The sequence below is a fragment of the Calonectris borealis genome, chromosome Z (assembly GCF_964195595.1).
Source record: "Calonectris borealis chromosome Z, bCalBor7.hap1.2, whole genome shotgun sequence".
Classification (NCBI taxonomy): domain Eukaryota; kingdom Metazoa; phylum Chordata; class Aves; order Procellariiformes; family Procellariidae; genus Calonectris; species Calonectris borealis.
The window spans coordinates 3,152,456-3,729,171 of NC_134352.1; the positions used below are offsets into that span (position 1 = coordinate 3,152,456).

General features: G+C 39.8%; 6 protein-coding genes and 1 long non-coding RNA gene across 16 annotated transcripts; 4 read left to right on the top strand and 3 right to left on the bottom strand.

Moving 5' to 3' along the window:
• Nucleotides 1-45,128: 45,128 nt before the first annotated feature.
• Nucleotides 45,129-59,530, top strand: ARRDC3 (arrestin domain containing 3). The gene is made up of 8 exons (XM_075137627.1): nucleotides 45,129-45,652; nucleotides 48,948-49,029; nucleotides 51,554-51,701; nucleotides 52,957-53,059; nucleotides 53,458-53,714; nucleotides 54,144-54,306; nucleotides 55,122-55,276; nucleotides 56,739-59,530. The coding sequence occupies exons 1-8, from the start codon at nucleotides 45,373-45,375 to the stop codon at nucleotides 56,793-56,795; spliced, it is 1,245 nt and encodes a 414-aa protein (XP_074993728.1). The 5' UTR covers nucleotides 45,129-45,372; the 3' UTR covers nucleotides 56,796-59,530.
• A 67,069-nt stretch (nucleotides 59,531-126,599) lies between these two features.
• Nucleotides 126,600-417,181, bottom strand: ADGRV1 (adhesion G protein-coupled receptor V1). Its single transcript, XM_075138497.1, has 91 exons — nucleotides 417,061-417,181; nucleotides 405,218-405,402; nucleotides 403,280-403,429; nucleotides 402,085-402,180; nucleotides 400,887-400,991; nucleotides 399,449-399,562; nucleotides 395,682-396,247; nucleotides 394,169-394,439; nucleotides 393,024-393,353; nucleotides 389,560-389,736; nucleotides 388,275-388,498; nucleotides 381,173-381,205; nucleotides 379,354-379,480; nucleotides 379,080-379,265; nucleotides 377,964-378,144; nucleotides 377,207-377,370; nucleotides 376,432-376,555; nucleotides 375,797-376,063; nucleotides 373,203-373,329; nucleotides 370,955-371,172; nucleotides 369,067-369,810; nucleotides 366,610-366,983; nucleotides 364,653-364,829; nucleotides 362,753-362,933; nucleotides 361,928-362,130; nucleotides 361,155-361,284; nucleotides 359,577-359,657; nucleotides 358,117-358,256; nucleotides 357,077-357,686; nucleotides 355,910-356,125; nucleotides 354,478-354,693; nucleotides 353,061-353,305; nucleotides 352,685-352,866; nucleotides 351,122-351,930; nucleotides 349,558-349,767; nucleotides 345,461-345,591; nucleotides 345,101-345,200; nucleotides 343,857-344,036; nucleotides 342,157-342,320; nucleotides 341,500-341,593; nucleotides 338,716-338,794; nucleotides 337,931-338,069; nucleotides 337,273-337,414; nucleotides 336,580-336,842; nucleotides 334,803-334,978; nucleotides 333,975-334,099; nucleotides 332,654-332,820; nucleotides 332,428-332,571; nucleotides 331,850-331,957; nucleotides 331,111-331,363; nucleotides 330,479-330,601; nucleotides 330,051-330,273; nucleotides 329,384-329,588; nucleotides 328,230-328,376; nucleotides 322,475-322,730; nucleotides 320,541-320,749; nucleotides 319,637-319,810; nucleotides 319,053-319,235; nucleotides 318,144-318,323; nucleotides 317,345-317,509; nucleotides 315,868-315,985; nucleotides 315,177-315,300; nucleotides 313,909-314,047; nucleotides 313,585-313,770; nucleotides 313,019-313,251; nucleotides 312,440-312,588; nucleotides 312,152-312,353; nucleotides 311,443-311,662; nucleotides 310,048-310,287; nucleotides 308,367-308,516; nucleotides 307,091-307,564; nucleotides 306,184-306,327; nucleotides 304,800-304,971; nucleotides 304,269-304,404; nucleotides 301,747-302,594; nucleotides 299,647-299,764; nucleotides 298,596-298,767; nucleotides 295,746-295,988; nucleotides 293,321-293,728; nucleotides 292,131-292,315; nucleotides 290,697-290,946; nucleotides 290,379-290,518; nucleotides 288,594-288,754; nucleotides 285,967-286,067; nucleotides 216,267-216,383; nucleotides 208,848-209,026; nucleotides 182,967-183,124; nucleotides 167,814-167,935; nucleotides 137,555-137,746; nucleotides 135,682-135,859; nucleotides 126,600-127,239 (listed from the first exon to the last, which is right to left on the bottom strand). The coding sequence occupies exons 1-91, from the start codon at nucleotides 417,080-417,082 to the stop codon at nucleotides 127,121-127,123; spliced, it is 18,693 nt and encodes a 6,230-aa protein (XP_074994598.1). The 5' UTR covers nucleotides 417,083-417,181; the 3' UTR covers nucleotides 126,600-127,120.
• A 2,269-nt stretch (nucleotides 417,182-419,450) lies between these two features.
• Nucleotides 419,451-431,318, bottom strand: LOC142075287 (uncharacterized). 4 transcript variants are annotated; one of them, XR_012670834.1, is made up of 3 exons: nucleotides 430,968-431,318; nucleotides 422,670-426,998; nucleotides 419,451-422,002 (listed from the first exon to the last, which is right to left on the bottom strand). It is a non-coding gene; the product is annotated as an uncharacterized LOC142075287 (long non-coding RNA). The 4 variants fall into 4 exon arrangements; XR_012670832.1 differs by lacking the exon at nucleotides 419,451-422,002 and having other exon boundaries at nucleotides 422,288-424,835; nucleotides 426,533-426,998; XR_012670835.1 differs by lacking the exon at nucleotides 419,451-422,002 and having other exon boundaries at nucleotides 422,288-422,988; nucleotides 423,096-426,998.
• A 45-nt stretch (nucleotides 431,319-431,363) lies between these two features.
• On the top strand, nucleotides 431,364-435,927 carry LYSMD3 (LysM domain containing 3). Its single transcript, XM_075136445.1, has 3 exons — nucleotides 431,364-431,448; nucleotides 431,588-431,872; nucleotides 434,033-435,927. Exons 2-3 carry the CDS (start codon nucleotides 431,603-431,605, stop codon nucleotides 434,639-434,641), a joined length of 879 nt encoding a protein of 292 aa, XP_074992546.1. The 5' UTR covers nucleotides 431,364-431,448; nucleotides 431,588-431,602; the 3' UTR covers nucleotides 434,642-435,927.
• A 3,081-nt stretch (nucleotides 435,928-439,008) lies between these two features.
• POLR3G (RNA polymerase III subunit G) lies at nucleotides 439,009-455,729 on the bottom strand. 4 transcript variants are annotated; one of them, XM_075136453.1, is made up of 10 exons: nucleotides 452,811-452,935; nucleotides 450,676-450,771; nucleotides 449,082-449,265; nucleotides 448,606-448,717; nucleotides 446,512-446,574; nucleotides 445,701-445,751; nucleotides 445,089-445,190; nucleotides 442,190-442,260; nucleotides 441,216-441,344; nucleotides 439,009-440,742 (listed from the first exon to the last, which is right to left on the bottom strand). In XM_075136453.1, exons 4-10 carry the CDS (start codon nucleotides 448,676-448,678, stop codon nucleotides 440,656-440,658), a joined length of 576 nt encoding a protein of 191 aa, XP_074992554.1. In that variant the 5' UTR covers nucleotides 448,679-448,717; nucleotides 449,082-449,265; nucleotides 450,676-450,771; nucleotides 452,811-452,935; the 3' UTR covers nucleotides 439,009-440,655. The 4 variants fall into 4 exon arrangements, with proteins under 4 accessions (XP_074992554.1, XP_074992551.1, XP_074992555.1 ...); XM_075136450.1 differs by lacking the exons at nucleotides 448,606-448,717; nucleotides 449,082-449,265 and adding an exon at nucleotides 455,637-455,729 and having other exon boundaries at nucleotides 450,676-450,805; nucleotides 452,811-455,159; XM_075136454.1 differs by lacking the exon at nucleotides 450,676-450,771 and having other exon boundaries at nucleotides 452,811-452,879.
• A 36-nt stretch (nucleotides 455,730-455,765) lies between these two features.
• On the top strand, nucleotides 455,766-463,035 carry MBLAC2 (metallo-beta-lactamase domain containing 2). 4 transcript variants are annotated; one of them, XM_075136447.1, is made up of 3 exons: nucleotides 455,766-456,210; nucleotides 459,407-459,630; nucleotides 461,494-463,035. In XM_075136447.1, exons 1-3 carry the CDS (start codon nucleotides 455,766-455,768, stop codon nucleotides 461,548-461,550), a joined length of 726 nt encoding a protein of 241 aa, XP_074992548.1. In that variant the 3' UTR covers nucleotides 461,551-463,035. The 4 variants fall into 4 exon arrangements, with proteins under 4 accessions (XP_074992548.1, XP_074992550.1, XP_074992549.1 ...); XM_075136449.1 differs by lacking the exon at nucleotides 461,494-463,035 and adding an exon at nucleotides 460,016-461,174; XM_075136448.1 differs by lacking the exon at nucleotides 461,494-463,035 and adding an exon at nucleotides 460,079-461,174.
• Nucleotides 463,036-471,123: 8,088 nt separating this feature from the next.
• On the top strand, nucleotides 471,124-485,816 carry CETN3 (centrin 3). Its single transcript, XM_075136455.1, has 5 exons — nucleotides 471,124-471,272; nucleotides 474,047-474,182; nucleotides 475,891-476,005; nucleotides 480,755-480,946; nucleotides 485,364-485,816. The coding sequence occupies exons 1-5, from the start codon at nucleotides 471,256-471,258 to the stop codon at nucleotides 485,405-485,407; spliced, it is 504 nt and encodes a 167-aa protein (XP_074992556.1). The 5' UTR covers nucleotides 471,124-471,255; the 3' UTR covers nucleotides 485,408-485,816.
• The last annotated feature ends 90,900 nt before the right edge of the window (nucleotides 485,817-576,716 follow it).

Below are 576,716 nucleotides of genomic sequence, written 5' to 3' on the forward strand. Positions count from 1 at the left end.
ATGGAGAGAAGTATGGGAGGAAAAGCAAGCCTCTTTAAAGGAGAGAGCACCAGAATACCTAGATTGGTACTTTTGTGAGGCTGGAAAGCACCCCATTTTTAGAGCACTGTATAATGCAATATTGGGGCTAGTTGAAGGTCATTTAATGGTCCAGTGATAGAAAAAGAAAAAAAAGAAAACAGAATCCCTTACTCTAAACCCATTGCTCCAGCTGTCGTACAACATCTGCAGATCAGGTGATTGATAGGTAGCTTCAAGATTAACCTGGAAAATTTAGATGAGTATGCAACACTAATTTATTCAATAACATTGTATAGGGCAGATCAGTCACTGAATGTCTATGGCTCAGCAATTCTGCAAGTCAAAATTACCACTAACAGAAAACAATTCTCCATGCAAAGCACTTCAGCTCACACAAATCAAATGACACAAAGAGGGTTTCATCTACTTAGCCAAGATCAGGTTGATAACCATGACAGGTTGATATTGGTTTTCAATGCATCCTTCCCTGATAAAATTGGACTGCTGGAAACTATAGAAAAGAGTTTGCCTTATAGTGGATTACAGACATCCAGGCTAGTAGCTAAGGTCATATTTCTTTCCACCAGATTCCTTTGCAGCCACCAGAAAGTCACCTTTTATGCACAAATAAGGTTTAATCTCTTTCTTCCCTTCCAGAGACAGGGTTTCAGGCCTGAATGCAAAGAGCGAGTTTGGTTCTGTGCCATCATACTTGGCTTGACAGCTATAACTATACCTAGACTACAGAAAAAAAAAATCAGTGTCTCAATCAGTACCTGGCCAGAGTCCTCTGGACATTAATGTACAGGAATCGCATCTCCCACGCACACATCACTCTGCTTCTTCAGTGCAGGTCTGGGACTCGTTTGCAATGAAAGTTAAAGCAACAGCCAAAATATTTTAATTAGATTATTCTAATTCAGAAGTAGTTTGAATGGGCTGAATTTTGTTAGAAATAAAAATATCCCTTTTCTTACCCATGAAAAGCATAGAAGGTCATCCTGTTTGTTCCCTGCATCTTAGAAGAATAATCTTTCAGAAAAAAGACCAAAGAACTGAAATTTATAGCTCAGCTTCGAAGCATACATAATATGCAAGTTCATGACCTGTATCCCAACACATGCAACTCTCATTTCTTTAGGCAACATAATGATAATATTTCTTCAAAAGTACACAGGCTAGAAGACATTTCCAAAAAGGGGATAAGGCCACAGCCTCACATGCCACATGACTTGGCCATCTGTGTCTGTAAAAAGACACGGATCCCACTGAATTAAATAATAAATAATCTTATCAGCGCAGAAACAAAACATCCTCATATGCCTTTCATTATTAAAAAAGTGAAAATAAATTCTGAATTGACAGCTAATAAAGCATAACATAAACTCTGCAAATATCTAAAATAATAGACAAGTTAGATTATGCAATTACACAGAAGGCTGGTAGATATAGTGCAGGCAGCTGTAGTTGTCCCTCAGGCTGCCTTTCTGTAAATACAATAGAGTATCTTACAATATCTTACACTTAAAATATCTCATATTTCCTCCGCTTACATTGAACAAAATGAAATAGTGGACAATGACTGCTTGGTACATACACCACAGCACTGCTTCCATAATATGACATCCAGCAGGCACTTCCAAGTATACTCCCTTCAGTAAATTAGGTTTTTTATTGAATTATGCTGCAGCTGCTCTTCTGCCTGTGTTCAGCGCAAAACAGTGCAGAAGCGTAAAAGAAACACTGAACTTGCTAACAGACACCGCTCCAGCAGAAAGCACCTTCTTAAGTATAAAATCGAGCTATCACTAACTTATTATTACTTGAATGAGGTTTTTTTTCTTGCATTTGTAATTCATTCAGAATTTTTTTTACAGAGAAGTGGCAAGGTAGATACAGTGTACAAGTATGCAAAACAAAAGCCTATATGAACTATTATATTTCCTTGCTACGAACCACTGCAGAAAAGCGCTGGTCTCGCATACAGAAGTAAATGCACAGCATTATGAAAAGCCTAAAAAACAGTCTGGCCACCTAATAGGTAGAAATTTGGTTTCAGTTTTATTTGGGTTACAGTAGAGCGTGGGGAGGAAAAAGAAAGGCTTGGGCTTGTTCTGGTGCACGCTGTGTATACACTGAATTAATTTGCTCTACATATGCTCTACATAGACACTGAAAAGCTGAGACAGCCTCCTGTAAATTTTACCCTGTAAATAATGGAACTAGGTCCTTGTTAAAAAAGCCTCCAATGTCAGCAATGTTTCAGAGAAGTACATCCGCATTGTCCATTAAAATTTTGCCTGTGATTACATCAAACCAGTCTGACATACTTGCTCAAATTTGTTAAAAACGGGTATGGAAATGTTCATTGCAAGTGATAAAGAATTAATGCTGGTACAAGCCATTAGAGGTAGCTGACATTCAGCTTTAGTATGGTTTTCTTCTTCTGATGGTAAGTTGTGACATTCAAGCAGGAATTGTGAATTCAAGTATTTTTACTCTACTTATGAATGCAACATACTCAAAATGTATTACCTCCTCTAAGCTATTCACGTTTGGCAGGAGGCATCCCACACAGAAAAATGAGAAGTTATGAGTTTTAAGTATTGGACTTTATCTGAAACAAAGTCATAAGTACTTTAATTAGGTGACCATAAAGTCACATTAATTTCAACATTACATAATGGACAATGCATATGTTTAGAGTCAGATGCATCCTGCACTAGGGCATTCTGATCAGAGACTGAGAAACCTGGTGGAAAAATACGGATTTAACGAAAGTGACTTCAACCTATACACCGACACCACTCTAATACTTCTTCACATTTGAAACCAGTAAAAGCAATAAATTCTTTAGCCTAACACTTATTCTATGTTTTAAGAGTTTAAGGAAATTACCATATTCCCTCGATTCTTCTTAAAACAGTATGAAGCTGCTGCTACAGGAGTCAGCTCCGCTACTGACATCTCTTTTTCCTTGACCATCCCTGCCTTTCCCAGCTGTGCTATGCAAATGATGAGTCCTGTATCTCCAGCAACACACCCAGATCACAGCACCAAAGGTGATACACATATTGGATCCAGGGCAATCCGTGGGTCCTACAAGAACTCAGTACAGATCCCAGAGTTTTCCATTGTGCTGGAGCAATACGGAAAAAAAATCAAGTTTAAAAAGAATTTTTTTTTTTAAACTTACTTCTTGTCACAACATTTAGGTCCCATTCATTTCAGTTATTTTGGAGGACTGGGAAAAGCATGTTTCTGTTAAAAATATGTTTAAATCTTTCCTCGAAAACAATGCCTCTGTATTTTCCGTATCACCTGAGTTTCTGACAAAGTTGAAAGGTGCAGCCTACCTGTTGCCACACACGGTGGTCCCTGTCTCCTTGCCAAATGAGCTGGTGGTGCACCACTTGATAGAAATACACCATCAAAGAGTGCATTTGAGGATTGTTTCTGAACTGTTGGCACATGCTAGCTATAAGAAACAATTTTATTGCTTTTCCAGCAATGTGCATGGAACATCTTGTCATAAACATCTTTGATAAAACCTTACCACTGACAAACTAATGAAAAGCGACAAAGAAAATATCCAAAGTAATTCCCCATATTCCTCAGGCTAACTTTTTGTGTAAAAGATCTATTGTTTAATATAAAAATTGTGGTTTTTTTAATAAAAAAGTGTTCACTTCGACTATGAAAACTGAAAAAGTAGCAACATAAAAACAGAAAATAGTGTAAGCTTGTATGCTGCAAGCTTCCAGGCTGAGACATCTGTAATGCTGTCAGCTGGGATTGATGGTGGACTGATGCCCACTGATGGGCAAAATCAGTGCCAGAACACCCAAAATGGTAATGGCGAATTCCAGTGGCAATTTTCAGCACTGTTCGTTGCAGACCAGACTCAGCTCCCTCTGAAGTCCATGGAAGTTTTACTAAAGATATTAGTAAAAGGGTATTTGGACAATTATTGAATACTTTGGAAAACGCTGACCAAAAATGACACCATGTTGGGAAGGTCAGCAGTATTGGGAATATAACCTGGAAAAGCTGAAGGTCCTGTAACAAAAACAGAAGTGTGCCAAAGGATTGTGCTAATCACATACATTACAATCTTGACCTTATAATAATTAAAAATTGATGTTTAGAGCATAATACAGCTGTGCAACCATATTTAAACCTACTGATTTCATAGAAAGAAGAAAGTTGTATCAAAAGGTCAGAGTCTAATTTCATGACCGTATATTTACTCTTTATTCCCACAGTGAAAATGTCTAATTTTCAAAAGAGCAAACCAATAATTACTTATTATGAAAGTATTTCAGTCAATACCTAATTTCTTAGTATTGATTACTATTTAGACATTTAAAATGTACCCTACAGCACCAACAATATGTTTATCATACTATTCTTCTTACTCGTGCTTGTAAGTATTAAAGATATTGATTAAAAACACTGGGCTAAAATGCCAAACATTGCATTCATTATAATACAAATAAATTTTATTTAGCCATCTCAAAAATAGAATTCAATTAGCAAATAACTGAAACACTCCACAGTTAAAGATATGTTGGTGAAACAATGCAGATTTCTGTTACAAAATGCATTTAGTCCTTGACTGGATTAGACATTACGAATTCTGATTTCTGTTTCAGGGGTCCATTACCTGCGGGGGAAAGGTCAGGGGTTTTGGGGGGTTTGTTTTTTTTTAACTTGGGTGGCAAGGCATTTGGTTTCTTAATGCCAAACCTTAAAAAAATTATGAAGGGACATTTAATTAAGAGGTTCCTTGAGTATCTCACTTTAAATTACTGGCATCTTGCTATATACAACTCACCTGTAATTCATTGTGTTGTGTGGTAGGTATTCAGAAATCTAAGATCACAAACTTAGCTCAGTGAACAAAGCTGAAAATGAATGGATGGTTCAAGCAAGTAAGAAACCTTTAGGTTGAATTTTTCTCTGAATTTGTGTCTCTCATGTAAATACTGGGCTGGAAACTCTGCATGAACACTTGGCAAACCAATCTGATGAACAAATTCAGATAGATATGAGAATTGCTTTGTAATTACTACTTCTGCATATTGACCTCAAAGAGTGGACAGATACACTATAAAAATAAAAAAAATAAAAAGAGGTAGATCTTTTTTTAAAAATGTTAGAGAGCAAAGTGAATTAGTTTGAATATTAAGAGTTCTCACAAAAGCATTATCAGCCTATTTTCTCAGTAAAACCATGGCATTATCCTTTGAACTACGCAGATCGCCTAGCCTTTTCTGGATGCTTTTTGAGGCTTGAATCTACTTCTTACTATTTCAATAGATAAAGCCCAGAAAGCCTATTGCTCATTTTTTCTGTCTCAGTTGGAAGAGTGCAGAAAGCATTTGGCTTATACGCGGGTATGCATCTCAGCGACTAGTTAAGTCTGTCTCCTGAATTTTATCTTCCTTGATTCCCTTGCTGATACTATCTGAAGCTATGAAAAGAATGTCCTCAGAGGAGGTTCCTCAGATGAGAAATTTCCAGAGCAAGTATGCATGCTCCTTCTCTATGGAATAGTGCCAAAAGTTTATACTAGGAATACGAAAGGGAATAAATGTTCAGAAATGTATGAAGAATGTATGAAGACATACAAATACTAAAATTGTTTGAAGTTCTTACCAGCTTCAATTAAAATGCAAAAATGTTCTGCTGTTTTAAAATATCTTTTGGTCATTATGAACAATTATTGAACTTTATTCCGCTGCTGAATACTTGCAAACCAGGTACTACAGATATAATTAACAGCATTAGTCAGTAATTCTGTTTTGTACACTCTGTGTAAATATGAGTTCTACCCCAAAGGAAAATTAATAAGATGTACTTTTTAGCAGGAGATATGTAAAAATATCAGTCTCCATTTCCCAAGAACTGAGTAGAAAAAGCACAGACTGCACATTAAAAGTCTATCTCTAATAGAAAATGATGTATATCTTACTCAGTTTTATGTTCTTGTTCTGAGATTCTTCTAGAAATGCATGGTACACAGATTTAAAAAAAAATCTTTATATTAAAAATAAAGCTAAGTGTAAATTCCTAAGTTTTGAAAGATGCCATAAATTTAAAAGCTCTATGTGCTTATGGGTATGCTGTCTTTACATGAGGTTAGCAGGAGACAGGTGTTACATCAACTTTTCCAAAGCCAATTTCTAAGCTATAAACAAACACTTCTTTCTATAAATACATGTATACAGAAACCCAAACATGACTTATGATCGCAGGTGATGCTTTACAACATTTTGCGTTGAAGTAGAATATAAAGTGAGTTCTACCTTTTCCCTTATTTTAGTGATATTTGTGCTTTATGAAACATGCCAGCTTGACTGCATATCTTTATCCAGAGAAAAGGTACGAAGATGGTACACAGACAAGTCAAAGCAGAGGCTATGAACATAGGGGAACAAATGTAGCTACCCAAGATTCATTTCAGGCTAAATTAGAACCCCTTCTGCAGTTAAATCAATAGCTTTGAAGAGACCCCAACGAAGCCTGCCAACTGTGCTGGTGATATACTTTTACCTTTTAACACTGATATACAAACAGGAACCTAAATCAATAAGCAATTCATAAAGCCACTAAAAAGTAACGAACTATGGACACTACTAACTAGGTCTTGAAATAGTATCTTGAAATACACACTATCAGGCTAGAAGCCTACAGAGTCATCAAGTATCTGTCCTTTTTTTTTTTTTTTAACTATTCAGCCTATTTTAATTATTGAAGTTAGGTTCTACATATAGCCAGAAAAAATACTTTTTTTTTTTTTTTTTTTTTTTTAAAATAGGAACCTCTGGTCCTATTAATTTACAAACTCACAAATAAACCCAAAGACAAGGTCTGGGGAGAATGTGCCATGCATAGGGGAAGGAAGAGAGAAGGGAGCGGTTAATTTCAAAGCTGAAGGCAGTCTTTCCATTTACGTTGGGTCAGGTCTTTTAAATGCTAGCTTTTCTAATTCTTCCTGAACTAGCACTCTACGAATGTGCCTTTTGTGACTGGAACAGCCTTCAGCAGACAGAGCGACAGACCAGAATATGGGGAAAACAGCTTTTACATGAGGAATGGGTCAGATAGTTAAACAAAAGTAGCAGAAAGCAACTCCAGTCCATCGCAGACTGTATTATTTATGCAAAAATTGGGGTCTGCTTGTCTACTGCTGGACCCTGCAGGTCAGCTGCCTTATTCATCATTTTTCACACAGTCTCTTTAGCAAAGGAAATCAAGAATTTTCACTAGGTACCAGGGGGAGTTGAAGAATGTAATAAAAACATTGACGTTAACTGCAAAGGTTAATTAAACATTTCTGTAATAGTAACAAGAGTTCAAACAAAGTGCTTCTCTAGTTTTCACCAGCTATACACAAATATATTTCATGCTATAAAATGCTCCACACAATCACAGTCACTCAGGGAAAATTCCACGTTAGTGTAGCAGGTATTTTTATTACAGGTGAATGAGCATGACTATTGAGTTTTGTGAGACGCCCAAAACTTACTGTGTGTTCATAAAAGGACTCCAAGTTCACAAAGAGAACTGGTCAAGTTATTATTACAAGGAAACAGTAAGTCTCTCTGATTGCAAAGCCAACCATTCTTGACTGTATATATAATATCATATATATTATAGACAGTTGGACTAGATGATCGTTATAGGTCCCTTCCAGCTGAATTATTCTATTCTATTCTATTCTATTCTATTCTATTCTATTCTATTCTATTCTATTCCATTCTATTCCATTCTATTCCACCCTATTCTATTCTATTCTATTCTATTCTATTCTATTCTATCATTAATTAGTAATGAGTGTATAAACACACACATATAGGACCTTGCCAAACATAATTTAAGTTCTTTTTCTCTTGGTTGTTTCCGATGTTAATCTGGCCAGCTAATTTAAACCAGGTGATGCTTCTATCTGGTGTACAGAAATCAAAGGAAAGGAAAAAAAAAAGTTTGTGAATAAAAAGATGATGAATAAACCCCACATATTACAGGTGAATAGCCTAGTTCAGCTATAAACACTGTCATGTTTATGAATGCCAAGAATTGACCAAAGCCAATGGAAAACAGGAGAACTGTGTGAAATAAAAGTAATGGGAAAGATTCAGACACAGCTGAAAAGGACAGTCATCCCCTAACACAAGAAAATGTTGGCACATCTACCTCACTCTGTCTGCATAGCTTTCTTCTACAGTAGTATATCAATTTCTTTTCTCGCTGTTTATATAATAAAATCTGGCTGAAAAAGGAAAAGTTACCTCTTGTGTAAGGAATAGGAAAGCAACCCTCCTCCTCCCCACCATCCTCCTAGATATGAGTCTCACTCAATGAATTATAGGACAGAACAATTGGCAGAACAATTCATATTTCAGCAAACCTATGCAAACCAAACTCTTCTGAGACTTTAAGTGTTTCTGCCTATTCATCTCCTGAAGAACAAGATTTTAGCAGGACTTTTATACAGATGATGCTGAAGTGAAACATTTGTTTAAGAAGCACAAACAAGGGTCTCTGAGCAGCTCTTCCAAGCAAAGGCTCCCCTGGAAGCAGGGAACTTGGAGCAAGTCCCAGCAACTTGCTCCCTTGCTGAAAAAATCAAGCAGAAATACTGACAAAAATGGGTTTGTGGTGGATTTGAGTCTTGAGACTGGGTTTGCCTGAAGTCTAGTAAGTTTATCTAGCAGTGGAGGGTCAATGACACCCCTTCCCCTCTTCACAGCTGCCTACTGAATCTGTAGAGACTGAACGACCTCTCTTTCTGGTTTCTCTGAGGATGGACAAGGTATTCAAACATCATTATGGAAGGAAAAAAAAATGGGAGAAACTGACACATGAAATGCTACTGTATAAGCTTTGCTCCTTAAAGAACAGTATTAGAGAGTATCCTGTTTCTCACCTGTTTTCATTGATTTATTTTATAAACATTTCAACATGATAACCAACTCCTCGTAGGCTTGCATTCTAGATTTCGTGAAAGGATCTCAATATCAGTTGTAATCTGTTAAGAAAGTAGATATAATACAGTCACTATAGGATTTTTTATTTAATATGTATAATTTAATTACATGAGCCTAAATATGGTGAGGAAATAGAGCCAATCCCCTACATTTGGGGATTCAGACGTATAAAATTAGAGAAACGAAAGAAAAATATTTAAGTATGTGAGAAAGCTAGTGAACAAATCTTACCTGACAGTGTCTTATCTCAGAAGGAAGAATTAATAGCAGTGGTTGGGGCCTTTGAAACATCAAGGGCAAAAAACTGAGGAGTCTTCTCAAACACAGCGGGCAGCCTGAATGTGGGAAAGCAGCTAAACTCCACCCAGAACAACCAGAGACCCAAAACTAAATTTTACTTGTGGAGATTTGACAATGAAATATTATTTACTATCATGATTTTAACACGAGTTTCATTAAATCCAGTTATCTGATGCTTTGGGTCAGAGTTATTACAGCTCCAAAGGTGCAACATACATGAACCAGCAGCGTGCCCTGGCTGCAGAGCAGGCTGATGGCATCCTGGGCTGCAGTAGTCAAAGTCGAGGGAGGGGATCCTTCCCCTTTACTCAGCACTGGTGAGACACATCTGGAGTGTGGTGTTCCGTTCTGGGCTCCCCAGCACACAAGAGACATGGACATACTGGAGTGAGTTCACTGAAGGGCCGCCAAGATGAGTAAGGGATGGAGCATCTCTCCCATGAGGAAAAGCTGAGAGAGCTGGGACTGTTCAGCCTGGAGAAGAGAAAGCTCAGGGGGATCTTATCCACGTATATAAACACTCAAAGGGAAGGGGCACAGAGGACGGAGCCGGGTGGTGGTTTCAGTGGTGCCCAGTGACAGGACAAGAGGCACTGGGCACAAACTGAAACACGGGAGGCTCCATCTGAACATCTGGAAACACTTTTTCTCTGGGAGGGTGACCAAGCACTGGCACAGGTTGTCCAGAGAGGTCATGGAGTATCCATCCTTGGGGACATACAAAAGCCATCTGGACATGGTCCTGGGCAACTGGCTTTAGGTGTCCCTGCTTGAGCAGGGGGGGTGGGGAGGATGACCTCCAGCGGTCCCTTCCAACCTCAACCATCCTGTGATTTTGTGATTCTGTGAAAGGTGGTCAACCTCAGTTTTAATGCTTATTTGTAATCATCCAACAAAACATACCTTGGAGGGAATTCAATTGATTCTTGCTCTACAGGAGCAGGTGGAAAAGGAAGGAACTTGCAGCAAAATCCTAAATTTGTTTTAATTGCTGATGGCAACTTAAACGTCTCTTCCACTTAATGATCCATCAAGCAATGTGTCAAAGCATAATCTCATCCAAAAAGATAAGACAGTAAATTACAATAAATTCTTCTGCTCTTCTTTCGGCAAGCCAAATGCCTGTCCATAGGGTACAAGAAAGTCATGTAAGTACTGAGTCTCCAAAGGCCATAGTCATAAAAAAAGCATTTTTTTGTGAGAAACATATCTTTAAAAATAAACTTGATGCAAAATATATGCATCTTCTGAGAAGAAATTTACTGCACTGACAACAAACCTGAGCTTTACCAGATACCTTATAATAATAGATTCAATCATTCTAAATGTTTCTTGCTACTTATCAACAAACCAGAAAGTCATATTACCAGACTCACTCTAATTATCTAAGCATATCTTTATATTTTGATATGCTACCTCATTCTCTCCCTCAGATATTTATTATACATCAGTCAGTTTGATTGTGTTGTACGCAGAACACAAGGAAAGATTCACAAATATTCAAAGAGTTGTTTCATATAAAGTACACTGCACATTGGGAGAGGCATTTGTATTATTTTCTCAGAATGCCATGGTTCTTTCAGTTATAGCTCTTATGAATTGATGTGTCTCATTATAAAGTCATTCTGATGGAGTTTGGGGATTAAGAACTGTAGTCATTAGCTGTTTCTTCAGAGGAGAACAACTGTGACCTGAAAAAGGCAAGTTGTAAATAATAATTTCATTTTTAATATATATTCAATGTTTTATTTACAAGCAATGCTCCTACTTATCTATTAACCAGTCTCCTTGAATTTGACCATTTTCAAAAGGTTGACCTAATCCTGGTTGTCTAAGTTTGAATAAATCATGACATGATCCTGGGAACTTGGCAAGTACATCAATGATTTTACATCTGGCATCACACACCAGCTACATGTTGAGGGAATGAAAAAATTTTCGATTTCTTTACCTTGCCTCATTAGTCATCATGTGGTGATGCATGCATTACCAAGTGCATGCAGTCTGCAGCTCCCATGACAGTTAGAAATCCAGCAATCTCATAAAATTCATGAATTACTTGCTGCAGTGCTGATTATCTTGTGCAAAAGCTAATAAGATTATTAGCTCTGCTGAAAAGTGTATTTATAAATCAATATATGCACTGTCAGTGAGAATATTAACTTACTGTATGTTAGAGGAGCTTGTTGAAGAAACAATTAATGTAGGGGTAACCTTCAAGTGTTACAAGTACTCTGTCAACCCTAAAATCATTGCACAGAAGGCAGCAATAGTTTTTTTGCCAAGTCTGTGTCCACAGATGTTTTTCAATTAGCTGTCAGAAAACGTTATATGCTCAAAAGTCATCTGATAAATTGAGTTAGATGGATTTGACAAAGTCTTCTTTAAACTCATAGAACATTTTTATTTTAATTAGTGACCTAGGGTCTTGAGTTACTGAAAAGTTAGAGGTTACATTTCAAGCTGCAAGTCAAAAGGGTTATTATTTGCAAACTGCCTAGTCAACTGAGAAATTTCCAACCTGTAGAGTTAATTTTTACATCTACTGTGTAACTCAGAGGATTAGTAAGCACAAGTGAGTGTCGTCGTCTTCTGCTACTGAGGCCTGAATGCTGTTTTGCAACATCAGTCCTCTTGTTTTATTTGAAAACTGACTGCATAAAATAGATCATTCCTGTCCTTGTGTTAGTAAGACTAATATTTATAAAACAGTAGTGGTTTTCCACATACTTCAACATTTTCATTTTTCATTGCATTTCATCCAACAAGTCATCTTGTCTCTTGAAAACTGTTTATAGACAAAACCCGGTGCTGACTGAAATCAATCAGTATCTCTGCATGCCTTTCCACAAGATGTATCTTTTAAGGACATTGCATCAGTTCCAGTGAGAAGTACATTCTACCAATTATTGTAAAAATTAGAGGAAAGAATGTAATCAATTCATATAACTCTTCATAATAAAAAAAAATGGTTGCAGGTTCAACAAAATGTCTTCAGCTATGCTCATTATTCATATTTACTCTTTTTAATTACTTCTTCTGTGAATTTATCACATATTAATATTGATCAAGCTTCGCTGTTGAGCTCCAACTGGTAATGGAGTAGCTTCTGCTTTTCACTGCATAAGCAAGCACTTTCCAGATGAGTACGTGCAAGGGTGAGCTCAAGATGTAGCTCCCATAACTATTCATGTATGTGACTGATACTTGCTTTTCTCAGTCTCTTGTCAGCAGCTCTCACAGCATCTACTGAAAGGAAATATAAAAGAGGAGCAGAATGTGTTTTAACATGCACATAAATATTTGTGTGGGATTCGGGAGGGTGGGTTTTTGTGGGGGCGTTGTTTTATTTGGGGGTTTGTTTGTGGGTTTTTTTGAATTATTCACTAAAGTCTAGCTACAAAGCAAGCAAGCAGACAAAAGGCCAGATCCTAAGAATGAACCTCCATGACACTCGGCTAATTTGCATCTGCTAAAGAGTTGCAGCCCAATATATTTCAGCTCATAATTCATGAACAAGAGGTATGAAAGCGCTGTCGAGCGGCGAGGGGATGATGGGAGGGGGTGTTTTCCTGGGCTCTTGGGAGTGTCGTGCTGAAATTCTGCAATAACAAAGTTTGAGACTATTTCCTTTCTCTCTTGTTGTTTAGCCCCTCCGGTTTCTGCTAATTCACCTCTACCAGAGATTGTTTATCACTCCAGCTAACAAAATACTCCAGAATTCTCATATTTTAAGCTGCAGTAAAATAAACTACAATGAACAGACTGTCAAATATTTCCTTCTTTTGCTCCTTTCCTGTCTCTCCTTTCTGGGATGAACAACCAAACAATCCCCAAAATATTCTAGCTGCAGTCACCACTTAAAAGTAAACATGTCAAACACTGCACTAGGTGTTTACATATAGTCGCTTTAGGATTCAGGTTCAAAATTTGTATTTTTCTTATTAATGTAATTAGCATGCCTTAGCTCAGCCAATTGAAAATTTAAAATCAAAACTTTTTTTCAAAAAAAGAACATATTAATATCACAACAATATCGTGGAGTTGCTGCTTTTTTCCCTTAAAATGAAATATGTGCATATAAACGTACATATAATCTATTTTCAAGTACACTTAACATTTTTACCAGTAACACTTATTTCCTTCCTAACTGACACTAAAAAAAAACCACAAAAAATAAACTTTCTTTATAATGTCCATGACAAGTTACAAAAGTGTTTTCTCCATCAATTTTGAGAGGGGGATTTTATTCCAAAATTAAGGAACAGGTTATTTAATTCCTTTGTTCTTCCATCTAAAAGGAGTTGTACAGATTGTTACAAGGCTTTTCATAATATAGATGCTCTTTATTAACATAATGCCAGATCTAAATCTATCTGTGTGTTCAGTGGCAATTTCAGGTTAAAGAAAGAAATACTCAGTATAAGTGGCAATAACCACTATCAGTAAAAAGGGAAAAGAGTGATTTATAAACCCTACTTTTAATATTCTTGTGGCACTTAATTCAGCCATCAGTATTCAAATCCAGCTGACATCTGAGGGAGCTCAGAGTGCTCAGCAACTTGCATAAGTACTCAATAAATTGCTAGATTGAGCACTAATCCTGCAGTCAACGTTATGGGTAAGGGAAAACCTAATTACAGTGAGATTTTTTTTTTTAAGGTTTATTTACGGCAAGAGTTCAAAGAAAGATCACATCATTGATCTCAAACTATAATACAATCAAATTCAAAAAGGAACTAAAAGCTTCCTTGTAGGTCTGATCTGAAAGCCTTTTATGAATTATGAGTCAAGAAGAGATAATGAACATTTATAGGTCTCTAAGGGATTTAAAAAAAAAAAAAAGGTGATATTATTGCAAAATAAACCTGCATAATTCTGATCAGCGAGCTCAGTGTCGCACCTCTCTCAACCACTAGTTGAATGCGGGAATAGAGTTCTCTGCCGGCAGCTGAACTTGCACGATGCACAGGACTTGCACGGTTATACCCTATGTCACGCAGATTCAAGCCAGGGTCTTTGTGGTGCTTGAGCAGCAAGTTTTCCATGTGGTCTCACACGCAGGCTGCCACTAGACTGAGTCAGGAGTTGTGCAAAGCTTGTCTCAGCTGGGAGTCGTTTTTTGTGACAGTAAAAATAAGATCCACTTTATCGTTGGATAAAACAGACGTGTAATCATGCTCCCAGTTGCGTTTGTCAAAATGAAGCCTGTTCTTCAGGCTTTTAGCCAGTTCAGTGAAAGGAAGCTTCGGTGGAATAAGAGGCAACTTGTCATGGTGCAGCCTGAGATTCAAAGAACATGAACATCATGTCTGAGCTAATGGAAGCTCACATTTACTTTAGTAAATAAAGCAGACATCGACATACGGGTTAAAGCACTATTTTCCATAGAAGTAGCAGAAGTTACATATAAAATATTTTTGGTTGATTTGGAAACATTAAGAAATAAACTGGGGGCCTGATTCAGATACATTCCTAACCATATGAATAGGCCCACTGGAATCAAAACTGGAAAAAAACATAGAGACAAGTATAAAGATAGTAGTTTTTCTTTGTACTTACTCACCTACTTAGCAGCAGCGCAAAATTCTCTTACTGAAACTACTATCAATGGCTTCTTTTCAAAACTTGAAAGAATAACGCCCTTTGTGGGGAAAGCAGTCCAAATGGATAATAGATTTTAAAAACAGATTTTATCTTTTATGTTATGGCTACCCAATCCATCTCTTTACATGAGGTTGACAGTTATTGAGGTTTTTTAATTTTCTCCACACAGCTACCCGTTTATTCTTCTATACTGTTCCCAATTTCAAGGCCATAAATCAAAGTTAAAGTAGTTACCTAAGAGTAAAAATCTCCTTAAAATATAAAATACCTTTCCTTTTCAGTCCTTGAAGAATTAAGATGAATGAGAACACAAATTTAGATATCTAAAAAACTGGATGTAAACTTGAGAAATAAAATGTAAAAAAAACACAAAATAACCAGCCAAATTCTACCACTATTTAGTATCAACTCAGAGAAGAAAATCTTCCCTCATAGGTCACAGTATGGAAAACATGACGTCTCTTCTAAATACGTACTAAAGGATTTAGTAAATTAATCTAGCTGTTGGTTTTTAGGTTTCTCATTTTCTCTGGAAACAGACACATGCACTATAGATATGCTGCCCGGGCTACAGCACGTTGCACAGTGATATCTGGAATTAACATCTTAAAGGCAAGGTCAAGGCATCAATGTCCACTCCTGTCCACAACCTACCCACATGGGGCTGTGAAAAAGCACCTGAAAAACATGAAAACCCAAGATATTCCCAGGACGCTGGAGGCAGCTCACAATTTTTGTAAACGTGTTTTGTCTACAGCATTAGCGAGGGTTTCAGGAATCAAAATATGAATTAAATATGAAAATATGTATTCCGAGCCAGCAGGGATGGCCCCCATCTTTACCACCAGACATTTTGCAACCCGCTTCTCAACCCATTCTGTTGCTTCTAAAGAGCATGAGAGCTATTGCAATGAAACAGGCAGCCACGTTTCAAAACAAATCCCTTTACAGACTTTAATCTGAGGAAAAGAGATTCGAGGTCTGTCGCCAGTGGTAGGAGATAATCTTGTAGGGTAGCAAGAAGAAAGCGCCTGAGCTGTAGATAAAAGACGAACTCCTGCCGCGGAACATTATACAAACGCCGAAGATGCTGGAAAGACGCCAGAGCTCCCTGGTGATGCAGGCTGGAGACACGAGGTACGCAGCCACCGTCCCGCCGAGCGGCAAAGGAAAACAGTCGCAGAATTCGATCAAGCACAGCTACAGTAAGTGCCGGTGGGGACCTTTCATCTTCAGAGCTGTCAGAAAGCACGGCCGTTCGCAGAGAGCCTTCGCCGTGGTGAACCATCCTTTGTTTACCAAGAGCGATCACGAGTTAGACGAAATACGGGGAAGAGAAATAACGGGACAATGACTTCTTTTTTAAAAATCATCCACTTTAATAGTGACACTTAGCCCATGCAAAATAATCCCGCAGCCAAAGCTGACACATTGTGTCACAATTAACTTTGCTAAGAGCCATTTACCACAATTTATAGAAAAACAAAGAGGTGCAAAACGTAACACAGTTAGAGAGCTATGCTGAATGAAGGAGCCGTTTATCATTGTCCAATGCAGGTAAAAGGAAACAAAAATAGAGTACGAAAAAGAAGTTTGCAGATAAGCGAATTCATAGCTAGTATAAATTGCTCAGAAAATGGAAGCAAGTGACAAAGGAATTGTACTCTAACTGTTTGCTAGCTGTTTAGAAGATGTTCTGCACACATAACCTTGTGATAGGCAACGTCCCAGAAAAACAAAAAGCATGTAAGAAGTAACACCCTCTGGAAATCTCGGCAGACTGAGAGTATTCAGACTTTGTGTTCCAAATTAATCTGAAAGAACAGTGATTTTACACAAAAAAGTACTGTCGAGATAAGGCTCAGGTTTGGGGATGGGGTGGGGCTGGCACTAGACAGGTATGCTGGTGGATATGGGGAGATGCTCCTCACATTTATCTTCCCAGAAAACAACTGTGTGTTGATACCTGTTTCATAGCTGGATGAAACAAACTCTTAAAAAAAAAAAAAACAAAAAACAAACCAACACACAAAAAAGAAATTACAATTCCTGCCAACACATGCTCTCATTTACCATCACAGTGTTTATGAAGGCCATGCACTAAAATCAGGAACTGTATGTATCTTCATTACTCCATTTTTTTATTACTATGCCCGTAGTAATCAACAGCACCTACGGCTCCAGCAAGTGCTTCAGCTCTGTCAGAAATAGCATACTGAAGCAAAAGATGCAATACTAAAATATGCATGAAATATGCACGGACATGATATGGGAAAGTTTTTATATGAATTTTAAAATCACATTCATGTACAATACTGTAAAATCCATTTAGACTCAAACACCTCATTGTTTCAGGCCATTGTGGGGTTGCTGTTGAAACCTATTAACTCCACTTGAGCACAAACAGCCGTTCTCTGGGCAGTTCATTAAAATCCACCCTTTCTTAAGCTCGAAGGGGCTTCTGACTGTTTAGTTCCCATGGGAAATATTAAAAGAAAAAAATTGCAGAGAAAAATCATAGCATGTCACAACACTTAATAATAGCTACAAATGGAGTAATTTTAAATAGTTTGCATTAACTTGATGGGATAAATATTCTGAGGTACTCAAGACCCTTAGGGAGAAGTGTCACAGGGATAAGCCATAGTGTGAAATTGCTATTTGAGTGCTGAATACCAATTATTTGTGATTTACTGTAATTTACTTTTAAACCCAGGAGCTTACCCAAAAGCAGTTGGTGTATGTTTTAAATGATGCATCAAGCACTTGATATGTGAAATATCCAGGAACAGCAACAGAAAGAGAAAAGCCCTCAGACAATGTTCTAGTTACTTCCAACTACTGTATGAAAAAAAATTGTAAAGAAAATGTAAGGAGTGAGGCACTGAGAGTGACATGTACGTAGACTATTCGGCATCTGGGAAGCTGCGGTACTGCAAACTAATACAACTTCACAACCTATTTTTGAGCAAGTTTACTCTTGCAAAGAGCTGAAAACCAGGTGGAGCCCACCCAGTCACACTTACTACATGGTTGTTACATGCGGGCAAGGAGCTGAATTTTGTCCTTTTTAATGAGCTGCTGGTCAGAAAACAGAGTTTCTGCTCTGGGGAACATGCTTCTGCTTGGATCTCTTGAGGTCATTGCATCTTGGCCTTTTAACACCTTTCTCATGCCGGGAACCAAGCTTTCCTCCTCCTCTGACCAACTTCTTGACCAAGGAACTTCAGCCTAGATGTTTTGCCCAGTCTTTCAGAGCGCAGACGTTAGCTCAGAGTGGGACTCAGTGCACTCAGCTTCAGTCACCCGAACATTAATTACGCAACCCAAGTTAGCTGTCATAGGCACCCAAAACCATCGGTGCTGAGAGGCAGGTATCAGCAGGAAGTGATGCACTGCAGCTCCTGATCTTAAGATCGCATGAAAATATGTCTTTCTCCATCAATTACAAAGGCGAGTCAAATAGCTTGGCTGTTAATAACCTGATCTGCAGTTGGTTAACTGATTTGAAGTTAGGTGAGATGAATCCGAAGCACAATCACGTGCTTCCACGGTGGAGGCGAGACAGTCCAGCTTTCAGAAAGCAGGATATTATTTATTTAGAATAAACATACCCATTATAGAACAGCCTACATTTGCCAAATTTCTGCATGAAGATGCTAGTAGTTTAAGGCTAAATCCACACCATATTCCAAGTGGAAACTTCTACCTACGACAAGTCCAAATCTGTTCTGTCCCCATGTTGCAAGAAGCCCTTGATCAGGCACAGGATTGAAGAGTATTGTGGAAATAACTAGTGAGAAATTTTCAGAGCTCTGCTGCCCAAAGCCCTCTAAAGGAACTCAATTTCGACAGCTGCCACCCACCACCTATCCTTTCAGCAATACCATTGAATCTTCAAGCAGCATCTGGATGATGCTCTTAGTCATATGGTTTAGTTTTAGGTAGTCCTGCGAGGAGCAGGGAGTTGGGCTCGATGATCCTTATGGGTCCCTTCCAACTTGAGATATTCCATGATTCTGGGATTCTGTGAATCTTACACTGGGTCATTTGCAGGATGGACCAGGTAATGTCCTTTGCAGGTACAGGTCAAAGGCTATAATGCTATTAATTCCCATCTTACAAGCTCTCCTGCTTGTGGCCTGAAATCCTTTCTTAAGTCTAGTAAGAGTTACCTCTTGCACAGCTCTGTACACTTTTATTGTCTTTGTAACCAGTGAACTAATTAGTATTTTCTCAGATGCTGTTTGTCCATATGGAAAAAGTAGATACTTGCAGAAGTTACCTCACACAGACTTTATGTTATGAAAGAAGCATCTTTTACCTGATCCATATTGTCAGAAGTACAAACCACTAGCAAAGCTATCTATAACACATGCAATATTCATACAGAAGACCCTGAGTGTCTCACAAAACCGTGCTTCTATACCTCATCACTATGTGTCTGAGTCTTCTTTGATTTTACAACATCACTTTTATGACAAGTCATGTAAAAATAAATGTCCTGTGAACTGATTTTAAATAGCCAATGCTGGAAACTATAGTGATTTTGATTGAAGAACTTCACTTTAACAAGGTCAAAGAGCTTCATTCTACATTTTTAAAGCAATGTAAAATTTGAACTGCTAGACGTGAAGCAAAGTGATTCGAAAAGAACCTGAGAACCGGGTAAACAAGCTGAAGCAATCCATCAATCTGCTGTTGTGGCAAACGAGACCACGTGCTGAGCTGTATTACCAAGGTGGAGGGATGGGTTGATCAGGCTGCATCTGAAATGTTGCATCATCTTTTGCACCTCCAAGTGCAAGAGAGAGACCCACATGTTAGAGAAAGTCTGGAGGAGGAAGGGCCACTAAGATAGGGGCTGGAGCACAGTGACTGTGAGTAAAGTCTAAAGGAATTGGGATTGTTCAGCCTGGAGAAGAGAAGCCTTGAGGGGCACCTAACTGCAGTCTTCCACAAGGAAAAATGGAGTTACAGAGAAGATGGATCCTTCTCAGAAGTGCACAGAAAAAGGACAAGAGCCAACAGCCACAAGTTGCAGCCGAAGGAATTCAAGTTGTACATAAGAGAAAAAAAAAACCTCTTCCCCTTGTGAGTGGTTAAGCACTGCAACAGGTTGTCCAGGGTGGCTGCAGCGTCCTCATCCCCAGACATATTCAAAACTGGACAAAGCCCTGGGCAACCTGATCTACTGTTGAAGTAGAAAAGGGGGTTCAACTCAACAGCTGCCAGTGGTCCCTTCCAAGCTGAATCTTTTTTATTATTATTTACTTCTGTTGTCTTTATTTCATGAAGTTAGCACTTTGTCATACCTCCAGTCAGTTCTATTTCATATATTTTTCCATGGCTAAGTAGTTTTGTCTAAAATGCAAGATGCTTTCCTGTGTTCCACAAACTTTACTTCCCATCTGGTTTCAACAGACCCTATCATTAGTACTTCCTCACATTTTGGAATGAGGGACACAAAATCCAGGTTGTGAGAGGAAAAATCTCCTTCCTTAACACCCTATCCTGCCAATAACAGAGGAGTCTCCACCCTCTCAACTCACCAGAAGCCTCGTCTGGAGGAGCAGACAGTAGTCCTTCAGTTTCACAACTGCCCGTGACAAAATACTCTTCTCAATGTTATTCCCAGGCTATGTAACATTGAATAACATCCCAGCCAGGATTTTAGAATCATTTTTGTGTAATTTTGAGTAATTTTAATAGAAGAAGTAGAGGAGGAGAGATTTGATAGAGCATTTCTAACTTTCACTGCAACAGCATATGAGCTGAGAAGTTAATCCTCTTCCCCACCAGATTAATTATGAAATGTTAAAAATACGTTTTAAAGTTTCATAAATTTCCCTAAGTCTTTTTGCCTCTTAAGCTGGAAGCTTCAGCAGATTTTTAATCTAACTCTTTTGATTCAACCAGTGGGCCAGAATTTCTCCCATTCCACAATTTTCTTTAAAATTTTCTATCCTAGATATTAGCAAATACATTTTTCCCTATAAAAATGGCAACTGATAAACACATATACATATCCATAAGAAATAAACTGGTCTTCAATATGTAAAAAACTCAATTATCTCTGCAAAAAAATCCTAAAGCATTTTTAAAAATATATTTTTTCACAATTTCAACAATTTTTCTGAAATTTTTTCCCTTCATTTAAACAGCATTTTCATTTAAAAGAATGAAATTCAGCTGTGACACATTTCTTTCATCGAAATAAAAGCTATTCTTGGTATTGCATTTGATTCCAATTCTCTCTCGTATTCACAATACAGTTTTTCTGCTACGGATTTGTACAAAAATGTATGCACATAAAATCACTCCACATTCAATTGCTGAAATAGCGTTGTGTCTTCAATGTCCCTCTGAAATATTGAACTCATTTTTTAAAAAAATCACAAATGAAAACAAACTTTACTGCTGCTTTTGACTACAAAAACCATGACCACAAAGCACCCAGTTTCATGGACCTCAACTTCTTCCTCGTTTGTTTCCAATCCCGTTGGACCTGTTCTATCTAATGGGAACAGTATGATACTGTTATATGTATATATAAACCTCTGAGTAGTGCTGAATTATCATCCCTTTCATTCGTTCTTGCTGCTATTGGCTCCTATCACAGGGAAAAGATTTCTTATCTCTCTGTCCTGTAACTTGCATTTTTTTTCCAAATCTTGAAAACAGTCTCAACACCTTTTTTTCTTGTTGATTATTCATAATTTTTTTTCAGCAATTTTTACTTTTACATGGCAAATGATTTTGTAATACTTCCTCTGAAAAAGATTGTCTGCATAGTTTATACATTTTTTCAGATTTTTTTCCGCCGTTTCCTTTTTCCCCTAAGACTGCTGTCACATCGTATAGCTCTAAAGAAAGGCATCATCTGGGCCTGCTTATGGCTTCATCCATAGGTAGGCTGTACCAATGGATAAAGTAGGTAGGTGCCTATCTTCCAGTGAATTCGTATTCTTTAACTCTCTTGTCTGTGATGACAACAACTGCTGATAGTTGACAGTTATTTCAAATTCCAAACTGGAGTTTATAAAAAGAAAGAAAGAAAGAAAAAAAAAGATGTCCTTATTAAAAAGAAAAATTTATTTACCAAGGATGCGAGGACAGAGGAAGCGAAAGGCATCTGTAGATTTACCAGTCAGGCCTCAAATACCAATTCAAATAACTATTGCTAGGAGAAAGAATGTGCCCAAGAAAGTCACATTTAAGCAAAATCCTCCTAAAGAATAGGTCATCCTTCCTCAGAGGAAAAGAAATATAAGGTATGAATATTTCAGGAACTCTCATGAAGCCTTTGGAGCTTGTCTCCTTTGTCTTGTAGGACAGAGTTGGTTTTTTTTTTTAGGATTTGTCCCTACTCCACGTTAGTACTTATAATGAATGCTGTATCAATTCATGACTCTTCCTTGACTGGTTGTACCTCAAGAACTCAACAGGTCCAGTATCCAACTCTTTTCTCTCTTTTTTTGTAGAAGAAGCTGTAAATATCAGCTACTTCACTTACAGGTCATTTTTTGTTTTACCATCCCTTTTGAGGAAGAAGCAGCAACCTTATGAGACACCCTAACTTTTTTCTCCTCCTTTGTATGCTCTTCTACAATTCACAGTTGCAAATGCTCTAGCTCTTGCTGCGAGAACAAGAGCCTTAATTTTTTAATGCCAAAATATGCTAAAATACTCATATTTTTAAAAATTGGTCAAGCAGTTACATTCAAAGCTTTTCACCTACCCAAAATAGAGTAGATGAAGGTCCTTTTACATGGTGCTACCCCAATATTCATTAAGATGAAACACAAATCTGGCTATGTCGGAACTTTGCAAGTAGCTGTATCACCATTTTCCACAGCACAATTAGGCAGTGAACTGCCTACTGAACTCTAAGTAACATGAAATAAATACCTTCTTACAAAATACTTAAAATCACAATAAACCAAAAGCTGTAGCTTATTATCTGTTAATACTGTAGGTGGTATGCAAAACTAGCTAATACCAGTTCGATACTTATGAAAACATCTTTAACACCTTAATTCTCTAATGATGTATTTTTTAATTTCATTAATTATATTCCAGAACCAACATTCAATGATCCTATCATATATAAAGCTACAAGAATTTCAGGTTTAGCGTTAAAATATCTACATACCTTGCATATAAATCAAGCACTAGTCATTGCTTTACCTTTTCTTTGCAATCAAGAAAATAAAATAAAGACTCTTGGTAATATTAAAATAGGTTTCTCTTCCTGCTGCAAAATTAGCTTTCCCTTTCCCATGCCTACACTTTCTTTCTCTCTGAGATATAGCCAGCTTCCCAAATTCTGCGGTAAGAGTTACTGACTCCCAGGAAAATCTGGTGTCCAGCTTCCCTGTATTCAAGCACTCTGTTTCATGAAACAGTACAAAATTGTCTTTTCAAGACTTGTAAAATTTTTATATACAGTTTTGATGCATTTATGGTATAAACAATTTTCCCATTGTGTGATCTTAGCTTCATTTATTTGCATTCAACATGTCTTTTCTTTAACAACCTCTTATTGAATCTTCAGTTACGAAATTAAGTTCTACATCAATGCCCAGCCTATAAGTAATAAGGGTGGTATTCACGTTCAACTTAACAATCCTAGCTGATCTTTGGACAACTCCCACAAAGAATGTTCCTTCATCTCTATTGTAGTTACTGTCTTTTTCACTGGATATGTATTTCTTCAGGTATCGGTAGTTTCTTTTTAGGTAAAATACCTGTCCACACGCTTTGCAAAATGCTCCTGTTTTCTCCTGTGGCTCTCGCGGCTCTGCACGAACACACGGTTCTTTGCTCTGGGTACAGTTCTTCACGCTGCTTCTTGAAAACACATTTCATCTACATTCTCCAGACTCCTCTGAAGTCTCAGCTTTTGCTTTGTCTAGCGTATTCCTATGGGTTTGACATTTGCAGTCCAGCATGGCACTGTCTTATTTTCTTTCCAAATCTAGTCTATTTTTATTCTTATGAATATTTTATCCTGATGAAAGTCTAGCAATTTGTTCACACTTTCCTCTAGCCTTTCCCCTCCTCCCACAAATTTTAGTTAGGAACTTTTAGTATGCTTTTTCTTTCTTAATATTCTTTCTTTTTTTTTTCTTGGATTTGCGATCATAATTACAACCTTGTTTAAAAAAGGATCCACGAGCCTTACAAATTGGCTTAGCAGCTTTACATACGCTATAAATGCCTTAAAAGTCTTTCCCTCTTGAGTAAGATCAATACCAGAAATCAAAAGAACTGTGTTGAGGGCAGTTCTACCATTTCAAAATTGCTCTGGCGTCTTAAGCTACGTCTATTGACTGGCCTACTTTCCCTCAGTTAAATGTATACTGCCAAGAAAACACAGATAGTCTACCTAGGACTTTTCAAAAAATGAAGTATCTTTTGCTCCCAATCATCTTCTTCATTAACACCACTTGGTTTCACAAAGAAACAATTTTCTTATTCAGAGTTAATTAAATGATCTGCAACATACTTACAGAATTTGGGCTTCTCTGGAGTTTTTACGTTCTCTGCAATTTTTAGCTACCATCTTCTGGTTCTACTTTCATTTCTAGTATCATATACTATTAGTTAATGAGGCTACTATTGAAATATCATTTCATGAGGACCACGAGGACCGTTAGACTCTAATGCTAATGTTAGAGGAAAAAGTTGATGAGAGCGGAGATTTAAGTTTCTCTGCAAGGCTAACTGACTAATTGAAAAATGATAATTAAAGGTGGCTGATCTAGACTCTCCAGGCGATACCACATCGCAACTCAAGCCACTTTGAGGGGATGATTAATCTTATATATATACTACCTTACCCTTAGAAATTTTGGTCATGGAATAATATTGCCTTGAAAGTATATTTTGTAATATACTAAGTGTATTTTCAATTCCTGTCAAAGAGGCTGCATTTTAACCTACAATGTGAAGAAAAAACCCTGCACACTCTGACACTTCAAAGAGTTAGCAGTAGAAGTTGGAAAATCAGCAACTGTTTTGTTTTCAAACTCCAACTAGAGACACAGCAGTGTAACTCTGCCATCAACAGACAGGGAATTGCTCATTTTAAAATCACAAATATTTCAAAATCATTTCTAGCACAGTGCTATTGAAAACATTTTTAATGAGAATAATTCTTAGGAGGATATACTGCTATACTGAAATTCTGCTTACACCATACCCAAGTCTTTAAATGCCACACATCTAAAATGTTACTTTCAACTCATAAAAACAAATAGACTGATGATACACTTTGTCACAACAAGTACCAAATTTTTATAAAGTTTAATAGAAATTAACCGCCTTGTAGCAGACGTCCTCAAGAGCGACTGCGTTGGCATGTTTGTCATCCCTGACCTTCAGCATAAGGGATGGGAGTTTGCTTTGAGGGTTTGAACAGAACCTATCTTGGAGACATAGGAGGCATGACTGTCACACAGTTGGCTAGTGCATTCCTACATCCCCTCAAATCTTTAAGGAGAGAATAAAGAATTGCTGATTTTGTAAATAATTTAAATCTTTGGCTCTTTGTCTGGTCCTGCGGGGAACAGTACGTGTGTGTGTCTGCTATCAATATGACCTACCCCGTTCTACATAAAAGAAACCAAGACTCCAACTCGTAGTAATTTGGGTGCCCTCTGCTGAACCTTCGCTGGTGGCACAGATGGTTCCTGAATACCAATGCCCATCGCACACTTTATTGTTGGTGAAGAATGACATACCTGACTCTGTAATCAAATGGATGAAGGGACTGCGAACAGCTGACTGCGGTTGTTTCTTGCCGAGAAAAAAGCAGGGGGGAAAAAAAACCAGAGCGCTTTTATGCAAGCTCAATGAATCATGTTTGGATCCAGATTTCAGTGCAGGAGTGACTCTATAAGTATCAGAGCCTGTGCACAAGCACAAGTGTAAATTGAGGATTATATTTTGAAACTCCTGTTATTCTGACACAAGGGGTGGTGGCTGAGGGAAGGGAAAAAGTCATGTATGTAAATGCAGCATGCTACACACTCTCTCCCGCCTGCTCATGTCAGAAACCATTCTCCTTCCCAATCTAAACCAATGATCATTTTATCCGTATACTACCTCAGCAGTTCCTGGAGCGGGAATCAGACCTGCTTCCTTACATTATTGGTTTGTACTAACTCCTCTGGCCCAACGAATCTCGAAAAAAGGAGCGAAAAGCACCCCATCTCATAGTAACTGATAAATGGAGCCTCATTCCTGCCAAGGGGAGAGTTGCAAGTTTTAGCACCTCAGGATGAGGAGGGCACTGCCAAGCCAAGTGGCATGTGCTGTAAAAAGGTCGTGATATAGGTGGAAAAACTACTCATGCTGAGTAACAGCAAAGACCAAGCTCTGCTGTGCTTCTGAAACACACCTTTTAGTACGTATGCTGTGTCTGAAATCCTACCCCTTCCTATGTCCATCCTTCTGTACTGACTTGCTGCAGGCAGCTCAAAATTGTAGAGGTTCTGGGTCCTTCCCGGGAAGTTGACCTACTCTCCTGGGCTTAACCAGGGTCCGTCTGGTTGTCCTGAGGCAGGCAGGCAGAAGTTAAGAGTTGCAGGTCTCGCTGCTGGGGCACCACAGTAACTTTTTTTGGGTTTAGTCCAGAAACAACCTATGGGAAGATGAAGAGTGGCAGCAGATGTATAACGGGCAGAGAGACAGACTATGGTGTTGAGACAGGAGGAAAGGGAAAAGATGAAGACAAAAAGTAAAGGTAAATAAAATACAGAAATACAGCGATGGCACAGGAGAGAAGCCACACAGGAGATCCCACCTCAGGAATAAACAGTGGAGAAAACTGAATGGGAAAAGCAGAAAACAACACTGTAGGGGGAAAGGTACAGAGAGACAGAAAAGTGTCCCAGGGGACAATCTAGACAGGAAGCACTAGACCCAAAAGAATGAAAACAGGGAAGAAAAATCACGTCAGCGTGAATTGAAGGGAAAATCAGGCTGACAGGTGAATGAATTATTGAACTTTGTTAGCTGTAAAATAAAAATAACACGCACACCAAGACACGTATCCTTCTTCCATTCCCACATCTAGACTGAGACTCGCAGTCCTAAGCCATATACGTACAAGATGAATCACAGTCTCTTCCCCTCATGAGCTTTTGGTCTAATTAGCATGAAAGAAGCATAACTTGAAAAAAAGAGAGCTGTGGTTAGCAATAAAACGGGATCTGTTTCCCTGCCTTCTGTAGCATACACACACACACTTCCATCACCGCCGATCTGCGTATTTAATGCTGCTGCTACAGACTGCGCTGAAGCTTCAGCCCCTGCGCGAGGCATTTCTTGCACCTTTCCTCCCTGCCCTCCGAGCACATGCAAACTCAGCAGCCAGCTGCAGTTCTTGTGCAAAGACCTGCTCAGCAAGGTCGTGCTGCTGGAGAAGAACGTCTTAGTTCTTTCCACCTGAAAACGACCCCACCACATTTCCAGTTCATGCATTTCAATAATTCAAAGGCAACATTTTTAAATTTTCTGAGATGCAAAAATGTCCTGCCTATGCAGGTGACATCCAAAACCTTAATGAGGCCAAGCAGCAACCTGATGCTGTAATTCCTCTTATGCGTCCTCTTCTACGACAGTGTCTAACGTAGCACTATCTCTGTGGTACCTCTTATCTGCCTTTTAAAAGCTTGTTTTGTTGGGTTTTCCATGCAAAATAAAAAGCAGGAATATTCCTATCATAAAGGATATCAGTTAAAACCCTAACCAAGGACCTTCTTGAAATACACTCCTTATCTTTATCTTTCATCTGGCTCACAGATGGCAACTTCTGTTATAAACATTGTATTTTACTGAACCTAAATAGTGATAAAAAATTGTCTGTACTCAATATATCTTGGTATTTAAGTCAATATCTAGTTAATAAATTATGGAGAGATTCCAGTACAAGTACTTGAACTTCAAAAGAACAGTTATCTTTGCAACACAAGTGTGCCATAAACAGTTGTAGCATATCAAAATTGACAGGGAAACTTGTTCAGAAAGAGTTTGCTTGGAAAAGCAATCATCAACCTGCTCCTCTACCTTGCAGGAGTCGGGCTTCAGGGATTGCCTTCAGCTTAGGCTCAATAACAGCACAGCTTGAAAGCATATGTAAACCAAAGTAACTACAGTAGGCATGGTGTCTGGAACCACCAAGGCACAGAAATCACAAACAGGAAAGGTAACCAAGTACACAATAATGCCTGTAACATACCAGAAGCAGCTAATGAAACAAATGAGAACAGCTTGTGTAGGAAGGAATATGAAATATTTGAGCACTAACTACATGATTCACGCTCCGAGCTGACCATTGCTGGTACGTAAATAGCAGCACTATTAACACACATCGTCCCTGGGCCACAGTTTCAGAAGGATTCACATACACCTTTGTGGTACTGGGCATCCGATTGCTGCTGACTCTAAATGCAAAATATAGGGATGTGAAGGCTTTGCATACATTAAACATACATGCCTATAAAGGTGGGTATCTAAACGCATTTGGTATGTATTCAGTATGTAAACACCTTGCTGTTTCCTTCTCACTAGTACAAGCACAAGTTAAGCTGCCACTGAGGCATTAGCTTTTTGGGGCAAAGCATTTAAAAATCAGCAACCTATACCATCTATTTCAGAGCAGGCTGATACTAGCTTTAAATAAACACAGTACCTACTTCCTTAATTGTAGTAAAAATACAGATGCAATTTTTAGTAAAGACCTACTCCAATACATAAAGCCGTCAAAAATGAAAAATTATTTGAGTCCATTTACATTACACCATCAAAAATCATCCTTATAATGAAGTGAGGGACAACCTTGACTGAGCAAGGCAGGATCTTGTTTGCTTTCGTATGGCATTTTTACTGTTGTGACATTTTAAGTCCATTTCAGGAAAACTGGACAATTATCCCAAACCATCACAGCAGGAACAAGTACACAATCAAAAGGATGCAAGCAATGTACATTGAAATATTTGGCTGAAGGTTCAGCAGGAGGAAAGAGAACTGGCCAGACAAGTCGATAAGGAATGGCCAGGGAGATGCCGTTTGCACAGCAGGAGAGAAATCAGTTCCTGAAATGGTTGCAGAAAACTAAGTCCCTAGAGAGGACAAAAAATATTTTGGGGCTTTTGTTGTTACTGATTCTTAACGGTACAGTGTACAGGCACAAACTGTTTAGACAGAACCCTGCCAGCATCCAGCTAAAAGGGCAACTAAAAGTTGTTGCCTGTTTCGGATTTTGATGCAATCTATAACTGTTTGCTCAAAAAACAGGTGTTTGCCTTTATATTGTGACTTCCACTCAAATGACACAATGTGGTTTACAAACACATTTCATGTGAACTATAGGTCCCACCACAAGTATTTGCTTTTGCATTTCTATTGTGTCTTCCACGCAAGGGACACGGTGTGCTTTACAAACACGTTTCATTACGGCCATAGGTCCCACCACTGACAGTCAGCATTTAGAGTTCATAAAAGAAAAGGTCCAAGAAGCACCAGAAAGAAAGCTTGGCATTTTACCCAAGGCTTTTGCTGTTCCTACCACAACAAGGGTCTTGTTGACCAGCAGTGTGATGACCTGGAGAAATCTGCCAAGTTTCGTGTTGAGCTAATTTCACATATCCAGAAGGCTAGAAAAACTGATACAAATTTGTTTTTTAATAGTATACATTGTAGGCTCCTATTTTATATTCATGTATTTTTCACTACAGTGTCTTACTGAGAAACCTACCTTTGGTGCTTTGAGGTGTCCTCACAGGCAACCACCTATTTGTATTAACAACAGAATTAAGAAGTTTAATTTCATTCTCTAAATCCTATCTATATCAAATGCCTCTAGAGAACTAAGTAAATATCAATGTGACAATACTGGAGCATCTAATGTAACAAGCAGAATAAATCCAAGCAGCAGAGGAAGGACCAGACTGCCTTTTGGCCAGTATGTATTTCTGCAAGCAAACTGGACAAAATGTGCTTTGGGAGAAAAGTAGGCGGGGAGGGGTATTTTGTGGAATATGATGACTGCAGAGAAATTTACTTCTGCTTAGTTTATGAGATCATTAGGAGAAGACCTGCAATTAAGTTTCTATTTCATCTTTCTTGGTAAATCAGAACATTTCCATTACACCACAGCATACAGGATATTTGGCTATTTTGGAAAGCCAAGCACTAGAAGCTTCTCTGTTCTTGGTATAATTACAGTCTATAAGTATTTTAATGATTTCTTAAGGACAGAACTCAGTTGTTATTAATTAAATTATTATATAAGCCATTTTAATCCTGCTATGATCTCTTTACTGATAACCTGCAGTAGATAGTTTTGTCACCTACAGCAAAAACAGTTTCTGAATAAAACTGTTCCTTGAACAGAAGTGGCACTGGAAAGGTCTTTCATAGCACCTCCTGTTATCCAAGGAATTTTTTTCCTTCAATCTTAGGCTTTAAGTACCATAAATTAAGTGTTTTACATAAACTAATACTCAAACTCCCCCTTCCCGCCTAGCTTCAGGCTACCACCCATTCCTGCAAGGACAGCAATGTTTCCTCAGGCAGACGGTTTTAATGCAATTTCTGTTTGAGTTTTCGGTCCACACCCATGTTTTCTAATCCCCAAATGAATGATGGAATCAGGAAGTTTCTTCTGGTCGTCAGGGTTAAGCAGGGCCACTGGATCTCACCACGCTGCTGTTTTGCAACCTCTAAAATTCAAAGCTTCTGCCGTCCTTGCTTAGGTAACACTCCCATAGTCACGGGGAATATAAACAGACACAGAACAATATGAGCAAATCAACATATTTCTTCCCCCAACTGAAGCTTATAAGAAGCTAGCTTACAAATGGCAAGCCAGGTCTTACATATTTTGTACAAAGTGTGTCTGCTGGCAGTAACGCTCCAACAAATGCTCTACCAGCTGGCTGGCGGTGGCTGAGCCAGTTCCTCTTCTGAGCAGCAGCATGGCCTCTAGCTATCAAAGATTACAGCAGCATGGAATTCTCACTCTCCAGCCCGACGCTAAGCAGGATGAAAAAGGGTCCTGTTTTAGCCCCTGAAGTGCTGGAAAAAGGCACTACCATAGACCTACAATATCAAGCCGTGAGGTAGACATCTACCCTCTTATTAAGGACCAACACGTAAATTAACACATTAACGCTTTATGCATTACATATACTGCAATACCCAGTGATGGACTAATTTTCTTTAACCTAATGTGTCATTTCAGGCATCAGCTCCAAGATGTATATAATGTGTTATATAAAGTTTACTTTGTCCTACCTACTCTGACAATCTTTTGTCTCATACTACTCCCTTTTATGCCCTCCCCTAATGACTCATTACAATTACTTGCTCCTCCCTTGGGGCAGGATCTGGAAACAGAAATGTTGAGCCTAACTCTCCAATCTGGCACAGCAGGTACTTAGTACTGCTCCTGGTTTTGGCCAGGACACTTTCCAGGTAAGAGCTGAAGTGCAAGGGCATTTGCACATTTCTGTATTTTCAGTAGAAAAAGGGACCGTCGTCAATATAAAAGTGAAAGGACCATAACCACCAGCAGCCCCGCAGCCTTCTCCAAAAGTAAAAATAATAGGAGTGTTCCATCAGGCAATGTAAGGAGGTTTTTCCATAAGGGTGAACAAGGTCCACAGCGCCCTGTGCAGATAAGTCCCGAGGTGCAAATCAACCTCACCAGCTGCCACGGCGAGGAAGGCAGAGCCGCATGAAATCAGCCCGGCAGAGGCAATCCTGGCAATGGTCCCACGTCTAACTGCCACCAGTTTCACCTGCTCGGCTGAGCCGGCTGCCTTGAAGACGTTGCTCTTTGAAGATACGAGATACTGACCTTTCTGTAAAACGTCCAGGGGCGAAAGGCTAGGCTTTAAAACAGTGATGCTCACAACACTCAGAGAAACGCAGAAGCTCTTTGACACCTGCTTTACGACTAGAATGAGACGGCATAGTAGGAAATTCATGGCAGAGAAGGGGAGAGCGCATTTTCTGGTAGTGCTGTGTGATAGGAAGGAATACGGTTTTAAAAAAAATTAGCAGGAAGAGGCCTGTTTCAAAATGTTTCATTGTTCTGGCAATGAATGATTAGAGAATACCAAGATACGTATTTTTAAAGGATTTGATTTAATAACCATGGCAGAAGTAGTGGATTTTTTTTCCGGAATAGATTGAAGAAACATGGATGACAGACTAGAGGACAAAAAAAGACTGTAGCAGATGAGGCTTAAAGTACCAAACAGTGCGGACAGCAGCAGAAATAAAGGCGAGAGTCTGCGTGAAGGAAAACCTGGCAGACAATAACCTCAGTGTCAGCAATGGGAGAGAACAGCCCAACAAAAATAGTATCACAAGCCAAAGCGAGGGCACAGCGAGGACGGTGGACGTGACCTCAGCAAGATAAACGAAAAGGAAAGGATTCTTGGGGGTAGCCAGGGCTTTCTTCAGTTGCTTTGATTCATTTCAGGTAGCACATCCCCGCCTCCCGCATCCGAGATGCACCGCCGGTGGCACCTCCAGTGCTGTGTCTTCTGGCCAAAGCCTCTCACGCTGCGGTGCTTTACTGCAGCGGCTACCAGCTGATGCAAGGGAAAGCCTCTGTGTTCGCCAGCTCTAAACACCAGACAAGCTTTATGTTGAAGTCTCTATTTAGTTCATACAGTCCAAACACAGGCACATGTCACGGGGCAGGCATAGGGAACTAAAAACCATGCAAATTATACTTTAAACCTACATTTAGATTTGTCACCTTCAAAAGGATCTTCCCCCTTATTTATCTTCCTACGCCAGGATGGTTACCCTGTTGTTAGATTTGGGACCGTGTTAAATCTCCATCCAAAAGTTTGTGTCCATAGAAATGGACACAACTTTTTTCTGGGTTTGCATCGAAATGGACATCTTTTCCTCTCCCTGTCTAAAATATACTTACACAAAACCCAGACAGGATGCTGATCTAAACACTTTCCTGAAGAATTTTCTCTTACCAACACATGGAGTGCATAGGGTGGACTACAGAGAAGCTGTTAATGACTGCTTTTAACAAGCCATTAAAAAAAAAAAAAAATCACAGAGTGGCACTTATTTCTGCCTATGCAGAATGAAACTGAAATCTCAAGGTGAGACCTTTATTTACACTGAAACTTACATTTCTGTTAAAAGTACAACCATGTATGAAACTAAATGGCAAAGTAACACACACAGATATGTCAATGAGATTAACAAACGGCATCTATTATTAGCACTTGAGTGTAGCAGAGAGGATAGCAACCGAAGACGCTGAAGTAGAAATACAAGCTGGGTTTGAGGAATACTGTACCATATATATCCTCATAGAAAAAAGAACTAATTCACAGAGCACCTTGGGGTCTCAAGTATCTTCTTTCATTTTGTGACAGCTGACATTTTCTTTTGGCCTTTATGTTATGATTCTAGAGAATTCCAAATACCCGATGCTGCACGGCACACTGTATTTTTATTGCCACTGAAGTCAACAGGACTTTTAGGCTGTATTTGGTCACATGTATCCTTATCTCATCGTATTTACATCCTATGTATTACTATAAAGTATCATATAGATTATTATATATAATATCAGAGCATTTCCTGAATACACCCAACATTGTTTGCACAGCTGCTGATTTCCTGCTTTCTTTTTGAAATTATATGAACACCAGCACACAAAACGTGAACAATTCACAATGGCTCTTTCTGAAATATACAGAAGCAGCCACGAGATGGCAATAAAACCCAGATAATGAGCAAAGTTCTGGCTGCACGCCTTGTTCAAAATCACTTTTAATTGTTGCCTTCCTTTCTTACGGCTAGTGGACATGCAGAAAAAAATCCACTCCTGTAATTCAAGTGCTATTCACAATTCATAAACACCTGAAATGAAAAGTGGTGGTAGTTACATATTACACCAATATGAGTGAGTTCAATGAATGGCAGTGTAATTGCCCACCATAGATGAATATGGCCCAGAAATACTAAGTGTTCAGCACAGCTCCCTTGAATTGCCATAAAAAATTTTCACAATATTGCCAGTTTCCACCATATCCTCATTCTTTTTCTTCTTCTTTATTTATCCTCTTACTATTTGCTCAAATTTAAACTAATAATACTAATCACCGTGACTGAGATCACTACCACTTTACATCCTTCTTTTTCCACTATTTTGTAATTTTAGATGCTTTCAGTCCAAGTGCTAACATTGGGATCTACAATACACACTAATCACCTGTTTTAGCTGCTCTCCTTTATTAACAAGAACTTCACTATTTTAATATGTATTGTCAGATGACATATGAGCATTTTTTTTTTCTCCTTAAAGACAATTGCTTTTTTTCCCCATTACTTGCGATACCATTAAACATATCTCATTTTGGTCATTTAGTGGTTTTACTCAGGTACATATGCAAGAACCTATTGTTGGAGAGTATATTGTCATGTACATAAGAAATTTACTTCAGATTAAAAAGAAAAAAAAATCCATCTACATAAAAATCCTACACTGGTAGACAAGAAAAACTCCAGAACTCTCTCGGACTCACTGAATTAAGCAAAAATTGCTAGCTAGGCTTTATTTTCATACAGAACTGCACACAGTCATGCATAAAAACAAAACAGTTGTGGCGAATGTCAATGAATAGCTCTGCAACTGATAGATGACATATATGAATTTTGCCAGTGTATACCAGCCAAAGAGCTTGCACTGGGACTCCTTGTTCTTCGGCAACTTTTCCAAAGCATATTTCTTAAGCACTTTATCACTCAGGGTTAGTTTCATAACAATTACATCGTCTGCTGGGAAGGGCATTATGCTAAACTACCAAACTGCATATTACATTAATCAAGCTTGTTCACTTCTCTAATGCTTCATTAATTTGGGCCACTTGGAGCTTCCGCTCACTCAATTCTTCATCTCCTCATCTAACAGCACAATCCTGAGGGGGGTTTGCTCCTTATCCAACTGAAAAAAAAAAAAGGTAAAAAGAAGAAAAAGGTGGAAAATCGGCTAAGGTATCTTGACATCTCTAACAGTAGGAGAAGTGAAACTGTTGGGTGATTTGGGATTCTCTGCGTTCCTCTGTTTCCCCAGCAGGAAAATGGGACTTTCCCCCTTTGCAACCCTTCCTGAGAACCACTGCTGAGGTTGCTGCAACAATTAATTTGTTCAATCACTTTACTGAAGCCACACGGGACTCACTGACAAACCCTGGAGGGGACCTTGGGCTTGAAGGTCTGAGAGTTGTTTGGCCCTAATGAATGAAAATATGTGACACAACATTCGTCACGTTTTCTGTAATTTAGCTGCTCAACATTATCCTTCCCTGCACTGCAGCACTTAATAAGGTCCTTAACGTCCCCTTAATCAGCACCTACTTAATGTTACTGCTCTGCTGCCTCCTTTGTGTGACTCTTTTCCCAAAAGATATTAATAGCAGTTTCAAAGATAAAAACTACTGACAACTCCATATGTTATACAGTAGCAAGCTCCTTCCTTGACTGATTTATTTAAGTAGAGAAGTTGCAAAAATTTCTAAGCTGTTGTTGAAGGATAAATCAACACCTCTATCAGTGAAGCATTACATCTTTTGGGACTCCTTCTGTGCACCCGTCACAATCAATCCAAGAAATATGTCTGCGTGTCCCTTCGCCAGAGCGCAGAGAAATTTTCTTGGTCAAGTTTTCAGCAAGGACCATTAAAACTTAACATCTATTTTCCCTGTTCAGTGGCTATTTTTAACATTTACCCATGTTGGGTGAAAGGCAGTAGGTAGCAGACCTGTAATTCAGATTTAGCCACACAGGTGTCACAAATTTAGCGTAACACTATGCTACACATGATGGTCCTCTTAAGGAATTTCAAATGGGAGGTATGTTAGTTTCCATCTTCAGTGTGAAGGTGATTTTAAGCATCCCCAGCAGGCCAACAAAATAACAATTAACAGTCTCAGCAGAGCACTGTCTTCAAACCTGCTCAACTACATTTTTTTTCTCATCACAATTTTGCCATTCTGCTGAAAAGGACTCTTCTTTCGCAGTCTTCACAGGGTGCAAGATTAACTGGGGGAAGACACTTAAACCTCGTCAAATGAGGTTACCCATTTTTACAGAAACTTCAGGGAAAAAAACAGTCTTAAGCTGCATCATTTACATTGATCTGAAATACGAATGCCGTTACAAGTTTTGTCACCTAATATTTCACTTCTTTGTAATTTCCATGTTCTGTATTCTACTGTGTTGGTGATTTCAGTGAAACGTACGCGACTACACTGGCAGGAAAGGTTTAATCTCTCGAAGTAAGGGCAAAGCCTCTTACTGAAGGAAGTGTTTCTTTCATTACTTAGTAACGATGTCATCATCGCAGACGAAAATGGGAATGAAGGAGAAAACAGTAATGCTACTAGCTTCAGAGCATGAGTTCACCTAGATCAGCGTTGCTCAGATCATCTTGTGTTTTCATAAAAATGCTGTTCATTTAATGAAGGCATTCTTCAGGTTAAAAAAAAACCTACCCAAATTATCACTCACTTTCATACTTCACCCAGCATGGAAGTGAAAAAGTATGAGTCACTACAAGTGAGCAAGAAACTCACAGTCCAGTAAAATGAGGAATGTCATTGCCAAAGCTGGTGGTTCCTGAAAAAACAGAGAGAAACTCTAACTACACGTTTCATATAAATGCCTAGCTCCAGAATTGAATCCAGGCACTTCTGCTAGGTCCGAACACAGTATGTATGGAGAATTAAACATCTGAGAATGAGACTCATAAGCAATGTTACGCTGAATCCACAGCTTTCTGTAGTAGCCCACAAATACGTCCTGAGGACACAGACCACTCCTATCTCGCTGCTGCCTAGCTGTTGAGTTGGGGTGGCGGGGAAACAAATCTGCTTGCTTGGGGTCCACAGCCTGGAGCGAGGAAAACTTCAGATGGGTTAAAAAAAAAAAGGGTGCATTTTCTGGCATCTCAGGTAGCATGAAAAGATGAGTTGCACACAGACTGTCCCACACAAATGGAAGAGTACAGATTTCCCTGCACAAATTACATTTGGTACAATTTTACTTATCTGCCTAGACCACCTCCTGCTTTTACATGGCCTTTATACGAAAAAAAACCCACCCCAAAAAACCAAACAAAAAAAGAACTAGAAAAAACCCAAAGGAACTATAAAAGCCAGTCCCCTGTTTTTTAAAAGCAGAGTGCCTGAGAGGAACTCAGAAGTAACACTGTCAACTGCAACAGCCTGCAGACGTACAAACTTTCAGATACGGTATGCAAGAGCCGCTTTTGGGGACTCTACTGCGCATCACTCCGCGGTGACGCCTGAACCCCACGAGCACACGGCGCAGCGCGGGGGGTTGCCTCCCACGGGAAAACGCAGCATGATGAAGCGCTGCCAGATGGCTGCTATGGGCGGAGTAGACAAGAGGGGTGGCCTTGCCTTTTTGCAAATAAATTTGACACGCATGTGCCCACGGGCATACCTGTCATACAACCCGAATGCCATCATGGCATAATGATGATATGTTTTCAGGTTGTGCCCCTTAGGGGTGGTAGCCAACAAATGCCCAGTTTCTGGATCCTGATCAGCAGGAATAAGAGGAAGACCAAGCTGCTCAACTCTGGCAAAAATGAACCATGCAAAACTTCCTAATATACCTTTGAGGTGCCTCTGAAACAGAGCATCTCAAAGGACAGGCAGGAATCAGGCAGGGATTTTCCCAAGATCACAGATCTGCCTAAGCTCCACTTTGAATGCCTAAATCCTTTCTTTCATTCAAACTTGGCCCACCCTGTGTAACAGAAGATGCACCAAGGAGCTGATTCATGCTTCATGCTCATCTGTGAAGCACTTCACACACACTGTGAAGCCAATAGCTCCCTCTCCCATAATTTCCTCTGTACTCTTCCCCAGCTCACAAGCACTTTGGTGTGGCCACTTTACCCACTAACACCAAAAGTCACCAAAAATCCTTGAAAAGCCCATGCTTACTAGGCCATCCTGCATCGCTACGCTCTTGCACTGTCGTCTTCTCTCTGCGCATCGTCACACCCTGAGGTTCCAGCACAAAGCCCAGTACTGCTGCCATACCCACAGCCATCACCCCCCTGCCGTTTCGGTTTCGGTGTGGGTGTGAAGGCTGACTCGCAGTGCCGAACACCCTGTGTATTTCCACACGCCTCGGAAACCCTCCCCGCAGAGCTGCTGAGACGACGAGGGCTGCACCGAGTCCGTGTCTTCACTTTTTAACAGCACTCGCCAGCAAAACGGAAAGAGGCGTCGCTTCCACATCGCTTAAGGGGAGAGAAATAGAGTAGCGTGGCTTCCCCAACAGTGATAACCATCGCTCCTGTCACTGAAATGCTTATCTCGCTAATAAAAGCAGGTTGGATGTGCTTATTCGTTTAGCTCAGTAAGCTGAAGTAAAATAGATGGTCTAAAACAGAACTCAGCTCGCCCCAGGGTCGCTTTCTTTCTAAAAATACTACCTTACTAAAGGTCTGAAACTAAGCTAAGGAAGAGCTGGTGTGCTGAAAGCTGGTCTGTTCTTTCTCCACACTATAAATTAGTCGAATAAAAGTTATTACCTCTCCTACAATCCTTGGTTACCAAAAAGCTTAACAGCTTATTTCTGGAGATAAAATCACAGTACATAACTTTCCATTTTGAAACACAAAGCTGACGGGTGTCCTTTGATGAACCAAAAGAAAGGGGAATAAAAAAATTCTTAGCTTTCTTACAAAGCTCCAGTCCAAATATTTTCAAAATCTTTCTTCTGCTTCTGCTGGATGTTGGGAAAGATGCTGTGACAAAACCACAAAAAAACCTAGGGACTTTGTATAGCCACATCTATTATAAGATTTCTCTGCAAACTGCTAGCAAGAAGAGATAAACATGGAAAGAGAGGATGCAAAAGGCGTTTAATGAGAGAACGGTGGAGCCCGCTCCTTAGTACCACCACAACCACTGCATGAAGCCAAGTCCTGCTTTCCCTGGCAGCGTTCGGGCAAACCTTATCAGGACAGCTGCGTAACATATTTTGCCTCCTGGGCTCCTAGTATGGTTTGTGGCCTTCTTTATTTTGTAGCTTAATCACTCCTAGGTCATTTGGATTTCATAATCTTGCCTTTTCTCATATCCTTGCCAAAGAAATTCTAGGAAGTTTTTGTTACAAAAAAACACTGAGGAAAGGCAGCTATCCCACATTTTTCAAGGAGTACATCTTTGTATGTTTTTTATACATAACCATGAGCCTGAGCCTGGGATGGAGGCTCTGCAGCTATGGGACAGACCCCAAAGAGATGTTTTCCCTAACATAACAGGGAGCCCATGTAAGGATAAAATAGGGGTGAGGCGAAGCCTAGAGTCCGAGCTCTGCTCAGGTGTCTTTGCTTTCGGAAGAGGGAGCGCCCTGCTGAAATACTGAATGGCTCTGAACAGACCCAGATTGGCTCAGACACGCTCCCCAGCTCAGTCACAGTGCCAGCCCTTTTGGCAGGAGATGGAGGAGCTGGCAGGAGCCTACGGATGAAGTGGCTGCAAGGCAAGAAGGGGGAAACGCCTTAGAGGGAGCAGGGAGCAACAACAGGGACCACCAAAGCCACTGCAGAACATGGCCACGTCTCTTCTAAACTATACTTAGTATTCTAGCTCTGGCCCGTTTGGCCGTCGTTGTCTCTGAGGTAGGTATTTCAAGCACACGCTTATATATTACTGACTGCAACTGTAAGCTTGTCCTTTGGTCGTGTTTTCCAGAAGATACTAGTTTAAGTGTGTTAACTGTTAACTGTCTATTTTCTCAATTTAACAGCACTAGCAATTATTTTCTCAAACCAAAATTTGCAAACATTCAGTTTAACATAATTAATACATAACTCAAGTTCTGTTTTTAATAGTAAATACACCTCAGAACTCAAAATCATTACTTAGCAAATCTTTAGAAGTAAAAAAAAAAAACAAAAAATTGCAAACAAAAAGTTTCAGTTTGAATACTTTCCTTCCTTACTTCTAATATGTACCTTCTGAAAATAGCATGATCAGAAATAGAGCTCTCTGTTGTGCACATTCTTTCTCAGTAATAAATACTATTCTGCAAGGATACCAGATATGAACCATGGGAAGCTGCTCCTACCTCCGGATTCCTTCAAATTCAGGAACCAGTTTCACAAACTCCAAGTCTCTTTACATCATTGAGGATAGCATTTTCCATTATAAAACCAAACCCAAAATAAGCTTATTTAGTAAAATCTTCTCTTCTCTCTACCACAGCACTGACAGCTGAACAGCCATTTCAGCACAGACTGTACCAAAAGGAAGGTCTGTAGATACCCCTCTGCATCCAGGAGTTTTGGAAGCAGCTCCTCGGGGCTGCAGAGCATGTTTTCGTAACATGACAGTGTATGTTGCTATTCCGCAACGTAATGTGACAATATTTCAAAAATGCAGCCTCATAACAGGTATGAGGAGCGAAAACTTTATTCCTCTTGTTTTTATGGATGGATTGAGGATCAGATACAACAAAGGATCACCAGAAATGAGTCAGTTAAGAGAACTTTCTATGTACATTTCACATTTTCCATTCATTCACCGCATGAAATACAGAAACCATCCTGGAGCATTTTTCTTCTTTCCAGGATTTGATATGAACACCAGACAACACGTAATATCTGCTTTGACACTCTCTAGACCATTCTCTACTGCACAGTGAAACAGCTTCAAAAGGAGGGGCAAACACTGTCTCCACCCCACACCAGGTAATATATCAGGATGGTCTCTAAGGAGATGGAAGAAGAATTTGAATCTTCCCTTTAAGGCTAGTTAATTGATTAATGAGTCAGGAGAGTAATGCAAGATTTTCTGGCTTTGCTTTTAGAAAAAGTAATGACTGTTCTTAAGATCATTGTGCATCACACCATCCTTGCAGATTTATCAAGTGCACGGTGAGAAGTCAGATTAGATAAAAACACTAAAGGGACCAAAGCAGAATAATTCCTAACCTCTAGATTTTGAGTGGTCTTCAGCATGTTCTTCAGCATGTCTTCTCACTGTTCGGTCACATCGAGGCTGGGACAGCTCTGGGCACGTACAAAAGTGTAAATCTAGGCACCCAACAAACTTCAAAATAAATAACAAAAAAAACCTCCAAGGCTGGGTGAAAGCCTATCAAGAATTTTTAGAATATTGATTTTGGGCTTGGTGATCTAAATTCTGCCCATTTCTACATCCACATCCTTCTACTGGACCTCAACCTGCACAGCAGTCTGTGACATAAAGGATTATCTCTAGGTTGCCTAACCCCTCCAGCTGAGATCTGAACCCTGCGGACCTCTCAGAAGCAGAGCAGAGCACACCGACACCATGCAGTCATCGATACTGGAACAGTTAAGTTCAGATGAATCAGTACTAATTTTCAACAGCTTCCAGGGAAGATTCTCAGGCAGTGCGATCTGTATTGTTTCTTTCCATAATTTTCCATAATTTTCTAACAAATTTTTCTCTCCTCTTTCCTCTCCACCAAAAAAAAAAAAAAAAAAAGACATGACATTCAAGGGAAGGCTTGCCAGTTTCAGGAAATGGTTCGTTAAGTGAGGTCTAATTTTAATCTTTTTATAGAGGCTGGAATATTGCCATCTTCCTTGGAGCTCCTGACTCCAATATTAGACAGAGCATCACCTTCATGGTTTTCGTCAGCCAGAAAAAAAAAAAAGCTTTGGACTTAATTTTTTTAAACTTTATGCGGACTTCTCTGCAGAGCAGTATCATGTACAAGGCCTGAGAAAGGCTATTTGAGGCTCCCGACAAATAATAACCACTCTAAGTGTGTACAAACTTAAGTCTTCACTGCCCATTGTTTACCTAAGATGATAAGACTTGATCATCTTTGTATTCAATTTTTAAAATCCTGTTTCAGGATCTATAAAACTTTTAATTTTTAATAAAACTTGATATAAAACTTTTAATATTTAAGTAAATTACAGTTCATTTGAAAAAAAAAAAAACTTAGCTCCTGAAAATTAACTAATATTTACAGTTAACTAAACATCTGAAAATAACTGCTAAATACCTCTTTTAGTTACACTTCATAGCATGTTCCCCACTTAAATAAAAGCAGGATTGAATTTTTAAACAAAATATATGATTTTGACACACAGGCTTCACCGACGAACGTCAGGTTTGCAGGAATGCACAGGCAAAAGACTGGCACAAGGCAGCGCAGGCAGTTCACCCCGTTTGCCACAAGATGGCACGAAACATATAAATTGCGAGGACGAAAATAAAATGAATCGCAAACTATGAGAAGTATTAAAAAGAAAAGCTGCAGAGACTGAATGCATGTGTGACTTTTGGCAGGATGTGGGAAATGCATCAATACAGGTGAATACAACACCATTCGGCAGAACGGGCGATGTAAAGTTTATTATTCATAACACACGCTTAACCAAATCGTGTCAGCCTGTCTAGCGCTCCAGATTTAAATTACATCTAACCATATATGATGGTGCGATGATCCAGGTGGCTGGAAACAAGCCGGCGTGGGACCAGAAAGAAGAGCGAAGAGAGGGTGGGTGGCACTTCTGGTGGGAAACGGGCGCAGAAGAGTCAGGACAAGCCGGACAGGAGGAGGCGGGCGGCCGGCGGGGAGAAGGGCTGAGCAGCGGGCACCCACCCGGGCTGAATCGCTCCCCGTTAGAGACGGGCAGGGGAAGGAGAGGAGCGAGCGGGTGAGAGACGGGCAGGAGAGCAAGCGCAAGTGGGCAAAAGGCAGATTGAAAGGGAGGTTTGTGTATAAATATATATATATTGCACAAGGGACCAATATACGGATTCGTGTGCCGATTTCTGAGCTGTTCTGGTGGCCTCAAAGCTCTTTTCTGAACTCATCAGGTCTACTAGAGATGAGCTTCTTACCTCGCCTGAATCTGAGACTTCAAGTTAACTTACCAAATACTGCCAGATTCATAATAAAACCTTCTGATTTGGGAATTTATAGCTGTGTCCACAACAACCAACAGGATGCAACACAGGAAATGCTGTTCCCAATCCATCCTCCTTACCCAAAGGACACGGAGGTGCAGGGCTGCAGGAAGGAGACTCATGTTTGAGGGAAGAGATAATAGTGATGAATTAAAAAAAAACACAGGAAGGTGTCCTGGTTGCAGCACTAGCAGAAGAAGGGTCATTATTTCAAACGGGAGCAGATCTCAGCTCAGATGCTTTGGGTGCATATGCAGTACATAGCGTAGGGTTAATATTAAATTGATTTGTAATTTTATTTTCACCAAGCTTTAACTGGAATTTAGAATTAGTCTTGAAAACTGGTTCAACTTTCATGTAAATCAGCACATCTGATCACTCAGGATATTTTTTAATTAACTCACACCACCACCATAGCAATATATGGAAATTAGAGAGCTTCAAAGATTGTGAGATTTTGCATTGCATGGGTATCCAAATGTCCCACTAATCTCAGTGGACTCAGTTTTATGTGTTTGGAAAAACATCCAAAAAGGCTCGACCGTGCCTGCAGCCCTCAAAAGTTGCTCCAAATTGCAGCTCTCTCACTGTTGCAATAAAAACTAGATTTATCAGTGGTGTTCTCAATGTGTCCAGCACGCCTTAAGAAGCAGGGCTACCATCCACTGCATTTTCCCCCAGACAGCAATCCAGAAGCAGGAAAAAGCCGTCTGCCGCCCCGTATGATGCACGGTCAGGACTCATAACTATCTGCAAATTGGCAAAACCTAACGTCCTAGAAGATGACCCACAAGCTCACAAACGGTGCAATCTTCCTAACAGCCTCCTCACACGAAGTGCTGGCGCACATCCCGCATCCCCGCAGCAGCTGTGGTGCTCTCAACCTGTGTATCCAGAAATGGATCGGCAACAGACAGGAATCCCAGCGAGAGGGGAGGCAAGTTAGGGCCACGAGGTCTGCAGGTGACATACAGGGAGGTTTTACAGCAACTCAGCAAAGTATTTTATCCTTCTCCGACAAGTCTGGAATGGGCAAATGCAATCAGTATACAAAACACATCACACCTATCACAAAATAAATGAGCACGCACCGCACCCCGATTATGTAGGAATTATCTATACAGATACAAAAAAAATCCATATGGATACCCACTGGGCTAGCAAGATTTGGGCCTTCAACTTCCCAGAAAAGGCAACTGCTGTGCTCTTTATCATCGCTGCAGACTTGCCCTGAGAGAGGTGGATGGTGACAATGAACCCAGAGCGGGAAGGGCAGGAGCTGCAGCCTGGGCGCCGTGGATGGAAGCTGCATCCCGCACGGCTGCCGGCTTTCACACCTCCTACAGCAACTGCAGACCACGGAGTTGTGGTTTCTATGACTCGTGGAGGACACGGTTATTTTCTAAATTGCAGAAAAGAGGAAAAACGTGCAAATAAACATCAGACCATCTGCAGACATGAGAGCAACAAGACAAGCATTGGCGGGGGGGGAATAAAACACCTCCGCTTCTCTAGCAAGTTATCTTTTTATAGTTGGACTCGATCTTAAAGGTCTTTTCCGACCTCAATGATTCTAGGGTTCCATGATCTAGGGAAGTATGAAGGCTTACCACAAGATGGTGCAAAAACATAAAAAGTCCTAACAGGGCCGCAGGACATCTTCGGTTATAAAAAACCATGAGAATCTCCACCAGGTGTCGGGTCAAGGGAAATATGAATGACTTTTTTTACTTGAGAAAACCAGTAAATACACTCTTTGGAAACGTAAAGTCTGAAGGACGAGCGGCGCGCCTCAGTGCAAACTCCCACCGCCATCACACATCTCACTGAAAACCTTCCCTCGCTGGGAAAGACAGAATAATTAGCAATATTGCGTTAAATAACCGAACCGAGAGCGTTTACCCGAGAAACGACACCGCGGCGGTGGGTTTAAAAAAAAAAAAAAAAAAAAAAAAAAAAAAGCCCCCGGGGAGGAACCGGTGTTTGGCAGCGCGGAGGCTCATCCCGGCAGGGATTTGTTTCCCTCAAAGGCGTCTCCCCCCCTCCCCGCTCCCGCCTCTCCCCGCCGCTCTCTCCGGGAGCCCTGCCGGGCTCCCGGAGAGAGCGGCGGGGAGAGGCGGGGCGGTGGCGGGAAAGGCGGGACGGCGGCGGAGCGGCGCATGCGCGGTGGGGCTTGTTTGTCACAGGGCTTATAAGGCCGGGACGGCAGCGGCGGCGGCAGCGCCTTTGTGGGGAGAGCGAAGCGCCGGCAGCAGCGGCCACCCCCGCGCCGCCCGGGCTGGGGCCGGGGCTCCCCGCCGTCCCCATGAGCCGGTTGTAGGGTACGATCGCCCTTTACCTGAGGGGGTTTTTTGGGGTTTTTTTTTTTTGTTTGTTGTTTTTTTTTTTTTTTTTACAGTATATTTTTCTACACTTTGCTATAAAAAACCATGGTGCTGGGGAAGGTGAAGAGTTTGACAATAAGCTTTGACTGTCTGAATGACAGCAATGTTCCCGTCTACTCCAGCGGGGACACAGTCTCAGGAAGGGTCAATTTAGAAGTAACGGGGGAAATTAGAGTGAAATCCCTTAAAATTCACGCGCGGGGACACGCGAAAGTGCGTTGGACTGAATCGAGGAACGCGGGATCCAACACTGCCTACACGCAGAACTACACTGAAGAAGTGGAGTATTTCAACCATAAGGACATCCTGATCGGCCACGAGAGAGGTAAGGGTTTCCCTTCACAATGCGGTTTGGTTGTTGGTTGGTTGGGTTTTTTTTTTTTTTTCCGGGGAAAAAGGACGCATTTTTGCGTCGCCTGGTGTTTTTTTAACCGGGAGGGCAGGCGGTGCCGAGGGTCTGGCAGCGGGGTGAGGAGCCTTGATGCCCGGGCTGCAGGAGGTGGGTCTGCAGGGAGCGGGGCTGCCTCCAACTACCTGCCCTTCAGCACAGACGCTTATTAATACCTTATTTAAAAAAAAAAAAAAAAAAAAAGAAGCGTTGTTTTTTTTCCTAGTAATACTAGCAGGATTTGCCCCTCCGTGGGGAAAAATAGCTGTAAAATCAAAGCCAGGCAGGCAGTAAAGGACTTCACAGGAGCACCCTATCAAATCGTGGAATACAATGAAAGCGTAAAACCAGACTTTTTGACACATCGGGGTTCTGCTCTTCGGGCTGATAATGTGATGATTTTTTTTTTTTTAAGGATGGCTCGTTATTGCCGTATAAAAAGATTCCCCGTGGCTTATTTTGACATCTGCTATCCCCACCCCACGTGTAACCTTTTTTTATTTTTTATTTTTTTAACCCCCTTCCGGTAAATCGCTTTAATTCCCGACACACCCCGATGTAAAGATGTGCCCAAAAAACCCTGATGGGGAGCGGGGGGGTTGTATGTGTCTGTGTGAGTTGCATAATGGCAGCATCCCTCCCAAAACTGGGGAGCACCTCCGGCTCCCCCCCACCCACCCTCCGTGGAGGGGGGGGGTCCCCACGGCGCGGGGTGTACCCCCCCCGCTGGCAGACCCCCCCCGGGCGGCAGGGTGGGAGCGGCGGGGCCGGGGGGGTGTTTTTTTTCCGAAGTTTGCAGCCTTTGTTCGAAGCGGTTCAATCCTGTTTGGGACCGGTCCGGGGGGGGGAGGGGGGGTGCGCCGCCTGCTCCGCGCAGATTGGCCGCACGCGTCAGGTGGTGGCGATGACTTAATTCCCTAGCACGAGAAAATAATGTTAAAAACCGGTTATGTAATTTTGGTGCTGCTTGGCCTTTTTTTTTTTAAACATGCAGCATATTTACTGCAGGGATGGGATATTTCCCTTTCCTTTGGAAAAAAAAAAAACGTAATTTTTGAAGAACGAGGCCATTACCCAGCGTTTCTGAAATTAAGGCTGTAGCAGAGCTGGGGGCTTCTGTCTTTTTTTTTTAATTAATACCTCGTGCACAGCTGGCTAACGAGGTGACTCGCTGCTCAAAACCCTCCTCACAAATCACTCGCCCGAGCGAAAACTTCACGCACCTCCGGGTCGCGGGTGACAGACGCGTGCGGACACGGACGAGCCTCCCGTGGCGGGGTGGGAGTCTGCGGGGGTTGGGGTGGGGGAGCCGGGCGCTCCCCGCTGCCCGCCGAGCCGCTGCCGGCGCCCGCGGCCGAGTTTCAATGACCGCCCCGGGCGCTTCTCCCCCGAACTGGCGGCCCAGGCCGCGCCCCCCGCCCGCCCCCTGATTGGCCAGCTGGGGTTTGTTGGCCTGTTGCTAAGGCGATGCCAGCCGCTGATTGGAGGGGCGCTGGCCGCGGGGGTGAGGGAGCAGGTTCCCCTGCCCGCAGCCGGCGGGCGCCGGCAGCCCCCGGGGGCGAGGGGCCGCTCCCCTGAGGAGCTGGCACGGCGGACAGCCGCCTTCTGAGGGCGGGCGGGCGGCGGGACGCCCTGCGGCCAGTCACGTCCCCACCGCCCCCCTGCCCGCACACACCGGTAACGTCCCCTGAGGGGGTCTCGGCGGGGCGCGGAGGGCGGAAGGCGAAGGGCGGGCGGCGCCCCGCCTTCCCTCCCTCCCCTCGGCCGGCGGGGAGCGGAGCTGCTGAGCGAATGCGGCGGGTGTAACGTATACCGTATGTATATGAGCGGCTGGCTGGGGATCCGCTCGCGCCGGTTTAGGCCGGTCGGCTCCTGCTCCAGCCTGGCCCCTGATTGACAGCTCAGCACTTGTTTACCACAGCTCCGCCGCGGCCGCCCGGCTCGGCGGGACTGCTGAGCTGGCAGAAAGGGGGGGGAGGCAGGACGGGAACTTGTCTGTGAGGAGGAGATCGCCGTGCTGGGAAATAGAGCCGCAAGCGAAAGCAACGCTCCCCCTGCCTCAAAATAAAAAATCACAAAAAAAAAAAAAAAATTTTTTTTTTTTAAAAATCATCTTCACGCTGTCTGGTCCTTTCGGCGCTTTGTCCTGACATTTATTTCGTGACACTGCGTGCTGGAGGCGCGATGTGTCGATGGCTTGCTGCTGGGGGCTTTTTTTTGTTCTTTTTTTTTTTTTAAAAGGTTTTCGGCGTTTGCCGTGCACTGCAGGAAGGGGAGCATCGGCGTTTCTGTAGGACAATGGGAACTTAAAATCCTCTGCCTGTGTGCCTCCATTAATGCTTCAGACCATTAAATATAAGCGGTTGCCTTCCGCATTGTCTCACGATATCCCCTTTTATTATTGCAGCCCTTTTTATGTGCGAGCTGCTCAGTTATTTTTCTCTTAACTTTCTATTTTGATGAAGTCAGCGTTTTTCTGGTTTTATGGTAATTACGTCAGAATAAACCGCAAATTTGTTGTAGTATTTAAAGGCGTGCAAGAAATCATAACCATGAACGAAGGTCAGCTTTCTCGGTGGAACCAGCAAATATCTGGTCTTGCTGTCCAAGCAAGATCAAGTTAACCTATTGAAAAATAAAAAGTTTAGCTCTAGACAGTGTTAATCGGGCAGCTTGCCATTTTCTGCGCCCCTGAATTTGTCTGGTACTTTCCAGGTGGTGCTTGCACACCTTTTTTTTTTCCTCACACTTCTTTTTTTGGTGATTAATTTCTGGACGCTGTTGCCAGGCAGGAGATAAAAGAAAGCTGAATTACTAAATTTAATCTTACACAGCAGACTTCATGCAGATTGCTTAATGCTGTTAAAGAGCCATCTCTATTTCATTTTAACTAGGAATCACAGTGGAAAGCGCGATTTCCATTACAGATCTTGCAGGCAGGCCTTGAAATGGCAGCAGTTGCAACTATGTCAGTGTTCAGGGGCGGGATTATGAATTAAAGCAAATTAACCTCTCCTTCTCTGTGAGGTGAATCTTACCTACCCTTCTGTAGGTAAGATTTGGCCCAGCATCCAGCAGTTAATATGAACGGGCCAGAGACCCTTGTTTCTGGCACACCATGTTCTTAAGTGCTGTAACGAGTGTGTAAATGCCTTTTATTCTGGAAGAGAAGCCCCTGTAATGTATAAAATGTGTGCAGGTGAAATAGCATTTTTTTTTTTCCCCCTCCTAGATGATGACAATTCAGAAGAAGGCCTTCACACCATCCATTCGGGAAGGCACGAATATGCATTCAGCTTCGAGCTTCCACAGACGTAAGTGCCCGCACGCAGTCCTGGGGCCCTGCTGCCCACCCGCCTGAGCAAAACTCCTGCTGTGGGTGGAGGGGAAACCTTTTCAATGGTAGTAGGAATTGTGCTCCGACATGCAGCGGAGGACATAATCTCATTAAACTGAAGAGGTTGCTTTTAAACTGATAGACGCTTTTTTTTAATTTCCACAAAACAGGAGCTCATTGCTGCCCAGTTGCTCACTTTCATTTGACCAAGTCCAGCTGACTTATTAGGTCTTCCAATATCTTACCCTTTCCCAAGAGGAGGGAGAGGAATTTGAACTGTCACTGGAGTACTGCAGAGTGGCTGAAATACCTTCTAACCCAACCAACACTTTGCTGGAGCCATGCAGACCAGCAGAACTAGAGATAAGATCACAGCTGAATTGTTTGGGCTCAGTCTGGAACAGATGTGGCAAGTTTAACTACAAAAGAGGAGGTTGTTCTGCTTTAAACAGGATGTATGTACCCAGGCTGGCCTATGTGCAGAAAGCCTGGATGGAAATAAGCAGAAGGATGGGTGGATGAAGCAAGAAAAATTCCTCTACCTAATCCCATTTGTCTCAGAAAGCAGAGGTGAAGAGCAGAAGTGTAAAGATAAGGATTATTCCCCCATGCCCCTAGTCTGAAATGTGAAATGTAGACATCGTAATGGAAGATATATACGTAGAGGAGTTACCAATATGGAAATTGGCTAAAAATACAAGTTGCAATAAAACTAAACACACAGGAACAGAGGGAGTCTCAACATGGATGGAAAAAGGAGCCTTTTACTGTAAAAGGCAAGCAGTGAAGTCATTAAGGTTGAAAAAATTTGGCAGTGTGTTATGTGAAATAGCTCAGTACCTAATATTAAAGCTAGTAAACCATCTGTTTATTGGAGGTGCTGGTTTTAGCAGAACCTGCAGATGATAAACACTTCTACGGGTCAGTTTCAAAGTGAACAGCACAGGACTTTACAGTAGATTTTACTGGAACAGTGGAGAAGACCTGTATACATGGAGATTTTTAAAGACAATTTAACATTCTGAAAAATCTGAACTACAAAAAGAAAGAAGGCTAATACTGATCTTCCCTTGAGTTGGAAGGGGCGTTTAAATGTGGAAAAAACCCAAAACATTATACATGAACATGAAATGCTTAGTTTGAAGTGAAGCAGATAACCAGCAAGATATCGTAAGCATTGGTCAAAACATGGGTTCTTTTTAAGTGACCTGAAGGAATAACTGTGTAACCAGCTATTGATAATACTGAAAAAAACAAAGGCTGGTATTAAAAACCTGAAGTTTGGACACTGCCTACTTACTTGTTATTTTTTGTCTGTAGAATACTTCCAAAATATACTTAAACTACAGAGCAGCAGTGGAAGGAAAGAAGACGCACGCTGGCCTTACTGATTCTTTTTGCCCTAAAGAATATGGGGCAGGATGAAACATTGAAGACAGATTAGAAAATCCTTTCATTTGGATTATTAGGGGAAAAAAAGGAAACATTTCACATGTGCAAATAGAGAAGTCAAACCTGTAACTGAAAGAATCCTTCTAGTAAAGTGCTAGCATGGCTGGTATTATTCCCTATGGAAGATATGGAAGCTGTGCAAATAACTTACTTTTACTTTATATATTACAATGTATTCAAAACATAGTATAATAGAAAAAAATCTACTTGCATAAAAATAGGAAAAATTAAGTTATGGAAAACTACTGTTAATTGGAGGTAATTGAAATGTAAAGATCTTTTGTCTTTCATTTTATGATGTTACAGGGAAAAAAGGTGATGCTGAAAGGTTTGGAGATCCTTTCCACATCATTTTTTCTCCAGCTCCCAAAAAGGACTTCTTTCATCTGTCAAAATTCAGAGCAGAATAGACTTGATGATTTTATGTATATATATGCTTATATGTGTACATCCATATACAATATAAATGTTTTAAGCTGGTCTCATCAGGTGGAGGAAAATTAGAAGGTACTCAAAACAGCCTCTCTTCAGAACTCTAAATTGAAATATTTACTGTGCTTAAGGCAAAACAAACTACAAAAGTGCTGAGTTACAGCTAAAATTAACCTGACACTGAGATACCAGCCAAGTAACCAATAGACAATGATTTACAAAATATGATACCCAAAACAATAATTGGTTGATACTAATGCTAATTTTAAGTTGGTAGTCTTAATTTGGCCTTAAAAGGGCATGCTTTACTCTAGTTGTGAAAGTGGCCTCTTAAGTTTAAAGGAAATGTGTGCTCTCCTGGCATTTTCTAGTACAATTCTGTAACTGATTCTTAAAATCTATGAAAAATTATAGTAGGATGAATTGGAGATGATTTTTTCTCCCATCTTTAATCTTGAATTTTTCTGAGATATGGAAACTTTGCAAATAAGTTATGCTGCATTAAATACTACGATGCATTAAAAATGCAATTCTACATACTAATCCCTGATCTGATCAATTGTATCATTATTAGACAGAAAGACTTTACTCAATTTTGACCTTTGTGTCCTGCACAGACCACTTGCTACCTCATTCGAAGGCAGACATGGCAGTGTGCGCTATTGGGTGAAAGCCGAATTGCATAGGCCTTGGTTTCTACCAGTAAAATTAAAGAAGGAATTTACAGTCTTTGAACATATAGATATCAACACTCCTTCATTACTGGTAAGAATTGACAGAATTACTCATTCTTTATTTCTGGCATAAAAATAATGAAGTATAATAAGTGAAACAATATCCACATCTAATTTTATCTAATACTTATTCGCTAGTTTAATTACAGCTGATCTTCTGAGTTTTACATCATTTCAGCAACTCTTTAACTATTGGTATTTTGAAAGCTATGTTTTCCTGTGCTTGGAGTTGCTTCACATTTACGATATGTAAAATGGCTTTGTCAATTTAAATTGATAACACTAAATTGTAAAATGTCACTAAAAAGGAAAATTTTGCGAACTGTTCCTCTTTGATTTTGAATAAAAGATAATCTGTGGAAGGAACAGTGAAACTTAAAAGAATATTATAGTGAGAGACTGCTAACTTAAAAATGCAAAGTAAAAAATGTACTGGCGTGCATAATTGATAATTTCCATATGGATAGTTTTCTACCAATGGGGAGAAATTATCATAATTCTGTATAGTCTTTTTCTGAAAAGTCATTTCACTAAAATAATTTCAGTATCACAACTGCTTTCAATGAGGATTTGATTTCAATCTGGCCTAAAATACCTTTCTTCTTTTTTTCCTCCTCTTCAAATTCTAATCTACAGAGGGGGGGAAAAAAAACCTCAAAGTCCATTGAAATAGGTTTCTTGTGTGTATGGGTGAAAAATAAGACTTGCAAAGGGACGTTGACATTGCACAAATTCCATTAAAATCAAAGGACTCCCATTTGGCTTTAATGGGTTTTGGATCAAGTCCTAAATCCTGATACCACGTAAAATAACAAAGTCTGTTTAATACAGATGAAACAGGATCGTTCCAAAACAGAGGAAATAGCAGGAGTCAAGGTTACAGTATTTTAGCTTAGTTATTGTTTCTGAAATACAGTGTACTGGAAAGATGTTCTGGTTTACTGATAAATGAAAAGCTCTGCCAACAATGTGTTGGGATATGTAGGCTATAAGCCTTTCCTTAAGTTATACAGCATTTACGTATAAAAACTGTTTTACGTGCGACTGTAGTATGAAGTGTAGCAGAAAAAGCAGTGTTAATGAGTAATGGATTTAGAATAAACGTCGTATCTGCATAGTGCCTTTTAAATTGCTTGAGTTTTTCTTCCTATAAATAAAACTAGCTATGTTTATTAAAATACGTAACAATAAGTACATTATGAAAATCATTTTTTGTGTTGATGACAACAGATGAAGAGATTCATGGAACTCTTAATTAAATGGGCAATGTTGTTCTTTTCTTGCAGTCACCCCAAGCAGGCACAAAAGAAAAGACTCTCTGTTGTTGGTTTTGTACCTCAGGCCCAATATCCTTAAGTGCCAAAATTGAAAGGAAGGGCTACACCCCAGGTACGTAACAGAAGTAATTATAGGAAATGTTTTTCCTTCCCTTTTAAAATGAGAGTTTGTACTTACTGCTTTTATATAAACGAAATATTTAAACCATTCTTAACCGCCTCAGTCTGCATCGAGCAATCTTCTCGGTATTTTCTTAACTACAACTAAATTTGTTAACTAATGCTACCTGTGTCTCCAGATTGTCGAAGGACATCTGCTTCTGTTAGACCTGTGCATTTCTCTTTTAGATTAGCTAATGGTGATCCTATTCCTGTTAGCATCAGTGGATGTTTTTCAAGGTAGAGCATTGCTAGCAGCGTCCGGTGCACTATAACAATACACAGAATGTGTCAATTTGCTTAAGCTGCTTTGTAAATACAAAGAGAATGCAAACTTCTGTTTTGTTTCAGGTGAATCAATTCAGATCTTTGCTGAGATTGAGAACTGCTCTTCCCGTGTGGTGGTGCCAAAGGCAGCCATTTACCAAACGCAGGCATTTTATGCCAAAGGGAAAATGAAGGAAGTCAAACAGCTTGTTGCCAACCTGCGTGGGGAATCTTTGTCATCTGGCAAAACAGAAACCTGGAATGGCAAACAGTTGAAAATTCCACCTGTGTCCCCTTCGATCCTCGACTGTAGTATAATCCGTGTGGAGTATTCACTGATGGTACGTTGGATGGTCTGTTTCACTTCAGCATGAGTAGTTTCCATCATTCCTTGCAAATTGCTAAGCAGCTACCTCTGCTAACTAGGTACAAAAGAAATACATATCCTAGTATTACTGTCCTGACAGGAGTTCTGTAGATCAGTTTAAATCATGCATGCACGTTCTTAAAACAGTTTTGGTGTGCCAGCTAAGCACATGTGTTATGAGTGGGCGACATTTCCATGTGAGGGCTACTGTGAAGAATCCTGGGCTGCTTTTGACTTGAGGAGCTTCTTGTCTCCTTAGGAGCGTTTAGGGCCAACAGACAATAGGAAACTTAAGTTTCTTGTGGAAAATTCCATGGACAGAGAACTTGGTATACTAATTAGGAAGTGCTCATACAAACGTACATTCTAACCTTACACCTCTCCTGTTGTTGTTGTTCTTTAGGTATATGTTGATATTCCAGGCGCCATGGATTTATTCCTTAACCTACCACTGGTCATTGGTACCATTCCTCTACACCCATTTGGTAGCAGAACATCAAGTGTGAGCAGCCAGTGTAGCATGAACATGAATTGGCTTGGTCTGACACTGCCCGAAAGACCGGAAGGTAACTTGACAATACAAATCCCAATCAATTTGCTAGTCTGTTTTGATTTTTGTCTGCTTTATTCATCGCTGTCGTGCAAACAGACCCAAATTACATCCTTCATAATAAAGCCCACAGGAAACCCCTTGTGGATGTTTCCTTGCCACCTGCTTGTCCTCTGTAGAACAGAGTTCCCTCCCTGCCTTCCTCTCAAGGACAAGCAGTGAAATCCAGCTGCTTGGAAGCTGGCACAAGTGAAAAGCGCAGGATGCCATTGTGCTTGTGCAGAATTAATTCTGCCTCCAGTATCCCGATTGCATCCTTGGTTATAAGGCATTGTAACCCATCGTAATAGCAGTTTATGGTGTCCTTTAACAGCCTTAGTAGCCAAGCCTTTGTGAAAAGGTAACGTCATTCATTTTCATGGGAAATCTCTCTCATCAAAGGAGAAATTCTGCATCTTCTTCCCTGTGTTTTCACATGTCTGGTAAACTTCCTTTCTTTATATACAAATCCCAGAGTTGGATTTGCGGAATCCAGAGGAATGCAATGTTCTGTCATTCCTACTGGTACAGAGATTCAGTATTCTGAGTATGCTTTAAATTTAAAGGGGATAATGAAGCCACAGTAAGTGGTCAGTCAGCTCTTGGATTTGAGCATATCTTAAAACAAAACAAAACAGCCTACCCTCCCTTTCATGTTCAACAACTGTTAAAAAGTCATTTACCTACCTGTTGGTGCATTTTACAATGATAAAAGTTTAATATTTACCATGTTATATATTTTGACATGCATAAGAACTTGTTGTTCGAACTGCGTGTGCCTTTTCCCTGCAGCACCTCCTAGCTATGCAGAAGTGGTCACGGAGGAACAAAGACAGTCCAGCCTTGCACCCATGGGTGCTTGTGATGACTTTGAGAGAGCGCTTCCAGGACCATTGTTTGCATACATCCAGGAGTTCCGTTTTCTGCCTCCACCCCTCTATTCAGAAGTAGGTACCTCATACAGACTTACGATGATTAATTCACTGTTTTTCTGAATTCGGTCTTGTGGAATAAATGTAGGAAGTCGTTTGTCCTTCCTAAAATCAGGAGAAATCATTAAAATGGTGAAGAGGGGATAAGGTGACTTTGTTGTAGCGACGTGCAGGTGAATTGCATCAAGAGTTTTCGGGTTTCTTCATAATTCTAATGCTTTGTAGAAATTCACAAATTGTTGTGTACCCTATTGGCAACTTCATTAAAACCTTGCATTATGTAGATAATACATGGGTTAACACCAACATTTTGAGCCTATAGATGCACAACATGCTAATGTCTTTCACCTCTACTTCTTTCTAAAACTCTCTGCGGTTTTGGTTCTGTGCATGTAGTGCTTTCAGAAGTTCCATGTAGAGGAGTTACAAAGGTCGTCTTTCTGACTTCACGTTCTGTAAATAACACAGTTCTCCAACATTTCTGGCTGCAGTTTTACTTCTGTGAAAATCACTCAATCATGACATAACTTGAAAAGCTTTCCATGTTCATATTTTTCAAGAGAAGGCAGTGGTATAGGGCTGTATAACAAAAAGTTATACGGTGTAAACAAAAGTACAACAGTGTCCTTCGGCTAATTCTTGCTTGAATTCACTGTTGATAGTTTTTTTTTTTCCTTCTCTTCTTGAAACACTAATCTGCCGTTGAGTGGGCAGAGGGGCATGGTTTTTGCGTGCTGGAGACTTCTCTTCTATAGCTTAACCCTAGAATACAACTCTTAATTCCTTTCATTTTAGGTACTTAAAGATTTAGAAAGAAGCTTATTTTGTCCTAAAAAAATGCTTGTATAAAATCAACTGATAAGAATGTTGTCCAGCTACATACTGTGCACTTAAACTATTCTTACTATCTGGTTTTGGAGATCTAAGTTAGTATGTTGTCCCCCTTCTTCCTTTTCTAGAAAGGAAGAGGAGGTAAGGTGTGGAACACATCAACTTATAAGACATTTTAATTTTGAGGATTAATTACTTGTAAATTAAAAGTAGAATGACCTTTTACTAATAACTTTGGCTTTTGAAGCAAAATGTCTTCGGAAATCAATTAAAAAATTTATAAGCTACACTTTTAGCGATGAGTCAAATGGTCTTTTTAGTGTACAGTAAATAATTCAAAAGATTTCTGTGCTACTAAAGCAGATTTTTTCAAGTTTTTCATTAGTTCTTAGTGCTTATCCTTAAATTACGTCAGCCTGTAGTTCAAAGTTTTCCACCATACTTAGTTACTAATTTTTCATTCAATGTTTTGGCTAATTGACTAGAGGTTTTTCAGTTACTTGAATAATGTTTGGTTTGGGAATGCCGCTTATCACTGTGATTGTCTTAAACTTGTGAATTTTGTTGGGTTTTTGTTTGGATTGGTTTATTTCTAGCAGTTGACTCTAAAAATGCCTTGGGTTTTTTTTTCCCCTCTTTCGGTTAGATTGATCCAAACCCAGATCAGCCCACAGATGACAGACCATCTTGCCCCTCTCGTTGAAGGAATCCAGAAAAAGCTGACTTGTCTTGGGTTTTGAATCATACCTGCCGTGTTGAAGGTCAAGGCGTCATAGTGGAGACACACTTTCAAAGGAGGTGGTTTTGCTCTTGCCTGTATGGTGAATAAATGAAAACAACCTGTGATCATGCTTTGAAGCCTACAGTAACGTTGTAGGACTGCTCCACATGCTTGAAGACCTGATCTTTTGGTTTTTTCCCCCCTCCCCTTAAATACTGGCACATACTAGGAGCAGCCTTACTAACCTACAGTCATGTGTGTCAAAACACTCAAACCACATTGTAAGAGAGGGATGGCTTCCTCTTATGATTTGGAAATTTGCACATGCTCATTGCTTACGTTGTGCGGTTCAGTGTCACTACAGCTTTTTCTCATTTATGCCAGACTGTTGTTACTCCCCTCTTATTTGTTTGTGGTCCGCACAATAAGGAGCAAAAGAAAGCTTTGACAAAAAACAACAGCAACGGACTTTGACAAATGCACTGACTTTTCTTTTTTTTTAATTTAATGTAGCCTGGACTTTACCTGCATATGCACATGCTCAGAATTGTCCTAGTAGGCTGATCATGTATCACCTCTTCAGCTTGGATCCTGTTGTGGATTTATTTACAAACATCAAATGCCTTCAAGCCAATCCTTCTTGCTGTACGTTTTGCAGCCTACTGTAGTAGATAAGCAACAGATGTGGGGCTGGGGTGGGGGGTGGAGAGTTAATAGAAAGAAACTAATAGACTTCATCAAGATTGTATACCTTCTTGATTTCTTTTAAGAATTTGTTGCCTTTCTACTATTATTGCAAAGCAGCATTTTGTTACAGACTGCCTAAAAATCACTTAATCTCAGGTGAACTCATCACTTGCCAAACTGTTGGAATGCTATTTGTTTTGTTACGTTGCACTGTTGAGTTACTTCCTTTTTGTTTTGTGTTTGTGTTTCGTTTTTGTTCTTTATTCGAGAGCGGGATCAGGAATAGGGACATACACAAAAGTTACAAAACCCACCCTCATTCCCATTTCTCTTTCTGCATTATTAAAAAAGATGTTCAAGTTGTGAAGCTTTAAAAAAATTTTAAAAAGGCACAAACGAAAGCAGCACCAGCAGACACCAGCTCAGCCTCAAAAGAATTTTAAAAGGAAATAGTCATACACTGTCTAGGATTCATAGACAGATCGATATCTCAAGTAGTAGGGATGGGAAGGGAAAGTAAATTTATTTTTATATATAGTTACCTAATCACCAAAAATTCTATATATAATGAGTCTCTAGTAGAAAGTATATTTCAAACTGCAGGAAAAGCTTGGACTATGCTAAGAGCTCAGTTTGTGCACTTTGTATTATCTTCAGGGTTTATGATACTGTAAAAATAGTAAGTAAGACTAGAAGTATAATTAAACTGGGCAAGATCAGTGTTACCAGCCATACGCAGATACTGGTTAGCTAGAGTTGCTTCGATGATTGCATCTTCTGTGGTACTCTCAAGAGCTTTAAAACAAAACAGAACAGCGACTTTTACCATATATTCATTCAGAATGCAAGAAATGATACGGAAAGAGCACTCGCCCTTGAGTGTGCCCCAAGGAAGAAAAGAGTGCAATGGAGCCATTAGATGTGCTAACACCAATACCAGCGCTGACATGCTAGAGATTTACAATAAAAGTCAACTTTCCTTTTCAGAAACCGTGTAACACGGACCATTGACAAAGGGACATGCTTCTGGTGTTGACAACTTAAACAAATCAAGATGTAATCCATCAAGTACCTATCTCCTTGTGCAATAAGACAGCTCAGAAGGGAGCGGGAGAGGGAGGCTGGTGTTTCTGCCTGGTGCTCGTTCTTCAAAACCTCTGCCTTGGTTTTAAGGCTTCATAAATGCGACAAAATAGGCTTTTCCATAAGTGGCCTTTTATGAGAACATGAACGATAATTCATGTTTCAAAAATGACAACAGGGTGATAAAACATAAATGAGTCGCGTTTTAAGTGATTCAGTTAAAAGGCTTGGGCTTTGAGCAAGAATATTGGACGAGAAGGAAATTGGGTGACGTCTTAGATTATTAGGCCAATTTTGTGAATGTCCCTTCCCTCTACCCTCTCCAACCAGACAATTTTAAAAGCTGATGGGATCGTTGGCATAAAAGGGCATTTGGTGGTTTTTACTTTTTTTTCCTTTTTTGTTACTTTAACAGACTAGGGAACAATTGCTGATATACATAGCATTAAAGTACTTATCACAATATAATGGAAAATTGCATATGAAGCAGGATTGACCAATATCGTAGTAATTGGCATGGCATCACAGCCTTTGTGATTAGAGTGAAAAAGGCTATAACCTTATCAAATAAAGACTTTCAGTTAAATTATTGTTAGTTGTTCAGAGGCATTACTCTTCCACAAGTATTGGTCAATTCTCAGCGTTATAAAACATGAGGTTCACAGTTGTAGCCCAGTATTTGATATAGAATTCTGATCTGAATTAGGAAAAAGTAAGTAAAATCCAAACATTAGAGAAACAAAGTGCAATATTAAATGTTTGCTTTATAGGTTATATTCTATGGCTGTTTGTACTTTTCTTTTTTTGTTTTTAGTTTTGGTGCTGAATATGTCCTTGTAGACTCTGTTTCAAGAAAACAATATGTGGAAAACAATTTAATTTTTCCTATTGCTCTTCCTTGTGGAAAATAAACTTTTGTAAAAAAAAAAAAAAAAAAAAGGCTCTCAGATGTTTTCCGTGTAAGTCATAATTGTTTATACATGACCTAAATATTTTTTTTCAAAACATGTCTATCTATAAAATAATTACTGTGAGGATCGCATGATACAGGAACTTACTATAGGAACACACATACAACCCCTCTCAGACTAGATAGGGAAAAACTGTTTCTAGAACTGTATTTCTGAGTACCACCAGGGTCCAGTTTCGGCACCCTCGCCCCCTTTTATTCACAGCAGTGACCTCTCGGGGCCGGGTCCCAGACGGGAGACTGCAGGTTCCTCCGTCGGAAGGCGCCGGGATAGCATGCTTTCCAGGACACCCTGTTTCTGTGTCACTGCGACCCGTGACCCTCGTTCCAGGCGTCTGGTCCTTCCCGCGACGTACGGCTGGGGGACGGGGAGGGGACCCGCATTTTGGTGCGGCTGGGAGGAAATTGGGGAATGATTTCAAAGGTCTGCTTCGCAGCTGGGACTGGGAAGTGCGGTTTGGCGGCAGGGGGTGGAGAAGGTGCCCTTTGCCGTTCCCTTGGGAGGTCCGGCGTGACCGGCTGTTGAAGGTGTCCACCAGCCGTCTGAGCCCGGCGAGGTGTTCGCAGAGCTCGCCGGCAGCGAGGCACTGCCGCGGCGTCTGCCTTCCGCATACCACGCCGCAGCTGAACCTCTGACGAAAGGGATGGTCGTCATCCTTCGGCATCGGCGTGTCGGGTTGACCTGGAGGAGGTTCAGCAGGCGAGCGGCCAGGCGCTGGGCAGCCGGCGTGCCCTCCCCCTCCGCTGGCGTTCGGGGTCCTGCGCGTTCCCGTCGCGCTGCGCCCTCGGTTTAGTGGTGCAGCTGCTAACGTGGACAACCCGAACGTTCGACCTAGCTCCCTGATAGGAACAGTAGGACCTCCTGCTGTGAAACGGCGTGTTTCAGCTCAGTTTCGAGTTCAACGATGGAGAATCCAGGCAGACCTTCTAGGGTTTTTTCCCGCTATTAGTAACAATCATTTTTGCCTGAGTTCTGGTTCAAACCAACAAGAAACGTAAAAAAAGGTCTCTCGTTTTGCTCATCTACTTGGAGCTCCCTCATAGCTGAGTGACAATGAGAATTTTTTTTTCTAATACCAGCAGAAGCCGCCTTAATAACCAAATTTCTAATGCTATGTGGCAGTGTTAGAATTTAAATTAGCATCAGCATCATTTAACAGACACACACTTCTAGCAGTTCTGTGCAACATTTTCTTGAAATCTCACATTTTTGGACCAGCACCTCTACTTAACAATTAATTTAAGCTTAGCTTGTCAGCAAGATTATAAAGTTGGCAGTTACCAAAGGTTTATTATTTGAGATCTGATTTTCTTTTTTTTAATGCAAATGTTCCTTGTTTCTGAATATTAAAATACCTGTGCGCCCGTACAAATCTGTGCTACACCAGGGTGTCAACCTAACGGCTCTCCCCCATCAGCGGTCCATAAAAATGTACAGAAGGGCAGCAAGTTACAATGCTTGAGCACTTGAGAGACACAAGGCAACGTTGCAAAACTGATCAACACCTTTTCTGGCAATTATCTAGCTAAAATACGTGTCTAGCACTTTTTAATCCCTTTCTAGATTTAAGACCTTTTTGTGTTTTACAGAAACGAACCGCTAACTCACCATAAACTCCAGCCACCTTTGCTTTCCACAGCGCGGCCGCAAGCACGAAGCCCAGCTGCAGGACTGAAGAAAGGTCTCCAGAAGCAGCGCATGAAGCCGGGCGTCCACCCAACAACGGCTTTCCATGGGAAAACATCTTTGCCCGGATCGGAACCAACTCCTGCGACTTGAGGTAGACGGCTACGGGCAGCCCTACAGAGGGTCAGATGCCCAATGTAGATTTTCCATAAGCTGGTGTTGCAGGAGGACGATGCCTCCGGGGATGTAGAGTCCAGACTTCCCTCGTGTCGTGGATTTTGACCTCTTCAGAGGTCCACAGAGACTTGAGGAGGTACCAGGAGTTCCATTGCATGACCGTTTCTGTGGATTTCAGCTCCTAGATTTTGGTTTTTTAGTAAAAGCCACTTGCACGGGCACATTGTCAGGCACGTTCCACCTGCCCTCCAGACCGTATCCTGGAAATAGGAGAAAAGTAACCTACTTCTTCTCCCAGCAATCACCCACTCCTGAACTCCCCCACCCAGCTACAGCACGCTATTTTTAGAGCTGGATCTCCCTATCTCCTGAGCTAGCGGACATTAGGACAGAGCGGTGGCTTCTGACTCGAAGCCAGGTGCTGCCACGAAATCCGAGTTGATCAGTGTACTTTTCATCTAATCCAGCTCCTGCCGGGGAGGATGCAGAGTTCAGAAGGACGCTGCGTTTTGAGTTTGCTTCAGGCACCGTGCTGTGATAAATGTTTGTCATATTCGCATGAAAAACATCCTAGAACAGAGAAGGTGAGAGCTTTAAATACAACATAAAAATTGAGTCGTTGAGGAGATGTATTTTTAGGGAGGCAGGAATATACAATTAAAAAAAACCCAAAACCCACAGCCGAAAACTAACATCAAAGGGCAAAGCCTGGCACTATGCGTTAATTCTCTGCCGCTCCAGCAGTAGAATCTGATGTCTTACACAAGATAAAACCGAAATCTCCCTGAGGTGGTGCCTTCCATCTACCGCGAGCAGCTCCCCGCAGGGCTTCCAGCTGGAGGGGGGACCACTGAGCGCACAGTGGTCCCCATCGCTCCCGTGCATCCCTGCCGAGGGACTCTCGCCTTCCAGCTCGAGCCTTCGCCCAGCTACAGCCTTCGGCTCCCAGCTCTCCACCAAACGCTTGGGGATGGGGTGGCCCGTTAGCTGTTTATCGGTTTAATACACGCGGTTTCTCAAATGAACTGATGAGTGGGATGCCCTTCAGTCTTTCTCGAAGGAGATACGATGCTTTTGTTTTCAGCTGAGTACATGGAGGGAATGTAGGAGGAGGGGAAAAATTATTGCAAAACCTAATACTATTTATTTTTGTCTGAAAATTAATGCAATTGCCCAGATCCAAGCAAGGCCCTGCTGTCATTGGACTGCCTAGAATCAAGATGAAACTTCCCACTAGAGACGGTCATAGCAACATTCAAGGCAAATCTGTCATGGTTGCCCATCAGCTAAGAAACAGAATTTAATAAATCCCTCTGTGGTTCGGTAGCTCTGTAAAAGGTGTGGAGTATTCACCGGGTAACGACTTCTGATTAACAGATGATTTTTTTATTATTTACACCCTTGTTTGGGGGCCTACCCTAAGTCAGTTGAAGTCTGTCAACACCGGTCCATTTCTTCTGCAAGCAGCCCATTTTTCCTCGTTAGGATTGCTAAGAGAATAGATCACCATAGCATCTTCAGCTCCGATTTCAAAAATCATTTCAGTACTAAATATGTAGTATAAATAAAGAGAAACGTGTGTCAGTGTTTTACAGCTATTTAATTACCTCCCATAAATTAAACTAAACGGTCCTCTTACCTATCTTTTAACAGGCTAAGACAGGAAAGACAGTTTTACTGCCGCCCATTTTTTTTTTAGTGCATCAAACGCCATTTGTTGTGACTGAGTTGCACACCTCTAAAGCAATAAAGCAATTCATCAGTTGCACCACATAAAGCTATCCTCCCAAACAAAACAAATGAAGAAAACAATACCTGGCCTGTGCAGAAGTAGAACAATGTCGTTTAAATTGACTTTCTGTGCTTACTTTCCTTTCCGATTTCCCCCTCTTTTTCCCTTATAAATCAAAGTAATTCAAAGGAGGTAACAATCTTCTCTTGATCCTGTCTTCCTTAATTCTCTGTCTTCCCTTTCCTGTATTTTATTCAAGCTTTTTAACGCTTCAAAACATCCCACTTCTGTTTGTGCTTGTATTTGCTCTTATATCCTATGCCACCAGTAAAGCCTCATGTAAAGCTGGATTTCCTCAAAGAAAATCCCTTCCACTACTTTTTTGACCTGAAATTCCCAGAATGCACTTGAAAAGCCACTATACGTTTTCTCCCCCAAACCATCTTTGTATTGAAAAAACGCCAGGAGTAGTGATTAGATAGAAGACTTGTGAATTCCTAGTATAAAACTTACTTTTCATTCATGCTACGACCTAGTGAATAGGCAGTTGCAATATGGGAACTATTTTAAGGTATTTCGGCACCGTTACCCTATCCCGCAGCGAACACAAATTGACTTACCTTGAAGGTATCGCAGATTAAAAGCATACACAGGAACGACTGATGTCGGAGTGCACCCCAGTGAACTCATACCTTTTTTACCTGTGAGATAACACATCCTACCACTGTCTCACAATCACCCTTCCACCCAAAAAAAAACCCAAATTAAGCTTTAAATTGCTTGTAAACATCATTTTCATGTAGCTACCATATGGAAACCCTGTTCTAATGAAGGCTATATTACCCTACGCTCGTGCTGATCCTTTTTGCTTACCATATGCAACTAGAAAGTAATTTTAAAATACATTCATTTCTTTGGCATCAATTTGGTACTCTTCCATGATTTTGCATGCCCTAATACTAACTAGGCTTCTGGCACTACCAGAAGAAACAAGAAGAAATACACTTGGGAGCGTGCTTAGGGTTGACAAAGGCTACAGGCAGCGTGTTGCCTCCATTTATTTGCTGCTGCAAAAGGCAAGCTCTGCTGTGCTAAACCTTACCCTCTTGGCAGCTAGCTGATAAATACAAAATACTCCAACAAGTCATTTCTTTCTCCTTGGCTCACTGTGAGCAGATCTGAAGGGGAAGAAGAAAAGTTGCTATTGTTACAAGTAAAGAGCAGCGCAGGGAGAAGGAAGGAACCCAAATTTTGCAGTGGCGACTGGCCCCTCCACCCAGAGCATCCGAGCAGCCACGGAGAGAGAAGCCAGACATCTCACCCCTGACGAACACATGGATATCTTTAGCTCAGCAGTGCAATCTGCAGTTTATAAGTGTGTTGCAGCAGGAAAGTCCCTTGCTGAACGCAGTGGGAGCCCTCCAGGAGCCTCTGATGGAGCGAATTCCCCGTCAGCCTGCATCACCTCCATCGCCTGCGTGACCCCGCGGGGATAACGCGTGCGCGCACCCCAAACACAGGCAGACACGGACCGAGCAGGCTGCGGATGAGCAACAGCTTTGATTTATGCGATCCAGAAGTCTGTTGACTGGTTACACAAAACAGAGATTTTGCGAGTTCAGACAAGGACATTTTGGACTTGGACACGCTGTTGTATTTTCCAACCTTATAAGAAGATGTTCTGTTTCTGCAGCCCATAGATCTTTCTAAATATGGTGACAGTTTTAACAAGGGGTTTCAAAACGCTGTTACAGGATTATTCTAGGGTGCTCTGAATCGTACCCAGGAACCGAACCAATCCCTTTTCTCCAGCCCTCGTGCAAGGCAAGTTGTTGACAGGAGGAGCAAGCGCTCTGGTGACCTTTAAGAAGTTTCTCATTCCTAAATTTTAACCCAGGCCCCCAAGAATCCTTCGGGCTAGCGTTGTTACAAAAAGAAGAAGAGTGAAAAAAACCTAAGAGGAATGTAGCTTGTGGAAAAATAAAAATCACCGGGATTCGTCGGTTGCAGCAGCATGTGCCACGGACGTAGCCGGTGCGGCAAAGCAAGGAACCTCGTCACAGTCCCGTCTACTTAATTTGCTCCGAGGCGATGGGTGCCATCTATTCGCTTTCAGTTCAGTCCCACGTCGCTCGGCAATGTCGAACGCAACGCGGTGCAGCAAGCGAGGTACGGTGCAGGCTTTGCAATCGGGGCCGCTGCGGGGCCGATGCTAACGGCAGCGCGCAAGTCGTGGGCTGGCACAGAACACCCTGCACCGAGCACCGTCAGCACGGGCACCCGCGTGAATGGGAGTGCTGGGGGAACGCCCTGTCTCGTCAGCAGGCTCCGGGCACCGTCCCCTCGAAGCGGGGATAGCGAAAGTGCACCCTCATCGCCGGCAAGCGCTGGCTGACTCTCGGGAGCAGCTGCGGGGAAAATCCGTCCCTTGGCTCCCCGAATAACTTCTGTAAAAGGTGACGCCCGCCTGCTCGCCCCGTCTAGGGCAGGGGAAAGGGACCGTGTCACCGCGTTCCCCGGGAGGGTCAGATCTGTCCGCGCTTGCATGGGCTTTATATTCTTGGCTTCTCCTCCAGAATTCACAGCTGACACTAGTTATTTCTAGGAGTTCTTTCTCTCCAAAAGGAAAAAGCAAGGGTGGGGGGAGAAGATGGTTGCAATTATTTAAATAAATAGCATGTAAGCAACTGGTCTTATTAAAGAAGCAGAAATAATAGGCTCAGCCTTTCTTCTGTGCTTATATGGGTTCAGCACAATTACTTTTGTAAGTGCCCCTTTTGCTTCTACGTGATGTTAAAAAGGTGCATATAGCTAGCTGCTTCCTTATTCTTTTTTGGTCTTCATGTTCCCTTAACACAGTACATGGAAGAGGCAATAATGATCATCAAAAATAGGATCTGTGGCTCACTGATTTTGTTTACTGCGTTAAAAAGCTAAAATTTCTTCCATTCTGTTGATTTTCTTGTAGTTCACTGACTTGATTTACTTTTGGCTCTTTAACTCAGTTTCTTAGCTCTGATTCATACCTACTGTATTACTAAACCTGCAGAAAAAGAAATTTTCAGCTTCCCCGATCATCTTCATTTCCGTGGAAGAAAACTGGTAGAGGAGTGCTTCACTCAAGCCACACAGCATCAACACAAACCAAGACAACCAGACAAAAGCAGTTCTGGGGCAATGACTGGACACTGATCTATGAAGAACATCGTGTGTTCCCCTGCACCAACATCTAAACAGTCACTGGCCATACGCCTAGATATTTTGGATGTTGCATGTCTGTCAAATAAATCAAAGATCCAGGTGTAGAATCTGGCAATGATGACATTCTGCTGGTGACTTTCAGCCCCTAAGCTAGTGAGTAGGACACAGAGAAGCATAAATATCATGTTTTTTAATCAGATATGTTATTCCAGGCAGCTGTTTTATTTATAGGAAAATTGACATTTATTTCTTTCAGTTCATCAAACCGGTATTTCAAAAACTTCTTTTTTTTTCAAAGCAAAGGTTCTAAGAGGAGACTTCTCTCTCAAATCACAGAGAACAGTCATGAAAAATGTGGGATCAGCCTTCAAAACACCACCTCCGTCGAATGACAAGGAGGAAATTGTTTGAAGAGGTGTATGAATGAAGGTAATGAAATTTAAACTATTACTTCTGAACTGAAAGGAATGCAGCATCCTACAGGGTAGGCACACTGTAAAATTAAGAGAGACAGTCCACCTCATGCAACTTACTAAAGGCAGATTGGCTGGATGCACTCTTGTGTTTCACCTCATGATTTCTTCGGCCCAAACCTGAGAATTCTGCAACTAAAACTGCAGAATGCTCCATCGGACTTGCCAGCTTCGCGGATCCCGCACGGTGCGCCCACAACTGCTCTGCACTTACCACGGCACGTCTAGTATCTCCCAGGCTGACGGCACACCGGTTTTGTCATTGGGCACGTGGGTTCATTCTGCACACGCTCTGCCAGGGTCAGAGGAACGTCTGTAATTCATCAGTGACCTATTAGGTAACATTAAAAGGGCTTGGTTTTTTATAGCAAAACGAACTAAACCGTTACTGAAAAACATACTATATTGCAGATTTTTGCTTTAAGTCACTGCGTGTTTCAGAAAGCTGGAAGTCTTGCCAGCCAGCCTGCGCTGAGCTTTCTGATACCCACATCGTCTCCTAATTGACACTGCTCTAATTTCCATCGCTCTCTAAAGCAACCGGTGCTCTCACCGACGAGTTATTTATCCTGTCACTCTGGAAGGATAGCAGTGCTGTCCACCGCTCCCGGCGGAGCACTTGGGTAAAGAAAAGTATATTGTTTAATGCAGCTAAGCCATAGGCAGCATGAAGGATCACCGCTTTGAAGACCCCTTATCTGAAATTACATTTACTAACGTCCTTCTGACGGTGCTGTGCACAGAAAGACACTCTCTACGCTTGCCTAATAAGACGCTGCCCAAAGATGTGCCGAAGGAAGGAAAGCAAGTGTCCTGCATGCCCCGTCGTCACGAAACCTAGTCTCTCAAAGTGCCGTGAACATCTGATGAGCTACCTAAAACAGTGGCCGTACACCAGATTACAACAACTAAATCCTACAGCTTACAATGACACTGTTATGTTTACAGTACAGCGTTAAACAGGGTGCGCATTAGCCACGACTGTGAGGGAGAGACATTTCAAAGCATGAGGTGACTCTCCTAATAACTCTTAACAACTGCACAAGGAAAGGTTAACTGTGGTTAACTCTTATCACCTAATACAGCCTCACCTTTTCAACGTAATATAAACTACAGTTATAGTCTTCCATTTAATATAACCATGTCGGTGCCCGTCTTCTCCTTTCACTCATTCTCGGGGTCAAGGCTCTAAGAACTAAGCAATATTTATGCTATCCATTGGAAACCTGCTTCTCAACAAAAATATTTGCTTAAGAAAGCCTTTATTTATTACTGAGAATATTCAGTGTGCACTGGGGTTAATAAATATGTTCAAATAAACATGAAATAGAAATCAAAATCTCCAATTTGCTCCCGGTGACCTGTGTCTTTGAAGAGTGGACTTACAAGCAACCCTTATAGCCAGATATACAGTTTAAATAGCACTATCTATTCTAACTGCTGTAGCTATATGCTAGGTCAACCATCTACCAAAAGTTTAGCCTTGATCATTTTTACTAAGTACAGCATCTAAGCATACATTTTTTTTGTGAATCCAGAGTAATTCTTATGCCATAAAAGCCTTAGTGTGCAGAAGACTCGGTATTTGAAAACCGCCTTAGTGATCTCATCTTACAGTCTTTATAATAACATATTAAGTATTTTGAAGAGCACTTTCCCACCTTCATTTACTTTTTCCACCATGATCTCAGTAGAGTCTTCAGACTTTCAAAGCTGAGCAGGCTTAGACACTTTACATAGCAATATATTCCACATATTTTCCATCTCCCACATCTTACAGTATGACCATAAAGTGTTAAGTCAAGCCTCGGATAATTTTGGATTTGAATGAGGTTTCATGCGAGTGAATCATAAAACACACAAGCAGCACTTTCTGTAAAGAGAAGGGAAGGGATTCTTTGCCAGGGAGAGCTACCCAAATGATTTCCTTCATTATGGTTTTTCAAGTCCATGTGCTTCTTTTTAAGTAAAGGAAGACGAGGCAATTGCTATAATCAGCAACACATTCCAGCTATTCTAGTCTAAAAGACTACATCAAATAACTTGACAGGAAAAAGAACGATCTAAGACAGATTTCATTTTAAGATGAAAAAATAAGATGCTTTTCAAGCAAACAAACAAAAAAGATACCAGCAATTTACTTTCCATATTTAAAATGCTTTTGCTTCTTCCCCCATTAATGAATATATTAAACAACCCTCTGGAAGATTAAAACTAAAACTTATTTCCTCACAAAAAAAATGTTTTACCCTTTATTTTATATAGGGCTACATTTTTAAAATGTGCATTGTAGCTAATCTGATAGAACATAGGATTTAGCGCTCAGGTTACATGACTGCATACGAAATTTCTTAGTTTCCTGTTTTCGTATACGTGCATGTCATTTGGATAGACACTGAAAAAGGAATTGACGGACTAGTCTATTGTTGCAGAGTTTCTTATAGGTATTAACTATTTCAAATTCTTTGGTATGTATAAAAGGAATGAAAGGCGATTCTGGAGATAAACTCAACAGATTCAGATGTCCTTATATTTTATTATCTGCTCTCCAAAAGTACAGCACGTATTTGGTAAGTTTTGTGCCATAAATCTCAAAACAAACCTGCACATGAAGTGCATCAATTTTCTCACTTCTGCTTTCTTCATACGCATTCAATCCGTATGTTTGAAAAGCTTTTAAAAGCCACAGTTATTAAATGTACAATTTTGTTAGCTTACATTTAGAAATAAGGAAATACATTCAAAAAAGTGCATTAAAAATGAAAGGCCTTGTAAATGACACATGCCTATTTTTGATTTATGAAGAGTTCAGGCTTAGAAAATGACTTGAATGTAGGAGCAGGAAGACAGCTGCTGTGTGCATACCAGAACATACAACTGCTGCCTGAATGAAATTACCGTGTTTATTGTTAAAGACTAGGACAAGGCTAGGACAGCTCCAAAGCCAAATCTTGCAAAACTTGCTCTGACGGAGAGCTGCGCCTGCAGCCCAGGTCCAGCTCTCAAGCTATTCTGACAAGTTTTGCTCCTAGCCTACTGTAAACAGGAAATCGGAGCGGACAAGCCAGGAAAGAAGGCGAAATACCCCGTTAAACGTGCTGTGTAATGAGTTGGCGAGACGTGCTCGAACAGAGGGCTTACTTAACAGAAGCTGAGTCATGTTTTTGGAAACCAATGCCTGCTTTCTCCCTCCCCCTCCCTTTTTTTTTTTTTTTTTTTTTTTTTGGTTGTTATTTCTGAGTCATCTCGCTCAGCCCTGACATATCCCTCACTGCCCGGGTGATCGAGAGCAGCTGTTGGTAGCGATCGCCTTGATAGCACGCAAGACGGAACTTCTCACACCTTCTCAGAAACACCGGCAGGAAAGGGAAGGGGGCGCAGGCCAACGGCGTCTAAAAAACCTTGACAGCGTCATTTTCATTAAGCAAAAGCTCCTCTTTCGTAGGCTGTATTGTTTTTTCAAGGAGAAGCAGCGGGACGAAGTAACCGCTATTGCGCTGTGCTCACTCTGCTGTTATTAAACCGATACCAAGCACAAGGTGATGAATTCATTAACCCACCCTTCAGAGAACCGTGGGCTTATCCGCAGGTTGCAAGTGGGGAGCAAGCGGCGCATCAGAAACTCATTCCACTGCTTGGAGGAGAAATCAGAAACGTTGAGTTGCTACAACTCTTGGCAGGCGGGTACGTCAGTGCTCCAGACGCGGCCAAGGCTGCTGGTGGACGGGGGACAGCGGGCGCTGCCGGCTGGACTCTGCTGCAGAGGGTTGCTGAAACACATGCAGCAAAAGAAACAATTTCAAAGCTGGACGGCGTTTTTTTTTTTTTGTCTTAGATGTAATGATGCGAGGCAGATATACACAACATATTATTCATGCTTTACAAAAAAAAAAAAAAAGAACCAAAATAACAAACATGAAAAGCAAGTTATAAAAGTTTTAATTTCAATTGTTATGTTGTTATCAGAGGATAGAACACCATTCCGAGTCTTGCTTTTTGGTTTCAGTCTTATCTGAGCTTTAAAGACCTCAGGCCTCAAGTCAGCTGATAACAGGAGAATCTCCAATTAAAAAAAAAAAAAAAAGTAAATAGCTAATGCACTGTTGAGGAAGGTTTGAAGACACAACCAGAGTGAACTCTGACATCAAAAACCTGATGTACACAATGCTGGACACATGCATGCACATCAGCTTCAGACTTGCTCCTTTTAAGAAAATCCTCCTCTTGTAATTTCTTTTGAATGGCTGGAGTTGGCAATACTGATCATTATATGTCACACAGAAGAACACTAACTGAAGAAAAGTGTGAATTTCTGTAGAAGTAGCAATGAGATTGTGCTGCTCAGGAGAAATATTCACCAACAGGTAGGTGGAATATCAGAAAGAAAGGTGGAGAAGGCAGTGAGAAAATAAAAGGAGCTGAACCGGCCTTATCTCATTTTCTTAGATTACATTTTGTCACCTTTTGCTGTTAACTTCATTTCCCAATAAAATACAAAGGAAATTATATTCCCCACTGTTGTTGATTTTCGCAGAAAGTAGTGGCAAGTAGCAAATAATCCATATTTACTTTTTTGGCCTTGCCTATCCTATGGCTACCCAAGGCAGCTTTTCTCTTTCAACTGCCCTTAAAGCTGGCCCTGCGCAAGAGAGACGTGTAAAATAGCAGAGGTGCTCTGCGCTGGGGAGTGATGCGTCTGGCAACTTCAGCTGGAGCCCTCAGCAACACCGGCTGAGTTTTAATGAGTATACAAAATTATGTCAATCTTCACTCCGAATTGGCTTGATTGATCATCAGCATCCTTCAGTGAGATGCCATGGTGTAGTGGGCATGGTGGTGTTGGGTTGACTGTTGGGCTCAATGATCTTAGAGGTCTTTTCCAACCTTAATGATTCTATGATTCTATTCTATGATTTACAAACACCTGGGGACAATGCCACCGTAGCTGCCCAGAGCTGGGTCATCCACCACTGGTCTCTTTCAGATGAGGCCCAAATTATTCCTGAGAGAAGTCTTCCTACCTAGGAAAAGCTCAACTTTCAGTAAGAAGGTTTTTCCCCCTACCTAGCACTCCTACCACTCATTATCTGTTCACCTTTCCTTCACATGCTGCTCAAACCCTCATGTTGCGTGGTGAAAAAAGCCAACAGGGCACACCGCTCTTTCCTCAGTCCTCCATCTGCTCATTTTTAAGCTCGTCTTAGTTTTGTAGGCAGCAGACATTTTGTTTTCAAGGTCAGGATTATTTCCAAAACCTCTCTTAGATAAGGAATACATTTTCACTAGCTCCTGTTCTCAATCCGCAGTTGCAAGATTAGGTCTAACCCTCCCAAAAGCAGGGTTCGGTGAAGAAAGGTGGGAAGGAGACTAAAGGAACGAAGAGGACCAACAGGCTGCATCAGACAAGTCTTCACCTCTGCGATGGTGGAGGCAGCTGTGGAGTTAACCCAGCCCAGGGACTCCTGCCGGGAGGTTATTCCTCTTTCTCAAGCAAGAATTGCCCACGGGTGTGATTTCATCACATGCCTTCTGGTGCTTCCACAAAAGCTCCAGTCCCTGCAGTGAGGCAACATGCCTCCCATGGGAGCCTTGGGGTTTTGTCTGCAGCAAGGTTCTAACCACCTTGTTTTAGGAGAAAAGCTCAAAACCTGAAAGTTTAAACAAACTAAAAAAAAAAATTAAGCCACAAAGAAAGAAAAAAAAAAATCAAAGCCCTGAATTACATTTGAAATCTTACCAAAAGACTCTAAAATTGCATTAAGCTCATTGCTGATCAAGAAACTCACGTCCTGTGCAGTGTCAGCAAGTACACTCTGGTCTTTTTTGTGACCTTCATGTCCCCAGCAAGCCTCTGCGCTGTCCCAGCCCAGCAAGAACATGTTCTTGTATGAATTCAAGGGTCACAACTGGGAGAAAAGAATCCAGAGTTTAACTCCATCATGAGTTCATCTTTAAGATTGTGTGACTTGCCCAAGATATTTAATTGACATTGTCAGTTGGCATTAATTTTCTCAGATGATGGACAAAAATATTGTCTAGCACATGCTGGCCATACCTTCATACGCTAATGACCCTCTAACTCCACTCCTGGGGGGGAAATGGGGAAAATAATCAGCTTGGCGCTTACTAAACTCCCTATTCATGAACATATTCTCTTGGGTATTTACAACAAATGTTATCTTTCCTTTCATCCTTCTGTTTGTCTTCGCTTATGTCATAAATAACCTTGCAAGCAATAAAATTCCTTATCTCTTAGGCAAATAAAGCTTAGCCCATTTTATAACCTCCACAGTAGGATTTTTCTTTTAAAGGGAAACCTAAATGCAAAAGCAGACATTCATTTTCCTAAAAGTCTCTCTGGGACTCCCAATTTCATGACCCCCCCCTTGTTGTGAAGCAAGCCAAAAAAAGCCAGGACGTTCACTGTCAACAACTCCAACGTGGCTCCTGACGCTGCGCGTGTTGGCTTCTGCCGCTATCTCTCCATCTTATTCTGAGCCGTATGAAGGGGGGAAATATATTTGCAGCAAGAGATCAATGCGCAACCGCCGAACAAAGAAAAGGTGTGTATTTATCCAAAGGTGTGTATTTATCCAAAATAAATTAATTTTGGATCCGCTCCCACAGTAAGGGAAGAAGAGATGAGGAGTTCAGGGAGCTTGGTGTGAAACACTGAAGCTGAGAAGATGCAGAGCAGAAGGAAGGACCCGGTGGGACGGAGACAGAAAGGAAGCCTCAGTCATTTTTCCTCCCGCTTCCTAGGTATCACCTTGCGAGCAGACAACCGCCTTTCAGTTTTCATGTCACCTCTATTAATGAAAAGCCCTCGTGAAGATACTGAGTAATTACAGGGCAGAACAAAATCTCAGCCACGGCATCAGGATTTCGCCCTACATCTTAAGCTGGCAACTTAAATGAACATGTCATTAGCGCCCAAAGAATTAGTCAGTGCCATTCTCGGGATTACAAACTATACCATTAATTATCCCAATACACAAACGAGGAAGTAAATTAACCACAAGCTAGTTCACTTCTGTCCTACTCAGCAAATGGGAAAAATTTGGTCATTGAAGAAAATAGTAGAAACGATACAGGGAAAAGTGGAGGAGAAAGTTTTCTTTAACTTGGAAAAAAAATAGGTAGTATAGTTATCTGCAGCTCATTACTTTGTAAAAAGCTTCACATACTTTTATCTTAATGACCATAACTCTCCTCTCCCCGCCCTGTGATACTGGGACTACCCATTTGCCCCAAGCAGTACTAGCAGGATTAGTTAAAAATCGTATAGGATACACTACCCCATGCTAACAAAGTTAGGATATACAAAAAAAAAAAGGAAAAGAAAAAAGAAAAGTCTTCAGTTTATGTTTAAAAATAACCACTCAATGGCTGACAAAGAGCTCTCTTGAAAGCAAATTCTCTCACAACAGAAAAAGATGTTCAAAAGTACGATATGTAAAATCTACATGCTAATAAGAGGTCATCGTTGCATGGACTCATATGTGCTAAGGAATGCACCGTAGTTAGTTCCCAAAGATGGTGAGGAATATATAGGGGGCCTTAAAAAACAATAATTATTCATTATTCATCCCCAAAAGACATATATGAACAGAACTGGAGAAATCCTAAAATAAGCCAGGAAGACTGATTTTTATTATTTACTGACCTATATGCTACAGTATAAAAAGGCTGAAACTCCACTTCATGAGATCTTAGCTAGCACATCCTTATGTTAGGAAAACCCAACAACTAGCAACATGACGATCCTCAATCATCAACTACCTTGGCTGAACAATGATTCCATATTAGCATGAAATAATTCGTACTTTATTATCTCTCACTTTTATTACTCTCCCAGCGCCTCACAGCATTAAGAAATGTACAAAATGTAAATGAGGGGAATTATCTGAAATTCCAAAACTTTCAAAAACTTTCAAAAAAACTTTCAAATACCTTGTATCTTATATATGGCACAGGAAAAATCATAAAAGGGTACACTTCTCTTTTGAACAGTGTATCAGGGTTGGATACAGCAAAGAAAGACATGGAGGAAAAACTCCACAACAATTCCCTTATCTTCTCTGGGTCAGGCTGATGGGGACACCTATCCTCTCCTGGAAAATATGCTCTCGATTTTAGGGATTTATACATGCATCTGCAAACCTTGAGAGGTCAGTTCATTTCAGTTAAAATAAACTTTATTTTAATTGCCTTTCTGTAGTAGCTGACATGAGTGGCAAAACACGCCAATTCTACCTGCAGCCCTACTAATGCCGTTTGAGGGCTTGACATACCTTAGAAAGTCCTATAAAGAGGGAATATGGACCAGGATATAAGGACAGCACTAAAAATAGCCACAGCTTTTTATGACAAGCAGTCTTTTCCACCCTCGGCATCTGCTATGATTCAGTCGTTACTCAGAAGGGAGAGAGCATCTAGTGAATGAATCATCAGGCTACATCCTGCAGCAATTTTGTTTTCTCTAGTAGAGAAATAGACGAGAAGAAATAGAAGAAATGACGAGTCCCAACCTCTGCAAGTCGGAGGGACCCAGCTTGGAACAACACTGCCAGAAGCAAGTGAGTAAATGAATCAAAAGGACAAGGCCATACATGACACCATTTACATTTCCCAGCCTTGACTACAAGTAAACATACGCCTTCACGCAACGTATGTAAGTAGTCACACTGTAGTCAATTAGGTTATTCACGTAGATAAAGGAACTTTTGTTTAAATCTTTAGAAAACAGAATGCTTGGTAAAGGGCATCCTTTAGAAACAGAGAAATGTGTTGGCTAAACGAGTTACTCATGTAGAAGGTTTCTATTATTTTTCAGTTATTCAGTTCACTTTTCACTAACAATGCACAGCCTTAAAACAGCTAAATGCATTTGTATGAAATATAAAAATACTGGAGCTTTAGTCAAATCATAATCATTTCAAGTGTACTGTCAATCTAAGCACTGCATTTTACAAGAACTGTCTTGAACAGATCTTTTCATCTCATTAACGGAAAATTATTTCTAAAAGCCAGGCAAGAACAACATGAGTCTGAGACTGTCAAATGGCAGCACATCTGCTGAGGGCCTGAGGTGTGCAGGGATGCTGTATTTTTCGTTTGAGATTTATGACTGGAAGTCATGGAGAAGAAGTCAGTTTTCTTGATTTTGCTTTCCTCATCCCAAAAAAACCTTCTTGTTGTTGTTTAACCCCAGCCGGCACCCAGCTGCTCGCTCACTCCCCCGCAGTGGGATGGGGGAGAGAATCGGAAGAGTAAAAGTGAGAAAACTCGTGGGTTGAGATAAAGACAGTTTAACAGGTAAAGTAAAAGCCGTGCATGCAAGCAAAGCGAACCAAGGAATTCATTCACTGCTTCCCATCGGCAGGCAGGTGTTCAGCCACCTCCAGGAAAGCAGGGCTCCATCACGTGTAATGGTGACTTGGGAAGACAAACGCCATCACTCCGAACGTCCCCCCTTCCTTCTTTTTCCCCCAGCTTTATATGCTGAGCATGACGTCATATGGTATGGGATATCCCTTTGGTCAGTTGGGGTCAGCTGTCCCAGGTGTGTCCCCTCCCACTCCTTGTGCACCCCCAGCCTTCTCGCTGGTGGGGTGGGGTGAGGAGCAGAAAAGACCTTGATTCTGTGTAAGCCCTGCTCAGCAGGAACGAAACATCCCTGTGTTATCAACACTGTTTCCAGCACAAATCTAAAACATGGCCCCACACTAGCTTCTGTGGAGAAAATTAACTCTGTCCCAGCCAAAACCAGCACATTCTCCACCCCTTATTCCATACCATTTATGCCATGCTCAAGTCCCACACTATCCAATACAACCTCATTACCCACCCACCCGGCTCCCATCCTTTGATGTAATACACAGATATCATTCTCCTAGTCTATGGACCACCCCTATAAAATGTCTTTAAAATGTCCACAGATGTCCACAGAATGTCCATTGAGTTCATTTAGTCCATGACTGTGGGCTCCGTTTGTTACGGCGGTCGCTCAGGACAGGAGAGGTGGTGTGTTGTGTGGAGTTACTGGGCACCAAAGCCAGCTCAGGTCGGGTCACCGCTGCACTTGCCCTGCTTCTTGTGAGGCTTGTCCTCCACTGATTCAGGTGGTTCCTGCTATAGTAATTCCTATAACATGCAACTCAGATCATGGGTTACAACAATTTAAAGATATTTCCATTACAATCTCCACCCCTGGTCCCTTTGGGCCAGGTTCTAGGGTTTAACATTGCAATGAACTCTTCCCCTTGCTCCTAGCCTGGCTAGCAACAAGGGGTTCCTGCTCTAGTAATTCCCATAACGCGCAACTCAAATGCCAGGTTACAAAAATTTAAAGGTGTTTCCATTACAGTCTCCACTGCTGGTCCCTTTGGACCAGACCATTGGGTTTAACAATGCAATGAAGTCCTCGCCTTGCCCCTGCTCTGGCTTGGACTTACCCACAGACTGCAGTTCCTTAGGGTGTACCTGCTCCAAGTGGAACCTTACCTATAAGCCACAGTCTCTCCAGGGGTGTACCTGCTGTGGCATGGACTTATCCACTGCCACAGTCGCTCTGAGGTGCACCTGCTCCAGCGTGGCCTCCTCCGTGACCACAATGCCTTCAGAGACAGACCTGCTCCAGTGTGGCCTCACCCATGGCTGCAGTCCCTCCAGGGGTGTACCTGCTCTGTCGAGGGCTTATCCATGGCCACACGCTTTGAGGTGCTCCAGCATGACCTCATGCACAGCCATTGATGATTCAGGGTGTACCTGCTGCAGCATGGACTTATCCACAGCCACAGATGCTTCGAATGGTAAAAAAAAAAGGGAAAAAAAAAACACATGAAAGGCTGCATGTCTACATAAAAGGATAGTAGGTGCTCAAGTCAGTCACATTAATATTCTATTCAATTTTTTTCCCCTTGAATTCTTGTTACAGATAAAATTAAACAATGTTTTTTCAGCCTGTAACCTCAATTAGACAGCCTTTTCAGAGGTCTCATGAGAGGAAGATCTGCTGGTTGCTGGGTTCAGTCAGGTCTGCTTCGAAGCTAATTCACAAACTGTGTGAATTTTCTAAGGACAATAAAAGAGAAAACATTGGCAAAAAGATGCCAAGCCCCTGCCAAACATCACACAAACTAAGGTAAACAAGCTTCACATTACAGTGAAGCAATCCAGAGTTATACATTTTCACGGCCAAATTAAGCTATACTGTCTTTATTTGTAGATGTTATCAGCATTAGCAGATGATTTTCTGGATGTATAGACTTTATAATAGAGTATTGATACTCTTTCTTTCAAACAGAACATAATATAAAACTGTCAATCAAGAAAATTAAGATACTTCTCTTTAAAATAGGTATGTATACACACACACAAATACACCTACACTTACACATATACATATATATACACAAATACATACCTACACATAGTATATACATACAAATACAAATACATACTACACATACATATATATAGACATACCTACATAAAGAAAAGCTAGAAAAGTGTGTTATATGTAATCTTCAGTTTTCTATCAGAAACATTGGCAAATAGGATTTACACCTAGGGAATAAAGTAATTTTTCATGATAGGAGAAAGTTATCAGCAAGGTCTCTGTTGCTCAACATATTCATAAGCAATTTAGATAAAAGAATCAATGGTGATATGACAGCAGCCTCTGACAACACAAAACTATTTGGGAGAGTCAAAATGAAGCCAATTATAAAGTTCTACGGAAGGCCTCTTGATATTACACCACTGAGCAACAAAATGGCAGATGACATTCAATGTGATAAATGCACCTTTCATACTCAGGAAGAAAATGATCCCCATTTCACACACTAAGTCATGTATATCTTCCCTCTTCTGCTTGTGGGTAGCCCTCCAAGGACACCAGGTAAGAGCCCAAGCAGCATAAGCTCCTGAATTGCTGAAATGTGGGAGCGTATGGGGTCTCCCCCATATGGGGGAGCATATGGGGAGCATATAGGGGTTGACTTTTTACAGGACGTAAGAATACATACTTCAACCTGCGCATGATCATTACTTCCTTAGGCAGTCTGTGATCACTGGTGCAATTCCTTCACATCTTTGACATTTAATGGTTAATAATTTTTCCCATTCTTAGACTCTTTCTTAAATGTCAACTTTCTCACACTCATGATGATGTCTTCAGATGTTATGAAACCTCCTGAGGCTGAGAGGAAAGCCAATGATGCAACCTTCCTCTGCCAAACGAAATTTCACAATTTGTTCTTCAATGTTTGCTTTGACTTCAAAAAATATATACTACATATTTCTACATCCATCTTAAATGGAACTTAACATTACTGAGAACCGAGTTACAAAGCCTAAGAAAATATTCTCTGAAGGGATAGGGCGGAGGAGCCTGCTGAGTCTCTGCCAGCTGCTCTCCATTTTCTTTCATCCTGTGTTTATCTTTGGTAGAGATATTAACTCCAACATCCAAATATCCACTACCATCATTTCTAACCAACAGAAGAGTAAAAGTCCACTGAGTCTAAACTCATTCCTCCCCTGTCTTAGTGAGGACAATAAACCCAACAAGCACTGGGGCAAGAGCGAAGAAAGAAAGGGGCACTTGCAGCCAGGCAAGCAGCTATCGTCTTTTTCCAGCTCTCAATCTGCACAAACAAAGAAAGATGGGACGTTAGCCATCTAACAGCGTGACATTAATCATACTTTCATCCTGTTTTCTCAGCAGGTTTCTCCTATTTGTCATTCTTTCATAATTCATTTGGAAGCCGAAATAGCTGGAGAGCACATTGGACCCGTGACCAAGTAGTGAACGGTTGTACAGCTCTCATAGGTGAAGGGAAGTTCCCGTCCCAGCGCTGAGACTGGAGAGAGGATGGCCGTCTTTGAAGGACGCGACATAGGTCACAGTTACAATACTTACCCCTACCCCACACAAACGAACACCCACAGCTCCAGCGGTTGCTGCTATGAGGGAATGACCACATTTGTGGACACCCAAACAAGAAACTCTGAGCTCCCACAAAATAAAAATGAGCTACAGCCACAGATGCTTCTTAGGCCAAAATTTTCTAATGATGTCATGAAGATATGAACCATCACTGCAGTTCTGCCTTCCAGAAGAGGGTAGTTCTTCAGGAATGAAAAACAGGAGTGGATACTTCTGGTGATTAATTAACACTTGCATGGTTGTTGAATGTTCTGTTTTACTTCCTAAAAGTTTGGTATTTTTGCCAAATGTCCTGCTGTCTTTATTGGTCCCTGTAGAAAGGACAGACTCTCAAAAACATGGAATTTTTTCACAGATTGGTATGAAGATACAGGCAGATTTGAACCTAAGGAAACTGAAGCATCTATGTAACTCCCATTTCCACCAAGAAACCAAAGAGAAATACGTTGGGCAGATATTTTTCCCACTACTCATGTCATTCATTATTCCCCAGTCCTAAAACTACAAACTTTTCAGAAAATTAAAAAGATACCAAGGCTGAAATATAAATCAGATTTACTCGGTTTAGAGAGAATCACTAATACAATAGGTACTTCAAAGTGGAAGCTCTCCAGTAATGAACTATAAACAGTCATTGAAAAATTGAATAATATGGATTGGAAGGGACCTCTGTTCCAGAAATCCTGTTCTCTTAAGTCAATATCATAGAACTACATGGCTACTTTTTCCCATGTATACTGAAACTCTTGCCGTTGACAGCTGCTCCTGTAGTCTATAACCGGTCCTTAGCATTGCCAGTAGCAAAACTCCCATTAATTTCTCTAAAAGCAGGACTGGGTTATGCAAACAAGCTCTTGGTCTGTCTGTATCTGATGTACATACTAGTGTAACATCCAAGCCAAAGGCTGTAACACTGAAGATTCACATCGTATTATTTTTTTCTGAATAGAAGCCATGAATATCACAAGAAATACCTTTGTTTTGCAATATGGAGATTTCAATGATAAACAAACAATTTTGTAAAGTGAAAGAGCTTGCATATATCACAGCACACACTAGATATCTAGTTTGTTAAGCAGTCCAGTTACTGAATTCGGTCCCCTGCAATGAATTTACATCTGGCTTCCCTAGAGTGAAGAGGTTAACGTCTGTTCCAGCTCTTTTATTTGTTTAGCAATTTCTTGCTTATAAATGTAGAATTGTTAGAGTTGAAGTAGAAAAAAAAAAAAAAAGAAAATTGATTACAGATTTCGTGAAGTATAAGATATGTGGACATGTGGATGTTTATTCAAAGTTTCTGTGAAATAACCAAATATCACCATATAGAAGGTCCTATACCTTAACACATCGTTCTCCAGACTGAAGGTGGCAGTTTTTCTTACTTCCAGTAAAATTTGGTTCCTTAATTTCAAGCTCTGTACAAGTCAGAGCTCTTTGGCTTTTCCCTTCAGTTCCCACAAGTAAACAGAGGACCTAGAATGATATGTAATTCACACTAGAAATTACTTATTTCATGATAACTCATTCCATGTAGCCCACCCAAACCCCAGATGGTAACAGCTTTCAATTACTGTTGACATAAATTGGATATGAAACAGATGTGGAAAGCCTAATGTAAATGTGAATACTGGATCGCCTGAAATAGAGTTCGATATCTACCGTAGGAGGTATCCTTTAACAGCAAAGTTGAAGGAGGTATCCTTTAACAGCAAAGTTTTTCTGTTACACTCCCAGCACTACTACAAATTCCTTGCTCAAGGAATATATAGGAATCATCTATATATTAACTTTAATATAAGCTAGTATATGTCACTCATTTCTACCTGATCCTGTTAAGCTAAACCAGCACTTCACTTCAATGCTTTTTAAGTTTTTCCTTCAGGTCTAATCAGGGTTTCTCGTGTTATTTCTGAGATTTATTTGCCTTGTCAGCAGCAGTTTCTAATGTTTCTCCCTCCCATAGCTCCTGCAGTTATTGCTCCAGTCCTTGCATTTACTACCTGATGGCAAGGAAATCTCTTGGGCTGTATGGTTAAACTTTTATCTCACTGTGTGTCTGTTTTCAGCAGTGGTGCACATTGTTTTAGCTTTCTGCTTCCACAGAGGAGCCTAAATGTTTCTCAGATTTATCCTAGATGATAACATGGGGTTACATATACCAGGTACAATAAGGTTTTATCTACAACTTCAGCACAACCGTATGTCGAAAGGAATATTAACTTTATTGTGTTTCCATTCCAAGTTTCTCTGCCAAACATATTTCCAAAATAATTGCAGCCATTATATTTTCTAGCTGAAATAATTGCTATATAGCAAAGTACTGTGTGAATATTCATAGCAGTTCGCCAGCCAATCCACTATTTTTGTTAACTTTCACTTCCACAGTTTGCATTCACTTAGACACAAGCATGACTGAAAAACAAACAACTGGTCTGAAATCATCTGCCTTCCAAGATTTCAGAGTTTGGGGGTTTTGTGTTTTGTGGGTTTTCGCTTGTGCAAAGTTTTGCGACTATAGAATCTCTGTCCTGTCCCACTCAGACCCCTGAACCCCAAGGATGAAGATGCTGCCAGGTCTTCAGGATCTACCCCCAACTGACAAAATTATCTTATCCAGGACAACTTCTTGGTATTGTTGACTGAGCTTGCAAGGTCTTGTACTCAACTTGAAGATATTGCTCCATTTGGATGTTACACAACGGCTTACGAACGTCATACGTACTCAAGCAGTTCTGAAGTTCCAGGGAAAATAAAAGGGCAGAACTCTACTGCTGTCGTTGGGAAAAGCAGAAACCCGGCAGGGTGGAGACATAAATCTTCTGGAATGTGACCATCAAAACTTCAAACTCTCAAAATCTTTGACTTTTTTCCAAGGAAGCTGTTCCATTTCAGCTCTGTCAACTTTCTAATACACTTCTGAGAGCACTCACATCCTGAAAGAGGGGGAGGAGAAAAAGAAAGAAAGGAGTGAGAGTGGTAAAGGGCAATGAGAAGCATAAAGGCACAGGGGAACAGGCAAAAAGGCACAAACGAGTAGAGGAATACATAAAAATCCCAGAGTGGTGGAGCGGAAGTACATAGAGAGAGCTTTGCCATCGAACAAGTGAAAAATGTGGATTAAACTTTTGGCAAGAAATGTGACATTTGTCCTTGGAATTCAGGGCAAGTAGCAAGTGGCACACAAGGAGGCTGGGAGGGGAAAAACAGAGGAACACAAGAAGAACCTTGCTATGCACCATGAGTTGATCCTGTGGAAATAATAACATTTAGCCCTTCAGTGCCTATAATTTAGACTTTATCGCACAGGATTCTGACAAAATGATAGAGGAGCATACTTTGGAAAAAAACAGTTAGTTTGCATTTGGTATACATTTTGGTAAATTATAATACAAATCTAGCAGAAGAAATCTTTCTACTCCCTATTGACAATGCTGGACACTGCTGGTGTCTATTACACTGAACAAAACTAGTGTCAACCAGCCACTCCAGTTTCTAAAGGCTAGTGCATGCTCCAAAATCTTGACAGCATGAACATTGCCTGGAGAGTGGGACAGCAGAGTAGTGTGAGAGGCATTTATTATGGGTGATGGACAGATTTCACTGTACTGTGATGATTCAAGACCTGCTCCATCAAGCTCTGCCACCAGCTCACTGAAAAGGAGGAGGAGGAACCCCACCATCGCTCTGCTCCAGTGGTGGAGATAGGGAGGAACCGGCAGCCAGGCATGTCCCCACCTCCTTCCTTCGCCTGCCCAAAGCAGAGTGGTGGCAGGGGTGGGAGCCACAGTGACAGCACGTCACCGAGAAAGGGGGAATGCCAGGCTGAAGCGTCCACAAAAAACAAAGCATCCTCATGGGGTCCTGTCCTTCCAGCAAGACTAAGTCTCTTTGAGAAACAAGAGGAAGAAGACAAGGAGACATCTCCCATCTTCACGGTTTATGGTTTATTTACCAACCCCTTATCCAAAAAGGATTAGTAGTACATTGTGATGTTTCAATCCTTGTTCAACACCGTGAAGGATTTAAGACGGGACCACCGATGACGAAGAACAGGCATGCTCTCAAGGCTGCAGAGCAACGGAGGAACTTTTTCGCAGACCCTGCCCCAGTCTCAGATCTGAAGGAGGGTGTGTGAAAGCTGCATCGATGCTCCACAATAGGCAACTGTGGACCAGACTTTGGGCCTCACTATGTTATTTGCATTCCCTGACCCACACCCAAGCCTCTCGCATGACTGCAGGCATGAAACACCCATGGAAGTGTATTCATGGCATGCAGTTGGTCTGCAGCTGAACTGGGGACCGAGGGCAGAATATTTATGAATGGGACTAAAGAGATTGTCAGCTTTTTGTGTACTAAAATATTTTGAAACATATCCTTCGGAGAAAGGTTGTAACTGAATACAGAATATATTTTCTATTTGATCAGCTGAAACACAACATTTCTAAAAGGCTGGTAAAAAATAAAAAAAAGAGAAAGTGAAGCAGTGTTCTGAATTTAAAATGTAAAGTACTTGCATTAGTGAGGTCTTAACTCGCTTACAAATCTGGTCTATCTGAATTTCCACCAAGGTAAAGAGGATTTGAATGTCCTTGCTGCCCTGCTAGAAAGACAGAACTTTTATGGGATTGGGGTCTTAATTAGATTGATCTTGTCCACTGAATCTTTTTTTAAACACAGGTTAATTACACAAATACATAAGAAAGGACATAAAGCCACCACTATGTAATACATAGGGTAAAACATGAAACTGGTTCAACACTGAGCAGGTCAGAAATAAGGCAATATTATCAAGTTATACAAGTCCTACTAAAAGGATCCCCCCGTTACCTGAAGTCTAACATATACCATGTTTTCTGAAAAAGCCTCTTTTCTAACAGTCTTTACAAAAAAGCTGCTGGAAACAGCTGCCTTCCACCCTCCTTTCTGTGCTACATAAACTGGCGAACACAGTTCACAGTCGGTTTGGAGAGCACAAAGTGATTGCTCTGTTTATGAAATCCTATTCCTGTTAGTCAAGGAAATGAGTTTGACTCACCGGCTTGTTTATGAGTTTTGTTTTATGCAAGCTACTGCCGACCTCAAGCTGCTGACCCACCAACACTGCTCACAACTCCTGCTCAGAGGGGATTTGCACAAGATAAGTTTCTATTTCTGCAAAGCATTCCTGTCAGAGGCAGTGTTTTTTGCAGTCTTAAAGTATTATAGTGAAAGTGGCTGGCGGGCCTCATATGGTACAGACATGTAACCACAGCAATGCAGCTCAGCACCCCCGTAATATTCTTAGCTCATTTACCCTGTGAGAGAGAGGATGATTTACTCTCTCCCAGCACTCCCTTCCCTTGCCTGTCCTTGCCAGCAGATATGCAACACCAGAATTGCTGCCTTTAAATTCAAGAGTGACTCCACAGAATTCAAATTTAATCAATGCCTTAAAAAAAAAATGAACTCAGCTGTTCATATCCAGGTCTGAAGAGCTAGAAGGTGAACCCTCAAGGATTCTGATGCAGTTGTGATTATTGGTTTGAAACAGTCTGAGGTCTCAGCGTTGGAACAATAATAAAGTTAGCTTACTGGAGAAAGCGGAAAAAACCATAGTTGAATCACTTGCAGAAATCTTGATTTGAATGTTTCTTTTCTGGGCTCTCCTTTCCACTTGATATGCCCGGAAAACTTTAACAAGACTTATCCCCCTCTCCTTTCCAGGGGTACATAACACATGACTGAAGGCTCCGTTCACGTTCAGGCTATTATTCTTCCTTTTGTTTTAGCCCAGCTTAGCTTGGAAGCTGAAGCTGGAAGCTAAAACTATTGTAAACCCATACAAAATACATTTCAGCAAGAGTCAGAGATACTTTTTTTTTCAGCTAACCGAAGGGAAATCAGAGAAGAGAAACCACCCTCTATCTTCTGTACATAGAGTTCACTGATGAAGATATGATAAGAAAATTGCACATATGAATGTACAGCTATATAGCTTGTGTGCACATGCAAGCTTACACACCGTTTGAATTTGAGCCCATTTTCAAATGCTTACTTCTGGGGATTTTAGCTTCTTAGGTAAGCTAATGTTACCACAGACTATTGGATAATATAAAAAGAAGGGAACACAAAAAAAATTCAGCAATTGTCAGCTTTTTTTTGCTTTTCAGAGATCTGAAATCTTACTTTCCTTTTTAAAGAATAAAAACATTCAACCTAATTATATCCTTCCTTTCTTCATAAAAGGGATGTTCTGTGGGTGCTGCCTAAAGACATTTAAATAAATTTTCCTCTCACCCTCCGTATAGCAGGTTTCTCTCGTTTGCACTGTTCCTGCTCCTCATTATTTTTAAGGGCATAGTAAGACAGAGATGAGCCTCGTATTACTTTGCACCAAAGCACCTGGCTCGCTCTTTTCCCATGGCATTGGCGCTCAGCTGGCCTTACAGCAAGGCAGCCCAGGGAGTTAAACTGGCAAAAAAACAAGCACAAAAAACCAGTTTAGTTTTCTGCCAGCATAGCTCACCCATTGGTGGGAGAGGCAAGAACAACACCATGGCTAATATTCAGCAGGTCAGCTCAAGGAGCATCGCCTGGCGATACCCTAAGCCCGGTTACGTCGGACCCAATTTGTTGTGTAACATCAATTTTCTGGGGCTTACGAGGTTTGAGCATACTATAAATGCTTCAAGCACAGCCCCGTTCCCGGAGGTTGCCAGCAGCAGTAGATATAGAACGAATCCAGCCCGCTCACGGTTCATATTGAGGTACTGTGTCAACAGCCTGTGATGTGAGGAATGCTTTTTGGACCGCAATCAAGATCCTGAAGGACAGTGCAAAAACCAGGTCACAGTGTGCCGGGCTCTCCCCTTTCCAGCTGCTGAATCAAAGGGAAAGAAAGAGAGCAGGAATTCAGTCTATATCTGCTCCTCCGAAGTAACTGCGCCCGCTGACGTTAGTGCTGCACAGGTATTCTGCAGCTGCAAAAAAGAAGGCACGAGGTCTGCGTGCTTCCAACTTGAGACAACTTTTTCTCAGTACCTTGGAGGTTGGAAAGGCTTTTAATAGATAAGAAACCCAAAGGATAAAACGAAACAACCCAAGAGATCCCTCACACTGCTTGTTTTCTTGTTCCTACCTGAGTTTATGGCAATTTAGAATCACAGAATCACAGAATCATAGAATCATTAAGGTTGGAAAAGACCTCTAAGATCATCGAATCCAACCGTCAACCCAACATCCCCATGCCCACTAAACCATGTCCCTAAGGGCCTCATCTACACGTCTTTTAAATACCTCCAGGGATGGTGACGCAACCACTTCCCTGGGCAGCCTGTTCCAAGGCCTGACCACTCTTTCAGGAAAGAAATTTCTCCTAATGTCCAATCTAAACCTCCCTTGACGCAACTTGAGGCCATTTCCTCTCGTCCTATCGCTTGTTACTTGGGAGAAGAGACCAACCCCCACCTCGCTACAACCTCCTTTCAGGTAGTTGTAGAGCGCGATGAGGTCTCCCCTCAGCCTCCTCTTCTCCAGGCTAAACAACCCCAATTCCCTCAGCCGCTCCCCATCAGACTTGTGCTCCAGGCCCTTCACCAGCTTCGTTGCCCTCCTCTGGACACGCTCCAGCACCTCCATGTCCTTCTTGTCGTGAGGGGCCCAAAACTGAACACAGGATTCGAGGTGCGGCCTCACCAGTGCCGAGTACAGGGGCACGATCACCTCCGTACTCCTGCTGGCCACACTAGTTCTGACACAGGCCAGGATGCCGTTGGCCTTCTTGGCCACCTGGGCACACTGCCGGCTCATGTTCAGCCGGCTGTCAACCAGCACCCCCAGGTCCTTTTCCTCCTTGCAGCTTTCCAGCCGCTCTTCCCCAAGCCTGTAGCGTTGCCTGGGGTTGTTGTGGCCAAAGTGCAGGACCCGGCGCTTGGCCTTGTTGAACTTCATACATTGGCCTCAGCCCATCGATCCAGCCTGTCCAGGTCCCTCTGCAGAGCCTTCCCACCCTCCAGCAGATCAACACTCCCACCCAACTTGGTGTCATCTGCAAACTGACTGAGGGAGCACTCGATCCCCTTGTCCAGATCGTTGATAAAGATATTGAACAAGACCGGCCCCAGTACTGAGCCCTGGGGAACACCGCTCGTGACCGACCGCCAACTGGATTTAACTCCGTTCACCACAACTCTCTGGGCTTGGCCGTCCAGCCAGTTTTTTACCCAGCAAAGAGTGGACCTGTCTAGGCCGTGAGCCGCCAGCTTCTCTAGGAGAATGCCGTGGGAGACAGTGTCAAAGGCTTTACTGAAGTCCATGTAGACCACATCCACAGCCTTTCCCTCATCCTAAGCGGGTCACCTGGTCATAGAAGGAGATCAGATTGGTCAAGCAGGACCTGCCTTCCATGAACCCGCGCTGGCTAGACCTGATGTCATTCAGGCCATAAACCCCTTTTTTCCCCTCATTTAGGCCTGTATAACTCTCTACTCTCGCTCTGCTTCCAACTACTGCCTGCAGTCTTCTCTCTCCCAGTCATCATCAGATGAGCAAGACGCTTTTATGAGCCTCCTTACTGGCCTTTCGAATAGCCTTCATTTCGCTCCTTCCCCTCCTCTGGAAACCAACCTTGTCTCAAACCTACGTGGCAAGTCCATCAGCATTCCTGCTGAGAAACTCTTGCCTCATCTCTCACGTGTTCGGATCTGAAGGGGTACCCACCGTAGCTGCAATCTCCACAGATGCGGTTGGACAGTGAAGTCCATGGGGAATGATTATAGGAAGGACAAAGGCAAGGGCAGACGAGTGGGGTCATCTAGAGCTAAGAGGATGATCAGGCCTTGAAGGGAGGTGACATTCCTGGTTGGAGATAAAAGCTGAGCCAAAAAAAAAAGCTCAACGATTAAGAAGAAGGAGCTGGGAGTCACCGACTTTGAACATCAAAGAATGTTTGAATCATTGCAGAGGCAGATTAACACTCATCTTCAGAGAAAACTCACTGAAGAGATGTGGTTTTAATGGAATGCATCTGCAATGTTTTTTGAAAACACAGAGAGATTTTAAGGAAAAAAATAAAATGGTCCAATGGTCATTTTCAATATTTTAAAATATCAAAACCGGCCTAATTTTTAAAAAGTTTGAGAGAAATTGAATACCCTGACTTTAAATTTGGTTCTTTTTCACTATCAGTCTGAAACAACTAACATTTTTTCAGCTAAAAAAAATCGTACAAAGTGAAAACATTCCGTGTCATTCCCTTAGCACTGCCCCCCCCCCAAAAAAAAAAGTTCTAGTTTGTATTTACTTACCATAAAGGAACCTCATTTCAGCTATTGATATCTGCTTTCTGGAAATCAGTTGCTTGAGTCTGGGCACCCAAAAATCAAGGAGTTTAAAACTACCTGTTATTTCTTAGAACCCCTTTTCCCTAACAAAAAAACCCCACCCCAGACTGTTTAGATAAAAATGGCAACGTGCCGCACTCATTTTGCACGTACCTTTTCACATGTCTCACAGCAGAGATTAACAACAGGCATACCTGACACAGCGCAAACTCTGCTTGCAAAAGGCAATCAGATTGAAATATATCCCCCTCGGTGATGCAAGCTATTAGGAGAATTAGAGATATGCTGAAGAGCGCGGCTCAAGATCTGGCCTTAGCCAGGGAAGATTGGAAGCACACCAGTTAAGCACCTTTTACCTAAGATTTTCTGCAATACCTGGAGCTGAAGTTCACAAAGTGCCTGCAAGAAATGCTGTACGGGACTCAGCAGTTGCACTCCGTAGGAGTTTGCATAAACGTTTTCACCTCCTGACACACAAGGCAGTTCCCCTCCAACAACGTTAAACAAGTCCAAATCTCTGATAGTGCTAATTCAGTCAGTGATAACCAACTGCAGCTGGTTTTACAATGAGAAAGGGAATTGTGAGACGTGAAAACACCGTTATACACAAAACTGATGGCAGAGCCAGGAGCTTCCCCAAATTAAGCTAAAGGAGTTTGGGTTTCTCAGCTAATATTGCAAATGAGCATATTTTAACTGTCAGGGTGTGCTTCAGCCATAAACAGAAATCCTGCATATAATTTGGAATCTTGGGGCGGGGAGGGGGAGGCAGAGAAAGGGGGTTGGAGTGGTGGTTTCTGCAATCCATACACACGGAAAGCTAGGGCTCCCACCAAGGCTCTCCTTTAAGTCAACACACTGCACTGCTGACGCTACACTTTGAATCTATCTTGCAGCTAAGTACTCGCTTTTAGCTTGAACTAAATTCTTCCAAAAATCCATTTGAAACCACGAACGGATACAACCAGCAGAGCAGTACGAGGTTTTGTTGCATTTGGGGGGCTTAAGGGGTTTGGTTTTGCTTTTGTGTGGGGTTCCCCCCCCCCCCCCATTTGTTTGCTTTTGACGCAGTGCTGGGAGCAGAGGAAACACATTGCTTGCGAATATCCTCCGCCTCCCCAGCGTGCGGGAAACCAGCGCTCCAGCCGTGATTTTAATAAATCTTGCCTTTGAGGATTTATTAAAGGAACTGAAATGCCCACATTGTGCCAGCCAAAAGGTAACAGGCAAGCAGCCCCTCCCGGCAGCCAGCATCTCTATCGACCCGTACCACAGGAAAAAAAAGAAAGAAAAATATATATCTCATGCCTACTTCTCTTCACCCTCACCTCCCTGCAAGCCCCAGAGTTATAAAGTTATTGTTGCTGTACATCGCAAAATTAGCGTCGGGGCAAAATCACCTTAGCAGTGACGCAAATCAAGGTGGCACTTGGCACGGACTGCTGGCACTGAGTGGCAAAATAAAACAACAAAAGACTTTTTTTGTCGATAACTGAGTTGCATTTATTCACTTCAGATTGCTATCTAAGTAGATAATTTTTCTGGTGTTCTCATTTCTGAAATGCCTCTAGTGTTTCCTGAACATGATAAGGGAACACTGATCATGCAAGTTACTTTTAGACTTTTAAATAACTTGCACAGAATTTAACAGGATGTTTGTTAGTAGCTCAGTTTCTTAATCTGGGAAGATACTGCCTTAAGAATGGCTGCAAATCCACAAGTGTAGGTGCTAAATGCTTAGCTGCTATGGAAATGTTGATGCCTGAAGAATGCTGGCCTGAATTGCTGGGACAGATAAAGCTGCCCACAGTTCCTGGCTCTGCGCTTCCACTTTAACAGTGTTAAAAGTTACTTGATTTCTTGTTTGGTGATTTCTCCATCTGTGCAATGGAGTTAACACCACAGTGTTTTCCAAGACGCGTTGAGAAGTGCTGTACAAAACACTGACTGCCAACATCTTCCTGGGATGACTGGAAGGACAACTCATTCAAAGGTCATGTCAGTGTGTTATTAAAATATAATCACAGCACTGGTTTGCATATGTGCAGCCACATTCTTTTGGGGTCATTGTTTCAGTGCCGGGAGGGGAGTCGGTTGTTCTTACTCCACCTGCTTTGCCGGGAAGACGTATGATTTGAAGGACCCATGAAGGAGGAGGAAGGGACAGAAGAGTTGAGCAGGCAAAGGAGGTGCATCAGTTCTCTCAGGAACTTCCAAGGACGTTCAAGAACACCATAGCCAGCAGTTGTTTTTCCACAGCCATCCCTCCACCAGCAGCAGATCATAGAATCCTGGAATCATTTAGGTTGGAAAAGACCTTTCAGATCATTGAATCCAACTGTAAACCTAACACTGTCAAGTCTACCCCTAAACTATGTCCCTAAGCGCCACATCTATGCGTCTTTTAAATCCTCCAGGGTTGGTGACTCAACCACTCCCCTGGGCAGCCTGTTCGAAGGCTTGACAACCCTTTCGGTGAAGAAGTTTTTCCTAATATCCAATCTAAACCTCCCCTGGTGCAACTTGAGGATGTTTCCTCTTGTCCTGTCAGTTGCCACTCGGGAAAAGAGACTGATGTCCAAGATGAAGCAGCCGGTAGAAGCTGGAATACATCTTCAGTTCTCTCAGCTTCACAGACCTCCAGATAGATGAAGTGCAGGTAGAGGCTCACCTGCTGGGGATACCTCTCTGTATGCTGGGTCGTGTGTTTGCCGGAGGAAGGAGAAGGGACAACACACCTAGATGGCACCGCAATCAGGGATGTGCTCAACAGAGCTGCCGGTGTGAAGCATCCTCCTCCCCAGCGCAGGCCCACAGCTGAGGAACAGCTACTCAGATGAACCTGAGGTCCCTCAGTGAAGAAGAGAACATGACGCCGCTGGAATGGCAGCACCGGTCTCTGCTGCATGTGGTGGGAGAACTGGTGGACAGCTGGGAGGTCCATAGGTTCAGGAGAAACAGGACTGCTGTGGAGGTAAGGTTGCTTCCCCCAGCAGATGACTTGAACTGACTTGGACAGTGCGCGAGCAGCACCTTAAATTGCCTTCCCGATAAAAATCCCATTGCCCCTTTTCCCCAAACCACCCTAAAAAGTGCTGTTGAACCTGTTTAGGAGAAAACAAAGCATCAAAGTTTCCTAACATATTGCGATTTGCTCGCGGGGAAGCACGTACATACCTCTCAAATCTTTCAGCTAAAGAGCATTTAGCAACCCATTTTCTGAGTTCACAAACTGCATCTGTCCCTAACACATACCCCCACGCAAAAGAAATCCAGGCCCAGCAAAATGCCTCGTTCGAGCTCCTAAAAACCAGATAAGACTGGTTAGACAGTGTTTATTTTCTGGGACTCAGAGACTGAGTCACTCTCCCTTCCTGTGCTGCCTTTGTTTCAGATTAGGACATATGAAACTCATTGCCAGAAGTCATCACTACTGGGAAACTACATACTGGGAAACTACATATTTTATTGTTGTTTTTTGGACTCACGTGACCTTTGTTATAAAATAGCTACATAGAGGAAAAAAATAAAAAAAAAACAAAACACACACAAAAAACCTTTACAGACAAGTCTTGGTAGCTCATGGAAAAAGTACGAGCGAGGCAGCAGTTACCCAGGGCTCCTGGTGTTGCCTCAGGGTGCTCCGACAAGAAGTTGCCCTCTTGCTCTCTCCTCCTTACGGGATGGTTGCGACAGCCCACGTGCGATGCGTTGGCACAGGGGGAGGGCAGGAGGCAAGCCTGTGCAGTAGAAACGAACCACCTTTTCTGCAGGAAAAAGCAAGAGGGGAAGGGATCCCGTCACAGCCCTGTTAGCGCTCACCAGCCCACCCTTCATGAAGCCCAGGGTGGCATCGCTCAGGAGCTGGGGCAGGACGAAGGAGTTTTCCCACCCTAAAGCTGTGGCAGATTTAACAGCCCTTCCCCACTCGCTGCCTGCAGGGCAAGCTCCGAGTGTCTGCACTGTGGAACCCCGGGTGGTTTCGCTGAAGAGGGTTGCTCATCTATTGTGGATTGCACTGAAGCCCCTAAAAGGGGGGGAAAAAAAACAAAAAAAAGAAAAAGAAAAAATCAAATTGTGCTGATAGAGTCCTTGCATTTCAGTACTGGGTCAAAACCCAAAAATTTTGTGTTAAAGTTCGACCTTTGTTATTGCTTTCCAATAAAAGCAAATTTTGAATTAAAATAATTTTATCTCAGGATCTGCATGTTTTCTTTTAAAATAGCAAACTGAGAATTTACAAGTTTTACAGAGTATTTTTGTATTTTCATTGTTTCAGCTAAGAAACACGCCAATTTACAAGGTGTCATGAATCTGCATAATTTGCAATTTAATTTGTACTTTTAAAATGAGATTGTCCACAAGACTTTCTTTATTCAAAAGTTCTTTAGACAGTAATAATATTTTGGTACTACCGGTGTAACAAATGATCTTGCAAGACTGTTGTCTCGTGACTTACATTTCTTCAAGTCTCTGTAGGACTCATCTTTCTCTACAGGATGCAGTATTGCTCCTTTCCACTTTCTTCCCAAGATGTATGGAGTGGAAAGCACTGAATTGCAACATCCATGCTCTAAATCCCACATCTAAAAGCACATGGTCTGCTACGACATTTCTGTCCATCCAAGCTGTGCTTGCCAGGTCTGGCTCTTTCTTTTTCTGAAAGTCATAGAATTTGGACAGATATTCTACACTTTTTTTCCAAATAGCAGGATATGCTTCTCAGAAGGATATTATTGAAGGAAAAGAAACAATAGGGATCAGGAAAAACATCTCCCTATCCCAGATTCATATATTCCCTTCTGCATGCTCATTTCAAAACTGATGAGTTTTTGAATCCAGCATTACAACTGCTCTCCTCTCTTCTGCCAAAAATTAATTTCCTAGACAAGCCTTATAGTAACTGTGAGTTTGTATTTCAGAGGAATGGTTTCCTTGCTAGTGTTAGTATCTCATGCACCTGAATTGATGCTTATTATGTACATACAGACCAACTGGTGGGTCGTATTTGCACACTTACAGAGTATAGGAGGGATCCCAAAGCTCAGCATTAACTAAACTTACCACTATTAACACTGTAATTTCTGGATTTATGTCCAGCAGAGCTGAAATAGCATTCCCTGACTTACCACATCAATATTGTAATTCAAGTTTTCAGAGGGAGTGAAAGTCTGCTTTGGAGCAAAAGAAAGGATAAGCATCTAGCATCTGCCCTGGGGAGTGAAAAGCATTTGAAAACCCTCTACCTTTTACATCAGGAATGACATTTGTGATTAATTCTTTGGGCAAGTTTTTTTTGAAAACCATATTTTACCTCTTTTTAAGTGAAGACAGATTTGTACAGGCCAGCACCGTGTCAGACTTGACTTTGTTTTGCAAGGGACAAGTTACATATTTTAGTTTGTATTTTTGGCTTTCCCTTTGAAGCTGGAGATGTATATGGTCTAAACTGAATATTGTAAGAGGATCCTTTTGCCTGGAACATAGTGAAAACTCCATTAAGAGTGTATCTAATTAAAACTACCTCTCAAATTAATGAACAAAAAGTTATTTCATCTTGAATTATTAAACTGCTACATGTGTCCCTCTGGAATACTAAAGCCTTTGTATACTGATTTAGTCAATTTTGGCCAAGTGATTTTGGGGGAGAGAATAGGTGAATATGCTATGTAATTTTAATTATCACTTTTATTAATAAGTCCAAAGAAATTCTAAGAAACATGAGCTTTGTCTTCCACACATTCCACAATCCCAAATAACACGCCAAAAAGGTACTGGTTTGGATATAAGCTGCTAGAGGAAGTATTATGTCAACCAATGTACTTTCCTTTATTTCAAGTGAGTTATTTAAGCTTTCAAGACAAAAACTAACCACACCACTTAGATTGCTAAACGGTTTCCGTTTTCTGAAGCAACCTTTATGACTCAATGTTCTGTTCTGTTCAAATATTTTATGTTTGTGAACAAGAGAGAACAGAGCTCAATGAGATTATGAATTAAGATATGCGAAGGGACACTATGGGAGCTAAAGGCTGTGCCGATGAGAGAATGGAACACGTGCATAGCATATCCACAGTAGTTAATGCACTTAGCAAAAACCCTTAAAAATCTCACATTTTCTAGGCAGCCTTATAGTATTAGATGCCTGCCGGATTGCGCTCCCTGGGCCAGCTGTAGAGAGGAACACTGAATTCTGGGTTTCAGTGCCAAGCATTTCAGCCCTACCTGATGTCTCTTACACATGCCCAGCATTCAAACTGGAAATTTGAAGGCCGGCAAGGTTAAAGCAGTACGGAAATGTTGGACTTGGTGAGAATCCAGCTCCCGTTTTGGACCTGGCCCCTGGCCCTTTTTGAGAGGTGACGGCTTGCCGAAATGACGGCGTCCAACCTTGGAGACTGAGGTGGTCCTCTCTAGATGCTCATGTGTTCCTGGGTTAGCAGCACCGAGCGTCCTTGTAACACACTATGCAGAACATTAATAACACTAATGCATTTTCAGCCTTGTGAGTAAACATGATCCAGTGTTCCAGCTCTTTCAGAGTTAATTAACGAATCCTCCACCTACACATGCATTTACTATAATTCTTTGTTTTGACGGCCGCTAAATCCCCAAACCTGAGAGCGGCTCTTTTTCTCCCCGCGCACACCGCAGGGCCTCCCGCGGCTCTGTCCCTTGCACCAAGCTGGTCGCCAGCGGAGTTATACAACAGAGAGTGCATTAGCTGAAAGTGGGAAAAGCTTCAATTACCTAAATAGCTGAAGGTCTAAAAATAGTTTCCCAGCGCCAGCTAATACAGCCACCGCCAGGATCCAGGCGCTGGCTTGCAAGGAAAGTGCTGAGTTCCACCGTGCATTTACGAATCTGCAGAAAGAGTCCACTTTAAGTCAGTAAAGTACCCAGAACATCTGTTAATTAATTTCTCTGCATTACATAAGGCAATTACATGCATTCAAGTGTTATAGCCATGAGTGGATTGGGTGTTTAACAGCAGAAGTATCTTTGAAGTAGTACTGCAAAGTTACTTCAGACCTTCCCCCAAACTCTGCTCCATTTAACTTCTCCAACAAGAAAACCAACAGGTAGGTTAAAATATAACTAGCAGAAAGACAAGAATTCTTATCACTGGGGCGCGGTGCCAATGGAAAAAAAAAGCAGCCCAAAGTAAATCTCATCAGTCCCGCGATGATGAAAATCTAACGCAGCAGCTGTTTGCCTGGGAACAGTCTCTCAACACGTTTTGATTTCGCAGCAGTGAATTAATCTTTTCTAGAGAGCCCACAAAACCAGCAGCTCTCCTTGCAGATGGGGTGGACCGTTCTTCCCTTCTGGTATAACCCAGGGGCTGCTGTAAGACTGACACATTGCTTAGGACCCTGCTGTGGACGCAGCGGGATGGGAGAGGGAAAGGATGTCCGCAGCTGTGGGAATCTTCGAAGTGAAAAAACGACGTTACGCACTTTAGGTCTGATTATATCCACTAATGAAAAGCAAATTTTGAATTAGTAACAGAACATTTGCTTGCAAAGTGCATAATTAACCTTTAAAACTCAAAATGCCACTGGATTTCAGAGCTCAGCTGCAGGCAAGAAGGATTATGTATTTATGTTTATAATGCAAACATCTATAGATACATTAGGGAAAGAAAGAGAGCTGCCCTCACGCTGCTGATTTGTATATATGAACTGTTTTGTGCCAATAAGGTTAAGTCAGCAGAAAAACTGATGTCATTAGATCAGTGAAAATCCCAGGTTGCAGCATTATAATCGTGTCATTTTGGTAAACTACTCCAGTATAATCACAATTTCTTTGCATTTTAAGTTGAAAAATCTTCCACTCCTGAAATAAAGTAGTATCACAGAAAAATGTTTAAAAACATTGTTATCAATGCTTCTGTAAGCATGATGACAAACGTTGCCATTAAATCTTACTTGTGAGGAAGCACACTAGAAAGCAAACAAAAGGCATCACGTTCTCTCTAAACCACAACGATTTTGTACATACAATCTCCATTCTTAAAGTGATTTTTTTTTAATACAATGACTGTACTAAATCAAACTGGTGTGTAGAAAAGGGGGAAGTAACCTCACCAGACTATTTCCAGAGCTTTCTGGTTAAGAAACATTAACATAAGTCAGGGAACAATATGTGCTGGTATTCTTTCAAATTTTTAGTTGTAAACCTACAAAACTTTCTTCACAAATATTTTCAGCATTTTCTGACAAAGAATGGCAGACTAAAAATAGTAATCTTGATCTCACTAAATAGTTTATTTTGGCAAACTTGGATGGGCTTCATTCTCCCCGCAGAATATAGTATAGCAATTTCAAATGAACACTGTAGGTGCTACACTTTGTAGAAATATGTTGAAACAAATTTAAATTTTTTCTAACAATCTCAGTTATGTTTTAGGTATTGTAATTACATGAAAAAATATTAATATTTTAATATTAACATGTCATAACACAGTGCTCGTAAGTCCAGCAATTTGTCAGCTGCCTTAATACCATGGCATTAAAACCTAAAAGACAGATGCGCAAAGTCTTAAAAAATGCCACACAGCAAAATGAATATTCAAAATATTCCATATTCTATGAAGACAAAAGTCTCTCTCATGTCAATTTTTTATGGAAGGAAAGTTTTTATGTAACTGCATCTGACCTCCTGGCCAAGGCAGAAACGCTGGAAATCAGAGTCATAAGATGCAACTTTACTAGTGGAAATGGTTTTCTTGAATTTTGAGAATTCTACTTTAGGTCAACTCATGTAAGTGGAGTTTAGTTTTTATTTTTTAAACATGCATGCACACAAAGGTTTTTCTTTACCTGGATTCTCTACTAGTGATTTCTTTTATCTGCCAAGATTTTTGCATTAAATGCATTTCAGAAGATAATGTTTGTTCTCAGCTATGACCCTTAATTCTTTAGGAAAACAAGTGCACTTCTGCTAATAAGAAGCATGAATGTCAAATTTCTATGGCTTTTTATGGGCAGTAAGGATAACACTAAAGGGAAGCAGCATCCTTGCAATGTCAGCTTTTACATCCACATTGTTTGCATTCTCTATGGTTGGTTTTTGGTATCATTTTAATTTTCATACACGCATACTCTCTCTATCTGAAGAAAAATCTGATAAGCTGCATATTAGTCTGTTATGGAAAGATCACCTTGAGAGAAATCTATGCAGACATGAACGCAAAATCCTGCTGCTTTCCAGTGAAACTAGTGCACATTTATCTGTTTGTCTGCAGAGACAGCAAACACTCAGAATTATTAGGGACATGAATAAAGTGCTGAAAATAGCGATGTTCATAATTACAGTCTAAGCAAGTTTCCATTCCCGTTGTTTGTGCTCTGAAAGACAAAGAGATACAATTAAAAAATTGAAAAAAGTCTTGCCACCAAGATACTGAAATAAGTCGTTGAATCATCTGCATATGGACCATTGATCTAAAGTAAACAATTCCATGATAAATTAAGGGCTATTTGTTTCTCACTTACTGCTAAACCAAAGCCTGCTACTTTTAAAAGGGGCAACTGTTACACAAAAAGGCTGCCCTTGCCAATTGGTCAATGCTTAATTCAACAGTTGTGTGTACTCTGACATCCAGATCACAATATTCCGTTCTGCTGTGCACATTAATTCAGCATGTCCAGTTGAGTTCTGACTAACAACTACACACCTCTACTTGGGTACCTGGGATTAGCCTGAAAATCACAAAAAGAGATAAAATGCCTGTTATGTACGAGAGCAGAACAGAAAAGGTTTAAAAGAGCACAATCGTACCTAAAATCTAGGCTCATTTTACAGGTGTCTCCCAGCTGCCCCAGTCCTGATCTACATCCCTGCATTGAGGCTTGCAAGTAAATTTGAACCTTTGGATAAAAATTTTCCTGACTACTGGTCAGTGTCACAAACTAGAAGATGTGAAGAAACCTGATGAGGGTATCTTCCATCCCTTTGACTGAAGCAGGATCAATCACAGGTGTCATTCCTGAACAACATTTGCCTAACCTGTTCTTCACAACTACAGCAGGCCACCAATGCTCCACAGCTTTCCTGCAGAGTACTTCCTTATCCCTAAGGAAAAACCTTAACTAGTAATCAAAGATCTCTTTTGCAAGCTAAACTCATTGCTTTCTGATGTATTTCTCATCTGTATGGGAGAACAGACTGTTTGGCTTTCGCAACTTTTTTTTTTTATGTATTAGGAGACTTGCTTTCTCTTGGTTAGGTAAGCATGTAAACAATTTTTATCTTCGTTCTGGAGACCTTTTATTCTAGATCTTTGACCAGGTTGCTACTTATTTGATTGCCTCCAAATTATTTTTCCTCTCTGCACAGTATCTAAAACACTGCCATGGAAACCTTGCGGCACTGAAAGATGAAGAGAGGTTGTTTCACTTTGCTCTCACAGACTATCCTCTAATTTCACTCCCAGAAGAGTGTTTACGTTCTCACCCGAACAGCGCTGTGAATTCATCCAACCCGTGGACCACAATCATTCCTGGGTCCCTTTTTACAAAGATGTTGGTAACTCGGTTGCTTTTCATTCTGCGTTTGAAAAGATGCTGGTTCCCGCTGAGGTGCAGCGCCCTGCACTTGTCCTTGTTAACTCACGTTCACCAACTTGTCAAGACCAATTTTAATGCTAAGCCTGTCTACACATTCTTATTCTCTTCCAGCTTAATGTTACCTCTAAATTTAATGACTGTACTCTTATTTCATCATCCAATCATTAATACAAAGTATTGATGAGTGCCACACAGAGGTCATATTCACTGACTTTAAGCCACTGAATTCTGAGAATAGTTTTCCAACTGGTATTGCACTGAGCCTTCAGCACATACAGCTAACCATGCTTCCTCGCCAAAAAAGTGTCAGGTGACACAATACAACAATTTTGTACTAAAAGCAGAATGTGTAACATCTGCTGTTTCTATCTGTTAAGAAAGCCGCCTTATTTTCAAAGGTGGAAATTAAATTGGTTAGATGTGATTTCTTCTTGACAAATCTGTGTTGGCTGTTTCTCGGCTGCTTGTTTTCTTCTAGGTACTTGTAAACTCTAATTTGTCCAGCGTTTCTGCAGAAATTTCTAGTAAGCTGCGAGACAGTTTGCCATCTATCCGTTTTCTCCCTCTTCAAAAATTAAATAAGGTAGACAGCAGGTTTTTCCTTTTTTTCAGCCTTCTATCATTTTGCCTGTCCTCCATAGGTTTTCAAAAGTAGCTGCAGATGCCACAGAGATATCAAGATCTCTCCCCCATGGAGTTCACAAGCAATGATGTCATGAATTTCAGGATCCTTCAGTTTCACTTGGACCACACTGAAGATGGTCAGTTTTCTCATCTCAGGATGGACTCTGTCCTCCAACACAAGGCTGCTGGTGAGTGCATTGCACGCTACCATGATTCACGCTGGAGCTTGCTGCCTTGCACAATCCTTGTCTATATAAAACCACTCATTTTCTCCGTGTCACTCATCAACAGTAACCATAGAGTCAAAGCCCACTACCATAGCCACAAAACAAATCTCACTCACATTCTTCATGCCCTTCATGCAAGGCAGAATTATCCATCTCTCTTTTGGACACTTGTAGCCATACAGTTCATTAAATGGATAAATATCATAAGAACATCACATCCCTTTCCACAGTCTGCTCTTTTTAGAAGTTTGGGAGAAAAAATATAATGAATCAACTCCTCAGACTTTTCCAAGAAGCAAGTTTTATTAGTTAATTGTACAAGTTTTCTTGCTGTTCAGAGTCCATGCTGTGTTACTGTCGTGGTTTAACCAGCAACTAAACACCACACAGCTGTTCGCTCACTCCCCCCACCTCCAGTGGGATGGGGGAGAGAATTGGGACAGTAAAAGTAAGAAAACTGGTGGGTTGAGATAAGAACAGTTTAATAATTGAAATAAAGTAAAATAGTAGTAGTAGTAGTAGTAGTAGTAGCAGCAGTAGTAGTAGCAGTAGCAGCAGTAGTAATAGTAGTAGTAGTAGTGGTGGTAGTAGTAGTAGTAGTAGTAGTAGTAATAATAATAATAATAATAATAATAATAATAATAATAATAATAATAATAATAATAATATACAAAGCAAGTGATGCACGATGCAATTGCTCACCACCCGCCGGCTGATACCCAGCCAGTCCCCGAGCAGCGATCGCTGCCTCCCAGCGAACTCCCCCCAGCTTTATATACTCAACATGATGTCATATGGTATGGTATACCCCATTGGCCAGTTTGGATCCGCTGTCCTGTCTATGCTCCCTCCCAGCTTCTCGTGCATCTGGCAGAGCATGGGAAGCTGAAAAGTCCTTGACTTCATGTAAGCACTACTTAGCAACAACTAAAACATCAGTGTGTTATCAACATTATTCTCATCCTAAAACAAAACATCCTTATCAAAACACACCTACTAGGAAGAAAGCTAACTCTATCCCAGCTGAAACCAGGACAGTAACTTGTGGGAAGGAATAGGAATAAAATAAAAATAGGGTGACCACTTCCTAGAGGAGAGAAGCCTATGGTAACCGGTACTGTTTGGTAACATTTAAGGCCAGAGATAATAGCTGCTCCCATCCTCTGCCCAGTATCACCCCATTCAAAATTCCTCCTTAAACAATGTCTGCAAGGAGTTAGTCAAGGATTCAATGGGAAAAAACTGGAGTTTCTTTTCATGTGGGAATATGCCAACTCCCATCTTCACTCACAGACCAGGGAAGATAATTTAATCCAACATTAATTTCACTGGAACCAGTTAGAAGTGAGCATAAAATCTTTCGCATGAGGGAGGACTTTGTTCCTCTGAAGCTTTCTAATACAACCAAATGAAATAAATCTCCTATTCTCCAAGTCATTTTTTCCTCTGTTCACTCTGTCTCCACTATAATGACTATTTTCCAGCTGTGTTCTTACATTGGTTCTGCCTACCCAGACTTTCCACATCGATGAGGAGCCCGATTTCCACAAGACTGAGAGAAATGGTTTGGCTGAGACGGAAACCAGCTCTCCGTATAATAACAGTGCATATAACTAATCAGGAATTCGGTGTTCTCAAATGATGCTGAATGGGCAAACCTGATCCAACTGTAGTAAACTTAAGCCAGCTGCTAGCAGGAGTAAGTGTCTTAGGAGGAAGAAGAGATAGAAGAGGAAGGAGACAGCCACATCACCGCACAGCAAACAAACAGGGGTCCTCCTGAAGGAGAGACGAGGGCCTCTCCAAACTGACAGATCATGCAAAGCTTGGTAGAAGTCAAAAGGGAAAAGCTGGCAGGAGAGCAGAAACCAGCCACACCCAGAAACCCACTTCACTCTTAAACGGAATGAGTAGCATATGGTCTTTAAAAAAAGCAAAAGAACAAAAAATCACCACCTTTGAGGGACAGCATATCATTTCATCATGTTTCTTGATTTTATTTACGTTTGAAGGGCTGTTGCGCAAATACCTATTTACAGGATGTCAGCAAAATTACTTGGAGTCATTCAACTGTTTGGCAGATAATTGGCACATCCTACTGCTGGAGGTGGGCAATCAACTCTGTTCTGTATTTCAGATGTAATGAAGGCATTGGACAAAATCTTTATATGCTAGTTTTGTTAAGTCATTGGATAATGTAAAAAAAAAAAACAAACCCAAAACCCCAAAACCAAAACAATAAAAAAACTATCACCCAGATCTTTTTTTTTCCAAAAATGATCAACTGTATCACAATATATTGTCTCCTTTTGGTACACTAAATGGATTATGTTGAAATATCTTTTCTCTGAATTCCCTAGAAGGAATTTAAGGATTAAGAGAAAAAGAGTTTCATTTGGCCCTGTTCTTTGTTCAGTATTGGGCAATCATCATCATCTGCTTTTCAGCAGCGGAGTTTGATGGAGAAGAAACGCCATAGCCAGCTGTTCTTGCCCTCCCACCTCGACGGGAGGGACAGTGCTCTGCTCAGAGATGCCCATCAGCCAGGACTCCTTGATCGCTCGCAGCCAGGCAGGTTGCAGGCTTGCTCTCAACCTCACAGCCTCACGAGATCCCTTCCAGGATTCCAGGTGTTCCTTTTCAAACCCAAGTGAAGGCAGAACACGCTGGCAGAAAATTGGAGACTTTGATTCTGTTCGCAGTAGGAGCTCGTCGTATCTTCCTTAGTGTCATGCGGCGCTTTTGACAAAAGCAAGCTACCCGTGCACCAAAAGCGGTTAGCTTTGCGTTGTTCCACAGGGATGGCTGCCAAGTTAAGTCTTCCAAAAACAAATTCCTGGCTGTGAACGGCAGGAACAGGGCTCACGCGATTTGTAAACAAGCTAAGGAAGAGGCCTGTCAGCCTAGGTGATGGCAGCCACGCCAAACCAAACAGCGGGCTCGGACCCCTGGGTTTGCAGTTGGAGTTTCGCTAAGAGGTCCCCTCGTCCCCCGCTACCAGCTCTGAGCCCAGAGAGGGGTCACCAGCACATTTCTCCCAGAGGAGGTTTCTCCTCAGAGTCAGGGCATCGATGCAGAGAGCTGCCCGTGTTGAACAACCTCCCGATGTCTGAAGGACTTCTCCTGCCTATCATTTATGGGCAGTGTCCAGTAACACCCTCGCGCCTCCGTCCTGATAAAGGGTGGTGAGCAGCTCTTGCCCGCCGCTCAGACACGGCAAACTCCAACGGCATTAGTCACCTTTCTTGATAAAATTCCACAGGATCGGACTGTTCTTTATCCTGATCCCTCACCTTCAGTCTAAACACGACCGGCCTCTTAGTGAAACACAGGTCTCCTATCTGAGCTATTCTTTGTCCGGCAGCGGAGCCAACAAGAGCACGAAGCAGGACATAGCTGCATCTGGAAAAGCACCTATTTTAATGTGTTCCACCCATCCGTGTCTCAAGGATGGTACTAGCCTGGTCCTAGCTGGTACAAGAATAGGGCCTCTATAAAATGGTAACAAGCAACAAAAACCTAATGAAGAAAAGCCGTAGCACACTGTTACAGGCAGTAGAACTTATCAGGGTTCTGATGAATCAGTGCTTAGCAGCTTTTTGAAAACAAAAGTTGTTTAATCTTAAGTCACTCTCAGTCACCATTTCGTCAGAGCAGAGCGTAGGGACAGAACTATCTAGAATTATATTTTGCAGCCATCACTTGCTTTCTCCCATGTGCTTTTACACAAACCATTTGTGGGTGTAAAACAGTGACCCTATCCTGACAAAATCCTGAACAAACTCCCTAAAAAAAAAAGAAAAAGACTTTGCTGCACTTCAAAATGCACTGGCCTCTGAGCCCTGCTTGCATAAGGTACGTGCTGGCACTAGTTCCCCAAACGCTGGCAAGATAACCGCAGTGCAGAAAAGCAAAAGCAGCTATTTTGACGCACGGTTTGGGAAGCAGCAAATCATTCATCTGGGTGAGAAAGAGAAAGAAAGCTCATGTGCTGAAGCAGCAGGGAGATGCTCAGCGTTTTCTTCTGTATTTCTTAAATATACAGTTTAAGAAGGTATTAGCACTAACCTTCAGTGCTGTACAGGCCTGCCAAAAGTGACGACACCTTGAAAAGGAGGGGTAGGACCTACTGTTGGTAAAGTCCACATGTATTTAATTTTATAGCTTTTCAGCACCTGAATGATGACTGATCTTATATAAACACAAGAAATATCAAAGTACCTTTGTAATGAGACATTTGTTTTAACTAAGGAGCCTAACGCTGCACTGTGGTTTCTTGGTTAAATAAGCTGAATCTCCTGTCCCACTAATTGACAATCACGTCAGTTTTTCCACTCTAAGTGACTAATGGAAATTTGAATACCACACATGCTTGTTTGCCTGAAGTTTGCTTAATGTTGCATGATTGCAAAGCATTTGTAGATTTAGTTTCTAATGTATTGATTTTTCTTGTTAAGCTTTGTTGTTCAGAGTCAGCAAAGTCTATTTAGAAAACAGCAGTGGCTTGATCATCTCCAAGGTACAGAGACGTCACAACCCTCGTTAGCTTCATGGTGAGCTGAAGGTGTTTTAATCCTCCAAGGGAAGGAAAATCAGAACGGAGATCATTTGCCAATTCCCAACTATCAGGTTCTGGCAACAAAATATGTCAGAAGAGTTAAAGAGAAAATCATTTTTGTACCTGCAAATAATCTGCTATTTATGAGAAAATTGGAAGTAATCAGGCTGTCCCTGACCATGAAAAGTTATATGAAGGTTGCCTTTCTTTTCAGATAAAGGTTCCATGCGTCTTGATAATCTCCTGACAACATCTGAGGATTTTACAGCCTGAAAAATAAAATATGGACACTTACACAGGTTTGGATAATGCAGGCACTGGAAAAAACAATTATTTTCTTTATCTTCTGTGAGGACTGTAGGGAAAGAGAATCTCTTACTTGGAAAAAGATCCTTTTCCACGGCACCTCAAAAACAGAGAGGGAAAAACGGGTTCTGGTCCTGCTTACATTTAGCAGCAGTGTCCCCATTCAGCAGTGGAACTTGTGTGACTAAATTTTCAGGTGTCAGAGCGGACTGGTGTGCCTTTGTATCCCAGGGACTTCGGCTCCTTGTGAGTTCTTAACTCATCTTAAAGTTTGATGGGGTTGACTGTCTCTGGGCAAGTAACAAAGTTGGCAGCAGAAATTCCAGAATACCCTCTACTACTTATCTTCTTTAAAAAGTTATGAAAACCGTAGGGTTTTAGGAGATATATGGAAAATGTTTGAACATAAACTTACCATATATTTGTGGTAAACATATCATTCACCATATATTCAGACTTCTACTGTAAACGCTGCATAAAATCTAAGATTAACATAGCATTCAAATTTAGATCCCTGAGTTTTGGTAAAGAAAAAAAAAATCTCCTTTTCTTCCTTAAACTTTCTGGATCATCTTTGGCATTTCTGAATTATTGAATCTACATGATATAGAAAGTGAATCAGGGACAGAAAAGATTATGGCCCGCAACAGAAAATAACAAAAGGCATTTAATGTGGAGCAGCATCACATGGTAAGCTTGCTATTTCATTTCCATCAAAATAATTTGGGCAGACAGATTAAGAAGGGTGCTAAAATTACCTTATATATCAAAGGGGTGACATCTCCTCCTGACGAAGTTTTCCAGAGCTTTATTCATTAATCATTTGGGAGAGCACACTCTAACTCTGTAGGTGCTGAGCAGGATGCTACCCTGGAGATCAAGCTAAAGGGTTAATAACTCTCCTGGCTCATCCAGGCTGGGGATAGCTCAGACAATGACTATCCCATGCTCAGCAAATGCTGGAGGAGAGAAGGCTATTATAGCAGGCATTTTGAAAAAAAAAAATAGATTCGTGTTGTATGCTCCAAATAAAATGCACTGGCTGACATGGGGGGTTGGCAGACACTTACAAGAATGTTTTATTGTTGATAATAATTTCATATTGCTGATTAAGAAGAGAGTTGCCATCTATTTAAACTATTTAAATAAAGGCTAAACAGGTTTTTCAGTGCATATTTTCTATGGGTCAGTCTAGATTAATCTGTTCTTTTCTTCCCGTATCTCCTCCCCTAGCCTCAAAAAAACAAAAACCAAAAACCCCCAAAACCCCACACTGACATTTTTAGCAGTTTGGAAAAAGTAAGCATTTTCCAAGCTCCTGGGGACAGATTTTACTCTCCAAGCTGGGAAAAATGCAATACGACTTCACTGTTATTTCAGCAGAAAACCGTAAAAACAGAGAATAAAATTTAGCTCCTGCTGTTTTGTGTTTCTGAAGGAAAATCTTTGCCTTTTAGTCTTGTTTATTCTTAAAAAGTTAAAAGTGAGTTGAAGCTTGTTTCAAAATGTTGGCTACAGAAGAGCAAATCTGAAAGTTGGATTTTCTTATGCCATTTCTGTTAAAGTGTGGGATTCAATAGCAAAATCTAGCCTTAAGTCAAAGCATAAATGTGTTTATCAGAGTCCCAGCCTGATATAAGATCTGGTACCACTTAATTAACCCTAAGTCCCTATAGCAGTTTATGATTCTGTGGTACAATCCTATTTGGTGTGAAAAATAATAGGATATATCAGTCTAAAAGTTCATCTACCGATTTAAAACACATACTCATGACTAAACCCTGTAAGGCTTGATCTGTGCTGATCTCCATCATGGTAGTGTCTACCCACATCGCTGAAGGCTGTTCTGGGGTAGGAATTGCAAAAGAAAACCTCCCTCACTGCTTGGGAAAAAAAATGTGGAAAACACAGGAAGATGCAGAAGGACATAAGTAACATTATGTCCTTGCACAGAAAACAAGTTTTCTTTTGACATCGGTACCCAGTAAAAGGGATGTGGAGGAAGGACTGGCTCTTTGTTTCGCCAAAGCATCAGGCTGGTAGGCAGCAATGATGCTGTGTGTAGACAAAAGCTGTGCATGGCTCAGTCTTGCTATCTGATAAGGAATGGGACTGAAGGTTTCTCTGAACGCAAAGAAAAAGCCCCAAAAGACGGGGCTTGTGAACAACCACTCTGCCTGCTCAACTCCCTCCTGCCTATAGTGGAAGCCAGCACCGCAGTATATATTTAAATACAGAAACCTGTTTTGAAGTTGTGTGAAGGTTTTATATAAGTTATCTATCTCACAAGAGAAACTAATTAGGTGTAGGCAATTGATGCAAGAAACAAGAGAGCAATTGTGCCATTGCAAGCTCACTGGGAAATGGTAAAGTAATGACTATTTCAACAACTTCACACTCTTCAGCGAACCTCACAAAGCACTCAAAACCAGTGGTTTTCTCAGGCTTTAAGAACAGCAACAACAAAAAAAGTGTTAGGTGCATATTTTCTAAGGAATTTCCCCATGTCTCCACCTTCTTCCTCAAGAAAAGCGTTAACTCTGTGTACAAAATCATACCCTCAGTCTCAAAAAGTTGCCTATGCAAGCTACCAGCTTCTCTATCTCCTAGGAGGTGCAATGCAAAATGCAATCGGATACTGCGCTAGTATCTGCTGCTGCATTTCTCACACAGATGACACAGCTTTGTCTCAAAGGACGCCGCTTTGCCCCTGTTTCTTCTTTGACTCCCGCCCTGCCAACAGCCAGCCACGGCACCACGCTCCCAGAGACGGCTTTTTGCAAAACTTCATGTCACTGTGGAGCGTAAGCCCACATTGCTGCAGATTGCTGTTCTGATTCGCCTAATCCTGCACAGACCGAACCGCTGCAACAGCGAGCGGCTGGCAGGGCTCTGATCCCATCAGGAATTACCCTGACAGCTTTCCCCTGGAAGCGGCACAGCCGAGGGGATGCTTCAGAGAGCACATCCCTCACCGGCAGTCTCTCTGCAGTGGGATCAGGCCATAGATGCGCTCCCTTTGGAGGAAGCCTGGCTGTCTCAGAGGATCGCTGAATTCCTGGAATACAGACTTCTGGGGGGAAAAAAAATTAAAAAATGACCATATATTTGTGTCTGAGTACATGCTTCAGTCAAATGATTTCAGCTGCCTCTCTAAGGCTGTCACTGACAAACGCGAAGGCTCAGACCCTTCCTTCAGCAGGCAAATGTAGAGGCTGACAACCAAAAAAAAATAATACTCTTCCATCTCCAATCCATCCCTGGAGTCCAAGAAGGAGGAAAGGGTCAGCAGGAGGCGTTCATGTTCAGCCACGATGAGCTCTCACCAAGCAGAGGCCAAACTTCTCCAGGTTCATCCTTCCCTGCTGAAAGAGAGAAAAAGCAACAATAAAAGTGCAGAGGCTCATGCTGCACCTGAGGGCACCGCCACCAGCTGTTAACAGGACTGGAACAGAGGTAATGGCGTGGCAAGGAATATTAGCACACTTAAGGCACTCTTGCATGGCATTACGACTGCATTACCGCGGAGCAGACACCTCCAGATGCCAAGAGATATCCACGCAGCACTGAATGCTACTGAGAGTCCACAGATCACTGAGCACCCTGGAAAATCCTTCCAGATCGTACGGAAACGTAGTAGTTTGGCTGTGTCGATGTTGCTGTCGGCGATGTTCTCTCACACAGTATCCCTCAGGGATTTATTCCAAGGTGACGTGCACAAGTATGTGGGGGACACATAATATATTTCACAGGGAATGGTTTGGAAGCCATTACAGCTACGACTGTTGCATTAGACAGATCTTCAAGATTGCTTTAAAACAACAGAAAGCGTTAATCCTCAAAACCAGTAAGAGTTTAAAATAAGATGCTAAGAGTGTAGTCATGGAGTGCTAGCCTCCTCAGCCCCAAAAATGAGCACAGGGTTTTGAAAGGAATAAAATTACAGCTGAATTACAAACTGCTTCACCTGCAAACTCGTTAGACACGCTGTGTTCAACACCATAACACACCACGTCTGCTCCTAACACGTGCCTTACACAGTCACGCTGTACAGAAACAACGGAAAGGGGTCAGGCTTTGGGTGGGCAGGTGTACGTGCAAAGGGTGTGGATTTGCTCTCTAGCGAAGTCAGGGCCGGCAGGGAGAAAGTTCAGGAAAAGCCACATAATGCAAACCCAGAACTACTTCTACCAGTGCAGGGCCACATGGACAAGCCCAAAATATCGGGGCGAGCACTTCCAAAGCAACCTTCTTCCTCTGGTTTTGTTCAACTTCTCAGGCTGCTTGTGGAGTCTGAATTTTCCCAATTCTTTCCAGTGGAGGGCTAACCTATTATAAATTGGTTTTGCCACCCAAGCCGTTTCCTGTGAATAGTCCTGCTTCATAGGTCTTCTTTCATGTTCTTTTCAGACTTCTGTAATACATTTCCCAAACTCTTTTTCCACCCTTCCCCATGAACTCCATTGCAGATTTTGCTCACGTAGGCTAATGAGAGGAAAGTTGTCTGCTCTTCTTGCTCTTCCATGGTACACCAAGCAGTTACAGCCCTTCACCAGTACAAATACTGAATGCCCTGGGGCACTGGATCCGAAAAAACTTCACGACTTATGAAGACTCTGCTTGTGGTACGAACTGAAACTGCTTCTGACAAGTTCAGCTTGTCTCTGATAACTAACAAGTTTACAAAACTGAGCAAGAGTCTGATGTGAAAAAATGAAACTTTGTCTTCATTACAACATATTTACTAAGAATCTATTAAATGTAGAGGTTTAGTTGTTAGGTAGTAAATTTTTGTTCTGGAATAAGCGGTTTTCTTGGTATATGACAAGGATGGTTGAAGTGCTCACTGGCCTAGCAGCCAGTGTGAGCAGAGGTCCACTTGGCTGGAAGTTGTTCATGAACTGACCTTTCTATCTACATAAGTGTGCGTTATTCGTATCTGCTCACCAGCCGCAAACATATTTTAATCTAAGGATTGCTCATCAACACTTTACTTTGGCTTGTTACTTGTGGGAGTGCAACTGTCAAAGAAAACATTAATAAATTTTAAATTTATAAACACTCCGATACTAGCACATTATTTGTTTTTTGCAGGTAATAAATCTTTCAGTTTGAGAAAACAATAATGTGTAGTAGCCTGAGTACAGACGAACAACAAATGTGCTCTGTGCATATAGTAGCAAAATAAAGGTCCCTTTCAGCCATTTAAAGACTAATGAATTGTTTGCTATCATTTGGCCTGCCCTAGTGTGAAATTTATCTGTTTTTCTACAGAAATTTATCTGCAATTCTACAGATAAATTACAGAGTGAACCACTTGCTCCTGTTTAAGTCATTAACAGAACTGTTCTGCTGGCTCAGATCAGGCTCTGATGTCCTGCACATTTCTTTGCCCAGTTGGCTGTAAAGTCAACGTGCTGCACTCCTACCATAGTAAGGGATGTCCTACTGCCTCAGGATTTACTACTAAATATACACATATTAAACATGCAGCTGCAGTTAACCTTGCAAATTCACTGTTCGATACAACTACAAGCTGTACATCAGATGTGCCAAAAAAAAAAGGGAGAAAGAGATATACTGACTCATGAGCAGCTTATTTAATTTGCTTATTAATGGCCTTATGCTTGACTGAGTGATTATTTCCTATTGGGCAGTGAGTTAACTTCCTGCAGTAACAAAAACAATTCTTGGAAGATTTCATAATAAGTATTATTCTTTAAAAAAAATGAAAGCTCAAAAAACCTGCACACTGAGATTTCAGCTAGACTACAAAAGTTATTCCTACTGAGTTATTTTTTTAAAGCTAATACAATAATTTCATTTAAAAACACAAAACATATAGCATGTGACGAATAAGTGAGCAGTATGTGCCCAACAGATTTGTGAAAGTTGGGAAGCAATGCCATTATATATATACATATATATATATACACACACCCCACACACACACACACCGGGTTACATACAAATATAACATCATTCACTATTAAAAATTTCAATTCAGTTATTCTAAAACTGAATAGATGTGTGTACGTGTATACTATTACAACTGGAGCCACAAGTGTCCTACACAGGTATCAGACTCTAAGAAGAATTTTCTTGTGGTTAAATCCCACCACATGCACTGTGCCACAGCCTACTGTCCGACACTAAGAACAGTATAATGGTATATTCATTTAGTATCCGTTAATATGTTTATGTAAACACAAAGTGTGGGACAGTGCGGGGGGAAAAACCAAGCAAAGAATTCTCAAATGAACAATTTTAAGTAGTTGAAATGTTCTCAGTAGAAGTGAAAGCAAGAATCAAACAAATCAAAGACAAGCAAAGGCAGAATCCTTCTGCTACCCTTCTTTTACATCAAACCCACTACATGGCTAAACTACATGATGCTCATAGTAGGAGGTTAAATTGTAAGAAGCAACAGTTTACATTAGCTGAATTTTCAATTTTCTTAGAATTTCTTTTTAATTTGTTCATCACGCATAGCTGAGTTCTCCAAATATCTTCCTCCAGTACAGAAATCTGAGCTGTCTCAAGATCCCAAACAACAGCCACATTTCCATTTCTAGCTCTAGGAAAATTAAATTTTATTCCTCACATGACACCTTCAGCAGTGGGGAGGTGTTCTTTCCCACCATATGCAACTGATGAAGTCACCAAAAATATAAAGCAATTGATACTTTTTTCTAAAGGAAAAATAAGTAAGCCATGTACCTGAAAAAAAACAAAGAGTTTGTTCACCTAAAGTGGGGCCTCTTTTTCTTTTTTTAAATCCTGGATTTTGCTATCCAACCTGATGCTCGAAAAATGAGGAAGGAAAGTAAATTAGAAGGAAAAGTAAAGAAGAAAAAATTAGAAGGAAAGTAAGAAGGAAAGTAAAAAATTCTGACTCAGTGTGCTGTCTGCCCAATGAGGACAAAAGCCAGCTATATATGCTTTCATTTTTTCTGTGAATATTGTGCTCCAGACTCACATTTTACTGCTTTCTAGCACTTCTTCAGGCCATACATCTCCAACAGCTGCCTTCTTGCATAAATACACTGACATGTCCTATTTACTGCAAATTCCTAAAGCAGAATGCTGCTAAATTCCAAATACAATTAAAAAAAAAAAAATGCACTGGGATGGAGCCGCACACGGTATCTTCAGGCCCTCAGGGACAGCCTTCCTTCTGCCTCCAGAGGCAGGGAGGGATCTCCTTTTTGCTCTGAAACCTTAAATTTTAATGAAAATATTTTAAATCATCTGCTAACGTTAATAAGCATGGGTTAGCGTCAAAGAGTTTTGGGACACACAGACAGACGCAGGCACACATTTTGATTTTTATTAAGCTGCTTTAACATCCAGGACCCCCAAAGCTTCACTCCGCGCTTCCCTGAGGGGTCTGGATGAAGACCAGAGCCAGCGTGACATTACGAAGCACCTTGTGGCCACTCTTGATGGGTCATTTCACCCTTGCAGCTCTTGCTGACCAGCACGGACGTTAACCCAGGTATGTCCACATCCACGTGCGAGGACGCAACTCAACTAGGAGTTTTCCTAAGGTGGACTGGCCCCTTTGCTCAGACAGGCAGCGGGGTGCGGGTGCAAGGAGGCAGCTGGGCTTGAGCTAGGTCAAGATGAAGACCAATGCCCATTTTTCTCTTGGAGGACTAGGAAAGTCTCCTGTTGAACACCCACACTTTGAAGGCCTTTGTCTAACAGGTAGTTTGTGCAAGCCCCGTTTTTGAAACTCCCTAGGTAAACTGTACTTTTGCTCTCCCCTGCGTGTGTGTGCTTTGAGAGCTTTATTGCACGGCGTGAGTTTGTTCAGGTTCCTGACCACAGCCTTCTGCAGTCTAAAATGCAATGACGAACCTGTAATTGCAATGGCCCCTTTATTTTCATTGTGTCAGCTGGTGGCATTTCTAGTCCCAGTGTGAAAACCAGACTGAAACTGCGCTCGTAGGCACCTTCCCTGACACCAAAGTCAAGTAAGGTATAACTAAGGATTTGTAGGTAGGTGTTGCTTCTAGATGTCGGTGAATTTTGATAAGATTAGCAAGAGTTGACTGAAACGTTTGGGTTGCTAATATGAAATTGAAAGCTCCTCTCCCCCCACCCCATGTTTTTCGAAAAGGGACTGAATACATTAGAGAAGGAAATTATCGCCAGAGAAGTAGAACATATCCTGCTGCTACTAACGGGAAAATGAACAGTGACTCAATAAATAATAATGTAATATATAAGCTTGTCTTGACCCAGTGAGGCACCAGGAAAAAGCAAAGAATATAAATATTCACTAAACTTTATAAATATTAATAAAATTGTTTTTAAGTAGTAACAACCCAGCCAATCCCTTTCCCTCAGACTGTTCCTTCCTAGAAGATCAGAATTTTTTCTTCCTTAAGTGAGGATTTAATCTTTATTTTTTATATATAAATGCTGCATATCGTGTGGATAATTAGAACAGCAAGGAAGCACTCAATAAACAATGCTCTGAAACAATTTTTTCCAGAAATATTGTTGTTATTCTTCCCTGTGCTTTGCATTTGCTTTGTTTTTTTTTCCTTGAAATGTCTAAACAGTATAAGCATTCCTGGAAAGTATTTATATTTTTCTTTTACGCACTTCCTCCTTTCAAGTGCTTCACTCTCGACTTGGAGTTTCCCGGGGCTGGCACGCCAGTCTTCGTGCGGCACCAGCCACGGTGTTTATACAAACACAGTCCAGCCACATCTCAGTCACTGCATCAGCTTTTCTGCTGCAGTTGATAAACGCTGATGCTTGTTCACACACGCCCAAGGCTTAAACTGCTCTGTTCGTTTCTCCTACGGCCTCGCTTAGTAATACGGTCTTTCTCAAGGATGACTTCTCAAGGGTGGGAGACACTTCACCCAGTTGCCAGCCCTGGATAATCTGATTCCTTACCATTCGAGGTTTAGTTCTCATGCTAAGTAAGGTATTTAGCATCGTTAGATGATCATCCCTTTGTGCTCGGCACTGGTGAGGCCGCACCTCGAATCCTGTGTTCAGTTTTGGGCCCCTCACTACAAGAAGGACATGGAGGTGCTGGAGCGTGTCCAGAGGAGGGCAACAAAGCTGGTGAAGGGCCTGGAGCACAAGTCTTATGAGGAGCGGCTGAGGGAACTGGGGTTGTTTAGTCTGGAGAAGAGGAGGCTGAGGGGAGACCTCATCGCGCTCTACAACTACCTGAAAGGAGGTTGTAGCGAGGTGGGGGTTGGTCTCTTCTCCCAAGTAACAAGCGATAGGACAAGAGGAAATGGCCTCAAGTTGCGTCAAGGGAGGTTTAGATTGGACATCAGGAGAAATTTCTTTACTGAAAGAGTGGTCAGGCCTTGGAACAGGCTGCCCAGGGAAGTGGTTGCGTCACCATCCCTGGAGGTATTTAAAAGACGTGTAGATGAGGCCCTTAGGGACATGGTTTAGTGGGCATGGTGTGTTGGGTTGACGGTTGGATTCGATGATCTTAGAGGTCTTTTCCAACCTTAATGATTCTATGATTCTATGATTTGGAAGTTGTCTTTATTTTTTGGCATGATACATATGTCAAGCTCCTGAGCTATCCCAGGGAGCACTTTAGGACAGCTACAAATAAACGGCACTTAAGCCATTCCAGGAAAGGGGGACGAAGCCCAAAGGGTTTAGCTGGTGTTTTGAGGATCACATAAAAATTCCTTCTAAATCCCAGTCTTTTCTAAATCCTTTCTAACCCAACCAGGACTGTTATTCCGGAGAATGTGCCCTGCCCTGTTGTAAATACCCACAGCACAGATGCAGCTTTAGGAGTCCAGAGCTGGTGATTTCCCACCACTGACTGTGAATAAAATGAGGGTAAAGCAGTGAAGAAACACTGCCAGAAAGCAGCTAATTTAGAGCAAAGAAGAGGGAAAAAAGCTCTGACTCGTGCCTGCAGTGGCTGCAGAAATACGAGTTTGGGAATATTGATGAAAATATCAGTAATTAGTGGTTAAAAATAAAGGTCTTCTGGCTAGCCGTAATTTATGACACATCTAGCTTTAGTGGAATGGTTGCAATTGACTAATTACTTTCTAGCATGTGTTCACCAATTTATGTTCAAACATTAACAGAAACAGTTGAAAAGAACAGAGTCTTTTACAGCCCCTCATGGTAGCAGCGACGTTATCAGATTGCTCCACTTAGTATATTTTGCTGAAATCCAGTGCATTTGAATACTTTTGAGATTATGAATGATTTACTAATTAATAGGCCTAACCAGTCCCTTGAATTATAGTTTACAAATTGTTTTAAATTACTTAACCAGCCTCTGGCTTCCTGCTGTTTGTTTTCCACGCTGTGGTAGAAAAGAGGTCAAGGTACGCAATACAATTATGATTTATTGATTTATACTGTGGAAGGGTAACAGTCTTCTTGGCAAGACTTTACTTTTCTAGTGGCTTAAAAAAGGCTATTAGGCAATGACTAATATTATTATAGCTCTAATTTAACATGATTAAATGGTTGTATTTTATTTGGCAGTGGCTGGTACAGTTTGAGAAGCAAGGAATCACTTAATTACTAGAGTGATGGGTGTCTTGGAAACCCTAACTGAGACAAGTTTCATTGCTTTTGTTTCAGTGTGGATTTAGCAGATGTTGGATAGTTTCTTTCAATTTGAAAATTCAGCACATGGCATTATTAATATTTTAGCTGGGGGGGGATGGGGAGAGATGTCCCAATCACTTTGATTCACCCATTTCAAACTAACATGGATTTAAACCCTTAATCATACATCTCCTAGCATGCATGACATGCTAATGTTCGTGGTATGCTGTACACAAATATATCCCAAACATTACTGAGATTGCAAAGAAGTGGTAAAGGCATCCGTATTCCTGGAAAGGCCACTATGTCCCGTTTCAACAGTTTTTCATTGCTTTTAGTGGCTTTCCTCGGGCACAGCAAGTTCATCTTCATCTTCAGCAAGCACCTGCTCTCAATAAAATCTTTAAGGAGGAGCATTTGAGCAGGGAAGAGCAGGAGAGCAGAGCAGTACCCTACTGATGCCCTAAGGAGTCATGCTGTCATGCAACAGGTTAGCGTAAGGGACTGTCAAGGTGTCTTGCTCCCCATCATCATCATCACCATCACACCCTGTGGCACCGTGAACCTTCCCCGCACACTGGGTGCTGGTTCAAAGTGAAAAACCTGCAGCCAAACGGAAACTGCAACCAAGTGTCACGTGGCGTGCCCGTATACGCAGTTAATTCTGAATAAATCCCATTAGATACATATGGAAGGCACAAGCCAAGTTCTTTTGGGTTGTTTGTTTTGCAAATTAATGATTGAATATTCAGGCTGCTTTCCATGGGAAAAAGCATTCACTTTCAGTCAAATGCTCTCTCTTCCTATTCAATCACAAAGTCCAAACAAATATTATTATATTACCTCCAAGCAAAAATGTAACCTTGATCTTTAGATGATGTTAAAGACTCTGTGTTTGCGTAGGGTTAAATGCAGCAGCGTCCAGTGCTTACTTCAAGTATTTTGTAGTTATGTATGAAAGAAAAAAATAAAACAGAGACACAACCACAAACAAAAAAAAAGGAACTTAGCATGTTATCTATAGCATTTCCTTTCCTCTTCCTTTAACATTGAGAAGCATGTTTGTTTTTAATCAAGGTCAGGCATTCCGGAGTATACTAGTCATATGTAAAGATAGTGCCCTGTCTTGTTGAATGGTGAAAATTATAGCTGTATCAAGAGCAAGAGACAGTTAATCAGACATTAATAATATGTATATTTTGGTGTATCTTTCCAGCTTCTTGACGCATACAAAAGCCTTCACATTTTTATTACTTACCAAAGTAACATCACAGTAAACTGCTGGTTTGTATTCTTAATAATTTTAATAATTTTTATACAAACCGACAATACTGATACTCTGGAACTCTTGCCTGAAAATGCAAAAGCTTAGTTTTTTGGAACTTAAAACTAGTGTCTCTGGAAGAAGCTGAAGTCTGAATTCACTGAGCTGGAGGGCTCAAACCAGTTGTGTCCTTTCTACAGCAGGCAACGACGGCAGGCAAGGAGCAGGCTCTAACTCACCGCCCACCACCACAGCCCCTTGCCACACGCATGCTGCCCATCGCTGACTTGCACTGTGCACATACCAACTGTCCAGCCTGTGCCATAGAGCCCACGTACCTTCTTGATAGCCCTTCAGCCCAACAAAAACCAGGTGAGCATTGCCCCAAACTTGACAGCCTGAAACACAGGTAGAAGCGTGGCTCACTCCAGCCCTCCCAGCGTCCCTGTAAACCAGTTAAAGATCAATCCAGAAACAAAAAACAAGCCTGAAACAACCTCTCGGAATCAAATACACCTATTTTTATGGCCTCAGAGAAAAATTGGCCAAACAGCCAGGGATGAGCCTTGTATCACAAGACTTTAAACCACCTTTATTGACTATGTAATCTGGTTGAGCAAAGATAAGGTAGCTTCACAACCACGTACTCTCCAGGTCCTGCTTACAAGGAAGCCAGGTCAGTTTTTGCTGATCCTGGGCTGTGGGCTGGGCTGCCATGGGCCCAGGTGGTCCACATCATGCAATTCAGTGAGGGCTCCTGGTAGCCTTGGTGCTGGCTAAAGCTGAGACCTGGAAAGATCCCAGGACACCAGCAAGCTAGCCTGCTCTCTCCTCCTTACCTGTTGGGCCTCAAGAGCCCAGACCTGGAGCTTCCCATGTCCTCTCCTCTCTCACCTTGTGCCAAACCAGTTTCCAAAGCTCTTTCCTAACATGTTAGTCATATGCATGTCCTGGGGGTCCAGACAACGAACTGTTGTTTCTTCCAGAACATAGCTGGAACTTGCACGATCCATGAGACTGCAATAACTGAAGACATAAAGGAGAGTTTGACCAGGTGCAACAGGTTCTTCTTCAAGACCTCCAACCTCAAGACACCCGAAGCTTGGGCACTGCAATATTTTATCTCTGTCCCACCTAGACCTGCAATCTGGATGCGAGCAATAGTCTTCTGGAAGATCATCCCTACATCATGATCCTAGAGCTAAGATAAACACCCTCAAGGACTGGGAGAGGCAGAAGATCCAAGTCGTCATCTGGGCATCACCCAAGGCTCTCACTGTGGCTGCAGGAGAAGGGGGAAGCGATGCTCTGGGCAAAGGAGGTGACAGAAGCAAAATCTATTTTGTCTCTGCTGTATGCAAATACCTCCTGGAGGGGCACTAATGTACGTGGGGAGTGGGTGGCGAACTTGACCTTGATAAAGTCCTAGCCAGCAATAAGAGCGATGGTTTCAGATACGCTCCGGTTTCTGTAGTGGAAAGCCAAGGGCAGGCGAGCGTTAAGTGCACTGGTGCTGGGACTTTGCATAGGATGGCAGTGGGCAGGCAAGAGCACCAAGCTCGTGCGTTACGGCTCAAGGGCTGCGAGCGAGCCGGGTCCACCGCCTGCATCTGCATTGCCGGTGGAGGTGGCACTTCTGCCCATCAGCTGCCTCTGAGCGGAGGTATCTTCTGCTCTCTGGAGGGGCAGCTGCCGGCTGTCATGTTGGAGACCAAGTATATGCCAATACGCAGGATCGCAAGCTCACATCTCAATGTAAAGGGCCAGCCACTTTGGGGTGAAGTCTTTCTAAAGCTGACCTGTCAAGTCATTGCATTCTGCTGCTTGGCTGGGATTGCACGCACCCTCACACTGAATTGACTAATTCCAGGTTTTTATGGGAGATCGGGAGATTTGGTTTCTCCACCTGCAAAGCAAAAACAGGATTTATGTTCACAACACAAGTCAGTTAAGACCAGATTTTCATGCCTGTAAATACAAAATATAGCCAGTGAAATTTGATGTCAAGAAATATTGTCTTGAGAGCTACTGGATCATGACCTGACCTTGAGAAGCCGTAGGCGGTCGCTGCCAACTGTACCCTGCCAGTACAAACGAAAACAGTCACCCCAGGCGAAATCCTGCAGTTGCTAATAATCAGGCTAAGACAATGACACCCACTGTCACTGATTTGTTTTCTGTGTTTTCAGTTTTGGCCTAGAATGGGTCTTACCAGGAAGACGCTCTTCTTCTTCACACTTAATGGGATTAAACCTCCCCCATCCTTTCCTGCTCTCTGTATTCTTCTTTCTATAGAAATGTAGAAATGCAAACATCTCACTTTCAAACCTCCTCTCCCAAATTCAAGGAGTATTATTTATTTAAAGCCTTATTTATTTCTTTAAATTTAAGACTAATTCATAAAATACTGAGATACTCACAATACAGAAGCTCTCTCTCCAGGACAAGGAATTAAATATGCTTTTATTTCCCTCTCCCCCAGGAAAACTAGAAATAATGGACCTAATTTTGAACAAAACATGTATTGCCACTACTAATATAAAACTCATATCTGACAAAAAAAAAAGGGCTTTAATTAATTTCAACACAACAATTTTCCTTCTAGAGTAGATATCAGATTAAAATATGTAACAAGCAGTTCAATTAGTCAGAACTAATGAATTCCGAACACTTGTGGTCTACAGGCACTAGCTGTGTGTTTTATGATCTAGATGTTAACTTACTTCATATGATATGTAAAACACTGCCTCTGTTAACTAGTACTTCCGCAAAAAAAAAAAAGTATTTCTGAGAGTATTTGAATATAACCAGAGAAGATGTGAACAGAAGTGCACACTCTGTTTCTTTGCTAATTCACACAGTTTCAGAAAGCTATGACATTTTTAAATCACGTTAGCCTCAGTTTTATGAGGAGCAGAAAAATCTCAACTTCTGTTTCCTTTGCAATAAAAGATTGTTTTCATGAACATTCAAGGCTCCTTTTCTGGGTTAGAAAAGCAAGATGATATTGTTTTTCCATTTACTTTCTCCTCTAGAGCATGCTGGTTTCAAAAACAAGGTCTATGTCCCCAGGGTTGGATGGCATAACTGTGTATACTGGCTCCGAGGATTTAGCTGTCCATCTCCTGAGGCTACGTGGGATTCTTTTCCATGATCAGAGGAATTATCTTTAATATTAATCTCCCAAAGTTTGTAATGAGCCATTCCATTTGCAAGTCAGAAGGCTTGCTAATAACTGCCTGGCATTTGCCCTGCTGGTTCTTGCTCTGCACTCCACGGCAGAGCATGGTTTTTAAGGTGGGCAGACTGTTGCCCAGCCGGTCAAAGAGCAATGGTCCACACCGCTGCCGTAGGTCAGCCTTAGTCCACTGAGGACCAGGATTAGAGGTCTTCTAATGTGCAACAGGTCTTCTGCCAGCACTGAATATAAGGAGTTGATGCACTCTTAACCCTGCGGAGCCCCTTAGCGCTGGAAAGTAACATGATTTTGTTAAATCTGGCTCTCAAGATGGAAGAACCTAAAAGCTGTAGGCACATGGTCCTTGGAGGAGAATCGCAGGAGCACCTTGCTTAGGTGCTCTGAATAGGCTTGCAATGCTCGTCAGAAGGCAGAGCATCACGCATATGGAAATAGTGGGAAGAGACTGGGTGATGGAAAACATGAAAAAATGAAGGCAAGGAAGCTCTCAGTAGTTTCTCCTCTTTGCTTCTGCTCTACAGCTGTATTTTTTTCCTACCTACTCTCACCTTGCCAAGGAACTGCCCAGAGCACACGTAACGGATGGCAGAAGCTGTAGACATCTCACCTTTTATACAGTAGACATCTCACCTTTTATACAGTAGACAGCTAATCACACTGCTCACAAACGAGGGCAGGGATTCAGGCCCTCTGCAGCCCCCCAAGTTCAAACTCACCTCTTAAACCTTGAGTCTAGTCTAACGATCGGAGTGGAGAGCTTCCACCGCCTGCGCATGGCTGTGCCTCAGCGCAGGCAAGGGTTCAGCATTCGCTGGGACAGAAAAATCAAGAGATACCACAAGAAAGCATGCATGTCCCGAAACTTGCAGAAAGTCCCAGTTAAAATGGCTAGATCAGCTTTATTAAATGTGTAACAGACAATAGCTGGATAGAGGATTCACATGGGTGGAGACATATTAACCAGTGAACCATGTATTTTGCCATCCGAATAGCCAAAGTAGGCACACGCTCAACTCTGAGGATGGTCTCAAGTGTTTTTTGCTGGAGTAGGACATGACTCCTTAGGAACTTACCCAGCAGAAGGTACAAAACATGGTAATTGCAGAACAACAAAAAATTAAGAAGGAAACGGGTTCCTTCTTACACGACAGAAAACCAGAAGATTCATATTTGGCATTCTGTCCTCATATCTGACTGAGGAAGAGGGAGCACAAGCCCATTTGCTATTGAGGCAAATGCTGTCAGAAGGAACAAGTGGATAAAGAGCCTCTTTGGGAAGGAACGTGGGCCCAGAGCAGCGACTGAGGTGCTGGACAAGCAGGACATCTGGGAGAAGGATCGCTCACTCAGCAGTAAAAGCTTGGTCGATGGGGTATTTTCAGATGTCTGCGTCAAGGAGTGTTGCAAACAATATCCGTGGCGTGCAGAACAGATGCAAAGAGGGCTCCTTTTGGGGCTGAAGCACCGGAGAACAAGCCCCGTTTGAGTTGCTGGTGCGGATACTGCCTGTGTGCCGCGGCAGAGGCGGCGGGGCTGACCGCCTAATCACCCTGCAGCCACGCGCTTGGTGAGGAACAGCTCGCCATCTCCCTTCATCAGGACTCAACAAGGATTTCCAGTGAGGTCCTTGTTTGTTTTGTCCGTTCTTTTCCTCCTGCTCTGCTCCAATCTCCAGGACATGTTCTCCCAAAGCAAAAAGAAATGTGGCCCTGCATGCGCACGGAGCAGAAACCTGTCTGGTCCTTGCCAGATGGGAAAATCTTTGTATTTGCTTCTCTACTTCCCCTCTGTGGGGAAAGACAGACCCGAGGCAGCGGCATGGTGATGGGTCCTGCTCAGAGGGGCTGCAGGTGATGCATCACATGCTTGCGCACTGCGGGAGGCTGAGAGCAAAGGGAGATTTCAGGCACCCCCTTTTCTTGCACCCCTGTTGGCAACTGTATGGCCCATGCCTGGATGCATGACTCTTTCCAGTTAGGGGAAATCACACGCTTAGCCGGTTCAGGAATTGCAAAGCAGGAGCCAAGAAGTTTCCAGGGAAACCTGTTTCATAACCTGGAGCACAGCGTTTTAGCTTCCAGATTGAAACGGAATTTATTTTTATGATATTAAATTCTTATATCCCATAATTATTTTCTGTCTGTGTGTACACAGTGACACGTAGCTGTGTTTCACACATACTTTGAACCATGAAAAGATGGCCCAGATGCTGCTATTTGCTCTGCATGAAGAGTAGAGGCACACTGAAGATGACAGCTTTTGGAAGTTAGAGCATCTCTGGATAAAATCACTGTGTGCTCAGATCAGCGGTACTGCAGCACAGGAGTGACCACACTGTCTCCAAAGCCTACCTGCTGAGCTGGGGAAAATCCTGACAGCTTCAGTAAAAACCCTTCCTGGCACTTTTGACACCAGCCATCGTTATGAGACGTTCCTGGGGCCATCTCCAAGCTGTACGTTTTAGCCAGGGAGTGGCTCAGGGTTATTAAACCTGTGCTCTCAAGCTCTGTGCTCACAGTTCCCAGAATACATTTCTCTTTTCTGGATACCCAGGAAAGTCCTTCAGCCATTCGGTAGTACGAGCCATTGGCAAAATAATCCTGTGAGTAAAACCGCCAGCTCCAGGAAGAGCAAAGCATTCCCCTTCCTGCGGATGCCGAGCAGGACGGCAGGACCAAAGAGACGCCACATTAATCTCTGGGTTTGCACAGAACGCAAAAAAAGTTGAAATGCAGTAACAACAAAAATAAGGTATTTATAATTTTCTCCAAATCTTGTGTATTTGTGAAAATGCTAGCGTGAACACAACTTTGACTTGGTTAAAACCGAGCCAACCAAACAAAACCATTCTTAGGGTTTTTGGGCTAACATTTAGGCCAGTTTACACAACTGTCTTCTCAGTTTCAGTGCATCATTACTGATTACTGGTATTTAATACTCATAATGCTGGAGTATTACATTGCAATTATTTCCATGTATTTATTGCACACAAGGGTGTTACATTGTAATTATGTCAATGTATTTATTGCATAGAAGATGATTTTGAACCATGAAATGAAAAATGGAAATTCTTTTTGATTTTTTTTTCTGTGGAAATCAACAGAATAACATATTAAATTGAGCAGATGAGCCCAAACTTGCGTGTGCTATTTTCACTACACGTTACTGCCAGTAGAAGTAACACAGGAGCAAATTCTGCTGCCAGCAAACCAGGCAGACATTCTGATTTCTTACTGCTTTACACCAGTGCTGGTGAAGCAGAATCGACAATAGTAGCTCAAGGTCCACAGTATAGGCTGAGCGATAGTGAAACGTATCTGAAGTCAGGATGTGCCTGAACTTAAGCAATTTTCTAGTCAAACCTCTGCGTGATCAGTCAATTTAACATAATTTTATGTTGAGCACATAGGCACTTTATTGCTGTAAAGCTCTCAATACGATTTAATCCTTTGCAGATCAAAGCTCTCACTGTGCAGTTCTCAGCAGGATGATGACTTTGGAGGTAGGATATTGGAGTACTAAGCATCTGCGTGGTAGAGACAGAACATGGATATATTGGGGGCTCTCAACTAAGTTCTAAAGAAAAAAAAATCCGAGTATTTCTGTTCGAGTCCCTGGCACTTGAGTTGACTTGTTTTGGATATGTGCCAAGAAAGTGAAATCAGAATCTTCTACAGGGGCTTTCTCTAAAACATAACCTAAAAGATGTCTGTTGAACTTAGCATTTTTCATCACTTGAACATGAAATATATTCAGACATCTTTTACAAAAGTGAATTTACTTATGTTGGCATATGAGTGGTGATAAACTCCTGAAACACATCCATTCATTCATCTGATCTACATACATATTTAAGTAGCTTTAGGTGAAGCTTGTCTGGAAAGGGGGTCTCCTTCACACTGCGAACTACGAAACGTTACATCCATTTCAACCACAGCTCCTTCTACCCCTCAAAACATGGAGAATGGCCTCTCGTGGAGAAATGATGGCTCCTTTTATAGGGAAAAAAGCAAAGGCAGCAAGTGTCCTGGTGTTCTTCACTACGCAGGAAGAAGGCAAAGGGTTGAATGAGTTACAGTCATCTTAGCGTGGCAAGCCCTGTGGCGACGCTTGGTTTGAAAGCCATCTAGCTGTGGATTCATTCATCTCACAGAAACAAAGAGATGTTTACACTCTCTATCAAATTTCAGATAGCGCCTGAGATCAGGGAACGGCAGGAGGCGTTCAGTCCGGCGGGGTTAGGTCAAGCCGAGGGGACAGGTACCCCTCCTGCCCCGGGGCGGCTGCCGGGCAGGTCTGAGTCAGAGCACGCCGCTGCCCTGCTCCCGTCGCAACCGCTCAAGGAACAGCAAAAAGGAGCTGAGGGAGACCCGTGCTGTTAAAACACTGAATTTCCTACAGACAGAATACTTTCTTTAAAAAAAAAAAAAAAAAAAAGTTTCTAGAACAATAACAAAATCCATCTCATGATCTTAAACCATGTGAGCACCACCTAGAGACTTAAAATTCAACAACTGCTGGCAGTGGACGTCATCCCCCTGATCTGCTCTGAAAATGCTGATGCATTTACAGTAAATCCCTAACCAGGCCAGTTGTGCAACAAGCTGAAGTGACACAAAGTATTAACATTTATGGTGGTGAGTCAAAATCAAACAAACATCCCTCTTTTATAAGCTTTCTCACAGCGTGTAGTAGCATGCACTGTGAGTAATGAAACATCTGCTACAGCCCCGACTCTCTCACAACTGAGCAAGTGTTGCAACCGTTCTGCAGGGCCAGGCTTCACGTTGGGGCTTTAGTGGGTAGATGAGAAGTATCAGCAAATGGACAATGCTCAGTTGATTCAGGAAGAATGAAATAAAATTTAAAAACTCTTCAAGAGCCAGGTTTCCTGTGTAGAAAATAAAAAAGTACTATATTGCAAAGTGTCAAAACCTAACTTTAACTCCAGACTGAGAGACTTATTTCGACGATACTTGCAGTTCATTCAAGTGCCCAGAAAGTCCCTTTTCAGCAGGTGCAGGTATGCGCAGAAAAGTGAATTATAAAATATGCTTAGATGGTTCACTCCGGTATAAAGTTGCCCACTATGCTTCAGATGCAATTTTAAAGGCTGCCCCTTCTGCACAGGGCATGGGTCTCCCTGACGGCCCTGCGCTTCTGTACGTTGCCCGTGGTGAAGCAAGGCTCATTTCCCCCCACCATCACCCCCCAGTAAGTTTTGCCATTGACCACAAAGAGTTGGCCCTGTTTGCTCCGTACCGTGACCAGCACAAAGAGCCAACGAGATTCCTGGGAGTCAGAAATTCAAGACTCGATGCAGCAGAACACGTACTAATTAAATACAGACATACTCTCATTTCCCATCAATTCAAATGTGTACTTAAAAAGCACTTGTTTAAGGGCTTTGCTGACTGGAAATACTTTCCTGTGTCTGTGAATGCTTTTGCATTAGACCTTAAAGATTATGTCTGCTTTGGTTATGAGTGATGACTGTGAGCTGTGCACTCCTACCAGCTATTACAGAACTGGGACGCAGAAGTGGGGTTTGCTTGGTTTTTCAGCTCAATAAGTAATTAGATACACTAAAATTTGTGTGTCACTGTAGCAAAATTCACGGACAGGTTTCCGTAAGAAAAGTTTCCTTTTAAAGGGAGAGGCTGTTGCTCAGCGCTTGCCCAGCATTAAGCCTTTAGGCAAGTTCCTGAAGAAGGTATGAAAGGCTTGCATTCTCATTTACTGTATTTCTATATTATGCCCAGAAATGTTCAGAGGAAAATTCCCTCGGTCTCCTGCTTTAATGTGTTTTTCTTCCAGAGTGCCTGTGCAGAAGCAGAGTTAATGATTCCTACAAGATCAGCCTGCCTCCCCTCTCTGTTCTCAAATACTTCCTCTGTATTTTCTTTTTCCAGGGGAGGAACTTTTCTTGCTCATTTATGACCCCAGGTTACTGATCTAACTCTGTTTGTAATGCAATACTTGAACCCTTCAGTCAGAACAGGGATATCTGTGTAGCACCCACAGAGATTAACAGAAAATTCAACTCTCTGGAATTCCCCCTCATTGCTGACGGTGAGAAGAGTGAGAGAACTAATATTATGAAACCAGCAAGGTAACGCAGTCAACAGCATGCCGCTGCCAGTGGTTCTACTCTTGTCCTCCATCTCCCCTTCCCTCTGTTTGTTTCAGATCATGGCACATTTTATCATGTCACAATTTAAATTGCAAGCTCTCCAGCTCAAGACTCTGTCTTTATTTGAATTTGTAGAGTTCACAGATTTGGGTACTCAAAAACCAGCTTAGGAAACTTCGAACAACTGTGTAATTAAAAAGCTTTCCTGTTCAACAGGGTGTCTGCATCATCTTCCAGCTCCATAAGCAGCAAGCAGAAATAACAGATTTGTTTGTATCAAACAGACTCTATTGCTTTTATTAATCAGTGTTACACGTACAGGTTAATTAAAAAAGCTACAGCTTGTGAAGTATGTCATCTAGCCACAAGATACAAATCTAGGCCGATTGCCATGGTATCTATTGGTGCTCAGCCACTGTAAAAATTTTACAGTTTATTTTCTGATATACAAAACTTCAAGCAAACATTCCTTGTTAAACGTTCAGTAAAGCTCACAGCATCCTACTAAACAGTTTCATATAGTGTTTTAGTGCAAAAGGAAGTACAAATATAAAAATACCGAGGCTTGAATTAAAAAAAACAAAAACCAAAAAAACAACAAAAACCCAAGCAAGCCGTGGAGTTAGAGGTGAGTGTCTGCTATGGGTATTCTTCTAAGCTCTACGATCTGGGAGTTAGCCATGCTGCCGCCGTCCTGGCTGCCCTGGCAAGATTCATTATCGCTGACGCTGAGACCTGCACCTGAAACAGCAAAACAAACAAACAAACAAAGAATCAGTGAGAGGAAATCCCGACACAGAAATGGTGATATCGTGTCCTGCTCTGCTTTATTCTGATTATTGAAATGCTTCCCTACCCACACTGATATGGGAAGTTTCCTATTACTAGTCTACAATTCTGAATCCACAGATTATAACATTATCTGACGCAGTTTTGTACCATCCAGATACGCTTTTTCATAATTCCACTGTCAGCCGCTTTATTTGTCTCAGTCAATGGCACAATAGCTATTCAGAGGTTGCCTTGAAATCACAAGAGCATAAATCAAGGCCTGGCTTAGGCTGGGTTCATGGTCTGGCTGTTACAGTCTAGTATTTCCAAGGACTTCTTCATGAAGAATTGATTTTTAATGATACAATTTCCCTGTTAAACTATAATTCCAGCTGTTTTAATAGGATTGTAATTTCAACATGAGAAAAGACGCTGACTAAATATTCTTTAAACCCACATTTGGCACAAGCTGGTGTATTGTGTTTTTCTTCTACTGTGAGAGAATACTAGACTTTGGCCCATGGAAACTTCCAAAACGTGCCTGGAAGAGACCTCAGGAGGCCACCTTCTCCATCCTTTTGTCACAGGAGTTCTGCTAGCTTGTTGCTTCCTTCTTGTTTTTTGGGGCTTTGGGTTTTTTTCTGGGGGGAGGTCTGAGTTGATTAGTGTGAAGATACATAATCCTGCACTAGTTTTTATGAAATGTGTATTTTTTCAGACCACTTCTTCACAGAATATCAGTTGTAACTATGAACTTCAGTGCATTTTCAGCTCCTCTCTTTGAGTTGTAGACCAAATCCTAAAAAATACATGGCTCATGTTAGAGTTTAGGGTGTCTAGGCTTTAAATTTGTTGAGAACTGCGGAACTGCCCATCAGTGTAATCAGGCATGGTGATTTCAAGACAGACTAATTTCAGGCATGGTGTTACAGCGATGTCACTTACGAACAACTAGGGAAGCTATTCATTTTGGGCAGAAGTAGATCTGTACTACACGCAGTTCAAGGGATTTGCAAAGCAATGACATTTGGCTCAAAAAGCCCTGAACAGGGTATGCTGGGAGAGGCAGTGATTTGCATTTTCATACTAAAAAACATTTTCAGGAGTTTCTATCAGCTGTACAGTGCACCTATTATTTCTGCCTCAGCTGACATTCCAGGCTTTGGCTTGGCAAAAGACAAGATAAGGGTCATTTACTTTTTCGGAGTTACCTCATCATTTTCTATGCCCCCTATTGTTCCACTTTACAAAGTTTCTCCATAGCACCCTTCCTTCCACCACCCCCAAGTAGAAAAGAAGTATGGAAAAGGGGGCAACGGTGGGAAGTCAGGCTGCAATCTTGAATTTGGAGCTTGATTCAGAGAACCTGAGCAGAAGAACCTGCAGGACTAGGCAGGCTTTCCTGCAGAGGTCTGGAAGAAGTCCTGGTAGGGGCCAAACTCGGGTGCAGCGCTGCGTGAACCCAGCCCTACTGCATCCAGGTGAAAAGTGGGTATTTATTTCTGCACCGCGATCCTTCTTACACCTGGTTTTGGTGTTTGGGTCCCGGATTGAACATGCATTCATTGACATCTACTAGATGAGTCCTGTTCTTGGGTCTCTATGACCCGAGCTCTTGAGAGACCAGCAATCACTGTCAAAGTAGGACAAGAGTAAAAATCCATCAACGTATAGAGACACAATAATAAAGACAAGAAGGTTAGGCTCTGAATCATTGAAATACTTGAAGATGATTAAGCTGTACTTACTGATTTAAATTTACATGCATATTTAACCTTTTCATTGAATCATGGTCCTAATAACTAAAAGCTGCTTGAAAGTCCTGGGAAAAACAGCAATTGCATAAGTAAGTTATTTGGTTTTTTTCTTATCTTCTCTAAAACTCTTTGTTTTAGAAAGGAAACATGAGTGTAATAGAGAAGATAAATCAGACTGCTGTATTTACCATTTGGGGACGGAAGAACAAGGTAATAACCTTGAAGTAAATAAAATACTTTGAATGGAGAAACAAAACAATACCTCTTATGTACCAACATTAACATTGGAATTGACTCAAAACATTTATTCAGGCTGAAGAGGGTACAAATTTCAAAAAGGTAAAAAATACATTCTTGAAAACCTTTAAAATCATATTATATAAACATGATCATCCCATGTTCAGATTTTAAGGTGAACACCGACTGTTGGGGTTGGAAAGATATTTGTCTTACTGGTGGCTACCCTGCAATTATTCAGTATGGGGTTTCTTAAAGAATGTCATGCTGGTCACTATAAAAAGATCGGGTACCGGCCTAATACGGTATTACACTATGTATATTCTTAAATGTCACATACGTGCATGCTTTGTACATGCTTCGTGCAAAGAGGAGACTTTTTTTGTTACAGAGGCTCTTATCAGCAACGTGGTAAACCAGAGACTGGAGTAGGCTGCTTTGGGTTTAAAGGGCCTTGCTCTGCTGCTGATGCAAAGACAAACTCTGTAAGAGCTGATCCTTTTTAGGACGTGTAACCAGGATACCAGCTGACCAAACAGTCGGCAGACCGGGAAGGGTACGACTGTTTACACGATGGAGTTTCACAGAGTTCATAGGTCCGGCTTGTTCTCAGATTAGAGCAGAATTTAAACTCAGTCAGACCCCCAAAAGCATGTACTCCCCTAGAGATGCTAAAGATGGATGGTAGCGGGGAGTATTACTTTTCCCCAATTTGTGAAGAAACTATTTTAAGAAAAAGACACAGGAAAATGAGGCCTGCCTTCCTCTTTTTTTTGCACCAAAGGACTAGCTGGAAACTGGAAAGTCACAGCTCGCTTTGCAAACCCAGCGAGATCCCTCCAGTGACATCTACTGGGTGAAGGATTTCATCGGTGCGTTCCTACGTGCCCTCGAACACCAGATGTTATCATCTGCTTGTTCAGATATATCTCAAACTTTCACTAAAACATTTTAAGGGAGACGGAATTGTAATTACTGTACTCCTATCTCTGGGGAGACCTTTTATCTCGTAAGCACTTCCATCTTGCTTTCTGAATCAATCATGATTTATATTGTATGTGTGAGACGTATTAGATAGAAATTGAATAAGCTACACGAACCAACTTCAATTCTTCTTTCAGGGTTTTGACTTTACAGAAACACCAACAGACATCCAGACTTCTATGAATAAAGTTCAGATTGGACTAAAAATGCCTCCTGGATGCAGTGGTGTTCAACAGCCAACAGGTAGCACATCTGTGAGCAATCACAAACGAGAAGTTGAATGAGTATGCAAACTGTCTACCCTTCCTTCCTTATTTTTCTGTGAAGTGAGCCCTTCAAAACAGAAACGACGTAGGTTGATACGGCAGGGCATGAATACGGCACTTTGCCACCCCCTACAATTTATCTGTGACAGTCTCCAGGACGTTGCACTGAACACCTTTCAGAATTTGAAATTCCAAATGTTTCCTCTGGTTCAGGATGCCCAACATGAGATGCTTAATTCTTAAACCAGGCACTTACAGTGGTAACATCAAGGTTTAAAAAATGCTGACTTTGGAACCCTAGCTGTATTAGATTGAAAATTATGAGTTGGTTTATATAGCATCGTTATTGTAATAGCTGCATTTGTGTGGGGTTTTTAACTTATACAGAAGATTTTTCCAGGTATTCTCCGTGTAGAATATTTATTTAAGATTTATCACATATGCCTCTACTAAGAGCAAAAATACCTTGAGATGTGGATGTAGCAACATCCTCCACTGATACTGTCCGACGTATATTTGGAAAGTACCATGTGCTAGGCTGGTATTCTCCGCTCTAACCTATAAATGTCTTTGCAAACAACTTCCTACAGGGGAGGGTCACCAGTCAGCTCTGGAGGGGTTTGGGCCTCTCTCAGAGGCTTTGCTGTGTTTTGCATTCCCATCTCACCCAAAGGAATGAATCGGTTCAGTTCTGTGCATCACAGAAGGGGGAGGACAAAAGCATTTGTAGGAGATGGGAATGTGGATGGAAGCTCAGAGATCAGTAACGCTGTCGTGGATTTATGGTATTTATGCTTTAGAGCAAAGCTGATGGTCAGCTTGCTGCTTTGGGACAGGTTCTGTCTACTTTTATTCGGTTGGCTCCCTTTTTAACTCCCCAGCCTTAACCAGAGTAGAAGTCCTTAGGGAATTCTGCTATATTGGGCTTTACCCTCAGTGACAGTAACATACGACTCTGTGACAATCTGGAAGGCAATGGTCTTATTAAATTCTCTATCAATATAAACCTTGCACAAGAAATCAGAGGAAAAATGAGATCTAGTCCGAAATGACAGCACTTTTAAAGTTAATTAGTGCAATGAACAAAAACTAATCAGTAAATAATTGCCCTAATCAGTAGAAGCTAAGACTTTGATTCATTACAAAAGCCATAAATGAAATATAATAAAATAAATAATTTAAGCCATATTCATAAACATTAAAAAAAAAAAAGTTTTAGCACATATCAATAGGCAGGACATGTCCCTAAATTATTTTTTGCTGCCATAATTGTTCTATAATTTCCTTCACATAAACTGCTTTGGAGCTGGCTGGCCTTCCAAAAGATTCCCACAGTATAAGAGATGAAGTGATATAGTGAGCAGAGTGAATCCTAACTATATATGTCTGTCTGGACATGAACATATTTGATGGAAAGGAGGAATTAAGTGATAAGGCATTCAGAGGCCAGGGCTTTATGATCGAAGAAGTCCAGTTTTTGGATTACTCGCACCAAACAAAAAATTCTGGCCACGTGATGCAAAGCTTGCGTAAAGCTAGCATAAAAGCTGGCTAAGAACAGTACACTGTTGTCCACCTAATTTTCTTGAAATGCAGTTGTATGCCTTCATCTGACCCAGTCTGTATTTCAGGTTAATCTGTAATTAGGCCCAGCATTAATGATTACGGAACCAAGGGCTGAGTGCATAGTTCTCTGACACATTTCTTTAGCAATAAGGCCAAGTGTGCCAGCGCATCTATTTGTGGTGCTGCACTGCAAACTGCGAATTACTAAACCGTTGCAAGTTAAAGAATAAAGTTGGGCTGGGAGGGTTTGTTTGGTTTTTTCAACCTGCATCAGTCACCCTTCATTTCTACTGCTGAGAGGGGCCAGCTGCAGTGCAAGGGTGGGGCAGGAGGACAGGAATGAGATTTTAGCTTTGCTGTGATTATACCCTCATTCTCACCGATCCTGGCTGCCAGATTAAACCTCGCGGCTACAGACAGCGAGCATAAATTAAAATAACCTTCAGACAGCTCCAAACTACATAAGCAGAAAGGACGGATGAAGTGCAAAGAGGCATAAAGACATTTTTGCATATTCCTCTGCTAATCAGTGCTGATCCTCAGCCAACCTTCAGCGTGGGAGCTAATATTTCAGCACAGCTAAGGCTGAGTTTGGTTATAGATTGACAGTTTTAGGGAACCACAGATAATGGAGGTTTCTGTTTCTGGTTATCAGAGGTAAAGCTCTAGCAATAGCAGAGCAAGCATTTCTATTCTTCCTCTATACCCAAAAGCCACACCTCCCAGTTCAGGAGTGATAAAAACAGCTAATGTGGTGTAAAGCACCTTTTCCCTGCTCTCCCAGGGGCTTGGCTGCTTGAGATGAGGAATTCTCAGCCTACTGAAATAAAGCCTGGTCTAAAAAAGGTTTGAGAAGCACTATTTACAGCAAATGACAGACAAGAGCAAGGCAGCAAAAAGGCGTCTCAGCTGCCCATACATTTCAGCCTATTTAGAGAAGAGGTGCTGGTCTTCCAGTTGCTGATGACCGCTGCTTCCTTGGAGCTGGGACTGGTGCTCAAAGGGCATCAGACTGGTGTGGGGCGGCAAGGGGAGAGGGAGAGAGAGGGGGAGAGGAAGGAGAGAAAGAGGAAGAGGGAGGGGAGAAGTCTCTAACCTGAGTTGTTGCGGTTTCACGTGAGTACGAGCAACGATGCAAGAGAGGAAGAAGAAATGTGCTGCCGGGAGGGAGAGGAGACAGGCTCCTTCCAGTGCCTGCTAGCTTAACTGTATCGCAAAATTCCCGTCAGAGCACAGCTCAGTGAATACTTTAACAGCATAACCCTGTACTGCCAATAGAGAAGACATCCCACTTTCCACCACCTCATCCCCCCTTTTTATTGCTTCCCTCGTGCCGTCGGGAGCACCTTGACTCCTTGGCCATGCACTGAACTGGTCTGGAGAGCAGGTCTGGATGAAAATAGTAAAACAGATACGATTTTTAGTTACAGAAAAGCTCGCATTTTTTGGTTTAAAGTATGCGTTGAGCTACGGCTTGTATCTAAGGCAATAGCTGATAAACATTTGCTTTGGTGGTTAAAGCTACTCTAACCTCAACGCCACCTCTCCAGTTTGGCTTGTTCAAATGTTGTGTGTGGGGCTGGAACCAGATGGGACAAATGGTTTGGCTTAGAAATCATCTTTTTTTGCCCCTGTAATGTTGCTGGGCACACAGTTTGGGCACACAAATAAGCATTGGGGTAAAATGATCAGGTACTACTTGAACCAGTAATGCAAACGAAAATATTTTTCTCCAACTGTGGCCTGAGGTCTCTGCTTCAAATCACATTAATACAAAAGGCTCATAAGAACAAATGATAATAAAATACTAATAAAAAAGACAATAATAAAATTTAGGCAAGATAATCAAAAGCTGGTTCTAGACCTGCTTCCTTTAGAAGCACTAAAAACAAATTAACTAAGGATGGAGCTTGAAGATTTATTAAAAAATCATTAAATGCTAAAGTTGTGATGAATTATATTAACCATGAGTTTTAGCTACTGCTGTTGCCTAGATTGTTCGTCATGATTTAAGACTCAGTCTTCCACAGTGCGTAGAGTTTATGGCAGAAAATAGGCCAACTGATGTCAAGTGAGCTGCTTAAGCAGTAAACACTGTGTGCGGTGGTGCGTTGGATGTGAATGCCTTCTTATCTTATTAACTATCTATGAATTATCTGGTTTCCTTCAAAATATTCAGGAAGAAGTAAAAAAATAAAAGCTACCTTCTTAGGTATTTAAAAAAAGGTTTGCAACTGTAAGCTCACGCACCTAGATTCGAAAGTCTTGCCCAAAACCTTTAACTGCATAACAAAGTAGAGGTAGTCTACAAAATGGCTGGGAAAATTAATAGGAACAATACAGATTTTGTGACAATCTTCACAAAAATTTGTATTTCTTAGCACTAGGCCAGTTATTAACCATCCCATTACCTTCATAATTAGAAGAGCTTTCTGCAATGGAAATTGGCTTAGGAGATAAAGCATTATGAATATACTGAATAAAACTACCCCTTCATTAGCAGCACTACCAGTCTTCCAACCAGTTTGACTGTTTTCCTTGGTGTCACTGAAGGGAACAAACCCCTGAAATTATTGGTGCCAGAGCACTTAACCTGTTAATGTCACCAGTACCTCGCTGTTGTCTCTTGCAAGGCTCGATGATCCCCAAAGATCATTCAGGTCACCTCCTACCGAGCTAGCCCATTTGTATTTCCCCTGGTGCCTAGAGGAGGTGGGCTTGAGTTAGCATCTACCAGGTCTTATCAGGTGGTGCTCCTTTGCCTTTGTGGTCATCTTATCAGATGTCCCCCTGTTGACCTATCTTTGAATCAGGTTTCACTTCATTTCTTCCGCCTGTGGCCATGTCTGGCTATCTCTTTATATCATTACTTGAATAACCTGAAGTTTCATTGGTGGAGTGGGTGAGAAGGCAGAAAAGCAATACACAACTGAGTGCAAAGCCTGGAATTTTGAAGACTGAACTCTAAGGCTCTTGAGGGGAATCTGATTACAAATGTTTTGTTTTGCAGGATACCTAGAATGGCCTCCCCTGCTTCTGTCCTCCAGCAGCATGCTGAGCTCATCACAGCTGGCTCTTGTGTTTGGGCAGAAGTCCACCTAGGTTATCTTTCCAGTGTACACCATTTTTCAGGTCCAAATGTATTTTATATAAATATTTTGTCTTACACTTATTGGGAGAATCAATATTTATGAAGTTATTGTTTCTCATAGATATATATAAAAAACCCATAAAGATGGCATTGTATATACTCTATATCAATTTGAAAAAGAAAGGAAAAGAAGATAAGTCAGCCCACATCTAGAGGCAGCAAGTTAGCCATTTAAGCACTTGTGAAAAAATGTCAGAGCCTCCAATCTGCTGCTGCATTCTGTAGGTCTGCTTATCATCATGACTCAAAACTCCTTCTCTGTTATTTTAGATAGCCTGTACAATATTTTTCATGGAATAGCAGTCCGAGGCAAAACAATTTTACTTCAGATTTTCACTGGCAATCAGATTATATTAACGGATCTCGTTAATTGGATCTCATGGAATGGTGACACCATTAAAGTGAAGAACAACATAACAACCTTTGAGGAACAAGGAGAAGAGTCACTCACCAGTCTTTAAAGCAAATATTAGATCATCAAACTCCTGTGATTCCTCATCAGCCACCAACGAGCTGGTACTAAATCCTCCAGAAGGGTGGAAAACATTGCCATTTTGTGGACTCTGCTTAAAGGTAGCACTAGCTTGACTAGCAGGCTGCAAGGATGCTCTCTCCCAGTCTGCAGGCACCTGCAAAGTTTAAAAAGACACAGAAATACAGTAATCATCAAAACCGTGGTATAGGAACTGGAAACTATGACCAGAGGCGAACTCAAGACCAAAAGATTTTGGAACGAGCTATTCTGTCACTTCTATTGTGAACCAGGTAGCCTTTTCTTTTTTAATAAAATATACATATATATATATATATATGTAACTTGATTACAAGTCATTTAACCTTGTGTTTATTATACCTGTCCTAGCTATCTCAAAAAGTTGAAAAAATATTTCTGAACATTGGTCCCTGATATGGTGAACTTTAATTTAAAGAACTGAAAGGTTCCAGCTCACTCCTCTGTTGCCACTGCCTCTTCCTCTGCTGGAGCTTGCTTCTCCCTTCTATAGCCACTAATCATCATTACTTTCCATTATATGATCTACAGTCGGCAACCCGCTGCTTCCCATGTTTACCAATACAGTATTTTAAAGTAATTTGCCAGTCTTTGAAGGTTCTGGTGGTGGTATACAGCCCTACAGTTTCGATATCAACTTTGCTATAGTTCACCTGCCACTTCAGCTAAAGGTGGAGCTGCACGAAAAATCAGAATTTCAGTTAATGAGAAAAGAGGTGGTTTTGAAAATCTGTCTCCTCCTTAAATGCGATGAAAAGCCAAAATATTGAACTCTAAAAAATATATATTTTAGGCCAATCAAAATATATTTTCTTGGTTTATTGCTGAGCTACTGTTTAGAAGCTCAGGAACATAAAAGCTTGCCATGTAGAGCTGAGAAGCTCTGCTGTCTACTAAACCGGGGAGTCAGGCACCACTTTAAGTGAGACACTGAGAAGTTGAAGAAATTTAGTGGTCTGCCAGGAGGCAGCTGAGGAACTTTAAAATCCAGACAAACCTACAGCCAAGTAGGTAGAGAAATGGGCAAAACAGCTGCCAGTGAGCAGCTTGGTTTCCACAAAAAGTATTACTAGAACTGACATGTTCCTTTGAAATATTTCAATTCCATTAAATTGGTGTTTTTTCTAGAAAAAAAAAACGTTTAGCTGGAAAATTTTCAACTAGCTCTATCAACATGTACACGTACATAGCAGCAAGTCACCTTGGTTTACTACAGGTAGTGAAAAGCGATACTAGCAGCATTCCAGTTCCAGCCACAGAGACTGAAAATCATCTCCCTCAAAATTTCTATTCTATTCTATTCTATTCTATTCTATTCTATTCTATTCTATTCTATTCTATTCTGTTCTATTCTATTCTATTCCATTCCATTCCATTCCATTCCATTCTAATTTTATTCTAATTTTATTCTATTCTATTAAAATTTCAAAAAATTTTGCACAGCATGACTTTGGAAAATTAGAGACTTAAAACTCATCTAAGACCTATAGTAAGCTGTAAGAACTAGGTAGATATTTTGATTTCTCATGACCTACTTTTGACAACACTTTAACCAGCCTCTATCAAACTGAAGACTCAAGTAGAAAAGGGGCAATTCTCTAGATGCGATGTTACCAGGGAATTGTAAGTTCCAAGAATATCACCACGGCTAAAGATAACAATTTTTATTATTAAATAAATAATAATCCCCCCCTCCTAAAAGCCAACCTATAATAATTAGTATCTCATTCCTGCGTATTACACTTCAGTACTGCCACTTAAATCTCCAGGTACATTTTCAATACCCAAGGTAACGACTGTAGAGCCCCGTTACCTCTTCCATAGCACTGATGAGGTTCTGAGTGGACTTGCTGATCTCCCCGCCTGCAGCCGGCAGGCCACTGCCATGTGTGAAAAAAGCCGATCCTGGAGTTGTATGCCCATTCATGTCTACAGTATAACTTGCTTTCACCGGACAGCAAAGTTGGTTGTGCAGGATGAAATACACCACAAAGACATAAAGACCCTGAAACAGAGAGAGAAACAGAACATCAGCGTGAGACATGCAGGGAGCTTAGATCGGAGTTTGAACGCAGTCACGGCAAGGTCCTATATGCTGTAGCAGATGCCTTCCCTTACACCGGCAGTCCGCGCCCCAAAGGGCTGCAGCCAGTTTCTACGGAAAATAAGAGATGATGTCACTGCCCGTCAGAGTTCTGGAGGTTAAAAGCAAGTTCATATCCTGAGGCCTCCAGCTGAACACACACACACACACACAAAAACCCAACCCAAAAGAGTCATTGAAAATGAGTGGTTGGTTGAACCCACACAGTTGCAAAGCAAAGCCAATATCCCAACAACAACAAAACCAACTCGAGTTTCACAGTTGTCATAATAGTGAAAATGTGGTTAAGGGCCGCCTTTACAATAGGATTTGGCTGCTGGGCCCTGGCCACAATTCTTTATTTCCTCACTGACCTGCTGGCTTTTTGAATTCTTGCCCCAATTTCAATCTCGTGCAAACTGTACTGCTGCCGTCACAGATACCACGTTGTAACTATGAATTAGATTCTCTATGATATCCACTAACTCAGCACTGTCTTCCATTTGTGATTACTACAAAGGCTCTGTTGTATGTCTCTGCAGTTCTCCTTTAAAATTTGCTAATTTTGACCTTTAGACTTAGCCAAGAAAAGTATTATAACCATGTCTTTTGTTTGCAAAGAAATCCAGTGATTGGACTTCTGAATATGAGATCTAACTTCCTCTAATTCTTAAGTTGCACTAATACTGAGGGACAATAATCCATTTCAACTGATAAATCAATCAGTTCAACACTTGCTAAAGAAGGGGTTAACCAAAAGAGTACAGAAAGACTTCTGGATTCTTCCCGATAGCTGCAATACAATTACATTTGCATTGTTTTCTGTATTTCACATTGTCCTCTAGACCCCTGAAATCAGGTGTACTAAACAGAACAATTTATTGGAAAGGTGCCCATTGGCAAGAAAGTAATAACGGGGATTATAAATAGTAAGGAGTTTCATCTAATTACATTTGGGAATTCCTAATGGAAGGAATTTTGAAAATACACGGAGACTGCAAATATCCAAGATATATGTTCATTTCCATCCCTATAAAACAGGCAACAGCACTTCATGGCCCACAGATTCATAATTTGTAATGCCAAAACTATATGACAAAACAGTCTGGTCCAAAGTGACACATAATAGAAGTTAATGGGATTCAATGGGATTTCAATCTCAGCTGGTCAAACACTGGAAATACCCCCATACAGCTGCTATAAAGCCATACGGATCTGTGTGTACATTTTTTTACCAGTGAACCAGCAAACAAAAGTGTTAAAAACAACTATTTTGAGAAAACATTTTCCCACTTTTCCAGAATATTGGTTTTTGTCATGAGGACCCAGAGCAGTTAACTAAGAGGAAATTTCTTTGTGATACATATAAGTAAATACATTCCAAAAAACTGATGCAAACACATGTTGCACTTAAGAGACACTAAAAAGGAACCAAAATGTCCTTTCATTCTATAAACAAATCCAAGGACTCTGATGTAGGTCAAGCATAATGGGACCAGCAAATGGATTTCTTTTAATTTAAGTTGTTTAATGGATATGAAAAGGATAAAAAACCCAAGAAGAACAGATAACAGTGACGACACTGAATTCAGAGCAGCCTCTGGCATTTCGGTCTCTGAGGACCTAGCCACAAAAGTTGCACACACGTTTCAAGTGGTTTTGAACTTTTCAAGAGAACCTATTAGCTGAAAATGCTGCACAGCCCTGTCTTTCAGAATCGCAGGGACATAAGGCATTGGTTTGCAAGACGCATGCTATGTCATTCTCCTGTGCAGCCCCAAGTGTGGACACTCACTCTTCTCAAACAAATAAACATGGAATAAAGTGCCACAGTTATCTCCCTAACTCAGCCTGGTGTCTTGATTTAACTCTCTGTGTGTTTCAGACAGTGTTATTTCTGAGGAACTATTGTTCTACCAGAACAATCTGATTCTATGATTCTATTTCCTTACTAAAGAGTGGTCAGGCCTTGGAATGGGCTGCCCAGGGAAGTGGTGGAGTCTCCATCCCTGGAGGTATTTAAAAGACGTGTAGATGAGGCGCTTAGGGACACGGTGTAGTGGGCATGGGTGTTGGGTTGATGGTTGGCCTCGATGATCTTAGAGGTCTTTTCCAACCTTAATGATTCTATGATTCTGTGATTCTATGAACCACAGAAAGGCATTTTGACACCCAAAGCATCCTTGCTGCCACTCCTCCCTGCTGCCACCACTTCTGCCCCTCACTGTCACCCGGAGACACAGACCCTCGTCCTGGGCAGCAGGAGCAGCACCCCCGAGATGCATCAACTTCAGTTACGTGCAATTCAGAGAACACCCACGTATTGATGCAGACGGGTGATGAGGCAGCTCCTCTGGGTCCTTCCATGACAAGCACATGGACTCGGGGAGGTTATTTGACTGTCTAAGGACAGGAGGATTCACAGGCTGAGTTAGCTAACAGAAACAAAAATTGTGAGTTTTACTTCTCCTACTCTTGTAAAATATTATGCAATGCCTTACGAACAGAAGCTTATACCTAACAAAACCCAACACTCCTAAGTAGGTTGCACGTTTACACAGGAACTGCGTTGCTGGGTAGAAGATTTCTTGCTTAGCTGGAAAAAGGATGGAACCTTCTTTGAGCCATATTCCTATTCAAATCCAGAGTCTCAAGAAGATACACTCTGGAGAGGTGTGTTGCTACGTGCCATCACTGTGGTTTTGTTTGAAGTACCAAAAGGGGTTTGTGGTGTTATTCTCACTACCCTGTGTCTCTGTTAGAAACCACTGCAACTGAATTTTGGGCAATCAAAACAAGGCAAATGGTCCTGTCCAAACAGCACCGAGTTCCAACAATCATACACATGAAGATGCCATGGATCAAGTCGTATTGATCCGTGCTGATTTTAGCACCAGCAGCTCCCAGGCTGTTCACTCTGAAAGAGCACGGGCAGGATGCAGATGCTCGGGTTGTGTCAGTGCAACCACAGCTTTCACAGTCTCAGTGGGGTTTTTCAAAAGCACTAGTTTGAGAATTGAATTGTCCTTCATCACACTTTTGACACTCATTATGTTCTTTTTCACTTCAACCTTTAATACTGTAAAAATAGTCTTAAAGTACTACGAAAATAAGGCTGTTGGCATTGTAAAATATGTTTCAAATATATGTGTTTATCATATAAGCGACTTTGGCCAAGTTGGCACCACTTTACTTTTTCAGAGACACGCAGACATTGTCCTTGCCAGTTGAACCAAGTATGAAATGCAGAGAATAGTCAAGTTGTGTTGACACGTCTACCAAAGAAGAAACCTACACACTCCAAAGGGATCGAAAGAAGGTAGGTCTGGGTATGGATATTAACACAAGCAATGACATCTCTATTAAAAACGTGTTAAATATTAATTTTGTATTCTTAAGAAGATTTCTTTAAAAACCCCCAACACAACCCCCAAAACCCAAACCCCTAAACCTCAGCCTAGTACCAATACCCTCTGCTGTTGCATACAAATCCAGAGCCATTCTCCTCAGCCCACGAGCACGTACAGGGAGGCCAAAACAAGCTATTGGATCTCAGAGTGAAATAACTGGTTGCTAACCTGAGAGCTTGACCTGGGCTCTGTGGAAGCAGACTGAACAACGAAGCTGAAGAACTAGGACTCTGGAGGATTTAACTGTAATACGACATAACTTCTGTGCGCTGGGCCCACAGGGCTACTTACAAAACATTTAACCCCACGTCATTCACGGCTACATTATGATAGTAGTATTAATACAACATCACAGTAAAAGGTAAGAGGAAAAAGTGTTACTAATGCATCTCCCGTGGAGGAAGGTGAGAACTATTTCGGGCAGACAATTAGGCTGTCCCGAAGGTGGGGGCACAGACAGACAACTTACAGTTCTTCTCAGAGGTGGTGGCTGCCTGAAAAATTTTGTAAGATACCATCAGTAAAGGCTGCTGGTTATTTCACTGATATATGCTGATGGAAGACAACTAAGCTTTTGTTATTTCACCTCAGCAAGCTGGTCTGTACATCCGCTCTTTTGCACTGTTATGTCGGGGAAAAAAAAATCCAGAAAAACCATAACTACAACTGTCTGAAGGAAAGCTCACATGTAAAAGGGTCTACGGGGACCTTTTCAGCCAGTGAGGTGGGAACAGCCTTGATGCTGCCCTAGGTTATACTTCAGATACTTCACCAATCTTCTTTCGGATTTGGTACGGATACTTGATTGTCTTCTGTGACTGGTCCAGTGGGCGAGGGGAGAGTGGTGGATCACATCTGCTTTGAGTTTTGCAAGGTTTTCAGCATGGTCTCCCACAGCACTCTGGTACCCAAGTTAGGACATTGTCATCTAGATGGGTAGAGCACTGGATGGGTAAGAACTTGAGCAAGTCCAATGGAGGGCCACCAAGATGGTCAGGGGCTCAAGCACATGCCCTGTGAGGACAAGCTGAGGGAACTGGGCTTTTTGGCATGAAGATGGCTCAGAGGGGAATTAATAGCCATTAACTGCTATGAGCTTTCCAACACACAAGAGGAGGTTATCAAGAACACAGAGGGGCATGGCAAGAGAATGAGAGATACTGATCCTAAAGTGAAACAGGGGACGTTCCAACTGGATATAAGGAAAACATTTTTAATGTGAGGTAAATTAAGCACTGGAACAAGTTGCCCAAAGAGACTGTGGAAAGTTCTCTATAGAAGAAGAAGAGAGGTTTTTCCTGGTACATTTTATACTTCGTGGGAGGATTTTGTGCATCCATGACTGTGAGGGGGATTCTCATACGCAACAGCTTGACTTATTTATTCTGTGGGGTGACAGCTGCAGGACAGTAAATTAAGGGCAGACTTCCACAGCTGTCAATAAAAGGACAGAATACATTTTACAGTTCATAAGATCACATGCAAACCCGGAGGACTGATCCATAGAAAGCCTTCATTGCACGTTTGTAGTCTCTCTGTCTCTTTATCCTCTAATTCTGCACGTTCCAACTCACTGTGCTGACACTACAGTATGTCTAAATTTGGAAATTGAGATAACTCTGCTAAAAGTAATGAGAATGGCTGTAGGCCTAAGGCTGCAGGCCACCAACAAACCTCTTCATCATCTCCTTTTTACACACTGAGAGAAAAACAAGATGCCCACCATATCCCAAAATTTTAAATTGGTCTTGTAAGGTAAAGGACTTTTATTGCTCTAATAAATACAAAGGCATTAGATTTAAAAAAAAAAAACAAACCTAATATACATCATACTTCTCACACAAGTATTTTCATCCATGCCTGAGATACTCTACCCTGAAATTGCAAAAACTGTTTTTCCAAGGAGAATTGGATTCAGATAATGTCATCTCTTTTAGAGGAATGGTATTTCTATTTATAAAACTAAAGTATCTTTGCAGGACTTTTGGTAAAGAAAAGTCATTTGAACAATTCTTCAACCTGTTTCAGGGTATGTATCAGCACTAACAAAAATTCCGTGCACTCTACAGAGGCACTCTTTGAGTTCCTATTTTAATTTGGAAAATTTTGTTTGGTAACGATCATCATGTAACTGTATCACTAATCATGTGACTATATCACTAAAAGTTGTTTTTTCAAAACAGAGTATTTTAAGTGAAATCAAGGCTTGTGAAGAAAGATGGTATCTTGTGTTAGACCACAAAAAGACCTCTGTGCCCAGAACTGGATCATTCTCATCCTTAGATCACCATGGCTACAACATCCCTATTATTTTTGAAGCTGCACATTTATTGGTGCCAGGTGGTAAAAAAAACCCAAGAAATCACACAAACAGGCGTCTCTGCCAACAGAAGAGTTGTCTTTACTCAGATCAGCTTTTGAGACTAGCTGTCTGTAGTCACTCTAGAGGAATTTCCGCATGCTGCTTTATGCTTTGGTTAATTTCACTTCAGCTTTTTTAATCTTACCAGGGTGAGATTTAATCTCACTCTCTGCCAGGACTACGCTAATTTACTCTGGGCAACTGGTCCTAGGAAGTCCTTTGCTTGTCAGTTCGATGGTCAGGCCGTCCCTCCTGGGCGGCTGTCGATGGCCACGGGTGCTGCTGCCAGTCCTGGTGGCAACGTCTTGGCTGGTGCTTGAGCACCTCAGTGCCTTAGCTGACTTCTCGTGGGCTCCCTGGGGGTTTCACCGACGTACTGGAAGTTCTTATGTTGCGGACTTCTCCCTTCTCACGTAGTTTTCCATCACTGGCCAGTCAAAGCCCGCTGTGGATTAACACTGGTTTACATAACAACTGCCTACTGCTTTTGGGAAAATTACCGGTCTGCTTAATGCAAATAATCTGCATGTTTTGCCATGTTCAAGAAGCTAGTATCTACGTAGCAAAAAGTGACTCACAATGTTAAAGGAATCATATTCAGGAAATTATAATCAGGGCCATTGTACAATACATGATATGTATTTGATATTGTTGTCTTTCCTAATCATTTTTGGAAGGAAATTAGCCATGGAACTGAATATTCATAGGCATATTAGCTAACCAAGTGACACACATAAAACATATAATTCGCTATTTCCTTCTGCAAGTTTCCTTGTTTTCAGAGATAATTATGATAAATTGCATGCACAGCATTTTTGTGCATGACTAGATATCAAAAAGCAGACTTCAATGTACATTTTATTTTTCTGTATCTTCTTCAACCATATTTTTCTTTGAGAACAGCTTGAAAATCTTTTATTGGTGTCATCATGACAGCAGCATCATCTTAGTCACATGATACTATATGCTAAGCCATCGCTTAACATCTCCCACTCATAGCTCTCCAGAAATATTAACCTTTGAGATGTAAATCAGAACCTTCTGTTTAAATCTAACTCTTTTTCTTGGCATTCAAAGTGACTGTTGTAAAAGCCATGTCCTGACCAGTGCAACCCTGCCAGCTGGTGATCACACCTAGTAAGTCGACTTTGGACCTCCTGTGTATCATCAAGGGTTTGACTGTTTATTTGCCGTTATGCACCAGTTTTGATGAAGCTGCTATCATTCTTATCAATCATATAATTTCTCTTATCACAGTTTCTATTGGGAACATTTACTGCTTATCAGCACTTTGCTTCCTGAGGTATTTACTCTCCATTTTGCTCTGTAGGAAAAGATTTGTGTCAGTTACACTGAAGTTTTAAAAATTCACATCAAAATCAAAAGACAACAATAAACATAATTGAGGACTGCAAAACTCATACCACCTTGGTAGGCAACATCATAACACCACTTGTTGAATCAACCAACTGCCACCACATACACATACACATACACATACACATACACATACACATACACATACACGCACAGAAGCCACCATAAAAAATGGAATGAAGAAAAGTAATCATTCCTGTATCTATCATTAGATTAAGAATGTATTTACAGGTTTGCACTAAGATACAGTTATTCTGAGCGCTTTCTTTTTTTGTAAAGTTGTAATTCCACAGATAAACAGGTTATGGGTATATTCCGTAATAATGATAAAAATACTGTGCTTTCAGCATTATGAATACATTTTCCTAATAGCAATGTAACACCTGAAACTTAGTCTAAACTGCCAAGTTTCTCTTTATGCAGAGCCAGCTATGCCAAGACCATGCTGAATCTTGCAGTTTCTACCCAAAGCCAAAGCCATAAATTCCTTTCTGGCAAATTGCATTCAGCTCAGATTTATTCTAAACTTGGCTCAGGCTTACCTGAAAGGTTCACAAACTTTGGCAAACCTGTAAAAAGCAGATTTGCTTGGATACTCAGGATTCATCATAAATATTTTGCATATCTCTCAGCACACTTGCAGTTACTCCCACACAATGACCATTTGTACCTCTGATTTCAGCCCTGCAATTGCGGGAAAAGGTTTTGGGGTATTTTGTTGTTGTTTTTTTTTAAGAGGACAGATTCAAATTTTAAAAGACAGGTGTTCAGCTTGAAGATGCACTGAAAATACAGATGCTTAGCCAAACTTGCCAGATGTGCAGATTGGGCTAGAAGAAGATTCCGTTCTTTCCTTCCAATCTAGTCATCCTGGAAATATCAAGAAAGCCCTATTTTTGTATTTCAGTTTAGCTGAGGAAGAAACAAACACTGAGTCAAAGACCAAAGCCAGAAAGAGTGGGATAGGAGTGATCTGTGGAGGGCAAACATGGGAGAGTCAGGATGCAGAAGCAGCTTGCAATTCACCTCTGCAGGTCCGGCTGCAGTCCCTCGTTAGAGTGCTCTGTGAGATTTGGTAAATCACACCAACCACACGTGGTTGCAGGAGGCTGAGAACAGCCAAGAGCAGACAAAGAGCACCCCATTGTTCCCTGTCTCTGCCCCATTTCTTGGCCCATGGCTTTTTTGCCCTCTGCCTTTTTTATTTTTCTTTCCTGCACAGGCAATAGAAATCGGGGATAGCATCCCTTGAGGTCCTCTTTGCATTAGGTTCTTCTTGTGATTTGTGGAGGACCACTCTGGTAGTGGAAAGCAGCCAGATCACATACCAATGAAAAACAGACTATTTGTCCACTGATGAACCTTCCACTAAAAAAGAAAAAACAGAAAGACCAAAAGCTATGAGGTTATTCCTCACATATTTCTCAACTGCATTGACTGTAAAGACCTAGAAATATCAGAGGTCATGAATTTGCACATATGCTTTACCAAATTTTGCAAACATTTACTCTCATACTTGCTTTCCAAGGTAAACATCTATAACCCTACATTTCAGTTCACACCTTACAATCTAGCCTACTACTGTTTTCATTTCTCAAACAAAAAGAAATGGCAGATGAAAAAGCCTTTGTCACCTCTGCCCCTCGGTCAAGAGATTCCCCGACTAACAGTGTTAGAGCAGTTAATGCTCTATTATATCTGAAAGCAAGCTGAAAGCTAGCATAGGAAAGCAATACTCAAAAGGGAAGCAAGCAATTGAAGAAACTACACTGGCATCACTGAATACAGGTCAGTCTTGCCCATATAAAAAGTCACAGAAAGTGCTATTCCTGCAGCACATTATTCTTTTTATTTTTTGTTAAAGCAGTAATTTCTACCTATGTATATTAATGACAAATACACAGAGTTAAAAGAAACAGGGAACTGAAAGCCAGCATTGACAGACAGGAAGAGTCAAAGGAGAGAAGTTAACTTTGTGTTTATTGCTGAACTTTTACTGGCTATTACAGAAAATCTCAAAATGAAGAGTTAAGTAAAGGCTAGGAGTTCCTGCTATAACAACATTTTTTTGCCTTTAATTGATTCTTTCAGTGTCATAATCTCTCTTGTGCCTACTGTTATCTCTTTATTTCTCGTTACTCTGTGATATCTGACTGAGAAATTGGATAGACCTTTTATTTAGCAGCATTTTGCTGCAGTGCCATAAAAAGAGTAAAACTGGTGCAACTTCAGAAGCCATAAACACAAGAAACCTTCAAAAAACTCTGGCTTGGAGGGAACCCAAGGGTTGTGGATTGCTGATATAATTATTTTCCATTCCTGCTGCTTGGGTGTTTTAGGGGAAGACTGGTGGGAATAAGGTGTTTGTGTACTCCCCCGTTCTCTGGCTATTGGGAACACCCTTTGAGGATGCTGCAGCCAGCTAGACAGCTACAGCCACAGAGAGCTGCAAGGAACCAAGCAAAGTCTCAACATCTTCCACCTCCCCTTCAAAGTACCCTGGCAAGTACCTTATAATGACTTTTTATGCTTTCGATGTCCAGAATAACAGATGTGTAAGTTACTATGAGAAGTAGTTATTTTTGCCAGAGTGCTCTGATTGTCTCAAGCAGAAGTCTTGTTTAGCAGGCTTTGCTATTAAATGATATTCATAGGAACCTGTCTGCAGTTTACACTCCCTACTTCCCTTGATTTTAATGAAAATTACTGTCGGTATCTACTGCCTTTCCGCAGCTTCAGAGACAGCAGAAGGCAATCCTTATTTATAAAGCAGGAAGTTAACACTGTTTTGGTTAGGGATGCTCCTCAAAAAAAGGGAAACGTGGGCAAAAATGAGGACAAGGACTAGATGTCCTTTCATATCTGACAAGTAGGTGAACAAGAGTAGGTGGAAGTATAATATATTTGGCTCTGTCATTGGAATCATTCACTTCCTAGCTTGAGATAATGAGCTGATTTACCTCCTTCCATCCTTGCCCCCAGTCTGTGCAAGGAAAGAAAAGATGAATAAAAAGTACCTCAAGAGTTAATGAGATCTCTTTTCATAGGGAGTGTTACTCAAAGTAAAATTAAAACCAAACTCACATTAAATATGGATATGATGTCAGCCTTGTATTAGAAACTTTTGAGTTTTTTTTAGCAATGGTAGCTCCAAAGCTTTCTAGAATTTGCATTTGTGGGTTACAACTTTTTGTTTTTTAATGGAAAAATCGTTGGCACAAAAATTTATATCAGGGCTTTCTAAACAGACTCAGACAGAAATACCAATACTAAGTTTGAACAAAAAAAAAAAAAAGGGAAATTTACAGAAAATAGGAAGGGAATGAAACGAACATTGAGGCAATTCCATTGCCTAACTCTAAACAGGGACCACTCTGTACTTCCGAGACAAGTACAACATTGGGAGAGTAATGGCCTTGTAGTATTTAGTTTTTTCCCTATGATTCTGCTTATGAAAACCTAAATTGTATGTCAATGCATAGCAATGTAATACCAAAGGATATATGTATACATATGTATTTCAAAACTAAGAAATTGGAACATTTGATTTCCATGCCTTGGTATATTTATTGAACTTTGCAGGAACGCAACGCTACCCATTGTCAGCAACAGGTAGTGTAAGTCATGAAACACATCAAACTGTTGGTTCTCCTTGTACTTGGAAAACAAGAAGTTACTTTCCCTCTTGGAAATTCTCTCTAACGAATTAATGCCAGAAGTGACCTAAGATATGTTTGCAGCACTAAACAGAAGAATTTGCATATGACCTGCTCTGTGACCCATTCCTGCTATCTGTGGAGCATTTCTTAAGAGGAAAAAATGAGAGGAGCTGTTGAAGGATGGACTTTCACATATTTTTCAAAGCAACAAGCTGCTCAGCTGTTGTTTTGGTTTTTATTTTAGCTTAGTTTTTCCTATTACTTAGCATGGAATATATGTCCTTTTGAGGTCTCCCTCTTTGTGTGAGGGCTACAGATCGCTATTCTTTTCCAGCACCCTTGTATGGCAATAACTGCTGGCTCTGCAGTATCATGTTTTCTCATTGCAAAACCACCCAAAGCGTTTGACAGAGCTGTCTTGGCTGCACGGCGAAGTCCAACGTAAAGCAAACACAGACAGCTGCCAACTCCAGAGCTGCATGGCGGGTCAAGAAGAGAGCACATGACTGGAAGAAGCCCTTCACTGTTTTTTTTAACTCTAGTGCTTTCTGACTTGTCTTCCTTTGCGCTTTCCCGTCCCCAGTCGCAGCAGAGCAGCTACCAGTTCTGCCATTATCCCTCCTCCAGTCAGTGCTGGGAGGAAGACCTCGAGCCTTCCTCCTCCCTGCCCGCGCAATCCCAGCAGCACTGGCTCTGCCTGCAGAGCAGGACCAGCACGTGGAGGCGAGCTCCACCAGCCCGGAGGTTCTTACAGGTCAGACCAGGTCGGGAACGCTGGCCTCCTTAGGCTTCCACCTCCAGACTGCGCACGGTCAGGTGTTTGGCTCCTTGCAGAAGTTAGCAGAAAAGACGGGCTGATAGAAAGCCTGATGAGAGGTAAAAGCAATCTTCTGAGGGAACTAGTAGGAAATTCTGAAGTGAGACAGGGAAACTTTGCCAGGCAGGTGGATATTGAAGCAATTTGATGTTAAGCAGGTCAAACATAAAGCCTATAAACCCCAGCTATATAGGCAAGCACTGGAAGTCTCATAGCCTGCTGTGGCAGTGCCGTTTCACATAATTAATAATTGTAATAATTCATATAATTTCATGAATGTAGAAGTCCGTAGGATGATGTTCTCCGTCCCGTTCCAGCGAGGACAGTGGAAACGGGAACAACCTGAGCGTGCTTCTGCTCTCTCTGCTCCTACGTCAGGCACGGAGTCTCCACCACCACCGGGACGGTGGTTCTTGCCCCAGGCTCGCTCGGAAAACTTCAGTTTAATGTAATATAATGACACTCCTAAAACTGGCCAAGCCAGTTTCTCTAAGTGCTCTCAGTGGAAAACCGTAGCTTCTCGTCTCCGCATACCTACCTTCTGCCTCACCGTCACTCCGTGCTTTTCCTTAGGAGTCTTTCAAACAGCCTGTGAGGGTTTTGTTGAGGCGTGTTGCCTAAGATATAATATTTTCTGGTAACAGAAATATATACTACTTTGTGTTTAATCATCACTATCTATAGCTATGTATGTGTAACTATATAACTATATACCTTTAAATGTAATTTAGTATAGATAAACTAGGAACAGGCACAATTGTTCTTTGAACACAGTCAGCGAGTAAGGCAAGTTTTAAGATACAGATGAACTTCCACCTTACACCTTAGATAACTCTGGTCCACATGGACCTACCTCTGAATTCAGATATAGAGCTACTCAAAGCATATACATTCAGCTACTTGCACCTGCACTGACAGCCTTTGGTTAAACCTCACATGTAATGAATTACTAGATGTAAAACTAGATGTAAAATTAGATGCAAAATTACATTACTAGAGGTAAAATTTGGGGCAAAGATGATAATACAGGTTTTTTTCCTCCATTAAAAAGTACAACCATACAATGAAGATCGTACTTACTGGTATGAATTAAGGCAACAAAATGCATTTACTTTGTGTCATACTTTAGTTATACATTGCCTTTACTGCAGAAATGGAATGAATGGAGGCTAAACTGAATTTCTTAATTTGAAAAGAATCTAGCAGGAAAATGAAAAAAAGTACCGGTAGTAGCAATCTTTCCAAACTTTGCTGAAAGCAACAGAAAAGGAATTAGAGATTATGATTTCATCTCATATATGAGCATCACACATAGACCACTTCAACTTTGGTATGCAAAGAAAATGCTATAACAAAAACCAGTATAAGCACAAAAGGAAGACAGGTTGCTAGTCAAAAAAACCCTAAAATGGTCAGTAATACATTGGCCTGTACAAGAATGTCACCCATGCAAGGCATTTTTATGCTCGGCAAATGGACTCTTAGCAGGTGTAATCATTAATTACTATTAATTCTGAGAGAACTGGCAGAATCTGTTCCAAGATTCTATTTATGCATAGTTTCTGAAGGCTTGATAAATCATTAATATGTGGTATAGGCATGGCTATTATGTTTTGCAGATGTTGCTAGGTGCAGTATTTGTGGCACGGCTGTTGTGATAATTATAGTCCAGCCTGTCGGACATCAACAGACTTTGTGCAAGAAAGCACTTTCCGAAGCGCCTGGTATTTAGTAAACCGTAATCATACATGTGAAAGTGCAGTTTTAATACGAAACAAAATTTAACACAAAACAAAACAGGACCCCACCGAATGATCAACCCAAAGGCCTCTAAGGAAAGAGGGTCACCGGCTGAGCGGCGACACGCAAGAGCCGGGCCAGCAGCAGCGCAGCAGGGTGAGCAGCGCTGAGCCCAAGCCGGGGAGCTTCTCCCCTCATCGCTGCGGTCCCTGGCTCTGCGTCTCCGTTGACACTGTTATATTACTCTTGGCTCCAAAGCAGACGGGCTTTATGTCCGTTTGGGATTATCTGTGTCGTATCACATAGCGGATGCATTTGAAATGGCAGCCCAAAAATCTAGCACCCGCGCTTTAAGGATGCACTGACGTTTTTTGGTAAAGGAAATAAATAAATATCCTTACACCTTTTTCAGTATTTGTGGAATGTGCTAAAAGGAAGGTTTCACTTTCAGTGAAAGGACTGTTTTTCTATGTTCTTGTTAGGTCGTTGAAATCGAAATTTTATCCAGTTTGCTAATGAAAGGATCCTGTAGGAGACGATATGAGTCTCATTTCACCATTTAGGAGGAGAAGACACAGTAACCTTACACGCTGCTTTTTTTCTGAGATTATTTTTGCCCTGTTGCCTTCCTGGGGTCAGCAAGTGATAGCAAGGAAGATGATAGCAGTAAAGAAAAGAAATTGACTTCTGATCCTCTGGCTCAGCAGTGCTGGTGATGAGATTACTCAGTGGGACAGGATGAAGTATCCTACAAAACACACCTAAACCCCAAACTGCAAGACCCTTCCATCCTCTACACAAAGCCTTTGAGTATTGACATGATGACTGATTCTTCTTTATTAAAAAAATGACTGAACCATTTAACTCCAACTCAAACACGTTTTTGAAAAGCTGCAGTATACAGTAAAATTTAGGTTTGTATGTGAACAAAGTAAATCAAAATAATCTCTTATCGCACTAGATGGCTAAATCTATACAAGTCACACACAGAAATCATATTCGTGGCAGAAAGCTATAACTATGATCCTGTTTTTTTTTTTTTTTTTTTTTTTTTGCATAGTTTGTATTGGTACTGTGAAAGGAGAAATTTCCAGGCAAGTAAGTTAGACATCACTTAGTGTTAAGTACTGCATTATTTTCTTCCAGTCCATGCCTGGCATTTTAGCTATTACAAATCATTCTTACAAACTAAACCAAGCCATGCTGGCAAAGTGACTAAGTTTGTGCTAATGCTCTTTGCCAATAGAAAGGAGGGTGGCAATCTGAAGCAACCCAAAAAGAGATGTTTCCAGGAAGAGGAATCTTTATTTAGATGACGCTGAAAATCATTCATCCCACAGCTCCTTCTACTCTCTGCTGTTACAGGGATTTAATGAACTAGTAGCACTATATTTGGCTTCCATTTAGAAAATAAGATCCATTTGAAAAAATAAAGTACTTGCAGCAATACAGACTAAGAGATTGGTAGTAATGTGGTTTAATAAACTGAGCACAAACCTGAAGTGCAGGAGCCATTAAATTTGCTTCCTATATGAGCAAGTATGCTGGCCCTACACAAGCCATTTATCTTCCCATGGCTTTTATTCCAGCCATCTATAAAACAGAGATGATAATATCCATCTCAGAAAGCTACTCTGAAGATTGACAGGCTGGTAACTCATGCTGCTGCAGAGCGGACATAACTACTTACAGGCCAGATGAACTATAAAAAAAGATAGTCGTTAAAAAAGAATTAATTTTCAGTTTTTCATATGTTATATCAATGTATCCTATTGTGATAATCTTCACAAGCAGAAAATGACTACTTGTGAGTACTTTGAAATTTCTTTACAATATACGAACTTAAAATTTATATTACATTAGTGAAAATACTGCATTTCTCAAGTCTCCCTTTAACTCTGTCCAGATACACCTGGTAAGATCAGTGTTTTTCTACAAATATGTTTTCTGAGAGGCAAAACTATCAAAATTTTTGTTACTTTAAATATTCCTAAAATTTTGTAAGGGCTAGCCTAAAGGTACTTTCTCAGTTGGTTTTCACGTGTCTTAAAGGAAAGTAGGAGAGTTACATTGTTTTTCAAGGGATTGGGATAGTAACTTCAAACAAAATTCACCACACACGGCTGGATCTTGGATAAATTACTTTTATACTACTTCTACACTGTTTCTTAAGAAAAACTTCAGGTGGTCCAAGAATCTCGTCGTGACTCCATGGCCTCACTACATCCTATACTACTGTAGCCTACGTGAAGGACATCTACACTGTGCTTACTTGCAAAGGAAAGCCCCTGTGGAAATGTGGACACAAATGATTTGTTTCTCCTTCCGAGATTACCTATTTCTTAGGGAAAAATGAAAAAAGTTCTGAGATAGGCAAAGAAGTATTGGAATGGGTGCTAGCAGACTTTCTGTTCTCAAAGTATGCGACGTCTAGATACTATTTTTTTAAAACCTGTGGAGAAGGGGACAAAGAAGCAGGTGCATAAGGACAGGGTTGTCTTTGGGACTAAATCTCAGTAGAGTTTCAAGGATGGGACTGGATTCCTGCCATGGGAAGAAGGGGAGAAGCTTCGCTGCTTGTTGCAAAACGCTCCACAGCGATGGTCCTTAGTGTGGTTTTTAGAGCACAGAAACACTTTATTCCTCCCTGACTCAGCTCAAAAGTACCTAGCGTACTTGAGGTTTATTTCAACTTATTCCCGTTGTCTCTCATCCTTCCACCATGCAGCACTTGGAATAGCGCGGTGCACTGCCAGTTACGATTTTTATGGACAAACAGTTAAACATCCAACCTGCTCACCTTCTTGATGACCTCCTCTTAGGTCTCTGGCTACAAAAGCTTGTTGCCTGCCTGTCATGCTGGCCCGTTGTCTAATTGCCTGCTTGTACTGCGTGTCCTGCGTGTCCGTTTCTTGTCTCGCGTCGGAGTTTACAGACACGTTAGGGCATCTTTTTGTTCCCTGTACAGTATTTGACACAATGAAAATCTGGGCCATTCATGAACTCCGGAGCACTACAGTTAATACATAATCATAGTTTCTTAGTCTAAATAATTGCTAGGCATTAGCATTTACTGAGAAGCAAGTATATAAGTACTCAGCTAAAGAAGGTGCTCCTAATCCGAGCTTATTTCTCAAGACTTTAGCAGACGTTCATCAGCAAAAAAATACTGTAAGAAGGAAAGGACAAAGCACTCTTTTTATCGTTAAAGGGCAACCTGAAAGTAACCAGTTGCTAAGATGACTATTAATTATTTTTACTTTTTTACATGTTGGGTTTTGTTAGTTTTTTTTAGAGCACAAAGATTTCTATTTAATAGAACTATTTCTATTTAATAAAACATTACCGTTTAAAGAGCCTAAATACTGAGATGTTATACTAACTGAAAGTAATGACAAAGCAGGAACCTCCCACGTCTCTGGTGAAGCATCCCCTGGAATCGCATTTCTCTCTTTCCTGACCACATAAAAAGCCTTTGCAAACCAGTGTAGTAACTTAGGCGCCTAGAGGTGGGGAGTGTGACTAACCCTTTTTCGTTCACTGATGACAATGAAATGACAGAATTGAAAACAGACCTATCAGCACATACTCCTTTTATGAAGCAAAAATTTCTGTCACGTAGGTTGGCCTGTTCGGCTAATAGGTGGTTACACAAAAGCTAGTGTGAAAATAACGAACCTTTGCAGGAAAGCAGCAGTCTTCACGGTGAGAATCACTGTTTTCCTGCCACCTTTCAGAAGTCAGGAATGAGAAGAAGGACCTGCAAGAGCTGCTGGCTCCACTCCACTCAGAAAGGAATCACTCTGCCTAGTAAAATGCCAATTTTCTCTTTCCTGGAACGCAAAAGATTAATCCTAGAGGGTGCTGGGGCATAAGAAATACTGAAATCCTCTACTGGGTATGCAGTGCCTGAGCATATTTTAGGCTAAGTTTATCATTTTCAAGCCACTTCCCTGTTACACATTTTTTGAAGCACAATCACAACATTAGGAAGTCCCCAGTAGATCATGTGTTTTATTTATACACACTCACACACACACAGAGAAAATAAAATGATAGCCCTCTCAAAACTAAGTCTTCTGCTCAGCCTCCTTTAAGAAGACACACAAAGAACAAAGAAAAAATATCAGTGTGGTTCCCAGTTTTGCAACTGAGGATCTAATATATCTTTGCCACTAAAACTTTCCATGACACTGTTGTAACAGCAAAACAACACATCTGAAGATTTAGACAAATAATCAGCTGACAGTACGAGTTGATTTGGTGCTTTTTTAAATCCAATTGACCTTTGTCAAGGCAAAGGGAAAAGAGCCACACTTGACATTTTGCTCAAAATAAAGAAAACATAAGTTAGCAATTTTCATCCAACTGTGGTTAGCGCCAGCTTCACAGTTGCTCAACTCTTTCCAGACACAAATGATTTGCAGTCCTCACATGCAGTAGAAAGCTTCCTGAGAAATTTGCTACTAAGCGGTTATTTTCAGATCTCACATTTAACTGTTGACATGTTCCCCTTTAGAGAAAAAAATCCATCACAAAAATTCAGTACGAAAAGAAAACTTTGGTCACATTACACTTAAATACTTTCAAACAAACTGACTTTGGAATGAATGTATGACAGAACAGTTAACGTTCCTTAAATTCACGGTCCTTTTGTTAATAGAAGGAAATACTGAACATCTCAAAGAATTTAGTGGTGTGAGATCACAGCCACACCCAGTGTTTCTGAGCAGGTTAGATGTTTTACTGTTTGCCCATACAAATCGCAGCTGGCGGAGCACCGTGCTAGTAGGTGTAGTCAAAGTGAATTTAACTTTGAAAGTGATGCTCAATGCCTTCTTCACGCCCTCACACCACCTTGCCTCCGGAGCAGAACCGAGGTGTTTGAACTCAAAAAGTTGTTCTGACTTAGGGCCGACTTTGAAAAAGGACTGAAGTCTCTAAAAAACGCCTGCTGAGAGACAGGTTGCGTTATTTTGTGTGCAACGTGACACTGGTGTGATTATACGGCTGCTGGATCAAGGCCAGTGGGCACACAGACAACAGATGACTGCTGACATGTGAAACACTCTCAGGCTTCTGAAATAAGATTTTCAAATCCCTGATCGCCACTAATACCTTTTTTCTACTTCTACCCTACAGAGAATTCATCTCCTGGACCAACAAGCTCAGAAATGTCCACAGGATCCCAAATAATGCGTCACCAGTACCTTTTACAATGGCATTCGTACTGCTGTTGGGTACGAAATTAGCATCACATTTGCTTCTTTCAAGCCTGTATCATACTGGCGATTTGCATTTGTCCTGAGATAAAGCGATACACCCATCTCAGTTTGTACTTCTCAGTTACGTATAACTTACCAACTTATAGGAGAAATTCTTTCACTATCAGTATCTTAGTGCATAATTCTGCACTTGGTGTTGTCAGATCTTATATAATTGCTATTAAGTTCATTCCACAGACTAAATATCATCCATTTCATTGTGTAGGATACATCAGTCCTCTGAATCACCAATAACCCCTAAATTTCTGTAATCAAAATGCTCTATTAGCATTTTTTCTGCCACAGTCATAATTAAAATGCAAGTGAAGATTAGTATCGAGATGCAATATTACTGTTTTTTCAGTTTTCCCGTTTTATTTTGAGTATATTTTTCCCTTTACTCTTACTCCTCCAATTTTGTTGTGTCACTGTATCAAACACCTCCCTAAGAGTTGAACAGATTTGCCGCATTTCCTTTGTCCGGATTAGCAGATAAGGGCTTAGACTAGTATGTGTAACTTCACTACACCCAAGCTAGACTCCATCTTACTTTTAAGTATCTGATCTTTAATTGTAAAACTGATGTCTAACTAACAGGCTTCTAGTTGACAAAATCAAAATATATTTAGCATATAAGATATAGCTGAACCTATATTGTGGCACAAAGGGTTTTGCTGATGTCTAGAGGTCTCCCAGCTTTATTTCAAAGATTATTTGCTTATTCTATTCAAAAATGCTTTTGAGTAAAAAGCAAACTATATATATATCTCATGTCACTGTTTCAAAAAGTAATTGTTTCTTTTGGCAAACTACCTCTCCTTTAGTCCTAATATGACCTGTTAGGGCTCACAACAACACTTCTTTAGAAGAGAGCACTTCTAAAAAGAATCCACTGAACAGTTCCTTTTAGGCTAACTCTGTGCTAGTTTGGACAACTTCTAATTCATTATTTCCTAGGCTGGCAAACCCATTATCAATTGCATTTAAGGAACTGCTCTGTCGTCACTGGAAAATAAGCATTTACAGTTTATCTGCATGTCGATTAATACAAGAAATTTTTTTAAAAAGTACTATAAGAAAAAGCTGCCAAGGTTTAGTCTCACTGATGTTTTCACGATTAATTTAACTCTATCTTGCCCACAATCCAGCAGAATTTCACTAGGTGATAAAACTTACTAAGTTGTCTATTTTCTTTTAAAGTTTGGAACGCCTACTTAACCAACACTTGTTGCTGTATGCAATAACCTTTTTCCCACATGACAGAAGTTCCTTCATACATTATTCTATAAGGACCAAATGCTTAAATGATTGGATTTTCTTTTTCCCAGCCTTGCATTCATTTTTAACAACCCTTTCTGTTCTATTCTCTTACCAATTCAACAAGTCACCCTATAAATTAAGGCTGGATGGTGGTCCTTTAACTTATATTCCTTCAACACTCATCAGCTGTATGATATTCCAAAAATCTAAACAATTTCCACCATTGACGCCTATTTAAAATGTATTGTATATCAAGGATAAAATAAAATACACAGAAAGAGGGACTTTACATTTACTTCAGAAAAAAGTTAATGAAGTCAGTTTTTACTGATTTCCTTTATTTCCATGTTATTTCAGAATGAAATTTTAGCTTATCATGGTCTCTGCCAAAATTGCATATCATGAATATGCTGAGTAATAATGAAACTATAAGAGTTAAAAGCAGTACTGCCATTCGCTTGTTCTACAGTAGTTGCTTGGAGGCCACTGAAGCTGTATAGAAAATAAGAGAAGGATTTTTTTTCACACGAGTTTTACATGCCCCCAGACAAGGCCTCATCTGTATTTATTATGAAGAAAAGGAGAAAACATCCTTCTCATACGAGTGAAACATCAGGCTCGTACAATATAGAGGGTTCTTGTGCAGGAAATGTGTGGGTGGAGGAAAGGGGAACAGTTCTTCTCCTAGAGACTATTAAAACTTTACATGCATTTATTGCACAGAAACGTTCAGATCAGCCTTCATACCGCAATGATGTTCAGCACGAAGATACGTATGCATAGAGACCACTCGGCAGTGCTGGAACACGAGAAACTGAATCCTCTGCTCCAAAGTAATTCCTAAAGATGGTTAATATTTTACCTAAACTTTCCTGTCTATATAATTTCCAGATCTTCGGGTTTTATCATTAGTTCTGTGATATTTGATGCTTTTCTAAAAACTCACGACCTCAGGGCCGTGTGGCTGGTGTTGTTATCTATCTATCACAATGAATGGGTTGAGAATAGAGCTTCCCGCACATCAAATCATAGAGTCACAGGAAAACTGGCTGGATGGGACCTCTGAAGGTCATTCAGGTCCACTCAGAGGGTCAGTCCATTGATCAGGTCGGTATGGCTTTGTCTAGCTGAGTCTTAAAAACATACAGCAATGGAGATCCCAAACCTCTCTGGACCATGGTTGCAGTTCTGTACTTCCTCCTAGTGAATTACTTTTCCTAACGTCCAATCCGAAAACCTCCTACGCCACAGTTTTGTGACCACATGCCCTTGTTGTTATCACCTGGCACTATCAAAAGAGTAGAGGGGAAGAGCATGACATCATCATCTTTTTAATTACCCTTCAAATATTTGCATGCTGGTATTACATTTTCCATTGGTGTCCTCCTCACCTGACTAAATAAGCCCAGCTCCCTCAGCCACTCTTCACAGGACATCTGCTCCAGGCCTCCAACCACCGTGGTAGCCCTCCCTTGGACCCTCACCAGTTTCTCCACACATCTTGTGAACTGGAGACTCCAAAACTGGACAGAGTATTCCAAGTGTGGCTTCACTAGCTCTGAGTAGACAAGCATGATAACTCAATCCGTTGGCCAAATTCCTCCTGGTGCAGCCTGTTATGTGTTTTGCCTCATTTCCAAGAGGAGTTCCACTTCCCCTAGTTACTGTCAGCTGCAAATTTCCTGAAGTTATACTCTGCCTTTCTAAAATTTGGGAGGAATGGTATCCTTTTCCTTGCCATCACACTTATCCTCAGTCACCACAATTTTTCAAAAATAAGTTCACAATTACATGGCCGGCTCTTTCAGCACTTCTGGATGAATCCCGTTCAGCCCCATGGACCTGGGTTTTATGGCTTCTCTAAGTGGTCCTCAGCCTGGTACTCCCCTGTTGTTTGCGGCCTCTCTCCTCAAACCCTGCCAGTGATCGCAGCAGGCTTTGCCCGTGAAAACCCGTGAGAGATAAAAAAAAAGCATTAAGTACTTCAGCCAATTAGAAAGAAACTCGTTATTTTCAAGACTTACAAGCCACACTCTCAACTTCTGAACTCTATGACCATCAATTAATGGTCTTAAAATAATAGTACAGAATTTAGAAGTCTGGATTTAAAGGCAAAATAAAGATTGACTCTACCTTATGATTATGCTGAGATACCTATTTTAGCTGAGTTATTGAAAAAATGCTATTTACGGTGACACAAGAGATTGGCAGGAATGTAAAATTAAGAGGCGGGTGATTTGTTCGGATACCAAATCAAAATGGTTGCTGTTTTATTCTCCGCAATAAGAAAAGTCCACTGTTATTGACAGAGCTGGAAGATCTCAAGTGCTTTTCAGTGGATATAATTCCACTGGCTGTAGCAGTGCATGTTAGTTATATTTCTTACTTGTCGTTGTGTACTACATTATTCTTGCCATTACTAACGCCTTCCAAGGGGAATGGTTAAAACTGCTTTGCCATCTTCCACCTCAAAAAGTGATTAAAATGTTTAGAGGATTTTCTTGAAATATATTTTTAATGTAAGTTCTTCAAGATCTGCTGAAGTAGCTTCATAGATGCTGGAACACCTAAAATGTAATTTCCTTATTATATTTGTTTTAAAAAATACATTGTATTAATTTTTTCTATTGTAAATGGGCAACAGATTGAAATACTCTCTAAATGTTTTTGATTGACAATTGGTTGAAAATCCAGTAAATCAAAGCCCACTTCAGTACATTCTTTCACTCTGTACTTTTTGCAATTTTATCTTGTAATATTCTGTATACTTTCATCATCATAAACACAACTCTAGACACAAGCTACTTTCTTCTGACAACAATTTCTCCTATATATTTAGGAGATATTTAATTCCAACCTAACAATGCTTCCTTTGTTCACCTGACACTGCACACTTTTTTCTTTGTTTTGTCTTCAGCTGTTGACTGGCTTTGGGTCCATTACGTAAGAACTTAAATAGGTAAAGGGAATATTTTACCATAATTTCATAAGTCATTACACTAATCGTATTAGAGTATGTTTAGGGTGGTAACTAGGAACACAGAATTCTTCTTTAAGAAGGAAGTAATATACATAGAGAAAGGGATATAGAATTGAATACTGCATTGTCTTGATTCACTAAATAATCAAGTCACTCAGATGGCTTCATAAGTTTGCACAGCTGGTATAATGCATACCAATGCTATCGCCCAATCAGGATTACATCCCAAAAGTTTAGCTGCTGATGTCAAAAAGTGCCAAGTCTCAAAAAGTGACAATAATTCTTTGTTTGCTTTATATTAGTTCTTTTTACTTTTTTTTTTTTAATAAATGCACATACTGAACACACTTTTAGGGTTTTTTACTTTAGCAAAAATAACTTCTTTTTCTAATCCTTTGTTGTTCACTTATTAAACACGTGAACTGTGTTGAGTATACTATTTTCTCTCCTTCCAGGTATAGAATCTCTGAAAGAGAATCCAAGCCCCTGGAAACAGCATAGGAATCTACTCTATTGCACAGATGTCAAAATGCAATGCCTGCTTTGAATGTGTATTTTATTTTGTGTCTGGGGTAGTGTACGAATTCTTTGAGCTGCGTTTAACTGTGATTGATTTATGCACTCAGCTGACAGAAGAGGGTTTGGTAGTGCTTGTACTATTTCTACTTGAACAAGCTTATGTGCTCTTCTTGATATTCTGCTTGTAGTTCACCTTATCCTGGCAATACTATGATGACCTCATTGTCTTTTGTTGGGCTTATCTGCAGTATAGAATAATTTTTTGCAAAATCTTTAGGCAGCCCACCATATTTACTCACATCTCATGTCTGCCTAGTACTTGATTTTTCTGTTCAGTTTTGTGTGGCTTAGATCATCAGAACTGCCGTACGGGGTGATCTAGTCCACCCCTGACTCACCAGGAGGAGATGCTTCAGGAAGATGCTGTAAGAAACAGGAAGTGAACCTAGTTATAGAGGTGGCCTCCTCAGTGTCCCCAGTTAAACACTATGTTCTAGGAAAAAACATATCTTTCACTTGCAACTGGTGCTGGCATGAGCTTCATAAACCATACACTTTTGTTTATTTTCTTTACCACACTAATATAATGCATTTACAAAACTGTTCATGTTTGCCTCTTCTTGCTTTCTCAATATGCTGTATTTTTTTACTTTTTTTTGTCTTCTAAAAATGTGGCATATTGATTTCTCTTGCTACATCTATTTTCTTGTTGTTCCATAAACAGGGTATTCCTCATTATAATGTTGGGTTTTTTTCTTTGCCACTATATCTATTAGTTTTCACTGATATTTCATTTCCTTTGCTACCTGACCTAGCCCTTGCTCCCATTCTGGTTTGTCTCTACTATGTTAATTAATGAAGTTTGGTGAATCACGTCTACTCCAGCCAACGCCAGGTTTGGGCGTGCACCTGTTCACTCGTTTTCTGTACGTCCACGTTTCTTGTTAAAGATACTGTGGGCTTTTCAAACATTTGTACCTGAGCTCCTGAATCTTCTTTTACTGAAATCCACTACAAATAAGTTGACTTTCAAAAACTGTTCTATTAGGCAAGTCAGCCATTTTGCCCAGTTTGGAAAGCCACCAGTCAACCCTTACTGCCAGGTTTTTCCTGTGTTTCTTGGGAAGATGTACTTTACATGTCACACTGTTGGTCATTATGTGGGCATGAGTCACCCTGGTGTGCTTAAACACAGAGCTGGCAAAGACATTTTACCCGTATCTGCATCAGCCAAAACAACCACACAAGATCTTTTTGAATACTGTGGTTAATAATGGGATACCTCCCAGTTTTGATTTACTTTTCTCCTGATTTAAAATATTGCTGAAAAATGGAGTTTTGATACTGTTGATGGGTAACATTTCAGTATTTCGTAAAAGCAAGGTTTTGATTCAAAATTACTTATTAAAAAAGGCAATTAATTTATTGCCGGGGCTAGGGCGTGGTGGGGCTTGGAGCAGGAAACCACGACAGGGTTAGCTCAGGGATATCTCATATCTTGTAGCTTGCAGTGTAGATACACCTTAAATTATAAGATAGAGGGTTGGGGTGTGCAGCGCACTTTGCTGGAAATACAGCCAAAGAATAATCAAGATTATACTGAGAAAGTTGGCTGCAGGGAAGAGCCTAAGAACAGGTCTGAAGCTTCATCCCAACCCCTCTGCAAACAATGGGAAGAGATCCACCCACTGCCCTGAACTTTGGATCCATCGAACGGCAAATATGCCACAGATGACGTTAGCTATACAAACCAGAAACACCCCCTTAATTGCATGAAAAACACGGTGATTGTTTAGATGAGTATAGCGTATGCAAAACAGCTTGTGAAATCCTAACCTTTAGAGAGAAGCCCATAAGACAGCAGCTTATTCTTTCACTCCTGATCCCAGCAAATATCTTGTGAATAAATCCACGAAGGCAATCATACGTAAAGAAAAGAGGTAAATGTTCCTCTCGGTTTTGCAAGCAAAAAGGTGGGGAGCCGGGGCGTTTCACAGGAGAGCACGGAGTATGTTTCTGCCTGGGTAGGATAAGCAGGAGCATACTGCCGAGGAACTCAAAACATCAGCTACCCAAACACACTCCTTTCCCTTTTCCTTTCATGCTTTTCTAAATTTATTTTTTATTTTGCACATCAGCTATTGTCCCCCCGTACGGCACTTTGCGCGTTTATTCCTGAAGTTACAGGGAAAGGGTTGCTTTCCCCTCCATGCACTAGAATAGCTTGTGCTATAAACTCGTCTCTGATGGGAACCGTTTCCCGCAGGAAGTGCTCGGAAACCATTTGTCCTCAGTCGATGATTTTTCTATATCGAATGCATTTCCTAGGAAATGTATGTCACAAGGCGAAACAACTAAATTGGATAACACGCAGTGTCCTTCCAATCTCCTAAGTTGAATCCGTTTGGATACCCCACACATTTTAATGGGTCATGTTCTGCTTCGTTACACGGTCTGTAGCTGCTGAGCAGCAGGGAAGCAGGGCTCTGTTTGTCATAAACCATTTCATGTTCTCTTTCCTATTGGGGAACAGCTTCTAATGAACACCAAATTGCTTTCCAGCTGAAACAGGGCATGTTGTATAACAGAAATGCCCACCAATAAATGGTAAAACTGCCTTTTATTGCAGAAAATCAGCCTCGTTATAACAATCATTATTGATTTTGAGAGCTGATAAAGACATAACGCGTGGGAATGAGATGCCAACAGCATGCACTAAGTGACAGCAAGTTCCTCTCGAAATCATTATGAAAATGTGTTATCCACTGTTAAGTCCCATTTTCCTCTCCCGTTCCCAAACAGCCGGGCTGAGATTAAAGCTTCAAAGGGCACTGGAGACGGCTGTCCATGTCGTGGATGAACCTGGCTCTGCAGAGCCCGGAGGACAGAAGGACCCCGCAGCAGGGAGCGCGTCCTCCCCGAGACCAGCCCCTCGTTAGTGGGAAGCTTTATAAAGCTATACCTGCTTACAGCAAAACCTTCATGTGTTCAGTATGCAGTCTCTGTAGTACATCATTTTCTTCTACACAAACAGCTCGCATACTGACTTTTTCTCAAATTAGGACAATTCGGTGTATCCGGTTATGTGATGAAAAGCAGAGATTAAGGAAATCTACACCTTGTTCGTTCCCTGTTTTTCACTTCACGTTGCATGTCTGGTCACCCGAATCACACGTCAGTTTTTCTGTTTCCTGATTAGATAAATGGTAACTTTAAAACAGGAGGACAATATATGTGGGGCGGTTATTTAAAAAGTGGGGTGTTCCAGGAAATGTTTTTCAAACTTGTTTTATTGTAGAGATTTACAAAGCACTGAAGACAATCACCTATTAAGACAAACAAACAGAAATAAAAAAACTGTACTACTGTGAAAGAACTATTCCTTTTTTTTTACTGTTGTCAGGGTTCCCAACACTAAAAAGGTATCTTTTCCTTTTAAATATTTGGTAACTTTATACTTTAAAAAGTAATTTCCAATATCTAGTAATAAAAGGTAGGGGATACTATCCTATTACATTTTACATCTGAAAACTCCAGCAAAGGAAAAAAATGTTTTTAAAATGTGAAGTTCTTGAGCTCTTCATAGCTGGAAGGAAAAGTTTTTATTTACTACTGTTTGAGTTGGAGCTACAGACCTGCACATTTTAATTTAAAATAGTAACCAAGAAGCAAATACACATTTGAAATTATTGCATCTCCTTTCAATAAAAGAACACTTATTTTGTATTTGAGATTTTACAGATTCTCTAGGACTAGGAATAGCAAAAATAACAGATTTCTCCTTTTGATGTGGAAGATCAATATTGATGTAATTTGAATAGAAATTTGCCTGCTGTAGAGATGCTGCGGTATCTCCTGCAGGCCAGTTGACATCTACAGTTATTCCCCAGATATTACAATCGATCATTAGGGCAAGAAGCCAAATTAATTGATCCCAATACAAAAGAGACAATATCCATTGGTGAAGCAGTTGCTCGTGCTAGAGTGTTAAAGGAAGAAACACGGGCAATGCGGGCAATTGGTTTCTTCATTTTTCATTTCCTAGCTCCTCTGAAGGATTTCAAACAAAGTTTCTGAATATATATTTCCCCGCTGTCTAATTGAGGGTGGAGATGCAACTGGGGACGTGCCTCTGAAAGATCAGAAATGCCTCTGGCAACAGAGGTTACCTGATCTTTGTGCATGGCCTGCTGTTGCAGGATACAGCCGACAGACGGGTATAGCTCTTGAAAATGAAAGTTATTTATGTCCTTGAGTACCAAAACAATATACACAGGAATATGTATTCCTTCAGTTGCATGGAATTATGGTAGAAATATTTCTGACATTAGAAAACCCACAAAAACGTTCCAGCAGAAGCACACAAGAGTTAGGTACTACCCATGCAGGTCTTATTGGTATATAACTTTCGTATGGACAAGCAACGCTGATAAGAGACCAGTCAACAATCAAAGAATAGCCAATAAAAGAAAAAAATAATACTGCCTAAAGTTCAAAGATTTTAGAGGGCATGGATGGAAACAAAACTACATAAAGAGCATTAAATTTAACATACTGAAAAACATCACATAGATTGAGAAAAGCAAATATTTCTGGTATCATCTCACTTTCAGCTGGATCCAAACAAAATCCTAACTTTGGAGTCATTCAGCGGTGCATCTCTAATAGCAGTCATGAGTTAAACATTGTTCTAGGCATGTTTTAATATCTGTGTTTTCCATATCACCTGCTATCACACTGGACCACTAGTGCGATAAAACCCTCACAGACCTTGTGGGTCTCATATTTTACAGGACTGGCTTTCAACATCCCGTTTTACTTCTTGATCCTCTTGCATGAACTGGTGTCTTGAAACTGGCAGCATTAATTAAAATAACAATAATTCTATGGCTTTGAACTTTACTTGAATAAAATGAAATTTCAAGTTATATAAAGCAGACTAATATAAAGTCTCTTGTGGCAATTACACAGAAGGGTCAACGCTCTGGCCAAGAATAATAATTTTCACTCATATCCCTCTTCTCTAAATATGCACTGGCAAGAAAGTAATTTTATTTTAAAGCAAATATCCATGCATATTACAGTGCTCTGGCACTGTTTTACCTCTGCCATAAAATCTCAATTATAGTGAATTACCCTTTTCAAAAATTTGTATCCAAGACAGATCTATGTAACACAAACCCAGATCGGATTCTAGTAGTAATTCTTTGTAGAGAGACAGGAAGGAAGGATATATAAAAATATGTATGCATATCTACATGTACACACGCACACGTCACCACACTTTTGTGCTTTCTACCAGTGCATTAAGTTTCACTATAAAGCTGCGGCAGTTACAGCTGTAGTGCTAAAACTCCCGAGGGGGTTTGCCTGTACTCTGAGATTTTACAGGGGGAGAGGAAGGGAGGGAATGCGCTTTGGTACTGCTGCCGGTCCTGCAGAGTTGTGGCACTCTGACTGCAAAAAAAGCTCAGCTGCCTTCCTAAAAAGCAATTTTATTTGCTTGTGGACAATTACTAGAGCAAATCTACTCATGTAACTTCACAGAAAAAGACATCATAACTACTGTGAGCCAATATATGCCAATATATACAAAATAGTTAAATGACAATATATACTGAATAATCAAATGTATTGCAAGGAGAATAAGCTACTTTTTTTTTCTCAACTTAAAAAAAAATTTATGTCTGAGATGTACATTTTGAAAATGTTCAGATTTCTCCTCAAGGAAACTCCCACCTTTTGAATTCAAATATAAGATAAATCTGTTTTGTGAAAATATACCTCTTTAATTGATTTTTATTTGATGAGGTATAAAGATTTTAAATACAGGTAATTCATACATGGTAACACAGATATTTCTGCTATAAAAATGGCAGAGGAACTTGCACACCATAGATTTGGATATATATTTTTTTAATTCCTCATCATTTCACTGTTTTCAGACATCAGAGGCATTTTCCCATCCCTGATATACTACCCTCTATTCTGTAAACAACTCCACAATGTGCTGTATAGCATTGAATTCAGTGTAATGCAGTACTGAGTCCAGTGGAAGCACTTGCATGTGTAAAATTCTGCAAAAGGCTATTTGCATTTTTTATAACTAATAATCAACATCTAGTCTATATTTGACTTTTTTCAGTGAAAAGATCTTTGCTTTACCAACATGTATATTGCATGAGAAAAGCTAAGCCTCAAGGCTCACCTCTAATAATGAAAAAATTTTCAATATTACGGTTATATAATTTTAAAATCTTTGTTTTTGCAAAGGTTGCAGATATTTCAGTTTTACTATATTTATCTCAGTAACATATTACATACAGAAGCAAGCAATTTTCTTTCCCAGTGTATTAGCTATGAAATTAAATCTATGCAATTATACTGCTATTGTTTCAAAACAATGCACCCCTTGCTTTAATATGCAGTCTCTATGTTAAGTTCAGAAAAAAACAGAATACATAATCAACACTTCCACCGTGTCACGATGTGTTTCTGCGTGTCGTTCAGCCGGTGAAGCTGAAATGCCGAACAAGTTTTGAGCGGTGGAGATGACCCCCAGCTCTGCAAGAGGACGGAAGGAAAAGGCGCCGGCTCTTACCTGCAGGCTGTTGAAGATGATGAAGAAGACTAACATCCAGAGGTGCCGGTAAGCCATGTGCAGTCCTCCCCACAGCCAGGTGATGGAAATCAGGCCAAAGAGGTACAAGACCAAGGGGATCTCTGAAAACCACGAACACAGCATTTCAGCCGGTGCGCCCTGGGAAAAACACTTTTTAAAGCATTACCGACCCGGTTTCGCCGTCTCTGGCCAACCTTGGAGTTTGTTCTCCAGCGATGGGCAGCCCTTCTCCTGCCGCAGCCGGGTGGGGGTCCCGGGGCTGTCGGGACCCCCCTGGGGCCAGAAGACCAGCAGAAGGGCATGGGCAGCTGGGGGACTGGGGGATGGAGGGGCCAGGGGGGCACAGCAAACCAGGCATGGGTGCTTTGCAGGTGGGAAGACCACTCGTGGAGTGAGAAAACGCCCTGACCTTGGGGGAAGCACGGGAGAGCTCTTGGCAAGCTCTGGAAATTTTGGGAGGAAACGGATTTTCAAGAATTGAAAGGGAAAAGAAAAAAGGTATTATCGATACAAAAACTGCCACAGCTCTGGCAATTTATAGAATTATATAGCAATTGTAAGAATCGCTTCTTCTCTGATTTGTTGTCAGTTTTACTGCAAGCTGAACATGAGAAGGCATCTGACCTATAAAACCTTAAGTGACAACCTCCACTCAGGCAAGGAGCCCCCCAAAGACAGACTTTACACCGGTTAACCTCATTCGCCTTCAACAATACGTGCAGAATCCGTCCTTAAGCGCACATCCATACAGCTGCATTTTATATTCCCTACTCTATTTACAGCATAAAAGATTTAAGGAATGCTGGCAGGAAGATGTCTGCGCGGACAAAGTTTGCAAAAAGGAAAGATTTCGCCCCCACCCGCTCCTGTCCCCGACAGCCAGGTACCCCACGCTGGCCCCCCGTGTTGACCGTACTCGCGGCAGACCCCAAAGTCCATGTTTGCCCAGGTCTGCAGGCTTCAGGGGCAGAGGTGCTCGGGCAGGCATTGCCCCGCTCCGCGTTAGTCATGCGGCATCAGCAAAGAGCGGGGACGCGCTTTTGACGGGCATCGTTCTAGAAACAGCAGTTTGGGAGCGCTTAGGCATCTTCTTTAATACGGTACAAACAGTAAGTGCCTTCTGAATGTAGGCAACAGCCAAAGTCAAGACTACCTTCCAGCAAGGCAGGCAGCCGTTGCTTCAGGGTTATAACTATCGCTTTGGCAGAAATGCATGTGTGTATTCTGATAAACAAGGGAATGACTTGAAGCGAAGCGCAACGTGAGCAGGTACTGTGTTCCTGAAGTTTCCCCTATGGAAGCCTAAGACCGCTCAGTAAAACCTGGGGTGCAACCCTGGGCTGTTCTGCAACCACTGTTTGGTAGTGTGACATAACATTTAACAAAGATATGTATTTCCTTAGAGAATTATAGTAAGATACTGTGTTACACGTGAAAATTAACATTATGCTAGGGTAGTGGTAACCTAGGACAAGAGGTAATAAAACGAAAGTATTAAAATAAACTTAGTTCTTTGGAACAGTAAAAAGGCCTTGCTTTTTCTGCGGGGGAAAAAAAAAAAACCCTACCTGTTTTTACTGGCAGATAACAAAGGCCATTACAGCTTTAAGAAAACCAGATTCCCTAAGTAAAGGCATTTGAAAGCTCAGCTCTAATCGTTAAGGCACTCCCGTTCTGCCACTTATGTGCGAGGACATGATATAACTCCTCTCCAGTTTGGCCGTTTGTAAACAGTGCTATTTCTGTGCACGCAGGACGGCGAGCTTGCTCTCAGCGGGTGGGGGGACCTCCAGCAGGACTTGAGGAGGCATCGTGGGTGGGTCCTGGTGCCTTAGAACGGCGTTAGATGCGTGTATGTCCTGTCGCCGGAGATCTAAGGCATCTCTACACGATCGTAGGACCCGTGGAAGACCCATTCCTTATGAAGAGGAAGCTGGAGGCCAGACTGGCTAACCTTGGCTGTCTCAAATGACAATCGATGCCCATTAAGCACCTGAATTGCTTCTCCGAGGTGAGGTCTGGCCAAAATTTATTAAAGATCTGAGATGTCCCAAGTATCCCTGATCCATAACATAACACTAATAATACATGTGTATTTTTCCAAGCAGCATGGGGAAGAAGATTAAGGCTATGTACCTCTGTTATTTGTCTGGGAGGAACTCGATTTTGTTAGAGGAATAAAATGGAAATGCAAAGTATTTCTCACGCCGCACCCTACAGGCACTAGTATCCCTCGCACGCAAAGCACCCGTCTCAAAGTCCCTTGGGCAAAATGGAAAAATTCCTTGTAGCCTCAACAGATGTTGAAACAAACTTTTCTATAACAGCTACTAATATACATAGCCAACACCACAATGCTTTTACAATAAAAAATGCAAACCCCTCTAAAATACAGGTAGTTCAGTAAGAAGTAGAGCATTAAGTATTTATCTTTATCCTACATTGCATACACTAATGAATCCAAATACTTACTAGATGTGTACTTAACAATGTTCACAAAAAAACAGCAAAGAACTGGCAACCTCAAAGTTTTTGAGGTTATAATAACGAAATTTACCAAAATAAAAAATAAGAAAACATACATCAAAAAATGTCGCTTTTTGTAAATGTAATTCTAAAGGTAAATTCAGTAATTATCTGTAGAGCAACTCATTAATTTATTTGCGCACACATATTAATGGAATGACCATCTTTTTATTTAAATCTCAAAATCATGCAATAAACTTTAGCTGCTTAAGAAATTCAACTGATGTAATGGGCTGGCAACTAATGATCACAAATGCATACAATTCTAAATGCTGTACATAGACCAAAGTGAACAATAAGGAGAATTATCTCGGGAAGTTGAATAATGATTTGGCTTTTGTATTACTTTGCAACATGGTTCAACTCAGGAGAGGAGTAGGGGAGAGAAGAAAGCAAACTGTGGAAGGACAAACTGCAGGCATTAGAACGTGCCAAAAATTAACACCATGATTTCTGCTTTTAGTGCATAAACATCACGTAAGGAAAAACACCACAATATTAATCATAACCTAGCACCTCTAGATTGTTTAAACCATAGATCACTGAAACAGCTGTGTATATAAAGCTGAAGGAAACGGAGCAATATGATGCCTAGATCATATACTTTTGATATACCATGATCTGACTTTATTATCTTCAAGTGCACATGAGGGAGAAATCTGATAAATTCAGTGCCATCTCACCAGAATAAAATTACCACAGCTAAAACCAGAATCAAGATCACTGAGGCTAACAAGATCTCTATGGAGTGTACCGAGTAATTCTGATAAAAAGTTTATGTAACGAATGCTACGCAGTACAAACATGTCAATTTATATATGCATTATAACAATAAAGATGGTCTGAAGATACCTTTTAGCCAGATGCTGAATGTTTGTACAGTTTACAATTCTGCTTTTATCTTTGTCAGTAACAATCGCTTCATTATCAGAATTGTAAAGGGTTAATACGGAGTTAAAACTTTGGCAGCATTTAGTTTCAGCTGTTTGAATTCTTTTCACCCATTTTGATCAGACAATTTACTATATTTAAACAAACAAAAGCTCAATTACTAGAGCAAACATATCAGAAAATCAGCAACAATGTCTTTTAAGTTCGTAAAAACAGGCCTGCATAAAGGAAAAAGGATGCAAATAAATAGGCTTGAAATGAACCAAAACAGACAGTCTAGTTACCTGTGGTTTCCTTCATATGGAAAGAAAACCAACACCCCCCTCCCAAACGAACTCAAAGGGTATTTCTGGGCAGATGAACCTTCACTGACAAGAATTTTGCTCTAAATCCAAGTGCAAGCAGTCACCTTAGACTACTTGAGTAAAGATAAAAGACTGCTGTGGAGCAGAACTCTCAGCATCAGTGTGATGTGGGGGAGACATTGTCAAGCAGCTCTGTTGGGCATTATATATTAAAACCATGCTGATCCACTTTTCTTTTACACCATTATCACACCTTTTTTTAGTACTAGGAATGATGAAGGGTTTTATTTAAGCAACAGTCAGTCCACCCACTCCTTAAATATATATATATATGTATCTATGTATGCATATATTCACCATCCTCACTGTTCATGCCTCTCCCTGAAATATCTCCCCTTTTCCCTAACTACAAGCTTAAGAAACATTGGCAGAGTTGATGACTCAATACAGATAAATGCAGCTTATGCAGCTCTAGTTGCAGTTTTTTAGCATTTGAAAACTTACCATAGTCCAGCTTAGTATTTGACCAGGTGAAATTACATACATTCAATTTACCAAACAACTAAATGTGCCCATTGTTTCTCCCCTCTTCCCCATTGCTGAGAAAATATTATTTTCCTTATTAACTTATCTATAAAATTTATTTTTCTGCAATGCTTACTATTCTGAGGACTGCGGTACATTGTAATCAGTTTTTGTCGGTGGTAAAACTGTAGTTTTACTACAGTAGGGGAGTCCTTAGTGTAAACACAAGATTTTGTCCAGTGATCTACATAGAAATGATGCTGGTGAGAATCTGAAAGATAGGCTGCAATATTTTCGTGACAGGTCTGGATTAGATTACAAAATTCATGAACCACGAAAAGTATTAAAGTGCTGGAAAAACTGATTTACCTCAATGGGAACCTGGGAGCTGTACGGGGTATGAACAAAAGTTTATCTGGCCTTGCCTCCCACAAGGGCCAAAAACGCTGGCCAGACGTGATACTTGTCCCAGCAATTCTCCCATTTACAACTCAGGAGCTTCCTGAACCAGACACAGTTTCTTTCTATTTAGTAATCTTCAGGGGATTTCTTTTTCACCCATATTGAGCTGATTATGGTGATCTTTGACAACTCGGAGTATCCAGTGGCAAGGAACTCCTCAGGAGTAACATAAGATTCAGGTAATAAAATGCCAGATTGCTTGTCTGAAACAGCTGTCAGCCTTGCGTTTGTTGTTTGGTTTCCTTATAGCAGAAGCAAGAACAAGAAATAGAAGGAAACAAGAAACCCAGAACATTTCCAAAGAGCTATGTTTTCATCTATAGTGGTTTTAAATCTGTAACAAAATAAACCCACACAATTTTACATTTCTGAAATAAACCTCACAAAGAAAGACTATGGTGACAGTTTTAAGTTCATCTTCTGCTACGCTGTAAGACATCTGTACTGACCTACACAGAGAAATAATCTGATGATGAGGCTCATGTGTCTACACCTACACCTACACCAGCAGCTTACTGAGGTCCACCAAGAAGTTTACCACCACAGGACTATGGTCCAGCCAGCCCCTGCATGACTTCTTCAGAAATGAGAACTGCAACAGTTGGTACATTTATGTGCCCGAAAGGACTGGAAAAATGGTGAGAAATACTAAATTTTACAATACAGGATGAGACTGCCTAAAATTTATTCATAGCTGGGGCCTGGAATAGATTCTGCCAGTTGAGTAGTGCTGGTTCAGACACTGCAGAGAAAAAAAAAAAAAAGAGTATGGGAGAAATAATTTTCCAGTGTCAAATGCATCCTGTAGACTAACTCTCATCATACATAGGGTACACCTATCTTGGAAAGCACGGGAAGGAGTCACCTGCCAACCTCTGCCCCTGCACCTGACAGCATGAAGAGCCAGGCGGCCTCCTCGTAGTCCAAGGCTGGGAGGACAAGGAGGAATGAAGAAGAAAAAGATGGAAGCAGCTGCAAAGAGGAGCAAGAAGACGAAGAGGAGCCGTGCAGTGTTCCCCATTGTGTCACACCTTTGATGGTTCACCCAAAGGCAAGTTGAAGATTGAGATGGATTCGTCTATGTCATTGTAATTTCACCTAATGACGGGACATTCACACGGCTAACCTCTTTCATCCCTGTGTAGTGCCTATTGATTATGAAAGGATAATTCGATGGTGCCCGCCACAACCTGTTTTACCAGGGAGGGAAGCAGCCGTGGAAATCCTCCTGCACAATTTCAGTCAACCACTGCCCACAGTGCATAGCAGGTGGTTATTTAAAAATGCCTTCTTGCTATATACCTTATATGTCACAGTTAGGAAAACTAATGGACGAGCACTTGAGCAGAGAGCAAACCTAGCATCTGAATGAACCAACAACCTGCTTGAACAAAAGCATCAAAAGAGAAGTAAGTGATAAGCCCAATGAAATGAAGATTGGCTCATTGCATGGAGAAAATCTGTGGCACCACCAGGAAAAGGAACTGAAATGAACTAGAAAAACAACGGACTGCTTTTATGGATCGCCAGCACTGGAACTCTCTTCAGGATACCAGGATTAGTCCCTTGAGAATACCATGTTCAGCCAAGCAGGTGGGTTTTGATGATGTTTTTACAATTGGTATCCAGAAAAAAGCATAACTTTTCAGTTTGAATTAGATTCTATATTTCAGAAGATAATGTATTATCTTCTTCCTAGAACAGACATGTAATTCAAAAGAAAATAAACTTCATATTCTGAAACCGCCAGTCTTCTGTTTCTTCTGTCTGTAGAGTTAGAACTACTCCTTAACTTTATATATTCAGTCTGTTTCGTTACAAAACTGTCAGGTAGACTACCTAAATGTTTTCTTCCTTCATTCCATACCTGATATTATAGATAAAATTCTCCAGAATAATGAGTCTGAGCAATGAAAAATATTAAATCAAATAGAAATTAATAAAACTGGAAATTATCAAATAATATTAAAACTCTGAAGTGTAATGCTGAGTATGTCTTTGCAGCAAACATCTAGATGATTTAACTATGGAAAATAAAGAATGCACTATGCTCTCATAACGTATCCAAATGTTTGTATTCCCACCACTGTGTTGGCCCATATTATGTCTTTTTCTATTGCCTGAAGTGTTTAATTTTTTTTCTAAAAATAGGAAAGTCAATAAAAGAAGCAATTAAATGATACAGCTTTAATGATCTTCTGAGTTTACCTATAAATATTTACTATGTGTCTTCCCCTTAGGTTGTTAAACTGATAATGCAACTTTAATTGCTTTTAATTGTTCTTGGCTAGACATGAAGACCTACTGCAAAATCTGAAAGATCTTTACAAACATTTTTTCCTAGATGATTGGGGAGAATGTATTGCTTCACAGAATTTCACCGATTCCTGGGAGACCTAAATTAGTAAAACATTTACCGGCTATTGCTTAAGAAGTCATGGGTTAAACTTAGCAACAGAGCTATGAAAATGCCACAAAAACAATTTTTTTAAAATAAGCTTGAATAACAGGTTCCAAATCCTGCTGGCTCCGTTTTCATTTCTTTTGACAACTGCTGTAGAAAAGGAGTTTGGTAACAGGATTTTGTGGCCAAAATAAAGAAGCTAACAGATTTCCTCATGGAGTTCAAAGGAGAAAATACCACCAACATGCAATCAGTGACTCATGACAAAACCTCTGATTCCAGATTAGGAATGTTAAAGATGTGCAGAATTTAACAGTAGCTGATATGCAGATCAGAAAGCTGGTAGGTAAATGTCCATGAAATCCAATTGGACAAAATTGTTCATAGAAAATTTGTAAAAATAGGAAGCAGAAAACCTGTTAAAATATTGTTTTTCGTTCATTATATTTTTTGATCTGCTGCTCCTTGCAGCAAGGAAGAGTTTGAAATTAAAGAATACTTCCTAAAAGAGAAGCACACCTCCCACTGAGCATGAAGACTAGATTACGACTACAAAAACATAGAAGATTGGCCTCTTTAACCTTCCCACTAAATCTCATTTTTGCGGCAAACTTTCTCATACATCTTTAAGACACTTATGGTATAATCAAATGAAAGACCAGGCATCTTCTTATAGCTTATGCTATTATTGTTATGCAGAGAATATGGCAATTCCCAGAACAACAGCAAATCAAAAAAGAAAGAAAAAGTTGAACATACTTATCTCCGTATAATAAAATTCTTTGGAAGTATTATGCAAAATATTAAATGAGCGCTAAATTCACAACTGTACAGGCATAACTCATGCAAATTAACTTGCTTCTGCAGATTTCTTTAAAGGAAGAAAGCTAATTTGGGCATGTGAAGCACTGTGTAAACAATCTAAATTACATGAGTGCAGATGATGCATTTAAGTTATTATCTTATTCAGATCTTTGTTCTTTATTTCAGCTTGTAATTATGCTTGTGCATTTTGTCTTAACTGTATTTGTAAAAATCTCACAGGCAAAGATTTGTTTTCCTCCTAATTACAAAAAAGAAAAGCCCCTGGAACACTATGAAGACTAAAATGTTATATCCTATGTGTGACTGCGATGAGTACTGTCAATATGCACATAACTCTTAGTTCAGAGATAGACAACATCTGGTTCTTGATTTCTAGATGTATATTGTCATCTCAAGATGAAAGCACTCCTGCAATTCACTGTTCCTTCAGTTCTCTTAGATACATGATATGTATCTTACAATTGAGATAAAGATTTTAGCATATAGCTCACAGGATAAGGAAGACATGTAACTACAGGTTTAGATATACATTCTCACTTAGAATCAAAAGCCCTGTCCTCGGCCTCATTTCCTGAGCACAGAAGCATGATTGGAATGTCCTGCACTTGCATTTCATATGGCTTATTTGTTTCTTGAGAAGATCAGACGGTAGTGGATATAGGTGGACCATCCAAAATGTTCTGTCATAAGCAGGAATTGCATACTGCTAAGACAATAAATGTATTAAAGACATTTATACGAAGAAAGACGCAAGAAGGTAGTTAAAATTTTACAGCTAAATATCTAAGGCATTCTTCATAAAGAAGTTCTATTTTGGCAACATAAAGTTTTAACCTCTAAACTAATTCCGGCACATTTACAATGATGATATCTGAATCAGGTAAGTTCTACTGCATATTTATGTGTCGGGCATGAAAATTATGCCACTACGTGCTGTTCAATAAATGGACTTCATCTCTTCACAAAGGTATTATCAGAAAAAAATGCAAGTGATTTCTCAATTCAATTTTTCCTGTTGTATTTTCAAATCTTTTTGTGAAATTATGAAAGGTTAGCAAACAGCTGGAAAATAAAATAATGTATATTGGATTGCTGTCTCGTTCATCTCCAATTTCTGTACTTGCATATTGGGACTGTCAAGAAAAAACAGTCATATCTTATACATGCCTCTTTTAACCTCCCGTTATTTCAGGCAAATACAACTATCCTGCTTTATACCACCTGATTTCCTTCAGCAGCAGTCTTTCTTGTTGCAAACTTAAATATTAGTTCATCCAGAGGCTGTTTATCCAATGCACGCTTCTGACTTGGCTCCTGTCAAGGCTAACTTTTGAGAAGTTAGTTTCTATATATAGCAGAATAATCAGTCAACAGAACATGTTTGCTGAAAGGCTGGCAAACTGAATCGGTTCAAACTGGTCTCTTTTAGCAAACTCAATGCATATCTTTGAAAGAGTATAGTAGAGGTGGAGTTGACATTCTTTGTAAATCAGCTTTCACACTATTTTCCCACACTTGCTTTTGAGGAGGAAGAGATGTCTGCTCTAAGAGAGAATTAATTCTGACTCTCCCATTGCCCTTTCTTCTAGCCTTCTGCTGTTGAGGAAAACCCCCTGACCTAAGCAAGGTGTATCAATCACTGTGTAAAACAACACGACTAGTAACAGAGCAATTCTGCGGCAGTAAAAAAAGAGCGTGAGAGGGCAACCTCACGTATTTGGTGTTCCAGACAGGGCAATGAGAAGTGTGCATATCACTCAAAGTAGGAGCTGGCAAATTCTATTTATTTGTGGTTATGCTTCACTACAACTTTGTTTTAATCATATGCTTTTACAGCAATATCCCAGACATAAGAATAGAGTATGATAAGCTCTCTGGCAAGATCACAGACCACTGCCAAAAGAATTAACAATTAGTAAAAGCAGAGTTTTGCTGGGCTAGCTGTCCTTGGGCCATGATGTTTTCTTGAAAGCCTAGAAACTACCAGAATAGCGTATGAGAGATGTGACTCTACTTAGGATAAATATAGAGGACTATGAAGAATATATGCATGACAGAAAAGGAGGTACAACTAATAAATGAATATCTGTGTATAAATATATGTAAAAAAACCCAATCATAACCTATAGTTTTCCAAGAAACTATTTAACCGTGTACAAACAGATCCTCTTTGCAGTTACCAAGGGGCAGAATTTTCCTCTTAGATACGTACGGTGAAACTCAGCATTGTTATCCTCCTGGAGTCCCCTTTAGCACAGGTAACAATAAGCTCTCTGCTCTTACAGGCAGAACAAAATAGTAAACACAGTACTGCTACTGAAGTTCAGGAAGATGTTCTACTACAGCACACAGAGTTTATTCTAATAGCTGTAGAAGACTAATCTGGTGGGCCTCTACGATGGAGTGGCTGCGTTGGTAGATAAGGGAAGAGCAACTGATGTTGTCTATCTTGACTTCTCTACGGCCTTTGACATGGTCCCACACAACATCCTTGTCTCTGAATTGGAGAGATATGGTTTGATGGATGGCTGCTTGATGGATAAGAAATTGGCTGGATGGCCACTTCCAAAGAATTGCAGTCAATGGCTCAATGTCCAAATGCAGATCAGCGACAAGTGGTGTCCTTCAGGGGTCCGTACTGGAATCAGTACTGTTCGATGTCTTTACTAACGACATAGTGGGACTAAGTGCACCCTCAGCAAGTTTGTGGATGATACCAAGCTGAGTGGTGTAGTTGATATCCTTGAAGGAGGAGATGCCATCCAGAGAGACCTTGACAACCTGGAGAAGTGGGCCAATGTCAACCTCATGAAGTTCAACAAGGCCAAGTGCAAGGTCCTGCACCCAGGATAGGGCAATCTCCAGTATCAGTACAGACTGGGGAGATGAAGAACTGCAAGCAGCCCTGCAGAGAAGGACTTGAGGATATGGGCAGATGAAAAGCTGGATACAAGCTGTCAATGTGCACTTGCAGCCCAGACAGCCAATTATATCTTGGGCTGCATGACAAGAAGCGTAACCAGCAGGTCAAGGGAGGCGATTATAGCCCTCTATTCTGTTCTGGTGAGACCCCACCTGGAGTACTGCATCCAGTTCTGGGGTTCCAAGCACAAGAAAGACATGGACCTGTTAGACTAGGTCCAGAGGAGAGCCACAAAAATGATCAGAGGGCTGGAACACCTCTCCTGTGAGGAAAGGGTTGTTCACCCTGGAGAAGAGAAGGGAGAAGAGAAGGCTCTCGAGACACCTTAGTGCAGCCTTTCAATATTGAAAGAGGGCTTGTGAGAAAGATGGAGAAAGACTTTTTACCAGAGCCTGTAGTGACAGGACAAGGGCCAATAGTTTTAAACTGAAAAAGGGTAGGTTTAGAACGGATATAAGGAAGACATTTTTTACAATGAGCGTGATGAGACACTGCAACGGAGGTTGCCCGGAGAAGTTGTGAATGTCCCGTCTTTGGATGCGTTCAAGGTCACGCTGGATGGAGCTTTAAGCAACCTGATCTTGTAGAAGATAGGTTCTTCCTATATTCTCCAACCCCCTCACCATGGCAGGGTTTGGACAAGATGATCTTTAAACATCCTTTCCAACCCAAACCATTCTATGATTCTGTGATTCTGGATAGTTCAAGATGAACCTTCTTTGCAAGGTAAGCTTCAAAGTATTCCAACAACAGGAGAAAAGAGAATTTTGACTCAATTTTTAGCTTAGCCACTTGCATATTCAATTTATTTGAAAAAAAAACCAGTATACACTACAAATGAGGATAAACTTTACTTTTTCTACTCCTATTAAATTTCTTTTAAAGTTAGTAATAGCCTTCCTCAAGCAGAGATCACAAATATGGAATTTCAGAATTACCAGCTGTAGTTTAAGGGGCTTTTCCTACAATCTATGAAATGACCTAAAGAATGTACACTTAGAAGCCAGATAATTTTTTTTTCTTTCAAATCTGCATATCGAACTCCTGTTTTATGGTAATATGCAAGCCAGTGACCTTGCTATTTTATTTTTATTGACAACATTCAGTAGTGTTTTACATGAATTATTGCAGAATCCACACTGGGTCATCTGTATCACACTGCAATTTTAACTGTCTTCTAACAGAATGACTCCCAGAAGGGGAATAAACACTGGTTCAAATATTCACATGTATTAATATCTATGTATAAATTATAATTACATGTCTATATATGCCACTTTTTCCTTTCTGCAATACTCTTTGCTCTCTGGAATTTAAATGAACAGGTGTCCACAATTACTAGTAAAAGTAAAAGTGCATTTAAAAATATTTTTGTCTATGTTTACAGCTGTCTACACTTGATATGTCAGTATTGTTTACAGTGTCACTCACCCGGAATTTTATTCTCTTTCTAGAGAAGGTAACTAATGGAGAGCAGACAGTTTTCCAAAGCAGTGAATTTTTTTTTTTCTTTTTCTTTTTTCCCATTACTTATCGCACCGTTCGAAGTGGGGAAGTTTGGGTACCGAACCTCAGGATGGAGGCTGGGAAAGGTTTTCTTGCTGTAGGAATTCATGGTTGTGGGTGACCGAACAGGGAGGAAATCAGTATGGGGATGGGAGCTGGAGACAAGCCAGAATAAGGCACTACACATAGACAACTGTTGCTTGGCAGCTCCGCCTTTCCTCTGGTTTTGGATGAAACAGAGAGGAACCTTGGCATATTTAGTGCAAAATAATGGGTGCCTGTGCAACTTAAGGAGGCAACGTTGCTAAAAGACCTCACTACCCGACAGGATCTTGTAAGCTGCACTGAAGCCACAACGTGGTGCAGGTGTGATCCAGGACCCCCTCTTTGTTGCAGAAGCAAGATATCATCATGCAGCTGATCGCAGGCAACTTTGCCGTTATGAAACATGGTGTTTCCCACAGCATCCTCCATGGTGGCTGCAGTAACAGCACTGCAACAGGAGCAGGTCCCACTGGCTTTGTAAGAACATGGAGTCAGTGGAATGATCTTCTCCAAAGAGTGCGTCATATGGTAAGACTCAAAATTTAGAAGTGGTAATAGGCCTTACCGCTGCAAACTGCCTTTGAATATGTCTTTAAAGCACAATATACTCATAGAATATTAAAAATAATGTAAATGCACTACCATTATCTCACATTCCAGGAGAGAAATATTCAGGAAGAAAGTCAGAGGCCTTTTTTTACCAGTAAATACCACATTATGTAGTTATAGGCAACGTTACAAACTAGAGAAATCACGGGCCTTTCTTTCTGGAAGCTTACACTATAAACAGCTACACAGAGAAGCTTGTACAACCACAGGCACCATAAACCTCACCAGGCAGCTCTCTTTCTTCTCTACAACAGCCTCTCTCCAACTTGCTCTCACCCACTGCACCAGGCACTTTCATTTGTGCTCGCAAAAGCCCTGCGGTAGCAAAACATCAGTTTGCCGTGAAGGTGCGCAAGTAGTAAAAGTTACAACCTGCTGTAAAAATCCCGCATTATTATTGACATGTTATTGAACGCCTCTCTTCCTGATTTTTTTTTTTCTTTTCTTCTGAGATCTCAGCATTCTCTGTACCATTTTCTGGACTCTATTGGAGAAAAAAAACCACCCTGAATCCTATGTTAAATCAAACAAAGTTTTGTTTCAACCCTATTATTATAACTCCTATTAGTACTTTCTGCCATTTTGCATGCCAACTTTATTTATGGTATTTTTTCAGTATTCAGTTTTTTTTTTCCTCTGGTTTAACGGCTCTGAGACAAGCCTTAACCTTCAACATATGAATATGGAATCTCCATCCTTAGAGATACTAAAAAAAAGTTATTTATAAATAAATAAACTATATTATTCAAGACTGAAGAAGGAGCCACCTTTGTGATTGCTCCAGGCAGTCCCTTTTATATCAGAAAGAGATGAAAGAGTAAAGTGCAAGTAAGGTCTTGAGTATCGTACTTATATGCTCTGTTTATCAGACCTTACCCAAATTCATATAGTTCTTAGTCAAGCTGACATTTTGTCACTAAGAAAGAAATTAATATTTGAAGAAATGTCCAGATAATAATATTTAATAATTGTTTTCATTTTCTCATAAAAGGAATACATTTCTATAACTCAAATGTTCAAAAAAACCCACAGCTCCTCACTTCATAATACAATTATGACTGGAAATTGGAGCATTTGAACAAGACAGCTACTCTTTATAAATCTGAACAGTTACAAGCACTGGACTACTCAATGGAATTTTTTAATAATCTACTGTCCCTTTTAAGTTCAGATGCTATTTATCTAATGAATTGGGAAAAATGATTCAAGAATCTTTTGCAAGTTTATAAAATCTAACTGGCTTATGCAGTCAGGGAGAAAATAGACACACTTCTATTAAAAATCTGTGTATTTGCACTTGTTTATAAAACCCGGATTTTTTTCCAAAAGCACGATGAAAACAAAAGAATTATTCTAAGCTTCCCACGGAGTGTTCTATTATTATGGTATTGGTCTAAACTGCTGCAACTTTATTTTGGGAACATTATTGTATTTGAATTGTTCTGACAGAGGAGACCGACTGATACTTCCTGTTTTGCACGAGACAGATCTTTTCTTTCAAGCGCGTTTCAGTTGCGAGTAGCGCTAGGAAATGTCAAAACAGAGGCATTAACCCCAAATACTCCAACACGCAGCCGGCGCATGACGGGGCAGCCACCGAATATACCGCAAAACAGAAGGGCTAGGAGCTGCGCCCACCACCCGGGGCCGAGCGGAGGAGCACCGCCTGGGCTCCTACGTTACCGCTGCCCCCGGCAGCCCCAGCCCGCCCTGGGACAGGGTGTTCGGTACCCCCAGCCAAACCAGGCACTGCGCTCCAAGCAGGGCGGTGCTGTGTCTTACCGCTATTCTCTTCACTAGGCTAGACATCATTAGTATCTTCACAAGACACTAACTTCTTGTTCACTAGACTAGACATAACCAGCGATACTAATTTCTTGTTTTAGGTTTAACGCATTTTTATCCTCCTAAGACAGTGAAGCATCTGCATAACTCCGGCATTAAAGTACTTTCACAGACTTCAAAGGGACCACCAGCACGCTTAATCTTAAACAAGTGCGTAGTTATCTATTGAACTGTGGTTTCTAGTGGGGTTTTCTGAACAGGCGAGAACAGTCCGTGCTGTTCTGAAAGTCCAACTTGTTTGCATAGGGGTAGCCAACGAATCATACCTGCAGCATTTGTTCTTCCTCTGAAAATATCATCGTATGCTTTCCATTGTGGGGTCACCTGGTAGGCGTGGATGAACACCACAAAAACCACTACCAAGCACATTAATGGCACCAGAGCAGCGGTGAAGAGAGCAGCGTAGGCATTTGGAATGAAGCACCTGATGATAAAAATGGAAAAAAATGCTGTTTATAAACATAACAGACACCTCGAACAGTCATAAGTGAAATTTCAAAAACAAATGTTTTTGAAGAACGATATGCTTTACAAACCACAAATTCTTTAACTCCATTCCCAGAGAAACATTTTTAGAATGCATAGGGTTCTGTTGGTTCTTATCTCCTTGTCATATCTTAAGGAATATAATATTTACACCTTAAAAGTATGCATGTTATATTTTAGCCTAACCAATGTTGCAGAGATTTAAACTGCTGCAGTGGAACAAATTATATTTTAACAAACTCCATGCATGCTATATTCATTTAATGTGATCACTCTTAGTCACCAAAATGTAAAAGGGCATTATGCAATTTTCTATACTTAGCTCCTGAAACCACAAATTAAATTTTGAGAAATATATTTTTAAAATAAATGAACAAGTCTTAAAGGCAAGATAACTATTCCTCCTCAAGTTGTTGGAAATTATATGTCATTTGCACACTGAAGCCAAATGCTCACTCCCTCCCATTTTTTTTTAAATTGTCCTGTCTCTCCTTACCCTTTCCATTTATTAAAGTTATAATTATTTATAAAGATGTGACAGGAAGAGGAGTTGTTCCTGAAAAAGAGTCAAATTATGCATATAAGGATGACTTGAAGGATATGGAGATGATAGTTAAAGAGAGGTCTCAAGGGTATGAGAGAGCGGCGTTTTCTGCGAACTCCCTGGAGATCAGTATGTGCTTTACAGCCACTGACCTACTCCAGAGATGACGCACGCGGAGCAGCCCAAGGGACGGCTCGGGAGTCAGTATGTCTGGAGAGTATGTGGTCACTGCTATCCCTGTTAAGAGGGTGTAACTCACCCAGCCCTTCTGTTTGTCAGGTCAGCTCTGCTAAATAAGCTTAGAGTCAATGCTGGTACGATGTACATCTGAGAAGAGCCTGGGTACACGTTTCACTGATACAGCTGGTATACCTTCTGGGTGTGCTTAGGTGAACATGCGTACTCTGTCCAGCAAGTCAAGACTGCATTCTGTGTCAGCTCTTCCAGAGCATCAGTCGGGCACACTCAGTGAATTCCAGCAGAATCTAGATACCTTCTACAGCTCTCTTCAGAAGGTACAGGCTCAGTCAGACACCAAGCTGAGATACCACCTGATAACATCACTGAGCAAGTAAGCAAGCAATAGGGAAAGTAGGAACTCTAATTAAAGGTGTTTGTTTCACAGAATCACCGAATGGTTGAGGTAGGAAGGGACTGCTGGAGATCATCTTGTCTGACCATGCTCAAGCATGGATACATAGACCTGGTTGCTCAGGGCTGTGTCTAGATGGGGTTTTAATATCTCCAAGGATGGATACTCCATGACCTCTCTGGGCAACCTGTGCCACTGCTCAGTCACCCTCACAGTGCAAAAGTGCTTCCTGATGCACAGTTGGAGCCTCCCGTGTTTCAGTTTGTGCCCATTGCCTCTGGTCCTGTCACTGGGCACCATGGAAAAGAGCCTGGCTCCGTCCTCTTTGCACCCTCCCTACAGGTATTTATACACATTAGAAAGATCCCCCGGAGCCTTCTCTTCTCCAGGCTGAACAGCCCCAGCTCTCTCAGCCCTTCCTCATAGGGGAGATGCTCCAGTCCCTTACTCATCTTGGTGGCCCTTCGTTGGACTTTGTACAGCCTGTCCATGTCTCTTTGGTACTGAGAAGACCAGAACCGGACCCAGCGCTCCAGACGTGACCTCACAAGCGCTGAGCAGAGGGGAGGGATCACCTCCCTCGACCTGCCCTTAACACGGCTGCTTCCTGGGCACGACATCTGATCCACTTCATCCTTCTGATTTTTAATATTTCTTAGGTATGAAACTTTTTTTTGTTGCTCAAATGTATTCTTGAGTGGGCCCAATTAGCGTTAAGACATGAAGGCACATTACCATAACCTATGCTGCTTTTAATGATTATACTGAAGCCAAGAATCTTAGCGCAAGTATAGCCTTCTATAAAATAATATTTATGTTCCAAAACCTGTGATTTTTTTCAATTGGATACATTTTTGTATTTCAGAGATCACGTATACTCTTAAAAAACTATCTGAATGTCTTGAAAGTTTTCCGTGAACACTCCTTTATATTCAGTTACCGAAAGCTGCATAAAAATGAAAACCCACAGAGATAAATCACTTTTACTAATACTCCTAGGTACTTGCTCTAAAAAAGACACTGAAAAGTTATGTAGACAAGAAATGCACAATGCTGTATTAACCTACAAACCTTACTTCGGATTTTTTTCTTGAAAGCCATGGTGAGCAATTCAACGATGACCACTACTTTCTGTAAGTTTTATTCACATATAGCAGTGTGATGACATATGTTGAAAGGTATCTTTTATGCTGGAAATCATATGGGATATCATTATAGGGACCAACTGAAAATATTTATTATACTTGACACTAGGGGCACACATTTATTATTCCATTACCGCGACACTTTTGTCACATGGAACTACTGTCTGTCTTGTATTCCTAGCATTGGACGGGAATAGAAGAAAAATGTCCCAAAACATCAACTAAGGTGGTGTTCCAGAACACAACTATAAAAAAAGGCATAGAAAGACTGAAGTGGAAACTGGAATGAACTACATAATTAAAAACCTTACTTATTTAAAGAAGAGCATTATTTCCTGCAATACAGCCTTCAAGCAAGTTTGTTTTTCTTTTTTTAAACAGGCACTAGACTTTGTTAAGTCAGTCTTTAATCCATGAAAGACAGTGCCATTGTGCATAATGAAGTTATTTTTCTGTTTCTTTCTTGAATGAGTAACTATAAGGGTTTTGTTTTGTTTGTTTTCAATCTGAGTAATAGCAAAAAAAAAAACAAACCACAACTACCGGCTGAAATACATGCCTTGTGCAATGGGGACAAGAAAAATCAAACACTGTTCGCTTCTTCAGAGACTGTCATTTTATCATAAAGTTTCTGTGACTTCCTATTAACACTTTCTATTACCAAATTGTACTTTTTTTTTTTCCCCTGACTGTTTTAAGAAGTTTTGCTACCAGCTTACATCTCTTCTAGCATCGAAAAGACAACTGTTTAGCTTTCGTCCCAAGCTGCCTCCACTCTTACCCTTCTTGCCTATTGTTATCTGATTGGAGGGTGAATCTTTGGTTCGTTTTGACCACTTTGTTCTGACCACAGACTTTGTTTTGATCCCTGATTTTGTTTTGATTACTATAAATTTCTCTGGTAACCTTGCCAGTAACATATTCCCATTGGTTGATTCTCTTCCACTACTCCTAGCTAAACTCAGTTCTTTTCATTATCTTCAAAACTCTCTCTGGTAGCCTCCCAATCTCCTACTCCACTCATGGCATCACTTTTCCCATAAACAGTACTCTACTTCCACCTCAAATGTTACTAACTCACAAAATGTTTGGGGATTTTTCCAATTTATGAGAACATTAAACACATTATCCAAAGCCCTGTATAGGTCTGTATCTGTTCTAATTCTACAAAAGAGGCTAGAAATTATTTTAAAAATAATTGTCTTTAGTATGTGTCTTCTCCAAGGTATAATTCCATACTAGTATGTAATGATTTGATAATCATTTTAGAACTGAAGAAAAAAATACAGAAACTATATTTGTTTTTTCCTTCAATACCAAGCAATAAGATATTTTACACATTTTTTACCAGAACTAGACAAGAAACAGCTTTAATATATAAGAATTTTTTTCCCTCTTGAGAACTACTGCAGATGTTCATTTGATCTAAATTGATACTTTTAAATACAACAAACATGGAGAGATTAGGACATAGAAATTAACAGACAATATCCTCTTCCCTTTGGAAAAGACATAATCTCACAAAATCATATAAATTTAAATTAATTCATTCATTAAAATTGCCTCATTTATTGCCCAGCCACAATCAAGGCTTCACCTTGGTTGTACTTTCCCCCCCTTCTAATTATAAAAGGGATTGCTAGGCTTGCTTTCTTCTCAAGGGGGTGAAGCATGTTTATCTGACCCTCTAAGTCTCTTTGTAAAGTCTTCTGTGATCTCTTAAACCATAACATTTCCTAAAATCTGGAAAGGGATTCCAGCTACATATGATGCAGAAGGCCCTCATTTATTTTTCCTAAAATATTTAAAGGAAAAAGAGAAAACAACTGACATGCTGTATACTGGAACTATTTGTTAGCACTATTACATAATTAATATTAAAAAAGGAAAATAAAAAAAAAACTTTCAAGCAACATTGCTAAGGAAATCAGGACTATTTAAAAAATTGAGGAAGGTATTCAATAAAAATACTGACATATTTTGTTCCCTTCTAAGCAAGATTTAAAATAGCTCAATGCATTATAGACAGTTTCGTTCCTTTATTGCCATGTCTTGAATTCTAAGGACAATCTCCTTCAAATGCATCTTGAAACTATGGAAAGTTAAGTTTGACAAAAAATCGGAAGTGTTCTTGTCTATCAAATACCTGGTGTTCTCATTTAGTTTTGTCAGCAGGCAGCTAAGCTTTCAACTTCTACTTGTCATGTGAGTTTCCCTCCAGAGTTAGACCTAGATTATTATTATTACTGTTGTTGCTCCCTAATTAATTAATTAATCTGTTATTTATTTATCATTATTTAAGCCTGGGCACAAAGCTTGACAACTCTTGGGCTTCTCCCTTGCTTTTGGCATAGCTGGTTGGCGGGCAGCCTGGCACAGAGAACAGAGAGTTGTGGCACCTTGTGAGTTTGCTCATGTTGCACATGTTACATCAGGAAAGTAAAAGGCAAAGGTCAGACACATGAATTTGAATTTGCACTTGTATTTGTATTTCATCACATCCATTTAGAGAACAAAATCTGTGTACCTAAAAAAAAACACTAACGAAAGCCAAAGCTTGAATCATTTATTCATGCTTACTCAGCAAATTCTTCACAAAGTAGATGAGACAATGCTAAAAAATTAAAATATGCAAGTTAAGTAATGATCTACATACACTACTAGATGTTCACACGTTCTGGGCTTTCTTAAAAAGCAACTTGCTCTGTTCCAGATCTTCGCTTTGGTGTGGAAGAAGGCTACATTACCCTTGAGTTGGCACTTCTATTTCTTCTAGAACATGCTCAAAAATTTTCTACTAAGTGCAGAGCAGGCCAGACAATGGAAACGTTTTTTGCAAATAAATGCTTGCTAAAAAGTTGTTAATCTGACAAATTATCTGGAGCAAATTGTGTATGACCTGTATCTAAGCAACATACCAAAACCTAAAATGTCTGTCTTTTATGAACTCATCCTAGATGATTACATTTATTATCTGCTTCTGGGCAGCTTAACAGTTTGATAATCAACCCTCTTTTCAATCATTATAGGTTTTTAATAGGCGGAAGGTCTGGGTTTTTAAATTCGACACAGTTGTTAAGTATAACCCTCTGAGAAGATCTGACCTCTTCCATTGTGCCCCAGAATCACCAGTAAACTCAGTTCTCTGCTGTATATTCGTCTGCAATTTCAGCTGACAAATTGCTCCTGTGTGGGCCTACATCCAGTGCAATAATTCTTACAGGAGTTTATGCTGCTGCCTCTGGCCCCTTCTTCCAACTTTCTGCTTGTTTTGGAATACTGCTCTTCTTTATATCAAACACCTTCACAGCTTTTGGCAGTGAGGTACAAAACCAAAGCAGTAAGCGCCCAGGTAATGCTGTACTATTTTATTTCCCTTAGCACCAAGCTAGAGACCCCGGTCCATGGACTCTGCACACACCATTCAGGATGGCTGATGTTTTATGCACGTGGCCAACTACCACGATGGTGGAATTAATGCAGTGAATCAATGCAGAGCGGCTCATGAGCCACTGAGCTTTAAAGCAGAGCATTTTAAAGCAAACAAAAAATAATGCTTATTTACTTTAAAACTGCATGCAGAAAAATGCAGGGTTTAGCAACTGTTTGAGACCGAAGCAGTGGTGGGCATACCCTCAGATAACCGTGTCAGCTTTTGCAGCGTCAAAGCCTCCTTTGACGAATTCTCAGCCTGAACAGATTACACAGTTCCATTCTTTTTTTTGTTTTATATTGTCACAGTAGTCATTTTCCATAAATACATTAAGCAAAAAGATTAATGTTCATGCTGTGTTTTGTTTTCCACTCCCCTGACAGAGAAAGAAATATGTGGACAATTTTGTTAGTATGTGCTGGTTTTTTTTAAGAAAATTGCTTATGTGGCTATGAACTGATGTGAAGAAAAACAGTCAGAAAGGGTATGCTGAGCTAAAAATGCGTAACGTTGGAGATGCTAGTCACTAGTTCCTGAGGAAATTCAAGCCACATTCACACCAGAGAAATTTCTGTTTCTAGAGTAGGTAAGATTCTAGAGATTTCTACAACATTATACAAAAATTCACAGTGCCAAAGGAACACGGGTTTAGACCCATAGTCTTCATTCCACTTCTAGATACACTAACAACAGACCACACAACACCATGAAAACATGGACTTGGCACGTATCAACATTCAGTGGAAGACCCATTTAAAGACAGCAGCCCAATCTGATGTGCTTTATGGTTGCCTTGGGCAATGGAAGGTGCTGTAGCACTTATTTGGAGGTTTTTTAAGCTTTACTGCACAGATAGGAAGTTTGCAACCCAGCCAAAAAACAACCGCATGTATTCCAGATGCCACTTTGCTACCTAACATTGCAGCAAGTGTTGGCCTGTGATGGTATCGTGGATACAGCTACGGGATGGCTTAACACGAGTGAGAATTTGAAAATATTTTTGAAGTACTATCAGAAATGACTCGCTGTCCATGTGAACCTTTTACTGAAGGAAATTGTACTGTGGCTGAGAACTAAAAAACTTTTCTCTCCATAAAAAAGGCTTTTCTCTATACCACACCCAACATCATTACTGCCTGATGACTGTCTAGCCTGATGAAGAACACGCAACCTCTCCAAAAAACTGTTTCAGTGCTCCACAGCACTTACCTCTAGAGACCATTTCCCAGTGTTAGACTTAACCCCTTCTTGGTCCGCACATGTGTTACGTCTTGGCATAGCCAACGCGGATGTGGGAAACAGATTTTTCCCTTGTTTGCTGCAACATTTCTTTATCTACTTGTAAATTGCTACAATTTTCCCCTCCGGTCTTCTTTTAACGGAACAGTCCTAGATCTTTCAGTTTTTCTGAGCATATTTTATATTTAAGACCTTTGCCGGTCTCATTGATCACACCACTTTGCTAATGTATTTCTTAAATTATGGGGTCCAGCACCTATGATACCATTTCATCTCAGTACATGACCACAGCAGAAGGACTTTATGTGTCCTTAAAACTAAGTTGCTTTATAGATAGGCCAATACCATGTCTGCCTTTTGTGCCATAGCACAAAGTTGTTGACTCATGCTTAGTTTATCATCCACAATACACACGAGATCTTTTTGTGAAGAACTGGTAAACAGCCAGTTATTCCCCATCCTATTTTTGCATAGTTAATTACTCTTGGCAAGATAGAATTCTTTCCACATGTCCCCAACTGAATACCATACTACTTTTTCAGAACAGATCTCGTATGTCAATAACATTATGAATTATAATCAACATTCAATGTACTTCTTTCCCAGCTTTGTGCTGTGGTAAATTTGAATGGAAACTCCTTTAACCCAAGCTTGTATTATAGGAGGTAAATGTAGTATTTTCCAGTCCATTTGTAACCAAAGAAGACGCTGAACAATATTTGAAGGACCTTGTAAAGTCATGACTGCTTGAGAAGTTTCATCTAAGAATTTTGAAAAATTTACCTAAGAACATAGTTAGTCTGTTGACAGTCTTTTTGAATATGTCTTGGAATATATAGGGAAATTTGAGATGACTAGATATGTATTAACATTGCTGCAAAGGTCAGAAAGGGCAACAACATGATCTAACTGACAAAGCCTGTTGAACAGATCCAACTGAACAAATATGAGACATGACAAAACTTTCAGCTCATGAAGAATTAAAAGCAAAAATCAAGATCTGGACAACAGACTACAGCAGATAAACTTGATTTCATTCTTTCACTAGGTTACAGGTTTTGTTTATAAATGCACTTGGAAACTTTTGACACTATTTGAATTACACAGCGGGATGCAACACAAGGAAAGCAAATTTGCAAACCCTACTACACACCTACAACACTCACTGGCTAGTTCTTAATTCTGCAGAAAAGAATTTGGAAATTACTGTGGATGGTATTAAGCAGAACACGAGTCGTAACTTTGCTGCTGCAAAGAGGTAGATGTCATACTTGGATGTATGAACAGCAGTATATGTTGCAACACATATGAAGTAACCGTTCCGCTCTAGTCAGCATTACCAAAACCCCAGTGGCAAGCTGTGTCTAGTTTTGGCACATTTCACAAACACGAATTGAATGAAGAAAGTTCACATAGAGCTGTGAAGGCTACCAGAGGTCTTATAAATGTGTTCCACTCAGAAAGACTGAAAAAAATTGTTTTGATTTGATTGGTCTGGTTTGATTTTTGTTGTTTATTTTTTTTCTAAAGAGAAGGGACATGTATTGGCAAACTACAAGTAGGCAAAGGAACTGACAATCTATGAGTAGGCAAAAAAAAGGACAAAATACTTTCTCCATGTTGTAATACATTTTTCTTGCTGGAAAACACAAGCTGAGGGTCTTAAACTATACCAAGATCGGCTGATGGCTATCAGAGTAGTCACGGAACGGACTAGCTGTATTTAGCTGATCCACAAGGATCGGGGCTAGGTCCCTTAAAAGAGGATCCAGACACAAACTAGCAAGGTACTTTCAAGTCCGGAAATTAATGCTTGGGCAAAGAAATATAAAAATACCTAAAGCACATGCCCTACAATGGAAGATGTTAGGCAGCTCTTATTTCTCTGTTTGAACCATTCTTTCCAATGAAGCCCCTGATGTTCAGTTCTAATGTAGATAGTTTTCTCTTCTGCTGAACGCTTGTTAAACATTTCCTAGGGAATCCACAGAATCAAGCCCAAAATAGGAAACAGAGATCATCAGCTGAGTTTTCTTTTTTCCACTGTAGATAATTTCTTAATTCTACTCTTTTTCTTTCCTTGCCTTGCCTTGCCTTTCTCTTTTCCTTTCTCCCCTTCCTTTCTCCCTTTTCCTTTCCCTTCTCTTCCCTTCGTTATCAATAACTGCAAACTATGCACATGCACAGGGTGACTGCACACATCAGAGAACATGCCTAGCATCTATTTTATTTACATCCTATTTGGTATTTGACCAGGATGTTGCCTGTCAATGCCTCTGATGATAAGCAAGATCATTTATATCCATAATCAGCTAAAATATTGCACAATCCAAACTGCATAATAGGAAAAGTAATTCTTCAGATGCACAATGGTGAAAACCACACGTGTAGCTCCAGTCTAACAATGCAGTATTTACTTTATCCGGTATCCAAAATAATGTTTACTAAAAACTTTACTTCCACAGGTAATATGTCTGGCATCCTGCTACTGGTCAGAGAATCTCTCTCTAAAGATATGCATAAGACACAAACAAGAGCATTTTAAAACAACCCATCGGCAAAGATGTTTATATTTTGTTCTTTTACAAAGGGCAAAGTGCATTGCAACACAATACAACATCCCAAGCATTACATTTTTTTCCCTAAACCTTCAGAAAGCAACCATTGGTTTCAGGTGTGCTCTGGGTAATAACATGGCATGCAAACGATAGTATCGAGTAATTCTTCTATCATCTATACTTACTACGCATGGACTGTAAAAATTACAATTTCTGTAATTTGCAGCGTAGAATAAAAACTTAGTGATGTTAAATATCTATATAATAAATTTAAAATTTATAAATAATAAATGCAAGCACAGCTTGAAACAACATTTTTCAACCAAATGTTGGTCCAATGGTGGCATAATTCATCTGTTTGGTTAAGTGAAAAGGAAAAACAAGGATCTAGGAAGAATTCCCGTCCTCATTCAGTACTGGCTTAGTGGGGGACATCCACACTGGCAAATGAAGATCTAGGGATCTATGGTCAAGCAGTGATCCTCTTACCACCAAAATGCCTAACTCTGTTTTGCATCACTCCAACTAGGTATTTTCAAAACAATGTCCAGGCAGAGGCAGACTGAAACTACAGCAGATTTTACTCCTTCCATCCTCTACAGACTATCAACACTACTCCAACCCTACTCCAGGCCTTAGGGCTCTCAAAAATGCCCACGTGCCTCCTGTGAGGGCACACCATACATACAGTCGTTTTTTTGTTATAAAAACACACCCCGGTTGCTGTCAATACAACTTTCATGTGGTTTCAGATACTCTGAATTGAAAAAAACCACACACAAAGCAACAGATTTTATTGCTATGAAGACTCTTTGAAGAGATCAGAGCAGATACAGGACCAAGTGCTATGTAGTTTTGGCTGGGGCAGAGATTTCAAACAAATGTGAATGAGAACCAGTCTGTGTCACTTAACCTTTGGGCCAGTTATCAGACCTTGGAGCTCTTTTATTTGGCATTTGTTTGGAATTTGGGGTGTCATTTTATCATTTAAAACATTTTCAAAAGTGACAAGTAGTAAGCTCCTCAATTCTAGGAGGCCTAGTGAAATAGCTGATTCTGCGTGATGGCGGATACCTAACGGTGAGAAGCAGGACCCTTCACAGTATTTCAAGTTGGTCCTGAAAATTTATAGACCAGTATTTTTTTTTCTTTGTCTTGGGTTACAGTGGTAAGACCAAACTTTTACAGAAAACCTAATATCATTATTGTATGTCCTACAGTTTTATTACAATGTTTATGTATCAATTAAAATCAGCTAATAAAGTATATTGAAATACTGATTCATTATACTAAATTCATACTGTGATAGTCATATTTCAGTAGTTAAAATAATAAAATATATAAATGAAGACCTAAACATAAACTAGTCTTTCTGCAAATTTGGATGTCATAATTTCCCAGCCAGCAAAAGTGAATTTCTGTGCTGTTTCAGAAACTGAGAGCAGTGTTTGAGCATCTTTTTAGAAGCAGAAAACTCCAGCAACTATAGAAGAAAAAAAGTCATAATAAAATAATTCTGCAGCTGCCTAATGACCTGTATTAAAAGGAAGCAAGTTTCCATTCTTTTAAAAATACATTATTATTACATAATGATGATGATTATAATAATAATAGTGATTATGATAATAACATTGTTTTTCTAAGTGCTATGCATCCTTCACCAAAAAGTGTAAAAACATGATTTGATAAAAACAAACACCTGGCTTCCAGCATCACTACACAAGGCCATGGATGCCTTGATAAAAATAAGACTCAAAAGGCTGTGGCAGCTGTACTGAAGCTGAGCATTAATGGTCAGACCTACTCTGCATTTCTAACAGCTCATTATTCATAATAACCTCAGGCCCACGGCAAGTTTTAAAAGAAGTGACATGGCTTGGGAAAATCAAGCACTGGAAGGCAAGCGCAGCGGTACCGTGACGCAGGAAGACACAGTGTCTCCCTTTCATGATTCAGTCCTTCAGAAGTCTTCGTATGAGCACACTGAGCGAGGACCTTCCCTCCAACTACGCTGATTTTTCTAGAGGACTGATCAGGGAAGAACAATTTCACACCGGTCAGCATAAACCACAGCCGCCTCAGGGTACTCTAAATGACACTTGGCAGGCCAGAGAGGTTGTTCAAGCAGTGGAGGCTGACTGAAATGCGGCATGGCTTCATATTTTGATGACTCTCCAATATGCAAGAGTTTCCTTTAGCAACAGGTTCCTCTCAGGAAATAGATTTTTTTTTTTTTGGTCTGCTCCGCAACAAGAGAGTAGCTCAAAATAACCAGGAAAGAGCGATTTGTTCTGTATTTCCATCGAGTAGCTCCAATAAGCAGCCTTACGGTAAGGTGAAAGCAGCACTGGTTTATAACTGAGTCAAAGGGTGTTGCTGGAGCTTTCAAAGAGTCCTGACGCAGCCCACATCCCGCTGGCATCGCCTTGGCAGGATGCGGCTGCCCACCAGCTCTCCCATATTCTTTGGAAAATCCCTGCCACTTTTGTTAGGTTTTTTTTTTTAATGACTTGCAAACAAACTGCATGCTTAACCCATGTTGGCCAAATTTCATGGGCTGTTTCAAATTTTAAACTGAATTCTGATTTTCTTAAATCAAGTCGCAGTTCAGCTTTATAAAATAGCTCGAGTTCTGGTTTTATTAGAAAAGATCTTGGAAATGTATTCATTATACACTGGAAATTTCTAACTAGACAGTTTAAGATATTAAAGTGATATTTACATATGTACATGCTCTTACTATAAATATTTTGCCTATTTCTTTCCATAAAAAAATGTAGCCAGCTGTGAGAATTGGGTCCTAAATGCAAGCGATTGGGTCCTAAATACACACTCCACTGAAATCAAAGAGTGCGTGATGATTACAGAAGTTTATTAAAAACTTGCATTCTGCTGGAGTTACACTTTACAAAGCAAAAAGTTTTCTAATATTAGTGGGTTCCAGTCCCAAAGAATAATCTGTTATGTGTGAAGCACCTCTAAAATTTGAGATGACAGACAGTTGTAAATGTTACACTTCTCTCTGTATTGTATGCAACTGAAGCTATTTAAATGTCAGTTCCTGTTCCTTCTAGTTCTGACAAATTCTTTTTGTAATTTACAAAGTAAATTTGCTAAAAAATTATAAGCTTTTTACCAGTAAGATAAGACATTTACAAAAGGTAATAAAATGTCAGGTAAAACAAATTAGAAATGTAACAAAATGCACCAGCATTTATAAAGATTTCTTATTTTTAACTTAAACAATACAGTGTTTGCTGAACCTCTACCATAGTTCGTGTCGGTGCTCATAAACAAAGAACACTAACATAAATAAATGTTCTTGCTGATAAGTGAACCACAGGCAATGCTTCCTGGTATTAGTGAGTTGTTATTTTTTTTTCAATTTATCTCAATTCTCACCTCCGAACGACGCAGCCAGAGAATCTTCAGCTCTGGATGTTAACAGAGGTTTTTGCAATACATAGAGTTTTGTTTGTTTGGGTTTTCAGGGTGGGTTTCCCCCCCGCCCCTGCTTTGCAAACATACGCAGCTCTCGGCACAGCCTGTGCAGAGCGGAAACTCGCGGCGTTACTGCTCTGGGGGAAGTACCAGTTTCTTTCCTCACAAGCAGTCTGAAAAACCCTAAATTTGTCAGCTTGCAGAGCGGCGCGAGTCTGCACCCCCGCGCCCCTTATCGAAAGCGTTGCATCTGCCTTTCCCAGGTGGTAAACGGCAGATACGCGCCCAGCTGCCTGCGAGGCCGCCCAGCAAAGCTCGGCTCTTGGCTCCGGGCGCTGCTGCTGCTGAGCAAACGCCGCGGGCGATGCCCGAGGAGCTCGGGTCCCCGCCGGCAGCGGTCCCACGGTGCTCAGCCACCTCCGGCGAGGAGCCCGCTTGGCACCACTTCCACGTCTGTTAGCCCCGGAACGACAAACTGCCTCTTGTTGAAGGCTGAGCGTTACTGGCTCCACCAGCTGTTTATGAACGGGGTTTTACAAGGCTGCGCTTTGCAAGCCAGCGTCGGCGTGCTGCAGAAACAGAATTTGAGATAAGCTGCTTCTTGCAGCTGAGCGTCCCGAAGCCAGCGCAGCTCCCCGGGGGAGATGGGGCACCTAGCAAAGTCATGGAAGAGCGCCTGCGCAAACATTGAGCCTCTGCCCCAAAAATTCCTGTCCGGTTGGAGCTACAAGTCCAGCTTACTCTTTTGTGCATCTTTGTAAGAAATCTTATTCTCTGTATGTTGTGCAAGTTCTTCATAAACCCATGGCCACGATGTTCCACCAGCTGTTTCACAGGTTATCCTACATTTAGATGTGGTCTTGACCCATGGTGACAACTACACAAATTTTGATGTCAAAATGTAAAAGACTCTTGGTTCAATTTGCCCTACTTACCTAAGAGATGGGGTGCAAGAACAGGGAAAAAACACTTTTCACCCTATAATTTCAGCAAAACAGTTGATTGAGAAAGGTTGTAGAGACCTACAGAATTATTTTGGAAAAAAATTAAAAAGGCTACTGCTTTCCCTATAGCTGCAGCTCAAAGATTACACCATAATGTTATTTTTGCTTTTGTTTAATCACTTTTCCTCAAATGGAAATAGAGGATTTTCTCTGGAACGCCGAATGTCATCTACTTATGGATCAAAGCAAGCAAATCTCAGATGAACCATAAAGGAGTCCAGTACAGCCGTGAAACACGTCACCCACTTGTACAAGCACATTTTGAGACTTCTGTAATCAAATACTACTGCCCAAAGCATAACGCAGCTGGACTGACCCCCTTTGATTCCGTGTTGTGCTTGGCCTCTGTCACCTCGTCGAGACGATGGGAAAATGAACAACCCAAGAAATCTCTTACTGCCCATGCTACTGCTGTGGGTATTGTTTGGTATGAACGAAAATGAAAGCCGCGTTTGTGTTTGATGAATTTAAATCACTTTATATCTCATGCAGATTAGCTCAGAGACAGGCCTATACCTTTTATTTCATATATAATTCAACATGGGGTAATTAATTCTTTTAGTGGATATAAGTTTTGAATAAAATGCAAAATGTTTAATAACAGTCAACCCTTTGGCATTATTTAGTTTTCTTTTAGTTTCTTTCCTCTACGCAGCAAAAGAAAGAGGGAAGAGGAGAAGAAGGAGGGAAAAAAGGTAACGAAAACACCATTACAACATTTTGGTTAAGAAATGTAAACTCAGAAAGCAGCAGAATTACTTACAATTGCCAGAAATCAAGCCAAAGCTTGCTCGTTCATGTTTACATTTGAACAGATAGTCCCAACAGTTTTTTGAATGACAACTCTACATCAGTGGGAATTGCTGCTAGAAATTTGACCCTATCACCTTTACTCACATGTCAATATTCATTACGAGTAGCACCATATTCATTAATGGAGGTACTCACAGAGTAACTACCAGCAATAGAAAACAGTGGGGAAAACCCAGTCCACCATGAACAAAGAATGAAGAAGTGCCAAGATGCTGTTTTGAAACAGCAAAGAACAGGATCTTCAGAAGATTCAGTTTGAGTCAGTGTGTGCAACAACAGTCTTGTCAATAAACCAGAACGATTGCATAATAAAGCAAAAAACAATTTCCTTGTTTTTCTCTACTGCTGCTGTTTCTGTAGAACTAAACAGTTGGGAAAAGGGGAAAAATAAAATGCCTAAGCAATGTTTTTCTTTAATGAGGACCCAAAACATCATCTGCTGTTGTTTTAGAACATGGCCCATTTGTGTTTCAGTCTTCTCATTTTACCATCTTCTGGATATTTCTCAGAACAATTTTATACCTACTTTTTTTTCTTTTTTTTTTTCCCCTCCTGTGAAAGTACATACTAAGGAAGCACCAACTACCAAAGGAGAAGCAGCAAGGACCTAGCAGAAGCACTGCGTTAATGCAGATTAGGCTTCCAAGGCACTGGAAGCTCTGGAGTCCCCAGGCAGATCATCCCAGAAGCCCCAGAAGACTTGTAGCCCTTGGCATTTGACCAGGAAAATAAGCTGGTAGAAACCTGCTTGAAATACGTTAGAGCAGGGTTCTTGCTAACACTGCAATTTTAAAATTATATAAGGAGTTGTGTGTCTGATTTCAGTTAATTCTCTTGCTCTTGTTTACATCTAAGGCTTCTCTCCCATGTGTATCACTCATCAAGGCATTTGAAACAATGATCTATTATTATGGTTACTTTCTGGTTTTTGACTATTTAATATTTGTTACAGTTTCTCACATTCAAGAAAATGTTTCCCTTGTACTAGCTTTTAGGGCAGACACTCTTAATTAGAGTACTTTTTCTATTAATTCTTTAAACCAAGGATTTTAATACCAGTTTAGCTGAAAAAGGAGGTGTTTCCATGTGCAAGCTGTCAAACTAAATGAGGCTTATATTCACAGTCCTGCCCTTTGGCATGAAGAATAAAAAAATGTCATGCAAAAGTTTTTTTCCTGCTTCAAAACAGTATTTAGTCTGTACACTTTCTTTAATCTGCATGTTTTGTTGTAACATAATAAATATCCAGGATAAGCATGCGCTACAACCTCTTCTTTTGCAGCCTCCCTGTTAGACGTACTGATTCTGTATAAGCCATACTGACAATTACATTTAATACCACTAATCAATCTGCTAAAGCTGTGTTCCTTTTTCTCAGACGTACCTTAGCAAAGTTCAGTGAGATACACTTTTAATTACCGGTGCTGTTACATAGCACAGACAAGACACTGCTTTCCAAAGCACAGCTCACTGCTCTAAATACAGTCAACGTCCATGTACTTCATGCAACTAAAATGTGAACACAAAATTGACCTATTTAGGAAGATCAAATACAAGAGCTTAGATGTATATATACTTATTATAAACAGCATGTCATAGAATCATAGAATCATTAAGGTTGGAAAAGACCTCTAAGATCATCGAGTCCAACCGTCAACCCAACACCACCGTGCCCACTACACCATGTCCCTAAGGGCCTCATCTACACGTCTTTTAAATACCTCCAGGGATGGTGACTCCACCACTTCCCTGGGCAGCCTGGTCCAAGGCCTGACCACTCTTTCAGTAAAGAAATTTCTCCTAATGTCCAATTTAAACCTCCCCTGGTGCAACTTGAGGCCATTTCCTCTCGTCCTATCGCTGTTACTTGGGAGTAGAGACCAACCCCCACCTCGCTACAACCTCCTTTCAGGTAGTTGTAGAGTGCGATGAGGTCTCCCCTCAGCCTCCTCTTCTCCAGGCTAAACAACCCCAGTTCCCTCAGCCGCTCCCCATCAGACTTGTGCTCCAGGCCCTTCACCAGCTTCGTTGCCCTCCTCTGGACACGCTCCAGCACCTCCATGTCCTTCTTGTCGTGAGGGGCCCAAAACTGAACACAGTATTCGAGGTGCGGCCTCACCAGTGCCGAGTACAGGGCACGATCACCTCCCTGCTCCTGCTGGCCACACCAGTTCTGATGCAGGCCAGGATGCCGTTGGCCTTCTTGGCCACCTGGGCACACTGCCGGCTCATGTTCAGCCGGCTGTCGACCAGCACCCCCAGGTCCTTTTCCTCCGGGCACTTTCCATCCACTCTTCCCCAAGCCTGTAGCGTTGCCTGGGGTTGTTGTGGCCGAAGTGCAGGACCCAGCACTTGGCCTTGTTGAACCTCATACATTGGCCTCAGCCCATCGATCCAGCCTGTCCAGGTCCCTCTGCAGAGCCTTCCTGCCCCCCAGCAGACATTAGTGCCAATGAAGTAGTCAGAGCCAGTTGCTGGTATTGATCTCACTATTGCTTATTTTAGCATTTCCTGCTACATTCTAGCATATGAGATGAAGGCTTTTCTAAACTGTTGGAAAACAGATAAACCAAGAATGAGTTTTTTTAGTAGCAGTAGGCAGTATTCTGCTAATTAAAGACCATAAAGTAGGAGGGACTATCTTGCTAATTTCTTACACAACCTGAACGGAAATACGAGGCTTTTAAAAGCAGTCAGTGGCAGGGATGCAAGCCTTCATCCTGCAGCTGTGCTCGGTTACTCCTGCCGTAGTACTACGCCGGCTTCAGAGAAGTCTCTGGAGTTCTGCTTGGGCACAAAATTCTCCTCTTCTGAAGCTGTTTGAAGGATCAGGCCCCAAGGTCATTTGTGGGTGCAACTTTCAGCTATAACAACCTATCCTTGCAACCCTTTAAAACTTCCTTGATTTGTCAGAACTTAACGGTGGTTGGGAGTTTTACTGTAATAACAGATATTTTTCTCTACTCCCTTTTCAAGATTCCGTCACTCAAATCAGCCAGAATTTATCTTTCTTTATTTTAATGCTTTAAAAGGACAACACAGCGATTATGTCTGTTTCTGATGTGCTAACATTTGCTTAACATTAACAGTAAATATTTGCCAAGATATAAAAAGCACTCAACCCCCTGCCCCCACCCCCAACTATTCTCCTCCACTGAAAACATATGTTGGTAATGAGGGATAAATAAAAGGTAATTAAAGCCATCACATTTAGCAGTGAGATATTTTTAAATAATCCTTAGCAGTGGGTAGCGCATTAGGCAGCTTCACTGGAAATAATGGAGGAGTTCAGAAAATAAAGCACAAGTACAGAATACAAAAAGGCCAAACTTTGTGTTCTCTTAACTGTTGCTATAGTTCAGGGAAGCAGGGTAATTTGCCCAGTGTATATATATATATATATATATGTGCTTATGGGAATGTCTATATTGTGATGCAGTGCAGACATAACCCAAGTAGCTCTGGTTCATCAGAAACGTTTCTCCTACAGTAGCACAGAGCTCAGCATGGGCTAATTTACCCTGCTGAGAAGGGCAAAACAGTGAGGTTTTTTTCACTGGCCAGTGAAAAATGCAGGCTTTTTTCCCCCCACCGCTTGCACAGCATTCGGCCTCACATCCAGATGTCCAAGCACCATTCTGCGCTGAGCTCTAGCAACAGCGGTTTGCAAAATCTTTAAAATCCTAGGTGATTTGCCAGCGAACTGAGGAGAAAGGAGGTGGAAAAATTGGGATAACAGGAAGCACAGGCTGGAGCGAGAGGTCCACGTGGGGAGACACTTCCAAGTCCACGCAGAATATAAAGCAAGGCTCGGGCATTAGGGGATTGGAATTCCACATCCATTCGTCTTCCTCTTAGCACGTCTGACAGTTCAATTAAAATCCCTGAATGCTTTTTCTGGCTATTCTTAGCTATTTTCTTAGCTATTCCCTTAGCTACTCCTGCCTGTAAAAGTCTGGCGTTTCAAGCATGTTGTTCTAAGATTCAGGACTAATTTCAGTGCTTTTGAAGTAATAGGGGAAGGGCGACATAAGAGACTTCATCCAAATACTTGGACAGAAATTAGCTTGCTCAGGCTAAAAAATTCCTGTTACTGGTAGTGGCGCACGTCCTTGGGTTTAAGAAAGCAGGGCTCCATTTTAGGGAACAGCTAGCAAGCCAGGGATCTGTGCCCAGAACATGTGCCAGCAGTGAAACAGTCGTCCAACGTGGTGAGACCCCAAGCAGCGTCCAGTATTTTGTCTGACTGGGTTAAGTGTCAGCGCACCAGCCCCGCAGGTGTTCGGTCAGAGAGAAAGCATGACTCCATAAATAATTAAGGTTTACAGGGTCCTCCTTGTACGTGCAGTCAGTAAATAATTAGAAGCTGCGGGGGCTGTGGCCCTTGAAATAAAACTTAACGAAAAGTAGTGTCTGGAAAGGAGCTTCAGGAAGATTTTACCCTTACAACAAAAACATCAAAACAAATGAACCTTGGAGAAGTACTTAGACAACACATCACGAGTTACTACGTCTTATGTTTTTGTTCAGATTGAGCCCTGAGCTTAGGCTGTCCCCATCCTCCCACCTATCCCTCTGAGTTAAAACTCCTTTATTTAAGAAATCCTTGGTGGGCCTTATCATTCAAACTTCCAGTCCTGGCAAGTCTTTAAAGTAAACGTTTCTCGTCACGCAACTTTTATGCACCTTGTGTAACGCTGAATATACAAGCAGGACAAAATCATTTGCAGGTTTGTGCTTCTTTCAAGCCTTCCGCTCCTTCACTACGCTCGCAAGCGATGTGAACCCTGCCACCCTGCTCACATTTGTGCTTCACCACGTGAGAGCATCTTCAGGAGTGCACATGATCTCTACTTTTGTGCATCGCACAGCTCTCAGCATACAGGTGCTAAACAAACCAAGAATTAATATCTCAGAGCATGAGTTATTTCCACGCTTCTATTTTATCACTGGTTTGGGTTTCAACCCAGCAGGGCATGACTCACTCAAGGAAACCGAGCATTCAGACAGCAACTGCACTGCTTGTTTTGTCTGAAATCCAGGTCTGACTCCCTCTCATGTGAGGATACACAAAGTGCCCTTGACGCATTCCTACGCACCTGGTACCGGAACGCATTTTCTGTGAAGTTTCTTTTCCAAATAATGTTGGCCACAGCTCCTAGAAATTAATTTCTGCCCATGTGCAAGAGCTTGATTCAGATATAAACTGCAATGTGAGTAACAGGAAGAGTCAGTCACAGAAAAAAGTTCATCATTTCCAGCTTTCTGTAGCCTTGTGTTCTCCTGTCCCCTGGATGCGGCTGCACAGTCACAGGTCCAGTGACTTTGCTGGAAAAACCTCTGCCTTGGGCTAGACTGTAGAGGAGATAGCAGTGTTTCGTTTTTTCTAGAAAGGAATTCTGCTGGACAATCTTTTTTCATTATTTCTCATCGATATCACCATGGCAGACGATATGATACAAAGAAGATATATTTGTGAGGACATTTAACTTAGCCTTTTTCTGCTGTGAGATGTTATCATATCATCGTCGCGGAAACCAAAGACACGCATAATTCTGTAATTTTGAAGTACTGTAATGGTAGATGTGGTTCTTCTGTGCTCCGTTTGTTTGCCACGGGGGATTTTACACAGGAAAATGAATGAATCAGGTGGGACCTCCTGAGAGGAGACATCATTCTTCTCTTGGGCAAATAAATGATCCTACTAAAAAAGAGACACTTCTAGAAACTGGAGGGATTGGCAGACAGAAAAGAGCTCTTAAAAGTGCAAGGAGCAGAGAGCCATGGCTCAGGAATTAAAAAAACCCAAACGTTCTGGGAACTCGAGGAAACTGTATGGTCTGCTTCAATTAAAAAGGGTAGGCTAAAGCTTGGCAAAAGCCGGGCTTGAAAACCAGCCTGACCAGCTGTTGCAAGGACACAGTGAGCAGGGAGATGTTTGTTTATAAACTCTTAAATTTGTATTCTATCATGCCTAATCACTTCCAGTTTTCTCCTTTTCAAAGGTTACTTGTTTTAGTTTATACTCGAATAAAAACAGTCCTTTGGCCTTCTTAGGGGAGTTGAGTTTCAAGAAGGCGGCCTAGTCAGACCCAGACTTAAAGCTAAGAGTACTTCTCAAGTTTATAAAAACATACTTTAATGCTATTGTAGGTAAGAGTTTTCAAACCACCCAAGTGAGTTAAAAGTTCAAGCTCCTCTGAGCTGTGATTCTAGCCAATTTTAGAGTAGTACATTTTTTTAATAACATCTATTATAGCTCTGGACAATCTCTTGGGTACAAGTCCACTGAATGTAGCATAATTAACCTTTAAACTCGTGTTTGTGAACGAAAAGTGATACTTGTAATCAAATAATTCTGGCTTCTGATCTCAGAAACAGATGAGTTAAAGCAAAACCTTGCAAATGGGTGTGGTTCCACTGGCTTCAAAGGGTATGGAAATTTTTACTTGCATGCAAGCATGGACAATCAAATTTTCAGGGTTATATGAGAAATTAGAAAGCTACTTTATTGTCAAGGATTCCCATTTTAGAAGTTCTTTTGCTTGCTTCTTTCTTTTGTAAGTTTAAGAGAGTTATAAGATGTCATGAACCCAAACCCAGCTTCCTCCGTAAAAGATGACTGAATGGTTGCAAGTCTCAAGTCATTCACCAGTTTGAGGTTTTATATCTATACCTGCACTGGTTTCCAGAACTGTCTGCAGTCTGTAAATCCCCTGTGATGCAATCCCTCTGGAGATACATGCTAGACATATATTGCTGACATTTTTCTTCAAAATAACCACCAATGACACCGGGATGAAACTGGTGGGAGCTACATTTTATATAATTCTTCACATTCCTCTCTTCACTTCTCCATTGCACTTGACATCTCACTTTGCCAATATCTACAGTTTCAATTTGCCTCCATATGTTTTCCACCATACCATGTGAACTGTGTCTTTGTACTTTAGGAGACCTATTAGAAATATACTCAATTTAAACATATTGCTAAGATCAAACTCACTTTGAGAACATTAGCTAAAAGATTTTCAGAAATAAGGCCATGACTGGCTAGCCATATACACCAGGACAACAGCAAGCCTTGAACTATCTGAAGTTCAGGAACCACAGTGAGCTTTGGAATTTGATTTTAAGCTGAACTCTTGTCTTGTTGTGAACTCATCTTTTCTTATTCTTTTCTTATTCAACAAGAAAAATTCTTCTCAAAAGGAGAAGAAGGGTGTTAAAGTGTGCAAGGGCATTAACAATTCCTGTAAAGAAACACAAATTATAGGTTTGGTTTGTAATCCTGAAAGAGACGATCAGATGGGAGATAAGGAAAAAAAAAACCAAAACAAATGAAAGAGAAAGGTTATCCTGAGGTCTCCATTTATGTCACCACACAAAGTCATGGTGACATTCAATGTAATAAGAAATGACAAAAGGAAATACTTTTCTAAAACAGCGTGTACCTAAACGGTAGAATTTATGTCCTTAGAAGTTATTTTAGACAGAGATATTTCAGACAGACATTGCAGCAAATTCAAACAGGGGTTGGAAAATTGTCTATATGACATAAAAACTCAGAAATATAGAATGATAATATACTTTTTTTAGAGTGATTTTAAACCATCTAGTTCAGAGCTTAATTCAAATTTGTTATTAGCCAGTTGAAAGGAGCTGACACTTGCCTCTTATTGCTAAAACACACTAATGCCTCAGCCATCATGGCAATTCTTAAGCAAGGATATACATTTTAGAGCATGGTTACTAGAGACCAGGGTAGACAACATACTTGAAACTTAGAGATACGTTAGAGATTTCATTTGCAAACATTGACAAACCTTCATGTAAGACTTTTAACATAACATAAAAAGTAAAAGACAGGATAGACAGCAAATGCCTATTCAAGCCCCTTCTACAAGTCAGCTGCACACAGAGAATGCCCACACTTTGAAATTTCATGACATGATTGAGCCAATGGTTATCACACACAGAAATTAAGCAGAGGCGCAGTTACAAACATCTGCATCTGAAATAACTTGTTATTCTTTTTTAAAAGAAGACATGAGAACTAATGCATATTTTTAAGAGGGGGTCAAATCTTATTACTTTCCTTAGTGAAGGTATTGTATCAGATATTCATAGAACCTCCACATTTTTCTTTACAGATATCCAGATAGACCGCTCTTCCACCCTCTTCCATTCAAACCCATCCTAGGCAAATACCCATCTCACTACTTCTTTCATTCAAGTTATGCCGATATGACTTTCACTGCCAACTTTTCCAGCCCCATGCAAACAGCCTTTCACCTCTTCAGCTGAGCGATGGGGAAATTAGCAAAGGGAGGAGTTGGCAGTTAGCTCTTTCACGCATCATTGAGCTATGATCTGAAAAAACTTATGCTACTTGGTGGCATTGATACAGACAAATTTACCAGTATCATAAAAAAATGCACATAATGCCAAAGAGTGCACTATTCACGCCATACATAAACTCTCCTAATTATGAAAATAATCACCAATATGTATACTACTGTTATCACAATAGCAGCCTGTTAGTTTCATACTGTGACATGTTATGGGAGTTATTGTACAAAATATATGCATTTGTGTGTAGAATTTGTCACATCTGAAGAAAGACCTTGTCACAATACTTCTTTTGAAGCACAAAATCCAACACAGCTCAAATAATTTTTTGTTCAGTACAAGCATAAAATGAAGTTCTTTCGGCATAGGCGTCCTGTTGGCTATTAATTATGCCCATGGCATTCTGGTTAGGAACAAAACAGTTGGTCAGACAACACAGTAATGCAAAAATGAGTTGCCTGAAGGAGTGATCACTTAGGAGAGAGCTAAGATAACAGGCTTCACTGCTTTTATTACTTTAACCAGACTTCCAGCTCTCACATGAAATGAGCTCCTTAGCAGCACACCATTGTTCTCAAGCTATTTCTGAGGCTGATTCTGAAGTTAGTATGTAATGACCTTGACTATGGAAATCTCCTTGTTACTTTTTCCACTACTACCTCCTGCTTTGGAGAAAACAAGCCAAATGATGTAGTTCAATCTGTCCTCTTTCGTACATCCTGGCTTTGAAAGTCCTCTTTGTATAATTAAGAGCAACTTTTAAAGTGCTCTTCAAATTAGGAATTAGCATCAATGCTATTTAGGAAAATCCTTGCAGATACCTCCTTACAGTGTTCACATTGACTGAGCTGGAATAAGCTGCACACTCACTAAGCTTGGGACCATTTCTGGCATTTGCCCACTTTAATAAGATGCTGGAAGAATTTTATATTTAATTCGGGCAAATGAGTTGGACTGAGTATTTTTCCTCTACTTAATAATTTTACCAGAACTTACGGATTTTTCCTTGTATTTGAAAGAATGAGACATGGACATCAAAAGAAAACTGTGAAACTGTGGTTCACTGCATAATAATACCATCAGCCCACTGTCTGATTGCAGTCAGAAGACTTGCTGATGCTACACATTTCTTGTGTTTACCATGCACAGAGAAGCATTTTACCATGAAGAAAAAAGCAATATTCTTGCTTGCCATATTCTGCAAAGAAATATCTATGTGTATGGGTTGGTATAGAGCTACGCAGCACTCCCTGATGTAGCGTGAGTATCAGAAATGGTCTGCTATTGCGGACCTCAGATACTCTTCCGAGTCGAGAGCCCGTGTCTATTAATGTGGGACTAAATCTTGGCCAACATGGCTAGACAACTTGTAGTACCCACTGTAGCTCATTTAGATCTAAATCAGGCATCCCTGCTTATCACGCACTGCACACATATACACATATATATGTATATACAAGTAATATTTATAAGTGCACATATATATGTATGCACATATACTCAAACATACAGATATTGAATTCCAGTATCTACTTCTCACAGTAATTCCCTTTGTATGACAAAAAACTACTGTACTGAATTTTGTTCAATTATAATGGAACGATGCACACTGTATCTTCCTCTTTTATTAAAGACAGATGGATATTCTCCTGGTTTGGGTCTACTCTGCAAGTACCCTCATAAGAAGTTTTCATAAAAAGGACTTGTACATTCTTCTATTATTTTAAAAAGAAGTTGTGTGTTTACTCTTTCCTGCACATGAAGCATGGAATAAGCATCATACCCTTATATCCTAGAACAGCTATTATCATAGATCAGCTTTGCCAGAAAAGGGGCCAGAGGAAAAGAGGTAGGGAAGGAGAACAAAAATATTTATGTATCTTTCCTCTTAAATGTCTCGAGTTCTATGAAGATGTATTGTTTTAATTAGGACAGTTTTCTGAGGTTATATATAGCTTTGAAAGGGCTGTGTTAATTATTGGCATTACAGCAGTGCTCAAATTGGGAACAGTTTGGAATATAACACCTTCAATATTCCAAGAGAAATATTTTAGGAAATGTATTTGACGTGTTAATGTAGTAGCATTGTTTAGCAAAGAATGTATTTAATAATCTAAGAGATGGGGGTTTAAGACTTGGTTTGGTGTTGTGTTTTTTTAAACACAGAAATGAAATGGAAAAAACCTATGCTCTTCTGCTCACTTCTGCAGCAGTAGCCATTTCTATCCTTTACCCTGGAATTGCACAGTCTCAGGAAAGAATACATAATTTACCCACAAGCAGACATGTTGAAGCTGGCTCTGCCAATGCTCAGCCCAGGATGCAACTGTGGAGAAACTGAAGCAAAGCCCAATTGTATGGAAAGTGCTGCATTGCATATGGGTGACATACTTGCTTCATCTCCACCAGATGAGGAATCCCCCTGCCCCTGACTGCATTTGCCTGTATGCATATCCCTTTCTGTACGTGCAAGCAAATTAAATATAAAACAATATAGAGAGTACAATAGCTAGCTCATGCTTTTTTAAAGGAAAACTTACAGATCACTGTAGACAAGGCCATAAATCTGTGCTGTGCTGTGATGATAGATTCCTCTCAGGATAATTAAAAGCAGGATCACAACAAAAGCTGGAAGCCCCCAACTCAAAAGGAAGTAAAGCAGATAGCGCCGCTCTGTGTGTTCATCATTCATCACCAGGACGTACCAGAAATTAACAGCCTGAAGAATAATGCAAAATATTAATCAGTAGACTTGGTGGATGATTAGCTATCCCAAAACCCAAATCACTCTGAAAGTCATAATACAGCATATTTCTGTCCCAGCATATGTGTATACATAAACATTTTTCAACATAAATATTTTGTTCTCATTTTCTTCTCTAAAGTAATCAAAAGAGACTGATTATAAAAGAAGTATGCTTATTTATATAACTGTTAGATTTGGAATTAGACTATCAGAGGGGAAGGGACAACCCTGTTTAGTAGAAAACACTATTTTTGCAGTGCAAAAATAGCTTTGTGGTGCAAAAGTAGCTTTCTTCTTGGATTTCCATACCTTCACAGAAAAGACATCTAATATTGCTAAATCTGATCTGTATTGAATATTTTTACACTATTGTTCAGCTGTATGTATCTTCTTGTAGGAAATGCACTAACCTCCTTCAACAATTCTGACTGTGGTCCAGTCCTGGGCTCAGCAGTACAACAAAGACATGGAGCGAGTCCAGCAAAGGGCCACGACTGGAGCATCCCTCCCATGAGTAGAGGCTGGGAGAGCTGGGACTGTTCAGCCTGGAGAAGAGGAGGCTCAGGGGGATCTTATCCATGTGTATAAATACCTGATGGGAGGGAGTGACGAAGAGGGAGCCAGACTCCACTCAGTAGAGTAGAGTCCCAATGGCAGGACAAGAGGCAATGGGCACAAATTAATATACATGAAATTCCATATGAACACAAGAAAAAGCTTTTTTACTGTGGGAGTGGTCAAACACTGGGCCAAGCTGTCCAGAGAGGTGGTGGAGTCTCAATCCTCAGAGATAATCAAAACATAACTGAACATGGTCCTGGGCAACCTGCCCTAGCTGACCCTGCTTGAGCCAGGGTGTTGGACGAGACAGTCTCAAGATGCCCCTGCAACTTCAATGGTTCTGTGATTCCGTGTAATATTTGTATAACAGTTTGAGAAAAAAATGCAAATAAGTGAATGTAAATTCACGTGCATCTCTACAACAATCTGTGTCTTCTAATGATCAACTCATCATCAAATGGCATAACTACGAATTTAAAAAATATATGAATCAAAATGAAGAAGTGGAATAGTTGAAATCTCTTGAAAGTGTGAGTAAGGAAACACTTTAAGTAAAACAAAATACTTGAGAGTTTTGCTTGAATCTTTGCATTTTCTATAAGAGGTTAATAGTAGAAACACTTTCCCATGTGCTGAGCATTTTTTTACACACATCTACACACGTTACTACTTTCTGATAAACACCTAAACTGTCCATAATAAAAATACATTTTCCAAAATATTTCTTCACTTCCTCCATGTCAAACATATTATACCAGCTACAGCTCTGCATGTGATATAATTATTTCTGGCCTTTTATATGGGGTGAATAAGGGATTAATTTTGTCTTTTTCTGTGTAGAGGGCATCTAATTCAAGCTTGTGCCTCTGGCCTGTCTTGACAGTCCATGGGGAGAGGACAGACATCTTCAGGCACTCATTGATCCTTACCCAATCATACTCACCTCTCTCCATTGTCTACACAGGGATTTAATAAAATAATGTTGATTTATATACTTAATTTGCAGCTCTCTATTGTTAGGATAGGTAAAATCCGTATACAGTGACAAGACAATTGCAAAGTGATTATTTGTGTTTGTGAAATTTTGCAGATTCCCCTCAGCCAAGAGTTCGTCTACCAGTTTGTTCAGGCAGACTGAATCTTCACAATCAAGTACTTAATTAGTGGTTTGTGGATTCCTTACCTAAGCCTCAACAGTTAATTATCATTACAGTATTTTTTCTCTGATTTATATAGCATGAATATACAGTACTTTCTATCATGAATCATAAAGCACATTGCATATGCTAACAACCTGTTTTCAAAAAAAATTATTAGTTTAGTAAGCATTTTAAATGCTCCCTTAGAGAATGACATTTCATAAATATATCCAGTGTATGTAATTATATTAATTATATAGTAATTATTATGGCCTTTTTTTTTTCATTTGGTGATTGGTGCTATGTGAACAAAGGCAAAGTTTGTTTTCTTTAAAAGAACACAGGAAAATCCTACCATATAATTGTAACTGTCCTGTATAGGTTGAAAGAACACAGAAAAACTATTAATTCCACTGCTGGACATTCACAGGAAGAAAACATTAAACAGATGAAAATCGTATTTGGAAAAAAAATCCACCGTTTGTGGAAAGATTGGTTGTTCTCTTATAATGTCCTTTTCTCTCATAACTTTTATACGGGATTGAAAACCCATTCAAGATTCTGTTTGTCACCTTATGCCAATAAATATTCTTCAAATTACATGCCCTTGTAGTCCTGACTAGGCTGTTCTTCACTGCGAGCATTTCCAGACAGCAAAATCCTTGAAGTGATTTATGCCGTTATGCTCAGGGATCGTTGGTTCTACTAATTCTGACAATCTGGTGAACATTGTTCTCAGTCATCCAACTGAGATTGCTTTCTAAGAAATTGTACCTCATGTCCTTGCTCTGTGTTTGTTTAGCCGTATTTAACTATCTCACCTCATTTATCACAGAAGAACACTTTAACACCAGTGCTGCTGCAAAGATGTAAGGGGGTTTGGATAGTTCACCATTTCCTGCGCAGTGACATTTCTAGCTCGATAATGATAAGTTCTTGTCTTCAACCCCTTTTGATGTTCCAAAATTTAAGCAAAGAAATACAAATAGCGGAGCTAATTTTAGCAAATCCTTTCCTGTTGCCATGCTGAAACAATAACCAGCGCTACAGAAGAATAAAACGTACAGTCCATTTCTCAGGTGGAAGATCAAATGTACAAGTTGCGATTGTTCTGATGTAGAATGCAAAACAATTACGAATTCAAATAACACTCTAATGAGACAATGCAAACTTCAGTGAAGATTTTTTTCTTTTGGAAGAAGCAATTAATTGAAATTACCTTCCCAAAACTGGGGTGCTTTTGTTTATTTCTTTATTTATTCATTCATTTATCTTTAGTGATAATCTGTGGATATCCAGTAAATATTAGCTGCAAAATACTTTAAATAAAGTCTTTCCCAACTCCTTTCTCCCTTCTTTTCAGGAATGGCCACAGCTTTCATTTTCAGAATTGTTGCATGCTTTCCTATAATTCCTTTTTCGAAGCTGTTAAGCAGTCCATAAATCATTCTTAAAAATAAGCATTAAACTTACTGTAAGATAAGTACTTGAATTACAAGTCTGCAATAAATTTATAGAAAATTTAAGGTGTCATTAAATCCACAAATTTAATGTGGATTTAGGTATGGGTGACAGCAAGCTCATGACATTCAGTCTGGTTTGCTTATTGAACTGCCACTTTTGCTGTTGATTTACTCCACTGTAGCAATGGCTCAAAAAAGTACAAAGAGTCCACCTTTTCCCATAATTTTACTCTATGTCAGAATTGGCAATTGAGAACTACACAATTTTAATTTTTTCCTCAAAAGACAGCTTTTAACTTTTTTTTGTAACTTTTTTTTTGGTAACAAGTTAGAAAGTGCTAAAAGAATAAAATTATCTTTCCTGGTAAATAGTTGCCATACTACAGATTTGTCGTGGGAAGAACAACAAATTACAAAAAGGCATCCTTAGTGTGTGTCCTAAGATAAAAGTGCAGACTGCATTTGGAAATACAGGCTTATGCTGTAGCAACGTACATTGGTATGAAGGGACGTTTGTCAGGGTGAAGACTTCTGAATTTCAGACATTAGTATAAGGCAAATATTTCAGGCTAAGCTCACTCTGTGGGCACGAAGAGTCATTTGCACTTGCTTATTCCTTTCCTTCTGCAGTCAAGAAAGTCTCATCTTTAAAAAATTGGGTAATGTTGTCAACATTCTGCAACTTACAAAAATGTCCCTATAAAAGCCAAGAAATAAGGCAACGCAATGCAAAGGGACAGGAACAATCAGACAAGCAAGGACGATTTGATGTGGCCTTTGTTCTGACTCTGAAAATGGACCAGGTGCTCTCTGAGGTCCCTTCCATTCCTGCAGTTCAGTCAATATGTGGGTAGTAGCTATGTGTGTTATCAAATGTACGCCTACAAACACAAGAAACTAAAAATGGGAAAAGAATTAGAATACGAAGCTATAGATTTTGTTGTTGTAAGCACTATTAAAATATGATAAAATGCTAAGTATAATTACTATACCTAGCAATACGCACAAGATGGAAAGATTAGGACAAAAAGGCAACGAAGTTGTCCTAGAGTCTAGAAAGTGAAGATCTTTGATCTGGACTACAGAACTGAATCTGTATAGGTCCAGCTGTACTGTTAAATCTGTGTTTTCCTATAGACTTTTGTGGCCTGGAAATGTTGCTCCACCACCTTTTGATCACTTAAAATTGTCTGGGATGTTTCAGATCCACGTATCTGCACATATCTGCGCGCTGCTTGCACTTGATTATCACATTCACCCATTTCTGTACCCAGGGATCAAGACGGACGCTAGCAGACTTGTATAAAATGAGTTAGAGATCAAGCATATGCACTGCGCTACACAGCCTCACAGAGGGCAGGGTGACTGCATGAGTGATACAGAATCTGTTTGCATATTTTTGCTGTTTCCCAGACAGAAGTATTTAAGTCCTATTTAAGTATAAATGCATTATTGATTCTGCCTTCCAAATCAAGTCATGTGTATTAAGTATACCATGCTGAGAAATACAAACATTCATTTCCCAGGCATTTAAATCTGCCATTTAGACAGCAGTAGCATCTAGACTTCCCAAATCAGTCTGGTTTTCCCTTGGATCCACAAGCTTTGCTAACACTGTCATGGGGACCAGCTCAAGCACAGAGGTGTCCCCAGCACTCCGTTAGTGCCTTGGCATCGCTGCCTCACCCTGCAATAAGAAATATAAATTCAGGACCTAGTCTCAATCAAGAGGAGTAACTTGCAGCTGAGGGCTGGGTTGACCTACGTTTCAGGTTGTTTCTTTCCTTTTGGGTCTTTCAAACTTCAGGAATTATTCACAGCTGAAGACCTGCACCTACAAAAAGGGGCAATCCCCTTCACTCTGCGTTTTACCCCTGGCAGCTCTTGTCAGCTCATCACTCAGTGGGCTATAAAGGGTTCCCTTTTAAGCACCTCTGTCCCCTCAGATTTGCATGAAGAGCCTTCATGACTAACACAAGACTGAGGCTCCACCAAATGCAATGGGACATGCAAGTTCTTAGGGCCTGGCCAAAGTCTACTCCGACAAAAACAAAAATGGATTTCAACTACAGCCATAAAAATGACCCACGGTTAACAGTTATACAATTTTTTGTCATTATAAGTGATTAATCCTTGGAAGAGCAAGCATTCAAAACATGAATCCTTTTGCAACTTAGTGTAATGTAACACGTGTAGGATGGGAAGATGAAACACTATCAAACACCGAGCAGTCAAAACATGAGATATCCCAGTAAAACGGCAACTTAAAAACATTACTTCGTCTGCCCAAAATAGTAAATGCTCAAGAGATCTGAAGCGACTTAGGAATGAAGTGAATGAGCAGCTGTGAAGAAGAATATAATTTACAGCTCACAAAATAATTTAGGTTAGTTAACCTAAGAGAAAGTCATAAGCCAAGCTAGGTGAAGGAGAAGTATAGCAGAAGAATTTCTGTATTGAGAGAGTAGAAGGTAGCATCTACTAGAGAGAATATTTAATCTTGCTAACTGAATAAATTCAGGAAAAACAAGAAGAATAAAAAGAGTATTAGTATCACTAGAGACGGAGCAGTTTTGATCTCTCTGCTCCATTTTTACGAGCAGTTGCAGCAGCAGTGTACATGACAGACCATCTACTTGAGCTGGCTAAGACCAACAAGCACAGTGGAGCTGTTAGAGAGGCTGCTAGGGTTCTCAATGAACCCAAGCCTGACATAATCCCAGGAAAATGCCAAATACCACATGAATGTCACTGGGAGAGAAAGTTGTATTTAGATACAGCCTAATTTGTAATTCTTTGTTTGGTCTGACAACCTGCATATTGGAGGATTTGTATGGTAATGCATGGAGCTGCATACGTAAAGCTGTATGCTATAATAAATGTGCGATGCGCAAATCCTATTAAAATAACAGACAAATAAATGGCATAATTCATGCATTAGTGCTAAATATATGTCTAGATGAGGACATGATAATGTATTTTCCAAATAATCATCTTGTTATTTTGACTAACTTACAACTGGTAATTTTCCATAACAAATTTGACTGTTCATGGTCTCCCACATTAGTTCAATTGTTTTTTACACCATTTACTGTTCTCTAACGTGGCAAAACAGCAACGAAGCTGGTGAAGGGCCTGGAGAACAAGTCTGATGAGGAGCGGCTGAGGGAACTGGGACTGTTTAGCCTGGAGAAGAGGAGGCTAAGGGGAGACCTCATCGCGCTCTACAACTACCTGAAAGGAGGTTGTAGCAAGGTGGGGGTCGGTCTCTTCTACCAAGTAACAGCGATAGGACGAGAGGAAACGGCCTCAAGTTGTGCCAGGGGAGGTTTAGATTGGACATTAGGAAAAATTTCTTCACCGAAAGGGTTGTCAAGCCTTGGAACAGGCTGCCCAGGGAAGTGGTGGAGTCACCATCCCTGGAAGTATTTAAAAGACGTGTAGATGTGGCACTTAGGGACATGGTTTAGTGGTGGACTTGGCAGTGGTGGGTTAATGGTTGGACTTGATGATCTTAAGAGTCTTTCCCAACCTAAATGATTCTATGATTCTATGAAAATTCTGGCAATATTTATGAATGTATATACTCTTTATTTTAATGCAAACTTATGAAGGTATGTTTGTCATATAATACAAGTCTAATGACTAAAATAAGTCTACTGACTCTAAAGATTACAGAGTACTTTACATTTACATTTCACCTGTAAGAGACTGTTTCAAAAGACCAAATAAGAGATGCTTAGAAAAGCTATTAACTCTAGTAAAAATATTTCTTCAGTAGTTTGAGACAGTAACTTCTACAGGATGAAGTGAGGTGTGGAAATTCTTACACAGTTGTAATGGATATTAGTGGAAAAAGTCTTTATAGGGTTTAAATATTTACCCTTGGAGCTGTGACACTCTAGGTTTAATAAAACCACCTAATGTTTTGCCTCTCTAGTAGCATTGAATTGCAGAGATACATATACTATGATATAATAGAAACACAGTAAGTACCAGTTACTTTTACAGAGGTTTTGGGGAAGGGGTGAAAAAGACTAAGAGACCAACCTGAATAAGCATCCAGCTGAACTGGCAGAGGTAAAGGTAATGGGTAACAGATGCAAGGGCAGAGCAGCTTTCCTCTGAGAGATGTTGGCTCATGTAAGCAGAGGCCAGAAATGAAATCTGCAGGGAAAAAATTAATACATGCATATTGGAATTAAACAAAATTAATTTAATAGTAATAATGAGCAAAAAAAAATCTTCGCTTTGGAAGTAAAATATACTATACACTCAGTTACCCTTCCAGACACTCAGGAGAGATAGCTTGGACATTTAATATTCACCCAGAAGAAGTGACCCTTTAACACTGTCAGCCATAAAACTAGTTTGAAACTTTTTGCAGACAATCTAGGATCCATTACATCCATATCTGAAAAGACTATAGAGACACTTAATATTTATTGTTTAATATTGTTCCCCAGACTAACTGCCATGCAACATTAAACACCAGTTTTGTAACTGAGGATGGAGATTTTCCTCCATAAAATAAAAAGAGACATTGTCTTCTGATTTCAGTAAGGCCAGAAATTTTATCAAGTAAACAAACAGACTCAGGAGGCGTTTACTGACTTCAGACTGTCAGACATGTAGCAGTATTATACCCCATCACACAAGATAGCAATACTGGACAAAAGGGAGTAAGCATTTCTTCTGCTGCCTAAGAGCAGACCAGGATTTCACACTCCCAAGGCAGATCTAAGTTTTTTTCCACAGACATGCCTAATGTATACGTTGGCCGGATAAGTAGCCAATGTATTGTCTAAGGAACAAAGGTATTCCAACTCTGACTGCAATGAACGCTGCTAAACAGTTTCAATAAAGCATTTAAAATTAAAACAGAACTCAGAAACTTTTAGCTCTGTCTTCTGTGAATTTCTTTACATAGGAAATAGTTCTACAAGTAGACTTCATTAAAGAATTAAAGTGTTCGCATTAAGAAAGGCTCAAGTTACCTACTGAACTCCTATGATAACTGATGATTTTTCCTTTCCTTTACAAGGAATACTACTATTTTGACCAACAGCCTATTGACTTATCAGTAATAGCAATTAGTGGACTGTGCAGACTGATTTCATCTATATAAAATCAGAAGATGGGGTAGGGAAGGAAGTTAAAGTATACCAAGTGATTTGGCATACACCTGGACATTGTATTTACAACAAAAATACATGTATGGCATTGGATAACTCTTACACAGCCTCTTTACTATAAAAATATCCTAATAAAGGCAGGGTCTGTATATTGACAGATAGACAATGTTACTCACCATGAAATGGAAGAATAAGAATGAGCAACTGGACAACACCTGGACGAGAGGAAATGGCCTCAAGTTGCGCCAAGGGAGGTTTAGACTGGACATTAGGAGAAATTTCTTTACTGAAAGAGTGGTCAGGCCTTGGAACAGGCTGCCCAGGGAAGGGGTGGAGTCTCCATCCCTGGAGGTATTTAAAAGACTTAAGTCTTTTAAAGTCTACACTTAAGTGTAGATGAGGCGCTTAGGGACATGGTGTAGTGGGCATGGTGGTGCTGGATTGACGGTTGGACTCGATGATCTTAGAGGTCTTTTCCGACCTTAATGATTCTATGATTCTATAATTCTATGATTCTATAGACTAAAAGAAATTATGAGATGCATTTGATTATCTAAAGGAAAAAAATGCACTTTTAGTATTTGATGTGGGGTTCATCAGTCTTCTGCTGCAAACTGGATTCTAACCAAGGCCACATAACCATTCAGTTATTAAGAGGTTAACACACAGCTCAATATAGACTGCTATTTGCCAAATTCTGACGCTGCTAAAACAAATGCCATTGTCTGCAGTGGGTTAAACTCGATTGAAATATGTATGCAATAGCTGCCTTCCACTAGGGATAAACACAAGAAATGTTTGTGTAAACAACTCCGTAGCACCAGCTAGCTCAAACATTCCAGCAGTACTTTTCCTAAAACTTGAGCAAATGCTTCTGCTTGCAACAAGCAAAATACAACACGCATCTGGGTGGAGAGGCTTTGTCACCTTTTGTTCTCTGAAGGTTTGTGTATGTGTCAAGGACAGACTGTCAGGCTAGAGACAGAGACAAAGAAGGGATGAAAACACAAAACCAGACTGATCGAGTCCTGGAAACATGTTTTTAGCACCTTCTGGATTGAATGTTGGCTTGAAAGCATTTTGCATCTGCAATCAAAGAAACTATCATTTCTAGCCTTTTCCTGTGTTTCAAGAAAAATAATGTTTTGTATATTAAAAAGGAGAAGTATCTCACTATGTCAACAGTTTTCCAACCAAAACAATGCGAAGAGTCCAAATATTTGTTAAAAATGCATACCTTTCATGGATACTGACTTTTGTTGAAGAAGTAAAAGAGAATTATGGCTGAACTAATCTCACAGCTAAGAATTCATTGTAATTAGTGGCATTACAGTGTTTTAGACCAAAAAGGGCTAAAAAGGTAAAAGAGGCAAAGAAACACTTACATATTATTTTCATATAATTGTTATCTTGCATCTTGGGCAGAAGATGCAAATGCGAATTGGGTTATAACACAAAAAACAAACGGCTTTTGAAATTTTGAAATGTTGGGAGAAGAGACTGTAGTTTAGCTACGCTGTTCTGACAAATGCTTTGGCACTTATAGCTTAAAACACAATGCACCGCAGTTTAGTAGAAACACATGGAGCGCCGGCCGCTGCATGGACCTTTCTCCCATAATATCCGAGGCGGTTAGGGAAATGTACGAAAAAAGCACCTTCCACGTAAATTGTTCCTTAGACCTAACTGCCTCATGTCTTCTGTACGTGGCTTACTTTTTAACTGTAGTGGGCAATCTTTTGTAATAACGAACCTATTGCCTTAATAAGCAAAATATGTACCATATATTGGAATAAGTTGTTCCCTCTTGGAACATTAAAAATGTATGTATTGGATGTGTTCCTTTTGATACCAATTGTTCAGAGCTCTTTTGACAGAGATCGTATGATTTTAAATACCCCTTTTCAAACAATCTTTGTAACCTGCCATTTGGTTCTACGTGGAGATTATAACGTAATGCCTCTTCCTGGTACTTGTCAAGGTGATCAGTCTTGACCCAAAATGATTTAACTAAGGGATAACAAGTGGCTTAAGTCACTCAAGTAGCAGGCTGCTACTTTTGTAAATTTGTGTGTGATAGTTCTGTGCCACATTCAAAACTACAGTGATGGGATATCACTCACAAGGTTCCTCTTGACAAAATGAAAAAATAAAGGTTAAAAAATAAAAGATCATAAATCGATGCACTTCTGTTAAAGAGCAAAAAGATCTTTGACAGGGTTCCCATCTGACAGTCATTTACTCAGTTAATTAATCAAAGAACTCTGCAATTCCTTTGTAACTCTAAGACAATTACCTAGCAATTACCTGAAGGAAATTAGCACCTGGGTATTCAACCTAAGTCATCAACACCAAACTATAAATGAATAAAACCAGATGATTTACAAAACTGTACATTCCTGTATGAAGAACAGCATTTTTGTACCGCTGTTTCCAAGCTGTCTCAGAACATCACTCCTCTGCTCGTTAAGAGCCGCCTCCTAGTTTCCAGCCTGCACTTATTCATGGTCAATTCACATCTATTTTTTCTTCTGTTGGAAGCCTCTCAGGTTAAACAGGATTTCCTCCTCCTTGGGGCTTGCACTATCATGAATTCACGGAAAGCAGTAGTATTCTCCCTCAGGCTTCATTTTTCAAGGTTAAATAAGCCGACCACCACACAGCGCAATACTCTGCAGAGACGCCTAAGCTGGGCTGGACAGCACAAGCAGTTTAGCTCCCTGAATACACCATCTGCCTGGATCGATTTATCTTGTTTCTCCAAGTAACCTACGTACTGTGCTGTGAAATGTATACTCACACATGTGAAAGCCTGTCCTTGTGCAAAAGCCTTTGCAGCTTGTCCATCAATTTCATCGTCCTTCTCTATACTGGTGCCACTTTGATTCTGTCCTTTGTGAAAACCCAGGGTTGGACAGAGAAGAGCTGCAGAGGTCTCACAAGACTCTTATCCAACAGTTTTCTTATCTCCCTATATACCGTGCAAATACTTCTTCTGACATGCGGTAATACCTCGGTGATCATCTGGCACACACAGTTTTTCTTCTCATTTCCAACTGACTACCTCTTGCCACAGAGTTAAAGTTTTGCTGTTAGCTTACAAGTTATGACTTTACACCTTGTCTAGGAAATACCCCTCTATTTCACACGTCAGCCTTCAAAGCTATCACATCTTTCTACACGCTACCCCACTACCACTTCAAGGCGTCGGTGCTTCTCTACTTTCTGCCATCAGCGCATTTTGCCTGGGCACGTTATTTTCTGTTCCACTAGAGCTTTAGGATCAGTGAAATACCTCTCTTCACTCGTCACTCTCTCATAGCTGTCTTCTCCCATTAGTCTGTCTCTTCCCACATCTGAGTTCTTGGACTAATCCTCCTCCATTATTATCTTACTAATTATGTGACATATCATATATTTTACTGCATTTATCTCACCAAAGGAAACTATCAGACTAGCCTGGCACGATCCAAGTATAAACACACGGGAGTCTCAATTCTCCACTTCATTTATGGCTATGTCTTTTGACAGAATTTTCTTCTAAACTCTTATATGCTTCTGAGACTGAATTAATGGGCCTGCAGTTGCCAGGATTTTTTTTTTTACTAAATAATACTTTTAATATACTACCTTCTGGTCACATAGTAGTGCTCTGAAATGAAGGATTTGTTAAAAGCATTTGCTGCGAGACCTGCAAGGTATCATGCCAGCATTTTCAAAGTTAGGAACGGGGACTTTTGTTCCAACCTATGAATGCACCTATCCTTTGGGTTCTCCTTCTGCCTCAGCAGCCATAACCTTCACTCCATGCTACTAACTCTATTCACCATCTTGCCTTTATCCCAATGGTGATATTTAACATCACTATCTTCTCTGATACTGAAGAGTATTCTCTGAAAATGTGAAGATTTTAATTTTGTTTGTTTGGAGTCACGCTTAATAAATTTACTTTTCTTGTCTCACTGCAAATTTTTACCAGAAATTTTACATTATTCTCTCTTCATTCATATAACAAAAAAAAACATTTGACAATAATTCCACACTAGAAGATTACACTATTGTCAACCAAACGAAATGTATGTGGCATATTCACTGATGCCAACTATAGATGATGTGAGGAAATCAATCAACTTTCTAATGATAAAAGAATTTATTAAAATCTAAGTTCAGAATCAGCAGAGCTAAACTTGGCCTCATTACAGAAATTTACAGAGAAAACAATGAGTCTGAGAGTTTCAAATACTGTACAAAAGAGAAAAAGGAAAGACCAGAAGACTGAAGCAATTCCATACCAATCAGGTAAACAACAGCCAACTGAGGAGTAGGTGGCTGAAACCTAAATAAGAAGTAGTATGTATGAAAAATAAGTAAGTGGAATATAGAGTACTAGTAGTTACAACTTGCCATGGTAAGTGCTGAAATGCTACCATATGATGGACTTTAAAATGACGATACAGCACATGACACATGGAAACAAATCTTATCTCTACTTTGAACCAAAAGGTGGAAATATTGAATATCTTCTTTGCCTCAGTTTTTCCTAGCAAGACCACCCTTCAGGAGTCCCAGGTCCCAGAGACCAGCAGGTAAGGTTGGAGCAAGAAAGATGTACCCTTGGTGGAAGATAATCAGGTCTGAGAATACTTAAGCAAGCTGGACCATGGTGCCCGATGGGATGCAGCCACAAGTGAGCTGTCAGATGTCATTACAAGACCACTCTTGGTGATCTTTGACCAATCGTGGTGGCTAGGAGACATGCCCAAATACTGGAGAAAAGCAAATGTCACCTGCATCTTCAAGAAGGGCAAGAAGGAGGACCCAGGCAACTACAGGTTGGTCAGCCTCACCTCCATCCATGGGAAGGTGATGGAGCAGCTAATCCTGGAAATCATTTGCAGCCACATTAAGGATCAGAAAATCATCAGGAGTAGTCAGCATGGCTTCACTGAGGGGAAATCATGCTTGACCAACTTGATAAACTTCTATGATGAAGTTTGGTAAATGAGGGGAGAACAGTGGATATTGTCTACCTGGACTTCAGTAAGGCCTTTGACATTGTCTCCCATAAGATCCTCATGGATGAGCTGTTGATTTATGGGCTGGATAAGCAGACAGTGAGGTGGGTTGAAAACTGGCTGAATGGCCAGGCCCAGAGGGTGGTGATAAGTGATGCAAAGTCTAGCTGGAGGCCAGTGACTAGTGGTGTACCACAGGGGTCAATACTGGGTCCAGTCCTGCTTAACATCTTCATTAATGAGCTGGATGATGAGGCAGAGTGTACTCTCAGCACATTTGCAGATGACATCAAACTGGGAGGAGTGGCTGATACACCAGAGGGTCGTGCTGCCATCCAGAAGGACCTAGACAGGCGGGAGAAACTCTCTGACAGGAAGCTCATTAAGTTCAACAAGGAGAAGTGCAAAGTCCTGCACCTGAGAAGGAACGACACCATGTACCAACACATGCTGGTGGCTACCCAGATGGACAGCAGCTTGGCAGAAAAGGCCCTGGGGGTCCTGCTGGACACCAAGTTGAACATGAACCAGCAATGTGCTCTTGGCTAATGGTGTCTTGGGCTGCATTAGGAGGAGTGTTGTCAGGTGGTTGAGGGAGATGATCCTTCCCCTCTGGTCAGCACTAGTGAGGCCACACCTGAAATCCTGTGTCCAGTTCTGGGCTCCCCAATAAAAGAGAGACATGGACATACTGGAGAGAGTCCAGTAAAGGGCCATCAAGATGATTAAGAGATGGAGCATCTCTCCTATCAGAAAAGCCTGAAAGCTGGGACTGTTCATCCTGGAAAAGAGAAAGATCGGGGGGATCTTATTAATGCATATAAACACCTGAAAAGAGGGTGCAAAGAGGACGGAACCAGGTGGTGGTTTCAGTGGTGCCCAGTGACAGCATCAGAGGCAATGGGCACAAACTGAAACACAGGACATTCCCTCTGAACATCAGGAAACACTTTTGCACTGTGAGGGTGACTGAGCACTGGCACAGATTGCTGAGAGAGGTCATGGAGTATCCATCCTTGGAGATATTAAACAGTCATCCAGACATAGTCCTGGGAAACCAGCTCTGGGTAGCCCTGCTTGAGCAGGGGGTTTGGAGAAGGTGACCTGCAGAGGTCCCTTCCAAGCTCAACCATTCTGTGATTCTGTGATAAGAGTAATACATCAGAGTGGACCAAGTCAGTTTTTGGACAATTAGCATATGTACAAAAATTCACAGATTATTTATAGCATAATTCACTATTTCACCACTGTATGATCAAATCTAAGATTACGCATGGGAAAATCTACCTATAGGTAAAGTTGTGAGTGCTTTTGAAGAAACCTAAATATCGTCCTTTCTCTTAGCTTTTTTTGCTGGGCAGGACATCATATGGTATGGAATATCTCTTTGGTCACCTGGGGTCAGAGGTCCCAACCTCTTGCCCATCCCCAGCCTACTGGCCTTTGGGGGGTGATGGGGGGAGGTTGGAGAGACAGCCTTGATGCTGTATGAGTACTGCTCAGCAGTAGCCAAAACATCGGTGTGTGATGAACACTGTTCTAGATAAAAATACAAAGCACAGCACTATGAGGGCTGCTGTGGAGAAGGTTACCTCCATCCCAGCCCAGACCTAGACAGAGGAACCTACACCAGGAACTACACACATCTGCAGTGGGCAGTGCACATTGTCATGAACTCAGCCAAACAGGTAGCTTTGTTTCTCTGCATTTAACGTTTCAGAGTGATACAGGCCAACGACTCCAAATAAACATCCAAAGTATCAGCACGTCCAATTACTTCTGGATTTAAGACTGCATCTTATCTTCCACCAACTGTTTTGAACTTGTTTGGAAAGTACTGTATTAAAACGGTTAACATTGTGGCATCCCTTTAGAACCGTTCCACAGAAGTGCGGTGAAACTGATGAATTTGGAATAATTTGATGAAAGAACATTGCTTTTTTTTTCACTTAAATAAGATTTTTTTCCTTGCACTTTGTGGCAAACCATGCCACACAATCTATTCCTGGTCAAAGAACATGCAACACCCAATGAGGAGGACAGGAATGTTTTTCTGTTGAAATCTGAAATCCATAGGTAATTGATTTACTATGTTCCCCTCAACTTGAAGTAGTATGTCTTAAGATTCTGTCCCAATTTTTCAGCGTGACAATGCAGTAAATACTGAAAAATTTATTTTACGAAGACCTAAGAATATCTGATGCGATATTAGCTACACAACTCCTTCAAAAATACTAGAAAACAGGAACTTTCAGCACTGATATTACAAATGTTAAAACCCTTAAGTAATAAGTAAAATAAAGAGTAAAAGTAAAATAACAAAGCAGTAAAGTGTGATCAAAACCTGATTTATAACTTTAGGAATCGCAAACACGTTTTCAGAGGGGGAGAATAAATCTGAGAGTACTCGTTCCCCATTGCAAGAAGTGCTGAAAAGGCAGCATGTTGGGCTGGGTGAAGTAAAAAGAAAGAGAGCACCTTGCTGTGCTCCAGAGACCAAGCTGTGGAGAAGGCGAACCCAGGCAGATACAAAAGCATCCAGCAGCAGAACCACAAAGATTTAGCTCAGGAAGAGCGCGCAGAGCCAGGGCCCGCCACATCTGCTCAAAACGGTTTCACTTTCTCACGGGAGCAGGAAGCACCCCTGCTCCTGCAGCTGAGAAAAAGATCCCTCCCCGCCGGGAGAAACCCGCAGGCCAAGCGGCCGACTCCTCTAGAACACTTCGGAGTGTGCCGGTGACGAACACGGCGAGTATACTTCTGCCACGTTTTGCAATTGCTGTGAATTCCTGTTTCACAGTACGAACTCACGAAGCTTTAGACATCGTCGTCTTCTAGACAGAAACGTCTTCATATATGTCTTACAGAAATGGATCCTAGCAGCGGTCATTTCATTTCTTTTCACATTAAATATTTTTTTTCTCTTTTATCGATTTTACTATTTTCTTTTAATTTATTTCTTTGTTCCACGTAGGAAAAGACCGTCTTCCTTATAGAGCTTGTTTACACGCATGTCTATTAAAAAAGAAAAACAAAGAGCCCAACCACATGCTATGTGTCATTATACCAACCCAATCTCAAAAGAGGAATAGTATCAAAGGCGCAATTTACAGTGCTGTTCCTTTTGTTGGACTTAATTGCAATGAACAATAACATAGGAAAATAAACACATTAAAACTCCCATGTGCTCACCGAACTGCTCTCTTCTGCTTTGAATTTACTTTATATGGGTAAAAAAAGGGGTTCCCTCCTTGAACGCAGGGACACTGCTTAATAATGGTGCATATGAATCATACTTTTTGTTACTGCTCGCTAGGTCAGGACAGCACTGATGTAAGCCAAGTGTTCTTCTTGTGTTTTGTGTTCTGATATTAAATGCCAGGACAAAAATACCAACAAAGGATGTACAAAAAATTGCAGAGATTTATGGACACTAGCAAAAATTCTAAGTCACTCTTCCTGGAAAAAGCAACAATACAACACACAGCATGTTTCAGAGCACAGAGGAAAAGGTTATACAATTTAGAAGATTCAAAGCACAGTGTTTAACTAGGTCAAAAGAAAAGTTCAAGAACTAAATTTTCACTTCATATTTATTCTGTATTAATGATGCTGAAATAAGCAGTTAAAGTTCCTCTGTGAATTTACACGAATGCTAAATGGCTTCACTGGTCACTAAATTGTTTCAGAAATTACCATAGTTCAGAGAGGGGTGCTTTATAACTGACATCAGAAAAAACAATACATGTGGGTTTAGCTTTATTTCTGGCTTCAGTTAAGTCAGTGTACATATATATTAAAAAGTAAGTACCTTATGAACAGCAAACATTTGCATGCATTGCGTATTTTAGAGATATTTTTGTGTTTATGAATTATATATCACTGTAAATTGGCACTTTAAGGAAAGCCAAACAGCTAACTAAATTAAAACCACTTGAAATACTGACGGTGTTAGTAGTGATTAGACATCAGCAACCCTACGTTCCTCATTCCCTTCCCCCAGCTGAGCAGCATGGCAGTTGGTTGCATGCTGGGTTCAGTCCCTGCCCTCTTCACTTCCCATTTTTAGGCTTTTTTTGCTTCTCCGAGCGAGGCGGCAGGCGATCTGAGGGCGCAGGGTTCGGGGCAGGCGGGGCGAGGCAGGGCGATGCGCGGCGCAGCAGCTCGCAGCTGGCCGCGCAGCAGAAGTTAGCTGTCGGGAAAGGCTGGGGTAGCCTGCACCCTCCGCAGAACAAGTCTGACACAAGCACCCGCCTGCATCGTCTCCTCTAACACAGTTTCTCCTTTGCTCCGACCATGCTGTCCCTTTCAAAGAACGTGCTGAGTGATACCCATTGAGAAGTTACACTTGGTTTTTTTTTTTTGTGAATAAGGAAAAATAAGGACTAGCAGGCTCTTAGCAGGTCCTAACCCGTTTAGTTTTATATACAGATTCAGAACAATGTATCTGGCATGGTACCCTATAAAGACATTTCCTATTATCACCTCCTTTCAGATCTGGGACAAAGATGCACATTTCTTTGTCACTCATTACCAAACACGAGTCAGACCTCCTGAGTCCCACTGCAAGATCCTCAATAACACAACACTTCCGTTATAACGATGCAAATAGAAGCTGAAAAAGCCTCTTTTTAAAACCATGAAAAATATATCTACAGTCTTTTCCAGTTTCAAGTACCCAGACACAGCTCAGGGCCCGCTGAATATGCTGACTTGCCAGGTCCAAAACAAGCTCTTCTGATGGATGTTGACTTTCCACGGTAGGATCTGCCTCGTTTTGTTTTCTATCTAGAAGCTCAGATTAGACCCCGAGCAGGAGATCTGCCATGACAGATTAATTGGCTCTAGAAGGTTCTCAAGTGGGATCTATATACACTTAGGGGGTATATTGGGTAAAACTATTAATAAAGTGACTTTTCACTTCCTTCATTTCTGGATATAATTTTTCTTGAAGTTCAGGTGTAAGTTTCTTGCAACAAGCGTACACAAATTTGACAGCATGACCATTTATTACCTCTAAACTGAATTTAGGACTCTCTCCAGGGTCAGATATGTGATGCTGGGTAAGTAAAATTACTGCAAGGGAAACACATCTGTTAACTCCTGATGCTTTATGTAAATAGTTAGAAATGGCCAATGCCTCATGCCCCATGGTCGACACCCCAAGCCTGTCAGTGTTTAAGAGGCATTTGGACAATGCCCTTAAAAATATGCTTTAACTACTGGTGATCTCTGAAGTGATCAGGCAGTTGGACTAGATGATCGTTGTAGGTCCCTTCCAAATGGAACTATTCCATTTTTTCTACTCAATTCTCGAAATAACCTGAAGATGAGCAAGATAAAATCACTCCCCAGAGTCTAGATGCTGGCTGGAGTAATCTGCAGCGCTCTTTCCATCTGCATGATGACAGATTTCCCCCCTGTAGGTATCACAACACAGGGTAGGGCAGACTCACCGTAAATTGGGGTCAGGATGCAATCAGGGTGCCCCCTTCCTTAATTTTTTAAGTACGGTAGCAGAGGTCTCCCATGCTTCTCTATACGGCTAACCAGCTGTGAAGGATAACTCTTTATCTATCCTTAAAAAGAAATAGTCAAAATGTAATTGCAGACACATAGTGTCTTCTGGCTTCGCTATGCTTCAGTAGCAAACCTCTGCCTAGAGATTAGTCCCCTTATACTGGTCTGGAGATCATCTTGAGGGGCTTTTCCTTTTCTTCTTCAGTTAGAACGCGTTAGGTTAAGCAAAGACCTCCTAGTTAAACTGCTAATGGTGATCTGAGTCATGTTTATAGAATTAGCGGCTGCGTAAGCAGCTCAAAATGCAGCTACACTAAAAATGTAGCCTCCTGCAGAAGGCTGGCGATGGTAAATGGTTATGCTTTTCACCAGTACCTCTGTTGGTAGCGTGCACGCTCTCTACAGTCTCCAGAAAAAACAGAGATTTATGCATAGAAAGCAAGACCTTCACAAGACTATGGGATCTGTCTTCATTTATTGGTTGGAAGAGCTATTCTAAGATGAAGTCTGGTGTGATGTGAAAGAATATTTAATTGAAGCAGTTCAAGTTTTGCCAAAAGCTTTTAACACATAAAGACAAATTTACTTAAACTAAGCATCCTTCAACAAGGGCTAACAGGTATCCCTAGTTCTACTATTATTGTAACCTATGATATTAAAGAAATGCTGGTCTTATTTAAATATTTATGGCAATCTTTGATCCAGATTCCTTTTAAATGTCGAAATATGGCCTAGAGAATGATGAGTTCAGTGATCAGTATAGCCTATTGTGATATAGGTATCTTTAACTGCTGCTTTCTCTGTGCAACAGGCTTCATAATTACAGAGCAGAAGAAGAAGGTTTCCCTCCCTAACAAAAATAGAACACAAAACCTTTGGATTTTGTTGTGTTAATGGAATTGACTTTTGAACCCACAATAATCAACGTGAATTAGTAAATAGCATAGGCTATAACAAGCAGTAAAGATATAAGATGATTCCACTTGAAGACAGGACTTTTCAGACGCCTATAATAAAACCTTCACAAGCATGCCAGCTGACTTTAGCTAGCATTAAATAATCTCTTAGTAGTCATAGTTTATCTGTTCTGTACAGACTCACCTCATCTGTAAACAAGCGGGGGAAGGAACTGGGTCACTAGTGCTCTGAGCAATAACTTAGATTAAAAACAGACAAAGAAAAATGCATTAAATATGCCAAAAAGATAAGGATCCTAGAACTGTGACTAACGTATAGCAATAACATAGATTAGGTATTAAGTACAACTTTTAGTACGCAAACAGTATTTTAAAAATAAGTTCCAGAGTGTGGTTAAAGTATTTATAGAATTTAGGAGTTGTATCCTGCCGCCACGGACTTTGTTCAGGGGTACAGACTAAATCGCTTTTTCAAACTCAAACATAGAAACTTCCTTACCTATCTAGAATCTGTCGTCTGTGGTTTTGCCAACACGTGAAAACAAACTGCAGAGGTAGTCACTTATTCATAAAATAACTGTTATTCTAATTGTCTTCGTGCAAAAATGATTTAAAATAAACTGATGTTTATTCTGGAATAGAGCATCTGCATATGAAACTAGTCTGAAAAATTACATTATAATGCCTACTTCAGTATTTTGATATATAGTGACTAGAGGTTCTGGTGAGCACTAGAGAATATAATGTTTTCTGTAATAGTTTCTCATAGTTTCCCATGTTTAATGAGAATGCAGAACACACATTAACTTCTAAAGTAAGTGGGCTTGTAGATAGTAGTCAAAAGCCAGACTTAGTAAAATTTCTAAAACTGATTCAGGTTTAATCCTTAAAATTACCTCTCAGATGTTATTAAAGGGACTTCTATTAAAACAGTAATGTAGACATAGATTCTTGTATTTAAAAAATAACTACTATCTGTATTTTATTTACTAAATTAGACAGGCGTGCCCAAGGCTGGGTTATGTAGGTTCATATGGTCTAATTCCTCTTTCATGGTCAGGATCTCCTGTCAAATGCTAGAAGAATTTGAGCACACGGTTCTGTATTGTCATTAAGTCAGCTGCTTTGCATGTTTCTGTCTCAATTACTCACAATTTGAAACATTAGTTTGGTAAACTAGTACCAGGGGACCCTGGGAATGAAGCACTTAAACATATTCCATGCTTTGGGCAGCATTTTGATCATATTTGTACTTATTATCACACTTATTAGCTTCAAATTTCTGATGCACGTTTATGGAACATCGAAATCAGTTCGTTGAGAATGGATGTCCCTTTATTCAGAGTAACAGAAATAGAAAGGCGGTTTGCTTTCTACATTTTAAAATCACCTGCTATATTTTCCATCAATACATAAAAATATTTGTGTAGTTTATGAAAAGGGTGGAGAAAAAACTGGGATGTGAGACAGACTCTTCATTTCACTTCAGATATTTCAGAACCGTTCTTACTGTAAAAATCCTCAAGCTTTATATAGGAATGAGAGTAAAAGAGATATTTAATCTGTCGTGCCCAAAGCACAGCCAATACCCAGTGATTTGGACTCTTCATACCCAGCGTAGCTGAATTTTAAGCCCTGTAGATGTTCTCTGAAGCCAAGTAGATAAAACAAGTTATGACTTTCAAATGCTGTGACTAGAAAGGTTCATTAGTGTCCCTGTATTCTCTCATTTATACATACTGCTCTAGCTGATTCTTCCCAACATTTTTAATGTGATCTTAATAGCTTTAGGTTTTGATATGCATAATGGTCACAGGATTGACTGGTGACTCATATCCCCCTTAAGAGAAGCTGCGGGCCACGGACTTGCCCTTCTGTATCTCACTTCGTATGGATCCCCTCGGTCCAAAAGACTTTAAACTGCATCCCTGGGCTTTTATTGAAAGCAGACAAAATACCCAAAATACCCTGCTCTATCATAGTTGGACAGGAACAGAAATGCACTCACTAGTAACTCATTTTCCAGGGAATCTATTGACAAGATTGGAGCTGCAGATATGGTAGGACAGAAGCACAAGAAACAACTCGTATATTCCTGGTTTCATCAGACACATGTAGTCATTCTCAGAGGAGGACATCCAACGTCCTGGGGCAGATGGGGAGAGTACGGAGGCAGGGGACTGACTGTCATCCATCAAAAAGTGCATATTAAGTTGGGACAGGTTGATAATGCATTTCTGCATCCAGCACTTTTCAATGAAGGTGGTACATACACTCCAAGCTACTCTTAAAGTCGTCTCCTGTGTAGAAATACTTCGTTTCCTTGCCCTGATGATGATGATGTAGAGATGGTGACTTAAGCCAAGTCTCACGGTAGATTTAAGGGCACAGTGGCAAGTTCATTCCCACAGTATTTGAGTCAGCTGTGCAGATGTGGAACAGGCCACACACCACAAAGGGTCTGAAAGTAAAATAGTAGACTTTCTGGATGGAAGTGACCAGTTAAAAAAGAGGCTTTACAGTAGCTGCAAGAAATGAAGAGGAGAACTTGGAGAACAGTAAGAACCCAGTTTAGGGTTTAGCCTAAATCTAGCAGGGAACACGCGGAATACTCTAAAGGAAATCTTCAGCATTCAGACAGAAAAGCTGGGTTTAAAGTATACTTGACTAAAGCAAAAAGGCCTTTCTGTGCCTGGAGTGCAAGCAGGTGTGGGACAAAGTCTGGATCAATTCTGCAAATTCCTCAGGGAAAAAGGTGTCTGGAAAAGGAGGCAGAACCTATGGCTTCAGCACGAATTCCTCAAAGCCTCACACTGGTATGTATGAGGCAGCTTCACAGCTACCAGGGAACTTTCCAGCTCTCACCTGAATGAGGAAAAAAACCTATTGCATCAGAGTAAAGCTGAAATTGTGATTTGGGTCTATTTCTACATGCTCAAGTTGTAGGAATATATTTTAAAATGAAAATTCAGACTCCAGAGTACAGTTCTGTCACAAGCCGTTTCCAGATTATACAGCCCTTATATTGCAAGGGATTCACCCTCAGGGGCGGGCAGGTAAAAATGGATCTGTGCAGCTTTTCTAGCGCTGCCAATTCAACTGGCTGGGCAAATAAGACCACTATTTGCATATAGAGAGAGACCACTTTTACATCAGCTGTAAGCCGCTTCAAGACTCTTTTATGATCGCTGGGCATGAGTAGGGAGGCTCCAGTTGTGGTTGCCAACTGACTGCAGAGATCAGACACCGCATGTGAGAAAGATGCACGGGGCAGTCAAGAGAACTTCAGGGAAACCAGATTTGTGCTAACATCCAGCAGGATTTGAGCCCAAACTTTTGTTTTTTCAAAAACAGCTCCCTGAAACAAAGCTGTTACGTGATAAATTGAAAATTATTCCTGTTTCCTTCAGTATCGCTTATCTGTTATTCAGAAAGATGAACTTCTGGCCTTGACACAGATTCCACTTACTGTGACAAGAAGAAGGAATAACGCCACTGAAGGGGAAGGGGGCAAAATGGACACTAGTTATATGATGGAGAGCGAATGAGACTCCTGATCTCCCATTCTTGTTTTATTTTTTTCCCTGTAAAGGCTTAACACCGAGCGACGTCGGTCACCTCTTTCTATCAGCTCACCTCAAAGCAGCACTCAAAAACCCCGGCGGTCTGTGCCGCTGCCCGAGACGGTACCGACCCTCTCCCACCCACCGCGACACCAACGAGTGTGTGGTCTCCGGTGGGTTTGGCGGGGGTCCCGAGCGGGGACGTTCTGCCGGACGGGGATGAGACGCCTCTCCCAGCAAGTGCGTCCCCAGCCCCAGCATCTCCTCTCCCGGGGTTTTGCTCCCAGCCACAGCAGCACCGCGTCGGCTCTCGGCAGCTCCTCTGATGAACCTGATGATAGCTGCCAGATACTGCAGCACACCTTCTGATAAAAAGACTTGCCTTTTTTAGTGCAAATACTTCAAATTGGTTTATTTTAGTTGTAACATTATTTATAAATTCTGGCTTTAGTAGTGAAGTAGTACCAGCCCAACCACTGACATCCATTAAAACTCCATTTAATAATTCTAATTACGTGATCCATTGACCGTACCTTGTAAGAAAAACAAAGCCCATTCCTGATAGGGCAGTAGTTTTAGAACGATCTCCTGTTTCATTGTGTAGGACTGAAACCAGAAAAAGTAACTGGAAACATTTCAAAATCATTTCCAATTGAATCTCCTTGCACAAAATTTGCTTTTAAACAAGAAAGTATTTCACAGGTGATTAAGATGCTACGGAATTTTTAGGCTCAAAAATAATGTCTTCTACTATACCTTCTAGAACAGTAAGAAAAGCTTGTCACATATAATGACCATGTTTGGTTTTTTTAATGGTAGTAAAACTGATATCCAGACCACACTGTGTACCACTAATTGACTGACAAAAGAAGATGCAAGAATAGAAAATCTCCTGTGACTTTGCAGGATATACACTGTATAATGCAGTGCAACGGAGAATTCTCTTCAAATAATAACTTGGATACAGCAATCAGAGTGAGAGGAATAAATATCCATGGCTTAATAATTTTTGCTGGAGTCCTTTTAAACACTGAATATGCTCCTGCCACTCATAGCACAGAGACCAATTTTCTCTTGATAGGACAGAGTCAAACAACTTCAGATCTAAGTTCTTTAGAAGAACTATTTGTGAGCTGATAGCTGCCTAGCCCAGTTCACATTCCTTCCCTGAGGTGACTGCAGCTCCTCTGCAGCTCTGTCGCTGTGAAACGGAGAGCTGTTTACGTGTAGCAGGCCCAAAACAATGAATATTTCTCACGGCTGTGTGGTAATTCTGCAGGCAAAACCAGCCAAGACAGAAAACAGAGTTCTGAAAACCAGCTTTGAAGCCCGTACACTTAAATCACACATGCAAGGAAAACAGGGCCAGCAGAATGGCTTCGTGTATGGGTGCATATACAAGAAAGCAAACACCCTCTCCGCTTAACTGATAGTTCTAAAGCAATTAATCACCACATTTACTTTCAAGATGTGAACAAAAGCACTTTTTCTATAGCCTCTTTTTTTTTCTAGGAACATGGTATTATCCGCCTTATCTTTTATTGCAACACAAGCCAAACACAAAGAATGTTTGTCTTAAACAGTCACACATCTCAAACCTGCCTCCTTTTAGAGATCGTTCCTGTATTTAGTCTCAACATTTTGCTTGTTCCTACAGAAACAGGGATGTTTTTGCTGTGACCAAGTGCTTCAAACGCTTCCTATGCTCAACTATACTAATAATAGCAAATGCTCTCCTCAGACCCCTCCCATTTCTTAAATTAATCCACACTAGAAGGTCAAATGTGCATAAAGTAGCTTATGCACATTAATTTATTAACTGAAACGACCTCATCACCGCTTGTTTTGCTTTTCTGTTTCTTCTTAATATGTTCAGGTAGTCAATTACTATCACTGAAGTAACTTCTGAACTCCAGACGTGCATTGATTCCATGCCACTTCCATACTGCATCTGTGGATGAGCTTGCTTGCGTTTGCTTCTCGACAGCAAAGCAAAACTGTATTTTGCCATTTTGAAGAAAACAACTACACTTCCTTAGTTCCTTAGTTAACCTCATCCGTGCAGGTACCTTCCTGCACTCTTCCTCTCAGCCCCTTCCCATTCCACTACCCACCTCCAGCGGTTGTGTCTGCGAATAGCTCAAAGGGATGTCCCCAAGCCCCTCGCAGCGAGGACAGACCTTCTGCCACGCATGGCCATTAGCCATGTCGCATAAGATCAGCTTTAATTTCTATTGTATCTTGCACCCAGATGTGATTTCACCTGCCTTATGCTTTAAGTCAGCTGAATATGAGCTAGCTCCAGATCAAAAGCTGTAAAGTTTGGCTAACGCTGTGTAGTACTTGAGAAAATCAGTCTTGCTGAGAGGCTGAGTCGCACATTAGTTTGAACACAAAGCAACTCTAACTGCAGCTAAACAGTTTTTGTTCACAGCTGGCCTGGGTCCAGCTTGAAGCACAAGAAGTGTATACTTATGTCTGCCGGGAAAGGACTACACAGGCACATCCTTGCTCTCCAAGACCTGATGAATAAAATGTCACCGGATAGGTTCACATGCTTCATTTTTTGCACTGCACAGCCACTCAGATGGGAGTGCGGGGAAAAGTGTTAGGCAAAAAAAGTAGAGTTCTCCTAAAATTTTCCAGCAATTGCAGGCTGCTGTGATGGCCCCTTCGGGTCACTGGCAGCTGACAAAATTTACAGCGAAGCAAAGCCATTCCGTGAGGTAGTAAATTTGTGCAAAACATATAATTAGTAAAAAAAAGCAGAAGTTGAAGGACACCAGCACCTTCTTCAGTTCTTCATTACTAAAAATGTTTCCGTATTAGAAGGCTTGTCTAGTTTCTCCGACTGTGCTAGCTGGTGCAATGAATGATATTACCTTGTCCTACAAATTTTGCTGGGAGTAAACTGCAGCTACGGCAGTATTACTACATGAATCATACCATAATTTAGCATACCCTTATGAACATGTATATCTCTGCTTTTTATTTGATTAGATATAAGCGTACAGCATGAAAATACAAAATCAGGCAAATGGATTAAAACCCCAGGTGTACAGCCTGTGCTAGGCTGAACCTTTCCTACATAGACCCACTGCAGATTTTCCTCTGCTTCCCTGATTTTCACTCAGCCAGCAACCAACCTCAGAATCTTATTTTGAAGCAGTGTGGATATAATTGAAATACATAAGTTCTACTTTTCACTCCATGTGATTAGTCATTTCAACCATTTCTTATTACAAAATGTAAATTAATATATAAAAAAATGCGATTATTTTCCTATGTTTTACTGCATTTTTGTGTCTTGAGTGCAAATGTAAAACCCTAAGATTACAAAAATTAGTATCCACAGTGCAAATGTAAAACCCTAAGATTACAAAAATTAGTATCCACACAGAACAAATGAGCCCAAAATTCTGTTAATACTTTTTTCTCTCCACAGTCTCAAACCTGTTTACTCAATACTTCATTTGCTGGTATCTGTACCATATTGGAGATATTGATGTGACTGCTCAAGATAGAGCATTAATGCAAAACGTTTTAGAGAGTGCAATATAGGATTCCCTTTCATTCCCTCCTTAGGTAAATTAATTGTAAAGAAAGTCCACATAGTACAGGTACAAAAGCCCCCCATGAATGAACGTGAAGAAATGCCAGAATTCTGAGGTTTCAGATCGGAGCGTGGGTAAAGGCTGCCTCTCAGTGGGCACGTCTGTTCAGTGTGAAAGCGAAAGTCATCTAATTAAGTGGAAATCCCCCATCATCATATGTGTTCTGGTGGTTTGGTCACTGTCTAAATTAAACAGATCTCGAGGGAGATTGCCACCAAGCGTTTCCCAAGAAATGCAGCAATTCATATGATTTACTATACTTTTGTATAGTGCTGTTATGCTCATCATCACTAGAATTTCTATACTGAAAATACGGGAGGCCTTTCCAGGAATAAAAAGGACTGCAGCCGCACACATTAAAAGTGACCTTTTCTTCATATTAAAATCTACTTTGGCTAGTTTTATAACTTCTGTTCTCTGCTTATTTTTTCAGAAAAGATGGACGCCAACAGAGGTCTTGACAAAGGTCCCAAACTTATCATTTTGCCAGGGGTATCAGCTCATTCCCCTCTAACCAAGACCATGGGTAAATAGCACTGCTCTGCTCTCAGAATCCCTACCTTGCACCAAATCTCTTTAAAACAGAATTAAAGAACAATTGCTTTGACCAGGAAGTAGAAAACTAAAATTCAAAAGAATACACCCCTCAGGAATTAACATTTAAAGGAAAAACAGAGGAGGCAATCACTTCTGTAATACTCTGATGATAGTGAGTACGTGAAAACAAAAGACAATTCTGAAGAGATTATTATCAGCTAAGTGAAGACCAAGCAACTGTTTATTACCTTTGATAACATACTCTACTATTTGACAGAGCAATGTTTTATTTCCTGTAGAGTAAGCAGTTCAACAGTAATGTCATAAAACTGAGGTGGAAATTAGTATATATTTATAAATATATTGGAATTTGTCCTGTGTTCACTTTTGTCTCTGAATTTTGATTTTTGTTTATCATAATTTTATTACACTTACCTCTCTCTCTGTTCCAGAAATGTAGAGACTTGCAAACTTTCATTATATGATCTTCAACCTCATAAAAATTCTTACTCTCAGGAAGCAATTTTGCAAATATCTACTTTCATTGTTTTTCATTACATTTAAACAACACTGCAGAACACACGGAGTAAAATGAATATCGTGTTTGCTTTGGGCCCCTACTAAATGATGTAGGAAGAGACGGTTGGCGCAGAGCTGGGCGAGAGGAAGAGGCATTAAGAAAAAGGTTAAGGGTGAAATAAAGTTGCAGAGGATCAGGGGAACGTTAAACTGAGAGTTTGCAATGCAGCATTTTTAGCAAGTCTGAATCAGAGCATAGGTGGAGAGGAAATGTCATGGTCTACACCCCTCGGGAAGAGAAAATCTTCAAAGCCCACCTGTTTTCTTGAAGGCCAGTTCTTTCTGGCTCGAGTCTTGTGACTATGAGACACACCTTTGAAATGGAGGTTGCTTATGTTCTTTGCACAGGACTGACATAACCAGTTTATGAATTGGCATCTCCAAAGAGGTTAGCAAGCCACAAAACTTGGAGAAGAACATATTTTTAGCATGCACTCGCATTAAGACATTGCTGCACAGTGAAATCTCAAGCTGTATGCTCCAAGAGCAATCGAGCAGGTTTCCATTTCTTTCATTCCTCTAAAATCTCTTTCCTCTAGGCCTGAACTGACCCTAAACAAAGGAATTCAGCCAGACTGCTGAGGCATGAGTCACAGGGGAAGCTGACTTGAAAATGAGTATTCTTTGGGCTTCCCCTTTTCTCGCCCTTTTCCCACTGTCTTCCCTGACTTAAAGTTCTCGATTTCTTTTCTGCCTGATATCCAGCCTAACAATCAAAATATTTTATTAAAAATTATCTTTGAGAGTGGAAGCAAGATACATGGAAGAATAAAACCACCAGCTGGAAATACAGGAGAGGGCCACAAAGAAAGAAGCCAGAAGCAACTTCAAATGACACCGGGAATTAGTATTATTCATGTTTTGAGGAACCACACAAAAAAGGTTACCTAGCCCTTAAAAACTACGACAGTACTTAGTCGTAGCCGTCGAAGCAATACCATTGCATGTAAAGAGTTAATATTTTGAGACAGTTACTTTTCATGTCTAAATTAACCCAGAACAGAGTTTATTGTTAAACTGACTATCCTCTAAGAGAAAAAGCGTATTTGCAATGTGAGGCGTATTTTGCAAGAGGGTTCAAAACTGTGTTGCAGCTTAGTTAAAAAACATAATGAATTTTCTTCCCCTCAAAACATTATTCATTAGTTATTAGTGGAGCGATAAGTTAAGGTTTAATTCCCAATATGTTTTTCCACTGTGGCAGAATAATGCTGCAGGTCAGCTAAATAAAAACATAGCCACGCTGACTGCAGCAGTGAGTCTCCACTTGGCACCTCTGCTCACCAGAGACGTGCCAGTCTTCGAACGTAGCGGCTGAAGGTATTTTGGAGAATCTTCAGTGCTTTCTGTGGGAATGAACTGCCAGGTATCAGCCAGATTAAAATTTGGTCTTAAAATATTTCTGCCAGATAATCAGATGGCTGTGTACTTACATGTATTTTAAACTTTAAGTATAGAAGCAATATTATTAGCTTTATCCAGCCAGTATGTTTAAATGTTTTTCACATTATTCGCGTCACTACAGAGAATTAATTCACAGCTGCAGGCTGGTTTGTCAGTTTTGAGATACTGTAATAAATCTGTCACAAACACCACCATACAAATACCTTACATGCTCTTAATGAGAACGTTCCCGTTCTTTCCTTTTGAATTTTAATATCCTTTAATTGTGATTTCAGGCAAGAAAAAGTTACAAAGGCCAATTACAAAAGACTTTGGTACCATTTGCAAGCAGAAGGTGGAAGTGACGAGACTACTGACTGCTAGGAGACAGCACTTTTTAAAAGAGCGGGCGCCGGGTCCCAGCAGGTGGTGCTGTGGGTGGGAAGGACTACTCTGGTGTCAGCAACAGTCGGGAATTTGTTCATACACAAGGAGGTTCAAGAATACAGTTTATAGGTGATTGGTATAAACTCAAATATCTGAAGTATATAAGCAGGAGGAGAAAAAAAAAGTATGTGTTCTACTGCACTATCTTCCATTTCTCCCAATGATGAAACTGAAGGCAATGCTGTGTTAAAAAAAAATAGATTAAGTGCCAGAAAAATATTCTCGCAATAGAATATGTGAGAAATCAGCATGAGACGTATTAGTGCTGACAATGTTAGTATTAGATGGTTAGTATATATCCTTAAGTGTGACTTTCAAAGCAATCACTTCTGCAAGTACAATGCACTGTTAAAGTAGACAAAACTTGGGCTTTTTCTGCCTGAACATGCAGGCATGATGGACAAAGAAAACCTCTCTCCCCTGGCGCACAGGCATGTTTTCCTAATGTGCACTGAATACAGGTATCAAATTAGGAAGTGAAATGATAGCAGCAAATGGTGTCATTAGTGCCAGAGAAGAGTTCATCCCACCTACAAATTCAGCGATGCGTGAAATTCCTGAAATTCCAGAAAAGATTTGCATGAAAGTATGATGAGTTTATAAATACGCTATGACTTTGAATATGGCTTTTTCTTTCAGATTTACAAAACATAACCCATAGGTCCTCTGCCTTTTACACAAGCCAGTATAAACAGCAGATTCCTGATCACCATTTCCCCCCCGACCAGTGCTTTCCTCCGCAGTTAAGAAACGGTCACCACTCGCTGAAGGACAGAGAGTTGTTTGGTGTGACAGTGAGCACAACCTGCTCAGTTTTGACCTCTGTGGCACTGTGTGACCTGCAAATAAGTCTTAAATAGTAAATGTTCAACAAAACTCCATTTCATCCCTGCCCTCGACAATTATAATTGTTCTTTTTTTTTTTTTTTAAGAAGGGAAAAGTGGAATAGTTCCTCCTGAATCGAGCATTAACTAAACATTCATGGTTTCTAATGATTATATGTGGAATACATATGGAGAAATGTTTTTCAGGGTAATCTGAAAACAATTTTCATCGTTTCGTACATTCTCATACTGGCATTTATTTTGTTTGGAGACAGGAGACTGTGGCTGTTCCACTTACAAACTGCCTCAAGTCTTCATTACTGAAGTTGAAAATATGGTTAGTGCTTAAGATGATACATAAATTTACTGAAATAGTTTGTATTTTGGAGGAGGTTTTTTCGTTCCAGCTTACATAATAGAAAAACAAGAGACTATTTGCAAAATTCTGTTTGTGAACACAGAATAATGCTCCTTAAAAATAATTTCCTCCCCCCTCCCTTGTGCCCCCTTTTCCTTCTCTGGATAATGGGAAAGCTACCAATGGAACCACTGGAACTGATCTTGCCTGTTTCTGTTCCAGCTGCTAACAAAAAGGAAAAGTCTTCTTTCCTGCGGAAAAAGGACTGAAGCTTCTGGCTCCAGTATAATTGTTTATAGCTCCCTAAGGTGTTCAACTACTCACTTCACTCCTTTTTGTAAATTTATACTTTGAAACAAAAGGATATATTTATATGTAACCACGGTATGTTTTTAGCACTGCAAGGGCTACTATAGGAAGAACCTTTCTGACTTTATGGTTTCAACCCCTTTCTCAAGGGAGAGATTTTTCAGGAAAATAATTCATTGTTTGAGTGGAGGTTAATGGCATTGTTAATTTATAGAAAGGCATCATCAATAGTTTAAGAATTTTTTACTTACCCTGGTCAATCAGTAACAGATAAACCACATTATGAGAGGGAACTGTATAAGTGATTAATTCCAAATCTCACATAAACTTCTAAGTAGCACATGGAAAATTACAAAGTGTCTGCCCTGTGGTAAGAATTTAGCATCCTATCTACCATGGAAAAATCTAGGAAAATACACAAGAAAATGAGAGAGGGCTCTGCAGGCAGGATTTTAAGCACTTTCAAGTAAACTGTTTTGAGAAACATAAAAAATAATAACTATATTTATATTTACCAATATTGAATTTAAAAGTGGCTACTATTATTTAAGGAACTTTGTTTAAACATTAACATCTTAACCTAACAATGAATATCTAGCATCCCTTTAAAAACAGACAAGAAGAATACTGCTTACCCAAATACCAACCCCAAATAACCCTTCACAGACTTGAATTCCAGCAAGTTACTCTCAGGCAGTGGAACTGTTTTCTAACAGAAAATTTAACAGAGAATGTGAGCTGTTGTCAATGGGAAGCTCTTAAAGTTTAAGGTAGAAATGCTTCCTCAGAGTGGAATCATAGAATCATAGAATCATTTAGGTTGGAAAAGACCCTTAAGATCATCAAGTTCAATGTTAGCCTAACACTGCCAATTCCACCACTACACCATGTCCCTAAGCACCACATCTACACGTCTTTTAAATACTTCCAGGGATGGTGACTCCACCACTTCCCTGGGCAGCCTGTTCCAAGGCCTGACCACTCTTTCAGTAAAGAAATTTCTCCTGATGTCCAATTTAAACCTCCCCTGGTGTAACTTGAGGCCATTTCCTCTCGTCCTATCGCTTGTTACTTGGGAGAAGAGACCAACCCCCACCTCGCTACAACCTCCTTTCAGGTAGTTGTAGAGCGCGATGAGGTCTCCCCTCAGCCTCCTCTTCTCCAGGCTAAACAACCCCAGTTCCCTCAGCCGCTCCTCATCAGACTTGTGCTCCAGGCCCTTCACCAGCTTCGTTGCCCTCCTCTGGACACACTCCAGCACCTCCATGTCCTTCTTGGAGTGAGGGGCCCAAAACTGAACACAGGATTCGAGGTGCGGCCTCACCAGTGCCCAGTACAGGGGCACGATCACCTCCCTGCTCCTGCTGGCCACACTATTTCTGATACAGGCCAGGATGCCGTTGGCCTTCTTGGCCACCTGGGCACACTGCCGGCTCATGTTCAGCCGGCTGTCAACCAGCACCCCCAGGTCCTTTTCCTCCGGGCACTTTCCAGCCACTCTTCCCCAAGCCTGTAGCGTTGCCTGGGGTTGTTGTGGCCCAAGTGCAGGACCCGGCACTTGGCCTTGTTGAACCTCATACATTGGCCTCAGCCCATCGATCCAGCCTGTCCAGGTCCCTCTGCAGAGCCTTCCTACCCTCCAGCAGATCAACACTCCCGCCCAGCTTGGTATCATCTGCAGACTGACTGAGGGAGCACTCGATCCCCTCGTCCGGATCGTTGATAAAGACATTGAACAGGACTGCACCCAGTACTGAGCCCTGGGGAACACCGCTTGTGACCGGCCGCCAACTGGATTTAACTCCATTCACCACAACTCTTTGGGCTCTGCCATCCAGCCAGTTTTTTACCCAGAGAAGAATACACCCATCCAAGCCACGAGCAGCCAGTTTCTCCAGGAGAATGCTGTGGGAAACGGTGTGAAAGGTTTTACTAAAGTCGAGGTAGACCACATCCACAGCCTTTCCCTCATCCATTAAGTGGGTCACCTTGTCATAGAAGGAGATCAAGTTAGTCAAGCAGGACCTGCCTTTCATAAACCCATGCTGACTGGGCCTGATCACCTGGTTGTCCTCTACGTGCTGCGTGATGGCACTCAGGATGATCTGCTCCATAACCTTCCCTGGCACCAGGGTCAGACCAACAGGCCTTTGTTCCCCAGATCCTCCCTCCTGCCCTTCTTGTAGGTGGGTGTCACGTTTGCTAACTTCCAGTCAACCGGGACCTCCCCGGTTAGCCAGGACTGCTGACAAATGATTGAAAGTGGCTCAGTGAGCATTTCCGCCAGCTCCCTCAGTACCCTTGGGTGGATCCCATCCAGCCCCATAGACTTGTTTGTGTCTAAGTGGTGTAGCAGGTCGCTAACCATTTCCCCTTGGATTATTGGGGCTTCATTCTACTCCCCATCCCTGTCTGCCAGCTCAGGGAGCTGGGTACCTGAAGAACAACTGGTCTTCCTATTAAAGACTGAGGCAAAGAAGGCATTAAGTACCTCAGCCTTTTCCTCATCCTTTGTCACTATGTTTCTCTCCACATCCAGTAAAGGATGGAGATTCTCCTTAGCCCTCCTTTTATTGCTCATGTATTTATAAAAACACGGCAGTAGCCAGATTAAGTTCTAGTTGGGCTTTGGCCCTTCTTATTTTCTCCCTGCATAACCTCATGTCATCCTTGTAGTCCTCCTGAGATTCCTGCCCCTTCTTCCAAAGGTCATAAACTCTCCTTTTTCTCCTGAGTTCCAGCCAAAGCTCTCTGTTCAGCCAGGTCGGTCTTCCTCCCTGCCAGCTCGTCTTTCGGCACATGGGGATGGCCTGCTCCTGCACCTCTAAGATTTCCTTCCTGAAGTATGTCCAGCCTTCCTGGACTCCTTTGCCCTTCAGGACTGTCTCCCAAGGAACTCTGTCAACCAGTCTGCTAAACAGGCCAAAGACTGCCCTTCGGAAGCCCAAGGTAGCAGTTCTGCTGACCTCCTCTCCTTACTTCTCCAAGAATTGAAAACTCTATCATTTCGTGATCGCTATGCCCAAGACAGCCTCCAACCATCACATCAGCCACAAGTCCTTCTCCGTTCACAAACAACAAGTCCAGCGGGGCGCCTTCCCTAGTTGGCTTCCTCACCAGCTGTGTCAGGAAGTTATCTTCCACACTCTCCAGGAACGTCCTAGATTGTTTCCTCTCCACTGTATTGTATTTCCAGCAGACAGTTGAAATCCCCTATGAGAACAAGGGCTAGCGATTGTGAGACTTCTCCCAGCTGCTTATAGAATATTTTGTCTGCCTCTTCATCCTGGTTGGGCAGTCTGTAACAGACTCCCACCACGATATCTGCCTTGTTGGCCTTCCCCCTGATTCTTACCCATAAACATTCAAACCTACTGTCATCATCATTAAACTCTAGACAATCAAAACACTCCGTAACATACCCCCACCGCCTCTCCTTCCTTGCCTATCCCTTCTGAAGAGTTTATAGCCATCCATTGCAGCACTCCAGTTGTGCAAGTCATCCCACCATGTTTCCGTGATGGCAACTATATCATAGTTTTCCTGCTACACAATGGCTTCCAGCTCCTCCTGTTTGTTGCCTATGCTGCATGCATTGGTGTAGATGCCCTTCAGTTGGGCTATTGATCCCGCCACCTTTTTAGGGGGTGAAGCCCTAATTCCTATGTGACCATTCTCAGGCGCTTCCATGGTTTCTAACACATCAATAACCCTTTGCTGCAGCATGGATCTCCATCCCCTACCTCCACTGCGATGGCAGACCGAAGGACCTCGCTAGCACACTGTCCCTCAAACATTGCCGTGTTGCCCCCAGGTTTATCTCTAGTGAACCTGGTTTTACCCCCTTCCCCCTTCAAATCTTGTTTAAAGCTCTTTCAACGAGTCCTGGTAACTCCTGCGCAAAGCCCCTTTTCCCCCTTTGAGATGGGTGTACCCCATCTGTTGCCAACAGGCCTGGTGTCATGTAGACCAACCCATGATCAAAAAACCCAAAATTCTGCTGGCGACACCAGGCTCGGAGCCGGGTATTGATCTGCTGGCTCCTCCTGTTTCTTCCCTCATCATCGCCTGCCACTGGAAGGATAGAGGAGAACAATGCTTGTGCTCCTGATCCCTTAACCAGTCGTCCCAAGGCCCTGAAGTCTCTCTTGGTTGCCCTCAGGCTTCTTGTTGCAACTTCATCGCTGCCTACCTGAAAAATCAATAATGGATAATAATCTGAGGGCCGAACCACATAGGAAGATTTCTCTTCACATCTTTAACCCCGGCCCCTGAGAGTGGGGGGGCTTATGTTCCCAAACTTTCAAAGAAAATCCTAATAGCTAGAGGACTAAATTTCTGGAAAAGCAACTCAGGAGGCAGTACAGATCTTAACCTTGGTTACTGTCCCAAAGACAAAATGGGATTATAAAATTGGTAGATAAAATCTAGATTTTTAGTAAGAATATGCTTATGTTTTGATTCTTTACATACTGGAGTAAACAGACCACCGGTCTAGGACTGAAGGGACCTAGGCTTCAATCCTGGCTCTGCTGTACCCTAATGGATGCTTCTCTACCTCTCGCTTTCTCCATCAAAAACATATTGATTTCAAATTTTTTTTTTAAGCACTTTGCGATGGGCTGTGAAAAAACGACACGTAAGTATTACATGCTGTTGCTGTGCTTATTTTTAAAACCATCTGTCGCTTGAAATAATATGAGACAAGTTGTCATGCTTGAGCCATGCAGCTGCTTTTCAGACCTCTACTGACCTAAGGCTACAAAGATTAATAAGTAATACCATAATTATGAATGGTGGTTAAACAGCAATCTGGATTCCAAAGCCAAAATATACAGTTCTCTTTCATGTATATAAACTTGCCCCAAATTAAACAAACTAGCTTCAAAGGTCTACAAGACCAGAACTGAACTCTGTCACCTTTGCAGGCCACTTTATTTGAGAATACTGTCCTTGATGTGTTAAAGTTCACTGGGCTACATTCACACTGTTTGTTATTAAACATTAAATCTGATTCTGCAGAAAAATATATTCTTTTTCTGGAATGTTACACCCTGTGCCAGAAGCTTACAATTTACAGCTCTACTGACACCATTTGAAACATCACTCTATAAAGAGACTTAGCGTAGTATTTCCTAGCGGTGTTTTCACTTCTGTTTTTTCTTACCATAGCAATCAGAAGACATCAAGGCCCTTCCACACTGGGAGGTTTTCATCTGCCAAGCTTAGCTTCGTCATATTATTTGACTCAGGAGACACCCAGCTGGCTGAAATGTTTTATGCCAACACATATGACAATTTTTTGCCTACAGGAGTTTTGACTATTTTTACTATAGTCCGCTAGCCATCACTGCAAAAAATCTATGCTGACACAGCAATATCAACAAAAAGGTATTAATGTCATGACCACTACGAGAGAATAATGTTAAATTGCAGCAGAGGCTAACTGTGGAAGCTTTACTCGTGGAAGACATGGTGAATGAGCCAAGATTTCCTGGTACGCTTCTGGAACTACTCATTATAGCATCCTCAGTTCACTCATTTTGAAGTTGCAAGATGTACTGCGGAGTAGGGATTGATAGGGGCAGCAGAAGGAATGGTCACACCTTACAAGGTAAGGATCTTGGAGAGAAGGTAGAGAAGTGACACATTTTGGTGGCCAGAGTGTTATCGTCATTGGTGCCTGTACCTTACGGGTTCCGCTTGCCAAGCAGTATCAGCAGTCTGGAAGGCTCAAGCATGGTTGTCTTGTTTCATTGCTATTTGGCTCTGTACAACTTTGTAGAGTAAGGATGTTGAACAGTTTTTTTATTTTTCTTTTGCTATTATGAGAAAAGGAAGTACCTTAACAAAACACAGTGTACATGATTTTTTAGTACATGATCTAAGCACAATAGGTAAACACCTGAGATCTTTCCATAAAGATATTTCCTACAGAGTTTGCCAACTCCAGATTTCCAATGGCTGGTTTGGATCAATAAAACAAAATATTTCAGTTCTACCCATTGGAAACTTTGACTGAAATTAAATTTTGAGCACGACATTTCTGTTTTGGTATAACATCACCTGCCAATGAGAAAATGATTAACTAAAATTCTTCCAAAGAACCCTGCTGTTAACCTAGAAATGTCTTCTGGAGAAAATTAAGTTAACCTGATGTTATTCTGCAAAATGATTATTCAAGGGCAACACAGTGGTGGTGTCACATACCTGACACAGAAGCTGTTGTGCCCTACTGGACATTTACAGGGATGAATCTTGTTAGGCAGCTGGATTCTAATTACTCCACAACACAAAAAAAGGCACAGTGAGCAGGAGCTCCTCCATCTAAAAATCTATGGTACTGTATTTTGGATTGAGGGGCCAGAAGGTATCTAAGCAAGATTGGATTTATTATCCAGTTATGCCCTTTATTATTAAGCCAAAGATGCTAACTGCTGTCTCTTGCTTCTCCCCGTGTTTTGATAATTCCTCTCTTTCTCTACCAGGTTGACTCACAGAAAGACATTCTCTTCCAAGAAAACACGCACATGCTGTATCCTCATCTGACTTTTAATCTCTGCTACTCCATTGCTGTGAATCTCTACTTCACTGCTTTAAAATCTCTGATTTTCACTGTGATTTTCTATGGTTTTACCAATCCTGAATAAATGTATAACACAAGCAAACTTTTTTCCCTAGTATACATAATACATTTATACATAATGGAAATACGTAACATTTACACACAATAGAAGTTTCAGCTTATGGAAAAGATACATCCTTCCTTCTACTGTTGTTTCATAGTTTTAACATTGTGAACCACCATCAAATTTATAATCTTTTCTAAAATGATACAAGATTTTGAGTATGACCACAAATTCATTGAAAAATGAAGACTGTTAAGACTCAAAATATTTCATCCTTTTTAATTACCCTGGTAAATGAAAAAAATTGTTCAAAATCCTTCCAGATCTGCTTGTTTGTGTGAGTAAAGCAGGAAGTACAATTTATTTCTTATTTATTGTTGCCCTTTATATTCCTTTTGGGAACATAAGCCAGGATCACAGAGGATATACATGTAAGGCAGTATCTCCCAACTACACAGGAAGGACTGATGGGATATTCTTGCAAGAAAAGCCAAAACGGGATTCTGTAGAAACCAAAATGGGATTCTGTATGTGCTTTGTGAACAAGATTTCCTACATTTCTCCTGACTTCCAATAGAAACAGTTATTATTTGGTATTTGAAATTTGTAAAAAAACCCTTGACAGAGCCAAGGAAAAATAGCATCATGGGCATACAATGTACTTTGCCATCAAACATGATATTCCCAGCTGTTTAGTAAACCACTATTATTCTACGCTGTTTCTGTTTCCTGGGAAACACAATAAGAATGAACACAAAGTAGACCTCAACATGAACTCTGGAAAAATACAAAGGTGACTTGCCATGCACTCAACACGTGATTGCTGAACTATAATGTTTGGGTCTGCAGATGCTGGCACATACCTATGTTTACTGAGCATGGAAAAAAGTTAATAAAGCCAATACACAACTTCGAACTTCTCTGCCTGTGAACGATTACCTAAGATGCTCTTTTTAATAATTTTTGTTTGTCCTTTTGAAAACTGAACTATTCCTGTCTACAAAACTTACTCCATGCCCCATTTTTATCTCTCTCTGGAGTGTTTGCAATGAAAGTATGACAAAAAGGTTAGCCTCTAAACTGCCTGTTTGTTTGACCCACTCTACGATTAGGTAACTTCTTTCCTAAGCAGCAAAAGCATCACTGTTGTGCAAAAGGACAATGTCCTGATGGTACTTTGCTTTGTTTGTGAAAAGGCCCAGTAACAGGCATATATCACATTCTCAAAAGCATTAAATTATAGTAGTAGAGAACACACTTAGTAGTGATGGCAGCCTGAACACACTTGTGTTTTGTTTGCAGATCCCTGCTTCTATCTGCCCAAACATGGGCAAATGCTTGCTAACTCTTTCTATGTCATCCATAAATCTAAGACTCTGGAGTTAGACCTGTTAAGGTTCATCAAAGCACCAGGGACAGCATTGCAAGAGTAACATAATCAGAAATATTTGACAACAAAATAATGCTATAAAAGGGGTTGGATAGACTACATTTAGTCTACTGCATAGACTGCATTTGTCTACTGTCAGTACACCCCAAAGCATAACACTCTGAGGCACATAACTCAGAAAACAAGGATAGCAAATGATTTTCCACGTTGGATAGTTCAAATTGGGTTCACAACTGTGGAACACCGACACCACAACATATCGCCTCCTTTGTAGTAAAGAAGTGCACCTTCCCAGAAAGACCAGGCTTTTCTCAGTAGTGAAAAACAATCTGAAACTTACTGCTGTTAACAGTTTAGTATACTTCAACCACAGTCGCCAACATTATCACACCTAATCCTCAACAATGGATTTCGTTTACTATTTCTGATTGGAGAAACAGAGCACTAACGATAATCATCCCCACTTCTGTAAAATTCCACATACAGGGATTTTCCATCAGTAAGATATTTAATCAGAAACTCTTATTTGCCGAAATGAATACTTAAGCTATAGCTGGCAAGAAAAAAAAATCTATTCAAAGACAAATGAATCCCTCCTGTGGAATATTTAATAACCTAGTAGTTAGGATGCTTCGCAGAGAAAGGTACAAACATCTTGCTCTTTCTCAGTAAATGGCACTAATTCATGTGAGGTGAATATACTAATAATGAGCTACAAAACACTTTATGCAGAGTGGAACAGCTTAACCTCGGAGATGGAGAAAGGCTTAAGCTGTACATGTCAGTTGTATGATGGTCACTGAAAAACAATTTCCCCTCTTATTTGACTCTTAAGTCAAATACAACCTCTGTTACTATACAGTAGAAAGGCAGTACAAGGGGAGCTACATTTAAATGACAATTATTTGTGAGGTTCTAATGAGCAACTCTGCTCTAAAGAACTCTTTTAAACTTTAACTTAACTTTAAACTCTTTTCTTAAATAATTAAATCTCTTTGCTTTGAACTTAAGCTGGTCACATCATGATTCAGTTCTTTTGCAATGTTTTTCATGACATTTTTAAAGCTAAACTACCACTGTGAAATTATAATTGTTTCAGTCCATGAGTATAATGTGTTTCTGAAGTCACCTAGGGCCAGATTTTCACTGTTTTATTCCCCTGTGTGAGTCATCCCATTGGCTTCAGTAGCAAGATCTGCATGACTAATATCTTACCAGCATGAGTATGAAGAGCTTAAACTGGCCTTCATTGCTTTATTTATATGACACGCATATGTATTTATGTGTATTTTACTATCCTCACATTGATTAATATAGTACCGTGGGAAAAACTTAAATGAAATGCATGGGATTGTACCTATATGCTAGAGAAAGGAGAAAAGTTGCAATGATCTTGCCAGTCATCTCCTGTATAGAGTCCAGCTTCGCAGCGGCAAGCCATCTGCTGCATGACAATACCTCCATCACAGAAACTCCCTGTTTCAAACAGATTCCAGCACTTCTGCTGGGACTGTAATAATGTAAAATTTCATTATCGTGCTTTTGAAACCACACCAAGTGCAGCAGTCTTGAAAGTTACCTTCTGTCCAGCAAGGCTATCACACATCCAGATATCAGAGTTACATGCTTCTTTACATTGTTCTGCCCACAGAAAAAAAGTCAGAAAGGCGATTTAATCAAACAGCTGGAGTATTCCAAGGAACACCTTGGAATATCTACCAGGGAACATTATGGTGCATCTTGGCTTCCCAGATGGTAAAAGGCATTTCATACACTGCAAGGGCTTTATGAAATCTTTCTGGTTGCTCTGGGAGACTGCAGAGAATGATTTTAAGCTGACACATGTTCTAGGGCTGCTCTAATTTTCATCATCAGCTATTTGTAGCTGCTACCAAAATGAGACAAGGTAGACATATCATGCTAAGTCAGTTTTTTAAGCACCCCTGCAACAGATCAATGGATTCATCTTGGTATTGCTCCCTAGATGTATATGGCTGGCGTATAACTATTCAGAAAGCTAGACTCTGTGGTATGCCAACAGCTATTGATTTGCAGGACTAAGTGCCACATTTTCTGATACTCCCTCTGCGAAAAAAGTATACGGATCTGTACAAAGTATGCTTTGAGAAACTGTAAACTTTGTAGGAAAAGCACAGGCAGGTTCAACAGTTTCAGTATTTAAATGCTTTACAGTAACATTCATACATGAAGACAAATTTTCTTAAGGATTTCAGTCATCTGACTGATTTGTATTGATGGATCTGAATTTCCTCTTTTTGACAAGCTTGGGAGATGCATGCCAAGAAAAGAGTTCACTTACTCAATTAAATATAGATTTCAGGAAGCAAATTTAGGTACCATTTTTGACAAGTTCCTGTTTTTTTAGGATCACCAAAGAGATGCCATGTCTTAAATTTTTACAGTTTTCAGAAAGAAAACCCAAACAGGAGCATATTTTGCTTTCAGTCTTGAGCAAGACCGACTAACACATCAAGAAATGATGAAACCACCATATTTATGTTTTTCTCAAGAACACTTGATAAATATAATCAGCTTCTTGCTACATAACGTCAGGAAAATGGAGCATGTGCCCTCTATTGAGCAAAGAGTGTATAATAGTCCTACACAGATTTTTCTTCACTCTGAAAAGCTAGCCTAAAGCTTGGCTGTTAACTAGAAACAGTTTGAAAGATAGGCTGCTTGTAAACACAGTGCAGGGCAAGGAAAATTTCAGAGTGCCAGCAGAGATAAATGTGTCCTGTATTCAGATAACCACGTTCATAATTGCAGCAAAGTGTGCCATGAGCAGTCACTCAGGATGCTGTACTACAGTGGCCAAGGCAGAAGCAGTTTCATATAATTGGTTACTTAAGGGATGGAAACAGATTTCTCCAAAGCCGCAATATAACAAAAAAAAAAAAAAAAAATTGGAGAACCTCTATACGTGATTGCCAGGCACTTAGCAGAAGCGAAATAACATGGATTCTGTGAAATCAAAGGCTTGAAGTGCAGTAGATTTAGGAACTACTCTGGTTATCAGAAATAGAAACTTTAGGATAAAGTTTTAAAACTTTGTTTTATCTACAGACAACTTTTTGAACACTCTGGGATGACATTTCAAAGTATTTCTATTTCTTTTTTGCTAACACAATTTGCTTCAGTAACATTTCCATGTTCTCTCTTCCTGCCAATAGCAAAAAATCCTGCCCTTCATAATGAATGCAGGAAAATCTGCTTGGTCTTCATAATAGGCTAGATTCCATTATTTTCAAGCCAGGACCACAGTAAAATGCTTGCCTCTGATATACGGCATATCCGTCACATACCCGCGAGCACAGGGGACTCGTGCTGAGCAGATTGGCAGTACAGCAAAAAGGGTGTTAGGCAAAACGAGGTGCAAGAAGGTGGTGGGGAAAGCTCCCCTCTATGGAGGCAGAACAGGAAATCTGCACCAAAGCACAGCTTTTTGGGACAGACAGCTGTGGAAATGAAGTTAAGGAGGTGCACTGAACCAGACCCTGGGCGAAGTCAGGAGGAAGATGACTTTCTGTTTTCTCTGTTCCTCTCTCCATTCTGTAACAGTTTAGCTAGCCCAATAATTCTTTTGTGGGCTTTCTACTACTAAAAAAATAAATGCAAATCTTGAAGTATTCTCTATGATAGACTGGTCCATGCTCTGAGTAGGAGTTTTTTTCCTCAGATGACCTCAAAAGGTCCCTTCCAATGTAAATTCTTTTCTGATTCTATGATCATACCCCAATACCATCTCTAATTTGTGACAAAAAAGTCTGCATACGAGAACATGTAACCAAAGGGAAGGAAATAAAAGGAGACATCGCTCAAGGAACAGACGGTTAGAGATATATAATAAAAGAAGAAAAAAGAATACATGGAGGACTAGGTCTGCATAATGTTGCTCCTGCAAACTAAGACAAGAAATGTGGGCTCCATGAGACCCAGAGGAGCAACTCAAAGTACTTTTGTGTCACCCACATGGCACGGTATACAAGAAATAACATTTTTGCAAGATGAGCTTGGATTCAAGCTCATACAGATGAGCTCCAGGAAACAAGTAAAATATCAGAGTGTATATGAAGGATTTCAAATATAAATTAATGAATGGATCTTCAGAATGTTACAAAGGAAACACTTCATCACAGCCTAGATGTGCATGACAAAGAGATGGAAGACTTCACAGTAAATCCCAGGTTATACACCTCACGTACAGAGGCTGATCATTATTATGTTAGTAATAAAGATTAGAAGAAAAACTTTAAAAAGCTATTTTTTTTTAAGCTGAGACAATGTCAATTAATTCAAGAAAGGATTTGTTGTTAAAAGGTGAAAACAAATTGGTTTGCATGACTTTGCAGTTATCCACAAACAAAAATATATCTACACTGAAATGATATTGTGAATGTTGTTTTAATACTGCGAATTTTTGCCTTACTTTAAAAATCCATGCAACACCACTACTTAGAAAATGCCATGTTTCCACTAGCTGTAGTACACACAGTTTTAAGGACCATCATGCTTGTTCATAGTATATCTAAAAAGACTGCCAACTGACTGCGGACAGTGCACTCTTACGGTCTTGTTTTTATAACTAATGTACAGAATGCAGCCATTTGGCAAGCGGTGTGGTAAATTACAGCAAAGCAATATTTGCCAGACAATCTCTGTGATGAGCTCATTTTCACAATGTGCCACAATATATGTTTAAGAAATTTTTAAAAATTGCAAAGTTGGGCGTTAAACATATAAGAAGCAGACCATATTAACCACAGCCTAAAGCCTTAGTCTAAAAATATGCATAAGTTGCTGAGCAAATCCTATTCAGACCAAGTAAAGTGTTTGCACTCATCATTTAAGAAAGCAAAGATCCCTCAGAATTAATAACGTCTAAAGGGACTGAGATACTTCACATTTCCGCAAAAACGGTAGTATTTTTATGTCCTATGTAAATTAAGCGTATTTCAGAACAAAAATAAAATCATGCCTCTTACACATCTGTTGAAGGAAGACACGGCTTAGAATAAAAACTGAGAGAGAATAACAAAGGTCCCTTCCAATCCGAACTATTCTCTGATTCTATGATTCTACGAATATGAAGATAATAAATTTCTGAAGCCCCCACATAAAGAGTCTTCTGATGCCTTAGATATTAAAGATGAAGACAGAGAGGCCTGAAGAGACCCTGTTCAAAGAGAAGAAACGATCTGAAGGCTGATCATTGATACCCAGGCAATATTAAGAAGTTAAGTAATTCAAATAATGCACAAAACAGACAGTGGAATCCTCCAACGGTACCTCCGACACGTGAGGAGTGCTCTTGTAAACGTGCATGAAGCTACCAATGAGACAGCTTGAAAGGAGTAAGATTGCCAATGAGGAAGGCGACATTTCCGAGTCACCAAATGCAATACAAATGCCACTTATCCATCAGAAAAAAATCTTGTACACTGTGTTGCTCTTCCTTTTACGGACAGAGTTCTTCACACATTAACTTCCCGCTTCAGGCTGTTCAATTAGCTGGTCCTATGCTCTTCAAATGGTATTATTTTCAGGGTCATTACCATGAAGGCCAATAAAATTACTTCCTGTTAATATTCAGTTGAATGAGAAGAAAACATTGTTTCTTTAATTTTTTGCGTATTTTCTCCACAGGATTTCATTTTTTTCAATAACTTAATTTTCTTTCAAAGAAAGTACATCTTTAACAGAGAACATTAAATAACAGAGAGCATTAAATAACTTTTATAAATTGCTTGCTTTTATAGCACAAGGTAACAATGTTATCTTATTCTTGATCTTTGTACATTAATATCTATTCACCATCAATTTTTTTATTAAAATGCAAGTCAAGGAAAAAAGCAAGTAAAGAACAAAGCATGAGCATTAACAGCACTTACAAAGCTATTTGATGGCCTAAAAAGATTAAACAGCGACATTTAGTATACAGAATTGAGTGATCTGCATATCTAGGATTTCTTGCTACTGTTTTAGGTTACAATCTGGGGTAGAGTAAGAGACGATCCAGGATCTTCTTTCCAGCTGAGAGAACGAAACCTCAACATGGGCTTCTCAGAAGTTTTTTTTTACATTGCTTAATGTTCTCTAGTGCTGATTATTTAATCACTGATGTTTTAAAGATGAAATTGGTTCCGATTTTATATATAACAAAATAGTTGCTGAAATGCATGAATTTCTGTGCATGAAACATTTTTTTAACAGTTTGCTATTATTTGGGGGAGGGAGTTGAGGAGGCTTGGCAATATCTGAATTATGCCTAAGGGTAGATTTCATTAATTTGCACAGGAAACTAAAAGCCCCACTGCAAATTAACTGAGATTGTAAATTTAAATAGTAAAGGAAAAAGCAAGTATATGTGAAAAACAAAAAGCTCCAGAATATGAAGGTATCTCAACGTGCTCTATATTTAAGAAACTCACAGAATGTGTTATATCATTAAAAATATTTTATAAACCATGGAAGCTATTAGAGCATATCATTCAGACTATTGCCAAACACTCTCAAAACTATGCTTGATTACTCTCTTTAAATATTCATCAGAGTGGGATAAGGCAGTCTGTTAAATGCAAATAATGCTTTGCGCTATGGAGAAAGTACAGTTAAGGTTCCAGTCTGAGGTCTAGTTCAGCAAACTCCCAGTACCACCATAAATGCCTTGTGTGATCTTAAGCAGGTAACCTGATATTAAAAACCTAAAAAACAGACTGCAGCCCTAAAATGTAGCTGTCTGGATTTGGTACCGGGTCCCTGCTTCGAGTTAGGAGCCTGACCTCTCTGTCAGAGAGGTAGCTCCAACCAGACAAGCTACAAACAGGTCTCAAGGTGGACATCAAGAGACAAGACAGTAAGAACGTGCTGCGGTACGCACAGGGCCATGCTGAGGTGGGTCTCGGTCTCCCATGAATGAACCTCACAGCCCCAGCTGGAGAGAGCACGAGTTCCCATCAACAGCGAACACAGAAGGGAGAAACCTGCATAAGAACTCGTCTCTTCTCAGGAGTTAGGCTTGCAATTCAGAGTTGCAGGGAGGTGTTGATATTTGATTAGGGTTCACAGCCAGAAAATTTCTCCTAGACTTTGGTGGGAGACTTATCTTTTCCTTTTAAAAAACACAAATGTTTCAGATGGTAACAATGCCCGTCTTTTATACAACAGGTCAGCGGTTGTAAGATCCACCTAAGAAGTGGAAAGACTTGGCTTCCATGCCCTCCTCAACCTGCGGGTTGGCGTGGGGAGCAACCCACATCTCCGAACTCTAACAACTCTTTAACATAAGGCTCTTGTGCAGTCTTTCGAGTAGAAGTCAGAACCGGGATCTCCCCCCTTCTAAATAGGTGCCCCAATCATTTACCGCAGAGTCATGCTCCCTCTTGCTCCCTCTCTTTGACCTAAGGAATTCTGATATTTTTTTTTCGGGCTGGCGCAGCATCAGAAGGTGAAGTGGAGGGAGCCTCCCACCCAGACTAGCCTATAGCCTGGTAGTCAGGTCCCAAGATGAAATGAACCATCTTTATCCAGGCTGAGAACAGGGCATGCCGAAACATTTCACGTTAGGGTGTGTAGTTTATGTGGGACTGTATCTCCATATTAAAGTTTCACTCTTAGGAAACTGACTGTGGCTGACTGTCAACAACACTCACAAATCCTTACCTGGGCAAATCATCTAGTGCTCCTGCTTTTAAAAAAGTCACACTGTAAATGTATTAGCACACAACCTCTATTCGGTTGTGGCAAGTTAAAACCAGATTAATATATCTGGGAGAAAAAAAGTGGAGCTTTATATGCAGGGGTTAGGACACACTTTTTCAGCGCGGGTACTACATATAAAATATTTATCGCTAAGAGAGAACGATGAAAAATCTTCTCAGCCAGTCTGATACTACCCTGCCAAGGTCACCATATACTGCTGTTCCACAAGGCTGTGACTGATTACAAAAACGAACGTGTTCACTGACAGGCATATGGGGAAGAGGAAAAAGAAATCAAAGAGGCATCAGTTGCAGTAGCAGCAGTGGGACACTAGCATCTTTGGCGCTGCCCGTTCCTCATGGTCAAAGCTTTGATAAAAGCCCAGGAATGCAGCACTGTTGACGAAGTCCTTCTACAATAGCAGCACTCAGAATGGAAAGGGAGATAAGCTGAGAACTGGCACATTCTGTCTATGGCAAACATGGCTGGAATATTAGCTCATGTGGCAACAGTTGGAGTAAATAGGAGCTGGTATGCTAAATCCTAGTGATGTTGGCTGGTGAATACTGCTTGAGGTTTAAGGTGTGGCAACTTTTCTTTACAGACTCATTGGCACACGCACACTGAGCCTTATTACCTCTCATTTACTGAAGCTGGCACACCTTGGGGTTTTTTTCGTTTTTTTGTTGTTGTTTTTTAAAGAAAGAACTGAATCATAGGAAGACAAGATGGGAGATGTCAAGTCTGAGGCATATATGTTTGAAGTTTATGAAGAAAAGAAACCAAAGAGTCAAAATCAGATCACTCTATCTCAGCAGCACATGCTAAGTGAAAAACTCAATGAGAAAAAGTTTAAATCTGAGAAGGGAAAGAAGGATCAGATATAAAAAATACACGTTTGTAGGTTCCTCTTTAAACCAGATCCCCAGCACAACCTGTTACGGATAACAAAAATTTTTACATCCCTCATCCATTTTGGTATGTTAACACAGCATGTTGCAGTGCAGTAAAAAGTTTCTCTCCAGTCTTACCTGCTTCTAATTTTCGTCTAAGATGTATGCTATCTTATCCAACCTGGACATCTCCGCCAAAGAACCCCTCCCAATCTCCTCATATACTAGTAACAATACACATGCAAAGAATGAGTCAGAAAAATGCACTTAAAATTCTCTGGCAGAATTAACAGCTGATAATACACTGTCAAGCAAGCACCTGGATAATTTCTAAGCTTCTTTGACATCTGTGGGTCACAAATAGTCATTAAAAAGACCGACTTTTATGTAGAACTCATGAAAAAAATAGCTTTTTTTTGCTGAAAAGGAAAAAAATAAGATGAAAAAAAAAATCATATTCCAAATTAGGATTAACCTAAAGACCATTTGAAGTGCTTTCTGTGTGCAAATGAGAGGATAAGCGTAAGAAACCTTCAACAGAAGCAACAGCTCAGGAGATTTAACTGCCTGCTGAGCCATCCTCCTTTATCCCGGAGGGATACCTCAACCAACAAGTCTCTGCTTATACTGCACAGGGTTCATATTAGTCTTTCCAGATTCAGCTTTCCATTTTCTAATAACGTTCAATAGAGCCAGGTTTAGTCTCTCTCTCGCTCCCTTTTTCTCTATAGTTTTGGTCAGAAATCCAAGCTTTTCATACTAAAAATAAAATGATGAGATAAGTCTTCAGAAAATGTCTCACCAGCTCTAATTTTAGTGAAGATGTATACCAAGAAATTAAGAAAAAAATAGTGAAGCTTTTTTTTCCCCTCAAGTATACCAGAAGGCTTATTGTTAATGTAATTCCTAAATCAACATTCTATTCATTTTAAGCCTACATTTATCAAGCAATTATGGAATTATTTGCAGGTTTCAAAAGTAATGAGAAAAATCTGCATATGATATATCACGTTTGGTATTTTTATTATTCCATGTTTTTCACAAACAATTTTGCAAAACAGGATGCAAATTTATTTCTACCATCTAGTACTAAATAACCAAAGAATAAAAATATCATTTTGTGACCTTTACTATCCAATAAGAATTGCCTGAGAAAACACGAGAAGGAAAAATATCACTGTAACATCTACTAAAACAAGGCAAAGTAAAGGTTAAAATACTAGTAAAAGCAGAGGGGAAAAAAAAAGCCCTGGAGAGTCAGGAATATTCTACTTTTCAGGCAGAAGTAGATCTCGACAAACAAAAAGGAACCCCTTCATTGCTGTTCCTTAAGGAAGAGTTAAGTGAGATTCAGGGAAGAGATTTCATAATCCTTGGGCAGAGGAAGACTGAAGGAAATCAAGGCAATAGTGACAGGGCCAAACAAACTACAGTAGTATCTGAAATTCCGGAAATATAAAAGGAGTGGGTGGCCTTTACTGATAAATTACAGATTTCTTTATTGAAGCAGAAAATATATTTCTGGATATTGCAATATGCATGTCCAAAAGCAGCTGGCCAAAAATCTGGTAAGAAAATTCTGTTGACCTTATTTCAAGAAACTGGTATTTGGGTAAATTTGTTCACTGATACATATGAAATTTAATCATACACATGATATTAATAAATTTATGAGGGTGATTTTTGGTCCTTTTTTCTACGCATTTAAAACGTTAGTCAGAACATTTATCACATATATAAAACCCACTCACAGTTTTCATTATAATTTTACTGGGAAGACTGTTTACTTCTAGAAAGGAAATGTAATATACTTGACACCCAGAAGATAATTCTTATTCAGGAATAGTTGCCTAGGACAAATGCCTGTTCCCACAATCTCAGTGCTGTTATAGTTGTGTATTTAGAAAGGAAACCTTACTATGATGCTTTTCTCCTTCCTAAAAACTAGTTTTTCTTCAACCAAAATATCAGCTACAAGATGGTGGAAAATCAAAAATTAGGAAAATAATAAAAGTTTTGAGAAGACTTTCCTTCTTAGCTTTCAGCTAGATCATATGAAAATAATGAGAAAAAGATTCATACAAATGAAAAATCAATTAAACTTTACATTTGCTGCAGTGCATAAAGTTTGCATTTGTTAAAGGTAACACAAAGTTACAATTTCCTTTCTCATTCTTAGTTACTACCTTTTATTATGGAAATTGCATTGGGGAGGGGGGTCTAAAGTGTTCCCAGAACGCCCGTAGCTCAAGGTCTATGCTGACCCCAGCCAGCAGCCAAGCACTGCACAGCGGCCTGCTCGCTCCCCTGCCCCAGCGAGATGGGGGAGAGATTCCAATCGGAAGAGCGAAAGCAAGAAAACTCGTGCGTCAAGATAAAGACAATTTGGTAAGCGAAGGAAAGAGGGAATAAAAACAAGTGATACAAAAGCAATCACTCACCGCAGATACCCAAGCAGACAGATACCCAGCCAGTCTCCAAGCTACACCAACTCCCCACACCCCAGTTTTTATTTCTAAATATGATGTTATATGGTACGGATTATCCCTTTGGTCAATTTGGGTCAGCTGCCCTGGCTCTGTCCCCTCCCAGCTTCTTGCCCACCCCCAGCCTACTTGCTGTGAAGCAGAGTGGGGAAAAAGAGAAAGCCTTGAAGAAGGCTTCCTTTTGAAGGAAGAACTGCTCAGTATCAGCCAAAACACTGGTCTGTTATCAACACCGCACTATAGAGGCAGTTATGAAGAAAATTAACTTCATCTTGACCACACCCAGTGCAGTATACTGAAAAGAAAACCAACAGAAATAAAAAAGCGCATTGGAAGTAGGAGTCTTATTTGAGCTATACAAACATATATGCAAAAATACTTAGTCTTTTATATGATCACAGACAAAACTCTGCTTTGCAAATACACCTTAAGAACATGAAATATATCTATAGATACACTTTTTTCTATCTCACTGTCTATTAGATTGAGATGTAGCCCAATTTGCTAGCAATCAGGCTCAACAGTTTAGAAATGATGAATTCTTGACATTGGCAATTTCATAACTCTATGATATTTTTATTTCTTTGCAAGCTGCCTTTATTTGTAAATATTACCATGTATCTTACACAAAGATATAATTTAGCTAGGAGGGGGCACTAAAGACTTCCTAAGTATTAAATTGCCCAATCTGATTTCTTAATTAATGAAGTAACTTGTTTTATCCTATTTTTGTTACCAATAGAAAAACAAGTTGGGGGGGCTTCTGCGGACAGTGAGAATCAAAGGTGGAGGCTGGCATAGAACAGGTAAAAACTATAAGCAGATGACATTGAGAAGAAATGTATATACTGCACCACACTGCTATTCTGAATGTTAAAAATTGAGTTAACGTGTATAAATGACACGTGCACATTCTGCAAAGGTGTCTAGCACATGGGTCCTTGACAATATCAACAGCCTAAGCCATTATGTGCCCACAGTGCAGTACAGCAGCCTGCGCGAATACTACCTGGTGTTTGGAAGAAGAAGAGTTGCATCAGGTCTAGATGGGAACAAATAAGCCTTGCCTCTGGGCAGAACTAATTGGGCTGAGTTGAATGCTACTAACATAGCTGTCCCGTTTGCAAGTCTAAACCAGGTTCAATTAGTGGTAACTTAGAGCTCTCTGCGCTTTACTCTGTTATAACGCATAGCATAAAGGGCCTACTGTGCAGATTTAGGAACACAGTTCCATTAACCAGCCTTTCAAAGGGGAAGCTAAGGTAAGATCTGCTGACGTGCTGCAGAACTCTACATGGGAAGAATACCACTGAATAGCGATTATGCTACCAAAACAACCAACAAAACTCATAAAACTGAAAAACGGAGAAAAGCAAGTGCAAATACAGCTCAGAAATTAGGTGTGAGGACTTACTTTACCGGAATTCTCTTGATATACCTTAGACAGAGTTGTGGGCTTAGGTTACATATTCTATTTGTCCCTATTTTTGAAGGAAGACTTATGTTTCTATACAATTGAGATAAAAAGATTCTGTTAAATCATAGCCACCTGGAACAACATACAATGATATTATTTAGGTAATCAACATCATATCTGCTTAATCAAAGAACTAAATGAACAAAATCTGCATGTTCAATTTTTTAAAACTTGTACATGGTTCATAATCATAAGCAAGCAGGTTGATAAATCAAGAGAAAAGCCAGTATATTTGATACTTAATGCTGAGCATTAAGTATAAAGAAAAATATTTGACATTGTACAGCTCTTCTTGTGTCTAACTGTCCAGCTTCTAAAAAAGAACTGAAAGTTGTATCACTTTTATTAAAAACTTTTTCATTCCCTCGTGGTTTCCCAACAACAAATCTGATAGTCAATAGGGAAATTTTTCCGAAAAGAGAAATCACTGAAATGTAGACAGTTTAGGGGGAAGATGACTGATCCTCTCTCTCCAAGCTGCTACTGCTTATTAATTTCAAATTTCCTACTCTGATCAGTCTTCAGGTCTCCTCAAAATACCAACCTCCGACCCTACTGCTACTGGCTGCAATATCTCAATTTAAACTACATGTAGTCCTAATGTTCTCTCATCAGAGCTTATTAGGTATTCAAATATTCAAAACATGCCTGAACTGTGCACGCCACATTCATCTACACAATTACAGCAGACCTATGGGACAATTCAAAGGAGAAGGCTTGTTTACCATGAAACGAAGTTGTTTTGGACCTGAATGGCATCCTACTGTGATGTTTCACGGGAAAGGAGAAGACGAGTTGCTCATGTTCACCACCACAGAGAAGGCATTTGTAAGAGAACACATTAAAAGGACTCCCACAGCATCAAAGAATATTAAGTAGAGTGCAGTGCCCAACAACTGGTGACCATCATTTGAAGAGTTAACAGGGGCTAGTGGTTGAATAAAAAGGACATAAAAGAGTTAATTAGCTGAGCTAAATCCAAGAAGTTTATGTTGGGGTTAGTGTGGGGAGTAACAGGAGCTCTAGAGAGGTATCAGAAGGAGAAAAGCTTTTATGAAAGAGCAGCAGAATGTCAAATTAAAGCATCCAGCATCAGTCAGAGCTAAGGACTAGATATGAAGAGGTCATGGATGGTAATGATCAGTGAAGGAGTGAAGTGGGCTTAGACAGAGAGACTGCTGAAAAAGGAAGGAAAAGAGAAATCAAGCAAATACTGAATTTCCATATAGCAAGGGTGGAAAGCGGAAGAAGATGGAGTGGAGAGATGGCTATAATGAGCTCGAGCATGATACGAGCCATGGTTAAGCAGCAGCTGATCAAGACTTAAGGAAGAAAGAGAAACAAAGAAAATTTCAGTAAATACTGTGGAAGGAAACCCTTTGGTTTCTCTGCTTATGAAACAAGTTTTCTTTAACCTGGCAAAGAAAAGTAATGGGGGTATTCTGGCCTCTGCACTTTGAATCACTGTAGGACAATTCAGAGGAAAACCGTCTATGCCTCATGAATCTGGAAGGCCTACATGACGCTAAGTAACTAGATTAACTATAGCATATGTAATCAGAATCTTAAGAGAATTAGGAGATGACATTTCTTCAATATAAATCCATCTTGGAACACACCTGAAATACTTTGAAAACAGTTGGCATTGCAAAAATAAGAAGCAAACACAGTCTCCTGAACAGGTGATATTTCAGAAGTAAATTGGAGAAAACCCAGCAAGGCACTAGAAAGGCACAACCAGCAGGTTCCCACATTTCTTAATGCTGTTATAGAAAAGATATAATAAAAAAAAAATTAAATATGCATGCATTCTGTAGTCTGTCATTTTGTCTATCTTGGTTTTGTTGTAAGTTACACCACTGCTTATTGTTTTCAGCTTAGTCATCTAGTCTGTCTCAGCTAGTTTAGTCTAGCTCGTCTGGTCTAGCTAGTCTCTGTCTTTTGCTCTCTCTTTTCTCTATACTGTATCTGTGTATATATATCTACCTCATACATATAGACACATAGACACATGTATATATGTCTGTATGTATATGTATACACAAAGAGGTCAGTTTTTAGTCTGGTACAGTTTAGACACGCTTAAAATATGGAGAGTTTTATATCCTTTATTTTTCACTCACACAATGATCCCTGAGGAATGACATTAAATCACTGAAGATCCTCAAGACACACTTAATACAAGAGCCAATGTCAGTGTACTGCAGTCAGATTTTCCCAGTTCTGAAACAGATTCCAAAATTAGATTCTCCCATCTTGAGATACTTATTTCTAAGCAGGCCTGATGAAAAAAATGAACGTACTCAAACAGTAACTTATACTAAGTGGAAAAGTGACAGAAATTGATTATTGATTACAATAACCCCCGTCTTCGGAAACATAAAACTTTGGTCAAATGAAAACTACTTAATAGTAATAATTCAGAAAATTTATAAAAAGAAGGTAATTTTTTTAAGTTTTGGCAAAAATATTTTAGTAATACCATCTTTATCAGTCTAGCTCTAGGTATATTTAGGGTGATTACAACTACAAAAAATCACAACACATAACAGTGTTAGACATGAAAGACCTTTTTTCTACCATCCTAGGATATTAAAATACCAGTTGTCCAACACCAAGGGAAGAACCGCAACGCCAACTGTATGTTAATTCTTCCTTCTCTATTTCCTACACAGTGCAGAAGATGCACTCACAATTAAATACCGAAATACCTGGTTGCCCTGTTTCTCACATTGGGATTGTATCTGCTTCTGCCGTTGGTCAGTTGTGAAACTCAGTCCTGTTTAATGGGACACTCTTATCAAGACAGGAAATTGCCACCTGATATTAAGGCCCACAGAACAAATAAACATCATCTTAACATCATACAATAATTTCAAAGAGGACAATGGAAGCCAATGAAGCTGAAATTGTTTCCAGCTTCTTCTATCCCCAGAAAACTACATAATCTTCACATTCACCAAGGGCCCGAGATCCCAAATTCACTGTCCAAATAAAAAAGTTTCCAAATTCGTAGGGGCAGTAGGAAATATAACACTGGATGGATGGAAAAATACAAGATTACAAAACCCCCCACAGTAATCCTTTAATGAAGGTTTTAAACTAACATGAACCCATTAAATAATGTCACATTTAATGAGTACTTAAATAATATCATTAATAATGGAGTAATTGGACCTCTTTACAAAAAGAAAATCTATTTAACACTGTCATCATTTCCGGCAATACAAGTTACTGAATAGTGTCTTATTCTTAGTTGTTATTATTTTTTAAACATAAATAAGCCAGAAATAATGAGTGAGAGCAACTTTTCCGGGAACTGCAGCCCAACCATTTAATTTCTGTTCTGTAAAATAAATCCCACACTGTCTATCTGTGATTATATCAGGTGGGGATATAAAATTACTATTGTGCTTGTGTTGTCTTGGAACTGCCTGCAACTTGGCCAACTTACTTACTCAAGCAGGATGGCATTGTATGGAATTTCACAGCAATTATCACTCCAAAGACAAAATCTACAGTGAGTTTTTGCCATGTATGTATACACTTTCACATATGACTTAAATAGTTTATCATAGGTAGTTTCATATATTGTTTGTTATCAATTAATAAAATTAACTTGGCATTCATCATCTAAGTCTTTAAACAAAGTCATAGTTTAGACACTATGATGCCACTTACGTAAACAGAACAATGTCAAACTGACCAAAATTAATTTTTATTTTGTTTTGTTCAGTCAAGGGAAAGGAATTACTTTTATAATTACAAACACATGCTTTTTAGAGCAATGATTTTGAAAGAAATCCTAAATTTGAAATATTTCTATATTGACATTTCTCAAGACATTAAATCATGATTTAATGATGAGAAACTGGACAGCTAAGAAAAAAAATGTGTCAAGTCCAAGTAACTTTCAGTTAGTCTAGTAACTAACCTGTTTACTAAAGAAGTTTCTTATCATACGTAATTTCAGTTCTGATGTTCTACCCCATAATTTCTTATATAAGATTTAAATTACTGATCCAAGATAGCTAGACCATCTTTAGATGTCTAGTTAAAAAATATGTAGTTGGACTACTTATTTAACCATCTAAGCAAAAAATAAATATTGATGTTTCCCTTTCTATACCTCTCTGCATATAGTTTTCTTCTTATAAAATTTTAGAAGCTACCTTAAAGAAAGAGTGATAGACTTCCTCACAAAGCAATTCAAAGCAGGAGTCTAACTCAGCTGCTCTGACGCCGAGGAAGACTTTCCCACCGCGGGAAGGGAGCATGGGGAGGTGAGGCTCACTGAACTGAAGGAACAGCCCTTACATCATCCGGAACAGCCGCTGAAAAGGTAAAACTTCTGTGACATGCTCATGCAGCTCCACCTCTGTCTAGCAAAAATACCTAGAAAACACAGAGCAGAACGTCTGTGCTAACACAGGTTACTGTACAATTTTGTTAGTCCAGTACTTCGAGGATGTAGACTTTCTCAGTGATTAAATTTGTGTTTCATTTTGGGAAACGAAATTTTGTTCTCAAGTCCTATTTTATTAATTACGAACCACGCTAATAACTTTTTGTTGTTGTTTATAACACAGATTTGCAAAAGAAAATGTTGTTTTCGATCGCTGTGAGCAATTACTGACACAGAATCTGAATAAGAAGGTGGACCCTACAGGCTTCAGCAGCATGTAGCAGGTATAGCTTGGCAGTCACATGTAAACGGAAACTGGGTGTGAGTCAAACAGGACTGAGTGACTACAGGGTGAGTTGCTTCCTTTTTTCTAGTCTCTCAAAAAACTGTTTGGAGTCTCCTTGCCGTTTAGCTCAGGAATGGCTAATTCTAACAGAAGTTTCAGTTCTCCTGTACACGCCTGGATTTATCAGAAGCCTTTTCTGTTGTTATTCTTGATCCCATTAATAACTTCAACACAACGTATAAAGCACATGATCATTTCTTTTCATTTGTTTGCTTTTAAGTTTTTTTTAAAAAGAGGGAGTATTTTTCCTCTACCACGGTGCACTGCTTTTCTTCACATTTCTTTGTAAAATAAAGAAAACATTTTGATCATACCAGACTTAAAAAGTTTGATATAGATGAGCCACCTACCTATCAAATGTATCTTCATTTCACATGAAGCGGGACATCACTGACAGGAATTAACTTTACACTACACTGCTTGATCTCGATCCATATTCTAAATCAAAGTTAAGTTTGAGAGGAACAAGTGATCACATCAATAGAGACCACGTGAAAGAGGAACAGATTAGAAAATGAAATGAAGGTGGAGATGAGGCTTCTAAAGGATTCTGTGAGAGATAGGCAGTAGTCTTGCTTTTGGTCAAACCTGCTCTGCAGGAAGAACCTCTAGCACAGCATTTCGGCATCTCGGTCTTCAGCAGGAAATGGTGACAGTGTGCATCGCAAACAGAAACACCTACACGGTTATTCTGGGCAGCTTATTAGCGTGTGAGAGAAAGTCTGGCTTGGTTATTTTGCTGAATTGCTTGAAAACAGCTTAGAAAACAATATTAAAAACTTAATGTATTTGGTAACACTAAGTTTTTATATTCTATAAAACTGTTAAGCTAAAAACACATATCTCTGAAACTGAAGTGGTTAAAACTGAATCTTCTCTCCACACCACCCAGAATTATATATCATAGAATAAAATACCTGCATTGGAACCACTGAAATTAACCAAATAAATATGTTTTCTAAAATTCAGCAGGCAACAATATGATCGGCAGACCAAAACCATCAGAAGTATCTTAATTCACACCTCCAAGTGTAATCACTAAATGTAGCATTTCAAAAATAAATGGTGGTTGGAACAATTTAGACTATTTAGATAATTTAGACTATGTTTAATTATCATCTGCTTCAATGGGAAGCTTTTGATTTATAATTTGGGGCAATCCGAATTGTATCAAGAAAAAACTCTCCAAATCCCATTCTGAATTTCAAATCCATCCAGAAACACTAGAAGTACAAGAAACTAGTCGCTTCTAAGTATACACTTGTTTGATCAGAATGAAATATAAACTAGACAGTTCTCTGTATATTCTGTCATTTGCATGGGGAGCTTTGAGCAAGGAGTTGTTCTGCATGATTTCCAGAGGTCCCCTCCAATCCTAATTATTCTGGGATTCTGTTCTATGATTTGTCTATTAATGACCGGTCAATTCCTACCATGATGCACACCTACTCAGCAGCTGTATTTGGTTCAAACTCGCTCTCTGTTCACAGCTCTGCTTAAGTCACCTCAAATGTTACTAAGCACTGACCAAAGAACTACACGACAGAAGGAACTTTCATGGACAGATTTCTTGTTGGAACAAATACCAGCAAAAACACAGACAGGGAAGTGGCCCACTGGCAAGAAACATATGGAGTCATAACTTCCATCATCTTATACAGAAGTGTGAAAACAACAGTAACAAAAAAAGACAAGGCCAAAATTGATGAGAATCTTATCATACTCAGGGGAAAAAGCTCCCCATTCCCAAAGTGGATAGAAAATCACAAAGTGCTACCCTGATGACCTATACCAACATAAGAAACTCTGCCAAAGCAAAAAACCGACCACCTCCAAACCTCTAAAATAAACAAGTAGCAGGCTCTTTCCTTGGGCTTAGAGAGAAGGAAACCTCAGTACTTTGAGGAAGGGGCAGTCACCTGTGAAAACAGAGGGCATATAAATTTTTTTCAGATTATAAAGTAGATCTACAGAACTTTTTCTTATTTTTAACAGACTTCCAGACTTGCTAAAATTCCAATGAAAACAGAAGGATGTATTAAAAGCATACTTATTCTTTAACCTACTCCATACCTTTGGCTCCACACCTATTAAAGTTAGGAGGGATGTTTTAGCAGCTAAAGTAAAAATAGGGACAACTGCAAGTAACATATTCTTCCTGTATGTCTCTGATTTTAAACAATGTTTAAACAATGAAAGAAAAAAAAACTCATCTAGAAAAGAACATGGAAAATTCCACACAGTCCAACAAGGCTCTAGAATATGGCTATATTATCAACACTAATGGATAGACGTTTTAGTGAAACAGAAAGTTTTACAGTATTTACAGTCCAAATGGTTATGGGGGGGAATATGTTAATATCACATAGAACGAAAAACAATTACATGGGCCCAGTCCAAGTTTATCATCACCTTTAGGATGAAATAGGTGTTGCATAAAATAGGCTTTTACATACTGCTGATCTGTTCAGTGGGATGGTAAATTTATCACTCCCCTTATTAAATATATTTAAATATATTTTCCATTTTATCATTCTCAAAATATTTTAAAGACCAAACTCTTCAGGGCAGGGCATACCCCTTAGGCCACTACCGTAATGATACAGTCAGTTCAGGGCAAATATTCAACTCTAGCTGACTGAAAGTTAGCAAACCAGAGCTTAGCAGTGGGATTAAGCTTGGAACTGAATTTCTTGGATATGACAACAATAAACACATCCTGGAATTGCACTACATAAAGCATATTATTATTGGATTTAAAATTTACATTGTTTTTATGAGCACAATAATTCCAAAGGGAAACGTAAAAATAAACAAGCAAAAATAAATCCAAACATAGAACTTAAAAACAGAATTAGTTTTAGAAATCCTGTATCATCTGAGAGTGTAGCAACTGCTATTATTCTGCTGGGTCATGATAAACAAAGAGAGGGCAATTATGCTACTGAACTGAACACAGAGTTGGACTGAGGCTAAAAACAAACTATAAGGAAAATATTTGTCTCCAGATTTCCACCTGATGTGCAGGGAAGTCTTACTAGGATAGGGAAAGGGAAGGCAACTTACAGTCTGAGATGACTAATACATGTTCCTAATTTATCAGTGATACTTGACTCTTCTCAACAGTACTGTCTGTCATAGGAAGCTATTACACAAAGCTTTGCAATATGGCCAGAAAGCACTGGCAATACTAAAAATTGTGTTCAACAATGTGACCTAGCAAACCATTTTTTCTTGGGCATGTACCACAATTAATCCATCTATCTCATTCTATCTTAAGAAAACCCACTCTATTAGTGAGTAAATGGCAGCTCATAATTTGCTAGTTTATTTAAAGCATATTAGTAATTATTGAACAAGAGCCTATTGTTAACCTCATGAATTTGTTTCTTTCATTTGATGAAAATAATCTACAATGCTTAGTTGAAAGTCTTGACAAGCAGGCATGAAACAACATTAGAGAGCAGAATGTCAAGCCTGAGTTGAGAATACATCCCAGCTCCCTTTGTTTCAGACTAGAAATGCTGAAAATTAAATTACAGGGACTCCACCCATTTATTTAACTCTATAGAACTGCAACCCTATTTAAAAATCATGCTTCTTTCCCCTTAAATAAATGTAATAAATTCATCTGAGGTTTTGAAAGCATAATGTTGGACCTTGGTTGAAAGCTAGCTATTATGGCTACAACTTCTTCAACTCTTTACCTGTATAGTAGCTCAAAAATTAGGATGGTGCCAAATGAAATCTTACAAAGTATTTATTTTCTGTAGTTTGGTGTTCCTTCAGTGTTTGACAACAGTTCCGTGATATACCAGATTGTCTAAGTAACGGGCCTATGTGTAGGATTATATAGCATCCAAGATCATTCAGTGCATGTTAGGACATAATCACTACAACTTCTTGTGGTCAATTTAAGAATAAATTGTGGCGGAATACGAAATAAACCAAGTGAAGCTACAACGCTTACATTTTCATCACTGATGGCAAGTGATGACCTCCAAAGTTGGAGTCATCTGCTATATATTTATTTCAATCAACAACCCCCAGCAACTTAAAAGATTAAATATTCTGGAAGAGTGATATGATGCAATGTTCAGTGGAAACTTCAGGCAGGAAAGATGTCTGCTGGAGCTAAAGGCAAAGTGAATTCTTTATACTACAAATTCCTCAAATGACTTCTTTTCTTCAAATTTCTGTTTATAACGTTTAGCACATTATAAGCATCACAAACAGTGCAGCACTTCATAAACTAATGAAGCTACAAGTGAGCAACCTGTATAGAACTATGGACTAAGTAAGCGGGCAATGCACTGCTGAAAAATAAAAGCTCACATTGATTTGGTTTTGCTTTATAAAAAAATGTTTCCAGTTCTGTAAAGCTATATTAGCTAATTAGGCAGTTCATTTTGAAAAAGGGACAACTGTTGTGTTATACAGAGCTAAACGTTAGCAGAATCCTGTAGAATATTAAAATATTTTGACGATAATGTGTCAGTAATTTCAGAGGTTAGAAAAATAAACTGCCACTTTTTTCCTTTGATAAACAGACTATCTACTGGAATCTGACACTTAGCAAGCTCACTAATAACATCTGTGAATCTTAGCATTTCCAGACAAAGAAAGTTTCTGAAGGTGCTTTTTCCTGTGGTGAAACTTCGTAAGGACACTTGCCGTTGTGAAAGCTGGAGGAAAGAATGATACATGCCTTTGGGCAGACTGCTTAGATTGGCAAAGTGGTATTTGTTGTGTTTCTGCCCCCAAAAGTGAACGACCTCAGTATAAAGATAAAAATTTAAACCTAAAGCGTCAGCAAATGCTGTGAAGGTTACCGCAGCTCGGTGCATGTGGCTGACTGTCACACACCGCAGCAGGATGTTAAAACTGACAGCTGTGAACAGTTCTCTTTAGAAAGCTCTCATCACATTTTATTATTTTACAATGCATACTTTCCAGACCTCTAAATTAGGGTGAGCTTAGTATTATAGCATCAGTATTATAAATCTGAATGAAAATCTTCCTGGCAACAAGAGCGTGAGAGTTTGGTGGGAAATTCCCAGTGACTTCTGCTCTGGCCAGAGCAAGCCAAGCTCAGCTGCAGGCTCAGTCCTCGGCTATCACTGGATTTCAGAGGAGTTACTTCTTATTTGCGCTTGTGATAAAAAGACCCGTTTTCCATTCATGTTTCTAAACAGAAGATCAACATAGCCTTACCTTTGCTTCCTATGTCAGGAATGATCTATTAGTACAATTAAGATCAGGTTCACCTTTGATTTGACCCTTGTAGTATACAGGCTCTGTTGATTTTACCCTCTGAGCATACAGGCACAGAACAAAGAAAGCTTACAATCTAAAAGCTAGAAGCGTCAAAGCTAAATTCATTTAAAACTCTATTAAATAAACACAGCCAAGAATACATTATGGAGGAAAAATTTCACATAGGTAGAGGAAGATAAATGTGACCTTTCCACCACTGACTCGTAGGATTTTATAACACAGAAGGTGGCTGAAGAGCTAACGCTTTAGACCTACTAATCACATGGTGAACACCATTTCATCCAACTTCCTTATTTGCTTCTATTCCATTCCTTTTCCAGTGAAACCACATTTATGCAAGGCTTTAAGAAACCAGTCTGACATTAACAAAACATATTTTAACAATGGATAGCATTTACTATCAAATATATCCTGAAAGCTTTTGTTCTTTGAAGTTGGGAAGCTGAGACACCCAGACTAATAATTATCCTGAACTGATTAGTTGCCATCATGTCTGATCTCAGCTAAAAGTTAGTAATGAGCTCTAAAGTATTAATGCCATATATTGGTCTGCAAAAAATAGAAGGCAAGGTACATGTTTATAGAAAATATAAAGATTAATATATGAACATCACTTTAACCTTTCCCAGGTCAAGGGTAGGGCTCTGTGTATCACAATGAATTAATGACTTGGCAATCGTTAAGATTAACCACCCATCTACCCAAAACTCTGCTCCAAGGTAAGAGACTGCAAGGATCTGCACCAATTAAAGAGCATGACTTAATGTGAGGATAGATTTTGTTACAGAGCTCAGTCTTTTATCTCCCGTGGAGACCTTTTGAAAATGTTCACGTAATTGTCTCTAATTGAAGTACACTACTGTATCTAGATCACAGATTATACTCAAGCACAACTTGTAATATTTTAAAAACACTTCAGAAGCAACAAATAGCAGTAACTATGAGCCACTTTTAAGTGTGAATTTACCTAGAACAGACAGTACTATATCTACTCTTTTCAGCTTCATATTTCTCTATCTGCCTCTCACTTATTTTGTGCCGAATCATGCACACCTATGAAAGAGATGGTGGGAAGATAAAATACATGTATATGTTAGATTTAGAGGACTAACGTATCTTCATGGGACACATTTACACTGTATGACTTCTTGATCTCTGCCTTCCCAACTTTGTTCTCATTGTGGGAACTCATTAAAAAAAAAGGTCACCTATCACGAACCAGGGCTTCAGTTATTGTTTTAGAAATTTTTTTTTTCTCAACAAGAGAAATTATGTCCTAACTTACTTTCAAGGCTGAGTTTTCCTGAACCCGGACACTGTAGAGCACAATCACCCTAAAAGCACATGTAAGGACGTTGTATAACATAGTGAAAACATTTGTATGTCCCCTGTTTGTCACCCGCTTCTATACGGTGGTGAAAGATCCATGCTTGAACCGGCTGGAACACGCAGTTTTCTATCAGACCATGGACTAGAGCAAAAAGCTGTTGCAGGACACAGTAAAATGCTGCAAGTATTTCCATGCTATCTGTGCAAGGGCCAGGGATAAATATTGGAGGGGGGGGGTAACACTTTTCATCAGAAAACCTATCCTTTGGGTGGAGCAGACATTTCATATCCCTGGGTAAATGATGAGATGGCTGGGTGTTCATTTGATTCAATTCTGTTTGTTTACTCACAGACAATCTTAAGACTGTGAATTCCTGTGCTTTCCAAGTTACTTCTTGCCAGCTGACCCACAATTTTTGACTAAGGGAAGATTCCTATCCCATTCCAGCTGTGAAGTAAAACAAAGTAGTTAATTATCTCGTGTTTGCTTATTCCTCTGTCTCTTCTCTCCTAGAGACACATAAAATTCTATCTTCCCCAGCAAAATGTTCCAGCCACACAAATTATGCATGTCTTGTGTTTTAGAAGTTGGTTTCTACTCTTTCATCTATCTTATTCCAAAAAGAGCTTTCCTGGTTCCTTCATTTCTTTGAATGAATGATTGTCCACCAGCTGTCTAGTTATTAATTTAGAAAGAACTGAGCAGAATTTGGTACATGATGTCTCTTCAATGACTGGCTTCCCATCCAAATAGCACCTCCGTGGGTTTGAACTGCTTTGTGCAATGTTTTGAAGTAGGTGACATGATTTGGTCATATACTTTGCCATTTTGTTACATGAGGCCCTCTTACTCAACCGCCCTTTTAGATTGCTTGAATTTCCAAATCCACTAATACAAAAAAAGATTCCCAATAAAATGGAAATATGGAAATATAGCATAGTCTACGATCAACAATCATGGGCTTTAAGCCTTTTTTCATGACTGAACACGATCAGTTTATTTTTTTTCTGCACATGAACGTATACTTTATATGCTCCTGGTTTTTCCCTCTGGCTAATATACAGCCCAAACTCTTCGTTAATTATTTCACTGATCATTCACCATCATTCCCAGCATTTATGGTTTTCATGGTCATTCTTCAGAGTCTATTCAGATCTACCTTTGTATTAGTGTCTTTTTTCCAAATCATGTTTTATTTAGCACAAAATACTGACATGACCTACATGGGACAATAAGAGAATAACCAAAATGAACAGTCTGTCTTGTCTTTGTGTTATGACCTGTTTGTTTGATTCTTATAAATCCACATAATGTCATTTTCAAAAGGCGTTTTCTATACAACAACAGCAAAAAATCACCATGTGAACAAAATCACATCCACCAGTGTATAAAATTCTAGATAACCTGCTGATTAAACTATCAAAAATTATGTAAGTGTATTTAATCACAGTTAACTGTAATCATTGGTAAGCTGGTATTTATGAAAATCGTATTCAGTTATTTTCAAAGGCAATCAGGACCCCAATACACTTAAAACTACACTTGCCGCATGAATCTGGCAAGGTCAGGCTCTGGTTTCATGTATACCAATAATTAATCCAATTAAGTCTTGAAAAGGCCTTGTTAATCTACTGTATATGGAACATTAGTTGCCTGGAAGATATGAAGTAGGTCATGAGAAAACTGCCAAAAATAGAAACAAAAAGACCCTTTTAAAATATTCTTACACATATTCTTGCACATGGAAGTAAGCAAACAAAGCGACAGTGGTGGAGTAAAAACAGAAGCTAAACATTCAATGGTTAGTATAATTTTAATTAGCTGTAAAGGGAAACCATTGAGGCACTATTGTTCATGAAAGCCTATGGATTTCTTCCACCAAAAGATAAGCTAAGTTAAGAATGTTTTGGAAACTTCAGCTTAACGCTGCACAGCTGTTGCTAGGGACTGATTTTATGGTAACAGCAACTGCTGAGGTTCTTCTCTCCATCAAGACAGGGCTGAAGAAAGCCTTTAGCAGGGAAACGAGCAATGGGAGATTTGCTAATTAGGAAAAGTAATAGATATCTACCTTTTTATTAAAGCAGAATGGCATGTATGAGTGGACAGAACAAAGGGAGAGGAAGAAAGGAGGCAGAAAATGGGAATAAGAATTGAAAAATGACAGTGAGAAGAATGAAGCAGAGAGAGGCAGTAGTATAACCTGCTTCACAGTAAGATACAGAGAAAACCAATGAATAGGCAACTTGAGAATGCTGCTGTCTATTCCTCTCCGTGTGTGGTCCCCAACTGTTTGTGATGTTGGAAAAAAATAGGGTATAATGAAAAAAGAGCTGGAAGGCATTAGCTGATAGAAATCTCATAGTCTCATACTTTAAAGTGATAAACAGAACATTTGACTGTTTGCAATGAGGACAGGAGGTGTGAGATAATGTAGCAGCATTCTAACATATGTTATAGTATTGCTCATATATCTGAGTTTTGGCAAACACTAGGAGATAATCTATAAGAAGACACTAACAGCGTGTGCATTAATACTACATGGTGACTCAACATCAGAAAAGTGAACAAGGGTGGCAAAGTAACATCCCTATGAATAGCAAAAGTAGAAATATATGCATACTGCCGTAGCGATAAGTTATCAGAGAGACCAAAATCCTGTGTTGATGAAAAAATGTAACATAAAATTTAATTTATATGAGTATTTCAGATTTATTTCTTACACACTCCATCACCTGGCCATGACTACTAGAGCATTTCTTCTTGCCCTCTTTCCATAGGATAGAGGTATTTCAGCTGCTTCTACATCTCCAGACTCCCTAGACTGAGACCTTAAAGACCCGCTCTTACAGCATCTGCATTGCCTTTTACTGTTGCCTCAGCTTTAGCTTTAAGTATGTGCAGATGGCGTCATGTTTATATCAAGCCTCTCAGAATCACAGCAATTTGACATCTGATGGAATTCCATAGGCGAAATGACTCCCTCTACTGGAAAAAAGGGAAAGGTGCTGCAATAAGGTTCCTGTGAGTAAGCTATCTTCCCACGTCCTCAAACGACGTTTAGGTGATCAGGGTAAGGAACCGCTTTTGGTTTATGGTAACAGTCCTTCCTCACCGTTACACTATGTATAATACCTATTCTGATGATCGGGTGCCCCACTGCTTGAGATCAGGATTTCTTGACCTCAGATTCTAAAGGACCTCATACACTTTATCTATAACCTGAGGACACCTTATATATATGTTTAAAATGTGTGCATATATGTATGATCAATACAGCTTATAAAGTCACTGACATTTTGAGATAAATGGTAATTTTTTCTACTACAAATCCCTGATTAGCTCCAGCTTTGACTATCTGATCCTTCTTGGATATTGTGGACTCATAAGTAGTAACATAACATAATAGAGATGGGCCCTCAGAGCCTTACTGATCATAAAACTCTATTGCTCTGCGATAAAAGCATTCAATTTAGATTACTCTACTATGAAATTGTCTTTTATGTAAACTAATCCCCAAATAATTCTACTTATTACTAGGTTGAAACTGCTTCTAAAAGAAGCTGCATGAACTTAACACTGTGCTCTGACTTGGTGGGAAGGACTGAAATCAGCTAATAAGTAATTAACTAATTCAGTATGGAACCTACTAACATAGTCACTGGGAGGAAAGGTTTAGGTGCTAATTCTTCTTGCAAAGGTAACAAAGAAGATAGGTAAGACTCCAAGAAATCACTACATGTTGTATTATACTGGAACATGTTATCAACAATACTAGGGAATATACATCGCATACCCCAGAACAGCGTGACTGTTGTTTGTAAAGCAACTGACATTTATTTTCTGTGATCACACAAAGGTCATGTAAGGAACTGGTGAAAGCAGCTTACCCACAAAAACATTCTTACTGATGCATCTTTCCCTTCTGACATCCCCAACAAGTGTCTTAGCTATCTATGCTGTACAGAACTCTAATTTTAACAGAAACATAGCAATTTAAACTAATTTCGCTACTCTTCTACTACAAAATGAAAATTAATTGTAAATACAGACAGCTAGAAAACATAATTGTCATTCTTATATTTGATCAACTAAGTACATCATGTGGTATCAACTGAAGTCTAACGCTGACTCTTGAGTGTGACCCCAGCCTCCGTGGAAATAATGTGAGCAGGACTTCCAAGAATATTTACTTATTTATTCCTGCGAGATCAAACGATTACCAGAAGGGCTGTCTTCCTTTATTAGGAAATATGACATCAGAAGGCTTAGCAGGAAAATCTGCCCATCCTATGGAAACTTCACTTGTCCCAGGATGAATGGAATATTCCACAATTGCCTTAATGCAAACTGTGCAGGGATAGAGAGATTGCATAATGTTCGTAAGAAATCTAGCCGTTATGAAATCCCACCGAGGGAGTTAATGGCTGAGTACTCTTCTGAGAAAGGTTCTGGTCACTTTAATGACATCAAGTAATCCAAAATACATAGAATGCCCAGTTTTATTGAATAAGTTACAACATTCCTCTAACAGAAGTGGAACTCTTTTCCACTTTCCATTGTAAGTAACACAATGAGTTGTTACAAGAGTAAGAATCTCTCCTTCTCTAAATGAGAATTTTTTAGACATTATTATCCCAAAGATAAGAACACTGACATTGATGGTGGAAGAAGACTACCTACTACTCATTCTTCTTACTGAAACACTTCACATTGAAGAGTAACAGGATGAAACACATTAAAATGGAGCTGAATTTCTAGAGTGGGCACCAATTCTGGATCACTGGGTCCAGTTCTCTTTTGTTTCCTCTGTGCCTCTCAAACCTTATGGGTTGCTCAGCTTTAATGACCTCAAGTTGCACCAAGGGAGGTTTAGATTGGACATCAGGAGAAATTTCTTTACTGAAAGAGTGGCCAGGCCTTGGAACAGGCTGCCCAGGGAAGTGGTGGAGTCACCATCCCCGGAAGTATTTAAAAGCCGTGTAGATGAGGCGCTTAGGGACATGGTGTAGTGGGCATGGGTGTTGGGTTGACGGTTGGACTCGATGATCTTAGAGGTCTTTTCCAACCTTAACAGTTCTATGATGCTGTGATTCTATGAAGGGCCGATGGTACCACGTTCGGCATTATTCACCGCTGTCAGGTTACAGCAAGGAAATCAGAGCAAGTAAATCCCAGGCCTAGTTGCCCTCAAAGACAATTAGGTTTCATAAAGCAAATTCCCTCGCCCTGGGCAACGGGGCTTTAACTATATAGTTATGTATAAAAATATTTGTTGTTTCTTATTCCATAAGAGTTTCATATTTCATATGGACACAGAGTTTAGTGAAGCTCTGCACCAGGCTTGTTCAGAAACAGCCCTTTAATTAGTATTTCCCATCAGCTGACTAAAAAGCGCAGGCTCACCATGAGGGAGGACTGAATTGACATGAAGGCTTCTCTCTACTGCCAGGAGAGAGGCAGGCACTCAACCACGTACTGGCAGGAGCTGCCCCTGCCGTGGATGGTGCAGAGGATCACTCTACCCGCCGCATTCTGGAATATGCTTTGCGAACTCCCCCTATCCAGGTATATATGACAATTTCTTCTGGGTTTTGATTACGTATGGGAGAAAGTGAGAATTCCCCTAGTTTGGAAGAAAAGGGTTAAGATTATACAGCAGAAGCAGTATTTCACAATGCAGAAGTTTCACTTTTATACAATGGCAGAACCTACAGGCTCTATGATCATTCATTCATACGCTGCTTCTGCATCACCTCTTGGAGATTTCATCACATCTTTAAAATTTATCTTAATTCTGGCAGAATTGTATTTTCTATCTTCCTCCAAATCTGAGTAAGTCCAAATAATAAAACAACAATTCTACCAAGGCTGCAGTTTATAATTTTCAAATAAATGTTCAACAATTTTTTTAACTAGATTGTTTGCACAATATCTTCTTAAAAATTATAACTGACATGTATGTTTGTATTTCTGCTCAGGTTGAACACCCAGCTTTCAAACAGTTAAACACAGTAAGTATAATTCATCATGCATTTCTATCAAAGTCAATGGCAGGATGAATTTGGCTTGCCAGCTTGGTAATTATTACAGATATTACAGTGATGGATGATGATGCTAAGTGCTACTGTAGCCTGAGGACTGGTTAAATCAGAAAATATACACTTATTGTTTGACAAAAATAGGATGACACGGTTCCCTATCTGTCTTTTTTTATATTTGACCATTAGACTTTTATTTTGCATGACTGGCCAGAAGAATAGCAGACCATTTGTGCACAATTATTGCTGTAAACAGATTGGGAATGTTTAAATATTCCAGAAAAATAGCTACTGCACATGTACAGCGCAGCTCAGCAGTGCACACACGAAAAATCTAAACGGAGAACTTAGCACATATTCATGTCATTTGCAATACTCAGCATGTGCTGTAGAAATGGCCTATGCATTCACACTGGAATTGAATATGGTCAAGATGCATCAAGCTGAGTATACATGCACAAGCCACGTACAAAGTGCTTATTCATGTATTTCTGCCTGGGAATTCCCGGCAAAAGCAGGGGAGCCATAAGCAATGGTTCCTATCAAGATTGTAATCTAGGTTTATATTTTTGAAAAGGAACATTTTATTGATTAATATGACTGTATTGAGACACTGTGAAGTATCTTCTCATTATACTTCAATTTTTCAAATACACAAATCTTCACCTAAATTTACTCCGAAACTGAAAATCTCAGCCCAGTTTTTTTTTTTCCTTGTGCATTTAAGGTATTGTTGCATGAACTTATAACATGCTGGTTAAACAAACAAACCAAATACTATGACTAATGATTCATGAAATAATGTTTGTTGGAGACATCATGATTCTTTGAGTAAATATCAGAATGGAAAGGGAAAAAAAAATTTAGAAATATCTAGCCTTTTATGTCTTTCCAATGAGTTTCACCAAACACTTGGTGAAACATCATTCTTGAATACTTTACAAATGCTCCATTAATGCTAGAAACTCTAGACACATCGAGAATGAAATGAAGGTCGAATATTGTGAATCACCATTCCCCATCACCGACAGAGTAACGAATTACTGTGAGCAACCACAAAGCAGGCACAGTCTTGGAAGAGCAAATTTCTGAGCAATGTGCTGAAAAGGTTTGACTGCCATCTACAGATAACAGTAATTAGTGCACTGGTAGCAATGAGAAAAAAAAATACTAAAAGCCTAATAAACATCCAGTGCACATATTAGAGGAAAACTAATTATTCACGTATGTATAGAACAATGGAGCTAACCTGAAAAGCTTCTTAGGGTTTTCTTCTGGTAAAAATATAACTGCACACAGAAACACCAGCTTCCTTCATTCTCTAGAGTGGTTTGAGATCTACTACGTACAAATCCAGTGTCCACTACTGCCTAAATATTACTAGATAAAAATGCAAAGTACTAACATTTTCCTGGTATTTAAACTAGGAATTACTAAGTGCTGATTTTCACGTAGTAAGTTCTCAGTTAAAACTGTCTTAAATAACTCCTGTCATACAGAATCATTGGTTAGCAAAACCACAAAACTTTTAATTGTATTGCTAATATCTAATCATATGTATACTCTCCAAATACTTGTAGGTGGGTATAGCTGTACAAACATTTTCTATTTAGAGTTTTCTGTTAAACTTAGGCTTCCTAATCAGGCTAGCTCTCTCTAGGCAGAACATATGCCAACATATCACAACACAAGTAGCTGTATAAAGATTTTCCTTCAGCTGTTCAGAACAGCTAGCACAGTAGTTTAGTTCACTCTCGTCAAACATACCATTTCTCTTTTCACTCTGCCTTAAAGCCACTTTCTTCTCTTCAACAGCTGCTTCCAAACTGTCTTTACTTCCTCTCCAAGCTGGCTAACTGGCTAAGCAGTTACCCTGCTAAAATCCTCCGTCAAAAGTTTTGTTCTAAACTTGCAGAATAATTGCATGGCAAAAGGCAAAGAGATCAGGAGAGCCATGGACTTTACGGGCTGAGGATGAATAAAAAAAGGACTTAGAACCGTTCTAAGTAGTAACTCTGTAATTAAACTAAATTACTATATTTACACACCACATGGAACTGTTCTCAAGAATTATTCTGCACAGATCAGTATTTCATATAAAAGCTTAAATGCAGTGTATTTAAACAAAAAACAGCTAGCAGACGGAAATGCCTGTGGGCCCGAGCTGAAGTTAACTTTCTCACTTTCAAAGTCCTTCTGCAGTTAGAACCGAGCACAGTATTCCAGTAGCCAGAGATACCTGACCCCTCAGTATTACTGCTCTACATGAAGAAGGAAAGGCAATAATGGCATTTTTATGCTCTGACGCCTTAACAGAAAATCCTTTCTGTCTTAATCTGTTACCTTTTGTAATCTTTTCTTGCATCTTCCCCACCCATGAAGTACATGCCTTTCAGATAGTTTTTCTTTATATATACTTTTACTAATTCTCAAAATTTTTTCTACTTATGAGAAGAAAGATTGAAAAACAAAGACATTCAAACCCGCTTTCATGCTTAAAATGCTTACAAGAGAGCAACATAAAAACGAGAGAAGCTGCCTTTATGTCAGGGCATTGAGTGCAGTAATAACCTTAACGGTCCTGACCAGTCCCAACTGGAGTCTCCACCCACACTTCGGCTCCTAAGCCCAGCAGCTGTATTTAAGCTCAGCCTTGGGCCATCAGTCTCTACCTGAGCTGGTCTCCAGCCGTACCCGTGCCTAAGCCCATGCTCCTGCCCAACCTCGAGAAGAAACCTGCGAGATTACAAGAGAGTGACTATTCGAAACCCGGAATTGTCAGGGTATAAGAACCCTAGGCATACTACTGACAACATGCCTGCACATCAGTGTATGAAAAGTTAAAAGTGATATAACATTTAAATAAAGCCGCATTTAATAGAAAATGCAGCAACTTTTAATTTTAGTTCCCATTTAGTTCAAGCTTTAAAAACGCCTTTGTTTAGGTTTTTCCGTACATATTTTGGAGATAAATTGACTTAGACTACTTTCATGAAAACTGAATTTCAATTGAATATGCCATTCAAGCGAAATATTTCCCATAGCTGTACCTGATCTGGCTACACATCCTTTGGCACGTGTGTGTGTGACAGCATGATGTTTATTTTACAGCCAGGCAGCTGCAGCGCTGGCCTGAGAATGGAGAAACAAGAGTTTGGTGGCTTGATAAAACCTGGAGTGAAAATTCTATCAGTAGATCAGGGAAATCATGTTCAGTGTGTCTTCAGAAATAAATAAGCAATTCTCAGACTGAGTAGCATCCAGACTCTAGTCCAAAGTTACTATAAAGTCCTGTGCAAAAACTGATGCCAGATTCAGAGTAGTTCATGAATGCAGCTAAGTAGCTCTAAGATGATGAAGACATCTTACGAAATAACGAGGCCAAAGCTGAGAACCGAGGCAAGTCACACAAATAATGCCTCAAAGTGCAACAAAACCTGATTTTGGGATGTTATTTGAAATACGACTTATTTTTGGTTTTTGAGAACTTTGAACTTGCAGTTAGGCCTCAACTCTTCACCTCAGGTATAGACAGTTCTGAAAATGACCCTTTAATACCATGTTTAAAGGTGCTTCTTGTACAGGTGAGGCACCAATTTATTTTTATTTGTCCTTCCTTCTGATCGACTTTTAGGCATAGAGATGAATCATTAAATTGCTGGAGAAAAGACTTCTGAACTACACTCCAACCAGCCTGGCCACCGTCCCCAGGGCAGTTATAGGATAAATATGCTGGAAGCCATCCCAGGATGGCGGCTGGGAACAGACGTCGTAGATTTACGAAGGGAAAATGATGCCTGAGTAACCCAATCTCCTTCCATAAGGAGATGACTGGCTTAGGCAAGAGCAGCAAATGTTGTTTACCTTAACTTTAGCAAAGCCTTTGACACGGTTTCTGTGGTGTTCATAGTATTATCATTAAAAGGCTGAGACATGCTTTGGTTAGATGGATTACAAAGCCAGTGGACAATTGCCCATACCATGAGGCTCGAGGGGTTGTGATCAACAGTATGAAGTCCCGCTGGAGCCTGCTTACTAGCGGCACTCCTCAGGAGTAGCTGATACTACTTAAAGCATCTGGGCATAGATGATGGGACAGAGGGCCACACGGGAAGTTTGAGAAGGACCCAAAAATCTGGGTGCAGGTGATTTGTATGGCTGTTTTTTCAAGGAAACTCAACAGGCTAGAAAAATGGGCTGACTTCTGACAAAGTTCAACAAAGGCAAATGCAAAGTCATACAGCTGGTGACAGAGTAACGCCATGTAACAGCACAGGCTACGGCCAAATGGCAAGGCAGCAGACCTGCAGAAGAAGACCTGAGTTTCCGGTGGATGGCAAGTTGACCATGAGTCAACAGTATGCCTTGTTGCAAAGAAGCCTAGAAGTGCTGTTTGTCTTAACTAGCAAAAGGTAAAAGGAAGTGATTCTTCCCTTCGATTCCAGCACTTGTGTGACCACATCTGGATACACCTGGAGTTGGGATCTCCACTACAGGAAGGAGGCTGACACACGGGAGTAAGTTCAGTCAAGGTCCACCAAGATACTCAGACCACAAAATATACAGAAGAACTGAGGCTCTTCAGTCTTAAGAGTGTGGGAATGGGAAATCTTATCAGTGTTATAGAAATAAGAATATAGAATAGAATTTCTATTGAATACAGAAATTCTATATATTCTATAAATTCAATATAGAAATGAGGGAACCAAACTCTTCTTGCAGATCATACTGACAGTATTAGAGACAATGGATACAATTAGCCACAAATTAAATTTAAACTAGATATTGGGAGACACTTTTCACAATGGGTAGTCAAACATCGGACCAGGTTGCCCAGAGAGCTTGTGGGATGTCCATTGCTGAAGATGCTCAGAATTCAACTGGACAGGGTCCTGAGCAACCTGACCTAAGTTGGGCTTTCTTTGAGCAGGCATTTAAACCAGAAAGTTTTCAGAGGTGGCTTCCATCCAAAATTACTCAATAGATCTAAACACGTGCAACAGACTTAAGAGAAATGTTGAGTCACCATCCCTGGAGCTATTTAAAAGACATGAAGACGTGGCGCTTAGGGACATGGTTTAATGGTGGACTTGGGAGTGTTAGGTTAACAGTTGGACTTGATGATCTTAAGGCTCTTTTCCAACCTAAATGATTCTATGATTCTATGAATTTAACTATGTAATCAGTGTCAAAATAGCAAAACTAACTTTGCTTGAAGGAATGAATGCACCAATATATGCTGGAGGCCACCCAGCTGAAAAACAGCTTGGCAGAAAAGGCCCTGGGCATGCTTGTAGACATTGAACAGGAACCAGCAATGTGCCCTTGTGGAAAAGAAGGCTGATGGTATCCGGGGCTGCATTAGGCAAAACATTGCCAGCAGGTCGAGAAAGGTGATCCTTCCCCTCTGCTCAGCACTGGTGAGGCCACACCTGGAGTATTGTGTCCAGTTCTGGGCTCCCCAGCACAAGAGAGACATGGACATACTGGAGAGAGGCCAATGAAGGGCCACCAAAATAAGTAAGGGATGGAGCATCTCTCCTATGAGGAAAGGCTGAGAGAGCTAGGACTGTTCAGCCTGGAGAAGAGGAGACTCAAGGAGATATTATCAAAATACATAAATACCTCTAGGAAGGATGCATAGAGAACAGAGCCAGGCTCTGTTCAGTGGTGCCCAGTGATAGGACCAGAGGCAACAGGCACAAACTGAAGCATGGGAGCTTCCATCTGAACACCAGGAAACACTTTTTTACTGTGAGGGTGACCCAGCACTGGAACAGGTTGCCCAGGTTGCTTGTGGAGTCTCCATCTTCGGGAATATTCAAAAGCCATCTGGACATGGTCCTGGGCAACTGGCTCTAGGTATCCCTGTTTGAGCAGGGGAGGCTGGACAAGATGACCTCCAGAGGTCCCTTCCTATCTCAATCATTCTGTGTGATTCTGTGTGTAAATTAAGATGTTTTAATGGGTCCGAAGGACCTGGTAAGGAGTCCTTATAGAAGGAAAAAAAAAAAAAAAAAGACTTCTGTGAAAAAGAAACATACTGTAAAAAGAAACAAGCGTTTCTGTACTGGAAATGCAACATATTGCCAGAGAAATGGAAGAGTATTGGAGATAGAAAGAATGCAACATGGATAAGGATAGTTCCATCATATGCAAAATACCAAACAATTCTGGGAACACAGACAATTCAACATTCACTGCAAAGGAAAAGTAGAAGAAACTTTTCAAAATCTACCATTAGACTGTAAAATGCGCTGCAAAGGTCTCAGTGGTCTTGTTTTGTATAATCTTGACACATTACCATATGCAAGTCCTTACCTCTGTTATGAGCTATGTGTCCCAAATTAAGTCTGCACATTTGTACGCTAGTAACCATGCACATTACAGGTCCCTGGAACAAACGAGCTTTCCATGTAACTACACAGAACTATTAAAAAACATTAAGTAGGTCTTTCAAAACTCAGGAACTGAGATGTCAAAATACTTTTACACCCTAAGATACAAGAAACCTGCTGGTATCCAGTGATCTCTAGAAGTGCTGTGAGGACCTTTCTGCTCCTTCTATTTTAAGTCCAGTTGTGTGATGAACATTATCAATGCACTCCGTTGTACAACAAAGAACTATATCATGAGGTAACATGAATAAAATTATATATAACCATGGCACCATACAAAAGCTTTTCTGAGAGACAGGTCGATTGCTAACTTTTACAGGTAACACAGGGCTGTTTCAATTATCTACAGAGTATTCCTCTAAGTACCTGCCTGCTAATATGCTTAAATTCTCTCAGCATCTCTGCCTTCAGCATATATTTACATTTGTATTTACATCGTCTTTGTAGCATTAAAAATAGACAAAAAATCTCCTTCTTAAGGTATCTTTCCATAAAGTAATTTTAAAATACTTGGGGTTATTCATAGCTTTCCATTTCGCCAGAGGTACCAAAGCTGAGGAAGTTATATTTTATAGGACAGAAAGACATATTCTCCTTCTATATGCTCCTTCGGTTTGCTGACATTCTACTACTTACTATTTGAACCAGTATGAGAGAACTAGAAGACTTTCTACAGTTTATTACCTTTTATTATTTAAATTTTTCATAACTATACCTTCCTACAAATACTAGAGTGCAAAAGAGCTTTCATCATCTACTACTCAAAACAAACATTTTCCACAGGATTTATGATTACTGACATTAATCTATTTAATAAATAATGATGTTAATGATGGAACTCTTATTTCGATTGTATACCCCATCATCAAAACATTTATTATTCCACATACAGGACTATCTTCTCATGCGGCTCTATCATCCATAAGTTTTCTCTAAATATTTTCAGAAAATGCATAATTTCAATTGAATTCCTTACACAGGATATGAATATTGGATTTATTATAAGTATCATGTGTTGAAATTTTACATTTTCCAAAAATGTTTACACTGTGAAAAAGAAAAGGAGGTGTGTTCAGACATGGCCATAGAAGCGAGGAAAAGGAAAGTAAAGATGTACTTAACTTACACTTAGATTCTTCAGCCTTTTTTCTTACCTGAGTACCCAAACAAGCAACCATCATGTGAGTGAGAAGTTTAGCTGCAAACATTGCACACCTGGTGCAGAAAAGGTGGGAGACAATAGCCAAAGTGAAACCTACACAGAAACAACAACAACAAAAAAAAAAGGGAAATTTAAAGCTTGGGCTAATAAACTACGCTACATAAGAACAACAGTGCTGGATCTCTTGAAGGTGCAGATGATTAAAAACCAAAAACAACCCCAAGCCTTACAGAGAGAATATGTTCACTTTGGTTCACATTGGGATCGCTCATGAATTTATTACTGAAGTACTAACATCTATTTAACTTTTTCATAGGCTTGGGAGCTAAAATAATTGCATAATGTAAACATGACATTTTTGCAAAGTTTCTGTTTTTAATTTCTGCGTGATATGGATGATTGTCATAATAGTTAAACATAAAGCAAAGGTAACTCTTCAGTGTTCATATTACTGCATCCAAAAATGCTTTTAGAAACAAATAAATAAAAAATTGCCTCCAGCTGGGTAGCATGGCTTTAGGAGATAGCTAGAACCTTCTAAATGCCAGTCTCCCACTTCATCTGTGTTCAGCGTAGAAATCTGTTATAGCAGTACTCAGAAAGAATAACACTACTTTTCATTTCACGAATTCATTATGAACATGAACAGAACAGAAACGGGAAGGTCCTCTTACCTACCAGTAAGTAGTTCTTGGAAGAAGGACCCTGGGAAAGCTGAGCCACTAAGGAAAACACTGCTAATGCTCATGTAGAGGTAATTGTTTGTGCACTTCCCCACCCCAGGAAGGGCAGGAATTTGGATACTTAAGGCAGATCTTTTATTATCTCTTGAAACAGACTGGTTGCTCAACTACAAGTATTTGGAAGATATGAATGAAATAAATCATTGCAGAAAGAATTCTTTCTAAACCTTACAAAAATTAGCTAGTGATATTTATACAACTGTCTACGTAAGAAAACTTCAGAAATAATAATATTCCATTTCACTCTACTGTGCTATTTTTTCTTTTTTTTTCTTTTTTTTTTTTTTAATTCTTCACACCTAGGTGGAGATGTTAAAGAAATAAATAATATCCGTATAGCTCTTACATCTAAAGCAATTTGTTAATCACTAGATTTAAATACATATAATTACAAAAGGAAACACCTTCAACCAGCCAAAGAAGCTGAAAGGCATTGCAGGTATATTCAAGGCAGGTATATTTAGACAGGCTAAACTGTTCTAATTTTTAAAATACATTCTTATGACACATGACTACAGTAAACGACTAGTGCTGAACAAGGATCTGTAGGTCTTTATTGCTTCCAGTTCAGCAAAATATTTCTCTTAGCTTCAGTTTCTACAGCATATTGGCTTACTTTGTATTGTTTTTTCATTCAGTTCCTCTAGCATTTTGCATTCTATGGCATATTTGCTCATCAATTTACTTTCTTTTTCCTATAAACCAGTAATTACGTTTGTTTATTATAATTTGTCTTTTTTTTTTTACTTTCACTAACACGATCTAAGTTAGAGGCTTAACTGTATTTTAAAATCTGCTTATTTTTATCTGCTAAAAAATTCTTTCATTATTGTTAGATAATACAATTAATTTGTATGAAGTAGGTGAAAACCAGAGGGTTTTCTTCTCTTTCTTTGTCTCCCTTTTTATGGCTGAGGTTTTGAAATAATTAAGGAGCCTAGGTTTAGTCTGTTAGGGCAGTTTGCTGGCAGGGGATAAATAGGGGACTTAGCTGCTTGCACCGTTTTTGTTACTCATACAGTGATGATCTAGTATAGAATTCATAAACCTCACAAGGAGCAGAACCCCACTGAAGTGCCTTCAGGTTAGACTAAGAATCCCTTTAGCATGTTTTCTTAGTGATGCTCTTACTCTTAGGTTCCTGCTTGCACAGTGCCTATCAACACAACAAGAAAAAATCACTTTCACCTGGGATTGCCTGCAACATAATAGTGAACCGACTGCAATGCGAAAAGTGTAACTTCCATCTCCTCCAGAGGCCAAGCTGAGTTTAAAACTTAGATCTCCCACCTCCTGTCTGACATTCTGGGACTTCTGCAGACGCTATCGTAGCTGCCAATGAAGTGAGTCATGATCCGCAGGTTAAACTCTCGGGCTTCTCCCAAGATATTAGGTAGCACTTAGGCAGCAAAGTGCTGGAGCTCTACACACATGATATGGAGTCTATCTCCCTCAAGTTACTGAGTTTCTGAGTGTAAACTGTCAACTAGAATTATCAAAGAGCTTTCAGGCTAGGTAGAAAAGTGTCTGAAAGATTTGACAAAGAGGACAACTGTACTACTGCTAGAGACACAGGTGGATTTAGGATTTTTAAGTTTCTTCCCCCACATGAATGACATATTTCTCTTTTGTACAGTTCAGTAAAACATCATAACGAAACCCATTTCTTTGCTGGACTTTTTTTTTCAGTGGCAAAATTTGTCAGTGTGCAAATACCGGACCAGAGAGCAACTTTAATACCAGGAAGTTAGTTAACATTCCTCCAATAACCTTCCAAATAAGAAGATTGTCATCAGTTACTAAATTTGCTAAAAAACAATCAGTCTTACTGGCCATCAGTTGTTATTAACGAGAAAACTGTCTTAAATCAACTGACCTGAGATGCAGATGAATCCAGAAGAGAAAAAAGCCTCATTGTATGAAGACAAGTTATCTGTTTGGGCATAAACTGCATAAATGGACATATGAGAACAAGAGCATTCCACGTAGTCTGACGTGTCATCAACCACTCTGCAGAATCCGCTATCTGACAGCCAGCTGCAAAACAAAAGATTCACAAAGTTGGAAATGGACTTGTGTAACTTACATGGTAAGCAGGCTTGAAAATTGTTGTATCTCTGAAATACCAAGTTTTCTAAATTATTCTGTAAGTGTTCTGTGTAATCTTTCAGGTGCAGTTCTCAGAATAGCACATTGGCATGAAACTAAAACACTGTTTATAGCTTTTTTTTACTTTTATGATTAAAAAAATTTGTAAATATATGATAAAGAACATTTTTTCCACTAGAGAATTTTTTGTGGCCATGTTTTTAAAACTTCTACAAGATTTACAGGTCTGTCTGACTTTTCAAGTACTTTGTTACTTAACTTGCACAATACCTTACCCCATGATGGAGAACATTTCATTTTATACTGCTATTTGTCATTTTGAAACTAAAATTAATGTTTTGTTTTCTTTCAGTATTGCTGAACTGATTTTGAAAAAGGATACTACAGGTGACATCCTAAGCCATTTCTAGTGGAAATCACATCTGCTCTGTGATATAGCTTCCAGATAAAAGGAGATCATGCAGGTAAATTCTGCTGCACCTCCTTTCTGAAGAGCAATAGTTTATATCAGTGACAGACTGATATAATCCAATCAGTCTAATGAAATCCTATCTAAACTAACTAGATCTCAGCAGGATACAGAACATAATTCTCTCCAAATTCATTTATACTGCGTGAACAGGAAGGACACAGGGTAGTCTAATAATGGGGCATTGAAAAGCATACACAGAAAACTTTATTCCATGGTTTGCAATGGTATGAGTAGCAACAAGAATGGAAAATGATCAGCAATTCACCATTTCTTCTAAAAACCAGGAGACATCAACTTAAGCTAGTAGCAAAAAAACCAACAGGAGATGGCTTTTTTGTCAAAAAGAAATAGCCCTATAGAGATCATTGTCAAAAGATGTGCTAAAATTCTGGATGGTGCAAGGAAAGACTAGACAAGTTTGTGGTAGACAAATCATCTGGGGTATTAAATACACTAAATCATATTCAGCTCATAGAGTCATACTATTAGGGGAGCTGCTATTTATGCTTGTCCTGATCTTACTCTTCCCTGGGCATTTACTTTTAGCCACTACTGGTCTAAATAAATCCCCAGTCTGCCCATTAAGTTTTTTTTTGTTCACTTACACAGTGTCTTTCACAGACCCAAAGAGTGGATATTAGCAAATTAGGAACAGTGACTTGAAGCAATACTGGAGCTGTAGGTTTAATTCATTACTTTTGTAAGAATGGACTTGAAGTGTTGTCCGACAACAATTGTAAGGAGTACAAAGTCATTAATATTAATGAAGTGATGCAATTCTGGGATTTACTAGCAATGTGTTAGCATTGCCTAACACATCATTACATAATCTAAATGGTATTTTGGTGAAAAAAGTCAAGAGTAGACGTCTGAGAAATGTCTGAGCTAGAATAACTACGCATTTTATTATATGGGAAGTTTTAAGTGCTGGTACAAAGGCCAGAAAAATTAAAGAAAAAAGATGGATAGGAAATGGAACAATCTTATACTTGCAAATAATCTAATCGGGGTTATCACATCATATGTAAATACACGGGTTCACAGTAGAAACTGGAAAACGAAACAGATTAATAAAAGAACCTTTCAGCAGCTTGATTCCAGAGGAGACATAGAGATTTTTGTGGAACAATCCGACTTCCTGTAGTATAAATCCGATAAATGACTTCATTGTTTTCTTTCAAAGGGTGTGAACTCCGACCCTTCAAACTCATAGAAAAAACCTGAAACAACACGTACAATGTAAATACAAATTTAATATTAAAATTCAACAGTCAGGGCTCATTTTAATCAGACACACACACAAAAATATTCACATTATTTCAAATACATTTAAGATGTTTTGAGCAATATCTAAATTAAACTAATTTCTTGAAAAAATAAATTGCATTATCTTCAAACCTTGTTCTTCAGGGCAAGTTCTTTATCTCCAGTAAGGAACCACTGCTGACTGCTGTATTCTGTGAACTGTACAGATTCACAGTTCATTTCTTGAGGAGGCGATAATACACCAGAGACCTCTAGTAAATGTTCAGGTACTTGAATAGAATCCCCATCTTTTCCATCAAATCTGTGTCCATTGATTTGCTGAGGAAACCAGTTGTGAGCCATTATTGCAATGTACGGGCAGCTGTCAAGGATATTTTTACCTCTGTTGAAATGGAAAAGCAATAGGGCTGGTAAGTGGAACGGAGCTTTCGCTATTCTTCACAGAATGACTCTAAAATGTATTTGTAATTAATACTTTATTCCTCCATCATTTTTAGGCTTTATGACATTTGATAGACAGACAGTTTCAGTTTCTGTGAAAAAAAGAGGGGCTGAATTATTGTGTACTTCAGCTTCTCCTTTTCCCCTCTGGGTTTTGCTCACTATGATCTGCAACCAAAACCCCTCTATAGCAAACTACGTTATCAAAATACTCATGTTTATAACCTGATGCAGAAATCAACCTACAAGAATGAGAGGCATTAAAATGGATGACCTTGCTTTACCTCTTATTCCCAACAGGTGATGCAAAAAAACTTGGAATAACGAATTCAAACTTTCAAGTTCTAGACATTTTTTGGGATAGTGCTGATATTTATGCCATTTACTGTCTTTTGGCCAAGATGGGCTTCACACCCCCCACAACTTAGGAAATGGCAGGAAAAGTTACATCCTTAAAAGAAGTTGAGATAGAAATCTAACCCATGCTGATTTTCTGAGGGGAAAAAGGGGTTTTTTTTTCTAAATTCAACTACCAATTGTTTAATAGATTCACACTGGGAGAAAACTACTGTTTAAAACCATCTGTCTCATAAAAGAGTGTCATCTACTTCTGCAGTCACCTATTTCCCCGGCCCATTAGCCTGACTACAGGGTATTATGCTCTTGCAGACAAAACTAGCAATTTGAAACTCCATGTAAAAATTTTTAAATAATGTTCGAGTGAGCAAAACCAAGCGCACAGAAATTGCCAATAGAAATTTTGGGTTACTTACTCTCATCTAAGTCTTAGAACATAGCCCTCCATCATACAATTACATATTATTTCTTAGTAAAATTAATGAATCCTTTTCCAGGCAATATTTGAGCTAAAGGTGAATTAATACATCCCAGATCTCCCGACTCCTACTCCCACAGCTACCCGTATCAGTGTACCAGGTATTTGTGACACAGCTCATCGTGCCAATGTAGTGCTTTATAAGATTGTGATAGAGTGCAACACATTTTCATACAGGTAACATATTAGATGATAGACAAGTCCCTTTTCTAAAAATGTCATTTAAATTTTACTATATTGGTAAATTGTCATGTATTTCTAAAACATATTATGAATTCAAGATTACTAACCTTTCTCCTGGTGATCCACACATTGCCCCAGTCAACAGGGAAAAGGCAAACTTCTCAGTCACCTCAGCAAGCAGGCTATATCCCCGCGTGTCCTCGCGTTTCGGGCTAGCCAGAGCACAGAGTATCTCATAGAAGAGACTTCTACTTCTATCAGTGAGTAACTGTTTTTCACCTACATCTGTAACCTAATGAGAGGAGGAGAAATCAAACAGCATTTATGTGCATAAGTCTGCTTATAACATTCCATCCCAATGTTCAGTCTGAAAGTTCAGATTGTCTTTTTCCATCTTCCTAGCACCGCTGCTGAGGCGTGAGGCGCAGTCTATGTCAAAACTAGATAAAGATATGCTTACTATAGGGATTTGACTATTAAATAAACCATGTGGCATTTTTCATTCTTTCACAAATCAAAGATTGTTGAGTCCTGAGATTTTTTGACATTATTTTCTCTGTTTTCTGTGTCAAAATGGCAGCAATCACAAATGAACTGTCGTTCATGAATATTGTTACACTCTCTGTGTCTATGTATTTAAACATTTTCCAGCTCCTGTGCATTATTCCACAAGTCCAGAAGAGCCAGAAAGCCATCAAACTAGTCCCAGAGTTTTCACAGAACTTAGTCGAATGCTGAAGTGCTCGGCTACCCTGCCAACCCGATTCCCAAAGCTACTGCAGGAAAAAAGACAAGCTGCATGCCTGGTTACGAGCACAGCAGACTCCAGCTGGCCCTGGTAGGATTTGCTTGTGTGTTGACTGCGGTCAGCTGTGAAGATATGAGTAAACCTTGGGCCTCGCTCTCTTATGCCGGGGCTAAAACCAACAGAGATGTGGCCTGACAATCAAGAAACCATAATAAGCTCTATGAACGTATGGCACCAATGGGAAAATTTTGCACAGCAGAGAATCTTGAGCTACCGGTACACGTGCAAAATTAATACTGGTTGCTCTTTTCAACCTATTTGATTTTTTAATCAAATAAAACTAGTGGCAGACAAACTCCTTCCTTGATTGTGCGACTTCACAATTTCTATTTTTACCTTTGCAGTTACCTTTCTATTTTTACCTTTTTACCTTTACCTTGCGTCCACCTCACTGCTGCGGATGCTAACCTGGATATTATCACAGGCCTACGTGTTACTATGCTCTTATTAAAGTCATTGGTCATTCAAGAAAGAGCAGGAAAAGTTTACCTTGTCTATTATATGCATCACAGCAGTAAGCTGCTCTTCTGTATTTTCTGAGGCCACTTTGACATTCAGGTTCTGGAGGACTCTGTGTAAAATGGTGTCATCGAGAGGCTGATGCAGTTGATCAATCAGCCCCCAAACTGGCAAGGAGTCCAAATCTGAGACAATGGTGACGTTAGCAATACCATACACCTCATCTACTCTGGCACCGCCTGTGGGATTAGAAAGTACAACCTGGAAACGTTTAGGAAACGGGTTTAACGATCCTGTCTTTGGAGTCAGGGTCACATCCAGAAACATATTTCTCTGTCCAGGTTCAAAAGTCAATAAACCTTCAGATCTGGCAAAATCTTGTCCTGCCACAGCTGGAGATACGAAGGTCCGACCAATAGGTTCAGGTTTTTGTAGCTCCTTAAAACAAACCAAAAGAGTTTTAGGTAACATTATGATAGATACAATTGTTCAAAACCAGATCCTGTAGAACACACGTACTTTAAATAGGTAAAATTTAAATGTGTAAAAAAGAAGTCCCCTTTCAAAATGCAGTTAAGAATGATATAACAATTACATTAAATGAAATACCTCCCTGAAATAGCAATCTGTCACTTGTGGTTAGTGACAACCTAGAGGAAGAATTATATATATTGTCAATAGTAAACAGGATCCCTCTCTTTCTTTTCCAGAAAAAAATTCACGAAGCTTTTCTGGGTGAATAGATATTACAGAAATGTTAGCATATCCATAGGGCGAATTCTGGAGGGGCTGAGGTAAGTTTATGTCTGCAGCATGATGTCCCTCAATTCAGGGTACAGACAGGAATCACAGATACATAAAAACTAAACAAAAGACAAGCAAAGGTTTTAGAAATCTGTGCCCAAACCGGTATCAATTCATGATATTTTCAGTCCCAGTATAAATACTTAAAAGAAGAACAATCCAACAAACACTATAGAATACACATGCAAGGCAGACAGATGAACTTAACTAGGAATGCTATACGGCCTCATTTCCCTGTGAAGTAGCACTATTTTTACCTTCCATGAGGTTTGCAGATACTGTTTCATTCTTCACATTCTTGCTCTTTTTGTCAGTTGCCATAACCTTGACATTATATCTAGTAATATAATAAACTTTCCTTAATCGGAAACTAACATTCTGGGCTATTATTCAAATGTATGATTTTTCAATAGTATCTATTAATTTAATAAGTACAGATTGTATACTGACTGTTAAGTAATCTTGAAAAGGTCTCCTACTGTAAAAAAAAAGGATTTTAATTTGTGAAATACTAGACCCCTTTTGAAAACATTTAGCTTTAACTAGTAAAGTTTGCTTATGGAATAAATCAGATATTTTTTGAGTTTGCAGGAGAACGTTGTAAATCAATGTAGTGTGTATCTGTTCAGAATTGCTCTAGAACATGATTACATCATCTATGCAAATTCCAGTAAGAAGTTTCCTTTTGTCTATCCCTCCCAATTGAGAATTAGGACACAGGAAAATAAGTGGTAGTAAAAGCACTAGTGACAAGAACCATGTTTAAGAAACCTTTGTAGGAATGAGATAAACATGTGTTTCCAGTTAGTGCCTCACACTTCCCGTCTGCCATGACCTCTTATTTTACAGGTACCAATAGTACCAATACTTTGGTACTTGGTCATGCACACTCAAAATCTAAAAATGTCCAAAGAAGGGCTGTTATATAAAAAATACAAGATAAGGAATTTTCCCCTATATTTTAGCCTAAATATACACCAGACAGTAGCAATTTCTCCTCCATTTAATAGCTAAATTATAATGAACTCTTGGCTGGAAAGAATGTGAAAATTTGTTACCACACAATCTGACTAAAACACTGGCCAGCTACTGTATAATAAATGCATGGAAACACCATGGAATCCTATGCAGTTAAAACACATATGCATGCAATATAACAATAGAATGCAAAGCCTTATATTATAAAGGGTGATGGAAGTACGCCGGTCACACAACACTTTGTTGTAACAACCCTCCCCAAAATAATGCTTCTAGGTATAAAATCCCACATATTCTACATCCCAAAGGTAGATCAGGCTAAGCAGTATTCCAATGCGATGGCGAACTTAGAGGAATCCCTCTTGCAGCCTGTGCCCCGATGTCGGAGTCACAACTATAAGGAAGTAGAAGGAATCATGTTTTTGCAGCTGTGTTACTTCTGCTAAAGGAGAATCTTCATCATCTGTCAATAATAATGAGGTATTCATTTAGAGATAAAAGGGTCAACAGTTAGAAGAGTCTGGTGTTACAGCTGTAAACATAAAAATGAATGGGGATGATAAAACATTACACTCATTACAGTCACATTTACTTTAGAGAATGAACAATGATTTAATGATAAAAATAACACTAAAAATAAGTTAAGTAATAAAAATGATAACAAAAGTCTTACCTGCATGCTGTAGCTAACCATTGTGGTTACTAATGTACTAGAATCTCTAAGCACTTGCAGACTGATTAAAGTTGTCTTCTTATGAGCTACAGCAAAACGAGATCCCACAGCAAAATATACTAAGCCATGAGGAGCATCACTTTCAAGGACTGTTATAAAAGCAAATCTGGCACTGCTGTTCAATGCAGCTCCTGTGCTTACAGCATATAGCTCAACAAAAAAAAATGTTTCAAATTCAGGTACCTGTAAAAGAGGGATGATTTTCATATCATTATAAGACCTACTAATTCATTTCAGCTTTTAAAAATGTATATATTATTTTGTATGCGCAATGGATTACTCATACTAACACTTACCAGAAGCATGCTTCCTGAAATGTGCAGGAAGTACAATGAAGTATATCCTAAAAATAATATTGCAACAGGCACCACTCTGTCATGTATAATAATGAAATCTCAGGTTTTCGCATGGAACTTATTGCAATAAAGTAGCTATTTATATACTACATGTATTGCGGCTGTAAATTTGCCATAATACATGACAGCAGTCTCTCCAAGATTATGGATTTACGTAGATGTATATCTTGTAAGGAATTTGCTCTTTCATTTTCTTTTTGCCTTACAAAAAGGCACGTACACACCTACTCACCTGTGGAAAAACTGCACAGAAGTCTAAGTACGCAGTTTTGAAACTGCAATTAATTAACTTGACTGTATTCAAGTATTGAACTTAGGTAAAGTTCTGAAAAACATTTTACATACAGCCTTAGTGTTTAAACACTAACATATTTATGCAAGTTTTTACAAGCAAATCTGAGAGACTTTAACACTTAACTGATGTTATCGAAAATCCCAAAGCTTAGAGATACTATCTGAGAGACTTTTGTGAGGTTTAAGATACAGAGAAATCTTCTGTCCGTCTGGAAATACAGGGTTTATAGTGTATATAGACATATTAGTGTTCATATGTCAAAGAAGTAGCCTAGTCAATTCTCCATTCTTAATACTTGTTTATTGAAAATAAGAGAGCAATATTAAATTACAATATGACATGCTGCTTCATCTTTGATTTTGTACCTACAATACAAACATAGCATGTTCAGAAATAGACATCTGAATACTAAGATTCCAGAACTGATTGGAAATATGTTATTTGTACCTATGACATGCACTCATGAATCAGCAAACTTGCAAAAAAAGTAGTTCTTTACAAGACAATAGCATTACAAAAAAATTATGATCATTGAAGACAATTTTTTTATTAGTAAAGATAGCTTTTTGTTTCAGGTCTGGATTTTTGGAAATCCTACTTTAATCCTAGGAAAGCAGGATTCAGCTCTTAGCTACTGAAGTCAGTAGAGCTAAGTAAAAACTTTAAAAAGCTAGAATATGTCATACCATATGCCATAAAAATGTAAAATATTTATTGAATCTATTTATTACTTCATCATTTCATAATGTATTTGTTTATAAGCTATCTTAGGGAAGCAGAACTGGAAGAAGAATTGGGAAATATATGAGGGGTTAAATAGTATATATTTTTAATTGAGTTGTTGTTAAGTAATTCTTTAAATGGAATGATCTTGACGAATTGATGACAGGCACAAATTTACTGGAATGCCACAGGGAACTTTAGCCTTCAATTAGCACCTGTTAGGGTGGCACACGCTTGTGCTTCATGCGGTACAACTGCATGTCTCTGCAGCTGCTGCACTGCTGTCATTAAATAATGATATCACTCCTGCGGACTAAACAGGTTCAAAATCCCAGTTTACTCAGCGAGGCAGCCTGTGCCCTGCTCATGTATATATTTTATTCATTGGCTCTGTAATGTAAAAATAACATCAGAAGATGAAGGAGGAAAATGGCCCTCTTACTGAATTAAGAGAATGCACCCTATTCCCTAGTGGGAAACCACTATTTCCCACATCCTACATCTTGCGTTATTTTCTAGAATGTAGTCAGAAAAACTGCGGAAACCTTCTCATCTTGTCCTTTTCCATTCCCCAGACCACAGCTTTGCCACCAGCCTGGCTGTTAGGATAATTTCTCAGAAAGAAAGACCTACAAACATTAATCCTTCCTTTCTTAAGCGACTACTCTAACCACTAGGTGTTCACACAAAAATACTTCTTTCCTTCTCTTTTCAATAAAAACGACTGAGTGCTGTGCTTTGTGTCAATTCAATGACATCTGCATTTTTGAGTGCCAGCTGGGCCTCTCAAGGCTCTTAGGCTTAGGCATACCCAACAGACAAATGCCAAATGGCTTTAGTGGATGATGGCTTCTAAATTGAACTTCGCTACTCACAAGCTGGATGTACACAGCGACAGATTTTTAGACACCGAGAGATTCTTACGCAGCTTTATGATTGAGCAGAGTTTTCACAGATCATTGTGCTAGATTTAGGCATGTAAAATTATGCACAGGTTGCAATAAAAGTTTTTTGTTGAATGAAATGTTGTTACTTACAGGATATGCTTTCCATAAACCACGCTAAGAATTGGTTTGATAGATGAAAAATTTACTGTGTGAAGGATATGAGTCCAGTATAGAAATATGTATCTCACTGAAATAACTCCATTCTTTTTTTATTATTGTTCTATAAAAATCTGAGATCTCCAATTTACTCTTCAAACTAAATAGTTATCTCCTTCCCAAATTTTTACAGTCACAAGGGAGGTAGTATAAGCCTGTAAATAAATATGTGTTTGCAGAGAGCAGATGTCAAGTTACCATCTTCAAACTGTGTCCTACACATAAGTTCCTCTGGATCAGAGGGGTTTTTTCATCTTGATAAATTGCAGTTCAACATCATAATGCTGTACACAAATGAGCAATAATTACTTACGTTATCAGGTTTTATTTCAATGGAGATGTTGCATATTGTTTGACCTGCCATGCAGGTAGTGGCTCCCAGCACAGATACAAGTTCGTTCTCCAAGTTCATGCCATCCTTCAGAAGGACAACAGCTGATTTATTAAAGGTCACACGCCAAAAGATCTTCACATCTTCAAAAGCCCTATAAGCAAAACAAAAAGTATACATGTACTGAAGGACAGCACTATTGCTTTAGGAAACATAAACCACAGAGGTAACATATGTTTTTTGTTAATATTCAAAACTTATCACTAGGGAACCAACTTACTTAAGATGAAAAATTCTCTCTTTTTACTTAAATTCCTTCCTCTAAAACCTGTTTAGATTACCAAAAAGCAACACTGGAAGAAAATAAGGCAATTATGGAGACACAGATTCTATTCAATTTTTGTTTCAGAAAACATGAGATTAGCTGAATAAGAGACACTGGTGCTTGGAAGAGAGGGATGTACTTAATACTGTCCTTAATACTATAGTAACCATTTGCCCAGAAAGCCAGGCAGAATTTGGATTTCCTATAAGTTTATTGAACTTTGAGGGCTTGAGCATATTTGTTTAAAGTACACATAAATGTGCAATATATATATGCGTTAATTAGAAAAAACACAGTATCTGTGTGAGTGAAGACATAAGCATAGTGCTGACACTTAGGTACCTTCTTAATTTCTCATTTTAGTATTCACACCCACTTATATTACACAGGGAGATGAGAATTTGAATTACACCTTTAGCAGTATAAATACTTTACCTTAAGCAAAACTTTCACACTTGCTGCCTTATGGTATAAGTTGGAAAACTTGTTTTTTCTGTTTCTGCTTTGTAACGGTACAGTGACAGACCTAATCACATTCACAACTTAAAAGCCCATTTACCAAATTCTGGCAAGTTATTAAAGGAGCTGAAAGGCACAGATTTATTACAAAACTCTACGATAACCTCTTCCACTAACAGCAGCTTCTGTGATTCAACACAGCGTATCTCAGCATGTGGGAAGAGCGCTTGAATCAGCTGTTGCCTGCACCTGTTTGGTTGCCTTGCGACAATCAGCAGCACCTCTCTGTTTTCGGAGTCTTCATCAAGTACAAGACCGCTTTGTACTTCTGGAATGAATCCCAAAATGCCATTCTGAAGATCGCTTCCTAGATAGGAAACAGTCCATGAAAGTAATTAGCAAGAAAGTTAAGCTGAGACTAAATTATAATTTTAATATGGATTACTGCTAAAAAAATGAAAACTAGGTATGAAAAGCATGCTGCAAAAGAACCACTTGGGGATACCTCAGGAAAACTTCTTTTAATATTTCTATTCTTAATTTACACTCCATATTTACCTAGGACGTCAAATGTTGGCATTTCTAAGTTTTATTTTAATCAGTGGAACAACCATTTTTGAAAGTAAATTCCTTATGAGAGTCCTGGCACCACCTCTGTACATAAGCTTGTATTTTCAGCAGCATTCAGCGAACTGATAATTCTGTGTCCCTTGACTTCAAGAGACTAGGTGTTACACTAGTCCAGAACAGCGTCAAAAGCCTTGCTTATAATGCCCTTATGAGATATCCCTTCAGCTATATTATTTTATGTTTACCATAACCCTTAAAACATATTCTTTCTAAACAGAAATGGGCCTCAGCGTGCCCCTAGATGGACAGCATTGCCACAGTAGGTTATGGGATAAAAACGGGCTTCCAAGGACGTGACTTCAGCTTTCTTATTCATCCCACCCACAATGTTGTTGAACCCATCCATTTTCCCAAATTGTTACATCAGCTTTTCTCCTGCATCTTTAACTCAGTGTGTGGAACTAGGAAGCTGCAAAATACTGCATTGTTCTCATGGGAATGTAAGTAACTTCAGCAAAACAGCAGCGGAGGGAAAAAAAAACAGGGTTAATGAGGGGAAACTAATGCCTTCAGAGTGTCCCATTAAATCTTGCTTCTAACGGATTTCTCCTTATGTGTAGTGATGGCTTTACTCTGCAATTGAAAAGGCAATCTGTTTCCAATGCAGGGTTTATTAAATGTCAACATATAACTGAAGATAACAGAAACTGCGTGTTTGCTTATGCGCATGCACAAGTATTTAACCTGTGGTATCTTTCTATCTACACAGTTAAATGCAGATACATAAGTTGTCTCCTGATTTTACTTTATGTACTTGTCGTACTCACGGTGTAACTCTAGAACATGTTAATACAATTAAATATAAGTTCAAATTCCAACCTCTGCCTATGCACATACTTCTTAGGTTAACTTGCACGTACAGGCAACTGGTTACTTGCATGGTGAATTCTAGAGATGGTGCACGTGAAGGGAACTTGTGTTTTACACAACCTGTTCTTGCATACTTAATTCTGGTTGCTGCATACACTCATCCAACAGCACAGTTTAATCATGGTTCTCAATATCTACCTCGTATTGTTAAGACTAAATTAAGTCTTAAATTAAGACATAAATACACAAAACTTCCAGTAAATGTTGGCCCCTTACATATAATTTTCTTGATTAACCTAAACTGGTCCAATTCCCAACTTGTTTCTAAAACTTATTCTATATTGCAGATAAACTTGGTTTATATTCAACGGATCAATCTGATAGATATCTAAAAGCTAAGGGAAATTGGAACTCTTACATCATTTTGTCACAGTAGTGTGTGGTGACTGAAAGAAAAATTCTTCCCTGATGTCTGTGTAAGCCCGTTCCAACTAAACTGCAGATATAAATTGCATAGTATCAAAGAACGAAAACAAGAAACCGTTTTTTATACTTTGCACAAAACCCATACAATATAAAAGTGACAACATGGCAAAGAAAAAAAAAAAAGCCTGCAATGCTACTACACATGAAAGAAAAACACTTAAGCTTGGCCTTTCCCTTCATGAAGTAAAAGAGGACAAGACAAGCAGCATCTCTAAATGTATTTTGAGCTACATTGCTAAGGGATGCATCATGGGCTTGGTGCATTAGATGCTCCCTCTGATATGGAAAACTCAAGATTTGGGAATACAATACCCTGCTTATTATCAAATAGAATTCCAATCTTTATACAAAAATTGCTATGAGAACATGCAGTTACTTACTGTTATTTAATTCAGAAGTATTTTCTGGGGGAAAAAATATTACCTGCAATAATTACTGTTGCAAAAGCAGCAAATCCATATTCATCTTTTCCTTCCACAATCTGAGCTCCACATTCAGGATCTGAGAGGAAAACATAAAACAATTCCTGTCCTTCAGGCTCATTATCATCAAAAATTTTTATGGACATCTTGCTTTCTCTTTCTCCGTCCAGCAAAGTCAGAGAGACTGACTGTTCTTCAAAATCCTCTCCTTCCATTGCCCATGTGAAGTTTGATTTTCCATAAACATTTCCAAAAGGATATGAATCTACTCCACTCTGCGCACTCACTCCCCCAAAGGTTTTAACAGTTACTTCAATATCACCAGTAAAACCCTTGGTCCTTCTGACATGAAGTACCACTGTGTTGGGGGTACTGTTGTTTGCATCTTCTTCAACATAAATAAACTCTGGGCCCAAACTTAGTATTCCGTGAAGAATATCATTAGCCAGGATATTAACTGTTGCAACACTGAAAGCTGGATTCAAACGTGGACTCCAGTCGGGATTCACAGGTTGAACATCCAAAATTTCTACAGCAGTCAAATTTACAAAAAAAAATTCCTCCATTTCAGACACAGTGTCATCAATTATTGATACCTCTATCACAGCGCTTGTCTGAAAACGTAAAAACATAAGCTCTCCGTTGTAGATGGGTATAAAGTCCTCTAGTGGTTTGGCACTTCCCGGAATGGTCTGGTATGTTAATTTAGTGAGATTACTTTGAAAACCAAACAATCTCTGGACATGTAGTGTGACTGCCTGAACATCTTCTTCAACTGAAACAGATCTTGAGTGAAGAGCAAACTGAAAGATCCCCATTGGCTCAATTTCAGCTATCATAAATCCTGACCTGAAACAGAAAAGATATCAAAGCTGAGTGAGGAAGTATGAAATATGAAAAGTAAAACACCCAAGCAGAATAATTTGCAGTGAACAGTCAATGATGGCTGTAAGAAAGTGGGTAAAAAAAATGCTTAAAAGTAGAGGGAAGAAATAGCAACCATACAAGGCAAGATGTAAGGAGCTTCCCTGAAAAATGTTTTTGGAATGATCGGATTGAACAGCCCTCCACAGGCTTAATGCATCCTGAGTGAGCACAGCATACAGATTGAATGATAAATAAAATATGGTCTTCCTGAGAAAATGAAGAGCCAAAGGAAACTATGATGTCTTCTTACTGTGGACACAGTGCAAGGAGATACATTACAACACAGTCACTCCGAGTAACACCAGTTTTAACCATCAAACAAACTTCCCGTACCAAGAGAAAACTGTAGATTAGACGGATGCTAGCAGATCTACAGTTTTAGCCAGGAAGCTAGAGAAGGAAAGGAAGTTATTTTAAAACGTACACTAAGGCTTTGAAATACTAACTGTGCCCTCACAACATTACTCACAGCAATTTTCTCCAGCTCTGAGCCCTATTATCAATATCAATTTAAATTATGTATTAAATTATGCATTATGTATTAAAGATATCCCCCTCTTATTAGAAAATAAGCATAGAGACTTAACATACAGACTCTTTGCTAAACCATGGGTCTTACACTTATCTCTAGAACTGACCCATTATTCAGTGCTAGAGGCTTCCAAATGGCACTACAATTGCAGTGAGTGATTTACGTTAACAAACCAGACCCTTTCCGTGGCTAAGGGAGTCAAAAACTCTTCAAAGTAATTGTGAGCTTTACCCTCTGTGGGATGTAGTCTTAAGTTTTCTAGGAAAGGTCATCCTCGTATACTGAGGGTATTTGACTCACACGGTAAATAGGTGCTCTGAGGAGACCAGTCCTAGACAAGCCTAGGAGAAGGGGTCAATCTCGGGAACTCTGCCATCCCGTCCATTCCTTACTTCCTTCAGATTTGCCAGTGTAACCGTAATTGGGTGAAGCCAATACCCTTCTCCATACGCGGTGTTAACTCTATGTCCATTCTTTTTATAGCACTTTTAGCTATCAATGAGTAAGGAAGAATGAAAAGAAAATAGTTTGAAGAATAGGTAACAACTTAACTGAGATGGAAAACTAGACCAAATGTAATGGGTTTGTTTTTAAGAATAAAAAGGGGGTTTTATATAGATTAGGTATTTTTGGAGCATTTCTTGTTTCATTTTATTTCTTTTAAACAATATTTGTTATCTAAGATCTTCTACATATGGATTTTTTGGGGCCCTAATGAAAACCGCTAGAGTTGCTTTCGTTCTTCAGCTTCCTGGCTAAAACTGTTGATCTTGGTTCTTCATTTTCTTAACTGTCTCCATCATTCCAGACACATTCTAGGCACCTTGGATCCCCGTGATATGAAATACACTGGAACTGGAGAAAAGCCTCACTTCTGATCAGGTCAGACCTGCAGTACTGACACTTGTTTCCCCCTGAGACAAGACATACAAATTTATCAAAGAAGGCACTACAACTTGCTAGCTACCTGAAATTTAACAGGGATTTGTATAAGGTGTATGCCTGTACACAGGTCATAATTCTTACACGTGTGTGCGACCCAAAAGTATAAGTAATATCCTTACCTCAGGCGAGCCCCACCAGACACGTTGCTGTGCACTGCTGTTAAAGTGATGGCAAATGACTCACGTTTATTTAGGCTTGGAGTAGCCTGAAATGAAACTACTTTACTTTGCTCACCAGAGGAAAATACTACAGTACCTGAAGGAAAAGAGAGAGAGAGAGAGAGAGCACAAGTCAAAATCACTAAATAGGAATCCTCTTCTTACCTGGGAACGTGCTGAGATAGGGACTGTAATCACAATCCCACTCCATTTAGGAAGAAGAAATCTGCATGATAAGGTCTTTCCTATATAAAGCTGTCTGTCCTTCAGGGGCATAGCATTGTGCTTACCTCCCAGAACATGTATCTATGAAGCTTAGTTCTTTTTTTTGCTCATGAAATAAATATATCCCTTACAGATAAAAATTGGACCACACAATTTCATGCTAATGACTCTTCATTAGTAGAGGAAGCATGCAGAGGTACAAATAACTAAAAGGTGGTGTCGTCACTTACGCAACGTTCATAGCTGTTTCCTCAGAGAAGCACTTACCGAATGGAGGAGTAATGGTGCCTGGCTGAGCAAGGTCAGTGATCAGGTCTGGTGGGTATCCTGAAATCCAGCTAACTATGACAGAGCCATAAACTCCCTTTCTGGTTATGACAGCCTGGCCTGTCCCGGCTGCAACGTCTGTAAGTCGTAAAACCGCAGATTCAAAGCCAACCTGTGGAAAACATAGCAGATTTTGTTATAGAAAATGGAATAAAAATGGGCAATAACATATGTGAAAGCGTACTATAGTTTGTAAAATAAGCATTTTACAATAATTATGCATGCATATAGATGTCTGTATGTGTATATATACATGCATGTGTGTATATATTTACATACTACTTTCACAAATTTTTAACGATACTTCTAAATCTTACATTTCTGAGAATTAGACCTCAGGGAAAAGGAACCAGTATGACTGAAAACAGTGCATATAGCATTCTGTGTCTGTTGTTTAAAAGAAAAACAAACCAACCTGCCCTTAATGCTCACAGGCAATGGCTGTAGTACTATATATATACACATAGGTCTAAAATAAATTATTAACTGTGTATCCAGGGGAAAGTAAGTTGTTGCCACATGACATTGTTCATGAAATTATTCTTGTTAGTATGATCTACTTTTCTTTTTCTTTGAGCAGCAAATGGGACTGAAAGGATAATTCACACATTCTAAAAGCAGTGATAAATGGCTCTATGGTAGTAAACAATGTTTACGAAAAGACCATTTGAATTAAGTTCAGTTACAAATTAAAAGACAGAACAGTGCTTCAAAACAATTTAAATCATTAAATAAAAACTTCAATAAAATTTAAGCGATTAAAACTCAGCTTGCTATTGTCTTTGCCTGACATACATGTATACCATATCAGAACAGGCAAACTCTCTTTTCTCACTCTCCTACAAAGTAGACAAATGGAAAATTTCCCACTCAGTGATTAACCAAATATACTGTCAACTGCATTAAAACCCAGTATGACTTCCATCTCTTTTTGCACATAATACTGCATACATGCTGTTATCCACTTTGGGGCTGCTATACTTAAAGGAATGACATTGTCCAGAATTAGTTATTTCCCTTTAAGTCTCAGAACTTCCATTTCATGTAAACAAAAGTATAAAGTAACCATAATATTCACACTATTTACATTTTGTAGATGAAGAAACATTTTCAAACTGTATTAACACATTTCTATGAGAATTTGTATCAGAGAAAAGGTAATATGCAGTACAAGTAACAACTGGAAAAGTCTTGTCAGTCATTAAATTGGTTGCAATGATGAAAACTTCAAGGAGCCAACTGAATTCTTATAGCTGCCATCTTTTGTAATTAAGTGTACCTTCCTTCTGTGGTAGAAATGTTACACTGCAGCCAGTCTACTGACCTGTGAATTGACAGCTTCCTCAGGAATGAGCAGAACAGCTGACTTTGCTTCTCCTGATATTTCAGGCACATCCTTGGCACTTCCCCTAACGAGGCTTACATTAATCAGTTCCAGAGTAAAATTCAAGCCCAGTAAAATAAATGCCTTTGAGAGAGAGAATTTAATTAAAAATGTAGACACTTAATTCCACTAAAAACATGATATCCACCAGTTCAAAGAATTAAGTAGCAGAACAATCTGCAGATTTTGTTCTACTTGCATGCAAAAAGAAGTGTTTTCAAGACAAGTGTTTTGTTGATTATGTTTCTCAAGAAACACAGCTAAAACATCAATATTGTGAATGTGATTTACCAGCAGTTTGTTGGAATGTGAGTTTGTAGAACAACTATTGCCATTTTAATAAATTGTATCTAGCGCAGTGAGCCTCAGCTTGATTGTAATCCTTAGGACTAAAAAGATGTAAGATGGATGTAAAAGGATGTAAGACTGTAATAACAATAACAGCCAACTAGGGAACACAGAGAACTGAAGGTAAATTTATCTGCTGCTTTGTGAGTCAGCACTGACAGATCACCATTTACAATCCAAAAGGGAAACTTGAGAAAATATTTGCATACATATAATAATAAAATATTGAACTGATAGTAACACAAAGCAATGACAGAAGGAAAAACTGGATATTTGAACACGTGCATAGCAGTGATTTTGCAATTATTATCTGAAAATGTGATATTTAAACCCATTTCTATTCCATAAATAGGAAAATAATAATAAACTCTCTTTCCTACGGATACTTCTTCACAGTGGATACTTTTGAGAGTTGGAGACCTTATTCCAGAACATTTGTATTGCGATGAACACAAATGAAAACAATAGATATCATAGGAACTAAAAGGATAATACAGACCTGGCTGCTTATTGGCACTTTTTTCACTCCAAAGCTGGCACCATCTTTTACTGTGAGGTATCCCACCTCATTCTCAGGTGCAATTAGCGCTTCTTCATGACGAGACAAGATACGGTACTCAACGATCACTTCTCCAAATGCCCCAGCATGCCGAGTTACGTTAATCTGGACATATCGGTCCAGGTTTCTCTCTACTAATACTGACTGCAGATCAGAGTACAGGGCAAACACTCCATAGGGATCATCATTTGCAAAAACGTTGATCTTTGCAATTCTTTTCTCTTGGTCTAAATCTGCTCCACCTTCTACTGAAATCAGCTGTACCACATAGTTTTCATCCAGTTCTGGAACATCATCAGGTAACAGGTAGATAATTATCTCAGCTGTACTCTGCTGGTCAGCAATGACAACAGATCCCTCTGTCCTAAGGAAGTCACCCGTGATGTCAGATTCACTACGTATTTCCCAGTAAATCTGAAATGCACAAAACGAAAGAAAGCAAAATTACCCACAAAGTCCGAAACTTTTCTATTCGGGATTCAGTATAGGTATGATATGGAATATATCAGTTTTAAGTAGTAAAATAGAAATTTGTTTAGGTATGCATAGAAAGAGGCATACAGACTATCTTACAAAAGGAGGGTATGTTGCTCCTCTAACAGTACTATGAATGTAAAGATTTCCTTTGTGTATCTTCAGAAAATTTATTTAAAACCATATGGAATCTCTGAACCATTAAAAAAAATTATTTCTGTTTTTACATTGAGACATCCTTGCTGATTTTCCTCTTTCCAAGATTCCTCACATCACAGCGGGGTGAAGAGTTCTCATTAAACACAGCAGATGCTTCTATTAATTGATTTTTTTTAATTAAACAAGTAACTGTTAAAATGCTGACTTCTAAACAACTTTAGATAAAAAACAAGTGATGTGAGTGATCAGACAAATAGTCTAATTCTCACCTATAAGTATGCCTGGAAAAAAGCAGATGTGATGACCTCAAAGAAAGCTCACTACGTAAGTATGCTTTGTTTTGTTCTCCCACCAAAAGCACAGGGGGAGAGGGAGAGTCTCCTTCCTGAGGAGAGACTGAATCCGACTCTCCGAACCACAAGTACTAGGGCTGAGTCCTTGCTCAATTCAGTTTAAAGGGAACATTTCAAAAATGAATTTGAGAAACATGCAATTGAAAGGCACAGAAAAAAATATTCCTCCATACATTGTTACTGAGAATGATTGCAGATTATACTCTTTATTAGGAAAAGAGCGAGAATACCGTTATGTTTCCCAGAGTGCCTTGAATTCGCCTGACAAACAGTGTAATGCTTTGTGGCCCTTCTACTGCTGAGGGCTCTGTATAGTTATTCTCAGTTAACGATTCAGGAGCAAATTGTACAATTCCATTGGGATCACCAAACTTCTCTATCTGTAAAAAAGTAAACAAACAAACAAAAAATCAGAAATGTAGAGTGAGTTGTATTCTTCTTCAAATCATTGAGATTTTCATTGCTAGATGCTACAGGGCACATATCTATTAGTTCTTCCTACCGAGTTTTCTCCTCTTAAGACAATTCAACAGTACTTTAGTAGTTAGAACTGAGACTGAGAGAATAAAAAAAACCAGCCCAGCAGACAGGACCATCAAGGTATGAGAAGGGGGTGATACCAAGCCCATGTGCACACACACACACAAACACACGCATGCACACAAAGCAAGACTGTTATATGAAATCCATGGGTAACTTGCTCCTGTGAGAAAATCCTACAATGACACATAAATAAGTTTAAGCAGGATCTAAATCGAACAGGAGTCAAAATATGATGTTGCCAATAAATAAGGAGAGTTTTTAGGCTTGGATTAATAAAAGCATTACATGTAAACAAATTCAGGCGATGACAATGATTCTGCCCACTGAGTTGAGCCTCACTCAGCTTTAAACAATTTTATACCATTATAATGGTCTAAACACATTTCAGAGAGTAAAGTAATTTTGAAAGGATTTGGAAAACATACGCCATGGATATAAGATACTAAGAGACAGCAGAGAAAGTATGAATGTTCTCTTTTCAGATTTTCAGCACCATCCAAGGAAGAAAAGGACAGAATTTCATTTCAAATGCTCTGTCTGAATATTCTGCTATTAAAGCAGGAAATGCTCGGGCACCTTGGGCTAGTGTACAGAAACTCTTCTAACATTGTCAGTTTGCAAACTCAGCCCTCTGGGATAGAGCTCATCCACGTCCACCTGCGTGAATCACTAGCTGCAACAAGAATTCACAGTGAACTGACCTACAACTGAGTTGTAACACCAGTGCTTACTGAGAAGCCAACTCAGGGTGGAACATTCCAGTTCAAGGAATAAACCTGTGTCCCTGAAGGAGAAATTAAGGAGTCTGTGGAAATAGGAGCTAATTCCATCAACGCTTTACAGACCAGGGGAAAAAAAAAAAAATCCAGTTTCTAGGAAAGATTTTTTTTTTTGCAGGCTTCTTATAACAGCCTTACAAATACTTCCTTAGTTGCAATATCCCTAGAGCAATAATTCGTCTTTGACAACTCCCTCTGCCTTCTCCCACAAATTTCTGCATTTTTCTTGCTCTGCAATAGCCAGATTCTCTCTTTTATATATGATAGCTGGAGCAGAAGAAGAGGTCAAGAAGGGATGAACAACAAACTGACATTTAGAAATGAGGACCCAATACACGCTCTCTCCAAAGAGAACCACAGAATTCTGCAAATTAAGAGGGCCAGGTCAGTGCTTATATACCAATTTTTACTGACAGATTCTTTGTCTTCTTTTTTAAAAAGTGAAACTGTAACAATGCACCTAAGTAGTACAAGGGACAAAAAAGCCAAATGACAAACTATGCAATAATTATTAATTTTTAAAAGTTTTGCAGGATAAATACCAATACTAACAGAGATGTCAGAAGAAAGAAAAGCAATAATGACTTACTATTAGTGTAATATTGTTTGCCTTAGGATCTATTTCTGTTTCGCCTTTCATAAGGCTCAGCCTAATAATGAAGATCTCCTGAACTTCAACTTCTTCATGAGGATAGATTTGTAGATTAATAGCCCTCAGACCTCCTTCTCCTTCTCCAAAATAGAATGATCCATTCACAGGGTCACCAATGTCACTATTCAGGGGAGATAAAACCTCTTCTGAATTGGGTCCCAAGATGTCCCAGTTAATCTGTGGAAGATATTAGATTCAGATTTAGAGTCGTGATATATTATAACAGCCTCCCAGCGGGAAGCATGACAGAGTACCACAAGTGACATAAAAATTCTTGTATCTGGTAACTAGCTATGTTTAAATCTTTGCTTCTGTTCATACAGAATACAAAATATTCATAATTAATTCTATGTGGGAAAATATCCTTTGGAAAAATAAACATGACAAATTTCAAGTGAAAATTTTGAAGTGTCAGTTAGCCACAATGCCAGTTTATGAAATTCTAGATATTAGTAATGGAAAAGAAGAGAAACTGAGATTTCTTTAGCGCATAACAGGAAACAACAGGCCAGTTTCTATTTCTCTCCCTTTCATGATTTGTTTTGTGAAGCTCCCCAAATGAGTACTCGTGACCAAAACCATTCCCTGTGAAGTGTGATATCAAGACAGAAAATGACAAATATTTTCTTAAGAGTCTGCAATAAAAGTCTTTAATCCCTCAAATGATGATTCATTCTTCTTCAGCCTGATAGAATATTTTCAAAATTTCCCACAAATTAGATTGTTTTTGAGGAGGTCATACTCAGCACTTTAAAATATTATTTTGGCCATTTTAATTGTTTTCCAGTTTTCTCAAATGACTTCTAGAAAAAGTCAGAGAAGACCACGGCAATTTTTATACTGGGGGAGGAGGAGCTGATGGCCTTTACTGCCAATCTTCCAGTCTTTTACCAAGACTGTGAAAGGCCTACTTTGGTGCATATTTGTACCTTCGCTTTGTCAGTGGTCTGTAGAGAGTTAAAAAAAAAAAACTAGAAAACCCACAATAAACAATTTACTGAGAAAAGTTTGACCAGCTTTAGGAAGTAATTCAACTGAATTAAATCAGATTACTGGTAGTGCATGAAATTAACCATATTTTCAATGGAATTAGGAGCTAGTTCAAAGCAAAGTACACAAGACCATAATAAAAGAAAGCAAGCAGGAGGAGAAAGAAGATTAAAAGGCTAACAACATTTTTTCTGTCATACTGCAACTATATGCAATTCATGTTTAATGAAAAGCTGCAATTATCTTGTTAGAAATCAGTCACAAAGAAGCTCGTGAAGGAAAACGCAGGAGCTTTTGGACCTAGTCCCTGGAAAGCATTCAGTTTTTGACACCAGGGCCCACCTGTGTGTCCCCGAACAACCTTCCAGTCCTTTCCAGCACCAGGGACACTGCCGTCGGTGTATCAGGATTGGGAAGGAGGATTCGACTTTGGTTGAGAAATCGGACGATGCCCTGGGGAGAGTCACTTTTAGCAATAGTGACCTGGCTCACTAGGTGGAGCCCAAGGACTGCTCCACCAGTGGCTCCGGTCAGCTGGATTTCAAATTGCTCTGCAAATTCACTGCATGGAAAAAGAAAAAGAGATTCTGAGATACCCGAGAAAAAAAAAAACAAACTATCCTTAGTAATTCAATCATGCATCCAACTGGATCTGTTTAAAGGTATACAGAAGTCATCTCTGTAAGCATACAGTGGAAGATTCCTCCCATTTGCATAGAATGGTGATATCTCAAATAAAAATAATGTTCTATTTTCTACTCGTGTTAAATTGAAAAAAACCACAGCAAAGTATTTTATTATTCACAGCAATACTATTAACACTCAAAATTTCTAATAATCTAATTAAAAAAATGTATTTGTTTGCATAAAATTTAACAGGAACTATGAAACTCTGATAACAGCGTCTTTTTCTCCCTTTAAATTTAGGTGATTTTTCAGCACTGCAGTAATTTGTTTTTCAATTCCAATTCTACACACAGGCATACTGCATATGCTAAAAAAAGATTTCTCAGAAGTTAGTTAGTGAACAAACATCTGAAAAATTAATTACCTTTCTTCATCATCTATAATAGAGATATAAATAAAAGTCTGGTTCTGGCCATGATAAAAAATGACAGAATTATTATGAATGACATAGTCAACACCATTGGGAAGTGCAGAAATACTTCGAGAAAGAAAATCAGCTGTTACATAGCCGTAAGTTCCATGCTTTCTCACAACAGGAATCATAATTAATCCAGCATCCTCTTCCACTGCAAGAATAATTAAGAAAAAAATTATTTTATTTCAAAATTTATGCCATAGCCACAGACTTATCTTCTAAACAGTGAAAACTTACCCTGTAGAAGGACATACTGTGGATCAAATTCTATGATGCCTTCTGCATTGTCACTTTTTGCTACAGTGACTCGTACTGTGGAGATATTTCCTATTATTGGAGGTTGATCCGTCTGTAGACCATTTTCTTTCACGGTAAAATCAAATCCACTTGCAAGAACATAAAAAAGAAAATCACATAAAAGATTCTTGCGAAAGTATTAAGAGGAAGGTATGACAATTTGTCAATTACGACAACTACTTTTATTTTCTGACAGTTATCACTGAAGACTTTTTGGTCATACTTTTTCAAACTATTATATATGCAAAAATAGTATTTTATTCACAGAAATGTGTATCTTTCAATTTTTTCTTTCTCATTTTATCTTCTTCTTTGAATTTCATGCAACTTGACAACTTGTAGATAATGTACGGACTTTTAGCTTTAATAAAATCTTATTCAGCAAAATTTTTATACTAATGTTAAAAGACTTGGTTTCCCCATACATCCAATTCCTATTATGATAGATCAGGCAGATCAGATTCCAAATATAGTTTGTTCTTCTGCTTGTAGTCAATCAACCGGGAATTTTCTCTTTACCTTCCTTGGAGTTCCACTTTGGCAATCATCACTGAAAAGTCTTCAGGACCTTCAGGAAAGTCATCATCATGAATTTCAACCAAAATCGTTTTACTCTCTTCATGTGGTTCAAACAACAATTCCCTTACTGTGGGAGTGAAATCAATTCCCTCCTCTGCAGTTCCATTTATTATCTGAAAGCAAAGACGCACTTTGCCATAGGATCCCCTGGAACGCACAATAGTGATGTTAACCTGAGGGAAAGAGGACATTTTCTTTAAAAAATGGCTTTGTTTTTCTGTTACAGTTGCCTTTAGGAGACTGTTCTAAAGGCATCTTTTCAATGGTTCTGTCAGGTAACAACAATTTGCTTTAGTAAGTACAGAGTACACGTAAGTTAGCAGATCAGTTTTCTTTCTCAGAATATTAAAAAACTCCAAAAGCCTCAGACAGCCATTCTGAAGACCGTGTGATGATAAACGTAGAATAAATCTTTGATTTATTTTTTTCCTAAAGTTAAGCATAAATCTAGCAACAGCATTGACATCTATCAATATTTTACAGAAGAAGGAATTTCAATCTAATACCCATTTTTCTTCTTCTGTTGTTTGCAATAGTTCCCGTGAAAATGTAAACTCTCCATACGGAAAATCACTGGCGGCCATGGTAATATTTGCTGTGCTGCTAGATTCATTTATGAGTCCTCCATCACTGATTCCAGTTAGTTGAAACTGGTAATAATGCTTCTCCTCAGGCCGGTTGTCATCTACAGCCTAGGGAGAAGAACCAATGAAAGCTAAAAGGATTTAAACCATTTCCAGGGAGAGAGGTATAACTAATTTCTAACCAAGATACTAACTAAATAAAAGGAAGTACTTGAAATAGCTACTGGTGTAAAATCTCTCATATACCTGTATTAGAACAACTGCTGCAGACTGCCTATCTCGCATTGTCAAGGTCCCCGATGTCTCAATAAATTCTGTGTGATGAGGAGGAGTTATATTCCAATATATTATGATCTCACCAAAAATCCCTGGGCCACGTATCAGGCTGCAGGTAAGAACACAAACACGGATTTTATTTTCTACCTTTAATATCCAGAGACAGACAGTATATTATACTGTTGTGCAGGAAAGAAATGTTATCAGCACTGTGAGCTTGACTTTTAATGTACTAAGTCACTAGTAAGATCTTTACAATTCCCTCGTCAGAGTAGTAACGTTTCTGCAGTTCTGTTTTACTTCCCTGTGTTGGGAGGCATCTTGAGCTGTATTTTTACTGAGAGGTCTTTAAAGTTTCTTTGCATGTATAGCCCAAAGGAGCGGGCTGCAAACTGAGCTCTCTAGGTTCCATTCTGCTTTTCCGGAGATAGATATGCAAAACAGAAGGGAAATGGGACTTAAGGGTAATGCCCAGAGGCAATTTGGTTTTTAAGGCAGAAGGACATTAGAATACTACTATGAGATCGCTCGAGAAATATTCTGTCTGCTACTTGTCTAAAAACCTAGAGCCTAATCCTACCCATGACATCAGTCTTGGTGAACTAAGTCACAGCAAAAATTTGGCTATACCTAACACGATCTATACCACATGATCTACAACTACCGCTGCCCAAAGCATCCCTTTGTCTTTTGGGCTTCTCAGGGCAGCATGAGAAGCTGTTCTGTTGCTTATATTTGCTGGTGTCGTAATCCTTCCTATTCTTAGAAGGTACGGTAACATCTTCATTTCTTCATCCTGTTTTCAGCTGACTGAATGCAGTGAAATAACTGCATCTTGTTTCAACTAAAAACCCAATTCCCACTTATGCTAACCATCACAGCAATATACTGAACTACAGTTCAGGCACCAATCCTGAAAAGCACAAAGCATCTTCAAATGTCATTGATTCCCTTCCCCCGCTTCCTTTGATTAGAATCCTCTTTCCTTTAATGCATCAATGTTGTAAATAATTCAGAGACTGAGAGGAATATTTGGAGCTCCCCAGTAATACTGAAAAGACACATCCATAGTATATTCTGCCCTTCTTTAAAAACAAGCATCTAATTCTAAAAATAGTTCTGATTTTAGAAGTGATAATGAAATGCAGCACTCAAGAAATTCTTGCCAAATGTGGAGTCTCATAGCTTTTGAAACTGAGCTGTTGTCCTTCCTTTGGAAAAATGAGTGAGGTACCCACCTAATAAGAGCAGTTCCATTATAATTTCCTGAAGGTTCTCCAATCAGAACATGCTTGGATGAACGGGCTATCCCAACCACCCCGGAAGCTCCTTCATCACCCACAATAATGATGGTCGCAACACCTATGAAGAGAACAAAGCTTCTCATGGTAAACGAAAACTAACTAATGAGCCAGCTTTTGTAAATTTTGTGACATGAGTGGTTAAGCACCGGCTTCCGAGAGAGCCCATGGAATCCCCATCCTTGGAGATATTCAGAATTTGAGTGGACAAGGCATTCAGCAACCTAATATACTTGTGAAGCCTCCTGTTCCTTGAGCAGGGTTTTCAACTACATGAGCCTCCTCAATGGTCCCTCACAAATGAAATTATTCTGTGATTTTTACTGGTCTGAACCTGGTTTTGGTGTTTGCTTCTTTTTATTAAAGAATTCTTTTCGGACAATGTTAACTATCTGAACACAAAAGTCTACACCAACAATTCATTTAGAATGAAAAATTATGATCTAAAATTCTCTTTGATTTCTTCAGACAAGGAAACAACTCAGGGACAAAAACTGACAGTCAAAACTGCTACCAATGAGCTGCACACAGCATATATAAGCACTGCAGACTAAAATAATATGAACAGACTTACTAGAATTCTCATATGAAATGTCTCAAAATAGAATGTAATGAAGTCATTCTTTACCATTTACAGGGGATATCTCTGCATCACCAGTAGAGACTAGCTGAATGGTAAATGTTTCATTCCCCTCCAGCAGACCATCTTGTACCGCATGTAAAACAATCAACTTCTGGGATTCAGTCTGCATCGCGTAAAGACCAGAAGATACATATATATACAGTAAGTGAAACTAAACAAAATACAGTATTATAAAAAAGGTTTTTTTCTTTAACAAATCAAGTGTTAAGCATGCATATGCTTGATATATTCTGTAATATTTTTTAAATATGACATTTCTGATCTGGCTGAAATGTTTTCTCACAGATTAATAAATACTAAAAATTGTCTCTCAAACATCGTCTGCCACCTCAAAAATACCCTGGCTATTTTCAGCTGAATAACAATTGAAATTACTTTGAAATTGTATTCACATAGAAATTTTCAACTTAGAGGAAACTTTCTATACAAAATCTTTTCCATCAGAAAGTGCATATTTAATAGAATACATACATTCTAAGGATTAACATTATTAAGGTTAGATATATTAGGTCATAGCAAATTCCTGTCTAATCCACATTCTGCCACTGTCAGTGCGCAGTAGCAAATGCTTAAAATAAAAATATGGGAAAAAAGTAGGTAGACATTGTATAACTTTAGTACAACATACATACATACTTGTATTCTTACATGTATGCATATATAAGAACTTCAGGAAGAAAAAACAGTGTCCGGGCCTATCAGTAGAGAAAGGAGAGCAAAATGATAGCAAAACTTTGCCAGATACTGGTGGTCTTACCAAAAAGGCTATTTTCCAGCTCATTAAAAATAAAAGAAACAACCGGTATGCCTATTTATTTAATGCAGAGTAGCCTTGTACAGATAGAATAGATAATGCTTTATGTTAAAACACTTTTCTTCATTAAATATTTTGAGTAGACTGTAAAAGACCAATATTAAGATAACAATAGCTTGACAATATCCAGTATTTGGGCTCCAACTTCAGAGTTTTTAACCTGCCATGAAACGCAAATCAACTAACATTGTCCTGTTTGAAAGTCACTAGGGTGTTTTATTATTTCTTTTTAAAATCTGCAGATTTAGAGCATTCATTTATCCTTCTCACCCTTTCAATATCAATTTTCTCTTTCAGTTGTCTGATACTGCAATGGAATAAATGTTTCCGTAATCATTCTTCACATGCAGTACATTTTTGTTCCTCTTTCTTAATTGTAAAAACAATTCAGATTTGAAGAGCCCATCTTCCTGATGATTACATTATACTGCCTTAAAAAAAGCATGTCAGCTTTCCTTTTCTGTTTGAAAAAACGCTGCATACTGCTAACCCCACCAGTTCAAACTCACCTTTTCCTAGTGTTACAATGCTTAGTAACGCCCTACTTATAAACTATAAACATGTAACAACAACCATGCAAACACACATAAGAAGAAGAAAGTATTTATGAATCTAATAGCAAATAATTTATTGCAATATCAGAAATACCTCATTGAAGTGAAGGGTACCATTCAGAGGCGTCAGATCATATCTGGCTTCTTCCTCAAGAATCCATAACACTTTTACTGCTCCTCGTCCTCCTTGACTTCGACTTACAGTGAGCAATACAACTGCAGCAGAGTCCTCAGGTGTCTGAGGTTCCTTCACTGTCACCTGATGAAGAAAGAGAAGGAGCACATAGGGAAGTCTGCAGCAAAAGGCATCGATACTGACTTGAGATAAACAAGAGAAAACATTATCAATGACAATATAAAATAAGGACAAGAGTGAAAATCAACAGCGAGATAAGAGACGTAAGGAATGCATTGAATTCTGCTAGCAAAGATTAGTCACTCATGTTATTTCTGTATCCCCTATGATTCAAAACAATTACAAAGAATGAGTCACAAGCAGGCACAGCACCAGCAAAATGGAGAGCAGAAGAATCATTCACTGACAAGAACTAAGATGAGACACGTTTCATAAATTCTTTCCAAACTTCACTTTCAGCAATACAGACTACTACAAAACCTTTTTAATATTCAACAGATTACCAGAAATCCTACCTGGGATGTCCTGAATTGTTAGTGTACTGAATTAAATTGATTCAGTCATGCAGAAATCTACATCTACGCAGCAGCACTTTCATTGTTATTACCATCCTACACAGCTAGATGAAGACAAGCACTAATATGCCTTTCAATGAAGTCATGTCTTCCATTGCAATGAAGGCTTACCAAAACTGGCTATGTGTTAGTGATACAAACCCAGCTTTAGCAGAAAAGAGTGCAATCCAAATCAAACTCACATTCTTTTCTTCAAACCCAAACACTCCAACAGGGGAATCATTTGGTGGAATAGCGACAGTTACCAGGGTGTCATCCCCAAGTCTTGCACCACCCGTCACCCTCACCAGGGCAATCTTGAATATCTCAAGGAATTCAACTTCACTGTCATCTATGATTGTAATTTCTATTTCTCCTGTGGCCTGCAGAAATGGTTAAAAAAAAAAAAGAGCAACAAAGTTTCATTTCTAATACTCTGTGAATTGTTTGAAAAAATCTGAAATCTAAAATAGGTAAATTTTATCTAATAATAGATAAACACACATTGTTCAATTGTGCTTATTTCTTATCATACTTGTATATTTATAAGAAGATAACAAAATTTCAAGAGTGGTTTTTAAGTCCATCAATGTAAATCTTGTATGTTAAAACTAGCAAACTGATCCACTTCGCTACTCAGTAGAAAGTGCAGGTAGATAATATTGTAGTTAAGTCAAAATTCTGCCAACAAAGTATATCCTTCTATTTGCCAAAAACCAGTTCTGTTCACTTGAAATCAAAACCCTTTGTATTGTCAGGGACAGCATGAAATTTAAAACTATATGTAGAACACAGCTAAGAAAACATACAGGCTTATTCTGAGAATTTATAGAGAAGACAGGTTATGTTACAAATTTTCAGTGTAACAGGCTTTAGTATTAGAAGTTATGTCTTCAGTTGTTGAGGTACCAAAGGCATACAACGCTATTTGGTCAATGCTTATGAACATTCTGCTTTTCCATGTTAAAGAACTGAAGGCAGAAGCATCATTCACATCCATAAGGCCATGAATAAAATGTTTTCAATGAAAAGACGCAAATTCTGCTGGAAGAAAATATGAGACACTCTTAAGCTGGTAACCAGAGATAATTAAGCTTTCAGCAAGCGCATACCTGCCCATCTGCAAATGTAAGGTTTCCAAATGATGGTGTGAAGTCTTCAAAGCTAGCAGTTGAATGAATGGCTTCCCAATACAGAATTGCTGACCCAAACCTCCCAGCCTGTCGAACAACTGGAAGTTTCAGTATATTCTGTGGTGGCGGTACCTCATAACCAGCAACAGCTCCAGTTATATCCTGTAAATTCAACAAGAAACAGCAAACTTTTTTTCTTTCTTTTTTTTTTTTTGCATATTGACTTGCAGGTAAAACTAAATAAAGAAATACATAATCACTTGTAAATTGGTCTGAATTTAGCATTGATCTTGCTCTGAGCAAAAGTCTGGATTAGATGACTTCCTGAGGTCCCTTTCAGAATATTCTATGACACCAGTTTTCGCACTTCCAGCTCCCTAATAAATTTCATGCATTAATTGTGAAGAGCCTTTTAAGAAGGAATTGTTTGTCTGGTATCTGGCCTTTCATCCAGAACAATTTAGTGTCATAAAGCCTATTAGAACACTATCAAAACCACTCTGAAAACATAGACTCCCCTGCTGGAATGCTACTTTAAATATTTTTCGTTCAGACTTACTTACCTTTGTAACATTGAACCTAAATACTCCTCTGGCATCATCATTTTCTTCAATTGTTATTTCTGCTATTTCTAACCCAAGCCTTTTCACGCTTGGCTGACCTCCAGTGGCAGAATCGACCAGTTGCACATCAGTAATATTGATTATAAATCCTTCCTGTAATTCTGGAACGTTGTCCTGCAAAAATATTTTTAATTGTCACTTTTTTAATAAAATACTGTAAGTTATAATACGTGCAGGAAGCTGACTACTTGTAGGTTGCTTACTGTTCAAAAATTCTCAGGACTTGGGACCATAAAACCAATCCCTTTCTTTACACCATATGAAAGGTGAAAAAGACTACCTTTATTGAGCTTCAGAAACTGAAGTTGGCAGTCAGATTCCAGATCTGTAAGAACGGTGGAAAGTATTGCTGGCTGTCACTTGTTTCTCCTATCTCTAAGAAAGGTTGCTAGATTTCAGAAACTAAGCCAGAACTTTAAAAGCAATACCTCCATTCTGAATATATTTAAAGAATATACGTATTTTTGGTGAAAAAATAACATTTCCTAAACTACAGAACAAATCTGTTAAGAGGAATGTAGAGTAAAAAAAATCATCTGTAAAAACCTGCAAAAAGTTGAAAAACCAGCAAGCACCTAAGTAATTTATAATTTTTTCCTTTGTCATTATTATACGTTAATTTTGGGACTACAACAAAACAAAGAATTTGGTTCATTCTCAGTGATGAGTACTCGAATTCTTTTGAAAGAGATGGCTGCAATTCTTACTAATACACAACCATCTGAGGAGGCAAGAATTCCACCTTAGCCATTTCTAGAATGCTAAATCCTACTTCTGGTATAGAAAGGGTGCATTTTCCCTTTCCTTAAAAGACATTATTAGCTAAAGTTGTTAGACTACTCACAGGCAAAATACTGACTACGACAGAAGTTATTGTTGCGTTCTCTGCCATAATGATTGTCTTCTTTTCCAGCATATAATCCTCATTCTCTGTTGCTTGGTTGGAGAGGGGGAGTTCAAAGTTGGGCGTGGTGCTCAAGTGAATTGCAATCTCTCCAACAAACCCTTGCTCTCGAACAACTTGTAAAGTAAGAGTAGTTGAATTCACTCGCCCTATGACAAGGAGGGGAAAAAACCTAAGACACGATTGTTTTAACCCTTGCCGTGCTTAATTTTCAGCTCACCTAACTGTACTGGAGCTGCTTGCTAGAGCCCACTTCAATTCTGCTTAGCAACACAACTAGACTGGACAGCTCAATGACTCAGGCGAATGAGCACATACAGGTGGTGTGAGCACGCACAACACACTGTGTACACCTGGAAAGCATTTTAAAACTGGACCTAGAGGAAGAATAAAATACAGAATATTTACAATTTTAAATGTTTGCTACACAAACTGTTACTTCAACATTGCTATTTTGATTTGGTTTTCCTTCAAAACTCCCATCTCACTTTTTTGCCTGGCCTTTACTTGCTTAAGAGATCACTATTGATTCTAACACAGAAAGCAGCATTGGAGGCAGTCACTCTGGCTGTAAATTTTACATTTTCTGAACTCAAATGCTGAAGAAAATGAGATACACTTGTACCGGTCAGGCACAGATGCCTTTTGCGAATGCAGATTTGCAATTTTTTCCAATAAACCACCAAACACAGCATTCCAAAGTGCTGGGTTTATGACTGGAGAAATAGAAACAGATAAAAAGCAACAGGCTTTGTACTTCAGACTAGTTTCTGTTACCTGTATTAACTAGACACTACTTCACAGTTAGCACCTGTATATAATTCATTAAAAATACAACATTTAAAGATTGGAAAAGAAACTGTGCAACAGTGAAACCTAAGAACACGCCTTGAATCCCAACTTCAAAGTATAAATGTCTATAATGTGCGTGTGTGTGTATGTAAGGAACCAACAGAATCCCTTCACAATACTTTCAGGTGCTAAGAAAGGGGCAACACTAATTCACTTTAAAATAGAATTGTGAAGAGGTTTTATCTGTCATAATATTCTGATGGAAAATGCATTTTTCATAGGTTTTATTTGTTAATATGGACAGAATATTAAGTTGCCAGGAGATTTCAACTGAGCTTTTGAAGTATGAATAGCCCATCAGGCAGCTGCTGGAAAACCACCAGGCTGCAGACTGCCAGAGCCATCAGCCACCCGGCTGCCGCAGTCCTCCTCCGGCCAACTGCCTGGCAGAGCCTCTGCGATTTCACTTGGAAGGAAAACTGACATAACCCAATCAAACACGCAGCTGGCAAGCAGAAAAACCCCGATTCAGTTTTCTTGAAATGGAATTCGCTCTTGCTCTGCTTCCTTCCTTCCCCCATCCCACAGAACAAAAAGCTTCCCTTTTTGACCCAATTCATGAGGAAAGTCTTTCCATGTAAATTACTTTAAACGACATATTAATCCTACTAAATGGGCAAGTTCGGCTTTTTATCTAAATAGAAGTATTTTATGTATTAAAGATTTGCAACACAAGATGCCAAGATTTTAATAACTTACCCCCCAAAGAAAAATGACTGGATGTTGATATATGCAATGTGAAATACAACATAAAATGTATGTGATAAAATAGAACAGTTACACATTTTAAAGGCTATTTCTGCTACAATTTTTAAATAGAAAAATGCTGATACATATTATAAATGAAATATATATATTATATATGAATGAAATATATGAATGAAATATATATTATATATTATGTATATTATATATATTACATATATATATGTAATATATATATATAACCAATGTTATAGCTTCAACAATGCTGACGTTGAAAAAACATCTCTTTTTTCCTAAGAATCAAGAAACAGACTGACCTTCTGGCTCTGTGACTTTAACAAAGAGAGACTCCATATGCCACCCAATCACACCGTGTGGAGAGTCACTGGGTAAAATGGTAAGTACAGCCCTTGCCCTTTTGGGATCGATGACAGCTCCTTTTGTGGTATCCTGAACCCCCACAGTGGTAACACGGGTGAGTGCGATTTCCACGGTCTCTGAAAGCTCTGCAACGCTGTCCGCAAGAATTGTCAGGGTGATTGTGGACAGGGCCTGACCTTCTGAAAATGTAATCTAAAGTTTTAGAGGGAGGGAAAAAAAAGTCAAACTTCTTCTCAATGCTGTTATACCACGTCTTTTATTCTGTAAAATTATCAGAAAAAAATTATGTATACACGCACATATATATACAGACACACACACACGCACACATATATATATAAAAAAAATAGAATCATAGAATCATAGAATCATAGAATACCGGGTTGGAAGGGACCTCAAGGATCATCTGGTCCAACCTTTCTTGGCAAAAGCACGGTCTAGACACGATGGCCCAGCACCCTGTCCAGCCGAATCTTAAAAGTGTCCAATGTTGGGGAATCCGCCACTTCCCTGGGGAGATTATTCCAATGGCTGATTGTTCTCATTGTGAAGAACGTTCCTCTTGTGTCCAGCTGGAATCTCCCCAGGAGTAACTTGCACCCATTACCCCTCATCTTTTCCGTGTGACTCCTTGTAAAAAGGGAGTCTCCATCTTCTCTGTAGCCACCCTTTAAATACTGGAACGTGGTGATAAGGTCTCCCTCTTTTCTCGAGGCTGAACAAACCCTGTTCTCTCAGCCTTTCCTCACGTGGCAGGTTTCCCAGTCCTTTGACCATCTCTGTGGCCCTCCTCTGGGCCCTCTCCAGCCTGTCCACACCTTTTTTGCATAGCGGGGACCAAAACTGAACACTGTGTTCTAGGTGTGGCCTGACAAGCGCTGAGTAGAGTGGGATAATGACTTCTTTATCTCTGCTGGTGATGCCCTTGTTGGTGCAACCCAGCACCCCGTTGGCTTTCTTTGCCGCAGCAGCACACTGTTCACTCATATTGAGCTTGTTGTCCACCAGGACCCGCAGGTCCCTTCCCACAGAGCTGCTCCCCAGCCGGCTAGATCCCAGCCTGTGCTGCACTCCTGGATTATGTTTTCCCAGGTGCAAGACCTTACACTTGTCCTTGTTCAACTTCATAAGGTTCTTGTTAGCCCACTCTTCAGCCTATCCAGGTCTTCCTGCACAGTGGCTCTCCCAAAGTGTCTGCTTCCCCACTCAGTTTGGTATTGTCAGCAAACTTCACCAGGGTACACTTGATCCCATCATCCAGACCACTTACGAAGATATTAAACAGCGTTGGGCTCAATATTGATTCCTGGGGGACCCCACTTGTGACAGGTTGCCAGTTTGAAAAGGAGCTATTTACCACCACGCTCTGGGTGTGACCTGTCAGCCCGTTCCCCACCCACCGCATGGACCACATGTCTAGACCGTAACCTACCAGTCTTTCTAGGAGGAAGCTGTGGGAACCCATTTCGAAAGCCTTGGAGAAATCCAGGTAGGCAATGTCGACCACTCGCCCCACATCAACCGAGGAGGCTACTTTGTCATAGAAGGCGATTTGTGAAGCACGATTTGCCCTTGGTGAATCTGTGCTGGCTTTTCCCAATCATGTACTTCATTTGACTTGTGATAGCCCCTAGGAGGATTTGTTCCATAACTTTTCCAGGGACTGCAGTAAGACTGAGGGGTCTATAATTTCCTGGATCCTCCTATAAGCCCTTCTTGTAGATGCAGGTGACATGAGCCTTCTTCCAGTCTTCTGGGACATCCCCCGATCTCCATGACTTCTCAAAGATTATGAAGAGCAGCCTCGCAATGATGTCAGCCAGCTCTCTCAACAACCTTGGCTGATAATGTCAGGGCCCATCGATTTGTAGGGGTCAAGCTCCTGTAACTCCTCCTTCACTGACAGTGGGTCTGTGTTTGCATCAACCTGGATTTCTGTTCCCAAGGCCTGGGGCACAACAGTGCTGGTAAAGACAGAGGTGAAGAAAGCGTTGAGAACCTCTGCCTTTTCAGAGCTGCTGGTGACTAATTCTCTCCTGTTTAAGAGCGGGCCAGTATTTTCCTTCTGTTTCTGCTTCTTGTTTATGTACCTGAAGAACCCTTTCTTGTAGGTTTTTGACATCTCTGGCCAATTTCAATTCAAGCTGAGCTTTTGCGTTTCTAACTGCATCTCTGCACATCCTGGCAATGCACTTGTAGTTCTGAATGGGTATTCGTCCACTTTTCCATCTCTGGTACGCTTCTCCTTTGGTTTTGAGCAGACTCAGAAGCTCGCAGTTAAGCCAAAGAGGTCTCTTGCTCTGCCCACTTCCCTTACCTTTAAAGGGGATGAACTGGTTTTGTGCTTCCAGGAGAGCGTTCTTGAATAACTCCCAGCACTCGCTAGCTCCTTTATCCTCCATGGAAGGTTCCCACAGAATCCTCCCCAACTGAGCTCTGAGCGAGCTCAGTTTGGTCTTCTAAAATCTAAAACCTTTGTCTTAGGGCTAACCTTCAGCGTGCTCAGCGGGATCCCAAACTCCACAACATTGTGATCACCACAGCCAAGGTGATCACTAACCAAGATATATATTACAAAGGAGGTTTTCTTGGTTTGTGAGTAGCAAGTCCAGAAGTGCCCATTCCTGGCCAGCATATCTAACATTTGTACGAGGAAAAAGTCCTCTACGCATTCCAGAAACTTGATGGATACATGTGAGCTGCTGTATTGTTCTTCCAACAAATGTCTGGGTAGTTGAAGTCACCTATAAGAACCAGGTTCTGTTGACCCAAAGCTTGCTTAAGTGACCCAAATATTGCTTTGTTGGTCTTATCATCTTGGTTTGGAGGTCAGTAGCAGATGCCCACTGTAAGATCCGCCTTGGAGACGACCCCTCTGATCTTGACCCAGAGGCATTCGACAGGGCTTTCACAATTGCTGTAGTAGACTTCTATACATGCAAGGTTCTCCTTAACATAGAGCGTGACTCCTCCTCCTCTTCTTCCCTGTCTGCCTTTACGAAACAGCCTATAGCCCTCCACCGTGAGTCATATGAGTTGTCCCACCAGGTTTCAGTTATTCCTATGATGTCATAACTTTCTGACTGGGAACAGCGTTCCAGTTCCTCCTGTTTGTTCCCCAGGCTGCGTATTTATATAAAAGAAGCATACGGAAAAAAATATGAGACCCAAACAGACAGGTGACATAAAAAAACACTTTGAGAAAAATGCAATGTGGTAAAAGAATTTGAAGCACAGGTCCCAAAGCAAGAAATAAATTCTCAGTCAGAAGCATAATACTCAGAGAGACCAAACTCCCAGTTGAAAATGATTCTATGATTCTATGAAAATGAGTTTGGTATAATCAGCCACCTATAGCTACCTGCTTTATAAACAGGCGTTCAGCCTGAGACCTCTTTCTGACAACTACACTCCAGCTTCAGGCAAAACAGCTCAGTCGTTTCAAAGAGATCATATATCTTCATTATCACAGAATCACACAATGGTTGAGGCTGGAAGGGACCCCTGGGGATCAGCCCCTGCTAAAAACAGGTTCCACCACAGCAGGCTGCTCAGGGTCATGTCCAGCCAGGTTTTGAATATCTCCAGGGACAGAGATTTCACAATCTCTCTAGGTAACCCGATCCAGTGTTTCACCACACTTACAGTAAAGCTTTTTCCTCACGTTTAAATGGAATTTCCCTGTATTGTGGCCACTGCAGGCACAGGACATGGCCAAGAAGCATCTGGCTCCGTCTTCTTCACCCTTGATCCCACGTATTTATACACAGTTGTATGATCCTCCCTGAGCCTCCTCCCATGTGTCAGATGCTCCAATCCCTTCACCATCTTCATGGCCCTTTGCTGGATTCACTCCAATATGCCCATGTTTCTCATACTGGGGAGCACAGGACTAGACGCAGCGCCCCAGATGTGTCTCACCAGTGCTGAGTACAGGGGAAGGATCATCTCCCTCGACCTGCTGGCAATGCTCTGCCTCAGACCAGTATGCACGCACAGCTGGCTCATGTTCAACTTACTGTCTTTCTTCACACACCTTTCAAATTATTCAAAACTACCTGTCTTCAACTGAGGTTTCTTGCATAATACACTCAAGTTTAAGACCCTCTCAAGGATTAAAAAAAGAGGAAGAATCAGTAAACTGCTGACAACTCAGCATCCTTTCTTCTGCAGTGTTCTGGGTCTGGCTGGGCTGGAGTTGACTTTCCCCACAGCAGCCCATATAGTGCTGTGCTTTGCATTTGTGGCTGAAACGGTGTTGATAACCCAGCAACATTTTGGCTGTTGCTGAACAGTGCTCTCACAGCGTCATAGGTTGGGGTTGGGCAAGAGGTTGGGAGGGGACACTGCCGGGACAGCTGACCCAAACCCACACATGTACTGAGGATCTGCTTCCCAGGAAGTGGCTGGACATTTGTCTGCTGATGGCAAGTACTGAATAAATGCCACTTTTTGCTTTGCTTCCATGCATGGCTTTTGCTTTTCTTATCTTCTTATCTCAAGCTTTTCCACCTTATTTTCTCCACTGTTCTGCTGAGGAGAGGCAGTAAGAGAGCAACTGGGTGGAGGTTTGGTAGCCAGCCAAGGTCAACCCGCCACATATAAATATGTCAAAAGAATGATGAACATATAATATGTATCAAAATCACTGCTCATCGAAGAAAGGTCTAGTGAACAGTTTTGTTGCTTTTTTTTTTTTTCAGATAAAAGGATGGAGAAATGCTTTGTCTACCTATATTATTCTTATTTTTAAATTCAAAGGGCTGTCCACTTGGTTAGGTCTCTCTCAACAAGGAAGATGTATCTATGAACACACTTAGGCTACACCTATGCTGAAGGATAAACAGAAATTTCCAGTGAACAACATTCTACCTTTACTTAACCTTTCTGTCTCTTCCAACCTGCAAATATATGCAGGGAAATCATGTAGCATCCATCTGGAATGCTCAAGAAATACTTTAATAATTTCAGTATGATTGTTTTAGCATCCTTGATTTCCTCTCTGTTGATTTTCCTCTAAATTTTTTATCTTACTTCAGACCCATTATTTCCAGGTGTAAAGTTTATTTCCACAGTCTTTTGGCCCTTTCTTCCCTCAGCTGTGGCTTGTGCTACAGCTCTACGGCCTCAAAGCCCATAGGGCTTTGTGTCTTCTACAGACGGCCACCAGGTGGAGGCCCTTGACTTAAAGAACCTGGCGTCTAAGGCATAGCAAGAGCTTTGGCTAGCAGGAAACACTGGTTTTAACATGGCTGGAAATCTAAATGGTCTCAGAAACAGAGAAAACTGGGACTTGTGATATTCTCCTGGGTGACTGAAGCTCTCAGTTGTATTGACAAGGTCAGGACGAAGAGCAAACACTCACAGGTTCCCACCTGTGCAATGATTTGACATAGCTGGATCTCACAGCAGGAAGAAAGGAAGATGGGAACAGGATGCTACAGATACACATTTCTAGGGCCTGGACAGCATTGCAATATCTGGTTCTAGAAGAGCGAGAGTGATGCTGCGGTATCGTGTGCCAGCCAGAGGCGCTAACTGCCAGAATCACCGGAAAGGACCAGGAAGCAGGAAGGAACAGAAGAGTGGGGCAATCTAACATGTACTATCCTTCTCCCCCAGTACACCTACACCTGCTGCCTGAGACAACAGAGTCAGTGCTTCCCTAATGTCAGTGATGTTATTACATACCATTCCTGAAGCCGGAAATACATCACTTATGCTCCCATTGGCGATCCACTCTACTGTAACTCGTCCATATGTTCCTATTAAACGTTCAATATTCAAGGTGATTAAGCTGTCCTGTTCCATTTCTTCAACTTGCTTAAATAAAGAACTCTGGAAAACATAAAGTAGCAGAACCATAACATTATTTTCTTATAAAGAAAACTTTCTTTAGGGATCTAGGTATTCAAGGGGGCCAGTGACATTGGACATCAATAAGTTAATCTACTATTAAGTAGCTAAATACATGTTTATTGATTATATTTATATGTCCTAATTTTCAGAGGTACTCAATACTCCCAGGTTTCATGGACATAAGAATTTTAAATGTCAGGCCTCTTTATCCTAAGGCAAAAAACCCAATGATTTTTGTTTGTTTTTTGGTTGTATTTTTTTTTTTAGTACAGTATTTTATGTCCAAATTGTATGAAGCAGATAACAAACAAGTGGACCTTCAAGAGAGACATGTTTTTACTGCTGTTACTTTACTGTTATTCACCCTCCTCACACAAGTCCAGATGCAGTGTTCCATTTCAGTAACAACTCTTCTGTGTTTTATATCTTCAGTATGCATCTACTATCTACCTGGCTGGATAACTTCTACAGTGTTTGATGATTTAAGATTTAACAACTCCAAATAATACCTTCAGTCTGACATTTTTTCCAAAGAAATGATTTTGTTCTGGCGGACGGGCTCACCTTGTGACATAACCCAATCAATATCTTCTTCAGGGGAAACGGATCTTCAGATTTGTTCACTTAATTCCCTTGATTAACCAACCAGTAGCAACTCCATGATGGCATCATATATGCCATCTAAAAACTGAATTTTTAGGTTGTTGCAAAACCAAGCTGATAAACTAACGTGTTAACCTAAATGTAAGGGAATTATAAAAATCTCACAATAGGGACAGACTCTGAATCTGATTTTCTATCACCTTGTGTTCTATATAATCACATAGCAATGATAAATGAATATTAAAAAGCTTCTAACTCAGGTTGCTACAAGACTTTAGAAAAAAATCCTGTCACATGCTCCAGTTTATAGTTTTAGTATGTTTCTGTTCCATTATTCAGAAATTACATATACATATTTTAATGATTTACCTTAGAAGTTTTACCTGAGCAAATGCAATGACTCCATAGGCATTGTCATTGGAAGGAATAATTACGTTAACAAAACCATGAACACCAATTTCTGCACCTCCCTTAGGGTTTTTCAACCACACTTTGAAGCATTCTTCCTCCTCTGGGATGATGTCATCGAGGATATTGACTGCTATCACAGCTTCCTTGTCCCCAGGCTCAAATATCAATTCACCTGAACTAGCATAAAAACACACACATCAAATAATTATAAACTGAGGATAGCTGATTAATGAACTTTGAAAGCATTGCTGTAAATTTAACAAGCATTTTTGGAGATGGAATTATTGTTTATATTCCTGAGGAAGTAATGGAGGTTTAAAGGTTGTGGGTTGTGTGTTGGTTTTTTTTTTAAATTACAATAGATCACAGAGTAACTGAAATTAATTATGAAAGTAATTTAATTTATCCTAAATAAAAGCTTTAAAAAAACGCAAGTCCTTTCTTGCCATGTTTTAAAGCCAGTTGTGAGGCTGTTTGACTTCAGGTTACCTTAAACCCACCTGTGAAAAATTCTCTTTAGTGTTAGCAAGTACACCAGACACAGAAGTATATAACGCTCTCCGCTGTAACAAAAACAGTATCACAGAAAAAGAAATGCAAGAGCTGGGCGAAAGTTATATAAACCAAAAAAAAACCTACCTAGGTATAAAGTCTGACTGGTTGGAGATAGTGGTCAGCTCATAAATCTGGGAGCTGGACTCTACGGACAGAGCAATCAAGCTCTTGCTGGAGTTGAGAGACCTTGCGGTAGCTGAAGTGATATGATCCGCATACGGGGCTTCCAGCACCACAGAGAACTGGTTCCCTTCCGAGTTCCAGGAATACAGTGCTGTTGTGTCCGTACCAGACAGGAGGATGTGAACTACATTGAGCAAGGAGGAGAAGAAAGAAATATTCAGTGATATATTTAAAAGTTCTCCTTGTAATGCCAGAAATGCCCTTGGTAGCACAATGATTATAGTAACTTTTCAAGTCTGACAAATAATAGGAAAAAATGAACACACATATTTCTGCAATTCCAGCGTTATGAACTAGGATTTGAACAAATATTGTCATTTAAGTCTTACCTAAACCTGAAGGAGGCATGAAAACATGGATGTTTCTTACAGCACAGACTGGAAGAGACTGAAAGTGTCTAAAGGTAGACTGCCCTGTCTCCCAGATGAAAATTTCAGAAGAATTTCCAGATTCTACAAAGGAGCAAAAATGACAAAACTCACATTATTTTACTGCCCGTTAGTTAAATCGCACGCTGGTGGCCATTCAAAAGGCAGAGTTTGGCAGCTTTAATTACGAAGTGAGACCAATTATCATATTTTCTTTTTTACTTGGTGCATAACTCCATAGTATGACTGATCTCCATGGGATGATTCATCCACTGACATAATTTAAGGGCTTTTCTGCACACATTCACATAGAAGAACACAACAGCCAATTGCAAAGAAACCTATGGACTGCAACACAAACTTTTCACTAGGCATAGGGATACAGTCATAAAACAATGCCTAAAATGTCATACTTGGAATAAAAAACACATGTACTTTGTTGACCAACGATCTTTGCGTATCACAAAGCTCAGAAAAACTTAGAAAGGGCGCAACCAGCAGCTAGATGAGTTGCTGTTATAACAACTATTGAGAGTTTGCTACCAAACAAGCCAGCATATACTTAGCATCAGTGTTTCTCTTCTGCTAAATACCTTTTGCAATAATTAAATAGACATCAGATCCAGAAATCCAGGCCTCCATATGTTTTATTTCTTTTGCTGGTAATTGATGAAGATTCCTAAACTCATTATTCAACCACTGGTACAAGAGCATGTTCTGGCTGGTATCTGATGAAGAAACTAATAGGTACATAATGCCTGCTCTAGGAAACAAGGCTATGTTCAGAGCTCTGTAAAGTGGAAGTTGTTGATGCAGCACAAATATATCTTTATTCCACTGGAAAACCTGTGGAAATATGAAATATTTTTTCATTATGTGTTCATAATTAGCACCAAGAGAAGAGAAATTGTCATGATGAAAAACTGGGAAGACATAGTGAACTGAATTCCTCATTTCTAAGGTGGACCCTACATTAAGGTAGAAGCACACTCGTAAGTAACTACCTTAATGCCAGCAGCTGTGCCTGTTCTTCAGATGAATAGGTTTATGGTCAGAAGCTATTTCTGTTCTTACAGGTGTTTAAGATGCTAGATTTCAAAACAGAAATAACACTAGCGATAAAATCAAACCAAATGTAAATTATATGTTAATGTAGAGAGTATTGCTACATTTAAACAAGTCTAGAATTATAAGTCTTATAAATCCATAATAAAAACGTAAGTAATTTTTCAGAAATACATACTTACAGGTTTTTTATTATCCCTTCATATCTCAAACTCAAAACTAACCAAACTACTCACATCAAAGCCAGGAAGACAAGTGTGTTCTAACCTGGATGGAACTGGAACTGGTTGTGTGACTCACAAAAATCAAATAGTCTTCTTCATCCACAGCAAAATGTTTCACATGGCTGGTATCCAGAACAGAGAGAGTCTGTATCTGTGAGGGAAATAGGACAAAAATGGTGTTTGGAAATCACTTCAAGTGACAAGTTTATACATGTATACACATATTTTTAAAAATTGCAACATTAAATATAAAACTATATATAAAATATATAAAATTACATACTTGTAATTTTATAATTTTAAAATGTCTATATATATGGAGTTAATTTACAAAATTAATATAACTTATCATACATTTTTCAGAAAATGTTCTATGACTTGCTTGCTTCACAATTTCTTTTCTCACTTCCCAGGTCATTTTCCCCCACCCCCAAAATATAAATATAAAAACACAGTAGACAGCCAGCTGAAAAAACTTACGTCATTGAAGCCATGCAGTGTTAGGGTCACAAATTAGCTGAGCACAGAGTGCTTTTTTCTAAAACATGGCTGGACTGGAGGGCCTCCCAAGATCCTTTCCAACCCCATTATTTTACGATTTTGTAAGTAAAACAGATTTACCTTCAACAGTTTGCGTCCAGGCATGAATGCATACACACTGCTGTTGGAAGCTCCCTGCCTGGCTCCTCCGTGAGAAATCACAAGGTAAGGAGAGGCACGGATTTGGAAAGACACACAGCTCTTAGGATTCCATATACTGAAATTCTGAAAAAGGAATAAAAAAGTAAAATTGAGACTTAAATTCTTTATTAAGTAGCATGCTTGGTGTTTGCGAGCAAACATTTACCTCGAGAGGAACAAAAACTCCTTTCCACTGGTAGACAGTAGAAAACGTAGCTGGAGGCGTACGCAACAGAACACCATACAGGATTTCTCCCGATGTAAAGAAACACCAGCTAGATGATGACTCTTCCACAAAACTTTGCAAGACAGACAGGACACTGATACTACCCCCTGCAATATAGTAAAATAAAATACTACTTATTCTGGAGGTCTTTTTCAATGCCATTTTCATTATTTACTTCCAAAACCAGACCTAGTATCAGAAATGCTGAAGTTGTCTCTAAATAGTTGGTATAAGTGTATATAAATGCACGGAACTGTTATAGTACTGAGGATGTAATGAGAGTTAAGCAATAAATGTATTCTTCATATATTACAATTGCATATGGAAGATGCATAGGGAATTCGAGTCTGATTCAGAATGATTCAGTTTGGAATTTAGCTAGTGAGAAAATCAGCTAGATAGCAAGTAGTGAAGAAGTGACAAAGAAACTACAAAATGTATGTGTTTGTCCTCCTTCTCCCCCTCATCACAACAAGCAGGCATGGCACCAAGATTCTTCTGCCTAAGCCGTTCGACTGGCTTACAGAAAAAAGCGCTGCGTTGTCAGAACTAAACTCTAAGAGCTAAACGCCCGATCCCAGGCATGGGTGGGACGAGCTGCCGAGCCAGACTGCGTATTCGTCCGCGTTCAAAATCAGGCATTTTCTTTTTTTGCCTCGTTAGTTTCAGCCTGGATTAGTGAGCAGCTATACACATATCAGTACTGGAACAGAAAACACTTAGCATGGAAATGGGAACAGGCGGGCAGAGACAGAAGGATGGCTTCCTTCAACGGCAGTGCTAACTTGGACCGGATTAAAGTGTTCATGAAATCACAGCCTGAGACTCCCACAAATGCATCTCAGTAGGCACACCGGGAGATACGACAGAAAACACGTGGTGGCATTTTTTCAGACTAAGGCTACGTCAGGTTGACGTGAAGTGTGTCTCTTATACTGTGTTAGAAAAATCCAAAGTTAAAAGTAGTAAAGAACAGATTTTATTACACAAAAGTCTAGTAACAATGATGTTCATATAAGCAGCAAGGAGAGCAATACAGATTACTGGAACTCTGGCAGAAGTGGCTGCTAACAAGGTGACTCTTAAGCAGCTTAGCTCTTTTATCTAATGAATTTTGACATGCTCAGAAAAATATTAATTAATGTGATCAAGTCCGAATACGTGAATTTACACCAAAGTTACAGCTCCTGTATGTTTGGCTAGTCTCTTGCTATCTCCACTCTGACAAAAGCCACGGACGCTCTCGATAAAGTGAACGTACTGATGCCAAATGCAGTATCCGACAGTGTCTCCCACTCAACACTCACAGACACGTTGAGCCCATTACTCCGTGAAACTTTCAAATAAACTGTAGTGTTGGCTTCTTCAATTATGAGGAAATCTGTCCTAAATGTGAGAATTGTGAAAATAAAGAAAAAATATATTATTTTTATAGTACACGAATAAGATTCTTAGAGTACAAGTGCAGAATATACAACAGAAATAAGAAAAAAATATTAATAACTGCTTTTGCTATCTGATGGACTGAAAACTACATTAATTAAGGTTGTCCAATGTTTCTTACCACAGAACCTTGGCAAAGTCATAGGAAATTCAACAACATCTTAAACCAGCCTGAAATTTAACACACCAGCTGTATGGTTTAAGCTGAATGATTTTTGAAAATGTCATTCCATATGGTTCATTTCCTTCTGAAAAACAGCCCTGAATGAAAGTGTATTTTACACAAGCTTAAAAACAAAAATAAATTACAAAATGTGTGACTCCCTGGGCACTGCTCTGAGGTTTGGAGCTCTTAACATGGATTACTATTAGTGGAATGTTTAGGGACTAGTGAAGTACTGTTTTATGAAAAAATTCATAGAGAAATTGACATTTCTAATGATGAATAGTCCATTTTAAGTGCTTTTCTATTCTTTTGTATAGCAGTAATAGTATTTGACTGACAGTGTACTTTTCAAAATTACAAATAGTTTACAATTGGATCACTGAATTTCTTTAAAGGGATTCATCAAAAACAAAATTGTAGGGAGATACCATCTCTACTGAATATGAAAAATCTCCTTTTAACTGAATCAGGGTTTAGTACCTATTTGTAACTGGATAGATGCTGAAAAGCCCTAGCGGAGCCTGGTTCTGTAATACTGTAATCATAGTTTGCACTCTTGTGCCTAGTCTGGCTCCTCCAGTTGGATCGAACAGGGTGACAATAAAGTGCTCATCCATTTCTGGTTCTTCATCCAGTATTGCAGAAATATGCAGCGTCTGAGAAGAAAACAAGCATACAAAGTTGTGGAGACTTGACAGCTAATGATGACACAACCCTATCAGACCATGCTGCTCTTTCTATTCTTTCACTGTACGCCTTTGGATAGCACAGCAGGTGAAACTGGAGAGGACGAGGCAAGGATGGTTCAGCTGAGGTTCTAAAGCCATGCGTCTGGTGACTCCACTGGTGTAACACTAAGACGAGAATACTTTTTCTTTCCCCCTTCTTTTTTCTTCTCCCATCCTAAGACCCTCTGAAATGTAATAGTTTTTGATCCCTTTTTCATACTTCGGTTCTCACCTTATTCCACACATTCCTTGGTAATTCATAGTCCCCGTACAGCTACCTCATGCCCTAACACAGCTCAGTCAAGTTGGTCTTAATCTACCTTAGCTGGCAACTAAACTAGCTCCAGGGCAACAGGGTAATTCCACTCTGGTGCTGGGCAGAAAGAAGGAAAAAAAAGCAGGAATAGAGGGATACTTGAAATACTCTCTCTCTTCTTGATGCTTCTCTCCCTCTACTGCACCACTGTGGATGAGAATAGGATCCTCTCAAATTAGCAGAGAATTATCTAGAAAGAGGTGGGTGTTTTCACTATCATTTGGGGCTCACTGTCATCCTTCCCGCTACCCAAACGGGCAAAAATTACAGAGGTACACGTAGCTTCGCTATAGAAAAAAGAAGTTAGCAATGATAGATCTGGAACTAAACCAGAGCTTACAACCTTTTAGAGCCCCGTTTACTTCTGCAATAAACCATATTTAGAGACTGTTTTAAGAAGTCTTTGACTTCCCACATATCTGCTACACTGGCCAGTGCTGCAGTTCCAAATGCATTTACAGTTCAGAAAATGAAAACCAGTGTTTCCAGAAAGTCTTATTGTATTTGAGATAGGTGTTTGAAAGTTTACAATGTGTCTTATATTTAAAAAAATCTTCAGTATTTAATTCTACCCCACCAGCCATAATATACTAACCTGTTACTGACCCTTCACTGACAAAATAAAATAAAATAAAAAACCCACACTGCCAGTAAATTTCAGAAGGGTCAGGATTTCACAAACTTAAGCTAGCTCATTTTCTAGCTGACGTTCTTGTGGGAACAGTGCAGAGGCAGTGAGCTTAATACTCCCAGAAGAGTAAGTCATTTTCTATTCCTAAGACTCCGAGAGCTGTTCACTTTTTGCATTTGTTGCAGCATACTCTGTTCAGTTCAGACCAGCTGAAGTATCACATTACAGAATGGGATTTTTACTTCAACCTTAACTATTTACATTTATAAATTATCACTTCATTTCAAAGTTTGTGTTTCAGCTACATGCTGAATACATACAAAGAAATGTTCCTATGCATACGTAAACATTATACACTCATGATATTGTTTTCAATTTACCTCAACTATTACAAAGAGAGAAATATCTACAGAAGAGCAGATTTAATTTTTATGCATTCCCACTCCCATGACTCAATTTGCTCTGAGAATGAAGGAAAACATAAGAAAAAAATATATACAAGAAAAACCAGACATTTCTGAAATCTTTCCAACAATTTCAAAAAAGATTTCTTCACTTCTTTGGAAATAACTATCATATTACCTTGAATCTGACTCCCTCTTCCAGCACAATATAACCTTGAGAAGGGGTCAAATCCACCGATGCCTCTGAAGAGTTAATTTCACTTACAAGATATTGAACAGTCACGGTGCCAAATATCCCCTGAGGAGGTTCTCTAATAATATGTAATACCGCAACACTTTCCATCAAATGGAGAGCTGTTTGCTCTCTCAGGAAGAAGTGATCGCTGTTATTGAATGACAAAACTCCATGGCCATCATCATTGGCAAGTATAGTAATTGTTGCTTTTGAGAAATAAATAATGGAAATATTCTTTAATTAATATAGTAAACTATAATTGTACATATATACAAATAAAATACATATAAACACAAATCCATTCTTCCTTTAGTGTATATATAATGCCTTTATGTCCATGATATTACTTGAAGAGAATATGTAAGTATTTTACTTTATCTAGGAAGATTTCTAGACAGGAAGAATATAAACTCTCCTATTACAAACCTCACTTTCACACTTTTTGATTTCTTACTTTACATATTATCTTGTTAATTGCATGGATTTCATAGGGGTGTTTAAGAACTTTCCATAGGAGTATAAAGATCTACCATAGCAGGGCAATGGTGTCTTCTGAAATACGATTATTCAGAAGAATGAAATTAAAATGACTGCCATACAATTCCAAAGAATGAGAACATCAAAACTAAGTTTTACCTGTTGTGCTCTCCCCTAATTCCAGCCCCAGAGAGGGATTTGTTAAAATTAACTGGAACTTCTCATCACCTTCAGGAATATCATCATCAAAAATTGTAACAACAACAGATTTATTCCTTTCTCCATCAGCAAAAAAAAGAGTCTAGCATTGAAACACAGAAAGCATTGAATACTTAACAGCTGCTAATACACACAGAATTTTTCAACTAAGGTAAACAGAATTGTCTTAAATAGGAAGGAAGAGGAGGCAAAAAGAGCTATAATCTCTATGTCCCTTATAAATTGATTGAAACCGAAGTAAAAAAGTTCAGCACATTGCAGAATGAGGACAAGCAAAAGCAATTTACTCTGAAAGTTCTGTTGTGAAAAATATGAAACCTTCTATGAAATCTTATATGCTTTTGTCTAAGCAAATTGTATTTGAGATAGGTAAGTTTACAATGTGTCTTATATTTAAAAAAATCTTCAGTACTTAAAAAGAAAGAAAGAGTAAAATAAGATGACTAATTTCATCTCTTTTTATCCAGATGACCAAAGCAACTGAAACAAGTTGAAAAATCTAGTTGCACTACTGATCATTCTGCAGAATAAACAAGAAAACATTCTTTTGAGGAAGCGGAAGGAATGAAAAGTACTAGATTTAGAATTTTCTTCTTACCCTTGAGGTCACACTAAAATCCAAACCCAGCTGTGCCTCCAAATTTTGGGCATAAAAAAATACAGACACACTGCCATATGATCCTCTGTTTCGGTATGCCATTATCGTCAGATTCCCATGAGATTCATTAACTTCAAAACTAAAACAAAAAGCAAGAAAAATTCTCAGTGCTCACTGAGCATATTCTTTTGAGTAAGATCATAGATAGTTGTTATATCTTCACTTCAAATCATTCCCTCTGCTTTATAAGAAAAAGGCATCATTACAGTACCAGCATCATTACAATTGCCTAATACAACCTTTTTAATTTTGCTTCTTATCTAAATAGAATTAAGCTATAGGAGGTTGCGCTTTTTTCCTGCTTATTCCTGGCAGATTCCTGGCAGATTAAGCCTGTCTATGTTCATGGATGCCTTCTTCCCAGCTCCTGGAAATTAGTCAGAGGAAAAGATCTGGGAGATGCCGGTGTGTATGTTTACATGGATGTAGAGGCTGGAACACTGGATGGAGCTGGGGGAGTGATGCAAGTTCGCAATATAAAAGGACAGCAGTGAAAGTAAGTACATGGTAGCAAAAAATTTCTGAGTAAACATACTGTAAATGTTGGTTTTCAGTGTGGGAATTATCTTACGCTTTCCAGTTCTACTGAATTGAATGATGCTTTGCCATCTCAAAGATCTGGCCCTATTTTTAATAGGAGTTTTACTGTTAACTGAAAACGAAAATAATTGGGCAACCCCAATCACTAACTGACACGGTGAGTTCTTCAAGAAGACAAGACTTACTTGGTACTTTCCCATTCAATTACTCCGCTTACTCCATCATTAGCATCAATAATAATTTGAGAAGCTAAACCTTCCACATCTAGAATGGAAAACAGAAGGACAAAAATGAAAAAACAATAAAGTCCATTTTCATGATTTTCAAGGGTAATAGAAGCATGTCTTAAATCTCTACCAATTTTGTAGAAGAAACACATCATTTTCTGTTTCCAAAATGTGGAGGAGAAAATGGTAGTGGGCAAGATAATTGGAAAGGCTCAAAGAAAATCTATCCTTACTACCTCACTATTAGAATTGCAACACAGTGCCTTGAATTACCACTGTCACATTTAATAATGCATACAAAAAAGACTAAAGAAAATTTAGAAACTAAAAGACTGCACAGAAAAATTAGGAAATACCAAAGGCAAGATCTGTCATGGAATCTTAATTTATCTTCATTGTGTATGTTTATTATGATGACATTCAACGTTTTGCAGACTGTGCCGTTCTGAATATGGGAGGGAAAATGAGTAAGAAATAATAAATGATCCAGTATTTCATCTCCTGTTTCTGTTTCAGTGCCTGATTATAAACCTTACTGGCACACACCTCAGATTCTGCTACAAACACAGAATTATTAATTGCTTTGTAGGCTGTTTATGTACTGTAACTTTCTATTGCTCCATAAAGTCATATGTATCTTCACAATAACTCTGAAAGATTATTGTATGTATTGCACGGTGAAAACACTGAATAATAGATTAATGCCAGAAATATCACTAATTTCAGGGACCAGAACTTGACAGTCAGAACTTGATTCTTCTGAGAAAATAGTGCCTTAATTTGTTCAGACAACAGCACCGCATGACTACCTTAATTTACTTCAACTTACTTCTAATAAGACTTAAAAAGAAACGAAGAAAAGAATGACAATTTCTACAACCAAACTGACTCCACCGAATCTGTAGTAAATATACTATATTTAGATCCATAGGGAAGATTTCTATCAATTCAGATAAAACTGAATAAAAGTAAAAGGTATTGCCACGAAGCCAAACCTGTCACTATGAGGTAAGCAATGAAGATCAGCAGTAGCTGCAAAACCTCTACACAAGCAGCAGAAATGTTACTGAGTTTTAGAAATCCAGAGGGAGTGCTAGCGATTAGAGACCTTTCAGCTTCACTCCTAACCCGCATTTTCCCTTGTCGTGTGATAGATCAGTTCACCCAGGATCTGTAATGCTTTGCTTTCCATGTCAGACCTCTTATCCTCTTATTTCATGTCTGGCATCCTTCCCTTCCCCTGATGCTCCCCTGCCCACCTCTCCCAGCTTAGCTCTGTCTTGTATCCATTAAGTTTATTCCTTTTTCTTTCATCGTTCTCAGCTGTTGATCATTTTCCCTTTTTTTAATTCCTTGCACTTTTGCATTTGAGTCAGGCTCTTTCTTCCACCTCCTCTAGAAGACGGGAGCAAGAGGAGCACGGAGAAAACAGAACTGTCTTTATGCTTGCTGTTTCTGCTCCTTATCAGTGAAGCCTCAGATCAGAAATAAAGGTCACTTAAGTTCAGTGTGTTCAACTCTCATCGCAGACATACCAGACTTACTCTGCATATTGCACACACATGGCCATGGCAGGACAATATATTCCTGATGTGTAGGATTGACTGCACATGCCTGTATCATGTGCAGAACACCCATCTCTTTTGATATTAGACACCTCCTAGAAATACTTCAAATATCTTGTACAGGATATGGGATTGCTAGAAATCCTAAACAAATGCATTGCACCAACAAGGAGTTAAAATCATAACAAATCAAAATATAACAACAGGGAAATCAAGATTAGAAAATAGTCTGGTAACAGAATTCGTAGTGAGATTTTACAACGAGGACAAATTTTTGCCTCATTTTTGGTTAAAACTATTATCTGTTCATCCTAAGCACATTTGACCCAATGCAGATATGACAGCAGGGTTGAATGGTCACGATTCAAGGAGACTGTCAACCCCCAGCAACAGAAGTTGAGACTATACAGCACTCAGCACAACTTGGTTCAGAAGAATCCTTTGTACTTGTACGTTACTCTTTTTATGTTTTAGATTTTAGGCTCCACTAATCACAGCTCAGTCTCTACGAATCAGCAACGAGTCTTCCAAGTTACCTTTCAATCTGTAACGAATTAACTCAGTCACTTCTATAGGCATGCAAAGAAAAGGGAAAAGAGTCAAAGAAGGTGTTAGAAATAAGCAATACAACTAGTCTCTAGCACCACAGGATAATCCAACTGCCCTTAAAGCCAATGGCAGCTACGCTACTGAATTCAGAAGCAGAATGAGAAGCTAACTCAGCAAATGATAAATGAAGTTCACTGGAAGAGTAGGAAAACCATGGGACTTGACTCCTAAAAGTAAATCTGATAACGAGTAGTAAAAACCGACTTTTAAAAGAGTGAACAAAGTAATCATTTTTTTTTTTTACATTTTTGTTTCCATTATGTACTTTGTAAATGAAAATCAAATTAGACACTGTCAATAAAACTTTTCAGATAACTGTGTTCTCCAACTGTTAATTACTACCTCCTCTATGAAAATTGCCTTATAATTTTTACAGAACCTAAAAAAGTAAGAAGCAAGTGTAACAATGAATATGTTTGGTATTCTACAATGTTTCTTTCAGAATACCCTGTCTCAATTGGCATAGATAGCAAGTAAGTGGAATAGTGATAATATGCCAGAGTAATATAATCTGCATGCAATTCATATAAAAGGAAAACCAAAGATAATTCTGTGTAAGTTGTTTTACCCAGCTTAGGTAGGGATGAAGTTGAATGGTTCATGATGAGTTCCACTGAAGTTAAATTAACCAAGAAGAATTCTTGCACCTCTGGAACATCATCCTGCAAAACACAAGTTCAGTACATCCTCTTTTCATTTTCCTTTAAGAAACTGTCACAGAAGTCATCAAAAAGCAACACACCAGAAGTCTCTAATATTATAGCAACACTAGAATTAATTTATTTTTGCATTTTCCTGAAATACTTTTATTGGGTGTAAAATTGATTATCTTGAATGAATTATGAAGTAAGACATTATATTTCATGAAAAAGACTCGATAGTGACACTAACTATTCTTGTAAATAAATTTCTGCCCAATTTTAAAGGTATAAACCCCCATCGCTGAGGAAGTAAGAGCCTGTAGCAAGCAATGGAATTACACTGTTCTGAATATCAGATAATGAAGTCTTAATGAGACAGCTAAATTTCATTTATGCATAGGTAGAGCTGCTTTATGTTATTATTTGTCCTCCTGTGATTTTAACATTAACATAAAATCTGTCTTTCTAAATGACAATGAAATATACAGCTTCAATTAATATACAGGTTGCAAACTTTAGGTTCCAAAATATTCCTCTTCTGATGTCATACAGATCAGTATAGAACAAAAGGGTTCATAGTTTACCTCTAGAATAGTAATATTTACGGCAGCTGATGTTTCTCCTTCTTCCAAAATCAGGGAGCCAGAAACAGCTATATAATCAGTTCCTGATTCAGCCAAGGTCCCTTCTGTCTGATTACTTAAGGTGAGCAATCCTGGAACTGTGGCATACGTAACATTGATAGTACCTGTTTAATTTGTGACAAAAAAAATCACTTTTTTCCATTCTTTTGTAATGCTCACTGGAATAGGCAAAGAAAAGAGATCAAATGCTCATCCACAAAATGAAAAGACTAACTGCAATACAGAAGAATTAAAAGATTAATCTGGAGCCAATGGAATTTTTTTCTTGTGCTTTCAGTCCAGCCTTTGGCAATTTGTCCAACATCACAGGTCTCAAAAAGCATTAGGACCAATTGTATTCAGATATTTGAATGCAAATATTACACTGCTGAAGTCTTAACCTGGGACATCTAATGTATTATTAATATCAGGTTTGGTGCCAAAGGGAAGGAAAATGTTTCAGGGACGACTGATACCTAAGAAAGGCTCTAAAGACAGTGCTGGGAAATACAGCTTGATAAATCTAGTTTCCTTCCCAGGCAGATTGACATAGATTTCAATAAAGAATAAAATTAGGGGACACACCGATAAATGTTACCAACGGGAAAAGTTACACTTAATTTTTTTATAATAAAGCCATATCTCACTAATCTGCCAGGATAAGTCAAGTGGCAAATGTAAAGAGAGTAATCCTGGAGATAAAATGAAATTCAAAGATAGTCTGTATGAAATAAAATGTAAGTTATAAAAGAATCTTAGTTTTAATAAATAATGATGGACTTTAATTTAAGAGATCTTACATTTACTACGGATACTTATCTTAAAGCATTAGTTTCCTGAGTAGTGTTCTAAAAGTAAATTAGATACTGATCGATATTAAAAAAGAAATGGGAAAACATAGAAATGTCATTAAAATGCCTCTACAAATCTGTGGTGTGTCCAGATCTTGACTATTCATCGTAACTCGTCACTTCAAAACAGATATAACAAAAGAAACTAAGAGGCATTATCACTGAGGTCTAAATATAGTCTAAAAAGGTAAATAGGAAATGATTACGTATGTTATCTCACAATATAAGTTGTGAGAGTTGTCACAATATAAATCCTCAGGCAACAAACACAAGAAAATATTTTTGCACACAGCACATTATTGAATTCTGGAATTAAGTACCGCTTCATTTTATGGATGTTAAAAGACAAATTGATTAAAAAAGGAATAAGAAATTCTCAGAGGAGACATAAACTGAATTCAGTGGTCTGAATGCAACTTTTTCCATGGGACGTTCCTAAGCTGCCAACTTCTGGAAGTTTAGAGGGAACGATGTGGGAACGATCATTCCGTACAAGCTCCTTTCCTCCTGTTTTTTATTTCTTCTGGAGAGACTAACACTTTGAGACAGATGCATTAGACATAAAGGTAGTAACCCTAATAACCAACTAGTTACGTCACAGCTCCCAGACTCCTTGCTGTGGAAATGAGGGCTCTGGCTCCAGTTTTAACTAAACCTTAGTTTCCAAGCGTGCACTAAGCAGTCTAGAAGTTCTGAAAATATCGGCTGTACCCAAGATTTTTCAAAATTTCCAGCTTCCCTGTCGTGGCTTTCATTCATCTAATGATTATTAAAACAAATCTTCCTTTCTCTTGGAGTTATTATACAAACCTAGAGATCCAAATTCTCTGTTAATAAAAAGCTGAACTGTTTTGTTTTCCTCTGGAATTAAAACTACCCTGGATGGGGAAGCAAAATTCAAGACTCCATGTGGTTCATCACTAGCTTCTACTGTCAGAACAGCTTCATATCCTTGACTATCCAAAACAGCAGCACCTGAAGAAGAAATGCCTGCAAAAGAATCAATGGACTATAGTGAATAAAGTGTTATGCAACTAATTTTTTTGTCTTATATTACTGTTATTATTACATTCAAATGACAGTCAGTAACAATGCAAATGAAATTAAACCAAATGCATGATGCGCTCACTGAAGTTTATGGATGGTGTGGAATCTCTATATATTTACATTCTATAACAAATACAGGAACGTATAATCACAACAGAAGCTGTATGTATACTAAGTATAGAGTCACAAAAACATATTAAGAAACGAGAAAACTTAATGGGCCAGTGCCAAATATCAACTTCCCTAAACTTCCTCTATTGTAAAAGGAAAGAGAAAGTCTTCCCAGGAATTAACTCCAAAAGTTAAAATTATATTCAACTTCTCAGTTATTCCATTAAGAAATTATTCCCTTTCCCAAGTGTTGCCTTGATGAATAATTGTTGGTGTATCAATTTGTGCTTATCCTGACGCTTTACAAGAGTCAACAAATGATTCTGGCAAGTTGGTAAGGCACCTAGCAGCAACACAATCCATGTCAAGTTAGTTTGGTACTTAGACATTAATTTCAGTTTAAAAAAGAGTATTTTCAGAAGGGATGCAGTTTCATGCTTCTTTTCTCATTATAATTTGAATGGCCAGAATAAAATATTCTGACCTCCTTGAATTCAGAGACAGATCAGAAAGTCAGCTTGCGGCATGACAAGATTGCTTTAAAAGATAAAAATATCTGCTTATTTCATGGCAACTGTATCCAGAATACATTAATAAACTCAAGTTTGTATTCAGTTCAAGGGAAGCAAATAACCACTGACTTAAACGGGCAGAGTCAAATCAGGATTAAAACCAATTAATGTATATATAGATACACATATGCATATATATATACACACACACACATATACACATAAGGATCAAGCCTGTTTCAATAAAATGTGAATGAACTTTGCATAGTTTACACCAGTTGCAGTACAGTTAGTCCTACACCTCCAAAATGGATTAATACATATGAAAATATTACACCATTAAATGGTAGTTTTAAGATATAGCAGGCTATAGTTCTGCATTACCTTCTGTTTTGATGTTATATAGGATGATCTGGTATTCTTCTTTTTCTTCAGGAATATGGTCATCCAGCAAGTGAACAAACAATGTTGTATTCAATGTCTCCTATTTATTTTATTGATAAAGTGATTAGTCATTATTGTATAAAATAAAGTGATATCACTGTATCATATGTATTTTGAACAACACCTTTAAGAAATGTAAAGTTAACTATAAACTCCCTCCAGTTTAGAACTCCAAGAGGAAGGGAGCAAGTAAATAATCAGATCAAGAAACAAAGACTGCTATAAAAGCACACTCGTTTTCTCAGCTTAGTTCTAATTATAATATTCTCCTGTAGCCATTAGCTTTGCTTCTGGACTTACCTCGGGAAAAAAGAGTATTCCAGAATAGTTTTCAAAATTTTGTTTTACATTATGCCCAACTATCTTCCATTCAACAGTAACATTTCCCAGTCCTGGGGCAGTTCTTACAATATGGAATTGCAGTTGTTCTCCTAGGAACAAAGGGTAAGACGCAATATTTTAGGGCTTCCTCTCCTACATATCAATTATATTTGACTGCATCACAGTCAAAATAGTTTTTCTGAAAGACATTCATATTTTTAATAGTGAGCTTCACAGTAGTTATATAACACATTTGGTTTTAATACTGAAACAAAAAAACCTAAGCTCTTTCGTCCTGGATTTTTCTGCTTTTAGTTCACTGTTGGAAAGAACTATCAAAATATGAGGGAACCTGGTACAGATGAATAACTTAGAAAGTAAATGCCCATCAAAACATGCACAAACAGAGGAGCAATACCTGTCTGTAAACTACACAAAATAGTAAATGCTGTAGGTACCGGCTATAATACAAACAGTTTTCTACAACAGCTAACTGGCAAGGAATATACATTTTCCTAACATTTGCAGTGTCGTGACTTCGCACAGTGCATGCAGAAAAATGCTTGTAATAGGCTATAAGTTACATTTATGTGAGTTTGAACTTAAAAATATCATCAGTGTTAGAAAAGAAAATACTCAGAAAATGGTAATATTTAATAATTTGTAATTTTAAAAAGAAAGTGTTTTAAACTAAAATATTAATATTTAATAATTTAGAATTTAAATTTTTAATAAGTTCATACAATTTCTGGGATAATCGGTTATCAATTGACAACCTGTAAGAAGCAATTATGGTATTTTTCACATTTATAACAATTAAACCAACGGGCAATTTTAATTAAAAAGAGCAAACTCCTTAGAAATCTTTGTACAATGTAGAAAATTTATATAATTTATATAATATTAAATATTTATATATATTTATAAAATTTATACAGTTTATATAATATGAAATATTCTAAATATGGACATGTGAAATTAACATGTTATATCAATATGAAATAAATCAGCAGGTAAAATCAGTAATATTATGCAATACATTCACATTAGAGGACAGATGTCTATTTACAATATGTAAGTGTATTGCATCCATATGTCAACAGCATTTTTCAAGTGCATGGGATTTAAGTTTGCCAGTATGTACAGTATTGCATTGGCTTTCAAAGACATGAAATATGCAGAAATCTAATATATTAAGATGCTTGGAAATAATAATACATGAGCTTTCTTTTGCTTACTAAAGAATGAACAAAATTGAACAAAAATTTGTCAAAATGTATGTTAGTGATGCAGAAACAGAAATCTGAAAAACTTAGTTCCATCCCCAACTGACTGAAAAAGTCTTTCTTAGTATTGCTATAAACTGACTTGATTTTTTTTACTGTTGCAAAATCTGGAATAATTCCACCTTCCTATTTGTGTTATGTACATGCTTAGAAGCAAACCTATAGAGAAAACATTGAGACACATCTATGAAAGTGAAAGAGAAGATGTGGTGTTATGTGGCTTCTTACTCCATGGTGTAGAGAATTGAGCAGCCCAGCTAATCTCTCTGATTATGTAATTTAAAGAGCATCAAGATAGGATGGCTATCTGGCTATTCTAGTATATTTTATCGCAGGACAGTATTGTATAGCTAAAAGTGGCAGGAACAATTTGAACATTTTCTAGATGTATTCTTTTTTTGGTAAGGAAATATTAGAGAGAGGCACGTATATTGGCTACCAACTAGAGAGATATGAACAACTAACTTCAAGAGACCTTAATATAATTAATTAAAATATAAAATTGTGAAGAAGTAATACAAGAATTGTATACACCCACTTTCAAATAAATAGAATTAGTAGGTGTTATTCAGCTTCAACATTTCAAAATTCAGTTAAGCCTTGGGGATGTACCAATGTTCATATCTTTGTCTTAAGTTGCTCCACGTTGCTTCTAAGAGGATAAAAGAATTCAAAATTTATTGACAGCACAAGGATTCTGCTTCTACAGATATCTGAGGATAGACTACCAGTTTACGAGTGCCCCTGAAGCTAATTTATCATAATAACACTGCACTGAAATCCATTCTATCCTATTTGAGAATTTTGCACATACATTGCAAACAAATAAATATTTAAGAGAAAAATGGTTACTTTAGTACCATTGCAGAATGCACAATTTAGACAAAGCTTATTTCAATACGTTATGTGATACAATGGATTTTCACTACGGACTGGGACAAAACACTTTATGATGCAGAAGCCTGTTACACTGTAATCCAAACACTAAGAAGAAACCTGAAGTACAATTTGTCATAATTATAGACCCCAAGTAGTTAATTACTGACCCATATTTCTTGGTCAAATTTTACCAAAATCTTTGGTATCCCTATCCAGAAAGAAATACTAATGCAAATACTAATTGATTCCTGAAGACTCAAAGTGTTATTAGGCTAATTTCACTATTTTAAGTTTTTTAACATTTAATCATGTTATCCATATCTTTAGATTTCTACAATTATCGGGGAGAAGAAGGGGGCCTCAGCCATCCTCCTCTTCTTCATTATTTCAAGCTACTGCCGTGCATTTTCCTCTAATATAGTCATAGCCCCACAACTGTTGCATGCCTCAGCCTGCACTAAAATGCTACCCTTGCCCTCAATAAGGTGATAAATAATATGCCAACTTGAAAATAACAGATATTTGCTTGACAGAAGTTGTTCAATAACACAATAAATAAAAAAGATAATAATATTTGAATTTATGTCTGGTAAATTTCGTTTTCAGAATAAAAAAACTTGATACTGAAAATGAAATACAAACACTGAAATTATCTAAAGGCCTCAGCTCATTCTTTTTTTTATCAAAGGGACTTAGTTTGGTTGGTTTTTCTTGTTGCAAGACAGTGCACTATTTTTCACAAGCTGGAGGAACTGGAATCAAGTAATTTCCAAACTATAGCAGAGTATTTCATCTCCAAATGGCCAGCATTTGCTAGCACGCTATGAATAATATTTAACCAGTGGAAAGTATTCAGGGTCATCGTAACCTTTGGGAATGAGACAGTTTGTATTAATTCCTTATGCTCATTAACAGCTCTTTTTAGCTTGCCAGACTGCAGCTGGCTTGGCAGGTGGATCAGAACTGTTAATGTGGAGGAATAAAGAATGAAAACCGGGCACACCCTAGCACAGAATTAACACGAACCATATCTAGATAAAAACCAAAAGGTTATGACGTCCTTTCATGTCTGGAAAAAAACAGAACACATTTGGTTGAGAAAGACTTCTTTCTTCAAACAGAAAATGCAATGCACACATTCCTGTACAGCAAATTTCTCTTTGGTTAACTTTCCCTGCCCGTCAGTTTACATGTCAGAGAGATATGATACTGCAATACATTGAGATTCCACCAAAGTTGCCAAAAGCAACTCACCAGCAGTACCATTATTATCCTATGCAAAACTGCATCAAAAGAGCAATGCGCTCTTTTAAAGCACTAGTAGAAACCTTTGGTCCATATCAAGTTATTATTGTTCTTTCTCAAATGTCATGTCTGAGTGCTACATTCCCAAATTAGCTACCATAAAAAAGCATAAACAGAAAATTTTAAAACAGCAGGTTATTGAGTCAGGAAGAGGGAAGATGTGACCCTAATCTTTCTGTGGGAATATTTTCCAGAAGACTTAAAGTGAATTGTAAATCACCGATAGAATGAGGTTTGATCATGACTGCTAATAGCTGTGTATGATGGGGGTTATATACAGTTCTGGAACATGGTATAAATGAATAAGACAAGAAATGCTAAAAGGAGCTTTGAAATGCGATACGAGTAGAAGCAAGGCATGATCTTCAGAAAAAAGGAAGCACAGATGATGATATATAAAACGGTTTTCCATAGATTTCATTTAAGTGCTATGCTTGCAAGAGTTAAAAATTCAAAGAAATACATACCAAGTATGTGGTTATTCTCCGCTTGCTGGCATTCTCTGAACAGTGATACAAACAATCGCTGAGAGTCATTATCAACAGAAAGCACGGAGATGGAAGCTAATGTTAATCAAACTGAGTGTGGTCAACACAAAGAACCCACCTTCATGACCAATAACAGATCTTGAGGCTGTCTGGAAGCTAATAATTCCTGCCACATTGTCACTTGCCAGAATAATCACTGTGACGGTGTCAAAACTGGGCAGAATCCGACTCCCTCCTTCAGTATGGACCAGGCTGATTATGATACTTTCATTATCCTCTGGCTCTGGATCATCTAAAATGGTCAGCGTGACCATCTTTGTTGTTTCCCCTGCAAAGAGAAAGAACACACACATCACGTTTTAAAAAGACTTAATCATCTCCTTTTGTAGGAAATACTCAAAAAATATAAAAAAGGACATGAAGCATATTTATTTATTTACCTGTCTGGAAGTTACTGAATGTCATTATGAAGTTTTATTCAATTACTATTAAAAAGTAACATTAGGGTAATGTAATTATCAAATTACTAAATATATTATGTAGAAATCAAGCATGTAAGCATAATTTCTGAATGTCTCGAATTCTTTATTTGCATTATAAATTCTCTGACTTTCAAATTTAACTTAGAAAAGGGGAATATCATTCTTGTAAAAAAATTGCCAAGTGCATAAGTTCTCTGATGAACCATATACACAAGTATGTACGCTCAATTTGAATATATTTACTGGGCCAGGGAATGCATTAAAATGGGCTGTCATTGTGTTAGTTACTTGTCTTCTGGACTATCAGAGAATGATAGTGTAAACAGCAAACACGATCAATTACCAGTCTCTATCATCCGTTATAATTTACAACACAATCCTGTTGCTCAGTGCATGTGCAAAACCTCTGTTTTATGACTGTGAGAGTATCAGTTTACAAGATACACATATTTCTTGCTACATTGTGTTTCAAAATACTTTGAAAACAGTTTTTACTAAACTTATAACCACAAATGTAATTACATGTCAGCCTCAGAATCACTGCTGGCAATTGCTCTTTTGAGTTCAGGTGATTTAGCAAGCTAGCTAGCACACTAGAACCTTTACTATACTCCCATAAATTGCTTTTAAAAGAAATGTTCAGCCAGCTCTGACTTTGAAAATATAAAATATATGGGTCATGCTGTGTGGTACTTAAGTAATGTCTGCCATTGACTTGTTTGTCCTGTTTGCAATTTTTTTTAATATGCTGTTATGTTATGAAATCAATACATCAGAATCTAAAAAGAGACCTCACAAAAATTAGTACTGTACTAACTAAAGGTTAACAAAAGACCACTTAGGCCTGATTTTAATTTTCATTATCCTTGATATAACAACTATCTTCAGCATTATTATTCCTTATTTATTTGATAAAAAGGTAATCTTTATAATGCATACTGCAATATTTCTTAAAAAAATACTTAGATATTTACGCTTTTCATCTTTTCCTTTTTTACTACCACTGTGTGTGTTCTGCAACATAATGCTGTATGCTAAAGAACTATATTCTTTTGCATATGCATCCTGAGCATTCAGGGCGGTTTAGCCTAAGAATAAGACATCACTTATCAAAACATCCAGAGGACTGAGTGCCTGTCAGGTTCTTTTTGCTTTTCTTTAGTTTTATAAAACAGAAGCTAATGCAAAACCTTGCCTCACCTTCAGCGAACACCAGAACCTCACCAACACCTATAAAATCCAAGTGTGGGATAGCGGTTCCTCCAACAACACGCCATTCCACTGTCACCTGTCCCAGGCTGCCTTCTGTCCTATGTATCATTAGCTGCACGGTGGTCTGGGGACGTTCTTCTACTTCAATATACAGACCGTCCTCTGTCGCGTTGGGACTTACGCTGTAGATCTTAAATACTCCAAACGCATCTCCATTCATCATTATGATAACTGTGGAAGTATTTGGCTGTCCTATAGTTGGTTGATTTTTTAAGCTGGCTGAGGTGTTCATGAGTTCAACTTTCAAAAGGGATATAGTGAATTTCTCATCCAACTCTGGCAGACTGTCAGGGAGAATGGTAACCGTGAGATTTGCAAACTCTTCCCCTTCCTGCATTAGGGCCCACTGTCTGGTAACAGATTCATAATCACTACCAGCAATGGCTTGGGTGCTATAGAGAGCGGACGCACTGGTGGTGCTTTTCTTGTAGGTCCAGAATCCCGACGTGTTAGTTAACGGGCTGATCTCTGTCAGCCAGAGGCAGAGAGGAGTCGCAGAGGCACTGGAAAACGTAAAGGCTGAACACGCTTGTTCTTTTAGGCACCGAGTTGCACAGGCATACAGGGGGTCACTTGCTGCCGACACGTTCACTCTGGTCTTGGACGGCTGGTCAGGAATTCCTGGTACAGGGGACTCGTAACAGGCAAAGATATCCTGACCTTGCTCAATGGCGAGAGCTACGACGTCTGTCTCAGAAGTGCTGTAAAATATCTGCAGCTGACCAAACCTTCCCCCGCTAAAAGAGATTAAAATAAAAAAGTAATGTTAGTTGATGAAGTATGTCTAATATTCTGTATGTTTCGGGGTTAAGAATAAAAGCGAACAAAATCGACTGGCCCTTTCTGAATTGCTGAAAAGTTCCAAATAGCTAAATAGCTAAAGTGGATTCCCTTGAAGGTAGTACTAGAATAACAGAGTTGTCATTTTTGGATAGCAAGTTTGATTATTTATCGCTTGGGTAGCAGTCTTTTAAGAATGCATATTTGCAAACATTGGTTTCTAGGAATTAACTTAGTCTTCGCAGGGCTGGCAAGGAAGAAAAAGCCTGTGCTGCCCAACCTCCTCATCTTTCCTCCTAGGTGTCCTCAGGATACCATATCAGATGCATAAAACCTCTTTTCCTTTTCTTGTTTCTTTCCATCCCACAAGGGTTGACCCACTTTGTCCTCAATTCAAATCACAGGAGCAGGCTGTTGTGCAGCTTTAAATGATTTGATGATTAAATAGGCAAAATGAAACTTCAAGTACACTGCATACATTAGGTTACATTGTACATTACAATGTGTATTACATTTAAGTACTTTCTGTACATTTCTAATAAGCAAACATCTAGTTCACAAACAATGTATACGAAATAAAAATGCGTTGAGCTGGCAGATCAAGAAATTGATGCAAATATACAAGAGGAGCATGACATTTGAAATTATAACCAAGACAAAAAAAAAAAAAGAAAAAATAATAGATATAAATAAAGCAAACATTATACAAACCTTCGCCTGACTGTTATATTTGCAAGCAAATTTCTTTCTAGTGGCTCCTGAATTCGATATAGGGATTGATGAAAGAAAACTGTGCCATAAGGATTATCATTGGCAGGTATTATAATATTTGCCACGCCATCTAACCCAATAGCACCACCATTGGAGGCCTGAGTTAATTCTACATGGACAATCTCAAAAAGAAAAAAAAAGAAGAAGAAATAATGCAGCTAAACAATTTTTGGTATTTCTAACAATAATCACAAGCAAAGTAAATCTGAACTTCTTGCACCTTCCTGCCAGACATTCCTTGTTTTGCTTTGCACACACTTCTGTAACAAGTTAAAACTCTAATACTATTCAAGAAAGAGGTAACTGCTTTACTTACCTCTTCTATTTCTGGAACGTCATCAGCCAGGATTTCCAACAGCAGCATCTGAACGGCTTCCCCGGGGGCAAAAGTAACGTTACCCCAGGCGACCCGCAAGTCAGCATCAGCAGGATGTCCATTCATGGTAGCCACCCACGCAACAGTAACATTACCGAGCGTCCCAGCATTGCGGATTATTGGCAGATTTATGGTTACTGATCCCAGTTCAGGCTCCTCCACAGTGAATTCGGTAATCTGAAAAACTGAAGGACAGCACAGAGAGACGTATTTCGTTAACTGTGAAATTGAAAGTAAATATGTCAACTCCTGAAGTACACAGTTTTATTTCGCTTGATTGCATTTACTTGCACAGGTAAATCACTTTTAATCAGGTTTAAACCTAAAAGCGAACTTTCAGTATTAATATTTTCATCTACAGAGGAAATTAGCATGAAAATTAAGCCCTCATCCAAAAAGTTTATTCCAATATACCCATTATTCGAGGCTAACCATGAGCTGTTTCTAAGCTCTTAGAAGACAAATTCATAATTATTCCCAAGCAAGGAAACTCTTTAGCAGCTTTCATGTCACTTACTGAAGAAATAAGTCAACATATTCCATCTAAAATTATTTCAAGTAAAAGTCTTCCTTGTAGTAAACTTTCAGTTTCTAAGAATTAATTAATTACCCATCTGGAACTATTTATTTTTGATACTTTTTCTTTCCTTCCTCTACCTTCTTCTACTGACAAAATGGAACCAGAGGAATTAAGTAGGGTACTGAAGAGAGAAGTGGGTAAATCAAAGGAAAAAGGCAGGAAAAAATCCACCAAAAACCAAACAGCAAATAAAAAAGATAGATTTCTAAAAAAATCATTAAATTTTTGAAATCACCAAAACCCTTCTCAAAACCTGTGTAATGAAACTAATTTTGGAAAGTATACACAATTCATTTTATTGATAATAACAGAAGAAAAACTAAACTTGACAGAAAATAAGAGAATATAATTTAATTTCTCTTTATATTTTCCAATTTCCCCAGATTTTTAAATCTGCTTTGGCTGATTACCTAGTAAAACAAAGATATCAAAGTATTTAAGCAACAGATATTAGAATGCAGATTTTGGTTTAAACCTATTGCAGAAATGTGAGCTCTTAGAATAGATAAAAAATAAAAAAGTAAACTAAAATCCATCTGTCTCTATAGAGAGATTTCAAAATCTTGGTATATCAACTGATTAAATAATACTTCTTTGTTATTTTAAAGCATCATTACATGTTTTAATTTAGTTTATTTTTTGCTTTCCTGTCTTCACCCAGGCTTCCTCTTTGCCTTCTGAAAGTTTTTTATCCAGTTGCCCAGTAACAGCTCACCCACAAATCTGCAGTAAAAATGTTAACAGAAGAGAGAAAATATGCAAATAAGACTCATTTACCAAAGGATCCAAATGGGTCATCAGAAGCCTCAATAGTTATGATTGCCCTAGTCAAAGATCCAAGCAAGGCTCCTCCTGTTGTTTGATTCAGCAGCTGAACATAAAATGACTCTTCAACCTCGGGATTGATATCATTAATTATATAAATTGGCACAGCTTTACTTGTTTCTCCTTCTAGTAAGACAACATCTGATGAGGCTACGCTGTAGTCTTCGCCTAGATTTGTAAATGAAAAAACCAAAACAATAAAAAACACAGAATATTAACACATTATGGTTCAGTGCATTGAACATTATCAGTAATACTTATCTTCTCTTTTTGCTTACACATGCATTCCTTCATGTTTTAATGGGGTTTTATCTTTATCCTCAGACCCAGACCACACAGTCTTTTTTATTTCCCATTGCCTTTTAGATATCTGGATGGATTAAAATGAAACTTGGCTTGGCCAAAACAGAGTTTGCACTCCTAGACCAAGAGGTAATTACAAAAGGTCCATTATTGCCTCCATTGACAAGGTCACACTACCAAGATGTTTCTGTCTTTGATTTCTAATTGCTCTCCGGATTTCCAAGAGATAAAAGTGAACAGAAGCACCTTTGTCAGAAACTAACTGAAAGCTCTGACATCAGTCTAGCGAACTTGTCTCTAAGAATGTCTCGATGAACAACTGTGATACACTGGATAGTGGCTCTGCTTCAGAAACCAACTGAAAGTTCTGACATCAATCTAGCTACACACCTATTTAGAAAAGTCTGTTACATAAAAAGGAAACTAAAACACCAGTTCTCAGAGCATGTACCACCCACCTATGCAATTTTGGACACAGCTGAAATACAGTGAGTTTGATTTAGAACTGTCTAAGTTGTTTTCACCCTGCACACTTCATAAGTTTGCTCCTTTCTTTATGTGCCTTCTCTACAGCAGGGACCAGGAGAACTTAACCTCCCATTTTTAGAAGTTCAAGTCTTCTTGGGTTTTGATTGGGTTTTGCCTGTTTTACAGCTGAGTCCCCAACTCTTACTTCCTCTCCAATAAGCTCACCTAAATAATGCATGGTGGGTTTAATTATGTACACAGGATTAAATAGTAGCTACATATACTACTGTAGTATTTTTTATTTATTTTCTTTTTTTGAAGAGGTGGTGGGCTCTAGGGAAACAAACATCCCAATTCCTTCACTCATTTCTCTTGCTGGATTCTTCAGTGATGATGTCTCAGAGTTTTCTAACAGCTGATGCATGATCTCTCCCATGGAGCTTGGATTCCTATTTGCTAAGCAGAGTCAGTAAATGTCTCACTACTTTTTTTTTGTATTTGTTATACAATAGTGCATTCAATACACACTTGTTTGCTTTGATCGCTCAAAGCATACAGCATGCTCTTTCCACTTTAACATAGACTGCATACTTCTGCTATTCTGATTTCTTACCAGCTGTTGCAGTTATTGGCATAGCTTTGAATTTCACAGAAACGTCTGCAAATATTCCCCCAGTTCTGGTCACGTTAATGATTGGTCCAACATAATTTTCAGCAACTCGCACAGTTAAAGCTGAAAGCTGAAGTGTTCCAAAAGCATCATCATTGGCATTGATAATTACATGAGCTATTGTCTCACCCACTAATCCAAGTCGAGGAGAATTTACAACTGAAACATAAAGAAAACTTAGTGAGGGGGTGCCTGAGATGCTTGCTCTCCATGGCTATGGAGTTCACAGTGAATTTAGTCGTTAGTTGCCACAAGCTTTCAACAAAATTATCTTTTTTAGTATTGTAAAGTATAACTACAAACTGCATCAACATAGTTTTGGTGTTTGAATTATATTATGGCAGAAAAATCCCAATTTTTAATAACTTATTATTCTACCCTGCTGAGGAGCATACAAGCCACAATTTTTTTGAAGAGGTGAGGTACTGTGAAATAATTTGTTTAGTTATTTATTTGCCCATAAGGCCAGTAGTAAGAGCAATACAGTTCAGAAGAATTTCATTTTTACATTTGCTGTGATGAAATATAAATAAGATTTCAACCTCCCAGCAGAATCATATTTGAAGTTTTCCTTAACATCAAGATTAATCTGGGGCGGGGGCAACAATTAGACATGCCAAGAAGCTTTGAAGCACAAATCAGGCTGTAATGACCTGAATTTATCTGAATGAGGGATGAAGCAAACACTCTCTACACTAAAAAAGCAACATGCGGCTGTAATTCTACATCACTTTATTTTTAAAAGACTTTTTTGGCTTTCAATAAGCAAAACTAGTTTAGTTATTTCCTAATACTGAACTTTACAGAAACAACACTAGATGAACAGGTGTTAGCGCACAAAACCAATACTGTAACATATTTGGCCTGAAAGATCTTGGATAAGGTGATGCAAAAGGGATAAAGAAATGCTCATCCATCCCTGACAAAATACTGCACCAAAGGAAATAGATGCCGACAGCACACACGGCAGATAACTCAGAGATTTCTTAACTATACAGAGTTTGGCAGAGGTAAAAAGTTTATCGTTTAACTCGTTGTATTTTATCCTATTAAATATAAATATTAGCCTTCCTATTTAAATTGTAGATTTTACAAATGTAAGATACTTACTTGGCCGATCCTGTACTTTCTCGATCAAAACAATACTGCTTAGCTCCACAAAAACAGATTCTGACCTCTCAGGATCATCATCATCCAAAATAGGCAAAAATATTGCGGCCTCACTTTCATTGGCTGTGAAGATCACGTAACCTGTAATGGGTATATAATCTTTTCCCTCTATTGCTCTAACAACATCAGAAGGAAGAAAGGGCGACTTTTCATCATCGCCAATAGTTCTGTATGTTACCATTACTGTACCGAGGAGACCACCACGCCTTGTTATTGTCAGGGAGATATTTTTTGTTTCTTCCTCAACTTTTATTGGTCTGTTTTGCTCAGAAAAGATGAAGACTCCATATGGATCATCATTAGCTAAAACAGTTAATGTTGCATTAGTATGATTTCCAAGACGACCACTGGAGACATTGATGATCAAAACTGAAAACACCTTATCCAATTCAGGAACTTCATCAGGAGAAACCTGTACTGTAATATTTGCTCTCGCTTGGCCAACGTCAAATGTTACATTCCCATCTGTAGAGATCAGGTCTTCGGCAAGATCACAGACTATGATCCAATGCAGTGTCACTTGCGACAAGGCCCCATGCGTTCTCACAACCTATGTGAAAAATATAAAGATCTGCATATTTTTGTTTTATGAGAAAGATAAACATAAACGTATGAGATGGAATAAAGCCAAGACATTGACATGACGGGTTAAAAATAAATTTGTGTTTTAAAAAAAAGTGTAACCTTTATCATCTCAGCTTTGCTGTATTTGTTGCATCATCAACACTATTATTTTAAAATAGTAGTACCTCAAATGTAAACAAGCAGAAGTAATTTTAAACCTGTGGATATCATTATTACATCATTTTAGCTTCAAGCTTAATGATACTCATTAGAAAACTCAGTACGAAATGGCAAAACAGATGTGCACAATAAAGTTATAAACCCTATAGATTTATGGTAAAAACATCGCAGAAGGCCCAGTAAAAACAGAGACAGAAGAGGACCGCACAGCAATATGAGACTCAAAGCTTTCTAACCTGCAGCACAACATTGCTCTCTCCATCTTCAGGCTCAGTTCCATTTACCGAGAGTGACTCAGTACTGAACTCAAACACACCATGAGCATCATCAGAAGCCTCAATAGTCACAAAGAAGTGGGACGCAATTCCCAAGCTAGCTGTTAAGTGCAAGTTCCAAAAAGGGTTATTTTTTCTAGCATCTTTTCTTACATGAAAGAAAACAGCTAAAGAAATATGTTGTAAAAAATACACAGGAGAGCATGACTGGAGCATGCATACTATTTTGCCTTCGTTTTTTTTAAATGCATGATAACTATCCATATGGATAGGGAACTGACTTTCAATAATGCAGTCCTGGCAGCCCTTCTATGGAACTATGCAACAAAGAAATATAATAAATATGACTATTTTAAAGGAAGAACAGAAATAAAATTATAGGTTTAATGAACGAAAATGGAGCAGAATTTAGGATGGTGGGGAGTTATATGGTAAACCACAGTGTAAGCATATAGACCAGATGAATGCAGGTCCAACATAAGCTGGAATGAAAAACAAAGAAAAAACCAAGTCCGGTAAATCCTACTACTAAAAAGATTGTCTTGGGTGAGATAACTTGCTGCTGAGAGACAGAATGAGCCTGGCACTTAAGAAAACCATTTCTGGGAACAAGGAAAAAGGAAATAGCACTTCAAAAAAATGCAGGATGCTCCAAAAAGTGGCTAAATCACAGACTTACTCTCAGATTAAAACTGAAATCCTCTGCATTTACAAATAAAATTGAAAATCAGGCTGTCACAGCGGAATAAATTACTCAATTTGGATAACAGGTACTCATATAACATTTTCAGGTCTGTAGGGTTTAATTTGAAGTCTTATATGATTAGGGATTTCGCTCAGATTTTGTGTTATTTCTGCACCTAGGTTTTTTTCAATTTTCTCAGTATTAAATTATCTTTGTTTTCTGTATGTCATGACATAAACGCAAACTTAAAGAGAAGAAATGAAAAACAATCAAAACATTCCTTTAAAAAATCTAACACAGCTTACTTTTCTTTAAGAGTATTTTTGACATGCAGAGAATCAAAGTAACATAAAGCACGTATAAAGGCATAGTCAGGTAATTTTTAAATTACCTTCAATTTAAAAAGTGTCTTTGCTTTTTGCTTTCTAGAAATTTGACAATTTTCAATCAAAATTGATTTTGCAAACTGTATTTCTGGAATAACTATATTGTGTTTTACAACCATATACTTTTGATGGTATAGAAGCTGTTATTTTTTGTGTTACACTAAACACTGACTGCTATTCAAATTATGCCTAAGTTAAAATAGAAAAGAATGTTTTGGCAGAACTTTATGATAAATCTAAATGAATCACCTGTAACTACAAGTAACACTATGCCAGGCTGTGTCAGCATAGTAATTTATGAGGAATATTAGAGTTAGCAATAAAAAATAGGGTTAATTCAAAATGCTTACCATGCTGATGGACAGTTGGAAGGAAGAAATCCATGTTCCCATCACCACTACCACTGCCATCATTTCTAAAGAGCTCAGCAACTTTAAGATGACAGACATACAGATATATACACATATATACATGTATAAATACAGAGAAAGCAGAAAGTAATTTAAACATTTCTGGACAACATAAAAGAGAGGGAAGCATTCTCGGAAGGCATCAGTTTGGGATATGAAAGTATACAGGATTTCTGATAAAAGCCAGAAAAAGTCTCGTATATGCCACTTCTTATTAAATTTATGACACTGGAAATAGCAATGGGAGGTCAGAAGGAAAGAAAACGCATACACCTCTGTTTTCTCCTTTCTTTCCCTTTTCGTGTCCCCTCTTTGTATTTCCTCTTTCTCATTCCTAAATGAGGTCTGTCAGGGAGACATTGGAAATGTGAATTAAAAAAAAAAAAACAAAACAGGGGCTAAAACCCCCCAAACTCTCTTATTCTAGTATTTTCTCACAAAACAAAAACATGTGTCAGAAAGTTGGAAAAATCTGCAGAAAGCTTAACTAATGGAGACTTTACTCTAAGTTTTGTGCTTGCAATCGTGTTGGAAAGGCCAAAAAGAGGGTTTGTGCTAAGAGGGTATCTGCCTAGTGAATTATTAAAGTTAGCTGTAAGTTTTCTGACCAAAAAAAAATTTGAAAAGTTTGGTTCTTTTTAACAAAACAACTATTCAACCAAAAAGTCCACATGCATGAAAGGTCTGAAATTTTTATCAAAAGCATCACTAAGGCAACACTGCACCATACAGACATATAATCACAGCAGAGAGCTGGATTAATTCAAGGTGGTATGATACAACTTCCCAGAAGGCACCACACTTGCATTTCTGGATTGCTTAAAAAAAGTCAATTTATGGCTGCCAATGTTTCTAATTACTTTTTTTCCTCCAACCAGCTTTACAATCTCCCTTAAAAATTTTCACCAATGGAAAAAAATTCTGCAAAGGATGAGTGGTTTCATATGGCAGGGGCACTGATGTTTGCCATCCCTTGTGAGACTAGCATCTCACAGCAAGATTTCCTTTGAGTGTTTTTCTTGTTCTTCCACAAAGGAACCAGCTACCTCTCCAGCTCTCAACACCCACAGTCTCCTACTGCTATAATCCAGTGGAATACGTTATGAGCCAGTGTATCGCAATTCCTCTGATTTCACTCAAGTGGCAGCTAGAAAGCCCACTTTGGCTGTTTAGCCTTAAATATTTCATAAATATTGACAGATTTTTAAAAATTGGAATTTATATATTTTTTACATTATTTTAATTCTCATTACCAACCATGAAATTACATAATGTGAAAAGCAGCAATTGCCTTAAATGACATAATACATGGTAATAATACATTTTCTTTGGGATCTGGTGGTTCCCAGCAATGACTAACAAAATATCTGAAGAACAGTTAAGAAAAATTACAGCTGTCTGGGGGTGTTTCTTTGTCTTTAGAAACAACATGGAAATAGTACACCTAAGAAAGGTAAGATTTTAATGGATAAGTAGAGATCATGAAAATACATCAATGGATTGATGTATGTGCCTTACCTCCTCCCTCTGGGTTCAACAGCTCCACTTTAAAAGTTTTTTCTAATTCAGGAATAGAATTATCAGTGATGTTAACAATAATGTACTTGTATCTTTCTCCTGCCTGAAATTCCAGCGTGCCCACAACAGCCTGCAATATGAAAGCTTTTCATGTTTTTGTTCAAGTCTAATGTTTTCATGCATATGAAAAAAGAAATAGAACCTTGATTTTGTTTGTCTTTGTCAAAACATCTACTTTTCTCCATTTAAAAAATCTGCTGAATCTTTATTATGAGAAAAAGATATCCAAATTCACAGAATTATGAGCATTTGCATTCATCTACATTTTTCTGCACAAATATCAGTTAGACAAGCAAGCACAGATACGCACAGGTTATTTTGTTGAACATGTACAAATCCCATTATGTACAAACATAATCTTAACCTGTACCTGCACCTGAATGCTCATATGAAGTTTGATATATTCAGCAACAATAGCAAATAACTCTTCTTGATATGTTGACAACTCTCTTAAGAAAAAAAAAATCAAAACTTTTCCTAGGCTTTTCCTAGGAAATAAAACCTCCTGCACACACAGGAGGTAAAAGTCACATAATGATATATGTATTTTAAAGTGAATATTACACATTCATTTATCTCATCACCATATAAACCACAGTGTTTCTGTGAAAAGAATCATAGCTGGGCTAAAATACTCAAACTGAAGGCTATCTCCAGGACAAATAACTCGAATTAAATTCCAAAATAATTACACACCTTGGCAATGGCCATACCTGATAATCTTTAGGACTGAAAGCTGTAAGTGGCACTGTTCTGTACTCCACCAGAACTGTTCCAAGAAGGCCTTGTGCACGAACTACCAGTAATCTGATGTGTCCAACTTCTTCTTTAATTGTAATATGGGGCACAGCAGAGACTGGCAGAATCATTTCATCACCTGGCTGAGGAGGTGGCCCCACAGAGAACTGTAGCAGACCTGGCAGACAAGAAGTACTATTTACATGGCTTCTCTCACCAAATGTAAATTATGATAATCAATTGAAACCAAATTATTTATAATATCTATATTTTGTGGCACTTCTTAAATTAAAAATCAATTACTGATATGCCCTTAGGCCTCAATCACACTATTTCCAGGGGTGTGGTGTGTACCTTCCCTTCTCTCACTGATATCCACATCAGTCTTGATAAAGCCACAGCACTATAATGAATTCAGCTCTTCCCAAAAGAGCGTCAATATGGGTCATAGTATTGGGTACTTATTGGTATAATAAGCATGCAGAAATGCCTCTCTTCATCAGGAATTCTCATCTAAGAAAAACTTGCACAGGATCAACTACATGCAGCCTTTAGGTGCTCTCAGAAGGGAATCATCGTCTGTTTGGTCAGGGAAGCTTCGATGCCTTTTTGTAAAATTCTCAAGAATAAGTAACTCAGCTTTCACTCTTGTATACAAATTATGAATTAATCTCAAGTTAGATAAAGTGGAACACTTGGCATTGCTTCCTCAACTATCAAGGCTAAGCAAAGTTTTTATCTGTTGAGCTAGAACTATACAACTATCTGCAACAAGACTGTATCATCTCCACCATTGTTACCATACGGGTGGTCACTGGCTTTGATGCTGATATCAGTAGTTTCCTTTTCTGGATCTATACTTGCTCCACTGGTAGGAGTTGAACCTAGTTTTCCATCTCCAGACACTGCAGAGACTAATGTCACACGGAAATACTCATTTAGCTCCGGAATGTCATCATCAATAACATGCAAATTTAAGACCTAGAGGAAGACCAAATCATGGAGAAATCAAACCACGCAACATACATCACTTACAAGTTTCACAACACTTCCTAACTCATCAAATTCTTTGATTAGTCAGCCAGCTGTATCTGCTGTGTAGCTCTGAAAGTAACGTGGACAACCTTTTTGCATTCTACATAATTTAACCTAACTTCTAGGATAACATTTTATGTTTAAAATATGTATTCCAAAAAGAATGTTAGTAAGCTGTCAGAAATGGAAGGCATATTTTCTTAAGCGCTTCAAATTGCATAAACACATAACCAACCAAGCAATTACTTATTATCGTATCTTAAAATAAGCATAGTTTAAATTGTGTATCTTGAAAGTGAAATATCTGATAGATTTCAAAATCTTGAAGAAATTGTGCTTCTGAAGAGAAATTACAGTGATTAATCCAATTTAGAGAGCAAGTAAGCAAGCTTTTTATGCCACCTGCCACTTGAGATTGCAGATCATATTATTAATTAACATAACCTGCTCTGCACAGGCTAACATATTCACCTCAGACAATTCCAGCTTTCTATATATTGTGATACGATTAGACAAACATACAGAAGAAAAGGTTTAAGTGGCTGATCGTGTTTAGAAGCATGGGAATGACTAGCTTACAAACGTCAATGGAAAGTCTCACCCGACGAGCAACAGCTCCCAATCTGTTTCTTAGGGCCATGCCCATTAACTCCTCCATATGTAGTCAATAAATTGGACCACACAGAGTGGAGCAAGAGGGTACACCAGCCCTTTTCTGCCACTAGATAGAATAAGGCAGGCCTCATCCATGCTGCTGGACTAGAAAACCTTCAGAAATTTTTGCTTTATATGACCTATGCAATGCAGCGATATGATTCAATGGGGAATTAACGCTGAATGAACAGTGACATGAACAAACTATTTTCAGATAGCACAAGCTTTTGCCAAGCTCTAATCACTTACATTGTTTAACTGGGCCCAGATCCACAGTTCTCGTGGAGCCACTGGGATCCTTTCAAATGGTGTCGGTGAGTTTCAGTCAGTTCATACTGACTTCAGCAGAGTGATAGAAGTGAAACTGAGGATGGCATTTTCTACTAACAATTCACCCTTTCTATTTTACGAACACTAACAGAAAACACACGTGAACTCTCTGCAGTATTGTGGTCCCACACTTCTTCAAACAAATGTGAAATTCCTGTGCTGCGGGTCAGGGTTGCATTCACAGAAACAGATTAAGCAAAAGGGACAGAACGTGGACAAGAGTGGTTGCAAGACACTTGATTGCAGCAGTGAACTTTACTGCTGTCTATTTAATTGATGTGGAAATGAATCTGAGTTACAAAACTCAGATCAAAACCTGACCATTTTCCTGATCAATTTCAAAAGTAGCTGGATCCATTATTTCAGCCTAGGACTATCTACACTTCAAGTACACATATACATATACATAAATCTAGTTAATATTTTCTATATATACATATATGTAAACATATTATGTGCATTCAAACGTACATGCACAGATGGTGACCCCTGAACCGAGATACACACAGATCTATAAGCATCTATCATATCACTTGCTAGTTGTCAGGGATGCAAAATACAACAAAAGCCATGCGAAGGAAACACTCTCTAGCATGAAAACCAGTCAAGCACCCTCAGAAGGTATTTTCCAGCAGGTTTGCAAAGGACAGGATGAATAGTTAATAGGAAGGTAGGGTTTACCTCTGATCTCTGCCAAGGAAGGAATGTGATAGTGCCAGTGCTGTTAGAAAAATCGGTAACAGAGTAATTAATGCCAGTGGAATCAACCTGTGAGATAATGTAATTTATATACACGTAGTCTAGGGCTCCCCTTGTGCGCTCCACGACACAGGATATTGTGGAACCCTCATCGGCAGTCTGGAAGAAAGCAAGAAATTTAGATGTTTGTTACTGTCAAAGTAAATCAAGGCAATAAATGCAAAACATGGAATTCTCTAATGCTAGTCAAATGTTCAGGTAAAAAATTGCTGTCATGTTACTTTCAGCACTTTTGGAGTGGTAGGAAGTGGAAACTGAACTTCCATGGTGGTCAGAACAATCTTAGTGGAATTTGCAACAGCTTCTAGTATCTCCCTGAGAACTATAAAGGTAAGCCGATAACTATACCCCGTTGTTCCCCAAAACTACATGCTAAAGACAGAATCGATATCCTTGAAATGTGCATGTCAAAAGCAACTGAAACTATTGTTTTATATTAACATCAATTATTTTAGTTTTCATTAGGAGTAATTTAAAGAAAGATTTGGATTCCCCCTTTCCCCAACTAGAAACACTATGGGAAAAAAAAATAGATACGTTAAAATTAAACTGTACTATCATCATTCAGTAAAAACTTTGAAAAAATTTTCTATGCTACAGTCCTCTTTACAATTCTTCTTCACAGAGAACATGACTTCTGCAGCAACAATTTTGCATATTTGGAACAAAGTAGGTATTGATACTGACCATATGTTTTAGAAATCATGATCATAGAACTACAATAGAAAATAATTTTGTTGGAAATTGCTAGAAAGGCTAACAGCTGCCTCGTAGACAGATATGCACATAAAGGAGTTAAACTACTGATAAAACAATGCTGCCTATCTGCATCATCACTGAGAGCTCTAATACTTCCCTGGTGAAATGGACGTAAGATAACTGCAAAACAATTGACACGCCATATAAATTTTTAATTTTGCTTCACGCTTGATTGATGATCTGTGGCATCACAGTATTATCAGTGGCATTTGAAGCTGAAGGAATCTATTATCATAGCATATGGTAGGCACGTAAAAAGCAAACTGAACCAAACTGAAAACCAGTATCAGTCAGGCAAGATGGTTACTTTCAAACACATCATAAGCACTTCGGTTAGAAAGAATGTAATTAAAAGGTCATGAGAGTTCCCAAACTGGAAAGTATTCTGAAATTTGCTTTCCAAAATAATCCAACGCCAATAGAAACAGGTATCATGTTTTTCTCCCTCACAATTGATTAAAGAAGTAAAAATGAATTATGTTTATTTCAATCCTCCCCAAAAAAGTAGCAAGTTTATATATTGCATATATGGTGGCTACGACCAAAGAACAATTTAATGTTTAAAAAAAAGGCAACTCACAGCCAGTATCCACAAAATTCACATAAAATATATGCAATTTATACCTTATAACTTATGACAGCAAAAGATTGTCTAAAAATACATCACGCCCTGTCATTGGATGACCTCTAGTAAAATTCTTTCAAACACATCATGTAACACAGAAAAATAAGATAAAAATCTTTGTAATAATCCATTCTCAAAAAAAGAATATTAAATCTTATATTTTAGTTGATAACCCCGTCTCAGATGTGACAGAAGTAAAGGAAAAAAATGTTCTTCTAGAAAAATTTAAGCCTTAGTCTTCAGTTTATGTAATAAAATCAATTTTCTTAAAAAAAATAATTGGGGGGGGGTTTAAAAATTATATTGCAAATGCCAGTGAGACTGAGGCTGTATCAGCACAACTTACACATTTCCAAATTCTAGAAAAACTTTGCTTACTACAAAACTACAAAAACTAACAATGTGAAATCAAGGCCCTGTGCAGGTCAATTGGTCTCACCATTAATTTTTCTGTGTCCAAAACTTCACCTATAATTTTCCTTATGAACACCTTACCTCAGGAATACATGCTCCAGTGAAGCCAAATAAACCATTAGCATTATCACTTTTCTGTATTCTTAATCTTGCGGTGGTATTTTCTTGTGAAATTCGAGCTCCACCACGCACAGAAATGAGCTTTAGGATGAATAACTCCTCTCCTTCTTCCTCTTTGTCATCCTTTGCAGACACAATGAATGATTTATTGGTCTCTCCTTGCCGATACTCCAAATACCCAGAGACTGGGTGGACATCACTCTTTGCAGGAGTTGCGTGGAGTTCATAGATCTCTGCTCGTGTCAATTTACGCTCATAAAGCCTTACGTCCTGCATTAGCCCCGTGTACCTACTGCTGCCACTGATTCCTGCTCCAATTCTCACTATTCCTGGACCTGAGAAGGAAATTATAATTTTCCTCATGTTACTGTATTTCTTCAAAGTAATAAGTCTGCAGCTTAATAGCTGTAATTGTTAACAATCAATGGTAAACTGTTTATTACCCCTGGATTAGGAATCATATTCATCTTGAAATGCAAAATCAGGAGGTTCTTTGAGCTCATCTCAATGTTACAGGTAGATCATCACAGGTCAAACAATTCCACCCTAGACTGTTCAGGTTTTTCATCTCACTAGTTCTACCAACACGTTGTCACCATCCCTTATTTTAATGAGGCTTGGAAACTTCTCTCTTTCCATTAGAGATTTACAGAGCACAACTGCAACCCCTCTCAGCTTTTGTTTTGCTAAACAGACCCCATTTTGTGTCTCTCTGCTAGGACAGTGGATCCATTCTGATGATACTCATCATCACTGCATTAGCCCTTCTGGACATGCTTTTCCCCTAATGCACTGGGAATATGGACTTCAGAAATGTACACCAAATTCCAAATGCTTTTTACAACAGCATTAATACTTCTCTGTCTCCAAACAATTATCCTGCTCAGCAAATCATAGGATCACACCTGCCTTTTTCACAAATATACTAAGCTGGTAGCTCATACTCATTCCTATTGTGCTGAAACACATAGATATCTCTTCTTTCCAGCTGTTTTCTCTTTTTGGAAGAAACTGTGCTCTTGAATGTACTGGCCTACATATGACACTGTCAGTTCTACGATGAGCAACCACAGCAACTGACAATGGTCTCAGGGCACAAGGCGGAGGGTGGTGAGAAAAACTGGGCTACTACGCTCACCACCGTGTAGTATCCAAGATTAAATGGAGAGAGATGAAATCCTTACCTTATACTTGTAGTATCTCCAGACAGAGCATATGCCTTCTCCACTAATACAGAAAATTTACAATGACTCAGACATATCCTTCTAGCAACAAAAGCATTATTGCACTTCACACATCTTTGTTTTAGAAACCAAGGGGAAAAAAAAAATCCTTTCTCAGCTACAGTACTGCAATTCTGACAGCAATTATTAATTGCAGAGGCACTACTTTGTTACAGAGGGCAAATTTATTTCTCAGACTTTAACCACTGGAAATTTACAGGCAGAAATAAAATACTACACTAAACAATTAACGAAGTCTCCTCTCTATTCTCATTCTATGTTTGTATACATATATGCATTTCACATCACTGTATGTTTTTTAATTCTCCTTCTTTGATTACAGAAAAGGAAATTGTATTCAAGAATTTGATAATCATTCACTGCCTACCCCCACCAAAAAAACCATGTGAAACTGAAGGTGAGCAGAAGAAAGGAAAAAGGATGAAGACCATCTCCAAGAAAAAAGATGCATGTGGAAGAGTGGGAAACTGCAAAAGAAGGAGTAAATATAAATTTATTCCAACAACATAATACCTGACTGTATAAAGGAATTGTTCTGATACTTCTCTGGTCACTGCTATGCTAGTTCAGAGTGAATGTCCATAATGGTTACCTATGACTAAAATCACATTTGGGACTATCCAGTTAGATAAACTGAAGTACACATGCTAATGTTCCTTGGAATATTATTAAACTTATAGGCATAATTTTCATATACCATGTAAATATATGTTTAAGTAAATCTACACCCTGAAAAAGCCTGTTGCTTACAAGATACTGGCTTAGTTGTAATATAATACACAACTAGAAACAAAATCATTATTGCATTTTGTTTCAGCTACTGAGAGGAAAAAAGTCCTTTCTCTGCTATAAATCTTATGGAAATTATTAATTGCAAACATATATAACGGTATGTATACATGATAAGCATACGTATATAAATATAATTATAAAATATTAATTTATTTTCAAATTATTGCAATCCAAGCTCTGTTATAGTTCTGAATTTTTTTGAACTTTCCCAGCTCTAATTTCCATAAGCTTTTTGAAAATCCTCAGAATTTCGAAAACTTTTAAATTAACTAATCAGATATAATAATTTCAGTATCTTGCATACCCCTGTCAGGAAGCTAAACTCTTCCACACATTTCAGAACTTCACCCATGGAGAAAAATGATGCAGGCTATTGGCTCACCATCAGCAATTGCTTCTCCTTTAAGGCTCTTCATTCCTCCCTGAACTGGAATTCCATCCATGTAAAATTCAATTATACTTTCCTCCAGAGTAATCAGAAGGTGAAGCCAAGTATTTTCATCCAGATATTTCAGGACTGCTGCTTTAGCCATATATGTCATATTGGATCCTAATGCTGTGTAATGAAGTACTACAGAAACATGAGAATCATTTGTTTGGATTTTCACGCCGTAATATAAGGTCCCGTTATCATCATCCTTTTCAACTATATAACCATCAGTACTGATGTTAGGAATTAACCACGCTGAAAATGTAAAATTGGTTACTGCAGTATTTCCATGGTATGGGTATTCCAGACCAATAATCCCAAATGCATTCTCTTTTCCACTGAAATACAAAGCATCTGTTCCACTGTGATGGCGCCTCATATGAGGCTGGGATTGTACTGAACTGGGAAATGATCCTAGCAACAAGAAGTCTACCATTGATGGGAGACCAGCTTGGAAGGTACTAGACAGTATTTCCCAACCTAACCGGACAACACCAAAGGTGCCTTGTTGTCTCCAGATGGTGAAGTCTGTAATATAGGAAAGATCATCTTCAGAAAGAACATCTTCCACTATCTCTCTCTCCTGGCTCTCTGGATCTATAACAAAGACTCCAAAAGGGTCATCGTTGAATGGGATCATCACGGTTACAGCAAGGCTTGTTTCAGATAACTGACCACCAGGACCAGGAGACCCACCTATATAATGGAAGTTAGAGCAAAAGTTAATTGTGGTTTCAAGCACCACAATCGCAAAAAAGTTACTAAGTACTCAAAGTTTTTTTAATAAATCTTTCTAAAAAGGGTTAAATCTTCTTTAAAAAGCCTCTGAACTCTTAGAAAATGCTCTAATTTAAAAATAACATGATTTAACTGTATTGGCTTTAAAACACTATAGTGACACAATTTTCATAGAAAACAAAGCAGTATGTTATTTTTCAACTGCAAAACATACAGTTGTCTTTCAGCTAAAACGAGATTAGCTCCAATTTTTCTGAATTAGTCAATGAGATAGGTTACCTTTGATTCATTTGATAAACATGGGGCCAAATTCAGTTCTCATATTACTCCAAGATTTACACGAATATGGAATGGCAAAATTTGGCCCATTGCCTCTGAAACAGAAGCAGAGATACCTTGCAAAATCAGTAACCAGTTATGTATTAAAACTTCTGCCAAGTCCTGTCATTAGTCATCTATTTCTGCACAGTAAGAATTCACGACACAAAGATCATGATGTGAATGTAGACTCCACGTTCAAAGTGCGCAGTGATCTACCTATTATAAGCAGGAAATTTTCTACACATGCATACAGATTTCACTTACAAGAAAGGTCAACACATATTTTCAGTTGTATCTGGGCACAGAAGAACATAAATAGTGCTGAGGTGGAATGAGTCTGGGAGATTTGGAACTCTGCTCAGCAGCAGACCTGTAGCAGTTGTAATTTAAGTCATATGAAGTGGTAACTATAACTATTTTACCTCCTCTAGAAAAAACCAAACAAACCAACCAACCTCCGTTATGGTAGACATGCATAGCCTTTAATAGCTTTGTTTTGCCTTCAACTACAAGAAGATCTGTATCTCTGAAATCACCAAAAGCCATCCTTTTTAAAGGTCAGATCACCAAAATATAATTGTAACTTAGGAACTGAATAAGTGCATTCATATACCTAAATTAAGATTAGAAGAAAAATAAAACCTAAAACCTTACCAGAAAGTATAGGATATCAAGACATGATTCAAGGCAAACCTCTTTCCAGGTTTGGTTTGTTTTTGATTGATTAAACATAATTCTTTTCTACCAGATATGAAGGGAATGGTGATATGGAAGACAATACCTGAAGCATTCACCAACTTTAAAATGTAAAATTCATTGAATTCAGGAATTCTATCCGAAATAGCACGGAGCGTTATTGGCTTTGATCCTTCACCATCCATGAAGCACAAAGTCCCGTAAGTTTCATAGAACTCTTCTCCTGGCCTCAGCGCAGAGTCATTATCAAACAGCTGCCAGGTCAATGAGACGTTGCCAAAGTGTCCTCTATGTCTCAAAACCCTGTTTAGTGATACAGAAAGAGTGAATGTCCTGGCAGGTATGCATCAGCGTTAATTAGCAAGGGAAAACATGATTACACTGATCTTCCTTACTGTGAAAAATAATATACAACGTTCTAAATACCCATGAACACTAATACAATCCTCTTTGAAGGCCCGAAATTTTACAGTATAATTCTAGTCCCAGGTATACCACAGGTTCCTTAGGAAAAAAGTAACCAATGCACGTCCATGCAAAGTAGTACTGTTCAGCAAGTTAACATTAAAAATTTATATACCTGGCCACCCTTAGACAGGAAAGAGAATCATCTACATTTAACCACAAACACTTCTCCCTTTAGCCATGAAGCCTCCTTAAACTCCTTCTTACATTGGTATTAAATTTGGGCTGTATTCTATGTCCTTCAGAAATCTGTGGTTATTCCAGATTAAGACTGTAGTAAATGAAAACAAGATTTTATTTTTTGTATAGCTATCTGGTAACATAATTTCACCAATTTCCAAAAGGCATTGCAAATAAAAACTGAAGTATATAACGCCTTTATTAACAAAGTGTGCTTTACATATAAAAAGTGTGCTCCTGTTTGCACGGTAAAATAAAATGCCATACAAAGAGATTATAACAGGCCGAAAAATGAGTTAGCAAAACTAGCCTAGGCACAGTAATGCAATTCCACTGTTTCTGCTTCCAAAGGTTTTTCTTTTTTTGCCATTAAGCAGGGTGCCCTAGCCCAGCTGTGTAGCACTGTTGCAATAACTCCAATTACTCCCTTTAAAGCTCAGTGATACCATAGCTGTTCTCAGCGGTTAAGTTATATGCTACTCTGACCCGTTCGTTATGTACTACATTATAGCCAAAGCAGTGAGGGTATGGAAGAGACAGCTCCTTAGTAAATATATTTCATCAATGATGACTGAGCAAGGTCCTCAAATGTTGGTAATTTTGGTATCATGTGCTTCTATAAAGCACCTGTATATAAATGTTCAGTTCAAATCATCATTTCTCACACTATCAAATGAAAAAAAAATTTTCCTGCAAGTAAGACTATGAAGGACAAAAAAAACCCCAAAGAGCAGCGTAACAAAACCAAACACACAATATATTTAATATCCTCTTTTCTCACAGATTTTCATTCTTTAGATGTGTAACACAAGCAGAAAGACCTAATTCAGAGTCATAGGCATCTGCTTCAAGGCCTTAAAACAAACAAAAAAATCAAATAAAAAGATATAAAAGGTAACTAAATAAATTTGAAAAGACCCTCTTCCCTAACTGTTCACACTATCACATTTATTGTGACCTAACTTCTCTTTATATCCTGTCTAGAGGTTTCTTAATGAAAAATCAATATTTTTGTCAAATTACAATCCCATCCTGACTTTATGGAGCGTAACAACATAAGATGCCAACCAAATTTATTTCTTAACCCTTCCCATTCTTGAATACATGCCAGTGGCTGGAAGGAAAATACTTTCAGAGGTCAGACTAGGGAAGAATATTTTCAGTCTAGAAGACAGACACATCTGGACTTCGAGTACAGACTTCCATCCGTAATTAACAGATAGAAGAAAAACAATCTATCAGAAAGAATACAGTAATATGGGTTGTTTGTAGGGGAAGGCTTCAAAGTAGAGTGCAAAAGGAAATGAATAACCACATAGTCGTATTTAGCCGCATTTTGAGAAGATTTTTTACTTCTCTGTTATTCCAGGTTATATTCTGCTCAATCATCAAGATTCTTCTGTATCTAAAGTCTACTGAGAATATCAGAAAACAACAATGCTGTAGTCTTATTTATTTACATTTTAACATGAATTTCTGTATACATTTTAATATGCATAGCCTACTTGATAACAATTGATGTCTTCAATACGTTTACAAATCATTTAATCCAAAATAGTAAAGCTATTTTCCTTCAATACATTTTTATCAATGCAAACTTACATGGGGTTAGATCAAAGTACTATCCATAAAGTACCACATACAGCAGTTCCAAAAAAGTGCAAAAGTATTATTTTAAAGTTACTTACAAAAAATTGTTAATTTTGCCTTCTTCCACTGGCTTCTCTAAAGTCTCCAAGGAGAAAATTCCATTAGGATCATCGTTTGCTTCAATAATAACTGTAGCCACTCCAGCCTTAAAGATAACAGTATCCCCTAAAAAGAGGGTGATGACTTTTATCAAAACTGGAATCAGAAATGGATGTAACTCTAAAACCAAAGGTGTTTCCTTCTCACACTAACTGCTTTTATGCCAACAAAGAAATGAACAATCAGTGAAAACCAGTATTTGAGATATTCAGTAACAGGCAAATTGGAGTAAAAATACTTAAGTAGCATCTCATGCAGAGAGCAAGACATAAGATTTGCAGGGAAAAATACGTGTGATATGACTAGAGAAGATGTGATTCTGAGCAGAAAGGATTGTATGAGAGGCAGTATTTCATGTTTGATCAACAGGTCAAGTCAAAAGAAAAAGATACGTATTCAGAGATCCCAGCTCTCCTTTAGACCTAGAATAGAAATATTGCACTTAAACTAAATACAAGCTAAGAACAATGTCTAAGAGTTTATTCATACCCGTATCACAGCCTAGTTGAAAGGAAAAAGCATAAGATACCTGTGAAGTAGAGGGGAAGCTAGTAGGATTTCTGCGTGTATATTAGCACTGTAGGGACATTCTAACACCCTCCCTACGTTCACAGGGTTTCCACCCCCATCCTGTTTTTCACTCTATTTATGAGCATTAGACTAGCTTTTGATCCAAAGTAAACAACGTGTTTACTGCTTTAACTTCATATACCTCTACCTGCATTTTCTCTGAGGTACAACAGTCCAACATGATTTTCAAAAGGGATGTAACAATCAAGGTCAATAAATGTAACAGACCATAGAAAGAAAATAATTTTTTTTGCTTTCAGGAATGTGTATAGAAATATTCTGTATTCTTAGTGGTTCTAGAGAGGCTGCATAATGCTATGATCCTTCTTTTAGAGGCGAAGGCAGCTATGCCTTCTTGTAGGACCAGTGTGCCGGGAGGAAAGACATCATATGGTCCCCATAGAGCTGTAAGAGAAAATACCAGTAGATCCTGAAGAAAGTTAGTAAAGTAGGAAGAGATCGCCGAAGAGAAAATTTAAGAGAGAAGAATGGCTTCATCCAATCCTTTCTGCAAGGCTGATGTTCTGTAAGAGACCTGGGTACCAGAGGGAATGCCAGCTGACCTCAGGAAACACATAAGCTACCTCATACTCAAATAATTGCTAAAAATTCCCCTATAGTTCTCTGGCTGCCGGCTACCAATGCCCAGGGCAGGATTCAGTTCGAGATCAACGAAGCCTTGTGAGCAATTCATAGACCAGCCACGGGGTGTCCACTTTCGCGTGACCTGAAGCACTCTCTTGGTCGCACCGACTGAATCAGATCGTTATAGACTGTCATGAGGGCTAAGACGCTTAGTATGCACGTCTAAATGAGGAAATCTAATTTTATGTTTCCTCACCTTGAATCCCTGGTAGGTATTTTACTTTGTAAACCTACCACACAATCTAACGTGAAGATGTAGTCTGATGGTTAATTGTGATAGTTTTCCTTTGCTTTATTAAATTACAGCCCCTCAAGTCTCAGTTATTGTTTTGATGGCTTATTTAATTCAGTTTTGGTTGGCGTTGCAAAGATATGCAGTGCATTCACAGCCTGTTATTACCTCTCAGCTACAGAATAATAACAACCGAAGGACAGTAAATCATTAAAATTTGCTAACACAATTGTAGATGACTCTCCCACCACACCTTGAGTTTTGGCAGGACTAGGGGTGGGGAGGGTCTTTATTAAGCAGATAGAGCCCAGGAAAATTTACCTATTTCTTACATTTAACTTATATTTTCATATCAATATTACACAGAAGTGATGGTTTATTCCAGAAGACGTCTATTTCAAAAACAGGAATGTGCTGAATCCTTTCCTGCTAAATGATAACTTTTTTTTTAAAAAAAAAAAAAAAAAAAAGACAATGTTATTTCTAAGCTAATAAACCCATTCTTTACTGGTGGTACATTGGGTAATTTCTAACACATATTTTTGTGTAGATTAAGCCTCGTAAAATTATAATGTCAGACTGAAAAAAATATATGCATACATTGCACTACTACAAAAATAAAACAGAGACCAACTTACATGGTTTTCCTCTAAAATGAGGCAGTCTGTTTGTTCTTATAAAAATCAGGCAGTTGTGTAGTATACACTGGAGCATGACAAAAAAACCTAAAAGAATGCCTCTTTCCCTAAGACTGTTGCAGTACTAACATTTTTTAGCCTTGTGTTTCTGTAGTCAAGTCAAAACCCCACCTAATTTGGAGCATTTACATTTGAAAAGAGACTTTCACTCCAGTTGTTTTTGCAGGAAAGATTTCAGCTGTATCGTTTGATTTTTGTTTCCAATTAAACAATTCAAGATGAAAATCCAAACACACTGTGGACAGTAATTGTACAGAAATGTTGAAGCAAACCTTATTCATATAATACTTGGCATTTATATACTTCTTTATGATAAGACCAAACTGGTGAAAAACTGCAGCAAAAAGAAAGGAGAGTTACTAAACATACATCAAATCATTACTTTTACCTGTAGAATTCAAAAGGAAGATATAAAATGTTTCATCAGTTTCAGGGATATCGTCGTCATTAATATACACAGATAAGTTCTGCTCTCTTTCACCAACATCGAACAAAATGACGCTGCTCTTTCCACTGGGAACAAAGTCTCCCTCTTCAGCTGTTGCATCTCCATTAACAGTTATATACTGGACAGCAACAGCAACATCAGCAGATCCATTCCTTAGGACTGTAAAGTTTGCAACATTTCCTTCTTTAACACTCACTGTCAGAGGTTCTGAAAATACACAAGCAACAAATCTACCTGAGTTCAAGCCTGAGCTCCTTGCATGTGGCCTATTTTTTTAATCCTCTCCAAGAGGATCCTTTTCCTCGGTGAAACAGAAGGCATATGTGGTAAAGGCACGGAAATACTTGCGGGTACAAGAGAACATTGTTGTACGTAGCCGCCTAACCAATCCCAGCATCAAGAAAGAGAACAATGAAATAAAATAAGGGAAGGTTCTGAAGGAAACAAATACAAATTCAACACAACAAAAACATGAACGCTCCATTGGGATTAGGATTTCTCAGTGACCTGGTCTGTCAATAAAATCTGTTTGGGGTAGTATATGCATTCTACATTTTAAAACAATAATATCTAACCTGCAAAATAAATGGGATCATCATTCCTTGTAATTTGTAAAATTGCACTGGTTATATTGCCCAGCCTGGCTCCACCAGTAGCATTGAATAAGCTGATGATGAATACTTCCAAGTCTTCGGGTACCTGAAAGAGAAAGTATTACGAAATTAATTTACTGCATACAAAACAATGAAGAAATTAACATGAACAGCTGAGGGTGTCAACAAACCAGAGATTTCTGAGTGGTTTTTTTTTATTTATTGATCCTTAAGTGTGTCAAGAGGGATGACAAATGACAGTTGATATAGCTACACAGAAATCAACATCAGTCTAAAATCCTTGTAAATAAGTCCCTTCATCTTTACAGATGACCCAAAATTTATCTTGCAGTTTCCTGCTTCTGATACATGTAATTTGTTTTTACAGCTTTATTTATTTATTATTAATTATTCTCATTCTTTCTTATATTACTTCAAATATATCAGCATTAAAAATAAAAATTAGTATTCCTGCAATCAAAGCAAGGGTTTTATTCAAATGAACTTTTCTGTAATTTAACCATGTTCAACCACTCTCAGTTTCTAACATTTTTTGTTTATACATATGCACAGCTTCTCAAATTATTTTATGATTTCCTGAAGTAATCTCAGTTTTACCCAAGTATTTTGATTTTTTCTACAAATACTTATCAGGCTGTTAAAAAACAGACATTCCTTCTTTCTCCTTAAATTGTAATGTTTTAGCACTTACTCTTTGTCCCATATACTCACACAAAAACACTGTAAAAATGTTTACCTCATCTGGCAGTGAGTAAATGGTGATATTTTTTGAAAATTCCAGATTATCAAAGAAAATAGTCCCTTGTTCCGGATAGATGTCATTGCTACATGCCGGATCAACAACCCAAGACACACTAATATTGCCATAGTTTCCTTGGTTTCTTACAACTCTGTAAGCAGCTAAAAAATGCAAACATATACAGTCAGAACACCACAAATCAAAAAGAAAAAGGTCATCAAAGCTGAAACAAAGAAGAAGGAAAGGAAATAATAAGCAAATCCACTCTTGCAAAACTAGTCATAGGTGAGAGCACTACACGAAAGGACACACAACGACAGACCATTAAAGCAGTTTAAACTTGCTCACATTTGTTATTTTTCGCCTGTAAATGTACTTGATAATTGAATAGAGGTAAATGGAAGTCACCCGTATGAAGATTTAGCTCTATTCTTCTCTCACATAGCACCCTATTCTTCACGCTCCACAAACGGAGCTACTACCTCCAGGTTGCACTTTGCACATACATCAATACTCCGTCCCTCCTGTCTGGCATATTCTCTAGCCATTTTTTTACTGGATTGATCCCTCTGGCTTTCCAGGCCCATCCTTCTCCACTTCAGCCTCCACTGCTCGTCTTGCTGGCACTGTACCACTCTGGAAACTCCTGAGTGGAGACTTGAGTCAGACATTGTCCTAGAAAGGTGAAATGGGGAAAAGAAGCCTTGCAGGGGCAGACAGCAGATAAAGCAGTAACTCTAATAAAAATAATTACCAGCGTAGATGACTTCTCCTTTACTTTCCTTTATTGTTACTGATAGTTCATCAGGTAGAAACTGAATGACACCATGTGGATCATCATTCTTCAAAATGGTTATATTGACCATTGTGGCATTCCCCAGCTTGCCTGGCATTTCACTGTAGCCACTGAGTACCACTGAATATATCTCGTCCAGCTAGAAGAGGGAAACTCAGTCAGAATAAAAATACATATTCAGTATTCACATTCCAAACAAATGGGCAAACATCCACAGTCCCTAGCCAGGCAGAAAGATATAAATTTAAACAAAAGGAAATCACACACACTTTCTCCGTGCACAATGTGTTTGTGCATTGCCATCAGAACAAAGAACTAATTAGAAATTTCTATCTCTGATAGGACCATTTGCTCCAAAAATCTAGCATTATTATAGGCAAGGACTTATTTTGTATACTTAACTTAGAATCACATCAATTCACTGGTACAAATGTCTTTATAATGCTCCCTGAAAGGTAAGTTTTCTTTTCTATAAGATTTATTAACGTTTCTGGCTTTCTGAGAGGGAAAGCAAAGATTTTAAAACCATTGACAGCACAGTAATTTAGAAAGAACATATCAGCTTGCTTTTTTAATCTATTGGGACTTTGTACTTCATGTATTTTTTGAAAAAAGCTCACAGATAATGCTTCAAGGAACATTAAAACAAGTATCGCATCTATGTATCTATAAGGCCAATATTAGTCTAGACTGGGGAGCACTGAGTGAAGCTAGCAGATGATTACTAGGAAAAAAAAACAAAAAGGAAGTGGTTCTTCCCACAGAGTTCGGTTAAACAACGGCACTCTATGCTACAGAATGTCATGGATGCTAAAAACTTACATGAATTCAAAGCGTAACTGTTTCAATTCACAGAAATTGAACTGAATTCAATTTAAGTCCTCCACTGGGGACTACTAAACCCAAAGACACCACCTATTCATCCGGGCATCTCTGGTTTGGGGCTGGGAAGACACTCTGGAGAAAAGCCATTACACACTTGTTCTGCTCCTACATATTTGCCTATATTTTAATAACTGACAAACTAATACGCCTGTGAACACAATTTGAAGAGAGAAAAATACCAATTTTTACCTCTGGAATGCCATCCATCCTTGTCAGAAGAGTAATTATGATCTCTCTTTCACCAGGCTTAAACTCCAGAATTCCTGTGCTTCCATAAAACTCATTATTGTCTCTTGGTTCTACAGTGTAGCGTAGAAACTGCCTGACCAGAGTTCCTCTACTGCGGACAATCTGCAGTTCGACAGACTCCCCTTCCTGTAAAAAAGAAAATCCAGCTTTTTTCTAGCACTCTGCTTAAACTAAGTTGTCCACAATGACTAAGAGAAATGATTCAGATAGCTACCTTGATACTGTAGGGACCTCTGGAAGAGGGAGAAAATTCAAACACTCCTCCAGGATCATCATTTTCCAAAATAATAATTTCACAAGTAGTAAACCCGTATTTCAGTATTTGATTTTCCACGCTGACCCTGACAAAGGAAGGCAAGAGGGTTTTTTGACTGACAATTCTGTTTGGCAAGTAAATCCGCACCTATGCAAAGGACATCAGAATACTGATTAACTTTATGAATAAATTATGAAAACAAACTATTACCTGCAAAGAATAAAATAAGTTAAGAAAGACACATCAGGATGTTTTATCCATCTGTAAAAAAAACCTTTGCTTCTGAAGTAACTTTGTTTTCTGATTAGTTTTTATAGTTGGTGATTCTGGGTTTTTTTAGGCACGCATGCACACAACACACAGGAAAAGAAACAGAATTGTGCAGTAAAAAGTTAAAGTTACTTTCAGTATTACTTTGTATTTGGATCAAAACATAAAGGATAATCCAATATCATGTAAACAAATAGAAATTACATTGACAACTACATATTCTTACCCTCTTCTGCAAAATTTACTATTGCTGCTAATAGGAGACTTGCCCCTCAATATTGTGTATTTCATCCTCACTTGTGCGTTAACCTGCCTTCTGGAAGATGTGGACGCTACCTCTAGGATCCCGGTTGGCTCTAGTAAGTGTTGGACCCACTCTCAGTAGCTCAGGCTCATTCCCTTTCTCCTCCGTTCCTCACAAACCTGCTGCCTAAAAGCACAGGGTGAACGGTGCAGGCATGATCACATACTGCTCCTCTGGGTGGAGGATTTGTCGCCCTGGGCTACGGCTACACCATCTCGGTCTTACTCATGGACAGGAATGGGCCATATCTGACAAGACAAGGAAAGCTTGCACATTTGTTGCATTCATTTCCTCAGATGTGGTAATTTTCAATGACACTGTTTTAAGTTAATTACATTAAAAATGCCAGAAAACGTACTACTGAAGGATGCACCAAGAATGCACCTTCAGACTGACCGTTTGGATATGGCTTATTACATGGTGTTTTACATATTTAGGTTCCTGTGCATCTTCCATGTTTCCTGGAAGAAAATTTCAATGAAATCTTGGTCCCATGTGTTGTAAATATTTTTATGGTTTCACCGTACCACAACCCAGACTTCATCAAACACTATTTCATGTGGAAAGAAATGCGATCTATTGTATCCAATATTTGAAATCAGTTCCAGAAGCGTTTCCACAAACACTCCATGAATTACTGGAACACCCCCCCACAAAAAAATAAATAGCAACGTATCGCAACGTCTACAGGCAGGATACAAGATGCAAAACAGGAAATATCTATTTAATAGGTAACAGTTCATGTTTATTGCACATTAAAAAAATATGTCAGCAGACACAATAACTTGTGTTAACATAAAGTAAATGTAGGTTATTCAAAAACAAGATAACGGCTCATCTTTGACCACAGAAAACATCTTCTCTATAATTCTAGTTGGTTCAGTCATTTAGTTGGTGCAAATCGTATTTGTGGCAGTTTAAAACAACTAATCCATTATTGCATCAAACGCTCAAATATCAAACACTGAGCCATGCATTCACAACCTTCATCATTCACAGATCCTAAATAAAGAAACGCCTTCAAGCCAGAACCTCATGCCACCAAATTAAACACCAAAGAGCAAGCATGCATTGTCTGAAGAGATGCAGAAGACGTGATTCCTGAGAGGAAAAGAAATGATAAAGACAGATTCTGTCCAAACCAACCACTTGTAAAACAAAGCATTGATTCACTGAAGACAAACCACAGTTCACCGCACTTACCCAAAGTACACGACAAACCTTTCTGTCTCTACCCTGTCAACACAGAAAGAAAGAAAGAAAAGGGATGGGGGACGGAATGAAAGTGCCACTTGCTAGAATTTCAATAGTACTAATCTTAGAAAAGAATAATAATTAAAAAAAATCCCAGCATAAAGCTTTCTTTTTCCCTTCCAAAAGCTTATAACGTTCATTTTATGGGAACCCTACTTGCTTGGCATTTTCCTGTTGACAAATGCTAGCAAGTGGGCAGCTCCCACCTAGGAGAAATGACCCCACGACCCATTCCACATGTCAGGACCCACTCATGGTATACCCTACCAAGCCCTCCTCCAAAAGCTTCATTACTGCCAGCCTTTGTGCCTGCTCACAACTGCACCAGCAGCCCACATTTATAAATAGCCCTTCAATCACGAAAAAAAAATCTACATGCTCCCATGATATGTTATTTCATCAATCTGCCAAAGTAATGATAAAAACAGATAAGCACAGTGGGAGTTGTAACGGGTACATATATCAAAAACTGGTTTGGCACAAAATCACATCAAACTTCATTTGTGACAATTTTTCAATTAATCAGATTACCAAAGTAAAATAATAAATATAAAAATATAACAAACAAAAATAAGAAAAGAAAAGAGTATTTGCTAATCTCTTAATTGGTTCAGTTATAAAAAATTACCAAATCAAGTCATATGAAAGGGTAGTATTATTCTGCAATGGCAGGCATGCATGTTGGCTTTCTTAATCTAAAATAAATATAAATTAAATATAAAACCTGTATCTTCTATCGAAACACCATAAACAGATTACCACAAAATTTATAAAGTGAAATTCTGATTTCACTAATCTCAAAAAGAACACAGATTTGGAATTCAATAGAGATAAGAGTTCACTCAAAATTATGAGAAAATAAAGCAAATACACTTGCAGATACATTCTTTCAAATAGGAGATTTGAATTAATAGAAATTTGTCATTGATTTCCAGTGAGGCTAGATTTTAAATACTATACATTGAGACATCCTCCCTTCCTTCAGAAACATACGCAAAAGTGTTCCAAAACCATCAAAGTATTAATACAATGAAAAAATCAAGGAGAAAAATTAGTGTTGGTAATGTTAAAAATTAATTATATTGCTAAGCTGTTGGTAATATAATTTATAACAGAGAGTACAAATGAACCATTATGTCAACTGAGTGTTTGATATGTATGTACAAGCTTAAGTAGTTAAGACATAATAATTCATCAGAAAGTGGAAGGTCATGCCAGAAACAAAATCCCTTTCACCTTCATGGAGTTACACTGCATGAGTCCAAACACAGCTCAGACAAAGCAGCCTGTTAAGGTGAACCGAGGAGTAGTGCTAGAACCTAATACTGTGTTGTAATGCACGATGGCAGCACTACAGAAATCTGAAGAGGGGAGCAGACATGAACCGGCCACAAGGTACCCTGAGGTGTGCATCTTGAGCATCTCCAGGTGTTCTTTGAAAGGACTGAGAAGAGTGGCAATACTTTATTACTTTAAAATAGTCACAGTGTACGTCAGATTGGAATCTAGAGAACTTGCAGGTCAGAAAGCAACTAGTCGGATTCAGCCCATCCACTGCTAAAGGAAACCATTGTTTGGGAGGTTTCTCCACCCAAGTCCCATTTTCAACACTAGGATCAATTTATTTTTTTATTTGTTGATTGATCTGACCATATTTTCTCTGCATGACTGGCCAGAGTGCTGTCACTACTCTGACACAGTAGATGTTGGTTACTATTCAAAATAGAATATGCCTATGCAAAAATGGAATGGAAGCGCCTACACTTAGGCTTCCAACTCTGAGCTGTCGTTACATGAGCAATGAAGGGTGCACCCAATAGGATCCTTCGTGTCTACACTCCGAGGTACGCACACATAAATTCTCATAACATCCCTGGACCAGGACTCACCGGTGACTTCCCAGCTTGACCTTGGACTTGCCTCCTCGCTGCGGACCTGCCTGGCAATCGTTGCGCTGTGCCTGACCCTGGTTGACCACCATCCAGCCTAAACCTGACGTGTGCTCCTGCCTTGACCTGCCCCACCACCACCACCTTGCTTGATGCCCTGGACTCCAGGTTACCACTTACCTGCTCCAGCCTGCTCTCCTGTCTCGCTGGGGGAGGTGGGATGGGCCTCTGCCCAACCAGCCATGTTGTCAGGCTGGACCCCTGGCTCTACACCACCACACAGCCCCCAGGCCACCAGCCATCAGCTCTTGCTACACGTCCTGACAATGTCCAAGAACAATACGTTGTTCATGTACAGTCTTTTCGTCGCAGAGTAAAGACGTCCAAACTGCCATGGAGCGCACAGGATCAGTTTGGTCCTGTTTCACTCTTTGTGGTATGTGAAGCCATCTCTTTAGGCACCCCTGTAACAGCAGTGCAGAAACGGAACAAAAATGGCTCTTCAGAACTTCTAAAACTCATGGTTTGCCCAGGTGAGGGCATTCAGAAGTAACGATAAAAGCTAAAACAGCTCCTTGTACGCAGTCGCTTAGCCCTAGCACAGAGCTCCAGCTCCTGGAGAGCTCTCTCCTAGAGAGAGCACTTGACCAGGAGTAAGGAGAGCCCTCTCCCCAGGAAAGCCACTTGCCTTTCTTTCTCCTCAGCTTAACTTACTCTGTAAAACGGCCATCTGGGGACATGAAGCTCCATTTTATCACAGAGGATAAGCCCTGGCGATGTTTAAGATGCTAACGTAAGAAACGCAATCTCAAACTGCCTAAGTGTGTTTTCTGCGATGAAACAGCTGTAAAAAAAAACACTTTCCATATGACAAACTTCATGTGAAATGACTCGTCATCAGGGAAAATCTTTCTTTAAATAAACCTTAATTATTCTTTAGCAAGAACTACAGATTAATTAGGACAAATAACAGAAGCTTCAAAATATTTCTTGCACTTTTTTAAACACATAGTCCTACAAACTATCAGAAAGAAGATTTTCAACTGAGTTTAAAGTAACATAGGAATTTCAATGTTCTTATGAACTAAATACCACTGCAAATAAAATAATAATTATTAAGAGATGTAACATGATCGAATTTGATAGCTTTGGAGCAAGAATTGGAATTCTGCAGAAAGTAAATGTTTTGAAAGGCACCTGAGAAACTGTATTGCAACCGTGAATCTGTACTGCTGTACTATTAAAAACACACTTCTCTAAAAAACTTCCTTTTCTATCAGGGCATGTCAGAAAAGGTGCATTCAGATTGCCTGTGGAATGTTACTTAATTTGCTTCCTAGATTTGTAGTCAGTGTTTACCCCTTCTTCAATTTTTTCAGGATTATCTACTGATTTAATTAGTGGCAGGACCTAGCTTTAAAGAACAGTATTAAAGTAGGATTTGCCATATTAGAAATTCCACAGTGCTTCTCATCAGAGGGAACACCTTCTCCAGGTTTAATCCACAAATTATTTGATTTTGGAGGCTATTTTAATTTTTGTTACTCATAACAGGAGATATATGGTGTTATTATTTTGAAAAGTAATAAAAGCTAGCAGTAAGTGTCCAGTAGCACTCTTTTCAACATTCTACTACTATTTTCAAATAACTTTTTCCCCATCAAAACAAAGTCTGACCAGACCCTTGAAGAAAAAGCCAATGGTTTACACTGAACGAGATAGGTAATTCCTATAGCATCACCCATATTACTTACTAGAAAAATTACTTAAGACAGATAGATACGGTTTTGAAACAGACACTAGCCACAGGAAATCACCGAGTTAGGAGAAAATCCCAGCATCATTAAACAGTGTATTAGTGTTCCTGTGCATGCCAGTGCAGACAGCAACCCACAACATGCAAACATCACACGAGCCCTGAATTAAGGACCATAGACAGTCTGCAGTGCTTTAAATGGGCCTTCTATGATTTGCTAACTTTTTGACATGAAGTAATCTCTTAAACACAAAAATGTTAAAAAACTGCCAGACATTTCATAATGAAATAGTCAGCCTATGTTTTGCGTTTGCAATTTTTTTAAAACCTGTTTTCTAAATTTACTCAAGACAGAATTTCAGCCTATGGAGATTTGTATTGCAACACAGAAATCACTAGGACTATAAAAATCCCATGTTACGTTGCTTCAGTTTTGCTTTATTATATATAGTAAATGAGATTTAGGTCATAACATACGTACATGAATCTGTACTGGCATCCTAAATTATATGAGTCATGACTCAAAAAAAATGTGAGCATCAGGACTATTTAACTATAAACACAACCCGCGTGCCCTGGAGGTCCTGGCCCTTCCCTTGTGCCAACTGCCAGATCCATAGCTGTGTATCTGCCCCTTATGAGGGGATGGCAACTGCCGGTAGAATACGTTGTGCGGAAGGAAAAAACAACAATCAGGTTTTTAAAAAACTGATTTCTGTTTGTGCTTACCAGGTAAAATGAACAGCCCTAGTATGTATATATGCTTTCACAAAGCATAGACACAATTTCCATAGCCTGTTCCACCTACATTCATCAAGAAGACCAAGGCCTTTTCTTTCTCATACAGATTTCCCTACAGACATCTGGCTTTATTTATGTTTGGTCTCAATTCAGGCCTATTCAGATATGGGCAGGCATTCAACCTGAAGCTGCTCCTAAAAAAAGAAAATATGAAGAAGCTTCAGCAGGTACAGGATTGTCTTGTTTCTTTATTACGCATCTGTCTTTTTTGGAAGCATATTCTTCATGATATATATTGGCCTCCATTTTGTGGACATAATTCAGAGTTATTTTTAATATCTACGGCCTACGGGCAGAGGCCATAGAACAAGGAAAGAAAATACTATTTTTAATGGCTTGGAAGGTTTCTTTTATAGTTATGGATGCAATTAAAGCTTGTTTAAAATGTAAATTGCCTTAACAACACCACTGAGTTGTAGATAATATATCCTTGTCAGAACTAATTCTTTTTATTATTTTACCCATGCTATTACTAATTGCAATAAATAGAATGCTTATGAACATATTTCTATGTCTATAGTTTCATTAAAGTCCTTACATGCTCTGTTTTCCTACTGACTTACGCTACAATTTATAGAAGAGTGCAAGCACATCCACAGCACAGTGCATCTTTGTTTTCATGCTAATCCACCACTGCTGTGAGGAGCTGGCTGCCAGCCTTGGAAACCGAAATCTTCTGTTCACCCAGAAAATACAAACTATGCAGAAAGCAATACCACAAGCTTACACACATAACCCTGCCAGTATCCTTCAACCCTGATTTGAAGAGTCATCTCCAGTACCGAAAGGATGATCTTTGCGGTCATTTCATTCTTGGCTTCTGCTAATGTTAAAGGTGCCAAATTTCACTCATAGCCTTGAGGGACACTATCCAGGTCTAGAGAAAAGTTCAGACTTTATCTCCTCCTTGTTTATTGCTTTTTCCGGGCCTGACCGCCTGTGCCTTACTTCACTCTCTGACCTTGCCAAGTGTGGGAAGGCTGCTTACCGCTGGCACACTTTTTACCAGCCACTTCATGACCAGCAGAACCTGCTACGCCCACCATACATAGTTATGTCTGTTCAGCTGCCAGTTCACCCCTCATTGCAGCCACCATTTTCAAGGCGCAGCCTAGGGTTACTACTCAGAATAAATGGCAGAAAGCTGTAGTTACACACACCCGTAGAGCTGTCAGAACTTAAAAGGTTAGTCTTTTACGCTATCCACCTCCTCTATCTACTTAGTTGTTTCCTTCCCTTCCACTCCCATTTTTTGGCCACCTTACACAACTTCTTCACAACTTCCATCATCATTTCTAATCATAGCTTCCCCCTTTGTGCCAGAGACTCTAATTAATTCCTTGAGATGAACCAAGAAAGAAGAGAACTGCTTGCAATAGTCTCCATTTGTTTTTGTCTTGAACAGGTTTGTCTTTTCAGTGTTGTGAGTAGCCAAGGTAGAATAAAATAACTCATTCTGCACTAGATGCATCCACCAGCCAGCTTCTCCAGAAGCAGGCCAATCCTGCAATGGAATAACATCTTTCCTGTGAGATAGAATGATGTTCAAAAAACAGGCATTCCGAAATAGGATCAGCAACAGCTTCAGGAGCTGGTTGCTGGTTTGCTATCATGTAATCACCGTGGGTATCTGGTGTTGAAGTCCCAAGAGCTAGTTTGCACTTCCTATATAGGATGAAAATACTTCTGCATAAGGCAAGGACTGTGTAAGTAGTAGATGTTCAATGCGGACATTGCTGCTGGCAGATCCCTATTAGTATGTTTCCAGAAAAAGCGGAAAAATTACCGTAGACTAATGGGAGGTAGTAGAAGTGGTGGTATTTCTAAACTATATATACAATGGAGTTGTTGGAAGCAGGACAGAAGACATAGCCAAGATTCTCCTGCTAGTAAATCAAAGAGGGAATACACTCCTGGATGTGTACTAATTTAAGTATTCTCAGCAGTGCTCACAGGCAGATAATAGCATCTCCTGAGGTACCTTGCAGCCTTAATTATCCCATAATCCTGATCTCGTGCAGAAGGGAGACTACAACACTGTGCTTCAGAAACACCATTGCTCTCTTTGTAGCCAAAGAGTGTGGTAATGGTCACACTGGGCTATTTTGGAAGCCAGGAGTTGCGATGGAAATTGATGGAATTATCAAGAGCAAGGAATACTAAATGTGCAGATCAAACAAATAAAAAGCTAATCTAATTCAGCAACAACACCCTAGCTATAAACCTTTTTCTGAGAGACACAGTTATGTATTGCTTTCTACTCTTCATTATAGTTTTCTCAATTATCTCACTAAATACTACTTTTCTGAAAAGATATGGTTTATAACTAAAGATCAAAGCTGAAAGAACTTCCTAAATAGCATACATTATTTTCATCAAAATATAAACAAAATCAAATCATTAGATAATAAATACAACACAGCTTCTTACATTGATCTCCAGTCAAAGAAGAATCCATACACAGTCTGAATCAAGGGCCTAATATTCCTTCAGGCACTTATCCACACAATACAGGCAATACCTCTTAATTAATACTGTGCTAATTTGTTATATATAAACTGAGTATTACAACTGATACATATGAATAGAGATTAGGATACAATACCTGTCTAAAGTTAACAACACAGTTTCGTTCATTTCAGGTATATCATCAGCTTTAACAGTAATGTTGATTGTAGTATCACTTTGTCCAGATAAGAAAACAACGGAGCCATTAAAAGGACTTATATCATCATGTGTTACTGCCTTTTGGTTGACACCAGAGGGTTTCAAACTCCAAAACACAGATGCTTGACCATCAGTCCCATCTCGATGCAATGCAATGGAAACCTATGAAACACATGAATCTGCTGTGACTTGTAAAAGTAGATGCAAAAACAATTACCCCCTTGCAAATTACTATTTGAATATGAGCCTCCAAATGTTCAGCCTGTTTTTTCATTCGCATCTATGTATGTGATATGAGATCAAAGATGGTGTATCAATGAAAACATATACTGAATCTTATCTTTTCAACCATTTATCAGTTACATATTTAGACAGTGGAGGTGACAGATTATTTATATTACAAATCACTAAGCAACCATCAACACAAAAAGCCTTGTGTGACTGATTTAATCAGTGCCCACCGCTTCAAGACACAACCTAGATTTTAAACATAACTACCGTAATTTTACTCTGTTTATTACAGTACAGTGCAACCTCTACTCTGCTTAAGGTAATTAGCAGTTTTAATCTGAGAATGAGAAACAAGTTATCTGATTCAGGATTTGTGGGAAGATGTCAGTGAAGACAGCCAGGGAAAAAAAGTGAAAATGTATGAAAAAAACATTTTCAAAAAAGTTCCTCCAGCTGGTACTAAGGCATTCGTATAGATGGCAATGCTTTTGAAAACGTTTCTTTGGGTTCTCAGAAACCTAAAAAGCACAATTGTTGGAAAACATGCCCAGCAAGCCAAAAAATATGTTCACATGTAAGTCAGTCAACTATAAGATACACAGACGTTTCCATGAAATCTAGGACTATTATCAGTCCTACTTTACATTACCGCCTTTGCAGTTGGTGAGAGAGGTTACAATTGTCTGCAGCTTCTTTTGTTCTGTGTGAGCATCAAGACCTAACTGGTTTTGGATGCTTACAGAGAAAGCAGAGATCAACCTCACTTTTCTGATAATGACTAACACATTATTTCAGACCTTAGTTTTACAAGCACTTTTTTGCCTTTTTTTTTTTTTTTAAAAAAAAAACCAAGGGAATATTTGGGATCAGGCAGAACTTATGAGGAAGGATTTTCCTCACATTAACTTTCATATGTTACACTGAATATAGCAAACTTTGCTTTCTCCAAATAAATTTTCCATATAAGGGACAATATCAAAAGCTTTACTTACCACTGTAGCAGCGGAATCTTCTGGCTCAGAAAGAATAATCGGAAGATTGTTAGTAAAGCCTATTTCTCCATTTGCAATATCTGGAGTAATCCTCAGAGAAATATTTCGAATCTCGCCTAATCTAGGACTCATAGGTGGTACTAGAGGAATTCTATTCACCAGCTCAACTTTTTCTAGCTGTAAGAAAAAGTAAGAAAAAATTGAGAAATAAGAAGTCTTAGTACCAAGTCAGAACAATTCTGACATTTCAGAATAAGTTTCATATGCAGATAGCAAAACACCTCCAGAACAAATTTCTCTTACTGGCAGCAGTTTTACCGGCAACATTGCTGTTAGAAAAATGTGTAAGTAGATGTGTCAATGAAATGAAGTGGATACCGCTGAGCTTTGTCAGCAGGATGGTATACCTCTCAGACAAATCATGTTCCTGTACATAACTACATGTACGTAGAGGGAGAATGAACCTTCTAGATCGGCTGATTCATTACTAGACCTATGAATAACAGTACTGATTTGACAAGTGGCCCAACCTATTGTCCTAACTTCATTTTTTGTGCCATGCATTGGTAAAAATTTGCTGAAGTCACTGGAATCGTAACAATTTACAGCCTTTAATGAGGCCAAAGAATGATCCCACCTTCTACTTTAAGGACTTCTCCATTTATAATAACTAACACATTAGAATTGCATTCAGAACTGAAAATCAGTAGAGTATTTCAAAACCGTAGTCTCTGCTTGTGTTACCATATTTCTGATGGTTTATTGATGCTAAGAAGAAATAGAAAAATGTTTACCCTGTCTTTGAATGAGACTCACTAAACCCAGCAGCAGTAGTGACATAGTAAGGAAAGCAGGACTTGACTGTTTAAATATTTCTTTCAAATATAATTTATACCATGTGATTCTGTTTACATGCATCATTACAATAAATGTTTCCATAACTGATTTGCATATACTTCTGCAAACATTTCACTGGGGCATGAACCCCCAATGACAACCACCTTTAACTCCCACAAGGATGTTTTTTGCTTGGAGTTATCCTATGTTATCATATAGTAAGGCTTTATTGGAGGAGGGAAAAGTGGCTTTATTTAAATCCATATAGTGATCATGAATCACCATTCCAATTGATGATTATTAAAGCCCTTCAATTCTTAAAACCAATCTATATAAAATACTTGGGCTGTGTCATACTTTGTTTTACCACTGCTTGAGTAACACACAAAAATATTCATGCACATTTGATTTGATGACAGATGGAACTGTTTTACAAATACTGTATTCAGTAATTGATTCTCAACCATACCAGCTACTTATTGAGAGTCAGAGGAACAGATGTTTCGCTTTTCTAAGTTTTCTTTTAGAGTAGGTCCTAATCCTGGAATGAACAGTATGCAGGTGGACCACTGTGTGGTTGTTAGCTCAGTAAAGTTTCTGAAATACTACACAGCTGAAACAATTCAGTTTGTTAAGTGCTTCTGATCCTGGATAATAACTTTGAGAGTAAAGTAATAATTAACAAAGAGCCAAGAAATTCTTTTTTAGTTCAGTGTTTCCTTTTAAAGCAAATCAGCTCATGAGGAAAAAAGAATGCACTGTGAATTGAATAATAATGACAAGTAGTTTATTAAATTAATCTTCCTGTCCATACCAAAAACTGCACCTCAGACTACAGTAGGTTATTTAATTGAAGATGTCACTGAAGAATGTTAATCTCACTTTTCCAAGCTTCATTTCCTCCTCCATCCTCCTCCCCGATTCTTGAGTTGATCCTTTATTGTGCCTAGTACAAACTCTGTAATCTTCGCATTCTAAACATGTTCACTGAGATTATCGTTTATTCACAATGTAGGAGGATTGTCATAGTGATAAATAGGGGCATTTTTCTTCCTTCTCTCCGAGTTTCTAAATGAATTTTCTTTGCTGGAAAGCCCCTCTGATTTGTTTATTCAAACAAAAAGATTTTTATGGTTCATGGAGAAAGTACAGAACATTCATACCCCCCGCCCGCCTCCCTGGAATGCGCAGTTTGAAAAGCCGGGCAAAGTGCCTGCATTCTGAAATACTTATCATATGTGTCTCTCGTCCATAGTCTACATTGCAATGTTATTTATAATGTATCACTTAAAAGGGAGAATCAGATATTTCAGTTCTTCTGCAGATCTTTGAGATCTCGTGCAGATGTAAAACATACTAACCTACTCTAGTATTCCAGAACGCATTTCCCTGTCTAATTGTGAATGCCAAAAATTGCATACTAGTAAAACAGTAATTCTGGCAAGAATTTTTGTTTCTTTTTTTTTTTTTTCAAGAGAATGTGGGGAGAAGGAGGTGGAGGGAAGAAATCTTTTCAAGGTCCCAGAATTAATTAAAAAATTTTTAGTAGGCGTCAGTTAAACACAAAACCTGGCAAATTTTAAATCTATGGATTTAATATCAACATCTTCATTTGAAAACTCCAATCTTTAAAATTAAAAGATTAAAAGGAACTAAGAAATGCCTCTCTGCTTTGTGCTTTGGTTGTGCCAAGTCATCCCTTTGTCTGTGTATCAAGATCGCTACCTGGGCTCTTCATCCCAGATGACCAGAGTGGCACAGTTAATCACAGGAAGTAGAGATGATGGGGCAGTCTTAACTGCAGATGAGAAAATAATCACAACAAATACTGATGACAACGCCCGGGATCCTCCACAGTAGTATATCTGAACAATATCTTGCTAAAATGTAAGCAAACTTGGTTTTCTCCAATGAAAAATGAATGCCCTCATTGGAATGTGGAACTTCTTTCTGTAAATATTTTTGCTCAAAATCCAGTTTGCTGTCAAAACCAAAATTTTTAGTGAAATTTTCTAGCCAGTTTTAATTAGCAATGACAGAAGTTCCCTTCTTACAAATTCAGATAGAAAAAAAAGAGGAAAAAACCCCAAAGGGGCAGCAAGGAACACTAGACAGAGAAAACTGGAAGAAATACTTTTCAAGTTCTCTGGCCAAATTCATACATAAATGAAATATATGTTTGACTATTTTTAATTTATTTACTTGCTTGTCATTTCTAAAATTTGTCATGCTGCTGTAATTCAATTTTAAGAACCTTAATTTGGTTAAACTCAAAGCCAAGGGGTAGACAGAGAAACATACCTCAAAAGGTAATTAACTTCTGCAACATTGATCTCATTTTGTTAAATTCCATGAATAATACCTGAATCCTGTTACAACAGTCTGTTTTTAAAAAATGGTGTAAATAGTAAATAATGACTAGGAATAGAGCTCTTTATGGCTATTTATGGAAGCTGCCTCTAAATAAGAAAGTTTTCCTAGCTATAGAGCTAGTAACTTTTTTCTTTTTTTTTTTTTTTAAACAGGTAAAGTGATTTTAATTAAATTAAAAGGGAAGGATCCACTACGAAATTGCATCCTTTATGTTACACGGGCCAAAAAAACACCCCAAAACACAACTGAGATACCTGTATGAGGAAATGAGCACCATTTTGAAGAAATGCATCATTTCTTATTGGTATATTTAAAGTATCTTGTGTTTTTCCTTCTGGAAACATGAGAATGCTTCTTCTAGACATATTTAGAATGCCATCTTTCGCCCTCTCAGGATCCAGAGCTCCAGCTGGAATATACAGTGCAGTATAAACCAACTGCACATCTCCAACTGTTCCTCTCTCCCTTGCAAAACTCAAGGATAAAAAGCGTCCCGTTGGATTACTTTCAATCTTCTGATTCTCCAAAGGATAAAATTTTATTAGGCCATAAACATCATCACTGTCCTGAATGTAAAACAGAAGCTGCAAAACAGAAAACAGCATCACTTACTCTATGCTACAGTTACTGTATACCATAGTTTTCATGCTCTCAAGAAAGCATGTCCTGACTGCCACCATACATTTTTCTCCTTAGTGAACTGGCACTCAAGAAGTAATCAGATTGACAGCCCCAAAGTATTCTTTGCACACAAGCAGCACAATGCTGACAGCGGCAACTTTCCCACTATGCATCATCCATGTGCACAATGAGCTTTGAATAACTGGTTTTTTGGTTCAGCAGCCAAAATGAATAATTTTAAAATGTTTCAGATTGTGAAAAATTTCATTTTATTCACCAAGTTCATTCCAACCATTTTAAAGAAAAACGAAGTAGGGACTTCAGTCACAAAACTGTGTCAGCAATGCTAGCCACCCTTTATTGAACAGTTCAGAGGTTACAGCCTTAATCACCAGCCCCTCCTCTTGAAGCTGTTACTCTGTGTAAAACATTCCAATGATCATTAAGACAGCAAATGAGCAAGTGAAAATAACTTTCCTGCCTTCTCTTAGCAAGCAGTCACTCAGGACAGCGTTTATGCAACACTATGTATGTTGGGAATAATTTAAGCTGAATGCTACCGTATTAAAAAGGTCTAGCTTTGTATACTATATTAAGCCAAATACTTTGGATATGGGTCTATAGATTAACATTATATTAAGGATTAATTTGTTTGATTTATATTCAAGCTCAAACCCTTTAGCCAGTGTAGCCAATCATCAATGTTATCAAAACTGGTAAACTCTCTAATTATTACCTATTACTACCTTCTATAAAAGAATTCTAGAAGCAAACTTACCTCAGATGGTTCACCGACTTCTGCACCTCCCTGTATTGTATGAGCTAAGAGTTTCAGAAGATAGGGCTCTGCCTCTTCTGGTATATCATCATTCATAATGTTCAGAGGAAGTGTCACCAGCATCTGCCCTTGATCAAAACATATCTCCCCGGTCTCCGGAATGAGGTCTGCAGTCACAGGTGAGGGATCGCTGCTATTTCGGATTATAAGCCAGGCAACAGAAACATTTCCATGTGTTCCACCATTTCTTACAATCGCGATCCCTTCAAACCTACGGTTTTGAATGAAAATAAAACCCCACAATATAAAATTATAATTAATATTGCCTTGCTTAGTTGTAGATTTCCTGAAAGATTTACACTGACTTCAGTGGAATAAATGTTAACTGCTGCAACTGAGTCAGGGCTTAAAGTTTGTGAAATCACAATACATACGTAAGACTTTTCCTAGAGTGCTTATTCATGAGCTCTCTGTAATGTCTCTAAAGATATTTGTTAGAACTTATTTTGTTGACAGCGAGAAAGATACTGAGAAGTGGAAACTTGGCATGTTCTACATTTGCCTTGAAAAACACATGTCAAATTTCAGAAAACTTTTTCTCTATTAATTTTCTACACCATTTTATAAACTATATCAAAGTACACTTGGCAGGCATGACCGTTTAAATAATGATTCTGAATGAACTGTTTGCCTCTCTACTGAAATATTAAGTGATACTGGAAACGTCATGTTTGCTGCATCTGACAAGCACATGACTACCACAAAAAGTCTGGGAATCATGACTTACAAAAACTTAGAAAGCAAGATTTCTTTCTTTCTTGTGTATGAGAAAGAAAGATGAATACTGAAGTGCTGGGCTCCACATACTATAAAATATTATTTCAAAATTGTTCATAGCATGATAGCTTGATGAGTTACCTGTTTCTCTGGGGTGAACTATTACCAGTAGCTAGCAGCGGATATTTTTTTGAGACTGTCAACACTGTATCAGCCCTGCTTGTAAAATCTGTACAGAGCTTTGAGTTTAATCTCTCTGTAAAATTACAAATATTTAACTTACTTTTAAGCTTAAGGTAAGTATTTCATGGGAGACACTCAAGACCTTTTTTTTAACCAGAGACTGATTTTATATACGGTAAATACAAAGATTTACCCAGGAAGGAAGCCAGAAATCTATTTCCCACTTGTATGAACTGGTATGTGGCAGCATCACAACTTCATTGATCCTGCCTTTAGATTAAGGGTTTTTCAGTATTCTGATAATGTCATTAAATATTTACAGTTTTTACATACAGTTCATAAATATTAAAATACTTCCTGTATAATTAGACATTCCCACTTCCTTGAAATCTTTGTGGATATAACTGATAATAACAACAACACACTAAGTGATTTCTGTATTATATTTTCAGTAGTGATTTTATAATTACTTTCAAGTAATTATAAGGATGCTTAACAATGCCAAACAAATCTCTTAAACTGACTAGATACTAGATTTGAAGATCAGTAGTACCTTGAAATTTGGTCTTCATCAATGATCACAGTCTGAGCAAACAGGATACTGTTGATTGATAGCACTCCATAGGGTTTATCATTCGGTTGGATGGTGACATGAACAACAGATGGATTAACCAAAACAGCATCTCCCTGCAAAGTGTCCTTAAGAAGCATAATCTGAAAGGTCTCAGCAATTTCTGGTATGGCATCATCAAGGATCTTAAATTTCATATATGTTTCATGAACTAGAGGTGGGAAAACAATAGTTGTATTTGGCTGTAGATCTAGGAAGTCTACATTAAGCTGTGCATGTGCTGTTGAATTCCCAGTTATGATGGCATAACTGACAGAGACTTCATGTTCATCAGGTCCAATTAATTTTCCACTGACATCCTTACCACGAACCACTTGAATCGTTACCACATCAACTTCCTCAGGCACCATATAAGCACTCTGAACGAAACGCACAGGACTGTCATTTTTCTTAATATTAATCTGAACAGAACTTTTTGTGTTGTTGATTTCAGCCCCTCCCTCCACGCTCCTCAGATGAGCAACAAAGAATTCATCATCTTCAGGTATCTGGAAAAATAATATTAGCAAGTGGGTGTAAGTCACATTTCAAATACACTCTTACTGAGAAGTAGGTTTTATATATTTTGCAGAAAAGGGAAATAATACAAACTTGACAGCTCATTTCACATTAAAACAAACAGGACAGAAGTCTTGCTTTTAACTTTGGCTGAAAACCCCTTCCCAAAATTGAATGTTTCCATTTTCTAAAACATACTTCTGTGCTCTGGCAATATGAAAAAGGTGGAAAGTCAAACAAAAGCAAAACAAAAACTAGGCAAGAATCAGAAAAGGCTGCATCTTTCCAACTTGAGACTATGAGGAGATCCAAACTCTACTTTTGGAAGCCACCTCTATTTGGAAACAAATGTTCCTCCCAGTTATTGAGACTTACATCTTGATTTTCTGGTGTTGATACTGATTCACCTCTATGCATGCCTGAGATAATACAGGAACAACTTATGCACCCAACCTACCCTGGCCCACCCATTCCTATACAACTGGAAAAGGAACACTTCCTATGTTCAGACACACCCAAATCCCCAGGGAAAATTTCCGTCATGGATCTGAGAGAGTGTTTTCTGGTGCTTAGCAATTAATTAGGTTTCGGCATTTCTACAAGACGACTGTTTAAAACTACATTTTAGTTTTAGCTATTTTTTCTCCAATATCCAATGCAGCAGACAATAAAGAATGGCTTATAAACCGCAAATCACAGAACTTAAGGATGAGATTTTTGCATTATATTACTATATTTTATTCACCAGATCTTGATTTGCTAAACATATTTAACTGAAAAATAGGATTATTTTATTAATACGTATAGGTAAAAAGTAAATCTTTAAAAATTATTTATGACCTTTGCATCTCATCTTGCTGTGGACTCCTGGAAACTAGTATTATTTACTTTTGAAAGGAATTCCAGGACAAAATTACTTACTTTTTGGTAATGGTAATACTCTGTTACAAAGTTGACAAATCTTTTTCATGCACTTTTGTTTACCGAGCTAAAAAAGTTCTGAAAACCCTGCTGTCCAATATTTCTTCTCTTTGACACTCATTTGTTAATTGGCCACCCTCAGATCCTTTTCTAGGGCTAAGAGAGTGGGCAACTGCCTTTATAGCTGATGCCAATTCTGTCCCTTGTTTGGCTTGTGGCAATTAAACTTGTATAATGTTGTTGACTGATGCGGGTTTTTTTGTTAATGTGAGATCTGGAAGCTCTCAGTCACCCCTCTCCTATACTGAGAAACAGTGTGTGTATATATATATACACAGAGGTTGGTTTACCTTATTAGAATAGATGCTAACTTACGTTTCGTTTAGTTTACTAATTAATATACCGTCTTGCATCATAAAAACATACGTTTAAGAGACAGTCAAAATGTCTTGTTGTAGTTTACATCTTAGTATCTCGTATAAATGGGACATTCTGGAGTTCTTAATGGCATCATGACTGACCAATAAAAAAACCAGTTGAACTTCAAAGACAACAGTATAAAGGATTTCCAGTGCTGCCTCGTCTCTTTCATTTTCTCTTGACAAAGTTTCCAGTATTCCTCACCAAAAAAGGAAATGTATACAATAAAATTACTCTAAATGTAGTGCTGTGGAGATCAGATCTGCAGTCTCCTAATCTCTGTAGGAAAAGTGCTACCCAATTCAGAAAAATACTTGTTTCATTGTTTTTCCTAACTTCAGATCCTAAAAGCTCAAACCAAATTCTGAAAGTAACATTGGATTCTTGTGAATTCCATCACCATCATCATCATCAATAAAGATTTTTTACACAAAATTAATCTTTCATATATGGCTGTGGAAGATTTTCACTAAGTGGACCAGCCACATGTGTACTGATCAAACTTTGAGAAATGGAACTTTGAGAGCATTTCTCAAAAGAAAAAGAAATCACATCCTCCCAAAATGCCCAATGATTTCTTTCTGTGTATAAGTCACAGAAATAGTGCATCTAATCGGAAAGAGATGTGTTTACACGCCAGTCTGGCACAGTCTCTTAACATTAAAAGTATCAGTATAGATGTGGAAAACCACCTTTTATAACTAACAGAAATATGCAAAAAATTGCTTTAAAGTTGCTCACTTCTGAAACAGGCACTTTTTTGCTATTGATTTTTCCTCGTGAATTTCCTCATTAAGTTGTTCTGTACCACATTTACTTATTTTGGTGCCTTTATTTTCCCTCTCATCCTCATTATAAATTACAAAAAAAACCAGAAATGTGTAAAAAAATGTGTAAGAAAAATGAAAATCACAATTTGAAAAGTAGAATAACGTTTTGTTTATTCTGAAATAGAAAGGCTTACAACATATAAACTTTTTTTTTTAAAGACCAATCTAAAAATTGAAAATTTTTAATTATCAACAGTCATGCTCTTCACAAGATTGCCTGTTTCTTATCTATTTTTAGAAGTATTTTTTAAAATATGTTTCTACCCTGAAACATATCTATATAAAAACATACAAATTTTTTCAAGCTATCTTTTCTCTGTGAATATTCACTGTGTTGTATTCTTTCTTTAGCAGCAAACACAGTCTGCTCTTCACATGAATGGGAGCCCATCAAGTTAACAAAGAATGAACTGGATTCTTATGCATTGTTAACCGAAGGCAGAAGAGCTGCACAGGCATCACTGAGGATGTAATAAAAAATGCATCATGTAAGCAATGTTATGATTAGGTTCCTTTTGCCTAAACAATTAATAAAGACAAAAAGGAGAACCTGAGTTCATTATGCAAACATAACCTGAATGTGCAAGGCAGACAATTAAGGAAAAGCAGAGCACATTTAAAAAGAAATATAGAAAAGTTAAATATAGAAAGGAGTCTAACAGATAAACCTAGATCTAGTTCAAGAACATCATCTTTGGCCATACCACAAGGACCTCAGTATTCCATCTGAAAAAAGGCATAATGCTTTCCTGATTATTTATACCTTTACTGCAGTAGCACCTAATAGATGGTGTAGTCAGAGCAGCCAGGATATGGTCAGAAACTAAAATATTCACTGATGAGAATTACAGAGGTGGCATTAGAAGGAGTGAAAATGAGAGCTCATAGAGCCAAAATTTAACATCACTTTATTAAGTAGAAGCACTTTTAACCTTATTTAAACCAAGCATCTAAGTCTCTCCAGAACAGCAGTTAACCTTCTACATATCCAAATCAAAAATGAAGTCAGCTTGTTCTTACCTGGTCATCAAGCACTGTTAAATTATAAATCAGCATTGATCTCCCAGGGGTAAATGTAATATTTCCCCTAGCTGGACTTAAGTCTTCTTCAGCTGGGTTTGGTCCATCTTCTATCTGCAAAGAATTGATTTTTACGATAAGAAATCTAGTACAAGAACAATAGTCAATATGCAGCGTGTGACATGCATAACAAACTACTATCTGTTCAGTCATCTCCTGCTCGCAGGCACACACATTCAGCTGTGAAAATCTGCAAATGGAGTAAGTCAGAGTAACCGCTCTGAAGAAATTATGTATTGCCAGAAAAAGAGGAAGAAAACTGCTTTCATATAGGCCTACGAGGACTCTTTGGTATCTACTGATGCATAATTGACTCTTTCACATAACAGAAAGGCTATCCATACTAATTGAATTTAAATCACTAGTATTTCATAATAAGTTCCAAACCAAAATAATAGCAGTTACTGGTTTTGTGTCCTTTCTATCTTGATTTGTGATATTAAGAATATTACATTTAATAGTGAAACCTAAAAGATTAGAGGCAATATGGTGATTTTTTTTTAGAAAATCTTGTAAATTTTTTTCAACATATGTATATAAAACACACTGTGAGATGGACCTGATTAATTGTGCAGATAGTAAAATTTATTGGACCTTAAAACAAATAGATCTGCAACAAATTACACAGAGAATCTCGTTCTGTACTTTAACTAGACATGCTATATTTAGTATGCATAAAATCCAGTACGAATTGTTTCAGATTTTGACAGGTCTAGATTAAACGCTTGATGATGTATAAGACCAGAAAACTGATAAAGAAATATCCATATGAAAGAATTTATATATCATTTTAAAGTATGTAATAGAATCAGAGCTAGATAAAAAAAAAAAGAAAAAAAAATAAAGGCAATAACTGTATCACATTCAAACCAAGTACATAAATAATGGCCTAAATATTCAACATGAGTGATTTAGTTTCTGGGGATTCAAACTGCAGTCTTACAGATAGAGAATTTTACTAAATATTGAGCTCTCATACTTAACACGTTCAAAGTTGGCACAAGCATTAAAGACTCATTCAGATGTTTATTTGTAAAATATAGATAAAATTTAAAGAAATATTAAATAAGACATTTCTTACACACTTCATTGTTTTCTAGTAATACTAACTAACGCTGCCTCAAATATCTTCCTAAATGACAAAGAATACTCAGTTTTCTCTAATCTCTCTTAATTTTTCCCCAAATTAAACAATCAGATAATTAAAATATTTTCCATTTAACAGGCAAAATCCTTCCATTATATGAAACAGATTTAACAAATGCAGACATAGGTTTTTTCCCCTCTTTCACTTTTATAAACACTTTGATAAGTTATGATTATGGCCTCACAGTTTCATCCAACAGACTAAGGTATGAAGCCTTTTTGATAAACTCACCTCAAAAGTTACGATGACTGTCCCATAGGTTCCCCTCTCCCTAATTAGAGTGAGAGGCACAAACTCATTTCTGCCCCTGGGCTCATTCACTGTGATTAAGGCGGACTAATGAGGAAGAAAAGGGACAGGCAATCAGGCACAGATCAAATATCACAGCAGAAGGAAGAAACTGTTACCATAGAAATACCAAACTCCCACAGACAAGTTAATCCAATCTGCAAACCAGTCCACTGATGGCATACATTTCCTAGCAACCAATTAGTTCAGCTAATAAAAAGCTTGAAAGATTTCAGATTAAAAAATTATCATAAATTATGCAAGTAGGGTGGGGGTTGTTTTGTAAATTAACATAGTCAGTATACACAAAGCACTGGCATATTAGCCCTGGTATATATAGGAGCTCCTAACCCCATTAAAAATAGGTTTTCTCCATTAAAAAGTCATTTATTAGATAACTAGCTATAAATGGACTCTGTCTATCAAACTGTTGTAGGTGAAAGATTTCGAAGAATTACACTAATTCAGGGAGCAGCATGGCTTAGTACTGCAGTGTACTGTACAATTTCTCATGTTCTTGTGCTTTTTCAGGGAAGTGCTCTACAAAAATTATATTGCCATAATGCTGGCAATAAAGTATAGCATCTCCTTCTACTAACACAACCTCTGTAATACTGCAAATATCCTCCACACCACTAGAGACACACCAGCGTCTTATCGCAGAAGGTGTTATACAATGCATAGATCATGATGGTGTTTGTTCAGCTTGAGGGTTAAGTATAAAATTGCTCACTAAAGATGGGAAAATGTATATATTATCAAGATTTCCAAATCGCATCTTTAACTTTCCTATGATATTACTCCCTTCTTCCATACTATAGTAACATCTTGACTTATAGATGAGGGGCAGTGAGACTGAACAACTTTTTAGAAGTTATATATTTAAGATGAGCAACATAGATATTCATACAAGTGTGAGGGTCTTAGGCTACATCTCAACACCTAAAAGCATATAGAAGTATTAAAGCTGTATACATGTATGAATTACATACATATGTATGAATTACCTCTAGAGATGTTTTCAAAGATGTAACTCAGAATCGGTTTTCAAGGAATTCAGTTGAACAACTAACCAGCATCTTTGAAAATTTCACCTTTATACTTTCTAGAATTTTCATATATACCATATAAAAAGCCATACCATGTTAAAAGAAATTATTCCAAAGGCATTGTCATTTGATAAGATTGTTACAGTGACAGATTTGGGTGAACCAAGCTTTATCCTTGCAGATGGTTTCTAAAATTAACAAAACAAAATAAGTTATTAGATATGGTGATGGGCAAAAAATACACATTTTGATTTTACTCTTTTAAGAATAAATACTAGCCTATGACAAATTGTATGTCTTTTTTATTATATATTACAATGGAAATTATTTAAAGCAATAGAATGCATCAAAATAATTCTTAATTACTGAGAAAATACACTCTATACACTCTATACTTGTCAACAACAAAGTGCTTGAAACAAATTTTGTAAATGATTAATCATAGTTTGGAAACCTATTAATGACACCATACAAAAGGGAACTAGTTATGAAGCATGTAGCACTGCCAGGAACTCCAAAGTTGTTCTTTTTTTCCTAACATTAGTATAAAACTGAAACTTTGAAGCTATTGTACTGAGATGTCAGCTAAAGGAAACAAAACTTTACAGTGTTGTAAAAATGAGCTACATTTACAAATCAAAGAAAGAAGAAAGGGAAAATATGCACTTTTATATTCACTGCAAACATCTCCTGACATGTGTAATAATTGGCAATAAAATATAAAATTTATCTTTACTGAAGTGATATCAAACTTAGTCGTGAACTGTTACCTAAAAAAGAAGTGAATGTGAACCCCTCTCGTGTAGAATGAGTCCTGTGAGACAGAGCAATATGAAGAGATTTATTGGTAAGTATTTAAAAAATTGTTTGCTTGTTTCTAGGTAAGTCTCGTTTACCCTCTGCTTCTGGAGGACTGGAAATCCTCCTCTTTCTTTTGCTACTTCCACCCTCTCTTCCAGGTATAGTCTTCGCAGGAAAACAGGAAAGGCTGAGAGTGTCTTCACCATCTAACTCTTTGGGGCTCTAGTACACCTTCCAATGTCCAGCACAGCTGAATGCAGGGCCACTGAAGTTTCAGACTGTGTCCATACTGCACAGCAACATCACATAGGAATGTGACTTTCTAAAGAGCACTAAGCACCGTGCTGGCTAGTGCCCAGATTTTATCTCTTACCTATTAGGATTCAGACTCACAAGCAGTATGACTACATTGAAATCTATGGAATACCACTTACGTCAGATTACCTGTTTTCTGGGGAACAGATAAATTGAAAAATTGAGACTTACTGGTAGTGTCAAGTAAAATGTGAATGTCTCATCAGCTTCTGGAAGATCATCATCACAGACAGATATATACACTGTTCGGTTTGTTTCTGTATCGGGTATAAATGCAGCCGCATATGTGTCAAAAAAGTCCCCTGTGTTTTCTCCATCAATCTGCAATAAATACACAAGTGAATGCTCTCTCCTTCTTCCCCCACTATCTTCTATAATATCATTCTGAGCTCCTTTAACAGACTTCATACACTCTTCTTTGCACATAATTCTTCCTGCAATTTCCCCTGCTGTCATAAAGTTAATTTCTGGTCAGAAGGTATAGATAATAGCCCCTTATATCCATGCTGAGTAACCAGGAAAAAAAACCAACCAAAGCAAACACGACACTTTATTCAGAACCACTTATGACTTCCTTCCTTGCAACTGGGTATCTTTTGCATAATCCACCATATGACCAGTTTTTTAATGGAAAAGCTATCCCTAGCACAGACCTGTATACCTCATAATACCTTACCTGAATTAAACTTACCTTAAGATGTAACTGCCTTCTGCCTTCCTGTTTCACTCTAGGGACTAGAAAGAACCTAGGTGTTTAACCTAGATTAACATTTTGATCGCCAAAGCTGGCAAGATGAAGTCTTCTATAATGAACAGCCCTGCTTTCATTTCAGTGAACAAAAGAAAATCCCACTGATCCTACTGTAAGTAAGGTGGTTAGAGGAGGGATTACAAGGGCAGTAGCGTCCAGACAGCAAAGTGTCTAGGTTAAGTTTACGGTTGGAAGCTGAGACTAAATGGAGATAAGCAACTGAACCAGCCACACCTGAAACGACCATCCCTATAGGCACTAAAGGTTTGAATGTACCGTTGTGAAAAAGGCTATTCTTCATTTGAGAATAGTGAAATTAGAAGTTCAATGAAGAGGAAACAAAGTATGGAAGGTGTCACCTATCATTGGACATATTGGCATCGACGTTTTACGTATCTGAGCCAACGCTAGACTTACCAAAACGCTCTTATAAAAACTAGCTATGAACATCTTCCTAAAAAAGTGCTCAAAATATTCATGTTAGAAACAAAACTTGGAATTTCAGGTCCTTAATAAGGAAACTAAGTTACTCTGCTTGTTACACCAGTAATTAGCACTAGTTTCAAATCACAATCACATTTTCTCAAGTTTTTCTTCTCACATGTTAATAAAGTGTGAAATCCCTACAGATCAATTTCTATTCCTTGCAATTTCTAAGAAATGTATTTTTCATATGTAATTACAGGAGAATAAAATATTGTGCAGGAACACAGATAGTTTCTTTTGCTACAGACTGCAGAAATTCATAAGCAGTACATCTTTTCTGATACACTGCTGTGTTCTCATGTCGTACTCATACCACATAGTATCTCACTCCATACACATATGGTATAGCACACTCTAAGGGGTTTAAAATTTTAAAGGGAGTGCAATCGAGATCGTGGATAATAACATGTAAGAAATAAAGGAAATAACGTAAAAATACTAACTCTGATCTCCCAATGAATTGAACAATGTAATTTTTAAAATTCATATGGAAATCTGACTCAAACAGCTGAGCAGCTATTAAATTGCAGATTCTAAAGTAATCTGGAAAAGGAAAAATTTCTATATATCCACATTTTCAGTGGATACTCACAGCCACAATCAAAATCAAACAAGCATATCCGTTTGGACTTCTACCTGAGCAGTAGGAGCTGGCTCCTTGAGGAGATGTTTGTACCATTATTTTGAAACCATTGATGCAGCCAGCAGGAATTTACTTAGTTACAGAAACTGGGTGTTGCTTCTTCAAAGCGAAGCATAGTCTCAGTGAAATACCACCCTCCTTTTCACTGGCTTGATAAAAACATAGGCAACATTCAAAACTTCAGAAAGACATTAATATTTACTCGGAATATAACTGGCATAGTTCTTACCGACACAATTGCTGTGATGTTAGCAGGCGTCCCTGTCCTTTCAATTACAAGACGTATAACAGTTGTACTTGTTTCATTAACTACAAATTCTGTTTGTCCACTGAACTTCACTTCAGTTTCTCCAGATGTGAAATGAATGAGTAATGCTAAAAGCAAATAAACTAATAAAGAAACAGAGGGCATCCCTATGGAAAAAGAAAAGAATAATTAAAAATAAATTGTGAATCTAAAATACATAAAACATTCCCAGTCGACTTTACCAGTCCAGTCAACTCTTCTCAATCCTTCAAGTACTGTGATTATCTTGTGAGCTTCAGAAATGAGACAAAAACATGCACAGGTCTCAGCTATAATCAAGTCAGATAATGTAATTATCACCTACATCTAGCTCTATTTTCATAATTTTCATCTAGTGATTTTCTAGACATTATTTATCAGCTTTTTTCAAGTGGAGGAATAAGTAACTTCTTTTAAGAAAAAACAATGACACTGCCACAAATTTTTTCATTTTCAGCCAACAACTAATTAGCTTAAAGGTTGACAGTTCTACTTCCTTTTCTCTCTTGATTCTCTTTAGAAATAAACATGAATTGGCAGGAAGGGTGAAGGGTTGGATGTTTGCAGTCATCTCATAGACCATCTTCTGACATCTTAAGGACCATGAAATGTTCTTAAACATTTGCATATTTACTTAAGATTCTGTTCACTGCTTCTCTTATCCCATGATTCTTTCATGTTTTCTTGTCACGGAGAATCACTGTGGCACATTTTAATGCCATTGTAACCTTTGTACAGCCAGACTTTTATTTTTATTTGTTTCTGCACAACGTCTAGTTTTCTGTTAGGATAAGACAACTTAAAACTAAGGTGTTTTATTTCTCTTACATCAGAGTCCAGTCATGTAATGTAAAATACAAGTTTAAGTTCCAATGAAGTCATCAGGTGTTGATACTGTGAAAGACACATGTTTAAGAGTCTCTGGCACAACAAATTGGAAACAGCTGCTATGTTATAAAAAGGCTCATATTGTACAGTGCTGACCAGAACTGAGAAGTTGGATGCTGGATGGAGCAGTTTTCTGTCATAAGGATTTGAGCAATTTTTTAACAGACCAAGAGAACAAAGTTGTGCTCTAAACACCAAAAAGCATTACAGCGTGGATCTTTAATGGAATTAAAGAGTTCTTTCAGCAAGTTTCTTTTAATTTGTAGTCACTATTTTATAATGTTACTTTTAAAAATTTCTGTACAAAAGATACAAAAAGAATTTGTGTAATTTAACATATAAATAAAATGTCACTTTGCTTAAAATTATACTTCCAAGTGCTATGCTTACCAGACAAATCTGGTCAATGATGGTTGGATAAACTGTGCAGAACATATTACATTAATATTTGCACATCAATAATATTTAAGCTTAGTCATGTTTGCAAAGCACTTGTTTTCATTATTTATGAGTGACAGTAAATGAATATTTAGGCATAAATGATCACTGAAACAGAAAATGTCATGCATATATTGCATTTTTGTGAAGTGTGTGCCAAATTTGTAATCAGAATACACTTGAAGTCCAGCGCAGATTCTGAGTGTTCTATGTACGCAGTCAGGTAGCTTTAATCTTGCACTGAACAGAGAATAAGATAGCCTTCAGACTACTAAAATTAACACAGCTTCAGAAAGACTTCAAGACTTTGATTCATCTTACAACAAACTCTGTCTAGGCAAGGGTTGATTTTACATTGTGAGGACTTGAAATAAACTGCTTTCAGGCAAGTTAAAGAACAAAAATTATCCACTGACATGAAATATTAAATAACTGTAAGTCAGAAGTACAGACAAGAAAACTATCAGTGTCTCAGAATTCCTACAAGCAAAGACTGGTGGGATGACAAAATTAGCCAATTTTAATTACTTGTAATAAAAAACTCACCGAGCTCTACTGAACATCACAGAGGCAACAGGTAAGCAATGCAAGTAAGTGCAAAAAATCAGGGCTAACCATTTTCCCTATGAAAACAACTACCCATTTTATAACCTATTTGAAGTGTTTCATTATTTCCAGCAAAAATGTCACATGTAAATGTAAAATAATTTTGCTGCAGAAGTTCACATTGATGTAAACTTTTATTACCATGAACACAGTCCTTCAAGATATCCATGGCTCTTATTGAGAATTCAATGCGTAGCAGACTTTCACGAACAATGCTTGATTCCTACATATCCATCTATTTAGTAATTCTAGTGCAGAAAAAGCTTACAGTAGGAAGGAAAGAAAATATATAACATAAATATATACATATATACATAAAACTCCTGGGCTTTAAAATTGTCAGCATTTTCAAAGTTGACTGTATTAACTTGCAAGATGTTTTTGTTGTTTTCATGTAGAACTGCTCTGAAAAACACAAACCTTCCAGCTGGAAAGAGAACAGTTGTCTAACCTTTGTACACTCTGAGACAATTACGCTGTCTGCAGATGCAGGCATCATCCATGCTAAACTGAGGAATTTGTTGACCTTTTAGCTTCAGCTGTTACCTTGTCATAGACTTCGCAAATATCTTCCCACGGTACATGCTTCTAGTAAATAATACTGAAAACATGATCCTTGAGGGCAAGATTACAAAGTTTAGAATTACTTGAATTCTATTACTTCTACTACAGGGCATTCTAAAACTATAGGATTACTCCTGTGGAACAAGAGAGGTTTCACAATCATACCATCAATTATTTAGCTGGTGTGTATTCTTCCTTGTTACATTATTTGTACTAAGATTTACTTTGCACAGCCTGCCAAAAGTAGTTTTTACTCCGTTTATATAAACTCAACTTCAAAAATCATGATTATTTTTAAAAATTGATGTAATATAGTAAAAATAACATAAATCAAGACTTAGAGAATGCAGAACAAATTTATTCAAATAGCCGAAAAGATATTATAGGTCACAGTATTTTATTTTATTAAATATGAAACTCAATTTGCACACTGAATTCCTACATAAATTTATATGGGAACACAATTTGTTCCTTATTAACTGCATTGCATAAATTTCAGCAGAAGCCTTTGCAAGATCAGGGATTAAAAGATGACTTTTTCTCACCCCCTTCACCCCACTATATCGCTGGTGAGTTTAATTATTCTTTTTTTCCAAATGAAGCTGAAACTCTAGTCCTTGTTCACTGCTAAATTTTGGTAAACTATGCATTTGGTGCATCAAGTACTCCCCTCTGCTTCAGCTAAATATTATTGAGTTCAGTTCTCTCAATCCAGGATATTGTTAGGCTTTAAAATAGATTAATGAGTCAAAGTCATTTAAATATTTTTGAAAAAACAACAAGCAATGGAATACTATACATCTTCAGAGCATGTAGAAGTCAATGGACCAACTATTCTGTTACTATGTTCTGACTAAAGCCATTTCAAATAATGATTTGTAGTATCAGTGGTAGTTAAAAGCAATGCTACGTACTGAGGCCTAGATGATGTTTGTAAGGGGTTTATAATAAAAGTTTCTGGCATCAAAAACAAAAGAAAGTACCTCTCAAAAAATTATGTAGACATTTAATGGTATTAAAGAATCTTAAAAGTCTAAAAGTCACATTCTTCTACCATATAATTAAAAAAAAGTAAAGAAATCTAACTCAGAATTGAGTCATGATCCCTAACTAAAATTTTCTTTCAGTCTGCATTTTATGGCACTTTCTGAAGTGCATTTGTGTTTTCCATGAAAACACAGAACCCTAGTGTAGAACCCAGCAGGGCATATACTGATTCCACACAGTAATTTCCACGGTAATGTCACTTATGTGAGGAATACCATTTCAATCTATTGCCCAGTTGGAGCCAAGGAGAGGTAGGCTTATGAAACTGGCATTTCTCGTAACTGATGAATCACCAGGATTAGCTTACTTTTTCCACTCAGTTTCTGGAACAAATTTCAGAAGAAGATTTTAAAGTTTATAAAGAATGAGCGGCCTTTTCTGCAGACTTCTGTAAAGAATGAGAAATCTTTTCTGCAGATTTTTACACTGGCTTCTGTGCTTAATAAATCAAAACCCTTAAGAATGAAAAGATCTCCTGGCTGTTCTCATTGAAGGGTGAGGGAACCTACAGGCTAGTGGCACACGGAGAGATCAAGAAGGGAAATGAAAGGGCTGCGAGACATTCCAAATCTGAAATGAAATGAGCGTCAAACGCCAGATACGGAATGGAGAATGGCAAAGGAAAGGGGAGTTCACTAGCAGAGAAGCAGATGGAAGGAGGGATTAGACTTGCCATTGCTCGCGGGAGGAAAGAAGCAGGTATGCTGAAGCAGCGCCTCTCCCACCCAGCAGCTACAACTTGATTACCAGCGCTCATCCTTGCACAACTCATCGTAGATTTCTAAAGTCCACGGACACAGCGCAGCAGAGCAAGTGTAAAGCCTAGTGCACTTTTCACTGCCTGTCTTTGTCTACTCCCCATGATTACAAATACCCAGCCAAGTAGAACATTCAAAAACTGGCATGCCTAGTACTTTGCATTGAGTACAGCATTACAGCTATCAATGGTTGCCAGAGAGAAGTCTATTCACAGCAGAGATGTCAGCACCCAGCAGCATCTTTGGCTGAATACAATCGGAGAGAGATACATGTGCTCTTTCATATGTAAAGAGGAGATTCTCTGTAGTACACAGGAACAGCACAGAGCAAGAAGTTTCACAAGGTCATTGCCCTTGCTGCACCTGTTGTAGAAACATATTAAAAACCTGCATATTTTCAGCATTTTTATTTTAGGCATTCTCAGAACCACTGAAATTTACATCAGTATTGGAGAACAACCTAGGAAAGCAGCAGGAATTATAAAAATTTGATCTTCTAAACTTCTCCTTTCTATGTTGTCATGATCGCAAATTAAGAGAGAAATATTTTATTTCTGACTGGGGTTTTCTTTGCCTCAAAGTTCCCACTGTTCACACGTATGCAAAGGAGGACACAACAGCTGTGTCTGCAAAACCTAGCATTTGGATAGTGGGTATTATCCAAGTCTGCTCTGTCGGTTGTTGCTTCTTTTTTGGTTTGAGTTTTTTTGTTTAGATGTGGGATAAGTAAGTCTCTCACTCTAATAGAGCCTGGAAAAGAGAGTGTTCCAAAGGTACTACTTCAAAATAGTATCTTCCTATATCCCTTTTTTGCCTTCAACCTGCTTCAAGGTGGATAAAGCATGAGAATTGTAGTAAGTCACAAGTACTGCTTTATCTGCACCCCTGGACTGCTCTAATACTTGCTGCATTTGGGGCAGGAGTCTGTCTCACCAATTTCCATGCACATTATTCAGTGTCACTGGATGCCTTTGCTTCCAATTCTTCTCTAGGATTTCCTGTCTTCCTCTTTATTACAAAGAGATTCCAGGTACCTGCCCATCATCCCCCTTCTTATTACTAACATTGGAAAGTGCTAGCCAAAACACAAAAGCAGACTACGAGGTGCTGAAAACCCCTTGATTAGCTTTCACTGTCCTCAAGTTTTTAGGCTCAGCTGCTTACTTTCCTACTGCTGCCATGACAGAACAGTACCACAGCACAACCTCAGGTGCTAAGAAGATTTATCTGCATTTGAGATTAATGACACTGACATCAGTCAACAATTCTCCCGACCATTTGCTTTCTAACAGTTGCAATATTTTTAAAAAAACTTATTATCTATGACTGTATGTATCACTGGGAATGGCCAATTTAATGTAACCTGAACAACATCTCCATATGAAAATTCTTGCTCATTCAATTACACTCCCTTGAAAAAGGCACACACCCTTCAACATAGACATCTTATCCTAAGGAAGAAAAGATGCTTAAGCTGCCTGCCATTGTATTTATACCTACTAGTCAGAAAGGTAAATCTATCACAGCCAGGAACCAATGCTGAAAGTGGTAAATCTGCAAGTCAAGGCCAAGACAGAGGCCTGATGAGAAATCCAAATCATCTCATCCTGTTATTAGAGGTCATCGAGAGGTAAAAAGTGTAATAAGCCCAGAGTACCCCTTCTAAGTTTTCTGGCAGCTTCTTTTCACTTCCTCAGAAGAATCTGAGTGGATCTAAACTATATCCTTAAATTTCAAGTTCTAAAGCGTGTAATCATCACTGGAGAACCAAGTTTTATCTCTTAAGCCAGGTAATGCAAAAGGCTTTCTGAGGTAACCGCCTGCTCTGCCTGTTCTCATTCCAAGCAGAGAATAAAGGGCAAAACTCTCAAGCAGTGCTGAATCCGCTACTTCTGTTTGCTAGCAGCAAGCAGAGAGAACACAAGCCTTTTCTACAAACATTTGCAGTCACCTTATAATTTGCTGGTCAAACAGAGGACCAGACAACAATTTTGACTAGCTGTAAGATCCAGATCATTTTTACCAAGAGCACCTCCAGTGAAACAACTAGGAGTTATTAAGGTTACTTTATATTTAGAACAGAGATCAGAGTCTAATGTAAACAAACTTTGGCTGAAGTCTGCTAATTAACAATGTTAAGAAATACACCAGTAGGAATCTGAATTTGCCCTAATTTGTGCCAACAAAACAACACTGATTTCATCTGCGGAACTTCTAATTTATCTCATGCAATTGATGAGAATCTAGCCACAGATAGTTCTAACTATATACTGTAAAAAACCAAGGTATTATTTTGGAGTCATTCCACTTATCATATAGTATAGGTTTAAGCAAAAGGTAAATCTAGTTTTCAGCTCGACACTGGAAATCCTCTTCCACCTATATAGTTCTAATGAAAACGGCTGACATCTTTCACTAATAGAAATTATTTTACAGGGTTTTCCACAACCAGGGTCTAGCTTTTTAGCTAGGCATTTTGCTCCAAGTAGGGCTGGAGACACTCTAAGCATTTATACTCTCTCTCAAATGGTTTCTTGCACAAAAAAGCAAGCAAAAAAACCCCTTATTGTAGAAGTAACTGCACGACTGAGCCTGCCACCGGATCAGGCTCTTACAGATACAGAACCAGAAGTCCAGCTGAGGAAGGTCTGCAGGCTTCAGTGAGGAACACCCATTTATTCTACGTCAATAAAGATCTGAAGTTTCACAATAATTTCTGTTTGTATCTCTGCTTTGCAGGTTTCTCGCATGTTCTCAATAGTTCCACTTAACATATTTTTAGAACGTGAGCTGAGGACAAAACTACCATGGCTTCATATCTAGTGCTTGCCCTGAACGAAGTAGTACGGCCTGAATGAACACCATACATCAGAAAAAGTAATTATGGGCTTCTGCTGTATAGTGGTTATTTTTCTCATACTTAAAAACAAAAATATAACAACCTGTTTTGCAATAGTGCTTCACACATAATAATCTTGAAAGAATAAAAATCTGTAATGTATAGAACAGTAAATTACAGCCTCATGGTGGGGATTAGATGGCATTATTTCAGGTATACTGACAGAAGAATTATTGCTATCCACAGCGGATTTTTACAAGTTAATACGCATGTATGAGCCAAACAGCATTTTAATGTGTTGCCTAATTATTAGAATAATTGTGTCAGTGAGTTATTCTTGAGTGCATAAAAATGTACTATTAAACATGAAAATTTGTATCAACCATATATATTAAATTTAAGACGTATATCAAAACAAGCTTCATTTCTACAGTTAAATGTATTCATTTTTTATTAGATTGCAGCAAAGAACGTTGGTTTTATTACAGATCTGTATCTTACAAAGTCCCCCCAAAAGACTTCTTTCTGTAGACATAAAAATATATTTGCATCATTTTCGAGAAGATGATTAGCATGGGGCCCTCACTCTAATCTATACTGTGAATTAATCTCTTAAATCTGGGCAATCCGTTTTTAAATAAAACACATGATAAAGTATTTATGTGGTGAAGAGAACACCCCAGGCAAAATTTGTTTGGGTTCAAAGACTTCTTACACTACCTTTATCATGTATTGTGCTTTCCTTGGCTTTCTAAACCTTTTAACCTATGTCACAATTTAATAATCACTATTTAATAATTATAATCATTCCCTTATTAACTGGGTATTTCTTTTCGTTCTTCTAAGGCACCCTGTAGTTCAAGACAAGGAAATCTCTTTGTTGATTAGTTATTTAAGACCAGCAACAATAACTATGCTGGAAAGAAAGGTGCTTTGAGAGGATTACACAGAGCTAGTTCTCAACAGCACCAAGCCGAGAGCAGCAAATTACAAACCCAAGTACTTCATTGCATGTAACCAAATTGGCTGGTTGAAATGCTAATTGCCTTTCAGCAAAGCTAAAGGCAGACAGGGGACCCTGTGCTTCAGAGAATGACATGCATTTTTTACCCCACTTCTGCACCATTGTCTTGCTGAGAATTATTCAAAATCTATTCATAAAGGTAGCTCTTTTCCTAACCTTTAAAAATGTGGGAAATTGCTAAAGCTCTGACCAATACCTCAGATCTGTTGGTCTGCCAAACCCATAACAGATGGCTGAATTAAGGCCATGTTAAATCCTTAATGAAGCAAAGCTTGAAACAATTCAGAGCAGTAACACATTGGACCAGGCCAGGACAAGTGACTGAGGAGAAGGAAGTTTCTTTTGCCATCTGAAAATGAGAATCATAACTGTATTCTAACTAATAAATCTATACCAGATACAAAATGAGATAACCAAACACAAATCTCTTGGTATATAAGAAAATATTGCTATAACATTCTAGAGGAAATTCTATCTTCAACTTGCTAAAAAATCCACAAACACAAAAGCTGCAATGAAGATGGAAAGCATCTTCTCTGCAGGTTAATTTTGCCAGAGAAATTTAGTCTGTCAAATAAGCCTGTTTAAATAAGTACAACTTTATCTTAATAGCAACCTTGGTTTGGACTTACAAATTATTTCAGTAAAAGGAATTTAAACAACTTTAACTAGTTCTATAGGAAATATTCATATGCCAATCTATGAAACAATGTTTTTCATATTTTAAGCATATTTCAGAACTCCCAGTTTCCAAATTCTTTCTGCAAACAGCAACAAGTTCTCATGTATGCAGTAAACTCAATCTTGAAAATGTTTATTGACACAAAGTATTTTCCAGTGAGATTATTCACTCAGAGTGACTTAGGCAAGTGAGAAATAGTATCACTTGTGATTCAGGAACATTTTTCAGAGTAAAAAAAGTTTACAGTGGGTCCATCTGCAATAAGATAAATGCCCTCTAACACTGATTCTCCTGTCAATCTTTTTTTTCTAGGAAACAGTAATATAGCTCCTATTAGATTGACATAATTCTTGAATTTCTGGAACCATGACAAATGCCTGCAATTGACAGCAATGGTCCTGGAAGCTTCGATTTGATGATGGAGATGTTATATAGCATCTGAGTCTTAATGCACATTGAAAGAAGTATTCAGATACTACGTATGCTCATTTCTAGTGAGGAAAAGTGTTATATTCACCGTTATATACAATAGTGACTATACCTAAATCGGCCAGTCTTGTAGAGCTGAAACACAGGCACAATTTCTACAAATGAGTAAAATAGGATTACACATGTAAAAATAGTAATGTATGTGATTATACCTTTAGGAGGTCAAGGCTTAATACTCCCTGAGCAAAGAATTTCATCATATACTTTGTATTTTCTCTCGTCTACCTACATTTTTGTATTTCTTAGTGAATAACTAAATTGACACAATACCAAGAACACACTGGAAGAGGCTGGCCAAGAAAGAAAAAAATCAGAGAGCGGGGTTATCTAGCAATAAAATGAAGCTGAATTGCATCAGATACCGTATCTCAAATAATAGCAAGAGTTGGACATACAGTTTACTATATGAAGCTTCCAAAACTACCTTAGATGTAGTTGAGACAAATTTTAATTCTCCCTTTCATCGAGGTGTGATGCAACGACATAGTTTTCCATCAAGTTTTCAATGAAGCATTCTAAAATTAAAGTTTTGTTAAGCTTATAGACTATTGCTATGTATTTTTAAAAATCCAATAATTAATAATCACCTCATCGTTACCATGTTGTAATTCTGACCAACTATGGTAGCTGTGTAACAATATCAAAGGTGATTTGTTGGTCATCAATATTTTTCTCCCAAATTGCCATAAATTGTTTGTACCCCATGGCTGATATCCTTACAGACCTCTGTAGTGGTATTCTTCTTTAGGGCTATACACTAAAGGTATATGCTTTCATAGCTTCTCCAATAGTTCAGTTTCAGTCATCATATTCACATGTTAAGTAAAATATGCGTGTAAGCATTTGCAGACTTAAGCACTTCTATTTTTTTAATGGAATTCCAAAAGCAAATAAAAAAACCCTGGAGGACAGTAAGTTTAAATAACAAAATTCCATGTATATTAGAGGTTTTAATAACAGGTTATGATTTAGACCTGATTCTGAAAATTTCATTCAAATAAAGCTCACAACGATTTCCAAGGGAAATATTGCACTGTAGGTTTGAACACATAAGGATCCATTTCATTCACGAGTATCCACTCTTTAAAACTCATCCATTATTATTTTTCAGCCTTAAAAATGCTGACAGCACAAATAAACTACCCAGCACTAGTTCTCACAAAAGCAAATATCATTTTGCCCATTGATTTCCATGTGACCAGGACACAGACGACAATTACAAGCTAATAAGCATGTGCTCCCATTATGGATATTAATTAGTTCACTCAGATGCAAACTTAGTAAATACCATTGATTTCTTCACGTACAGCTATTAAAACACAAAAGTGTAGTAGAAAGCTAGTAAAGCAAAAACTGTAAGTTAGAAATCAATAACAACATAAATATTACCAATAACAACAAATTAGAAATTAAAAATTGTACACCCTTGAAATACGTTAGCTTTCACATTATCAAATATTCATCCATTTCAATTCTAAGCCTAATATGCCACAAATTATTTCATTTCCTCGGGAATCTGGTTCTCCTTTCCACATAGAAACACTGAATACATTTAGGAGAAAGCTTGTTTTAGGCTTAAGGGACAGATAGACTAAATATATCACATTCTACCTTCAGTTATTAAACTGCCCTCATGGCAGATTCTCAAAATGCTTGGTATTTAACTGCAAGACTCATTCTCGAAGATGTATGCAAAGTATTACCAGAAAAAACACTTTCGGCTTCTATTTAATGAACAAGATTTTTTAAAATCACATCTTATTTCACATCTGCACTATAAAGCAATTATTGACTCATTAAAAAACAATGATTGATGTTTGGCAAGCACTTCTGTATACATTTGATCTTAACTTTATCTGGGCTAGCCAGAGTGAATTATGCAATGTCTTACACAGAATCAGCATATGAAAAGCAAGAAGCACAAGCAATATTTCCAATTGTAATCACTCACATGTCATATTTTAATTATTAATATGTTTAAAACTCATTCCTTATCAGATGATGATTTGAGAAATTCATTCTTACTTTTAATTCACTCTCCTTGGCAATACACAATGCAGCTCCTCCACTTCTTTTATGTTCATTTAATTTACACAGTCAAATTAACATTTTGTGCATTTTTAGGAGTTAAAAACTGCCAGCTAGGACACTTCAGACTGAGTTTCATCCCCTGAGAATAGGATTTTCCATTGGAAAGACTATTGCCTCCACCTGCCCTGCTCTGCAGAGCAGAAAGAGGAGCTGCTGGAACAACAGAAACCTTAGCAGACCCTTTCTATCCAGCAGCCACTCAGGGGTGAGCGACACGCTCGCTGTCTGCCGCTGGTTAAACCCCGTCCCTGCTGCAACAGGTGCTGCTGGCAGAACCCTCGAGCTGGACAGGGAACATCTCTGCAGCTGATACAGGATGCTTCCAAAGCACCCTCCACCTCAGAGAGACGACAAACCTACCTAGACCCGGGGACATGGACATCCGCGTCTTCTGGACTCAGCCAGCCGCCTGCACGCTCTCTGTCACTCACGCATTATGCATTCCCCTCTCCTACTCCTCCCTCCGCTCCGCGCAGCGTCCGGCACTCTCCTCCCTCTCCTGCTGCCTTCCCACTGCTGTGGAGATAAAAGGGGGTGGGATGGAAGAGGACAAAATTATTTCAAACCCCAGCCATTGCCCCTGCGCTGCTGTAGTTGAGACAGAGCTAGCCTCTCCAGTCACTGCCTCTGCAGTCCTTGCACTGAGCTAGGACTGCGCTCTTTTATTACTGGAGACAGCAAAACTGGCAGGTTTTATTACTGGATTATGACAGATTTTGGATTCAAGTCCTCGGCTGCAGCAGGACATGCAGCTCATCTTAATTCAGAGCTATTCAGTGCTCGGCAGGGAGAAACAATTTCCAATCCTAGATCACGCGTTCTGGACTCAGTAATTTCTCTAACTAATATCGAATTCACACTTTATGGTCGCCACCATTCCAAGCAAGTTCTGAGCCACGGCAGAGATACAAAGACAAAAGGCAGCACTCAGATCTTACCAGTGTTGGCCCCCAAACTCCCCAATTCTCCCATTTAATGGTAAACAAGTGCCAAAACTCCTACTTATCCAATAAATGTTGATGCATCTAAGCCCCAAAACATAGAAAATACTGAATTTTGATGGAATTTCACTTAGTCCCTTTACACAGTCTTCACTGTATTTCCAGAACCTGTGAGATAGCTACTAGATCTTAAAAAGTGGAAATGCTATTGCGAACGAATGCAGCCGCAGCAGCAGCACAATTTCATGTAGCTGAATCCAGTTAGATCCATTAACACTCCCACATTCCCTGCATCTCTTGTACAAATTGAAACCATTCTATCAAGTTTTTAAAAAGTATCCATTTCAACTCCAAAGAAACCCACCTCCCAAAACATTCCTAGTTTACAACAGTACACAACCGCAGGTACTTTGAGCTTGCTGGATCCTGACATTTTTTTTGGTCCCAAATCCTCAGACTGTTCTGTCAAAACAGTACTCCTAAGTAGTTTGAAAAGTCACGCCCCTGACACAGCTCGGTGCAAAAGGAATATGACAACCAACATGCATCTAACATGAAACTTGACATGCATTTTTTAAAATCCCATATTGCTTATTCGTATTGTATACACAGAATCTATTGTAAATGCCTGTTTTAATACATATTAGCATACAAGTATTTAGAAACAAATCCAAATACAAGTCTAGCCTAATTTTAGATATTAATACCCACAGCTTTATTTCACACACAGCGCATTTACAGAAAGGGCAGAGGGAAATGTTAAGCACAAAATAGGATTCTGCCCTGAATGAAAGCAGAATGATTTTTACCTGTGCTATAGTTTACTGAGAAGTCACGCATTTCAAATGAGCTTCCTTTGCTTTGTTTTTAATTTATTTGGATCATATGGAAAAAGTAATCACAACAATGGAAATCACAGAGAGAGGAAGCACTGATTCTGCTAAGGCTAATATAATCTCTGCATATAGAAGGAAGGAATACAGTGCAGAAGCATTAGGGCCAAAAAACCGACAAGATCTAGAAGACTCTATGCCTTCTGATGGCATTAGCCTGGTCACTACATCAATACTGTGTTGAGTTATGGTGATCACAGTTCGGGAATAATGTAAACCAACAGGAAAAGGCAAAGAAGATGCTAGAGGAAGATGAAAGGTTTGAAAAATTACTTAGTAAAAGACTCAAAGACCTCCAGAAGTATTTTGCTTATAAAAGTAAAAGCGATGCTTTGAAGTAGAAAGCATTCCACCTAACGTCAGCCACTCGGTCTAACCTAGTCACATAGTAGGATGGCATGAACTACCTCCAAGAGCTGCTCATTTCTCTCCTCTGACTAAACAGGGAGTCCAAATGACTATCTTGGACTACCACCTAACTTTTGGATAATGACATTAGGTTAATGTTAGGTAAGATGAATCTCTGGATTTACTCTGTATACAGCTACAGAGAAAATGAATGTTGATAAATAAAAATCTGCAGTATAGCAGATAAAGGCATAGGTGACCTAATATGCAGACACAAAAGTAGACATTATTAATCAGAATAAACTCCAGTTCTTAAGAGTGAAGGAGACAATCCACTGGAATGACTCACCAAACATTTAATAAAAGATCTCTTTTTTTAAAAAACCCAAGTGTACTTTTTTCTTCTAAAAAGCTATATTGTGCACCTGAAAGGAATTCAGGTAGATGAGTATGATAATCTGTGTTACATGTCTGATCACTTCTTGCAGTAGTCCACCTGGGTTTATTCATGAATATATTTTTGATCAATACTTTGTTATGCACTATTCCCATGCACCAGCTCGTTTTTCAGTAATGAAAAGAGAGCAAGAAGCAGTCCTTCAAAGGCCCGTACTATAAGCTGCCAAATTTTGCATTAGATAGAACTTAATGTATGAGCATGAGAGATAAGTAGTATGTTTTTCAATACCATACCGTTATTATTTTCCTATCTCAGCCTCAAAATTTAGATCCCGTATTGTTTTTCCTCTCTGGATCAATAGGTGGAAAGGATACTTGAGACATAAGATTCTTTTTATCTTTTATTCTATAATACTGTTTCAGCTTATATAAATTACTTCATGTTGGTTTTTTGTCGGCCAGTTTCTGTGGGAAGTTTGGCTCCCACCAACAGCTATCAAGCTGCTCAGTATCAGAGGGGCTGCCTTAATAATCATCAGCTCTCAATTCCAGCAGACCATAGCACATTAAATGTTGCTAATTACTGAGCTAGAAAACAAAGAGAGGTAACTGAGACTTGGGCTCACCAATTCACATGGCTACGTTCACGGAGTCTTTCATGAAAACTGCATTCAGATCCAAAACGACTGTAGCTTTTGCTACTCTCTCCCACTCAACTCGCGGTACTCCATGTTTTCTCTCGATCCCTGAGGATTTCCCGATTACTTTTTTTCATTTTCATTGTACCACTCCAGAGACCTGTGCTTCCCCTTGTTACACACGAGGATGAGATGAAACTCCTATGCGATTTTGTCAACAGTGGTCCTCAACCAGCTGGAAGGTTGTTGGCGACTGACACGGGACACTCCATACGCACTTTTAACAACCCAGCACGCTGCCCACACAGCACTTCTCACCCCTTACAAACGTCAGGGATAAACAATCAGGCCTGGTATTGGACCTACAACAGACCTGGCATTGCACAGAACCATGCTTCCAGGTCAGCCTTAACTTCTCTTTTCAATAAAAGCAGTAAATAAGGTGTACTAAGTACACCCCTCAATCGTTTGTTTGTTTGGATTTCCTTTGTTTTGAATTCATTAAAACTCTGCAAGTTAAAAATGGCTCTGCTGCGGGTAAACCAATATTGAAAGCAGCAGCAATAGAATCAATGGACTCCAGTTTGTTTGTTTGTTTTGAAATCTTGCCTTTTCCCTTTATTGGCATCATCTGAAAGGAAAGACCAGAGAAGAGGGAGTTAGAAGAAGAAACAAATCCCTGAGAAGGAAAGCAGGACTTAAAGGAGCAAGAAGACAAAAAATCCAAAGGGCTTCAGAAGGGAGTATTTTTTCTTCTTGTTTACATTTTTGTTTCTATGAAGGAAGATTTTTGTGTTTTATGAAGGCCATTTGCTTTTCAATCACAGGTACTGCAATCTTAATCTACTAATATTAGAAAGCAAAAATAAATGCTGATAATAAAATTTACTGAATATCCATAAATGCCACTAAAATTGAGATTTGTGTTCACCTGTGGCATCCAAGCTTCAAAATTCTGGGCTAAGTACTTATTTGGACGCAATGAGCAAACAAGGAGATTCTGAGAATTTTGAAATTTCGGTCCTGCACAGATTTCGACATTGCTCTATCTAGCACCTTTTCTGGTACTTCAGCTGAAGCAGACTGAACTACTCAGAATGGGAACGTTAAGCATGTGCATAGCTCTTTCATAGATCAATCCTTAATTAAAATACACCAGACAAGTTAACTTTACTTCTTTGCTGTTTGTCAGAAATTGGAATCACTTCCAATATGACATAACACTTCAAAAATACGTAACATCCATCAGACACTGTTCTGATTAGTTCTAGTGCATAGGCAGAATTTGGAGGCTGATCTTGCTCCTCTCTTCACAAAGTAATCAACAAGATACAAATGATTTTCTTGCAAGAAATTAACTTGGTTTTGGTCGTTGTTTTTTCTTTTGAGAAGTGGATTTTCTTTGAACGATGGTCCATGGTGGTGAGCATTTCTGCAGGACAGACCATTTTCAAGAACATTATAGACCACCACAAGCACTTATATTCTTCCCTGTGCAGCTGTAGTTAGATATTTGATTCCATATAGATAATTGTTTGCTTGGCTGAAGTCTACGATGCATTCCCCATGTTCTTTCTTACCACTTCTTCTCAATGTGGTTCACACTGGGGACCAGATCTAACTGGCAGTGTTGAAAGAAACACCAGCCAGAACTACAGAACATGACTTTGTAGCATAGTCTTCAGGGAACTACACTAAAAGTCATGCTTTGAAAGAGGGCAAAACTGACCAAGACTGATACCAAAGAGGTGTGTCCACCTCAGAGCCTGACTAGTCTATATTACCAGTTTTCTGACCACTATCCCACAGCCGCTTACTATCAAGCTTGCGTTGTCTGTTCTTCAAAATGTGAAATGAAGTTTCTGATCACTTTCCTGCTGCCATCCAGCTGCACTCTTTGGAGACTCCCCTATCCAGCTACTCCATGCCGAAGAAATGCACAACCACTGTCAAGTATCACCTGATGGCTCTTCAGTAGTACTTGCACAGCACTTGCACTGCTCTCTTTCCTGAACTGCTACACACCCTTCTTGATGGGCTGGAATGCTTCAATATTAAAATTTTGATTTTACTGCATAGTTTCCTGATGAATAAACAAACACATGCAAGAAAGAATGCAAAGTAGACAAATACAAACAGCAATAATAATCTGAGACGACTGAATGACAAAATTTGAGCATTATGCTTCTGACCCAGTGGTTTATGCCAGACTGGTTGATGTGCAGATGTATGTAAATAAACTCCTCTATTTTGATCCTCTATTCTTCAGAAATGTCCAGGATTTAAGAAACTGAAAAATGAGAACTTCCAAGCAGATTGAGCTCTTTTTTGATGGACAAAGATTAATTTATGCTTCCTGTAATCAGCTTGGCAAAGGTTAACCTTTTTATGGTTAAAAGCTCCTTACTTGTATAGTAAGCTCCTTACTTGTATACTGATAAAGCATGCTGATGTTAATATTTAAAAAGAGCTTTTAACTGAAAAAAATTGAAGTATTCCTATTATCAGGAAAAAATATCCCTGGCATCTGCTCATGGGAGGTCGCTATATTTTAATACACATTACAGCAGAAATGCTATTCATATAATCATAACCTTTTTATTACTGAATTTAGTAATAAATTGACAAGACACATTTGACAAGACTTTCACAAAAAATGAGATGACTTTTAGAAAATGTTAATTGAAATATTTTCAAGTGTAAAAAACTGAACAAATCAATGAGAAAATAACTTCTTTGTTTCAACTTACTGCATCTCAGATTTGGTTGATCAAGCTCCAGCGTGCAATTTTGACACAATTTCTGTCATTTTGTGTCATTATAATGTCATTACAATGACACAGAAAGAATGCCATCTCTGAAGAGATAGTTTGGTCTTACAGTGTTCAGTGGCTCCTTTCAAATCACAGTGGATGCTTACTGGCTTGTAGGTCACATGGAGAAACAGCAAGACGAGAACTTGGCAAGAATTGTCTTCTGCCTGCTCCTCTTGTGCTGCTGTTGCTAAATGAAGTTGCAGCCTTGTTTCTTCCAATCAAGTGTGTCCAGCTCTTCATTTGCAGCATGTCACTGACAATGTAGATAGTATACAGCAAATCAGCAGCTTTCTCATAAAACATCCATCAAATTACTGAAAACACAGAACTTTAGACTGTAAATTCAAAAAGAACACTTACCAAAAGTGCATTTTTCTGAGGGTAAAATGTAATAAAAATATTAACAACTCTCCATAATCTCTGCATGCATCTAGATTGCTCTTAATTTCAAAATCCTCAAAAAGTATTTCAGACTAATAAAGATAAAAGCAAAAAGGTTCCAGCTGCTGCATACAACTTCACTTGCTTTCCAAATTCACAGATTGGTATTTTCTTTCATTCCTTTCAAATGAGGAAAAAACCTACTTGGAAACACAAATAACTTATGTTTTTCAACTTAAGAGTTGACTCTTCTCTTTTCTGAAATTCTTTAAGTGAAACATTGAGGTGTTTACTCATTCGTTGCTTAGTTTTCCCCCTGGAGATCAAAGAGGTATTACTCGAGTAAATGTGAAATTAAGTACCCATAATAAATACAAACTTCCAATGAAAGCTGTAAGGCCAGAATTTCTGTCTCAGAAGTAGCTATCCTCGATGTTTATGAATTTATTTTCCTGGCTGTGGGGAATCCTGGCATCCACCGTTGCTGTAAAATTGTGTCTACAAAGGGGCACTGGAACATCTTATCATTCTGATCCTGAGACAGTGATCCTGGGGACTCTCAAGCATGTAGAGAAAAAAAAAAACCTAACACCTACTAATACAGAAGATAATACGTGCTCTTTTCAGAGTTGGTCTGCAAGGGAAAAAGACGCAACTACTCTCGACACATCTGTTTTCAGTTTCAGTTACACTTTGTTCGGAACAAAATCTAAGGCCTTCAGGATTTCCTTCTCGTAATATAATGCTTGACCTGCAGTATTTTTAAGATAATGAAATAACCGTATGCCATTACTTTTTATTACTTTTTTAAATGTGACATCTATGAAGTTATGTGTTTATTATCCCCCTCTTCCCCGTGACACCTGAAATTTGAGTACATTAGATGCAAGGAGATGGAAAATCAAACCACTTAATTATGTTATACTGCAAGGCACCCTAAAGCAACTGCACATAAAAGTTCTGTACATTATTTATTATTCATTATCTAGGTATTGCAAAGCCTGCATTGATGCAGTAACATCACTTGATATAAAAATATTCCTAGAAAAACATAACGCATTTAACTCTACTATGAAACTCACTTTCACGTAGCCTTTTAATTTAAGGCATTGCAAATCAAAAGCAAGAGGTGGTTCAGACAAGAAATAAAAATGTTCCACGAGAACGTGATATACGAAGGAGAAAGTACTGAAATGCATGTTTAGGGTATACAGCATAAATCAACAAAACCCACATTGTTTAAAATCTGCATAAGATCAGCTAACTTGATCTTTTAAAGTTGTTTCCAGTTTATGCCCACCATGTGTGGTGCTTCCCCGTGGTTTGTTGTTTTACTTCAATGGCAGAGGGAGGAAACCAACAAAGCTCAGTAACCATACTGCATAGCACAATGTAACCATGGAAGCATTTGTCCACTTGTCAGAGCCTCTCCAGAACGATTCAGCCATTCATTTCATTGAATCAATATTGAAGCTTTTAAGATTTATTACTTGAGGGTGGAGGAAAACTAATAAAACAAATTCCTTGTTGCTTCCCATTAAATACATCTTGTCACAGTAGGCACATTAATACCTTGTAAACACTTTACTGATGTTGTGTGGGCTATGTTACTGTCTCTCCTCACGGAGGGATTACTCGTAAGGTATTTGCATTAACATGCCTGATACTCACTGACAGAACTTAAAGGTTTCTTACACATTCTGCTGTCCCGTATAGAAGCTGAATCGGACAGAAAGACAAAAGTTGTAAGAAAACAGGGGTGGAGGGAATCTGTTTAAAATTCATGAAAATGCTCCCATCAAAGAGTTTCTATGTCTACTAGATCACTCTCTTACTTATGTCATAAACTGGACATTTGTAATCAAACTTTAAATGCTTAAAAAAGTTGAATGGGATGATTTATTTTACAAGTACTTTCGGATTTGTTAAAATATGCTATAGTTATTACCTAAAAATGACAAAGATAAAGGCAAAACTGAAACCAGCATGTTTTGTATGAAAAACAACCATTTCTTAATGATAAATATTCTAGATTACATATAGCTAATGATAAATTTTTCTTTTTTTTTTAATCAACTTTATACTGAAAGTTTGAAAGAAAGCATAGCAAGATGTTTACAATTACAGTACCATTACTATTGCTAATATTAGGAGCAGAGAGCATTAATTCAGCAGTTTAATTTATGCTTGCATGCCATTACAGGTGAAAATTGAAGACACCTTAAATAGACAGGTACTTATCAACATAGCAGGGTGTGAATGCTGTACCTGCTCATCTATTAAAGCTTTTCAAGACTCTGAATCAGATCCTTTACCATGCGATAGTCTCCCTGCTCCTGCTCCCACTCCCTTCTACTATTCCCGCTCCCTTTTGTAAAAGCTGTTCAGCATACCCCGCGATTCCAGCCGTGAGGAGCTTAAAACAAAGGATGAAAGTAATGCCAGGATATTCCAGACAACTCCCTCGCTTGCCTACAGGCCTCTCTTCACGTGGGAAGAACAGCAGAAGGGTGGAAGAAGAGGCTGCACAGTCGATGGGATGGCACGGGTGTGTCGGGGCCTGCGTAAGGGCACTTTCCCACTCAGTGGAATGACATCAAAGGACTGTTTGCCAGTGAAAGCTTTTCTCGGTTGTAGCTGTAGGTAGCAATGTACCAATACAGAACACATCCACAGTAAAAACTTGTGTGCCGGTGGGCTGTAACCGAGGAAAGGGCTGCATCAATGAAGATGCAACCATACCTACATAGCTGTGCCACCAGTAAGGGCGAACCATCAGTACCAAGGAGGCCAAAGAAAGCTTCTGCCACAGCTGAAATCCCAGTCCTTAAAAAACACCATATAACATTCAGCTCCTTCCTGTGGGGGAGAAACTATTAAAATCCTTAAGCTGTTTTTTTCCAAAATTAAGAAGAGTTTACTAACGGGACAAAAAGTCACTATTCTACAATCAAGAAAAGAAATTGAATAAGCATGCATCTTGATTCAATAGTATAGTAAAAATTCAATCAGAAACAAAATTAAAAAAAAATCCGTATACAGGTTATGGAAAAGGAAACTAGGGAGCAGACATTTCAAATTACACTGTATCAATTATAAAAGATTAAAGACATAAGGGAAAACCACTGGATTGGCAAGACAATGACAAGTTTAATAACCGTATTTTGAATGTCCGTAACAATCAATTCCAAAGACACAAAAGGAAGTTTAGACTATAAATGCAGCCTGACAGCAAACCTAGCCAAAATAATGTAAAGGCTGATGTAGGATTTCACTTATAAAGAGGTAAAATAAATGAATGGAATAAATATCTGATCTTATACAAATAGTGCAATTTGGTTTAATTCTGAAAGATTATAAATTTGTATGACAGTAATTGTGCAGGTATAACACAACTGAAGAGTTGGAGGACTTACTTTTTAACCACATTACCATATGGTAAAAACAGTGCAATGCTAGTAAGCAGTGCAATGCTGTAAAATGGATTAAAAGCTAGTTGGTAGATCTCAAAAAGCATTATCCAGTAAGAGATTATGAAGAAAAAAAAAATTTCATTATAAAAAAATGAAAATACTTCTATTACGTAGCTCAACAAGGGTTACAAATAGATCTGCTGCTCCTCAACACTCTCTCCCTGTAAATACAAAAATCACAACTGGATGTTTGTGATGTCAATATTAGCAGAAAGGAAATGACAGTATTACAAGTGATATGGCTCACCTGCTAAGCTGGTTCCATTAAAACAAGTCATGTTAACACTGCTGAATACCTTCAAATCTAAAATATAGGTTATACCTTACAAATTATCTTCTGGATCATTTTCATCTGAAGAAACTCTAGCAAAGAAGCAGCTCACTGTAAGTGTCCAATGTGATGCTGTGACTGGGAAAAAAACAGAGTTAGTGTGATCTTCAGATACATCAACAAGTAGTACGGGTGGGGGAATCTTTTACTGTTGTATGGAGCACTAACGGGGTGGGTATTTGAAACTGCATAAAGTTCTGGTGTCCACATTTTAAAAACAATGCTGAAATCCACAGAGAACGCAAACAAATCAAATTCCCAAAAACTGAGAACTAGAGAAAGCAGAGAGCAAAAGTTAATAAGCTCTGAATGTTTAATTCATTAAAAAAAAAAAGAAGACAAGACTTGACTACAGTGCAAAAACTCCCTCAGAGAAAAAACAAGATGAGCACTGAAAGGCTTCTTTAATTTACTCGGGGAAAACATATCAAAAAGTAACAGCTATTCCTGGACTTAACTACAGATTCATCCAGCTAAAATTGGAAGGAATCTATGACAATCTTTAAAAAAAAAAGAACTCCAGTTATGACACTACAGAAACTCTTATTCGTCAATACAAGTATACGAATAGCAATTCAGAAACTAACAGCAAAATCCATCTATGAATAATTTGAAATAAATTTCCAAGAGTCTATACTCCATTTTTGCACACTGTCTTTACCGTAACTGAATGGTTTCACTGGTAGATTTTCTTATTCAGAGGATACCTGAGCTGAGCAAAGTAAAATGTATATCAGAAGCAAATACGCAGTTCTTTACAGATTTTTGAAAACTAAATATCAAACAACCAATGCACCCTACTGGTTGTGTTATGGAAGGTACACAGCATATTTCTATTACAAATAGATATTAAATTGAAATAAAATTAATTAAAAAGCAACCGATTCATGTCAAGTAACCAAAGGGAAGCACCAGATACATGAAATATGAAATCGGCAAATAACAGTCTCAATCCAAAGATAAATTTTCATTTATTCTCATTAAAACCATAACAGTACTAAATGAAACAATTAAATTTTGTGATCATTTTTAACCCATTTTAGAGTGAAATTGTTGGAACTTTGCTAACTAAAAAAGGTTTCTGCTAGTTTTGAGGATCAAGGCCCAGCTTATAATACTTATAGTTAAATGTATACACGCAAATATTTCCACTGGAGAACAGACTACACTGCCAGTGTCCGCAAATTTAGCATTATTTGCTTCCTGTATATTTTTATAGTTCTTAAATACCTCCTCTTACTGCACCTTACACATCTTGCAGTCAGACACTGCTTAATAGCTTCACACTTCGTTTGGACTCCATTGGAGCTGCAGATCTACATTGATATTACTATTTCCTACAATTTTAGTGCCATTCCCAAGTACCAAGCAGGGAAGCAGAGACAGACAAAGGCTGTATATTTATTTCTGTGTGAATCTTTTAATAAGTCATAGCTTATCATGTCATTCAAGCAATTAAAACTTACATTTAGATACTTGGCACTAGCTATCTAAATGTAAATAATCTAGCCCTGTGGTCCTGAATCATAGAATGACAAAGACTTACAAAAACAGTGGCGGCACGTGACATGTATGTAATTTCCAGACAGAAAGAATATACTTTTTTTTTAATTAAAAATTACTAACAAGTTCTATCAGCCCTCCAACATCTCCTTTACAGTTCCTCTCTGTTTCTTCCTTAAGATCTTTTTAATATTCCTATGTGTATAGTTAACTTCCTAGCTCTGATCAAGCCACACTAGATATAACATGACCAAGGGGAATGTGGTAGGGATCCCTGCAGTTGCTCTTGGAATGCCATGGAGTGATTAACACTGACCCTGTTGCTCATTGAGAATGCACTATTAGGATATGCAAAGTAACTTACATGGGGATGGAGAAAGGCTGTATTCCTATTAGCATTCATGGGAGCTATGCAGCTACAGTCTTGTTCATCAAGTTTGGAATATACTCTTTTGTTATTGATGGGAAAATGTCACTAGTTACAAATGGTTACACACAGGGGTGTAGCAGGGTCAAAGCAAACTCCAATACTTTCTTTCCCCCTCTAAGGCAGAGTGCTGCTTCAGCAGTTCTTTTTTGACCTGATGGTACACCTCTTTAGATAAAAGAAGTGGTGAAATTCCCTGCCCTGACCTCTTCTGCAGCCTCACCACCCAAAGATTAAAGAAAACCTCCAAAAGGATATGCCATTAGTGGTGTATGATGGGACAATCATCAGATGCTGCTGCAGGCATCACTGTGTATGAACTCTGCCTTCAAACTCCTCTCCAGGTCCACCCACAGCTCTGACGGGTCTCATAAAACAGTCTTTCAACAGCATGAATAGGGTCTGAGTCATCAGTTTCCCAGCTACAGACAACTACAGTTGCTTCACTTCTATTACTGAAAGCTTCCTTTAAAAACCAAAACAAAACTGGTTGGTGCTGCAGATATTCTTTGCCAGATGTGGCATGACACCTCTTAATAGATGGAATCCTCATTCACTAAGTTATAATTACTTTTCGTCAACTTGAGATCCCACGAGAAAACTTAGGGTTTATGGGAAATTTTGTCACCTTCAATATTGCTCTGGCTGGAAATACTTCTTCAAGATTCAATCTACTTGCATTTTGCCATCCCCAGAAACACAAAAAATCATTCTGGGACCCCTGCAAGTACGTTCACACATTTGTCATATAATCTGACAATCCAAGCTTGTCTTTGTTGTTTAGTGGCTTCTATGTACGGCTGTATCTAAGGCCTTCAGTGCTGCTATGTTAATTAGCACAAGCTGTGCATCTGACCCATGATAAAAATAGGCAGCTTATTTCTGAGCAGACTTTGATTGGGAAGATGCTATGAAATAGTCTGAAGAAAAGAAAATATTCCTAGTTAGGCTCCTAAATGGTTTAGAAATAGTCTCCTGACTTGTAAGAAACTTTGGTTTGAGGGAATTCTAATTACACTTGGCATCTACAGCAATATTTTAACAAATGCAGAATAAGAAAACCCGAAAAATAGCTTCTACGCACTGTGCCCAACCTCCTGCTGGAAGGAAATCCTGTTTACACATTAGTACTCTTCCACACTTCTCCGCAAAGGGCGGCAATCAGACCTGCCTAATCTGGCCAGCTCATATTTTATGCTCATTGCTGACTTCTGCACCTGAGAATGTTTACATTCTTTCATGCAAACTTTCTCTTACTTACCACATAGAACTTCTATGCTCTTGACAGAACACCTATGCTGAAACATGTTGCTTTTCTTGTCGACGCTATTTGGTTAGGGATTACCTAGACAGCCTTAGGAACACTTTAATTTTACCCGATCCACCCCTCATCCACAACAGAGCACTATTTTAAGGTGGATAATGAAATATATATATTTACTCTTTAAAACAAGCTGAGACACAAGAATACCCTGCACCTTGATAGCTTATTTTACAATGCCTGGAAATGCAGCTTCAATCTTTTTCAACTTCTGTGGGTGTGAAGTGTGACTCAATAGAGCTACACAATGGTTACCTCTTACATTTATGTCTTGAGACTCAAGTAACTTAGTTTTCAAAACTAAAGTCATAAAAGAATTCTGCCTTTGTTAATACCAAACACATTTCTAACCTCCTCGGTTGTTCAGGGAAGTCTGAAAACATCATATAACAAAGCTCAAAAACAAAAGGCAAAAAAATCCCCTTATTTAAAATTACTTTTTTTTTTAAGGTTAGATTTAATCTGTTGAGGAACCAGACTTGCAACCACATTTGTCTTCAGCAACAATGCAATCACTTGTTCCAACATATTCAGCCTAGCCTTAGAGCCGTCACCTTTTGTAAGAAATACTGAACTTGTTCCTGCTGTAACCAAAACTTCCCCCTACGGCCGTGTCAGAAGAAACCCACGTTAGATGACACCTACCAGTTAGAGTAGGAAGCCTTCCTATTGCTGCCTACCGCCTCAGGAACGGCAGCAGCTGCTGACCGTTAACAGCCAAAATGGCTCTGTTAGGGAAGGAAAGCTGAAATATCTGCAGGGCTTAATTTATGGTTTCTCTCCTGTGAAAAAATACCTCAGCATGGGCTCAACACCTGTATCTCCGCAGTACTGCTCCCGAGGCGGGGGGAAAGGCGTGAAAATAAAACTGCCTGGCAACTTCGGAGCGAGCAGCGACGCAGGAAGAGCCAGGCAGGACCGAAAGGCACAGGGACCGCGGAGGGGGGCTCTCAGGCTCCGCGTCCCCACCCGCCCTCCGCAGGTCGCCTCTCCCCCGCCCCCTCAGAGCTCCGCGCCAGCCCAGCGCGGCGGGAGCAGGCCGGGACAGCCCAGGGGCCCGCCGCTGAGGGGGGGTTCCCTCACAGCCCCGCGCGGGGCCGCGGAGAGCGGCGGCGGGCGGCTCAGGCAGGGCGGAGCGGCCCGGACGATGGCCGCTGCCGGCGAGGGGCGCGGGCCCTTTAAGGGCGGGCGTGCGCGCGGCAGGCGCTGGGGGCGGGACCGCTCTGTGGACGTGGCGGGGCGGCCGCCATTGCGGTCGCCATGAGGAGCGGCAGCAGGTAGGGCCGCTGCCCGGGGAGGAGCGGAGCGCAGCGGGGCCGGCTGCCGCCTCGCCGGGAGGGAGCTGGGCGGGCCGGGGAGGGGGCTCGGTGTGGGGATCCCCCGCGGAGAGCGCCACGCCTGCGGTCTGTTCCACAGAGCCGCCCGCGGAGAATGGCCGGCAGAGGCGCCGGCTGCGGCCTGCAGCCGCCGGCCGTAGCGCAGCCGCCCGCCAGCGGTCACCTGTACCCCTTCGTGAGCGCGGCGGGCGCGGAGAGCGAGGGGCCGGAGGAGGAGGGCGAGGTGTCGGAGCTGCGGCCGCGGGGCAGGGAGAAGGTCCGGAGGAGCGCGTCGAGGGACAGGCTGGATGACATTGTCCTGCTAACGAAGGATATCCAGGAAGGGGATACGCTGAACGCCATCGCGCTTCAGTATTGCTGCTCGGTGAGTCCCCCGGCGCCTGCCGCTTCTTCCTTCCCCCGGGCGGTGGCACCAGCCCGGGGCCGGTGGGGACGAGGCGGGCCTCGGTGCGGGCCGGGGCTCGGCCTGCGGGGTGCTCTGGTCCCTCGGTCGTGCGGGCAAGGCGTCGGAAACGCCGTGCTCGTCAGGAGTAGAACATGCCGGCAGGGCGTTAGTGAAACGGCGCGGAGTGTGCTGGAGTGCCCGTTCCATTGGCTTTTTCACTTAAAACTAATGTAAGCCTAAAAAACGAACGTAGGGTTTTGCTTGCGGCACTGCCTCTCGAAGCGTACGCGTTGCAGCAGAAGTTCCACTCGTGCACAGTCACAGGTGGGCGCTTCTCCTAGCGCTGTCTTCGCTGTCAGAGTTAGTGAGGAGGAGGGTATTGCTGAACCACCTTCAGGTTTGTGTGGAGCCCTGACGGCATTAAGGGAGGGGAAAAAACCTACATTGTAATTTTCCTTTAAATTCTTCTAAGTTGCCTAAATATTTACCAGCACGAGCACAGTGTACGGTTGGGAGCTCTCTGCCCACAGGCCCCAAGTGTTCCCTTCTGGTGCTCAGACCTCGCCACTTCTAGCTAAGAGTTCTTAAATCAGTCTGGTGAACGTCATTCCTACCCAGTACTTTTGGCTGGCCAGTACTAATTAAGGCAGAGACTTCCATCTTGGTTGATGTTAGCCTTTGCATGTATCCAGTTTTAACAGGACATCAGCTGAGTGTGTTGGTGGATTGACTGCTAACTGCAGTTTTCAAGAGGTCAAATTCAAAATCTGTATTTACCGAAGTTTCCCTGTCATCTAATTTTTCAGGCAGAAACACAATTAGGTGCTAAAGTCTTGACATAACTATTTCATAATCATGACAGACCTTAGCCTCATTAGCCAATTCTTGGCTTCAAAACCCTCCACAATTAGGTATGTTGAGCAGGCTTATTCGATTAGGCCTCAAATAAGAAATAAAAGATAACCGAGTTGTGCTCTTTCTTGGACATTCATGGAGAATGTGGAAGAGCGGTCCAGGGCTTTAGGCAGAAAGCATAACTTGTATTGTGGTGGAATCACACCACTGTAAATGCTGGGGTAAATGCTGCATTTGGCAGTTTGTAATGCTCATCTGATTTATTCATCATGGTACATACAACAAAGACAGTGTCGCAGGAACTGAAGCACTTTTTCACGTTACAAGGTTAGTGCAGGCAGTAGGCACTGATTGCCCTAACTTACTTTTTGTGGCCACATCTGTGTTTTAAGTGGAGCAGTCACAGCAACAAGGGTCTCTTGACTACCTTCTTTTCTGTCTGTAACTTCTCCTGAAGTAGATATCCTCCCAATGAGGACAAGAAGGATCTGAACTGCGGTACTGTGCATCTTAAAATGGGCACAATTCCTGCTTGCTTACCAGCTGTTGCAAAAAAGTACTGATTCTCAAGTACTTCGTTATGGTGAGGTTCGTGGTTGTGCCTTCCATCTTGAGGGAGTTACTGTTTTGGAATGAAGCTGCTAATTCTCCAAGGGCACTTAAATCCTTGCAGAGTATTTCACATTAGACTTAAAATCTGAACTTATTGAGAGCAAAATGAGACTCATTTTGAGCAAGAACAGGGAAAAGGGAGAGCTGACTTGATGAGGGAAGATGACAGTTTTAAATTACACTCGGTTTCTGCCTTAGCCCCCAGAAGCAGAAAGAGTATCCATGCCACAGCTGTGGCTAGATTAATTGAAAGCTCATAATTTTTAATATTCCTTACTCAGAAGTTTCAAATTTAATTAGGAGCTTGCAATAACTTACTTCATTTGAAAACACTGCGATAAAGTCCCGTTCCTTTCGCAGAGATAGTTGCCACTGATACGTGAGTACACGTAAGTGAATATATATGCGTGAAGCGACTTTCGGTCTTCTTATCTGAAATGAGGAGGCTTGTTACCTTTTAATTACCTTCTTGCTTTAACATTGTTCAGATTTGGGCTTTGACCTCTTTTCACTTCATAAATGGGTATCTGTTTAAAAAGAAAAAAGCAAAACAAAACAAAGGCCCTGCCTTTGTTTCATTAAGGAAGAATTGTATTTCTCAAGGGTGTAGAACTCTTAAAGAGTTTTGGTTCAATGGAGCTTTGGTATTTAAACTGTTGTTTTTATTTTTAGGTTGCGGATATCAAGAGAGTTAACAATCTTATCAATGATCAAGATTTTTTTGCCCTGAGGTCTATCAAAATCCCAGTGAAAAAGTTCAGTGTGTTGACCGAAACACATGTCTCTCCAAAAGGAAGACCAGTCCTTCGGCCTGCGCACTGTTCCCCAGAAGTGCAGGAAACATTACCTCCTGATAAATTCTCTGCTAATGAGACTGCTGGCAACTTCTTAAAAGAAGTGGATCGAGATATAGAAGAAATAGTGAAGTGTAATGATACAAAGAGAGAGAATCTTAATGAAGTTGTTTCTGCCTTAGCAGCCCAACAGACCTGTTTTGAAACTGATAGTAAAACTAAAAAATGCAAGGATCCTTACTATGGAGCAGATTGGGGTATAGGATGGTGGACAGCTGTAGTGATTATGTTGATTATTGGTATAGTAACTCCCGTTTTTTATCTCCTGTATTACGAAGTCCTAGTGAAAGCAGATGTCAGTCACCATTCTACAATGGAATCTTCCCATTTGTTTGTCACAGCAGCATCACATCAGAAACAAACAGAACATGGAATAAATCCAGCGAATATTATAAATGTTGATAATCAAGGAGACCTTCAGCCTTAACAACAGAAAATCCCAGGCAACTTCTTATTCATAGACATGTAACATAGCATTAGATAAAGGAGAAACACAGAATGCAAAATGCATGTAGAACGCAGAGAAAACGCGTATTGATGTGTGACTTGCCTTCATGGGCAGTGTTCCAGTTCAAGGATATTTCTGTGGATCATGTAATCGCTGAATATGCCTGAGGCAGGCGATTTTAATGCAAGATTGGAATATAAATTAAGATATAAAGTTGTCTCTGAAGCTTTGCACTTTTTTCTATTTTGATAGGCATATGTTTTTTAATTAATGATGAGGTGAAAAATGTAGTTTGAACTAACACATGAGGAGTCTCACTGTATGTTTTACAGCCCTAAAACGGGCATTTGGGGATATCTAACTTTTAAACATCTTAAAGTATTTATAGAATGCATAGTACACTTGACATTTTAATATCAGGTTTACATTTGTCAGTTAAAACTGTGTTCTCATAATTTTATCTTTCTTAAGTTTTTTTTAAAACCTAATCATTCCATAATTAATTGCCACTATGAAGTTCTTTTTTAAAAGTGACTTTTACAGAGGCAGTAGCTAATACTTAAGCTGGAATCTTCAAATCTTGTGCCTGTGGTCAACCCATGCTTTAGTACTTTTTGGGATAGGCAGTAGGATAGTTGGTTTTCTGTGTGACGCTGTGCCACAGCGCAGTCCAGTTGAGAGCGCCTTGCTGAAACTTCACATCCTTCCGTGGTATCCTGCTGAAAACTGACTGGACTGGACTGCACTTCTCATCTGGTCAGCTGCGTGTAGAACGCAGGAAGTGCAGATGTGTGGCACCTTGCTGTGACTGCTTCAGTAGTCCTCATCTTATGCTAATGGATGTTTTTTTTTCCCCTCCAGTTAATCTCAGTTCAGGACCAACTGATTCTTCAGACAGCAGTCATGTGGGTACTGAGTATGCTAATGGTTGTGTGCCCATGAACCTCAAACACTAACTTTTTCCTGAAATCTCCTAGAAGACTTCAAATGAGATTTAATGGCTGCTAGCAAGAAAATTAAATTGCAGCAGAAAAGACCCGTTGCAGCTTCAGATTTGTTCTTTACGTAGTAGTGTATTCATCAACCACTCTGTTCTTCAATGTTTCACTTGAGGTTTCATGAACAACCTTGTTTTTCCCCTCTTTTCTTCCCTACCTGAAAATGCTACAAGATAAACATAAAAAACCCTGGACTCTTCCTACAGAAGAAGGAGGTACTTGTGTACTCACAGTATTTTTAAATAAAAACTGAGATGCTGCCTATGATTTTTTTTTTTGTTATATTTGCCTTGTGGAGTAAGATTTCTGTTGCCCTGTTCAAAGTACCATTTGTTACCAAAGCCCAAGATAACTGACTTAAATAGGACTTAAAGAGAGAAATGGAAAAATATCACTATCCTTTAAACAACTATTACAAGCTTTCCTTTGAGTGTCTTGACTAAGTATATACAGTACAAAAAAATCGGATAAAGAGAATGTCTCCTAACTATTGGAGGTATTCCAAAGTGCTTTACCAACTTTAATTTTGAAAGTAAAGACTCATGCCCATCTATTCTTGCGGGACCTATTGCCCTACGAAGTAGAGCAACTATTCTTCACTGGCATGCTAAGTGTATGAACATGAATTGTGTAACTTTTAATATATTATATTGAAATTGGAGCAGGCCAAAGCTTGAAGGGAAATGCTGTACAGTTGGATCTGTGAACTCTGATCTGTGGCTCTTGAACCCTGTGATCAAAGCGGTATCTCGGAGATAGCGTGACCACATTTCCACACTAGAAGAGGGATTGCAAACAGGCATGAACTTCATGTTTCACATAACAGTTCTTTTCAAAGAACTTTTAAAATAATAGTTCTTTCCATGAAAAGAATCTGCTAATAACACAAGCATGAATACTGACCAGTTCTGGGCAAGGCTGTGTGAAAAACTGCATTGGAAAATAATTTATGGTGGCTAATGTGGTACAGCTTCTATGGCTAAAACTTTAAAAAGTGACTTGCCCTAGTCCAGACAACAGAGCTTTGGCACATGAAGATACATGTTTTCCGTGTAGGACTGAAACTTGTGTCAGTTTTTGCTGCAAGCTTATTTGCTGGTTTGCTTGTTTCCCCTTCATTCTGCTTCTGAAACCTCAATATTTTTAATACTTTATCCTTCCATTTCTTACAAAATTGTCAAAGAACATGAAATTAGCTATTCTGATGATGCAACATAAGCCTAATTTACTGCACGTACCTGAACTGATGGGTATTAAATTGCCATCGATATAGAAGCGAACTTAACTTCAGTTGTGGTTTGACTTGGTCAAGAAGGTCTCTGTCCTGTTGATGGACGAGTAAAGAGACCGGTGGTTAGCTGTTGCTTTTTGTCCTGTGGTGGTACAGCTGAACAGTTCTCTAGCGTACCTCAGGCTTTGGGCTTTCACAGTGTTGGAAGGCCTGTGGCTTACTGTCGCCGAGGTAAGCGTGATGGGCCTCTATTTACCTTAGGATAAGCAGTCGTTAGAAAAGCAGAAAGGGATAGCTGTTTTATTGAACCGTATTATACTCTAACCAAGAGCCTAGCATGGTTTTACTATTTTATTATGTAGCATATTTCATATAGCCTATTTATAATTCAGAGAGTTAACTTTATCAGAAGATACAGGAGGTCTCTTTCCAAGATTGTAGGACTCCTGGTACTGGCTTGGCTTTCTGCAGGGTGCAGGGATCTTTGCTGGTTTTCTACAAAGTACAACACAACTGGCATCATCACATGTAGCCTGAACAAACAGGGTAACTGCTCTGTATGGAACTTACATCTGATTTAAGTTGAAATCTTCAAAGTTAGTCTTTTAGAAACTCACTTGTTTAACTTAAAAAAAACCCACAAAACAACTGAGTGGTAAATCGTATTTTAGATTAATTACAACACATTGTTGATCAGGCAGTTGGTTTTAAATTTAAGTGCATATTGCACTGTTGGATCATGTAAAATGTAAATGCTTTAAATCTGCTATATTTTGGAGTATGTTGTCAAAAATAGTCTTTGTATAACTTTTATAGAGGCTGAAAATACAACTTTGTAAAATAATCCTGAATGAGGACAGAAGTCTTATTTTAAATACCTCTGCTCCTCTGCTTTTAGAAGAACATAAGTAATATATGTAAAATAAAGATTTTATTTTAGACTGCAGTGGAAGTGGTGCATATAATGTATTCTTAGCTCTATATACTTTGCATGTTCTATTACAGAAGGCCACTAATTGTATTTATTTTGGCTAGTTTTTATGTATGATCTAAAAAATCCTTGGCTAACAAGTATTTTGTTGGCAGTAGCTGCATACAGCATTCATATCTAGCATACCGTAACTGGAGCCATAATGGTTTATCCTGTGCATGCCTTGTAGAACTTGGAAATTTTCTGCATTAAGTTCTGAGAATTTGTTAGCTCTGTGAAATGAGGATTAAGAAATAGGCATGAAAAATTAAGGTCGGGATCAGTGAACTTCTTAGATTGTGATCTCCCTACACACTGAAAGCAGTGCCGCCTTGTATGAAGCAGCAATGTTCTGCTATGCTGTGAAGGTAGGTTCCCAAAGTTTGCTGAGACCCAAAGAACGGTCTAAGTTTTGTTAGCACTATGGGCTTGCAATAAATTCCAAGCAATCGGAAAATCAGCTTGTAAGAACAGCTGCAAGTGTTATGCCTCCGGAAGAGCACAACCTGATTTCACTTCAGAAGTGCCTTGGCACAGAGCTGTATCATTGCAGAACTCGGCATGCTCATAAGCATGGCCTTATTTGCCATTGTTAAACTAGGCCCAGAGGGTCCATCCTAAGACTCTGCGGTTCCCCCTGGAGGACAGAGGCGGCTATAGTTCACCTCTTAAAGGTCTCAAAAAGACCCGATTTCAGCCAGAGCGGTACTTCTCAACAGTACAGCAGGGAGGCAGTTGTCTCTCCCATTAGCAGTACGATGAATGAAGAAGGTCGTTGGCCCCCAGTGTCTACTACAAAATAAGGTCTTATACCTGCTCAGGCAAGCCACAGCTCGTGACCAAACTGCACCTCAGGCAGTAATGCTTTTTCAGCATTAATTCTCTAGTGCTGCCTGTGGCAAAAGCCATCTATTTGCATTCCTTGTGTGAGAGGCAAGGAATCTTGTTTACCTTGCATAGGGGGAAACAGCTGGTACAAAATAATACTCGTTATACTTGAGGCAAGCAAATTTAATTGTCAACATGCTTACCTTGTTCACAACATCTGTCTGTCTTTTGTGTATCACATGCAAGAAACAGGCACACCTGTTTAAGAAACAACTGCTGGCATGTGTGATGTTAAAAGAAAATGATCAGACAGAATACATTTCCTATGCAATGCAGCAGAATGTTTATTAAATGTTATTTGTATAGCTATGAACACTTCAAAATAAAATTCATATACCTCTGAGGTGTGACCTGCATAGCATTTTAGTTTCATTTCCTTTACATCTGATATGAATTTTATCAGAACACTTGAAAGCTACACCTGAAGGAACAAATTCTTATTGCATACAGAAGTTCACAGAATAATGCAGTACGGTTTCCCGTCGGCAGTGAGGTAAAGTACTGCTTGACAAAACGCCAAACTTGCAAGGAAAACTTCTGTACTTGCCTTTGCTGATAAGAGTTGGGTTTGTTTTAAAACTGTTCTTTCATTAGACAACACTAGTTATCAGGAATAGAATGTTTTAAAAAAGTAAAAAAAAACCCAGAAAACCAGAACACCCCTTGATCAATAGTAATATAATAACACTGATCAATAATAAAACTGATCAATAATATTTTGTATCATCAAAGGACAGCGGGACACACAGAATGCTCTGTCATTTCCTCAAGTTTTTAATCTCAGGAATAAGTTTTCTATACTTCAGCTGTTGGTTCTTAAATAAAATTAATGTTTCCAAACATTCTGGTTTTGCTATTCTCATACTTGTCTTGTTTTCCTAATTAAAACCTCATGCATCAAAATACTTCACCATGTTCTTTTCTTACATTTTTGGGGTTTTTTTGTATTGAATTGCTGTCTGTTAAGTTTCTGTCTTGTTTATCCAGTAGGAAAGTAAATAAATGCATTAACAATTACATAGGTAGCTATCATCTGCCAGCTCACTCAGCAGCTCTGTGAGGTAGGAAAGTTAGTACCGACTTAAGAAGTGGAGAAACTGAGGTGAAAGGACTGAAATTCTCATCACTGATCTGTGTGCCACTGGTGAAAACTAGGATTCCATAATTTCTCAATCTTAAATTCAGCCATATATACTTTCTAAATTACCCTTAATTATTACTTAACACTGATACATAAAGATAATGTAACACGTTGTTAAATACTACAGTTTCTTTTTACCAAAATACTAAAAATAATGAGTTCTTTTAACTAGAATAATAGCTCTTCAAAATACTCTCATTATTTTGTCCATCTAACTAAGGTCCCTTCAAGTCAGTTTATATTGAAGTGCTTAGTGGTCAATTATTTTCAGTCACCTGAATTCAGAAGTTACATAAATCCCTTCAGAGAAGTCAGCTGCCAAATATGAGCACAGCTTATGTCCATAAAGGCCATATCTCTTTTTTGCTGCAGTCATCAAGAATTTCACTACTATTTTCAAGATTTGACTGCTAAAGCATAGAACTGACTAGTGCAAATGCTTAGGCACAATTTCGATTAAAATGCATACATTCTTTTTCTGTGCAGAGGCAATACAATGGTATATAGCTTACTCCATCAGTAGGCATTCCAGAGAACCTTAAAAAGGTGCATGTCTGCAAAACATTTGGCAAAAGAACAAAACAAAGGATCCCGTATCCTGTTTTACAGCATAGTACAATTAAAAAGAATTGTCCAACGTGTTTTTGGAGAGTATACTTAAAACCAACAGAGCTAAAGCATTAGTTCTGTTGATACTCAGCCTACCTCCAGAATTCTACTTCAAGTAGTGTAAGGCTTGAGCAGCGTGCCACCTAGCAACAATAGCTAATACGTTGCTTCATCCATATTGTCATCACTGCCAGCACCAAAGTCATCTCCATCTTCAAAATATGAAGAAATGTAGTCATTTTCCTAAACAAATGGAAAAAAACATCTGTCACTGTATCTTTAGAGGAGACAATTTATGAAAGAAACATACTTAAAACTGCACTTGAGCACCCACATTTTGAAACAGTAATAGGAGTTTTTTTCTTTCCTTATTTCTTGGGAAAGAAAAAGGAAAATATTGTAATGAAGTTCTGATACCTATGAAAGAAGAGGCATCACTGTTTTAGTGATGAAAATGAATAATTATATGTATTGACTGTAGCAGGACACATTCCTGCTTGCAAGACCTTTTTTTTTCAGAGCTCTTTGGGAATAACAAATCTAGAACACCCACTTAACTACAACACAATGTGGTGCAATGAAGAAAATTAACGTAATAATGCCTCTCACTACAACTCTCCCGCAGCATCAGAGAAGCTAGGGACATTTCTTTGGCTGACAGCCAACACACTAGTCAATGAGTGGGATCTGTGTAAATAGGAAAACTAACATTATACCTCTTCATGCTCCTCTTCGTCATACTCCTCTGGTTCTTCTGCTTCTTCATCATCTTCACCTTCTTTGTCTTTTGTTTTGTCTTTCTCATCTTCAGATTTTTCCTCTTCATCATCCTTCTTTTCCAACTCCTGTGACAAGGCAATCTCCTTTACAAGATAATCGTGTGTTACAGCAACAGCACGTCCTCCACACTACCAAAATGTCATGCTGCAGTTAACAGCAAGACACCTAGCGTAACAATGTTGTGCAGAAGTTGTTTGTCAGTATTTAAAACAACATGATGTGAAGCGGATCTTAAGTCTGAAAAAGTATGTGTGTGTAAGAAACTGAGGTGTTGATTTCTCTTTACCATCCGCTGCTGGAATAACTGACAGTAGAAGGCCATGTCATACCTGATAAAACGCCACCACATACTGTATATAATCATGTCTCTGCACCAAACAACTGATGGATCACCAAGAGAAAAAATACAAGGCTGTTTCACCTTTAAGCTTCCCATTCTCAAATGGTGGGTAGTCGCCTCCAAAACCGAGGTCACTTTCCTCCCAAGTTTCTCTTTCTGTATGCTTCTTCTCTCTCAATTTATTGAACTGTTTAATTTCTAACATCAGTAGACTGGCAAAACTTAAAAAAAAAAGCAATAGATCTAAAAGCTCTGGCACCAGTTCCTCCTTCAATAAGCTCTAATAGTAGCTCTGCTGTTCACAATTAGGCTACATCACTATCCCGTGAAGAGCAACTGGTTGTTGTGTTCAAACAGCAGCAAAGAAAATAGTTTCTTCACAGCCAGGCTCTATCCTCATCCTCTCCTTTGTGCTATCACACTGCAGAATAGTCGTCTGTCAGAGTAACAAGACAAGGCCAGAAAAAGACTGCTCTGGTTATTCCATTTGGTACTAAAAAACATACTAAAGGTTTCCTTTTCCTTCAGCAATTTCTATTGTACAATTTAGAAAGAGTATGCACATCTTACCTCAATTTTTTTCAACACATCCAGATTGCTTTTAGGCTCAGAGCTTTTTGCCTTTTTTGGTTTTGCACCTGCTGAAATAAAATACATCACAATTATTTTTCTAATATGGATGAACACAAATTCTTTTCTTTTATTTGCTCTTAAGAGTTTACATCTTGAGAATGCCACGGAAATCCCATACCATCTGTATTAAAATTACCTTAGACTTTGAGCTACATCATTCAGAGATGTGTAAATGCCTGATTTATGTAAGCAATGCCTATGGGGCCAGTCTGAAATTCACTTTGAACATACAGTTGACCAAAGGTTTGGCCAAAGTATGATGTTCAGCTTCACAACATACTTTTCACCTACGTACTCACAATATGTTAAGAAACTAGAATAGAATCTCAATTGTTATTTTTCATAATCTTGAAAAGATAAAAACTCATTAATGTTACTAATTTATGCAACACATTAATGACAGCTGGGTGCTTCAGATAGATAGATAAAAAGGCAGACAGCAGAGTTTATTAGATCCAACACAGCAGGCATGGTTACTGCAGCTAGATGGCTTCTGGACCACAGTTGGCTCATCTAATGAGTCCACAGTGCGTATTTTCACCTAGTCCCTTAATTCATGAACACCGTCTTTATCAAGTTACTGCCTACAATCCAACCTCATTATGCTACTTAACTATATGGTGGAGAGAAGGTCAAAAATAGCATTCCACGTACCAGGTAAGAGCTACCTGAATTGCAGCACCCTACACTAAGGGAATAGCTGCCCCAATTCCAGGAGTGCAGTTTGACCAGTAGATGAGGAAGAACAGAGAGGTCCATACCGAGAGATGTTAGTGTCTTTAGAAAGCTCTGTGAGACATCCTGCTTCCATGATGTAACTGTCTTTTGGCTCTGCTATATTCAGCACCATCACATAAAACTTAAAACACAGGGCTGTACCTACCAGAGATCAGCTCTTCTCAGCAGGGTAACACTGCCTGTGTAAGATGCCATATTGGTATAGCTGCACGGCTTCTGATGGACAAGGCAGCTTCAGACAAGCTAGCGTATGTAACTTGCATTTTTTTTAGGCTAGGCTGCACCAAGCAATATCAGAAAGGAAAACAGTGTGCATCGGTGGAAGGGATATCCTTCCTGGTGCAAACAGTAACCCCATGCGGTTATGTATTTTATCTGGTGTAATACTTAAGGAAGCAGAATGCTAGGAGCTGCTGAGAAGACAACTGTATTTTGTCAAAAGCATTTGTCCTAAGTAACATTCAGTTCATTTCAGTGTTTTGCCTAGGAAGGGATTATGCCTAGGAAGCATTGCACAGAGCTGAGGGGAGTCAAGCTGCTCTGTAATAACATATGAACAGTGTCAAAGCAAACACATCCAGAATGAAGCAGGCTTTTAAGAAAAACAAGTGGAAAGTGCGTTTCAAAATTATCATTTCCGCACAAACCCCTGCAGGCTTTTAGAGATAATGCCTATAGAACAAACACCCTGGAAATACAAACAGACATGCAAGATCTTTCCTTAAATGATAGGCATCTCTGGAGCTTATAATAAAAGAGACACTGACCCATCGTTAGTAGAACTTCAAGCAAAATAGCTCCTTACATCCATTGAGGTGCAATGGAATACAATCTTATCTTTCCAAATACCTGCTCTTACAGTACTTGGGTTTAAATGCATATATCTGATTGCTATAATCACATGCATATAACTGGCCTACAAGAGCTGAACCCAATCGATGTTTTGGGGTTTTTTTTGTTTGTTTGTTGGGGTTTTTTTTTTGGCAGGCACTGCTGGTATCTAGGAAACTGTGGTCCACAGCCCAGGGTAAGTGTGGGAGAGATGTGGAATTCTACCCAAAGTTTTGTCACTAAGAAGGCAGGTGGTCAGATCTTAGGTTAAAACATTCAGGGAAACCAGAAAGGGGGAGGGAGGGGGGTGTAAAAATGCAGCCGTCCCCCTACATGTAGTAATCCCAAAACCAATCCTGCAATCTACAAAGGTAGAAAGGTAGGAAGAATGGTAGGAAGTCTGAATTTCAGTGCAGATTCTCTTGACTCCCTTCATCTTTGTTCCACTCCATTATAAAGTGTCACCTAAGATGGCTGTCCTCAAAATACAACAAAGATATGTACCAGAAGGCTAATGTGTCACTGATCAGCTATTTACAAACCTCCTGAGTCATATTTTTGTATGGCCTCTGTACTGCATCAGGATTCCCCCAAAAAACTAAAACCACATGATTTTTGCTTTTAGAGGAACCTATTTTTTTTATCCAATCAAATTCTGATGGTCAGCTGACCTTTGCCATTACAACTATGTAAGAAAATGTACTTTTAAGAGCAAATCGAGAAACTGACGCAAAAGAAAGAGGAAAAATCCCCCACAGTGAGCAGTGATTCTCTCTTTGATGATGATAATCACAACATTATTGTAACAAGGAATAATAAATCGGCATTTATGATTTCATTGGATTATGGGGAGCTAGTTATTGCGTATAGGCTTGTAAAAGCCAATGCAGTTTCTTCTTCTTAAAAAAAAAAGCAGGTAGGTACTGGTTTCATTTTCAGAAATTTTGCAAATAAGTATTTAATTTTCAGTTGAATCTTGCAGTCTACCTTTAGTACCATGCTTCTCAATGACACTCTTAAAAGGAACAAAGCTTCCAGCTGAGCCAGTCTCCATGACTACTGCACATTCCCTTTTCTTTTTCTATTTTATCCTTGAACTGAAAAATGACACATGAAGGACTTGGACAAAGAGAACAAGCAAGTAAACAATTATATGTAACAGAGAGCTAGATACAGGAGGCCAAGTGTTATTTCACATCAACAGACTTCTACAGAGAACTTAAAATAGCCGTCATGCATACTAGAAAACACTTTGAAAAACAAATACACATATGATGCTGTGTAATAAAAAAGTTTTTTCCTGTAAGAACAACCAATACGAGCTCCAACTGCAGTTGAAGGATCTGGTTCACAATTCTGCAGAAGAAAGCTGAAAATAAACAAAAAAAGTAAAACCAGGGAAAATAGAAACTAACCTACATTAAATCACATATAAAAGGCTTAAAAAATGCAAAAGTCAACCAAATCATAAACAAGATAATTGAGAAACCCAAAATGTAAAGGAAATCTGAACAGCCAGCTATTCATTAAATAGAGGAAGGATGAGTGTTGACTAAAGATACAAACTTTCAAAAGAAAAAGTTTTGTGGTTTTTTTTAATATTTCACTGTTACATATCTCATATGGTAATATGGTACATCAATATGAAAGGCAGGAAAGCAAGATAAAGCTGTTCCAGTAAGTTAAAACATCCTACAGAAGCAAAGCAAAAACCACAAAAGACAGGCACACTAGTAAATTATTTAGAAAAAATCTGCCAAAAGCCTCATTATTTGGACTAATGAACATTTCTACCATTTTTTTTCCCTAACCAGCTCCAGTATGTCTTCTATCACTCAGCTAGTGTGTACTAAATGCTTCTTAAAAATATATAATATACCTTTTTTGGTCTTTTTCTTTGGCTTCATCTCTCGTGGGAGTCTTCTCCAATCTGTACAGAAAATAGCTTTAATACGTATTAATGATGATTTACAGCTGTAATCCTCCCCCTGCCTCCCACCAAGGAAAGGCAGGGGCCCCTGTTGTGCTTGATCCTATTTACATGCATGCCTAAGTGTTTTTGCACACAACAGTTTATGGAATTCTAGCTGTACTTTACATTGAGGAACTGGTGTCAGGAGTGGTATTTCACTGACTTGAAAGGTAACAGGCACCTGCCCCAAAGAGATAAAGTTCAGCCCTTCCAGTGGCCCACGTGCCCTTCAATTTACATTCTATAATTAAGTTTGCAGTAGTGAGCTAAACAGATATGGTTATGGAAGTTTAATGTTATAAAACCCAGCTACCTGTCACTGAGACAGCAGGTTGGGTTATTTTTAGTAACATCAATGTTTACTCCCAGTTCAAAACTGGTATCTGCATGACAAGTAAGGGAGGAGGAAAGCTAGAGTGAGAGCTAAAGCTTGCATTTTTGCTGCAAATCAGTTGTTTCAACTGAGTAAATAAATAAAATCAGATTTTTCTTCTTTTTTGGAGGGGGGGGAGGAGGGGACAAAACCCTACTTCACCTTGATTTGAAAACATGCAAAGGGCATAACTCCCAACAGGGAATACATGACTTGGTAAGGATTTTACCATGACTTGGTAAGCAATACTTTTTTATTGCTTGAAAAATAATGATTTAACATTTAAAAGAGCAGAACATTTCACAGGTTAATAAAGAATTAGCTTTTGATAATCTCAGATATTACCTGGGGTCCATGTTGCATGCTCCTTTTCACTGTCCTGGTACTTTTTACTGTACCTCTCAATTGCTGTAGAGAAGGATACAAAGAGTTAATTAAAAAGTCAATCCAGACACTGTCCTTGATATTTTCCGGTAACTAAACATACAGTGTATTTTTTTAATCCCATGTTGAACTCTTTCTTGTGCTGTTGTCAAACACTTAAAAAACAGTTTAATGTCACTACTTTGAGCAGTTCTCATGATAATTCCCAGGACTAATCATTTGCTAAGTACTTGCAAGACCGGAATTTTATATTCCCCAAAAAAAGGCAAAACTCCCAAATATTGCTTTGCATTTTTGGGGTATCTCCTTTCAGTCAAAATGCCCTCCCCCCCTCCCCCCAAAAAAAACCCTCCAAAAACATTATAATTTATACTTCTATCCTTGGCAAGCATGAAAACATAAAATGCAGATATAGTCAGGGAAACTAGGTTGAAACATCAAATGAATGCTAACTCTCCAACTCTTTAACAGTTTCACAATCAAACCTTTGCTACAAAACCAGTCAGTGACATTTATTACCACTGTGCTAATCATAAAGAGTATCAGAAGGCCGCGTCTCAGACTGATCGTAACAACTCCCGAGACTTTAAGTACTTCTGCATGGCAAAGCTTTGCAGGGTAACAGAGATGTGTCCTAAAGAGTAGCAACATATTTTAGTCCATTTAATCTCGTTCCAGGCACAAGAACTAAACCGAGAAATTCACTGTAAATAATACAGTAGTTACACAGTGTAAGTACATCCATTTATACTACTGCAAAAAAAATTTCTTATACAATCTCTAATGACAAAAGCAGTATCAAAACTTAAGTATTTTTAAATCAGTCCCATTTTTTCTTACCAAATTACTATGCCCAACTGCAAAATCCACTTAATGCAAAGTTATTGATTCTGGTTGCAGTAATAACTGCAAGGATAATTTTTGTGCGTATTGTACAAAACATGGTACAAAGACAGTCTGTGACCTTTACAGTCAAAGACTTCTAACATACTCACCAGAGAAAAGGAAGGAAGAAGGAAGGCATCAGAAATGAAGCTCAATTTTAAACTTAGTTTTGATGAGGGCAAGCAGAAGACCTACATAAAACTGTGCAACAAAGAGCTTGCATTCAAAATTGACAGTATCTCAAGGGGCATTTAACGTAGCTGTCCTTCACAGATGCTGCAGGATACTGTCAGCACAGAGAGGGAAAGAAACTAGTAGTTTTGATTTCAGCTTGAGCCTCTTCAGTGAAGAACTAATTACTGATGCCATCAGTAAAAAAAACATATCTCCCTGACTCTCGCCACTCACAGCTAAGGAATTAATTCCAAACCACTGCCAAGGTGACAGTCACCCAGCCATAACAGGTATACGTACAGGAAAAATATGAATGATTCATAGCTTATGAAAAGAGGAAAGTAGAGAACTTACTACAGAATAAGCCTGCTACTCGCTCAAAATGAGTGTTGAAATGAATGATGAAAATCTATTTTACACGGCATACTAACATATCAAAATTGCCAGGTAGTATTAGACGTGGCTTTCATTTACTACCTGAATAATGAAAGAAAGATAGATAGCTATGTCCTAACTAATTAAAATGTTTCCCTTCTCACACTTCAAAGGACCATGTGCCTCACAGATGTCGTGCTGAAGGGTTTAAAACAATCCATTTGCTCTTGTAGCAAAGCCAATTTAAGAAGTTTCTCCCCACAGTCCCCCTCCTGCCTCTCTGTTACTCCTACCAGATGTTTTGACGAAATACAGGGGAGGAAAGGGCTGTAAACCAGATAACAGAAAAGATCAGTTAAAAATAATCTACCTTGGGGGAAGAAAGTGATTTTCTTCTGCTACATAATGCAGTCCCAGACAGAAGTGCATACTGTGATTGAGATTAAAGCAAGCTTTTTAAGCTGCAGACCACCATTGATGTAATTATACCCCACCCCTCAGATGAGGCATTTTTGTGCAACTACAGGTTCAGTAAAAAGTTACCTCAACTTACCAACTTACCCTTGGGGAAACAATGAGAACATCTGACGCATTATTTGAGTCTATCAAGTGGCTGTCTACCTGCTTTCCCTGCAACTGCCCGTTTTTGTAGAAAAACAGTCCTCAAAGCTGGCAGTTCTATTAAGGTGCACATTCAGCAACAGAGAGAGATCACTCCACCTCAGAAAGAAGGCTGCAGAAACAAAGACGATTTTGAGGTGAACAGTAAGAACTATCATGCGAGGCAAAGTTGGAAAAGAGAGAGAGTATATTCTCATACAGTGGTTGATTCCTTGGAAATAACCCTGACTAGTGCTCAAGCATAGCAGTTTCCTTTTTTGTGCCTCAAACGGAAATAGCAAACTTCAAGCCTGACAAAGATCAAGAGCATGGCAAGCCTCTGGTGATATGAGAATCCAAAGAGACTGAAATTTGTTTACTCAGAAGATGAAAGAGGAGATGTGATAAAAGAGTAATTTGGAATTCTTCTACCATCATAAAGGGATCTAGAAATGAAGATCAGATCCGTTCTCCTTGCCTCATAAGCAAGGTTTTACCTGGCCGCACCGTCAGGGTCCACCCTGGGCCGTCAGCTGCACTACAGCTGCCTGCTGCGTCCCGGTGACTGCTGGGCTCCAGCTGCAGGTCAGAGGAAATATTCTGCCTTTTGTGAGCCACAACGTCTGGTCGGCAGTGTGTTCACTGCTCGTACTGCAGAGTGCTGCTCCATTTTAAACAGTGCTTTAGTACAAGAACAAGTGGACAATCAATAAGGTGTGTTAATCAGTGTTACATTCAAAGCCCAATAAAAAAATATAGCACGCCGTCTCAAAAACCTCTAGAATTCACCACTACGCCATGAACAAAAATTACCAAAAATTCAGAGGGGATTGGACTATGTACCTGTATCGTATCTACATCATGAATATTCAGTCAGAAAATACTCTGATGGTTTTGGGGTGGAAATTAAACTTCACGTTCTAGGGTTCAAGTCAGCTCTCGTTATGCAAAATCAGCGCAAGATAGCAAAGAAAAGATTATCCAGTACTTGGCCACTTCGGATTCCTTAAACTTTTTTGTAATGCTTTTTAGCGACTGCCTATTGCACTGAGTGGGCCTAGGGACCGACTCATGCGGCATTTCCTAATATGCTGTATTTCCTATTTTGCTGTAACAGCACTTACCATTTATATTATTTAGAACAAGCACTCAGGAGGATGATAGAACCAGGCAAAAATCACTAACGAAAAGCAGCACTCCTCACAATAATAACCTCCTGTGACTGCTAGATTTATAATACCCCGACAGCAAGGTGAACAGACATTAAAGTCTTCCTACCCTGCTCCTCTTTCCTTCTTTCCCACTAGCTCAGTTTTCTGACCAGGAAGCTTGGATTTTAACAGTATAATGATGTATGACTGGATGCAAGTATAGCAGAGCATTTATTGTCATCAAACAATTAACAAAGTGGTTAATTTTTAAATACATGTAAGCAAAAGACATTCTTAGGTCAAGTAGAATAAGATCAAGCTTTGGCTTCTAATCCAGCTCTGTTTCTGATGCAAACCTCAGTAAATAATTTATCCACATCTCAATCTTCATATTTCAGGTGACTTGCCAGTAATACTTAACAGATCTTTCCTCAACAGACTTAGGGAAAAAAAAATTAGTACCTTTTAGAATGCCCAGCTGTTAAATATAACATTGATTTTTTAAGAATGTCTTTACACAATTAAAATGGAAGCTGAATTTCAGCACCGGTATTTACTACAGATTTCTTTGCTCCAATGCAAAATTTTTAGGGTATTTTAACACGTAGAAATGCCTGTTTCACTTGTATTTGTTAGCATGGAGTTGAAAAGACTGCACATAGTTGGTCTAAATGTTTCTTACTGTGTATCAAATGGAATAGATGTTCGATACCTCTCTTTTTCACACAGTAGTTGCTTTCCAGTTACAGCACTTGTGGGTGTGACTCACAACTTCAGGAGGTGTAAAAGCAGAAAAATTCCATATTATCTTAAGCTGCCAATTTTTATTCCTCATTATCAGTACAAGATACATCTTCAACACATGCATTTCACTACATCATCCTTCACGGAATAATAACCACTGTAGATATAAATAAAAATAAAAAGCACACAAACAAACCTTCACGATCTTCTTCTACTGCCAAAAAATATGGCATTTTTTTCATAGTTCCTCTAAGATCTTGTTTTAAGGCCAACATGTAATCTTCATCTTCTCCTGTTTTCAGAGGCACTGGTTTATTGTCTGTACTCTGTACAAATTATGTTTATTATTTATAAGGTCTTAATATCCATCAAAACTATGCATTATGCTACTTTGCAAGTATACTTTATTGCATTCTGACATGCATAACTATGTTTACAACTAAATTTATACCTTCTATGACTTGGCTGTATGTTTCTGCAAAAATACATCAAGAAATCAAGGGAAAAAAAACCTATTAAAACTGTGAAATAGTCATTCATAGTCATGTTAAGCTTTTAATTGCCAAAAGCAGTTTTTCACACCAGCCTAACTCAGAAACCACTGCTTCTCTCTTCAGTCTGAGTAGCGCTGGCCTTAACCTCTTCTAAAACAGTGTTTTAACTACATTAAGTATGATTACTCTGAACAACATGGACACCCTTTCCGTGACTATTGTCAGAGACACAGGTTGTATTGTCACACAACCAGGTAGCACACAGACCCTCACACAATCCAGTACCTATCAACTGAATGTAAATAAATTGTTAAAGTTTGGATTTTGGGGGTTTTTTTTTTGAACTATGAATCTTGAAATTGGGAAAGATAAATAAGCAAAAACAGTTGTAAAAATATACAGAAAACTACAGCTAGAGACAGAATTATAGAATGGATGTTGTTTCTCTCACACGACAGATGGTGCACAATCAATACCTGAGTGGTAAGTTGCAAAGCACAAACTGCTATCGCAAGCCCCAGAGCTGGATCATGAAAGCAGTTTACTGTTTCCAGCTGTATGCTAGCTGGCCAACATTTTAAATCACTAATGCTGCTAGTGGTAAGCTGATGCTCCTTAATTGGGTTTCTAACTGCATTTACAGGAAATTCATAAGAACTCAAAAAGTGGCTATTAGAAACATAGCAACAATTCACTGCTTAAAATAATTTCAGTGTACGTCAGTCAACAACTGTAATATACTTTTGGTCACTGCCTAATCATTAAATCTAACTCTTGAAATTTTTATCGACACTAGTTATGCCACTGGGTTGATTTTTTTGAATGGCACTAGCTTTCCCCTGGAAAGTTTAACTTAGTTCTGAAACTTTGTTCACAGAAGGAAGAAAGCATCTTTAACTTCTCCACGGCATACACTAGATATACTGGGGCTAGTAATTCTCCCACAAGCCTGATCCACCGCAGACTGTAACTGCAGAAGCTGTAGTTCACACAGAATTCAGTTTCTTTGCGCTATCAAGCAGACTGCAACATTCACGTTAGGAACATGGCTTAGCACCAATGAAATCACACAACTTAATCGTAAAGGTGGACTAAGAGGGTATACAACACCTGGTTCAGTAAGTCAAAATCTTGGGTGAAATAACTATTCAGAGAAATCTCAGCATAGCACCAATTATATGCCAAACTTGCAAGTTCTGTATCATAACAGGTGAGATTGAGAAAAATTTCATGCACCTTGATCAAATCCTGACATAACTGGGAAGTTCTCTTACGTGAAACTGCAACACTGTTAAGACTACTTTTCAGCCTCAAAATTGTCCAAGCTTCCCTGCACAGCAAAACTCAGTCAGAAAATGCTCTTTCTTCCCCTTTAATTTTCAAACGCAACAGAAATGCCAAATCTCTTCCTTAATGACATAAAATATCTTTCAGTTATTTTCAAATTCTGGCTACTGAGGTACAAGACAATCACCCAAAATCTTTTATGTTTGCATCAACGGTAAATTTCTAAAATCAGCAAATCAGCTTCAAGGACTAGTGTAACCCCATTTCAAACAAACTCAGATACCCAGTGTTTCCATTACTGTAATGTCCAGAAAACCAAATCATGATGAGGGCTTTAACAAACTAATATCTTGCAAGCAATCTAGGATACAACAGTTAGCAAAGGGACAGGAAGCAATAATAAGAAAAACAATTATTTATATTAAATGCTTCAAAATTGACCTAAAGTGCTTAGGGTTGTTCACGTATTTCATTACGTTCTCTAAACACGACTCTGAATACACTTCACCTGAACGCAGAGAGTGTGCTCTAAGACTCTTGCTGTACTTACAGGAAATGGCGGTGGAGGCTTACACACGACATCAGGTAGAGCTGCACCTTTAGTAAAGCCAATAGCCTCAATGTCGAAGGTAAACGCAGCACGTCCTCTTCCTCTACCTGACCCAGCCATCTGGAGTTACTGAAAAAGTTAGATTTTTAAAGATTTATTTTTGTTACATATATCAAATACATGTATGTATTACCTATAAAAGTAATGTCTAACAAAGAATACAGTAATTTTAAAACCGCTCTCAAAGATCATTTTAAATAGCAAGCCATTTTTAATGCCCATCTTAGGTTCTCCCACATACTATAAACGTGGTAGGTGCCTAAAATCAATTCCATTCCCTCATTTCTGCTAGCCTCCACTGCATGCCTGAAATTACCTCCTAATCTAGGAATTTTAAACTTTCTTCTTCTAAACCTTAGATACACTGACTTAAGTTCAATCAGGATAGAAGAACCAGAAACAAAATAAGATTAAAAAAAAAAAAAAGAAAAAAGAAGTTCAAGGACCCTGAACTTTCCGTGAATACATTTTGCAGTTTCTGAACTTCTCGCCAAAAACCAGTTTGTGTTTGTGACTCATGGCTTTATTGTTCTTCTGATTATTTTTTTTCCTTTATCTTTGTAACTAGTTTTGGGTACTTATAAAGAGCCAAAAGCAAAGAGGTTCAAGGTAAAAGCATCAAAGGACTTTTCTTCACAACAGCTCTCTCTGCTCCACTCCAGAGTATCTGCAAGCTAACTGCTGACAAAAGGTGGTTGTTTCTAACTAAAATATTTCACCGAGGACATAAAAAAAAAAATAGCCTGAAAAACTACATTTGCAGTCACATCTCACCACCTTCACTATTACGCCAATCTCCAGCTGAGGATTGTATGACCCATGGGCCAGCAAGTAAAGCAAAATGTGAGAAATACATTTTTTGCAGCGGAAGATGCCAGGAAATGGAACCCAAGTGAAGCCTGGCTGAAGCAATGCGCTACCGCTCACTCCTCAAGACTACATAAAGATCAATTCAAGGCCCCAGCCCAGAAATCCCATGTGCTGTTCACCATTAATTGCAAGGTTACCGTATTGCACCCTGCTTGGTAAGAACATGTCTGTTCTGGACTCACTGCTGTACCTGTATCACTACAACTATTCCCACCATCAGTGTGCAGGTGAGATAATAAGAAACAGCACAATAACTACAGCTTCTCATACACTTGTCTAAAATAACAAGGAATCCAGGAGAGAATTATGATTAGGAGCAAAGAAATGCATGCTTAAGATTAAGATCTTTTAAGATTCCCCCAAATGGAAGCAATTTTTATTAAATGCCAGTGAAAACCAGGGTGATGCAAGTATTTTCCCACTTTTTATTTTCAACGGGAATAAGCTCTGCTTGGATAAAACAAAATCACATTATATATTACCACATCACTCAGTAGCACAGAAAACGGTCTAAAAATAAGCAGAAAGACCTAAATAAATCATTTTAAGAAAGGCAACAAAGCAAAATCTAAGCCTGAGCATTTAATTAACTGGAAATAAAAAAAAAAGGCAAAAAAGAAAAAAAGAAATAGCAAACATTTGAAAACAGAATGAAAACCAAGATGTGAGCCTGGCAGAATGGAGAAAGATAAAAGATAGAGTAAAGGCCCAAACACAAGCAATTATATTATCTAGGTGTGAAAAAAGGGAACCAACAACAGAAGACAACAAAAAAAATAGTTAAGGGAGATGTCCAGCTAGCAAGGAGAGGCACACTGTTTGCATTAAATATAGTGAATTTAAAGGTCCATTTTTAAAATGCTCCTTTAAAATCAGTTCTCTGATTTTCCTGAAATAGCGCATTAGTCTCATGAGAAGTAACAAGCTTTAAAACTAGCGGTATTTCAACTCTGCAGTTTTACTGAAACTTGTGACTTTTGCAAGCATACCATAAACTGACAGCGGCAGATGACCGGAGAAATTGTGAAGGAAAAGCTGAGATGCACAATTAAGTGACCAAGCATGACAAAGTTACCACGACAACTAGTGTTTTGGCTGCCGCGAGGGATGCCTAATGGAGCAACTGGACCCATTTTTGTGTTTACGGATAGTTTGGGTGTCGTTTACTCTATAAAAGAGGAGGCGAATTTCAGATTTAAGCTTTTAAAATCCTTTCAAAACTACGTACGCTGTTGCTCGGGCAGTCAGTCAGGGGAAGGCTGCGGAGGCCTTCGGGAGGGGATGTGGGTGGAATCGCGGTCCCCGCCGGCTGCGAGGCGGCTGGTGCGACGGCGGCGGGCGTGAGGAGACTGGGCGCTGGGACGAGCTCTCGTTATCGGACCTCTTCCTCAGAACAAAACTCTGGGCTGCGTTCGGATCCTCGATTTTCAGAGGCAATCAGTGGAAGGGAAGAGCAGATAAAAGAGAAAGGACTGAAATCTAAACACTGAGATTTGGGATTTTTTTTTTGTTTTTTCACCTGATGCCCCTGAAGGTAAAAGAGTGAAAATACTCCTCACGACGGCCACAAGCCCCCGCCATGTGAGAATACACCCCCTCGCGCCTCCCTTCCCCTTTCCCGCTCCGTCTCCCCGCCCGCCGCACCGCCACTCCCGCCCCAAGCCGCCGGACACCCCCGGAGGGTCCCCCCGCTCCCCTCACGACCCGGGACTTTACTTCCCCCTCCGCAGACGGGTCTCGGCCGCCTCCCCCGGGCAGCCCCCGAGCCTGTCACGACAGGGAAGCCCCCTCGCTCCCTCACGCAGCGGCTGAGGCCCCCCCGCGCCCCCTCACGGCTCCCTCGGCCGCCCCTCAGGGCTCCCCCGGCCGCCCCTCAGGGTTCCCCCGGCCGCTCACCCGCCCGCCGCCGCGCTCCGCCCGCGGCTGCCGCAGTGGGCCGGACCCGGGGCCGCCCCGCCCGCCGCCGCTGAGGAGAGCGGGGCCGGAGGCGGGGGGGGCTCGTCGTCGGGAAGCGGCGGCCGGGCGATGTCGGCGCTGGAGTGGTTCGCGCACAAGCCCCTGGGCGGAGGCATCTTCTGGATCCAAGAGCGCTTCTACGAGTCGGGCAACCGGGCCAACATCTGGCTGGTGCGGGGCTCGCAGCGGGACGTGGTGATCGACGCAGGGCTGGGGCTGCGCAGCCTGCCCGACTACCTGCGGGCCGCCGGGCTGCTGGCGCCGGCGGAGGGAGCCGGCCCGCGGCCGCTGCTGGCCGTCGCCACCCACGTCCACTTCGACCACTCGGGCGGGTTGCAGCACTTCGAGGAGGTGGCGGTGCACAGCGCCGAGGCGGGGGCCCTGCTGCGCGGCGATAACTACGAGGCCGTCACCTGGCTGTCGGACCGGGAGGTGGCGCGGCCGCCGCGGCCCGGCTGGCGGGCACGGCACTTCCGCGTCCCGCCCGTCCGGCCCACCCGCCTGCTGCAGGAGGGTAAGGGCGGCGGGGGCCGGGCTGGGCGCCTCCCTTTCAATCGATGCTTGTGTCGATGTCTGAGCGGAAGTGATTGCAAAAATTATTAATTATTTTGAATCCCGGCTCGCAGAGTGGCATCGAAGGGGCCACGAAAGTGATCAGGGGGGCGGAACGAGGAAAGGCTGAGGGAGCTGGGTTGTTCAGCCTGGAGAGGAGAGGGCTTTGGGGAGACATCGTCGCAGCCTTTCAGTACTTAAAGGGGGCTTATAAGAAAGAGGGGGACAGACTTCTTAGCAGGGCCTGTTGCGACAGGACAAGGGGGAATGGTTTTAAACTAAAAGAGGGGAGATTCAGACTAGATAGAAGGAAGAAATGTTTCACAGTGAGGGTGGTGAAACCCTGGCACGGGTTGCCCAGAGAGGTGGTAGATGCCCCATCCCTGGAAACATTCACGGTCAGGTTGGACGGGGCTCTGAGCAACCTGGTCTGGTTGAAGATGTCCCTGCCCACGGCCTTTAAAGGTCCCTTCCAACCCAAACTGCTCCATGATTTTATGATCTTCCTTGCCTCTGTTCTCGTACTGCTTTATGCAGTGCCTCTTACGACAGTTAAACCGACAATTTTTCATTTGCGTTCAGCCTCTGCAAACCACTTCGCAGAATCTACAAGCCGTCCTCAACATGGGACAAAAAAGATATGTAGTGGGTTAAATTCTTGTTTCTGCCAGCTCCGAAAGTATTGACAGGAACCGAGCATAAAGTACCTGTGCTGGCCTAATCTCTTTGTCTGTTGATGCAGGATTTTCTTCCTTAGAAGTAATTTGAGTGACTGACTAATTGAGCACCCCAGGTTTAGCCTCGGGCTTCTAACAGTGTGTCACTATGTCAATCAGTTCTGGCATCTGGTGACCCTTATTATTTATAAACTGTGAAGGCATAGCGGAACATTGTTTGTAAAGAACAAAGCAATTTATTGAAATGTGTACTGTGAAGAATATGAGTTTTGTTTTACAGAATTTACGTAAATGTAACATTTACAGAAGTGGCTTGCTACAGGTAAAAAAAATCCATTTAGTCTCTCATAGGTAACAGTGACAACAAACAACCTACCTGTACAATATGGTGAAGCAGAAGTTAAAGGGTAGCTGTCTGACAGACAGGTGACACCTTTTGCAGGGGACTTGGTCTCTTCTTGGCTGTATTTGGCCATCCCACATAGGTGCTTGGAAAGCAGAATTGAACTTACTGAAGACTCCAGAGATCTGATGTGACATTTATAGTCAATCAACAGAAGTTTAAGTTGTTTTTTCTGTATTAAAAGTTATTTAAAAAGTAATCTTGTAAAAGAACAAGCACATTCGCTGTCAAAGTAACATCAGAGTTTCTAAGATAACATGAATTGAGACAGGCTGTGGGGAAGTGGTATGTCATCTCGGTGCGTGTGTTGCTGTGGGGTGAGGATATCCAGTAATGCTGAAAATACAGAATGTGGCAGGGGCAATATTCTCTTACAATCCAAAGCTGCAGCTTTTACTTGTACATTGCCAGCTTCATTTGTTGAGTTTAGTTTTTGCGTTACCTTAATCTTACCAGATCTTTCAAGCACCTTTCGTTTTGGCTATTCTAGCTAAAATTGCATTTACTTTTTGCATTACCATTTACAGTTTTCCTAGTCACTTTTATCTTCTAAGACTCACAGTTTCCTTCAGGTGTCCCAGTGCTTTTTTTTCTTAAATTCTGTACGTTTCTTCTTTAAATTTTGCATGCCATATTCTGCTGCTGCGTACTCTTCTCAGTGCCAGGAGCAGTTTGAAACCCACTGGAACACTTGGCTCCATTAACTTCACCATCTCCACTGTTGTTTCATTCGCCAACACAGGCATTTTCCGCACAATCTTCTCAATAGTCAAGTCTATTTCTTTCTTCTACCAAGGCTTCTGAACATTTCCTTAAAGGAGAATTTGGCTAAAAATTCTCTCTGATCATTTTGCAACTAGCCGCTTCTGCAGACATAGGGGCCCGTTTCCATGTCAGGTACAGCGTGGTCAATGGTAGCTACTCAGTGCCTTCCAAATTCTGTTCTAGCATTTTCAGTAATCCCTTTCAGTTGAGTACCAAAGCGCATCAGGTCCTGTCACGAAAGATCTGCCTTTCAAGAGTTAAGTACCTTTAGGTTTGCTGAGTCGTGAGTAAATTCGTGGCATGCCTGTCTCTGGTGTGAGACAGATTGGTAATTTTCAAATTGCTAATGCAGTAGAGGTTTGGTACCTTTTTCTTGTTCTTCTTGGAACTTGAAATGCATATTATAGTTTTAAGCATTGTTTTACGATGCTACTGGATGTTACTTCTTTTAGAATTGTTTCATATAGTTGTTAAGCAGCTGCTTCTGAGAAGGTTGCTTATATGTTGGTCATCTTTCCCTACACAGCCCTAAAGTTTACATATTACCACTTGTAAATTTTGCAAGTTTATAATTAAGCTGGCCTTACAATTTAGAATCAACAGCAGACTCACTTGGCCTGTTCATAGAATCATTAGAATCATTAAGGTTGGAAAAGACCTCTAAGATCATCCAGTCCAACCATCAATGTTCTCTATCCCTAGACTGACTTTCTGCTGAAAGTACCAGTTGAGTGGCTAGTACAATGAAAAGGCATTCACATTTAAGCTGGCAAAAAAATGACCTACTGTTAAGAAAATTCTACTTTTATATATCTGATTGAATGAGATGAAAAAAGTGTGTGGAGGCCAGTCTTGGTTCTCCTCCAGCAATTTATGTTCTGTCATTTTGCCTTTCAAAAGTAACAGCAGCGGAATTCTAGGCGAATTAAGTGAGGGTAAAATCGTAATAAATTGTGAAACACTTACTTTGTAAACTTTCAAAGGAGACCCGGCTTAGATGTGTTCTGTTTGTTTCCTATTTTATTTTCTCTATTATATTTCTTTTCACACTGTTTAGTTTATTAGGGTGGGAACAGATTCAATTAATACAGCCCAAGCCTGTGTTAACTATTACTATTATTGGAAAATACCCTGACGTCAAGTGTATCTTTCAGATGCCGCTTTGGTGTTCACCAAGAAAATAAATGTCCCATTCCCATTGTTGCGAATATATAGTATGTACAAACTCTCAGCATATGGGTAGGTGGTACTCTTTGTGGTGTTTAACATATGTGATAAATACAAACGTTTTCCTGTAACACGTTTATTTGCAGGGGATGTGATCAGCCTTGGAGACCGACAGCTTACTGTCATGCACATGCCTGGTCATTCAAGAGGCAGTATTTGCTTACACGACAAAGACCGGAAGATTTTGTTCAGCGGAGACGTGGTGTACGACGGATCCATGATTGACTGGCTTCCCTACAGCAGAATAAGTGACTACGTTGCAAGCTGCCAGCGCCTGATGGAGTTAGTGGACAGAGGTCTCGTGGAGAAGGTACTGCCTGGGCACTTTAACATATTCGGGGCAGAAAGGCTGTATTGTTTAGCTTCCAACTACATTTCGCAAGCTGGGGTTTGTCACAAGGTTTCTACTTGTGCCATGAGATCCATTGCAAGCATAGCACTTCGCATTACAAATCCGAGAGTCACTTCTTAGTGACAGTGCATTTTGTGTGATCTATTCCCTGTGGAAAAACCAAACGGCTTGTGAAAGCGTTGATACAAGCAAAAGCAGTATGCATTAGTAAAGAGCTGGCAAATTGATACAGATGAGCTGCAAAAATTCTCCCTATTTTTGCCTACTTTATTCCTATTTTTATAAAAAATACGTAAGCTAGTAGCTTTAGCCAAAACTACCATTTTTCTTTCTATTTTTTCAGAGCATGTTTGCACACATATTGTGATTGAAATATATTGTTTTATTTTTGTTGTGATTCTGACAGATGCATATATGCCAAAATGAGAGGTTTTACATTCATGCCTGACACCCTGTTGAGGTAGCACTAGGTTTGTGACTATTCACTCGACTCCTGCTCAGGTTTTGGCCTGAGACAGCTCCTGCCAAGACCTGGTGTGTGCTGGGAGCAGCGCCGTCAGGTCGAAGCAAGAACAGCACCTACGCAGGACTCAGTGGGCAGAGAGGCAAGGGCCATTCTGCAGCCGTTGCAACCGCCGCTGGGCGTCTGTTGCACCCATCACCGCCTCCATCTTTGCAAAGTAGCTGTCTGGCAGTTTCTTTAGAATCCACTAATGTATGGAAATGCTATAGACCAAACTTCCAAGCTGGAAGGTATAGATACATCAGCTTAACCAAAAAGCTTTTGGTTCGGATCCAACAGCAGACGGACTGTTGAGGCTTTCGTGCTGCCCGGTGTGGTGCAGGGGACGCCTGCACCGCGACAGGAGCAGAATGAGCACTCTCACCGTCGGCTAGGGAACTGTTTTGCTTCTAGGCGTGCAAGTTAGGAATGAAGAGAATTTGTGAATAATTGAATGAATTAGTGTGTTAGACTAGTCTGTACAAAGTGGATTGAGCCCTTGCTTGATGTGTTTGGTTTTTTTCTGATGAGCTCATAAAAAAGAAATTATTTACAGAGTACCTTGTTCTGTAAATTTGAGAGAACTGGACTGTGACAAGCAAAAAGGTTTTATTTGTGTTTAAGAGTATTTTTATGTGACTGGATTGTAACTCGGTTTTTAATGTACTGTGGTAGGGGAAGGATGGAGGCTTTAACATTACCTTGCCCTACTGCAGGTGCTGGACTAAACAGCCGGTACACTTGTTACCACAAAGTGAATGTAACTTGAACTGTTTACTGTTTGCTTATGAAGTGTTTGGTGTGTGTTGTTTTTTTTTTTGAAAAGTAAAGTGCATTGCATCTGAGTCTGTTCCAAAAAAACTTTAATACATTGAGAAATGCTAAATGACATTGTAACTTGCTTATGAAAATTGAATGTGTGATGTTGAAAACCTGTTGAAATGGTTGAAGTTTGTGTAATTATTCTAACCGTCTATATATATATTTAACTTTCTTAAAAGGACACTGTCTGATGTTATTTTTGTATATAGACATAGATACTTTCCTAAAAAGTGTGCAAATGTTTTTCCCAAATTTTAGTGGAGTTTAACCTCATTTGTTTGGCTTTCACTGCATGGGGAAGCTTCCCCCTGCCCCCCCCATCATATCCAACAGAAAGGGAGCCCAGAATTTGGGCTCTATGGCATGGGGGAGTAGAAATTGATAGCTGTCTTAATAGGTGTAAATTCTGGTGAAAAAAAAAGTTGCAGAATAAAAAGCATCTTTGTCTAAAAATTATGAACGAGAATATCCTATGTAATGCTTTTCTCCTTTCACAGATCACTGCAGTCCTGCCATTAGTATTTGAATATATTCTTCACCAGGATTTGTACTGATAGGCTGTGATGTGCCTGGCTCTTGTTAGCAGTGCCTGCCTGCAAGCTGAAGCAGAATTGTGAGTGGGCAGGACAGGTGTAGCAATGTGGCACTTGAAAGACCCGTTATCACTCGGATTATAGTCTCTTTTTTGGAGAAATCCAACTACATCAGTGTATTACAGGAGAAGCGTTTAATCAGTGGGTAGTTCTGTCATAAGTGAAGCTACGAGCTTTTTATCTTGGCCTCATTTGGCCAGAGGAAGAAACACAAAACATTAGCCTGGGAAGCAAGAAGCCATTCAGCGAAGAGGCCCAGAACAAACTCCACAGTGTGGTTTTCCTTTTTAGCCTGCTGACACATGCTGCTATTTAGGTAGCGGTCTGGACACTTCTTGATAGCCAAGGGTTCACAGTGGGCAATCACAGATCTGAGGGGGCAAGCGGGAAAGTCAGAGTGGCTGAAGAAACATACAGCTCTGAAGCTTACACCAGTTATCCAGGCATAGTGTCACTGGTTACCCAACAGTAATTGATTGAATTCCTTCAAATTAGTGGCATAAAACCAGCAGTAGTCTTGCTCTATGCTTTGTGAAGGCTGTAGGAGCACTGGCGATAACCCCGTGCAATAACGCGGACAGAGACCTCTTCTGTCACAAAGCCTGCCAATACGTATGCCAGTTGCTAAAATTTTGCGAATGTTCATTAGGAGACTGAGCTCATGTTGAACTAGCATTTTGTGTTATACCACTAATGGTTTGTTTATTTGATGCAATATTAGAAGGCCTGTAGCCAGATTTCACTGTACTGTAAAACCTGAGCTGCTAAGAGAAGGCTGGCAGGCATACCAGTTCAAAAACTTGTGTTTAAATCTGTGCTCAGTATCAGCTACAAGATCCTTAATGTCCAGCTCACTGTCAAAATGCCCTGTGAAGCTATGCTTAAGTCCATTAAGTATACATAGATAACAGCAATTGCCTGGGTTTTTTTCCTTGACCAAAATCTAGGGAATAATTTCCTAGCTCAGAAGTGAGCTTTACGTGAACATAGCCCAAAATGGGGCGTGTTAGTAAACTGCTGCTATAATCCAGTTGAAAGTAGTTTTTGAGGGTCTCAAAGTTATTTTTGTATTGTAAGAAATGCACTACTAGGTAAACGATACATCGTAAGTATAAAGAACTGGCTCTGACTATTTTTGTTAAGAATTACCAAGTTTTAGTCCTAAGACTTTGACAGTGTCCCTTTAACACTACTTGGATTAAATATTTAAAACATACATTGTAAGTTTAAATATTGCAACATCTTGGGCATTTAGAACTGTGTTGATTTATTTGTAAAATCTAAATGTATGTTAATGCCATTTTCAGTAGACTGGGGAACTGACAAAAACATCAGACAGGAAGTTTTGCTCTGTAATCTGTCAAGACTTGTGTGATGTTAACAACAGTTTACACATAAAAAATAATTTTATCATAGATAATCGTAATAAAAAATGTTATAATACTATGCAGTCGTCATAATTTCTAAGTATTCTTTAAGAGAAGCACTTTTTCATTCTAAATGGAGTGTATAATCTTTAGAAGTTGCTAGCAGTGTTTTCTATGCTTCTGAGCAAGAGGCTGCATTAGAAACGTTTACATATCATAGATGCATGCTGCAAAGCTTGTATAAAACCGTAAGTGGGTACTTCTTGAAAAAAAAACCAACAATTTTAACCAAATCAGAATTACGTTTTCAATGGAATTCACACACAGAAAACATCGATGGAATGAAAGTATATATTTAGGGGTCAGTTTCGGTTTGTGGTGACCTAGGTTATTTCCACACAAGACAGTAGCTAATGACAGCTGTTTACTGTACTTGAAACAAAAATGGTCACACAGCTTCTGTTCAACACAGAAATAGTGTTCAACAAGCACACTTGCTGTCTAGTTTCTGATAGAAGATAAGACTCCTTATTAACTGATAAACTGCAGAAGTTTTGTGGAAATTAGTCCATGAATAACAAAAGCAGCAGCTATCATGAAAACCAGCAGAAAAGAAATGTGCCTGTATAAAGCCAAGAAAAAACGAAGAAGGTGAAAGACAGGGTATCCTTCCTTCCAGACAACTGATAACTGGACTTGCGGGGTTACACGGTTGTTCCATTAACACGATGCATTTGTTTTCCTCCCAGGAGTTCCAGGTCAAGGTGCAGTCTTCAAGTCAATCTCTTTGCACAAACACAATCTGACTTTCAAAGCTAGTTTACCTTGTTAAATTTTGAATTTTATGAGGTGCTGAGGACAGAATTTGAAGGCAAATATAGGTAGAAATAAGATGATTTTATGAGGGAAATGAATGAATTGTAAGTAATTATGAGGGAAATAAGGCAATTAAATGAAAATAATTAAGAAATATTACAATGTTGGTTTTATGTAAAGAGTAAAACAATTAGCCTGGAAGCAGCCAGCTGGGAGGCTCCACTTCTCAGTTTAGGTTATTGGGGTCCTCCACCCAGCCTTGTTCCTCTGTCCTTTTTGGTGATGCAGAGTCTTTCGTCATACAACCTAACAATCGGGACTAACCCAGCTGGTCCCGTGTCATCATTTCAAACTGCTGTACAAGGGTGTATCAACGATTCCCCGTTACGTGTCTAGGAACAAGGTAACTTCTATCGGAAGTAAACACCTCAGATCTGACTTTATAAAATGTGGCAACCCACAACTTCCACTCTGGGTGTAACGCAGGATGTGCAAAGCCTTTCTCTGTCATCTGGGGTCAGTAATAATTTCAGAGTTGGCGGCACTGCGTTACCACAGCACAGTAGGAAAAGATTTCGGTGCCCCAGTGACAAGCGTTTCACCTCCTGTTCTGTCCCAGTGTTTGAAGCAGGAGCGCTGCGAAACCAAGGTGCCAGCTGAATCCATCACTCTCACTACTGCTTTCTCAATAAATGCGTTTGCCAACGAGTTGAAGGCAGTTAGTTTCATGTACTGTGAAAATCATATTTGACATCAAATTTGATAGGGTAAATTGTCCTAGCAGCAAGAATGAGTATTTTTCATTGCCATTCAACAGTCCAGGGGACAAGTTTGGTTTGCAGATGAGAAATCAAATGCTTTATTGCACTTCTTTGCAGACAAATAAGGAAGAGAGGGCTGAGAAAGACCATCTTGAGGTCACCTAGCACCATCTTCATGCAGAGAAGCAGAATGTTTGCTTAAAACCAGAGGTTCCCAGGTCTGCCCACCCCCACTTCTCCCTGTTTTCTGTCAGTTTTTCACTTTGTGGTCCCTCAACTACCTCATATTTCTGGCCTGTTACCAACTTTCTCCTTCATCCCACATCCTCCGCTGCTTCCTCACACATACCCAGACTTCCGCCTATGCCTCCCCGTGAGTTCCCCCACCTTTTTTCCCCTCTTCCTCACCCTGAGACATGGCCTCTTTTCCTTCACAATACCATCCATCTCTGGCTCTGGAGCACAAGTTGAGTAAGAAACCCAACAGAGAAAGGGCAGCCCTATGGCTCACCGTCAGCCATAAAGATCATTCCACAATGCCTTACTGATCAACCTAGACTTGACTTCACATTCAGCCCAAGTTATCCTTTTCTACAAATTAAGCTGTTATTCTTGGATGCAGTGTCCGTATAACATGTTTTTACATAGCAGAAAACTGTTACCAGTCAGCTACCATCAGCTTAAAAATATAAGGAAAGATTTAATTCCTTTGTTTTTTCCCTCCAGATCTTCCAGTTTCTTTATTCCTGTCTTAAACTATGCTCTGCAAAACTGTACGCCACTCAGGCTTTGCCAGCACCAAGAACAGAACAGGTTCATCCTTGCTTTACATAATTGCACCCTTCTAAACGCATCATATTGCTGATTCGTATTTCTGGTCCCTTGTAATCTCCAAGGTCTGTTCTGCCATAATTTTTGCTATCCAGTTACTTCCCATCTTGCATTTCTGCACTGGGGTTTGCTCCTATGACATAAAGCACTGTCAACGTGCCTTCATTCCATCTTGTATCACTGATTCCAGATCACCTTGCCTATTTATCAACACCATTCTGAATTCTGATCCTGTCTTCCACCATGCTCGTAACTCCTCCAGCCTCTGTGTGGAGGGTATACGCAGTTGCCCTTCTTACAGCTTACCAGCTGGAGAAGGAAGCCACAGGGTTTGAAGCGGCTGCTTTAGTCACAGAGTATCTTTGCGTAAATAAGAATAGCCTTCATGCTGCCTCATACCCTTCTTTCGCTATGCCATCATCTCATATTCAGCCTATACTCTGCTCACCTAGGAAGAATTTCTTTACAGCAATCAGTGTTTTGGTTCATTCTTTGGCACTTTGAATTTAAGTCTTAAAATGTAAAATTCTATTTTTCATACTGCTGTGCATGCAGTCTGATTCCAGTTTCTTACCAGTTACATACAATTTTTATTTACAGGAACTATGAATGTGTTGCATTATTTTAGTCATATTGAACTACACCTTGTATTTCACAATACATGCTATGTTGTGAGGTAGCTGTCTCAGATGAGCAAGGGGTCTTTATACTTGTCTTTTTAATACATGGAAATGAAACACTCATTTTAATTACTTCAGTGCTACAGCATCTCATTTTATTTATATATCAGCGAACATCTCTATTTGCCATCATGTCACTATGAAAGAAACATGGGATGTTTCTGCTAAAAACAATATTCTCAAGGGCAGGGGGAAAAAAAGCATTTTTACTGTTAAATCCTAGACTGTAGGATGCTATACAGCAGAGCTCAGAATAAGCTTTAGAACAAGTGCTGTTAAAACCTAGTGTAACACCTTGCCTTTTAAGAGCAGACATCTGTAGCCAAAAAAAAAACAAAAAATGGACATCTGTTAGGAAAAAGGGAGGGAGATAACGGTGGAAAAATATATGGCAAAGGAGGAATTATGAATATTTAACTTTCAAAATCTAAGAATTCAACCAACACTGTTTCAAGTTATTACTTCTAATCAATGCAGTACCTCGTGTCTAAAAATTCAACCATGTTTCATCCAAAACTAATTCTTCCTCTGTCCCCTCACTTCCAAATTGAATTAGGAAGCACAGAAACAGATACAATTGAAAAGCAATCAGAAAACACTCATTAGGTTTTATTTTAAATTTAACTTTATTTGAAGCTAACTATTACACAGGGGTTTTGCTGGTAAAAACATGCTAGGTTATACTTACACTCCACGCACTGGTGCAGCACAGGGATATCCAGACTAGTCAGGAAGCAATCTAGTCCTCTGAGGTGCGTCATTAGCCCAGACAACTCTAGTGTGATGTTAAACCACTTTACTACTAGTTTATATATTAACACCGCGTTGCTTTGTGTAGTGTAATCATACTTCAAAGTCAGTTAATGCTTCTACAGAGTACGTACAGGCAGAATATCCTTTCTCTGCTCCTCTCCTATGTTCCTACGTAGACAATAAAAGTCATGATTACCTTCCTACCCTGGGCGGTGTAGGCTGGGCTGGAGGAGAAGCAGTAGATGACTTCCCACCTGGGGGTTCAGCGGCCCAAGTGCAGGCAGGAGCTGACTCCAGGGCAGGGGCAGCACGGCTGTGCTGTGCTGTGCTGAGAGGAGGAACACATGGGAAGGTGCCACCAGGGACTACATCCCTCTGCACAAAGAGCAGCATCTAAATTTACCATGAAAAGAAAATAATAGGCTTCATTGCATAATAATAGATTAAAGTGGAAACCAACAGTGTTATAAGCCTGCTCTTTGCTTTTGCTGTGCTATCCAAAACCATTTTCAGTACACAGTTCCTCCAACTGTTCGGCTTTTAATGGACCCGCTAATCTCACCGATTTAATAACTGATTTTGTCTGTGTGTGTTCCCATATGTGCCCAACAGTGTCCTGGGAAGGCTACGAGGCATTCAACAGCAATTAAAATGGGAAAGCACAGAAAAAACAAATAAACAAAAGAACCTTGACACGGGGAGGAGGACTCAGGAAGGGTCCTTGGCCAACACTTCTGTGACTGCACCAGAGCTAGAGAGTAAGGTACTTCCCAGCAGTTTGACCCGGATGTACACGGGAGTACATTTCCAATCATCAAACTGGCAAGGACACATGATATGTTTCTAATATGGCTTTACATTTTCACACTGATTTTGTGCCGTATGATTTGCTGTAAAACTGACATGAACAAACAACACTTGAACTTGCATGAAATTTGCCCAAGCAGAACTACTCCTTTGAAAATTTTTGGATTAATTTTACCAACAAAGCAGCTTGTTGCTTTACATCAGAAGGTTCTGATATTTGATCTGAGTTTGAACGGCTGGGATGAGGTTTGTAATCTCCTGGACCCTCAAATTCAGCTTGGGACAAGGGAACAGTAGAGTGGTTTCAAATACTCATAAAGTTAGGACTAGAAAAGGAAACGTATTCACTTAAAGGGAAGATACGGCTGGCAGACAGCCCCACAAATGGCTTTCATATAGCAAGAGATGAATTTGAGAATTAATTAAAAGCTGAAGATACAGCTAATAATAAAGCCTTCAAGTACACCTCAAAAATAAAATAATTATTTTCCTTATTAAGCTGGCGATACATAGGTGTGAGGAACATGCTAGTGATATTGTAATTTATCCACTCTACTCATAAAAGGCAATTTTAGAAGGGGTTTTGACAGCTTTGAAAATGTAAAGGTTTGCAAGTCACAGCTACCATACCCAAAATCAAGTATCTATTTTTAGCTATTATAATTTGAGCCTGCCTTTTCAGTTTTGAATTCCTGACATCTTCATTTCATGTGCAATACGAGCTAGCTTTACTAAATTTACAAACAGTGGCATTTTCCAGAGCATAGCTTTTGCCATAGCATCCCATTAAGAATAGCACCAGTTGCGCTAGGAATCTGTCTGCTTGGAGATCTTCTGCCCTGAAGATCTAAAGTTCAGTGCAAAGAATAACAACATCACTACAAACACCGAGGGTTGTAAATGGTAAGACACTCGCCCTTCCTACACTCACAAATGAGACTGGCTGGGAATAATCAAATTTAGAGGTAGAGCACACAGGAGTGTATTTATTCCTGTGGATTTTGTAGCTCCTTATCTTTCCAAGCCCACGTTCACTGGTCATCTAACCAAATTAGGCACAGGAGGTGGTTACAGCAGACCTGGCTGTGTGCTGCCTTCTGAAAACACCGTGGTGGACCAGCAGAAGAGCGACGAGGAGTCCTACCTCTAGCAGGAGAGCTGTCTGTGTGTTAGGTAACTAGAGGCTAGAGGAAAGTGCTTAGTTAGCTGTGCATCTCTTCTTGTTAAAGTCATGGCAGGCTCCTTGGCCTCGGAGGTAAGAAGGCAATTTTATAGCTCATCTGCTAAGTTTAGAAATAGAGATCTCAGCGTGGATCTCCAGTTCCCGGAAGCATACCCAGAGGGTCACTCAGTATCAGGAATTTGAGGCTACCTGCCAGGAAGTAGCAAGGACAGGGCTGCTCCGTGAGGGAGGACAACCTAGAAGCCAAGGGCAACCGCAACACAGGCAGGGATAGTGACCTCCCCACAGACTGCAGGGACAGTGACGGTAACCAGACCTGTCAGCAGCCCAGTGATTGCCAGACAACTGCAAGGTGATGACCGAAGCTCAAGGCCAGGCCACAAAGTCCGGTCAGTAAGCCAGCAACAGCAGGAGGGCAGGTCTATCTCCAACACAGCTCAGGCAACGACCAAGGGCCTGTGGGCTGAGCTCCAGAACCAACATGCAAAGGGGGTGCAGGTGGGGGTCCCAGGTGAGACAGGGCAATTCGGGGCTCCGGGTGCACTCAGGACCCTGACCCTAGCTCTCACACATTCCAAGTGAGCATTCTCACCACTCAGTTAATGCTCTCCTTTTCTCTCTGGCCATGTAAATATGTTGTACGAAGCACAAAAAAATTAATTTGTGGGTATTTTTGCTTGTTTGTTTACTATACGGTACCTACTGCCTTGATGTGACCAGCATGGACTGACTGCAGAGCTACCAGCACGGAGTTCTGAGACCCGTATTCAGGACCTGTACCCAACTCCTTCCTTCAAACTGGGGAAGAAACCAGATTTGAATGCAAACATACAATGGCTCAGATGAATGCATCTAATTGCAGACATAACCAAACAAAAGGAGTGAAATGAAAAACCTCTCATCAAAAATCTCACTACAACACAGGTTGAGGGTCAAACCTGCCAGTAATTTATACTTTTAGTTACAAAGCTACCATCTGTTAACAGAGGTCAATTACAAACTTCTTATAGTGCCTCTGCCTACTTGATCTGTGGACCAGAGAGTATAAGGACAGCCAAACCAACCTCATCTTTGCTAGACTTTGTTCAGGAAATACGTGTCTTGAGCACACCTACTGAATCCAGCTCTTCAGATACAACACTGCGTACTCGTGGTCAACATGCTAGTGGTTTATTACTGGAAAACTAGGTGCCCGCAGATGTAAAACACACTCAAACACACTGTCAGTCCTGAAAGGAGCAGGACATAAATGCCTGAAGACATTTTTCACTGCCCAAGTCTTTTCAGCGAATCTAGCCAGACTGCTTAGCCCAGCATTAGGAAATCTTTGAACATCCATATGGTCCAGCTAGTAACACTGGACTGTTCAGCACAAGTTATAAAACATCCCAAATAGCAAAGCACTATAGTGCCACAGATCAGAGCACCATGGCAGTACTTCTTCCAAGTCCGTGTTTTCTTATCAGTGAAATGAGTATTTCCCCCACCTGCAGAATATATAACGTTGGCTTGCAAAGCACAAAAGTATTAATGGCAATGAAAACTGCAACTATATATTAAGGACTTCAGTTTTCACGCAATAAATCACTTCCCCCCCAAATTTTTAGGAAGGCAAAGTGTACGCTATCAGAAAGGCTTGTTAAAAATGCTTCCACATACTCTGAACGCGCTGTCTGGTGTACATACATACTGCAAGAACATGCTCATGAATCACATCTCCCCACACATTTCCGCGCTCTGACGCAGAGCTCCCAGACCCCATCTTGAAGGTGCATACCGACTACCAATTCCCAGTTAAGAAGAGCCCTCGGCCCCAAGGCACTGCCGACAGCTAGCCGTGCCGGCAGCCGCCGCCGCGCAGGCAGTGCCCGCTCCCCGACTCCGGACGGCGGGAACGCCGCCTCACACACCTCCTCCGCCACCCGCGGCGCTTTCACACTCAAGATGGCGCCGTCCCACCCAGCGGCGGAGGGAGCGGGCAGGGCTCGGGGAGCTCTTCTGCCACAGCCCTAGCGCACCCAGGCTAGAGAGGGACGAGGAGAGGCGGCACACCCGCTCCGAGCCGCTCCCGGCAGCCCGCCAGCCGTGCTATAGGGAGCGAAGAGCTGCCCGGCCGCCGCCGCCATGGCCGCCGCCTCTCACCTCTGCCCGCGCCGCGCAGCATTCTGGGTAACGGCATCCCACACCGAAAACCCCGCCCCCCGGCGGGGACGACACAAGAGGAACGCCCACTCTCCGCTTGAGTGGCAGCCTCCCAGCCAGTAAGTGGGCGCTCAGCGCTCGGAGGCGGGAAGATCTCCGCCAGCTCCCAATCAGGCGGCGGTAACGTGCTGAGGAGGGCGCGGGTTGGCGGGCGCCGGCGTCGTGCCGCGTTTCCAAGGGGAAGGGAGCGCGGCGGGGCCGTGCGGAGGGGCAGGCGGTGTGGTCCGGTCCGGCCCGCCGCGGCCCAGCCCGGGGGCGGCAGCAGCATGAGCTTGGCCTTGAGGTCGGTATGAGCCGGGCGGTTCCCCCCTCGCCCCCTTCGGGCCCCGCAGCGCGGGCGGCGGGCGGCTCTGCTGGGGGGCGGCCGCGGGCGGGGCCCTCAGGGCCTCGCTGCCCCCCTCGAGGCCCAGGGGAGATCTCGGCGGAAAGCGGGGGGCAGTGGCGGGGCCTGCGCCGTGAAGGTCTGCAGCCGCTTATGTCTGACCCCTCCGGGGGGGGGGCGGCCGGGGCGGATCAGGCCCGACAGCCGTCTGTTCGGCGAGGGAGGGCAGGGCCCGTCGCGTCTTGCTCCGAGAGGCTCGGTCCTGGGGTGTCTGAAGTAACGCACCTTCAAAAAGGCGTTCCGTGGGCGTTGAGTTCGGCTGTTGGGTTTTGGGTTTTTTTCATTCAGATTCAGTAACTTGCATAAAGGGGCCCGGCTTATAAATGCTCCACCTGGCAAATCCTTGTCTTCGAGCGTAGTTAATATGCTTATATGGCATATGCGATCCTTAATTTTCAAGTCTTGAGAACTTCACTCTTCGTATAATAAAAGTGGTGGTAGAAGAAGTGGCACTAAACTACTTGCATTTAAGTACTGCTCTGTCTTTTAAAAAAGATTCTTTTATGCTAAGCATTAAATAAACACTTGAGTGGCTAGATCCTTCTTCCAGAATAGTTCCACGGTAATCTGCTTTCAGACTTCTAAATGGATTTCATCATCGCGGCTCACAAAATGTGGGCTCTCTGAATCAGAGCGACTCTCCCAGTCCTAATTATGTACCCAGCTCAGAGTTATTTTAGTCCTTCCAAAAGCTATAGTAATCCAAAGCCTGCGTGAAATCTCACTGTCTCAATTGGTCTGTGAGGGACTTTTCACTCTTTGAGGATATTGTGGTCTGAGGCAGGTCCAGCTTGTGCAGCTTGCACTTTTCGTGTCTATATTTGGAATTTTTACTGGTGTAGCTTCAGTGGTTGTTGAAAGCTAAATCCCAGCTGTGTGTATAATCTTTGGTTTTGATTAAAATTAGCAAATCCTTAACAAAGGAGAAGAAAAAGCAGCTCATTACAGGAGATTTGGAAAATAAATATTATTGAAAAGCAGTTTTCTGTTCACTCATCAGTAATTTTTATGCATTTTACAGTAGGTGACACAGCACGCATTTTTTCTCTGGTGCAAATAAACAAATGAGTGTAAAAAAACCTTTTCCTGAGAGCATAACCTGGGTTATACTATAATTTAGATTAGAATTTAGATTAGAGTTCCTGGAAGCCATCTAGTCCAGCTTGCTGCTCAGATCAGATCCCACTCAAAACTGAATGAGGTTACTGAGCACCTTTTCCAGTTGGGTTCCAAAAATTTCTGACGATGGAGACTCCTCAGTCTCCCAGTGCAACTGTTCCAGCACAGAAACACACGCACTGGGAAAATGTTTCCCCTTAGATCCAGCTGCAGTTTTTCCTCTTGCATTTTGTAGTTGTCTCTTGTTCTTTCACTGTGCTCCTCTGAGGGGCTGTCTTCTGTGTAATAACCCTCTAGATAGTGAAGGACAGCACTTAGATCCCCTCTCCTTAGCCCTTCCCCACCTAGTCCCTCTGCCCCACTCACCCTGGTCTAAGCAGACCCAGCTCCCTCAGCTTCTCCTGCACCGTGGGCAGGGTAGTCTGCCTTAGACCTTACCCATTTTCTGTACGTCTCTTTTGTACTGGGCTGTCCACAACTGGACACAGTATGTCTGATGTGACCTCATGATCACAGAATAGAGGGGATTTACCGCTGCAATTAGCCATGCTCATCACAGCGTGCTGCTGAGCTTCACGCGTGCCTGCTTCTTCTAAGAGTGTACCTTGAGTATTGTAACAGCCTTAGTTGATATCGCCTGTTATCTCAAATGTACGGGTTTTTTTCTTTTTTTTTTTAGAGTTCTTGCTCTGAAATGGACATTTTCCAAGCAATTACTCTGGATACAGCAGTCAATCCCATTGGTGTGAATAAAGCACAGTTACAGAAAAATTTACACTTTACTAGCTTGGTCCAAAGTATCTTTTATCAGTGTCAGCCTTTTCAGTTTTTTCAACTGTTGTTCCCAAAATATGAATCATGTATTTTCTGTCTGTTACCTGAAAATTTAATCTTATTTCTAGACTAGCCAAGGAAAAGAGGACTATCTTTGAGCAAGATTTGCTGATTTGGGGAGTTTGTCTCTTTTGTATATATCAAAAACAGAGCTAAAAGTCTTTACAACAGTGTGTGTGTGTGTGTGATTTAAAGGATTTAAAAAAATCCATAAATGCCATTTGTCTAAGAACTGTTACTGGTAAGAAAGCCGATTTGTGGCGCCTAACACCCACTTTAGTAGCCAGACAACCCAGTTGTCTGGCCTAGTTAAGCCTCCAGCAGCCTGTCTGTCTCAAAATTCTTTCTTCTAAGCTACAGTTTAGAAATAAAGTGTTTTCAGGGGCAGTATCATTTCAACTGCTAATCTAGTTTGTAACCTCAAGTATTCTTTTTAACCGGTATTTTTTCTACCCTCTTTTTTTGTTGTTGTTATTTATTAACGGAAACACCTGTGCTGATTTTATTTTGCGTGGGTGGGTGGAGGTATCATTCAGCTTTCACAAAGGAATTGTCTATTTCAAGTGTTACTTTAAGCTGGGAGGACAAGCTGGGAAGAGATTGAATAGGGAAAGTAGTGATCTGTGCAATTATGGGGAGTTTCTTATTGGTGGACAACATTGTCTACAGTGGTATCTTCCCAGTAGAAATCAATTACACTTAAATTCTTTCTTCTTATATAGGAGTGAGCTTTCAGTAGACAAAACTAAAAAGAAGAAAAGAAGAGAACTGACAGAGGAACAGAAGCAAGAAATTAAAGATGCCTTTGAGTTGTTTGATACAGACAAAGATAGAGCAATAAATTATCATGAATTAAAGGTAAAAGTTTTTTTCATGTAAACGATTTTATGGTGGATAACATATATATGTTTCGTAGTAAGTTTTTAAAGTGTGGGGGGGGAAGGAAATACTGGATTGGTGTAAGAATGAGCTTTTCTTCCCACACTATATTCTTGACACAGTAACAGAATTGCTGTAGCATCCTGCATAACACTGGTCTGAATGCTCTCCAGGGTTTAGCTTGGGCAGATGACCAAGGGCGAAAAGCTCTTGAAAACCTGTTTGGTTCTTTTTAAAGGCACTATATAATCTAAAGCTTGATGTTGTGAAAATCCACAGGTTTCAGAGGCTTAGGTAAAAGATGTAAATCAAATTTGTAAAACAGTTGGCTATGAGCCAGAGCTTACCCACCTGGATTTTTCAACAGGGAGCCTATGGATTGTAGGAATGAGGTATGCTATTTGCTGTGCGTATGGGAGGCTCAGTAGTTTTCCTTCCCAACAAAGGCTTCTCCTGTTGATAGCTATCGGCAAATGGAGGGTAGGATGGCAGTCTTTCCTAGTGAGTACTCCTGGCTGGAAGTCTCTAGAAGTAGTACGTGAAGTTCATTAAAGTATCTTTAAATCTTTTATGAATTTTTATTCTAATTGTACTGTATCAGGAACCAAAGGTGGCTCTGGAGAGGCCAGTGTTTCTGTCATTTATAGGGTGAGATTCTTTTGGGAAGGAATACCTAATCTAGTCTGCTGGCTCCATATTCTGGCTCTACCAAGTAACCCAAAAAGGAGGGGGAGGGGAAAAAGTCTCATTTTTACTTTAATTGCTGTTACAGAAATGTCTTAAGTATAGCGATTCCCTTCTCTTTATTTCAGAGTTCAGGTATTTTATCTTTTCTGGAAGCCACAGTGAGTGGGGTAGTACTGGGGACTGTTTCGGGACTGTTAATATGGTTTTTCCAGTTACAGTATGCTTTGAATTACCAGCTCTCATGATTACTTGCAAAGCTGTTTCTTAGCTGTCTAATTAAATATTGTGGCCCTGAAGATAATAATGTGGAAGAACAAAATACATAAAGACAAGAACTATCTCCTTCTCTACAAAATCAGCATCTAGCATAGATTTTTGAATGGCTACATCCAACAGGATTGTGGTTTTCCACTTCTGGTTTGGTGTCTCTTCATCAGTTTGGAGGAAGTCAAGGTAGTGTGTGCTGAGAAATTGCCATCTCAGTTGAAAAGGGAAACTAAATGTTTACTCCTAACCTAATGCAAAAATAAAAAATAGGTTGGTTTACGTTGTTCACTGGAAAAGCAGTAAAGTCACTTGCAAGAGGACTTGTAAACCCATGAACATATACACACTTAGTATGAATACTGAAGAAGAACAATTTGAAGATTGATTTTCAGCTTTATCTTTGAAAAAGGGTCAATACTTGAAATGTTTTTGGAAGTGAGGAAAATAAATCTACTTGTCCTAAGAAGCATTTGGTCCAGTCTGTAAAATCCCTGAAAAAGCAAAGGCTAGTTTTTTTCACTGTAACTTGATGTTCCATTTGCTAATAGTATTTCAATCGATTTTTATATCCTAAGTTTTTTTCCTTTTATTAATTTTATTTATTATTGTTGCTAAACCACTGATACACACCTCCTCTCTTGTGCAAGAAGGTAATTACTGAAAAGAGAAAGAAATCTGTTAAATCTGTATTTTAATCTTCATGTATGGTTGCACTTCCATTTTATTCCAAAAGGTGGCAATGAGAGCCTTGGGTTTTGATGTGAAAAAAGCTGATGTACTGAAAATACTTAAAGATTATGATCGAGAAGCGACAGGCAAGATCACCTTCGAAGATTTTAATGAAGTTGGTATGTGTTTGATTGTGTATCTTTAGAGAAATTTAGTCTATAGTAGTGACTACAATTTAGAAGCAGTACTTCGTGTATTTTTTCAGTTATCTAGTATTATTAAGAAATACAAGTGGGAGATTTCATTTCACGTTTTTCTTTATAAAAGTCAGTAGTGGAGGAAGATAAATCTTTGTATCCTGAATACTCAGTTTGGTATGTAGAGATGAATGATAGCCACAGTATAAAAGGAAATAGAGTATACACAGTCCTAATCTTTTTCAAACTTACACAAAGGAATAAATGGTAACTTAAAATGTAGATATTCTTGTGTTGTTTATGGATTTTGTAAGATTCTCCTTCCTGCTGTGGAAAAAGTATTTGGCATTGAACTTCATGGGAAGGAGTGTATACACAGACAAACTGTAAACTGAATACAGACTTCATATATAACAAAGATAAGAGAAACTGAAGCAGATGTTAAATGTTGTACTTCAAGGATTTTCAACTGTTGATAAAAACAGTGGAATTTCATTAAGCTGTTTCTTTCATCTGAATATTGTGTGTAGCACAGTTTGATATACTTTGAGTATGTAGTGATCTGCAGAATTTTTAAAGATTAGAGTTTAAGTTTCTTTGAAGATTTTTTGGTTGTTAAACATAATTTATATGTTTGCATACAATTTGTGTTTACCAAAAAAAAAAGCTGTGTCGGATTTCTCCATGTATGGCTTTATATCTCTATTTCATTATTCCACTCGATGCATTCAAGATACTAGATTTCTGTAAATTTTCTGGAAAAAAAAAACCAGTGTAGTACATGTGTATTTACTCTTGGCTACATATAACAATCTACTTGATGTGGCAAAACGGTTATTGATTTGAAACGTGGCAAATTTTAACGACTTAACAGGCTAGGATTGGACAAACCAAAACATCAGCGTGTCATCAACATTATTCTCACACTACATCCAAAACACAGCACTATACCAGTTAATAGGAAGAAAATCAACTCCATCCCAGCCAAAACCAGGACAGTATCCACCCCTTATTCCATACCATTTACATCATGCTCAGGTCCCACACTATCCAATACATTCTCATTACCCACCATCCCCCTTCCCATCTTTTGATATAATACACAGATATCATTCCCTCAGTCTATGGACCACCCTTGTAAAATGTCCATAAAATATCCATAAATGTCCACAAAATGTCCACTGCGTTCATTTAGTCCATGACTTTGGGCTCCATCTGTTATGGTGGTCACTCAGGTCAGCAGAGGTGGTGTGTTGCATGGAGTTACTGGGCACCAAAGCCAGCTCAGGTCGGGTCACTGCTGCACCTGCGCTGCTTCTTGTAAAGTTTGTCCTCCGTTGGTTCAGGTGGTTCCTGCTATAGTAATTCCTATAACATGCAACTCAAATCATGGGTTACAACAATTTAAAGGTATATCCATTACAATCTCCACCCCTGGTCCCTTTGGGCCAGACCATAGGGTTTAACATTGCAATGAACTCCTCCCCTTGCCCCTGCTCCGGCTTGGATTTATCCACAGACTGCAGTCCCTTAGGGTGTACCTGCTCCAAGTGGAGCCTTACCTATGAGCCACAGTCTCTCCAGAGGTATACCTGCTGCGGCACAGGCTTGTCCACAGCCACAGTCGCTTCGAGGTGCACCAGTTCCAGTGTGACCTTCTCCATGGGCCACAGTCCCTTCAGAAGTAAACCTGCTCTAACATGGCCTTACCCATGGCTGCAATCTCTCCAGGGGTGTACCTCCCCTGTCATGGGCTTATCCACTGCCACACGCTTTGAGGTGCTCCAGCATGGCCTCATGCACAGCCACTGACACTTCAAGGTGTACCTGCTGCAGCATGGACTTATCCACAGCCACAGATGCTTCGAGGTGTACCTTCTCCAGCGTGGACTTATCCTTAGGCCACAATCCCTTCAGAGGTATACCTGCTGCGGCACGGACATAATCACGGCCACAGACGCTTCAAGATGTACCTGCTTGGGCATGGGCTTATCCACAGTCACAGACGCCTCGGGGTGTCCTGTCCCGCATGGACTCAGCCACAGGTCACAGTCCCTTCAATTCGAGTTCACGCTGCAGTTCCAGCCTGTCCAGCACAGCAGCACAGAAGCAGCAGCGATGCCCTGGCCATCTGCCAGCCCAGGCGCATCCCCATTGCTGTTATCAGAACGTTCCCAGGCACAGCACAGTAAGACGATCAGCAGTGCAGCAGCACAGCAAGCAGCGAGAGCAAAAAAGCAGCCACTAACGAGCACAAGACTCTAATACACATTAAGGCAAGCAAGCCCCATGGCAAGTGCAAGAGCCTGCGAATTAATAGCTAAACAGCAGTAACAGCTATAAATTCAATCTAGCACATTCCAATCAAACCTGTCGTTATCTCGAACCCTTCGAGCCCCACGTTGGGCGCCAAAAAGGACTGTCGTGGTTTAACCTGGCAGCAGCCAAATACCACGCAGCCGCTCGCTCACCCCCCCCGCCGGGTGGGATGGGGGAGAGAATCAGAAGGGTAAAAGTGAGAAAAACTCGTGGGTTGAGATAAAGACAGTTTAATAGGGAAAGCAAAAGCCGCGCACGCAAGCAAAGCAAAACAAGGAATTCATTCACCACTTCCCATCGGCAGGCAGGTGTTCAGCCATCGCCAGGAAAGCAGGGCTCCATCACGCGTAACGGTTACTTGGGAAGACACACGCCATCACTCCGAACGTCCCCCTCCTTCTTCTTCACCCAGCCTTATATGCTGAGCATGACGTCATATGGTATGGAATAGCCTATTGGCCAGCTGGGCCAACCGCCCTGGCCACACTCCCTCCCAGCCCCCTGCACATCTGGCAGGGCATGGGAAGATGAAAAGTCCTTGACTAGCGTAAACAATACCTAGCAACAACCAAAACATCAGCGTGTCATCAACATTATTCTCACACTACATCCAAAACACAGCACTATACCAGTTAATAGGAAGAAAATCAACTCCATCCCAGCCAAAACCAGGACAGTGTTGTTAATGACAGATAATATTTTTGTAGTTGTATTCCAGGTTAAAGCAAATTATAAGTCAGAAAAGAACCAAAAATAAAGCCTATGGGGAAATACATGTGATCAGTCCTGATTTAATTTAAAACAACAAAAAAAGTGAGAGTATTGATTTAATAGGAATAATAATATTATAATTGCATCATTATGTATAATGTTATAACGGAATAAACTGTAATTGCTGTGTAATTCTTTCTTAATTCCTGATGTTCAGTCCTGTCATTGTTCATTGTTTCCTGGTTCTGTCCTGGCTATCAATATGGGTAGTAAAGAAGTGCTGTGAGAAGCTAGGAAAATTCATCTAGAAAGTACAATATATACTTGGAAGGTGATTGAGCCTGTCCCAAAACTTGAATCGGATTTGAGTGCTGCTATGACACAATATGACCTTGACACAGAAGTAAACATAATACCACTTCTAGCAGAAAGATCAGGGAGTTAGAGAAAATAGGTTATAGAAGCTTTAAGTGTGAAGAGCTGCTGAATGTAGCTAGGCAATTCTTGAGCCATAAGCCATTCTTTTTCATAATTTAATGTTATTTATGGTTTTAAATGTAGGAATGGCCCATCTGAAATGTATAAAGATGCAACTACATTTTGTCTTGTTTTGTACAATCATGTTACCTATAGTATTTAGAGACCTAGTGTGTTATTGTTCTTCAGCTAACATGGCAGTTGTCTTTTGCCACAAAAGGCAGAATTTTTCAAATGATGTAATACTGTCATGCAGCGTAGTTGTTTTAAATGAAAATATTTAAATTTAGTATAAATCTGAGGGATTTATGTAGGCATATAAACTTCATTGCTGTAGTGAACTTATATGAGCTTGAATCTCATTTTTTCCTGTCAAGTTCACTGAGCCAGAGCAGGCGTTCCATCTGCAGACAGTAGCAGATGCTAAGTGGTTCTCCATGCACAAATGGGGTTGATGTGTTTTTAATGGCTTGATGAAAGTCATAAATAGCAAGCCCTGTAATACAAGACTAGCAGGTACAAAGATGTGAAGATATTTACAGTCGGTTCCTGAAACATCTGAAATAATTACTAGAAAAATATTTTATGTGGCAAGTTTGTCTTTTCTGTTACAGAAACTGACAAATGGTTGCGATAAAAGGAATAATAAAGACTGATGAATCCTTTCAGAATTAACATCTTACAGTTCATAGCAGCGTCCTTTTCATAACCCCTGGGCTTAGGTGTTTCGGGTTTTTTGTTAGTGTGGTTTTGTGTCTAAGAGAGGTTCCATGTGAATGTTTCTCATTACTTAGTGTTTCAGTGTTCTCTCCAAGTCAAAATTCTACCCTGATCAAAACATATAAAATAAAAAAATTCACATGTCTTCATCTGTCAGAGCTGATTTTTTTTTTTTCTGAAAGGTAAGTTTGGAACAGAGGAGGCATGTGTATACTTTTAATTCCTATTGAAAAATGTGTTGAAAGCACGACTGTGTCTAAATTGCCATGTAGCTTTCCACTGCAACATGTCTGTCCCAAAGAGAAATTCAGTCTGGAAAAAGAGAGATGAGAAAGAGAGCTCAGATAGCAGCCAAACAAATACGCATGTTGAATTGAAATATACAAAAATGAAAGAATGGGTGAAATCAGAAGTGTATGTTCTTCATATTGCCTCAGTCTGCTAAGGTCATTCTGAGTTTGCCCCTCAGAATTTTTTAGTCTAACTTAAATATCCTTCTTACAGTGACAGACTGGATATTGGACAGAGACCCACAAGAAGAAATACTCAAGGCATTCAAATTGTTTGATGATGATGACTCTGGTAAAATAAGTCTGAGAAATCTGCGCCGGGTTGCTAGAGAATTGGGTGAAAATATGTCTGATGAAGAACTACGGGCTATGATTGAAGAATTTGATAAGGATGGAGATGGAGAAAGTATGTGTTAACAAACTAAAACCCATATAGTCTGTTCTTAATTTTCTCCCCTTTTTAAATGTGGTTTTATCGTTAAAATGTCCTTTTTGGTTTCCTTCTAAAAAGAACTTTCAGCTCAAACTTCATTTAGCTTACCAATAATGGAAATTGTTGGTTTTGACCGCTACTAGTCCTGGAACCGTATCTTGGAATCTAAAAATCAAGTTGATTTCTCAAGTTGATTAACCGCTAACTCTTACTCAACCAATGTCTAGTAAAAGATTGGTGAAAGTGTAGTTGAAGGTAGAAGTAATTGAACTGGTGCATAGGAGATTCCATGTACCTACATTACATTTTTATTTCCTTATAAATCAGTGAAAGGATTAAAGTGCTAAGAGAAACTCTTTTGATCGCCTAGTCAGTATTTCTTAAGTGATGATGTGTCACTGTTGTGATTTCAGCATGTTAGTCAGATACGGAGTATTAAGGTAATGAATGATGCTGGATGCACCCCGGGTCTATTGCAGGATCAGCTTGGACGGGTCTTTAACGTACTTCTGAGGCTCTGAGTGCTGAAGAGCATAGTGTGAAAAATGGCTCTGGGCAATTGACAAGGTCCATACAGAGTGGGCTGCAGAAGGGATTTATTAGCTAGATAAAGAATGAATTAAGAAATTCACTTTGATACTATGCTTATTAAATCTTCGTGAACACGGAAACTTAGGGTTTTTTTCATTAACTTTAGGTAAGCCTTATGTTTACACCAGAAACCTTAATATCTGAATTTCGGGGACCACTCGTGTGAGACCATGTACATAAATGCTGCATTTTTAACAGTCAGCAAAAAAAAACTCTCACTATTAGCGAAAAACAATTGTGTTGTCAGCCTTGTGACAGACACTTCTCCCCTCCCCTCTCTGCTGTTTGAGATAGATGTTTTTCCATAGCTGGGAATACAATTACTCAAGTACTGAAACAACCCCTTCTCTTTCAAGAGGAAGAGCAGGACATTTAGACACGGTCAGTGGTGTGGAAATGCGAACCTTTTGTTCTGTTGTAATAGTGTAAATGCGGAGTCTGGAGACAAAGATAGTGAAAGGTCAGCGATTCAACTGCCAGAAGAGTGTTAATGTTGACACTGTTACTACTAAAGTAAGTGTTGAGAAAAGTGTGTGATTTCTTTCCTGTTGGAGCTATTGTTTTCTGTTACCTTTCTATGGTCTGAGGCCATGGTTCCTTAATAAATCCAACCTGCTTAATTCTGATGTTCCTCCACACTCCCAGCTGTGTCTTCCCACCCATTTCTTGCACTGGCAGTACCTGGTCCCACAAGTGAGATATTTAAGGGAGCCAAGCCAGGGGAAAACTATTCCTTTAGGTTTTTAAGTGTTACTTTTCTTGCTGCTTAGATCCCTGAACTGTCTCACTGCTTGATCAGATTTTCGTGGAGCTGTATCCTGAGAAAACATTTTGTTTTTTCTCAGTGTTTCCTATAGGATAATTGAAGCAGGTCAGTGAAAGCTGCAAATCGTATTTTCAGGCACCGATCTGTGTGCAGTGACACACAGAATTGCAGCTGTGAATTCTGGTAGACGGTAGGATACCTGTTTACTTCCTTTTCAGTAGCTGTATAGCAGGCAAGGAGTGATGCCTGTTTTCTCAATCCATTAAATCGATTGCTAGTCTAGGGAGAGACTTTAATTTTGAGCTTGTTTTGCTTTTAAGTGGAAGAGTAAGGACATTGCATTGCTAGCTTTACTTTTTTTTTTAAGATTCATTTTGCTTTTTACTTTTTTTTTAAGGTGTAGCTGTAGAGATGAGTGAGAGTAGAAGTTATCTGCAAGCACATTTTGTTCTGTGTTGCTCTCTTGGAGCTGCCAACTGAGATGTCAGGATCAAGGATGGTTTTTTGACATGTGGCTATTTGGTCACTACAAATTGAATGTAGACCCTTAGCTCCTTTCAGGAAGGTTATTGAGTTGTAATTATTTTGGGTCAGTGCTGCATTTTTTAATTCAAATTGATCAGCTAAGAGTGGGTGGCTCAGTTTCCTTTTATTCATTCATCTGTTCATTGTCTTTGTTAGAACAGTCAAGCACAAGATCGAATATGGAAGATTGACAGCATAATGTTTGTATATGATGCTGTTTATCCTTAAGGTTCTGTGTGTTTTCTGTTCTTTAAAGAAAACTGATGCTGTTTCTAGCTTTTTAAGATTCATTCTGAAAAAGTAAATAATCGTGTGAATCACTGTTCCATTTAGCTTCAAACATCTGGGTCATGTAGCAAAATCTTGCTGTTATCTATTTCTCCTTTTCCTGCCAAAAAAAAATCTGAAACTGTTAGATGGTAGCATTTTTAATTGATACTTCAAATACAGGAATAATACCACTTGTATTTTAAGCCTTCTTATATTTGAGCGCTTGTTTTGCTCATAGTGAAATAAGGTCTGTTATGTGATACTCAGGCTACTTGAACTCTTGTGTTTCCAGCAAAACGACTGAGCTGTACTGGTACACTCTACGTAAGTTTCAGTAGAAAAAAGTATTTTTGACATATTTCTGTCTGCCTTAAAAATGTAAATAGTCTTATTTTCGTATTCCTAGTCTTAGGAATGACTTCTGTTTTGAAGTATGACTATTTTTAGAAACCCCATGCTGTCAGTTCATGCAGTTTTTTTCATCTTGTGTGGATGCATCTGTGGAAAACACGATCCAGTCTTAGGTCTCAGATTTTGGCACAGAATTAGGAGGAAAAAACCTCCACTAAAATAATATGCTCTTTTAACTCTCCAGAGTTTAAGTCAACATTTTCTTCATATTAGCTGTGATACCAGTTTGTCCTTCTATGATCATTTATGTTATGGGATTGGGGGAAATCTGACGCTAGGAAAGACTGATTGCTTCTGATTTCATTGTGCTTAACTTGTGAACAGATCGTAAGTCTGAGGAGGATTAACTGGGATTAACTGGGTTAGTGGGAATTGTAACTACGCCTCTCTTTGCAGTTGAATGTTACAAAACTTATCATAGACTCATACAATCGTTTAGGTTGGAAAAGACCTTTAGGATTGTCAAATCCGACCATTACATTTGTTCGTCATTATGTACTGTATTTCTACTTTGCAGCATTGTTTAACAAAGGTGTTTTAAATCAGAATATTTTGGGGAGGATGTTTGTATTTGTGCTGTTATTGTGCTGTTACTGTGATAAAGCTGTGGAAATGCTTTTTAAAATCATACAGACAACATAGTGCTTATGTATAGTAGAACATGATGTAGCTATATGATGGACTGATATTTCAGAGTATAGGGTCCTAAGCTAGACTAAATCTACTTGTTTCATATTTTTTGATACGTGTCACAACAGGGCAGATTTAGGTTTATTTTTTTATTCTTTAACAGAGTTGAATTTGTTTAATTTTCCTCTAGCTGTAAATGTAGCTCTTACTTTGCAGTGTTTTATTTAGGAGTAGCCTGGGCACCTTAGCTGGGACAGATAATTGTCAGGGAGGATTCTTTATACATGTCTGTTCTTTTCCATACCACTGACTTATTCTAATCATTCCCCTCTACAGTAATTAGTTGCAGAGTGAACATGTTCGTTGGTTAACTCTTTTACAGTGGCTCTGTTTTAACATATGAGTAAGGTCAATAGCTCAGGTATAAGTGCAGCAAAATAATTAATGACTGCTAATTAATTTATTAATATGGCTTAATTTCTTCAAGTACATTTGTGTAAAATCTCTGTTAATTATAGCTGAAGAATGAAGTAAGTTCAGATGGGGAAAAGCTTGTCAGAAGTCCATTTTAATTCTAGCTAATTTATGGAATCATTAGTAAATGATCTTAAAATTCATTTTGTATTTGGCAAGTGTTAGAGGTTTGAGTGAGAGAGGAATAGCATGGTTTGGGGCAGGGGGGCGGTTTGGACGTAAATGTCTGGATCATGATTTTAAGAATAAAACTGAATTTAATCGTAACTGGAGTTGCAGTATTGTTGCTTGAGAAGCACTTATTGAATAAAATTTATTTACCATTTTAACATTTTTATAAATCTTAAAAAATCATAATAATAAAGTATGGTTTTGCATAGCCATCTTTTTACATACTTTTCTCAGTGGTTTTTTTTCTATCTTGTTTTACTTTTAGAATTTTTTTACTTTCATAGTTAGAAATAATAGCTTATTGTATGTGAGCTAGGTTCTGGCTTAAGTATTCCACATAATTAAGCTTGCATTCTGACTTTTCCTTTTACATGAAAAAAAAAGTGCAAAATCTCTGTTGTTCTAGAAGCAAAAAATCCAAACTTGTAATGGATCAGACTCAACGAATACTGGGAAACCTTTAAGTAAAAAGTATAATACAGATATGCATTATTTTCTTTTATGGTTTATGGATGTTTGCTGTTTGTCTAATGATTTTCTCTTTTTCTACAGTCAATCAAGAAGAGTTCATTGCTATTATGACTGGAGATATTTAGCATGAGAAGAAAAGAAATGAACTCAGCACAAAAGAGAGGAATCATTGGCAGCTTCCATTACAATGTTTTGTACTTCCATTCATTTCTGTAGCTGGAGTGATGCAGAAAATTACTTTCCTCACAGGACCAAAATAAAGACAGGTTATATGCACTGATAGTTCAGTACTTTGTATCATTAAATATTATCACTAGAATAATTGATATATCGTTTTAGAACAAGTAAGTAATGCTGCATTTCGGAATGTTCAAGCACTCATTTGTAAAATAGCTTTGTATAAGATTTCTAAATTGTATCATATTATAAGAACCTTTTGAGGTTGACTTTGTGTTAGCATTAGCTGCGGCCTTAGTTTTGATACATAAGGTTTGACAAACTTCCATTTTAATAAAATGTTCTTTACTATTGCTACTTGAAAGTCTTATTTTTGTAGTTTAATCTGAACTGGACTATAATGTAAAATCCTTCAGGGAAAAGAATTTTTTTTCATTTATAGGCTTGTACTTCCGCTGTTCTAGATGAATGGTAACATTAAATGAGCAAGCATTTGCATCCTCAAAGATGCAATTTATTAACTCTGTATTACCCCTGTGTGATAGCAGAGGGCAGGCAACTATGCATGATGATAAACTGTATCAGAAATGTGCTTAAATCATCCAGATGTCAGCCAGCAGCTCTTTTTTCAGTATCTACAGCTCTGATAGCTGCGAAGACAATGACAACTGTTTATGGTGGGTAGATGGTCTTTCTGCAGTATCTACTTAGAAGAAAAGCATCACAGGGAACGAACTTCTAAAGTAGTTGAAGAGATTGGATGTATTTCTAGTTTGCCAGGTGTCTTCCAGAAGAGTTCTTGTGTGTTGATCTTCCAGATTTCCTGTATGTTAGTTGTAGTTTCTTCTTTTTAAATTTCTCTCTCCTTCTATATCAAAAAACGTAACTTCAAATCTTGGTTAATCCTGTGTTCATCTTTATTGTCAGAAAAGCAGCTGCTTTTTAAGTGTCAGTAATCCTGGGGTTATGAACAGGTTTGCCCTGCACAAACAGTCAGTACTTGGAATTTATTGAAGACAGAAGTTAAGGTCATCAAAGTTAATAGATTTTCCTGTTATTTTTCAGGTATGTATTGTAACTTTCTTATCTGTGAAATACTGTGTTGCTCTCTATTAAGCCATCAATACCAGTCCATTCGTACAGAAGGATATAGCAATTCAAAGTGACTAGCAGAGGCTCCATATAACTGATGAAGTATTATGAACAGACACCTCACGTAGAACCCCAGTGGCGTATGTGGCCGTCAGCTGGGATTTCTGTGCTGGATCACTCTCAGTGAGAGAGAGAGATGTCTTTCCCACAGCCTTTGCGAGGCAAGGACATTCTTCCTGTTGAGATGTTTTCATTTTGATTTTTTTTCAAAATTAATTACGAAAATATAATGGGGAAAATGGTAGGGATAAAATTAATATGGAATTTGTGGGAGTGAAGGAGTAATTGGTATTTGCCGGGAATTTGCAGTTGTCTTAATGTTCAGTCAATGTCTCAGTCGTAAAGTTTGAGTAAAAATTCCTCTGTGCTATGTCAGAGGTGGATTTAATAAGCAGGTTCTTGCTCAAAAAGTAGAGAGCACGAAATATTTGCAGGATGAAGATTGGTGTTTATGGGGAAAAATTCTTCTATATATAGTATGGACATTTTTTTCCTTTTATATTAATTTCAGTATAACAGTTGGGAAAGGGGAAAAATAAGAGTTGAAGGAGTCTACCATCTTCTATATATAGTATGGACATACTTTATTTCTTTTATATTAATTTCAGTATAATAATTGGGAAAGGGGAAAAAATAAGAGTTGAAGGATTCTACCATGCAAGAGAAAATCCTGTTTGGGAATAAATACAGCAAACTTCTTACAGGTCAAGTAAAATGCTTTAGAATCCAATAGCAAAAAAGCCCGCATAAAATACAAAACTTATTTTAAAAACACCTACCATTAAAAAAAAAAAAAAAACCACAAAAAACAACCCAACTTTTAACCAGTATTTTGCAATCTTAGCGTATTTGTTTGGGAGGTGAGTATTTAGGGGAAAAGATTCCGTGTTTGGGACTGAGCCTGTGAACTGCTCTTAACAAGTATTTTCTAGGAACAGTACAGGTATTGTCCACTTCAGTAGTTTCTGGCTTTGCTTTTAATTTCTTAAGTAAGCTATTCCAGGGGCATTTTTATTTATTCCAGGGGCAGACAGTGAAAGTGATAGAGACCTTAAAAGGTCCCTTAGCAGTCATCAAAAAACTTTTTCCCCAAGAATCACACCCTTATTCTGAATGTGCCAGATTTCTAATACTCTGCTGTGGCTGTTGAACGACTGGCTTTTACGGGGATGTTACCGTTCTGTTCCTCCTTAGATGGCTGGTAATTATTTCTTGATAGGTGTCACCTTCTGTTTGTAACTCTTCCAGCAAGATGCACTTTGTCTCTTCTGGATTGAGGCCTTATTTTTAGCTTTTGCAATGTACTTGAAAAACCTTACTTGCAGACGTTGCAGCGCTTGTTGTGGGCTAGATAACAATAGTGCGATGCTCCGTAAGCACAGGCCAGCGGACTGGAGAGATCTTGCAAGTTGCTCAGACTGCGGGAGTGGCACAGGAAAGAAAAAAAAGAAACCATCAGCATAGTATTTAGTGATACTGTCTCAATGTTTGGCTTTGCTTTTTCTCTGTGTTCATTGTTCCCGAGATTTTTGCATTCCAAAACCGTGCTTGTTTTGTGCTGCTGAATGGTGAGCTTCTTGCTGTTTTGTGTATTGGGGGTGTTGCAACTTCTGTTGGCTTTTCTTGATATTCACCGACCAGCAGTAATTGTGATAGATTGGAGTCCACAGCTTGGTAAGATCTAAACTCTAAACTTGAAATGGTCTGCTTGGCCCCAGCGTCAAATCTGTATGTTTTGCGGGGCTGACACCTATCCTGGTGCTTTTTGGTAGTTCGCTTGGTGCATCGTAGGAGACAGATTCTCAGTTTTTGTCTTTTCATTCTGTGTCTGATATCAGAGGAGGCAGAGGGTAATTTGGTGGCACATTTAAATCTTGACTGTTGTAGAATAGTATCAAGGTTCAGCAGGCATAATTCCATATTTAAAAGCTGCACTGTGAATGTGTGCCGTATTTCTAGACTTGCAAAGGTGGGTTAGTGTTGAAATACTGAGCTGTAGTACCTGGGAGAAATTCTTCTCTGTCGCCTCTGCTATGGAGGGCAGTGATATCTGGTAGAAGTCCAGAAATAGCATCTAAGGGAATGTCATAATCCATTGCACTAAAATCCACTGGCGCTTCTCTTTAAGAGCTTGCAGTAACAACAGTTTAACTGTGCCAACTAGTCCATCACTTCCCTAATCAATCCCATGCAACTTTGAGGAAATTGAGAACCTCCAAATGAATAAAAATACCATGTTGGAGTGCACTGTATACCAAATGTTACTCTGCTGACTTATTTTAGAACAGTCTTTTCAATACTAAGTTTGTCACGTCAAACATTTTTGGTTTGTGTTTATTCATGGGAAAGTTTCCGTGGCACAGTTAAGTCATCAAAAGTCAGAAAATGCCAATGTTAACGTTACATATGCCTCATCATGTGGAGGCTCTGCCTGAGTTCAGAAACACCTCCGTAGCGCTCTGGTGACGTGGCTGTCTTCACCACACGCGGCAGAGCCTTGCTTAACTGTGCCCTTGGAGCTCAGCAAAGAGGAAAAGGAAAACCACGACAACTTGGCTGGCAGCGGCGCGGAGGCCAAAGAGGCAGTTTGCAAAGGGAGGGGTGAGCAGAGGCACTGGGAAGAGACCCAGCTGGCCCCGAGCTCGGCGCAGAAGGACGGGGGGGTCCGTGCTGAGCCACAGCAAGAGGAACGGCAGCCCGAAGGGGAGGGCGCCTGGGTCCGTGTTGATCTCTCTGCCCCCGGGCTCCCCTCAAGTTCATAGCACAGCTCGTGGGTACATCTTCACTTCTTGCACCGTGAATGCAGCTCAGGAGAACACTTAACTTGAGACTGGCATTGTAGGAGGTGTTGTGGGGTGGTTATGGCATGAAGCTGAGCCTGGAGAAATCCTTCAACTCTTAAACTTCGGTCCTCAGCAAGTTTTGCAGGCTACGTGGAGTTCTGGGGTGTCGCAGCTTAGTAAACTTTGTTAGCAGAGGTTTTTATCACAAATTACACAAGAACAGAGGATAAGGACAGTTGCACTAAATCCAGTTGCCCCGCAGGTTGCGTGTAGTTGCTCATAACCCCTGACATAGTTGGAGTTTTTTGTCAACTCACATCTGATGGATGCGCTGCTCGCATAAGCAACCCTTTACTTGTTTTTGTCAAACTGGGTCCTACTATTAAGCAGGTAACAGCTGTGACTGCAGCTTCCCTTGCTGCGTACAGAACCGTATCTGAAGTGAGAGCTGCATTTTCCTCCCCATTAGGTCAAGAGTTTGTAGAAGATAGTGACTGGCACTAGCAAAACTTGCAGAAGTCATTCTCTGTAGTGCTTTTGCAGAGGGATAATTGCTGCTCAAGTAAGTCTGTAGGGATGCTGAGAATGTTTTCATCCTTGAGTAACAAAAGAAAAATGATTCCACGGAGGAAAAAAGAGGTCAGTGTTTTGAGCACTTCTACCTTTCCTAAGGTACACCGAGGGAAAATCTGGACCAATCCATTCGGACAGTCCCACTAAGATGTCACACACATCAACAGAAAATCAGTAGAAACATCATAAACGTCTAAAGAATCTGCAAGTATCTTTCTTCTGTGATAGCGCAAATGGTTCATCTAATGTAAAACTGTTGCTAAGCAAACTGAACATGTTGGCAATTACCAGCAGTCAGAAGTGATAGCTCTCAGAATATATAATAAGTGGGAACTTTCCATATGTAGGTCTTTTTGAAATGACATACGAATGTTTAGCCAGTGGAAGTTGTATTTGCCACTTTTTAGCCCTTCGTATTTTGAACACTACTCCACTTATAAAGGAATACTTAAAGGAATTTCAAAGGAATAAATAAATAAACTTAAAGGAATATTCCTTTAAAATATTCCTCTTAAAGGAATAAAGAATGGGCTTAGCAGGAAAGAGCTGCTTTACTAAGAGAGATCCATTTAGAGCTAGGTAGCTGGACAACACTTCATAAATAAGATTGCCTAGAATGTTTTGCAGAAATGCTTGTTATAACATCTGGATAAACTTTTATTGCAGAGCTTAATTATGAATGCATTATTATAATTTCATGAAATGAAATTCTGAAAGGGTCTTGTCTTTTTTTTTTTGAAGAAGTGACCTTGAAGTTTGGCTGACAATGACATCTGCTTTATTGTTGTGAATAGAATTTCGACAATTTGTGTTGTCAGAAACTTGCAGTAATTTACACCAAGTTCTGTAACCTTTTCTTGCTTGAAAGGCTTTTCCAGGTGTTGGAAGGAGCCCTTCCCAGCCCTCTCCTGGACACAGCAACTGTCCCAACTGTAAATGGAAATGTAGGATAAGAAGGAAATGTCTTAGAAAACAAGTTACTCGTTGAAAAAGGAGCTGTGCAGGCTCAGATAATAAATAGATCTGTTTTAATCCAGTTGTGATGGCGGGGGGGAAAAACCCAACCACCAAATGCTCTTATTTACTGAAAGGCAGAGCTACAATAGATCGAAACTACACAGTAATGTGCTGTACCAAGGAATGCAAAAAGGAAAGTAGTAAAATATCTGTATGGTATTTGTGATTGCCATATATATGAACAAAAACAATCACAGGCAAACAAGCAAGGTAAAATGAAATTAGTAAAAAATGCTGCTTAATACAGCTCATAAAACAGACCTCTCTTAAAAAGGCATTTTAAAAAAAGGCAAAATGTCTGAAGGCTTAAAGAATATGGTCTGTGGCCCCTGCTTCTCCAGGGTTCCTCAGTGCTGAGGAATAATCCTGCTCAAGATTTTGCAGTTTGAAGGGTGCACTAAACAAGTCAGTTCTTCAGTTGCCATTGGAAGTTAGGTAATTCCCTAGTACTTTAAAAGAGCAAAACCTAACTCCCAGTATCCTACCTGAGACTTCTTCAGCTAATAAAATACGTACTGATGTCTGGAGCTATGTGAGTGAACTAATTATACCTGTTTATAATGGCTGCCGCATTTATAAAAACAGTCGCAGTGCTAACAGCATCTAATTCATTACTTTGTGAAACACTGAATATCATGACTTGGAAAAGCGTTGGTGTGACTTTTTTTTTTTTTAAAAAAAAAAAAAGGTAATATGTGTTGTCTTTCCATGCAGTTTTTCCTGAAAAATTTATTACACCCTAGCCAGGCCAACCTTGACAGAAAAATTGATTTATATTATTACTTTTTTAAAACCTAGGTGTTTATGAGGTGCAGTTTCTGTGCCACATTAGTGATTCACCAGGACAATTTGTGACTTGATTGCTTATTGAAACATCTCAGTAGGAGTATATATCACTATAGGTGTGCTTTATGTTTGAAAACAGTTGTGCAAAAGTTAACCATACCTTTTCATGCTGGCTTTTCTACAAGCGGGCAGCTTCCTCTTGGTGATTGAATGTGATACATTGCAGTGTTAAGAGGCAATTTGGAAGGACAAAATGTGTCACTTATGCTTTTACCCACTAGGGGGACCCATTGTTATGACTAAAAAGTGGGATCTGAAGTTATAAAAACAAAACCAGCATAATCAAATGTCAGGTGAAATTTTTATACCAGAATCTTTTCACTCTCTTGGCGTGTACACACACCTTAAAAACCTGTGGGCCTCTTCCACCCATGTAATAGTGATTTTCCAACTAAGGTGCAGCTTCTATGCAGCACAAGTAAGAGCTGAGCGTTTTGCATGTACAGCAAGCTCATGTTTCTATGTTGGGTCACCTTGCAGCTGTATTCTGAAATAAAAATGGACAGAAAAAAGATTTAATTATTTGTGATGTGCAGAATTTTGTTCAAAGATGTGCTAGTCATTTTGTTTTCTTTTATTCCTGGGTGGGGGAGATACAACTGTGCTTTTTTTGTCCTGACAACCAAATAGCTCACCCACGTCCTAATTCTTTCCTGCCTCAAGCATGCACCCTCCTTTACTCTGGGCTTTGCAACTCCGTGCCCTGCTCTTCAGAGGGCTCCTTGCAAAATCATCTCACGCCTGCATCTCCGGGGAGAGATGCTCGGCTTCGTCCTCACGGTGCTGCCCATCGCGCTGCCCTGCCTCCCTCCTGCCTCTGAGATGCTGCAGTGATCTGTGGCTGCCCCTCTCTTGTCCCTTAACCCATCATCTGTCCCCTGCGCGGTGCCGCTCTCGCCATCCCCTTACCTCCTGCAGGCACCTCGAGGCTTGCCTTTGTGCGTGTGATGCTTCCCCCCTTCATTTCGCTAGCCCCATCGCAACCCTCACCTCGCTCAGGTAGATGAGGGGAGAGCGGACTGGAAAAAAACAACAGCAAGGAAATGATCTGGAAGTTTCTGCGTGCAACATTTTTTGATCAACGGTCGCTTCATCTGGTGACTGAGGTTATACCTCTCCTCCTTTGCCCCCAGCTGGGTCCCCTTATTCTTTTTATTCTTACTCTGTTGTCGTGTGTCAAGACCAATTTGGCACCCAAGCTGTAAAAAGTTGGGGACAGCACATTTCTCGGGTGTGCCAAAATAAAAAGCGATGGAAATTACTGCTTACTGCCTAGAGTGAAGTCGTTTTAATACTGCGTTTAATGCTACTAGTAACCGCGCTTTTTCTCACAAAGAATGCATAGGTTTATTAGTCCTTGTTATTTCACACATTTAATATTTTAAATTCTTCTCCTAGGTGTGATGGGGATATGATGTAGTCACTTCTTTTTTTAACAAAGAGCATTTTTTATTTAAATATGCTTAAATGAGTGAAAGTTTATTTTGAATTAGTGTTTACTTAAGTAAAATTTTCTCCTCCGGCATAAAAGACTAATGAGCAATTGTGCTGTGTGACCATTTTAAAAAGTATTATTTCAGCAAAGTGCCTGTTTGGTTCCTTTCAGTGGCTCTTTTTGACACATTGTGCAGAGCTTTGGGATGAAATATTCAGATCACATCCGAGTAACTAATGGATCTGCAGCTTGCTTTCCACGGTGAGCCACAGGAGGTGGGCATCTCAGTCACCAGGGTCTCAGCCCTTGAACCTAATGGACTTTCAAATCCCAAACCTTTGGAAAATAAGCACCCTCACGCCCCTCAGAAGCGACTTTAACTTCCTAAACCATGCAGTTGCTTTTGCAATTATTACCCTCATCCTGTGCAGGAATCTTGATATTCCACGTGTGGCAGACTTCCAGGTGTTTTTATTTTACTATGTATTTATTATTCATGTGAGTTTAAAAAGAGGATAAAAACAATTAAACTGCAGGCAGTTTGTGATATGGTTGAAGGATAAATTTGCATCCACTTCTCCCCTATCAATATTAAGGTACCACGCAGTGACGAACTTGATGTTGGCTGATCTGTGCCAGCCTTTGTGCATCCAGCACAAATAATAATGTCAAGTAGGGGCGCGGAAGGCAGAAATTTGCCCTATGCTTCAGCGAGATGAAACACGATGGTTGGCAGAAACATGGAAAAGTCTTTTCGGCATGGGTAATATTTTGCAAACAGAGTGGAAATTGAACGCATGTAATTTCTCTAGTGCTGCAGTGCTGGATCCATCCAGAGATGTGGGTGCACGGGAGCAGTTAGAGGGGCAGCGTTAGGACGGAGCGCGGCGGGTGAGGTTTTGTACCGGTGGGTGCTGGTGCTCCGCAGCAGACACCAGCAGAAGGGACATTTTCCTCTTGCTGCAGTCGTGCAGGCTCGTACCTCGGTGCCCTCCCAACTTTTCCCGGTGGATTAAGCCAGATGAGGTGCAAACTCTCACTCCTTCTGCATCTTTTGTTAAGGAAGCCCTCGTTTGTGGCGCAGGGGGGGGCTTCAGAGGCGGAAGGGATGTTGACATCTGAAATTACCACGTCTTTGCACCAGCCTGAAATTTGTTGAGACCTTGCGTCGCGCTAATTAAAGTTTGAGCTGTATCAGTTAAGCTGCTACCTGTAGCTTGGCTGCTTCTTAAGGTTCAGATGAGGTAGTCGAGCTGTTGCACCTCCTGTTGCAGCTCCAGGGAGTCACGGAGAGGGTCTGGGGGCTCTCAATTTTCATATTGCGGTAGTTTTAGGGGCCCTCCGTGGGATCCCTCTGCAGACGACATCAGACAGCGAGTTCATGCCACCGCTCTGAGCACATCAGGCTAGTTTGTGTTAGGATGCACGCTTAAATGCAAAGAAATGTGTTAATTCAGATTCTGTTCTAGAAAAAAAGGACGGTATATGCAATCTACTAGGAAACTACCAACTGAGGAAACTGTTTTTAAGCTGCTGTGAAGATCTGTGTTTGATAAGAATATGAGATATAAAAGAATAAATGAGCTATATTATCCCAATAATAATAGTATCACCTTGTTTTAATTCAGCACGTGCTAGTAGCATTTCATTTCTTGTTGCTTCTGATTGCTAAATGACCACCTAAAAATGCACAGGCGTTAGGTATTTACATCAGATTTCATTTGCGATCATTGAAAGGTTATTATTTATTTGCATTGGCAGATCTAAAAATCAAAATTACCTAAATGGGCTGTTAACCTTCTTTGATTGCAGTCTGTAAAATGTGTGCTTTAAAAAACCCAGGAACCTGGTGGCTGCTTTTGAGGCTGTTTTTCTTTTTCAGCTTCGGAAAGAAGCATTTACATGGAAGGGTAATGATGCTAAAATTAATAAACTAAGGAATCTTTGCTCTGGAGGGACCGAAAGAAACTTGTGTGTTCTGAAATTGATTAAAATGCATTCTCTTTGGCTAGAACTGAGTTGGTGCCAAAAGAGTGGTCTCAAAATTATGTAGAAGATTTATTTTGTTATTTATTTATTTGTTTGTTTTCGTAGCTTACAAAATCTCTGTGTAAATAAATAATATACCCTAAATCCAAACTAGCCAGGTCAGGCACTGTTTACGCAGCCCAATGTGTACAATTAAAAAAACTAATACAAACAAGAATATAATTATTGCAAGTTGTTACTACTTTTTTGTAAACTGTTCCTGGTGTGTGACAGTTTCCTACTCTTAGTTGATATTCCGAGACACATATTAATATGGCTCAAGAACCCCTCACTTCAATTACTGTAATGTTAACTGCATTTTGAAATAAATACAAAGTTTCATAACCTAGAATTAGTTTAAGTAGGATTACTTAAAATTTGCTGTTTTCCATGAACACCTGCTTTTCCTGCTCATTAGAAGCAAGCTTTGTGAATACTAATGGGCATCCTTACTCAGGCCCAGAGGTCGATCCAGGAGCGTATGATGGATTTACTGCTTTGCTATATTTGCATTTTAAAATCCTACCTCATGAAAGAAAAACAAACGTAAAGGGTGGGAATTCAGTGAAAGGAATCCAGAAAATCCATCAGGATCTACTAACTTGCCATTTCATCTAAATATAAAATATGCACAGCAGTTGTACAACTGTATGTTTATATGCAGCTCTGCATTTTTGACTGAAAAAGAGAGCTTTCTTAATATAGCCTAAAGTGTGATTTCGCTTGGAAAAGTGAATCTGTAAACTTAGCATCATGTTTATTGTCTTAATGACTTTTCAAATTCCAGACTCGATTTGTACACTGGCACAGCAACTTGTTTATCCTAACTACGAGCTCAGTCTGAGGTCAGCAAGTCTAGCGACGTTCAAGGGCCCGAAATTAATGCGATAGTACATCTGTGGGAAGGGTTGCGTAATTCAACGTCTTATCAAGCCACCACATCAATCCAGGGTTGCGGTATACAGGACTATAAAAACGCTGCTGCCTTTCTCCAAGTTTCTCCACCCTGCGTTGTGTTTTCCTGTCCTCCTCCCTTCTGTTTTCCACACAAAAGGGAGTTCACTGAAATGCCTGGTTTGCCCCCAAACTACCAACCTTTGATAGAAAGGGTGGGAAAGCAGCAAGACTTTCGAACGACGGAGGTACTTAACTTGTCCCGTTTCTAACCTAAGGGTAGGCTATGTTAAAGGAGTCATGCAACCGGCGCAGCATCCTTCTCCCCGCAGCCTTCCAATGCCACTGGCGCTGCTCATCCTGGAAGGCACTTTCCAGACGGATTTGAACCGTCGCAGTCCCGTCGCTGGGAACGCGCAGGTTTAGGTCAGCCGGAGGTATGCCTGTCCTTGGCACCCGAGACGACCCTGAAGCCTCTGCCACGAGGCGTGGAGAGCCCATCTGGGATTCCTTCTGATGCCGCTCTGAAGACGAGTGCGAGTTACCGCGTTTGTTAATGCTGTGGCCGCATAACGCACTAATACATAGAAATTTTGTTGTCCGTAAACATGATAAAAAATGATTCAGCCCTTGCGAAGGGGGTGGTGCACCACGTAACCCCAGGCGGCTCGCCTGAGAGTGGAGCAGCTGCTTGAGCACCGGTTCTCTACCACTGCAATCTTAGTTAGGGTATAATGTCGATTTTTTTAATTTTTTTTTTTTAATAAATGCATTTTGAATGCCACGACAAGGTGCTGCTTCAGCATTGTGTAATGAGATCATTTGGTTCCACCTAACAGGAGCTCAGTAGCCGTTTCACTGCAGGATAACTTGGTGGATGTCCTGCCTAGCATCTACACAAACCGCTTTTCCATTCTGCAAGGTTTGCTTGTATTTATGGAAGGTTTTTGGTGTTTTGTTTTTTTGGGTTTTTTTGGTTTTTTTAAACCTTTCTTTCTGAGTGCTGAAAAATCTGAAGAGAAATTAAGTTGTTGCTGAAAAACCAAACAGGCTGCCATCCCTTTTTCTTTTCTGGGCTAAAGTCCAATTTTGCACAGCAGTTGCAAAGAAAAAGCAAACGCATCACTAGATTCAGTGAGAAATATTGTAACAGTATGTAATCTCTGTCAAGATAAAATTGCTTTGTGATTTACATTACAATAAATCCTGACCTTTAAGTGCTGCAGACTAAGCTAATCTCTGAAGTACTTTATTCTATCACTGCATCAGCGTGTGAAGCTGAAGCAAAGTGACTGTATTCGTCCCACGGTGGTGTTGCTGAGGAGCACGTAGGAAAGCAGATTATGGTTCACCGTTCCACGTGCATCGCAACAGTGGTGTAACTGAAATATCTAGTGTGGATTAATAGAGGTACTTGCTACTGCTGTAGGATGTATAAATTAATATTTTTATAAATACAGAGCATATCGCATTTAAATTGACATAAATCAGGACATTTAGAATTAAGCTTAGAAATCCGGGCTGACTTTCTAACATTAATTCGCTAATAGCTCATTCCCTCTCTCTCTCTTGCTCCCCTCATTTATTTTCTTTTCTTTTTTTTTTTTAAGGAGAACAGCTTGTGTGTCAGCATAGATATTTCAGCCTTAATTTAATTTTTTTGGCCTTTGTCTCCTGACGTCTCACTTAGTGTGGTTTTTGGGTGTAGCCTTTCGTAGTTGTGTTGCCTCTGGCACTTAAGTTAGCCTCCTCTTGTTCTTTTTTGCGGAAAACGTCCCCCGAATGAATATTTCAGGGGTTCTTTAATTATGTATTTACCCAATGGTCCTTACCAGAAAACACATAATATTCACCAGATTGAGTAAGTAGGTAATCAAGTGGTTATTAAAGCAGGAATTCTTGACACATTATCCCGTAACACAGCAGTTAAGTTTATTGCGTCATGGCCTACTTGGAGCATTTTCAGCCTATGTATTTATATGTGCACTTAGAGGCAATCTTATTATAAAGCACTTATGTCTACTGAGCCAATCAGATTTGCAGACTAGGAATGTATTATAAACTCTGTAATTCTGCATACAGAGCATCTCACGCTGTGAAACTCTTCAAAGCTCCGCAGGTGACTGTTAGACCACCTCGCTTTAACGTCTGCTGAAACGTTGGGAAGAACCTAATACCGATGGAAAAAAGTTTATCTGGGTCTTTTTCCAGTCTTTGGGTCGCAGCACATTTTCTTTTTTAATTTCACTATATGTGGTATTCTGAGACCACTTATGTTGTCTGATAGATGTCAATATACGTCCATTATCTTGGAGCTTTCGTTTCTCTGTGTATCATTCATTGCGCCTTTTGAACGGGATGTATGTATACGCATACATATCATATATTATGTTATGAATATATAGACGCGTACATTTATACATATACATATATATCGTTTTTGTTGGTTGTATATATGTGTTTATATATGTATCTTCACATATAAATAAAAAAATCCACTAGGATTACTCAAGCCTGCGTCTGGATCTGATAATCTGGGACGAGTCAGGAAGGAAGAGAGAAGACTAATAGGAAACAGATGCTGAAAACAAAGATGGGCACTGATGTGCAATGTTGCAGAGATGGATAAAAAGTTAAATGGTGGAAAGACGAGGGAAAAACACTGTCACAGGAGAAAGAGCTGCAAAAGCTAAATATTCTAAACTATGACAAATGGGAATTTGGTTGGCAATATAAGGTTTCCAGATTTTTTTTTTTGATCTAAAGCTTTTAACGTTTTGATTTGAAGTCACCTGGAGGTCTCTAAGCACAGAAGTTACAAACTCTTAAACCTTGGACTTGCTGTGTTGATCTGTCTGAAACGCGTGTCAGTCCCTTTGATTTCCTCACTGCTGGGTTTGCCTGTTGCATTTAGTTACGGATGATTGTGTAAATCTGAAAAAATGTCCGTGGTAGCCTTTGGCCTACCCATAATGTCCTGGGTAGTCCAGGGCAGCAGCACAAATGTAATTGTCACCCCGCGTGGATCTTCGGTTGGCATCCAAAATGCAAGGTGGAAAGGAGCTCCATGCAGGTAGGTGGAAGCATCATACGTATAACATATGATACACCTGCCATAGTTTACAGAGTCTGGAACAGAGTTCACTGAGGAACTTCTGATTTTTATTTTCCTTAAGGCCAGTTTAGCTGTTTAAATCAGTGCTTTTACAACAAAACAATTTTCTGAAAATGGTCTTTTTTGGTTTCATTTTAATTAAGAAATTCTTTTGACAGAAAGTTTTGAAATTTCTGGACTGACTCAATTTGACATTTTCTAAAATTAAAAGATCCCAGTTCAGCTATCCAAACAACTTCTTTGGAAACTTAAGGTAACTACACCTTAAAAGCAGCTAATATTAAAATGGGAGTTGTAGAAAGTTTTGAAAAGGGGAGAACTGGAGAAATTTCTCAGATTTCAACCTTTGGTTGGTTTGTTTTGTTCCTTTGCTCTTGCCTTTAAGGGTTTCCACTGAGATTTCGCAGGTTTGACTGCCAGGTCGTTAGGGATACATTTACCTCCAGCGACTGCCCCTGGTGACATTCACCTCTGAGACCGCAGCGCCGATGCCAAGGCTACATTTATACTGATGGACGTGTCGAAGAGTGATACCGGACCACTAACAGATGCTATAGGAATATTGTTCATTGCAAAGAGTTCAGAGACGCTGTTCTGGATGCTTCGCACAAAAAAAAAAAAAAAAAAGAAAGATAATTAGACTTTGTTTTGTCATGCCAGTAGGACCAGGTTGAACAGCAGCTTGCGGTGATGAAATAAGGGCGGGTGTCTGAACCAGAACTGCTTCTTAAAGCCCCCCTTGTCTTCCTGAGATCCTTCGCCTCTGCAAGTGCCTTCGTAGGAACGCCGGCTCACCTGCAGCCAGGTCAGGAGGTGTGTTAGTGACCGGTGAGGCCAAGCAAGCAGCCGTCTGGCCGCGGAACTGGGAGGTTATGGAAAGAAAGGGAGGGAGGCAGTGGTGTTTCAAGCCTCCGGTTGGTAGGGAGCTCTCTGCATCAGAAATGCAAATGCTTAGGGAAAACCCTCTTCTCCTGAGTGCTAACTCATCTGGGGGGCTTCCACGGGAAAGAGAGAGAAGATAAGGGCTCTTGCGATGAGGAGAGCTATGGGGTTTGCTTACTCCCTCCCCTTCCCTGTTGTTCTGTGTTTATTCATTACTCTCCCACGGTCAGTAGCTGCGCATTCAGTACCTTCAGCTGAAGCCCATCCATATCCCTCCCTGCCAGTTTGGTAGTTAGTTTCCAAGAGAGGTTATTTAGCAGCCTTCTCTTGACCCTCGTCTTCTAAACAAAATGCACATCATCATCTGTAATGGACCTGCAAAATAGTTTTCTCAAAATAATATGTATCAAAGCCTCTTTGGACAAGCGGTTGGGCCTGTCCATTTACACGATGGTTTTACAACAGCTTGTCCTGAGATGTTCCTCGTGCATCCATTCAATATGATCTTAAATATTTTATCAGGGCTTAAAATACAGGTATCTATCCATTTACTTGAAGTTAGTGGTTTTTTTTTTCCCCTTTCTATTCATTTATAGTTTTCACCCTCTATTGCACAGCAGCTGTATTTTTTGTAAGTTTCTGGATTTAAAAAAAAAAAAAAAATCCCTTATTTTCAAGCAAACTAAAAGAAATGTCAAACACAAAGTGTTTCCCCACTTTAAGATTCCTTGGTCACCTCCAAGAGCTAGCTAACGCCAGCGTGCTGCAGACAGCTGGCCTCCTAAATTACACCATCAGCTTCCTGCCAGTTCATGTGGGTATCGTTCCCGGGCGCAACCCCCCAAACTGAGTCATTTCTCACAATAATAAAAAAAAAGTGGCTTTGCGGGAGAGAGGAACCTTAAGTCCCCCTGTGAAGAGAGCAGCTATGTATTTCTGTTAACCTCAGCGATCCGTTCGCAAAGGTTCAGAAAGCTATCACTGGAAGGAAAAAGTCTAGACTTTTTGTCTTTTTTTTTTTTCTCCCCAAGATGAAAAGAGGTATTTTCTTTTCCAGGGAACAAAGGCTTATACATGCAGCCATAAGCCTCCTCCCATTCATCGGTGGTTTGGGAGGGGTGAACTCAGAAGGCTATGTTGTTTGCTGGCCGTGGCTCTCCCCGTGCGCGGTTTGGTGGAGCTCCATCGCTTGGCCGGGACTGCGAGTGCAAGTGGACTTGTGATTTTTCACCCACTGCATCCATCATGGGCAGCGTGGCATCGGCTTGCAAAAGTGGATTTTGAGTGCCCTACCAGCAGAGGGGAGTGACTGCCTGTTGGGGAGAAAACAAAATCAAAATTAAATCCCCAGCAGGCGAGATAAGGACATGATCAGTAAGGAAGTGCAAACCACTCTCCCCTGCGAGTTACTGCTGTGTTGGTGCCCCTGGACCCCTGCTAATGATGGCTAGACATAGGCTAAGTGCTTCCTAAAGCACTGATTTTCCTACCTAGCCATTATGGCTTTCCATGGCGTTGGAAGTCCAGGTCATTCCTGAAATTGGTCTTCCCACCTGCTCCCTCTGAAGGCATCGACCCTGGGTGGTGTGTGGTGGTCCTTCCTCCCTCCTCACCCTTCCAGGCTCGGCCCCAGGCTCTCCACCCCCGTCTGCAGCAGACCCGCAACCGCACAATGACTTTTTGGGTGAATGATTTTTGGGTTCTGTTCCTGATCTGATTTGCCAGGGGTAATAATTATTTTTTAACATTTTTTGTCTGTGCATCCCTTTCTCTTTTTTTTTTTTTTTTTGAGAATATTTCACCCTGTTTCTTTACCACTTTTATGATATGATCCTGCAAATAATGTTGATATGGAAGTAACAACTGCAGTTGTTTCCTTCCTCCCGTGATATCCAGGAGTGACAATGCTCCTGGAGCAGAAGAGCAGTAACGAGCCAAGGCACGTCGTGCTCTCGCTGGTGGTGAAGTGAATAATTGGGGGTGCTGGAGGAGTCGTACCCACGCACGTTGCTGTCCCCGTTGGGCACGCTTGGCTCCTTCCTCACCTCCTGCTCCTGCAGATGCTCCCCACCTCACCTCCATGGGATCGGGTCCTCTTGGAGCCTCTGAAATGCTCCCCCTGTCCCTTTCCTACATCTTAAAATTTTCTGAGCCTCCAACGTAAATTCAGAGTCTTCTCGCCTTTTTTTTTACTTTTCTTTGGTTTTTGGCTGAAAATCGTCACAGCCGAAATAAATCTGAAGTCATGGAAAGAGTCCACTGCTGGAAAGAACGAATCCTGTTGTGTTTTAAGCCTTCATGAATCCATTCTTGTGGGCCTCTTTTTTGATATTTGTGGATTAGGATGGACGTGCCAACAGTTTCTACTGTTGTAAGGAAGGGGGAAAAAAAACCCCAAACCAGCCCTGTGCACACTCAAAAAAAAAATGATGGAGGTCTATTCATTTCAGAAATAGTGTAATATTCCTGGATAGATTACACACAGCTTGAAATAAACAAACATCCACAATAGCAATTTAGATATAATTGTATCTCCTTTTTTATTTAGATTTATACAATATTAACTGTAGAAAGACCAATAATGTCAAGAACTGTGGAAAAATATTTTTCATTAGGAAAAGACGTACTGGAAATTTATTCTGTCCCTGAGCTCTGCAAACATGCCGGCAGTTCAGTATAAAACAAAGCAAATACTCAGGTTGTGAAAAGTTGTTTTCTCTCTAACTTCCTGAATGTTACCCTAACTGGATTTTCAAATTGGTTTCTGTGGTCTGCAGCTATGCACAGCAGAAGAAATTGCAGGCATCTCTTAAGCTGAAAAAGTATTTTTAGATGTTTTGTGGGCTGTGTATCAATTACTTTATAACATAGAGTTAGTAAGGAATGTATGAAATATATTTAGTGTCTTTCGAGGGTATTTTAGGAGCATTTGATTCTGACACATGGAATATAATTTACAGAGATGCAAGTTACATCATTATAAAATTATATATTGAGAAAACACCACCTCAAAAAAAAAAAAAAAGCCAACAAAAAAACCCATGAAGAAAATCCTTTGAACCCTGCCTTGAGGTATCCACCCTTGAAAAGAGTGGAAGTTTTCACTAAAGAGTCTTTGCTTTCCATTCAAAGGAAGCTTTTGGAAGATTATACAACCCGTGATTTTTCTATAAATTATTGTTGTACCAGTGGTTATGCTAATGCTGGTTGCATTACTAGCCGACTGTTCCTTCAGCCTTAAAATATCTTTCGGACATCTTCCAGTTTCCTTGGCTCGCCCTGTCTCTTGGTTTGTGTGGAAAAAGGAGGTAGGAGAAGGGCCCTGCTTTTCTCCTTCACATTTTATTTTCTTAATTACAGAAAAAGGTAAAACGCTTTGTTATTATGAGGTTTTACGACTGATTTTTTTTCAAATATTCAAAACAGAATTAATATGTATTTCTTAATATGAATAACTGAGGGATTACACGCAGGCTTTAAAGTTTTCCCAAATGTCATTGCAGTGAATGGGTTGGCAGGAGGGAATTCTCACCTTTCCTTCTGCTTTCATCGGTGACTAGGGACATCGGTTGCATGGGGGTAGCTATCGCTTTCTACTGGAAGCATTAGAAAAAATTTCGAATGTCCTCCCTACTCGCAAAGAATAGCTGGGCAGGCTGAGAATAGAAAGTTCTTCCCCGAATTATACCCACCCTGCCAGAGCTGCCGACCTGGGCAGCACAGATATTCCCAGCAAAACACCCTGGAGGCAGTTTCCACAGGGATCTCTCCTGCAGGCTCAGTCCTAGTGGATTCAGTGGTATTCAGTGTTAAATCCAGATACCTGATGGGCAACGGGCACCACAGAGAATCCCCCGTCTCTGAAGTTTCTTATATGGAGGTGGATTAGCCATATGTTTTTTTTTCTCCCCCCAAAAATTACTTTGAGTGTATTACAGTGACTTGATTTTGAAACCAGTCTGAAAGAACTGCCAAACTGGTGTTTTGCCCCTTCTGAATAAGTACGAGGTACTGCGAGCCTGGGAGGGCTGTGCTTTGGGAAGCGGGGAGGGGACCTTCTTCTTTGCCCACCACCTTTTTGTGTGACTTTCACCAGGAGGACCCGGTCGTCTGCCCAGAAGGATCTCCCGGCTTCCTGAGATTCAGTCGTGCTTTCTGGGCGGGAGGTGTAGTGGGAAGGCTCACTGGTGGTGGAAGGGACCACTTCCACCGACGTAAACCATGCCCAAAACTTACACCTGTGCTTGCAGATTTAGTGCCTGAGTGTACGGGTGCCTGTTTGCAGAGACAATCGACCCTTTCACCCTACTTATGCAAACTCTGGGCAGATATGCATTTTGCAGTCACCATTCAGACAATGAAGCTCTGGTAAAAAAGAATGTCTCTCGACTGAAAATTTTCCACCCAGATCTCAGGAGATGTCTAGTAGTGACTGCTTCTGGTTGGAAACAACTATTCTTAGATCCTTTTAAAATTTCTACTTTCAAAATGAGCCATAACATTTCAGACGTTAAAAAAAAAAAAAAAAAAAAAAAAGACTCTTAAAAAGGTAGTTACTCACTGAGTTCCCAGATTGTTATTTCTTCTAACCAGTGCAACTGACCCATCCCTTCTGATGACCACTAAAGAAGCTGAAAATACCTACTGCAGAGTGACTTCCTTACCTAAAGAGTTGTGTTTCCTCTATTAAGAGGGCTCTGGGCTACGAGCAGTTAGGTCTGCCCTCGGGGCAGAGCTCTGTAAAGCTTTGTCAGGCTCTTGTGCCGCTGCCAAGTAATCCCAGCACAGTCCTGGGTTCTGGGATGGACCTGCAGCATCTTCTAGAATGCTAGGAACTGTTTGGGGATTAAGTTTTGTAAAACCTGAGTCCAAAACCGAGATGAGAAAAGTGTCGTGAGAATATATTTAATTCTGTGAGGGGCTCAGACCCCCTAACAAGATCATACTGTAGAGATAACATACAATCACAGTAAGCTGCCTGGTCTTCTTCCCGTCCTCCTCTATAAAAAACCACTAATGTCCCCTGCTTGCATATCACAGGACTAAATTTTCTCTGGTTAATATAATGAAGCTTCATAAGATTTCTCGCTGACTCCTGTACAGTGTCACTCTTCAATGAAAATCGTGTAATTTGATGATATTCTTCCATAGTCTCTGCAGATTATGGCAAACAGAAGCCAAAGGCCTTGCTTTTTTTTTTTTATTTTTTGTTTTTATTTAATTACAAGAAATCCAAATGACTCATTTTCAAGTGAAACTGACAACATGTTAAACTCTGAAGCTCGTTGCTTGCTATTTTAATGTACAGCGGAATTAATATGTAGTTTGTTTGGCGGTGGCCTAGAAGTAATTGCTAAAGGATCATCAGCAAGGGAATAAAAACAGAGAGCAATTACTGGAGATTCCTACTTACTATTGCCCCACTTGGCACGCTGCTTCAGCTGGTGCTGTGCAACAGACATGGCAGAAATACACACAAGCATCGTCCCAACCGGACAGAAAGAAGCCCATGCAACCAAGGAAAAGTGTTGGGCACTGAATAAAGAGCGCATAAAGCCCGGCGTTAGGCAAAAGCACTTGCTCGAATCTGTGTCAGTCCAGCGAGGTGCTTGACCTGACTTCAGAGACAGAAAAATGTATGTTTAAATACTCGGGTAATATAACACGGTCATGGTCCCTGAATAATTTGAATTTTTGTATTTTGTCTTCATGCTCCTTGATGATGCTCCAGAGTGAAGAGAAGGTGAAGAGTGAGGAGCCTGGCCTGCAGAGTTTAAGTGGAAGAGGTTCCTGCAGCTGCTGGGAAGAGAGCATGAACGTGGACTATTGGCAGCCTGCAGACAGGACAAAACTATATGCTTTAAAGACAAATCTGTCCTACAACCTGCCCTTTACCATAGGACACTTTGAAATGGATTTATTTATCTACACTTGGAGTTTTCCAGTTATCTACCTCTTACAGAATATCGTACAGGTAACAGCAACAGGGAAACCTGTCTCCAAACAAGTTCGATAAGTTTTGGGTTGCTTCCTCAACAAGGTTGTCTCCTTGTTGCTGCTTCTTAATATTTCTGCTGCATTCCCGGTTATCCTAGCGGCATTTGTAGTTGTGGCATTAGCTGTTCATCTTTACAGCAGAAATCTGAATCTTGACGTGAGGCCATCTGCAGAGAAATTCAGACGACACTTTCCTCCTCTTTCTACCATCACGTTTTTTAGGACTTAACTGCGTATCTGTAGAAGTGAGAGAACACATAGTTAGATACTGGAGAAGTGTCTCTATCAACATGCTTGGCTTCATCCAGGATAAGAACCAGTGTTGTTTGAGGAGCAAATGAAAATAAAAATAGAATGCAGGAACGTAAAAGAATTTTCCCTTTCTGAATGATTTGATGAACTTATTTTTTATCAATGGAAACTTGAATGGTAAAATTAACTGAAAATCCATGGTTTAGGATGGTCCAGTCTACCCAGAAGGCTGTTTTGTTCTATTACAGTTACGTGTTTGGTCTCTCTTCTATGTTTGCCAGCCAGACTGAAGAGTTATCCTCTTTCTACCGCTGGTCTACATCATACAACAGTGTTGGTGGAAACATACAGACTTTGGTAGGCTTTAAACTCCATCTTCAGAAGAAGCATTTCCAGACACAAAAAGTTTAACACAAAGGCAGATCTGCGACTTGGAGCAAGCAGGAGATAGCAAGAGATTTGTCATACACTGAGCATGATGGTTTATTTAGCTGTTTAGCGTCATGGTTGGATTCATTGATCTTTAGCTAGATACATCACAGATAAAATGACAAGTGGTATACAACAATGCTGAAAAAGATAAATATAATTTATTATCTTCAGGAAGATCTCTGCGAGAGCTAGTTTCACAAATATTCACTTATCAGGGTGCTAGATTTGATCACTGTCATAAAGGAATTAGTTCAGGCATGACAATATTCCATGTCGAGAGAGAATGGGTAAAGCTGTCTGGCCAGTGCTTTCTTGGAGATGCATACCAAACCGATGTTCCATATGCTCCATGTGACACATTAGCTATGCTGAATTAAAGTACTACAACAACCTTAAATGTACTGAATTGTTGAGGAAACAGCACTGCTTCTCCCTTGGACATTAGGAGAAATTTCTTTACTGAAAGAGTGGTCGGGCCTTGGAACAGGCCGCCCAGGGAAGTGGTGGAGTCACCATCCCTGGAGGTATCTAAAAGACGTGTAGATGAGGCCCTTGGGGACATGGTTTAGTGGGCATGGGGGTGTTGGGTTGACGGTTGGACACGATGATCTTAGAGGTCTTTTCCAACCTTAATGATTCTATGATTCTATGATTCTATGATTTTCGCCATTAAGAGATAAAGATCAGTAGCTTAAGTGAAACGGTATATCTGTGGCAAGTGATAGATTTATTTGTCAGCATATAAATATGGCGTTCAAATTCTTTCCGAAGTTTGGGTTTTTGAGCAGCAGCAGCATCAACAGAGACCTGGGTGCTCTAACCCCGCGTGGTGAGCAGCTGGATCGCACGGTCCCACCTCCAGCAACGTTAGCTGCTAGGACACCTTCCCCGGCCATGGCAGGGCTCCAGCTGTGACATCGGGTAAGGTGGCAGCAGCGGCTCCCGTTCCCCTGCCCAGATGTGCTCCCCGGCCCGCGGTACCTGCAGGGTGAGACCTCTCGGGGCGCAGGACGCTCCGCAGCTGGGGACGGGAGCCCAGCCGCCTCTCGGAGCAGGTTTCCCAGCCGGCACAGCTGCTCCGCTTCTGCCCTCCACCAGCGGAGACCTCCCGCGGCATCCGCTGCCGTGCCGGCATCGTTGCGCTCTGCACCACCGGTCTGCAGCTCTCGCGGCGGGAGCAGGGAATTAAATTTAGCAACTCAATAGCGGAAGTGTTTCCCTTTCTCCAAACAGTCCCAATACTGGGATTTACCTTGCCTGCTGCATTAGATGGCACAGTGCTTGTAGCACGCCCTTTGCAGGACTGTCCTCGTTACCCGACGTACCCAGATTAACGCCAGCTCAGGCAGGATCAGTTCAGGTCTGGACCAAATATTGGAGCAGCTGATGAAATCACAGGCAGATCCTTGGCTCCTGGTCTGGAAAGCATAGGATGGGCGGCACTTTCCTAGCTGGAAACGTCGGTACAAATGAGCAGACCTGTGTTGCACGTTGCTCATCACGTGCTGCACGCACGCCTGTGGCCTCTGCTTGAGTGACTTTGGAAGCACGCTCGGGGCCAGGCGTGGAAAAAGGCAAAGTTACTCCTCCCCTGATTGAAAAATGGAAAAAAATGCAGCTCCACCAGTGCTAAAATTCTCTGGACTTACTGAAGATATATGGGGAAAGCAGTAATGGCTCTTCTCTGCGGGTGCCACCAGAAAGGAGTGCAATAAAAAGAGTTGCATTGTTCTGACACGACTTGGTTTGGAAGCACTTCATCTGGTAAAAACTTTTCATAAAGTAAGACAGCAGTTACTAACAGCAGAGCTGTCACAAAGCTTGAGAACCTACTACGTGCAAATAAAAAGTGCGCATGACACGGTTTTACAGAGATAAGGCAGGGAGAAGGTAAAAACACAGAGAATTTGTAGATAGTCTAATGTTGATGAGCCAATTTTCCATTTTTAGAGAGCTCACTAGTATCTACGGATTAGAACAAAATGCTGGGACAAAAAAGGCAGTAAGTGAGACAGGCAGACAGAAAAAGGAAAAAAGAATTTGTCAGACTACTGAGTACACAAATAAGAGCTCTGGTACTGCAGATATGACAGACATGCAAGAGGTTACTGAAGTCTAATTTCATAAAAACTGGAAGTGTGCTCTAGGTGGGAAATAACAAAAGACATACTTCACATGTAAACAAAAATGCAAGAAATTGAATGCATTTCATCACTTTCCAAGGGTTTGAAGCACCAGGAGGAAGAGAAGAGCTAACAGGTACTGAGGAATTGCAGCCAGAATGAACGGACTCTACCAGCCTAAGAACTTTCATTAATTTCAGTTGTATATGAACTAAATGTGTGGTTAAAAACACACTGCAGAAGTTTTGGGTTTTTTTTGAAACAATGGAACATTAAAAAAGCAGACATTATCTGTTAAAGAATGAGATGAATGAAATGGCTTCATGGCCATACATGCAGTGCAAGGGTAGGAGTACATCCAGTTGATGGAGAGGATAAAGAGGTCCAGGGGAACAGAGAATATTTCAGCAGAAAGCACAGCTGAAAAATCATCTAATGAATCATGACCACAATTTCCTTCCACCTGTGTTAGGACTGAAAAGGGAACACTTCCCACTAACTACGGAGGGACATTTTTGAAGAAATGGATGCCAAATATTCTCCAGTGCTTGATGTATCAGCAGAATTATGGCTTGTGTCTTTGGGGGAAAAAAGAGCTCATGTTCCTTAAATTGGTTATGTAGAAGGGTCTGTGTCAAACATCTTGCTGCTGAGGTGGGTCCCAAGAAAGTGTACCCCATTTCTGTGGGTAGAAAGCGGGGAATTTTGGGCTGCTCCAGGGCCGTTTGCTGCCTCCCGCCCACCCCACCTGTGCACTTGGGTGCCAGGCTGGTGTATTTGAATTATTTCCATCGTTCCCTTCTGCAGGGCCGGGAATGGTGGGTAACACAAACGTGGTGATGGGAAGGGTCTCGCTGCGGGAGAGCACAGCGCAGAGCGGTCGGGGCTTACAGGGGCTCTTGCGGATGGTTTCAGACAAATCTGGTGGTGCTTGAAAGTGCCTGCGCCCTGGAAGCCCTGTGCTTGCATTTAACGTAATTAAAATTGGAGGACCCTCTGTGGAGCCAATCCATCGTTGCTGTGACACGATGACTTTGGGCCCGGGTAATCCACCGGTTTACCACATTTTCAGAGTTCATGAATGACAATCTCTGTCTCTGTCACTCCCCTGCGACAGCGATCAAATCCCACCACCGCTTCTGCACCTCTGCCCTAAGTCGTGCCCCTCGGTGGTCATCTCCAACACCCCCTCTCCTCCCCAGCTTGTGTCCACTCCTCTCCCACCCGCCCGTCCTCCTTCCTTCTCCCCGCTCCCATGTCCCACTGGGTTGCCACCCTCCCACCTCCACATCCACCATCTCTGCTAACCTTCTGCTTTCCTTCTTGCATGACCACACTCCCCAGAGGACACTTATTTCTCTTGCACAGAGGGGGAAGGAAAGATGCACAAGCTGTTCCTGCTCCCCTTTTTCTTTTCTTTCTCCCATCCCAGTAGACAAGGCAGATGATCCAGTGTTTTCTATATTGCATGGGTTTGTTCTGATTTTGTCAGGGAGCTGGTAGAAGAGCCACAAGGATGGTCATTCCTGCACCACTGTAAGGAGCAGACCAAAACAGTTGCTGGTTTTAGCCCTTTAAATATTTCTGCCTGGCAGGTCAGAAAACAAGAGTACTGAAAAGACAGAATTCTCCCCAGTTATGGCTGCAAAGTAGCTTATTGCCCGACATCGACAGTATTTTCTGTTTTTACCCTTTTTTAGATGTTTATAATTGACATTTATCAGCTAAATATAATTGAATGTGCAACTTATGGGTTTATCTCTTGTTTTCATTGCATTCTTTAAAACATTTTTAATTACAAGAATGTAATTATATATCTCTTTTAATGGAGATCCTAGAAAGAGAAACCATTATTTCAAAGATTTTGTCTACTGAGAAATAATGAAATAGATGGGGTGGCAGATATCTGTCCATCCCATCCCTCTGAGACCAGCCGTACTTTTTTCATGTCTTTTTTGTTGAAAAAAACCTGCATGAAATAGAATTGTAAAATATTAAGAAGAGATATCAGGGATGTGGTAATAATGCTGCACCCCTGCCCCGTGGTCTTTCATGGTACACGAGCCTTTGTTGAAGGCTCTGGATGGTGGCTCAGAACATATTTGCTAAATATCTGGCTCTACAACAGTCTTCCCATTTGTCCTTGGGCCAGTCACTAAGGGTATTGTTATTAAATGTGAAAGGATTCAAAATCACTTCAATTATTTAAAAAAACTTAATCACTTGTCTCTCTGTGATTCATTTCCATGTTTTCTCCTATCTTTTACCTTGTGCATTTAAGGTTTGTCATGACAGGTGCTGTCTCTTACTATATGTTTGTAGAATATGAAGGATAATGGGAAATTGCCTGGGTGGAACTCATGACATATTGCTAAACTAGAAATAACAAATGAGTTTTAGTAATTATAGTAGATGGCAGAGCGCACCCAATTTTCACGTATTGTCTGAAGAACTGTATTTGTTGTTGAAAGCATACCTCAATTCCTGAGCTCCTTTTCTGATATTTCACTTTCCAACACTATTCAGCTTGGAATCTTCCTTCGATATTTACCTTTGCCCATTTATTGAGTCGGGTCTATATTTTCACTCTTTGTTCTCTCTCTCTTGCATTCTCACTGTTATCATGCATAAAGTGCTTAGGAAAGTTCTCTTGTTCTTTTTTGTGGATGAAACATGGACTGAATTTATGGTGGCAAGCTGATTCCTGTTGACCTGTTGGTTAGATCTGCAGGAGCAAGCACAACCCCTATAATATATCTCCGAAGACTGTGCAGCTCCAAGGCCACGGTCATGTTATGTGTTGTATCCATACTTTCTTCACCCGTCTCTGCCAGAAATGCAGGGGACTGACTGGGCACTGAGCAACTGCTGGAAAGGACATGGTGGATGGCAAGCTGGACACAAGTACAACTTTGCAGCAGTGAAGGCAAACAGTGACCTGGATTCCATCAGCAGGAGTATAACCAGCAGAATAGGGATGTGATTATCCCATTCCACTTGGCACTTCTTAGGCTGTACCTTGGAAAACTGTCTTGATTCCTTTGGTTCAAGAGAGAAGGGCCGCCAGATCCAGAGGAACATGTTTGCTGTGTTTGAGAACTTGATGTATGGAGACAGGTTGGAGGAACTGGGTTTGCTCAGCTTGGAGAAGAGAAGGCTCAGGGGGATCTAATCACAGTCTTCTAATTCCTTAAAGGCAGTTAGGGAGACTAAGTTATCCTCACTTCACAAGGATGTACAGTGCCAAGACAAGAGACAATGGGCACAAGTTGCTTGAGGTAAAATTATGCCTGGATATTAAAATTATTTTTCACCATGAGAATACTCAAACGTTAGAATATTTTACCCAACAAAGTATTGGAATCTCACCTGATTGATAGATATATCGAAGTCTTGACTCGATGGGACCCTGGATAACCTAATGCAAGGCCCTGCTCTTAATGAAAGGTTGGACCAGATGAACTACAGAGATTTTTCTAACCTGGAATTTTCTATGATTCTGTGATTCTATATTTCCTTTATTCTGTAAATACATCCATATTTTATGCCTAAATAGAGCTATGATTTTTCCAATATACTGGCATTACATACATACTACTATATAATGCACTTTCCTTGAAGGAATTATTGAATTAAGATTTTTTTCTATAAAGAATTAATGTCATAGCACCTATGCTTTTTTTATGGAAGCTGTAAAGCTAAACAGCCAGTATGCTGTGCTGACTCTTTTGTATGACCAGGCCGATTATCTCCCTGCTTTGCACAGAGGTGTACTCTCCAGTCATCCGTGTTGCACCTACGTCATCTGTGTCCCAATCTCTGCCTGGCGGTGAATTAATGGCACTTCACTGGTGAAGAATGGCACTTATTCCAGCACGGATATCATCTCCAGCAGACATTGTCCAACTCTCCAAGGCCACCTCAGCAGTCTTGTTTCTTCCTCTACCCTTTCTCCCCATCCCTCCACTCAAGTCAAAAGTAGGGTGTGTGCATGAAAGTGGGGTATGATAGGAAAGCTCTTGCTCCATGGTATGTCAATATGCAGTATGGATGCAAGCTCTACCCCTAAAGAAGGAAGTGTATGTTCAGGCTGGTCTGTGTCCCTGTACCTTTGAGGTGCTCTCTAAGGTAGTATAGCCTGAATCTACATATGAATATGGAGAAAATATTTGGATCAGCAGCATACTCTTCATGATTGTAAGAGCAGATGAAATAAAAAAAGAGAAGGTTTTGGACAACATTAATACAGTAGATGTTAGGGCAACACGTTGTCATATCAGGCAAAGAAAATACTGCTGAGGGTTTATGCATAAGAAAGTTTTGAAACAATGGTGGAGCGCATTACTCTGTTTCGTGTCAGATAACACCACTGCAATGGAAAAATATGTCAAGACTGAATGTCATACCTTTGGGTAGCCTTGTGCGTTTCTGACATGGAATCCGTTATACCAACCTGAAAAAAGGAACACTTCTTTAAAGCCTTCTGAAGTGCCCTGTTCTAATATATGCATATTCCAGGTATTTATGTTATAGCACACCAACATCATCAGCCATGACTAATATATTCTTTACACTGAGAAAAGCTTTACTAAGTACAGGCCTGGATAGCAAAGTGTTCCTGGAGTGAAGACATTTGAAAGACATTTTAATTCGGTGGCACCATGCAGAGGGCATTAATCTTTCTCGTGCTTTCCTCTATTGTAACAAAGAAAAAGATTTTTAATGTGCAAACCTCGTTAAATCAATCATCCTTGGGAATTTAGATGCACAGTGTGATAAAGGCAACAACTTTCAATACCTAGAGGCAATTTTTTCCATATGTTTTGGATGTAGGGGTTTAGGAAAAACAAGAATTTTAATGAATTTTTGGTCCCATTTAAAACATGAAATTTTAATTTAAAGATGCCCTACTCTAGGACAAATAATATAAATAAAGTTCACAATTAATACAATGGAATATCAACCTGTGTTGTGCAAACTTTTTGGTGCTTTTGGTGCAAAATCAGGATGGTTTTGGATAGAATGGTCTAAGTTATTGATTATCTAGTGCTGCAACAATATGATACAAACCCATGCCAAATACTGGAAGAAAACATTGGTTTTTAGACATCCTTGAATTTATTGAAAATTTAAGCAAGTCTTTGAGCTATTGTGTTTCTTCTGTCCTGAGATTTAGCAAGGCATCTTTATTTAATAACAAATTTATACAGTCTAAACTGTTTGCAAACCTGGGATTGGGTTCTTTATTTGGAGAAAGTAGAAGTGTAATACCATTTGAAAAAGTCAATGATTATGTCGTTCTGCATCACAAAGAGATGGCTGACTATGACTAATCCTCAGGCATTTGTCAAGCCTAGGCTTCCCATGGGAGAAGATTTTTTCGAAGTGCCATAGCCTTTAGAGCAAACTAGGACATTTGATGTATTTCCACATGGATAACAGCATTACATGACATCTAAGTAAACTTACATTATCTATTAATTGACAGCTTAGATCTGCCTGGCTCAAGGGGAACAGACAACTGTGCGAAGGCTGAGGTAAGGTTAGAGGACAAAATGTCAATTGTCACTGGGTTATATCTCATGAGACAACTAGCAGTCCAGCTTGTAACCTGGATTTAGGCTTATATCATGATCCTTTCCCATTCCCTCCCTCTGAAAAACATATTTTTTTGTGAATAGTAAAGACCATGCACACGCGAACAAGATGATCTTTTTTTTTTTTTCTTTAATTGTGTGGCTAATATGGTATAATTTCAGAAGATTTTAAGAGATGCTTAATGTATTTGCATAATCAGGTCCCTTTAGACTATTTCGCAGCTCTGAACAATTATGCACTCCACTATATAATAGAGAAGAGGCTCAGGAAGCCCTGTGTCTCTCTGCTGTCTGTTTCTCCCTGAGACAAAGCACCACAGTTACAATGCATGAAAAAAGAAAAAAGAAAAAAGAAAAAAAAAGAAAAAAATAGACTAATAAACTGTTTACACCCAATTTAAAATGCCTTAACTAGGCTCGGTGAACTACTGAGTAGAGATTTTTTTGAGAAAACTTTACCATTTTAGGCAATGCTTCTGTATGAAGTTAAAAGATAAACTTTGTATAACCTTTATCTTCATCACCTTCTGCATCTGTTTATCAAGGACTGTCTTAAGGGAGTGGCCAGTGTCAGAGCATGAAATACACTCTTCTTACAGGGCGCTCACTTTTGTGCAGCCTTGAAGATGACAAAAAGAATTGGATGAGAAGGCAGATAAAAAAAATCCCATGGCATTAGAATCCCTTTTAAAAAATAAAAGTTGCTCCCCCGACCTCACTCGGTCTTTGGGTCTGACTAGGTTGTCTCCTTCACCTGGGATTGAAGGTGGAACCTGTCCACTCCTGCTCTCACAGGACCACAAGCTCACACATCTATGGGAAAGAGCAGGGATTCTCAAATTCTAAGCTCAAGCGATGTCTCCAGGTCGTCTCCAGCCTGGCCACCTCCTGAGGCCATGCAAACCCCTGGCGAGGAGCCCTAGGCTATTTAGACTACCTGTCCTCCACACTGGGTGAGCAAATGCAGCATTCGTCATCCTTCATCTAGTAGAAGAAGGTGCATCGCCTGCTTGGTGAGAAAGACTGGACAACATTGGAATAGTGCAGCTGAATGCAGCTCTGAAAAAACACCTACTGAGAAATTTGCCACCAAAAGCCTGGTGACACCAGGTCATCCTCTTGCTTCAGGTCCAATAGCAAAGATGACCTGTGATGATGAAGCCCTTCGTGAAAGCATTAAGACTTTCTGCATGCACAGCGATGGCGTGTAGGACTACGGACGTGGGCAGCATCTATGAAACAGCTGATGTGTTTACTGTTCAGACCCAAACTCTCCTTCTGGCTAATCACTTGTGGTCCTTTCTGTCTTTATGAAAATGATACTTAGACCAAGCCTAAAAAGAAAGTAGTCTCACAGTCTCTTTAACTGTTAGATTTATTATTACTTATTAACTGAAAAGCAATAGGTATGATTAATTGTATTAAACTGAAGATACTGTTACTTCCTTAAATACATTTTATGAAACTTTTTTGACCAAATCAATAACAAATTTCGTTATCTTCACCAGTACTTCAGCTGGTAGCAGCAGGACTGCAAATAATGGTAAATATTCCAAGCTTTTCATAATGCACTGTACTTTGGGCTGATTATGTTTTGTGGCTCAGTTATTAAGCGTTGTAATGTTTAGCTTGGCTCTGGTGTGAGCTCTGTACCAGTTTTGTTATCGGAGGTATTGTAAATACAGTCTTTTTTCTCACATGATTTCTTTCATTGTGTATGTTTTACAGACTCGGAAATGCAGTATTGCAAAATGTCTAGGAGTTCATATTCATTAAACAAGACAATAGCAAACCAAATATGCAGAATTTCTGACAATTCTGTCACACTGCAAACCACAGAGGAGTTCCTTAACAGCAAAAGACAGGTAAAGAACAACAGAAAATAATTAATATAATGAGGAGGTATGATGAAAACAAAGGCCTCGTTAGTGAAACAAGGGCTGAGAAGACTACTGTAAAATAGATAAAAACAAGCTATCACATACTAAAAGGGCTTTAAGGACAGCCTTGGTCACTATTTTTGAATGTATCTAATAAATAATTTAGTTATCACTTACAAATGCATTCTTGGAAAATGCGTCGGGTGTAAATTAAGTTTTCTGAATGCATTTTGTAGCCACTAACGCTTGGACCTTAACTTATTCTAACGTTAAAAATAAGCCTAAAACGGTCAGAAAGAAAGGATGCCGCCGTTTGAAACCGACTGCCTGTCCCCAGTGGTGGATGCAGACAGGCTGTGACCCCCAAAGAGCTAGCGGGGTACGGGGGGTGCCACGGGCACACAACCCCTCCGCAGCCACACAACACAAGCCAGCACCACTCCTCAGCGGGAAAAGAAAGAGAAAAGAAAGGGAGGGAGTCCTGTAAATGTTATTTTCCCCCCACACACGTGTACCCAGCAATATCTTGAACTGTCTCTGCTGCAATTTCCTGGCTGCTCTGTATGTCAGCTGTTTTCCAAACTCGAGAAGCGGGCGCAGGACACACACACACACACTCACACACGTATATCCTCCCTTTTGTGTTACCTCACTGTCGTATTAGAGATCTTTAGTGCAACTTTTGAAGATAAAATACTGTCATACAGAAATAAAAGCAGTAAGAAGGGGCAGACTGCAAGTTCACCACTCAGGTGCAGTAATCTGAAGATCCTTTCATTAAATCTTCCATTTTGCCAGAATTTACAGGCAATTCTAAGCCTGAATTTCAGCACACGTTAGCTTGGGGAAGCTATTCCTTTAATAACTGTGCACTGACATGCATGTTTTTTTACCAAGCCGAACTATAATGTCTTGCAGACATGTAGGCAAAACAGTGGATTTTTTAGGATCTGAGAAAGTACAAGTTGTAAACACGGAGCAGTAAAAATGCCTTCTTCTCTGTTTCCCATTGGCTGTTTGTCAATTTGTTTCCTTCCCACACTCTCCCAGCACTTGGTGTATCCCTCCTTAAGCCAGCGATCCTAGGATGCACGAGGTCTGGACATTTCGCTCAGCCGCTCTCGTGCTGCAGCACAAACGAAGAGAAATACGGAATGCTAACTAGAAAACAAATCTGCTATACACTGCCATATACTATAGCATACAAGCATTGGTTCGAGATTTATCACTCTAGGGAAAATGATAAATCAACCTTACAACAAGCACTACAGAGGTAACAATTAAAGATGTGGTTTTCTTCTGAAGAGAAATGCTGGTTTGGGGCACACATTTGTTTCCCTTTAAATCGTAATCTTTAATCACACTAACTTCGCAGACAGCCTGTATAAGCTACACAACTTACTGCAGATATTCAATATTGACTTTCCCATTTGTCCTTTTCCCATGGGGAAAAACTGATGTGGAGTTTGCCCTGTCTGCTGCCAAGTTATCTTATTCGTTACAGAAATATGAAAAACCATCTTGAAAACACTGAGTCACCAAGCTCAATATTTCTCTATAATCTTCCTGGGCTGTGGTCTTGTGGGAGCAAATATTATCCCTCATGTGGAGGTCCCCAGGGAAAGGTGTAGGTGAGCATGACACGGTCTGCGTGACGGTAGAGGAGATGTGCACATACTCTCCTTCCTTTTCAGAAGTCTCGTCCACAAAGGAGTTTTGGCAGAAAAGTGTGAAAATCCAGCATTTCAGCTGCACCATGCATCGTCCTCTCTCTGGCTGTGAAGCTATGGACAGATACAGAGATTATCTCCAGCTGGCAGTGGTTATTGACCTAGCCTGAACAGGCTCAGCTCAGCTACCATGTAAGTACCATGAGGTTTCATCCTTTGAAGAGAGTTTAGGTCGACAGTGAAAAAAACAAAGCTGTCTCCCGTATTACCCATTTGAGGTGGTTTGCTTTTCAGCACATGATACTTACCAAGACTGGTGTGATTGCCCTGTTGTGTAAGAACGTTTTTGGTGGGTCCCTCAAGTTTCTAAGCTCTGCCAAGACACCACCAGCAAGGTTTACATTATGAACATTGATTGTCTGAGCTAATGCCTTTCTGCTTCACTGAGGCAGTTTACACCTCTCAGGTGTACTGTTTCTGGCTTTCTGCTATTTCTTGGTTATAAATACTCCTCAGTAAGGCCCTTCAAATATGGAAGTTCTGAAGAACATGATGGAACCATCACAAAAGCCACAGCTTCTCCCCTGACACACCCCTGCCCACCCAGCCACTAGCAGGGTCTATAAGAGATTTGTACATACGTTAAACTATGCCACCAGTTTGCAAAGCCTGTAAAAAAATTCCTGCCTTTTGCTGTCTGTTGAGTCTGGGTGGTAAAGATCATTTTGGGCGAAATTCAGCCGTCAGCCAGCAGTTACCCAGGCTTGGTTTTTAGGTTTACGTGTGTAGCGTGAAGGTAATGTGAGGTGCCTGAAGCAGAGATGGAGAGACACCGCACAGACACCTTCCCCTCGGCTCCGTAAATTCATTTATCTGGTTAGACTTGCACTCAAAAGCAAGGACTGATTTTATGTGTGTGTGCACTTCTGCTTATCAGCATCGTAAAAGTTCACAATCCGGCAAGGCTGGTAATGATTAAAGCAGTCTGAAGCACGGCAGCCTGTTTGATAGGCTTTGACACCCAGGGCTCGTGCTGTACTCCTTACTCCTTACATGCAAGCTTCCCATTCTAAGTCGTATTTTCTTCAAGTTAGTGGGAAACAAGCAAGGAATGCAGGTCATTGTGGAACATCAAAAGGCCACTGCTCTCCCCAGGGGTGAAGAGAAAAAGCAAAAAACAAAAAATCACGTTTTTTTCCAGAAGCTTTCAAGAAAAACAAAAGCTGCAGCTCTATTTTACAAAACACACTTAAACAACCTAACACTGAATTATTCATGCCTGTTCTGAAACACAAGCTTTATAACCCTGAATTAATTGCCCTTGGTGGTGAGTATATCTAGTCTCATTGTAAATACTTTGCCAATTGAAATACAAACATGTTCTGCACAAAAAAAGATGTTAACACAAACAGTGTCATAAGCTTAATAATATTGTCACCTCCTTCTTCCTAACCACTTTGGACCAAGTTTTACTTTTGAAGCCGATAAACTGACTGGATTTTCACTAATGTAGCTCAGACTGGAGTTTTTCCCACTGATCACATTTTTTGGGGGAGATCACTGGTTCTGCCAGCTTGTAGACACGATCTGATTTTCCATTTGTCTTATCAAACTCCCTCTGCTGGGATTCTTCTGTGGGTAATCATCTTTTTGTAGGATTTTAAGACGGGAAATTCCCCCGTTCGAGTCCTGTTGCTAGCCAGAAAGCCACCCAACATCTGTGACAAGGTAACTCTTCTTGGAACACGTTCCTGAAATCAGCATCGCCCCTGGAAATGAGGTGCCCATAGAAGCTTCCCTCTCAAGTTGGTGTGATGTATAAAAAAAAAAAACCAAAATGAAAAATAGATTGGGGCTTTTCTGAAAAGCAAAACCCTGTTTCTTGCAGTAACAGAAAAGAAGTCTTTTGCAATGAAGTTTTTCTTTTGCCTGTGTTCTTGGGCAGGCACAAAATGCTTTCTATGTTGATGCCTAAGTCTCAAGTGCATTTGTCGTAAATACATGGAAACCTCTGCAACTGATTGCAGAGATTAGGCGATTATATTTTAAACCAAATCCTGGTGTTCAGTGTTGCCAGCTAGTGAAGGAAAGTCCCTCATAAGAAATAGAAAATACTTGCTTAAAAAAAAAAAACCCTGTGCCCTGTTTCTTTTAACTGGGCTTTTGAGAGACAGACACAAAATAAAATTTCATCTCTCCACAGAAGTCAGTGTAAGTGACATTTAGCTAATGGTCTGAATCCTCAGCTGCATTGAGCTCCTGCTCAGCACTTTTGATGTGGGCGGTGGGAGGAGAAGGGCGACTCATTCATTTCCAGGCTCCTCTGATCCCATGGCTGTCATTTAAGCTTCAGGGTCCTGCTGGCATCAACAATCACGTTAGGCGATCATCCCTGGCACTCCGCTGTTTGCTCCAGTCTTATCCCGGGCGGAGGGGAGGGAAGGAAATATCAGAGAGCCGGAGCCAGCTGAGGGCCACCAAAGGCTTTCTCTGCTGGAGAGGGACCTTCAGCTGCCCCATCAGCTCCGGTCAGGACAGGGACCTTGTACTTGAAATGTTTGACAGGCCTGTGTTAAGGCTCTGCTCTGTGGCTTAACACCGGGATTTCAGTGGCGAAGGGGAAATGAGGGTCGGGGGGTGGCTGCTGCCCTCCTCCGTCGGTCGGGGCCGTGGAGGCACGGCTCTGCTCGCTCTTGGCTCTTCCTTCCTTGCAATCCCCTGGAGCAGCCTCCGTGCCTGAACGTTTGCCCTTCTGTATCTAAAATAACTGTAGGTCCAGTCTTGACCGTTGCTCCAGATTTTTAGCGTTTCCCACGGCTGAAACCTGGAGAGGGAAGGAACGGCGTGGCCCCGAGCCGATCCGGACATCTGCACACCCAGAGGCACCCCTCGCTCGCGTCCCACCTCGCCGCTGTACCTGCCCTCTCTGTCTCGAACTCCTTCCTTCTGTCTGCAGTAGCTCGGATCCGACCTGGAGGTTCCTGTCAGGTTTGGGCAAGGTTAACGAAAATAAATGATGTTAGTGTGTGATGAAGCTTCAACTGACTTTAATGGGAGGCTCACGCAGAGTTTTTATGGTCTCACCCCAGATGCCTACCTGGAAAGCCTTTGGAGGGGGTGGAAGCTGAGGGCAGATGAGCATCCTAATCCGGTTGTGTGATTTGGAAACTATGGCTTTAAGCCAGTTTACAGTGATTTATAGTCTTAGTTTGGTGATGTGCTGACCGCTTTTCTTCCCTCTGTGGAGAGGGCAAAGCACCTTCCGCATGCACTTAGCTCACCGGCAGCCCAGGTCACCCGGTGAGCATCACGGTTATCCAAAAACTGGGGGGCATGGAGGAATGTGCCACTCCTCGCAGGGAGGCAAAGGCATGCCTTCCTTTTCTTTTCTGGTCTTTTTTTTTTTTTCCTGAGCTGTGACATACCATATCCTGCGTGGCAGGTGGCATGACACAGATGAGAAGCCAGAGTGAGAAATGGCTTTCCTTTCACTCTGAGGCGTGACATATGCTGGGAGATGCTGCAAACCTTATTAAGGCTCTTATTATTGTGCTACCTAATGGCTGGTGTATATATAAAATATTATTGTGTTTTACAGAGACACCCAAATGTTCAAAAGCAACTAATGGTTTTGGACGTGCAACTGGCAGCTGATTCCCCTGTCTTTAAAAATCAGGTTGCTTCAGAATTTCTCAGAGTCTATGCAGCTAAAATCACTAGTGCTTTTGAAAATGTAAGCTATTTTTTACTAGCTAGGTATTGTGGCTCCTGTACTTTAAAACTAAGGTTCTCATTCCTCAAAAAAAGTACTAGCAATTATCTTACAGTATATTTTCCTGGTAAAGGAAACCCACACTAGCTGTGACAGCCAGGTGGACAGAAAACCATGTAAACTCAGGGCCAGGCAATGATATAGTTAGAGGTCTAAGAGGAAGCAGAAATATAAGGTGGAGCTTGCAGTGTTCATTGAGGTCGGAAAGATACAGCAGTGTGTTGGAGCTGCACACGCAGGGCAGAGTCAAGGCACTAAGAATAAACACCACCGCTGTGTATTTCAGTTGTCGCATGCTATAATTGCAATGATCTAGACGTTATGAAAGAGTGCTACGGCCAGGTTGTTCTTCATATAAAAATATAAATCTTTTCTCTCTCCATACCGATAAACAAAGCCAATGCTTAAGACAAGATACTCCTAATTAAGGCTTTCCATATCCTACACATGTAAGTCATCCTACACGTACAGGCTACGGGAGTGAATAGGGAATGACAGAGGAAGCCATGGCACTCGCACATAATCACACTGCATTATTTTATTTCTGCCATCGCTGCCTCCTCTAACCGTGCAACGAAATCGGTGGCTGAAGTGGTAGAGAAGACAGGCGTAACAAAGCAGAAGCCACGGAACAACCTCATTTTCCTTCTCTCTCGGTGGCCATGCAATTCACCCAGAAGGGGGAGATATCAGCCTGCATGCTGCAGCAGCGAGCACGCAGCCTGTATTTCGGCTCCTGCTCGAAATTTGTCTGACAGGGAGATTTCAACACAAACCATGCAATTTGGTGCTGGAGCACGCTGGACCTCATCTGCTTAAAAAGATGCACAGATATAGTCATCACACTTCATAATTTAATAAACTGCTAAAAAATTGCAGACGTTTTCATTTTAGCAACTTAGGTCCCGCAACTAAACTCACGATGCTACAAAGACATTTGAATTTTTCACTAATATGTCATGAGCACTGCACCCATTGCAAATTAATGAGTCTCTGAATAGCACTGTGCATTTGTCATTTGAATTTATGCTAATGCACTGAGGTCTCCTGATGATGTTGATAGTCCACAGCAGCTGCTCCAACTATAGAATATTACACGCATGTTCCTCTACTTTTTATTCATCTTTCCTTGGATTTTTCTGGTCTATCATTTGGGCTGCAGTCCTGCAGCTGGTTATTGATAGGGCTGCTAATTCTCTTTGACTTCACACTACAGGCTTGACCCCCAACCCTGAGCAGAAGTAATGGACCAGTGTTGAGAGAATTATGTACATCACACAGCAACAACCTCAGACCAGCGGGTCAAAAGGAGTTCATTGAGAACCAATGGTATTTACAAAGAGTGTTGGCATGGTAACCGATAACTTTTTTTTTCCCCCCAAATGAATTATACCAAGTATAATTTATTTCAATAAGTCAGTCTGAGGCTGTGACTGCGCTCACGTAAATTACATATTGCGGTGGATGGCATTTGTTTTTTTCTGCATCTACAAAGAGGTAAAGGCCCGTCGTTTACCCTTCCCACCCAGAAGAGGAGAGTGTGCAACAGCCAGCGTATGGCAGCGACCGCAAGATGCTGGCCAAAGGCGAGATGACAACCTTTCCATCCAGAGTTCAGGCAGCGCCGTTGGGTAATGAAGAACAGTGTCAGACCGAATCCACATGGGGTCCTGTCAAGGAAACAAAGGAAAAATTGGGAGGGAAACTAGTAATAAAAGTTTCAAAATATTTATCCGTGAGCTGTTGTATATTGGAAGTTAGAATATTCCAGAGCCGACTACAGTCTTTACCAACTTTAGCTCTAAACATGACAATTATAGTGCTGCTAATATACCCAGGAAACAATTATTTGAGCTGCCTAATCATTTTCAAATGACTCAGAAAAATCAAGCACAGAGATGAAATAAGGAGCACAGAAACAGAAAATGCAGCTTGTTAAGAGTCGCTCCATTTTTTGTATTCTTCCAGGTTTCACAGGGCCAGGGAGGCTTAGTAGTTTAATTTTGAAACATCTGGGAGTAGCGATGCCGTACAATATACTATGGCCTTTTGTTTGCAGCAGGTTCTTTTCGAGGGAACAAAGCTGTGTCACATGAGGGAACTTGACTGAATTATCTGATAAATGTCAAAATTAGACAGATGCATTCTGCCGTCTCTTAAATACTATCAGGAAAGGGTTTTAAAAAATTAACCAGTTCATCTCTAATATCAGAGAGAAGCTCTGGAGCTGAACAATGGCATATACAAAGGGAAAAGAGAGCAGACTGACTCCACCGTCTTAAAGCAGCTCTGAGCAGAACTCCCAGGAGAGCTACTTAATATATATATATATGTCTATATATTCTAGCACCCTTTGCAGGGTTAAAGGGCCACTTCAGAGAAATGCGTTTCAGTAAGAAGCAGCAAATAGCTACTTTCCTATAGCACTGCAGTTTTCCCATCAAGGAGGGTAAAGACATTTTCGCTGTTCTCAAAAAACTTTGAAATGTAAACTTGTTCGATTGATGGCTCCTTCTGGTCCTGGCAGCCTTTTTGATAGCTGGTGCTCTTTCTGGAATACTTGTTAAAAATGTCTCTGTAGCAAAGATGTTGTGGGTTTTTTTTTTCCCCCATGTGATTTTTTTTTTTAAAGTCAGTGCATGGGAGAGCGGAGATAGGCTCTTGTCTTCGATGCAGCAGACTGACAGGTGAACACCTACTCTCGCTGCCCTTGTACATTGTAATACTTTACGAGATTAGACTGCCTGAAAGCTGTTTTTTCAGCCTAAACCTTCAATCCTCTTTGAACACAAGCGCTCGCCGTGACTTCTGCTTGGCAAAACCGGCCATGGCATTGCAGGCTGTGCCGGAGGCTGCGAGTGTGTCGAGGTCGGAGGCAGCTACATGCACCGGCATCATTTAATGCCAGTGCCATTAACTCCTCCCTTCGTGGAGACTGACCAAAATTTGGGACTGGGAGTGATCCCAACCTGAAAGATACTGTCTCGGGTTCTCCCCTCCGTCAGTGCCCATAGGAGCCTAGATTCTGACCCTCACCGGCAAATAAACCCCTATTCTGGTTCGGTGGCTGCCCCTCTGTTTAAGGCAGACCAGCTTTCAAAAGGTCTGCGCTTGCACACTTGCTCGTCAAGCTTGCGCGGCTCTTAGTTTTGGAAACATTTTCCTTCGCACATGTAAATCGTCTCCTGGAGGTTGTCACATATGCTTGTTTCTCATCTCTCATGCTACCTCCTCTGACCCTGCTAATTCCATCATTGCAGAGTAATTGTAAAAGAAATCTTCCCGGTTGAAATAACAAGCAGTGTCACGGGAGTTTTCTGGAGTAATATCTTGATGCTAACCACTGTTCACAGATCTGGGGAGGATTAAACTTGCTCCGTGTGAAGAATTTTATACATAGATGTAATAAAAAATAATGTAGCTTCCAGAAATACATAATCTGAGGCAGACAGTCAGCTTTTTCCACTCCACTTTTCCTTTCACTGCACTCTGCGTAGCTGTTAACTAGCTATCATCTGTATTAAAGACTATTCTTCTGTGTAATATCTGGGATTGCTTACCACATCAAAACGCAAGAATCTGCAAGTGCCTCCTGGCACGTTTCGTGTCCCTCACTCCCCCTGCACCAGCCTCACCAGCTCCCCTTTCTCATTTCTTCGACAGGACTTCTGCAAACTCTGCCGCTCAGACAGCAGACAGTGAATAATTCAGCACACCGGCATTTGAAGCCGTGGCAGAGCAAGTCGTTGGCGTGATCCACGCGGGCTACGACGTGCTTGTAAAGAAAGGCAGCTCATCCTGATAGTATGCTGTGCTAGCCACGGCTGTTGGTAAATTATACAGCGCTCAGTAGTCTCAAGGCTCAGAGGAGACCGCGCTTCTCAAAAGTGATAAAAACTTTTTTAGGGTCTTGTAGCCTTTTGCTTTAAAAACCCTTGCAGTCATTTTGTATCGGCGTGCTTGTTGCTGTTTTTTAAGTGAGAGAATATTTGGTTTTACTATGGTTCTATTTTAACTAGAACAATGAGTTGTCTGAACATCTTTCTGACATTTCAGATTTCTATAAAGATAGCTTATTCTTTTCCAAATGACTGTCTTAAAAAAAAGTGGATGAGCTTCACATCTTAAAGTTAGAAAACTAGGGGGGAAAGGTTAATTTGAGTCAAAACCTGAGCATCCCAGACCTCAGATTCTCAGTGTCATTGGACACCTGGGGAATTTGGAGTGGGATTCTTAGATAATGTGGGTCAGCCTTGCCCTGTTGATATCAAGGGGCTGATTTATAGGGACGGGTGATCTGGCTCTTTGTGCGATTTCCTTACAGTTCCAGACGGAGACACTGCCTGCGGGTGATTACCATCCCCAAATGCCGAGCTTGCATTTGGTCTCACACCTCAGCATGTACCACAGAAGGCTCGAAAGTATCCTGAAATCAAAGAATCCAAACAGCATAAAAAAAACCCCCATATTAATTATATTACTGCTTGTCCACGTTAGCAAAAAAAACCACTTTCAAAGCCTTATTCAAGGGCACAGTTAAGAGATTTCAGTCGTTGTTTCCAGCTGTCTGGACACAGGGAATACCCGCTATCTATCTAGCATACCACAGGCAGATAGTGTTCAGGGACAAGCTGGGAACAACACTCGGCACCAAGAACGGAGGATATGGGCTGGGGGACGCAGGTGGGAGAATTTCACTGCGATCCTTGCTCCCTGCATCTCTGACAGCTGCTCACAGCTTTTAGCAAAACACCGTCCGCTGAGGAACAAGCCGAGGAGCGAGGTCAAGCACACAGAAGGATTTGAAAGTGTAGATTCATCCTTTTAGTAAAAAATGCATGCTGGAGTTGGCAATTTGAACTGGTTGGGATATGTGTGTGTTATTCCTTCTCCACAGACTGCCAGGCACCTCCCAAAGGCACGGTGATGAATGCCTTCTGGCCTTCTCGGTGTCACGACGTATTTGTGTACCTGTAGGAAATTAAATGCATAGACAGGGAATAGCATTTAAGTATGCATATCCTCAAAGGGAATTGATCCCGAATTTGGCCCTTAGTCCTGAACACTAGAGGAATCCTCAGATGGCAAATTCTGGAGTCGAGATGGTCCTGAACAAAACCTGGTGCGCTAAACACTAGGCATATCTCTGCTCTAAATTAAACATTTTCTCCAAAGCTATTTATTTGATTTTCTATATGCAGCATGTCCAGATGCTGCGTGTGTTTTTGAAAGCAGATTCTTGCTTTTAAATTCCATATGTGGAATGAATGTTTATTAACATATCAAATTGGATAGGATTTTAACTCAGAGGGAGAAATAAGGTTTTCAAGAGGCAATTGTTCAGCACACACTTTTTTGGGGCATTAATCTTCTCCGGACTCACTTTTAGCAGAACTCAATAGCTGCAGTGAAGAGCGGCACCACCAGCAGCCCTTTCCTTCTCCCGGTCCCACAGTGCTGACATTACCCTGTGAATGGTATGCGGGATCAACAGCTCTAATGATTCGAGGGCTGTCCCCCGGGGTTTGTCCTTCCCCCTTCACGATCACTCCCTCGCACGATTCCCATGTGCGGAGGCTCAGAAACCTGCCTGCGTAGCAGGCTGGAAAGCTCGGCACCAAGCAGTCCACCCGCCACAGTAATCAGTCTCTATGTTTTGCTTTATAAGGCAGAGGATTAGCCACATTTACCTTATAGGTCTGTATTTACCTACAGATAAAACGCTGTGATTCTGTTATGTGCTTCTGTGTAGTATAGGTATTTTATACGTGTGTGGGAGTGAATCAAGATTTCTTTTCAAGTACGAGCGCCGCACATTTCATGCTCTTTTTTACCCCATAACCAAGCTTCCAGGTTGCAAAGATTCTGCTTTGCTCAGAGGGACTCGTGGTCAAGCTGAAACGGAAAAAAAAAAAAACCAATCACACCATACTTCTTAGTAAGTTCTCTTGTCTCTTTCAACTAGCCAACATAAAAACCTTTTCTCCTGGCTTGTGCAATCTTTCAAAGTACTAACAAGTGTTCTGCAGTTTCTAAGAGATTCTTTTTTTTCTCTTTCATAGCTCCAGGGTTACCACCCTAGTAGGTGCGGAAAATCTTTGTTCACTTCATTATAAGATACTTTTGTGTACCATCTAACTGGATTCAGCCAGCAAAGGAGAGCAGATATGTCATATGCCGAATGCTTTTTTCCTCGTCCCTGACATCCTAGGATATTGCACACTTTCATGTTCTAATGGAGGTTTCTTTTACCAATGACCAACATTTTCCTCTACTCTCTAACGCTCCTACAAGTTTCTGACCTGTTATAATCTCCCTGCCTGCAGTGCAGTTTCAGCCAGCGTTCCTGTTGAGTACTGAGGAAATTAATATGCTGCCTAGAAAAATCGCCTTCAAATTTAGCAAATCTGTATGCCAGAGGATGTTAACTTGTGTACACTAACATCTCGAGTGCTCTCCATTATATCTGTGTGAGAACTGCAGTGAGAATCAGGAAAAAAGGGCAAATCAATTCACATAATGGATTTCACTGCAGGCTTTCTTGCAAACCTTTGCCCACTGTCACCGAGCAGCACCTTAACCCTGCCAGTGGTAGATGGAGAGAAGCAGCGCTCCAGACCAGTGAAAATGAATCTATATGTTGAAAACATCGCATATACTATTTGTGTGTGATGATGAAAAAATGCCCAAGCACGTTTCAAACACGCATTTACTCAGTAACGTATTCTTATTACCCAGTTCTGTATCTGGGCTATTTTCAGAAATTGAAAGCGCTGCTTCTCTTTTAAAGCTGGCCACTTCCTTTTTGACCATCTTCCCACTCTGAACATAAAACAGGTGCATCAGCAATATTTGGCATGGTCATAGCAAAAGGAGTTCTGTCTTTAATACTCGGCATTTCGTGTAGTTTGCCTTATCTCAGTCATCAGCACTGATTCAAAGCTATTGAGTATCACAGCACTGACGGCAAGCCAAGTTCGACAAGAGTCGGCTGGGGTTACAGCTGTGGGAGGACCTGCGGGAGGAGGTAATAGCTGCCTCTGGGAGCCAAGAGATGCCAATTATAACACTTCCTTCATATTTCTCATTTGCTAAAACTCAGTTTTCTTTGTTCTTTTATGAAAGGTGGCTGGACTGATTAAGATTTCCAGATGCAAACAGACAACTCATCTGACATCACTGGCAAGGAAAATAAAACGGAACCTACTTCATAGTGAAAAGACTAATACAAATGTATTTGGCAGAGTTATAAACAGTTGAAAACAAGGTCTTACACTGCAGAGGCTCAGGAAACTTAGCTGTAGGCTGTGCTGCTACCTGCGGCAAATGAGGCATCCGACAGGCAGCTGCCTGTTAAAGGAATCAGACGATACGGTCCTCTGCAAATTATTTTTTGAAATGCTGAGGTATCCGTGCTTTACATTGTATGGGAGAACAAACGCAAGTAAAAGGTGATGTTAGAAAACATAATCTTTCAAATGTTACTGTAAAATAAAACTCCTGCCCAATTTCAGGTCAGAGCAAGCTGAAAGAGGAACTGTCATGAACCAAACTTTTGAAAAAGATACTAGTCCCCAGGCTCCTGAGGGTCTAGGGTAAAGAATCCCAGACCGGTGACGTTGCAGTGTCATGGGCCGTAAGCAAAGCAGAATAATTTGTGATGAAGTATAAAAGTCCAGAACTGGTGCCTCCTTCCCTGTCACACACTGAATGTTCACCCCAGCAATAACCTCTCCGTTTTCCTCTTTTTTCCTCTTATGGTACCTTTCCCTTCCCTGTTTGCCACCAGGAGAATAAATCTGGCGTGGTGGGTTGTAGTTACACCGCCCTGTTACCTGTGATATGCAAAGTGAGTGTGTTCTGAGCTGAGTAAACACTTCAAAGTTATTTTTTCTTAACAAAACCCCAAACAATAGTTCAAGAATTACAGCTCTTCTGTGTTACCATCATCCTTCACAGACAGCCTCAGAGTAATTCCACACTCATCTTCTTACTTCAAAACTAGAGGTCCTTAACTAGTGTTAAGTTCATACAGCATTAGGAGACAGAGTATGAGGCTTAGGGTATATAATTGCTTAATTGTGATTTTTGGTTCAGTCTGTTTGCCATCGTCTGGTACCTATCTACAGAGAGACATGCAAAAAGGAGATTCCCATAGACTTATGGTCACCTTCAGTGTCCCAGTCCTACGTTGGTGGCATCTCTGTGGAGACGTCTACATTATTCCACACTGCCTTAACCTGCCTCTGACAACTCTTGTCTTTCATAGATACCTGCTTAAAACACAAGCTGCTTTGCTTTAAAATGGTGATTACATTGTCAAGAGAAGGCTATAAATCGAAGGAGGCTTTTTCAGATACATGTTGGCTTGCACAGTGTGCATTCAAACCATCCCGCTCACCACAGTTTTCAATGCAAGATGTTGACCATTGGCTTGGTCCTTCCACACCATTTGTGGAAGAACAATTTCTGTTCTGAAGCTGCCCGGGATACTGCACCTCCAAACCATATACCAATAAATAACAATCCTTCATATTTTTCCAAGCAAGTAGGTAATTCCTACCGCACTTCAGACCGTGGATGAGTTCAGTATGGTGGCCGATCCAAGCCTTTTGGTTTTCCCAGCGTATTTGATGCAGTTGTATCAATAACATTTCTGCCATTTTCCTATTTTAAAGCATAAAGCAAAATGATATTGTAAAAATGAAAGAGGCAGGACTAAATAAGACTTACTCAGGACTAATTTCAACTCCCACATTTATTGATTTTCCCTCTTCATCCTCCCAGCAAGGGTTTTATTTACTTAGAAACAGTTCCTGGAAGATTCCTTTGGCAAGTGAAATGTGGGAACTATCTTGGCGTTGCCAGTACTAATGCTGGTTTGTGTTTTGAATAAGAACTTTTATGAATTTTAGTTCTTTTTATTTTAAAAGCTCCAAATTCAAAAGTCATGTGATAATAGCAATTCTTTTTTATTGTAAACTTAATAGCAATTTTCTATTTGTTTGCAAATTTATTTTCAGGACCAAATGGTTGGATATAAAACCTTAAAAATGTAAAGCTCAAAAATGAATATGCAAGAAAAAGGCCATGAAATACCTGCGTATTTTGTGGAAATAGATAACAAACCATCTAAATATGCTGCCAGGGTGATGGAGAGACATTATCATAATCTGACATCCTTTGGACCCCCAAAAACATAAGTGGGAGAAGGCTCATATTTGTGTGTGTCCCCTGGGAAAATCTTCGTGAGGAATTCACACCTTAGGCATGAAACTAAGTCAAAGAGGATATGCAAATGAGCCAGCTTCTTCAGTTTCAGTACTGATTGAACTATTTATTGAACACTTATGGTCAGAGCCACAAATAACTTACAAATAAGAACTGAAACAATCTCCAGGATGGTCGTCTTGGAGAGGAAAGTGCCAGTAACTGGGCAACTTTTCCATGGGAATTTTACCAGCACGTAGCAAAGACCCCCTCTCTTTTGCATTGCTTTACTGCCTCATCCAGGAGATGAGTGACAGACAGACGCTGGTTTTACTCAGTGTGGGTCAGCAGCAAATTAGGATGGTGCAGGTATTATGCATTAGCGTACCATAGGGCTCTTTCTTTTCAAAATGTTAATGTTATTTCCTTTTGTAACATTAATTGTAATATTAATTGAAGCCACTTGTTGCCTGCATGCCTTCTTGGGCTTAACTCTCTCTTTTTCGTCCACACACACCTTCAAATATGCCCTGCAGAGAGGTTAGTGTCTACATCATGCTGGAAAACAGAATCATTATATATCTTTATCCAATTCAGAGACCCATTTGTGAGAACAGGAACCCCGAGGGGGGATTCACTTAGCTCTCATTTTGCCTTTTTTAAAGCCTAACTGTTTAAATAGTAGACCCTTTCCTAATGTGGCTGCTTTCTCAGCTATCTCATCTTTATACGGCTCTTTTCCCCCCTAGCTTTGATTTGTACATGTGGAATGTTTTTGATCAGATAACACCCACTGGATATGTTGCTGTCTTTGTTCAGGACATTGGTTTTGTAAGCTGCAAAGCTGATAAACACTTATATATGCCTTGTTTCCTTTTCTGCATAAAGATTCTATTGAGACATCAGCACATCTGGGGAAAACATGTTTTTTAATATTATAGTTGTTGTTATTCATTTTAAATTCAGTACTATCATATTTGATGTCTGCATCTTTAAAAAATGCAAAATGATGCCTTCTTGGCAATAATGAATACGAGCCTAACAGAGAAGAAGAAAGGCAACCTGCCTTAAGGTTCCTTTGTTATAAAATTCTTATCTGAAAAAAGGACCTTTGAGGATATTAAAACTTGACTCTCTTTCTGTTAGCCTCATGAAAGATAGAGCTCTTGTTAAACTTGCGTTGCTTTGTTGTCTCCACAGTTCTGATGCCTTACACAGCAGTTTTTCCTTTAAAATAAATCCTTGGGACAGAAGATAAAACAAATGCCATGCTCTAGTGACTGGCATATACCAACTAGAGGCATATTCACATGAGAAAACTGCTTGACAAATATTTCATCTATCTGAGATATTTTCCAGCTGAGTTGCCTTGCTATTCTGTTCCCACCACATTCTCTGCATTGCACAGTGGAAAAGCAAAGACATTTAACTTCTGCACTGGACTGGGAACTTCAGATGCTAAAAAACAGGTCAATATTTTTTTTTTCAAGGTCGTCTTTTTTTCAGTTGGCACTGAATAATGGAAACAAACTTAATATCAGCTCTTTTCTCTGAATACATCTGTATAAAAGGAGCAAATCTGGGAGGGGCTAGCTATATGACTCAAAAGCATACAATAGCTAAAAATTCTCATGAACTAAGACTATTTATATATTTATTATAAAATTATGAAAAGCTCACAATACTAACTTTCTTGTCATTAATACAGGACTCTAACTTGTCTAAATATACAAAAGTACAACTGATAGAAAATAAAGAAACCATTCAGAAAAATCTTGGATTCGAAATCACGAGGAAATTGAAATATTTTTATGGAGGTCAGTTTATTGGAAATCATTGTTGCAATTAGCTGAGCAGATAATTTTTTAGCATAAATTTATAAGGAAAGTTCTTGTCTAGTGCCAGCCATAAGGGCCGTACATCAGTGTGGTGTGTGACATGCGTTCCTTCATCCTTATGCAAAACAAAAAAAAGCTGCTAACTGTATAAGAACACCAAAAATAAATTACTTATTTCAATAAGAATAAGGAAAATTTTAGAACATATTGAGTGGTTCACTCTTCAGAGCAAATACAAAAATAAAACTTAGAAAAATTAATTTCAGTGTACCACATGGATTTAGAAAAATTAGTAATGCACCACTCTCAGAAAAAAGGAGGAAACTGGTGGAAAGTTGTACAACTTGTTCCTGATCCTTCACACAGAAAATAAGGCTAAAACTCCTAATTAACTGGATACAATTAAACAGCATAGGTCACCTTTCAGAAGTTGATCATCTAATAGGCCTGTAGAGCTATTTGCGTTCAGCCATGAAGTTACCAAACAACTGCGCAGCATGCATTTGATAAATTTGAATACAAGTTCGCTTGAAAAATCACTATTTGCGTGCGGAGCAGGAAAAAAGGTTAAATTTGTTGTGTTAATTATTTACCGCAAATTTTTCACTCAGCTCTGGCTATGAGTAAGATGGGAAATGAGTCAAAAGGCACCATATAAGGGAAAAGCTTCAGTAGTCATATGCTGGCTTGCTACCTTTAACACATTGCCCACATCTACTTGGAAATCCCAGGCAAAAACGAGGCTGATTTCAGCCCAATGCGTGCTATGCACGTATTGCAAAGACACGTTGCGTGGTTTTGGCACGGTCTGAAGCTCTGACCCTGGATCAGGTTAACACGATGCGCACTGTCTCAGCATCCCTTGGAGCATGATCATGTTGTAAATTGTCGTTAATTCCCTGCTACAATAAACGGTAGACTTCAGCTTCCAGTGCCGCCAGCTCTTTAATCTTCCTAAGAACAAAAAGTTCATTGAAGACAAATTGAACTGATGGGTACTCACAGTACTCAAACTGGATTAGGCTTGGATTTTTTCTATTCTAGCCAGCCGAGGCAAATTGAGTCTAAAGTTATACAATACCACACCTAACACCAGTGTTCCTGAGCAGGCAGCACCAGTGGTGTCTCAGTTTTAGAGGGTTGCTCCAGTCTGGACTACAATATTCCTACTTATTTGGGAATTTATGAAAGTCAATGGAGTAACGGAGATCTGAGAACACTGTATTAATTTTATATTTTCTTACACCACCATTGCAGGAAAAAGAAAAACCGTAAGGAAAAACTGAGGGGTTTTATTACGTTTTTACATATAGTATCTCTGTGAACATCTAACGCAGGATTTTCAAGAACAGGATCTTAATTTTTGCTCCTAAGTCCCTGTTAGATTCTTAAGTAAATGCCTGATTTTTAACAGTGCTGATCACCCAGCGCGCCAGCCGCGGTCCCACGAGAAAACAGCTTTATAAACAGTGAATCTATCTGAAATGTTATCTAGCTGACTTCCTTCACTTGAGCTCGGTCAGACCTCTACATGAGCATTGCTTTGGAAAATCAGACTGCTTATTTTGGTGCCAAATTTAGGAAAACTTGCCCCACAGTTACGTTTTTACCTGTGCAGCTCCATTCATTACCCTTGGAGAGATGGAAGACATAATGGTAAAAAAAAATAAAAAATGAAAGCCCTTCATTAAGGCAGACAGAAATTTTCAAGAAAAAAACAGATTGAGGTAAGGATCATGATATTTCACCAGACCTCAGTCTAGGCAAAATTCTGAACTTCTGATTGTTAATCTTTTGCTAAAACCTGTCAGTATCTCCTTAATTAAACAGAGCTTTTCTTCAGTAAAACTTTTCGTGTCAGAATTACACAGACTTCTAATTCTGACATTCAAACTACTTCTTGGCGGGTGTTAATGAGGTACCTTAGTTTGTTTTAATGAGGTACAATGCACAGCTTCATTTATACATGAGAAGAGAAACAGGAAGATTTTTGAACAGGTTTTGCTCTGTAATCCAAGCAAAACGTACAGACTCTGCTACTCACCATTAATAGGATGACATAAAGACTTGGCAGCATTTTTCTGCCGAATACCCTAATCTCATGTGGCTACATCTGAAAAGTGGGAAATCATTGTTATCTCATATAGATCCTTACAATGCACCGTATGTATCTCGTGAATGAGCATCAAACTGACCCTGTGGGTGTATGCTGCACATCCTGCCAGTCCATTGATTTTGGGACCACGCTGAAAACAAAAGGCTGGCTTTTTGAGAAAGGGCCATGAACTCACATTTAGGGGTGTAATTTTGCACAAGTCAGAACAGAGGAGAGACAAAACTGTCCTCCAGACAATAGGCTTCAGTATGGGGAATGCTAATTATAATGTTGGAAAGCTTCGGGGTCACGCTCTTTCCACTATTCCATAATTACGCTCCAGGAAGCGCGGCACACAAGAGGTTAACTTCTTTGGTTCGCTTTTTATTATGCTTGGGAATTTGATGCAGATGCAAGGCATAATTCCATAAGAATTATATTGTTGGTTATCATTAATGGCTGCTTGTTATGAAGTGCAATATTCCTACCTTTTAAAATTCAGCAGGATTCTAGACAGGCCTTTCCTCTGTTAGGATCTTGGCCAATAAATTACTCAATAGGGTGCATACAGTGGCTGCAGCAATATAATAGCATCACCCTTGGAAACTGTGTGGAACAGTATTGGTAACCACAGGAGCAAAGGGGCACTTCTTCACAAGGATGTCTTTCACTGGCGCAGACGGTCAACCAGAGGGCAAAACACAATGTTTCAGGCTAGATATAGATTTCAAATGGGGCAGATATTTGGCAGGCGGGAATCATATACATAAAGCTGACTTTGAAAAAATGTCATGCAAAAAAGAAAGATCCACTGTTACCACAGGAATCTGAATACATTATATAGTGCTTTATTAGATGGGTCTCGTTCGGGGAGGAAAAACAAGTTGAACGGACCCAAACTGCAGCCTTTGGGAGCAGAAGGACATCGTTTCCGTGCTGGCTTCTTCTCATTTACCATTTAGTTTCTGCTGGCAGCATTTCCTAGGTGGAGACGATCTTCTTCCTCAATAGTTGGTTAATATCAGATCTCATCCCATTTCAACCTATTTGAGACATTTTAGGTAACTCCATGTATCAGATGTCGCTGGAATTCGCCACACTGCTTTTATGGCTAATCCTATATGCTTCATCTACCTGCCAGGTCACGGGAGAAAAACATTTATTATTTATCATTGGGGCCAGTTCTGTGAAGGAAAGCGAGGGGAGGGGGGTTTCCCCGAGGAGCCCTGTTTCTGGGTGAGCCCTGATGTGCACCGTGAATTTGCTATGAGAGCAAACCAAGTCTTTTGCAGGTTTGAAAACATTCCCCCTCGCACAGACCTATTCTGGAACAGATTTTCCCACGAGGTGTTCTCGTGTTGTAAATATCGCTCCTGTAACATTTAAGAACTTGTTCATCATTATCATATTAAAACAAAGTCTCACCTGAGGCTAGTGCCCTCGGACCATTTCTGAAGTCTCCTTCAAGTAGGCGCATGAAGAAGGGGCATGCGAATGCTCACATCTGGGTGCTTTTTGCTTTCTATACTAAATGACCCCTAACTCTTTGCAGCTGGGTGATAAGACGAGAGGGCTGGCTTCAGAGTGAGTCTGGGGCATGGCTTGAATTAACGTTTCTGGATCTGCAGCAAGACGCCTTAAAGGCTGTCTGCATTAGCTTTGCTATACGACTCATTGCCTGTATATTACCAATTATGTGTATTTCCAAAGATGTCTGACAGTGTCTCAGCTACCATTTCAATATATATCTGCATAGCAGTCCTGAATAACCATGGATAACCTGCACACACCCTTCATGTCCTCCATAGTCTCACTTATAGATGTGTGCCTACGTAATATTTACATCCTTAATACACCTCATTATAGTCAAGGGCAACTTATACGCAGTTAAAAGTAAAATTGCTGCTATCAAAGGAGAAGTGCAGTCACTCCTTAAAAATTGAGAAGATTATCTCTGAAAAGCCTTTTCAAAAACTCTCTACTCTGTTATTAGCACCCTAAGAAAAGATCTCAAGAAAAATGGGATAATTTTCCAAACGTAAAGGACAATATAAAAAGATGTTGTTTATTAAAGTTTTAGACTAAACCAGGTCCGCTATTATTAAGCAACAGCTCATGTTGCATGCTAGAGACTCTACACGCTTTTATGGCACTTCTACATATTAATTGTCCAATTTTATCAAAGTTGGTAATAATTTACTTATTACCAGCATTGGGGTCTGAATAATATTTTCTTTTCCATTAAGTTTCTTTCCCAGGATTTTTTGACAGTTATATCCTCTCATCATTAATGTTACTTCTCCTCACAGACTGAACTGAATATTCACATGAAAGATCAAATCACTGTTATTTTGACTTGTTACTATTTTTTCATCTAGATTGTTAACCCATCATTTTTATGGCATTTTACAGTAGTTGCTACATTTATAGCATACCTGTTAGTCCAATTCATTATACAGACTAACATTCTGGAGAAGAATTTTAAAAGAAAACCTCTTTATGAACTCACACATGTTAATGTGAATCTGTCTCCCATTTCTTCTCCTTTAGTGCTTCCTGATATCTTAAGAGTATTTCCTTACTTTCCGATTTAAATTTTTCTGTTTTTTTTTTTTTTTCCAGTCGTAAAAGAGCTTTGAGAAGTCTTACTGCAGCTAATGCTGGATTTAAGTGTCATGGAGGAAGGGACAGTGATCTTATAACTGAAGTCAAAATTCACGAGACGGGAAAATTAGGCTCTGTTCTTGATGAGCTTTTTCTATGGAGCTCACTCCCATTAACAGAGAGCCTCATAAGCATGAGAGGATGACTACTGATAGTCCTTTTGGAAGGTAAAGTTTTTTTTTCTTTCTTCCCCGCCCCGTATATACAGAGAAACTAAGATATACAGAGTTTATGGGCTTTGGCTGAAGGCTTGACAAATGTTCCTAAAGCAATGCTATTTCTTTTTTGTCTCCTAAAGCATCTCATTCCCAAAGTGCCCAATGTGACCTTGAGACAAACCCATCAGACCTAGTCCGACTCACACTGCCCCAGCAGGAATCGTGTGAAACCTGTGGTTATTACTTGTATCACGTTGGCAACTGGAAGTATTAAGATCATTAGAAACAGCAAGAGGCCAAGGAAGTGTTAAGGATCTAAATAGATGGGAGAGAAAAAGGAAAAGGTCTTTATGCCACTGTTAAAGATGGGAAGCAGCATCAGAGAGAAATTAAATTAGTTCCCAAGAGTACACAGGGAATTTCTGGCAAAGTTGAGAATTTAACTTAGATGTCCTCTTTTTAAGTTCAGTCTGTTGCTCTTTTAAAAGAAGGAAACAAGTAAACCCTACATCTCTTGATTTTTCATACCCGGCTTTCTTATTGGTAAAGTTAATCTAGGATATTTTTCAGATAAGATTGTAAAATTAAATTAACTCATATAATAAATTGAGCTACCCTCATCTGCAGGCTGAACATGAAGACTTAAATTCTGCTATAAATAAGCTGGGATGGGGTTGGGGTGGGGAAAATTAAAGCCTGAATTATAAAATTTTACATAAATTATAAATTTTTTTGGTGTCATGATTGACTTCTACACACGTTGTGCCTAGCACAAAGGGACTCTGGCTTAAGTGTTTCGCAAGTAATAGTAAAGATATTTGTGGTAATGGTGTAGTTTTAAAAAACTAAATAGATTAAGTTTTATCCAGTTATGAGAGTTGAGTGGCCACATGCTCTTAGTCTGGTCCTGCCATAGAAATCAATGGGATTTTGCCTGTGATGCTGAACAGAGCAGAACTGAACCCTGAGTCTTCACACTGAAATATTGCAATTAGTTCTGCAAACGGCGTAATTGTATTGGCCAGATGCTTAATTTTGAAGATTAATCTCAAAAATGCTGATAAACCCAAATGCCAAATTATCATGTGCAGTTGATTCCAACCACAAAATCGTAGGTGCAGATACAACAGGCTCTGTGTATGGCACTTAATCTATAAACGTTTGATTTGGAAAAAAAAATTTTATTTAGCTTTAAAAAAACCAACCTTCCAAGTAATTAAAAAGACCAGTGAAGATTCTAAAAATGTAGCAAATGTAAAAATGCCATAAAAATAATGGGTTAACAGTCCATCCAAAAAAAATAGCAACAAGCCAAATTAACAGTGATTTGATCTACACATGAATATTCAGTTCGGCCTCTGAGGAAAGGTAAGAAACACACTTAATGGAAAGAAATAATGTTTTTCAGAAACCTGCTGCTGATAATTAGTAAATAGTTACCAACTCCAATAAAATATGATTATGATCTTGCATATCCCTGACACAAGATATCATTAAACAATAGACCTAAGTTCCTGCTGAAAGAGGAAGATGCTTTTGTCTGAGCCATCCAAAGCTGCACTGCAATCAAGAAGTTGTCCACATGTCGAGGACCCTCATTCAGAAAAATATCATTATTAATATTAACAAGCCATAACTTGTGCATGTGTGTTTCATTGACACGTTCCATTCAAGCTGTCATTTGTCTTAGCAAAATGCTGTCTGGTCCAAATACCACTAAGGAAACAATTAAAAAGGTAAAAAAAAAAAAGCTTGAGATCTTTGTTCAGCATCCGTACACCTTTCCCCATGGCTCTTTCTCAGGAAAGCTTAGCTGAAATATAACTGAATAAGCCTTGAGGAAGAACTTCAGCGGAGGATTTACGGAGGAGATGCTGATTGTAAAACCCTGCCTTTGGCCTGTGGTTGTGAGGACGGTTATCCTGGCAGATGCTTGATGCTTCTGAGCACCTCAGTTTCTCCCCTACCCTCAGCAACAGGCCATAAGGGCAGTGCTGGAAGTGGTGATGGAAACACCACTTCTGCAGGTCGTGTGCTTCCATGTGCCTAACCTGAGAGCAAGGTGCTTGCACGGGGTCATTTCTGACTGTGGATGTGGAGCTGCTGAGCTCAGAGCAGTCCTTGCTGTGGAGATTGTGCCAGCCCCCAGCAGGCTATGGGAAGCCTTGACTGCATTGCCCAACCCCACACTACCATGAAAAGCCATATTTTCTAGACCATTTATTCTGCAATAACAGTAACCAGAGATATTCCTGTGCAGCTGCAGCACAGGACCCCTCCTCCTTCCAGGTGCAAGTGTTGCTGTGATGAACTGCAAGGATTTCGGGTAGCTGCTGGTCCCTGTGGTGCCAACCACTGCCTGGCATGGCTGTGGCTGCCCGGCACGGATTTTCAGGCAGCTCCCTAAAAATCTGATTTTCCAGCTCCATGGCCCAAAGCTTTTGGCTCTGTTTTTGCCTGCAGCTCCCCCTGTACAGGTATCAGGACCCTCGTAGATGATAGGGAGGACAATATTTACTTTTTAGTCTTATATTGATGCTAAAACAATAGGGAGTTCTTGTTTCAGTAATTACTGTGACTTCCAGGAACTGTAAAACTGACCCCTCCTGTGCAAGGCAGCACTGCCTGCCCGGAGTGATGCTTACCAAGTTATTTATTGTCCTTCTACGAGTCTAAAAATCTGTGGTAAAGTCACGTTTATGGCCTCCCGCTCGCCTCGCGCCACACTTTGCACTTCTGGTCACGGCTCCTTCAAGCTGTGGAGCAACCTACTACAGAGGCCGTAGCTGCAGGGATCGATTACAGCACCATATTTTATTGTTGCTGGACTAAAATCTTCGGGAATGGGAGCTTCAGTGCAGCGCTGCCACTTCCCAACAGACGCCCAGCATGTCCATAAGGTTGTATTTCATGTGCCCTGCCGTCTGCTTTTCCACCACCCAGCATTTTCCTTCCCTTCTCCATGGAGAGTGGAGAAACCTGGAACGACGTTCCAAAACGCAACCTCTGAACATACCCACTCGGAGCAGGATTTGCTCATCGGAGGAAGAGCCGTACCTCCACCCGTTGTAGATTTGCAAACAGCTTTTTCTGCAGCAACATGAGGTTCTGCTGGAGTGGCTTCCTGATTTATTTCCCCATGGGTGCACTAACAGGGGCTCCCTGCCTCCCCCCCCAGCCTCCTGCACCAGTTTTATACAGTCCGGGAACTATCTCTGTGTTTGATTTCCCAGCAGTTGAAGAATATAGCTATTTGAATTGGTTATGTAAAGAAGAAAAAAAATTCGAAAAGATTTTCTTCTGAATTATTCTCCTCCCAGCCCTTAGTGAGAACGGTTTCTTGCACGCCACGCTTCTGAGCTTCACTCCTACAGTCATAATATACATGTTCAGCAGTCCCCGAGCGACGGCTTCAAAAATGTGAGTTCCTGGGTCTGGTGTTGCCTCCGAGGCACAGATAACCTTTGCAACGCTTCCTTCTCTGTCGGCCACGAGTGGGATGCTTGCATGAGTCCATCCAGGAGCTGGGGTTTAACTCGTCGCAGCTGGCGCTCGGCATTGCACGTTGATGCAGAAGGGGTGTTTTGGGGTTCTGGTAGGTCGGCACAAACGAGTTACTCCCTTGTGCAGACCCTGTAAACCCTGCAGCTTGTGTTAATAATCAGACAGAAGTGACAGACACTGCCAGTTTTCTGGTTTGGTGTTCACTGAGCACAAAAGTAAAAAAAATTAGCCCTTGAAAACCAGTAATTATTTCCTTAACAGGATTTCTGTGAATTAAGAAACTTTGTAAACCCAATACTGAGGCAATAAAGCAATCGGGATTAGAAGAACCCTATTTTACAGAGCTGTTTGCGCATACTCTATTGCTTTTTCTGCTCATACTGCCTGGGTCAAGTCATGCAGTTAGCTTATGAAATGCGAACTCTGAAAGCCCAAACCTGTTAAAAATGCTTCCCATTGCCAAACAAAGCAAAAATCTTTCCGCTTTGGAATGAGCAGCTTTCTGTGATCAACTAAATCTGTTCTCTGATGAAAATAAATGTAGAATTCAGATCAATGAAGCGTGTGTGTGAAAGGGAAAGAAAGAGAGAGTGGGCGACTGGAAGTGAGAAGTGGAAGGAGCTGGGTATCCTTCAGTTTCCATATCTGCACATTATAGCTAATAAAAAAAATATAATAGCTTGTAGTATTTCCAGCAGAAATGGGAAGCTGTGACTGTACAGTCTGCAGCGAGCTTGAATCATGCGAACCAAATGGAATATCCTGTAGATTTTCTATAGATCTGCTCTGCGCACACTTTCAAATAACCTTTAACAAAGGCAATGAATCGCTGCTGCCGTTGTAAAAATCTCAGTGTGCTGTACTAACGTGATACTAATGAAAAGTATCTTAAAGAACAGAAGTTCAGATTACAGGAACTTCAGTAAATAAACCTGATTGTTCACCTGTATCATTTTACCGGGATATATTTTTCATTGATTTTTAAAGAGAAGCAGGTGTGGGGTAGTAGTGACTAATTCACGCTGCAAAACCAAAAAGTTGTGTGGTTTGCTGCTTCTGTGATCTCTCTTCCCCACCCTCTGAGCTCTGCCATATTTTGGCAAAGGTTCAGCTCCTATATGAGATAGCTAATATAGGTCCTATATTAGATAGACGATTAAGTAAGGTGAGAAGACAAAAAAGCAGGGACACTAACTCCCCGCAGAGCTCCATTACTGAACCGTTCCCAGGAACTCCATTAGCTTGGGAAGAAAAGAGCAAAAAAGTAATAATCCAGACAGGCTGCTAAATGCTCAGTACATGGGGCAGCCGGTAAGTACTACCTGCAAGGATGTCCATTCAACCCACGCGACTCATTGCTGCATTATATTCTGCCCATGAGGTACTTTCTCCCTCCTAATTCTCACACGTATCGGGAGAAATTCGTCCTGGGTGTAGTTCAGGGAGTGATTAGTCTCGTTTCAGGTCATGGCATGCTCACTCCAGCTTCATCCAGCTGAGATGCACGTTGGCACCCTGCTAGGAAATCATTAGAGGCTTGAGTAAGCGCAAAGGTAGATTGCGCTTATCATGTTCTTGTCATGAACTTACCGCTGTGGTCCAAGCAGATGTGTATCAGAAGTACACAATGCAGAACTCCTTTAACGGCATGTACGTAAAAAGAAAGGTTTTTTGACGTTTTTTCTTACCCTGGGGTGGAGGAAAGATTGACATCCCGTTAACCTGAGATTATTAAAACGCGACCTGCAATCCCAATAGAGTCCTTTATTCATCCACTTTCTGCTTAAGATTAAGCAGCCATTTTCTGGCCATTGGCTCGCAGGACCTCACCTGAGGAAGGATGAGGGAAGCTGCAGAGACTATGATGCTCTGAGCAAACAGGCAAGACATTTCTCATCTGGATCATACTTGGAGCTTGTGGTTCAGGCTTTCCAGAGTGCTTGCCGTGGATCTGACTTGGCGTTGGGTAGTAAATTTCCCATTGACTTTGCAAGGTCGCTAGCAATTTTTTCGAAACGCATGTCCCCTGCACACCGGGAATTCAGCACAAATCTTCCCTGCTTGAATTGGTGGCCGCAACCCCGCTCCGGAGCTGGTCTTTCTCTTTACAGAACCAGCTACAATGCTGTCGGTACAAGTGTCTATATAATATACTTCTCCTTAAAGGTTACGGCTTTTCCTCTCTTCTGTCCAACCTTTTCTTTTTCCCCAAAAAATATTTCATCTTCCCACACCCGTAGTGGCAATGCTAGTGACTCTGAAGGGGACACTGCCTTTTATATTTCAGAAGCTTTCACATTGTGCAGATATTGAAGAGTCCCGAAACTATTAGAGTTATATATAAGGGAAATTCTGGTAACATTATTAATGCCTGTCATTTTAAAGATAAAAGCATTTCCTCAGTCTCCTTGTGATCTGATGGATTTACTGGCATATAAAATTAGTACCTTTCAGTCTTTGAAACCAAGTTACGTCTTAGTGACCTGATTCTCCCCAGATCAACAGACAGCCCCATGCAGGTGTGAATGCTTTACAGGGACCTGATTCTGCCTCGGGGGGACTCGGTACCCCTTGCACCTATGGAGACAAAAAAAGACGAGTCTTGAGGAAAATGGCTACATTTTCAGTGTGATATAGGGAAGATGCAAATTGCCACTGTCATAACCTTAAGTGTTCACATAACTTGTATCACAAATGATACGGTATCTTGACGATGCTTCTTTTTTCATTCTGGGTTGTGTGTTGTAAGCACTGAGTATATCTGAATGCCCCCATCTAATTACGGATGAGATACACACTATTGCTAAAAGTATTACCATGAGGAAACCATTATTAATACATGCTATCACTATTGTTATGATTCTTTTATTTTTCAGTGGCTTTCATAATAAAATCACCTATGAAGCTAAACTTTGACATTTGTTCTTCTCAAACCACAGCAAACAAAAAAATAAACAGCTGAATAAAATCCACGCAGTCATTTCAGAACAATGAAGCCGGGGAAATATTATGGGTTTTTTACCAACTAAGTGTATCTTTTCTTTTTTCTTTTTTTTTTTTCCATTACAGACTCTCAAATAGTGTTTGAATGTAAAGCTCTAAACTTGGCATGTACACAGTTTTCAATGAAGATCACATGCTTTTGTAAGTTTGGAAAAAATGGTTAAGCAGCACATTACATGCACAGTATATATTATTTTTCCATGCTGCTTCATCCAGCTCAATCCTATGGGACACGGAGGCTGCCTGAGAAATGGGCAATGCCGTCGATTCCCAATGAAACCACTACGAGTGGAGAACTTCTAAGTCCCCGGGGACGTGGACGCGCAAACTTCATGTCCCTCCCACCTTTACGATGGCTGCAAAGCATTAAGCCTGTCTGCCATGTGAAAACTAGGGCTTCTCTTCAGCTGAATTCACACAAACCTATTTTGGCTGCCTCTAATAATCCCGGCCTTAACTCGGCGCTTCCCAAGCTATTTTCTCCAGCTCTTTCTTCCTCCATGAACTCTGTCCCTCTCTCTAATTAGCTCAGGCCAGACCCACGGTGTCCTGGTTATTCTGCTTCCAGCCTGGGAGCCAGCTCACGCCCTCCCCTCGCCGCTGTCCTGAGCCGATCTTGCAGCCCCCTGCACTCCCACCGTGGTGGGGACATGCCCTGCAGCTTGGGAATAGCTGCCATAATTAAACCGTTTAACATCGAGGAGCCTGCAGGGTTTGATTTATGGGGAAAAGCCATAAACTAAATATAGCTTCGCTAAACGATGAATAAGTTGGGATTAATAGTTTTGCAGAAGTAAGTGGCACGCGTGTTCACCAGAACAAAGAAAATTATTAAACAGGAGCGTGGAGTGAGAAGTGAGGAGGTGAAACTAAACTCGGCAAATCCCCCAGCCGTACCCCATGCTCTTCCCTTTGAGATGGCTCCGGGCACGAAATCTTCCTCCACTCCTTCCCTTGCGCCCCAGCCCCTGCCTTCCCTTTTCCCATCTTTTTCTTCTTGCCTCCTCCTCCTCTCCTCGCTCCCTTGCCCCTTCTCCTCCGCCCGCTGCCTCCGGCTCAGCCGAGGCGAGGATGCTCCGGCCGGACTCCGTGTGATGCCGGAGTGCCTCGTCAGGCTCTCGCGTCAGCTGGCAGCGGTCCCGGCGCTGGCTTCTCGGTGGTCATTATGGGATGGCAAATCCGCAATGCTCCGTTGATAGATGTAACAGGCTGGAGATTGCTTGAGGCAGGTGTTGTTGTGAGGCCTAATTTTGCTGGCATTACATGCCAATTCATATTTTTTTTTGCAGGAGCACTAAATTGCGCTGTTTTAAAACAGGAAGTCTATGTTAAAAAGCTGTGTAAAACCATTATGTTGTAGCCAACACTCCAGGCTTTTCTAATTAGGTCATTTGGAAAAAAGATGACCTTTTAGTTTCTGTGCTGCTTTTCTAGGGTCACATGTTTCTAATTATCATTTGTATTTTACTTTGCTAAAGCTGTTGACAAGCTGTGACTCTGTGTGTGTGTGTCTGTGTTTTGGTTTATGTGAGAGAGAAAAAGAGGGCAAAAAAAGAGAGACGGTACACATGCTTTATAGGGTTGCCGTCTGCAAGCGTTCAGCCAACAGAAGAGGACAGAAACAATGTGTGCACTAATTTTAAGCCAGTCCAACTTGAGAGCAGATGAATCTATGGGATGAAGAAACCCAAAGGGGTTTTCCAGTGTTTGTGTCCTTTTCAGACAGCTTCCCTTGAACTTGTCCAAAGTCCCCTCATGAACGTTTGCGCTCTCTTGGGCTGCAAGCATCGCATAAAACAGACCACGAGGAAAGAGCGAGCGGCTTTTCGTCTTCTTTACAAATGCTAGCCAGAAGGTCAATGAAGAGATGGCTTTATGACTGGGGTCAATACGGAAAGAAAAATTAAGAGAAAGGAAGAGAATCTGCATTTTTCAAGATGCATTTTAAGTATAGAAAATCTGCCATCAAAAGCAGAGAGAGCTTAGAATTTCTTGATTGATACCAGGTCTTACACTCAGCCCTTATAATGAGCACAGCTGTAGACAACCTGCGCTTCTTGCAGAACAGTAGGAAAGTGTAAGAAAGGGCTTTGACCTCTGCACCCGTCGGTCATTTCACGGCTAAGAGCACCGAGACACTCAGCAGCTGCACGGTGATGGGCAATACGTGGCAAGGGCAGCGTGTCACGTCCTAGACACTGAGCTTAAATGAGCGTGAAACTGCAGTTCTGGGTGCAGGTGGAGGTGGATGTGCTCGGGGAAGCTGTGAGACCCTCTCTGGAGCAGCAGAGCTACGGCCACAGCTTTTCTGCTGCAGGCACCAGGGTACCGGCGTACACGGGCGGGTGGGCTGGCTCCTCTACAAAGAGCGTTTGCTGCGGGGCAGCAGAGCAATCTACAGCTCTTGTCCAGGGCTCCGATAGAGCCAGTGTTGTTGGGATGAAAAAATAGGGAAAGAGCCATTCAGGAGATTTTGTCAAAGAAGACAACACGTCTAATGTATACTTTAAGTGACACTCGATATTCCAATCTCTCGCACTAGAATTGGGTTTCTGACTCCATCCATTGGTTCTGCTGCTTGAAAATAAAATGTGTTGCTATTTTGAACCACAGACCCATTCCTGAACTTTGGAATCAGACCACCAGCTTGTCTAAAACAGAGCGTTTTCACTTCAGCTGAGAGTTTAGTCCTTAATTAGCAGCTAATCTGTTGTACATCCCTGCTTAAACTGTGGTAGGTAGTAGTAAATTTTGTGGTGCAATGAACTGTTAATAATTTAGAAGACCTTCTGACCCAGTGTAGTTGTTCAGTGGGCACTCATGATTATTTCATTTGTACAGTAACTGGAAAATGAAAACAAGATCAGGGTTGTACTCACTGTTCCAGGAATGAATTTCGTCTCATCATTTCTTATAGGAAAAATCTGTTTACAAAGACGACTGAAAAGGGGAAAGAGTTCCCATCTGTGAGTACTGCTTTATGAAGATTATGCTATAGTTTCACGTGAAAGAGAGCAAGCATATTTTATTTCAGGAAAGTTCATGAAGCAATTCATAATGAGGTCAATTTTTATTGAGAATGCATCCCATGGGTTAAAAATGGGTTGTGCAGTAAAAGCACGGGCAAATGATTATTATTGAGAATAGCCCTGATTCAGAAAAGCACTGAACAGGTGCTGGATGTTAAACTTGAATTTTTGGATGTCAGTTTTGAAACAAGGCACCAATATTGCACAGGCTTCCCAACTGCAATCTGAAATGTTGCTATGACAGTTTTCAGGGTTTCTTTAGTTCTTGGCTATCTGTAGGTGGTTTCCAGGAAGAGGCACAAATCAGCGTTTGCAGAAAGCCAAGTTACCTATAAATTGATGTTAAAATCTAGTTGGCATTTATTTATTTTGTTATATGTGTAAGTAGCTCTGTGTACACACACACAGACACAGACACACACACATGTGAATCAACAAATTTCACTTGAATTTCGTGACTTGTGGTGCTAGACCTACCATCAGCACTGTGTGGGTCTAGGAAAGCATTTCACGCACAGCATGAATATCTAGCACAGGTGTCTAAATGCTGTGGCACTTACCTGGTGATCATCATTTACAGCACTTGTTATGCTGCTGCACTCAGTTTCGGGGTTGTGTAACGTCTTCCGCACTCCTTGTGTCTGGCTGCTTGACCAACCACCTTGATTTCAAAGTGAAAAAAAATAGACAAACCTATTTCCGTGAAAAGATCGTGCTTCATATGCTAGAATGTCAGAGCCAAGCTGAAAACCAACCAACCGTATCACAAACATCAAAAAATGCTTTTAATCTTCGTTTGAAAAATGCTTTTCAAAATTGTGGAAGCGCAAGTTTAGTCAGAGATGTCCATCCAGCCTGGAGCAATGGTACAGTCGTACATTTTCAATGTAAAACCTCTAGTTTTCTAAGAAAATAAAATCATTAGGCAAATCATGCAAAATTTGCATTCTTGTCTTTGAGACTAACAGCAAAATTTTGCAGTAATCAAGGCGTGGGGATTTCTGTTGTGAAGAAGGTAACAAACTGCTGATGAGGTCCACTCATACCGTGTGTCAGACTGCACAGTCATCGTGTGAAATCACTTCAGTCCAAATCTCCGTGGGGCTGTTTTGGAGACACCTGAACTTCAGCAGGACCACCTGCGTGCTTAAAGGGAATCACACATTCAAATACTTCACTCAGTGTCACGGTTACTTGCGCAAGGTCACTCTTGGACCCAAATCAGCTGCCTTCCAGGGAAAGCAAAAGCAAGGCACCACAGTGAACATCTGCAAGTACGAAAGTCCGATCTTGATGAACAAATCCCTATGCAACCTGACCCATCTTGAGCCTGGGGTCCCTTCCAACCCAAATTACTCTGTGATTATCCGTGTATCTTCTGGTTTGCACCTTCAAGCACAAGCAAGGCGTGTGTGCCTTGCACAACTGCTGTCCTGGGTTTGCACATGCAGCTCCCGCACCGTCCCCTTCCCCACGTTGTGTTGGCAGCAGCTCGGTTGCACTCAGCATTGCCAGGACCACTGCGATCCCGCCGCTGAAACCCAGCTAATCATATGGCAGCAACTGCCGTGCAAAGCCAGGCAGAAAGACACGGGGCACAGGGTGTTTTCCTATGGTAGCAAACGAAATGTGCCTGAAAACTGGAGAAAGGCATTAACTACTCCCGGTTTCAGAAATGTTAGATGGGCTCTTTCCTAATGTCAGTCCGGAATCCAATCCCTGGGTTTTCATTTTTTGTCCTCCCTATTCCTACAGCCACGTTATTAGTCCTGTCACCTCAAGATCTATATGAGAAGAGATACAATTAAACCAAACACTTGGATAACCTAAGAGCAGCAGGACCAATAGTTCTGGTCTGTGCTTTAATTCTTGGGTCAGAGCCTTTCTGTTGGTGTTACTTACACGGTGCACTGCCTTGAGCAAATATAGTAAGTAATAAGAAGTTCCTGAGTTTATAATTGAGTTTGTTGAATATCTTCCAAGTCTTCTCTGCTCTGTTTCCTACAGGGAAGAAGCAAAATATACCCAGAGCATAAGACTAAAAACCCACCAGAAAACCTAGAAAGAAATGGTTAAATTGACCTACATACCAGCAATTTTGCTGACCAGATTATTTAAAAGGCTAAAGGGCTGCAGATGTCAAATCCATATATGTATCAGTAAAATGATCATGATAATCACAGCTTATAAAATAGAGCTGAAATGCTTCATTAGGTACTGACAGTTTCTAAACCATGTTGTCACTTTCTGAAAATGTGTCACACTGGCATTTATTTTTTTTTTCTAGATATGGAGAGAAAGAAATAGAGAATTGCACTGTGAAGCAGGGATGAGCTGAAAGCAAATCAAAAAGGTCTCTTAAAGAGATCACCATTCTCTTTCAGCAAAGCAGGACAATGTATTAAATAAAACTGCTCTTAACCTGTTGGGCACTTGAATCCCTTGGGTTTCCTGTAGTTATTCTATTGAAAAGGAGGCTTAAGAAGTACAGATTTCAACAGCTTTTCAATTGCCTGTAGCTCCATGTAAGGAAAGGTAAAATTTAAAGGTAAAGTGAATTCACTGATGCATTTGTATTACAGTAACTTGCACTTGAAATTGTTCCCTTTTAAAAGCTGGGAAGCTGGGGTTTTTTGGTTTTGATTTTGTTTTTTTTTTTTTAATTTGTGTTCTGGAGAATTTGTTTTATGGTTTCTCCAATATGGTTTACCTGTTAGTTTTAAGGATGTAGAATGATCTGCATTTCTTTCATGAACAGATCCAGTCCATCATTTTACAAGGGTAATTCTTGGAAAGAGAAGAATATTTCACTCAGAAATATGACATATGCTTGTGGGCAAAATATGCTCTTGTCTGGTCAAAAGAAACGATATGCAGCCTAAGCCCCCCTTTCAAAATGTAATTTAAGTGATACTTTAATAATGACTGTGCGTACTTCTGTGTATCTTAATGTGCCTTTCATGGAAGCTCCTTAAAATAAAATAAGGTCCCCAGTTTGAGTCTACAGATATGCAGCACACATGAAAAGCCACTGAACTGATCTGTAAAGTCCCTCCTGCGGGGGATTTCCTAGCAAGAACAGCTTTTCAAGTGAGCCAAAAAGGCTGGTAGAAGTGGCCTAAGTAACCATTTTCCACCCGTTACATGTAACCACCAAAATAATTCGCCTTATAATATGGAAGAATCACAAGGCTGCTCTGGATTACACCCTTTTCATTTGTTTCACAAGGATTCATAAGGATTCCTCTTCCTTTTCTTTTTTCATGTAATTCATGGTCACAGCAGCATTACTCTGCCCCTAGCCCTGGGGAACAAGCAACGAGCTGGCATAAATGAGTTACGGATGTACCGTACTGGGGCAATACTCCTCATCCAAATAAAGACGGTGGCAAGGAGACTCCAGCTAGGCTTGCGCCAGAAAGAATTAAACTGGGCCCAATCCTAGCAGTAAGGATGAGAATAAAAATAATTACCTGCAAGGTGGTCAGAGGTCATGTAAGAGCCAGGTGAGATCATCTTATATTTTAAGCCATTAAATGAAAAAGAGGAGAACATTTACTTATTAAGATCATTTCCTAATCATTCTTATAAGATTTTAATGAGTGACAAACTGACTCTGGATACAAATTTATGATTTCCCAAAATAACAATTTGATTGGTTTGAGTGATGTCTTGCATCAAGTAATCACAGTTAATTTTGCTTCTGAAGCGATTTGACTTTGCCAGTCTATCACATCTTCCATGTGCACAGCTGTATTTCCATGGCTGTATCTCTGTTCTTTGTCTGGTGTAACCCCCAGTGCACAGGGAGAGTTTCTTCTCCAACCTTTCTTCCTGTCCTACCCATGGACCAGCTCACAGATAGGTGTCTGCTTGTCCAGCTGTTTTCTTCTCTTCATCTGAACCTTCCTCATGCTACTACCATCGACTTCCAGGCTCACGGAAACCTCGGTTTCTTAGCAGGGTGGGAAACTAGAAATAATTAAAATGAGAACAGTAACCAGTAGCCTGTGCGATGGCTTTTTTCCCCACCACCATTCTATTACATCAAACAAAGCTCAGAGAGGAGGAAATCGCCCCTCGCCACTTTCCTGATAGCACGGGCGATAGAGAAGAAGGAAAGGACAGATGTGCTGCTCCTGGCTGAGTGAGGCTAATCTGAAAAAGGGCATTCTTCCATTTTCTTACACTTCCTTATGCAACCACAGCTTGCCCAAGATATAGCATTAACATACATCTTGCATTGTACCTGGGAGTACCTAAGCCAGTTTTCCACTTTGTTGCCCAAGTCAGGCCTGTGAATGGGTGTTACACACCTAAATAAATATTGTTTGCCTTGAAGGGAACGGCCTTAGGAGGGGAAAGTATTTAGCATGTCAGATAAAGTACTCATATCAAATTCTCCGACGCAAATGACTCCCTCCGACGCAATCCCCCTGAGTTTGACTGTATGTATGCATGTGTGGATGAAGGCTGTAGCGAGCGGGGAGGCAGAGATGAAAGAGCGACAGCAGTATTGCTGGATGGAGGAATGAACCTATTACAAAGGAAAAGTTCAGTCATAAACCACTCTGCAACAATGGCAGAGGACTTGCTTAGAAATGTGGATGCCGTTGGCTGACTCGCGGCACAAAAACCAGGCAACTGCTCACCAGATGTGTTCAGCTGTATGCGTGCTACCCCGGCTCTGTACGCAGCCTGTCACATACCGCAACTGCATTGCTTGGGGTGGGCTGTGAGAAGCAGAAAGGAAGGCCAGAGCACAGCTGACATTTTTCCTTTTCACTGTTTGTTTTATATCCTCCCACTCCTCATTTTCCTCCTCCTACACCCTGGTGCTGCATACTGATGAGAAAATACTTGGTTCAGACCCAAGCAGTTATTTTTGGTTATTAAGGTTGGTGCTGGCTGCCCAACCTACACTTTCTAACTTGCCAGAGTTGCATGGGGCTGTTGGTTTTGCATTGTCAGCATTTAAGGGTACCTTTTAAAAAGGTTTTCAAAACAAATTATGCACACACACACACATATGTGGATGTATCTAGGGACAGATGAATGCACATACACAGCCTTCCATCCCATACATTGAATTAGGTAAAAGAAAATGTCTTTTGTCAGGTTTCACAGATATGCTTTCCTTTCCAGCTCTTATGATCAACACCCGTAAAAAGAAAGAAAAATAACAAAAAGGAAGGTGTTGGATGGTGAAATAAGAGAGCGTGCTGTTAAGAGAAGAGTATGCAACTGAAAGGATATGGGGACAAGTGGTATCACAAGAGGATGCATATGTGTCTGTCCACTTGGAAAGTGAGGTCTTCTGTAAATTAGTATGAAAAAACATTAGGGAAAGACCCTGGGATGGAGTGATCCGAACAGTGAGCTTTGTCCTCATTGTTTGTGAGGGACAAGAAATCAAATAAACCTCTAGTCACTAAACGGGGCACTCAACTCCCCTGTTAGACTTTTCATACATCCAAAAGCAAACCATTTCCCAGGCCCACAGATCTGCTCAGCACCTTTGCCCTCCCAGGTGAGCTCTGACTGAGGCAGTTTCACCAATGCCATCACAACAGGACTCATGCTCCAAGTGAGATTCAAGCTGAAGCCTGTTTTAGACTAATGCTCGATACTGCCCTTCCCTGGCAGGGAGTGAGAAAAGTGAGGAGAAGGTACACTATGGTGACACACCACATGGCTATTGTGCCTTGGTCTTTTCTTCTCCCTGGCTTTGTGCCACAGGTGTTGGGTGGTGATGACCAACGAGACAAGAAGCGCAGCAGAGAGAGCTATGACAGCTGGTGACATTTTGCAGTTATCCCGTTCACCAGCCTTCCAGGCCTTGAGATGATAATTTCAGATAATTTACTTGAAAGAATTTGGGCCAAAAGCTACCAGATTGTCAGGTCCTTTCATCTTTCTATTGGAGGTGATCAACAACCCCGGGCTTGGACGCAGAACATGTCAGCCTGCTGCAGTCATTCTAGGAAGCTAACGAAGCTGGCTGGTAGCGAGCTCGAGCAAAAATATGTGCTAACCTGTTGCTATAACTCTTGCTGTGATTTGTTTTAGGGAAGCTGTCTCAGGAAAACCTCGTTGAGCGCTCACTGCTATTGCCAACTGCCTTCTACAGTCAAGGAACAACTGTGTGTTCCTTCTGAAATTGCAGTCTATATCACAAGCCTGGATGCTGGCAGGAGCACTGCCTTTTAGATATGTTGCTTTAGGAAGTCCTGTGGTGGCCGACATGGTAGTACTGGTGTTCACCGTGCCCCCCGGACAAGGAGCGTGCTGGGGATGCCCGTGTTGGCAGCTGAGCATTAAGGCTGTCCTGGTTTAGGCATCTTGCTGGTCTTCCTTCACAATTTTCTGTGATACATACTCAAGGATCTCTGCACCGGGGTGTGTCCGTCACTTCACATCACGGTGCATGAAGCAGAAGGCAGCTCCGTCCGCCCAGGAGCTGTAATGCATGACAGCTGTGATAGCAGCTGAGGCTCTGTCCTCCCGGCTGCAGGAAAAGGATCTAGAAAGAGGTCAGCAAATCTGTACGGAGATGTCGTGATGCTCATCCCTTTGTGCAGCAAGTGATTTTTTTTTTTTTTTTGCTCTCAAAGCCAGAGTTTGGGCACACCTAGCTCCGAAGAAAGCCGCAGCTACCTTTCTTGTCCTGATGGTCAGCGTACCGTGATGGTCACGGGGAGGGGAGCGATCAACCCCTTGGAAACTGCCATGAGCGGGCAGAAAGGCTGGCCCTGAGCTGGGAACAGAGATGCAATGACGGGGCCAGTGCACTAAGACAAGCGCACGGGTCAGATGCTTGGAGGTCTCCAAAGTCCCAGACTGCAGGTTGGGTGGCTCTGCCTGCAAAGCACATCGGTGTTTCCCCCATTCTTCCCTGACCTGCAGTAGTCTCTGCCTGCCCAGAGCAATCCTGACAACACTCACATGCCTGTAAACACCAGCAGACCAAGTACACTAAATCTATGCATGGCTATTTTTGGTAAGCTAAAGGAAAAATAGCAGCCTGCATTGGGAAAGCCTGGGAGTCTGCCAAGGCCATGATGTAAAGCTTTCCAAGTGAATGCTATGGCTGAATCAGTAAAAGCATGTCTGAGTCAGGATATGCTGTAAGATCTTGCCTTCTGAAATTAAATCCCTCCTCTCTCATAGAGAGGTAATATTTCATGCTGTTAACCCTTTCTTCTCTGCAGAGGAGTGAGCATTAAAGCTGCATAATTCAAAAGATTCATTTAATTTAGGAGGAAATGCTTTGTTTAGTATTCAGCATTTGGCTGCTAACAACGATGCCTGAATCTACTAACAAAGCCAGAAATTCCCAATGGAGAAATAATGAAAACCACTGGTATTTTCCTAGAGTATTTTTATTTTTAAATCACATCAGTGGATTCTTGCACAACAGTCATATTCAAATAGCTGCTAGCTCAGAAAAGGCAGCGACTTTGAAAAATATATTTCCATATTTCCCCTCTAAGTTTTCCTTTGTATCTGTCCCCTTTCAACTAGGCTTACAGTTGATTTTCTTCTTCTGCAGGATATAGATAGGGTTGTTAACAGGACTGTCCCCTAAAAGGAAAAGGATTCAGCAGCAAAATACTTTTCCATATTACTGGAACAGGAACGATTTCCCTGGGCCTCTCCCCAGCATCCTTGCAATAAAGGCAATTCCAGGAACTTATCTGACTTTTGACAGGGGAGGTTTTAGGGGACAGAAAACAATACCCAAAATACAAAATCTCTTTCCCTCAGTGAAAGTTTGCAAACCTACTCCTAGGACTTCTCTAGGACAGGGTTTATTAATGAAGGGATGGTTAGTGATAATAAGCTATCATCTGAATTACACAATAAGTCTGTTTGAGGAATATCAAACTCTCTTAGTGTACATCACAATACTGTTATCTGAACAATAATACTGACTCTGCTTCAAATTCAGAATTATTTATTTATGCACTGAAAGAGCTTGCAAAGCTCCTGTCACCCACGTTGCCCCCTTCTCCCTTTTGGTATCGGCTGCTGTTCCCCACACCCTGTCTGCATCTTTTCCAGGCTCTGTGCTCCTTCATTTCCTGCAGCTCTGGCTGCTGCTCACAGGTTTTCTGTCTCTGCTATTATCATCTCGGGCACCTTTTCTCTTTCCTCACATCTCCCTAATTTATGCTGTGCTCCTGCTTTCATTTTGGTACAAGCCAGGGTCTGGCAGGAACCAGAGGAAAAATCGAGGCAGGCTTGTGTATATTTGGGACCGTGCTGAGGGTTTCATCAGACTGCCATTGGGCTTGCGCCTGGCCCTGCAGACCTCTCGCTGCAAGGCTCAGCATGCTGTGGCGGATATAAAGGGTACTTACAGGTGATGTTTTGAGGAAGCGGGGGGGAGGAAAACTGCACAAAAATATCATCCTACCTGCAAACAATTAGATATTCTGGGCTAAAGGTAAAGAAAAAACAGCTTGTAAATTTTATGCAACTGAGCAACACGTCTGACCACAAGCAATGCCTAACTCACCAGACAAAAGAAAACACAAAGATTTTTTGAAATTATGATCTAGACAGGCTTCTTGATTTCAGTCCTAGGTGCTAATTGCCTAGGAGCTAATTCACAATGTATCCAAAATATATGAGATGCAAATATTAATAGTTTCAGAAAATAAGGAAGCTGATCAAAGACTTTGCAGTCCTGTGACGGCAAACTCGTATCTAAGCTGTTCACACCTGCTTCGGAGATGTTGTTGGAATGCACTTCTCTTAAAACCTTTATGTAGCTCTGTGGCTCATGACTGTAGGTTTTAACACCACTGAGTGTCCCGTATGCCCAAATAGAGACACAGACATGGAGAGGTATGAAAAAGATTTCATATCTTTTTTGCGGAATTGCTAGCTCAAGCTGACTAAAGATTGCAGGCTCCATTGATGCAAGCAGTCTTCCACCACCACAAAATACTACTCTCATCAAAGAACTGCTGTGGTTATTTCTTTAGCTGTATCTGTAATATTTGCAAGGCAAATAGAAAAGCCTTTGAAATTCAGGGTCCTTTCGGGTGTTTCAGGCTGGCAACTGAGAGACCTCAGTGCTTTGAATGCTGGTTCCGATTCGGAACAAAGCTAGATAATAATTTAAAACATGAAGTTTTGTTTCAGGTGCATGGACATGTGGCATTTCCAAAACTGCTGTGAGAAGTGCCTGTGTCCCCCGTCTCCCCCCACCCCTGCCCGCCGCAGAGGTGGGCTGGCAGGGACGCGGCGCCCGCTCCCCCTCTATCGCCTCCTGCAATTTGCCCTGTACTTGGCTGTCTTGGGGTGCTCAAGCCAGTGAAACAGTGTGGGTGATGGTTTGTATAAAAGATGCAGAGTGAAATAAAGTTGTATTGTACCGAGTTACTGCCTCCCATGACAGCTGTTTATCCCCTTCAGTGGTCTTTCTGCCACTTCTCTCGCAGAGGCCATTTAAATCTTTGGGGCATTTTAACCTTCTTTTACTTCTCTTAGCCACAAGAGAGCTCTCCCGTGGCTGCTTACCCTCCTGACTTTTTTTGCATTCGAGGCTACATTTTTGGCCCAAGCTGTTCTTTGTGTGTTGCTCCTCCATGAATCTGCCTTATGGCTTTTCACTGGGGGTCTGGCACTGACACATATTTCCTTCCAGCAGCATCCTGTTCAATTAGTGCTCTATGACAGGTTGTGGTCCCTATTCAGCAGCAGCTGGGGAGTTGAAACACAAGCCTGTTTTTTGCTTGGTAGCCCTACAGAGGCTTCTCCATCAAGCTCTGAATCTCTGGTGAACAACTGAATCTCATTGCCCGCTCATTTGCATTTTATGCCTAGCATCTTACTTTGCATTCATCTATATTTATGATACATCACAGTATACAGGCAACTCCTTTCAGAGCAATTTTCTTGATGTCATTAGCCTCGCTGGTAACTTGCTAAACGAACAGCGAAAGGGTTTAGGAGGATTCAAATAACAATTAGATAATTATGTCTACAAGAACAACATGACATTTTGTAGCTAGACAAGGGAGCGGAAAAATGGTGCCAGTGATAGTAGCAGAAGCAAGTTTCAGGTCAATATCCAAAAGTTTGTGATTCTCTAAGTCCCACGAGGTCCCACACACCCCTTATCTGCCCACAGGGTCCCAGCTCTCAGGATTTGCTACTCCTTGCTCTCAGCCTTTCCCACTTTCCCTGACAGTTCAAGGCCCTCCAGGACACGTCTGCTACCACTGTGCCCCGAAGCCACCCTCCTTTCTCATCTAAACCCTTTGGCACATTCTCCTTTGCAGTTTTAAGAGATGATGGCAATGACTCCAGTGGGTTGGAAGAGGCCACAGCTCCTTACCAAAGCTCAAAATGAGCTAGCTCAAACGTATTGCCTTGTGCTTGTTAGGGAATTTACATGATACCTATTACTAGCTTGCTTAAGGCAAATTAAGTGGGAAGAAAGACACTACAGCAGAGCTAGGCATGCATTTTGTGACTGAGTTTAAATACCTTTACAACAAGACCTGGTTTTAACAAAATACTAGCAGTCTGCAGTGGAGTTGTACCTACAAACCTGCTTGTTCCTGAGCAAAGTTGCCACAAAGGGGTGTAAAATATTAGCAGGCTTTGCAGGAAAGGAGATGACTGCTAGCACGCTCCACTGCGAAAACAAAAGAAAAGCAGGAGCAGTTTGTCCGTGCTTAAAAGGCTGCGTTGCAAACATGCAAAAGAGCCAGAGAAAAGTTGCCCCCAAATCCAGCTGTGAAACCTTGGCGTGGTGCTCTGCCGTACGGAAAGCTAATGCTTCAGGATATCTTGACTTGACAGGCGTGAAAAGAGCCCCGTGCGCCGTGGTGCAGCAGCATCTTGGGGCAGAGGACCTGAAGATGGATTTCCCCAAAGGGAATGTGCCTTGGCAGGGCACATGTTCATCTTTGTCCATCCTTGCAACTTGGAGCTGCCATTGGCTTTCTTCAGAAGGAAACAAAGCAGGTTAATCTTCAAATGGGAGGCTACTGCAAACTGTGATTTGTTTTTAGAAAGAGGTAGCTAAAGATATGTGCTAACTTTACTAAGGCTGTGAAGAAATTGAGTTTTCGTATCATGGATGTCTGATGTCAAATTCTGAGTTGTTCGTCGTATTTTGGTTAGAAAATCCATTAAAAGATATAAGCTTAAGATCATAATGTAGTTGGAAGGTTTGTTTAAATGGATGAGCCTGTTTCCAAGCTCATGTGAATCCCCCAAGGAGACCTCTTCATCACCAACCCGTTCCCTGAATTCAATAACATTTACATGAAGTAACGAGGGTAAGGGCAGCCCGTGCACTGTAATATATGTGCATGCAATTGTGCAGGTAACAGCACCAACATCACCAGGAAACCTCCCCAGTACAGCTTTGTGCACAGGGTCATACGAATGAGGAACCAAACGGATAGTAAAGCATCCACCTTTGGCACTGTCCACTCGTGGAGATGAGAGATCTGATTTTTGTAATTTTGTATTTATTCCATCAAGGTAGGAATGATATCACAGGCAGAATTTCAGAAGCAGTTGACAGAGTGTTCTTAAGAACATGCTGAGATGTTTGACTTCATATAAATGTATGTAAATATTTCAAAATATTGTCTATACGGTTAAAGAAGTTGGCTCCCATTACTACAGTTTGCCTAAGACCGGACAAGAATAATCTACGGGATATAGTTCTTTAAAAGTGGTCTCTCTTTGCCCATCAGCTATAGTATAACACCGTATAACACCATGCGGAAAAAGGTTGCCAAGTCAGATTCCACCCAATCCAAGGGTAATTTGGAAGAAAACGTCTAAACTGTTTGTATGTGCCAGGAAGGAAAAGGGGATGAAAATAATACTGACACCTCCCCTCCCTTGTTTCTAAGGGAAATGCAAGTAGGGACCTGATCCTTCTCCAGCAGATGGAATGAAACCAAATAAAATACATCTCTGCTTATAATAGGGAGGACCATGCTGCTACAGAGAGCTAGAAGTACACCAGAAAAATTGGTATAATCTATCCAAGGTTTTCCCTCTGACTATTTAGCACATCACACTGCACTGATTACTGAGATAATGGAATAACCTGATTTTTTTTTTTTTTTTTTTTTTTTGAAGCTGTTAAAAAGCTATTTAACCAAGCGTTCCTGTAGTTTAATCTGACTGCTACAGAACTCTGGCTATAGAATTTCATCTACCAACAGCTGAGGACAAGCTTGTTACACAACAATGAGAATTAGAGGTTTACGTCCTAAAGACATGCAGAAAAACAGTTGGTTTTGAGGTTACAGAGCTATTATATACTTCTTGCCATTATTGTGACACTTAGTATGGCTGACCCCATTCTGGAGGATTCTCCAAAACTGAACAAATTAACAGTGATGAAGAAATGTTGCTTTTCTTAATTTTTGTCCAGGAGAATAAAGGTGGTTGTGGCAGTATTGAGAATAAAATTCAGAGCTCTTTCATGTCCTTTAAACTTTAAGCTTTCAACTTCCATTTATTTCATGATCCTCTGTTTAGATGTACAAGATCCTGCCACTGTATGTATGGCTGCTCCACTCAGTCTGAAATCTCACTAAATTACACCATGGTTTCTTAGAAGAAGGTTCGTATCTTCCACTATAATTTTGTGAAAAACAGAGTGTATTACTGCAGTGATGCCAAAGTCACAAATCAAGCAATATGTAAGGTGCTCCAAAATTATGAAATTGTTGTAATGATAGTGAGATGAAGGAGAGAAAATGTCTGGGGCTAAGTTTCTTAAATGAGTGGTTTTGAACTTTCCATGTCCATTCAGGACATTTTCTTAATTTTTTGTTCCATGACGTGTGCTAGAAAGAGGTTTATGCTTAAAAAAGTTAACCCTAAATTCTGACATATTTTTATAACTCCAGAAGCTGCAGCCTTAAACAACACACCCAACAGTGCACTATGGACAATAATGTTGTAAGCTGGCAATGCTGCTAATACCCAAACCTTAACAAAAAATAATAGCATAGTTCAGTTTTCTTGTAAAGAAGTGACTTCCATTTGAGCAGCGTTAGTTAAAGGTTAAACAGCTATACGTGTGATAAATATGTCCTTGTTATAGGCAGTTGCATCAAGGAAATCTCACATAGGACTGAACATCTGCAAGCGGTGTAGCAAATAGCACGCATCTGACAGACCAACTAATTTACCACAGTTAGTCCAGGAAGATTTTACATCCAGATAGCTGAAGTTTCTGTACAAAATGTAATTTACTGCCAAAATGCCCTAAGAGGAAACTTCACAATTCAGTTGTGCCTATTGAGCATTTGCCAAATAGCTCAGGTCCTTAAATAATCGGGCCAAATTTCCAGCTGGTGTAAATTAGCGCACCTTCACTGGTGTCAGTAGAACGATTTCGGTTTACACCAGCAGAGAATAGAAGCATCTGTGTTTATTCATGCAAAATAAATGATTTCATAGAATAATCACAAAACAATTAAGCCTGCCATTTGTTGGCATCATATAACTGTACACCATTCTGTATACCTGCAAGTACAGGCAGTAACATACAGTCGGTACTCAAGCTGAATGTCGGGTTGAATTCATAATAGATAACTAAAGCAGCAGTGACACCATTCCCTGTTGAAATGAAATTTAATGAGGATGATGGAGAGAAATAGTTCTGCAATATACTTTTCTCTGCTCTTAATTTAACCAGAAGCTGAATGCTTTGTGCAAAGTTACAGCTACTTAGTCCACTGATTATTTATCTTTCCACCTTTTTTCATTCATGGAGAACATGGCATGAGTTAATTCTTACAGATAGCCCACCGTAGAATTGCTTTTAGACAAAGCAGACAGATGGACTCTCTCTTCCCTGAAGCCTTGTTAAACTAATAATCTATAACATTCATCCTTTAACTTTTAATTGCATTTCATCAGCTAGTGTCTCCTAGTTTACACTTCAGTTGTAAAGTACAGGGTTATATTATATATGTGTACAGGACTCCTCGTTGAAAATCTCGGTGGGTTTTTGCTCTTCACCTGTGTGGCTGTGATTCAGCATGGCAGGGGTTAGCTCTTAGATGCCACCGTACTCCAGGGAATTGGTAGTGATGATTAAGTTGAGAATCCCAGCCCTGATAATTAGCTCAGAGATTCTGTATCTGCGAAAAGGAAAAAAAAAAAAGAAGGAAAAGAAAAGAAGTGATTTTTAGAGCAGTTAGCCCTAAGGAGTTGGCTAACCAGCTGTCTCAGATTTTATACTTGCCAGCAGCTGGTTAGTCAAAATAGTTATTTACTATGTGGAGTGGGCACGTTTTCGGTCTCCTCCTTGATTTACTGGTTTAATATGTTGCTTTTTGAAAGACAGAAAAAGAAGAAAGGGAGACAGGGAGACGGAGGAAGAGAAAAAGATAGGAAGAGAGAAAGATAGGAAGATAGGAAGAAGGGAAGGAAGGAAGGAAGGAAGGAAGGAAGGAAGGAAGGAAGGAAGGAAAAAAGTCAGGAAGAAAGAAAGGAAAGAAGGAAGGAGGAGGAAAATTGTCAGCTGTTTGAGTCAGCTCATAATATGATCCCCCAAAACAATGAATAAAGCTCCACTGAAAGCAACGCAGTTACTCTGTGTAGATAAGAAAAGAGTCTGTTCTTTCCGTGCAACATTTTTCCGCGCTGTAGGCCTGAAGGCTAGCTTTCTCAATGCAGGTCACTTCCCACCCCTCTCTTTTTCATATGTCCCCATCTTTGCTGAATGGGGTAAGAAATCCAACCCTCTCTACTTGCAGCAAACTGGAGTTTTTTTACATTTACTTATAGACTGATGGAAAAGACCACAGTAGTATCTTAAATGTTAACAAAACAAGAATTTTCCTCAAGGTGCACAAGCTTTACAGATACCATCTTTAGTATGGACTACTGATGAAGGCTAACAGATATGGCAGATACTGCTTTAGCTGTGAGAGACACTTATTTTTAAAGATTAGGGGAACATTTTAGTGACCAACGGATCTTGAGTTTCCATGCCAGCACAAGAAGCACACAAGACTATTATCTAATTCTTGAGATTTTTATGTCTAGAGGGTATTTTGAAGAGAGGATCTGGGTTAAGAAGTCCAAGTGCTTTTTTAGAGAGGGGCAACAGAACCTTTTTGTCCCATGTTGTATTCCTCCAACAAAAAGGTTTATTATCAAAATAAATCTGTGTGTGGACCCATTTCAATAAACTTTTCCGTTGAAGGATTTCTTTTAAATGTTAAGTTTACAGCTCAGGAGTCAATAGAGATGTGTCAGTCAGACAGATCAGGTGACAGATGAAAAGTCTGGCTAAAACGTGGACCTGAACAACTCCTGCCTGCCCATAGGTGGATGTGCAACTATCTAAGTTTTGCCTGCCAAGAAAAAGTAGCAGGGAAAAACCAGAAATCTAACCTCTGGCCTTGCGTAAGAAAAAAAGAAATGTTTAAAATCTCCATTGAGAAGTAGGGTCCTTAACTGTTCACACAGCATCTTAAAACTGTATCTGGCCTCTTTAGCAGGTACAGCAGCGATCAGAGTGCTTTAGTACTTTGAAAACTGTTTTTTTTCAGAATCTTTTCTACAAAGATGCGTGTGGCCCGATTAAATTGTGTGCTTTCCTCTATTTCTTCTACACCTCATTCCAAAACAATACAAGCACTGATATAAAAAGGCAGCGTGACAGCTGATTACTATATAAACAAACAGTGATAGTGGTGGTTGTAGCATTAGTGTAGGTATTTTTGAGCACAGGACATCTGGCATTATTCTGCAAGAACTAGGTCGTTCTAAGAGGCATACATATTGCACAGTGTGTAAATAGTCAGGAACAGTTGTCGGTTTGTAAAAAAAATAAAAAAAACCCCAACAACCCCAAAACCAAAACAAGAAACCCCATACTGCAAATAGATTGTGGGTTTCTTAGAAGCAAAATCTGTAATGCAGGTTGGAGGCACTCTGGGGGGGGAATTTCAGGCATGCCATACACCCAAAACATACCCTGTCCCAAACATCATGGTAATGGACTCAAGTATATATGGGCCTATCCTCTGCTTTTGTAGTTTTAAAGGCACAAAAGCACATTCACTTAAGTTAGCTAAGGAAAATCTGTTATTCAGCAAGAAAAATGAAAACTGGTAATAGTTCAACAAAACATGTAAAGTGGTGAGTTACATGAAATTATGGAGGTTCTTCTCATTGTAAAAATATGGAAGATCTAACGTAAAGCCTGCTGAAACCACAAATGAGTGAAATCAGACCTAGTGTGTTGCACACTTCGAGAACCGAAGGATGATACTGCCCTGTGATGCCTGGTTTCCTATGTTTTCTCATTCATCCAGACTGAATCGTGCAAACAGAAAAACAATTGGTTCTGATTATGAAGACAGTGTATATGTGGGACTTCTATTCATTTCAGCGGGAATTAGATACATACAACTGAGACCATAATCTGGTCCCTGACATTTAAAAGGCCATAGGCCTCTAATTTTTCCCTGCTAAAATCTGTGTACTTTTAAATACTGTGAAATTTATATCCATGGATTTTAATGAGGAAAGGCACCATATAAATTCTGAGCAATCTTTTCAAGACATTTAAATTAATTTCTGGAACAAAAGATGTAAACCAAGAGAGTTTTTCTGGATCTAGCTTTCACAATAATATGGATAATTAATCTTTCATTCCAAAATTTCTCTGGGGAGAATGGTAAATGGTTTTCATTTGTTGCTAAACATCAATCTTAAATGACTCTAAAGACTGTGCCTTGATTTGTCATGCAACATGTTGTATATTCTTAATCTGTTGAATGAGGACATTGCAAGCCATATTTTAAAAGACATCACGCAACTATCTCCCTTCAAAACAAGGGAATTAATGCAACTTTTCTAATTCTGATTCTTCTTGCTAAGGTTATATTTCTTTATATTAATTCTATATCAATGCTTCACTAAAAAAAAAGTCTCACTTAAAATACCTTCAAGCCATGTAATCATGCAACTATCTTTGTCCAGACAGAAAGTTCCGGAATCTAATTTTGTTTCTTTTTTTTTCCCCTTTCATCTCGTGAGCTGATTCAGATTTTATTCTCACTGGGGTACATTTGAGGCTGTAGAAAAGAGAGCTAGTCTACCTTTGCTCAAGTTGACTAATATCTGTTAAAAGGGAAATTGAATAGCACCCAACATGTAGAAAGGTGGCCAAGAACATAGAAATAGTAAGTGTTTGAAATGACAGCTTTCCTTATTAACGCATGGGCAGCACAGGTGAAATAGAAAGACAATCACAAGCTTTTTCTCTGGCCTGGGCTGGGTCTGGCTATGAAGCCTGGCTCTTCGGGTTTCAACATAAACATGAAAATGGACAGAAGAGGTCTGGGATGGATGGTTCTGTGAAGACAGAGGTAAATGACTTTTATGTATTGAGGAATTTATCCAAACTTGGACTGATCAATAGTGCTGGCAATCTTATCTAAATACAGAGAAAAAACAATTTGACATTGTACATTGACATACTGAAAAGTATGCTGTAAGTCTTCTCTCTCTCTTCAGTTTGAGTAAGTCAGTTCAAAGTGTAATCCCTTTAATGACATTTGTTACAGTTTGGGATACTTTTCAGTGTTTTATTTCACCTTTTTTTTTTTTTTTTCAGTTGATTATTAGGGAAGTGATAGCCCTCAGACATCATCCTTGGGCATACTAGCACAGTCCTCCACAGAGTGTTATCAGCGATCCAGAAACACAGGATACCTTTTCTCTTCTCCCTTCTCACCTCAAAGTCCAAGGTTGGATTTCTGAGAGGTCTTAAGCTTTGATAAACTCCTCTATTGATATCAATAAAAACTAGATCGTGGACAGTAATGGCAATTAAAGTATTCCAGAAATTATTAACTCATCTCAATTTAGTGTTCAGTGTTATACTGGACTACACTCAAGCCACTTACAGATGTTCAGTGTGGTTGTCACAGCTATGATAGCATCCCAGTTCAGTATCATGACGAGCCACCCAGATTAACCTCTCTTCAGAGCTACTAGATGCTGGCTGCCAGTGTAATTGATGAAGAGAAGAGTAAGGATGCTTAAATTAGGCATTTTTAAGTGGTAATCTGTATACAGCACAGATTGTCCAGATTGTTGACCAGTGTTTTGGATGTTAACCTGTGGGTTAGTTGTTAATATTGCAGTACTGTACCTGAAAAATCACCAAACACAAACCATGTAACCATAAAATCAAAAGGCACCACAGAGGCACGAGTGAGGTAGAGATAACTGAATGTTGGGATAATTTGAAGTGGAAGGATGGGAAAGAGGGGTTAAAAAAGAAGAAATTATCCTCCAAAACACCAGCCTGCTTTTCTCTGCAGCTTCAGGGCTTCATGATATTTTGAACTACAATCATAAAAAAAAAAAAAGAAAGAATAATTGGAATCCATTCAAAACACAGATAGAAGATAAAATAAAACAAAAGGAATGTTTGAGATATCTGGAGGTGCCGCCAAGAATGTGGACTCTATGAAGAGGGAACACAAAAAAACTGTAAGGACGAAAAATAGCAGCTGATTATCCAGCCTTTTGGAAAGCCCATGTCATACCCCAGGGCTAGATGACCTAAACCTTCCTGAGAAACAGTCATTTTCTATGCCAGACTATCCTGCAAGGCGCATTCTTCTAGATAACACATTCTGATACAGTGGAAAGGTCATTATTCAGCTCTGGAAGCTGTTAGAAACCTAAGTAAGGAAATATATTTCTCCATGTCAGCTAAAGGCTGACAGATCAATAGCTGATGCTGTCTCTGCTGGAAGAAACCTCGGAGCAGCATCGCTGCATCACGAGTGATTCCCTCGGAGTCACAGACGATGGAGCGATCGTGGAGGCAAAGGAGAACAGAAGCAGTAAACAGAATAAAGCCCAACAGGATAGTTCCTGCATGTGACTGACGCTCATCCATATGTGTTACTACAATACCTCCCTTATTTTTCTTGGTGTGTTTGCGCACTGCTTGGCCCCTTTTCCCACCCCCTCAAGTCTCAGTAACATGGGAGAGATGCTTTCTGACAGACAAAAGATAATCTTACACTTGACTTCCAATATCAAGGCATTTTAACTGGCACACTTTATATTGAATAATTCATGGGTATTCAAGCTTTACTTCACTTCACAAAGAAAGTGCTTTCTCTTAGCAGCGACAGTAGATACGAGCAGCTAATTCATTATTTAAAGAGATTAAGTATTAGCAACTGGTATGGGCTCTTCAGAGCTCTTTTTATTCCCTTTGCTCATGTTATCCCCTGCCACTTGCCTGCCTAGTACAGATTTTAGATTGATTCTACCATATTAAAATCTTTTTTCAACAGATCTCTACCCTAAAACCTCACAATTTCCAGCGTTGCATTGTCCCACTTTAAAAATGTAAAGTAATAGGTAAAAACTACAATGTGCTGGTTAAATGTTTTAAATCTCTGTGACCTCATGGAAACGCACACAAATGCAACATTTTCACTCTTGTTGTTTAAAAAAAACACAGGTGAAAGTTGGCAAAAGGGGAATCTGTATTTATGACCAGTCTCTGGATTCTCACACGGGGGACCGGGGGAGGGGGGATGTGTGATTGAAACGATGCAAATTGCTCATTGTTAAACTTCGAAGAGCTGCTGTTGCTTTAGATCAACTTCTTGCACCTGGGGATTTGTCTCCTTTGGGATGCAGACCCTTAAACGCTGAGATCAGGTGGGGTGTTTTCAACGTTAAAAGCTCTATCATTAGATATTACTTTGCAGACGGGTACATTCCTTTGGACCTGAGAGAATTAAGCTCGTTCTGTCTTAGCAAAACTCCTATGAGCAAATTCTCAGTAGATTGAAATTAAAGAGACCCTGAGACTTGATGAGACATCAAAGCAGCCTTCAGTCTCTCCATAGATCAGCATTAGTTTTGCTGCAGATTTCTAGACACACAACCTTATGTTTTGGTAATAAAAAGAGCGAAAACTCATTCAGGGTATAGCTGGAGAAGATTTTCCTCCTGATTGTCCTGACAAACCTGGTCAGTGTATGGTCCATGGTGGCAGTGTCACCATTTCATCCTACCACTTGTTGGGTCTTATAGCTATGCTGGTCTCTCTGTGCATGGACACACGTGGCGTCAAAAATAGAGCCACATTCGGCTCCTCCGCAGGGATGCCCCTGCATGGCGGGGGCAAAGGCATGCACCATCAGGTAGCACGTGTGTTAACGACACCAAGGGCTGCAATGCCATGAAGCTCCTCTGGGGCTATGCAATTCGTGCAGTCTACAGCAAAGAGCCTTTTTTGGGTCCTTCTGCTGCCAGTGTTTTAAAACTAACATACTAGGCTTAGCAGTGGTATAGACTTACTCTATAGGGGAAGAATACACATGTATACACCCAAAAGCCTCAGACCAGCAAAGCACATTACCAGGTTAATGCAAGTAGCCCCAGTAAAACACTTAACTGTTCAGAGCTAAAGCTGAAGAGCTTTGCAGGCTTGTGCCTGCATTTCTGCAAACATTGTGTGTCTCCTTAGCAGCAAAGGGATGTCTCCTCCAGTAGACAGAGGTGAGCTAGTTTTTGTCAGTGCATGGGAAGGGTTTCTGCCTCTACTGTTAGGGTCAAAACCATGCTGGTATAATTAAAAAGTACTAGAAGATAGGAACCATCAAAATGGTAACTGTCCCATGAAAATGTAGGTCTCTTGCAATTAAGTAATTTTTCTGTGAATACCATGAATCAAGCCTCCAGATAATCAAGGGGTAAAACAAAGTGAAGGAATCTCCTCCTTCTATCAGGGGACGACAGAAAGGAGAAACAGGGGAAGTAAAAGACCAGCTTTAAAAAATCTGCCTTGATTGAGACATTTTGCTTCATTTACAGTTATTTCCACTAGAGACCAAGCAGCATATCTCGTGAGGGGGGCTGCCCTAAAAAGCCCGTGCCTGGGCTCTCTGTCTCCAGTGCACCGACAGCATGGCAGGGCCACCTCCACCCTTGCACCACCCGGTCACCTCCCTCCCCTCTTGCAGAAGCAATGTCCCGTGCGCTGCTGGACGCTGCTCCCCAGGCAGCGAAATGAATGCCACGGTCCTGCTCATCTTCAGCAGAAAGCTGTCATTCCCAGAAACTGCTGGGCTCCCTGGGTGGCATTTCAGGCACGGATATCTGCGGAGAGGCAGTCTGCTCTCTTCTGTGCAGACGAGGGACGGATGATGAGCTGCCAGCACCTGACCAAGTGTTTGAACCTGGGTTTGAACCCACTCCTGCACAGCATTGATAATGCTGGCGACTTGTCCTGCCTGCTACTTCTGTTTTCATTGCTAGAGGAGTCACGAAAGACACCCATCTCAAATAGACTTGCTGTTCTTTTTCTTATATATCAGTAGTCCTCTCATTTGTGCTAAAATAATCAACCTGAAGAGAAGGACAAAACACCTGAGGTCAGCTGCTGCTCCCCATACCTCTCTTCTGCCTCTTACCCAGCTTCACACTTAACCCTTCTGTTTTTTCATCTTGCGCAAAAATATGAGTTAGACAATCTGGTTTATTCAAGCTTGCACTGAAATTTTAGCCAAATAACTTGTAAATCCCAGGCTTTACAAGGAAAAAGAGCAATACCTGAGGTCACAACTAAAACTTAATTCAGACCACTTGTTTTAAGCTCCATTTAAAAAGCTCATAATTTTTTTATTAAAGGAAAAGATATGTTTTCATTCCACTGTTTGGACTGAACTTAAGGAGATTTGATATGATCCTCACAACTTAAGCCAAGCTTAATCACTGTTTTCAACTCAAGCTGGTGGCTGGCTGAATCAAAGCATTGTTACTGGAGAAAGTGCAGAGAGCACAGAGCTCCTTACCTTATGCAAAGCCACAGCCCTGGCAAGCAAAAGCATTTTCCAGAATAACCTCAGGTAGAGGGTTGGAACATTATCTTGGAAATATTTTTGTTACTATTGGTATTACTTATAGCAGGAACAAAAGAGGGATAAAAGGAAACTATTGCTTTCCTTAACCCCAATAGTTCCTGCTCTAAAGGGCGTAAATATTCCATAGGCAATACAGAGAAAACAGTTAATGCAGAGAAATAAAACACTAGGGTTTGTAATCCCTATCTGCATGGAGCTGCTGACTGCTTCTTCCACTAATGGTTCTGCTGAAGCCAGTGGGACTCCTCGCGGATAAAGGTACTACATCTGATGATGGCTCTAATTAAGGGGGTCGTATTCAGCGCTTTTTGGATAAATGCAAATGTTTGTCATCCAAATTTTGTGCCTATTTTTGCAAAAATCCCCAAATCCACAAATAAATGCTCTTTTATTGATGGTTTCTCTTTGGTATCTAGGAAGCCAATTAAAAGCTCGTCTGAATTCAGGGTAACCTTTTCCAAAGTTTTCAGGGGGTTTTGGTTGAGAACCATCCCTGTCTGAGGGAAATTGGTCTCGAATTCACCTCCCAAGTCACTAACAGGTCCCCTCGCTAGGGGCCAGCCATGAATGGGAATGGATGATAATTACCTTACATGGGGCATGCCCTTTTCAACCCTTAAGCATAAACTAAGTGCTTTGAAGTGCTGTGAGACTTCTCTTGCAGCACTAATCTCTAAAATCAGTGCTAAGTATGGTGAGGATCAGGTCAACAGTAATTCTGATTTTTAGGTACAGAAAAAAAACAGGTTCCAATAAAAAGTATATATACCCTTGCATCCTTTTCTTTTATCAATCCTTTGCATCAGAGCAGATTTTGACCTCATATCAGGTACTAAAAGACATGCAACACTAAAAATAGATGACATTCTTTTCCCTTCTGAATTGGAGGCCCTTTTTCAGAATACATTAGATTGTATATTTTTACCGAAAATGGATTTTATATTAGGAAAAATAATAACTGCACTATAGACCGGACAAAAGAGTGGGCTCAAAAATTCTAAATAGTTCACAACCAGCTCATGTTGTTTTTATTAGACAATACAAGACGTGTAAAAAGGCAAAAGCTTTGTTCAGTGATTTAAACATATATTGGCTTAAGATTATTGGCTTCCATAGCTTGCCATGTGGGTGGTCTAAAACTATGTCAAAAGATATTACATTTCCCTCAGAATTTAAACATTTTTCTCTTTTATAAAAGACAATTATATCTACTAGGCAAAGGTAACCTAGCTTCATTTTGTACAGAAATAAAACACAGGGTATTAAAATCTGTGTTCGTGGAGATAAAACACACATGCCACAGTCCTTAGACTCTCTCTGATCCTGTCTCTCTCACCAGCAATTTATCTTCCTAATTTATCTGTCCAATATCAGAAATTTCTAAATTGAGTTAAAGCAAGGTGATTGTCTATATGATGAAATAATGCTGTCCTTTTAAAGTGCCTCTCTGCTCCCTGCTCTGCCCTCTAATTATTTTAAGGAAGAAATAAATTACTTTTTTTCACGTATGGAATGACCCATTTCCTTCTGTAGGAAGATTTTTGATTGTGGAGGTGGTGTTTGCCAATAAACCTTCCTTCAGGCAGCTGATCTTGTATCTGGGGAGGGCATCAGAGGCTACTTTGAACTCTAAATCCAGCAATTGAAGGGTGTTGCTGTCACCTCAAGAAAGCTGCACAGTGAAATGTGAATAAACTGATAATTCCCTGCAGGACTTTTGCAGTAGGACACCCATCTTCTTTCCATCTTCCAGGTAAAATACGCTAATCAGGTCCAGCACCCTGAAGAACCACCTCTATGATAAAACCTGTCTGCCAGGCAAATCAGAAAGCTGGCTACGACTCCCCGTAACTCAGTAACTTTTGCAGATTATTTCCTTCCTACCAGTAAGAGCATCTCTCGTGCCGCAGGTCTTCTGCTTCCCCTACTCCGGTACTCGGCAGTGGTCCCGCTGGTGGTGCAACCTCTCTCCACCAGCGCACGCACCAGCAGATATTTAGTGGAACTCATCACTGGAGAGGGGCAATTTCAATATTCTTGCTGGTGTCCCAGTTCAGGTCCTCACTGATGTGGAGGTAGCATGTTTTTATTTTGTAGTCTGCTGTGTCTGCTGACCATTAAATTGTCTGTTGGTCTAACTAGATTTCAGTTTCCTGCAGAAACTAGTGTGCAGTCATCGGTAGCTTCCTAAAATACATTATTTCATTTAACATTTGGAACAAAGTGTTAGTGAAAAGGAGGCTTGAGACAATAAACAACATACATGCTTATTTAGTCTCAAGTGCAGGCGGGCTATGAGCAAGGTTGTTTCTTGTTTCACAGTTTGAAAGTACATTTAGGAAAACAAGGAGAAAATACAACCAGAGAAACCTTTTCCTGCCCTTTATTATACTTTATTTTATGTATGTATGTATATATGTTAAGTAAAATATATAAAAGGCAGGATCTCACTGAAGCAAAAGTGATGATTACTTAACCAGAAACTGGAGCTTGATTAGGTTAATATTAAAGGTATCCTTAATTGCTAACATACATACATACATACATAAATGATTGCCTGCTAAAATGTCTGAAATGATTAAAGGAAGACTTATTGTAAGGTGGTTTGAGAAAATGTGGGACATTAAGTGAAATACTGTATTAGCAAATAACTGATAAAAAGATAAAAGTCTTAATAAATCAGTTGATCTTTTCAAAGAGCACATAGGGGACTTTAAAACAAATATATGATAAAGGTAGTGTTAACTGAAGCCTTTTGTACTAAATAACTGTTCTTGTGATTTTATGTAGGTTGCTGTACAGAGTAGGTCGTGGATTTTTTTACTGTAGGCAAGCAAATATATCTGGCTTTATTTGAGCAATGAGATTAAGGAGAATTACCTGCAAGGTAACTGTTCACTTCAAGTGAACATTTTAATTGACAGATGGAAACAATATATTTCTTTTCTTCAGTACCTGAGATTATATTGAAGCAGATTATTGTTTTTCAGCCTATAAATACTTGTAGATGTTGGGGGATTAATTTGAAAAAATAGTCTTTCAAAGTGAATTTTGTGTGTGTATGAATAAAACAATCTATGCATACTCCTTGTGGTGGGGCCAAAATGAAACTTTTAAGGTCATATCTTGAGACTTTACTCAACAGTAAGGTCAAGGAGAGTGTTGCCTGAAAAGAAATTAGGGAATAAACCCACTGAAACTGTCATTAGTAGAGTTCATAAGGATATTTTTTCTATGAAAATGTTTGTAAAAACATTTTTCTATTTTCAAGTTTTGCCTGAGCGATAACATTTCTTTGAAAAAAAGTCTATGTTTTTGCCTGTTTAGCTGAAAAGGCATTTCTGTCTGAAAAGAAAATGTCTCATGAAAAAAAAAAATCGATCCCTTTTAGGTTGAGGCTTTTCTTTCACTTTTGGCATTAGAGTGCTTTTTCTCTGCAGTTTCTTCCGGGCAGGATTTGGGGGCTGGAGGGTGGGAGGTGCGGTGGGGCTGCACACCCCCCAACCAGGGCACCGAGCCCGTGCCGGGTGGTGCAGACACTGGGTCCTTTCCCTCCCCGGGGTTTGCATGGCATGGAGCAATGCCACCACATCAGGGAACATGAAGACTTGGTCCCAACGTGGGATACAACGCAGGCGAGGTCTCATCTCCTTCACTAGCCCTGACCCTGGATCTGCTCCTGCCGTCTGCAATTAAATGGGAATTGAACCAGGGAGAGGAAAGAGCTGGGGAAGAAGGCATCAATGTGTTTCTCTTTCATTAAATAAACAGCCACCCATGCTGTGCTTAGCTGTGGAAATACTTGGACAGGAGCTGCAATGCATTTGCTTTGAGGATGCTGGAGGCAGTCTGCACTCAACAGCATCGCTGTGGAGCGGCGGCAGGGATGTGGAGAAGGGGAACAGACAAAGGGCTGGGGGTGAAGGTGAAACTTCCTTTCCAAAGCCATTGGCCTTCTCTCTGCTTATCCTTAAAACCATAAATATGTGTTGCTGGCTGGTTTCGCGCTGCGTCCTTCTTGGGATGGTTGGGCCAGCCCTGCGGGGTGGGCTACAGGTCATGCAGCAATAACTCCAAAGCTCCTCGGTCCAGAGACGAAGGCAGGAGCAGGGCAGCTTTCCCTGTTAGACCACTGATGGCAGCAATGACTATTTTTTTTTGAATGTGGACACTCATTCCCTGGAAAGGGAATTGGGAAGAAAATTATTAAAAATGAGTTCTTGCATGAACTCTCACAGCAATAATACTGAGTACTTCACAGATGTCCTGCACAGGATTCACCTGCTTGAGACAAAACAGTCAATCTACCACTAACATTGGTATTTCAGAAAAGCCATGTATTCTTACGTATAATTCAAATACTACTGTAAGACAGAATTTAAAATTCTGTTTTACAACCACTGTAGACACAAACCCACAGATATCTATTGACATGCATATATTTCTGTCCATCAGTCTTTATTACACACATACATACATCTTCTAAATCATTTTCCACATTTCAAGTAAGACAATTTCTATGCTGTGGAATTCAAAGTAATATGAGGGTTTTTTTCTTTCTTTAGTTTAATATCTATATTGGAAAGTGATAGATATATAAAGAAATATAAGTCCCATTGAGATATGTCTATATTGTACATGGAGGTATTTAGAAACAGTGTGATTTAAACAAAAGTGAATTTTCATTCATTTTTCTTCTCTATGTAGATTTCTAAATTAATAATCAGACAGTTCTGCTCCATCAGTGCTTATTTTGACCCACCTAAAATTTAGCGTCTTAAAAGCTTCCTTTACTTTTTGGGATTTTCAGTACTGCCCTCTCATTTGAATTTCAAAAACCAGTTTATGCATAATCCTCCAGTCACTTTTGAGTGACTGCTTTTTCACTTTACCCAGACAACCTTTGTTTCCGTGTATGCCAGATGTTTGCTTTTCTAACACGTCACTTTGCATCTTTCTTCCAGAGCGCTTGCTCCACAGCCTATTTCACGCACCTCCCTCTCTCCTTGCATGCTTGTAGTGTACTTTGATATTTTGCTCAGTATTTTTATAAACTTAAATAAACCCAGTTTCAGTGTCAGAGTTTGTCCTGTGGCGTGACCTGTGTGTCTCCTGTGGTCCAGACCTTGCCTCTGGACGTGTGTGCGTTCAGGTCCCTTTGGTGTCAACAGGAACCTCACATGCGTCTTGAGGGCACGCTTTTGCTCTGAGACTTCACTTGGGAGAAAATCTTGATCTACAAACGCTTTGCCAGGATCCATGTACGATAATCTATAATACTTGTGGCATTTGTATTTTCTAGGGGAGTACATCAACACATACCCGCACGCTTTATTTACGGTCTAACGGAGGTGAATATGACAGTAAAAGCATTTTGCAAGCCCACATCCAGAAGCCTTTCTTCTGGTGGAGCACACCCAGAAGTAGTTGGATATTTTGCTGCATAAGGATTCACTTTCTTGGGCTGATTCTATTTGTTTAAAAGACAAGTCTCAGAAAATACAAAGGGTTGGATATGAAACCCACAGGTTTGTGTTGAATGTACATACTTCCCTTAGGATAATTCCAGAACTGAAACGTAGTAATATAGTTCTGTTTGGCTCAAGTGATAACTAAGATTTCAAGCCCTGAAATGTTGTTTCCATCAGAAAAAAAAAAAAAAGAAAAAAAGTCAAGGAAGAGAAAGAAGGTATTTCTTGATCTAAAAATCTATTTTGGTACACAGTAGAAACAAACAATAGAAAATTGCCTTGCTCATAAATCTGAGTTTGCCTTTCCAGGACACTGTGTGCAAAGATGACCTCTCCCCTAAGCTAAGCTCATAACCGGTTCTTATACGTTTCCCTGGCTTGCTTTCCTCTTGCAACCAGCTGTTCCCCAGTCTATCGTGTTTGCTATCCGTCCCCATCGAACTCTTCGAACTGAACGGCTTAACTCCACTGAGGTTTCACTGTACCACTAACACCTTGGTCAGGACTCCCCAGTTTTGGGCTGTCACTACGTAGAGCAACTTTCTCGCTCCTGCCATTTTGCTCAAATGAAGAGAAGTTCACACTGATATTACCTTTACACATCTCAATCACCTTCCAGCTTTATAAAGTAATTTTTTTTTCTTCCTTTGTGAGATACTTTCATGTGATTTAAGATCCCACAGAGTAAATGGAGAAATCAGTAATAACCTCTCACGGAGACAAAGTTCTCAACAGTCTGCGAAACAGTTCACATTATTGTCAAGGAAAGAAGATTAGAAGAAAAACATCTTCACATTCAGACATGAAACAAAAGGCCTTTTAGAGTTAAATGGTTACATTAGTCACATTTGAAAGTTAAAAATTGCTTCTTTGAGGCCTTTGTAGCTGATGGTACAAAAGATAATGAGGTTGTAGAAGCCAATACTAAGAGAATTTCACTATTTGGAAGTTTGAGTAATGTAAACCAAACAGTGCAGAGGTCCTGGCTCTGTACAAGGTACATAATGTAATATTCAAGGATATCTCTAGGGTTGTATTTTGTGTTTTGGAGAGGTGCCAGAGAGATTTTTAAATTATCTAAGTTTTGCCTCCTCATTTCCTTTCTTTACAATGTACAGTATATGCCTGTGCTTTTTGATCTTTAAACAACAAAAACAATATGAAAAAACCACAGGGGCACAGCTGGGTACCAAATAACTATGTTTACTAAAAATATACAAACATGCAAGGCCTAGTTATATACATATTGCTGCTCTGGCTGGTTTCTGGTGGCTCTGAAACAACGAGTACAGTGAACAGCACTAGGAGGTTTGCAAGCTATTTAAGGGGAAGCTACTCTCTGCATATACACTGTACGAGAAAAATAACATCTGGGAATGTTATAGTTCAATGGGATTTTTCTCTCGCATATGAACCGTGTCTTTCTCATATTATTTATATATTAGATGCACACACACGACTCATACACATACCGTGTTGAGGAGCATCAGAGAAACAAAGTTTGTAGGCAGGCCTCCCCAAACCTTGTCTGCTGAAATGCATGATCTTCCCAGAAATCCAGCTTTTCTTATCACCTTTACTCACTATGACTACAACACAATTGTCACTGAGACTACATTAATAAGATCACAAAGCGAGGCACTTGAAAGTACGGAAATAGCAGAAAAAAGATGCCCACGCTTTATTATTCAGTCTTAAATTATATGATCACATCCTAGTCTTTTCAAAGGTGACTATCTCATTTAGTGCTTAGGATGGTTGGTGATTAATGATGAGATATCTGATATTTTGTTTTCTTTTTTCAATACGTCACCCTCTGCTTTGTTTAAAGATTTGCTGTAAAAACAGTGTTATTTACTTTTTAACATTCTCTTGTGTGGGTCTCATCACTGCTTCATGAAAAAAGGGAAT

Excerpts from the sequence above, each read along its gene's own strand:
- ARRDC3 (XM_075137627.1), top strand. The coding sequence starts at position 45,373 with ATGGTGCTGGGGAAGGTGAAGAGTTTGACAATAAGCTTTGACTGTCTG. Across the intron at positions 51,702-52,956 it reads TCAACACTCCTTCATTACTG|TCACCCCAAGCAGGCACAAA; the intron begins GTAAGAATTGAC and ends CTTTTCTTGCAG. Across the intron at positions 54,307-55,121 it reads ACTGCCCGAAAGACCGGAAG|CACCTCCTAGCTATGCAGAA; the intron begins GTAACTTGACAA and ends TTTTCCCTGCAG.
- ADGRV1 (XM_075138497.1), bottom strand. The coding sequence starts at position 417,082 with ATGTCCATGTCCCCGGGTCTAG. Across the intron at positions 402,181-403,279 it reads CATTTTACTTGACACTACCA|AAACCATCTGCAAGGATAAA; the intron begins GTAAGTCTCAAT and ends TGTTAATTTTAG. Across the intron at positions 307,565-308,366 it reads GCACTCTGGGAAACATAACG|ATTTACTGGGAAATACGTAG; the intron begins GTATTCTCGCTC and ends TGTGCATTTCAG.
- LYSMD3 (XM_075136445.1), top strand. The coding sequence starts at position 431,603 with ATGGCCGGCAGAGGCGCCGGCTGCGGCCTGCAGCCGCCGGCCGTAGCG. Across the intron at positions 431,873-434,032 it reads CGCTTCAGTATTGCTGCTCG|GTTGCGGATATCAAGAGAGT; the intron begins GTGAGTCCCCCG and ends TTTTATTTTTAG.
- POLR3G (XM_075136450.1), bottom strand. The coding sequence starts at position 452,930 with ATGGCTGGGTCAGGTAGAGGAAGAGGACGTGCTGCGTTTACCTTCGAC. Across the intron at positions 441,345-442,189 it reads ATGTGTTGAAAAAAATTGAG|GAGTTGGAAAAGAAGGATGA; the intron begins GTAAGATGTGCA and ends GCCTTGTCACAG. Across the intron at positions 440,743-441,215 it reads ACGAAGAGGAGCATGAAGAG|GAAAATGACTACATTTCTTC; the intron begins GTATAATGTTAG and ends CCATTTGTTTAG.
- MBLAC2 (XM_075136446.1), top strand. The coding sequence starts at position 455,766 with ATGTCGGCGCTGGAGTGGTTCGCGCACAAGCCCCTGGGCGGAGGCATC. Across the intron at positions 456,211-459,406 it reads CACCCGCCTGCTGCAGGAGG|GGGATGTGATCAGCCTTGGA; the intron begins GTAAGGGCGGCG and ends GTTTATTTGCAG.
- CETN3 (XM_075136455.1), top strand. Across the intron at positions 474,183-475,890 it reads TAAATTATCATGAATTAAAG|GTGGCAATGAGAGCCTTGGG; the intron begins GTAAAAGTTTTT and ends TTATTCCAAAAG. Across the intron at positions 480,947-485,363 it reads TAAGGATGGAGATGGAGAAA|TCAATCAAGAAGAGTTCATT; the intron begins GTATGTGTTAAC and ends CTTTTTCTACAG.